The sequence below is a fragment of the Trachypithecus francoisi genome, unplaced genomic scaffold (assembly GCF_009764315.1).
Source record: "Trachypithecus francoisi isolate TF-2019V2 unplaced genomic scaffold, Tfra_2.0 Lachesis_group8, whole genome shotgun sequence".
NCBI lineage: Eukaryota > Metazoa > Chordata > Mammalia > Primates > Cercopithecidae > Trachypithecus > Trachypithecus francoisi.
This window is the reverse complement of record NW_022681473.1, coordinates 47,886,833-48,463,548: the sequence shown is the minus strand read 5'-3', so window position 1 is coordinate 48,463,548 and position 576,716 is coordinate 47,886,833. Positions and strand designations below refer to the sequence as shown.

Genomic DNA, 576,716 nt, shown 5'->3' with positions numbered 1-576,716 from the left:
GTCTGAGGCTGGCCATTCACAAAGATGATTACTATATCATTCATTATACATTTTAGCCAGCCTAGAAAAATTTGGTAAATCAGTATAGGTCATTTCCAATACCTAATAAAAGACAAAGAAGGAACACAAAAATAATGCTGTAAAACTTCCCACCAATAAATATGAAACAATAATTTACTACTAGTCTTTAAATATTTGTTAGTTTACCTCAGCAATTTTGTTTTATTATTTGTTAGCTTGTGTTTAAAACTAAATTTGACTAAAATCTCTAATTTTAAAATGTGTTACTTAAAAATCTTCTTCGAAATCCCATACTATTTTTTAAATTTCTAAATACTGGATTTCTTTTGTGTGCGTATTGTTTTTAACATTACAATCATATTGGAGACTTTTTGCTTGTTTTTCACAATTTTATTCATGCTTAAATATTTACTGAGTGCCTAGTATGTGCAAAACAAATAATTAAAAGTATGTTAACTAAGGATTTATCTTTTTGCTTTTATGATTTAATATATATTAATTAAAGATCTATTGCATATATATCGAAAATTAATTCTTATTAAATATGCCAGTGGAAGCATTCTATTCAATATTTGATAATTCTCCATATGATGATATTTCATTCTATTTGGCACATACTGTTGAAATTACCTGTTATTTTTATTAACCAACAAATTGTATACATTTCTAAAAATAAGTTTTCTGACTTATCAAATGATATATCTATAAAAAACCTTTATTTAAAAATAGGATGTATAGTTATAAGCCAATTCCAAATAACATATTTTACTTTTAAATCAATTCTAAAAGAAAACTCAAACTGTATTTCAAGTCAAAGTGTTTAATATAATTGCTATGCAAAATTATTCTATAACTTGTAAGTTTTATGTCTTTAGCATGTATCATAATGATACATACAAGATAGAGATGTTATCTTCTCAAATTCAAACAAACAAATGAAAGCTAAAAAATAAGCCAATGTTCCCAAGTATCTGGATGTTTGCTATTATTTAAATAACTCATTGGGTTTTACTGAACTTTTATTTTCATCAGAATGTTTTCTATGAATTTGAATATATTATCTTTAAAACGGGGGAGGGGAGGAATTAAACAATAGTGAAAATCTGCAACAATGATTATCCTCATGTTCATTCATGTCTGTTTAAGACAATAACAAATGAAAAGCTTCACTTATTCACACTTAAAGTTCTAGAATAGTAGGCTTCTAGGGGAAAATACTAAACTCAACAGCTCAATACAAGAACCTCTTTTAATTGCACACAATATGTTATCAACCTATTTTCAAAGTTGATGAAGTTTAGTACTAAATTGAATATTAAGCAAATAAGTGTTAACTATGTTCACTAGAATTAGCATATTTTAGATATTTTTAAGAGCATCAGCATCATGATATGGTTGTCATAGAAACTGCAACAATATGTCATTTCAATTAATTTTATATGCAGTGATAAGGCCTAGTTCTACATCACTTCAACACAAGTTTGAAAAGCAAAAACTGAAAAGCAGATAAAAATAGTAAATAGTAAGTTTCCAATTTCTACCCATTTAGAAATAGAGTACGAGCCTTTTAAAAACAAAAATTCACAATGCATTCCAATGACATGAAAAAGATAGCAATTTAATAAAGATTACAAAATATTTTAAAAGAGCACATTCTGAAAAAAAAAAGTTTTTACTAACAACCAACTACTTCTCTTAATATTCCATACTCTTGTTTTTTAGGTATATTTATAGGTAAGAAAAATTATTGGTTATTACATTACTTAATTATTAAATTATGGATGCTCTTTCCGTTCTCAAGAGATAGGTGCATTTGCTTTTACATTATACATTCAGAATAACTAGAGCAGAATTTTAATATTTTTAAAGTAATTATTGCAAGAGATCCTTTTCATTTAGAAGGAAATCACACTGTACTATTGCAAAAGCCTTCTTAGTATATCACTGTGAGAGATACTCTGTTGACATTAATGGCTTGATTATTGGAACAGAAAAAGCCTATGAAAATAAAGCATATATTTCCTAGAGAATAATTATGACTGAAGATTTGGAGCTCTAAATTAATTCGTTATTTAGCTACCAAGTACCTATTCTTTATATTTTCTTTTATTGCACATTTCAATATGGAATATGCCCAAGAAAACTCTGAAAATGATTTGAAAAGACACATTAGATTTAAGTCTATATTTATCATGCATCTTTTTAACACATAGCCCATGTTGCCAATAATTTCAACTAATTACTACAAAGCAATATCCTCAAAATAGCTATTGAAATATTATCTTAAAAGTAATTTTTAGAAAGTAAATGAATACTATGTGTGTATTTTTTTAATGAAGTCTAAAGAAACAATCTACAGAAGAAAAGATAAACATATGCAACTTATTCTCCTTGATAGGATTAGGAGGCTTCTAAAGAAGCACTTAAATTCCAGTTTTCCTGACAATTAACAATGGAAAACAGATGTTTACAAAGCTGTTTCGTATGCAGTCTTAAAAGACGATAAAAGATGGTTTGTGGATAGTAAGAAGGACGAGCCAGATAACTGCTTGCTGGGTGTATATTTAAAAAGCATTTTCATTGGCTCAGTTATTGTTAATAGTGAAAGAAAACACTTTGTGCTGCACATACTGTATGACTGAGACTATAGAAAACTGCCTTCATAAAGTCCTCAAAAACTCTTGAGACGTAATTTACAAAGATAATAATAACACAGAATTATTTCACTTCTCTGAATGCTACACATTTGCATACCAGGACTGTGTACAATATACTCATAATGCACATTCATAATAACAAGGACTTCTTAACTCTATAACTACAGCATAAGATCTGTGCAGCAGACAATCCATCTTACCAAGTTTTACTTATTGGTGTGAAAGTGTTAGTCTTAGTAAGCCAGGTGTTAGCTGTCTACAAAATTGAAGACCACATTAACTACTACATCACCACAGTGAGAAAATATAATGATAAAACTGAAAATCATGTGACTTTGCCAGACAATAACACTACTAACTATCTAAGTTTATATCTAAGATAATGTCAAATGAATATTTCAACAGTTGGATGTGATAATCATGAGCCCGTATTACCAAAACAAAAAAGGAAGCAGCAGCAGCTAAAAATCACCGATGTTTGTTTTTGATATTATTATTTATTGAACCAGGCACCACACTTTGTGCTTTTTTGTTTGTTTGTTTAAGTTTTAAAATATTCATTTGGGTATTTTTCTTTACTCAAAATGATGAATCTTCTTCAGGAGACATTTAATCTCCTGCCCATGCCTAGTAACTGCATATTTGGTATCCACTAGAGAAACCAAATAAATTCTAATTTTGGTTATCATCCATGATGTCTTTTATTTTTATTCAGCAGGGAATAAGTATAGTCTAATAAATGACAGAAATATGGTGTTTCTATTGCCTAGATTAGTTATTTTCTAAATTTACTTCTGATACTTTTATATTAGTCTAAAAGGAAAAGGTAATTTTTAAACAAAGAGAAAACAATTAAACAAGTGGTACAATATGTAACAGTACCTGGATTAGCACAAACTGAGCAAAAATATCTAATTAGGAAAAATTTCTGAATATACTAACACATTTACATTTTCAAAATTAAAACTTCATTTAACATGAAAAAATGCAGCATAAAATAATTACTTGTCCTTACAATTTTTATTCGATATTCACCACCCATAGGCATTTATTTATGTGGATATTATTATAGAAATTGAATGTATTTCACTGTTAAGTTTCAACTATCTCCCAAATTATAATAAAGAGTAAAACAACATATTCATGTATTTGACTTTATTCAATTAAGAGTTTTTTTTAATGTAAGCTGATTATTTACACGAGCATTACAATTTATATTAAGACCATTATTACTTAAATATAAGGAACAAAGAAACTACTTTGAACCAGCAACATTTGGTCCTTGATATTATATTAGTTAAAAGATTGTTAAAAATCACCAGTAGACTTCTATTATCCTACCTTTACAGTTCAGGTTTAATATACAAGGAGAAATTCGTAAAACTACTTTGGTTTTCAAAATCAGTTCTAGCACAAAATCTCTTATGTCTAAATTTTATGAGTAGGATTCCAATGTTTGTTGCTATTCTCTTTTAAAAATAGCTTTTGTTAGAATAACATTTTATCCATTAATGTTTAAGAAATTATTTTGCAAAGCCAATAAGAGATTTAATGTTTCACTGGTTTTTTCATGAGTATACGTTATCTGGGCATGATGAAAGAAAAAATTACAAAGACTTCCTGGATGGCAGGCAGTGAAACACACTATAATCATCCGCACTGGAAAACTCTACACTACGTTGCCCTGGATGGAATCAAACTCCAGGGATCACTCCTGCCTCAAGCTTCCTGAGTAGCTGGGACTACAGACCCAAGCCACCATGCCTGGCTTGGAAAACTCTTTAAGCACAAGGTGCATTCAAGGTTTTCATCAAAATCAAGTAGTTACATTTAATATCAATAAAACTATATATTTCTATATGAGATAGGTGATCATATATAACTGTTTTACCTTGTAGTCTTTTGACCCAGAATTTCAGCAATTTTGTGATTTTTCCAAATATAGCAATAGGAAAATGAAGTACCAACCCACCTTTCCTGGAATAGGGCCATATCAATTGGACCTAGGAGAACAGGTACAGGGCCTGCTCTTTTTTAATTCATTAACCTTTTTTGCTATAATTTTATTTGAGCCACTACAGCTACCAACTATCACAATTTTGTGGACTTGTTCTTATTTTATTTCCTACTGTTTCACAAATTTCTTCTGTACAGTTATTAAAAATACTATTTCCCTTTTATCATTTGACAAATCTAAGCACCCAAAATGTGAACTTTCTCATTCTGCTTTCATTTTGTGTGCCTATATTTGGAAGAGTATGGAGATTTTTTTTCTACCAAGATGAACAGTATTTGTAAACTTACATAAGAGGTGTCCTGTAATTAGCAAACTTCTTTTTGGTCCGTTTGTTACAATATTTCACAAGCAAAGTAATACATACAACAGTTAACACTTACAGTTACACAAGTAGGGCTCATGTACTCCTTGTGGTGTCTGTATTTATTTTCTGATGTCCTTAAGGTAAACTAAAAATCCTAAAATGAAAGAACTAAGAACAATTTATCTGAGCTACTTCCAAATGTATAGGTGTGGATGCTAAGATATAAGAAGAGTAAGCAAAAGAACCATGGTATCTGTATTCCATGAGTGTACAGTTTACAACCATTGCAAGTCATTCCAACAATTGCATGGAATACATTGACTGGCATGGTCATTCAAATGTCACAAGAAAAATATACAACCTACAAGTAGTGGGAGTGATTAATATCTCATTTCTCCTGAGAGTATAGGGTTGTACATAAAGATGAGCTAGAGTATTAGATCGTCTTAATAGTATAGTTTTGTATTCATTGACTATGTATATGTAGATACTATGCTCAACAAGAGACTAGTGTAGAGTTTAATAAATCAACTATTAAAATTATTTATACAAATCATTCAACTGCAGAATTTTTTTCAGGTTTCATCCTATAACATATCTATTAATAAGCCTTCATTCTAAGTCATTCCTATCTCCTAACTACTGCTTCTACATTTACAATTGAGAAAATAAAAGCATTCCTCATAGCAGACATCCTAAGAGCATATATGCAAAGATTCTCATGAAATTCTATCAGAAAGAGAGGCAGAAATCTTGATATTTCTTATAGACCTAATGTCAAGTTATCTGATTTGACTCATTTTTTGATCAGGCCTGATTTCTTTTAGGTCCTAAGAATATATTTATTTTCACTTATTTGTAAAAATCAGTAAAAGAGCATTGCTAGGTCATCTTGTAAATGCTTTTTATTTTTAATTGATTTTACTTTTCTTAAAGTAATGCTTGCAAAAAGTAAAAAATTCAATTTTATTGAAAAGCTTATGTGACAATGGACCTCCACCACACCATTCCCCACCCTCATTCATATGACCCAAAGGCAATCACTGTCAAGTCTTTCAAGTGTTACTTTTGGTATTTAGCTCCACATTTCTAATAATGTGCTCATAAGTATATTTCAAGCTTTTGTATATATACTGATTTATTTATTTCAATAGGTTTTTGGGGAACAGGTAGTGTTTGGTTACATGAATAAGTTCTTTAGTGATGATTTCTGAGATTTGGGTACACCCATCACCTGACCAGCGTACACTGAGTCTTTTAACCCTCATCCCCTCCCACCCTTTCCCCTGAGTTCCCAGAGTCCACTGTATTATTTTTATGTCTTTGCCTTATCATAGCTTAGTTCCCACTTATGAGTGAGAATATATGATGTTTGGTTTTCCATTCCTGAGTTAATTCACTTACAATAATGGTCTCCAATTCCATCCAGCTTGCTGTGAATGCCATCATTTCATTCCTTTTAATGACTGAGTAGTATTCCATCATATATAAACCACAATTTCTGTATCCACTCATTGACTGATGGGTGTTTGGACTGGTACCATATTTTTGCAATTGTGAATTGTGCTGCTATAAACATGCATGTGCAAGTATCTTTTTCGTATAATGACTTCTTTTCCTCTGGGTAGATCCCAGTAGAGGGATTACTGGATCAAATTGTAGTTCTACTTTTAGTTCTCTAGGGAATCTCCACACTGTTTTTCATAGTGGTTGTACTAGTTTACATTCCCACCAGCAGTGTAAAAGTGTTCCCTTTTCACCATATCCATGCTAACATCTATTTTTTGTTTGGTTTGGTTTTGTTTTCTGATTTTGGCCATTCCTAAAAAAGTAAGGTAGTATTGCACTGTGGTTTTGATTTACATTTCCCTGGTCATTAGTGAGGTTGAGCATTTTTTTTTTTTTTTTTTTTTTTTGAAATGGAGTCTCATTCTGTCACCCAGCCTGGAGTACAGTGGCGTGATCTCTGCTCACTGTAAACTTCACCTCCCAAGTTCAAGCAATTCTTCCCCCTCAGCCTCCCAAGTAGCTGGGATTACAGGGGCACACCACCATGCCTGGATAATTTTTGCATTTTTAGTAGAGATGGGGTTTCACCATGTTGGCCAGGCTAGTCTCGAACCCCTGACCTCAGGTGATCCACCCACCTCAGCCTCCCAAAGTGCAAGGATTACAGGTGTGTGCCCCGCTGCTGAGCATTTTTTAATATTTTGTTGGCCATTTGTATGTCTCCTTTGGAGAATTGTCTATTCATGTCCTTAGGGCACTTTTTTATGGGATTTTTTTTTCTTGCTAATTTGTTTGAATTCCTTGTAGATTCTGGATATTAGTCATTTGTCAGATGTATAGATTGTGAAGATTTTCTCCCACTCAGTGGGTTATCTGTTTACCCCACTGATTGTTTTTTGCTGTGCAGAAGCTTTTGAGTTTCATTAAGTCCCATCTATTTATCTTTGTTTTTGTTGCATTTGTTTTTGGTTTCTTGGTCATGAACTTTTTACATAAGCCAATGTCTAGAAGGGTTTTTCTGATGTCATCTTGTAGAATTTTTATGGTTTCAGGTCTCAAATTTAAGTCTTTGATCCATCTTGAGTTGATGTTTGTATAAGGTGAGAGATGAGGATACAAATTCATTCTTCTACATGTGGCTTGCCAGTTATCCCAGCACCAATCGTTGACCTGCCACCTCTATCTATATGAAGTCTCCATGTCTATATTGATCTGTTTCTTGCCTTTGTGTTCTGATTTATTAATCTACTTTATAAAACTATACAACTATATAAACCCATCTACCAAGATATCGAAGATTTCCATCATCCCAAAAAGATATCTTCTGCCCCTTCTCAGTCAATACCTACCCCTTCAGAGGCAATCATTATTGTGATTGCTATCACAGTAGATTAGTTTTGCCTATTCTTGTTCATTACAAATTCTTGTTCTTCATATAAATTCAGTATGTACTCTTGAATATAGCTTTGTTTACTCAACAAAATGTTTTGAATTTCATCCATGCTATCATGCATTTCAGTGAAAGATTAATTTTTATTTTTTATTTTATTTAATTTTATTTTTTTGAGATGGAGTCTCGCTCTGTCACCAGGCTGGAGTGCAGTGGTGTGATCTCGACTCACTGCAACCTCTGCCTTCCGGCTTCAAGCAATTCTCCTGCCTCAGCCTCCTGAGTAGCTGGGACTACAGGTGCATGCCACCACGCCCAGCTAATTTTTGTATTTTTAGTACAGACGGAGTTTCACCATGTTGGCCATGATGATCTCGATCTCTTGACCTCGGGATCCACCTCCCAAAGTGCTGGGATTACAGGCAAGAGCCACCGTGCCCAGCCCATTTTTAATTTTGAGTAGTATCCCATTCTGTGTATATATGACCATTTATTTATCAGGCTGCATTGATGAACATTTGAATTGTTTCCAATTTGGGCTAATATGAATAAAGCTGCCAAAATATTCTTGTACAAATGTTTTTGCAAACATGTTTTCTCAGGTAAAAATCTTAGAGTGAAATTTCTAGATTTTAATGAGATTTATGTTTCACTTTATAAGTTGCCAAACCAATTTCCAAAGTGGTCATATCATTTTATATTCCCACCAGCAATGTATGAAAATTTCAATTGCCTCGCATTTTACCTATATTTGATATTGTCCAGTTTGTTTGGTCAGTTTTTTAAAAATATTAGCCATTCTAGAGGATGTGTTTTAGTTTTAATTCTCCAGATACTAATGACATTGAGCACTTTTTCATATATTTATTGACCATTTGTGTATAATACTTTCTGAGATGCCCATTCAAGGTCTTTGATCTTTTTTTGGTGGGGGGAGGGTTGATTGTCTAATTTTATTGAATTGTAGAATTGTTTATAATTCTGAATACAAGACCTTTGCCAGACATGTTTTCGCAAATATTTTCTCCATGTCTGTGACTCCCCTATTCGTTCTGTAAACAATGTATTTTGATGAGTAGATGTTTTTAGTTTTGATAAAGTCCACATTATTAATTTTTTTCTTTTATCACTAGTTTTCTAGGTTCTGTCTAAAAATCAAATTCCATTATCTTGTATGGATGTTGCAAGATTGCAAAAATAGCCTCTTATGTTTTCATCTAGAGATTTTATAGTTTTAGCTTTTACATTAAAGTCCCTAGTCATCTTAAATTAATTTTTGTGTACAGTGTGATGTACGGGTGTGAAATAATACAAATCCATATATTGGTCTCTGCCCCCAGTTCCTGATACAGGGCTCCTAAAACCCCCTTGTAATTTCTTAAGAGATAGGAGTGCTAGGAGCATCTTTTTGTTCTAATACTTCATCTTTAACCTTGGTTCCTGACAACAGAGTTCCTAAACTGCTTGACGTTTCCTGTGTGATAGGAGCATCTTTTGTTCTAACAAGGTGACTCTTGATGGGCTCCTGGATTGAGACTACTCACCGGAAAGACCAAGCCATGATTAGAAGCTTTGAAATTTTAGTCCTATATCCCTTCCTCTGGGAAAGGAATGGGGGATAGGAATTGAATTAATAGTTCATCATGCCTATGTAGTGAAGCCTTCCCAAAAATCCCTAAAAGATTGGGTTTGGAGAACTTCCAGATTGGTAAACACATGGAGGTGCTGAGAGGGTGGCACTCTGAAGAGGGTATAAGAGCTCCACACCCTTTCCTTATGCATCTTTTCCATCTGTCTATTTCTAAATTATATCCTTTCATAATAAACCAGTAATCTAGTAAGTAAACTATTTTCCTGAGTTCTGTGAGCCATTCTAGAAAATTATTGAACCAAAGGATGGGGTTGTGGGAACTTCTGATTTACAGCAGGTTGGTCGGAGAAGCACAAATGCAACCTGGATTTACAACTGGTGTCTGAGGTGGTGGCAGTTCTGTGGGATTGAATTCTTAACCTGTGAAAGTTAATATAATCTCTAGGTAGATCATCTCATAACTGAATTAAATGCTAGGACACCCATTCAATGTCTGCTGAAAAGTGCAGAATTGCTTGGTGTGGGAAAAATAAAACCCACACATCTGGTGTCAGAAATGAGGTATTCAGAGTAGACATAGAGTAGCGATGGAAACAGGAGTTTTACTTGCAACAGGCGAAGTTCATTTTTTTCCCCATACAGATAGTCAGTTGTTCTGAGAGCATTTTTTAGACTATCATTTTCTTTGGAATTGCTTTGGCACTTTGGTAGAAAATCAATTGACAACATAAATGTGGATCTATTTCAGAACCCTCTATTCTGTTCCAGTTGCCTGTCTACACATAAATACTACACTGTCTTGATTACCATAACATTACACTAAGTCTTGAAGTCAGAAAGTTTAAGTCCTCCAAATTTATTCTTTTTGTTGTTATTTTCAGACACTTTCAATTACATATAAATTTTAGAATCAGCTTGTCAACTTTTACCCCTCAAAAAAGCCTGTTGGGATTTTTATTGGGATTTTATTTAATCTACAGATAAGTTTTGAGAAAATTGATATTTAACACCACCAAGTTTTTCAGTCTGTGAAAATAGCATGTCTCTCCAGTTAGATCATCTTTAAACTTCCTCAGTAATGTTCTGTATATTCAATGCAGAAGTCTTAATCATATTTCATTAAATATATCCCTATGTATTTTGTGTCTGGATATATAACAGTATTTTTTAAATTTATTTTTTCCAACTTTTATTTTATATTCAGGAGATATATGTGCAGGTGTGTTACCTGGGTATACTGCGTGATGCTGAGGTTTGGGGTACAAATTGTCCCATCACCCAGGCAATGAACATAATACCCAATAGTTTTTCAACCCATTCCCATCTCCCTCCTATCTCACATTAGTAGTCCCAGTTTCCATTACTGCAATCTTTATGTACATGTGTACTCAATATTTAGCTCCCACTTATTAGTGAGAACGCGTGGTACTAGATTTTCTATTCCTATGTTAATTCGCTCAGGATAATGACCTCCAGCTGCATCCATGTTGCTGTGAAGGACATGATTTCATTCATTTTTATGGCTACATAGTATTTTATGTTGTATACATACCACATTTTCTTTATCCAGTCCACCATTGATGGGCACCTAGATTGATTCCATGTCTTTATTATTGTGAACAGTGCTACAATGAAGATGCAAGTGCATGTGTCTTTTTGGTAGAATAATTTGTTTTCTTTTAGATGTACACCAAGTAATGGGATAGCTGAGTTGAATTGTAGTTCTAAGTTATTTAAGAAATCTCCAAACTGCTCTTCACAATATCTGAACTAATTTACATCTCCACCAACAATGTATAAGCCTCGCCAGCATTTGTTGTTTTCTAACTTTTTAATAATAGCCATTCCGACTTGTATGAGATGATATCTCATTGTGGTTTTCATTTGCATTTCTCTGATGAGCAGTGATGTGGAGCATTTTTTTTTTTTTTTTTTTTTTTTTGAGACGGAGTCTCGCTCTGTCGCCCAGGCTGGAGTGCAGTGGCCGGATCTCAGCTCACTGCAAGCTCCGCCTCCCGGGTTTACGCCATTCTCTCGCCTCAGCCTCCTGAGTAGCTGGGACTACAGGCGCCCGCCATCTCGCCCGGCTAATTTGTTGTATTTTTTTAGTAGAGACGGGGTTTCACCGTGTTAGCCAGGATGGTCTCGATCTCCTGACCTCGTGATCCGCCCGTCTCGGCCTCCCAAAGTGCTGGGATTACAGGCTTGAGCCACCGCGCCCGGCCGATGTGGAGCATTTTTTCATGGTTTTTGGCCACTTGTATGCCTTCTTTTGTGAAGTGTCTGTTCATGTCTTTTCCCCATTTTTAACGGGGTTATTTGTGTTTTGCTTGTTCAACTGTTTAAGCTCCTTATGGATTCTGGATATTAGACATTTGTTGGATGCATAATTTGCAAATATTTTCTCCCATTCTGTGGGTTGTCTATTTACTCTGTTGACAGTTTCTTTTGCATGCAGAAGCTCTTCAGTTTAATTACGTCCCAGTAGCTCACTTTTGTTTTTGTTGCAATTGCTTTTGAGGACAGTCATAAATTCTTTAGCAAGGCTGATGTACAGAATGGTGTTTCCTAGGTTTTCTTCTAGGATTCTCATACTTTAGGGTCCTATATTTAAATCTTTAATCCATCTTGAGTTAATTTTTATATATGGTGAAAGGTACAGGTTCAGTTTCATTCTTCTACATATGACTAGCCAGCTATCCCAGAATCACTTATTGAATAGGGAGTCCTTTCCCCATTGCTTATTTTTGTCAATTTTGTCAAAGATCAGATGGTTGTAGGTATGTGGCTTTATTTCTAAGTTCTCTATTTTGTTCCATTGGTCTATGAATCTGTTTTTATGGCAGGACCATGCTGTTTTGGTTACTGTAGACTTATAGTATGGTTGAAATTCAGGTAATGTTATGCCTCCAGCTTTGCTCTTTTTTTGTAAGATTGCTTTGGCTGCTTGGGCTCTTTTCTGGTGCCATATCAATTTTAGAATAGTCTTTTCTACTTCCGTGAAAAATGACACTGGGCCGGGCATGGTTGCTAACGTCTGTAATCCCAGCACTTTAGGAGGCCAAGGTGGACAGATCACTTGAGGTCAGGAGTTCGAGACCAGCCTGGCCAATATGGTGAAACCTGGTCTCTACTAAAAATACAAAAAAAAAAAGCTGGGTGTGGTGGTATGCACTAGGTGTAGCAGCTACTTGGGTAGCTGAGGCAGAAGAATCTCTTGAACCCAGGAGGTGGAGGTTGCAGTGAGCCAAGATCACACCACTGCACTCCAGCCTGGGTGACAGAGCAAGACTCCATCACAAAAAAAAAAAGAAAGAAAGAAAGAAAAGAAAAGAAAAATTACATTGGTATTTTGATAGGAATTGCAATTACTCTGAATATGTAAGTTGCTTTGAGCAGTATGGCCATTTTAACGATACTGATTCTTCCAATCCATGAGCATGAAATGTTTTTCCATTTGTTTGTGTCATCTATGATTTCTTTTAGCAGTGTTTTGTACTTCTCCTTGTAGAGCTCCTTCACCTCCTTGGTTAGATATATTCCTAGATATTTCCTGGATATGACTACTGTAAGTGGGATTGCATTCTTCATTTGGCTCTCAGCTTGAACATTATTGGTGTATAGAAATCATACTGGTTTTTGTATGTTGATTTTGTATCCTGAAACTTTACTGAAGTCATTTATCAGTTCCAAGAGCCTTATGCCAGAGTCTTCAGGGTTTCCTAGGTATAGAATCATATAATCTGTGAAAAGAGTTTGACTTCTTCTTTTCCTTTTTGGTTGACTTTCATTTCTGTCTCTTGCCTGACTGCTCTGGCTAACACTTCCAGTACTATGTTGAATAGAAGTGGTGACAGTGGGCATCCTTGTCGTACTCCAGTTCTCAAGGGGAATGGTTTTAGTTTTTGCCCATCCAGCATGGCATTGGCTATGGTGTGTAATAGATGGGTCTTATTATTTTGAGGTATGTTCCTTTGATGTCTAGTTCCTTGATAATTGTTATCATGAAGTGATGCTGGATTTTATCAAAAGCTTTTTCCACATCTGTTGAGATGATAATATGGTTTTTGTTTTTAACTCTGTTTATGTGGTGAATCACATTTATTAATTTGTGTATGTCGAACAAGCCTTGCATTTGAGGAATGAAACCTGTTTATTGTGGTGAATTAATTTTTTGATGTACTGTTGAGTTTGGTTTGCTATTATTTTCTTGAAGACTTTTGTGTCTATATTCACCAGGAATATTGGCTCATTGTTTTATTTTTTCACGGTGACTGCCAGGTTTTGGTATCAGGGTGATGCTCACTTCGTAGATTGAGGTAGGAAGGAGTCCTTCCTCCTCGATTTTTGGGGATACTTTTAGTAGAACTGATACCAGTTCTTCTTTGTATATCAGGTAGAATTTAGCTGTGAATCCATCCAGCTGGGGCTTTTTGTTTTTCGTTGGTAGGCTTTTTATCACTGATTCTAATTCAGAAGTCAATCTTGGTCTGTTCAGGGTTTCAATTGTTTCCTTATTCAACCATGGGAGGTTGTGTGTTTCTGGTAATTTATCAATTTCCTCAGATTTTATAGTTTGTGTGCATAGAGGTGTTCATAGTATTTTCCATGGATATTTTGTATTTCAGTGGGATCAGTTGTAATGTCACCTTTTATCATTTCTGATGGTGTTTATGTGAATCTTTTTTTTCTTTATTAATCTAGCTAATGATCTATCTATTTTATTTATCTTTTCAAATAACCAGCTTTTAGCTTGTTGATTCTTTGTATGGATTTTGGGGTCTCAATTTCATTCAGTTTCACTCAGATTTTAATTATTTCTTTTCTTCTGCTAGCTTTGGGATTAGTTTGTTTTTGTTTTTCTAGTTCCTGTAGATATAATGTTAGATCATTAATTTGAGATCTTGCTAACATTTTGAGGTAGGCAATTACACTATAAACTTTCCTCTTAACATTGCTTTTACTGCATCCAGAGATTTTTGTATGTCTTGTGTCTGTTTTCATTTTTTTCAAATAATTTATTTCTGCCTTAATTTCATTGTTTACCCAAAAGTCATTCATGGGTAAGTTGTTTCATTTCCTTATAAGCGTGTGTTTTTGAGGGATCTTTCTGGTATTCATTTCTATTTTTATTCCACTGTGGTCTGAGAGTATAGTTGGTATAATTTTGATTTTTTTGAATTTATTGAGACTTGCTTTATGGTCAAGCATGTGGTTGATCTTGGAGTATGTTCTACATGCAGATGAGAAGACTGTATATTCTGTGGTTGATGAGTGAAGTATTCTGTAGATGTCTATTAGGTCCAGTTGATCAAGTGACAAGTTTAAGGCTAAAATTTGTTCGTTTTCTGCCTCAATGCCCTGTCTAATGTTGACAGTATGGGTGTTGAAGTTCCCCACTATTACTGTGTAACTGTCTAAGTCTTTTCATAGGTCTAGAAGTACTTGTTTTATGAATCTGAGTGCTCCACTGTTGGATGTGTATATATGTAGGATAGTTAAGTCTTCTTGTTGAATTTAACCCTTTATCATTATATAATGCCTTTCTTTGTCCTGTATTACTATGGTTGGCTTAAAGTCTGTTTTATCTGATATAAGAACAGTGATCCCTATTCTTTTCTGTTTTCCACGTGCATGACAGATCTTTCTCAACCCTCTACTTTGAGCCTGTGGATGCTGTTATGTGTGAGATGGGTGTCTTCAAGACAGCAGACAGATGAGTCTTGTTTTCTAATCCAAACTTTCCACCTTGTGCCTCTTAAGTGGGGTGTTTAAAGTATTGACATTCAAGGCTAATATTGATATGTGAGGTTTGATCCTATCATAAGGTTGTTAGTTGGTTGTTTTGTAGTTTCTATTGCGTGGTTGCTTTATAAGGTCTTTAGGCTATGTACCTAAGTGTGTTTTGGTGGTAGATGGCATCATTCTTTTGTATCCATGTTTAAAACTCCCTTAAGGATCTCCTGTAAGGTTGGTCTAATGGCAACAAATTCACTTAGTGCTAGCTTGTCTGGAAAATACCTTTTTATTTCTCTTTCGCTTATACAGCCTACTTTGGCAGGATATGAAGTTCTTTTTTTTATTTTTTTATTATTATTTTATTATTTATTATTATTTTATTATTATTATTCTTTATTATTATTATCTTTATTATTATTATTACTATTATTATTATATATTTATATATTTAGGGTACATGTGCATAACATGCAGATTTGTTACATATGTATACTTGTGCCATGTTGGTATGCTGCACCCACCAAACTCATCAGCACCCATCAACTTGTCATTTACATCAGGTATAACTCCCAGTGCAATCCCTCCTCCCTCCCCCCTCCCCATAATAGGCCCTGGTGTGTGATGTTCCCCTTCCCGAGTCCAGGTGATCTCATTGTTCAGTTCCCACCTATGAGTGACAACATGCGGTGTTTGGTTTTCTGTTCGTGCAATAGTTTGCTGAGAATGATGGTTTCTAGCTGCATCCATGTCCCTACAAAGGACACAAACTCATCCTTTTTTATGGCTGCATAGTATTCCATGGTGTATATGTGCCACATTTTCTTAATCCAGTCTGTCACTGATGGACATTTGGGTTGATTCCAAGTCTTTGCTATCGTGAATAGTGCCACAATGAACATACGGGTGCACATGTCTTTATAGCAGCATGATTTATAAACCTTTGGGTATATACCCAGTAATGGGATGGCTGGGTCATACGGTACTTCTAGTTCTAGATCCTTGAGGAATCGCCATACTGTTTTCCATAATGGTTGAACTAGTTTACAATCCCACCAACAGTGTAAAAGTGTTCCTATTTCTCCACATCCTCTCCAGTACCTGTTGTTTCCTGACTTTTTAATGATTGCCATTCTAACTGGTGTGAGATGGTATCTCATTATGGTTTTGATTTGCATTTCTCTGATGGCCAGTGACAGGATATGAAGTTCTTGGTTGGAATTTCTTTCCTTTAAGAATGCTGAAAATAGGCCCCCAAATTCTCCCGGCTTGTAAGGTTTCTACTGAAAAGTTCACTGTTAGCCTGTTGGGATTCCCTTTGTACATGACCTTTCTCTAGCAACCTTTAAGATTTTTTTCTTTAGCATTGACCTTGGACAATCTGGTGACAATATGCCTTGGTAAAGTTCATTTTGTATAGTATTAGGCAGATGTTCTCTGGATTTCCTGTATCTGGATGTCTACCTCCTTAGCGATATTGAGAAAATTTTCTTAAATAATTCCCTTAAACATATTTTTCAGGTTGTTTACTTTTTCTCCCTATCTCTCAGAAATGCCAATAATTCATAGGTTTGGTTGTTTTACATAATCCCATATTTCTTGAAGACTTTGTACATTTTTTTAAAATTATTTTTATTTATTTTTGTCTAACTGGGTTAGTTACAAAGACTAGTCTTCAAGCTCTGAAATTATTTCTTCTTCTTAGTCCAGTTTATTGATAAAGATTTCAACAGTATTTCAAAATTCCTTAAGTGAGTGTTTCAATTGCAGAAGCTCTGATTTATTTTTTAAAGACATTTAGCTCTTCCTTCATTTCTAGGATTGCTTGAGCAGTTTCTTTGCATTGACTTTCAACCTTGTCTTGGATCTCAAAAAGCTTCCTTGCAATCCATGCTTTGAATTCTTTATGTGTCATTTCTGAGTTTCCATTTCGGTTAGGGTCCATTGCTAGAATGCTAGTGTGATCCTTTAGTGATGTCACAACATTCAGATTTTTCATGGTGCCAAAATTCTTCTGTTGGTTCCTTCTCATCTGGAGACACTGACACTTCTAATTTTTGCAATTGTTTTCACGTGGGTAGGATTTTTTCTTTTTCTCTTTTTCCCTGTATTACTGGGTTCTTTCTCTCTCTCTCTCTCTCTCTCTTTCTTTCTTCCTTCCTTTCCCCCAAGGTCTCCTGGCTTTGCTTCTAAAGCCCTATGCACTTCTTTGGGCAGGTTTTGTATTGGACGGTGCAGTTTGACCTACAAGTCAGTAGATGGCACTTATCAATAATAGTCAGCTGCAGCCCAAACAGCTGGGTACATATTTGCTCCTTTTTTACTGGCCAAAGCTCTCTGTTGCCTCAGGCATTGGACTGATTGCTGTGCAGTGGTCTGAGCTTCCTGCTCAGCCCTGGGGCAGGGTGAAGGGGCCACTATGGGCAGGATCAGACTGGGCAGATCTCTGCCTAAAGGTACCTGGATGGCAGGCACAAGCAACAGCACTGAGGAAGAATCCAATAGGCAAGCACCAAGCACTCAGATGTCTGCCTAAGCATGGAGGAAATCAACCTCCTCAGCCCTCCTCGGCGCGGGAATGGGGTGGAGCCTAAATTCCTAATCCCAAAGAGTGGTCCAGATGTCCGGAGATCTGCCTAGGCGTGGAGTGGAGAGGGACCTGCTGCACCAAGATTTCTGCACAGGAGGAGTGGAGTGACTCAGGCTTCTGAACCAGGCAAGCAGATCCTCTGAATGCCTGAGGATCTGCCTGGGCATACAGCAGAGAGGGCTTCCCTGCACCAGGATCTCTGCACAGGAAGGGTAGGGTTGCTCAGGTTGTGGATCCAAGTGAGCTAGTGCTCCAAATTCCTGGAGATCTGCCTGGGCATGAAGTGGAGAAGGCCTCCCTGTATCAGGATCTCTGCACAGGAAGGGTAGGGTGGGTAGGGTCAGGTTGCTGAACCAGGAGAACAGGTGCTTCAAATGCCTGGATATCCATCTGGACATGGAGTTGAGAGGGCCCTGCCACACCATGATCTAAATAGTATTTTAATGCTGGTAATTTATTGTTTCCTAATATTTATTCAGAATTTTCCCATCACACTGCATAAGTGACACTGAGCATAGTTTTTACTTCCTGGAACTGTCTTACTCATTTTGTTGTCAATGCTATACTACCTGCAAAATTAAATTAAATTTCTGGACGTATGTTCCTCTCTTTATATATTCTCTGAAACTCAAGCCATTGCTTCAAAGGGTGCAAGCCCCAAGCCTTGGAAGCTTCCACATGGTGTTGGTCCTGCAGGTGTGCAGAAAACAAGAATTGAGGTTTGGGAACCTCTGCTTGGATTTCAGAAGATGTATAGAAATGGCTAGATGTCCAGGCAGAGGTGTGCTCCTGGGGTGGAGCCCTCATGGAAAGCCTCTGCTAGGGCAGTGCGGAAGGGAAATATGGGGTCAGAGCCCCCACACAGAGTCCCCACTGAGGCACTGCCTACGGGCACTGTGAGAAGAAGGCGACCATCCTCCAGACTTCAGAAGGGTAGAACCACTGACATCTTGCACCGTACTCCTGGAAAAGCCACAGACATTCAACACCAGTCAAGAAAGCAGCTGGGACGAGGGCTGTGCCCTGCAAAGCTACAGGGTCAGAGCTGCCCAAGGTCATGGGAGTCCACCTCTTACATCAGTAATACCTGGATGTGAGGCATGGAGTCAAAAGAGATCATTTTGGAGCTTTAAGATTTGACTGCCCCACTAGATTTCAGACTTGCATGGTGCCTGTAGCCTCTTCGTTTTGGTTAATTTCTCCCATTAGGAATGGCTGTATTTATCCAATGCCTGTACCCTCATTGCATCTAGTAAGTAACTAACTTGCTTTTGATTTTACAGGCTCATAGGTGGAAGGGACTTCCCTTGTCCCAAGTGAGACTTTGGACTTGGACTTTTGAGTTAATGCTGGAATGAGTTAAGACTTTGGGGGACTGTTGGGAAGGCATGATTGTAGTTTGAAATGTGAGGACGTGAGATATGGGAGGACCCAGGGCAAAATCATATGGTTTGGCTGTGTCCCCCCACCCCAAATTTCATCTTAAACTGTAGTTCCCATAATCCCCATCTGTTGTGGGAGGGACCTGGTGGGAGGTAATTGAATCATGGGGGCATTTGCCTCCATGCTGTTCTCATGATAGTGAGTTCTCACATGATCTGATGGTTTTATAAGGGAGTTTTCCCACCGTTCACTCTGCACGTCTCCTTGCTGCTGCCATATGAAGAAGGACATGTTTGCTTCCCCTTCCGCCATGAGTGTAAGTTTCATGAGGCCTACCCAGCTCTGCACATAATTAGTGCATTAGTCTGTTCTCATGCTAATTATGTCCCCTATTCCTCTTCTAGTGTTTCATGGTGTCTTCATTATTTTTGTTGTTGATTAGTCTTTCTAGAAATTGGTCTTTTTTTAAAAAAATAGATCTTGGCCGGGCGCAGTGGCTCAAGCCTGTAATCCCAGCACTTTGGGAGGCCGAGATGGGCAGATCACGAGGTCAGGAGTTCGAGACCATCCTGGCTAACACGGTGAAACCCTGTCTCTACTAAAAAATACAAAAAACTAGCCAGGCGAGGTGGCTGGCACCTGTAGTCCCAGCTACTTGGGAGGCTGAGGCAGGAGAATGGCGTAAACCCGGGAGGCGGAGCTTGCAGTGAGCTGAGATCCGGCCACTGCACTCCAGCCCGGGCGACAGAGCAAGACTCCGTCTCAAAAAAAAAAAAAAATAGATCTCTTGATCTCTATTGTTTCTTGATCTCTATTGTTTCTTCCTTAGTTTCTTGATCTCTATTGTTTCTTCCTTAGTTTCCCATTCATTTACATTCTTCATTTATTTCAAGTTCGTTTTTTAGATTTACTATTGTTCTTATTCCAGCTTCTTCAGCCAAATACCTATTTTCAATACTTTTTTTTTTCTTCTGAGATGGAGTCTTGCTCTGTCACCCAGGCTGGAGTATGGTGGCATGATCTTGGCTCACTGCACCTCCACCTGCTGGGTTCCAATGATTCTCCTGCCTCAGCCTCCCGAGTAGCTGGGACTACAGGGGTGCACCACCATGCCCAGCTAATTTTTGTATTTTTAGTAGAGACAGGGTTTCACCATGTTGGCCAGGCTGGTCTTGAACTCCTGACCTTGTGATCTGCCCACCTCAGCCTCCCAAAGTGCTGGGATTACAGGCATGAGACACCACACCCAGCCTATTTTCAATAGTTTCAAAATAAATGTATTGAACCATAAATTTCCCCAAATAAGTGCTTCAGTTAGATCCCAAAAGCATTGGATGTTGATTAGGGTAAATGATTGAACTACTATAACAAAGAGAATCCAATAAACAATGTATCAAATAAGACACTTTACTGCCTTCTCATTTAAGAATGAGAGTGAGTATTCCAAGGTCACAGATATGTCTGGATCCTAAGCTAATGTATCCTTTGCCATCCTTAAAACATATTTCTCAAGGTTGCTTTGGTCACCATCATTCCAGCAAGTAGGGAAAGTTAAATGTGGAGGAATATGTGTGCAAGGTTTTATAGGCAAGGCCTGGAAGGAAAAATGTTTTTTCCATTCACAGTTTTTTGACGTAGGGTCTCATTCTATCACCCAGGCTGGAGTGCAATGGCACAATCATGGCTCACTGCAGCCTCAACCTCCCAGGCTCAAGCAATCCTCCCACCTTGGCCTCCCAAGTAGCTGGAACCCCAGGCATGTGCCACCACACCTGGATAATTTTTGTATTTTTTGTAGAGACAGAGTTTCACCTTGTTGCCCAAGCTGGTCTCAAACTCCAGAGCTCAAGATATTTGCCTGCCTCAGCCTCTCAAAGTGCTGAGATTACATGGTGGGATCACCCACCATGCCTGGCCCATTTCCAGTCACATTCTTTTGATATAGATCAAGTTCTATAACCACACCTAGCAACAAAGTAGGCTGAAAATTTAGTCTTTGGTGAGACAACCCCATTATGGCCCTATTACAATAAATAGGAAAATTTTTGCAGCAGACTCTACCACAAGCATCTTCACTGATGTTCATACCTGTAATTCCTATTAAAATTTCTTTTTTATTTCATGAATTATTGACAAGTGCATTCATTTCATTCCAAGGTTATTGGGGGGTAGAGATTTAAACTATTTATTATTGACTCATAAGTTAATGACACTGTGTTAATTCTACTGTGTATATTATCTGAAATTTGTGTAATATTATATAATCAATTGTCTTGAAAACTCCATGGATACTTGAAAAGACTATATATTCTCCGTTTCTTGGGTGTAGGAATCCACAGTGTCTATAGATCAGACTTGTTAATTGTATTATTCAAATCTTTGATATGCTTTCTAAATTTTATTCACTTGGTCTGTCAGCCCACAATATGCCTGTTCACTTTCCATTGGCAAAATTTTGTCACACTGTCTAGGATAAAATCAATGGGACAGAGGAGTATACCATAGCTGAATGGATTTCCTAGAGACCCTTTTAATCCAATTAGAGGGTTTAACAAAAGATGTGATTGATATACTACTTTTAATTATGTCTTTTCCCTAAGAATGTATCTTAATTTGCGGCTCATTCTGCCTTCATATATTGGGAATATTTCTCAATACATTTCATTGGTTGGAGATGAGAAATATTCATTCATCATCCTTACAATCACAGACTTCATGGATTCTGTTTTTCTTTGCATCCTTGCTTTCAATCAAATATTTTTTTCTGTATTTTATCAAATGCCACTAATGACAACCAATTCAAGCTGGCAACATACTGTCTCCAAATCTCTTTGCACAAATCGCAAGTTCACTTGGTATATTTTCTGCTTTACCCAATGTTTCACCACTACAAAACATGTCCATGTTTACAGGTTCCTAGAATAGTTTTTCACCACCTGCATCTTGGTCACCACATATTTCAGGTTTTTATTAAATGAACATCCAATTTCTAGATTTCAATTTATATATTCATGTTATGGGTTGAATTGTTGTCCCCCCACTGAAAAAAAATGTGTTGAAGGCTAAACGTGAAGACCTCAGAATATGACCTCATTTGGAAATAGGGTGATTGCAGATATAATGAGTTAAGATGATGTCATACCAGAGCAAGGTGGCTCCCTAACCCAATATGACTAATGTTCTCATAACAAAATGGCCACATGAGAACACAGACACACACAGAGAATGCCATATGGCAACAAAGGCAGAGATTGGGAATTATGCAGCTGCAAACCAAGGAACACCAAAGATTGCTGACAAACCAGCAGAAGCTAAGAAGAGGCAAGGACGGATTCCACCAGGTTTCAGGCGAAGACTGGCCCTCTAACACCTTGGTTTCAGATCTCTGGTCTCTAGAACTGTGAGAATAAAATTCTGATGTTTTAAACCATCCAGTTTGTGGTACTTTGTTACAGCAGCCCTAGAAAACAAATACAATTAGTGAACAAGCGTTGCAGTAAAGCTGAATTTATTTAAAAAAAAAAAAAAAACTCAATGGCTTAAAAAATAAATGTTATCTTATTCTCACAGATCTGTGTGTTGGCTGTGACTCTGCTGGGCTCTACTGGACTTGGGTTGGGCTCAGCTTCAGACTTGAGGTCATGTTCAGACGTTTTCCAAGTACCTTTTCATTCTGGGTTCCAGCCTGAATTAGCAGCCTCACCTGGGACAAGGTGTTTTTATGACAGAGAACAAAGCACAAGAGCTCAAGACAAATCACACAAACATATTTAAAGCCTCTGCTTAGATGTAGCATCGGATACATCCCCATATACTCTACAGGCAAAACAAAGACACACAGACTTGTGGCAAAGCTCTAAGAAGAGGAGCATTGTCCTTTAGGCAAGTGTGGGAAGGTGAGAAAGGTATAAATAACAACTAATATAATATATTGTGTTTATTCTATTTATATTTACCGTGATTACTTATATGTGTTGCTATTTATATCATCTAATTTTGTGTCTTATGTTTATCACCATTTTGTGAGTTTTTTTTATTTTCTTTTTTTTATTATTTTTTATTTCCATAGGTTTTGGGGGAACATGTGGTATTTGGTTACACGAGTAAGTTCTTTAATGGTGATTTGTGAGATTTTGGTCTACCCATCATCTGAGGAGTATGCACTGAACCCATTTTGGAGTCTCTTATCCCTCACTCCCTCCCACCCTTTCCCCTGAGTCCCACAGCCCATTGTATAATTCTTATGCCTTTTCATCCTCATAGCTTAGCTCCCACTTATGAATGAGAACATACGATGTTTGGTTTTCCATTCCTCAGTTACTTCACTTAGAATAATAGTCTCCAGTTCCATCCAGGTTGCTGTGAATGGGCATTTGGCTGGTTCCAGATTTTTGCAATTGCCAATGATGCCGCTATAAACACACATGTGCAAGTATCTTTGTATAATGACTTCCTTTTCTCTGGGTAGATACCCAGTAGTGGGATTGCTGGATCAAATGGTAGTTCTACCTTTACTTCTTTAAGGAACCTCCACACTGTTTTCCATAGTAGTTGTACTAGTTTACATTCCCAGCAGCAGTGTATAAGTCTTCCCTTCTCACTGCATCCACACCAACATTTTTTTTTTTATTTTTGATGATAGCCATTTTTGCAGAAGTAAGGTAGTATTGCATTATGGTTTTGATTTCCATTTCTGGATATTAGTCCTTTGTCAGATGTATAGATTGTGGGGCTTTTCACCCACTCTGTGAATTGTCTGTTTACTCTGCTGACTGTTCCTTTTGCAATGCAGAAGCTCTTTAGTTTTATACTCCTTTCCTATCTATCTGAGACTGATATGATTTCTATGCCCCTCCCCCTTTCCCTCTCTTCTAATTTGAATGCTATAGACAGTATGTCAATTTATTTAATGGTTACTCTTAATGTTATTTAATATACTTGACTATAAATATTACAAAAATATCTAAAGGAATTCAGTATATACAGCCCCCTCCTTAAATAACATGACCCTTGTCATGCTTTACCCAATAAAAGGCAACTTCTGGAGAAGTGGGGAAGATGGCATACAGGAGACAGGGCTAACATGCAGCTCCCACATGGACAAACAAAACAGTGTGTGGAGACTCACACCCTGATCTTTTGCTCCAAGAACCACAGAAGAAATGTACTAGAAAAACCAAAAGAATTCACAGACTCTTTGAAAGGAGCAACATGCTGCTGTAAGTTGCATGAAACAGGTGGAAAACTGTGAGTTCCCAAAGTGTAAGGCAGGGGATCTACCTCTGAACCCACATCCCCACTGGGGATTCTTAAAATTCAAATCACAGGAGAAGGACTTAATCTTACCTAGAGATAAAACGGATTTAGGGAGTCATGAAAAATATAAAAATAGAAGTAGCAGCAGGAAGTGCATTGCATGCACTCCTAGTCCCCAGTTTGAGCCCAGGGAAGCCATCCCTGACTATATCTTACAGGGACCCTTGGGGAAGGCAGCCAGTGGAATTGTAGGGGAAGGGCTCACAGAGTGAAGGAAGTTTCCAACTGAAATTGCTAGTGGATTCAACTGGGCACAGATTTTCTTGAGCAGAGTCTGAGGAATGAGTGGGAGTGGCTGTGGATACGAGTGAGTGCAGGAGTGCAGGAGCTGCTGCAGACAGAGTAGGCAGACTAGAAAGGGTGAGGTCTGAAAGCCAGGTTGTTTTTTAGCAGGGTAGCTCATGGCCTGGGGTAAGGTTTCAGCATGGCACCATGGAGTGAGACTAGACTTTCCAACTATGTGGGAGCTGGCTGAGGCCACTTGCTACCACTATCCCCCACTTGCCTGGACACAGCAAAGGCAGCCATAATCCCCTCTAGAACATAACCCCATTGACCTGAGAATCACCCCTCAACCCCCACAGTGGCCATGGCAGGCCCCACCCAAGGAGAGTCTAAGCCCAGACCCACCTAATCCTGCCCGCACCTGATGGTATTTCCCTACCCACCCTGGTAGCCAAACACAAAACAGAAACTCCTGGGAGTCCATCACCTGAGAAACCAAAATACTTACCCTGGACACATTAGGGCAAGCTTAGAGCCCCCACCACTACAGCAGCTAGCGTTCTCTTGAAACTGCCACCTCCTGGCTGGAGGCCAACCAGCTCAGGCCATTACAGCAACTCATTACAGAATAAACCTGATCCCAGGAAGAAGATAATACCTAATTCCACAGCCTATAACATCCTGAAATAGTCTACCCAAATGAGAAGGAACTAGAAAAGTACTTCTGGTAATATGACAAAATAGGATTCTATAACACCCCCAAAAGATTCCCAACAATAAATCCAAACCAAGAAGAAATCTCTGAATTGCCAAATAAAGAATTCAGAAGGTTGATTATTAAGCTACTCAAGGAGATATCAAAGAAAGGTGAAAACCAACTTTAAAAATTATATTAAAAAATACAGAATATGGATGAAAAATTATCCAGAGAAATAGATATCAAAAAGAAAAAATAATAACAACTTCTGGAAATGAAAGACACACTTAGAGAAATACAAAATGCCTGGAAAGTTTCAACAATAGACTAGAACAAGTAGAAGAAAGAACTTCAGAGCTCAAAGACAAGGCTTTTGAATTAACCCAATCAGACAGAGACAAGGGAAAAAAAAGAACAACACCTCCAAAATATTTTGGATTATCTTAAACGACCAAACCTAAGAATAGTTGGTATTCCTGGAGAAGAAAATAAATCTAGAAGTTTGGAAAACTTATTTGAGGGAATAATTGAGGAAAACTTCCCTGGCCCTGCTAGCAACCTAGACATCCAAATACAAAAAGCTCAAAGAACACCTGGGAAATTCATTGCAGAAAGATCATCACCTAGGCATATATTCATCAGGCTATCTAAAGTCAAGATGGACAAAAGGATCTTAAGAGCTGTGAGACAAAAGCATCAGATGGACTATAGAGGAAAACCTATCAGATTAACAGAAGACTTCTCAGCAGAAACCTTACAAAGCCAGAAGGAATTGAGGTCCCATATTTAGCCTCCTGAGACAAAATAATTGTCAGTCAAGAATTTTGTATCCAGCAAAACTAAGCTTCATGAATGAAAGTGAGATAAAGTCTTTTTCAGACAAACAAATGCTGAGAGAATTTGCCACTACTAAGCCAGCACTATAAGAAATCCCAAAAGGAGTTCTAAATCTTGAAGAAAAAGAACCTCAAAATACACCAAAATAGAACCTCCTTAAAGCATAAATTTCACAGGATCCAAAAAGCAATAACACAACAGAAAAAAAAAAAAAAAGGTTTTAAGGCAACAATTAACATGATGAATAGAACAGTACATATCATCTCAATACTAACATTGAATGTAAATGGCCTAAATGTTCCACTTAAAAGATACGGAATAGCAGAATGGATAAAAACCCACCAATCAAGTACCTGCTGTCTTCAAGAGAATCACCCAACACATAAGGAGTCACATAACCTAAAGGTAAAGGGGTAAAAAACGATATTCCACACAAATGTTTTGAAAACCAAAAGTGAGCAAGAGTGGCTACTTTTATATCAAACCAAATAGGCTTTCAAGCAACAACAGTATAAAAAGACAAAGAGGGACATTATATAATGATTTAAAAAAATAGTCCAACAGGAAAATATCACAAACCTAAATACATATGCACTTAACACTGGAGCTCCCAAATTTATAAAACAATTACTACTAAACCTAAGAAATGAGACAGACAGCAATACAATAATAGTGGGGGACTTCGATACTCCACTGACAGCAGTAGACTGGTCATCAACACAGAAAATCAACAAATAATGGACTTAAACTATATACTAGAACAAAAGGACTTCATAGATATTTATAGAACATTCAAGCCAACAACTGAGAATACACATTCTTTTCTTCAGCACATAAACATTCTCCAAGACAGACCAAATGACAGGTCACAAAACAAGTCTCAATAAATTTAAGAAAATCAAAATTATATCAACTATCCTCTTAGATCACAGTGGAATAAAACTGGAAATTAACTCCAAAAGGAACCCTCAAAACCATCCAAACACATGGAAATTAAATAATCTGCTCTTGAATAATCTTTGGGCCAACAATGAAATCAAAATATAAATTTAAAAATTCTTTGAGCTGAATGGTAATAGTGACATAACATAAAAAAGCCTCTGAGATACAGCAAAAGCAGTGTTAACAGAACAATTCATAGTATTAAATGCCTACATCAAAAAGTCTGAAAGAGCACAAGCAGACAATCTAAGGCCACGGCTCAAAGAACTAGAGAAACAAGAACAAACAAAATCCCAACCCAGAAGAAAAGAAATAACCAAGATCAGAGCAAAACTAAATGAAATTGAAACAAAAAAATACAAAAGATAAATGAAACAAAAAGCTGATTCTTTGAAAAGATAAATAAAATTGATAGAACATTAGTAAGACTAACCAAGAAGAGAGAAGATCCAAATTAGCTCAATTAGAAATGAAACAGAGGCTTTGCAGACGCTGCCGCCGAGGAAATTCTTGTACTACTAGCCATGGTCAACCCTACCGTGTTCTTCGACATTGCCGTCAACGGCGAGCCCTTGGGCCACGTCTCCTTCGAGCTGTTTGCAGACAAGTTTCCAAAGACAGCAGAAAATTTTCGTGCTCTGAGCACTGGAGAGAAAGATTTGGTTATAAGGGTTCCTGCTTTCACAGAATTATTCCAGGGTTTATGTGTCAGGGTGGTGACTTCACACGCCATAATGGCACTGGTGGCAAGTCCATCTATGGGAGAAATTTGAAGATGAGAACTTCATCCTAAAGCATACAGGTCCTGGCATCTTGTCCATGGCAAATGCTGGACCCAGCACAAATGGTTCCCGGTTTTTCATCTGCACTGCCAAGACTGAGTGGTTGGATGGCAAGCATGTGGTCTTTGGCAAAGTGAAAGAAGGCATGAATATTGTGGAGGCCATGGAGCACTCTGGGTCCAGGAATGGCAAGACCAGCAAGAAGATCACCATTGCTGACTGTGGACAACTCGAATAAGTTTGACTTGTGTTTTATCTTAACCACCAGACCATTCCTTCTGTAGCTCAGTGGAATAAAACTGGAAATTAACCAGTTTTTTGGTTAATTTCTCAGTGGAGACCCCATTTGCTCGCAGTATCCTAGAATCTTTGTGCTCTCGCTGCAGTTCCCTTTGGGTTCCATGTTTTCCTTGTTCTCTCCCATGCCTAGCTGGATTGCGGGGTTAAGTTTATGATTATGAAATAAAAACTAAATAACAAAAAAAAAAAGAAATGAAACAGAGATATTAAAACCAATATCAAAGAAATGCAAAAGATCATTCAAGGCTACTATGAACACCTTATGCATACAAACCAGAAAATTTAGAAGAGATGGTTAAATTCCTGGAAATATACAACCCTCCTAGATTACATCATGAGGAAATAGAAACTTAACAGACCAATAACAGCGAGATTAAAAACGTAATTGTTAAAATTGCCTACAAAAAAAAGTCCAGGCCCAAATGAATTCACAGATAAATTCTACCAGACATTCAAAGAAAAATCAGTACCAACCTTACTGAAACTATTCCCAAAAAAATAGAGCAAGATGGCTCTTCCCTAAAGATCATTCTATGAAGCCAGTATCACCCTAATTCCAAAACCAGGAAAAAACAAAACAAAAAAAGAAAGCTACAGACTGATATCCCTGATGAACATAGATGCAAAAATCCTCAACAAAATATTAGCTAATTGAATCCAACAGCATATCAAAAAGATAATACACCATGATCAACTGGGTTTGATAATAGGAATGTAGAGATGGTTTGACAGATGCAAGTCAACAAATGTAATATATCACATAAGCAGAACTAAAAACAAAAATCATATGATCATCTCAATAGATCTAGAAAAAGCATTTGACAAAATCCAGCATGCCTTTATGATTAAAACCCTCAGCAAAATTGGCAGAAGGGACTTACCTCAAAGTAATAAAAGCTATCTATTCCAAACCCACAGTCAACATTCTACTGAACAGGGAAACATTGAAAGCATTCCCCCTGAGAAGTGGAACAAGACAAGGATGCCCACTCTCACCACTTCTATTCAACACAGTACTGGAAGTCCTAACCAGAGCAATCAGATAAGAGAAAGAAATAAAGGGCATCCAAATTGGTAAAGAGGAAGTTACACTGTCACTGTTCAGAGATTATATGATCATATACCTAGAATATCCCAAAGACTCATTGAGAAAGCTCATAGATCTTATAAATGGCTTCAGTAAAGCTTCAGAATACAAAATGAATATACACAAATCATTAGCATTGCTATATACCAACAATTACCAAGGTGAAAAACAAATCAAGAATTCAATCCCTTTTACAACAGCTGCAAAAAAAAAAAGAAAAAAATGCCTACAAATATACCTAACCAAGGAGGTGAAAGATCTCTACAAGGAAAACTACAAAACACTGCTGAAAGAAATTATCAATGACACAGACAATGGAAACACATTCCCTGCTCATGGATGGATAGAATCAATACTGTGAAACTGACCATACAGCCAAAAGCAATTTACAGATTCAATGCAATTAGCATCAAAGTACCATCATTATTCTTCACAGAACTAGGAAAAAACATTCTTAAAATTCATATGGAACCAAAAAAGACGCTGCATAGCCAAAACAATACTAAGCAAAAAGAACAAATATGAAAGTATCACTTTAACTGACTTCAAACTATACTACAAGGCTACAGTTACTAAAATAGCATGGTACTGGTATAAAAATAGGTACATAGACCAGTGAAACAAAATAGAGAACCCAGAAATAAAGTCAAGTACTTAACGGACAACTGATCTCTGGCAAAGCAAACAAAAACATGAAGTGAGCAAAGGACACCTTATTTAACAAATAGTGCTGGGATAATTGGTAAGCCACATGTAGAGGAATGAAACTGGATCCTTGTCACTCACCTTATACAAAAATCAACCCAAGATGGATCAAAGACTTAAATCTAAGACCTGAAACCATAAAAATTCTAAAAGATAACATTGGTAAAACTCTTCTAGACATTGACTTATGCAAAGAGTTCATGATCAAGAATCCAAAAACAAATGCAACAAAAACAAAAATAAATAGATGGGACCTAATTAAACTAAAAAGCTTCACTGCAGCAAAAGAAATAACCAGCAGAGTCAATAGACAACCCACAGAATAGGAGAAAATATTCACAAACTATGCATCCAACAAAGGACTGATATCCAGAATCTACAAATGCCTCAAACAAATAAGCAAGAAAGAAACAAATAACCACATCAAAAACTGGACTAAGGATGTGAATAGACAATTCTCAAAAGAAGATATACAAATGGCCAAAAACATATTTTAAAATGCTCAATATCACTAATTATCAGGGAAATACAAATTAAAACCTCAATGAGCTACCACCTTACTCCCGCAAGAATGACCATAATTTTAAAAACTCAAAAAATAATAGATGTTGGCATGGCTGCAGTGAAAAGGGAACACTTATACACTGCTGGTGGAAGTGTAAACTAGTACAACCACTATGGAAAACAGTATGGAGATTTCTTAAAGAACTAAAAGTAGATCTACCATTTGATCCAGCAATTCCACTATTGGGTATCTACCCAGAGGAAAAAAAGTCATATGAAAAAGGCACTTGTGAACACATGTTTATAGCAGCATAATTTGCAATTGTAAAAATATGAAACCAGTCCAAACACCCATCAGTCAACAAGTAGATAAAGAAAATGCAAATGTGATACATATACACCATGGAATAATGACTTAGCCAAAAAAGGAATGAAATAATTGCTTTCACAGCAAACTGGATTGACTTGGAGACCATTATTCTAAATGAAGTAACTCAGGAATGGAAAACCAAACATCGTACGTTCTCACTCATAAGTGGGAAATAAGCTATGAGAACACAAAGGCATAAGAGTTATACAGTGGACTTTGGGGACTAGGGGAAGTGGGTAGGAGGGTGAGGGATGATAAAGCACTACACATTGTGTACAGTGTTTATTGCTCGGGTGATGGGTGCACCAAAATCTCAGAAATTACCACTAAGTAACTTATCCATGTAACAAAAAACCATGTACCTCAAAAACTATTGAAATAAAAAATAAAATGAAATGCAACTTCTTCAACTTGTTACTGCTGTCTAAAGTTTTACATTTAATTTTAGCCAAAAGGCCAATAAGAATGCATAGTTTTAGAGCTTTATATTTTAACATAATATAATATTTATGTAATATGACATAAAATATTTATATAAAAATACACAAAATATGAATTTAACACAAAATAATCTGATTTTAAGTCAAAATTTATTAAATTTACCACTATATTTTATCAATGTTTGTTCTAACCATTTTCTCTTGTATTTCACACCTTCACTCTGAGTCCATCTTTCTTCTTGCTAGAGTATATTACTTTTAAAATAGTTTTAGAGTCTATAGAAAATAAGTGATTTTGAGGTTGTATGTCTCAAAAGTGCTACATATTGTCATCTCTCTTTTTTTATTTAGAGACAGGCTCTGTGTCACCCAGGCTGAAGTGCAATGAGGTGATCTTGGCTCACTGTATCACTGTAGCCTTAACCTTTCAGGCTCAAGCAATCTACCTGAGCCTCCCAAGTAGCTGGGACTACAGGCACATACCGCCATGCTTGGCTAATTGTGTGTGTGTGTGTGTGTGTGTGTGTGTGTGTGTGGTGTGTGTGTGTGTGTGTGTGTGTGGTGACAAGGTCTCACTTGTTGCCCAGGCTGGTTTCAAACTCCTGGGCTCAAGCAATACTTCTCCCTTTACCTCCCAAAGTGCTGAAAGCCACCATGACTAGCTTTGTTTTTAAAAGAGACAGAGTATTGCTATGTTGCCCAGGCTGGGTTCAAACTCCTGGCCTCAAGCACTCTTCCCATCTCAACCTCCCAAATCACTAGGATTATAGACATGAGTCACTGCACTCAGCCCTGTTATCACTCTTGAACAATGGCATAAAACTAGACTAAAATTCTAGGCTGATATATATCCACAATAATTAAAAATTAATTTAAGAAATTCTAGGCTAATATTTGTATCCTTCAGCATTTAAAAGTTACTGTTTATTGTCTTCTAGCATCCTAAGAAGCCTTCTGCTAGTCCAAAATTAATCACATTATGTTCCTCTCATCACTTCACTACTCATATTCTTCAGTTTTACTATGATGAACCTGTTGAGGGACAGTTACTATGAGACAAATATTTGATCATGAGACCCTGCTGAAGGGGCCTTATTCATATCTGTACAAATCACTGTTCCCCTTTTCTAACAATAAGCCATCTCCCTACACAAGAATGATGACCACAAAGAGGTGCTCCTTATGTAAAGGCAAAAGGTTGTAACCTCTGGGGATGGGCAGGAAGAGCAGAGGTGGTGGGAGAAGGAAAGGAATTTTATATAGAATATAGGAATTGAGTGAAGGGAGAATTCACCCAAAACCTCATGGGGACTTGTCTATTTCTTCCAGGCACATTGACGCTGGGAATCTAGGATGCAGATGGTAGGGATTAGATATAACTTCCTGAGCTGGCAGTGAAAGGACTGATGTTTGGTTCCCTATAACTTGGAGAGGGGCTGGTAAAGGTAAGACACAAGAGAACTAAGTGTCCATACTTGATCCCAGCTAAATCAATCTTCCCAGCATTCCACCCAGAAAGGATTTTGACAACTTTATTAAATGAAACTGGGAAGTTAAGATTAGGCTCAGTGGAGCCAGATCAGAATCCAGACAACATGGCTTAAGGAAAAAGAGGAAACAGGAAAGTTGACATAAAGGGCAAAAGAATGAAATGGAGCCTGAAGACGTTTGCAGGCAGGATTAACATAAATTGAGCCTGAGTTCTGTAATTCAAAGTCCTAAAACTATTTTATATTTATCCTGCTCAGTACTCAAAGTATACTTTTGATATGGAATAAATCTTTTCTCAATTCTGGAAAATTTTTAGTTATCTTTGTTTAGAATATTGCTTTTTCTAAATTTTCTTCATTCTCTTGTTCTGGAACTCGTACTAGAAATATGTTAGTATTGCTGATCTTTTTCACATGATCCTTCACTGGCTCTGTCATGCTTTTTATCTCTAGGTTCCAGATGAAATCAATAGTACTAGCTAGCTAATTCACTCATCTGTTCCTCGATTATTTCTAGTAAAGAACTTTTTTCTGGCCAAGTATGGTGGCATACACCTACTTGAGAGACTGAGGCAGGAGGATCACTTGAGCCCAGGAGTTCAAGGCCACAGTGGGCTATGATCACAGCATTGCACTCCAACCTGGGTGACAGAGTGAGATCCTGTCTCATTTAAAAAAGAAGAAGAAGGAGGAGGAGGAGGAGAAGGAGAAGAAGGAGAAGAAAGAGAAGGAGGAGGAGGAGGAGGGGGAAGAGGGGGAGAGGAAGGAGGGGAGGGGAAGGAGAAGAAGAAAGAAGAAAAGAAGAAGAAAGGAAGAAGAAGAAAGAAGAAGAAGAAGAAGAAAAAGAAGAAGAAGAGAGAAGAAGAAGAAGGAGAAGGAGAAGAAGAAGAAGAAGAAGAAGAAGAAAGAAGAAGAAGAAGAGAAGAAGAAGAAGAAGAAGAAGAAGAGAAAAGAAGAAGAAGAAGAAGAAGAAGAAGAAAAAAGAAAAGAAAAGAGAAGAAGAAGAAGAGGAGGAGGAGGAGGAGGAGGAGGAGGAGGAGGAGGGAGGAAGAAGAAGAAGAAGAAGAGGAGGAGGAGGAGGAGGAGGAGAAGGAGAAGGAGAAGGAGAAGAAGAAGAAGAAGAAGAGAGAGGAGGAGGGAAGAAGAAGAAGGAGAAGGAGGAGAAGGAGAAAAGAAGAAGAGAAGAAGAAGAAAGAAGAAGAAGAAGAAAGAAGAAGAAGAAGAAGAAGAAGAGAAGAAGAAGAAGAAAAAAGAAAGAAAGAAAGAAGAAAAAAGAAGAAGAAAGAAAGAAAGAAAGAAAGAAAGAAAAGAAAGAAAGAAAGAAAAAGAAAGAAAAGAAAGGAAGGAAGGAAGGAAGGAAGGAAGGAAGGAAGGAAGGAAGGAAGGAAAGAAAGAAGAAAGAATTTATCCCATTACTTTTTTGTATTTTTCCAGAATGCTGAAACGCCAAATGGGCATCCAGGAAAATATATATTACTCATCTGTGACATAAAGAAAGAAGTCTTGCTTTTTTTTTTTTTTTGAGAGGGAGTCTTGCTGTGTCACCAGGCTGGAATGCAGTGGTGCCATCTCAGTTCACTGCAACCTCTGACTCCCTGGTTCAAGCAGTTTACCTGCCTCAGCCTCCAGAGTAGCTAAAATTACAGGCACATGCCACCACGCCCAGTTAATTTTTGTATTTTTAGTAGAGACGGGGTTTCACCATATTGGCCAGGATGGTCTCAATCTCCTGACCTCATGATCTACCCGCCTCGGCCTCCCAAAGTGCTGGGATTACAAGTATGAGCCACCGCGCCCCGCCACATTTTAAAATTAGTACATGACAACACCAGGATAGTCTTTATGGTCCATGAATACACAGTGGACCACACTCACAGAAACAGTATTTTAGCTTAACTCCTTGGGTTAAGCTAACTCCTTGGTTAAGCTAAAACTCATCTTAAACAATTTTTCAGATTTTAGACTTTTAATTTAGAATTTCACATATTATAATGTTCATGGCATACATATAATCTCAAATTTTTCCATTAATTTATACTTTTTATACTTAAAGTTTAGAAGAGTCTATTTAAATAAAATTTTACTTTAAAAGCCAATGACCATAAATTGCTTTTGTTAGTATATATTTTTTACTATATATCTGTTTTCTGTCACTTGTTAAATAAAAAATTTACTATGTATTGTTACAAAAGTATGAAAGAAAAATAATATATTACATTGCTTTTAATTTAGTAATTTTTTAAAAAAACAAAAGTTTTAGGTTTGCAGAAAATTGGTCAGACAAGAAAGTTCTCACATATCCCACTATCCTGGTTCACAGTTTGCCCTATTATTAACATATTGCATAAATGTGTATGTTTGTTACAACTGATGAACCAATACTGACATATTATTATAAACCAAAGTCCATAGTTTACATTAGAGTTTACTGTATGTTCTACATTTCTACATGTTTTCACACTGCTTAATGTCATGTATCCACCATTACAGTATCATACAGAATCACTTCACTGCCCTAAAAATCGTCTGAGCTTTGCCTATTCATTCCTCCATCCCTCCTAACCCCTAGCAACCACTGATCATTTTACTGTCTCCATACTTTTGCTTTTTCCAAAATGCCATATGTTGGAATCATAAAGTCTTTTCAGAATGGCTTCTTTCACTCAATAATATGCATTTAAGTTTCCTCCACATATTTTTATGGCTTGATAGCTCATTTATTTTTAACACAATATTCCATTATCTGGATGAGCCACAGTTTACCATTTACCTGCTGAAGGATATCTTGATTTCTTCCAAGTTTTGGCAATTATGAATAAAGCTGCTATTCATGTGCATATGTTTATATGAACATAAATCTTCAACCCATTTGGGTACATAACCAGGGATGCAATTGCTAGATCATATGGTAAGAGTATGTTTAGTTTTGTAAGAAACTGCCAAACTGTTTTCCAAACTGGCTGTACCATTTTGCATTCCAATGAACAATCAATGAGAGTTCCTGTTGTGACACATCTTCACCAGCATCTGGCATTGTCAAGGTTTTGTGTTGCTGTTTGTTGAAGTGGTTTGTTTTTTATTTTTTTGTTTTTTAGCCATCCTAATAAGTGTATAGTGATACCTCACTGTGGTTTTAACGTGAATTCCCTAGTGACATACGATGTTGCGCATCTATTCATGTCTCTTTGCCATTTATTCTTTAGTGAGATGTCTATTCAGATCTTTTGATATTTTTTAATTGGGCTGTTTGCTTTCTTACTGTTGTATTTTAAGAGTTCTTTATATGAAGGTTCTTCAACACGCTATTTTTACTCAGTATAATGTTTCTAAGAGTCATCCACGTTGTAGCACATAATTGGAGTTTATTCATTTTCTTTGGTATACTATATTCCATTATTTCCCTGATAGATTGTTTCCAGTTTTTGTTAATATAAATACACATGAACGTTTCATAAAAATCGCTTTGTGTATCAAAAAGTATTAAAGATAATGCCAAACATTTTTCCAATGTGGCTGTACAATGTACTTTCTCACCAGCAATATAGAAGATTTACAATTTGTTCTCATACTCTGCAATGCTTTATATGGTCAGAGTTGTTCACTTTTGGCAATCTAGTGGGTATAAAAGATCTAACTGTGGTTCTACCTGGTATTTCCATGATTACTAGCGAGACAGAGCATCTCTTCTTATGGTTATATGCCACACATATTTTCTCTTTTGTGAAACACCAGTTCATATCTTTTGCCTATTTTTCAATTGTGTGGTCATCTATCTTATAGATTTATATATCATTGCATATGTTCTATACTAATCCTTTGTTGGTGATATGTATTAAAATATGTTCTGGCCGGGCACGGTGGCTTAGGCCTGTAATCCCAGCACTTTGGGAGGCCGAGGAGGATGGATCACGAGGTCAGAAGATCGAGACCATCCTGGCTAACATGGTGAAACCCTGTCGCTACTGAAAACACAAAAAAATAGCCAGGTGTGGTGATGGGCGCCTGTAGTCCCAGTTACTCGGGAGGCTGAGGCAGGAGAATGGCATGAACCCAGGAGGCAGAGCTTGCAGTGAGCCGAGATCACACCACTGCACTCCAGCCTGGGCGACACAGCGAGACTCCGTCTCAAAAAAAAAAAAAAAAAAAAAAGTTCTCCTGAGTTTAGCTCGACTTTCATTTTCTTTATGTCATTTTTTAAGAAGTCTTCAAAATGTAATACATATGAAAGCCCTAAAATTAATCCTATTTCTAATTGGAAAAATGTTTAAATTGAAAACTCATTAAGATTATATAAGTAGTTATCCTTTTAGCTAACATGTGTGTTTTCACTTTCTTTTTAAAAAAAGTTCTTTATATGCTTCAGATACACATCTTTATCAAATATATATTTTACAAATATTTTCTCCCACTTTCTGGCTTGTTTTTTTTCTTCTCTTAACAATGTCATCTGCAGAGAAGTTTTTAATCTTAATAAAGTTCAACGTAACAATTTTTCCTCTCATGGATTGTGTTTTTTAGTGCTGTATCTAAAAAATTACAGCCAGAGCCAAAGTCATCTAGATTTTCTTTGACGATATCATCTAAAAGTTTTACAGTTTTGCATTTTACATTTAAGTCTATGATCCACTATCAGTTAATTTTTGTGGAAAGTATAAGGTCAGTATCTAAATTCATTTTTTTGCAGGTAGATATCAAGTTACCAAGTTCCAGCAGCATTTTTTGAAAAGACTCTCTCTATTGAATTGCCTTTGCACCTTTTGCCAAAGATTACTTGATTTTATTTGTGTAGTTCTATTTCTCAGCTCTCTATCCTGCTTCATCGATTTATTTGTCTCTTCTTTTGCCAATATCATACTGTGTTGGTTATGGTAGCTTATGAAGCCAGGTAGTGTCAGTCTCCAACTCTCTTATTCTCCTTCAATAATGTGTTAGCTGTTCTGGATTTTTGCCCTTCCATGTAAACTTTAGAATCAGTTTGTTAATAGCCACAAAATAACGATGGGCTTTTGACTGAGATTGCATTGACTCCATAGATCAAGTTGGGAAGAAGTGACATCTTAGTGCTGGCCACATAGAATAAGTTAGGAAGTGTTCCTTTTGCTTCTATTTTCTGGAAGAGATTGTTGAGAATTAGTATGATTTTTTTTTCTTTGAATGGTTGGTGGAATTTACCAGTGATACCATCTGGGTCTGGTACTTTGTATTTGGAAAATTATTATTGACTCAACTTCTTTTATAGAGGGGGCCTATTCAGATTATCTATTGCTCCCTGTGTGAGTTTTAGTAGATTAGATCTTCCAAGGAATTGGTCTATTTCATATGTTATCATATTTGTTGGCACTGACTGTTTATAATTACCTTTATTTTCCTTTTAATGTTCATGGAATCAGTAGTGATGGTACCAGTTAATTTTGTTGTTGTTGTTGTTGTGACAGAGTCTCTCTCTGTCGCCCAGGCTGCAGTGCAGTGGCACGATCTCCACTCACTGCAAGCTCCACCTCCTGGGTTCACGCCATTCTCCTGCCTCAGCCTCCTGAGTAGCTGGGACTATAGGCGCCTGCCACAGCGCCTGGCTAATTTTTTGTATTTTTATTAGAGACAGGGTTTCACCGTGGTCTCAATCTCCTGACCTCATGATCCACCCGCCTCGGCCTCCCAAATTGCTGGGATTACAGGTGTGAGCCACCGTGCCCAGCCCATTGTTTTATATTAGTAATGTGTGTCTTCTTTTTTCTTTGGTTAGACTATCTGGAGGCTTATCAATTTTATTAATCTTTTCAAAGAGCCACCTTTGGTTTAATTGATTTTCTCTACCATTTTCCTATTTTCAGTGTCACTGATTTCTGCTCTTTTGTTATTTCTTTTCTTCTATATGCTTTAGATTTATATTGTTCTTCTTTCTCAGTTTCCTAAGGTGGAAATTTAGATCATTTATTTAGATCTTTATTTTTTAATATATGCATTTAATGCTATAAATTGTTTTCACTGCATCTCACAAATTTTGATAAGTTGCAGTTTTATATTAATTTACCTCAAAATATTTTTAATTTCTCTTGAGACTGATTATTTGACCCATGTGTTATTTATAAGTGTGTTGTTTCATCTCCAAATATTTTGGAATTTTTCCACTATCTTTCTGTTATTTATTTCTCATTTAATTTTACTGTGGTCTGACAGCATGTTTTGTAAGGTTTCTATTCTTCTAAATTTGTTGGTTTTGATGGCCCAGAATGTGATCTATCTAGGGGAATGCTCTATGTGAGCTTGAGAAGAATGTGTGCTCTGCTAGTATTGAATGAAGTATTCTCTAAATGTCTGCTTTGATCTCAATGTTGTGTTTCCCCAAAATTCGTATGTTGAAATACTAACCCAAAGGTGATGGTACTAGAGGTGGGGCCCTTTAGGAGATGCAGGTTATAAAGGCAGAGCTCTTCTGCATGGGATTAGTATCCTTATAAAAGAGATCCCTGGATGGGATTAGTACCCTTATAAAAGAGATCCCAGACAGCTGCCTTGCCCTTCCACCATGATGACACATAGAGAAGGTGCCATGTATGATGAATGGGCCCTCAACAGACACCAAATATGCTAGTGCCTTGATCCTGGACTTCTCTGCCCCCTAGAATTGCAAGAAATAAATGTTTGTTGTCTAAAAGTCACCCAGTTTTTGGTATTTTTGTTACAGCAGCTCAAAAAACTAAGACAATGTCAATTAGATCTAGTTAGTTGAGAATGCTATTCAGTTCAACTATATTCTTGCTAATTTTCTAACTGCTGAACCTGTCTTTTACTGATAAATGTGTGTTAAAGATTCCAACAATAATAGTGGATTTGTTTGTTTCTCCTTGTAGTTCTATCAGTTTTTACTTTGATCAAAGCAGACATTTAGAGAATACTTCATTCAATACTAGCAGAGCACACATTCTTCTCAAGCTCACATAGAGCATTCCCCTAGATAGATCACATTCTGGGCCATCAAAACCAACAAATTTAGAAGAATAGAAACCTTACAAAACATGCTGTCAGACCACAGTAAAATTAAATGAGAATTTGATACTTTGTTATTAGGCACACAAATATTAAGGATAGTTACGTCTTCTAACAGACTGATCCAGTTGTCATGTCATGTTCTTCTTTATTCCTGATAGTTTTTCTTATTCTGAAGTCTGCTTTGTCTGAAGATAAAGTGTGCTACCACAGCTTTCTTTTGATTTGTGTTAGTATGGCATATCTTTATCTCCTTACTTTTAATTTTTCTGTGTCTAACTATTTAAATTGGGCTTTGGATAAACAAAATATAATTGGGTCATTTTTCTAATCACTCTGTCAGTCTCTTGATGTATTTACAACAATCACATTTAAAGTGATTATTGATGTATTTGGATTAAGATCTACCATATTTGTAACCATTTTCTATGTGCTACACCTGTTTTTTCTTTTAAAAAAAGATCTTAACATCTTTTCTGCCTTCTCCGGTCTTTTTTTTCTTTTCTTTTTTGAGACAAGTTCTTTCTCTGTCACCCAGGCTGAAGTACAGTGGTGGGGGTATAGCTCACCACAGCCTCGAACTCCTAGACTCAAGCAATCCTCCCATCTCAGTCTCCAATGTAGTTAGGACTACAGGCACAAGTCACTAAGTGTAGCTAATTTTTTTAACTTTGTGTAGAGATGGAGGTCTTACTATGTTGCTCAGACTGGTCTTGAACTCCTAGCTGCAAATGATCCTCCCACCTTGGCCTCCCAAAGCACTGGCAGACTGTAGGAATTCTAGGCTCTAGTCCTAATTGAGCATTTTATATGAATATACTCTCTCCTCTTTTTCCATGCTGCTTCAAACTCAGATATCCTTATAGAAGACTATTCCCAATTTCTCTCTTCTGTCCCCTGCAACAGTGCTATCATTCATTTCACTTATCCATAAGCTATATTCACCAAACACATTGTTGCTATTATGTTAAATGAATAGTTCTATCTATTAAATCATCTAAGAATAAGAAAAATAAAAGATTTTATTTTTTTACCTCCATTCATTCTTTCTGTAACACGCTTTCTTTCTCTATGTAGATCTGAGTTTCTGACCTATACTCTTTTCTTGCTCTCCAAAGAACTTCGGAAATTTCTTGCAAGGTGGATAGACTAGCAACAAATTCCCTCAGTTTTTGCTTATCTGGAAAAGTCATTACCTTGCCTTCATTTTGAAGGATAATTTTGCTGGATATCAAATTCTAAGTTGGTAGGGCTTTTTCCTTCAACATGTAAACTATTTCTCTCCACTGTCTTCTTGTTTGTGGAAATAATTCAATGTAATTCTTAACCATATTCCTCTGTAGATAATGTGGATTTTTTCCTCTGGTTTCTTTCAAAACGTTCTATTTATCTTTGGTATTCTGCAGTTTGAATATCTCTCATAGAAACAGATACAAATATCCTTAACAAAACATTGGCAAATCAAACCCAAAAATAAAATATCTTTAAAAAGGATAATAAATAATGACAAAATAAGAATTTAAGATTGGTTTAACATTCAAAAATCAATGATATTCACCATATTAGCAGAACAAAGGAGAAAAATATATAACTTTAATAAATGCAAAAAAAAAGCAGTGGACAAAATTCAAAAGAAATTCATAATTTTAAAAAACCATTTTTTCTTTTCAGACAGAGGCACACTCTGTCACCCAGGTCGTTGTGCAGTGGCATAATCATGGTTCACTGCAGCCTCAACCTCCTGGGTTCAAGTGATCCTCTCACCTCAGCCTCCTGGGTAGATCGGACTAAAGGCACGTGCCATTATGCCTGGCTTTTTTGGGGGACGCGGGGGAGACAGAATGTTTCCTAGGCTGCTTGTGAATTCCTGTCCTCAAGCAATTCTCCCACCTTGGCCTCCCAAAGTGTTGGGATTACACATGTAAGCCACCATACCCATCCTAAAGAAAAGTATTAACAAAACAAAAATATCCATTCCCAAGGGTCTCAGTGAAAAAAAAAAAAAAGAAAGGAAAAGGACAAACCAAAAATAGAAGGAAATCTCCTCAATTTTATAAAAGGTATCCATGGCAGGAGGAGTTATTAACATTCATAATAGCAAAATATTGAAAAAAGATCAGGAAAAAGGCAGTGAATGCTCAGGCTCACCAGTTCTATTCAATGTAGCACTGAAGGTTTTAGCCAATACAGTATGGCAACAATAGAAAATCAAAGGAAAAAAATACTTTTTTTAAAGTAAAACTATTTCTTTTTGAATATGTAAGGCTATTTTTTTTTCTTATTTTTGAGATAGGGTGTCACTTTGTCACCCAGCCTGGAGTGCAATGGTACAAACACAACTCACTGCAACATCAAACTCCTGGGCTCAAGGTGTCCTCCTGCTTCAGCCCCCCAAGTGGCTGGGACTACGGGTGCCTGACACCATGCTCAGCTAATTTTTGTATTTTTTGCAGATGCGGGGTATCACCATGTTTCCCAGGCTGGTCTCAAACACCTGAGCTAAAGCAATCCACCCACCTTGGCCTTGCTGGGATTATAGGCATGAACCACCATGCCCAGCCTATTTTTTAAAAGTCTAAGAAATCTACCAATCATGAGAATTAAAAAGTGAATTTAGCAAGATCACAAGATACAAGGTTAATATTTGAAAACTAAAGGATTTGTATATATTAGCAGCAAACAATTAGAAAATGAAGTTAATGCCAACTATTCTTGTTGAATTTCTTCCAGGTATGTTTTCATAATTTCTAATCCTTTTTGTTATACCCTATTTGATCATTTTGGACATCATAAACATACTTACTTTAAACCTTTAACAAATTCTTATGAAATCATTTTAATAAGCAGCACATTTATATTTCAAGTATTGATTTTTGTTGACTTAAGCTCAATATAGATTCAGGAGATGGAGCAACATGGGTGAATAGAAGACTCCACTGGCCAGGTGTGATGACTCATGCCTTTTAGGAGGCCAGGGCAGGAGGAGCACTTGAGCCTAAGAGTTCAAGACAAGCCTGGGCAACATAGCAACACCCCATCTCTAAAAATAAAACAAAACAAAAACAAACAAACAAACAAAAGAAGCCTCCACTCTTCATCCTCCCCACAGGAACACCAAATTGAACAACTATCTACATGCAAAAAAGCACATTCATAAGAACCAAAAATCAGGTAAGCAATCACAGTACCTAATTTTAACTTCATGTCACTGAAAAAGTCACTGAAGAGAGTGGAAAAGACAGTCTTGAATTGTCGATGCCACCCCTACCCCATCCCCCGGCATAGGCCACATGGAGTGGAGAAAGAATCTGTACACTTCGGGGAGAGACATCACAGTGACTATGGGACTTAGCATTGGAACTCAGAGCTGCCCTGTCACAGCAGAAAGCAACACCAGGCAGATCTCAGCTGGTGCCTGTGGAGGGAGCATTTAGACCAGAACTAGCCAGAAGGGAATTACCCATCCCAGCAATCAGAATCTGAGTTTTGGCAAGCCTTACCACCACAGGCTAATGTCCTATAGGGTCCTAAATAAACTTGAAAGGCAGTCTAGGCCACAAGGACTATTATTCCTGGGCACGTGCTGGTGCTGTACTGGACTCAGAGCCAGTGGACTTGGGAGGTACATGACCTAGTGAACTACCAGCAGGGAAGCCAAGGGAGTGCTTGTACCACCCCTGTCTCAACCACAGGCAGTGCAGCCCACAGCTCCAGGAAAGACTCCTTCCTTCTGCTTGAGGAAAAGAGAGCAAAGGGTAAAGAGTACTTTGTCTTGCAACTTGGATACTAGCTCAGTCACAGTAGGATAGGGCACCAGACAGAGTCCTGAGGCCCCTATTCCAGGTCCTGGCTCTTGGATGACATTTCTAGACACACCCTGGGCCAGAAGGCATGAACCACCATGCCTTGAACCTGATATCAGGCATGAACCTGATACCTTGAAGGTAAGGACCCAGTCTTGGCAGGATTCATCATCTGCTGACTAAAGAGCCCTTGGGCCTGAATAATCAGCAGGGGTAACCAGACAGTATTTATCATGGGCCTTGGGTAAAACTGGGACACTTGCTGGCTTCAAGTGTGACAGAGCAAATTCTCAGCCACAGTGAATATGGGGAGAGACTTCTTCTGCTTGAGAAAAAGAGAAAGAAGGGTAAAGCGGACTTTGTCTCGCAGCTCGATGTCAGTGGGGTAGAGCACCAAGCAGGCTCTTAAGGTCCCCAGTTCCCAGCCTTTGTTCTTCAGTGGTATTTCTGGACCTGCTCAGGGCCAGAAGGGAGCCCACTGACCTAAAGAGAGAGTCCCAGGCCTGGTAGCATTCACCACAAGCTGACTGAAGAGACCTTGGGCCTTGAATGAACATTTGTGGTAGCAAGGCAGTATGTGCCATGGGGCAGAGGTGCCACAGGGAAAAACGCCTCTGCTTGTGGAAAGGAGAGAAAACAGTGGGAAGGACTTTATCTTGTGGTTTGGGCGCCAGCTCAGCCATAGTAGTATACAGCACCAGGTAGATTCCTAAGGTTTCTGACTTCAGGCCGTGGATCCTGGACAGCATTTCTAGACCTGCCCAGGACTGGGGGGATCTTGTTACCATGAAGGGAAAGACACAAGCCTGGCTGGGTTCACCTCCTGCTTAAGACAGAGGCCTAGGGCATTCAGTAAACATAGGCAATAGGCAGGCAGTGGTTGTTGCAGGCCTTGGATGAGACCCAGGGCTGTGCTAGATTTAGGTTTGACCCATTGCCGTTGCAGTGGTGATGGCCATAGGGGTGCTTGTGTGACCCCTGCCCCAAATCCAGGCAGCTCATCACAGAGAAACTGTTTGGGAGAAAGCAAAGAAAAAGAACAAGTGTCTCTGCCTGGTAATCCAGGGAATTCTTCTGGGTCTTATCTAAGACCACCAAGCTGGCACATCTATGAGTCTACAAGAGCCACAGTATTACTTGGCTGAGCATTACTGCCATCTAATGCAGATACAGTGGCAGTGACCAAAAACTGAGATCACAGCACCCAAGTCCCTTCAAATACCTACAAATCCTCCCCACAACGGACAGATACAAACAAGCCCAGACTGCAAAGACTACAATGAATACCTAACTCTTCAGTGCTCAGATACCAACAAGCATCCACAAGCACCAACATTATCCAGGAAAACATGATCAAAAACAAGACTTCACCAAACAAACTAAATAAGGCACCAATAGCAAATCCTGAAAAGAGAAAGATATGTGACCCTTCAGAAAGAAAATTCAAGATAGCTGTTTGAGGAAACTCAATAAAATTCAACATATCACAGAGAAGAAATTCAGAATCCTATCAGGTAAATTTAACAAACAGATTGAAATAATTTAAAAGAATCAAACGGAAATTCTGGAGTTGAAAAATGCAACTGACATGCTGAAGAATGCATCGGAGTCTCTTAACAGCAGAAGTGATCAAGGAGAAGAAGGAATTAGTGAGCTTGAAGACAAGCTATTTGAAAATAGAGAGCCGGCTGGGTGTGATGACTAATGCCTATAATTCCAGCTCTTTGGAAGGCCAACGCAGGCAGATCACTTGAGATCAGGAGTTTGAAACCAGCCTGGCCAATATATCAAAACCCTATCTCTACTAAAAATACAAAAATCAGCCAGGCATGGTGGCAGGTGCCTATAGTCCCAACTACTCAGGAGGCTGGGGGAGGAGAATCACTTGAACCTGGGAACACAGGTTGCAGTGAACCGAGATCATGCCACTGCACTCCAACCTGGATGACAGAGTGGGACACCATCTCAAAAAAAAGAAAATATAGAGTCAAAGGAGACAAAAGATAAAAAAATAAGAATGCCTATAAGATCTAGAAAATAGTCTTAAAAGGGCAAATCTAAGAAATATTGGCCTTAAAGAGAAAGTAGAGGGAGAAATAGAGATAGAAAGTTTATTCAAAATATAGTAACACCTGGGCATGGTAACTCATGCCTATAATCCTAGCACATTGGGGGGAAGCCAAGTCCAGAAGTTCAAGACCAGCTTGGATAATATAGAAAAATCCCATCTCTACCAAAAAAAATAAAAATAAAAAATTAGCCAGGCATAGTGGTGCACACCTGTCCCAGCTGAGTAGTCCCAGTTACTCATGAGGCTGAGGTAGAAGGATGGTTTGATCCCAAAAGATGAAGGTTCCAGTGAACCGAGATCACACCACTGCTTTCCAGCCTGGGCAACAGCCAGACCCTATCTCAATAAGAAAACAAAACAAAGCAGGATAATAACAGGGAAATTCTCAAACCTAGAAAAATATATCAATATTGAGATACAAAAAGGTTATAGAACACCAAGCAGATATAACCCAAAGAAGGCAAATAAGCAAACTACCTCAGATCAAAATGAAGGTTAAAAATAGAGTCCTAAAATCAACAAGAGAAAAGAAACAAGTAATATACAAAGGAGCTCCAATATGTCTAGCAGCAGACTTTTCAGTGGAAATCTTATAACCCAGGAGAGAGTGGCATGAATTATTTTAAGTGCTGAAAAAAAAAAAAAAAACACTTTTATCCTAGAATAGTATATCCAGTCAAAATATCCTTCAAACATGGAGAAATAAAGACTTTCCCAGACAACCAAAAGGTGAGGTATTTCATCAATATGAGACCTATCCTCCAAAAATGCTAAGGGGACTTCTTCAATCTGAAAGAAAAGGATGTTAATGAGCAAGAAGAAATCATCTTAAGATACAAAACTCACTGGTAATAGTAAGTACATAGAAAAATGCAGATATAACACTGTAAATGTGATGCATTAACTACACAAATCTTCAGTAGAAAGACTAAAAGATGAACCCACCAAAAGTAATAACTACAACAAATTTTCAAAAAATAAATAGTATAATAAAATATAAATAGAAACAACAAAAAGTTAAAAAGCAGGGGGATGAAGTTAAAGTGTCATATTTTTATTCATTTTCTCTTTGCTTGTTTGCTTGCTTGCTTGTTTATGCAATCAGTGTCAAGTTATCAGTTTAAAATAATAAGTTATAAGATAGTATTTGCAAGCCTTGTGGTAATATCAAAAAACATACAACAGACCAATGTGGTGGCTCACGTCTGTAATCCCAGCACTTTGGAAGGTCAAGGCAGTGAATCACTTGAGGTCAGGAGTTCAAGACCAGCCAGACCAACACGGGGAAACCCCGTCTCCACTAAAAAAATTAAAAATTAGCCAGCATAGAAGTGCATGCCTGTAGTCCCAACTACTCTAGAGGCTGAGGCAGGAGAACGCTTGAACACGGGAGGCAGAGGCTGCAGTGAGCAAAGATCATGCCACTGCACTCCAGCCTAGGTGACACAGGGAGACTCCATCAAAAAAAAAAAAAAAAAAAGATGCACAAAAAATAAAAAGCAAGAAATTAAAATTATCATCTGAGAAAATCACCTTCACTAAAAGGACAGCAGGAAGAAAGGACAGAAGGAAGAGAAGACCATAAACCAACCAGAAAACAAATAATAAAATATCAGGAATAAGTCCTTACTTATCAATAATAATACTGAATGTACATAAACTAAACTTTCCAATCAAAGACACAGAACAGATGAATGGATTAAACAAACAAGACCCAACAATCTGTTGTCTATAGTAAACACCCTTCACCTATAAAAACACACATAGACTAAAAATTAAAAAATGGAAAAAGTCATTCCATGCCAATAGAAACCAAAAAGTGCAGGAGTAGCTACACTTAGACAAAACAGATTTCAAGACAAAAAGTATAAAAAGAAACAAAGAATGCCTGCAATCCCAGCACTTTGGGAGACCAAGGCAGACAGATCACAAGATTAGGAGATCGAGACCATCCTGGCTAACACAGTGAAACCCCGTCTACACTAAAACAATACAAAAAAATTGGGCGTGGTGGTGGGTGCCTGTAGTCCCAGCTACTGGGCAGGCTGGAGCAGGAGAATGGTGTGAACCTGGGAGGTGGAGCTTGCAGTGAGCTGAGATTGCAGCACTGCACTCCAGCCTGTGTGACGGAGTAAGACTCTGAGAAAGAAAGAAAGACAGAAAGAAAGAGAGAGAGAGAGAGAGAAGAGAGAGAGAGAGAGAGAGAGAGAGAAGAAAGAAAGAAAGAAAGAAAGAAAGAAAGAAAGAAAGAAAGAAAGAAAGAAAGAAAGAAAGTTGGTCGTTATATGATAAAGGGGTCAACAAGCAAGGATATAACAATTATATATGCACCAAACACTGGAGCACTCAGCTATACAAAGCAAATATTACTAGCACTAAGAAGAGAAATAGATCCCAATACAATATTAGCTGGAGCCTTTAACACCGCACTTTCAGCACTGAACAAATTATTCAGACACAAAATAAACAAAGAAACACTGGACTTAATCTGCACTATCAAACCAATGGACCAAATAGATATTTACAGAACATTTCATCTAATGGTTGCAGAATAATCATTCTCCTCAGCACATGGATCATTCTCAAGGATAGACCATATGTTAGGCCACAAAACAAGTCTTTAAAAATTGAAAAACAATTGAAGTTATATCAAGTATTTTCTCTGACCATAATGGAATAAAAGGAAATCAATAACAAGAGGAATCTTGGAAACAATAAAAGTACATGGAAATTATCCAATATGCTCCTGAATGACAGGGGGTCAATGAAGAAATTAAAAAGAAAATTAAAACTTTTCAAAGCAAGGCAGGACAACAGCCCATCCTAGAGCAACATGGAGCCAAGAGAACCTCCCCAACCCAGGGAAGTGGTACTGAAAAATCCAAGACAACTAGGGACTGGAGCAGAACCCCAGCATACTGCAGCAGCCCTACAGAAAAGTGGCCAGAGTGTTACATGGGTGCCTATTCCCATATCTGCTCACTGGGCAGGTCCTCCAGGCCCTGGGCCTTCAGCCATCCCCTGCTGGGGCTATTGAGCCAGTGGCATCTCTGCAATTCCCTGGACAGAACTCCCAGTGGGAGAGGTGCATTGCCATCTTTGCTTTCTTACAGCCCTTGCCCTTGCTGTCTCCAGGCTTGGGAGAATCTGTGGAAATCAGGGAATCATCCCAACCTCCAGCACAGAGCAACCACCTCACAGAAAAGTGGCCACTGTTCTCCAAGCAGATCCCAGTCCTCACTTCTCCTTACTTGGCAGAGCCACACAATCTGGAACTCTGACACAACCACCCTGCCCCGACCTGATCACCACAATCAGAGACAACGCAGCACTTCTCTGAGGAGAAAATCCCAGAATCAACCTACAACTGCTCTGCCACTACAGTTGCAGTCATACAACCTAACAACCCTCAAACTAGGAAGGAAAAAAGGGCTGAGTCATTATGTTGGCACCCCCAGCATACCATAGCTACCATAGGGCGAGGAGTCCAGCACCCTTCCCTGGGAATCTCTACCCTTGCCCTTCACCAGGCAAGGCCCCCAACTCATGGACACAAAATAGCTGCCACACCCATGGCTAAGCATACCTAGTTGTAGTGCCTGGAGTTTCCCTGGGGAGAGGATCCCAGAAGCATAAAACAGCCCCTCTGCCACTGACACAGTAACAGTTCTATCCCTGATGCCCTTCGTCTGGGGAAGAAACAAACAGATTGAGGGCTACACCCAAGCTTACAGCGCACCATACACACCATATGCAGAAGAGACCAATCTCTCCTCCCTGCGAGCCTTCAACCCCCTCCTCCCCAATAAGCAGACCCCCAAGCTCACACCAGCAGTGCAGCCACCCCACCCCACTGGCTGAACACCCCCAGTAACAGTGACTTCATGTTTCTTGGAGGTGGAGCCCCCAAGGGCAACTGAAATCCTCTCTGCCACTGCCTCTGCAGTGAAACTGCCCTTGCTACGCTTGGGCTTAATGAAGGAGCGAAGACCCTAAGTACTTTATTCACACCTCCAACAAACTGCAGTTAGTCCAAGGAGAGGAGGCCAGTCTATCTACCACAGGTCACATCCACACCCCCTGCTTGTCACCAGACAGGGAACCCCCAACTTGTGCCCACAGCACAGACTTCATACTGCACTGTTTGCAGAGCAATTGCTGACCTCCATTTCTCTGGGCTGAAGCCCTCAGAAGACAAGCAAAAGACCCTTGGCCACAACCACTACTGTGGTCCCTTCCTCTGCTGCCTCCAAGTTGGGGAAGAAACATAAACCCTGAGATCATGCCAGAGCTGTAGTGGGCAGCCCAGACGTGCAAAGCCATGAACCACAGCCATCACTCAATGGGAAAAGAAGCCCCCATCACTCCATGAGAGGGATCATGGTTGCAACTGTGAGGAAATATAGGAAAGTCACACAACTGAGCAAGAGCCTACCAACTGACCAATACATCTAAGTGTCACCTACTAAATCACACACCAAAGCTTCAACACCAAAAGGACCTGACTAACATACCCCACTATGAAACAAAAGACAAAAAGTAAGCTACAAATAAAGACCCTGCACAAAGCCTCAGCCCTGTGAAAATATCCAGAAAAGAAGTCTATTGACTATACCCAATCTGCACTGCAGTTAAAGAAATAGCCACATGCAGAGATGAGAAAGAACCAAGACAATAATTCTGGTAACTCAAGAGTTACACATAAGAGTGTCATATGACCTCCAAATGACCACATCAGTTCTCCAACAAGAGTTCTTAACCAGGCTGAGCTGGCTGAAATGGCAGAAATAGAATTCAGAATATGGATAGGAATGAAGATCATTGAGATTCAGGAGACTTGCAAAACCCAATCCAAGAAAACTAAGAATCTCAATAAGGTGATACAGGAGCTGAAGGATGAAATAGCCAGTATAAGAAAGAATCTAAAAGATCGGACAGTGCTGAAAAACACAATACAATTATTCCACAATACAATCATAAGTATTAACAGCAGAATAGACCAAACTGAGGAAAGAATCTCAGAAATGGAAGACTGGCTCTCTGAAATAGGACAGGCAGAAAAAAATAAAGAAAAGAAAATGAAAAAAAATGAACAACAGCCCCAAGAAATATGGAATCACGTAAAGAGACCAAATCTACTAATCATTGGCATCCCTGGAAGGGAGGAGGAGAAAATAAACAACTTGGAAAACATATTTCAGGATATCATCCATGAAAACTCCCCCAACCTGGCTAAAGAGGCCAACAGTCAGAAACAGGAAATACAGAGAACTCCTGAAAGATTCTACATAAGAATATCATCCTCGAGACACATAGTCATCAGATTTTCCAAGGTCAAAATGAAAGAAAGAATATTAAGGCAGCTAAAGAGAAAGGGCAGGTCACCTACAAAGGGAACACCCTCAAGATAACACCAGATGTTTCAGCTGAAACCCTATGAGCCAGAAGAGATTGGGGGCCTACAGTCAACATTCTTAAAGAAAAAATCTTCGACCAAGAATTTTATATCCAGCCAAACTAAGCTTCCTAATGAAGGAAAAATAAGATCCTTTTCAGATAAGCAAATGTTGAGGGAGTTTGTTACCATCAGATCGGCCTTACAAGAGATCTTGAAAAGAGCACTAAACATAGAAAGGAAAGAATGTTACCACCTAATACAAAAACACACTTAAATACACAGAGCAGTGACACTATAAAGCAACCACACAAACAAGCTGGCATGATAACCAGCTAATAATACAATGACAGGATGAAACCCACACATATCAATACTAACCTAAAATGCAAATTGGCTAAATGCCCCATTTACAAGGCCCAGAGTGGAAAGCTGGATAATCACGAGGTCAGGAGATCGAGACCATCCTGGCTAACACAGTGAAACCCTGTCTCTACTAAAAATACAAAAACTAGCCGGGCGAGGTGGTGGGCGCCTGTAGTCCCAGCTACTCGGGAGGCTGAGGCAGGAGAATGGCGTAAACCCGGGAGGCGGAGCTTGCAGTGAGCTGAGATCCGGCCACTGCACTCCAGTCCGGGCGACAGAGCGAGACTCCGCCTCAAAAAAAAAAAAAAAAAAACTGTATTAGTCCATTTTCATGTTGCTGATAAAGACATACCTGAGACTGGGCAATTTACAAAACAAACAGGTTTAATTGGACTCACAGTTCCACGTGGCAGGGGAGGCCTCACAATCATGATGGAAGGCAAGGAGGAGCAAGTAATATCTTACATGGATGGCAGCAGGCAAAAAGAGACACTGTGCAAGGGAACTCCAGTTTTTAAAACCGTCATATCTCATGAGACTATAATTCACTATCAGCACAGGAAATACTCACCCCCATAATTCAACCACCTCCTACCAGGTTCCTCCCATGACACATGGGAATCATGAGAGTTATAATTCAAGATGAGATTTGGGTGGGATAACAGCCAAACAATATCAAAGACCCAGTGGTTGCTGCTGCTGCCTTCAAGAGACCCATCTCAAATGTAATGACACTCACAGGCTCAAAGCTCAAAATAAAGGGATGGAGGAAAACCTATAAAGCAAATGGAAATCAGAAAAAAGCGGTGGTTGCAATCCTAATTTCAAACAGAATAGATTTTAAGCCAACAAAGATCAAAAAAGACAAAGAAGGTAATTACATAATGATAAAGGATTCAATTCAACAAGAAGATCTAACTATCCTAAATATATACACAGCAGGCGGAGGTTGCAGTTAGCTGAGATCATGCCACTGCACTCCAGCCTGAGCGACAGAGCAAGCCTATGCCTCAAAAAAAAAAAAAAAAAAAAAGGAATACAGTGAAAGTGAAAGCAGTACTAAGATGGAAGTTTATAGCTATAAGCACCTACATTTTAAAAAGAGAAAAACTTCAAATAACCTAACAATGTGTCTTAAAGAATTAGAAAAGCAAGAGAAAACCAAACCCAAAATTAGTAGAATAACAAAGATCAAAGCAGAAATAAATGAAATTGAAATGAAAAAAAAATACAAAAGAACAATGAAACAAAAAGTTGTCTTTTTGAAAATATAAACAAACTTGACAAATCTTTAGCCAGACTAAGAAAAAAAGAGAAAAGATCCAAATAAATGAAATCAGAGATGAAAAAAGAGACACTACCCCAGCACTTTGGGAGGCCGAGACGGGCAGATCACGAGGTCAGGAGATCGAGACCATCCTGGCTAACACAGTGAAACCCCGTCTCTACTGAAAATACAAAAAACTAGCCGGACAAGGTGGCGGGTGCCTGTAGTCCCAGCTACTAGGGAGGCTGAGGCAGGAGAATGGCGTAAACCCGGGAGGCAGAGCTTGCAGTGAGCAGAGATCCGGCTACTGCACTCCAGCCGGGGCTACAGAGCAAGACTCCGTCTCAAAAAAAAAAAAAGAAAGAAAAGAATAAAGAGACACTACTACTGATACCACAGAAAATCAAAGGATAATTAGAGGCTACTATGAGCAATTATATGTGTGCCAATCAATTGAAATACCAAAAGAAAGAAAGAAATTCCTAGACACATAAAACCTATCAAGATTGAGCCATGAAGAAATCTCAAACAGACTAATAACAAGTAATGGGCTCAAAGCCATAATAAAGTATCCAAGTAAAGGAAAGCCCAGAACCTGATGGCTTTACTGCCGAATTTTACCAAACATTTAAAGAACTAATATCAATGCTACTCAAACTATTAAAAAAAAAAAAAAAAAAAAAAAAGGAGAGGATGGAGGGAATACTCCCAAACTCATTATATGAGGCCAGTATCATCCTGTTACCAAAAGCAGACAAAGATGTATCAAAAAAAGAAAACCACAGTCCAAGATCCCTGATGAACACTGATGCAAGAATCCTCAACAAAATACTGGCAAACCAAATTCAACAACACATTAAAAATATCATTCATCATGATCAAGTGGGATTTACCTCGAGGATGCAAGGATCTCTCAACATACTCAAATCAACCAATGTAACACATCATATCAACAGAATGAAGGACAAAAACCATATGATTATTTCAAGTAATGCTGAAAAAGCATTTGATAAAATTCAACATCCCTTCAGGCTGAAACCTCTCAAAAAACTGGGTACAGCAGGAACATACCTCAACATAATAAAATTCATATTTGCAAGACCCACAGCTAATATCATACTGAATGGGGAAAAACTGAAAGCCTTTTATCTTTAATCTGAAACATGACAAGGATGCCCACTTTCACCATGATAATTCAACATAGTACTGAAGTCCTAGCTAGAGCAATCAGACAAGAGAAGGAAATAAAGGGCAGCCAAGGCCAGGCATGGTGGCTCACACATGTAATCCCAGCACTTTGGGAAGCCAAGGAAGGCAGATCACCTGAGGTCAGGAGTTCAAGACCAGCCTGGCCAACATAGTTTAACCCCATGTCTACTAAAAACACAAAAATTAGCCAGGCGTGGTAGTATACCCCTGTAGTTCTGGCTACTCAGGAGGCTGAGGCAGGAGAATTGCTTGAACATGGGAAGCAGAGGAAGGTTGCAGTGAGTTGAGATCATGTCACTGCACTCCAGCCTGGGTGACAGGGTGAGACTCTGTCTCAATAAATAAATAAATAAATAAATAGCATCCAAATTGGAAACGACTAAGTCAAATTATCCTTGTCTGCTGATGATATGATCCTATATTTAAAAAACCTGAAGTCTCCACAAAAAAACTACTAGAATTGATCAACAAATTCAGTAAAGTGGCAAGATACAAAATCAACATACAAAAATCAGTAGCATTTCTATATGCCAATAGTGAACAATCTGAAAAAGAAACAAAAAATATAATCCCATTTACAATAACCACAAATAAAGTTCAATACCTAGGAATTATTGTAGCTGTCTACAACACTGAACTCCTTGGTTCAAATGATCCTCCTGCTTCAGCCTCTCATGTAGCTGGGACTACAGGCACATGCCACAACATCCAGCTATTTTTTTAATTATATTTAGGGATGAGATCTCATTATGTTGCCCAGACTGATCTCAAACTCCCAGCCTCAAGTGATCCTCCCACCTCAGCCTCCTGAGTAGCTAAAAATACAGTCATAGGCCACCACATCCAGCCATAGATATCTCATTATTGGTTTATGCTATTATCTTTTAAAACTTTAGAAAAAAAAGAAGACTTACAAACGAAAAATAGGTAGTACTTTGATAAGTGATTTTTTTATGTCTTTGTCTGGGTTCAACTTATTGTCTAATGTCCCTTCATTTCAGTTTGAAGAAGTCCCTTTGTCATTTTTTGTAGGTAAGGTCTACTAGAGATAAACTCAGTTTTTGTCTGTCTGAGAATGTCTTAAATTCTCCTTCATTTTGGAGAGATAGTTTGGCCAGATACAAAATTCTTTGTGGATTATTTCATTACTTTGAAGACATCATCCCATTGCTCTCTGACTTCCATGATTTCTGATGAAAAATTAGCTGTTAACTTATTGAGGCTCTCTATACATAAGTCACTTCACTCTTGCTATTTTTAAGATTATTTTGGCTTTTAATAGTTTAATTATAACTTATCTCGATGTGGCTCTCTGTTAACTTATCTTACATGGAGTTTGTTGAGCTTCTTTGATGTATAGCTTTATGCCTTTTGTCAAATTTTGAAAGTTTTAAACCATTATTTCCTTAAGCATTCTTTCTGTCCCTTTCTCTCCTCTCTTCTGGGACTCCAACTATGCAAAACAGTCCCACAGTTTCTGAGGCTCTGCTCATTTTTATTCATTCTTTTTTTTTTTTTTTCCTGATCTTTAGCATAATCTCAATTGACCTATTTTCAGTTTCATGGGTGCTTTCTTTTGTCTGCTCAAATCTGATTTGAACACTTCTTGTGAATTTCTCATTTTAGTTATTATGCTTTTCAACACCATAATTTCTATTTGGTTCCTTTTTATAACTTCTTTGTTGATATTCACCATTTGGTGAGATATCAGTCTCATAATTTCCTTATTTGCAAATTGTTTCCTTTAGCTATTTGAGAATATTGAAAATACTTGATATAAAATCTTTGTCTAGTGAGTCCAATGTCTGAGCTTCCTCAGGAACCGTTTCTATAAATTTCTTTTTCTCTTGTCCATGAGCCATATGTTCTCCTTTCTTTATACTTGTTGAATATCAGATACTTTGACAACTATAATGTGAAATCTCTGGAAATCATAATCTTCCACCTTCTCTGGGGTTTTTTGCTGCTTCTTGTTGTAGTTGTTTTATTTAGTGACTTTTCTAAACAAATTTGTAAAGTCTGTATTCTTTGTCACATGTAGCTACTGAATTCTGTCCCATGAACGTAGTGGTCATCTAATAGTTCAACAGAGATTTCCTTAAATGCCTAGAATCAACCCAAATCAAACAACAACAACAAAAAAAAAAAAAACCTCCCAGTTTTTGTAAAAGGGCTTCCCATATGCTGAGCATGCCTTCAACACACAGTTTACAACTTCCTTAGTCCTCAATTCCTGCTTACACAGAGCCTAAAAGTCACTCCAAGAAGAAAACTTGGGGTCTTTCGCAGTTTTTTTTTTTTTTTAGTATGTACTCAGTCCTGGGCATGCAGTTGGCCTTCTAGATTACCAGGAATATGTAGGTACTTTTCAAAGCTTGTATCTCTTTCCCCAGCCTTTCCTCCTGAGCTTTTTGGTTACTCTACTGCTTAGATATCTTGGGGAAATATCTCAAAGAGATATTTTTAAGAGATATTTTGGGGAAAAATATCTCTTTCCCCAGCCTTTCCTCCTGAGCTTTTTGGTTACTCTACTGCTTGCCCCAACTATTATGCCTTTCCCCATGTGGCAGCAATAAAAACATTTGCTTTTAAATGTTTGCAAACTATACCTCCAGGGTAGCCATCTCATCTGTGAGAAAGCTCTGAGTTAAACAAACTAATGGCAAGAATTTTATGTAATACTTCATGGAAGCACCAGACAGGTCAAAGCCACAGTTCTTGGAGAATAAGGTCCATGCTGCTTCCACTTGTACTACGTACCTGTAGTTGGAATGTGAGCTGTCTTTAAAACCACCACCAAGATGGGAAATGAGGAAAACCCGAGTAAGTTAAAGTGTTACAAAGTTATTTTACAGAGATTCAGGGTTTTATTTAATTATTATTAAATATTTCCCTGGTTGCTGTAAGCTTTTGAATTGTTTCAAGTTTTAAAAATCTTGATCTTCAAATTTTTTGCCAGTTTTTCTGGAGGGATGGACTTTGGGACTTCTCTACTCCACCATTTTTGTTTATATTACTCAGCATTAACTGACTATATAATGTTAAAACGATTTTACATTCCTCAGAGGAAAGTCCACTTAGTCATGATGAATTATCCTTTCTACATATTTGGATTTAATTTGTTACACTTTTCTAAATTTTAAATTTGTTTTTGTAAGGAGTATTGATCTGTGAGTTTGAGTTTCTTTCTCATAATGTTGTATAGTTTTGGTGTCAGAGTAATTCTAGCCTCATCTATTCCCATCATAAATTTTCTGGAAGAGTTTGTGTCTGATTAGTATTATTTCTCCTTTAAATGTTTGGTAGAATTTGCCAGTGAAGCTATCTGGCACTGGAATTTTCTTTGAGAAGATTTTGACTTACAAAACCCATTGCATTAATGAATATATAGATACTATGGTTATTCATTTATTCTTAAGTAAGTTCTGGTAGTTTGTCTTTTAAGAAATTGATTCCAATTTCATCTAAGCTATTGAATCCATAGGCATAAAGTTCTTCTATTATCCTTTCAGTATCTGTAGAATATTCATGTGTTTCTTTTATCTTTTTTCCTTATCACTCTGACTAGATGTTTATGAACATTATCAATCTCAAAGAACCAATTTTTATTTCACTGATTTTTTCTTACTGTTTTTGTGTTCTCTATTTCATTAATGTTCATTTTCATCTTTATTGTTTCTTTCCATATGGTTAGTTTGGACTTAGTTTGCTTGTCTTTCTCTATTTCTTAATGTGCAGCTGAGATGATGGATTTGAGACTTTTCTTGTTCTCTAATACAGGCTTTCAGTTATATAAACTTCCCTATAGGGACTAATTGAATAGCATTCCTTAAGTTTTAATATGTTATGTTTTCATTTTCTTTCCATTTAAATTGACCTTCTAATCTCTTTTTAAAATCTTTTTATTTAGAAGTATGTTATTTAGCTTTCAAATTGTGTTAGGCTATTCTTGCACTGCCATAAAGAAATATCTGAAACTGGTACTGCTTCAAGATGGCTGAATAGGAACAGCTCCAGTCTGCAGCTCCCAGCGAGATCAACACAGAAGACGGGTGATTTCTGCATTTCCAACTGAGGTATCTGGTTCATCTCATTGAGACTGGTTGGACAGTGGGTACAGCCCACGGATGGCAAGCTGAAGCAGGGCAGGGAGTTGCCTCACCCAGGAAGTGCAAGAGGTCAGGGAATTTCCCTTTCCTAGCCAAGGGAAGCCGTGACAAACTGTACCTGGAGGAACAATACACTTTGGCCCAAATATTGAGCTTTTCCCACAGTCTTAGCAACCAGCAAACCACGAGATCCCCTCCCATGCCTGGCTTGGTGGGACCCACGCCCACAGAGCCTTGCTCACTCCTAGCACAGCAGTCTGAGACTGATCTGCAATGCTGCAGATTGGTGGGGGGTAGGGGTGTCTGCCATTGCTGAGGCTTCAGTAGGCAGTTTTATGCTCACTAAGCAGCCAAGAAGCTCAAACTGGACAGAAACCACCAGAGCTCAGCAAGGCCTACTGCCTCTCTAGATTCCACCTCTGTGGGAAGGGCATAGCTGAACAAAAGGCAGACAGCCTCTTCAGACTTAAACGCCCCTGTATGAGCGCTCTGAAGAGAGCAGTGGTTCTGCCAGCATTGCATTCGAGCACTGAGAATGGACAGAGTGCCTCTGCAAGTGGGTCGCTGACCCCTGTGTAGCCTGACTGGGAGACATCTCCTAGTAGGGGCCAACAGACACCTTATACAGGCGGGTGTCCCTCTGGGACGAAGCTTCCAGAGAAAGTATCAGGCAGCAACATTTGCTGTTCCGCAGCCTCTGCTGGTGATACCCAGACAAACAGGGTCTGGAGTAGACTTCCAGCAAATTCCAACAGACCTTCAGCTGATGGGCCTGACTGTTAGAAGGAAAACTAACAAACAGAAAGAAATAGCACCAACATCAACAAAATGACATCCACACCAAAACCCCATCTGTAGGTCACCAACATCAAAGACCAAAGGTAGATAAACCTACAAAGATAGGGAGAAACCAGAGCAGAAAAGCTGAAAATTCCAAAAACTAGACTGCCTCTTCTCCTCCAAAGGACTGCAGCTCTTCACCAGCAAGGGAACAAAACTGGATGGAAAAATGAGTTTGACGAGTTGACAGAAGTAGGCTTCAGAAGGTTGGTAATAACAAACTTCTCTGAGCTAAAGGAGCATGTTCTAACCCATCACAAGGAAGCTAAAAACCTTGAAAAAAGGTTAGACAAATGGCTCACTCAAACAGTATAGAGAAGATCTTAAATGACCTGACAGAGCTAAAAAACCAAAGCACAAGAACTTCATGATGCATGCACAAGTTTCGATTGTTTTTCAAAATTCAAATTTAAATTTCAATTTGATCAAGTGGAAGAAAGGATATCAGTGATTGGAGATCAACTTAATGAAATAAAATGAGAAGACAAAATTAGAGGAAAAAAAGAATGAAAACAAATGAACAAACCCTCCAAGAAATATGGGACTATGTGAAAAGACCAAATCTACGTTTGATTGGTGTAACTGAAAGTGATGGGGAGAATGGAATCAAGTTAGAAAACACTTTTCAGGCCAGGCGCGGTGGCTCAAGCCTGTAATCCCAGCACTTTGGGAGGCCGAGACGGGCGGATCACGAGGTCAGGAGATCGAGACCATCCTGGCTAACATGGTGAAACCCCGTCTCTACTAAAAATACAAAAAACTAGCCGGGCAACGTGGCGGGCGCCTGTAGTCCCAGCTACTCGGGAGGCTGAGGCAGGAGAATGGCGTGAACCCGGGAGGCGGAGCTTGCAGTGAGCTGAGATCCGGCCACTGCACTCCAGCCTGGGCGGCAGAGCGAGACTCCGTCTCAAAAAAAAAAAAAAAAGAAAACACTTTTCAGGATATCATCCAGGAGAACATCCCCAACCTAGCAAGGCAGGCCAACATTCAAATTCAGGAAATACAGAGAACACCACAAAGATACTCCTCAAGAAGAGCAACTCTAAGACACATAATTTTTTCAGACTCACCATGGTTGAAATGAAGGAAAAAATATTAAGGGCAGCCAGAGAGAAAGGTCGGGATACCCACAAAGGAAAGCCCAGCAAACTAACAGCAGATCTCTCTGCAGAAATCCTACAAGCAAAAAGAGAGTGGGGGCCAATATTCAACATTCTAAAAGAAAAGAATGTTCCACCCAGAAATTCATATCCAGCCAAACTAAGCTTCATAAGTGAAGGAGAAATAAAATCTTCTACAGACAAGCAAATGCAGAGAGATTTTGTAACCACCAGGACAGCCTTACAAGAGCTCCTGAAGGAAGCACTAAACATGGAAAGGAACAACTAGTCCCAGTCACTATGAAAAGATGTCAAATTGTAAAGATCATAGACATATGAAGAAACTGCATCAACTAATGGGCAAAATAACCAGCTAACATCATAATGACAGGATCAAATTCACATATAGCAATATTAACCTTAAATGTAAATGAGCTAAATGCCCCAGTTAAAAGACACAGACTGGCAAATTGGATAAAGAGTCAAGATCCACCAGTGTGCTGTATTCAGGAGACCCATCTCATGTGCAGAGACATACATAGGCTCAAAATAAAGGGATGGAAGAAGATCTACCGAGCAAATGGAAAGCAAAAAAAGGCAGGGGTTGCAATCCTAGTCTCTGATAAAACAGACTTTAAACCAACAAATATCAAAAGAGACAAAGAAGGCCATTACATAATGGTAAAGGGATCAATTCAACAGGAAGAGGTAACTATCCTAAATATATATGCACCCAATACAGGAGCATGCAGATTCATAAAGCAAGTCCATAGAGACCTACAAAGAGATTTAGACTCCCACACAATAATAGTGGGAGACTTTAACACCCCACTGTCAATATTAGACAGATTAACAAGACAGAAGGAAAACAAGGACATTCAGGACTTGAACTCAGCTCTGGACCAAGCAGACCTAAAAGACATCTACAGAACCCTCCACCTCAAATCAACAGAATATACATTCTTCTTAGCACCACATCACACTTATTCTAAAACTGACCACATAATTGGAAGTAAAACGCTCCTCAGCAAATATAAAAGAACAGTAATCACAACAAAACTGCCTCTCAGACCACAGTGCAAAAAAATTAGATCTCAGGACTAAGAAACTCACTCAAAACAGCACAATTACATGGAAACTGAACACCATGCTTCTGAATGACTACTGGGTAAATAACAAAATGAACACGGAAGTAAAGATGTTCTTTGAAACCAATGAGAACAAAAACACAACATACCAGAATCTCTGGGACACATTCAAAGCAGTCTGTAGAGGGAAATTTATAGCACTAAATGCCCACAAGAGAAAGCAGGAAAGATCTAAAATCGATACCCCAACATCACAATTAAAAGAACCAGAGAAGTAAGAGCAAACACATTTGAAAGTTAGCAGAAGGCAAGAAATAACGAAGACCAGAGCAGAACTGAAGGAGATAGAGACACAAAAAAAAACTCTTCAAAAAATCAATGAATCCAGGAGCTGATTTTTTTTAAAAAAGACCAACAAAATACATAGACCACTACCAAGACTAATAAAGAAGAAAAGAGAGAAGAATCAAATAGACACAATTAAAAATGATAAAGGAGGGCGGAGCAAGATGGCTGAATAGGAACAGCTCCAGTCTCCAGCTCCCACGAGCGACACAGAAGACAGGTGATTTCTGCATTTTCAACTGAGGTACTGGGTTTATCTCACCAGGGAGTGCCAGACAATCGGTGCTGGTCAGCTGTTGCAGCCCGACCAGCAAGAGCTGAAGTAGGGCGAGGCATCGCCTCACCTGGGAAGCACAAGGGGGAAGGGAACCCCTTTTCCTAGCCAGGGGAACTGAGACACACAACACCTGGAAAATCGGGTAACTCCCACCCCAATACTGCGCTTTAAGCAAACACGCACACCAGGAGATTATATCCCACACCTGACCGGGAGGGTCCCACACCCATGGAGCCTTCCTCATTGCTAGCACAGCAGTCTGCGATCTAACTGCAAGGCAGCAGCGAGGCTGGGGGAGGGGCGCCTGCCATTGCTGAGGCTTAAGTAGGTAAACAAAGCCCTGGGAAGATCGAACTGGGTGGAGCTCACAGTAGCTCAAGGAGGTCTGCCAGTCTCTGTAGACTCCACCTCTAAGGACAGGGCACAGCTAAACAACAACAATAACAACCAAAAAAAAAAAAAAAGCAACAGAAACCTCTGCAGACGCAAACGACTCTGTCTGACAGCTTTGAAGAGAGCAGTGGATCTCCCAATATGGAGGTTGAGATCTGAGAATAGACAGACTGCCTGCTCAAGTGGGTCCCTGATCCCTGAGTAGCCTAACTGGGAGACATCCTCCACTAGGGGCAGACTGACACCCCACACCTCACACGGTGGAGTACACCCCTGAGAGAAAGCTTCCAAAGCAAGAATCAGACAGGTACACTCGCTGTTCAGCAGTATTCTATCTTCTGCAGCCTCTGCTGCTGACACCCAGGCAAACAGGGTCTGGAGTGGACCTCAAGCAATCTCCAACAGACCTACAGCTGAGGGGCCTGACTGTTAGAAGGAAAACTAACAAACAGGAAGGACACCCACACCAAAACCCCATCAGTATGTCACCATCATCAACGACCAGAGGCAGATAAAACCACAAAGATGGGGAAAAAGCAGGGCAGAAAAGCTGGAAATTCAAGGAATAAGAGCACATCTCCCCCTCCAAAGGAACGCAGCTCATCGCCAGCAATGGATCAAAGCTGGACGGAGAATGACTTTGCTGAGATGAGAGAAGAAGGCTTCAGACCATCAAACTTCTCAGAGCTAAAGGAGGAATTACACACCCAGCGCAAAGAAACTAAAAATCTTGTAAAAAGAGTGGAAGAATTGATAACCAGAATAATTAATGCAGAGAAGGCCATAAACGAACTGAAAAAGATGAAAACCATGAACGAGAAATACGTGACAAATGCACAAACTTCAGTAACCGACTCGATCAACTGGAAGAAAGAGTATCAGCGACTGAGGATCAAATGAAGGAAATGAAGCGAGAAGAGAAGTCTAAAGAAAAAAGAAGAAAAAGAAATGAACAAAGCCTGCAAGAAGTATGGGATTATGTAAAAAGACCAAATCTACGTCTGATTGGGGTGCCTGAAAGTGAGGGAGAAAATGGAACCAAGTTGGAAAACACTCTTCAGGATATCATCCAGGAGAACTTCCCCAACCTAGTAGGGCAGGCCAACATTCAAATTCAGGAAATACAGAGAACGCCACAAAGATACTCCTCGAGAAGAGCAACTCCAAGACACATAATTGCCAGATTCACCAAAGTTGAAATGAAGGAAAAAATCTTAAGGGCAGCCAGAGAGAAAGGTCGGGTTACCCACAAAGGGAAGCCCATCAGACTAACAGCAGATCTTTCGGCAGAAACTCTACAAGCCAGAAGAGAGTGGGGGCCAATATTCAACATTCTTAAAGAAAAGAATTTTAAACGCAGAATTTCATATCCAGCCAAACTAAGTTTCATAAGTGAAGGAGAAATAAAATCCTTTACAGATAAGCAAATGCTTAGAGATTTTGTCACCACCAGGCCTGCCTTACAAGAGACCCTGAAGGAAGCCCAAAACATGGAAAGAAACAACCAGTACCAGCCATTGCAAAAACATGCCAAAATGTAAAGACCATCGAGACTAGGAAGAAACTGCATCAACTAACGAGCAAAATAGCCAGTTAATATCATAATGGCAGGATCAAGTTCACACATAACATAAATTAAATGGACTAAATGCTCCAATTAAAAGACACAGACTGGCAAACTGGATAAAGAGTCAAGACCCATCAGTCTGCTGTATTCAGGAACCCATCTCACATGCAGAGACATACATAGGCTCAAAATAAAGGGATGGAGGAAGATCTACCAAGCAAATGGAGAACAAAAAAAGGCAGGGGTTGCAATCCTAGTCTCTGATAAAACAGACTTTAAACCATCAAAGATCAAAAGAGACAAAGAAGGCCATTACATAATGGTAAAGGGATCAATTCAACAGGAAGAGCTAACTATCCTAAATATATATGCACCCAATACAGGAGCACCCAGATTCATAAAGCAAGTCCTTAGAGACTTACAAAGAGACTTAGACTCCCATATAATAACAATGGGAGACTTCAACACCCCACTGTCAACATTAGACAGATCAACGAGACGGAAAGTTAACAAGGATATCCAGGAATTGAACCCATCTCTGCAGCAAGTAGACCTAATAGACATCTACAGAACTCTCCACCCCAAATCAACAGAATATACATTCTTCTCAGCACCACATCGAACTTATTCCAAAATTGACCACATAATTGGAAGTAAAGCACTCCTCAGCAAATGTACAAGAACAGAAATTATAACAAACTGTCTCTCAGACCACAGTGCAATCAAACTAGAACTCAGGACTAAGAAACTCAATCAAAACCACTCAACTACGTGGACACTGAATAACCTGCTCCTGAATGACTACTGGGTACATAACGAAATGAAGGCAGAAATAAAGATGTTCTTTGAAACCAATGAGAACAAAGATACAACATACCAGAATCTCTGGGACACATTTAAAGCAGTGTGTAGAGGGAAATTTGTAGCACTAAATGCCCACAAAAGAAAGGTGGAAAGATCTAAAATTGACACTCTAACATCACAATTAAAAGAACTAGAGAAGCAAGAGCAAACACATTCAAAAGCTAGCAGAAGGCAAGAAATAACTAAGATCAGAGCAGAACTGAAGGAGATAGAGACACAAAAAACCCCCCAAAAAATCAATGAATCCAGGAGTTGGTTTTTTGAAAGATCAACAAAATTGACAGACCGCTAGCAAGACTAATAAAGAAGAAAAGAGAGAGGAATCAAATAGACGCAATAAAAAATGATAAAGGGGATAGCACCACCGACCCCACAGAAATACAAACAACCATCAGAGAATACTATAAATGCCTCTACACAAATCAACTAGAAAATCTAGAAGAAATGGATAATTTCCTGGACACTTACACTCTCCCAAGACTAAACCAGGAAGAAGTTGAATCCCTGAATAGACCAATAGCAGGCTCTGAAATTGAGGCAACAATTAATAGCCTACCCACCAAAAAAAGTCCAGGACCAGATGGATTCACAGCTGAATTCTACCAGAAGTACAAGGAGGAGCTGGTACCATTCCTTCTAAAACTATTCCAATCAATAGAAAAAGAGGGAATCCTCCCTAACTCATTTTATGAGGCCAACATCATCCTGATACCAAAGCCTGGCAGAGACACAACAAAAAAAGAGAATTTTAGACCAATATCCCTGATGAACATCGATGCAAAAATTCTCAATTAAATACTGGCAAACCGGATTCAGCAGCACATCAAAAAGCTTATCCACCATGATCAAGTGGGCTTCATCCCTGGGATGCAAGGCTGGTTCAACATTCGCAAAAAATAAACGTAATCCAGCATATAAACAGAACCAAAGACAAGAACCACATGATTATCTTAATAGATGCAGAAAAGGCCTTTGACAAAATTCAACAGCCCTTTATGCTAAAAACGCTCAATAAATTCGGTATTGATGGAACGTATCTCAAAATAATAAGAGCTATTTATGACAAACCCACAGCCAATATCATACTGAATGGGCAAAAACTGGAAAAATTCCCTTTGAAAACTGGCATAAGACAGGGATGCCCTCTCTCACCACTCCTATTCAACATAGTGTTGGAAGTTCTGGCTAGGGCAATCAGGCAAGAGAAAGAAATCAAGGGTATCCAGTTAGGAAAAGAAGAAGTCAAATTGTCCCTGTTTGCAGATGACATGATTGTATATTTAGAAAACCCCATCATCTCAGCCCAAAATCTCCTTAAGCTGATAAGAAACTTCAGCAAAGTCTCAGGATACAAAATTAATGTGCAAAAATCACAAGCATTCTTATACACCAGTAACAGACAAGCAGAGAGCCAAATCAGGAATGAACTTCCATTCACAATTGCTTCAAAGAGAATAAAATATCTAGGAATCCAGCTTAAAAGGGATGTAAAGGACCTCTTCAAGGAGAACTACAAACCACTGCTCAGTGAAATAAAAGAGGACACAAACAAATGGAAGAACATACCATGCTCATGGATAGGAAGAATCAATATCGTGAAAATGGCCATACTGCCCAAGGTAATTTATAGATTCAATGCCATCCCCATCAAGCTACCAATGAGTTTCTTCACAGAATTGGAAAAAACTGCTTTAAAGTTCATATGGAACCAAAAAAGAGCCCGCATTGCCAAGACAATCCTAAGTCAAAAGGACAAAGCTGGAGGCATCATGATACCTGACTTCAAACTATACTACAAGGCTACAGTAACCAAAACAGCATGGTACTGGTACCAAAACAGAGAAATAGACCAATGGAACAGAACAGAGTCCTCAGAAATAATACCACACATCTACAGCCATCTGATCTTTGACAAACCTGAAAAAAACAAGAAATGGGGAAAGGATTCCCTATTTAATAAATGGTGCTGGGAAAATTGGCTAGCCATAAGTAGAAAGCTGAAACTGGATCCTTTCCTTACCCCTTATACGAAAATTAATTCAAGATGGATTAGAGACTTAAATGTTAGACCTAATACCATAAAAACCCTAGAAGAAAATCTAGGTAATACCATTCAGGACATAGGCATGGGCAAGGACTTCATGTCTAAAACACCAAAAGCAATGGCAGCAAAAGCAAAAATTGCCAAATGGGATCTAATTAAACTAAAGAGCTTTTGCACAGCAAAAGAAACTACCATCAGAGTGAACAGGCAACCTACAGAATGGGAGAAAATTTTTGCAACCTACTCATCTGACAAAGGGCTAATATCCAGAATCTACAAAGAACTCACACAAATATACGAGAAAAAAACAAACAACCCCATCAAAAAGCGGGGAAAGGATATGAACAGACATTTCTCAAAAGAAGACATCCATACAGCCAACAGACACATGAAAAAATGCTCATCATCACTCGCCATCAGAGAAATGCAAATCAAAACCACAATGAGATACCATCTCACACCAGTTAGAATGGCAATCATTAAGAAGTCAGGAAACAGGCCGGGCGCGGTGGCTCAAGCCTGTAATCCCAGCACTTTGGGAGGCCGAGACGGGCAGATCCCGAGGTCAGGAGATCGAGACCATCCTGGCTAACACGGTGAAACCCCGTCTCTACTAAAAATACAAAAAAAAAAAAACTAGCCGGGCGAGGTGGCGGGCGCCTGTAGTCCCAGCTACTCCGGAGGCTGAGACAGGAGAATGGCGTAAACCCGGGAGGCGGAGCTTGCAGTGAGCTGAGATCCGGCCACTGCACTCCAGCCTGGGTGGCAGAGCAAGACTCCGTCTCAAAAAAAAAAAAAAAAGAAGTCAGGAAACAACAGGTGTTGGAGAGGATGTGGAGAAATAGGAACACTTTTGGGTGGGATTGTAAACTAGTTCAACCATTATGGAAAACAGTATGGCGATTCCTCAAGGATCTAGAACTAGAAGTACCATATGACCCAGCCATCCCACTACTGGGTATATACCCAAAGGATTATAAATTACTCTACTACAAAGACACATGCACACGTATGTTTATTGTGGCACTATTCACAATAGCAAAGACTTGGAATCAACCCAAATGTCCATCAATGACAGACTGGATTAAGAAAATGTGGCACATATACACCATGGAATACTATGCAGCCATAAAAAAGGATGAGTTTGCGTCCTTTGTAGGGACATGGATGCAGCTAGAAACCATCATTCTTAGCAACTATCACAAGAAGAGAAAACCAAACACCGCATGTTCTCACTCATAGGTGGGAACTGAACAATGAGCTCACTTGGACTCGGGAAGGGGAACATCACACACTGGGGCCTATCATGGGAGGGGGGAGGAGGGAGGGATTGCATTGGGGAGTTATACATGATATAAACGTTATGCACATGTACCCTAGAACTTAAAGTATAATAAAAAAAAAAAGAAGAAGAAAAGAGAGAAGAATCAAATAGTCGCAATAAAAAATGATAAATGGGATATCACCACCGACCCCACAGAAATACAAACTACCATCAGGGAATACTATAAACCTCTATGCAAATCAACTAGAAAATCTAGAAGAAATGGATAATTTCCTGGACACTTACACTCTCCCAAGACTAAACCAGGAAGAAGCTGAATCCCTGAATAGACCAATAGCAGGCTCTGAAATTAAGGCAACAATTAATAGCCTACCAAGCAAAAGAAGTCCAGGACCAGATGGATTCACAGCCAAATTCTACCAGACGTACAAGGAGGAGCTGGTACCATTCCTTCTAAAACTATTCCAATCAATAGAAAAAGAGGGAATCCTCACTAACTCATTTTATGAGGCCAACATTATCCTGATACCAAAGCCTGGCAGAGACACAACAAAAAAAGAGAATTTTAGACCAATATCCCTGATGAACATCGATGCAAAAATCCTCAATAAAATACTGGCAAACCGGATTCAGCAGCACATCAAAAAGCTTATCCACCATGATCAAGTGGGCTTCATCCCTGGGATGCAAGGCTGGTTCAACATTCGCAAATCAATAAACGTAATCCAGCATATAAACAGAACCAAAGACAAAAACCACATGATTATCTCAATAGATGCAGAAAAGGCCTTTGACAAAATTCAGCCCTTCATGCTAAAAACGCTCAATAAATTCGGTATTGATGGAACGTATCTCAAAATAATAAGAGCTATTTATGACAAACCCACAGCCAATATCATACTGAATGGGCAAAAACTGGAAAAATTCCCTTTGAAAACTGGCATAAGACAGGGATGCCCTCTCTCACCACTCCTATTCAACATAGTGTTGGAAGTTCTGGCTAGGGCAATCAGGCAAGAGAAAGAAATCAAGGGTATCCAGTTAGGAAAAGAAGAAGTCAATTGTCCCTGTTTGCAGATGACATGATTGTATATTTAGAAAACCCCATTGTCTCAGCCCAAAATCTCCTTAAGCTGATAAGAACTTCAGCAAAGTCTCAGGATACAAAATTAATGTGCAAAAATCACAAGCATTCTTATACACCAGTAACAGACAAGCAGAGAGCCAAATCAGGAATGAACTTCTATTCACAATTGCTTCAAAGAGAATAAAATACCTAGGAATACAACTTACAAGGGATGTAAAGGACCTCTTCAAGGAGAACTACAAACCACTGCTCAGTGAAATAAAAGAGGACACAAACAAATGGAAGAACATACCATGCTCATGGATAGGAAGAATCAATATCGTGAAAATGGCCATACTGCCCAAGGTAATTTATAGATTCAATGCCATCCCCATCAAGCTACCAATGAGTTTCTTCACAGAATTGGAAAAAACTGCTTTAAAGTTCATATGGAACCAAAAAGCCCGCATTGCCAAGACAATCCTAAGTCAAAAGAACAAAGCTGGAGGCATCACGATACCTGACTTCAAACTATACTACAAGGCTACAGTAACCAAAACAGCATGGTACTGGTACCAAAACAGAGATATAGACCAATGGAACAGAACAGAGTCCTCAGAAATAATACCACACATCTACAGCCATCTGATCTTTGATAAACCTGAGAAAAACAAGAAATGGGGAAAGGATTCCCTATTTAATAAATGGTGCTGGGAAAATTGGCTGGCCATAAGTAGAAAGCTGAAACTGGATCCTTTCCTTACTCCTTATACGAAAATTAATTCAAGATGCATTAGAGACTTAAATGTTAGACCTAATACCATAAAACCCCTAGAAGAAAACCTAGGTAATACCATTCAGGACACAGGCATGGGCAAGGACTTCATGTCTAAAACACCAAAAGCAACGGCAGCAAAAGCCAAAATTGACAAATGGGATCTAATTAAACTAAAGAGCTTCTGCACAGCAAAAGAAACTACCATCAGAGTGAACAGGCAACCTACAGAATGGGAGAAAATTTTTGCAATCTACTCATCTGACAAAGGGCTAATATCCAGAACCTACAAAGAACTCAAACAAATTTACAAGAAAAAAACAAACAACCCCATCAAAAAGTGGGCAAAGGATATGAACAGACATTTCTCAAAAGAAGACATTCATACAGCCAACAGACACATGAAACAATGCTCATCATCACTGGCCATCAGAGAAATGCAAATCAAAACCACAATGAGATACCATCTCACACCAGTTAGAATGGCAATCATTAAAAAGTCAGGAAACAACAGGTGCTGGAGAGGATGTGGAGAAATAGGAACACTTTTACACTGTTGGTGGGATTGTAAACTAGTTCAACCATTATGGAAAACAGTATGGCGATTCCTCAAGGATCTAGAACTAGAAGTACCATACGACCCAGCCATCCCATTACTGGGTATATACCCAAAGGATTATAAATCATGCTGCTATAAAGACACATGCACACGTATGTTTACTGCGGCACTATTCACAATAGCAAAGACTTGGAATCAACCCAAATGTCCATCTGTGACAGACTGGATTAAGAAAATGTGGCACATATACACCATGGAATACTATGCAGCCATAAAAAAGGATGAGTTTGTGTCCTTTGTAGGGACATGGATGCAGCTGGAAACCATCATTCTCAGCAAACTATCACAAGAAGAGAAAACCAAACACCGCATGTTCTCACTCATAGGTGGGAACTGAACAATGAGATCACCTGGACTCAGGAAGGGGAACATTACACACTGGGGCCTATCACGGGGAGGGGGGAGGAGGGAGGGATTGCATTGGGAGTTATACCTGATGTAAATGACGAGTTGATGGGTGCTGATGACTTGATGGGTGCAGCACACCAACATGGCACAAGTATACATATGTAACAAACCTGCACGTTATGCACATGTACCCTAGAACTTAAAGTATAATAAAAAAATTTAAGAAATAAAAAATGATAAAGGGGATATCACCACTGATTCCACAGAAATACAAACTACCACCAGAGAATGCTATAAACACCTCTATGCAAATAAACTAGAAAATCTAGAAGAAATGCATAAATTCCTGGACACATACACCCTCCCAAGACTAAACCAGGAAGAAGTTGAATCTCTGAATAGACCCATAACAGGTTCTGAAATTGAGGCAATAATTAATAGCCTACCAACCAAAACAAGTACAGGATCAGTCAGATTCACAGCCAAATTCTACCTGAGGTACAAAGAGGAGCTGGTACCATTCCTTCAGAAACTATTCCAATCAATAGAAAAAGAGGGAATCCTCCCTAACTCATTTAATGAGGTCAGCATCATGCTGATAACAAAGCCTGGCAGAGACACAACAAAAAAGAGAATTTTAGGCCAATATCCCTGATAAATATTGGTGTGAATATCCTCAATAAAATACTGGCAGGAGAATGGCATGAACCCGAGAGGCAGAACTTGCAGTGAGCCATGATTCCACCACTACACTCCAGCCTGGGCAACAGAGCAAGACTCCATCTCAAAAAATATGTAAATAAAAATAAATACTGGCAAACCGAATCCAGCAGCACATGAGAAAGCTTATTCACCACGATCAAGTCGACTTCATACCTGGGATGCAAGGCTGATTCAACATATGCAAATCAATAAACATAATCCATCACATAAACAGACCAATGACAAAAACCACATGATTATCTCAATAGATGCAGAAGAAGACTTCAACAAAATTCAACAGCCCTTCACGCTAAAAATGATGGAACGTATCTCAAAATAATAAGAGCTATTTATGACAAACCCACAGCCAATACCATACTGGAAGCAAAAACTGGAAGCATTCCCTTCGAAACCCAGCATAAAACAAGGATGCCCTCTCTCACCACTCCTATTCAGCAAAGTGTTGGAAGTTCTGGCCAGGGCATTCAGGCAAGAGAAAGAAAGAAAGCATATTCAATTAGGAAAAGAGGAAGTCAAATTGTCCCTGTTTGCAGATGACATGATTGTATATTTAGAAAACCCCATCGTCTCAGCCCCAAATCTCCTTAAGCTGATAAGCAATTTCAGAAAAGTCTCAGGATACAAAATCAATGTGCAAAAATCACGAGCATTCCTATACACCAATAACAGACAAACAGCCAAACCATGAGTGAATTCCCATTCACAATTATTACAAAGAGAATAAAATACCTAGGAATCCAGCTTACAAGGGATGTGAAGGACCTCTTCAAAGAGAACTACAAACCACTGCTCAACAAAATGAAAGAGGACGTAAACAAATGGAAGAACATTCCATGCTCATGGATAGGAAAAATCAATATCGTGAATATGACCATACTGCCCAAGATAATTTATAGATTCAATGCTATCTCCAACAAGCTACCACTGACTTTCTTCACAGAATTGGAAAATACTATTTTAACATTCATATGGAACCAAAACAGAGCCCACATACTCAAGACAATCCTAAGCAAAAAGGACAATGCTGGAGGCATCACGCTACTTGACTCCAAACTATACTACAGGGCTATAGTAACCAAAATAGCATGCTGGTGGTACCAAAACAGATATATAGACCAACAGAACAGAACAGAGGCCTCAGAAATAACACCACACATCTACAACCATCTGATCTTTGGCAAACCTGACAAAAACAAGCAATGGGAAAAGGATGCCCTATTTAAGAAATGGTGCTGGGAAAACTGGCTAACCATATGTAGAAAGCTGAAACTGGATGCCTTCCTTACACCTTATACAAAAATTAACTCAAGATGGATTAAAGTCTTAAATGTAAGACCTAAAACCATAAAAACCCTAGAAGAAAATCTAGGCAATACCATTCAGGACATAGGCATGGGCAAAGACTTCATGACCAAAACACCAAAAGCAATGGTAACAAAAGCCAAAATTGACAAATGGGATCGAATTAAACTAAAGAGCTTCTGCACAGCAAAAGAAACTGTCATTGGAGTGCACAAGCAAGCTACAGAATGGGAGAAAAAGTTTGCAATCTACCCATATGACAAAGGGCTAATATCCAGAATCTACAAAGAACTTAAACAAATTTACAAGAAAAAAACAAACAACCCCATCAAAAAGTGGGCAAAAGATATGAACAGACACTTCTCAAAAGAAGACATTTATGCAGCCAACAGACATATGAAAAAAATGCTCATCATTACTGGTCATCAGAGAAATGCAAATCAAAACCACAATGAGATATCAACTCACAGCGGTTAGAATGGTGATCATTAAAAAGTCAGGAAACAACAAATGCTGGAGAGGATGTGGAGAAATAGTAAAGCTTTTACACTGTTGGTGGGAGTGTAAATTAGTTCAACCATTGTGGAAGACAGTATGGTGATTCCTCAAGGATCTAGAACTAGAAATACCATTTGACCCAGTGACCCCATTACTGGGTATATACCCAAAGGATTATAAATCATGCTACTATAAAGACACATGCACACGTATGTTTATTGTGGCACTATTCACAATAGCAAAGTATTGGAACCAGCCCAAATGTCCATCAATGATAGATGGATTAAGACATTGTGGCACATATACACCATGGAATACTATGCAGCCATAAAAAAGGATGAGTTCATGTCCTTTGCAGGGACATGGATGAAGCTGTAAACCATCATTCTCAGCAAACTATCACAAGGACAGAAAACCAAGCACTGCATGTTCTCACTCATAGGTGGGAGCTGAACAATAAGAACACATGGACACATGGCAGGGAACATCATATATCAGGGCCTGTCAAGGGATGGGGGCCTAGGGGAGGGATAGCATTAGGAGAAATACCTAATGTAAATGATGAGTTGATAGGTGCAGCAAACCAACATGGCACATGTATACCTATGTAGCAAACCTGCACGTTCTGCACATGTGCCCTAGAACTTAAAGTATAATTTAAAAATAAATAAATAAAATAAAAAGAAAGGCCTTTCTCTTCGGGAAAAAAAAAGAAAAGAAATATCTGAAACTGTGTAATTTCTAATGAAAAGCGGTTTACTTGTCTCACAGTTCTGCAGGCTGCACAGAAATCATGGTGCCAGCATCTGCTCATCTTCTGGGGAGGCCTCAAGAGCTTTTACTTATGGCAGGTGAAGCGGTACTAGACATCTCACATGGTGAGAATGGGAGCAAGAGTTGGGTAAGGTGCCACACACTTTTAAACAACCAGATCTAATGAGTACTCAATCACTACCATGAGGACAGCACCAAGCCATGAGGGATCTGCCCCCATGACCCAAACACATCCCACCAAGCCCCACCTTCAACTTTGGGAATTACAATTCAACATGGGATTTGGTGGTGACATATATTCAAACTATATCATTGCATTCCTAGCCTCTCAAAGCTCATGTTCTTCTCACACTGCAAAAAAAATTTTTTTTAATTAAAAAAAGATACAATCATGTATTTTTTTCCCATCAGTCCCCCCAAAGTGTTAACTCTCCAGCATTAATTCAAAAGTTCCAAGTCCCAGGTCCAAATCCAAAGTCTCATCTAAGACAAAGCAAGTACTTTCTAACGATGAGCCTGTAAACCAAAATACAAGCTATTTACTACTAAGATACAATGGGAGTATTGGCACAGAGTAAACACTTCTGTTCCAAAAGGAAGAAACTGGCCAAAAGAAATGGGTTACAGGCCCCATTAAAGTTTGAAAAAACCAGCAGAGCATTCATTAAACCTTAAAGCTCCAAAATAATTTCCTCTGACTCCATGTCCCACATCCCTGGCACACTAGTGCAAGAGGTGGGCTCCCAAGGTCTTGGACAGCTCCACCCCTGTGGCTTTGCAGCATGCAGCCCCCACAGCTGCTCTCATGGACTAGAGCTAAGTGCCTATGGCTTTTCTGGGAAAAAGGTGCAAGCTGTCAGTGAATCTGTCATTCTTGGGTCTGTAGAATAGTGGCCTCCTTCTCACAACTCCGCTAGGCAATGCCCCAGTAGGGACTCTGTGTTGGGATTCCAACCCCACATTTCTCCTCTGTACTGTTGTACCCTGCAGTAGGTTTCTGCCTGGGCACCTAGGCTTTCTCATACATTCTCTGAAATCTTGGTAGAGGCTGCCAAGTCTTCGCTCTTGCACTCTGTGTGCTGGCAGGCTTAACACCATGTGAAAACCACCAAGACCTACAGCTTGCATTCTCCAAGGTGGCAGGTCAAGCTGCACCTGGGCCCCTTTGGGCCCCAGCTAGAGCTGCAGCAGCCAAGATGTGGAAGGTTGTGTCCCAAGGCTGCACAGGGCAGTGGGGTCATGTGCCTGGCCCATAAAAGCATTCTTGCTTTCCAGACCTCTGGGTCTGTGATGGAAGGGGTTGCCACAAAGGTCTCTGAAATGCCTTCAAGGCTTTTTCCCAGTTGTCTTGGCTATTAGCACATAGTTCCCTTTTAGTTATGCAAATATCTCTAGCAAATGGTTGAATCCCTCTTCCCAAAAAATCTTTTTCTTTCTTTGTGACATGGCTAGGCTGCAAATATTCCAAATCTTTACACTTGGTTTCCCTTTTAAATATAAATTCTACCTTTAAGTCATTTCTTTGCTCCTGTATCTGAAAGTAGGCCACATCTTGAACATACTGCTGCTTAGAAATTTCTTCTGCCAGATACCCCTATGTCATTACTCTCAAGCTCAAACTTCCACAGATCTCTAGGGCATGGACACAATACACAATACAGCAAAGTTCTTTGATAAAGTATATCAAGAGTGAACTTTGCTCCAGTTTCTAACAAGTTCCTCATTTCAATCTGAGACCTCAGCAGCCTGGCCTTCACTGTCCATATCATTATCAGCATTTTGGTCACAACAATTTACTGGTCTCTAAGAAGTTATAAACTTTCCCTCATTTTCCTGTCTTCTGTCCCTCAAAACTCTTCCAATCTCTGCTCATTACCAAATTCCAGAATTGCTTCCACGTTTTCAGGTAGCTTTATAGCAAAGTCTCACTCCTCAGTATCAATTTTCTGTGTTAGGCTATTATTGCATTGCTATAAAGAAATATCTGAGAATTGGTGGCAGGCACCTGTAATCTCAACTACTTGGGAGGCTGAGGCAGGAGAATCGCATGAACCCAGAAGGCAGAGGTTGCAGTGAGTCAAGATTGCACCAGTGCACTCCAGCCTGGGTGACAGAGTGAAACTCTGTCCCCCCAAAAAATTAGCCAGGTGTGGTGGCACATGCCTGTAATCCCAGCTACTTGGGAGGCAGAGGCACAAGAATCACTTGAACCTGGGAGGCAGAGGTTGCAGTGAGCCAAGATCGTGCTACTGCACTACAGCCTGGGCAACAGAACAAGACTCTGTGTCAAAAAAACAAAAAAAGAAATACTTGAGACTGAACAATTTATTAAGAAAAGAGGTTTACTTGGCTCACATATCTGCAGGCTGTACGGGAAAAATAGTGCTAGCATCTCCTTAGCTTCTAGGGAGGCCTCAGGGAGCTTTTACTCATGGCAGATGGTGAAGCAAGAGCCGGCATCTCACATGGTGAGAACAGGAGCAAGAGAGAGAGTGGGTGGAAGGAAGTGCCACACACTTTAAACAATCAGATCTATGAGAACTCATTCACTACCGTGAGAATGGCATCAAACCATCAAGGATCTGGCCCCACGACCAAACACCTCCCTAACTAATTTTTGCATCTTTAGTAGAGACAGGGTTTCACCATGTTGGCCAGGCTGTTCTCAAACTCCTGACCTCAGGTGATCCACCCGCCTCGGGCTCCCAAAGTGCTGGGACTGCAGGTGTGTGCCACCATGCCCAGCCTGAATCTTTAGCTTTTATGTGCATAAAAATGTCTTTATCTTACCTTGATTTTCGAAGAATATTTTTGCTGGCAATAGATTTATAGGTTGACAGTTGTATTCCCACCCTGCTTTATTTATTTATACTTTTTTTAGAGTCCAGTTCTTGCTTTACTACCCAAGATGGTCTCAAACTCCTGTCCTCAAGTGATCCTCCCACCTCAGCCTCCTAAAGTGCTGGTATAACAGGCATGAGCTACCATACCCAGCCCCTACAGTGCTTTAAAGTTATTGTGCCACTATCTTTTCACTTGCATTACTTCCAATGTGAAATTATTATTTTTATCTTTGTTTCTCTATAAATAATGTCTTTTTTCCTCATTATTTAAGTTTTCCCCTTTATCACTGGCTTTAATACTTTTTTTGATACAGGGTCTCACTCTGTCATCCAGGCTGGAGTGCAAGTGGCATGATCTTGGCTCACTGCAGCCTCGAACTCCCAAACTCAAACAATGCTCCCACCTCAGCCCCCCGAGTAGCTGGGAACACAGGTGCACACCACCACGCCTGGCTAATTTTGTTTATTTTTTGTAGAGATGAGGTCTCACTATGTTGCCTAGGCTGGTCTCGAACTCCTGGGCTCAAGCAATCCACCCACCACAGTCTCCCAAAGTGTTGGGATTACAGCCACTCTGATAAGCCATTCTGCCTGGGTTGGCTTTAATAATTTTTAATTATAATGAGTTTCTTATGCTTGGAGCTTATGATTTTTAACAAATCTGAAAAACTATCGGCCATTATTTACTCAAATATTTTTCTTTCCCTACTCCTCCCTTTCAGAGATTCCTATTACACATATGCTAGGCTAATTGAATTAGTCCCACAGCTCACTGATTCTCTGTTCATTTTTTTCTGGTCATTCTTTGCTGCGTGTTTCATTTCGTTGAGTTTCTACTGTTACATTATCAAGATATTTAATCTCTTCTTCTGTAATATCTTATACTGTTCATCCCATCCAGTGGACTTTTTGAAATCTCATTGTAGTTTTCACCTCTAATGGTTTGATTTGTATCTTTTTTTATATCTTCCATTTCTTTTTTTTCTTTTTTCTTTTTTTTTTTTTTTTTTGAGACGGAGTCTCGCTCTGTCGCCCAAGCTGGAGTGCAGTGGCCGAATCTCAGCTCACTGCAAGCTCCGCCTCCCGGGTTCACGCCATTCTCCTGCCTCAGCCTCCCGAGTAGCTGGGACTACAGGCGCCCGCCACCGCGCCCAGCTAGTTTTTTGTACTTTTTAGTAGAGACGGGGTTTCACCGTGTTAGCCAGGATGGGTCTCGATCTCCTGACCTTGTGATCCGCCCGCCTCGGCCTCCCAAAGTGCTGGGATTACAGGCTTGAGCCACCGCGCCCGGCCCCATTTCTTTGTATAGTCTTTCCTCTAGCTTTTTGAACATATAGAATACTATCATAATAACTATTAATACTTTTTAATGTTATTTTTGGGTAAGTTTCAATTGATTGATTGTTTTCTTCCTATTAGGTTGTATTTTCCTGCTGTTTTGGATTGCCATTAAATTGTTATTAAAAGCCAGACATTGTAAATTTTACCTTGATGGGTGTTGGATGTTTTTGTATTCCTATGAATATGCTTGAACTGTGTTCTAAGAAAAAGTTAAGTTACTTGAAAACAGCTTGATCCTTTTGGGTCTTGCTTTTAAGCTCTATTACACAGAACTAGAACAGTATCTAGTCTAGCAATATATAGTCTAATTTTGCCTCCTTACTGAGGCCAACCCCTTCTGAGTTTTCTACCATATGCCCTTATTAATTATGAGATTTTTCTACTCTAGCTGGTAAAGATTGAAACTAAACCAGTTTAGTCATTGATTATTATTTCTTCTAATCCTTTATGGCTATTCTTTCCCCGGATGAAAATAGTTTCCTCACACACCTGTGAGGATCACTACACAACTGAAGACTCATGGGGTACCCTCTGCAGATCTCTGGAGTTGTCTAGAAAGAATTTTAAAGTACTTTAAATTAGCTCTTTCCTGACACTCCGACCTGAAGCTCTAGCCACACTGACCTCCCTGGACTCCAAATGTAATGTCTTCAACTCTGGGTCCCTCTTCCTTGTGCCATAGCCTGAAAACTCTCTCAAGGTTGTAAGCTGGAGCAACTGTAGGGCTCATCTTATTTATTTCCAGAATTTCAAGAATCACTATTATTGCCTGATGTCCAATGGCTTGAAAACCACTGTTTTGTATATTTGATTTTTTCCTCCATATATTTAGGCAAGAAGGTAGACCCTATGTCTACTAGTCCATCTTGGCTGAAAGCAAAAGAACCAGACACTAATGTCTTGATTTTAGTAGTCCTAGCAGCATGCTTGGCATTCACTGAATAAATAAATAAATGTCCACCTAAATTTAAATATTTAAAAAGTTTACTATGTAAATAGCCTTAACTGAGTTCAATAGGTTTTGGTATAGAATGCTTTTCTTTTAATTACTTTCTAGATAATTTATATTTATTTGTTTTGTTTTCCAATTAAGAAGATTGCTTACTTTCTAAATCGTTAAAATTTTAGAGAGGTCATCATTTGTTTATTTCTACATTTAATGAGTTTTATCAGAGACTGTGCATCTCTGAAATTTAAGATTTTGTCACCAATGTTATAATCAATTTTTGTAAATGTCCCATGGTTGTTGGGTTTTTTTCTGGGTTTTTTTGTTTTTTGTGTGTGTGTGTTTGTTTTTTTTTTTTTTGAAAGAGTCTCCCTCTGTCACCCAGGCTAAAGTGCAGCAGTGCAATCTCAGCTCACTGCAACCTCTGCCTCTTGGGTTCAAGCAATTCTCATGCCTCAGCCTCCCGAGTAGCTGGGATTACAAACATGCGCCACCACTCCCAGCCAACTTTTATATTTTTAGTATAGGTAGGGTTTTGCCATGTTGGCCAGGTTGTTCTCAAACTCCTGGCCTCAAGTGATCTGCCCACCTTGGCCTGAGTCAAGGCATAAGCCACTGCACCCAGCCTTGTCCCATGATTTTTTCCATCCGTGAAGTGTTTTTATCTTCTCTGAGTGTGCTAAGAGATACATCATTCCTCTCTCTGTGGCTTATAACATAAACTAAAGGATCTGAATCACCAGGGATCTTAGCCCATAAAGCTTAAAATTCTGTTCTCTCTCCAGGCTATTATCTATTTCATCAGTTTTTGTTTTGTTTTTTTTTTTTTTTTGAGACGGAGTCTCGCTCTGTCACCCAGGCTAGAGTGCAGTGGCCGGATCTCAGCTCACTGCAAGCTCCACCTCCCGGGTTCACGCCATTCTCCTGCCTCAGCCTCCCGAGTAGCTGGGACTACAGGCACCCACCACCTCGCCCGGCTAGTTTTTTGTATTTTTTAGTAGAGACGGGGTTTCACCGTGTTAGCCAGGATGGTCTCGATCTCCTGACCTTGTGATCCGCCCGTCTCGGCCTCCCAAAGTGCTGGGATTACAAGCTTGAGCCACCGCGCCCGGCCTATTTCATCAGTTTTATAGAGCCAATTTTAGAATTCAAAGCCAAGATGTTGACTCTTTATTCTTGCTTAGTTCTTTTCTGTTTCCCCTTTGCTGAAACAAAAAATCTGTCTCCGAATCCAGTTTTAATAGTATAAGGGATACAAGCAAGGTAAAACAGAATTGTCAAAAAGGGAAACTTTCTATAACATTTCAAAATAGTACTCCACTACCTGTTTTGAAAATTATACTTTTTTAAAAATCTTGTTACATGACCTAATTCCTTGGCTTTTCATGCGATGCAGGGAAACATTCTGTCTTTGGAGTGTCAAAGAATTGGCATTGCTGACCATTTCCAAGTTGGGTTACCTGGGACAAGTTACTTAAACTCTATCACATCATTTGTAAAGTGGGAATAATAATTTGTGGGCTGCAAGTATTAAATTGGTTGTCATATGTCAAATACCTGCCACCATAAATGACATATAATAACACCTTGATTATTGTTAGGCTTTAGTAAGGAATTACTTTTACAAAGTCAAAAAATCTATAAGTGATTCAAATAGAGGCAAAGGCTTTATTCAGCTAATGTGCATTAGGAAGCATCTGAAGATTAGGTAACTCCCCAGTGGAAGCAGGATCAGAATGTCTACAGGATAGAGGAAACTATGAGTTCTTGCAGTTTTGACTTAGGCAGCAGTTTTTTTGTTCTTCGTTTCTTTTTTACTTTAACTGAAACTCAGAATTGAGGATCATTCCTGTTATCATGCCCTTCCTTGGTGTTAGTTGGCACAATCCTGATAACTATCAGAACAGTATTGTCTGAGAATTGTTTCTGCAAGTTACCTAATGTATTAGATAATCAAAGTTCATAAGGCACCAGAGGAAGCTAGCCAAAATAAAGAAAAAGTGGCAAACGTAGAAGGCAAGGGAGAAACTGGGGACACTGTCATGTTTGCTTTAAACCATTTACAAAGACAATCAAATTAAGGAATATTAGAATGATGTGTTCATTAATGAGAATTCACTTATAGTGGAAAGAGGCAACCAAATCAAAGCACCAAAGAGAGAGATTTTTTTCTTCTGAGACTTTTACCTAACTTCATGATTACAAAAGTAATACATTTAAAGAATAAAACAGAAGTGTAAAGCAGGAAAAAAACTGGCTGGGCGTAGTGACTCAGGCCTGTAATCCCAGCACTTTGGGAGGCCGAGGCAGGTGGATCACTGGGGCTTGGGAGTTCAAGACCAGCCTGGGAAACATGGTAAAACCCCATCTCTACAAAAAATACAAAAATTAGCCAGATGCAGTGGCACGTGCCTGTAGTCCCAGCTATTCGGTAGGCTGAGGCAGGAGAATCACTTGAGCCCAGGAGATAGAGGTTGCAGTGAACCAAGATCGCACCACTGCATTCCAGTCTAGGCAATAAGAGTAAAACCCTGACTCAAAAAAAAAGGAAGGGAAAACCAAAGCAAAACACCATCACTCAAGATAATAATCATTAACATTTTAGATTACATCTCTCTGGTTTTTCTATGTATTTGTAAACCAGATGCATCTACTCCCTCATTAGCTGGCTCTGAAGTCCTAGAAAATACCTCTCCACTTACCTCCCTGTTCAGATTGTCTGTCTCTCTTTAAAAGAAAAAGAAAAAAGCTTTAGTAGTAATCAGTTAGACTTCACTGAAGTTTTGATTTGTGTGTGTGTATGTGTGTATGTGTGCGCTCACGCACTTTCTGAGACAGTCTTGCTCTATCGCACAGGCTGAAGTGCAGTCGCGTGATCTCAACTCACTGCAACCTCTGTCTCCCAGTTCAAGGGATTCTTCTGCCTCAGCCCCCAGTAGCTGGGACTATAGGAATGCACCACCATGCCCAACTAATTTTTGTACTTTTAGTAGAAACAGGTTTTCGCCATGTAGGGCAGGCTGGTGATCCACCCGCCTCGGCCTTCCAAAGTGCTGGGATTACAGGTGTGAACCACTGCACCTGGCCCATTGAATTTTTTAGTGAGCTTTCTCCACAGCTAACAAATTTAGAATCCCCCTTAGACATTTTTATTCTCCCAAACCGCTCCTCAATGCAGCCTGCCCCAACCTCCTAAGAAGCTCTTCCTTTCTGCCTTTGCTTTCATTTGTCTCTCCCTGTAGAGGTCTTCTCTAGGTCCCATATCCAAACTTACATACACACTAAACAAAAAACTCTCTATTTAGAAGACAGTTTACCAACTTTTGAACTTGAATATCCAGCCTGGAGTCTGAAAAATCACTCCAAGCAGTTTATTAAGGATTTTCTCCAAATAAATAAGGGTTCTCCTCAAAAGGTGTTTTGGTGAATAATATATTTTTCATACCATTACATATAGACATATACATACACACACATTGCTTTTTCTTCTATAAAATCAATATTGTTCTATTTATAAAGTTTTGTGTCCTATCTTCATAGGATATAGTGAGCATTTTTCATTTTATTAGAGATTGTTTATTAACACTATTTTATATTTGCATAAAATTCCATCATATCATAAGCCACAATATTATGCATTACACTGGATCATATGAAATTGATGTTTTAAAAGTTAATAACAGTCAAATACTGGCACTTTCATATGATTCGTTCTCATGATTATTCTCTTACTGTTGGGCATTTAGAGCATTTTCCACTTTTCATTTTCCATTTCCATTAATGATGTGATGGGTATATTTGTACACAAATCTTTTGTTATTTCTGGTTGCTATTTTAAGCCCTATTCCTAGAAGTGAGGTTGAACTAGGTCAAATTGTAAATAATAAGAATAAGAATAAACTGCTTTCCCTAAATGTTGTGTCAATTCCCAGTCCCATTAGTAGTTCTGGAAGTATCTCCATCTTACCATACTCTGAACAGCATTATTGTCACCAAAAAAATTGAGACTCAACAAATAGTATTTCCAGTATTATTTATCTTTGATAGTGATTTGATTTACCTTTTATTTTATTGTAATTATTTGACTAATTTTCATGTTTATTCACTATATATTTGTGTGTGTGATTCTTCTAGTGATGTTTTCTATCCAGTTTTTCCATTAATATTATTTTTAAAATGAGGATCCTAATTCTCTATCATATCAGTTGTAAATATTTTATCCCAATTTGAAATTTATCTTTTAATTTTAGGAATTTTTAATGTGTAGAAGCTTTAACTTTTCATGTAATCTATGTTTTTATATTTAAATAGTTCCTTAAGACCAGAGTAAACTATATGTTCTTTGTTACAATTTTCAACGTAATAAAAGTTAATTTTATTCTAAAATTATACTCCTAGATGTAAATGTCATGGTTCCCAATATTAAATCATATGAACAAATATAAGTGTATTTGTAAACCTCCTCATCATTAAGGAGTCAAAAACTTTCAAAGTCCATATTCTGATAGTACAGCAGAAGTATTATCTACATATAATGAGGAAAACACTAATAATTCACTCACAGATACCTGTCATTTTTCCTCCAACTCAAGTATGATTCAGTTCATGGCATCAATTTCAATATTTATTTTAAGATACTTTTGAGGTCCTAAAAAATAAATTCATGTAACATTCTATGCTAGAGAAGTAATTAATTCTCCTAGCTAAGCATTACTCTTCATTTCTTCCCAAACCAAGTATCTAACTTGTTTTCAACATGAATATATTTATGACTTCTACCTAACACAGCAGATGAGTCCTGCCTATGAACACCATTAATCTATCCCTAACAGTCTCTTTCTAATCAGTATTGTCAAACTTAAGAAACAAGGTTTTAATATTTAAGGCCATGATTTTTGTACTGTAGGAGAAATAAAACGCATGCCAATCCTTTAAAAGTAAGGTACTTCCAGAGCCAAGCATGGTAGCTCACATCTGTAGTCCCAACAATTTGTGAGGCCATGACAGAAGGATGACTTGAGGCCAGGAATTCAGGACAAGCCTGGGCAACACAGAGAGACTGTGTCACTACAAAATCAAATTAGCCGGGTGTGGTAGTGCATACCTGTAGTCCCAGCTATTCAGGAGGCTAAGACAGGAGGATCGCTTGAGCCTAGGAGTTTGAGGCTACAATGAGCTATGACAGTGCCTCTGCACTCTAGCCTGTGTAACAGAGTAAGACCCTGTCTCTATAAAAATAAATAAATAAAGGGTAATTCCTAACCTCAGAAAAGTACAGAGGTACTATTTACAAGAAAATTTTAAATCTTTACATAATAGTATTTATGTAATATTTCTGCATTTAAAATGTCAGAAGTCTTATTACTCATGCTGTCTTATGTAACTGGCAAGTAGTAGGGAAAATGGATGGACAAACATACCAAATACAGCATCTACCAAAGTTCATCTACCACTCTAAAATAACACAGTTAGTCCTCTACATCCACAGGTTCTGCATCCATGCACTCAACCAACAAAAGATCAAAAATATTTGGGAAAAAAAAAGAATGGTTGTATCTGTACTGAACAAGTACAGACTTTTTTCCTTCTCATTATTCCCTAAACAAACAGTGTAACAACTATATACATAGCATTTACATTGTATTACGCATATAAGTAATTTAGAGACAATGTTAAATTCATGGGAGGATGTGCATAGGTTATATGCAAATACTACACCATTTTATAAAAGGGGCTTGAGCATACGTGGATTTTGGTATCCACAGGAAGTATTGGAATCAATCTCCCACGGATACCAAGGGATGACTGTAGTTCCCCAGAAAGAAGTCAGTTCTCTATATGTAATTCACCAAAGGAAAAAGATCTCTGAGGATTGCATCAGGAATAAAAAGAAGATTTTCATCAATAGATATTATTTCCATAGCTCCCATACACTGCTGTACTTAGATAGATGGCACAAAGGTGAATTCTGCATTTTATACTTAGCAAATCTAGAAATGAAAAATAAAATTTTATCCAACACAAAATAAGCAAATTTTTCATTAAATCTTAAGACCTAGTAATCTCAGAAGCCTAATGGAGAAGTTAATCAAAACTAAAATGTAAGCATAATGTAACAGAATAAAATACAGAAAAATGAGTGGAGTAAATGAAAATCAAAAACAGTATTTTCAAACCCAAAATAAAACACTATGCATTTTAATTTCATTTTAATCTACCTATGGGATAAGTAACAGATTCACAGAAACACAGGAAATACCAGACTACCATTACTGCCTGATGGCAAGAGACTGATTTAGCCCCTTCAAGGAGTTTGTGTTTCTACTGTTCTAAGAACACATGTGCTATTTTAATTCTATTCAGGAAACACTGCGGTCTTTGTTGTGATATTTAGAAATAAACAGAATCTGGCCAGGCATGGTGGCTCAGGCCTCTACTCCATTCTTTGGGAGACCTAGGCAGGCAGATCGATTGGGGTCAGCAATTTGAGACCAGCCTGGCCAACATGGTGAGACCCCATCTCTACCAATAAAAAAAAAAAAAGCAAAAATTAGCCAGCTACTTGAGAGGCTGAGGCAGGAGAATTGCTTGAACCTGGGAAGCAGAGGTTTCAGTGAGCCAAGAACATGCCACTGCACTCTAGCCTGGGTGACAGAGTGAGACTTCATCCCAACAAATAAACAAACAAACAAACAAACAGAATCCAAAAACTACAAAGTCATTTAGTTTTATTTTACTTAATAGTTTCCTATTTGTTGTTTTAATGTTTAAGAAATGAACATTTTGAAAGGCGTTATTGATTATAAACAGAAATTTATCTCAGTCTACCTATTTAAAATCTAAATGTAACTCTAACCACAAACAGTTCAACAAATGGTAATGACAGGATTTTCCTTTTCACCCTTAAGTTCCGGTCTCAGTTCTTCTGCTAATTAAGTCATTAGATATATAACCTTGAATGTGTCATCTAGCCTCTCTGAGCTTGAATTTCCTGATATGTAAAATAAAGACACTGGATTATATAATTTCCAATTATCTTCTAGTTATAAATTTCAAAATCTTATAACTATATTCATTTATCAAACACTCACTGAACATCAATTTTAGGCACACCTTCAGAGATATTTCAAGTTCAGTTCCAGATCATTGCAATAAAGCGGATGTCACAAAAAGAAGTGAGTCACATGAATTTTTTTTGCTTTTTGTTTCTGAATGCATATAAAAGTTTTGTTTGTATTATATGGTAGTCTATTAAGTGTGATAGCATTATGTCTTAAAAACAATATATGTACCTTAATTTAAAATACTTTATTGCTGAAAAATGCAAATAATTATCTGAACCTTCAGTGAGACATAATCTTTTTGCTAGCAGAGGTTCTTGCCTTGATGTTGACGGCTGCTGACTGATCAGGGTGATACTTGCTGAAGGCTGAGGTGGCTGTGGAAATTTCTCAAAATAAGACAACAGTGAAGTTTGCCACATTGATTGACTCTCCTTTCATGAAAGATTTCTTTGTAGCAAGTGATGCTATTTGATAGCATTTTGCCCCCAGAAGAACTTCTTTCAAAGTTGGAGTCAACACTTTCAAACCCTGCTGCTGCTTTACTAAGTTTATGAAATATCCTAAATCCTTCATTGTCATTTCAACAGTGTTCATAGCATCTTCACCAGCTGTAGATTCTATCTCAAGAAACCACTTTCTTTGCTCATCCATAAAATGCAATTCCTCACTGGTTCAAGGTGTATTGTGAGATCGTAACAATTCAGTCACATTTTCAGGCTCCACTTCTGATTCTACTTCTAATTCTATTTCTCTTGCTGCTTCCACATCTGCAGTTACTTCCTCCATTGAAGTCTTGAGCCCCTCAAAGTCATCCATGAGGGTTGGAATCAACTTCTTTCAAGCTCCTGTTAATGTTGATATTTTGATCTCCTCCCATGAATCAAAATGTTCTTAATGACATCTAAAATGGTGAGTCCTTCCTAAAAGGTTTTTTTTTGGGCCAGGTGCAGTGGCTCATGCCTGTAATCCCAGCACTTGGGGAGGCCGAGGTGGGTGGATCACCTGAGATCGGGAGTTTCAGACCAGCCTGGCCAGCATGGCGAAACCCCGTCTCTACTAAAAATACAAAAATTAATTAGGCGTGGTGGCATGTGCCTGTAGTCCCAGCTACTCAGGAGGCTGAGGCAGGAGAACCGCTTGAACCCAGGAAGCAGATGTTGCAGTGAACCAAGATCGCTTCACTGCACTCCAGCCTGGGCGACAGAGTGAGCCTCCATCAAAAAAAAAAAAAAAAGATTTTCTATTTTCTTTGCTCACGTCCATTAAAGGATCACTATGTATGGCAGCTATAGCTTTATGAAATGTATTTCTAAAATACTGACTTGAAAGTTGAAATTACTCCTTGGTCCATGGGCTACACAATGTATGTTAGCAGGCATGAAAACATTAATCTCCATGAACATCTCCATCAGAGCTCTTGGATAACCAGGTGCATTGTCAATGAGTACTATCTTGAAAGGAATTTTTTTCTGAGCCGTAGTTCTCAACAGTGGGCTTAAATAAATATTCAGTAAACTACACTATAAACTAATGTGCTGTCATCCAGGCTTTGTCATTCCGTTTATAGAGCACAGGCAGCGTAGATTTATCATAATTTTTAAGGGCCCTAAGATTTCCAAAAAGGTAAATGAGCATTGGCTTCAACTTAAAGACACCAGCCACATTAGCCACTAACAGAATCAGACTGTCCTTCAAAGTGTTGAAGCCAGGCATTAACTTCTCCTCCCTAGCTATCAAAGTCCTCAATGGCATCTTCTTCCAATATAAGGCTATTTCATCTACAGTGAAAATCTGTAGTTAGTGTAGTCACCTTAATCAATGATCTTAGCTAGATCTTCTGGGTAACTTGCTGCAGTTTTTTCATCAGCACTTGCACTTTTATGTTGTAGAGACAGCTAATTTCCTTAAACCTCATGAACCAACCTCTCCTAGCTTCAGACTTTTCTTCTGCAGTTTCTTCACCTCTCTCTGCCTTCCTAGAACTGGGAGAGTTGGAATCTTGCTCTGGATTAGGCTTTGACTTAAGAGAATGTTGTGGCTGGTCTGATCTTCCACCTGGACCACTAAAACTTTCTCTTTATCAGCAATAAGGCTGTTTTGGTTTCCTATCATTCTTGTGTTCAGATTGGCATAGCACTTTGAATTTCCTTCAAGAACTTTCCCTTTGCATTCACAACTTGGCTAACTGGTGTAAGAGGCCTAGCTTTCAGCCTATCTCAGCTTTCAACGTGCCTTCTTCCCTAAATTTAATCATTTATAGCTTTTGATTGAAAGTGAGAGACAAGTCTTCCTTTCACTTGAATATTGAGAGGCGACTGTAGGTTTATTAATTGGCCTAATTTCAATATTGCTGTGTTTCAGGGAATAGAGAGGCCTGAGGAGAGGGAGAGAGACAGGCAAATGGCTGGCCGGTAGAGCAGTTAGAACACACAACTCTTATCAATTAGGTTCACCGTCATTTACAGGAGAGGTTTGTGGCACTCCAAAACAATTACAATAGTAACATCAAAAATCCCCTGACCACAGATCACTGTAACAGATATAATAATAATGAAAAAGGTTGAAATATTGCAAGAATTATCTAAATGTGACACAGAGATATGAAGTGAGAATATATTGTTGGGAAAATGGCACTGACAGACTTGCTGGATACTGGGTTGCCATAAACCTTCAATTTGCAAAAGATGCAATATCTGCAAAGCACAAGAAAATAAGGTATGCCTATATGTTCTATGCACTGGGTTAAATGTTGACAATCGAAAACTAATTCTGCCATTTACTGAAGATTTATATAACAGGCATTATCGTAAATGTTTGGCATATATTTTCTCATTTATTTTTTGTCTCCACAATAGTCTTAGGAATTGGATATTACTATAGCCCACTTTATAGCCAAAAAAAACTCAGCTAGAGGTTTAAATAATAGCTAGTTAGCAGGGAACAAAGATTCAAACCCAAGAATCCCTGACTCCCAACCCTATGTTTAACCAGAACATCATGCTGCCACCAAGAAACTTATGGTCATATTTCTCGACATCACTTGTGTCAGAATTACTTGGGGTGCTTATTTAGAATGCAAATTTTCAGGCTTGCTCTACTCAAGTTCTACTGAAATTGTTATCTCTGGAGTGGAGGCTGTGTTTTTAAACAAGTGATTCTGCTCTGATGATTCCTATTTATATTCATTTTGAAGTCTAATATACAGTTTATAATTTGTCTATATGCATTAAATATTTAATGAATGCCCATTATGTACAAGTTACACTATACTAGTGTGTTAGACACGTTGTTGTATGATACATTTTGTGTCTGACTGCAAGCAAGAGACTTGACGATAAGATACACACAAATACTTATATCACAGAACATTCTTGGAAATTGTTAGATCCTGCTTTAACAGCTATAATTGCTGTCCTATAATTGCTCTTGTATTATTTATTCATGCACATATTATCTTTGTCACACAGAATGCAAATCCTTTGGAGGCTGCTATTTATCTTTTATTTTCATTTGTCCTTTCAGCAAATATTTATTAAGTACCCACTGAGTATAAAACATGTGGACACTAGAATTATAATAGTGAGCAAAAACAGGCTCAGTTCCTTCATGGAGCTTTTGATCTAGTGTGTGGGAAGCCATTTGTTAAATAATCAGACACATGCAAATAATGTAAGTAATCAGAAATATAGCACGTATAAATTGCTACTATGATACATGATACAAAGAAACAGTACTCTTGGCTAAAATAACTTACTTTTTAAAAGATTTGGTCTGGTCAGAGAAATCAGGAAAAGCTCCCCTAAGGAAGCAAATTTTGAATTAAAATCTGAAACATATACAAACACTAATAGGTAAAATGGGAGGAAAGGGAAGAAGTATCCAAGAAAAGCGTACAGCACATGGAAAGGCATTTGTGACAGATGGAAACAAGAACAAAGTATTGATAACAGCCAGTACACCTGGACTGGAGAGAAGGAAAAGGAGCTGAAATGTTCATCAGGACTGGTTATTCTCCATTTGCTTTGCCCCATCCCCAGACTCATTCTCCACTTAGAGCCCTGGGAGGCTGACCCCATGGACTGCATCATCTGGTCTCCTGGTCCAGCTTCTGTTTGGATTTGGACAATGGGAAGCACATGCAGGAGACCAGTAAAAGACAGTCAGAGTATTTCTTCTCCACTCCCACTCTACTTTAGGGTCTCAGTTCCAGTACTGTTAGAATACCTGAACAACTATGACTCCTGCCCACCAGGCCCTCTTCTAGGGGTCTAGACTCCAATAACACTATTTCAGTCCTCTTATCCCTTCAGGCCTGAGGATGATAACGGCTTCCTGCTATTGCTGGTCTCTGGGTGCCCCAGCATTTCTTGGTTTTCTTAATCGTGCTCCTTTTGGTTTTCTTAACCCTGCTCTCTTTGAAGGTAGTTCCTCTTCATTAAAATCCTTTCCTCTGAGTTGAATTGTTTCCTGCTAGGACCATAAGGTATGTGGTATCAATCCCTAGGTCCTAGTTTAAAAAAAATACCTACAATGCAACATTCAAAAGTATCTGACAATCAAATAACTGACTTTTTCCCATGATAGAACAGTCCATGGAATTTTCTTTTGCCTCTTAGTTACACTTACTACTTTATTGTCAATAGTTGGTCTTCTTAACTATTAAAAGATTCTTGGAGGACTATAATCATTACCATTCATACGAACAGATTTCTTGCCATCCAAAGGAATTAGGGTGAACAATGCCTTTGTAGTGTAGACATAAAAAGCATGGACTCAGAGAAACCTGGATTTAGTTATTTGCTCTGCCACTTAGTATTAGTATTCCCATAGATATGTTTTCTCAACACTCTGAATCTGTTTCCTAGGTAAAATGGGAACTTTTATTCTTATCTTACAGGATTTTTGTGAATATTAAATAAAAATTATGCTGAGGGACTGGTAGAGAAAAAGTACTTAATAAGCAGTAACTATTGTTACTATTACACCTATTTAATCATGGATAAAAAAGAAGTGACAAGTTTTTAGAATTGACATATGTTCATGGTTTAAATAGAAAACCAACATGTAAGAATATGAAATATAAAATAAAAATTTCTCATTTCTTTCCTTCACCTCCTAATTCCACCCCTCAGAGTGCTGCTATTAAAAGGATATGCAACTCACGCCTGTAATCCCAGCACTTTCGAAGGCTGAGGCAGGTGGATCACGAGGTCAGGAGATCGAGACCATCCTGGCTAACATAGTGAAACCCCATCTCCACTAAAAATACAAAAAATTAGCCAGGCGTGGTGGTGGGTGCCTGTAGTCCCAGCTACTTGAGAGACTGAGGCAGGAGAATGGCATGAACCCTTCTGGGTAGAGCTTGCAGTGAGCCAAGATTGTGCCACTGCACTCCAATCTGGGCGACAGAGAAAGACTCCGTCTCAAAAAAAAAAAAATGATATGCAACTTTATAGATATTTTCCATAGTATACTCTGCATTTAGAGAATGAAGATGAAATAACACATGTGGGAAGAAGAAGAATTGGCACTCCTCCTGTTCTTTATGATTGAGATATTCAGAGAAGCATGTGTGTCACAATACCATAGATTTCTGATACCACCCTAATATCAATGCAGTTCACAAAGAAGTACAATTTTGGAAATAGAGTTAACAAATTTTTATTTCTGTATCTCTGGATGGAAATCACTTGGACTAATTTAGCACAGAATAGTAAACACTTCTGATTCTTAATACCAACAATTTAGGCAGCTGAAAGGAGAGGATATAAAGTTGAATAGCTTAAAAGTATTGGGACAATGGGAAAACACTGTCAAAAATGATTGTGATCATTTTACTCAGGACCCAAAGATTAGATTCAGGTATCTTATATCAACCTATATAGAAATAAGTAATTTCCAATCACTTACTACAGAACATATTTTTTTAATCCTCTACTGGTCTTTTTTACAACAGGTAGTTTCTCTGAATTCCTTAAACCTTTCTATGAAATACAGCTTGCATCCAGGTACCAGCAAGTAATGAGAATGCTACTTAGGGAAAACTTGGTGACTATGTAAATTGTTAAATTTACTCTACATGTTTTCTGAGTCAGACCACTGGAAAACACTCCTACAAACATCAGAACCCTCCATTTCCAGACCTTCTTGCAGTCCAAGGACACTGGCTAGCTCTGAAATTCAGTCACTTTTTCCCATTAGTATCCTCTCATTCCCTTTAGCCATGGAGAATTTGGAAAATTCCCCATTCCAAGCCCACTGGCCAGCCTTCTTTTCCTGAGTCCCAAATCTTCTGAAGGTGTTTGATGTCCCAGGCACCTTCAGAAAGCCTGTGTTGTACTGTAATATTTTATGAACAAGGGAAGAAAAATCCTGAATATTGTATTTTATATCCCAACTGAAATGGTCCATGTCAAAGAAGAAACTACCTAAAATATATATACATATATATAATTATTCATATATATATAATCCTTCATATGTATATATACAAATTCTTCCCCACACATATCTTTAAGGAATACATTTGCCTTGAACATTTAGCAAATAAATAAATGAATAAAACAATTATTGTCAAATGACAAATGGTAGGAAATTTGAATTTATTACAGCATTTAAAATATATCTTATATGTTTGTACTTTAATAAGTTATATAGTATATGCATAGCATGGTTTACTACATGATCAAATCACACTGATCAGTGTGATACACGAAATAAAAAATACATAATTTATAAATATGAACTAACGTCTATGAAGGTATCTCCAGTTATTCCATATACACCGATGCTAAATGATCAAATTACACTTGTAAACTGGTTCATGTAAGATTATCAGAATACCTGGCAATGAAAACATTTTATTATTTTTATGAATGTATGATGTCTTGCCATTGCCAGAAACATTCTTTTAAATTTTCATTTAATTAAAAAATGGCTCTTGAATATTTGTTATGAAAAAGACATTCGAGATAGAGACCTCTGTACCAAGTTCTAGTCCAAAAATTTTTTTTAAATACAAAGACTTCTTTAAATTACAAAGACAGTTTTTGCTTTTCAGTTTGTCAAAGTATTTCATAATAATATAAATTAGAAATAGAAAGTAAAGGGGGATGACACTGTCCTGAATGCTGTAAAACAACAATATACCTGGCTTTTACTCCCCTCTTTCATCAAAAATAAGCCAAGTATAAACATTTATTTGTGCTTTTGTGTTTGTTATTTCATCTTTTTTTACAATGTGCTTAAACCTGATAGCTTATGTTTTAAAATTTTACCGATGGAGCATCACTTGTGAGTCACAACACAGAAGAATTTGTATTTCTCTCAGTAGTACCACTGTGTAATATACCTTGCAAATAGTATTCATACGCCTAAACTTTTCTATTTTTCTCTCACTCCCAGATACTCAACAAATACTTGCAGAATGAATTAATAAAGCTCAGTGAAATGTCCTATCTTACCAATAACACAACTTCCATCTAACCTTTCACTTTTGAACAGCTCCTTTGTCAAATCAACAAATCTAATCTGCTGCTAAAGGCACTGTCAATCAAACTCAGAATTAGTTACATAAAGAACAATGCAATAACTTCCTTTTAGAGATGAATGATAGACAAAAGTTTGTAAAATTTAAGAAACACATATGCTTCCTTTTTATTAAATATTATGATTTTCATTTATTCTGGATTGCCAGAAAGCCTAAATCCAGATATTGTAATCAATTCAGCTAAAATGATCTCCACTTCATTCCTTGAAAATAATTCACTTTGTTTCAAGAATTACAATGAGTTTCCCTTCTGGAAATACATGGAACCTACTGTGTGTAAAGTATTGTAACAAATAAGACAAATTCCCTATTCTCCCACTTATATTTCTACTGTTAATTACAATGCAAAAAATGCAAAAGACCAAATGGATAACAGAGTTGACAACAAGCTAGGCAAACAATAGCAGCCTTTTATTAAAACAAAATTTTTTTAAGTATGTAACCACTTATTGAACATCTTTGTATCAGGGACTTTGGTAAACATTTTATATACACCACCACAATAATCCTACAAAATAGGTATTGTTATGCTCACATTGATGTCAGAAAGCAGGCTCTTAGCATAGGACTTAGCACATGCCAGATATTCAACAAATACATGTGGAATGAATAAAGCTTAGTGAAGTTCCCTAATTACACAGGTAACAAGAAGGGGTAGAGCATTATATTTACCTATAGAATGTCCAAATTTAGTTTTATAAATTAATTAATCTAAACTGAATTCTACTCAATTTATAGGTGGGCTTTATAAAACATAGTTCAGTAATCAGCCTTCTGGATACCTTCTGAATAAAGTAGGTTACCTTCTGGATAAACTAGGGTACCAAATTATAGGGAATTTTTTTGAAAGGGAAAGAAAATTTAAATAATTTTCCAGCGAGAATATTCAAATACACTCCTGACAACTTTTTAAAACATTATTTAACAGGAAAAACTATCTATTTGTCATGAAGCAAACTAAAAGAAACTAGGTATCAGGCCAGGCGTGGTGGCTCACGCCTGTAATCCCAACACTTTGGGAGGCCGCGGCATACAGATCACCTGAGGTCAGGAGTTCGAGACCAGCTTGGCCAACATGGTGAAATCCCGTCTCTACTAAAGATACAAAAATTAGCCAGGCATGGTAGTGGGCACCTATAATCCCAACTACTTGGGAGGCTGAGGCAGGAGAATCACTTGAACCTGGTAGGTGGAGGTTGCAATGAGCCAAAATCATGCCATTGTACTCCCACGTGGGCGACAGAGCAAGACTCTGTCTCAAAAAAGAAAAAGAAAAAAAAGGAACTAGAAATCATCTAGTCTTCCATCCCTTCCGCTTATATTCATAAAGAATTAGGCATTTAGACCGGGTGTGGTAGTTCACACCTGTAATCCCAATACTTTGTAAGGTCAAGGTAGGAGGATCACTTAATGCCAGGAATTCAAGACCAGCCTGGGCAGTATAGCAAGACCTCATCTCTACAAAACAAATGTAAAATTTAGCTAGGCATAGTGGCATGCACCTGTAGTCTTAGCTACGTGGGAGGCTGAGGCAGGAGGATGGCTTGAACCCAGGAGTTCAAGGTTACAGTGAGCTAAGATAGTGCCACTGCACTCCAATCTGGGCAACGGAGTAAAACCCCACCTCTAGGAAAAAATAAATAAATATGTTGATGGGCATACAATGTATAAAGATGTAATCTGTGACAATCACAACATTCAGAGGCAAGAATGGAGCTATACAGAAGCAAAGTTTTGTATTCTGTTGAAATTAAGTTGGTAGTAATTCAAACTAAATCGTTACATACTAAGATGTTAATTGTAATCTCCAGGAAAATAATTAAGAAAATAAGCAAAATATATTTTAGTAAAAGAAATGAGAAAGGAATAAAAACAGTACAATAGAACATATCTAACACAAAAGAAGGTAGTAATGGAGAAATGTGAACAAAGAAATGACACATAGAAAACAAATAGCAAAATGGCAGAAGTAAGTCCCTCCTAATCAGTAATTACACCAGCTATAAGTGGATTCAACTCTCCAATTGAAAGGGGGAAATTTACAGAATGGAGAATTTGTAATTTGATTGTGCAAATCTGATCTTGACCAATGTTTAAATCAGTAAGACTAGCAAGGCTCATTATTGTGTCCATTTATGCTATAAGATATTATGAGAGGAGAATGGGTGAAGCAGCTCACACCTGTAATCCCAGTACTTTGGGAGGCCGAGGCTGGAGGATCACTTGAGGCCCCCAGTTTGAGACCAGCCTGGACAACAAAGGATACCCCATTTCTACCAGAAAAAAAAAGTTTTTTTAGTTAGCTGGGTATAGTAACACATTCCCGTGGTCCCAGTTACTCAGGAGGCTGAGGTTAGAGGATCACTTAATGCTGGGAGGTCAAGGCTGTAGTGAGCTATGATTGAATCACTGCACATTCCAGCCTGGGTGAAAGAGTGAGAACCTATCACTAAAAATAAATATATATATATATATACACACACACACACACACATACATACATATATATATATACACACACACACACACAGTGTGTGTGTGTGAGGTGTGAGGTATTTTCTAGTAATGGTCATGTTTAGAAAAGGGCAGTGGAAAACAAACATGCAGAACAAGAGGCAGAGAGGGGTTGGGTGGAGGAAGCTAAGATATAGGGGGTAGGAGGCAGTTCACTCCAGAGTTCCAGAGTTGGGTCTGGAGGGGGAGAGGAGTTTGAGTTTGGATTTTTGGATTTGAGATATTGTACATTTTCATTAAAGTGATAAATTAGCCATTTTAATATACTTTATTATTTTAATAGCATACCATTAGAAAACAATTTTTTTCTGCTATATCTGGCTGGCCCTAATAAATTATTCTAGGCAAAAATTCTCCCATCTGCACATTGACTCTTTGTCATGTTCACTGTCATTTCTTTCTCTATGTTACTGGTTTATTTTCACCTTTGGATTTTGTTCTTACTTTTAGAATGAAAAAAAGCACACTGGTGAGTACATGTGCCTTTCCATAATACTATTATCACTTTACGCGAGATCATTCAATAATGAGTGGATCTTAAAGGCAGTGGTCTATTTCCTAGTTACAAGCCAGTTATTTACTCTTTCCCAGTAGTACTCCAAAATAAATGCCAAATAAAATCCTTAATATGGAATTTCAGTTCGAATGCTCACAAATTAAGCAAAGAAGCAGTGTTTTATTTAAAATAAATTACTCACTTTTTCCATTTTCTCTTTCAGCCTTAAGAAATGAGATATAGTTAGTTTTAAATGTAAAACTTAGTACACTATGCAAATCATGTCTGTGTGTCAAAGAAAAATAACAAACTTAATGAGGAATGTTTAAAAAAAAAAAAAAAAGCAGAACCCATTAGTTTAAAGATACATAGGAACAGCCAAAGATGACAAACAAACATAAAATTCAAAACATGGTAGGGAAAGGGAATAGGCACTGAAACACATAAATCAGTGTTTTGAATTCTTTTTCTCTGTGGGTATAATTGTACCTTAGTTTCTTATAATGATTTATTGAGGTAAATATTCTGTATGGTTTAACAGCTACAGCTTCAAAGTGTCAGGCACAAGCTCTCCTTTATTCATGAGGCAGCTGAGTACTGGGATGTGAATTCACTTCTGTATTCTGGGACTTGGCAAAGTTTGTTTTTAAGGTCCTTATAAAGAATTCATGTTGATGCAGTCTATTCAAATGTGAAAAACACTGTGCTGTAATGAGTAAAATAGAAAACCTTTACAGTAATTCTGGAGAAAAAAGTAAATAAATTGAAGTAAGCCACACAGAATTACTTTCAGCAAAGTAAAGAATGCCCCTGAGTTCATCTTAATCCACTTTTTCAGATTTAGGGATGCCTACAAACCCCCTTCATCAGATGGGTGACTAAACTGGGAACTGAATCTAATATCAAAACAAAAAGAAAATAATCTGAGAGAAATATAATTAAGTCTCTGTCTACAATATTCAGATAAGAAAGTCTTTTGGGTTGATTTTCAATTTGTACATGTTACTGCTCTGAGACCAAAGTATGTCCAACAGCAAACAGTAATAACAGTCACATAGTAGCTTATTAAAACTACCATATAACAACTTTATAGTTTGGAAAGGGGAAACAAGTAATTTACCAAATACATTTCCTTTTAAAGTACCATGCCAATAGAAGTTATACATGGATATATAAGGCATAGAGACCTAATGAAACCTTGAAATTCATTGAACTTATGTTTGTTTATGTCAAGTCTTTCAGCAGAAAATTCAGATTTTTGCCAAGAAATACATGTGCCTTAGATATATAAGCTCAATATGAAATAAAGATTTGACCTGCCTAGACAGTGGTCCTCTGATGCATCCATATTCCTATGCATCTGCCAAAGTGGCTTTACGATTCCCCACAAGGTAGTTTGATAGTTTGAGGGTATAGGTGCCAAGTAAAAGTAAATTTTTAAAAATTAAAACACATAGTTTAAAAATATACCTACATTTTTTGTAAAAACAAAAATGTAGAGAGAAAAGATTCTCTCATTTCCAGATAATGTATCTTATGCTTTCAAATTTTGTTCAATTGAGGAAGTATTTTGCATTATTAGAGAGAGAGAGATCTCACTAATAAATGGCTTTTACCTTCTTGCTAATTCCCTTTATAATTAAGAATTACCTAAAAACTCTGCCTGCTGAAAGCTACTCATTAAATTATAAACGTTTTCTTTATCCTCATAGAGCCTAACATAGCCATGCGTGGGGTAGATGATCGATAAATAAAGACTTACACCAGATAGCAACTTATTAGTTTAAAATGGCTCTAGACAAATTTTATTACTTTTCAGGTAACATATTTTTCTCCCCAGAATAATAACTTTTTCACACAAAAAAATTCACTAAATAAATATACTATAAGATGTGATGTTTTGACATTACTTTCTGGCAAAACACTTACTAATTTAGTCGACACAACTTCTAGTCAGAGAATATCATCTGGAAAAATATGCATTGTGTACCATGTTTAAATGACCCAAAATGTTTTGCATTGCCAATATAGAATGCAGAGGTGGTATCCTGTACAACTCTAAAAGTACCTGATTCAGTTGGATATTTATCCCCGCCCAAATCTCATGCCGAAATGTAAATCCCAGCGTTGACAGAGAGGCCTGGTGGGAGGTGATTGGGTCACGGGGGCGGATCTCTCATGAATGTCTTATTGCTGTCCTTGTGATAGTGAGTTCTCATGAGAATTGGTTTTTTAAAAGTGTGTGGCACCTGGCCAGGCATGTTGGCTCACACCTGTAATCCCAGCACTTTGGGAGGCTGAGGAAGGTAAATCACTTGAGGTCAGGAGTTCTTGATTGAGGTCTTGACTTGAGGTCAAGACCAGCCTGGCCAACATAGCAAAACCCAGTCTCCACTAAAAAGACAAAAATTAGCTGGGCATGGCCACAAGCACTGGTAGTCCCAACTACTTGGGAGGCTGAGGCATGAGAATCACTTGAACCCAAGAGGTGGAGGTTGCAGTAAGTTGAGACCATGTGACTGCACTCCAGCCTGGGCAACAGAGCAAGACTCCGTCTCAAAAAAAAGAAGTGTGTGGCACCTGCCCCCTTCTCTTGCTCCCTTCTCACCGTGTGAGAAGCCTGTTCCCCCTCTGCCTTCCACCATGAGAAAAAGCTCCCTGAGGCCTCCCCAGAAGCCAAGCAGATGCCACTGCCATGCTTTCTGTACAACCTGCAGAACTGTGAGCCAATTAAACCTCTTTTCTTTATAAATTTCCCAGTGTCAGGTATTTCTTTAAAGCAATGCAAAAATGGCCTAACACAGTAACTTTCTGTGCTATAACTTCAAGTTAATTTAGCCAAGATAATCATGAGCTCCTAAAAGTCTAAAAAACAATTGATGCAGAAAATGGTGCAGAAAGAAGAATGCACCTTCCAAAGAATGAACATCTCACACTCCTCCTCTACCAGCCATCCATTATCAATTCTTTAATTCGTTCAGCAAATATGGTAAAACTTTATTACTTTATAATTTATGTATAATCTATGCTTATTTACTTTCAAATGCTATTTATTACTTATTTAAGCTTGCTTTCATTATTCACCAAATGCCATATTTTTCTGTGAAAAGAGAGGGTATCTTGGGTTGGTATAAAATGCATTATAATTTTTCCTATTAGAATTAATGAAAATATTTTCTTTTTATAGCTTTTCACTAAAGAGCAGAATTTTCCAAAACAAATTAACATCTTGAAGGGAGGGATAGGTGTACCCTATTCAAAGTTTCTAAAAGTATCATAAAACTAGAGAAGAAAAGAATTAATATCAACTCTGCATCCCATATTTTTCAGGTAGTATTCAAGTAAATATGTGTTGGTTCATCAACCCTTAGAATAACCCCATGTGAGAAGTACCTTTTGAGAAGGTGAGAAAACTAAGACTCAATGATGTGAAATGAAGTGTTCAAGGTCATACAACTAATAAGTGGACGAGCCAGAACTCAAATCAGACATTGCCAAGTCCAATGGCCATTTCTCTATGCTTATCTTCATTTCTCATCAGCATTCAACAAAATCATCAACTTCCTCCTTCTTGAAATCCTGACCTCTCTTGCCCTCCAAATACTGCATCTCCTGGTTTTTTCATCCTTATTAAGAGTTACTACCTCTTAGCCTCCAGTGTTGAATCTACCTCTTTTACCTGACTTTTAAGTTATAGGGTTCCTCGGACTCAGGTAAGAGCCCTCTGAAATATATCTCTTTTCCTGGATGATCTTATCCATTCCCATGGATTTGAATACCATCCCTATATTGATAACTGTCAGATATATCTATACTTAGCCATGACTTCTGTGAGTTTCAGGTTTGATTATCTATCTACTGTGTTTCTTGGTATTTCCACATATATATCTCAAAAACATTATAAATTTACTGTGTCCAAAGAAAACAATTAACAAATAAATCATGATGCCTACCCACCTGAATCTGTCGGTCTCCTCCCATTTGGGTCAACAGAAAATTTGTCCATAAGTTGTTCAAGCCAGAAACCTAAGAGCCATCTTTTTATTTTCCTTTTCATTATCCCCAATTCTAATCCATCAGCAAGTCCTGTTGTTTCTCATTCTAAGATATATCTTGAATTGCTCCATATCTCTTCAGTTCCAGCTCTACCACCTTAACCCAGGTCTCACCTGAACTATGCAACAGCTGAACTATGCATTATTATTTCTCACCTGTACTATGCAACAGCTTCTCATTATTTCGCACCTGAACTATGTAACAGTTTCACTTCTACTCTTGACCTCCTTCAATCCATTCTCCATACTGTAATAAGAGTAAATGTCTTAAGATATCAAATCAGTCACTCTCCTGCTAAAAGCCTTACAGCAGGCCAGGCACAGTGGTTCATATCTGTAATCCCAGCACTTTGAGAGGCCAAGGCGGGTGGATCACTTGAGTCCAAGAGTTCAAGAGTAGCCTAGGCAACATGATGAAATCCCATCTCTACAAGAAAAAAAAAAATGTTAGCCAGGCATGGTGGGCCTGTAGTCCCAGCTACTGGGGGGTTGAGACAGGAGGATCACTTGAGCCTAGGAGATGAAAGCTCCAGTTAGCCATGATCGCGCTACTGTACTTCAGCCTACATGAGAGAACAAGACACTGTTTCAAAAAAAAAAAAACCCTACAATGGCTTACTCTTAAGATAAAATCTTAAAATGGCACTTAAGATTAAATCCAAACTTCATTTCATGATCTAAAAGCTCTGCCTATCTTTCCAACCCCACCTTATGCCAGTCTCCCCTCTTTTCACTATACTCTAGTAAATACTGATTGTCTTTTTTTTTTAGCTCAAAATGTTATCTGTTTCTTTTTTTCCATAAGTTATTGGGGTACAGGTAGTATTTAGTTATATGAGTAAGTTCTTTAGTGGTGATTTGTGAGATTTTGGTGCACCCATCACCTAAGCAGTATACACTGCACCATATGTGTAGTCTTTTATCCCTCATCCCCCTCTCATGCTTCCCCCCAAATCCCCAAAGCCGATTGTATCATTCTTATCCCTTTGCATCTTCATATTAATTATGAAGATAAATTATAATAATCTTCATAATTTAGCTCCCACATATCAGTGAGAACATATGATGTTTGGTTTTCCATTCCTGAGTTACTTCACTGAGAGTAATAGTCTCCAGTCTCATCCAGGTCACTACAAATGCTGTTAATCCATTCCTTTTTATGGCTGAGTAGTATTACACACATACACACACACACACACACACACACACACACCAGTTTCTTTATCCACTCATTGAGTGATGGGCATTTGGGTTGGTTCCATGATTTTGCAATTGTGAACTGTGCCGCTGTAAACATGCGAGTGCAAGTATGTTTTTCATATAATGGCTTCTTTCCCTCTGGGTAGATACCCAGTAGTGGGATTGCTGGATCGAATAAGTGGTAGTTCTCCTTTTAGTTCTTTAAGGAATCTCCACACCATTTTCTATAGTGGCTGTACTAGTTTTACCTTCCCACCAGCAGTGTAGAAGTGTTCCCTGTTCACCACATCCAAGCCAACATCTATTTTTTTTTTTTTTTTAATTATGGCCATTCTTGCAGGAGTAAGGTGGTATCACATTGTGGTTTTGACTTGCATTTCCTTGATCATTAGTGATGTTGAGCATTTTTTCATATGTTTGTTGGTCATTTGTATATCTTTTTGAGAATTGTCTATTCATGTCCTTAGTTACTAGAACACACTAAGCTCTTTTCAGCCTCAAGGCCATTTCACATGCTGTTCCCTTTACCTAAACCACTTCCCCATTAATTACCTAGCTAGCTCCATCTTACTCTGAATAGCACTACCTTTTGAGGCAGACCCACACCATGCTGTCAGAGTCCCTTGTTTTTTCCTTATGGCACTTACTGTATTTTATAATCATTTTATGTAGTTGTCTTTTTGTTGTCTACCAAACTAGAATATAAACTCCATAAAGGCAGAGACTAATTAGTTCAATTATTTATACTGTTAATTGTTATATTTCCCATGCCTGGCACAATAAATAATAGCTCTCAATAAACACTTGTGAATGAATGAAAGCCAGGTGTGACTGATTCCAAACAAACATTCTCTCCACTATATCATGCTGCCACCTTAAAGGATCTTAGAAATCATCTAGCCAACTCTCTTGTTTTACAAATAAAATACTGAAATCCAGAAAGATAAGTGATTAGCCCAAGGTGACACAGAATTAACTGACAGAGCCACAGTGACCCCAGACGTTCTGATTTCTGAATTAGATTTTTTCTTAGACAGCACATGGCCTTATGCTAATAGGTGCATCCAAACCATACCTAAGAAATTTTCTGCAAGTATGAGGTGGCCAAAAATATCAGAAAAAAATTTTAACAAGCGTTTACAAACTAATATAAAACTAGAAAAAAATACAATTATAACGGTAGTATAGAATGCATTAGATTACCAAAATCTTTTCCTAAATTGTTTTTAAAAGAAAAATTTGAGAATATAGACAAAATAGTCCTCTATTTTACATTATATAAATCATTTACTTCACATATAAACAACATTTTATTTCATATGGATAATACATTCAGAATATGCCTGCTTAGAGAAATCATACATTTGCTGTTGTAAAAACAATAAATAAATAATAAAAAATTTAAAAAAGGAGAAATCATACTTTGTTCCTAAAAATTTAAGTTTTCTTAATAGCTAGTAACTCTAAAATTCATACAAGTATAAAATTTGCACAATGTTGAAACTAAACAAGAAACCAAGCAAAGTATCTAGAGTTAATAGATAAAAGATAAAAGAAGGAACAGCCAAACACAGGAATCCTACACTGCCTACTTCCAGAATTCAGTCACTGGTCTGCAAAACACTAAACCATGTACCAATTTACTCAATCCATGAAGCAATGCAGTCTACATTGTCACAACTACACTTCCCCAGCTCCTTCCACTCCTGCAGAACTCAAATCAGGTAGCTACTAAATCATCTCAAGTTGCTCCTGTCATGTGATGACTAATGGAGAAAACTGTGATCCAACTTTTCTTTGCCAAAAACGTTTTACTTCCCCACTAAGCACATGGTGTTCATACTCACGATTCTGCCCATGTGTGAATATCTTTTTTAATTTCCATAATAAAAAACCAGAAAAAATAACCTCCATCATGAACCACTTAATTGTTAAAAACATCTATGTCTCCATTTAACTCCTTCCTCATCTTCCAAAGAATTCTACATAATTTTTCAAAAGTATTAGAAATAATAAAATACAAATATTTTACTTTTAGCATTGCAACACTATTTATTACTGCAAATGATAATTAGTTGAGCGATCTTATATTTCAAATAGGTTTATGTAGACTATCCTAGTGAACAAGAAATTATGTACAACATTGTTGTATGGAAAAAAAAAATCTGCTTCCATGGAACTTTTGTTTGATTTCCAACTTCCCTAAAATTACTAAACTTTCAAAGTTCTTTTCATACAATGTCATGTTGTTTTTCCCTCAGAAAAATTTCCCTCATAAGAAAGAGGTTATTATAAATACCTTTGTTATTTACCTACCAGTTGTTCCAAATGTTGTGTCTTTTAATTTTCATTAGGTCTTTTATGTCTACCAGATGTGTCTCTTGCTACTGCTCATTAGAATAAGCAAATTACCTCAGTATATACTGGACTTCTGTAGATTTCAAGGCTCTGATTTAAAAGTTGCCATTTGGAATCTGGCAAAACAGTCCTGTTGGAAAATTTTCAAAAAATAAATTTCAGTACTTTGGAGCCCTTTCCTACTCTAGAAACTAAAAAATCCTGTGTCAAACATAGATTAATGACCCACTATTAGAGCATATTACAGTGGAATGTTACTAAAAGCATGAGTAAATCATGTTTACCTTGTACAGTATGGGACTTGCTCCCATTCTGTTATGGAAAGCCTAAACCTGCATTGTCCAACGGGGTAGCCAATAGCCACACGGGGCTCTTGGGTGCTAGAAATGTGACTAGCCTTAATTGAGAAGGGCTGTAGTATAAAGTACACACCAGATTTTTTAAGAATATAATCTAAAATATCTCTCATTAGTAATTTTTATAATTATATATTGAAATAATACTATTTTTGATATATTGGGTTCTAATACATTAGAAACATGAATTCCACCTGTTGCTTTTCACCTTTTTTAGTATGACTACTAGAAATTTTTAAATTACATATGTGATTCGCATTTGTGACTCAGATTATATTTCTGTAGAATAGCACTGTCTTGCTATAATAAATAAGATTTTTACAGTTAAGTTAGTTTTTGGTGTTTTATTTTCCCCAAAGAAATAGTTTATGATTAATGTGTTGTGGATAGCCCATAGGAAGCAAGGTCCTTAATGAAAACTTAAACTTTCAATGAGAATTAGAAAGAAAAAAAGAGGAGTGGGGAATAAAAGAGGAACAGAAACATTGTAGGAATAGATAATAAACATTAACTTCCTCTCTACTCAAAGCAAAAAGTACTATATATTCAAAAACATTGTAACAGCTAAATATGTTTATTATTATTAAAACACTGCTTAGCAAGGAAGTAAAAAACAGATAAAAACAATAGTTTAATGGTTTTGAAGTTTTACTTTTTTCCAACTACTCTCAGTTGAGGGAACAAAAATTAGCAAAAAAGAAAAAAAAAATCAACTGCTTTTCCCTGTATCAAATGATAGGTAGTAAGAAATTCCGAAGTTCTAGTCTCCAAAGAATAGTACTATAATTTTTTTTAAATAAGCATCAGAGGCCAGGCATGGTGACTCATGCCTGCAATCCCAGCACTTTGGAAGGCCAAGGTGGAAGAATCAAGCATAGGCCAGGAGTTCAGGGACAGCCTAGCCAACATGGTGAAACCTCGTCTCTACTAAAAATACAAAAAATTATCCAGGCATGGTGGTGCATGCCTGTAATCCCAGCTACTTGGGAGGCTGAGGCCCAAGAATTGCTTCAGCCTGGGAAGTGGAGGTTGCAACAAACCGACATTGTGCCACTGCAGTCTAGCCTGGGTGACAGAGCAAGACTCTGTCTAAAAAAAAAAAAAAAAAATGCATTAGTAGTCAGGTGTGGTGGTATGCACCTATAGTCCCAGCTACTAGGGAGGCTGAGGCCAAAGGATCACTTGAGCTTAGGAGTTGGAGGCCAGCCTGGGCAACATAGAGAGAACCCATCTCTAAAACAAAACAAAAAAAGGCATTAGTAAAGCTGGTCAGTATCCATATATCATTTTCTTCTGAGAAAGTTCACTTGCTTCATATTAGTGATCATTTCATTTCAATGGTTATAAAGGAACAGTTCAAATTTTATGGTCTGAGCATATGGGAGTATAAATTGGTACAAGCAGTTTGGAAAACCTTTGGCATTATTATCTACTCCCAAGCATATTCCCAACAGTAACACATGCACATTTATATAAAAAATATATAAAAATGTTCATAGCAGCATCATTCATAATAAGTCAAAAACTGGAAACAACTCACATACCCATCGACAAATGAATTCATACAATGGCATACTATATAGAATAAAATGAACCAACCACTACTATAAAACAATAATGATTCTCAAAAATATAACATTGTGTAAAGGAAGCTAGATATAAAAAATATACTGTATGATTCTATTTAAATAAAGATCAAAAACAGAAAAAAAAATTAATTTATGATCTTAAAAGTCAAGATAGTTACCTTTGAGGGGGTCATAGTAATTGGGAGGGAAGGAAGGAGTCAGTAGCACCGAAAATGTTTTATTTCTTTTTTTTTTTTTTATGTTTTATTTCTTGACCCAGGTAGTGGTTATATAGATATGTTCATTTTGTGATGAATGAGCTATATACGCTTATGATTTGTATACTTTTCTGTATGTCTATTATGTTTTCATCAAAAATATAATTCAAAAAATAAAATCTATGGTTATACTAAAATTTCATTTTATATTATGAATATTTGAAATTAGGAATATTTTTGCTAAATTGTTTTTTAAATGTGGTTTTGTCCTTAAGATTACTTTCATATTTATTAAATTCATAGAATCACAGAGCATTACAGATGGAAGAAACTTAGAATAAACTAGTTTGACTCTGTGAGAAGTTAGGTGACTTGGCCAAGATGATATCAATATCAGTAATGAGACTAAAATGTAGAACTTTCATATTATATTACAGAACTTTTTAAGTTTTTAATTTCAGAGAATTGGACTCCATTAGAAAGAACTAGGATTTCTTCTGAAATCTTGATTTATAATGCTAAAAGAAAAAAATCTACAAGTCACCAAATGTTATTCATTTTTCTATTTCTTTGATAATAAAACAACGAATAAATCATAAAACAAGGAAGGAAAATCATTCTTGGCTGTTTGGAGAGGAACTTTATAAGAACTGGTAACCTATGTCCTTTGTATATCTTTTTGAAACTTATTCTTCATGAAGACAGATATAGAACATTTGTGTTCAATTACTGTATTAAAAACAGAATAGTCTCAATACACACTACCCTCTTTCTCTTACTTTTTGCAGCTTGTTTGTAAACAAGTTTAGCAGTAGCACAATCAAGAAGTATTGATTCCTTCTAGAAATGCACCTACATTTGAGCTATTCACAATTCACAAAAATTCAAGGATATAACCACTTATTCTCCTCATTTCCTTCAGACTTTAAAATATGGTAACTCTTCCTCTTTGTTTTTTTTTTTTTGTTTGTTTGTTTGTTTTTTTTTAAGCTTTTCTTCTGGCTCAGAAACGTAAAATAAGCTATGGCAACATCCTTTATATCTGTTCTTTTCCTATTCTTCTTTTTTTTTTCTTTTCCAACCATTTTGTTTTAGGGGAGGGAAAAGAAGGAGAGTTCTAAGAAAAGCTTTTTGTAACAGGTTCAAAAGTATAAAAGCCATTTCAAGCTCCAGACATTTGTAGCCTTTATTTCTTTAGTCCTTGAAAGGGCTTTTTAAATGTTAACAGCTAAGATAGGACTGCTTTCCTATACTGATGTTCCAGGCTTCATTTCCTTTGTAGTCTTGAGTTCTTCCCCATCCTCAATCCCCCAGTAACCTCCATGCAGGCTTCCTTTTCAAAACAAAACAAACAACAATTTAAAAAAATATATATTTCATTCCTCATGATACACATACAAGCAGACTTCTAAGATCCCATACACAATGGACACCTCTAATGATTTAGAGAATTAAAATATTTTGCTTGAATTTTTTCCATATTTGGTGATTTAATGTGCCCATTTATGCTTTCATTTCTAAAATAATAACATGTCACCTGCAAAGTTATTACAGCTAAAGTAGCTAACAAGAAGCTTTGTTGACCCCCTCTTCAGGAATGCTGAAATTTAATTTTTAAAAAAAATCAGCCAAAACATGTTCATTTATGTATTTAAAATTTTTAAATCAGTATGTACATATGATCCTGGGTCAGAAATAAATTGCATATATGCCAAGAAACAAGTCTGAAACACTGTATTCCAAGGTCTTAATAGTGATTACTATTCCTGAGTGGTGAGATTATAAATGTTTTTATTTTTAAATTTTATTCTTGCTTCTGAATATATTTTAATTTATCTTCAGTGTACATGCATTGTTTGTGACAATGGAAAATATTACTCTTCATTTTAAAAAGAAATGCTGTTTTCTTATTTTTCAGCACATCATATAGGTACTTTTAAAACATCCACATATATAGGCTGGGTGTGGTGGCTCATGCCTGTAATCTCAGCACTCTGGGAAGTTAAGGTGGGTAGATTGCTTGAGCAGAGGAGTTAAAGACCAACCTGGGCAACATGGCGAAACCTTTCTTCTATTTTTAAAATTAAAAAAGAGAGAGAGAGAGACAGAGAGAGAGAAATCCAAAGGTATACATTTATAATTAACTACTTATATTACACAGGCACATAATCTTAAAATATAATTTCTAAAATTGTAAAACTATAAGTCATATAAATATAAAAACAGCATGAGTCAAAATGTTAAGTGTCAAGGAGTTTACTTAACTGAGTAATTAATGAGGAAATCAGTAAGTTAAAACCAATTCATTATAGAATTTGACTTACAGAAATTTATATTCTCTACTGGATAAAGTCCATTTGCATTGCCAAGAATAAGAATTATTTACATTGTTATGGGCCAAAATCATTTGCATCCTTTTCAGATGTATAAAATTTCTCTTTTATCCCTACAGAGTTGTAAAATAGCCTAGTCAATCAAAGATGATCAAAAGTACACACTCATTTAGAATCAAATAATCCCTGGAGAGTCCCTACACATTCAGCATTCCCCTGAAAAAAACCCAGTTATCAGTTTTGCCTGCTTCCAAGTTTTTGACAAATTTTCTTGATATAATTTACTAATTAGTAAACATGCTTTCTTACGTATCACCTAGAAATGTTTAGTAAAGTTTTCTGTACCTTGATATAATCAAGGCATATCAGAGAATATTTGATAGTATAAACTAGGTTAGTATAAACTTTAGAAACTTCACACCAGGCCAGGTACAGTGGCTCACACCTGTAATGCCAACATTTTGGGAGGCCAAGGCTGGAGGATCACTTGAGTCCAGGAGTTCAAGGCTAGCCTGGGCAACATAGTGAGACCTCACCTCTACAAAAAATAAACAAAATTAGCCATGCAAGGTGGTATGTGCTTGTAGTCCAGCTACTAAGGAGGCTGAGGTGGGAGGATTGCTTGATCCCAGGAGGTAGAGGCTGCACCACAGCACCCCAGCCTGGGCAACAGAACAAAACTGTCTCAAAAAACAAAACAAACAAACAAAAACACTTTATACTAGTTTAAATCATGGAACATTAGTAAATTATAAAAACATAATGAAATACTGATACATGAAATAGGAAATACTGCATAAAATATGAGTAATTTTTATGTATGCAATATAAAAACATAATCACAAACAAAATATCCATGAGGAAACAAGCTGTCAAACAAAATACGATCAACTTTGAGTTTTCCTATCAGCAACTTTTCGAAGTTGAGAAAATTTTAAGGGATAAAACCTTAAAACTGGGCCGGGCGCGGTGGCTCAAGCCTGTAATCCCAGCACTTTGGGAGGCCGAGACGGGCGGATCACGAGGTCAGGAGATCAAGACCATTCTGGCTAACACGGTGAAACCCCGTCTCTATTAAAAAAACACAAAAAACGAGCCCGGCGTGGTGGCGGGCGCCTGTAGTCCCAGCTACTCGGGAGGCTGAGGCAGCAGAATGGCGTAAACCCGGGAGGCGCAGCTTGCAGTGAGCTGAGATCCGGCCACTGCACTCCAGCCTGGACGACAGAGCAAGACTCCGTCTCAAAAAAAAAAAAAAAAACTTAAAACTAAGAAAAGTCCAGTAACATCTTCCTGGTGAACCACAAAGGGACTATACTGAGGAGACCCCCAACTCAAAGTAAATAGACTGTAGCACCAATTGGCCAACTTTAGGTAAGTGGTGGGATACATTCTACCCAGGTGAGGGACGGGGTTGGGCCTGGGGCCAAACTTAGGACAATCTCTCCTAAGATAGAGAAGGTTAAAGGCCCCTTTAATAAAAGGCAAGGACACTTGATTAAACTTAGGTTCAAGGCCCAACTTAGGAAGCTTAGAGTCCTTCCTAAGATTAGGGTGGTAGAGGTCCCACTTAGAAAAGTCTATATTGGCTAAATATGGATTTGGCACTATGGGACGCTAACCACTATTCTCTTTGGATTAATCTGCCTTGCACTCTTTGCTGATGGCTATGGGTGACAGGATTAGGTATATACAAGATCATGGGACATGAGGAACTTTTTTTCTTCCCCAAGGGGGAAACTTGAGAGCTGATGGGTCTGCTGGAAAAGATCCCTTCACAACTGACAAGCAGCCGCCTGAATTTTGATTCAGTGTCACTGCAATGAGTGGGTCTTTCTCTAGCCTCCCTGAGCTCTCTACCTTCCCTGTTCCATGCAGGCAATGCTTCTCTCTCTCTCTCTTTCCTACCAGCCGTGTGAAGAATTGCCTGCTTCCCCTTCGCCTTTCACCATGATTGTAAGTTTCCTGAGGTCTCCCCAGCCATGCCTCTTGTATAGCCTGCAGAACTGTGAGTCAATTAAACCCATTTTCTTCATTAATTACGCACTTTTAAGTAATTCTTTATAGCACTGTGATAATGGAATAATATATAAAATTGCACAAATGGAACAGAATAGAGCCCAGAAACAAGTCTGCACATCTACAACCATCTGATCTTTGACAAAGCTGACAAAAATAAGCAATGGGGAAAAGACTCCCTATTCAATAAATGGTGCTGGGATAACTGGTTAGTCATATGCAGAAGATGGAAGCTGGACCCCTTCCTTACACAAAAATCAACTTAAGATGGATAAAAGACTTAAATGTAAAACCAACAACTATAAAAACCCTGAAAGACAACCTAGGCAGTACCATCCTGGACATAAGAACAGGTAAAGATTTCATGACAAAGCCACCAAAAGCAATCACGACAAAAGTAAAAATTAATAAACTTAAGAAATTCCACACTGCAAAAAAAACACTATATCAATAGAATAAATGGACAGCCTACAGAATGGGAGAACATATTTGCAAACTATGCATCTGACAAAGGTCTAATATCTAGCATCTACAAGAAACTTAAACAATTTAAACAAATTTACAAGATAGAAACAAACAACCCCACTAAAAAGGGCAATGGGCAGGGTGCAGTGGCTCATACCTGTAATCCCAGCACTTGGGAGGCCAAGGAAGGAGGATCGTTTGATGTCAGGAGTTCAAGAGCAGCCTGGCCAACATGGTGAGACCCTGTCTCTACAAAAATACAAAAATTAGCTGGGTGTGGTAGCACGTGCCTTTAATCCCAGCTACTTGGGAGGCTGAGACAGAAGAATCACTTGAACCCAGGAGGCAGAGGCTGCAGTGAGCCAAGATCATACCACTGCACTCCAGCCTGTATGACAAAGTGAAACTTTGTCTCAAAAAAAAAAAAAAGGCAAAGGACATGAAATGACACTTCTCAAAATAAAACATACATGCAGCCAATGAGCATATGGAAAAAAGCTCAATGTCACTATCATTAGAGAAATGCACATCAAAACCACAATGAGATACCATCTCACACCAGTCAAAATGGCTGTTACTAAAAAGTAAAAAACAATAGATGCTGGCACGGTTGCAGAGAAAAGGGAACACCTATATACTATTGGTGGGAGTGTAACTTAGTTCAACCATTGTGGAAAGCAGTATGGCAATTCCTCAAAGAGCTAAAAGGAGAACTACCATTCAATCCAGGAATCCCATTACTGGGTATATACCCAAAGGAATATAAATCACTCTACCATAAGACACATGCACACAAATGTTCATTGCAGCACTCTTCACAGTAGCAAAGACATGGAATCAACCTAATTGTCCATCAATTATAGATTGGATAAAGAAAATATAGACACCATGGAATAGTATGCAGTCATAAAAAAGGATGAGATCATGTCTTTTGCTGGAATATGGATAGAGCTGGAGGCCATTATCCTTAGCAAACTAATGCGGGAACAGAAAACCAAATACCACATGTTCTCACCTATAAGAAGCATCTAAATGATAAGAACCTATGAACACAAAGAAGGAAACAACAGACACTGGGGGCTTCTTGAGGGGGGGAAGGTGGGAGGAGCAAATGGAACCGAGAAGATAACTATTGGATACTGGGTTTAATACCTAGGTGATGAGATAATATATGCAACAAACTTCTGTGGCATGTGTTTACCTATGTAACAAAACTTCACATGTACCCCCAAACCTAAAATGAAAGTTAAAAAGAAAAAGAAAAAAAAACTGAGAAAAGTCCATCTCCAGCAAGGCGCAATAGCTCACACCTGTAATCCTAGCACTTTGGGAAGCTGAGGCGGGCAGATCACTTGAGGCCAGGAGTTGGAGACCAGCCTGGCCAACATGGTGAAGCCCCATCTCCACTAAAAATACAAAAATTAGCCCGGCATGGTGGTGGGGGCCTGTGATCCCAGCTACTTGAACCTGGGAGGCAGAAGTTGTGGTGAGTCAAGACTGAGCCACTGCATTCCAGCCTGGGTGACAGAGAGAGACTCCAACTCAAAAAATAAAAAAGAAAGAAAAGTCCATCCACTCAATTTTTCCCCTTTCCCCTCTCAACTAAGAAATGATTGCCGTTATTTGAATTTTACAATGGAACAACTAAATCCAAATCACAGAAGCATAGTCTGATGAAGAAACTTGAGGCCCAAATAATTTCTGTGACTCTCTGAAGTCTCAAAAACCACTGATTCAACAATACTAGTTTGTATACAAATTATAATTCACATTTGTACTATATTACATAAAACTGGGCCTTAAACATAAAAGTAATTTTTAAATTACTGAATACAATAACTAATTAGTTAATTGATACACACAAGCACATTGAGGGAATACTTGGATTTTTAGACTATTGTCTTGAAAGAGAATAAATCTCCTTTCTTGGAGGTAAGCATCCCAAATTTGAAGAAAATTGATTATTTGCAATTTTTCACTCAATAAACATGTATACCATGTGTGAATTAACTCTGTGTAGCAGCATAACATAGTGATTAAGAGCATAAACACTTAGAGCCAGACTAGGCCATCAGCTCTACTACTTCAGCTCTGCCTCAGTTTCCTGATCTGTAAAACGGATAATAATAGTACGTAACAAATGTAAAGCATATGTAAGGAACAAACTGGGCACAAAGTAAGCATTACCAACATGTTTGTCAAGTTTGTGGTTCCAAAAAATGTGGTCTTCATTCAGAATGACTGTAGGCTTTAAAAAAAAAAAAAAAAACAAAGAGGGACAATAAAATGTGGTCCTCAGACCAGCAGCATCAACATCTGAGAATTTGTTAGAAATGTAAATTTTGGGACTCATCAGAGACCTACTAAATCAGAAACTCTGGGGTAGGGCTCAGCAATCTAAGCTTAAACAAAACATCTATCAGTTGATTCCAATGCCCATTAACGTTTGGGAACCATTGCTGCAAATTAATAGGATTTTATCTCTTCCTCTCTAGACTTTAGTGCACGTGTGTTTATATATATTCATTAGTATACTTGGTGTTTTGCACATCTCATCTTTTGTCATAAAACTACTGAAATATAGTTTCAACACAGAAGGTAACTTCACACCCATTAGGATGGTTATAATAAAAAAGATGATGACAAATGTTGGCAATGACGTGGAGAAATTGAACTCTTTATACACTGTTGATGGGAATGTAAAATAGTACAGCCACTTTGGAAAACAGTCTGACAGTTCCTTAAAAGGTTAAATATAAAGTAACCATATGATCCAGCAATTCCACTCCTAGACATATATTCACAAGAATTGGAAACAAAGTCATACAAAAATCTCTTCTACACAAATGTTCATTGCAGCATTATTCATAATAGCAAAAAGGTGGAAACAACCCAAATGCCTATCAACTGATGAATGGACAAACCAAATACAGTATATCCATAAAATGGAATCTGATTCAGCCATAAAAAGGAATGAAGTACTGATACATTCAACAATATGGGTGAACCTTAAAAACATGCCAAGTGGCTGGGCACAGTGACTCATGCCTATAATCCCAACACTTTGGAAGGCCAAAGCGGGTGGATCCCTTGAACCCAGGAGTTAGAGATCAGTGTGGACAACATGGTGAAACCTTTTCTCTACAAAAAAAATACAAAAATTAGCTGGGTGTGGTGGTGCACACCTATAGTCCCCGCTACTGAGGAGGCTGAGACAGAGGTTGCAGTGAGCAGAGATCGTGCCACTGCACTCCAGCCTGAATGACAGAGTGAGACCCTGTCTTAAAAAAGGAAAAAAAAAATGCTAAGTGAAACAAACCAGTCACAAAAGACCACATATTGTATGATTCCATTTATATGAAATGGCTAGAAGAGGCAAATATAGAGAGAAAGGAAGTAGATTAGTGGTTGCCTGGGGTTGGGGGAGATGAGAGGAAAACAAGGAGGAGGGATGGCTAATAGGTGCAGAGTTTCTTTTTTTCTCTCTCTATTTTTCCTCATTTGGATGAAGAAAGAAAAATTCAGTTAGCTAAGGATTGAAGTCAACTAAATTTCAATTAATTGAAATGTTAGGAAAATTAAGTGTTTTTTATTTATACATGTTATAATATTACTAATAGATGAATTTTTTAAAAAATTAGAATTTTTAGCACATCCTTAGAATAACTTCTTGTTCTGTATTAATTTTAGATTTTTGAAACATGAATATTAAATATAAAGTTAATTGTTTTAAATTTTTTAGTTAATGACCACCAAAAACAATACCTCCCTTCCTATTTGAACTGTCTTAAAATTCAGAGTTAAATTTAAACTTCAGCTGGGAAAAGGTCTATTTCAGGTTCTTCTAATATCTACCTCAGGTATAAAATTTCTTTTGAGGGTGATAAAAATGTTGTAAAATCAATAGTGATGGCTGGGCATGGTGGCTCATGCCTATAATCCCAGTACTTTGGGAGGCCAAGGCGGGAGGATTACTTGAGGTCAGGAGTTCAAGACCAGCCTGGCCAACATGGTGAAACCCCGTCTGTACTAAAAATACAAAAATGAGCTGGGCGTGGTAGTACACACCTGTAATCCCAGCTACCCAGCTACGAGGAGGCTGGGGCACAAGAATCGCTTGAACCCGGGAGGCAGAGGTTGCAGTGAGCTAAGATCATGCCACTGCACTCCAGCCTGGGTGACAGAGTGAGACTCTGTCTCAAAAATAAATAAATAAATACAATCAATAGTGATGGTTGCACAGCTCTGTGACTACATTAAAAAGCATGTAATTGTATACTTTAAATAGGTGAATTATATAGTATGTAAATTATACCAAAAATAAAAGTTATTATTTAAAAAGCTTAAAGGCATATGCTAAGATATTATTATTGATGGAAAATACATGTGATATAACAATTCATGCAATAACAATAATCTATATTTAAAACTCTAAATTGTATTATCCTGGAAGTCAGGGAGGGAAGAACAGGGCAAAAGTAAAGGTTCCAATTATTCACAAATATAGTGACTGATGAGACACTCAGATATTGCTTTACTCTTGATTAGAGCAAAAATTAAAATATAACCATTGAAAACAAAGTATTAAGACCAAAATGAAATATTCTCAAAATCACTAGAATAAAGAGACCAGAAGGAATTATGCTTAGATGTTAACTGTGGCAACCTCAGAACTATGGCATTACTAAGTGATTTTATTTCCTTTTCATATTTTTATTTTCCATGTCTTTTCCAATGAATTATTGTATTTTTGTGTGAGTCTGCTTATCCTTGTGACCCTGACTTTTCTAAAATCCAATTTTACTTACTTGTGTATTCACTTACGGTTAAATTTTTAGTTAATATATTCAGATAATTCAAAGTTCAAAAGACAGAAAAAGCATAGTGAAAAATCTCCTTGCTACCAGTACACCTAGCCCCCACCTACCACTACTCCAACCATGGAGTCTAAAACTGTGATCAGTTTCTTGGATATTTTTGGGGAAATATGTCATGAATATACATTGATTATTTTAACACAGACACAATTTAATATATCTACTTCACTTTATTTGCTATACTCACCTTGCTTTTGTTTGTTTGTTTGTTTGTTTTTTGAGACGGAGTCTCGCTCTGTCGCCCAGGCTGGAGTGCAGTGGCCGGATCTCAGCTCACTGCAAGCTCTGCCTCCCGGGTTCACGCCATTCTCCTGCCTCAGCCTCCTGAGCAGCTGGGACCACAGGTGCCCGCCACCTCGCCCGGCTGGTTTTTTGTATTTTTTAGTAGAGACGGGGTTTCACCATGTTAGCCAGGATGGTCTCTATCTCCTGACCTCGTGATCCACCCGTCTCGGCCTCCCAGAGTGCTGGGATTACAGGCTTGAGCCACAGTGCCTGGCCGCTGTTTTTTTTTTTTTTTTTCTGGAGACTGCCCCATATCAGTACCTACAGAGCTTCATCTTTCTTTTCAATGGCTACATAGTATTCCACTGTGTGGATGTAACATAACATAACATAATTTATTTAGCCAGTCTCAGGCTGACATAATACTTTTTTTTTTTTTGAGAGGGAATCTCGGAATCTCGCTGTGCTGACCAGGCTAGAACGCAAGGGTGTGATCTTAGCTCACAGAAGCCTTGACCTCCCAGGATCAGGCAATTTTTGTGCCTCAGCCTCCTGAGCAGCTGGGACTATAGGCGCACGCCACAACACCCAGCAATTTTTATTTTTATTTTTATTTTTTGTATTTTTAGTAGAGATGAGGTTTTACCATCTTTCCCAGGCTAGTCTCGTATTCCTTACCTCAAGGAATCTGCCAACCTCGGTCTCCCAAAGTGCTGGGATTACAGACATGAGACACCGTGCCCAGCGCCATATTACTTTTATAACTGACAAGAACAACACAGGAATGTTAGGGGAAATTTTATCCAGTTTTCTTTTTTAATTTTTTTCAACTTCATATGCTCTAGATCAGTATTTATTATTTGAATTTTCTTTTTTAAAAAGGATTATTACCCACTAATTTAAACTCATAGCTTCTTTTTGACAATACCAATTGGAATATTGCTGCTTTATGTACATATAGACTTTATGGCCAGAACAGAAGATATACATCTGGGTGGAGACCACCTCAGCACCGCAAAGCCACTATAGCCAGACTGCCTCTCTAGATTCCTCCACCCTGGGCAGGGCATTTGTGAAAGAAAGGCAGCAGCCCCAGTCAGGGGCTTATAGATAAAATTCCTATCTCCCTGGGACAGAAAACCTGGGGAAAGGAGCGTCTGTGGGCGCAGCTGCAGCAGACTTAAATGTTCCTGCCTGCTGGCTCTGAGGAGAGCAGCAGATCTCCCAGCATAGGACTCGAGCCCTGCTAAGGGACAGATTGCCTCCTCAAGTGGGTCCCTGACCCCAGTGCCTCTTGACCAGGAGACAGCTCCTAGCAGGGATCAACAGACACCCCACACAGGAGAGCTCTGACTGGCATCTGGCAGGTGCCCCTCTAGGATGAAGCTTCCAGAGGAAGGATCAGGCAGAAGTCTTTGCTGTTCTGCAGCCTCTGCTGGTGATAGCCAGGCAAACAGGGTCTGGAGTGGACTGCCAACAAATACCAGCAAACCTGTAGCAGAGGGGCCTGACTGTTAGAATGAAAACTAACAAACAGAAAGGAATAGTATCAACATCAACAGAAATGACTTCCACACAGAAACCCCATCCGAAGGTCACCAACATCAAAGACAAAAGGTAGACAAATCCACAAAGATGAGGAAAAACCAGTGCAGAAATGCTGAAAATTCCAAAAACCAGAACATCTCTTTTCTTCCAAAGGATCACAACTTCTGGCCAGCATGGGAACAATCCTGGATGGAGAATGAGTTTCATGAACTGACAGAAGTAGGCTTCAGAAGGTTGGTAATAACAAACTCCTCCGAGCCAAAGGAGAATGTTCTAACCCAATGCAAGGAAGCTAAGAACCTTGAAAAAAGGTTAGAGGAATTGCTAACTAGTATAAACAGTTTAGAGAAGAACATAAATGAATGGATGGAGCTGAAAAACACAGCATGGAAACTTTGTGAAGCATACACAAGTATTAATGGCCAAATTGACCAAGCAGAAGAAAGGATATCAGACATTGAAGATCAACTTAATGAAATAAAGCATGAAGACAAGATTAGAGAAATAAGAACAAAAAGAAATGAACAAAGCCTCCAAGAAATATGGGACTATGTGAAAAGACCAAACCTACATTTGATTGGTGTACCTGAAAGTGATGGGGAGAATGGAACCAAGTTGGAAAACATTTCAGGGTGTTATCCAGGAGAACTTCCCCAACCTAGCAAGGCAGGCCAACATCCAAATTCAGGAAATACAGAGAACACCACAAAGATACTCCTCAAGAAGAGTAACTCCAAGACACATAATTTTCAGATTCACCAAGGTTGAAATGAAGGAAAAAATGTTAAGGGCAGCCAGAGAGAAAGTTCGGGTTACCCACAAAGGGAAGCCCATCAGACTAACAGCAGATCTCTCTGCAGAAATCCTACGAGCCAGAAGAGAGTGGGGGCCAATATTCAACAATCTTAAGGAAAAGAATTTTCAACCCAGAATTTATATCCAGCCAAACTAAGCTTCATAAGTAAAGGAGAAATAAAATCCTTTACAAACAAGCAAATGCTGAGAGATTTCGTAACCCCCAGGCCTGCCTTACAAGAGCTCCTAAAGGAAGCACTAAATATGGAAAGGAACAACCAGTACCAGTCACTGCAAAAACATACCAAATTGTAAAGACCATCGACACTATGAAGAAACTGCATCAACTAACGGGCAAAATAACCAGCTAACATCATAATGACAGGATCAAATTCACACATAATATTAACCTTAAATGTAAATGAGCTAAATGCCCCAATTAAAAGACACAGGCTGGCAAATTGGATAGTCAAGACCCACCAGTGTGCTATATTCAGGAGACCTATCTCACGTGCAAAGACACACATAGACTCAAAATAAAGGGATAGAGGAATATTTACCAAGCAAATAAAAGGCAAAAAAAAAAAAAAAAAAAATCAGAGGTTGCAATCCTAGTCTCTGATAAAACAGACTTTAAACCAACAAAGATCAAAAAAGACAAAGAAGGGCATTACATAATAGTAAAGGAATCAAGTCAACAAGAAGAGCTAACTATCCTAAATATATATGCATCCAATACAGGAGCAACCAGATTCATAAAGCAAGTTCTTAGAGACCTACAAAGAGACTTAGACTCCCACACAATAATAGTGGGAGACTTTAACACCCCACTGCCAATATTAGACAGATCAACCAGACAGAAAATTAACAAGGATATTCAGGATTTGAACTCAGCTCTGGATCAAGTGGACCCAATAGACATCTACAGAACTCTCCATCCCAAATCAAGAGAACATACATTCTTCTCAGTACCACATTGCACTTATCCTAAAATTGGCCACACAATTGGAAGTAAAACACTCCTCAGCAAATGCAAAAGAACGGAAATAAAAAGCAAGTCTCTCAGACCCAGTGCAATCAAATTAGAACTCAGGATTAAGAAACTCACTCAAAACCACACAACTACATGGAAACTAAACAACCTGCTCCTGAACAACTACTGGCTAAACAATGAAATTAAGGGAAAAATAAATAAGTTATTTCAAACCAATGCGAACAAAGACACAACACACCAGAATCTCTGGGACATAGCTAAAGCAGTGTTTAGAGGGAAATTTATAGCACTAAATGCCCATAGGAAAAAGCATGAAAGATCTAAAATCAACACCCTAATATCACAATTAAAAGAACTAGAGAAGCAAGAGCAAACAAATTCAAAAGCTAGTAGAAGGCAAGAAATAACTAAGATCAGAGCAGAACTGAAGGAGATACACAAAAAACCCTTCAGAAAATCAATGAATCCAGGAGCTGATTTTTTAAAAAGATCAACAAAATAGATAGACCACTAGCCAGAGTAACAAAGAAGAAAAGAGAGAAGAATCAAATAGACACAATAAAAAATGATAAAGGGGATATCACCACTGATCCCACAGGAATACAAACTACCACCAAAGAATACTATAAACACCTCTATGTAAATGAACTAGAAAATCTAGAAGAAGTGGATAAATTCCTGGATAGATACACCCTCCTGAGACTAAACCAGGAAGAAGCCGAATCCCTGAGTAGACCAATAACAAGTTCTAAAATTGAGGCAGTAATTAATAGCCTACCAACCAAAAGAAGCCCAGAACCAGACGGATTCACAGCTGAATTCTACTAGAGATACAAAGGGGAACTGGTACCATTCCTTCTGAAACTCTTCCAAATAGAAAAAGAGGGACTCCTCCCTAACTCACTTTATGAGTTCAGCATTATCCTGATATCAAAACCTGGCAGAGACACAACAAAAAAAGAAATTTTGAGGTCAATATCCCTGATGAACATCAACGTGAAAATCCTCAATAAAATACTGGCAAACCAAATCCAGCAGCACATGAAAAAGCTTATCCACCACGATCAAGTCAACCTCATCCCTGGGATGAAAGACTGGTTCAACACATACAAATCAATAAATGTAATCCATTATATAAACAGAACCAATGACAAAAACCACATGATTATCTCAATAGATGCAGAAAAGGCCTTCAATAAAATTCAACACCCCTTCATACTAAAAACTCTCAATAAATTAGGTATTGATGGAATGTATGTCAAAATAATAAGAGATATTTATGACAAACCCACAGCCAGTATCATACTGAATGGGCAAAAACTGGAAGCATCTTCTTTGAAAACTGGCACAAGACAAGGATACCCTCTCTCACCACTCCTATTCAATATAGTATTGGAAGTTCTGGCCAGGGCAGTCAGTCAAGAGAAAGAAATAAAGGGTATTCAAATAGGAAAAGAGGAAGTCAAATTGTCTCTGTTTGCAGACGACATGATTGTATATTTAGAAAACCCCATCATCATCTCAGTCCAAAATCTCCTTAAGCTGATAAGTAACTTCAGCAGTCTCAGAATACAAACTCAATGTACAAAAGTGACAAGCATTCCTATACACCAATAATAGACAGAGAGCCAATTCATGAGTGAACTCCCAACCACAATCGCTACAAAAAGAATAAAATACCTAGGAATACAACTTACAAGTGATGTGAAGGACCTCTTCAAGGAGAACTACAAACCACTGCTCAAGGAAATAAGAGAGGACACAAATAAGTGGAAAAACATTCCATGCTCATGAATAGGAAGAATCAATATAGTGAAAATGGCCATACTGCCCAAGTTAATTTATAGATTCAATGCTATCCCCATCAATCTACCATTGACTTTCTTCACAAATAAGAAAAACTACTTTGTTTCATATGGAAACAAAAAAGAGCCCATATAATTTTAAGAGCCCAGACAATCTTAAGCAAAAAGAACAGAGCTGGAGGCATCAAGATACCTGGCTTCAAACTATGCTACAAGGCTACAGTAACCAAAGCAGCATGGTACGGGTACCAAAAAAGATATATACACCAATGGAACAGAACAGAGGCTTCTGAAATAATACCACACATCTACAACTATCTGATCTTTGACAAACCTGACACAAACAAGCAGTTGGGGAAAGGATTCCCTATTTACTGAACGGTTTTGGGAAAACTGGCTAGCCATATGCAGAAAACTGAGACTGGACCCCTTCCTTACACCTTATACAAAAATTAACTCAAGGTAGATTAAAGACTTAAACATAAGACCTAAAACCATAAAAACCCTAGATGAAAACCTAGGCAATACCATTCAGCACATAAGCATGGGCAAAGACTTCATGACTAAAATGCCAAAAACAATGGCAACAAAAGCCAAAATTGACAAATGGGATCTAATTAAACTAAAGAGCTTCTGCACAGCAAAAGAAACTACCATCGGAGTGAACAGGAAACCTACAGAATGGGAGAAAAATTTTTGCAATCTATCCATCTGACAAAGGGCTAATATCCAGAATCTGCATAGAACGTAAACAAATTTACAAGAAAAAAACAACCCCATCAAAAAGTGGGTGAAGGATATGAACAGACACTTCTCAAAAGAAGACATTTATGCAGCCAACAAATACATGAGAAAAAGCTCATCATCACTAGTCATTAGAGAAGTGCAAATCAAAACCACAATCATTTCATACCAGTTAGAAGGGCAATCATTAAAAAGTCAAGAAACAACAGATGCTGGAGAGAATGTGGAGAAATAGGAAAGCTGAATTAGTTCAACCATTGTGGATGACAGTGTAGTGATTCCTCAAGGATCTAGAACAAGAAATACCATTTGACCCAGCAATCCCTTTACTGGGTATATACCCAAAGGATTATAAATTATTCTACTTTAAAGACACATGCACATGTATGTTTATTGAAGCACTGTTCACAATAGCAAAGACTTGGAACCAACCCAAATGCCCATCAATGACAGACTGGATAAAGAAAATGTGGCACATATAAACCATGGAATACTATGCAGTATGAGTTCACGTCCTTTGCAGGGACATGGATGAAGGTGGAAACCATGAGTCTCAGCAAACTATCACAAGAACAGAAAACCAAACACCACATTTTCCTACTCATAAGCAGCAGCTGAACAATGAGAACACATGGACACAGGGAGGGAAACATCACACACCGGAGCCTGTTGGGGGTGGGGGGCTAGGGGAGGGAGAGCATTATAAGAAATACCTAATGTAGATGATAGCACGTGTATACCTATGTAACAAACCTGCACGTTCTGCACTTCTGTTCTGTATCCCAGAACTTAAAGTATAATAACAAAAAAAGAAGATATACATCAACAACAATTTTATTGAAGCAATTTTAAGCAATACATTTTTCATTTCCCTTTTCATTCCTCTTTCATTTAAGTTCCTAGGTATGTGTGAAATAATCACGTTAATATTTATAGTGCCACATTTTAAATCACAGTAGCACTCTGACAAATCTGCCTGCCCAATGGACAGAATGGGAGTTAACCAATCATCAACCATCATCAACCACAAATATGTATTTATTTATACCTTGTTTTCAGGATTCTGTTAGACCCTAGAGTTGCATTTATATTATACCTTTAAAATCAGCTTCTAAATGGGTTTCATCTCATAGTCCACCACAGCTTTTTTTTTCACATTTTTTGCCTTTGCTTCAATGACACTAACCTATCCTTCTTCTAGTTCTATGTCTACCTTCTGACCTCACGCTCTTCTTCCTCATTCCATCCTTAATCTTCTCCTCCTTCTTCTGTTCCAAGTATCTCTCTTCTAGGCACTCACTAGGCAAGCTCAATTACTCTCCTTGTTGACTCATCACCTCTAGATGGGTGATTTCTAAGTTTATTGCTCTCTCCTAACTTTGAAGCCCATATTTTTAACAGTTCCACTTCGTGTCCTGCCAATACTTGAACATCTCTAAAATCAAACTCATCCTACCACATAAACCTGCCCCTCTCTAATCTCACCCATTCATATATTAAAACAACAAATATCTATTGAGTGATAGTTTACATATGTCATGGTGCTAAGCTCAGATCCTATCCAAAAGCAGCTTAGAGTCTAGAACAGTCAGTAAGCCTAGTATCTTTGTTCAATACCTTTATTATAGCACATATTTTTGTTGTGGCAGGCTAAACAAGATAAGTAAAAGATAATAGTAGAAAATAAGACAAATAAGACTGGAATGGATTATTGAGATCAGAATATCGAACTTATTCTTCCTCAAGAAGTGAATTCTTGTTTTAATTATAGGCTTAATTCTATCAACTTAATTCTGTATAAAATGGGGAGCTCCAAGAAGTTTTTGAGCAGGAGAATCTCTACATTCCATTTTCAGAGGTCGAATCTGGCTAGAATGCATAAAATGAATTTAAATGGAGAAGTATTAGAAAATAGGTCATACAGATCTATGAAAGAGATTATCTTAATCTGAACACATATAGTGAGAGACTCAAACTCAAGGCTTTTCACAGCCTGGCTTTGACTAGCCTATAGAATTTTGTCTCAGAATACAATACTTTTAGGCTTGTCAGGTTTCAGCACACTGGACACTAACCATCACTGAATACATGCCCCATCCTGCCCGAACTGTTTTTCAAGGCCTAGCTCAAAAACTTTTGGGAAATAATTTTCTGATTTCCCTCAGCCAAAATGAGCTGTTCCCACAGCATTTTATTTGTAACTTACTGATGCCACTTAATCATTCTCCTGTCAAGCTGTAAACTCCTTGCAGTAAAGGATTATGCATTATTTACTCTGGTTTTCCTCAGACTTGGCACACTTCCTGACATATATGAAACATCTTATTTAATGTTGGGTTATATTGGCACAGTGGAAAGTGCACTGGCTTTTGGAATTAGACTTAAGGACTGAATCACTCACTAGCTACATTACTTTAAGCAAGTATTTAACTTTTCTTAAGCTTAATTACCTATAAAATTACCTACTTCTTGCAAATTATTGTGAAACTTTGAAGTCAATTCTAAAAATCACCTATAAAAAGCCCGTAGCAAAGTATATGGTACATGGTGGGTATTTAATAAATGGTAACTGTAATTATGGCCCTAGGAATTTTTTTTTTTTTTTAGTCTCGAGTGAAACAGCAGATTTTTTTGTACACAACATAATCTTCAAACCCTTTATGTCCTCTTCAGGTTTAACTATGCTCAATTATGACTATCCCTGGTTGAGAGAATGTACTCGACAAATATCTGTGACTGCCTACTACATGCTAAATGTTGGGAAAATTTTTAAAAAATGGAAAGTTCTCAGTGACAGGGCCTCCTCTCCTTGTCTGTACTACCCAAGAAAGAACACTGCTGAGTTTCTGGGTCTCATATAAGATACCATTCTGGTACTATATAATTTCATCCTTCCTATATTAATTCAGAAACATTTATTAGCTATCCTGTAGCAGGCATTGTGCCAGAAACAAAATGGAGATGAAACAGTCCCAATCCTGAAGAAGGTATTTCATTGTTTCACTCGTGATAGTGTATCTTTGTTTTTACAACACAAGAAAGAGGAGCATTACTGAGTTTCTGTGGCATATATGCATTCTGTTACACTGTATAATTTCATCCTTACCTATAGCCTTCTGTATATGAGTAAAATCTGATAAAATGTTCCAGTTTTTAGTATTTTCTATGTTACTTTTTGGTTTGTGATCTTCTTTCATAGTAACTTGAAGATTTACCATCCAGATGCCAACAATTCTGGTGAAGAAATAAAAGACATGTTGCTAGCTCATTAAAGTTTTCTGGACTTTCACCAAGCAGTAAAATTAAAATTATATAGTAACTACTATTCTTATTGATAGTCCTTTCTTATTTCAGAATTCTTTTTTTTTTTTTTTTTTTTGAGATGGAGTCTCGCTCTGTCGCCGGGGCTGGAGTGCAGTGACTGGATCTCAGCTCACTGCAAGCTCCGCCTCCCGGGTTCACGCCATTCTTCTGCCTCAGCCTCCCAAGTAGCTGGGACTACAGGCGCCCACCACCTCGCCCGGCTAGTTTTTTTTTTTTTTGTATTTTTTAGTAGAGACGGGGTTTCACCGTGTTAGCCAGGATGGTCTCAATCTCCTGACCTCGTGATCCGCCCGTCTCGGCCTCCCAAAGTGCTGGGATTGCAGGCTTGAGCCACCGCGCCCGGCCATTTCAGAATTCTTTTAGCAGTCTAAAGTACCTATTCAGCCATCTTACTTGTTTTGGTAATATAGCTAAGAGTTCTAAATAACCATTTGTCAAATCCATTAGAGGTGAACTGTAGTCGAAATTGCAAAACTCTGTAACTTAAATGTAATTTCATTGTAATTAATAGAACCTAAGTAGAATCATGGAATTAGTAATGAAAATATTTTAATTCTAGCAAAAAGCAATCAACCACTTCCTAAAACAATGCTTTTTTTTTTTTCCTCTTGGGTTTACTCTCCTCCTCCTTTATTTATAATTTATTCTTACCACAGAACTAATAGATTAAGATGTTCTTTGTTTGGTTATACTTATAAAATATGACCCTGACATCTTTTTTCTATTATATTACTTATACTTCTAATATATTGCTTATTATTATGCTATTTTTCTGCTCCCAAAATAAGGGAGAATTTTAATCTATGACTGCATAAATTTAAAAACTACCTTCCACTGGTCACAGTTCTATGAATGGTTCAGTGATGATCTGAAATCTGGGTAAGTAATATTGGTACATAGGCAGTCAAACTAGAGCAATTACTGAGTTCAAAAGCTAATGGCTAAGCATTGTTTCACAGACTGCTCTCAGTTCCGAAACACTAGATATGTATTATCCCTATCACTTAACTATTTATTTATTTAGATCGAGTCTTGCTCTGTCACCTAGGCTGGAGTGCAGTGGCGCCATCTCAGCTCGCTGAAACCTCCACCTCGCGGGTTCAAGCGATTCTCCTGCCTCAGCACCCCAGTAGCTGGGATTACAGGCATGCGCCACCACGCCAGGCTAATTTTTCTATTTTTAGTAGAGACGTGGTTTCACCATGTTAGTCAGGCTGGTCTCGAACTCCTGATCTCGTGATCCACCCGCCTCAGCCTCCCAAAATGCTGGGATTACAGGCCTGAGCCACCGCCCCCCGGCCTAGTTTTGGCTTAAAAAAAAAAAAAAAAATCACGTTTGTATTCAAGGTGAGAAAGCTTCAGAATTACTAAGGACAAGGATTCTGACAGAAAGTTAAGTTCAGACCTGGTTACAGATTCAGACACCTTGATAAAGTAGGAGATAGTCTCCAGTATCTTAACAATAAATACTTTTAAAGGCAAGGCTTTTTGAGTAGAGGAGTGATCACTTGAATCTGGAGAGGGCGAGAAATGGGGAGGGATTGCTAACGGGCACTGGGGTTCCTTTTGGAGTGGTGAAACGTCTTGGAATCAGAGGTGACAGCTGCACACGATTGTGAATGTACTAAGTGCCACTGGACTGTACACTTTAAGATGGTTTTTATGTGTGAATTTCATCTCAATAATTACTTTTTAAAAAGGGGCGGGCTTATGTAGCAGGGACGGACTTTGCTTGGTGAAGGCCCCTACCGTACGGTGCCCAGACATCCGCAGCGAGGTCAGTAAGGAGCACTCCCACCTCACACAAAGCCATATGAAAACTTAACAGATTTCCCTCAGCTGAATCCCCGTTTTCAATAACCGCCAATTAGCCAACATTTAACAACATACTGAACTCATTTCTGTATGGGAAAATAGCGAAATATTCATCAAAACCTTTAGAAAGCAGCATCACCGGCCACTTAGAAATCCCCCGCGCGCAATGGAGAACACCAGGTAGAAATGGTAGAAGCCATTTTTTGTTAAGGTTTTTGTCCTGGGTGGAGGGTATTCGTGAGGATTCAGTCAGCCTGAAACATTACATTTAAACACAGGTGCCTAGTTACGATGATACATTTGCCAGTAGGGCAGCATCGCACGGTGAAAGGCAAAAAGCCCTCTAAGCCACCTCCTGTGGCGACGAAGCTCTCAGTCAACGCTCACCGCCATACTCATCCGCGGGAACGCTCCCTCCACCAGCCAAAGGCGGGGCCTCTGAGAGCACTCCCGCCACACAGCGCGAATTGAGCCTCCGGGCTTCCTGGGAATTGTAGTTTTAGTCACCGACACATTTTTGTTATTCGGGCCAGTATGCGGTGAATCAGAAAACTACAATTCCCAAAGTGCCCCGGGGCGGCGAGGGGCCGCAACGGTGACGACTGTCGCAGAGAAGGCCCGGAGGGGCTCTGCGTTCTGGAGTGGCGCTGCTTGGGCCGGTGGTGGATTGCAGGCTGCTGGTGTTGCGGCTGGGGAGAGCGGCTAGAGGGTTCGGCATTTTTCGTCGGGATCCCTGCAAGGATGAGTGCTGCCAGAGAGTCTCACCCGCATGGGGTGAAGCGTTCGGCCTCCCCAGATGACGATGTAAATAACAATGGCGGAGTGGCAGAGGGTTGAGGCCTACTAAAGGCTGGAGTAGGCCAGGAAGGGTGGTTGGAGGAGGTCGCGCCTGAGGTGGCCCGCCCCGGGAGAGCCCAGGGGAGAAACCAGAAGAATGAGTGGGAAATGTCTCCCTTAATCTTTATGAGGGTCAGAAGGTTTGAAGAGGCCCACACGCTGGGAGCCGAAGACCTGCGTAGGAAAGGGGATTGAGGAAGGAAATTCTGGGAGGGTCGAGGAGTAAAGAGCTTAGTCCAGGGATTTCTTACTGCGTTTTGGGGGGCCGATAAGGGTGCTTTCTCGGGCCTTTGTACTCACGATAGAGACGGCAAGCCTCTCCCTGTTTTGGATTCTAAATGTTCCTGTGACAATGTCGAAATGTTCGTGCACATTTGGACAGATTTTCCTGCCTGGATGATTTTTGCAATGTGCCGTTGATAGTTAACTTTAGCTGCACTAGTAAGGGTAAACCGAGAACAGTATTGAGCCGAAAATTGTGCCACGGGTGTAATTTGGTACTGGCTTTGGTGGTGAGGTCTAAGACGTTGAGACCTAGAAGCCCATTTTGATGTCGGATATTAATACCTCGTTCTTCTTACCTCGTCTCCCCATCAAATGCCGTTCGCTTCTCCAGCCCCCACCTCATAGGTTTTAATAGCAAACGGTTTATCCCTTAAAGTAACCTATTAAATATTTACTGCAGTGCCGGGTGTTGGGAATTCGGAGAGAAATATGATGCTTATTTTAGGCCTTTTTGTATATTTGCCCTAGCTCGTAGCGCAGTGTCATGGAAACAGTAGGTAACCAGTAAACGTAAAACTAGGTCCTTCATACAATGGATAAATGTCTTGGCAACGTTGATGGGGAAATTGTTGGAGAGGGAGCGGAGAGGTCATCTTTAAGGATGATGAAGGTATCAGTTTTTTTCGGTTTTGCTTAAAGTACTGTAAATTTCTGAATACATAGAGCTTTAAATTTTTCTATTTCAGTGCTTTTCATAAAATTTTAAAAGCCTACTGAATACTACTTTGTAGCAAATGAGATGGTGTTAAGACCTGCCCCTCTGAGTGGGAGGTGGGGCGAGGACCGGAATAGTAAGGGTCTTTAAAGGAATCGACTTCAGCTCTGCAGAAAGATTAGCTATCAATAAAGATTTGGAGATGAATGGGCATCTAGAGAAGTTTATTCTTGCTCTCTGTTGTTTCTGCTACTGGCTTTTAGATCTTGTTAATATGGTAATTTAGGTTTTGTCAGGAATTGATTCACGTTTTTGAGTAACCTGGCTCACTTAAAAAGCTGTTAACATTGTTTTCCTCCTGATCTTTAAATGTGACTTGATTGCTAGGATGTCAGACACCTGTTTGGAAGTATCTTTTAGCTTGACAGAAATCTCCAAGTGATACGAAATTTCACAAAGTTAAAGGGATTAAGTCATTAAGTTTACAGCTTCGGAAGAGATCAGTTTAAACTAGACGACCTTTAAGACCTTTCCCAATCATGTAAGCGTATCTTTAAGTACCTGGGTTTTGTTTTTGTTTTGAGACAGGTGAGACAGGGTCTCTCTGTGTCGCCCAGGGTGGAGTGCAGCGGCACAATCAGTGCTCCCTGCAGCCTCCACCTCCCTGGCTCAAGTGATCCTCCTGCTTCAACCCCCTCTCCCCACATGACCACCACAGTAACTGGGACTACAGGTGTGCGCCACTACATCCACCTAATTTTTTGTATTTTTAGTAGAGACCGGGTTTTGCCACGTTGCCCAGGCTGGTCTCCAACTACTAGACTCGAGCAATCTGCCCACCTCGGCCTCCCAAAGTGGTGGGATTACAGGTGTGAGCCACCTCGCCCAGCCAGTACTTAAAAAAAAAATTTTTTTTAACCATAAGTAATACATTCATTAAAATACCTCCAAGCTGTTGTAAGAAAAAAAAACTAGCAGGCTGGGTGCAGTGGCTCACACCTGTAATCCTAGCACTTTGGGAGGCCGAGGCGGGCAGATCACGAGGTCAGGAGATCAAGACCATCTGGCTAACAGTGAAATCCCGTCTCTATTTAAAAAATTAGCCGGGCGTGGTAGCGGGCACCTGTAGCCCCAGCTACTAGGGAGGCTGAGGCCGGAGAATGATGTGAACCTGCGAGGCGGAGCTTGCAGTGAGCCGAGATCGGGCCACTGCACTCCATCCTGGGCGATAGAGCAAGATTCCGTCTCAAAAAAAAAAAAAAATCTAGCTGTAACATATAGTTGGGAAACAGTTTCTAATGAGCATTCATGGTATGTAAGAGATCATTGAAGTTTTCTTTTTTTTTTTTTTTTTTTTGAGACGGAGTCTCGCTCTGTTGCCCAGGCTGGAGTGCAGTGGCCAGCTCTCAGCTCACTGCAAGCTCCGCCTCCTGGGTTCAGGCCATTCTCCTGCCTCAGCCTCCCGAGTAGCTGGGACTACAGGCGCCCGCCACCTCGCCCGGCTAGTTTTTTGTATTTTTTTTTTAGTAGAGATGGGGTTTCACTGTGTTAGCCAGGATGGTCTCGATTTCCTGACCTCGTGATCCACCTGTCTCGGCCTCCCAAAGTGCTGGGATTACAGGCTTGAGCCACCACGCCCGGCCTGAAGTTTTCTTATGCATTGACCTCACATCTAATTGGAGTAACAAAACTTTTTTTAATATTAAAAGTAGATAATAAATCACAGAATACAACTCTAGAAAAATGCTGACAATGTAGGAGTAAATTCTAAGAGTCACCAGGGTATGTATTGAGGAAGTAAATTGATTGCAGTTCTGTAGGAAAGCGTATTAAGGATGAAGACAACTTAAAAGTAGTTTCAATGGCTTGGAGTGGAGAAATGAAAGCTATCTTACAGGAAGTGGGAAGAGTGGGGAGTAACTGCTAAGGAACCTCTCTTAAAATGTATAGTGCACCCACGTGCTTTTCAGAAAGCAACATTTGGACAAGGTACTGTTGCACTTTAACGCAGGGGTCTCCAACCCCTGGGCCACAGAACCAGGCTGCAAAGCAGGATGTGAGCTGTGGGCCAGCCAGCAAAGCTTCATCTGTATTTACAGCCACTCCCCATGGCTTGCTAATTACCACCTGAGCTCTGCCTCCTCTTAGCATTTGATTCTCATAGGAGCATGAACCCTGGTGTGAACTGCACATGTGAGTGATCTAGGTTGCACACTCCTTATGAGAATCTAATGCCAGATGATCTGTCACTGTCTCCTGTTACCCCCAGATGGGACTGTCTAGTTTTAGGAAAACAAGCTCAAAGCTTCCACTGAGTCTACATTATGGTGAGTTGTATAATTATTTCATTATAGATTACAATGTAGTAATAATAGAAATAAAGTGCCCAATAAATGTAATGCATTTGAATCATCCTGAAATTATCACATCCTCTCAGTGGAAAAATTGTCTTCCATGAAACCAGTTCCTGATGCCAGTCCGGTCCCGGAGTGCTGCTTTGAAAAGAAGAACTGGCAGGACTTAATGTTATTTCCTTAAAACATTGGGATTAGAAGTTGTAGATGACAGGGTTATTTATATAAACACTGAAGATGTTTTACTCTTTTAATAGCAGAATCAAGAAAGTTGGTTTTTACACAATTTTTTTAACTTAATGCTGTACATTTGTATAACTGAGTTCATAGACCACTTTCGTCTGTCTCATTTGATCATGGACAGTATGATGTGGAAAAAAAACAGGATGGTCAGAGGATCAAAGCAAGTCACTTAGCCTCTCTGTGCCTCGGTGTCTTAAGACAGTCTTTTAAAAAGGCATCTCTTTATAGATGAGTTAAAATTAAGTTAAATGTCAGATCCTGGCTTATAGAGCCAGTGATTTAGTGAGAGTCAGAACTGAAGCTTCACCATTACTTTAACTATATTGAGCCAGAAATAGTTAAGAACTAAATGGCCTATAAAAATATATGAGGGGGTCACGTGGAAAGAAGTAGAGATTTGGAACTTAGGGAACCAAAATTAGGAGAGCATATAAGCCCTTCCACTAATGAGAATTTAGAAGCGCAGATGGGTCCAGGTTGGTACAAATGCTTTAACTCTCATATGCTCAGGGGAAATAGTGTTTTTTTAAATATTCTTTTAGTCTTTTACAATTTTTAGAAATAAGAATAAAGGGAGATAGTGCAAAACAACTTTATTAGGAATTTTAATGTGAATTTAACAATAGCAAACCGAAATTTATATTCTGTGTTTTCCTGATTTTGATGTACATATAGTCATCCTTCAGTATGCTAAATGTAGGGGATTGGTTCCAGGACCCACCCACCTCCTTGGCAAATCTTGCATACTCAAGTCCCGCAGCCACCCCTGTGGAACCTGAGAATAGGAAAAATCAGCCTTCCATGTACTTGGGATGGATCTGCATTTGGTTGAAAAAAATCCACTTGGCCGGGCGCGGTGGCTCAAGCCTGTAATCCCAGCACTTTGGGAGGCCGAGACGGCGGATCACGAGGTCAGGAGATCGAGACCATCCTGGCTAACCCGGTGAAACCCCGTCTCTACTAAAAAATACAAAAAACCTAGCCGGGCGAGGTGGCGGGCTCCTGTAGTCCCAGCTACTTGGGAGGCTGAGGCAGGAGAATGGCGTGAACCCGAAAGGCGGAGCTTGCAGTGAGCTGAGATCCGGCCACTGCACTTCAGTTTGGGCGACAGAGCGAGACTCCGTCTCAAAAAAAAAAAAAAGAAAAAAATCCACTTATAAGGGACCCTTGAAGTTCAAACCCGTCTCGCATTTGCATCATCAAAAAACAATACTTGAAGAATTTTTGAAACCTTCTATTGCTTACAATTTTGTGTTGAAAAAGGATTTGTCATCCTTGCTCCATAATTGCAAAACATTTTTATTTTTAGATTATAAACTTAATTAGAATGATAAATTCAGTGAATATTTTTATTTCATTTTCCTTCCAGTCACCTTGTATACACATCTGCCTTCACCCTTTGTCCATTTGCAACCAAGTCAAGTAAATTTTGATGCATGAACATTGTAAAAGATGAAATAAAACAGTCACACCTGCTTTTAGAAAATAGAATAATCCTGGTTCGTACTGTAAAATATTGTCCTTCCTGCTGATGGCTCTCCCAGTGAGAGTACATTTCTTGTTTTTCTTTTTTTTCTTTTTCTTGTCGATTCTTGGGTAGGAGAAAAGCCTTCTAGTATTTCCTCATCCAGAAACTCATAGTCTGAGATTTTTGCAGTTAATTTTATCATCATTAGTCTAGAATATGACTGCCTGTCATTTTGCATTCACCTTCTTCATCTAATAATAGTTAATGCCTTCTGTCAGTTTTTTCTCCTTGCCATTATGAATGGAAAATGAAAAATTGTGAATTCCCATCTGTGTTCAATGAAAGCTAAAAGTAGACAACAGGTATGATGTCTTGAAAGATGATGAAATACTTTGGACAATACAATGAGAAAGCTATCTTAAAAATTATTTTAGTTATTTTTAGCACAGTTGGGAATAATGAATTATAAATAATGAACTGTTAAAAAACAACAGTTTTCACATTTGTTTCAAAATGTAGGGAAAAATATGCTCACTAGGATTCCATCGTATTTCTTAGATTTATAAGAGTTCAGTGGACTCATTTGATAATTGTAATAGAATGAGTTTTAGTCTGTTCTTTTAAAAAATAAGTTTCTCTTTGTTCTTTGGAAGACTTTTAAGAAAGAATAAAAGTAATGACATCTCAATCCTAACAAATAACTAGAACTGCTCTAAAAGGAAACTGAAAAGTTAAAATTTTCTCTCTTAAGTTAAAAGTTAGCTCACTGATAAAGCCAGAATTTTTAACTTCAACTAACAACTGTGGCTGCCGTCTAAGTTCAGAGTACTAGGTGCTTTAGGACCCTGCAAGGCAGTGGGTCTCAAAGTGTGGTCCCCAGATAAATAGCATCAGCAATCACTTAAGAATTTGTTGAAATTCAAATCCTAGAGCTCCACCCCAGACCTGCTGAATCTCTGGGGCTGTAGCCCTGCAGTCTGTTTTAACAAGCCCTCTAGGTGACTCTGATACAGGCAAACTTTTGAGACTCAGCTCTGGCTGCAGAAGAACTAAAGGATTCTGCTGTGAGGTAATAGAAAAGGAGTAAATTTGAATGTGATGAATATGCTTAACTTCCTAAACAAGAAAAACGAACCCTGTTTATAGTTACAACAACTGACAGGGAAAAAAAAACTTAGGAGTTACAGGTAGACTTTAGATTTTGTAACACTTATTTTTATGCAAAAAAAAATAAATAACCAATTTCTTTTCCAGCTGGGATCTAGCAATTGGGAGGCAGCAGACTTGGGTAATGAAGAGAGAAAACAAAAGTTCTTGAGACTTATGGGTGCAGGAAAGGTAAGCATCAGATGGTGTGCATTTTTACCTTTTCTGTGAAAATATTGCCATTTTTGTGTATGCTAAGTAAGAAGGACTGAATATACTTGGATTCCATTTTCCTGTTCTGTGTAATTTATTTTGGCTTTGGGAAATACGTCTGGTCTAACCAAGCACATAAAATTTATATTATTTTTGAGCCATTCTAGGATTCTCTGTCCATAAAGTTTGAAGACTGCACAGAGAAAAATTTGGCTTAAGGAGGCTGTATAGGAGAAAAGACATGTCAAAGTTTATGATTTGCCATGTGTTGGCCCAGTGGTTTGATAGAAGATATTTCTTCTGGGTAGGTTATCTTGTGGGAACCTCTGGCCAAAGTGAAAAGCCTGTCATATTTTATAGCTCCCACCAGCCTTTGAAGTAGTAACCTAATTTTAAGACTACACTTTCAGAGATTATTTCTATAGTTTGTTACTAAATAGAGAAGTCTCTCTGAATGTGTAAAACACCAAGGACGTGGGGGGGGGGGATCTTAATTTTAAAAGTGTTCAAGATACTTTGAAATGCCTGTCAGTTTGGTTAACGTTAATAGAAGGTACAGTTGACCCTTGAGCAATGTGGGGGTTAGGGGTGCTGGTTCTGCAGGCAGTCAAAAGTTTGCATATAACTTTCACCTTCCCAAAAACTTAACTACTAATAGCCTACTGTTGACTGGAAGTGTTACTGATAACATAATTACCAGTTAACACATATTTTGGGTGTTATTATATCCTGTATTCTTACAATAAAGAAAAGGAAATGTTATCAAGAAAATTATAAGGAAGAGAAAATAATTGACTCTTCATTAATTGGAAGTGGATCATCATAAAGGTCTTCATCCTCATAGTCTTCATGTTGAGTGGGCTGAAAAGGAGAGATTGTCTTACTGTCTGGGAGTGGCACAGGCAGAAGTAAATTCAAGTGTAAGTGGATCCACACAGGTTAATCCTGTGTTCAGGAGTCAACTGTATAAAACAAGTGCCAGGAAAATATCTCTTGTAGAAACCTTTCTTTGTCCTAGCAGTTTATACAGGGATCTCTAGATACTTATCTTTTTAAGCAAGTAAATTTATTTTCCTAACATTGTCCCAATAGTCTTCCTAAAAACTAAATTGAAAAAGAAATAGGAAAGCTTTTTTCTCTTTTTTTAAGCACCTTAAAATGAAATTCTGCTGTTTGTTTTGTTATACACATGGGAATACTTTCATTCATTTTCCCAACAATTATAGACTACTTACTACTGTGCTGGATCCTGGGTGGTCATATAGATCAATAATACATGTTTGGAGCTATTATGTAATGGAGGAAACCAGATAATAACAATACGGAATTGTAATTGCTGTGAGAAAGCCATGCACATAGTGCTGTGGAATCATAGAGGGCAGCTAACTCTGGTTTAGCAGTGCAAGAAAGCTTCCCCAAAATAGAATTGATCTGAATCTCAAAGGATGAGAAGGAGTTAGCCAGACTACAACAGTGGGTTTGGAGAGAGGAAGAGGTCATGTAAAACACTGAGACCTATTTAAATAAAGCATTTGTATAATATCTCATTACTCCAGATTTCCCAATTTGTAATTTGTCATAGAAAATAGTCTGCAATTTCTCTCGTTTCATGCAAATATACTAAGTCCTCAATTAACATCCCTTATGGTTCTTGGAAACTAACTTTTAACAAACTGACAATAAAGTTGTTGCACTGTAACACTGATAAGGAGGAAAATTGTTTTCATTATAGGTTGTTTCAACTAAAGTCAGTTAAAATTGAAGTTTCTAAGAACCTATCATTGAAAATTAAGTGAGGACTTAAAAGATTTGTTAAGCATATGTAAGGTAAGTGTTACTTTAGGGGCCATATTCAACTTAGTAGAATGAAAATTATTCAAGTACTTAGGAAGAACATCCTAATATAAAATATATGGAAGTTGACTAACTAATAAATAGATTATTGAGTATAGATTAAATTCTTTTTTTTCTTTTTTTTTTTTTTTTGAGACAATCTCACTGCAACCTCTGCCTCCCGAGTTCAAGCAATTCTCTGCCTCAGCCTCCCGAGTAGCTGGGATTACAGGTGCCTGCCACCATGCCCGGCTAATTTTTGTATTTTTAGTAGAGACAAGGTTTCACCATTTGAACTCCTGACCTTGTGATACACCTTCCTCGGCCTCCCAAAGTGCTGGGATTACAGGCATGAGCCACTGCGCCTGGCCCATAGATTAAATTCTTTGTGACGCCAAGATTGTAGCTTTGATATTCATGTGGGCTGTTTAGATTTATTCCATTTTGTGGCCACAAAGTATATTTGTAATCCTAGCCAGCTATCATGAATATTGGTCACAGGAAGAACCAGCTAAGAGCATATGAATAGATCAGTGCAATACTGTCATCATCCTGGAATAACTTAATGCTGTTATATTAAAATCTTGTTAATGGCTGTCAGTTTTGCAACCTAAACAAGTAACACACTGAATTATTGATTTGCTTATGTGTTAATGGCACATAAAGCAATGAGCATTAACGCTTGAAGTTTTCCAGTAATATCATTTTTGTGTATGGAGCCTGTACCTGCCATTTTTTCACAATAGGAAGGTTTGTTACTATATCTTCACAGATGATTGGTTAAGATTGCTTTCCAAAGTTACATTTATTCTCACCTTCACACGGTGTTTTAATGAGCGCTTATGAAACTAAATATGAACCATAAAGAGTGGATAGAACTGATTAAATTGAGAGTAATTATGCAGTTTAATCAGTTGGTAATATTGAATCAGATGTATTTTTATGTTTAGAGTACAGGATTGTTTTAAATTGTTATTTTTGACAAGTTGAGATTAGTAGTTTATTGTCAAATAGTAAAGAGATAGCTAATGATTGTGATATATTGTAATAAAATCTATCACTTTATATGATACATGATAAGTTTTAATTATTTCATTTTTGTCTAGCTAAATCTCCTTTGCTTTCTCTCCATGAGATATACTTGAGGCAGCAGAAAGAGCAGGTGGGAAGTTAAAGCAAGTCATTTAACTGGCCTTTAGGAAAGAAAATGTTTAGATTGACTCAATTTTCTAGTTATCTATTCATCTTATTTAAAATTCCAACCTGCTCTACTCCTTACTCAGGTCTGTTTTGTTTTAATCACACTTAGTACCTTCTAACATAGTATAAATAATTTGATTATGTTTGCCTGTCTCCCTTCCCCATTCCTACCCTTGCTAGAATGTAAGGTCCTTAAAGGCAGAGATTCTAATTTAATCTTTTGTCTTCACTGTGTCCCAGAAGCCTAGAATAGTTTTCAGCACATAGTAGATACCCAGTAAGGTTAAATTAGTGGTCTCAAATGCTAATACATTTTCAACCTTCTTATAGAAAGAACATACTGGTCGTCTTGTTATAGGAGATCACAAATCAACATCTCACTTCCGAACAGGTAAGAAAGTAAAATGTAATTAAAACAGAAGTGCAATATTCAGAATATGAAGTGTGTGTTCATGTTTCAGGATATTCTACTTTGGCATGTAATTGTGTAAATTATTAAAATATTAGAATTGGGGTGCAGTGGCTTATGCCTGTAATCCCAGTTATTTGGGAGGTTAAAGTGGGAGGATCACTTAAGCCCAGGAGTTTGAGGGTGCAATGAAGCCATGATCGCACCACTGCATTCCAGCCTGGGCTACAGAGCAAGACCTCATCTCTTAAATTCCAAAAAAAAAAAAAGAGAGAGAGAAAAAAATGCCTGGCACCGTGGCTTATGCCTGTAATCCTAGCATGTTGGGAGGCTGAGGTGGGCCGATCACTTGAGGCAAATCACCAGCCTAGTCAACGTGGCAAAACCCTGTCTCTACTAAAAAACACAAAAATTAGCCAGGTGTGGTGGCTCACACCTGTAATCCCAGCTGCTTGGGAGGCTGAGGCACGATAATTGCCTGAACCTGAGAGGCGGCGGTTGCAGTGAGCTAAGATCACACTATTGCAGTCCAGCCTGAGTGACAGAGTGCAACTCTGTCTCAAAAAAAAAAAAAAAAAAAAAAAAATTAGAAGTACATAATAGGTAAACATGTTACATATATAAAGTATCAGTTTTCATGTACTTTGATTTTTAAAAGATGAGAGTATATGTCATTATGATATTCTAACCAAGAAACTAACCTTTTTCTGTCCCCATTTTTACTGATTCAGAACATATATTTTAATTGTAGTGAGGTTTTATGCCTCATCTTGTTAACTCTGGTATGTACAGAATTTTTGTTCTTGGTATATTAGCATATAATGTCATAGTTGGCATATTCTGGTTTTGTGTATTCACTAAGTTTTGTTTTAAAATCTTTGAAGAATATAAACTAGTTGCAGAGCCTGAAGAAATAAGCTTTAAAAATAATTTTAGGGAAGAACATTTTTAAATAAAAACTGAAAATGAATTTGGGTATTTGGTGTGCTGAAAAGTGAAATTTTTGCCTATTTAAAACTGACCCTAATCTTGGACATGATTAATAAAAGACACAGTGACCTAGATTATGTGCAACAAAACTTTAAGTTATTTAAATTATGCTAACATAGCATACGTTTTAAGTTATTTAAATTATGCTAACATAGCATACGTAGCACATTTTAGAAATTCATTGATCTGGCCGGGCGCGGTGGCTCAAGCCTGTAATCCCAGCACTTTGGGAGGCCGAGACGGGCGGATCACGAGGTCAGGAGATCGAGACCATCCTGACTAACCCGGTGAAACCCCATCTCTACTAAAAAATACAAAAAACTAGCCGGGCAAGGTGGCGGGCGCCTGTAATCCCAGCTACTCAGGAGGCTGAGGCAGGAGAATGGCGTAAACCCGGGACACGGAGCTTGCAGTGAGCTGAGATCCGGCCACTGCACTCCAGCCTGAGCGACAGAGCAAGACTCCGTCTCAAAAAAAAAAAAAGAAATTCATTGATCTTTTATTTTTCTAGTGTTAATTACTTCAAATTGATTTGTATTGCTGCATAAGGCAAAAAACAGTTCCTGTACTTTGCAGAATGGAAAAATATTTCAACTGCCACATTTACTCTTTTAAATCTGAGAGCTTTAAAGCAGAGCTCCCAACCCCCGTAGGAACTGGACCACATAGCAGGAGGTGAGCAGCAGGCAAGCCAGAGAAGCTTTATCTGTATTTACAGCTGCTCCCAGTGGCTTGTATGGCCACCTGAGATCCGCCTCCTATCAGATCACTGGCAGCATTGAATTATCATAGGATCTTGAACCTATTGCGAACTGTGCAAGCCAGGGATCTAGGTTGTGCCTCCTTATGAGAATCTAATGCCTCATGATCTAAAGTGGAACTGAGGTGGTGATGTGGAGTGACTTCAAAAACAGATTAACATTAGCAGAGAGGCTTGACTGCACAGAGACCTTAATAAATCAACTGCTTGCAAACTCATATCAAAACCCTATCAGTGAGTGGCAAGTGACAAGCTGCATCTAGTGGTAGGTTGTAAGTCAGAATCTGACATTTATTTGGTCTGCATGTGGCCTGCCCATTGTTTTATTTACCACTTCCCTCCGTGCCTCTTTCCTGCACTATGCATTTGTCTCAGTCACAATTTTGGTAAGCCCACAAGCTAACCCTAGCCAAAATGAGTAAAAAAACAAACGTCCTTGGAGAGCTTCTTTGAAAAGGAAGAAAGACCCAATGATGAAACACCAGAAGACTCTAATACTGCCAACAAAGAGAAAGCTGCATTTAAAACAAAATACCAAGAGTCCTACTTAAATTACAGGTTCATTGCAACAGCTGATTCACATTCTCCAAACCTGCTTTGTCTAATATATGATGACCAGCTATCCAGAAAAGCCATGAAACCTTTAAAAGTGCTTCACTACATGGAGACTGAGCACCATGCATTAAAAGACAAGCCTTTGGCGTTAATCGTGAACGCAAAGAACAGAAGTAATTATTGAAGGCCACCACTTCATCAAATGTGTCTGCAGTGAGAGCATCATTCTTAGTGGCTAATCACATGGCTAAAGCTAAGAAGCCCTTTACTACTGGTGAAGAGTTGATCCTGCCTGCTGCTAAGGATGTCTGTTGTGAACTCTTAGGAGAGGCTGCAGTTCAAAAGGTGGCACGTGTTCCTCTTCTGGCTAGCACCATAACTAGATGAATTCATGAAATAGAGGATATTGAGGCACAATTGTTAGAGAGGATTATTGAGTCACTGTGGTACGCAATCCAGGTTAATGAGTCTAGCAGTGTTGACAACAAAGCAACAATGCTTGTTTTCGTGTGATACATTTTTCAGGAGGATGTGCATGAGGATATGTTATGTGCACTTTTGCTTTCAACCAACACCACAGCTGCAGAACTATTCAAGTCTTATAAATAATTACATATAAGGAAAACTGAATTTGGAATTTTGTATCGATATATGCAGGGATGGAGCAGCTGCCATGACTGGATGGCTTTCTAGTTTCACTACTCAGGTCAAAGAGCTTGCTTCTGAATGTGAGTCTGTGTACTGTGTCATCCATAGAGATGCTGACTAGTTGAAAAATGTCACCTGAACTTAACATTTTGCAGGATGTGATTACAATTTTCAACCACATTAAAGTACATGCCTTTAATTCACATCTGTTCATGTAGCTCTGTGAGAAGATGGACACAGAGCACACATATCTCTTATACACACAATAGAGATGGCTTCCTAAAGGTAGATCACTGGCCAGAGTTTTTCAGTTATAATAGCCGCTCCAGAGATTTTTTTTTTTTAGAAAAAGTCACCACTGGCAGCACATTTTGTTGACACAGAATGGGTCGTAAAACCTGCTTACTTGGCCAGGCGTGGTGGGTCACACCTGTAATTACAGCACTTTTGGGAGGCCAAAGCAGGCAGATCACTTGAGGCCAGGAGTTTGAGACCAGCCTGGCCAACAGGGAGAAACCCCATCTTTACTAAAAAATAAAAAAATTAGCTAGGCGTGGTAGCACATTCCTATAATCCCAGCTACTCGGGAGGCTGAGGCACAAGAATCACTTGAGCCTGAAAGCCAGAGGTTGCAATGAGCCGAGATCGAGATCATGCTGCTGCACTCCAGCCTGGGCAAGAGAGTGAGACTCTGTCTCAAAAAAAAAAAAACAACCTTGCTTACTTGCGTGACATACTCAGGGGAGAACAAAACTGTATTCAAGTTGGCAGATAAAGTGGCTGCATTCGAAGCCAAACTGGTATTATGGAGGCCACAAGTGAACATTGGGATTTTTTGACATGTTTCAAACATTAGCAGAGATTTTAAAAGACACTGAGCCAGGACCTTTTTTCTCCCACCTGGCACATGATCACCTATCTCAGCCTTCAAAGAGTTTTGAGTATTGTTTTCCAACCACGAAAGAGCCTCAAACTGGGAAGGAATGGATTCACAACCCATTTGTGAATAAGCCAGGTGAATCGACTTTGTTCATGCTAGAAGAGGATCAGCTGCTTAAGATCACAAATGACGGTGCCCTTAAAAGTATGTTTGAGACAACTTCACATCTCCATACATTCTGGATTAAAGACAAAGTGGAATACTCTGAGATTGCCACGAAAGCACTGGAAAGCCTGCTTCTATTTCCAACCTCCTGTCTTCGTGAAACAGGGTTTTCTGTAGTGACAGCAGCCAAACAAGATTACAGAGTAGACTGGACATAAGCAACACCCTTAGGGTGTCACTGTCTCCCATCACCCCCAGATGGGACCGTCTAGTTGTAGGGAAAACAAGCTCAGGGCTCCCACTGCCTCTGCATTACGGTGAGTTGTACAATTATTTCATTATATATTATGATGTGATAATAAAGTATACAATAAATGTAATATACTTGAATCATCTTGAAACCACCACCACCCCGACTCCCCATCCATGGAAAAATTGTTTTCAACAAAACTGGTCCCTGGTGCCAAACAGGTTGGCAACTGCTGCTTTAAAGTTTAAGTTGTTCTGATAAACTTGATATGCAAAGGAAGGCATAAAGGAGAGTCAGTACATGACCATTTTATTTAGCCATTTGCTGAACAGAAGTGCCTAGCTTTTTTCAGTGTTTTTGTTCAAAGATAGATAATTCTGTTTGTTAGAGAGTTTTTATTAGGTGACTAGGAAAAAACTTTCAGGAGAACATCTACTTATTATAAGTAAGCTAAAACATTTAACACCCAAAGTGTTTAGTAATAAATATTTATGCTATCTCAACATCAGTCATTTTATTGTCTATTAGGTAACCACCTATGGCATAAATTCTCAAAATTCATAGTAAAATTAGTCACAATTAGATAAATCAGCCCTGAGTATAATGGCATCTGTATTGTGGGTTTTTGTGTAAATTATTAATTTGACTGAAACATAACTAAAGTATCCTGGACATGCAGGAGAAGAAGACAAGAAAATTAATGAAGAACTGGAATCTCAATATCAGCAAAGTATGGATAGTAAATTATCAGGAAGATACCGGCGACATTGTGGACTTGGCTTCAGTGAGGTAGTAATTAACTTATTTTCATTGGGAAGATTAGTTTTCAATTTGGTACCACTTACTGCTGTTAGATTACCCTAGCAATCAAGAATCCCATGTAGAAAGCTCTCTGTATGTAATTATCTTAAAAATAATTGTATATGCCCTACTAGTCTCTGTAGGTAATCAGAAGAGATGTTCCTAAGGATTTTGTGTGGGTTTTTTTTGTTGTTTGTTTGTTTTTAGATGGAGTCTCATTCTGTCACCAGGCTGGAGTGCAGTGGTGTGATGTCTTCCACCTCCCGGGTTCAAGTGATTCTCCTGCCTCAGCCTCCTGAGTAGCTGGGATTACAGGCACCTGCCATCATGCCCAGCCAATTTTTGTATTTTTGTAGAGATGGGGTTTCACCATGTAACCAGGTTGGCCTCAAACTCCTGACCTCAGGTGAGCCCACCCTTGGCCTCCCAAAGTGCTGGCATTACAGGCGTGAGCCACCACACCTGGCCTTTTGTTTTGTTTTGTTTTGTTTTGTTTTGAGACAGAGTCTCACTCTGTTGCCCCTAGGCTGGAGTGCAGTGGCGCAATCTCACCTCACTGCAACCTCCACCTCCTGGGTTCAGGCAATTCTCCTGCCTCAGCTTCCCGAGTAGCTGAATTACAGGCACATGATGCCACACCCAGCTAATTTTTTGTATTTTAGTAGAGATAGGGTTTCACCATGTTGCCCAGGCTGGCCTTGAACTCCTGAGCTCAGGCAGTCTACCCGCCTCAGTCTCCCAAAGTGCTAGGATTACAGGCTTGAGCCACCGTGCCCAGCCTCACCTGGCCTGTTTCTAAGGATTTAAAAGTGTGTTTTCTAAAAATGAAAATGCTGTTTAATCATCAGAGCACCTTTCCCCCTTTTTTAAGACAGGTTCTCACTCACCCAGGCTGGAGTAGAGTGGCACAGTCTCACTGCCACTTTAGCCTCCCGAGGACCTGGGATATAGGCCTGCACCACCACGCCTAGCTAATTTTTGTATTTTTTGTAAAGATGGACTTTTGCTATGTTGCCCAGGCTGGTCTCAAACTCCTGGGTTCAAGTGATCTTTCCGCCTCCCAAAGTGCTGGAACTACAGGTGTGAACCACCACGCCTGGCCAGGGCACATTTTTAATAGGCATGAACAACATGCTCACAAGTTAAGTAAAATATTTCATGTAAGTTTAAAATAATGGTTTAAGAGAGCTTTTTTTTTCAGTTGTTTCCTAAGTGATCTCTTTTTATATTACGAATTTATGTGTGACTACTATTTACTCCAAAGTAATACAATGTGCAAAACAATTATAACTGATTTCCACATAAAGGTCAGTGGTTAACATGCCTTATCAATTTAAAAGATTGTTTCTTTTGGGAAAATATAATACCGTGGTTTTCAGACTAGGAGAGGGGAGATAGGTATGTGGTCTTCAGTGCACCTCCCCTCTTGTTTTCTTTTGTCTTTTAAGAAACGGAGTCTTGCTCTGTCACACAGGCTGGAATGCGGTGGCATGATCATAGCTCACTACAGCCTTGAACTCCTAGGCTCAAGCAATCCTTACACCTCAGCCTCTGGAGTAGCTAGAACTACAGGCACACACCACCATGCCTGGCTAATTTTTCTTTTTTGTTTTTTTAAGTTTCTTTCTTTTTTTTTTTTTTTTTTTAAGAGACAGGGTCTCAATATGTTGCCCAGGCTGGTCTCAAATTTGTGGCTTCAAGCAATCCCCCTGCCTCTCAGCCTCTTGAGTAGCTGGAATCTCAGTCACAGATATGAGCCACTGGGCCTAGCCAGACAGAGCTCTTTCTTAAAATTCCACTCAAGTCTTAAAGCTGTTGTTCTAATGGCTACAAAGTAGAGTGTTTCTAAGACTGACAGAACTTACGGTCTTTCTCAAATTTTGTATGGGCTAATGTTTATTTTTAAAAGAGCCTGTTGATTGATGTTTTAGGTAGAAGATCATGATGGAGAAGGTGATGTAGCTGGAGATGATGATGACGACGATGATGATTCACCTGATCCTGAAAGTCCAGATGATTCTGAAAGCGATTCAGAGTCAGAGAAAGAAGAATCTGCTGAAGAACTCCAAGCTCCTGAGCATCCTGATGAAGTGGAGGATCCCAAAAACAAAAAAGATGCAAAAAGCAATTATAAAATGATGTTTGTTAAATCCAGTGGTTCATAACTCCCAAACACTTAGTCTTTGTATTAAAAGTAAGCCTTATTGTTATAATGCACAGTGGAGGACTGCTTATAGAGCACAGACCTTTGTATTATAATTTTTAAAAAGGCCCTTTTAAATAATTACAAGGAGTGTTTGCTTTCAAATGCCATGGGTTACACTTTTATGGGCATGACTATAACCATTTTTGTAAAGAGTAAGAGTTGTATAAAATAAGAAATAAATACAGTACTCAATTTACTTTCATATTAGCATCATCAGCCCTCTAATTCACCGTATGGGGGAAACGCTTTTTGTTTGTGATAGCTATTTTATCATTTCCTTCATATTTTTCTCTTATAAAAATGTATTTGATACTGTGATATGTTCATGAAAAGTATTCTTTAATTATTCTTTGTTATAGTAGAGCTGTTCATCATGGAAATTTCTGCTGCCAGTCACAATCTAAATTAATTTTGGCAAAAGATTGGGTACTTAGTTTCCTGTTACTGAGTTAGCTCTACTCTTTTGGACCAAAGCAACATGAGAGCAAGTACTTTTCACACTTGTTAAGATGGGAGTTATAACTGTCATACATTTGGAATATTATGATCCCAAGTAGTCTTTTTATAATTTGGATTATATCGTATGTTAGATTTTTGATAAGATTTGGCCAATTTTTACAGAAAAAATGATTTCTCTGATCATTTAGTTCTATCTATTTAGAAATATGTAAAACTGGATTTTTTTTTTTTTTAAGTAACATGTGACCAAAGTTAATTTTGTCCCAAAGGTCTAAATAAAGAGCAGTTTCCCATATTTGGCTGTGATACCTTTATCCTCATGATCTACAAATGAGGAGCAGACTTACTGATAAGCTGAAACAAGAAATTCTCTTCATTTTATCCCAGTGCTATTTTATTGATTAATTACTAAAATATTACTTTCTAATTTTGTTGCTATTTCTGTTGGTGTAAGATTAGAATCATCTTACTGCTATTAGGTGGTTGATTTGTACAGCTGATTAACACAAATTGCATTATGAGCTAGTAAATGGATCTTTGGATAATTGGGTCCAAATTCTTAATGTTTATAAGTAACAAGTTCAAAGGCTTTAGTCCCACCTGTTTGTGAGCCGAACTGTTGTACATCTAGATACTTAAAGGATATATTTGGAGTGAGTGTTGGAATTTTTTTTTCTTTTTTTTTTGAGACAGTGTCTCACTCTGTCACCCAGGTTGGAGTGCAGTGGCGTGATCTCAGCTAACTGCAACCTCCGCCTCCTGGGTTCAAGCGATTCTCCTGCCTCAGCCTCCCGAGTAGCTAGGACTACAGGCATGTGCCACTATGCCTGGCTAATTTTTTGTATTTTTAGTAGAGATGGGGCTTCATGGTGTTAGTCAGGATGGTCTCAATCTTGTGACCTTGTGATCCACCCGCCTCGGCCTCCCAAAGTGCTGGGATTACAGGTGTGAGCCACTGCGCCCAGCCTTGGAGTGTTGGAATTTTTAAAAATTATTCTTATGTCACTTTGAAATTTAGAATGTGTTGCCAGGTGCGGTGGCTCATGCCTATAATCCCAGCACTTTGGGAGGCCGAGGCAGGTGGATAACCTGAGGTCAGAAGACCAGCCTGACCAACATGGAGAAACCCCATCTCTACTAAAAATACAAAATTAGCTGGGCGTGGTGTTGCAAGCCTGTAATCCCAGCTACTCCGGAGGCTGAGGCAGGAGAATCACTTGAACCCTGGAAGCAGAGGTTGCAGTGAACCAAGATCGCACCATTGCACTCCAGCCTGGGCAACAAGAACAAAACTCCATCTCAAAAAAATAAAATAAAATAATTTAGAATGCGTTAGAGAAATTTAGCAAGTAGCAAGTAAAACAGGTGATTTCTGGTTGGTAGACTATATCTTACAATATATTTCATGTTTCAGACCCCAAAGTTGTTGCCTTTTTTTTTTTTTTTAATTTCTCACATTTTTCAAAAATAGATGCTATCCTCTATAGGAAAATATTGAATCACTTGATGGTAGACAATACATATGACATTTAACAAATACTTAGTTTGAAAAAGTTTGGCTTTATTCAACAATTTTAGTTTGCCCTCCGATTTTCAAATGTCTGTGGGATTGCTTATAACTAAGAAAGTGAAGATTGATTTTTACTTAAGAATGTGATAGAGATGAGTTTTATGGTTTTTAAAAGTATTTTCATCAGTTCATTATTTAAATGTTGGGTTGTTGATATGGTCTTGTTTCTGATAAGTAAATAGGAGCACCTTGTTTTAAAATAACTACACTACAAGACTTTCTGCATCTCCTTATAGAGAAATCCAGATTTCAATTAATTCATGTATTGGGTGTTAAAAAAAATTCAGGGTTAGAGTAAATTTAGGTAGGTTGGTCCATGTGGCCTGGTTTCCTAGCACCTATTAAACATAATGCTATCTTTTAAGCATGAACATGTATGTGGGTTTTTAAAATCAAACTGGAACAAAATTAGAAGACAACTGATGTCATGCTGTCTTGGTATCCATACTAAAAAAGTATCAGGAAAATAGATTATTTTTGTGCCATGAAACAGTATTCAGTGGAAAGTTTAATGGCAACTGTTCCATATCATTCATAATTTAATACCTGAAATGCACTTTTAAATGTTTGCCTTATATCCAAGTGTTTACTTGTACCCATAACAGTCTATTGAAAAGAATGTTTTCGGATACAGATTGCAATGTTGTTTGTATTCATAGGCAAAAGTCCTCTTCTCTAGTATAATTTTTTAAATCTGAGAGAATTGAAGGTACAGAAAAAAAGTCTGGAGTGCCTGAACCATAGTTTGAGAGCACAAAGGTCACATTCTTTGAGTAAATTTGGGGGAAAGAAATTTCAGCTACCTGGCTTTAGCGTCAGTGACTACTTACAGGGCTTTGGTTCCATTACTTGTTTCCGTCACAACCACATCCTATATACTTGCAATATCCAAAACATCTTCTAAAATCACTCAATAAAAAAATTCCCTTCTAACCAACTCCTCCTTTATACCTGCTCTATGTTAGGGCGCAGTCTGTTTCCACCTCCTTTGTAAGTCCTATCTCAGCTTCCTGATCTATCAATTCAGTATCGTGATTGTTAACCCAAACGACTTCCTGGAAAATTCCCAGCCCTGGATGTATCCAAGCCCTCCTACCCTCACCAGTTATTTCTGGAGAAAGATCACCAAATGTATAAATCCATATTAGTAAAAATTGGTTTTAACTGACCTCAGCACTGCCCATTACCCTTATTTTCTCTAGTCAGCTCTCCGTTCTTACTATGTAGAACTTCTACTCTGAAACTTGTTACCCTCTTTTTTTCCTTCACTCTTAACATGTCCTTGCCTTCTCTCTTACATAAAAATAGAAACCTTCAGGCACAAATTCCCTGAACTTCACTTACTAAATCCACAGCCATGGACAAGTGTTCTGTGCTCTAGGTTGTGACATCCCAACTCCACCACAGGGCTAAACTCGGTGACCTTGGGCATAGGTTGATCTCTCTGGGTCTCCTTTCTGGGTAAGTAAAATGAGGATAGTAACAGTAACCCCCTTGCATAGTTATTATGAGACTTAGGTAAAATGAGCAAAAGGCTTAGTACATAGATAAGTGATCAATAAGTGCTGGCTCCTGGTTCCCACCACCTCTGCTGCCGCCCCGAGACAGGGTCCTGCTCTGTCACCCAAGCTGGAGTTCAGTGGCACGATCATGGTTCCCTGCAGCTTTAACTTCAGCGGGCTCAAGACCCTCCCACCTAAGCCTCCTGAGTAGCTGGGACCGCAGGTGTGTGCCATCACACCTGGCTAATTTAATTTGTAGAGACTGGCTATGTTGCCCAGGTTGGTCTTGAACTCCTGGTCTCGAGCAGTCCTCCTGCCTCGGCCTCCCAAAGTGTTGGGATTACAGGTGTGAACCACCACACCCAGCCTACTGTTGAATCTTTTAAACCTTGTGAATGCAGTGCTTATTATCTTCCCTTGAGTCTTCAATCTCTCCCTTAATCTGTGATCCTTTTCTTTCAGCATTTGTTCAAGTATTTCATATCTTTTTTAAAAAAAGAAGTTGCTCCTAGGTACCACCTATGTTGGGTGTAATTCTCTCATCTATATCTAATTTTAGAAACTTTTCTATTACTGCCTCTATTTCTTACTTCCATCCCCTCCCTCCTCAATCCACTCCAATGTGGCTTCTACCCACCCTTGACACAAGAGCACTGAAAACTCATCAAATCAATTATTGACATTGTCCTAAAACATAAGTACTTGTAAATTCTTCCCTTGACCTGCTAGCAGTACTTAGCATTGTTAACCAGTAGGATATACACGCTTCTGAGTACATGAAGGGGTTCCGTAGAGAATTTCCCAATCCTGTACATCAATATATATTTGTTCCTAAATTGGTCTGCCTTAAAACAACTACCTCTTATTTCACAGCCTTTCTCCCACTAGAGGAAAGGCAATACCGCTCAGCCATGCCACACCTACTGTGTCTAATTGTCCCAGAGAGTAAAATATTTCATGGGTCCAAACAAAGGGACAACTTGAAACATTCGTGTTTACGTTGAGGCCTGAATGACTCCCTTTGCAAGTCAGATGGTTTCTGTCATCTGTCAGATGCCCTCAATGAAACTATCAGACAAGTGAATTGTCAGCTAATTTATTAAAAATAAATTTTGATGAAAGATCACTGATTTTTGGCCTAAGAATTCGGGAGATTGGCATTTCTAAAACCTATTACTGACTTTTTTATCATGTGAGCAAAGATTCTCAGTGCTTTCATTTATACAAATAGAAAATGGACGTTTTCTACTTTAGGAACTCCAATTATGTGCATGTGTCATTTCCTATCTCTACGTTATTTTTCTTTAGAATTCCTGTTCCTTATTCCCCTTATGATTCAAACACTGTATACCCCATCATTCCCATTTTCATTTTTGTGATTATTTTTTAATTTCCTGAGTTCTGCCAGCTCACATTTCATTATATCTTCCTTTTTTCTTTTCTTTTTGAGACACAGTTTCACTCTTGTCGCTCAGGCTGGAGGGCAGTGGCACCATCTCAGCTCACTGTAACCTCTGCCTCCCAGGTGCAAGTGATTCTCCTGCTTCAGCCTCCCAAGTGGCTGGGATTACAGGCGCATGCCACCACACCCGGCTAGTTTTTGTATTACTAGTAGAGATGGGGTTTCTCCATGTTGGCCAGGCTGGTCTCAAACTCCTGGCCTCAAGTGATCTGCCTGCTTCGGCCTCCTCTGATATTGCTTAAGCTGCAATATTAGATCATAGTATAGTAATAGAATCTATTACTTCCTACTGCTGTAGAATGCCACCTTTGTCATAAATCAAATATATCTGTGTGCAAATCTATTTGTGGGCTGTTTTTTTCTACTTTATTGTCTATTTGTCTAGTGTGCCAATATCATGATATTTTAATTACTGGAGCTTCATAGGCCTTTCCTGTCTGGAGTATTATCCTTATGCTCATGGTTCTGAGCCAGAAATAATTTTGTGATCCACCCACTTTCCCTGCCTTGGCCAGGGAACATTAGCAATGTTGGGAGATATTTCTGTTTGTGACAGCTGGGAGGCACTACTAGTATCTAGTTGGGTAGACACCAGGGATGCTGCTAACCATCCTTTGATGCACAGGACAGCCCCACACAACAAGAATTATCTGGCCCAAATGTCAATAATGTTGAGAATGAGAAACCCGCCCTTAAACTCAGGTAAGATGGGCTTCTGCCTCAGGGACCCATGCTTTAGAGGGCCCTGCATATCAAGAACACATGCATATTGATCCAAGAGCATGTGGGTCCCTTGGTCACTCAGGACCTGGCACTTAGGACAGGCATAGTGCAGCCTATAACTTTAAACATTTAACCTTGCGACTAGGAAAAATCTCCACATCTTTTGTCCTATGTTCTTGAAACAAAAGGTGACTGTCCAAATTCCAAGAAGGTTTATGGGTTTTGCCACTGCTGATAGAAACAGACATTGCTTCAGAGTACAGGAGAATTTGAGTGGGAGAAGCACTTCGGCAAGAGAAAAGACTAATTGATTTGTCAAATCTTTCTCACAATGGTGTAATGGATTCTTGCATAATGGAGAGTAAAAAGGTCTAACATTCAAATAATTGAGGGACTCCTGAAAGAGAGAAAAGAGAGTATAAAGAAAATCAATTTGAAGAAAAATGTTAAGAGACAGAGTCTTACTATGTTGCTCAGGCTAGATTCAACCTCCTGGGCTCAAGTAATCCTCCTGCGTCAGCAAAATACCTGGAACTACAGGCATGTGCCACCATGCCTGGCTGAAAATCAAATTTTAAAAGAATATGGATGATAATATTTCAAAACTGACAAAAAATGTCCCACCCACAGGTTTGAGAATCCCTACAAAACCTAAACAGCATAAAGACAAGGAAAACCACACCTAGGTGAGGGAAGGTGGTTCATGCCTATTATACCAGCGCTTTGGGAGGCTGACAGGAGAGGACTGCTTGTAGCCAGAAGTTCAAGACCAACCTGGGCAACATAGCAAGACTCTGTCTCTACAAAAAATTTTTTTAAATTAGCCAAGTGTAGTGGTGCATGCCCGTAGTCCCGCTACCCAGGAGACTGAGGCAGGAGGATCTCTTGAGCCCAGGAGTTCAAGGATGCAGTGAGCTATGACCGTGCCACTGCACTCTAGCTTGGTGACAGAACGAGACTCTGTCTCAAAAACAACAAGAAAACAACACAACAAAGAAAAATCACACCTGGGCATATTATAGGAAAAATGCCATGAACCAAAGACAAGAAGAAAAATAAATGCAGAGAAAAAAGATGCATTACAATTAAGGGAACAAAAACAGGACAACTGACTTTTTTTTTTTTTTTTTTGAGACAGAGCCTTGCTCTGTCACCCAGGCTGCAGCACAGTGGCGTGATCATGGTTTACTGCAACCCTGATCTTCAAGGCTCAAGCAATCCTCCCACCTCAGCCCCGAGTACTTGGGACCATAGGCAAATGTCACCATGCCCGGTTAATGTTTTAGATTTTTTTGTAGAGACTGGGTCTCACTTTATTACCCAGGCTGGTCTCGCACCCCTGGGCTCAAGTGATCCACCTGCCTCAGCTTCCCAAAGTGCTGGGATTACAGGTGTCAGCCACCATGCCCAGCCAGGACAACTGACTTCTGAACAGAAGCAAAGGAAGCCAGAAACTTCCTGGGTGACAGAGCCAGACCCCCATCTCTAAATAAATAAAATAAAAATAAAATGTAGTGATACCTTCAAAGCACTGAAAAAAAAAATTAAAATAACCACCAACTCAGAGTCCCATACCTAGTGAAAATATTCTTCAAGAATAAAGCAAAGAAATTTGTGTTGGCCAACCTATTCAGGACTTACGATCATTGAGAGAAGGAAAGCACATGAGGAGAGTCCTACATTCAACCCAGATTTCTTCCTTAGGCCACTTCCAAACCACTGCAAAGGAAACAAGTCCAAACTGAAGTGGCAACAATCTCACTGGGCAGAAGAAACAGAGATCAGCATTAAGGGCTGTCGAGGTGACTGGGATTTGAAGGAAAGAGTACTGGAGATGAAGGAACTCTAGAGCCCCCGAAATCTGTACAAAGATACCCACTTGGGTGCTTGGCTGACTGCTAGGCATATGAACAGGGTGCAACTATGGGAGTCTATCAAAGAACAGCTGCTTGGAGTCAAATCGCTGCTGAGCAGCTTCTTGGGCTCTCTGCTGCAGCTTTTGGGCTAGACAATCCACCTGAGGAGAAAAGTGGCGTCGGCCGGGCGCGGTGGCTCAAGCCTGTAATCCCAGCACTTTGGGAGGCCGAGACGGGCGGATCACGAGGTCAGGAGATCGAGACCATCCTGGCTAATACGGTGAAACCCCGTCTCTACTAAAAAATACAAAAAACTAGCCGGGCGACGAGGCGGGCGCCTGTAGTCCCAGCTACTCGGGAGGCTGAGACAGGAGAATGGCGTGAACCCGGGAGGCGGAGCTTGCAGTGAGCTGAGAGCTGGCCACTGCACTCCAGCCTGGGCGGCAGAGCCAGACTCCGTCTCAAAAAAAAAAAAAAGAAAGAAAAGTGGCGTCAAATGCTGAGCTCACACCCCCTACCTTTCTTCCTTTCCTCTGGATCTTGGCTCCACAAATTTTTACTGTGTTGACAGCAGTGCTTCAAATGCTCTCCAATGCTTCAAATATGGTCTTTAAATCTTAGCCTACTTTTCTCCTTGTTCTCAGTGGAAAAGTTGGTTCAAAGCATTCTTGTCCACCATTGATAAAAGCAGAATGCTTTTTTTCTATAATATATTTTGGAGGCTGGGTATGGTGGCTTGCAACTGTAATCCCTGCTACTTGAGAGGCTGTGGTGGGTGGATCCCTTGGGCCCCAGAGTTCGAGGTTGTAGGGAACTATGATCATGCTGCTGCACTGTAGCCTGGGTGACAGAGAGAGACCCCCACCTCTAAATAAATAAAATAAAAATAAAACATTTTGGAGAGAAAATTTTAAAAGCCTAAATAAATGAATGGATTAGGATTCCATGCTCATGGATTAGGAGACTCAATATTGTAGAGATGCAGTTCGCCCCAAAGTCATCTAAATGCAATGCAGCTCAGTTTTTTGAAATCCAATTGGAAGTAATGGGGAAGACTTAGCAAGTTGGCTCTGAAATTTATGAGGAAATGCAAAGACCAAAATTAACCAAGACACTTGTGAAGAATAAGAACAAGACAGATAGAAGCCTTGCTTTCCTGGGTATCAAAACTTACTATGAAGCTCCAGTAATTAAAATATCATGATATTGGCACACTAGACAAATAGACAATAAAGTAGAAAAAAACAGCCCACAAATAGATTTGCACACATATATATTTGATTCATGACAAAGGTGGCATTCTACAGCAGTAGGAAGTAATAGATTCTTCAGTAAGCTAGATATCTATTTGGAAAAAATGAAACCTGACACCCACTTCATACCTTACCTAAAAATCAATTCCAGGTAAACTGTAAATCTGTGAAAGACAAAACAATAATGACTTAAATATAGGACTTTTTTTTTTTTTTTTTTTTTTTTGAGATGGAGTCTAGCTTTGTCGCCCAGGCTGGAGAGCAGTGGTGCAATCTTGGCTCACTGCAACCTCCGTCTCCCAGATTCAAGTGATTCTCCTGCCTCAGCCTCCCCAGTAGCTGGGATTACAGATGCCTACCATCACCTCTGGGTAATTTTTGTATTTTTAGTAGAGACAAGGTTTCACCATGTTGGTCAGGCTGGTCTTGAACTCCTGGCCTCAGGTGATTTGCCTGCCTCATCCTCCCAAAGTGCTGCTGGGATTACAGGCGTGAGCCACCACACCCAGACAGTAGAGGACTTTTTAAACAGAACACAAAACCCCACAAACTATAAAGAGAAAATTTATCAACTCTACTACCTTAAAATTAGTAACGTCTATTCATCAAGATACCATGAAGAGAGTGGAAAAGCAAGCCACAGAGGGGAGAAGATATTTACATCCAATCCCTAAGAGGTTGTGGGGCAGATACTTCCCACACTCCACCTCACATCCTCTCAGCCACGTTTTCCTCTGCTATGGCTATCACTGCTAGTGGATGGCATCTTCACCCTCTGCCCCAGGGCTTCTCAGTGGCCCCAGTGTGGGGGTCATGTGGGAATCACTCACATGTGTATGTATGATCTGGAAAAGCGAGGGGCTTAATGCCCCATGGGGACCTCTTGGCCAATAGGGGCCCTGAGCTAGAGGATATGAAAGAAAGGCTCCCTTCTTTCATATCTCGAGTGGATAATTTTGAGGTGCATTTTACATGGCCCCTCAGAAGGACGGTCTCAGTGAAACTGAATCCAAGTTTCCCATAACCGTGACCAGCTCTGGAGAAGCCACCCTTCGACTGGTTTCCTCTCCTTTCCTTTCCACTGCGATTCCCTAGGACATTCCCAAATAAATGATCTGCCTGCAAGCCCTGGCCTCAGGCTCTGTTTTCTGGTGGTAACCCCACCTACCCTAGAAATCTAGAATCCCTACAAATCACTAAGAAAAAGATATACAACTCAATAGAACAATGGCAAGACATGACAGGCTTTACAAAAAAGGAAATCCAAGTGGTCAAGGAACATTTAAAAAGCTGCTCGACTCTGTTAATGGTTAGGAAGATGCTAGTTAAGCTTACTTCATACTCATCAAAATGGCTAAAATTTTAAAATAATGAAAAGTTTTGGTGGGTATATTACCTACCACTGTGTAACAAATTACCTCAAAACTTGATGGCCGAAAACAACAACCATTTATCATCTCACCATTTCCATGTGTCAGGAATCGGGGCTTAGTTGAGTGTCTCTGGCTCAGGGTCTCCCACAAAGCTGTGATGGAGGTGTGAGCTAGGACTACAGTCACCCAAGACTTGACTGGGGGATAACTCACTTGCAAGCTCAATCAGGTGATTGCGGCAGGTCTCAGGTCCTCACTGGCTGTGGTCAGGTGTCTGTTCCTTGCTGGGTAGACCTCCTTCCGCTAGCTCACTACAGGGCTTCCCTCACAGTAAGCAGGTGAGGATGCAAGGGAGGGTGCCCAAGATAGAGGCCTTTTTGTAACCTCATCTTGAAAGTGACATCCATTACCTTCTGTCACATGCTATGCAGTAGAAGTAAGTTACTAGCTCCAGCCCACACCTAAGAAGAGGGGATTAGAATACCAAGAGGTGAGGATCTTTGGGGGCCATTTCAGAAGCTGGCTGCCACAATGAGGATGAACAACAAATCATATAGTGATGGTGGGAGCATAAATTAGTACCACTATGTTGGAAAACAGTTTGGCATTTTCTACCTAACGTGAAGATATGCTTACCCTCTGACCTAGCACCTCTACACTTAGCATGTGCACCAACAGACATGCATAGAAATGTTAATAGCAGCATTATTTGTAATAGCAATATTACAATAATGCTATTGTAATAGCAATAACATTATTTGTAAAAGCCCAAATGTCCTTCAACAGTAAAACAGATCAATAATTGTTGGATATCCATGCAGTGGAATACTATAGTGTACAGCAGCAAAAATGAGTGAAACATAGTTAAATGTGACACAAATGAATATAAATGATGTTTAATGAAAAAAAGTTGGACATAAAGGAATTTCTATTTGAGAAAATTATTCTATTTGTAGAAATTTCAGAAAACAGATCAAACTAAGCTATTGTATTTTGTGATGTCTGCTTAGACAGTAACATCGTAAATAGCAAGTAAGTAGTTACCACAAAAGTCCATCGAGTGCTTATCCCTTGCAGGAGTGGGAGGGTCTCCTGAGCAGGGAAGGGCAGGACCAGCGCTCTGGCACACTTCTATTTCTTGACTGAAGAGTGGTTACGCGGGTGTTTGCCTTCTGATCACTCACTGAGCTGAACATTTTTTTGTGTGTACCTTCTATATGTATGTTACATTTTGCCATAAAGAAAGGTCTTGACCGGGCACAGTGGCTCATGCCTGTAATGCCAGCACTTTGAGAGGCCGAGGCGGGCAGATCACCTGGGGTCAGGAGCTCAAGACCACCCTGGCCAAGATAGTGAAACCCCATCTCTACTAAAAATACAAAAATTAGCCAGGCACGGTGGCATGTGCCTGTAATCCCAGCTACTCGGGAGGCTGAAGCAGGAAAATCGCTTGAACCCGGGAGGCAGAGATTGTTGTGAGCCGAGATCACACCACTGCCCACTCCAGCCTGGGTGACACAGGGAGACTCCATCTCCAAGTTAAAAAAAAAAAAAAAGAATGAATGATCTCAGAAAACTACACACAAACTTACATCCTATCATCTAGTCATGCACAAAAGAAAAAGCACTCGGCAACTGTCAGCAACTGTCAGCCTGCTTTCGGGGGGTCCTTCAGGTGAGAAATCCAGGCACATTCATATCTGCCTCACCCCTTTGCCACGCCAGGCCCTGAAAGGAAAAGAAGGCAGCGGAGTCCGTAAGCCTTGCCATTTCCAACATGGTTTGCTGTGGAGAGGGCAGAGACCTCTCCTTCTGGAAGAGGACCCAGTCTTCTCCCTCAGTCATGGTGGGAGGCAGGGAGTGTGAAGAGGGTGTTGGCTGAGCGGACCTGGGGTCAGGAGTCAGGGATAGGAAGCCCTTTGGAGTAGTCACTGGAGCTCAGCTCTTAAAGACAACCTGCCTGCTCCATGTGGCTTCAGTGAGAAGACACAAAAACCCTCTCTAAGTGGCCCCCCCCAAGCCCCACCCCCAGAACTTCAATGAAAAGGTCAAGGGAATTTTCCTCTCCTTTAAATGGAATGAATCTTTCTTGGGCCCAAAAAGAATTATTCATCAGGTGTTCATGGCACTCCGCGTGCCTTTACAGGGCCCGGCCGTGCTCTGAGGCACAACAGACAACTTTTTTCCTGAAAGCTCAGTTTATAGGCCAACTTCAAAGCTCGGGTTCTCAGAGCAGGGCACAAGGCTCCAGTTTGAGGACTCACATCAAAGGGAGGCACACAGGTTGATCTGCTGTCGGGTGGACAGCCGCAGGGCTGGAGGGGCGGCCTCCAAGGACGTGGCTGTCCTCTGCAGCTGGAGAGCTCACGGGGGCAGCCTGGCATGGCCCGGCCTTGCAAACTCCAACTTCAAAAGCCCCAGACCATCACTCTACCCACAGCAGGTGACTGTCTGAAATGGAAGGCAGAGAGTGGAGGGCAGAAGACAGAGGTCGGGGGATAGTAGATGACCCCAAACCTGTTTATGCTGCCCAGTCAGGAAAGGCTACAGGGTTTAAATGTGGAAGAACCACATCGAGCCTGGCTGTCCCTAAGGGCAAAACCAACCGAGTGAATGCTTCTTGAGTGCTCCCAAGCCAGGGATTGTGTGAGAATTCCATTAGTCCTCACAATGGACCATGGAAGGTAGGTCTTATTATGTTCACGTTTCAGAAGAGAAAACTGAAGCTTACGAAGTCCAGTGGTTTACCTACCTCAGTAGAGCTGTTGTGAGAATGAAATTAGTTAGTTCACAGAAAATGCGAAGAACAGTTCTCAGCCCCATGGGAAGCATCAGAAAAAATATACATATTGGTTATCATTTACCTGCATTTAAATTAGAGTCACAGAATTAATAAGGGTAGATTGGAATTCCTCAGTCCTTGCTGTTATCTACTACTCAAGGGACTTAAAAATAAGAAAGCGAGAGATGCTCTCTGGGGGCTACAGTATAAAACACATAACAGAGCTGAGCAGAGATAGGCAAGTCATCCCAAAAAGAGAGAGTGCTCCCTGGCCAACAGGCCTTGACTTCATTCATTTATTCATTCGTTGAACAAATTATTTCTTAGCACTCTCTTTGTGGCTGACATTGTTCTAGGCAGAAGGGATAATACAGTGAACAAGACAGTGTCCTTGGTTTCATGAAGCTTGTGTTCTTGTGAGGGAAGCAGTCAATAAACAAGCAAACAAATAAAGAATTAAAGAACAAGAGCGCGATGCATATTAAATGACTGTAACTTAAATGCCGGTAAATAACTAATATGCATATTTTTTCTTCTGATGCTTCCCACAGGGGCAAGAACTGTTCTTAACATTTTCCATGGACTAACTCATTTAGTTCTCACAACAGCTCTACTGAGGTAGGTAAAAATATCCTTATTTTCCAGATGAGGACATGGAGGCGCGGAGAGGGGAAGTAACTTGCCCAAGTCACAGGGCTGGCAACCCGGATTTGATTCCAGGCAGCCTGGCTCAGTGCATGTCACTTCTGCACTGGGCTGTCTCCCTCCCATGGTGTCAACCTGTGGATGAGGGGCTGGTCAGTCATAGCCACATAGAGAAGAGCCACCTGAAGGGCAGTGCCATCTTCCTCTGTTCCAAAGAGGAAGCCCCAGTCCAGGAACATGAGCATCAGGTCTGCGGGACATAGTCTCCTGTCGTGAAGATAGTACCTCACGTTGGTATAGCTCAGTAACACCAGGACTCTCCAAGACTGCCCTGGTCCTGAAACTTCCATGTCTAAAGAAGACACGCATCCCAACCCCAGGTGGGGCTGGGGGTGGTAGTAGTAGCGTCAGTGAATACCAGTAGCCAATCTGCCTGGCAGTTCAGTTCTCACCCAATTTTCTCCATCTGTCTCCCAAGCCTGGTCAGTGTGACTGTAGCCCAGAGAGACAGCCCCACTCTTAGAGCTGACAAATCTGGTTTCTAAGTCCTAAAGCCCAAAGACCTGTGGCCGGGGCAAGTGTGCTAAGTAGCATTTCTCCAAGGTGCCCCCAAGGCCATGCTCGCTGTCAGATCGCAGCCACAGAGGGGGTTTCCATTCATCACACAGTAGGCACTGACACAGGCACTTTCCCGAACCTAAGTTTCTCTTCAGGCTGTGTCATCATCAATTTCTCCAGAGATTATTCTTTTTCCAAGGACCCAGAATCCAGCTCTATAGGATCATCATCCCTTTCTCCATCAAAATCTTCCCATAAGTCCCCAGGAAGCTCTTCTCTTTCTCTTTTTTTCCTCTAAGATAATAGCAGCCAATGTAGTGGTTAAAAGCTCCCTGGAGTCAGTGGGATACAAGCTCAAGTTTCAACTCAGCTAATGCCTAGTCATGGGACCATTGTGCCTCAGTTTTCTCAACTATAATATGGGAATCATAATACCTAGAGTATGGGAAGTCTAGACTCTGCTATGGTAGAAAAGAAACCCTTAACTCCCAGGGCACAAATATATCAAAGTTTATTTCTCACCCATGCAAAGTTAGGTGTGGATCTTGGGGCCTCTCCCAGGCAGTTCCCTTCCAAAGTGGAGAGTTAGGGCAAGTCAGTTTGCATCTTGCAGTTCCACTCTCCGAAACATGTGGCTTCTAGGTGGCCACTGCAGGGCAAGAGAAAGCTAGAAACAGTGCACTGGTTCTTAAATGCTTCAGCCCAGATGTGACACATCTCACTTCAACTTGTGGTCCACTGTCCAGAGCTGGACATATGGCCTTGCTTGAGTCTAAAGTGGCAGCATGATGGGGAGGAACACATGGTTATCTGTCTGTAGTTACTGTATCTGCCACAGAGAGTAACACAAGGTGCCTGATAGATAAGCAGCACTAAATGTAACCAGAATTATTATTATCCAAAATAATCACCTGAAAAATTATTCCGACCCGAGGTTAGTGGAGATTCAGGTATGGACTAGATTCATCAGTGGTGGGCGAGTTCCTGGGAGGTGGAAGAGGTGCTGGAGTGTAACCACGATTGTCACTCCCATACCCTCCCCGCTCCCCCCAACCCAGTGCCCAGCTCAGCGTGTCCATTATACGCTCACATGTGTTCAATCTATCAGAACCGTCCCTGGGTTTCTGCCTTGTTGCCCCAGGGCCAGCTCTCCTAGAATAGTGAGAAGTGGGGAAGTGGGAGGCAGAGGTAGACACCCGGTCACTCCAACCTCACCTTCCCGAGCAGTCAGCATCTGTGATAAGCTGGGCACTGAGCAAAAGAAAGCCCTGGAGAAGCCCACAGGCTGGCTACCAAAACAAGGTGTATGGGAGCAGATATTGTCTTACAGAAGTTCTCTTGTTGGTAAGGATCATGAAAATCATCACATCTTGTGAGGGTTGTGCTCTAAGCAATTGCCAGTTTACAAGGAGACCATCACCTTTTGGTGAGCAAGTTTTCCTCTAAATATAGTTAATGCTTGGGACCTTAAATTATAAGCATGAGTGGCCATTACTGGGACCTGCTGATGCCCGGGGCACACTTTGGCCAAGTAGTAAGCGAGACCAGCATATCCCCAGTGACAAAGCCAGCGTGTTCCAGGCGTCATGGCCAGTAGGCATCAAGTAGCTGCAGGTGGAAGAACGTAAACTTGAGAGGACAGTTGTGAGTTCACATGAGGAAAGTCTGGGGGCTCCTGGGAATAACCAGGTGAGACAACAGCAGAAGACTCCTATGGTGAGCAGCAGGAGGCAGAGGCCATGAAATCTGAGTTACTACTGTCACTGGGACCTTATTTTGCCTAACAGCCAGTGTGGCCCTAAGAAACACAGGTAACAGCAGAAAGTCCTGAAAGTAACAACCAAGAAAATGGATTTCAGAGCATACATGGAACACCTCTGGGGGCTCCCAGGACAAGGTAAGAGGACTCTGGGGGCAGGGGTTGATGTTCTCACAGTTGTGGGCAGAGAGGGACCCAGAAACTACTGCTTTTCACTGTGATTCTGACCCTACTGTGCTCCTCCAGGCCACTGTCTTCTAGGCTGGAGATTTGGCAAAGATCCTGAAAGGACTTCGCTGGGATGTCCAAGCCCTGGGTTCTCTCGGTGCAGGACCTGACTTTCCAGCTCCTCCCAGGGATGATTCTGCCTCTGAACCCGAATTCTGGGTCTAGGAAGGAGGTGCTTTCCATGCCCAAGAGGCCTCAAGGGGCAATAGAAACTCAGACCAGCATGAGCCAGGAGCTCAGTCAAAAGGAGCCGCGCACCCTCAGTGCCCCCAAAGAGAGCCTCCTTCTGTGTGGGGAAAGTGAGACCTGGTGGACAGTTCCAGGGTCCTGGGACAGGATGGCGAAAGGGACTGCTGCCATGGCGCACACAACTAGCAACACATCCAAATCCAAAGACATCAGATCAGTTAAGGATTGAGATGCAGCCCAGGGCTCAGTGGGAAAGCATGTGCAACTGATCAGTGAGGTCCACCCGGGGGCTGGAGGATATAGGTGACTGCAGACAGTTACTGCAGCTTCCTGTCTGTCTGTGAGCTCAGTCAAGGGACTCAGCCTCCTGCCTTCCTTCCCAGCTCTAGGGCCGAGCATGAGAGAAAGTAAACAGCAATGAGGCCCTTATGCATGAGGACAAAACCCTCTTCCTTTGGAGGAGCCCTCAGCAAGTGCTTCCTGGCTCTCTCAGTTCAAGTCTTCAAGTTAAGCTGTGAAGCCTCTTCCCTGTGGCTAAGCGGTTGCCCTTGTGCTCAGAGAGGTCCCTTTTAGGGTCTGCATGAGCTGCTCCAAAGCATGGGGCTGAGCCTTTCTCCCCAAAACCCAGACCTTCCTGGACTGGTAGACACCCTCCCCTGCAGGTCCGCTCCCTTCCTCACCCTGCTCCAGCCTCATCTGCATTTAACATCCCTTGTTGGGCTGTGGCAGAGAATACTCAACAGACTCATATTAAAAATGCCCTTTAAAATTCAAAAGCTTTGAACTAAAGAAATACCTTGAGAAGTTTTCATGGAAAGTTCAGCTCCACTGGTTCAATTCACTACACTTAGATGCACCTTTTCAAATAATAGGGAAAAAATGTAACAGGGTCAGACCCAATCAATACGCTTGTTCAAACAGAATTGCAGGGACTGTGATGTGCGCACATTTTGTACTCTGCCTTTGTACCCCGCCAGTGGCTCTGAAGAAAGGTTTCTTTGCTAGGAGAGCAATGAAAGTGGTAGCCTTTTGAGTGGAGGTGGCAAAGCCATGGCGTGTTTACCGGGCCGGGAGGGGCTCTGCCATTTTTCATGTCTTCCCCAGCCAGGTCTCTTTGTTCTTTTCATAACGGTGCACAACCCACATGGGCAAAGTCCCTTGCACACCCCAGCATCTGATGCTGTGTCGGAAGCAGAGGGCTCCCAGCATTTGTCTGCCACGCCTCAGAAATGTGATTTGGGGATTAGACAAATAATTTGCTTCTTCTTTCCTACCCTTGGTAAGAACACGAAAGGACTTGCCAGGGAGTCCTCCGCTGTCCTTGTGGGAAATTCCCAAAGCCAAAATGGGCTCCTGTCTGGCTGAGCCTGAGCCAGGGTCTGCTCCACCCCACCCCCACCCCTTCAGGCCCCTGGAATGAAACTGTGGGCAGACAGATGGTTCCCTGGCCATGGCCTGCAACCTAAAATAACCAGGAAAATTCTAGAGAACCCAGCTGCCCTGAAGGCAGCCCAGGGGTTAGAGGGAGAGGAAGGGGCTAGCTGCAGCTTACACTCCCACAGACACCAAGGCAGGCAGAAAAGTAAATGATGGAGAAAACAAAACACTTGTTCTCATCGTCTACACTAGTCTGGGCACATCTACTTCATATGGACTCACAAACCCTACATACGATTATAATAATCTGAATGACGTTCTGGACGTGTTGAGAATCTTGGCAGTTCAGGAGGTTCAAGAAGGCATTAGGAAAAGATGTTATTCCTAACCCGTTTCATACTAGATCCTAAAATGTTTTTGTTGGTTCTTGCTATAACCAGACATCTGGGGCTCAACCTGGACCTGGGTTAAAGTCAGAATTGAGGAGTGGACACCAGCAAACGGATACAGAAGTGTGCTCACATCCCCTTCGTCAACTGCAATCTCGTTAAGGTCCTGGGGTCTCCTGGAAGGAAGGGAAGTTGGAATCACAGGGCCACATGGCATTCCCCAGAGTCCTCCCCACCCTGTAGTGTCACCGGCCAGCCAGCACTGTCACAGATGGCCCCATCTTACCTCAGGTAACGAGAGTGCTCTCAAAGCCAGGCCACGTCGCCTGCTTACGCAGGATGAAGCTGGAGTGTGCCTTTTCTGAGCATGGTACTTTCTGTCGACTCCGAGTTGAGGGACTGTCACATACTCCCTCACTCTGTAGATTGAAATCTGGGCCTCAATTCCTATAGAACAGGGTACCCCTACTCCTTGACGGCACACTCTAAAACGAGCAGCAAGGGAGGGGGTTCCGCATTCCCTCTTACACAGGATTGTATGTGTGAAACAGAAAGTGAGACCAACAGTAAAAAATAAAATAAAAAAGCCACTGGCATGTTTTCACTGAGAAAATGTCTACAGATGGCCACCCTGTGGAGTGGGTATTATCTCCCGTGTGGTTTCTTTTTTGGTTTGGGGGGCTTTGCACTCAGTTATGAAATCATTCTCACCACCAGCACCGCCCCACTTCATCTGTTATGGTGACATTTCCAAGTAATGTTTAAAACCAAAGAGTACATTTTATTTTACAATTCAAAGAGTTCAGTAGCCAAAAAAGCAGCAGTACCCCCTGTTCGGAATGCCCTGGAATCTACTTTCCCCAATTTAAATAGTTGGAAAGTCACCATGAACCTCGGATGCTCTTCTTGGCAGTAGAGAAAAACTGCCATAACAACAAGCTCAGAAATATACACACCCCTCAATGGAACTGGCTTCTTGCCTTCTGTTTTGAGCATACATCACAAGTCAAAATGAATTAAATACAAATCCAGTTTGCAATGGTCCGTCACTAAGCTGCCTCCCAGGAGCGAGCCAGCAGCATGTGGGTTGGAAGGGGGCCCGCAGCGTTCCCTGCGCTGTCTTGAATTGGACTGCAGTCTGTCTGACAAAATCAGCCCCACGAGGGAGTCCACAGCCCAGCGGCTCCTTGACTGGGATGGGGTAGGGGGTTGCCTTGAACAGCTGTGGAAGCCTAGCCAGGGGCCCAAAAGCATAGGCCTCCTCACTCCAGGCCTCTACAGTCAATCAAATGTCAAGGAACCATCACCAGAAGAAACTTTTCATAGGTAAACAGAAGCAGGAACGAGAGCTGACAGTGGGGATTTTCCAAAGAAATGGAAACAAATGTACACAGGCCACTCACCAGAGACTATAGCCAGCGAGAAACAGGAAACGTATCAGGTTAATATTTTAATCTGTACATCACATTTTTTTTGCAAACCATTACATTTTTAAATTAACTTTTTCTTGCAAAATATTCATTTCATTTTCTCCAAGAAAATCTTACAAAGGCAAAAATAAAATTTTATTTTGGCAAATGTCATGAAGTTGATACTGGCAGCATATGGAGTTAGTTAAAAATAGACGACAACTGCTAAATATATTCAAAATTCTATTTTTTTTCTGAGCATAGTCAAAGAGAAGTTTTCATTTAAAGTGTGGCTCCACCCAATGGAGGTTTTTGTTGTTGTTATATTTCCATTTAAACGTCATTTTTTATATGCAGAATAATATAAGAACACAACTTAAATAAAGGGCCACAAACACTGCACCTGGCTTGGTAGTCCCCCTCCTCATGTGGGGCTGGAAGTCAAATCAAAGTCCTGCCATTATGGCCCTGCTGGCGGCAGGCCATGAGGGATAGTGGGGGCACACTGCTGCCCTCCTGCCACCAGACCTGAGTCCCAGGGAAGCCAACCCGGGATTCTCCAAGGGCAGGCAGCAAAGGTTCCCATCATGGCCTGGTTGGAGGGAAGGGATTTCTAGGTAGATGTCACCCAGTATGGAGTTTATTGCTATAATACAATGAAAGTTGCTTCCTCTCACGTTTTCTGTACTTCAATGTGTACTGTTAAAAATGAAAGCAGGCCAGGCGTGGTGGCTCACACCTGTAATCCCAACACTTTGGGAGGCCAAGGCGGGTGGATAACCTGAGGTCGGGAGTTCAAGACCAGCCTGACCAACACGGAGAAACCTCGTCTCTACTAAAAATACAAAATTAGCTGGGCGTGGTGGCATACGCCTGTAATCCCAGCTACTCAGGAGGCTGAGGCAGGAGAATCACTTGAACCCGGGAGGCAGAGGTTGCGGTGAACCAAGATCGCGCCACTGCACTCCAGCCTGGGCAACAAGAGTGAAACTCCGTCTCAAAAAAAAAAAAAGAGAGAAAGCAAACTGCTTTTTTCTTTCTGACAAGAGCCCTTTGTTGAGGGAAGCCTGTGGGCCCCAGTACTCTTGAACACACTGTTGCCCCTAAGCCAAACCCAAGGGGCAAGGCACAGACTTGGGCTCCACGTGCGATCCTGGTGGAGTTTCACATAGAGCGGGTCATCAGGTCAGGGACAGCTGATCTCTGCAGCCAAGGGCCCCTCTTCTCCCAGACAGCACACCAACCAGCCTCTTGCTGGAGTCTACTGGGAACACCTCTTCAAATCTCACTTTCAGCTGAGGTCATTGGAAGCTGGACTAGCCTCTGCTTGCCCCGCCCTTCCCACCCCCCAACACCTGTCACCCAAAGTACCCGAATCTGTATGTGCAGCTGCAAAGTCCTGCATCCTCACCCTTCCTGCCACTCAGCCCTTGAGGTGAACATTAGAAAATAGATTCCGATCCTAAAATACAGTGTATTTTACAGTGTGTATCAAAAGTGCCTTTACCATTTATTGTAGAGAGGAGTCTGAGCTAAACTAGTGGGTGCATATTAGGACCTGGCCTGTGGTGAACACCTGTAGTCAGTAAGCTCCTCCTTCCTCCAGCCAGATTCCCTGCTCAGCTGGAAGGGGTTTCCTTGGGGGCAGAAAGGTCATCTCCTCGGAGGAAGCTGGTTCCACTGGGCCCCTGGCTCCAGGCTTCTCCTTCGTGTGCTGAGTCACGGGTCAGTCACTGCCAGGGCTGGCAAAAAGCACAGGCGACAGTGAGAGGTTGGCAGAAGCCCTGCTCACATCCAGGGTGCAGGCACATCTGCACACACATGACAGAATGGCAGATAGGCGGACAGGCAGAGCAGCAGAGCAGGGGGCTCCAGCAATGCGGCCGCCGCTGTGGGACCCTCAGCTTCTAGGACACATGGGGCTCTCACCCCACCCTCCCTGCACCCCTACTCCACTGCTAGACACATGCTGGCCCCTAAATTAGGTCCCCATCCTGATCGGGCAAAGACTCTAATAAGGGTGCAGTCTGGCCCTGCCCTTCATTGAATGGGGTAGTGCTCTTGACCTCTGTGGGCCTTGTTTTTCTAACCTAAAAAACATGGTGGTCATACCCACTTCTTAACAAGGATGCTGTGAGGGTAAGAAGAAATGCAGTACTCCAAAAAGGGTATAAAAGGCCGATCCCACAGCCATGGGGGCACCAAAACCCAGTAGGAACAGAGTCTCTCCTCCTGCCTCTCTGTGCCTGAGTGCTGCTACTGTGCTCCGATCTGTAGGAGAAAGCCACACCCCCAACCGTGGCCTTCACAATGGACCTGGCTAGAGCACTTCCCTATGGCTCCTCAGTCATCTCCTCCACACCTCCTAGAACCTGGCCCAAGGAGGCTGGCCTCATCCCTCCATGCTGGCAGGGACTTGCTGACTCTGCTGTGAGGCAGGGGGAGCACCCAGGATGGACACCTGACAAAAAATCATGCTTTGTTCCCTGCAGCACAAATACTCTCTCCCTCTTTTCACTTCTTTCTCCAAACACTTAGAGCTGCTCGGGGCGGCCCAGATGAATCCATGAGTGGTGATGGGGAACAAAGGCTCTGAACTCACATCAAAGGGGTTCAAACCCCAGCACTTACAAGCTGCGATTCCTTGCGCAAATCCCTCAAGGTCTCTGAGCTTTTGTTTTCTCATCTGTAAAATGGGGGGAAATACCTTCATAGGGTTGTTGTGTGGATCAAAAGAGATGCTTAGCACAATGCCTGGCACACAGCAGGCACTCAACAATGTTAACCACAGTATATGTAAAGGAAGGAGAGGGGAAAGCCCTGCAAAATGATAGTGGGGTGGGATGTCAGGGAAAGGACTGCCCAGACCACAAGTCTGACCTTCCCCTGTCCAGGTAAACCAATGAGCTCCGAAGCAACAGGCTCAGGCCAAGAACTCACTTGAGACTGGACCAAATGATGCCGGCCTCCTGTTGCAGGGCTCCCTCCTCATCCCGCACTGCCTCTCATCACTAGATGCCCACATGGGGAGGGCTTGGTAGGGGTGGTGCCAGAGCTTTCTGCCTGACTGACGGCCAATTTCACGTTGCCCTGGGCTTCCCTTTCTCTCCCTCTTAAAGTGCCCAGTGACCAAAAGGGCAGTCCCAGCCTCTGCACTGACACCAATTCTTTGTGACCTGGAATGAGCCCCGGCCCCTCACTGGGCCTCAGTTTCCTCATCTGTAGAACTGGACTTTTCCCAGTCTTACAGTTCTTCCATTTCTTTGGCCAAAGCCCTGAAAGGCCAAGATCTAACTCTTCCTTTCCAGTCCCCCAAGGCTGGCAGTGTGGGCTGCACTGGTTCTTGGGCATCAGGCTGCCCTACTGAGGAGAGCAAGGGTTGGGGGCACAGTTCTGGTTCTAGAGATTTCAGGGAGGCAGCAGGGGGGATCGCTCAGTCCCTATTGTATTAGAGCCACTGAGGACTGAGTTCCTAAAAAGCATCACTTTCCCACCTGCCTACCAGTCAGGACAGTCCCCACAGCGGCCGCTTTGCCAGTGGAAGGAGGCGTCAGCAGGTGGCACTGCAATCATCTCAGCACAGCAGGGAGGTGAGGAGCTCAGCGCTAGGGAGGCGCAGGGAGCAGGCAGGGGCACACCAGGCAGGGGCTCTTACTTGGAAGGTGTTAGACAAAGGTGTAGTGGAGTCCGTTGGCTAAAGGGGGGTAAGGTGGCACCGTCCTGGGAGACAGGGGGCCTTTAGGCAGGAGGAGGGCCAGCTGCTGCGCTAGATGGGGCAACAGGAATTAAGCAATGTGTTAGACTCCTCGTCAGCTCCTGCAGCACCAGATGCCCCATTTGGCAGGCTGCGGTGGCATGGGCCCTGCTGCCCACCACGAAGGGCCTGGGCTTGAGGGTGAGGGACAGATCCATGGGGCCTGGTGGGGAACCAGATGGGTCAACCTGCAGTTCCTGGATATGCTTCTGAGATGGAGAGAGGGATCAAGAGTGAGGAAAGGCCGCAGCAAAAATCATCTCTGACTAGGAAGGGAGAAAGGCTCTGGGAACTGGTCACAGCATGTTAGGGCTGGGGGCGCTCATCTGCTGGCACTAAGGAGGCCGAGGATGGCAGACCCCCCAGGGTTAGAGCAAGCAAGGCGAGAGGAGGGCATGGTATGGTGGGGGAGCCGCCCCTGCCCGAATCCTCCCCAGAAGGAGCTCAAAAGCTGCTAAGATGAGCCCCAGGGTCATTAGGAGGAGCGGTTTGGATGAGTCATCTCCTGCATCCCTCGTCCCAGAACACCACACTGGCCAACTCTCAGCCCACTCAGCATGTGCTTGAAGGGACTGAGGACAGCAGAGATTTCAAGGACTGTGCAGGATCAGGCTGTGGGGGACAGAGAACAGGTTTTGACTATGACTATGGCCCCTCCCCTTGCTGTCAGTCACTCTCATGGCCTTCTGGGGCCACAGCAAAACTCTCTGATCCCCAGATCAGACTCCCCAGGCCCAGGCATCTGAGGCTCTGCCGGCCACATCCTTGGCTACCTCTAGACCCTTTGGCCAGGCTTGGAGAATTGGTAGGGGCCATGACACCACTTCAGGCTCTATGGCTGCCCCCTCCCCAGAAGGAGCACACCTGGCCAGGAGCACCACCCAGACACACAGTGGCCTCTGCATTGGGGGAGAAATGCTACTGGGTGAACTGTGAAGGCACAAGGCACACACAGGCAGGTGAGTTGTGAGTGGAAGGAGGAGCCTGCAGTCTCCTTCCTGACTGAGAGAAAGAGCAGCCCTTTTATACACAGAGACACACATATACACAGACACACAGACACACGCTGAGACACACACACACACACACACACACACGTTCTCATCCCATGGTGTTATTTTTTTCGCCCCATACTTTCTGGCACAATACACTATGACAAGGTGAACACTGGCTTTAGTTTAGAGACCAAGGCAGCGGGCCAGGGAGGTCTGGAGGGGCCCCCTTCTGCCTTGCTCCAGCAAGAAATTCAAGCATCAACCACTTTCCTGCCCCCTTCTTCATGAGGTCAGAAACCTTAGCCCCTTGGATCAGAACCTTGAAAACCCTGCTCTTAGCTCATAGTCTCCAAGGAAGTGGGGTAGCAGCACTGCTCCTCCTGGGACCGCCTTCCCCTGATACTTCTGAGCTTCTGGGCCCCCTTGGTCTCCCCCACTGTGTGGCCTGCCCCACCTTCCCTTCCAAGTCCTGCTGTGCTCATGGGACAGGATGCCCAGTGGTCAGGGGAACACACTACTGACCCTCAACTGCCATCCTTGACACCTGATTTTCCACTGGCTCTGGAACAGGCCATGCTGGGCCCAAGTCCACAGGTGCAGTGGGCAGGATCCAGGCCTTGGGGGCTGGGCCATGGCCTTACCTGCCACCTGCTTGCTACGCTGGGAGGCCTCGGAGGCCAGGGCATAGGAGATGTTGATGATGCGCTCCTGCTCCTGCAGCTGCAAGTCCAGGTCAGCCACACTGTTCCGGTCCTGGCCTGAGGTCGGCTGCAGGTTGCACATGCTGCAGGAGGGTCGTAAGCAGACCATGGGCCCTCCTGCCCTGGGCAGCAGCCTCAGGAGTGGAGGGTCTCCCTGGCCTAGAGGTTCTCAACATTTTGAGGGGGTTCAGACAAAAACTGTGGTACTTTCTCCCTAGACAAAGGTAGATGCTTTTCCCCAAACACCCAAACGATCACCGCTTTATTCCTCTTTTGGGAAGGCCACAGACCTTAAGTTCACAGATCTAGCTGGAGGCTCTTATTAAATTCAGACATGAAATGGCTAAGCCAGCTCTGAAATGGAGGCATACAAACAAGATTAAGTTTCTGAAGCTATTGAGGCTGAGGGGACAGTAAAGTCACTTCAGAGGGCCCCAGGCCAGCATCCAGGGGAGTGGGCAATGCCTCTGGTGCCCTAGAGACAAGGCTGGCACCCCTTGGCTCTGATCTGCTGGTCCGCATGAGGGTGCACAGGCCCAAATGCTGGGAGGACCATCACTGGAGCTGATCTCCAACTAGGTCCGCTTCACGCCATGCTTGGCTCCACTCTCCACACTTGCTAGGGTCACTTGGGACACAGAATTGGAGGTGAAAGCCCAGGACAAGAAGCCTCTACAAATGTTGCAGGCCTTTCCAGATGACCCAGGCAGGCTTCCTTGCTGATCTGCTGCCAGTGTACCAGCCTGCCCCCTCCAATGAGTAGGGCTTACCTGAGACAAAGACTTGGCAAAACATGCACCCCAGCCAGCCTGACCCAGGGCTCACATGGTAGAGACACCACCTGGGGTCAGGGTGGTGACCTGCCAACACTTGGGTAAGTGAGGACTGACCTTGACCGGGCGAGGATGTTGCGGATCTTCTCGGCTTTGCGGTAACGCGCTTGCAGCTCCTCAAGGCTAGGTGGCTCTTCGGGATCTAGCTCCACGTAGCGCTCAGGAATTGACACCTTCTCTGGTTTGGACAACTGGGGAGAGGCCAGGAGGTGGCAGAGGGAGACACTCAGATGTCTGGGTTTAGGACTTGCTTTTCCCACCCCCGTCCCCTCCCACCATGGGAAGCAAGCAGAGTCCACAGAGGCTAAGTAACTTGCTAAGATCACAAAATTAGTAAGTTGTGGAACCCAGGTTTGAACCTGAGACCGACTCCAAAGCTCGTGTTCTTTCCACTCCACCACACAACCTCCTACTGGCTGGCAGAAGGCAAGGGCAAGATAGCTAGACTACAAGCTCTCGGGAAAATGATCATCCTTAATGCCACCGTCAAGGCCCTAAGTGACCTGACCCCGATGACCTCTGCAGCCACTGATCAACCAGCCCCTCCAGTTCCCCGCCCACAGTGGGGCCTCTGTTCCACCTGGGAAGCTCTTCCTTTTGTTCCATTGACTCTCATCTTTTCAACCTCACTTTGAGAAGCCTTCTCTGATCCCCTCCACCCCCTCACTTTCCGTTCGCCATTGTCTCCCTCTGTCTAATGCAGGGACTTAGTACTTAGTAGCCCTCCAACTAAATCTCCCTGAATGGATGGATAACGGATAAATGGATGATTGACGGGTGGGTGAATGAAAGGATGTGATGGTGCTTTCTGTCCCTAAAAAGGCTCTTCTGATCTAGACAGGAGGCAGCTATGCTGAATCTACTGCTGGCCAGAGGAAGACAGCCCCAAATTCCACCTCACCAGCATCTCCCGTAGACCTAGTGGCAAACTCGGCTTGGTGAAACTTTGCTTGGACTAAGAACACTAAAGGAAGCTTTTGCATGCTCCAGGAACTTTTTCCTCCCTGAATTACAAAAGCACACTAAAATGGGGTGGGTTGACGCTCCTAAAAACGGGCTTAACCCAATCCCAGGGCAAACCTGGTCATGGATTTAAACCCACAGGCAGCCCTTTCACTCTGCTGGAGATGGCAAGAATAAGCTCTTCTCTGTTACTCCAATGAGGACAGATTTACAGGAAGGAAGTAGATTACATTGTAGCAGGAGGAATTTAGGTTAGAGATAAGGAAGAACATTTTCCCTGGACTGGCAGGCAATCAGGACACTACAGAACACACTTCCCCTGCCAAGGCAGCATGTCGGGGCTTCCTTTGTGAATCTAAGAACACAACAGACCTTTGGCTGTTTCAGATGGCAAATGAACAAGGTCTTGGGCAGGGGACCAGCCTTGTTAACTCCTAGAGCCCCAGCAGACCCCAAAACTCAGCAACTCTATAGACACCTATCTTATCCACACGCTGTTTCTTTGTTCCCAAAGACCACAGGAACCCGTAACATATTGAGTCAGGTAGATAACATTGGCAAATCAGTTTGTGAATGGGCCTGGCCCTGCCTCTTAAGACAGCAGGAAGGCTCCAGAAGACACAGGTCCTCCTCAGTACTCACTCTCCTATCACACAGACCTGGGGAAAAGTTTTATTGAGGTCTCGCCTCAATCTATCCTTCATGTGGTGATAACATTTCCTCTTCTGCCATTTCCGGGCAGGCCAAGTCCTTGTACAAATGCTTTTGGTACATTTATGGATCAGTGTGTGATTCATTCCACACAGTCTTCACGCAGCAAAGATGTACCATGCACCCACTGTGTGCCAGGCCCTGTGCCAGGGGCTAGGGATACAAAGGTGAACCAAGCAGCCATAGACACTGCCCTGCAGAGCTTAGGAATAGCATCGACATAGGCCCCAGGAGACCATCTGCGTCTTGAAGATGTTGACTGTGTCATACCCTGAGGTCCCTTTCTCTCCACTTGGGTAGAGACATTTCTTGATGGGTAGATCCAGCAGTTACTTGCTCTCCTGGGCCTGCCCTGTCATGATGCGCATAAGCCACCAGAGGGCACCAGAAGAATTCAGACCAAAACACTGCACTGTCCCCTAGCTTCTATCATGGCTGGAAATTTTCACCTGTGATTTTCAAACCTGCCCCCCATTTTCCCCTAGTCAGACTGCCCAAGTTGGCCTCACCAGCCAGTTGCAAAGCCAATCCCTGGTGTTGCAGGGAACATTTCCTAACAATAGCAACTGCTGCTCACGTGCCTACTATGTGGCTTTGATTGCTTTGGTCGCTAAACCTCCAGAGAACATGTGGAGTCACTTAATCCTCTTCACAACCCACTTCACTGTTGAGGAAACTGAGGCACAGAGAAGCTAAAATTACAATTTGCCCTAAATTAGAGAGAGTTTTGAACCTTCATTGAAACGTCTGGCCTCCTTTCTTTGCCTCAAGCTGCTATCCATCCATTATCCTAGGCCACACTAAAGCTGAGCCATGTCCCTGTTCAGGGTGATACCCCACAGTGGGAAGGTGGATCAGGCTGGGAGCTTGAAGACCATGTCTCCTGGAGGACATGAAGGAAGCGCCTGCCCTCACCTCTCTGCTGATGTCCAAGTCATAGTCTTGAGGCTCCAGGTCCAACTCAGTGACAGGCATGGCCTGCACTTTCAACCAGCCATTCTCCTCCTTGTCCTTTTTTTCCCCTTGCACGACCCGTTCCAGCAACTGCAGGTCAAAGTCCTGCTCACGCTTCCACTGGCAACAGAACAAGAGGGTTAAACGTAGTCGCTTTCTGACTGCTGAAAGAGCCCAGCTGGTCACCTTTTTCCATGGGGTCCTTTGGAAGATGAACCTGTGATCCCATTAGGGAAAAGCTATATGTGCGATAGAGAACGAAGCCGCTGTCCACTTCATATGGGCTGTTCCAGACTGCTAATGGAACTGATCTGGGTTCCCAGAAGTTTTAAACATACACCCTTGGGGCATAGGTCTAAGACTCATGACTTCAGGCTCACAGTGGTCCCCAGGGAAACAGAAGGCTCCCAGAGAGGGTGACCTCCAAACAACTTGGGACAGAGTTCTAGAAAAGGGATTTGCCCCTTCCACTCTCTACAGCTGGTTCAGGAGACATATGTCCCAGGCTCAGAGTTAATGGAAAAACATGCCCTTCAAGGCCCTGCTAAGCAAGAGGAATAACCAAGGGTCTTTCTATTGGAAATTTTCAGCCAGGTAACATTTGTAGGTGGGGGATATTGCACTCACAGCAGGGCTGGGGAGGTACAAGCAAGAGCAGCTTGGAGCCAATGAGGCAGACAAACTGCTGTGTAAGATCCATCTATTTGAGATAGATGTTTTCTTTAAATTAGAAAAAAAAAACTAAATCATATAAAATTGAAATGCTAAATCAAATGGAATGTTTCTAAGTCTGTTTCATAGTATCAACTTTGTACAAGCTTCCCAAAAGGGAAAATCTAACCCATAAGATCCAACCATGACTGTCCAGCTCCGTGGTGGCTTCCTGTTGACCCAGGACCTGCATCCTCACAGGCCTTTGACCACTGAGCAGGTTGTTGAGAATAGAGTAGGCTCAAAGTCTCACTTCCCCTGAGCAGAACCAAAGCAGATGCTTATCTATCCCAGGTCACCTCCTCTCTCCCATCCATCCACCTCAAAGCCCCAAATGATCCTGATTGTCTTTGATGCCTCCTCAAGTCCCTCCAAAACCCCAAACCCAGAGCCATATTTGCACATTTCACCCATTCATGCACAAGCTCTCAATAATAAACTCAAATCAGTGTAATCGTTCTTAGGTGATGGTTTCCAATTATTGTTGGAAAGGATTAGGCAATTGAAGTTCCAAGGATGAAAAAATCAATTTAATGATTCACAAAGAAAACACTCATTTCCTTACACGCTCACAAATGCTCCAAATAGAGATAAGTCCTCATTTAAACCCAGCCTGATTGTTTCCACAAACAGGAAAAGTTCACTAGACTCTACAAGGTATCCTGGGGAAGAACCACGCCAATCCATTATTATTAAGCAACATGTTTATTGGCGTTGATGCAGAGACTTACACAAGTCTTTTTTTTTTAAGAGAAAAATTACAAGGTATTCAAGTTACGAGTTTTAAATAATCTCTACATTTGAGACATCAAATTATAAAAGGTCAGTGTTACCCCATATGACATTTGTTTTAAAAGTTTAAAAGTTACCAGGTTTGCAGCTTTTAAAGATATGAATGCCCTGGGTCGTAAACCCCTTTGGTGTCTGAGCTAACAGCTGCAGAGAGGCCCTCTGAATACACAGTATATTTTGCTATCCCTTCAGGTTATTAAATACCAGAAACACAAAAGGTTTTCCAAAAGAAATTGTGTGATTGGACTAGAGGAATTAAAACCGAACAGCCTCAGTCTTGGGAGAATGTATTCAAACGTGCAATCTCTGAAGTCCCTGTCTACTGTCCAGGTGTAAGGCATGGATTTTTATAAATTAATAATGCCCAGACCTCTGCCAATGACTGTGGCCTCGGGCAGCAGGTTGGCTCAGGCTTGTGGGGTGGCTTTTGGGACAAGTGAATTATGAGTCAGTAGGCCTGCATGAAAAGGGCAGCAGAAAGGTGAGTCACATCTGGGAACACTCAACGGGCTATGGAGACAAGAACCGCTATTACAAGCCCGGTAACAAGTAGCACAGGCCAGTTAGAGCACGTTCAATGCAAATCAGAAGCTTCTGTAAACACAATCAGGCGGGATTAGAGAGGCAACGAGCGGTAACACTAAAAGCAAAGGAGCTTGTGCAATGAATTAGGGAAAGAACAATCAGGCTAGAGGTTTAGGGAAACATGGGATTTCAAACAACAGGGAAAAGTCAAATGGAATGCTTCCAGAGGGACCTAAGGTGACTGTGGACAGGGTACAGCGCCAGGAAGCACCACCAGGGAGCAGCACAGTCCTCCCCAGCTCTCCCTGACACCCTGAGGCCTCTGCACTGCAAGCCCAGGGAGACCACTGGCCCTGGGGGCAGGGGTGTGACCCAGTGCTCCAGCGCCTTCACACAGCATCTGCTGGCAGGTGTGGGAGGCTGATCGGTTTGCTTGTGCTTCTAATCAAATCATGTCACCATCTTCCTCTTCTCCTCTCTGAACCCTGTATTCCCAGATCCTGAATTCGGCTGAGATTCTGAACGCCTGCAAAGACCCCTCTCCATCGCGACTGGGAGGACTGACTGGGTGTTTCCTCAGGCTCCTGGGCCTGTTTGATCCTCACTCCAGCTCTGGTTCTGGTCATCCTCTAACCAGGCATTTGTCCAGCCTGTGTCATGGACAAACAGCCCCGTGGGGTGTTCTCTCAACCATTTAGGTCAATGGACGGCTCGCTCACTGGGAGGTGTGATATGCTTATGTTTGGGGGACTCTGAGGGGCACTCGGCTCCCTGTTCCTGCCCCGCTGCCTGGCCCCTCCTAACATACTGAGCCAAGATCTCCAGGGAGTGGCCGGCTGAGGTAGCGAGATGAGGGCAGGCCTGTCCTCTCCCCTTGGCCCAGTGTCCTCTTGCGCTCTCGGACCAGGGCCTTCTGGTGCCGCTTCATGCGCTCCAGCTGCTCCTCCGCACTCATCTTGCCCCGCTGGTGATCCCCTGAGTACAGGCGCTCCAAGGCACTCTTGGGTCTCTGAGGAAGAGGAGGCAGGCAAGAGAGACACAGAACGGCTGGGCTGGGCATGCAGAGGACAGCCACCCCGCTGGCTGCATTCCCGTTGTCTCTCACACACATGCACACTCTACTTGGGCTCCTCTTGGACTTATAGAACTATTTCCTCTAAGCAACACGATGCCCCCAACCCTCAGGAGCTTTCTGAGCAGAACCCATTCTGCAGATGCAGACACTGAGGCTCAGGCCTGTCCAGTGAGGCCAGAACCCAGGGTGCAGGCTTCTTGAGCTCCCTCCTGCCACCCTGACAGGCCAGAGAGAAAGGCAGGATGCCCTCCTTGGTGGGCAGTGAGTGACAGGGAGCTCAGGAGGGGCTGAGGCTACCCCAGAGGCCATCCCCAGGGCTGACGGGATGGCCAGTTACTGTCCCCCTGGGAGACCCTCCCTCCCCATGTGAAGGAGCAGGGAGGTCCTCGACAGCTCAAGGCCACTCACAGGGAAGGTCGCCTTGCTGCTTTCGGCATTGAGACCCCTCCGGAGTGTGACGTAGGGAGCAATGGTGGATGACTGCTGGAGCCTTGACATGGACCCTGACAGCCCTTCATGAGGAAAGAGAAGTGCGAGCATGTTTGTGCTGGGGTGGGCAGGTCCCCGCTTCTCCCTCATCACACATTCTTGTAGGAGGACCAAGAGCACCCAGCCAATGACCCACCCTTATTTCTCTTCTTCCTCCCCAGGGCCTGGAAGAGCAAGGTCCCTAATAGAGGATGAGGGCCAGCCCAGGGGTGACCTTTGTCCCTGATGGAGGGCAGTGTCCCTCCAGATCTGTGGACCACTGCAGGCTTTCCTTACATGTAGATGACCAGGCTGCCTGGCAGGTGGAAAGACTGGAGGGGCAGGAATGCCTTTCACCCCCCAATCTATTCTTAGGCACCCTGCACAACCCAACTTGGGGTGAGGAGGAAAGTGGACACTCAACTGGAAAGAAGACATTTAAGGAAAGGGTTCATTGAGGGTTTACTCGAGAGACAGAAGCACTCTGGAAGGTCTGAGATGGACAAGCTGGTGGCAGCAACTCAGCCTGCAGGGTGCAGTGACTCTGGAGCCAGAGCACTGGGATGGTCTTCTGGTTCCACCAATGATCAGCTAATTGGCAAGTTATTTAATTTCTCTGGGCCTTAGTTTCTGTGTCTCTAAAATGGGGATGACAGTACTTTCCTCATAGGATTGTTGTGAATATCATGTCTACATAAAGTGCTTAAACAGTGCCAGGCTTTCTAGTAACTGCTATTATCATTGTTCCTGGGGACAGATGTAACAAAAGAGGAAGAGAATCATGATGTGGGCCAGAGGAAGGCAGGCCAGGTCCTCCCTCTTGGCGGTCCAGAGCCCCCTGAGAGCTGCTGCTCACTGCCAGGCCTAGAGCTGAGGGCAGAAGGGTACGAGGCACCATCTGAGGGCTGGAAGCAGTGTGGTGGGATTCCCAGAGAAACTCCAGGGATGACCCTGCCTTACCTCTGCCTGGCAGCGTCTGGTACCTGCTCTCAGTGCCCACAAGTCCCAGGGAGGGCTGGGCTATGTCCCCGCTGAGGGTCGCCAGCTCAGGCTCACTGACATACGACCGCAACTCCACCTGTGGGCAGAGACCCAGGTGATGTGACCTGCCAGTGTCATACCCCCTTCCCTCTCCCCACATGCAGAGTGGCAGTCCCAGGGTCCCCCGCTCACCCTGGAGTCCCCGTTCACACACTGCCCCAGCTCCCGGTCTCGCTTCCTCTCATCTGACTGCCGCTTGAGGCCCCGCACAGACGTGTGCCGGATGATGGTGGCCTCTCTCGGCAGAGGCGGCACGGCCGGGGGCTGGTCCTCTGGGCTGTAGAGTTCGGGGAGTGGGGGCCTGGGAGGGGCTTCATCTTCCTGCTGAGAAAGAGAACCAGAGCAGTGGTCAGTGAGACACAGCTGGAGGCAGGACTGCTGGGTACTGCCACAGTGGAGGTTTAAAGGGCAGGAACAGGCCACATCAGAGCCACAGAACATGGCTGCTTCAGCCAAGGAGCACTCACACTTTCCCGGGAGGAGCAGTGAAGAAGGGACATGCCTCTGCTCCTCTATCCCCTCAGATGTATACAGTTTCTATTCTGCAAAGTGTTACCTGTATAACTGTCCCAAAACCCAGGACTCAAGTCTCCCGGGTCCATGTCCTTGGTGCTGTGCCAAACTGCTCCCTCTGCTCCTCTGGAATGTACATTGCAGGCAGGCTGCTAACCCTGCCCTGACTTCCATACTTACGACAGCACCACCCACCTGGAGAATAACATCTACCCACTCAGCAGTGCTTAGCCTGAGCTGGCTCACTGGCCCCGCACAAGCTCTGGCTCCTTCAGCATGGTGGGGACCTGAACAAGGACAGAATCTACATCCTCCTGGCCTTTCTATCAGAAATGTGCATGGTTACAAAATACTTCCTCCTTCCTGACTCAGAACAGGCGGTTAGCATGAGTGACTCACTGCCTACCATGCAGCTGATTCTCTAGAATGTGGTGAATGCAACCATTTTCCTTGAAACTCCCTGTCCACAATGCTCTGTGAGGGCTGTGGTTCCTCTGCGTATCGACAGACCGGCCCCTGGTTGCCATGAATACCCACTCGCAGGACTCATGACCATCACGCCTTCTACCTCCTAAATTCCCTCTTTCTCAGTCTAATTTGGTTTTGTTTTTAAGAATTTTGCAGAGTTCAGGAAAGGGCACTCCAAGCTCTTGGAAAGTTCAGGAAAGAGCACTCCAAAGCAAAGGCTTATCAACAATCTTCTAAAGCAATACGCTTAACTGATGTGTGAAAGTTAAGCAATCTGCCTAAGATACCCACTGGTTCTCCAAGGATCCACAGTTTCCAATCCTGACAAGACATATGAATCACCAATTTCTAAAAAGCTCCCCAGAAAGATAAACATAAAACATCGATTGCCTTTGATTGAATGGAATGTCTGGAGGCAGAGGATGGGAAGGAGACATGTTATTATGTACTTTTTTATATCTTTTGCTTTTGTATCCTTTGAGAATATCATCTAATTTATTTTTTAAAAGACATTAAACTCAAGAAAGTAAGTCAAATAAAAATAAAAGAACTATAGCCACATGCAACAATGTATATAAATCTCACAAACATAATATTGAAGAAAAGATGCAAGATACAAAAGAGTATAGAATTATACACCAGCATAATCACAGTGTTTAGGAAAGTCAGCACAGGTACTAAAACTGAAAAAAAAAGAAAAGGGGATTATTATCCAAAAAGTCAAGATCGTAGTTACTTCTGGCAGACAGGAAGCAGCTTGAACTGGGAAAGAACCCAGAGGCTTCTGGTTGCTGGCAGTGTTCTATTTCTTAGTCTAGCTGTTGGTATAAAACAGGTGATCTCTTTATTGTTATTCATTGAATTATATAATCCTGTTTCATGTCATTTTCAGGATGGGTATTATTGTTTCACAAATATAAATGGGTTTTGTTTTGAGACAGGGTCTTGCTGTATTGCCCAAGGCTGGAGTGCAGCTGTGTGATCACAGGTCACTGCAGCCTCAAACTCCTGGACTCAAATGATCCTCCTGCCTTAGCCTTCCCAGTAGCTGGGACTACAGTCACGTACCACCACGCCCATCTTAGAAGTGTTAAAAACAAGCAAGTAATAAAACAAATGGTAAAACTGGCAAACACACATATATTCCTAGGAGAGAGGACCTCTCCTGGTGATCCTGATGCTCACCCAAGCTGAGAAAGCCCTGCCTGAGCGCCACAGATGACCAAGCTGAGGAGGAGCCTCTCTACAAAAGGGAAAGCGAGGAAGCTCATAGAAGGGACGGACTTGCCTGAGGACACACAGAGAGAATCAGTCCTGGAATCTGGATGTCCCAGCTCCTATGCCAGCGCCATTTCCCCTACTCCCTGTCCCAGCTGGCAGCATCCCGCCCTATGTCGGCAGCCATCTGCCCCAGACATTCCTGCTATTTGTTTTGGTATTTTCCCTGTCCTGTTTCAGGGCAAGAGCTCCAGTCCACCTCTTGGATCTAGGATTGGGAAGATCTCAAGATGTTGAAATCCACCGTGACTCTCTGGCTGGGTGGTGGGCCATACCCTGGGTGCAGCTGTGGGCCAGCTGTGGGCCAGCTATGGCTGGAAGCAGGTAGATGGTGAGGACCAGGATAGCAGAACTCATGTGTTTTACCCAGCACTATGCACTGACCTCACCAGAGGTCCAGGGACACACGATGCCCAGTGAATTTCCTCCAAGCCTTTGTTGGCAAGAATCTGGAGGGCCCCATTCTGAGGTCCACTCTGCTATAGATTCCCTGCACTGGGACTAGCCTCCTTGTGTTCTCCAGCCAAGGCTGGCCTGGCCCTGGAGGCGTGAGCTCTCTTGAGACCTGACCACATCTCCTATTTCTTTAAAGTCTCCTGCATTCCCAGACTCTGCCAAGAGCTTGGCCTCTTTCTATGCCAGGCAAACCAAGGTGCTAGCCTAGTCACCCACAGAGGCCACAGACCGGATCTGGGACTGAAGGCCCAAATGGCAGATGGCACAGAATAAGAGAAGGGCCAGGAGATGTGATTGGATTCACTAGTTAGAATGGAGACATTGAGCAAATGTCAACAATTTAGGCTCTTAGTTTTCTTCTCTATGGAATGGGGATACTGCTCTTGCTGTGTACATTCTGTGAGGTTATTTTAAAGATCAAAGCATCCTCACAACCCAGCCCAGTGCTCAGCAGCAGGTGAAGGGAAGGACATTTTTCCACTGGACTGAGCTCACTGCCCACGGACACCCCGCACATTTGCAGAGGTTTGCATGGGGACAGCCTTGCCCACAGCCACACACCTCTCTGCAGATCACAAATCCCATCCTACTCAGCACAGTCACTTCTTCTTGGTGGGCCTCAGTTTTCCTAACTGCAAAATGGGAGAGTTGGGTTAGATCATCTTCCAGGGATCTTCCAGTTCTGAGAGTCTAAGGCACAGTAGCAGGGAAATACTACTCTTTAACTGCTTGTGACTAAGGACTCCTTTAGGACACTGGCTGGGTCCATTTCCCCAAGTTTTCCCAGGAGTTTCTCTCCCAGGAGAAAGTAATCTGAGGACAGAGAGGAAACAATGGCATTCAGCTCCTAGTCATCACTACTTACAACTTTGGGCTTCATCTTAGTTGGTGACTGAAGGGGGGATGTCACTTTCCTCAGCTGGGGTGGGTGAGGTCGGTACGGCACGTAGGTTTGCAGCTGGGGGAAGAGTCGAACCTCCAGAGGGGTCCGCACAGGGCTGGTGGGAGGACTGGGCTGTAGGGGCGGCTTGCTCTCAGAAGTTGAGAGTGAAGGCACAGGCGGGTGAGGAAGCAAAGGCACCGTTTTTCTCTCTAAGGGGCATAGAAGGAAACAAAGCACGGGATGGAACAAAGACCCCCTTCCTCGGAGGATGAGTGGGGTGATTTAGCACCTCGAAGACCCAACCTCCCCAAGGGCCATCCCACCCACTTGGCTCCCAAGCCTTCCACCCTCCCACCACCCCCGCCCTCACCCAGATCCCCCACACCCAGGAAGATGAACAGCTCACCTGGATTTTTGATGGACTCCACTAGAATTCTGAAGTTCTCTTTATTTGCACTCAGGCCTGCAGTGACATCTTCAATTCTCCATAGATCTTTCTGTATCTGCGATTTCTCCTGAGGAAGACAAAGTGGTGGGTTTTCCTTCTTAGCTCCTTACAAGTTTCTTCTTAGGACTTATCCTACCATTTCAGACAGAGCCCCCTGCCCTGGGGGGCAGCATCCCCTCTGGAAACCCCACTAGTGCTAGAGCCAAGCCTGCTTCATAGCTTTCTAGGGAAGCATAGACATGGAAAATGCCCAAGATCCAGGGAGAAATTTCAGAGTAGCTTTCAGCAGTCCAGCTTGCCTAATTTAAAAATAGACTGCCGTAAACACTGTGCCATTCCACTAAAATACTGTATGACACACTTAGAGTAGTCAATTTCATACAGACAGGAAGTATAACAGTGGTTGCTGGGGGCAGGGGAGAGGGAAGAATGGAGAACTATTTAATGTGTATAAAGTTTCAGTTATACAAGATAAAAAGTTCTGGAGATTGGGCGCACAAAAATGTGAATGTACTTTACACCACTGAACTGTATACTTAAAAATAATTAAGACGGGTCGGGCGCAATGGCTCTTGTCTGTTATCACCGCACTTTGGCAGGCCAAGGAGGTGAACACTTGAGGCCAGGAGTTTGAGACTAGCCTGGCCAACATGTGAAACACCATCTGTACTATAAATACAAAAATTAGCCAGGCATGGTGGCATGCGCCTGTAATCCCAGCTACTTGGGAGGCTGAGGCACGAGAATCGCTTGAACCGGGAGGCAGAGGTTGCAGTGAGCCGAGATCATACCACTGCACTCCAGCCTGGGCAAAAGAGTGAGACCCTGTCTCAACAAAATAATAATAATAATAATAATAAAGATGGTAAATTTATGTTCTGTGTATTTTACCACAATTTTTTTCTTTTTTTTTTAAGATGGAGTTTCACTCCTGTTGCCCAGGCTGGAGTGCAATGGTGCCATCTCGGCTCACTGCAACCTCCGCCTCCCAGGTTCAAGCAATTCTCCTGCCTCAGCCTCCCACGCAGCTGGGATTACAGGCACCCACCACCACACCCGGCTAATTTTTGTATTTTTAGTAGAGACGGGATTTCACCACATTGGCCAGCTGGTCTTGAACTCCTGACCTCAGGTGATCTGCCCACCTTGGCCTCTCAAAGTACTGGGATTACAGGCGTGAGACACTGCACCTGGCCTTTACCACAATTTTTTAAAAGGCACTGTCTTATGTAATCATGGCAGAAGGGAAGGAAGGACTAGAGTTTACACCATCTCTAGGATACAAAAAACATTTTTTTAGAAGTCAGAGCTGAACCCAAGATTTGAGTTTTAGTTAAAAATACAGTAGTGAATGGAATATTAGTTGGCAATAAAAAGAAATGAAGTACTGATGCATGCTACAAGGATGATCCTTGAAAACATGCGAGGGAAAGAAGCCAGTCACAAAAAGCTACACATTATATGATTCCATGTATAAGAAATGTCCAGACTAGTCAAATCAGTAGAAACAGAAAGTAGATTAGTGTTTGGCTACGGTAGAGGGGACATTGGGGAAATGGGAGTGACTGTTAATGGATACAGGATTTCTGTTGGGGGATGATGAAGTGTTACAAAATTGATTATGGTGATGGCTGTGTCATGCTATGAATATACTAAAAACCACTGAAATGTATACTTTAGAAGAGTGAATTTATTTATTTATTTATTTTTTGGAGATAGGGTCACTTTGTTGCCCAGGTTGAAGTGCAGTGGTGTGATCAAGGTCACTGTAACCTCAAACTCCTGGGCGCAAGTGATCTTCCCGCCTTGGCCTCCCAAGTAGCTAGGAGTACCAGAGCATGCCACCATGCCTGGCTGGTTTTTCTTTTTCTTTTTCAGTTTTTGTAGAGACAGCAGTCTTGTTATGTTGCCCAGGATGGTCTTGAACTCCTGGCTCCAAGTGATCCTCCTGCCTTGGCCTCCCTAAGTGCTGGGATTATAGGCATGAGCCACCATGACCAGCCAAAAGGGTTAATTTTATGACATGTGAAATATATGATAAAGCTGTTGATTTTTTTAACACAATAAGAGTACAATTTTTATATATCAATTTAAAAAAATAATAAACTCCAAAAAATACATATCTACATACAATGGGGAAGGACCTAGGCTACATGATCATGTGCATTCTGACAAGCAGCAACCAAAATCGAATGGGAAGAGGATCTAAAAGTGGTACGGAGGGGTCTGATGTGGTTAAGGGACTATGGCTATCTCTTGACGGGGTTGTTTAAACATCCAATGTAGTATTCTCTTAACTTTTAAGTTAACATGGGGGGAAGATAGCCTTGGTCCCACCCCATGGACTCACCCCATCTCCTCTCAAGGCACCTAGATACCCCTCAACTGGAAGAGTTCTGGCACTGCATGAGCCTCATGAACCTGCCCGATACTGCTCGTTGATTCATCCCTACAGGACCTGGCACTTAGCAGGTTCTCAGTGCATCCATGCTGCATGAATAAAGGACCAGTCATGTAAAATTCCCTGAGCAAATACTTTCCAACAGCCATGACAACAGATGTCCAAAGCCTTCTGTCCCAAGGGGGCTCACAGTTCTCACTCTCTCTCTCTCAACACTCCAACATAAAGCACATCCTCAGGTCTGGCAAGCAAATAATGGGCTTGATTCTCAGCTGCATGCCAAAGCATGAGCACCCTAAAACAAACAGGTATATCACTGACCCCAGGGCATGTGTAGGTAAGAGGATGACCTCTAGGGCTGAAGTCCCCAAGCTGAGTGTTGGGAACAGGTAAATCAAGGGATTAAACACAGTCCTCTTCCTCCTCCATAGCTCCCTGGCAAAGCTCCCCTGTCAGCCACTCTCTTGCCCCGCTGATGCCTTTCTGTCACCCCCACATGTGAGTAAAGAACAGAGAGCAGAGAATAAAAAAGGCTGGAAAGTCCCTATCCTTCTCCAAGGGTGATGGAATTTTGGGCCTTCATAATGAGCACAGGGAGGGGAATTTTGGGGGAAATGAGGGGGTGGAGTTTCATTCCTGTCTCCTCCCACCATACTGGGTAGAAAGGCTCCTATGTGCTGCTTTCAGTAAAGCCTTGAACTCACTGATTTAGCCTTGACTGAAACGGGTATTTTCCTGGAGCCAAACCTGATTACAGGGAGGAAAATTTCTAAGCCCTGTTACTGAGAATCTGCATATGGGGCTGCAAGCGCATCTGCAGTGCTGATGATTTATCTAGGGCTCTAACAGCCTGCCCGCCCTAGAATGACACCAAAGAAGTTAGCACAGTGCCTACTCAAAGTAGGGCTTTGTTAGCTTCCCAGGTCACTGTGCACTTACAGAAAGTGTGAGCAGTGCTGCAGGCAAGGTGGAAATCAAGCTGCAGGCTACAGGCTGGCCTATCTGAGAGTAACTCATGGGGCTGAGTTCTCCAGGGCATCTGTGACAAAGACCTGTCATAGTGTATCTATTTGCTTTTTGGAGGGAAGGGGAAAAAAAGGATTCTAGGCCTGCTATACGTTAAATCGCCATGACATAAGGCACAGTAGAGACACAAATGGCCAATAATCCTACAAATAGATATTTAACCTGCTAATAACTAAATAAATGCAAATTAAAATGAGATGCCATTTAGTAGACTAGTAAAACTAAGAAGATTGATTACAAGTGCTGACAAGGATGTGAGCAAATAGGTCCAGTACTTTCATTTGCTGTGGGTAGGAAGGTAAACAGGTGCAGCCCTTTAGAAGGTAGTTTGGCATATCCATCCACTTTTAAGATGTATACTCATTTCAACCCCAGCAAGTCCACTCCTAGAAGCCTATCTTACACAGATACTTGTAAACAAATGTGAAAAGGCAGTTACACGAATCCTCATCACAACACCATTTATAAAAGCAAAACACTGAAAATAATTAAATGCTATCAGAAAATGAATGGCTAAATAAAGTAGAAAACACCCAGACTATGAAATAGTATGTAACAGTCAAGAAGAACAAATTTAATTTCCTTAGACTGGCACTGCCCAATACACTTTTCTGAGATGATAGAAACCTATAATCTTTGCTGTCCAAGACAGTAGCCAATAGCTACATGTGGGTACGGAGCACTTAAATGAGTCTGGTGTAAATGAGGAATATATTTTGCATTTCAGTTACTTTTAATTAATTTATATTTTATTGGGCAGCATAAATTTGGGGTTAACTTTCCTGCAAAGATTTCCATGATACCACATTATGATAAAAAAAAAGTGAGTTGCCAAATAATGTGTAAGTGTGATCCTCTTCAAGTAAGCCTTTTACCTGCTCCCATCCCTGAATAAATCATATGATTCTATGCATGTGCATATTTTTGAAAATGCATAGAAAATGGTCTAGAAGGCAATGTCACCAATGGATAGTACTGATTTCACATAGGGAGGGTGATGGGAGGGGCAGAAAGGGGGAGGGGGAAGAGGAACTTTTATATCATTTTTTGCTTTTGCTTCTTACTGTTTTGGCCTTTTCAAAGACACGTATTCATTTGTCCTTTGTGTAATTACAGAAGCAAAGAATGAAAAGCTTAAAAAAATTACTACTAAAAATAAAGTAGAAAAAAATTACTGCTAAAAAAATTCAGATCACTGAAGTCCAAGAAAATAGATATACCTGGGCAGACAGTTTTATAAACTCATAACCAGAAATAATTGAAGGACTTTGTCAACAATATTCACCTAGTATTTTCAAGTCATTATGGTAAGTGCTGGGGCTACAAAAAAGAACAGTGAAGTGTTAGCCAGAGTGGATGAAGAGAAATTATGGGAGGCAAACAACCCCACCAGCAGCAGGAGATAGACAAATGCTAGGGAGAGTCTCGCAGGCCAGCCCTGAGCCACAGGAGAGGGTCTCCTCCACATGCTCCTAGGCAGGGCTCTCTAGGAACCATCTCTGCATGAAGAGAGGGACAGCAAGGCCCTGGGAAAAGCCTCAGGGCCCACACACCTAAACCCCCTCCAGAATTTCCTTCAACTTTCTGGGGTGAGGCTAATGCCAGGAGAGTCAATATACTCATTAAATCATTTAAACGAAGAGCCTTGGTTAGAACTAGCTCATCAATTAGCAAGCCCAGCACCAAAAGTGGCCCAGCATGGTGCCTCATACACAAGAAGCCTCAATTAATGCTTGCTGAATTCAAACACACTTATTATCTCAGGGCACTGAAAGGAGAAGATCTAGATCTTAAGTCAGGTGAGAAAAAAACAGGTTATTTTCCACTTAAAAAATTGTGAGGGTGGGGTGGAAACCTGGTTAAGCACCACAGTGGGGGAACACTGGGCAATTTGGAACCCAATTTGGAAGAAGAAAAACCACACAGGGTCTTTCACTGTCTCACTTCTGGGGGACAGAAGCAGCTATCAATAGGGTGGCCTGATTTTTTAAGGGTGAAGAGGCAGGGCTCTAAGGCCAGCTTTCCTGAGTGGTACGGGGTCACAGAGATGGGTATCACCCAGCCTGGCCTCCAGAAATGCAGATGACTGCCTCAAGACCAGAGAGCCTCAAAGGACAGAATTCACACTGTCTCCCTCTGGTAGAGGTGTGATAACATCTATCTCCAGGAATCAGAGGAGGGAAGGGATGGGCACTTCCTGCTGCTGTCTAAGCGATGAGCTAGCAGCCTAAGATAGGGTCAAGAACCACAGAAACACGGATCACTCTGTGATCACCAATGACCCCAAATGATCAGAGGTAAAGCCCTTTCTAAAACACCCAAGAGCTTGTCTTTGAGAGCAGCAAGGCAAGGGGAAGAGGGTGAGTCTTCTCCTCACAGCCTGGCTTGGGGAAGCAATCCTCAAGGGAGAGTTTGGGGTGGCTCCTTTACTGGGGTGGAGCATCTGGGGCCAAGGGGGAGAAGGACTCTGAGCAGTGCTCACAGCCCCCACAGGTGAAAGCTCTTGGAAAAACAAAAAAACAAGAGCTCAGAAGGGATGGACAGGTATCAGATCACCTGGAAAAAAAAGGCTCTTCTGTGTTGCTCCTGCAGGGTCTGCTTCAGCTGTTCCACATCATTCTCCAACTTCAGGTATTCGTTCCAAGCATTTTCCATCTCCTGTTGGCCAAGAAAATGCTTCCAGTTCTGAGTTATCCCCTGCCCCATCGGAAGGCCTCATGAACACCTGTACTCCTGACCATGCAGACCCAGCCAGGGGAAGAGGGAAGGAGACCGAGACCGGGCAGGCCTCAGGCAGGCCTGGTGGGAGAGAGGGAGGAGCAGGAAAGAGCGTGGCATCCTCTCATTTGTGCTCTGACCCTAGCCACCTGCACTGTTCCCTCTTCCACCCCCAGGATGCTTTGATTCTCAGTCCTGGCCTGTACCACAACAGACTGAAAAGTGAAAAAGCAGAGATTCTGACAACTTGGAATTAACTGCACACAGATCAGGGGAACAGTCTGCAGGCAGCTCTGAGAATCTGGCCCACTGGGTGTCACTGGCCTTCAAAAGTCGCTGTGGTAAGCAGCCTAAGGCACACATGCAGGCAGACATGTCACCCCCAGCAGACAAGGTCATCTACTGTCAGGCGGCAGTTCTGCTACTGGAGAAGCTCTGCTATTTCAGGACTCTTGCCTCTGGACACCAACTCAACTACATCTGGGAGGTGAGAAAAGCAGCCCCTCGCTCAGCTCATCCTGAGGGAGACAGGTCTGCCACCCTGTACGCACAGTGGACTCTCTGGAGAGCTCAGCTCGGATATGGACGAGGTCCTCCTGCAGTAACTTCTGCTGGTAGGCAATCTTCTCCAAGTGCTGGGGCTGGTCTTGGTACTGTTCCATCTGTCTGTGCAACACCTCCAGCACAGATTCTAGCTGGTCCTGTACCAGGAAGGGCCAAAAAGCAGCAGGATAGGAGGACAGTCTCCAGAGGCCTCCCCATACCACACCAGGAACCAAAGCTACTAGACCTAACCAAGGCTGAAGGGACCAGCACTGAGATATGGGCCCACAGTTGGGGTTCTGATGCCAGCTCTGATTCTGTCTAGGGGGTAGGCTGGGGAAAGTACCTAACAGCTCTGTGCCTCAATTTCATCATCTATAAACTAGGAATACAGCTGTCTAACTCCTTATGGGATAAACCAAGAGGATAAATCAAAGAATTAAAAAAAAAAAAAAACCTCTCTAGCCTCCTAGGGAAAAGAGTATATTATCAATCTTCAGCATCACAAATTTAAAATGCAAAAGGAAAAAATTACTTTAAGAATAGAAAAGGCCAGCGTTGGTGGCCCCTGGCCCATTCCTGCACTCCCATCCAGACTTGCTGCCTCCACAGCCCAGATCCTAGGAGACAAGGAGCTTTAGGAAGCAAAGGCCTCTGTCCTGTAATGACTGCAGCCACTTCCTCCAAAGGAACCCTGCTTCCCGGGGGTTCAGGGACCGGGGATCATCACATATAAGCCTTTTTTTTTTTATTTTCCTGAGACGAAGTCTTCCTCTGTCACCTAGGCTAGAATACAGTGGCGCAATCTCGGTTCACTGCAACCTCTGCCTCCCGGGTTCAAGCAATTCTGCCTTAGCCTCCTGAGTAGCTGGGATTACAGACGCCCACCACCACGCCCACCTAATTTTTGTATTTTTAGTAGAGACAGGGTTTCACCATGTTTGTCACACTGGTCTCAAACTCCTAACCTCGTGATCCACTTGCCTTGGCCTTCCAAAGTGCTGAGATTACAGACATAAGCCGCCGCACCCAGTGCATTTTTTTTTTTTAAATAAGCTAACATTTGTTGTTCAGTACTAACATGAGGGTCCATCCTATGTCTCAGACAGGACAAAAAGCCCCTCTGCCCATTCCAAGATTATTCAAAACTGACACGTACTTTGTTCTCTTTAAGGGCTCGTATCTTGTCTTCCAAGTCCTGGAGGATCCTGTCCTGTTCGCAGAAGATGCTCAGTTTGACCTAAAAGCAAGAACAGGTGGAGAGGGCTTGGAGTGATGAGAAAAAGACATGACCTTGGGATTGCGATCAGACAGCCTTTGGCTACAGAATCATCCAAACCCTGCCTGAAGCTGTTCACCCTGGGTCTGGGTCAGGAGGCAGATGAGGGGTCAGCGTGTCACTCTGTTCACTCACGTCAATGTCGCTCTCGGCGATCTTCACAGGCTTCAGACTTCGATCCTTGAGAAGGTCCCGGCCTGTCATCTGGGAGGCGAACAATTTAAAAGAGATTTAACCATGGTGTTTGAGATCAGAACTCGGGAAAGAAAATTCACCCTACAATGGATGGTGTGGAAGTCCTTGGCAGTGGCAAGTAGGTCATAGCATGAGAGGGGCAAAAACTTGGGCTATACTATGCCTATTTCATTTTAGGAAAAAAACAAAACCTTTTCATGATTCTAGTAATGCTGGTAAGTCCTTTGAGTTAAAGCAAATGTAGATGTTCAAGTTACAGGATCATCAATTTTAAAAGTATATATCTGCCTAAAATGAATGTCAAAAATTAGCATGAATCTTGGGAGATTTGCCACCGATCAGACAGAGGTGTGCTACTGAACCTGGGAACAAGCACGAGTTACGAAGCCCATTACTCCCTGCCCAGGGTAGTGAGATGGGCAGACCCAGAGGAACAAACAAATCCCTTGACCGTTGTCAAGCCTTAGCTTAAGGAAGTCTCTGAGCAGCCCACTTCCCCATGGGTAAGGCCAGCCTTCCTCACCCTTTACCATTTGGGAAGAAGACCTGGCCAAAGTAAAAAGGAACCTGGCTAGTTCCCAGCTGGGGTTTTTAATTGTTCCCTGCACAACTGAGGCTAGGCTGTATTTGTATAAGTTACAAGAAAGGAAACCATAAAGCAATACACAAAAGTCACCCAAACTTGTGGGCCAATGGGATTTTACATTTCCCATCCCTCACTTGACTCAAAGGTAGGCAATATGCTGCCTGTCTCTCACTGACTCCTGAGACTCTAAATCTAACTTATTCCATTTTTCCATTTCCCCCAATTTCTTTCTTGCCAAAAGTCATGCAGGGGTTGAGGGGAGTGACTTTCACATATATACTTTCCCATGGCCAAGACAAGGCCAGGGAGAACCAAGTCTATTGTGCCTGATGTAGGTGAAGCCAGATCTCTATTTTGCAGATCTGACCAGGGAAATGGAGGGTGGAGCTAACAGTGGCAGAGATAGGTGCTGTGTGTGCACTATGCAGAGAGGTCCCAGCGTGGACAGATAGCTGCTGGAGAGAGGGGTGTAGATTTCTCCCCATTCTATCTGTAAGGTCCAGGAAGTTTGTCAGTGTGAATTGGGGGTGGAAATAAATTGGCAAACATTCCACTCAGTGCTCAAGCCCTTCATGTGCCCAACTGTCCTATGCTACCTCTCCCTGCAAACTGTCATGAGCAAATCCAAAGGTCAAGGGAGAGGACCTCTCCCTGCCTTGGGGTGAGGACTGATTCTGGGCTACACGCCTGCCCCACCCATTCCCATGATCCCTTTAGTCACACAGAAGAGGGCGGAACCATTGTTTTATGTATCTTGGTAAAGTCAGCCCTGAACAGAAGACCTGGCACAAACTCAGCAAATGCTTATTGCATTGCATGTAGGTCAAAGGGAAACACATGTAGGTCACTGTTGATGAGTTCCTGAAAAAAATAGAACTCCAGCCAAATTCTGCTCTTTAGACTATCAGATTATGTGTGCATACTTGTATACACACAGTTGCAGAACACAAGACTGCAACGATCCACAAACAAACAGACTGTGCTGTCTCCTGCAATGGGAGGGCGGTGCGGGGAGGTGGGCATGAAATTAATCCTGGTGAATCACAAACAGCTGAACTTCTCAGGCAGCATGTGGGTTTTAAACTCAGGGGAACCCAGGAGAAAAAGCAGGTGAAAGCAGTGAAGTCTTCACTCTATGTCATCATCCTTTCATCAAAGCCAAGGACGGACAAGGAGGTTGTCTGTTCTCCAAAGGGACTGACCTTTGGGGCTCATTTCCTAGGTAGAAATCATTTTCAAATGGAGATACACTCTGAGGATTCTTCCCCCCAAGCAAAACTCTTCCTCTTATTTCACTGAAGCTTTCTACAGAGAATGTCTTTTTGATACTTAAATAACAAGGCAGAAAATCTAATTGAGCAATGCCTCATTTATCCAGCACCATCAGGAAAAGAATGAGATATTTTATATAAAAATGGCATTTTGAGGAGCTAAATCTTCTAAATTATACTTTTTGATGGAAAGCTTTCTAAAAGTATGCCCTTTGCTGCCTTCGTGGAATACTGAATATACATTCAACCTTTTCTTTCTCCCTCTCAGGATATTAGTACTACCTCTTTTTCCAAGAAGTAGATTTCTCTTGTCCCTTTTTAAAGTGCTGCTTATCTGGCCCGGCACGGTGGCTCAAGCCTGTAATCCCAGCACTGTGGGAGGCCAAGGCAGGAGAATCATGAGGTCCAGAGTTCAAGACAGTCTGGCCAACATGGTGAAACCCCATCTCTACTAAAAATACAAAAATTAACCGGGTGCAGTGCCACGCGCCTGTAGTCCCAGCTACTTGGGAGGTTGAGGCAGGAGAATCTCTTGAACCCGGGAAGCAGAGGTTGTGGTGAGCTGAGGTTGCACCACTGCACTCCAACCTGGGTGACAGAGCGAGACTCCGTGTCAAAAAAAAAAAAAAGTGTTGCTTACTAGGTGTTGTGTTGTGGGTTAGGAATTCAAAGGACTATAAGCTCAACTGAGACCAGGTACTTACATATCTTCTCTCCCTTTAACTGGGGGTGGTGCTCTTCTCTCCCTTTAACTGGGGGAGGTACTTACATATCTTCTCTCCCTTTAACTGGGGGTGACTGTGGAGATGGATGCCTTTCCTCTGTATCCTCAAAGCCCAGTCAGGGCCTAGCATATTGAGGAAATTCAGGCAATGTTTGCTCAGTGAGTTCATGAACGTGTCAAAGTAATGTGAGCTGGCTCTGTCTCCTATGGACGGAAGGTCACAGGCTTTAGAGCATGGGCTTAATGAGAGCTGTTTCTACAGCTCAGAGGACCGTTTAGCTTCTGAATGTAGCTCTGCTCCAGAGAGCCGAGGCTACTAAGAAATATCCACGTGTACCGTATTACATCTAATTTTCCTTTTAAAAGTGTGTTTGTTGCAGCCATGTCCAAATACACTTAAAACATCAACTCTGGGTCCCCCAGCATCTCTGTCATCAGAAAAAGGAAAAGTCTGTGGGTGCTCATCCATTTGAAAGAGTCTCTCCATCAGAGGGGAATCAAAGGCCACCCAGGCATCTTCCCTCCCCTCCACCACATCCCAACCCACTTTCTCAGGGCTCAGGATGGTTGGACACAACACCTGCTTCCTGATCTGCATCCTCCCCTGGAACGCTGTAAGAGCTGGTCACATTGCAGTCCCTACTTCTGCATCAATCAAAGAGGGTATGAGCAGGAGGTAGCATTTTATTCTAGTCCAGCTCCAGGCTGTTATCCAAATGCCAACTCCCTGCCCCCAAAAAGTGCCACCTTAATCTCAGGGCCACTGTGGAATCTGAGGATACCCTGGCTCTTGGAAGATGACCAATAACTGCTGTTCCCTCCCAAGAAACTCATGCTTAACTCTGTCTGGGTGAGCCCTCACCGTGGAGGCAGATACATGATGATGGAAACACAACACAAGCTGGTGGCAAGCCAGGCAAGCTCCCCCACCCTTGGCAGCACAAAACATGGAGTCACAGAAAACCACAGATGAGAGGCTCAGCCTGGTGCATCAGTCAAAATGCTGAAGAGAGCTTCATTTGAAAGAAAATAAAGCAAAATGACTTGCGGGAAGCCTGGGGCGGTCAGGAGAGCAACTGGTTAAGCAAGTGATGAAGTTGGCACTGAGCCAGAAGCAATGGAATGACCCCGCTTGGAGACACGGATCAGATCATCTTACGCTTCTCCTGGGCCGACAGCCCCGTGCTGACTTCTTCAGCACTTTGTAAAGCACGTTGATCAAAGGTTCATTATTTTTAATCTGTTCCAAACAAAAAGGCAAATACAACAAAACGTAACAGGTGAGACATCAAATGACACTTGAAGCAGCCAGAATTTGGGGAACTGGCAAAGGGACAACTTTAAGGATGCTGTGTGCTGTGCAGTTCAAACAACCAGGTCTGAATCTTGGTGATGCTACTTCCATGGGACCGTGGATGCTACTCGCATGGGCCACGGGACCTTCCCAGACTGCAGCTCTCTCCTTTTTATAAAATGTTATATGCTGTCTGAAGGGACCTTTGCACAGGCTGGTTTATGTGGGAGTGCCGATTTCAGTGTTCATTTCCTTCCTGGTTCTGCTGGAGAAGGCAAGGAGGAACATCATAGAAGGGAACTTGCTTCTTCTTTTGTCCTCCCTCATCAAATTCCGTAAGATACTAGTTTAGAGTCGTGCCATGCATTCATCTCATCCCCACCCAACCTTAAGTTCCACCAGAACTGTGATGCATCTACATGATTATGTCTTACCCATGGTCCCAAATGCTTACAGCTCCTTTTTGGGAATACTGTCCTCATTATATAGAACAGCAGGAATCACTGGGGGGCTTTAAAAAATACCGATGCCTGAGTTCCACCCCAAGAGATTCCAATATAATTGGTCTGGGATGGGGCCTGGGCATTGGGATTCTTAAACACTCTTCTGGGTGATTCTAATGTGCAGCCAGGATTGAGAATCACTGCCCTAAAACAGGGGTTCTCAAACGTAAGCGTGCATCAGAATCAGCTGGAGGGCAAATACACAGATTTTCTGGGCCCCATCCCTGGAGGTTCTCATGGTGCAGATCTGGGGTTGGACCCAAGATTTTGCATTTCTAATGAATTCCCAGATATTGTTGACACTTTTGGTCTGAGGATCCCATTTTGAGAGCCACTATTTCAAAACAGTGTTTCTCGACACTGGATGTGCATTAGAAACACCTAAAGAGTTTTTTTGTTTTAATTAAAGAATAATACCTGAATATTACCAATTAAATCACAGTCTCTCAGGGGTAGGACCCAGACATTTATATTCATTTTAAAAACTCCCCAACAGTTCTCATTCACTGCCAGGGTTAGTAATTTCTTCTCCAGAACAATAGACCTCAAACCCTAGTGTGCACAAGAATCACCCCAGAGCTTGACAAAAATGCAGAATTCTGGGCAGCAGAGTGTCCAATTCGAGAGAACCCTCCAGGTCTGTGTTTTTATCAAGCTCCCAGGTGATTCTGAAGTATGTGACATCCCTAATCACAACTGTAAAAACTGTCCCAGAAGCTGATTTTGGAAACAGACCCTGAACAGAAAAGTTCTGATCTCAGGTTCAAACAGTCATGAAGAGTCCAGAGTCCAATAGCCCTGGAGCCACCGATGGTACATCCCTCACCAAAGACAAAAGCCTTTTTGGGGCTGACTGCAACCTTTTCTATCTACAAAGGCTTCACATGAGTGGCAGCAGGTACCCTCATCTTCCTGGCTGTGCTTCACAGAAGCATAAAGACAACTTAAATTGTCAACAACAGTGAACCCCACACCCCACTCCTCTGACTCAGCTAAGGTATAGGGTTCTGAAGGGCAAAACTTCAATGCCAGGAATACAATTCAACGAACACGACTTTAGGGTAGGCAAAGCGTGTGATGCATGGAAGAAAGAAGGCAGGTATGAAGTCAGTTGCTGGGTTCAAGTCCCAGCAGTGTAACTGCAGAAGTTACTTAACTTCTCTGACACCTGGGTTCCTAGTTATAGAAAAGGGATAATAATTCATATTGCTCTGATCGTGTGCAGCTCTTAGGTAGTAAAACACAGCAAGGATGCAACTTGCTTCTCTCTATCCCACCAAATATATTTCTTGGCGTAACAATCCAAGCTCAGCTCCATAAAAACATAAGGCCTTTGGGTACACAGTGGTAGAGCAGCATTTTAAGAGAGGATGTTGGGCAAGGTGATGAAGAGCTTTAGGGTGAGAGCTGCACCCAAATACTGATACCCACTAACTGCTGTGTAGGCTTGGGAAACTCATTAGCCTTTCAGAGTTATAGCTCATTAAAAGATGATACCACCACTTCCCTTACAGGGCCAATTTGGAGGTAAAATAACTTAATAGAAGTAAAATGCAGTGACTGACACACATTTCAACCCCCTATTGTTATTAAGCTTCTGTTGGAGTCGACACGCAGGGATGCCAAGTTCTGCCGTGCCATTCTGTGGCTCGGTTTCTCCCTCTTTAATCCCACATAGCTCAAATTCTATGATCCTGAAATAAAACAAACCTGAGGCCAAGCATCACTCCAGGACCAACTGTGAGTTTCCACCGTCACATACAAACAGGAACCAGAAGGCAGCTATTTCCTACTGCTCCTGCTCAGGCACATTTAGTTCTCTCTGACCCCGTGCACTAAACACTCTGGTATATCTGTGTTTTATATTCACCTGTGGTGCTGGCATGCTAGGCCTCTCCCATAGGCCCAGGTGCATTATGGATGCTCTACAGGTATGTCTGAGTGGACCGCTGGGCCCTGGGTCAGGGGTGACAAGAAATGGGCAGGCAGCTGCTGACTGGCTGTCAGGGAGGCTGAGGAACGGGGATGTGGTGCTGGGCAGGGAAGGTGGAGGCTGGGGGCTGGTGGATCTCTCTCCATAGGCATGGTGGTAACAACCCTGCCTATCCCCACAGGCTGCAGGAGGACGGGCTGGGCTGCCACATTTGGTCCACACAGCTATGCTTGAGCACTGTGAATCCTGAGGAATTACTACCATACTTAGAGCAGTCACTAAAGCTCTGTGTGACCTGACTGTCATATGAGTTAGAAAACCTCCTGGCCTTGAGAGAAAGCTCTTTGTTCTCCTCACATGCTAAAGCCAGGTCTTTTTGCTCACAGCACCCACCTTCCTTCCTAAAGCCTAGGATACAGTCAAAAGCCTGCATGACCTAGCACCACCTCCCTCTGCTGCCCTGGCCACAACCACTGTGCCCTGGCTCTCCTTGGCTCTCTGTTCCTTCCCTTTAAATCTCAACCAACCCCAGCCCCCCCGGCTCTTCAAGGCTTCAAACACATGCCACCTCCTCCCAGAAGCCTCTCCAGTGTTGTAACCTACAGAGGTTCTCACCATCTCAGCTCTGAGAACCAGGCCAAACAGATCTTTGCCTAGTCATTGTAGAGGAGTCTGTTATTTGGGGATAATTTCTTTCACCAACCCAAGACTATCTGGAAGTATCTCAAGACCAGACAGACTCAATGTTTCTTCTGCATCTGCCCATGTCATCTGCGTACACAGCAAGTGTTCAACAGACACAGAATTGCACTGGCTGATTTCTGATCAAAGGCCCTGATCTCCTTTCATTATGGGGAAACCCCCTTTCCATCTTCTTCCTTCAGACCTGACGTTCATACGCCTGCTTCTATGAGGCTGGATGAAGATCCCCGGATTAAAAATATCCCAGGCCAGGTACACTGGAGACTGTAGGGAGGCATGCCGCCCCTCGTGACAGTCACCTGAGTGTCCCATGGCCCCTCACCCACCTTTTCAGACCCACAGCTAACTAAAGGTCACATTCTTCCAGTCTATTTCATGGCTTAGGCGTAAGAAGTGCTTTTCACAGTGGGAGCTTTCAGAGAACTGTGGGAAGGGAACAATAGGGCTCTCTTCCAGGCAGAATGCCTCTTGCATTCTCTACAGGAGTTTTCTCGGCTCTCTCTGTGCTGAGAAAGCTAATTTAGAGCCTGAAGCCTTATCACCTACAGGGAGGGGCCCAGCCTTCATCTCCTAAACTGAGATGGGAGACTACCGGTGAGCCTCAAAGCCATGCGATTCCATGTGGAGCCTGCTCCCCTAGCAACAGAACCAAAGAACCCACCATACCACTTGTGGCTGAAAACCCACATTAGTGAACCAAACATACACCCCTGCCCCCACTGGAGACTCTGAAGAAGCAACTGGTTGCTTTTGGAGGGACCTTTTGGTTCTAACCAAAAGAAGGAAGAGATCAAGGTCTCGCGCCTTCATTCTGTAAGCCAGGGACCTCACACCAAAATTCACAAGAAACTGAAAAGAGGCAGAGTATGAGTCTGTAAGAAATAAAATTCTTCTGATTCAAGATGGGAGACATCTTGATTTAGAACTCAGATTGGATAAGACCTGTCTGGCCTTTGGCTTTGGGCTTGGTTCCAGTGAGGTGGCACTCTTGGAAAGGTGAGTATGCAAGGAAGGCAGGAACCCTGATGTCACTCACCTTTAGATCCAGGTACTCCAGGTCTTTCTTCAGCTGGAGGTAGGTGTCATCAGCCTTCAAATGAAGCAGAGAGGGAAAAACACAGTTACGAACACCAAGAGTTTCCATAACTGGAGGTTTCCCATGTGAATTATTTGCATTGTGCAGTTTTGGGAATAAGGAACCACAGCAGACCAACACATCAAGGGCCACAGAGGAAGCACAAATGTCTTGGTGCAGCTGAGAGCCCTCTTTCAGCAAGGCAGACCTTGCAGGTCACTGTGGGGAAAGTCAGCTTGTCCCCCACTAGCTCGGGGAAGTTTGGCAGGGAGGATCCTACCCCAGGGCTAGGGCAGCTGAGGCAGTATTGTGCTCCCAAGATAGACCTGGGAGGTCCACCTGGAGAAGCACACGCCACACCTGAGCTACAGCACATCAGTCATCATTGCTCCAAATCCATCCATCAAACTTTTGGTCTGGATCACTTCACATGCATGAAGATGAAGCTCATTGGTGTGGGTGGATGCCAAGAAGAGGCAGGGAGATGGCCTGGGTGACCCAGGAGGTCCCAATATGACCTTGGTTTCCAGAATAACCACCAGCAACTGCCGGAAATTTCCTGCAAGTTTGGTTATTTTTGCTCAGCATGGAGCCAGTGTAGCCATGTCAGGAGCTACTTGAGACAGGTGCAAGGTCAGACCCATCTGTTTGTGGCATCTCTGACAATCTATCACGTTCTTCAGTATAATTATCAGAAACAGTGAAAATAAGAAAAAGACTCTTTGATTTCCTAAAACTCATGCTTTTCCGTGTAGCAGATCACAGAAGCTAACCGTGAGGCAGAGCAGCTGTGAAAGCTCAAGAAAAATAATACAGGCACCATCTTCTCAGCAGACTAAGAGGGTCCCAGCCAAGCAAGCCAGAGCTGAGGCAGGTGGCCTTTGCTTATAGCTCTGAGGTAAGACAGTCACACAGAAAAAACACATGAAGAGTTGAGGCAGTGCTCTTATTCATGGGAATGCTTGGGGGACAACCGTCAGGAGCGCTATTGGCTTGCAAGGTCTTGTGTCCCTAAACTACTCCCTTACCCATCCATTCTTCCCAAATAGCTCAGTCCCTACACACTTGCCACAGGAGTGAGACAGAGCAGAAGGTTATTCAAGATCACTTAGATTCACAACTGATGATAGTTTTTGCACTGACATTCATTTTTCTGAATACATTTCCTAAATCTCTCATAACTCACTAAAACAGAAGAAGGAAGGAAGGTAATAGTCCTGTCACCCTCCTCATCTGTCCCCTGCCTACCTCTGTACAGCCTGGAGGACCAGCCTCATTGGCTGAACCTATTCCTGCCTGAGGACAACCCCAGGGAGGAATGCTTTTCTTTAATCTTTCTGCTCAAGATACCCGAGAGGGCAGCCCCCTAGCCAGTTCTTGAGAAGCTTGCTTGCAAAGCCCAATGTTTTTGCAACAGTTTAGAACATTGTGTCATGCAGGTCTTGGATTTTGGCTGCAGCCTGCATGCTTCTAGCTGAGGGATCCTGAGCAAGTCACTTCCCCTTCTGGTTCCACTTGCCTTGTGTGTGGTCCTGACTCCCCTCCTACCTAACTTCTTCCAGCTTACTGTGAGGCTTAGCAGGATATGAGATGAGAAGATGCTCTGTGAGGCAGCAGGACACCGTCCAGATAAGAGAGGGCACCCTGCATCTCCCTCCAGGCTGATGCATACGTGCCTTTCCACATCCCAAGGAGTGGCCATGGGGGCAACAAGGCTGTCAGCCAGCACAGCCCTTTGAACGTGACCACACACCAGCCTGGCAGTCACTACTTACAGCCAGAGAAGCGACAGTTTAGGACCCCTACACCACATGCAGCCCCCCTCCCCAGTGCCAGAAGGGTAGGCTCGGCCTCCATCACCACAGAGTGTCTGGCAGTAGCATCCAGAAGCAAACAGGCAGCGAACAAGGGAGAGGCAGACAGCAGAGACAGACCAGAGCATGGGCACGAGCGAACACGAGCCAGCATGTCACTCCCTGCCCCCGGCCCTGAGAGGAGCCCACCAGTGCTGACCTGGCAGGTGGGAAAGGTCAGCTGGTGCTGCAGTAACTGGCCGATGGCGAAATTTCGCACACTGGCTAACTTGGCCTGGTGCCGCCTTAACCGGGTGAGAAGCAACGAGAGCTCCTCCAGCTGCAGGTGTGTAGACACAGCACAAGGAAGTTAGCACCACAGGAGCATGCGGCTAGAATTATGCTCTTTACCCTGGTGTCAGTGCCAGGACAGCACTGATGTGACACCATTAAGCAATTACTGCTTTAATTCTGTCATTAGGACAAATAAAAGCACTGGCAGTAAAAGGGCTTCAGGAAGTTGTTTTTTCAGGAAAGCAACAACCAACAGTGCAACCTCACCCAGACCCAAGCTTTTTTTTTTTCTTCTGCTTTGAGACAGTCTTGCTCTGTCACCCAGGCTGGAGTGCAGCAGCGTGAGCATGATCTTGGCTCACTGCAAACTCCACCTCCTGAGTTGTCATATCTCAGCCTTCCGAATACCTGGGATCACAGGAGTGTACCAACACACCCAGCTAATTTTTGTATTTTTAGTAGAGACGGGGTTTCGCCATGTTTGCTAGGCTGGTCTTGAACTCCTGGCCTCAAGTGATCCACCCACCTCGGTCTCCCAAAGTGCTAGGATTACAGGTATGAACCACCATGCCTGGTCTCAGACTCAAGCTTTGAAGATAGAGTTAACTAATTAACTAATCAAAGATCAGGGAAGAAAGGAGAGGCACTACCTGCGGAAAAAGGTGAGTAGCTGGAAAACATTTATGGCAAAATTCAACTTGAAAGAGGAAATAAGCCTAACATTCCCCTACATTCCCCCACAAGCTCTTCCCCTTCATTGGGGACCCAGTGACAGCCAGGTGACCCTAAGCAAGTTATTCAACTTCTCTGAGTCTCAGTTTCCTCATCTCTAAAATGGGAGTTGATAGCTGCCCTCTGGACTGCATTGTACTGACTCAGAGGAAGGAAAACGTTGATGAGATAAGGCATTGCAGGCTGTGTCTTGTCATTCACCTTACCGATTTTCCATGTAAACTGGGAGCACTGACGGTGTGGGTCATGTAACCCATGGAGGGCATGGAGCGTCGGTCCACGTGAGACGAGTTCTGCAAGTGGGAAGACAAGAAAGTCACACTGGAGCCCAAACCTCTGCCACTCACTCCCAGGGCAGCCTGCCCCATGCCACGTCCCCTCTGAGCCCCAGACTCCTCATCTATGAAATGAGCACACGTATCTTACTCTTAGGGTTAGAATCCTAAACGGTGAAAGCCCTTGGAAAGTGAAAACTTAAGCTGGGTTGTTATAAATAGTTTAACTGACTGGACACACGTCTTTTTCTGCCTTTCAGGCTGCAAGGAAGCTGACTTGTAGTTGTGTGACCCCCTGCAAGTTACTTTGTCTCTCCGTGCCTCAGAGTTCTCATCTTTGAAATGGGCATAAACATAGCACCTACCTCACAGGGTTGTGGTGAGAATTTAAAGCGAAGCCTTTGGGAACTGTGCCTGGCATCTATTATTAAAATGTACTGCCTAAGTATTAGCTATCATTATTATCCCAAATTACTCAAATTTGTGTTCAAACCAGGCAAGACTCCTGGCACCCTCACGCTGACCCAGCAGCCTGGCAGAGCTTCCCGAGCCTCACCTTGACAGCGTGGCCCCGTGCCTTCCTTGGAGAATCCCCCAGTGAGATGTCCACACTCCTCCTCTGGTCCGGTGGCTTCACTGTGACTCGCTCTGCTGGCGTGTGTGGCCGCCGGGGTGGGAAGACCCTTGGGGGTCCCGGGGGAGGGATGTCCGAGGGAGATGGAGGCACAGAGATGGAGCGGGGCACCTCTAGCATGCTCCTGCTCCGGCCCTGGTCGGTGAACTCTGGGGAGCCGAGGCAGATAGGTGCCGTGGGGCTGCCGTGCCGGAACTGCTGGCGCTGCTGCCACTCGTAGAGCTGCCACACGGTGCCATCCCGGTGCGCCCGGCGCTCTTCACTCGACATCTTCAGGTGGCTGGCTCGGTCCTGTGCGTACTTGTAGTCACTTGGCAGGTTTCGGGGAGGTGGCGAGGAGCCCCCCGAGGGGTGTCGGGTGCTCCTGGGAAGAGTCTGGTAGTTTTCTGGGAAGGACAGGGATTGGCCAGGACCCTGGCGAGGAAGCGTCTGCTCCAAGGGAAGACTGAGGAGAAAGGGTAAGAACACATCAGGCAACCAAGTGAGGGTTCTGCCAGGCTTTGGGGAATAAATCTAAGTAAACCCACAAAGCTGGGCATGTGGGAGAGTCCTGTGAGAACCCCAAAAGAATGATCAAGGCTGACATCCAGGACTTCAGTCACTTCCCCTTTTTGCAGACAACTCCAAAACCATTTTTCTCTGTCAACTTCTTCTGCCAGGACAACTTGGCTACCCCATGACCATCAATTGGAGTGCAATGTGATTAAACCTGGCTTTTCCTTCTCTTTCCACTGCCAGCAGTCAGCTCTTTCCATGGCTGTGCATATTTATAGAAAAGGCCTCACAATTCTCCAGGTTACCAAGATTTTCTCTCTGCCTGGTATCCTTAGCACTAAGTTCTGGAGGTTCATAAAGGAAGTGGCTGGCATCAGTTCTCTTTTTTTTGGACTCTTCTAGACCAGGCACTGATTATCTCCCTCCAGACAACTTTGAGATGCTCCTAACTGGTTTCCACTTTGTCCACAGTCAAGTGCTCTGATCAAATCAGTTCCCTATTCCAAAAATTTCCATGGCTCCTTGTCACTTGTGAAATAAAGTCTAAACTCCTCAGCCTGGTACTCACAGCTCGCTAGCAGCTGACCTCAACCCACCTTGCAGGCCTGCTGTTCTCTCACTGCTCTTCCTACCAGGGTCATGCCAAATGCCTAGGGCCCAAAACTGAAGGAAGTACTCCATCTCAGGGTCACCCCTGCACGTGCTGGTGCCTGACAGTCAGCCCCACCCTAGTCCTGGCCCAGCCTCCTCCACACCTGAGCAACATCTTGCAGTGGAAAAAGGAAAGGTAGGAGTCTAACCTGGGTTTGAAGCCGAGCTTTACACTTGCTGGCTTTGTGACCCTAGGCAGCTTACCTGACTGCTCTGAACTTCCATTTCCTTACTTGTAACATGAGGACAGCATTACCTGCCTCATAAGGCTCTTCTGAGGAATCAATGAGACAGGCTAGGAAATGTGATCTCCATGTCTGATACACTGAAGGTCCTTCACTAATGTGTGTACCCTTCCTGTCCCTCCTTACTCTTATAACACTGTTCTTCCCTCCCCCTACCTGGATGGTCTCCCCTTGCTCTATTTACCCAAGTCTTACTCATTCTCCAGGATGCTGGCCCATGCCTTCCCCACGTGGACCTTCTGCAGTGCCACAGCCCTCAGTGATCCAGCTTTGTTTGACCTAGTTATCACACTGCCTGTAACTTTTCCAAGGTCCTATATTGATGTGATCTTTTCATACTTGCAAGACATGTTTTCCCAGGCCAAGGTGAAAATTCTTGAAAGACAGGAACTGTGTTTCAGACCACGGTATTGTCCACAGTCTAAGAAAGTCCTATGCGTAATTAGTCCTTCAATAAACACTCCAGCACACAAAGCTGGATATGATTTCAAAAACTACCACCAACTAGCTATCTTATTTTCTTTGAGACAGATTCTTGCTCCTTTGCCCAGGCTGGAGTACAGTGGTGCAATCTCTGCTCACTGCAACCTCCACGTCCCGGGTTCAAGGGATTCTCCTGCCTCAGCCTCCTGAATAGCTGGGACTACAGGTGTGCACCACCATGCCTGGCTAATATTTGTATTCTTAGTAGAAGCGGGGTTTCACCATGTTGGCCAGGCTGGTCTTGAACTCCTGACCTCAAGAGATCTGCCTGCCTCAGCCTACCAAAGTGCTGGGATTACAGTCATGAGCTACCGTGCCCAGCCTCCACTTTATTTTCTGAGAAGGAAAAAAATTAAGCAAGGGACAAAGTATGGAATTTTACTAAGCCTGAGAGGCAGCATGCTGTTGTAAAAAGAAAACAAGTTTTACAGTCAGACAGGCTTGAGGTCAATTCTGACTCCTCTTCACCTATCAATTTTATCTAACATTTATTTGGTGCTGACATTGTGCCAGACATTGTTCCAAGCCAACACTACTCAAAGTGTGGCCTGTGTGCCACCAGCATCAGCACCACCTGGGGACTTGTTAAAAATGCAGGTTAATGAAATAAGCCAGGCATGGAAAGACAAATACCGTGTATGACCTCACTTATATGTGGGATCTAAAAAGGTCAAACTCATAGAAGAACAGAGTAGAGAGGTGGTCACCAGAGGTTTGGGAGGGATGAGAGAGATGGAAGAAGAGCTGTTGGTCCAAGGGTGCAACGTGTCAGTTAGGAGGAATAAGTTCTGGTGACCTACTGCACAGGCATAGTGACAATGGTTAATAATAATATATATTTCAAAATGACTAAAAATAGATTTTAAATGTTCTTATCACCAAAAAGAATAAGCAGGTAAGGTGATGAATATGTCAATTGGTTTGATGTAATCATTTCATAATGTATACATATATTAAAACATCACATCTATCCCATACATATAATTATTATTTGTCAATTAAAAATAAGATATACTTTTTAAATGCTTGTTATCAGCCCCACCTCAGACCTACCTAATCAGGGGATGGCGCCCGGGCATCAGTGTCTTGACAAGCCCTCCAGGAGATTCTAGTGCTCTGTAAAGTTTGAGAAACTGTTCTAATTGTTTTAAAACTCAACTCATTTAATCACTTTAGCTATATGACCTCAGGCAAGTATCATCCAAGCCCTGTAAGTCTCACTTTCCTTATTACAAAATGGGGATAGTAAGAACCACTGTGAAAATTGCTGTGAGGATTTGAAATACTTGTCATTCAAATAAAGCTATCTTTGCCATTGCAGGAGATAACTTTAAGATCTCTTCAACCTACTTGTCACGCCTGCCAAGTGAGTCAGCCTGTCACTAGGTGGCAGGGTTTGCTATTGATTTCCCAAAGTTAGACATGAATGTGCCTCTGAGACGGGGCAGTCCTGAATCCTTAAAACAGAGGTGGTAGTGGTGGCGGAAACCAGGCTGGAGGCTTCCTCTGGGGAGTTCAGGACTTGACTAACCATTGTTCATTCTGCCAGAAGCAAAATGCAAACTATGCGAAGCATTTCAGAGCTGTGCTCCCACCCATATGCCCTTCCCGGCTGGCTGTGCAGCTCACTCCCTTGCCTGCCTACAGTGCCTGGAAGGTCAGAGTCCACCCTCACCTTCCCACTGCCCCACTAGCAGCACCCCAAATCCCTGAGCTCATCCTCTAAGCTGTATTCTCCATTTACACATAGTCTGCCATTTCGGAGTGACCCCAAGGTACCAGTACAATGGTGAACCCCGGCTCCAGGGGCCAAAACAAGGTAACTGACTATGGAGGAGGAACACAGGAGGAGGTGGTACTGTGGTTGAGGTATAGACCCCATGGGAGCAAGTGGGAGCTTCCAGAGTAGCTTTGCCCCTAACAGCAGATCCATTTGCTGGCCCCCCAACCTCCGGTCTTACCCAAAAACTGGGCTCAAGGTCTCCTCACACCATGCTCTGTGGCCATAGGGCCTCCCTGTCACTGAGCAGGCACTAAACAAGATACTCTGATACAGCCACTACAGAAATGGTCATGTGGAAATGCAGTATCATTTTTTACGACCAATTATTATACTTTACTCAGCAGATGTTCCTCACCCTAACTTCCAATCACACAGGACTCCCACTTTCTACTCTGTTCTTTACTGTAGTGTTTGAATCTCCTGATCCTAACTCTATTCCCCACCCCAACCTTTCTGTTTTACAAGTATGCATTACTTTAAACACTAGGAGGTCAGGGTGGGAAAATGAAAGTCTAAAATTTCAAAACAAGCTCTTAAAATACAGTAAGATTCTAGGAGTATGTCAGTCTGTCTCCCACAAACCATATTCTAAAAAAGTTTAATGATGTGAAATATGTATCTCCCATTAGAAATAATTCCCCGTTGGTTTAAAGCCAAAAATACAGGATCATATTGCAGTTTAAATAACCCTCCTCCCAATGTCTTAATGTGCTCAGTCTAATGAGATTAGCAGTCTTGATGATATGCAAAGCAGAGATATCTATCTGGTGTATTTTCAAATGGAAAATGGAGGAGGCTCCTTTATTCAGCAGCCAGATCTATTTATGACTTACTGTAAGAGACTACAAATATATCTTTAAAAAAAAAAACCTGGGACTATAAGAGGCAGGCCTTTTAAAATACAAGAGAATGATCAGAGATGGAGACACTTTGCTCACTTAAAGATTGACAGCATTTTCTGTTCTATCTTCTGCCTTCAGTTCTTCACTTTTATTCACTTTCTAGCCCATTGAGATCTGCTTCCCCTACTAGAATGAAATTCCTCTCACTGTGTGCTCAGTGACCTCCAAAGCCAATGAGCTGTTCTCCTCTACAGACGTGATGTCTTTCTGCCCCTTAGATAAGAATGGCTCAAATCCCCATCTTGTATCCCAGGGAAAGTCCTATGCCCTCCCCACCCACCTCTTACTTCCCTGTAAACTTCTCATTCTTTAGGTCTCTGATGCACACCCCACTCCCAACTCTCAAATTCAGGCCATTGTGTGTAGTAGAATAACATGGTTTACAGGCTACTGGAGCAGTTATGTAGAGACATTTCATAACTGACAACTTGTCACTGCATATCAGTCACCTAGCTTTTGACAGTTTTTTCTGTGCCCCTGCCACGAAGGGTTTCTCACTGGCCATGCCATCTTACTGATTTCAACCCCTCCTTTCACTCTGCCTCCTGAGCTAACTTTGACACTGTAGCTCTATTAAGGATGGCAATTCAGGTTTGCCCATCTAAGCCCCTCAAGCAGCTCAGTGGAAAAAGGGTTTCTGGTACTGAGCAAAAGACTCGCGAGGTTCTGGACTTTCCTTCAGGGGTGCTCAGCCTCCTTGAAAGGTACCACATCTCAAGTATCTGCTTTTGGTAGGAAAAAAAAAAAAGGAAGGAAGGCACCACATCCAGGTGGAAGTCCTTACCTGCAGCACCGTGCACTACTGCCTGGACTCCTTCCAACTGAAACTCTCCCCCACAGAACCTCCAGTTTTCCTCCCCCATCTTCTCCTCATCTCCTTTAGGTGACTTAGTTTTTGCCTGACCCTTAGGCTGGGGGTCCTCAGTGTTCTGTTGTTGGCCCTCTGCGACTGTGCTCTCTCAGTTGAGGATTCTTAGTCCTGGCTGGCCCATTAGATCACTGCGGGAGGAGGGACAGGGGAAAATGTGCTTCCTAAAAACCTTATGTCCAGGTTGCAACCCAGACCAATGGAGTCAGATTTCTGTGCAAGGGACTAAGGGCTCACCAAATGTTGAAACTCTCTAGGTGATTCCAATGTGCAGCCTAGCAACAGTTTCTTGACTGTGGACATGCATTAGAATCACCTAGGGAGTTGTATGTATGTTTTATTTATTTATTTATTTATTTATTGGAGACAGGTTTTTCCTCTATCACCCAGGCTGGAGTGCAGTGGTACAGTCATAACTCATTGCAGCCTTGAACTCGTGGGCTCAAGTGATCATCCCACCTTAGCCCCCCAAGAAGCTAGGACCACAGGTGCATGCCACCACATCCAGGTAACTTAAAAAATAATTTTTTTTTTTTGGTAGAGATGGTGTCTTGCTATGTTGCCCAGGTTGGTTTCAAACTTCTGGACTCAAGCAATCCTACCACCTCGACCTCCCAAAGTGCTGGGATTATAGGCATCAACCAGCACACCTGGCCAACCTAAGGAGCTTTGAAAACATACTGATGGCTTGACCTCACCCCAGACCAACTATATCAAAATCTCTGGGGTTGGGCCTCAAATGATCAAATCATGCAGACAGGATTAAGAAACATGGCTCTAAGCATTCCACATTGGTTAAACTCAACTACTGCCAGGGCATTAGTTACCATCTCTAAGGCAATGACTCTAGAATCCCACTATAGCCTGTACCCACAATCCCTATAGCTTCCTGGTCATTTCTACCTGGACACTCCAAAAGGACCACATTCCTCATCAAGCTCATGTCTCTTACCTATGCTTATACCTGCTGCACAGCACCATATCTACCTATTAACCAAGCCAAATCTGAATGCTAACTCCACTCCACCCATGTCCAGAACTCCAACTCCCTACTTACATGTCCAAAATGGAAATCCTGATTTCCCCCAACTTGTTCCTTCCTTACCCTTCCCCATCTCAGTAACCACCCAGTTGCTCAAGTCAAAATTCTCTAGATCTGTTTATTGTAGCATTACTCACAATAGCCAAGATTTGGAAGCAACCTAAGTGTCCATCAACAGATGAATGGATAAGCAAAATGTGGTACTTATACTCAATGGAGTACTGTTCAGCCATAAAAAAGAATGAAATCCTGTCATTTGCAAAAACATAGATGGAACTCGGAGACATTATGTTAAGTGAAATAAGCCAGGCACAGAAAGACAAACTTTGCATGTTCTCACTCATTTGTGGGAGCTAAAAATTAAAACAATTGAACTCATGGAGATAGAGAGTAGAATGATGGTTACCAGAGGCTGGGAAGGGTAGTGGGCAGGGGGGAGTAGGGATGCTTAATGGGTACAAAAATATAGTTAGATAGAATCAGTAAGAGCTAGTATTTGATAGCATAACAGGATGATTATAGTCAACAACAATTTATTGTACATTTAAAAATAATTAAAAAGGGGTCAGGTGCAGTGGATCATGCCTATAATCTCAGTACTTTGGGAGGCCAAGATGGGAGGATTGCTTGAAGCCAGAAGTTCGAATCCAGCCTGGTCAACGTAGCAGGATTACATCTTTATTTTAATTTAAAAAATAAAAAATAACTAAAAGGGTACAATTGAAATGTTTATAACACAAATAAATGATAAATGCCCGAGGTGATGGACACCCCAGTTACCCTGTTTTGATTATTACATATTGCATGCCTATATCAAAAGATTTCATATACTCATAAATACAAGCACCTACTATGTATACACAAAAATTAAACAAAGTTTTTAAAATTCTAGACATCATCCTTGTTTCCCTCAACCTGCATTCGAATTCACTTATAACCTTTGCTGTTTCAACCTCCAAAATGTATCTCAAATTGGTTTATTCGTCCTATTTCCATTGTCACCCTCATGGACTACTGCAATAGCCTCCTTCCTAGGCTCTTACCTTCTTTGTGAAATATTCATCAGATCACATCACTTACCTGCTTAAAACCTTCCAGTGGTTCCCTATTGCTTTTTCAAATAAATTTCAAATGGCTTACTTTGGAGAATGAGGACCTACATTACATTACCCCTGCCAACTTTCCAACCTCACTCATCAGTTAAGGTCATCTTACAACCACCTACCAGGGGGCTACTTAGGCCAGCACCAAGAAGAGCAGCTTCCCTTCCCTGTGTCCTCAGACAGTAGCTTTCTGTTTTATTAATAAGATACAAAATGTGAACAAACAGGATTGACACCTGGTCATTCCCAGTTGGGAATGGGAAGGTGTCTTAGCTATAGCACAATAGGCCTTCTCTTCTAGTCTGCTCCACAACAATGTCTATCAGTTACTTAGGAAGGCTCCATTGTGATTTTTCCACCATCCACTCTCACAACTGCCCAGCTGGACCAGATTAAAGAGGCTACAGCAACCTACATATGCACAACACACCCACATACTTGAAAACAGGACTAGGCTATTCCCCTAGGAGCACTGACCACCTCCAGAGTCCACAGGTAGAAAGTCTGGGCCTGGCCAACAGGGAGAATGAAGTGTGACCTTTCAGAGCATGTTATCAGGCCTGTGGCAGACTTGGTCTGGATGCTGGCACATCCACTGCAATCCCTGGGGAGCTCTCTGAATGCACATTGGCTTTGCTATCTCCTCTCTTGTCAGTGATTTGTTTAGAAGCCTGAAAATAGTGAACAGAATCTGTCACGTCTTTCATAATGAAGACAAAGCACAGTGGCTTCTGGGGACAACAGGGAAGCTAGTGACCCTGAATTCTTCACATTCAGAAATGTGTCCTAATTAATCTGAAATTATAATAAAATACAGACAGTGCTTGGCAAATAGCAAGATATGCATGTCTTCAAAATAATTAAAATCTTCTTGAAGGAATGGATCTGATAAAGCCCAATGTCAACAGTGCCTACGCACTTCTGTATGTGCCTGGAATTAAAAATGAATCTCTATTTACTCTAGTTTCTATACACATTTCTTGGATGTAGAGAAGTAGCAGCAAAAGAGGAGAAGATCGGTTATCATTTACATGCTGAATGTCTCAAGGCATTCTCTGAGGAGTAGAAAAGACTCTGGTGTTATTATGTGGGGGCCTTGGAGGCTCATAGACCCAGGACTGAACTCTGGCCTTACCACCTGTGTGCTGTGGGCAGGTTCCCTGACTTCTCCAAGCCTCAGTTTCTGTCAAGAAATATCACCCTTTCTTGCAGGGTTGTTACAGGGATTTACATAGGTAATGGCGGTAAAGAGTTTAAGGCTGTCCTTACGCAGCAAGTGCTCGCTAAATGACAGCTATTGCCACTACATTATCGCACTCGTTATAAGCAGTGATCCTGAGTCTATTACTCACCTCCTGCTGTCCCCCTTCTGGGCCCTTGCCCAGTGCTCCACCTGGGCCAGATTGCTCTTCCTTTGGCTGTGTTTTTCAGGGTTGGTCCTGGGAGGAAAGGCCCGCTGGTACCCGCCAGTCCCATTCTGTTCTCCTGGGCCATATGAGGCAGGCAGCATTCCATTCTTCTCTGCCCGTTGGGGCTGTGCCTGCTGGCCTCTTGGGCCACTGGGTAAATCCATAAACAAGGCATCCTCCTCGGCCGGCGAGTACGGAGACCTGGCCTTGCTCCGGTCCCGCTTGCCCTCCAGCGGGTCCCTCTGGGAACGGTACTGCTCTCCCTCCTGCTCCTGCCTCTCGAAGTTGACAATGTCATCATGGCCATGATGAGAACAATCTCTCGTATGTCCAGGTCCCACCCGGCCACATTCGTGACAGGACTCTGTGTGGTTGGCCTGGGGGACAGCCTGCCGCTCCACCTTCTCCATGTCCCTGCAATGACAGCAGCACATTCAGTTTGCTCCACAGCCAAGACTCCACAATGAAATGCACTGTACACTCAATCACCTGCAGGCCTTTGCACAGGCTATTCCCTCTGCCCAGAACACCTTTCATGCTCATGTCCTCACTCTGCCTGCCTAACTTCTGCTCCTTTGGGGATCTGGCTTAAACAACACCTCCTCCAGAAAGCTGCCCTAACATACACTTCCAATTTAGAATAGGATCTTATGCTGACCCCACTGTCACACTAATCGCACTGGACCATAACTGTGTTTATTCATCTAGCTCCCAAATAAACTATGAGTTCCTTTTGGCCAGAGGCCCATCTGGCTGATCATCATATGCCCAGAACTTCTACACAATGACTGGTATAAAATAGGCACTCCATAACTACTACTGCAAGAGAGAATGAATAAATTATACATGTGACATTCACATGAAGACCACTCCTGTGCTTCCGTTCTACTCTGTGCTACTGATCTTGCCTTTTCCTTTTGCGATTTGTCCGTTTGTCTGTCTGGGGCTTAAATGGAAGGCTCCTGAGCTCAGGATCCCTCCCACTGGTGTCTAGCACAGCCCAAAGTACAAATGATAGCATAATTAACACTCTTCAAAGATGGTGAATAGAGAATGGGCACAGCAACCTCTTTATGTGAACAGCAACCTGTTTCTATCTTATCAGGGAACAGTTCAAACAGAAATAACTCTCATGTCTATCTACAACAATTCTGTGAAGTATTATTAGTCAGATTTTAACAATAAGGAAACTGAGGCACAGAGAAGATCGATTGTTTGCCCAAGATCAAACAGCTGAAACAGAGTGGAGCCTGGGCTTAAACCAGGTAGACTCCAGAGCCCATGTGTAGTAGGCTTTGCTCTACTGCCTCTCCACATGTGTCTGTGCAAACCTGGAAGCTATAAAAGAGAATGGGGTGGGGTGACAGGTCAGGGTTGAACTGAGGCTACAGGAGGAGCTTTGGAACATGGTGGAGGGCTCCTCTTTCATGGTCCATCTCCCCCGGTAAGCTGCCCTTCTCTCTGCCTCCTTGGGGCAGGGTCCTAGTTGTCTGCATCCTGACCACCTGGCACCAGGGATACAATAGTGGCTCCACAAGCTTTGCAGAATTTAGATTAGGGAGGCAAGAGAACTTGTTCCAGCTCAGCTCAGATGGACTAGAAAAATTATCAAAGACCTTTACTTAGATGGGGCAGCTGGTTTAGCCATACTCCTTGGTTAAAAAAAAAAAAAAAAGGTCCTGGCCTTAAGATCCACCACTCAAAATGGGGCCAAGCCAGAGGCATTTTCTTCTCCACATGAGAGTACATAATAGAAATGCTACTGCATTTACATCTCGGTGGCCACACCCCAGGTGTCTTTGCAACAACTTCAGAACCTCAGCTACCAATAATCAACACAGATTCAGGACAGAATCAACTCACCCTGAGAGCTAGTTAGAATGTCAATATAATGTGAAAATACAACCCTCCACATGGGGTCTGCTTCTCACTATGTGTGGGTCTGTTGCCTTTAACTTAGGCAGGGTGATATGGTTTGGCTGTGTCCCCACCCAAATCTCATCTTGAACTGTAGTTCCCATAATCCCCATGTGTCGTGGGAAGGATCTGGTGGGAGGAAACTGAATCATGAGGAGGTTACCCTCACGCTGTTTTCCTGATAGTGAGCACGTTCTCATGAGATCTGATGGTTTTAGAAGCAACTTTTCTCTTTTTGCTTAGCACTTCTTCCTGCCATCATGCAAAGAAGGACATGTTTGCCTTCCCTTCCACCATGATTGTAAGTTTCTTGAGGCCTCCCCAGCCATGTGGAACTGTGAGTCAATAAACCTCTTTCCTTTATAAATTATCCATTCTCGGGCAGTTCTTCATAGCAGTGTGAGAATGGACTAATATACAGGGAGAACTGAGAAAAGCAATCACTCTTCTTGCTGTTCATGTACCAATGTCTTTTCCATGGAAACTCCAAGCTTTGTGGGAAAAAATAATGCGTCTTTGGAACTCCTCTTATCCAACGGAGGACTTCTTTCCTCTCCAACCTCCACACTGTATCCACTGCCCTTCTGATAACAGCATTTCAATTTTCATTTGGGGATCACTTTCTCCTACCCTCAGTCCAGGTGGTTCAGGTGCTGCTGACTCCCTGTCCAGCTGAGGGTCCACATTCTCAGTGACTGGTTCAGGAGTTGACTACTCCAGGCCAATCAGAGTCAGCCCTGGGACTTCGGTTGGAGCTGCTGCAATTGTGTGGGAAGGCACCGCTTAAGAATGAAGTTAACACAAAGGAAAGCAGGTGGAGAAACATAGAATCCTAAAAATTTGGCTTAAGCTCCTACATCTAACCATATGTAAAACAGATATCTCTTTGGATTTTTCAGTTGTTAATAAATAAATTCCACAGCATCTTGCTCTCTCACCCAGGCTGCAGTGCAGTGGCATGATCATGGCTCACTGTAGCCTTGATCTGCTGGGCTCAAGCGATCCTCCCACCTCAGCCTCCTGAGTAGCTGGGACTACATGCCACCATGCTCTGCTAATTAAAAAAAAAAAAGAAAAAAATTTGTAGAGACTGGGTCTTGCTCTGTTGCCCAGGCTGGTCTCAAACTCCTGGGTTCAAGTGATCCACCTGCCTCAGCCCCTCAAAGTTTTAGGATTACAAGCATGAGCCACCCTACTGGGCCTAAATTCCCTTTTTCAGTTGTTAGCTTGAGTTTGGTTGCTGTTACTTATACTGGAAGGGGTCCTGCCTATTAAATCATTTTACAATGACATATTGAGATACTGATGAGTGAGGGCCCACCCATTGTTAACATTCAGTGGCTCTATAAATTCCAATAGGAGGAAAATATGGGAAATATTCAGGAGCCCATACTTAAAGAAAAAGTAATTCAGCTGGGTGTGGTGGCATGCCAAGGGAGGTGAATCACCTGAGGTCAGGGGTTCGAGACCAGCCTGACCAACATGATGAAATCCCGACTCTACTAAAAATAGAAAAATTAGCTGGGCATGGTGGTGTGCACCTGTAGTCCCAGCTACTCAGGAGGTTGAGGCAGGAGAATTGCTTGAACCTGGGAGGCAGAGGTTGCCGTGAGCTGAGATTATACCACTGCACTCCAGCGTGGGTGAGAGAGCAAGACTCCACCTCAAAAAAGAAAAAGTAATTCTTACTGTAAGCTTATAAAGGGACAACTCTGTTCCACAATGTACATGGGACAGTTTTTTTTCTCTTTTTTCTTTTTTTCACACGATGAGTTTTAGCTTTGTCTTTCCTTTCTCCCTTTAATCCTCCATAACTAGATTAGTGTAACCTGAACCAACAGTCCTCAAGTTGCCTAAGTTGGCCATTATCTTCTTTTTTTTTCTTTTTTTGATACAGGGTCTCACTATGTCACCAAGGCTGGAATGCACTAGTGCGAACAGATATCACCACAGCCTCAGCCTCTGAGGATCAAGTGATCCTTCCACCTCTGACTCCTGTGTAACTGGTACCACAGGCTCCTGCCACCACGTCTGGCTAATTTTTAATTTTTTTTTTTTTTTTTTTGTAGAGACAAGGCCTTTCTTGTTGCCCAGGCTGGTCTCGAAATCCTGAGCTCAAGCAATCCTCCCAACTCAGCCTCCAGAAGTGCGGGGATTACAGGCATGAACCACTGTGCCAGGCCTATCTTCTTTATTATTTCTTACATCCAGGAAACCACCCACAGAGGATGTGCTGAGGCTACTTCAGAGATGATGAAGGCTCTGGCTGCCCTCTGGATCACACTCTGGCCAAGTTGCTGAAGCTTTAGAATCTGGCATGCTGCTTTGGTTATACTTGCTCTGATATTTCTAAGTGGTTAGTCCAATTGTGATACCCAGGTAATTGTATCTCCTTGTTATTCACACCCCAAAGATAAAAGAGCATCTTGTCATAAGAGCCAGATAGTGAAACAAATATGCCACCTATGGGTATGACATTAGAATTGAGAGGAAATGAAGGATTCTTCAACTCTGGAACCCTAAGACTGTGGGCACAATGTCTCAGCCCAACCAATTGTAACATGGATTTTTCTTCCTTCCCTAACCAATCACCATGTATTTGCCGAGCACCTATACAGCCCCCATTGGGACAGGCACCTGGGAGTATAAGAAAGTAGTAGAGAAAATAGCCTTTGCCTTCAAAGCCAGACAACCCTGAAGCCCAATTTAATTATGGTAACCACATTGAATACTGTTCCCATAAACACCTGACCCTCAAATCATGGAGTCTGTTAGTCTTCTCTAACCTTGGAGCTAATTTAACCATAAGTCTTAGTCCTTACTATGACTGTACATGAGTATATACACTCCCATATATGCCAGTGCTTCCTGGAAATAAATTTGACAGAGGATGATAAATAATTTTCTTTAGTTTAATACCAGCATTTATTGCAAAACAAAGCTTTAGAGGGCGGCTAAGCGAATGGTAGTCAGTTTGCCACTGGGCAGTTTTCTAGCCCTGAAGACTTTGGGGTTATGAACAGTTCCTTATTCCCATGGCTCCCGGGACTTACATAAGATGCGCCTTTGTGCACAAAATGTTCATGCTCTGGATGCAGGTAAGAAGGTGAAAGTAATATTCCCTACTCCCCCACCTTACCAGACCTAAACATTTAACTTACTAAGTTATGGAATTTAAGGTCAAAAAAGTTTTTTGGTATTCTCCCTGTCTCTTTGCATTCCCAATAATTTAACACATGACTTCTCAAGTCAGGACACTTGTCACAAAACAGATCTGCAATGCTCGATTTAGCACAATGATGGGAAAGAATGAAGCACCCCTGGGCTGTCAATGACTGTATTACTCAGGCAGCTTGGCCATGCAGAGCATAGATGTTTAGCTAAGACAACACAAGCCTTTCCAGATAGGCTGCTGTTCCCATGCAGGTCATGCTATGATCATGAACATCTGAAACCAGTCACTGTTCAAGAACACAGGAAATTCCTGATACTCAGTGACCATTTTGGTCCTATGTGTCACTTTTTGAAAATAACAGCGGGCACAGATTTTAGAACCAGTTGGACCTAGATTCAAGAACTGGTTCCACCACACATAAACTGTGTGACCTTGGGCAAGTGACATCTCTAGTCTCAAGTTCCCCATCTGTAACATGGGATAACAGTGTCTCCTTGGGCTGTTGTGAGGATTAATGGAGACAATGCACAGAAACAGCATAGCACAGTGTCTGGCACACAGTATGCCCTCAAATACAAATGTCTTTACTACCCAATAGGTATTCCTTCCTCCTTTGCCCCAGTTTTTTCAAAGTGGCAATGTACACTGCAAAACACTTACAGTTCCCAACCTCCCTTGTAGCTGAGGATGATCATATAACATAGCTTTTGGCCAATAAGATATAAGCATAAATTGTTAGGTGGGGTCCTCCAGGAAAGTCTTTATAAGAAGACAAGCTTAGCTAACCCCTCTCTTCTTCCTGCCTGGGATTTAGACTTTGCTGAACTGCAACATGATAAAAATAAGGATGCCAGTCATATGCTAAAAGCTGGGTAGAAGGAGATAAAGAGCCCATGTCCCTGATTGCATGACAGTGCTACTGTACCAATCTACTGACTACCCCTGGATTTCTGCTATGGGAGAAAACTAAAACCCAATTTGATTATGCCACCCTAAATTGGGTTGTTCATTTCTAGCAACCAGACATGACCCCTAACTGTTACAAAGGGCTACTCTTGTAACAGTTGGGCCCCAGCATTTCTAGCATATCACAGAATACTATTTGTCTGTTTAGAGCAAATTCTTATTTTCCCTTCCAAGTGGGAAGAGCACATACCTCAGACTGGTGATACTTCTCACTTATTTCTTTTCTTCACAAGAACTTGAATGTTAACAGATCTTACCAAGCAACTGTGCACTGATTATTTTATTCTGCCTCCAAGTCATTTATCTCATCAGGCAATGAGGAATAATATTTCCCTCTATCTTAACGCTAAATGCGCACACACCCCACACACATTCAATCTCATTCAAATACTGAGATGGGAAGAGGAATGACAGCTTGTAGGGGCTTGATAGAACCTTAGTCCTGATGATCAACATAGCCTTTCTGTTGTAATCCCACTCAAAGGATCCCTCCCAACTCACCTTACCTAAATGACCAAACTAGCAGCCCAAGAACAAGAACCCAGGCCCCTGAGAGTCTTGGAGAGTTGGATCTGAGCCAGGCCAGATGATGAAGTCCTGCCATGGGAAAGCAGCTCAGCCTGTGTTAACAGATCCTGGGTCCTGAGCACTGAGCTGCAGTCTCAGGAATAGGGTGGGCTCAAAAGCCAGAACCCACTCTGGGCATAATCAATAGACTTGTACAAAAGACTGAAGAGAAAGGAGCCCAAAGTATGCGGAGCACCCTAAGGCAGGCTCACTCTTTTGAATGAGTTCCTAGCATTTGAGAAATGGAGAAGGGAGTTAGTTTCTTCTTTTCCCCAGAGTTAAATAGGGCAGCCCCCTTGGGATGGAGGGAGAATAGCCTGCTACTTTTCATGCTGTGCTCTGCCTAAATTAACAAGAGGGCTTGACAGCTTTGATGACACCCTCCACAATCCTTCAGGCCTCCCTCCCACAGAGAAGAGCAAGGCTGCAGAATAAATGAAACAAGCAGAATGCTACGCTGAGGTTGCCTCCTGCCTCAGTAGAGCAGCTATTGGCAAAGTCCCTTTTAAAGTTGTAGGGATTGACAAACCAGATTAAGAAAAGGAAAAAGCTACTCCAGGCCTGCCAGCCCTCCTCACTTTGTTCATTCCTGCCTGGAGAATCCTTCTCTGTTTCTTTTACCTGGGTAAGCCATGCCACCAGTCACAGCTCAACCTGAGCCACCCTGAAGCTCTAGCATACACCATGCTCACTCACTTTCCATCTCCCCAGGGAAACCAGCAGTCATGGTCTGGGAGATACATTCTTTTAATGGCCAGGGCTTGGTTATTGTTACCATATGCTAGGTTCTACTGTGTGCTAGGAATCTGTCACGGACAACCTGTAATCCCTGTAACAATTCTGCAAGGTCAGGACTGAGCCCAGGGAGGCTGAGGGCACACACAACTACTGGATTACCTATAATAAATGGACTCTAACAAAGGACAGGAATCTGGCAGCGGCAGCCATCACTGACTGAGCACTTACTGAATGCAAAACTCTGAGCTAAGCACTTTACTACCTCTTCTTATCATCACACAAACCCACAGTGCTAGAGACATTTTTCTTTCATGAAAAGTAATAAAAGTGGCCGGGCACGGTGACTCACATCTAATCCCAGCACTTTCGGAAGTCAAGGTAGGTGGATCACTTGAGCTCAGGAGTTCAAGACCAGCCTGGCCAATATGGCGAAACCCCATTTCTATTAAAAATACAAAACATATTAGCCAGGCGTGGTGGCAGGCGTCTGTAGTCCCAGCCACTCAGGAAACTGAGGCAGGAGAATTGTTTGAATCTGGGAAGTGGAGGTTGCAGTGAGCTGAGATCGTGCCATTGCACTCCAGTCTGCGTGACAAAGCCAAACTCCCTCTCATAAAAAAAAAAAAAAAAAAGAATGAAAGTGATGCTCAGAGAGATTAGCCAACTTGCCTTGGATCATGCAACTAGTGACATAAGCAGGACTCAAACCTCATCTGATACGACTCCAAAGCCCTGTGCAAGGCTGAAAACATGTCTATAAATTACTTCTGGTGAGGATCCAAGAGGCTAGTCCAGTCTCCGGGGCTGTCCAGCTACACTTTGCCGATGGTGATTAGAGTTTGGAAGGCCAAAGACTTAGCTCTCAAAGACAGTGTAAATAACCTAAAATGTGTGGGCCACTTCTGAGCAGGCCGATCCCCCATGCACGAGTCCCAGGAGAGGATTCCGATCACTCCCAGCCATCCCAGATCCTCACTGGAACATCTTACAGGTAGAGGTTTCTCAACTGTTTTGTTCATCTGTTCATCCATTCATCTGCCTACCCACCTGGCCAGCCAAACATCCATGTACCTGTTGCAGATCATAATCTCGAAAGATACAATCCTGAACACCATCATCACGAAAGGTCAAAATCCCTAAAGTTGAAAATCACAATCCCAAAAGATTAAAATCCAGAATGTTGAAATCCTAAAAGCCAGATGTGGTAATGGAGGAGCCAAATATCATTCCTTCTTCCTGTATTCCCGCACAATGGAAGAGATCAGTAAAACTGTTCCCTCGCAAAATGATGAAAATCCAGAATGCTGAAATCCTAAAGGCCAGATGTAGTAATGGAAAAGCCAAGTATTCTTTCTTCCTGTATTCCTTACAGCACAATGGAAGAGATCAGTAAAACTGTTCCCTTGCAAAATTGCTATGGTAAGTGTACAGGGCTACTTAATGGTGAAAGACAAAAGTTTAAAAGCTAATTATCACTAGCGCTGCAAAAGGGGAAGAGCGCTTAATTGCAACAGCTGAGCAAGAACCAGAGTTTCAAATGGACAGCAAATACTACAACATCTCTATACTACAACCATTCTCTAAATGCAAGTACAGCGAGTATTTTGAAAAACATAAAAGTGAAAATGCAAGCAAAAATAACAAAAATCTCCCCTACCAAATTATTCAACCATGTATAACGTCTGTCCCTTCACACATAGGGCCAATTTGCTACGTTGTGTGTTTCACCTTCACATTGTTCCCAATACTAGAGGTACAAATTGTACAAAGACTTTTAGAGCGCTCTAATTTGGTTTACACATCTTTTGCAAATTTGACTCCTTGAAAGTGCATTATCACAAGGTTGACTTTGTGTGTAAGCATTTTATGTTTGTAAAACTGCTGAAATTTCCTCAAAAAATGAAGAAGTGTCCCTTTTTTATACCTCCATTTGTGAAAGATAAAACTTCTTGAGATTTCAGCTCTTTGGATGACTGCATATGAAAATTTGTAGCCCAAACCCCCATGTATCTACGCATTAACTGAACACTTATTATATGCCAGACACTGACAGATGAGACCTATGCAGTTATCATTTTCAAGGAGCCTTAAGTCTGGTAGGGGTGACAATGAGAAAGCATGTCAGCATAACTTTAGCATGAAAGACCTATGATTAAGGAATGACAGTGTACTACAAACAGGGATATCTGACACGCTGAATAGTCAGGGAAGGAGGAAATATCATTCATCTGGGCTAACCTGAGGATATGCTGGGGTTGCCCTGGTGCAGGTGAGAGGGCTGGTAAAGTGGGTAAGCAAAGCCCAGAGGGATCCCGGTTGTCTCATGAGAAGGACCTCTATCCTCCCACACCTCATCAGTCTATTCTCCCCTTGCTCACTTTGGTTCAGCCATGCTCTATGCTCATTTATACATGCCATCACCTCTGCCCAGAACACTCTTCCTCAAAGTTTTGTGTATCTGACTTTCTTGTATCAATCAGGCCCCATCTAGAATCCTTTCCTGACCACCCAAACAAAAGTGGCTACTCCCTTGCCCTAGTCCTACCCTAATTCATCACTCGGTCTTACTGTCTTCATGTATAGATCTTGATACAAATTGTCTTAATGATTTCTTGTTTTCCTGTTTATGGTTTGTCTTCCTGCCCCACCCCTCCAGAATGTAAGCAGCATGGCATCTTGCCTCTCTCTCCTTGAACACTACTGTATTCTTAGCATCTTTAACAGTGTTTGACCCACAGTATGCCATATATATATATATATATATGTGTGTGTGTGTGTGTATATATATATATCCCAGCACTTTGGGAGGCCAAGGTGGGTGGATCATCTGAGCTCAGGAGTTATATATATATATATAAACTTTTTTTTTTTTTTTGAGATGGAGTCTTGCTGTATCACCCAGGCTGGAGTGCAGTGGTGTGGTTTCAGCTCACTACAACCTCCTCCTCCCGGATTCAAGTGATTCTCCTGCCTCAGCCTCCTGAGTAGGTGGGATTACAGGCATGCGCCACCAAGCTAATTTTTGTATTTTAGTAGAGACAGAGTTTTACCATGTTGGCCAGGCTGGTCTCAAACCCCTGACTTCAGGTGATCCGCCTGCCTAGGCCTCCCAAAGTGCTGGGATTACAGGCATGAGACACCACACCTGGCCACCCTTAATAAATATTTATAGAATAAAAGACTAAATGGATGAATGCATGAACATATGCACCAACTCAAGTTGCTGAAAGAAGTTCAGCATGCCACAGAGAATTGGAAATGGCAGGAGATGAACCAAAGGTGTCTGTAGGGACCAGGTCCATGTATGGTTTCCAAAGACTAAGGAAATTGGACTTCATTCTAATGGTGACTCTACTGTAAGTTTCTTTAGTCCCAAGACAGGACTGCAGCTACTCCAGAGAACACAGAGGTTAGGAAATTGAGAAAAAAGATGAGTTCTGTTTCTGATATGCCCTCCTGCCTGAGTGGGTCACTTGTCAGTTTTGTGAGCTGCAAATAATCTCCTTACTTAGTGCTTTAGCTTATTAGAGAGGAAAAAACATCCTTAGACAAGATAGAAAAGGGAGTACTATGGGGGAAGTTGGTAAGACAGATTTCAAAAAGGTTGTAGAGAATTAAAAACCAGAGTCCACAGCATGGCCAGTGGAAGAATATGGACGTGGGGTAGAAGATGACTGGCAGGGGTAGAGAGTAGGCCCTGCCAGTAGTGTAGGGTGTCCCTCACAGCACATGATGTGGGATCTCAAATATACTGGAATTCATGTCTATCATGGAGTTCTGAAGCCTGTGTAACAAACAAGAGAACAAAAAGTCAGAGGTGCAGGTTAGATGCGGTGGCTCACTCCTGTAATCCTAACACTTTGGGAGGCTGAGGTAGGTGGATCACTTGAGCCCAGGAGTTGCAGGCCAGCCTGGGCATCATGGTGAAACCCCATCTCTACAAAAAATACAAAAAAATGAGCCAGGCACAGTGGCACATGCCTGTAGTCCTAGCTATTTGGGAGGCTGAGGTGGGAGGTTCACTTGAACCTGGGAGGCGGAGGTTGCAGTGAGCCAAGATCATGCCACTGCACTCCAGCCTGGTGACAGAGTGAGACTTTGTCTCAAATAAAAAAGTCAGAGTTGCAGTGAGGGCTCTTAGCTCTGCTCCTGGGCCAGAAGAATAGGAAGAGGCTGGGGGAAGTGGGAGCTGAAGACAGATAGGACTTAGGATGGGGCTGTAGGGACCCTGAACTATTGGACAACTCACACTGCTAGGAGATGAGTACATCCTGGCAGGGGAGAGAGTGTAGTTTGTTCATAGGAGACTCATCATTGAGATCTAGGAATTAATGATGAAACTGGAAGGGGGTAAAGAGAAAACGGCTGAAAATACTGTCAAAGCAAATCCTATGGAAGTTAATATAGCTGATAGGGAGCACCTATTATGTCTCAGGCACTGTACTAAGCAAGCACTTGATACATTTAATTTAATCCTTGTAGCAAGCCTATGAATTAAGAAAAATCAAGGTTTCAAAAGCATGCATAATTTGCACAAGATGACATTGGCAGAAAGTAATAGAGCAGGGATCTGAACCCAGGTCTATCCGATTTCAGAGACTAAGTGCTGGGAAGAGATTCTTAAGGCAAAAGAAACAGGTATAGTAGGAAGTGAGGAATAAATCAGCCAGCCTGGACATTGATTATTGATGCCCTCTTTACCATGTCCCAGTAAGCCATTTCTGCCCATGGTCCTCTGCCCACGGAGTCCTAACACTTCCTTGGGAACCCACACCACCTCGCTCTCAGTCCTCACGACCTGGATACGGTTCCACCCCTGGTTCTCAGAAGTGAAGCATGTGTTTCAGGCCTCCGCTATCAGCATGATGTTGTCCCTGGCCACGGGAGATGGTTGGGGACATAAATGCAAAGTAAACCTGCCTAATCAGTATGAATCTCAGAGCTTCTGGACCAGACACTGGCTCTTTCCTACTGGATTTTAACTTTGATGACATGAGTTTGGGACCACTGCAGCTATCTTGCCACCAGGCCCTAGATGTGCCAGGGACCTCCTCATGGAGCTCAAGACTGAATTCAACACACAGGTGGGAAGGGCCCAGACTCTGAGAATATGACTTCTAGTGATATTGTCTGAGCCTTGAACCCCATTGTTTCTAAAGCCAGATCTATCTTGAGCTTTTCAGTGACATGAACCGATAAATTCCCTCCTTTTGAAGGTAAATTTCTCTGTATTTTCTGTCATCTGCAATCAACAGTCCTAATACATACCACCACTAATAAAGGAAGCATCTGCCTGTATGAATAAAGAGAGAAGCCTCTGGGTGAGAATCAGAGAGGGAGCAAATGAAATGCTACTGTTGGGGCCACCCACTTACAGAGATGGAGCTTTTCCAAGGCCAAACACCAAACTGGAAGACAGGCAAGATTTAGTGTGCCTGATGAATAATTTTAACCAACCAAATGTCTGAATATCTTATTCTGGAAAAATAGAACATTTAGTAAGTCTGTATTTGCTTGGCTGACAATTTCAGCTCTCAGAAACTTATGGAGAAATGCTATTATGTCTTTATTGGAAAAACTTGTGTTTTTTATTTTGTTTTAGTTTCTTGGGCTCTTTTTTGTTTTTGTTTTTGTTTTTTCTGTTTTTCATTTTGTTTTGTTTGAGATAAAGTCTCACTCTGTTGCCCAGGCTGGAATGCAATGGCATGATCTCGGCTCACTGAAACCTCTGCCTCCTGAGTTCAAGCGATTCTCCTGCCTCAGCCTCCTGAGTAGCTGGATTACAGGAATCTGCCACCATGCCCGGCTAATTTTTGTATTTAGTAGAGATGGAGTTTCACCATGTTGGCCAGGCTGGTCTTGAACTCCTGACCTCAAGTGGTCTGCCTGTCTTGGCCTCCAAAAGTGCTAGGATTACAGGCATAAGCCACTGCACTGGCCTGTGTGGTTTTTTTTGTTTTGTTTTGTTTTTTTGAGACAGAGTCTCGCTCTGTCGCCCAGGCTGGAGTGCAGTGGTGCCATCTCGGCTCACTGCAAGCTCTGCCTCCCGGGTTCATGCCATTCTCCTACCTCAGCCTCTCGAGTAGCTGGGACTACAGGTGCCCGCTATCACACCTGGCTAATTTTTTGTATTTTCAGTAGAGACGGGGTTTCACTGCATTAGCCAGGATGGTCTTGATCTCCTGACCTCGTGATCTGCCTGCCTCGACCTCCCAAAGTGCTGGGATTACAGGCGTGAGCCACCACACCCGGCCTTGTGTTTTTTATTTTTTATTTTTATTTTATTTTATTTTTGAGATGAAATCTCGCTCTGCTGCCCAGGCTGGAGTGCAGTGGCCGGATCTCAGCTCACTGCAAGCTCCGCCTCCCGGGTTCCCACCATTCTCCTGCCTCAGCCTCCCGAGTAGCTGGGACTACAGGTGCCCGCCACCTCGCCCCGCTAGTTTTTTGTATTGTTAGTAGAGACGGGGTTTCACCGTGTTAGCCAGGATGGTCTCGATCTCCTGACCTCGTGATCCACCCGTCTCGGCCTCCCAAAGTGCTGGGATTACAGGCTTGAGCCACCGCGCCCGGCCGTGTTTTTTATTTTTAAAGGGACAAAACCTTGGGCAAACATGATCATGAAGTTTTAAGAGTTTATTAAGAGCATAATAAAAATACATCTCAAAGTCAGAGAAAAACTAGGGATGATACAGTTGCCTGAGACTAGGGAAAGGGGAGAAGCCCTTCCAACACCAAAACCTGATGCTAAAAAATACCCAAATCTCAGCTATCTAGATTAATCCTCAAGGGTTCTAGCCAGACATCATTTATCAATCATGTACTTTTTTCCTATAAAGTTCAATCTCATTCTCAAATTCTCTCTTACCTAGCATCCTAGTCAGCCACAATGAATTGAACAAAGTTGGGACACAAGAAGAAACCCATTTTGCCATCTCTAGTGTAATAACACAGGGAACTCTTGGAGCTCAAATTATAAAAGGACATGTACAAGAAATGAAAGGTGGGGCACAAATCCATAGTGGAATGGGTCCACATGAACAATGGCAGAAAATGCAAAGTCTAGAAGGAGTTGTTTGTTTATTTAAAGTAAAACAAAATTTCTATTTATTAAAATAAAGGAGGGTTTAAAAAAAACAGATGTAGGTGTCTCTGGTTAGGGAAGAAGACCCAGCATAAACAGAGAAGGCAGAATTCTCCAGCTTCTAGGTTTAATTCCACATCTTCATTAAGAAGAATGATCTTCACCAGGAAAAAGAGAACAAACTTGGTTAAGAGAGCCTGAAAGTCCATGATGGGGAGGAAGAACAGGAAGCCCTACTCTCCTGTAGTTGAGCTCCAGGCCCAGCTATCGGTGGTGCCCCAGTGACATAAGGAAATTTGGGCTTGAGAAACCTATTGGGTGATCTCTAAGGAAGGGGGAAAAGGCCAGAATATTAGAAACTGGCAAACAGCATTCTGATTTTGAAAGAAGAGGAAAAACAAATTCCATAGCCTATCATCAACCTCTGCAAGAGGCTAAACAGCACTGCTAATCTTGGCAGATTTCAGAGCACACAGGAAAGGAGGCAGCAAGAAAAGGCAAACAACTCAGTTGAAAAATGGGCAGAGGATAGGTACAGGAAATGCACTTAATAGGAAATACACGTGGCCATTGAGCTGGGCATGGTGGCTGGTGACTGTCATCTCAGCTACTCAGGAGGCTGAGCTAGGAGGATTGCTTGAGGCAAGGAATTCAAGACCAGACAGGGAAACACAGTAAGCCTGTCTCTAAAAACTCTTGTAAAATTAGCCAGGCATTGGCCGAGCGCGGTGGCTCAAGCCTGTAATTCCCGCACTTTGGGAGGCTGAGACGGGTGGATCACGAGGTCAGGAGATCGAGACCATCCTGGCTAACATGGTGAAACCCCATCTCTACTAAAAAAAAAAAAAAATACAAAAAAATAGCCGGGTGAGGTGGCGGGCGCCTGTAGTCCCAGCTACTCGGGAGGCTGAGGCAGGAGAATGGTGTAAACCCGGAAGGCGGAGCTTGCAGTGAGCTGAGATCTGGCAATTGCACTCCAGTCCAGGCAACGGAGCGAGACTCGGTCTCAAAAAAAAAAATAAAAAATTAGCCAGGCATGATGTGGTGGCCCACACTGAGGTCCCAGCTACTAGCGAGGCTGATGTGAGTGGATTGCTTGAGCCCAGGAGTTCAAGGCTGCAGTGAGCTACGATCATACCACTGCACTCGAGCAGTGAGTGATAGAGTGAGACTCCGTGTCTTTAAAAAAAAAAAAAAAAAAAGTTGAAATACAAAAGATCTTCACCATCATAGAAATATACATTAAATTAAGATAATCAGATACTATTTATGTATCAGGCCAGTAAAATTAAAAGACATAATATCAACTATTGGCAAAGATATGGTGAAATGACACACTCACTAGTGGAATACACAGTTTTGTTTTGTTTTGTTTTGAGACAGAGTGTTGCTCTGTCGCCCAGGCTGGAGTGCGGTGGCCCGCAATCTCTGCTTACTGCAAGCTCCGCCTCCCGGGTTCATGCTATTGTCCTGCCTCAGCCTCCGAGTAGCTGGGACTACAGGTGCCCACCACCACACTCTGCTAATTTTTGGTATTTTCAGTAGAGACGGGGTTTCAGTGTGTTAGCCAGGATGGTCTCAATCTCCTGACCTCGTGATCCGCCCGCCTCGGCCTCCCAAAGTGCTGGAATTACAGGCATGAGCCGCCGCGCCCGGCCACACATTTTTCTTTAAAGGGCAATTTAGTGGTATTGGTTAAAATTAAAAACGTGTTATACTTTTGCCCAGCAATCTGAAAGACTCACACATGCAGAGGCTTGTAGAAGGTTAATACAGAAATTTTAAATACAGGTTTTAAAACTACACTACAGTACATCTACACTGAAATACCATATGAGTAAAAATTAAAGGTGATTCATATATACTGATATTTAGTGATCTTTAAGACGTCATTATTCACGCTTTCAGAAAGCACAAGAGAAACTTACATATAAGTGCATATATGTATATAAATGCATAGAAAATAGTTTAAAAGCCAATTAACCTGATTATAGAGATTACCTTGGGAAGGTGATTTGGGATATCTTTGTCTTTAGTTTTTGCATTTTTATACTTAGAATGTTTTCATTCATTATATAGTTAAATATACAATATACATTTAAAAATTTGTATATACTTAACTATATGTATACATATATATACACACACGCATATATATATACATAGTCAGACTTCTCTGTATCCAGGCTTTCATATCCGTGGATTCAACCAACCACAAATTAAAAATATTTACAAGGGAAAAAAAGGATGGCTGTGTCTGTAGTGAACACATGCAGACTTATTTTCTTGTCATTATTTCCTAAACAATACAGTATAACAACTATTTGCATAGCATTTACATTGTATTAGGTATTATATGCAATCTTGCAATCTAGAAATGATCTAAAGCATGTGCGGAGGTTATATGCAAATACACTATTTTGTATAAGGGACTCTGAGTATTCTGGTATCTGTGGGGCTTCCTAGCACCAGTCCTCCATGGATACCAAGGAATGACTATATACATATACTGTAAACATATATGTATATTAAAAGAATGAAGAATAAAGACCAGGAAACAGTGACTGTTGGGGACTAGCCTGTGCACTAGGAGTAAGATGTGTCAAATCTAGCCAGTTTCCTTCTCCTGGGGTGAGAAGGGAGATGCCAACCACACTGTGAGCTGAGCCCCGCAGGCTCAGGCAGAGCCTTTCAGATCATTATTATGGAAACAACCGAAAAATGCAGGCTGGATGACAATGCTAGAAAGTAGAGTCAAAATTGACTGTTACTGATTCAGGGTCCATGTGGAAGCTCCTAGGGCAGTCTTTGGTCCTGTCCTGTTCAACATCTTCATTCATTCATTCGTCTAATCTCTCACTCACTCACTCACTCAACAGACATTTCAGAGCTTACTATGTGTCAGATGTTGTGCATTGAGATATAAAGACAGGCTGGGCATGGTGACTCACGTATGTAATCCGAGCACTTTGGAAGACCGAGGTGGGTGGATCACTTGAAGTCAGGAGTTCAAGACCAGCCTGGCCAACGTGGTGAAACCCTATCTCCACTAAATACAAAAAATTGGCTGGGCATGGTGGCAGGCACTTCTAATCCCAGCTACTCTGGAGGCTAAGGCAGGAGAATCGCTTTAACCCAGGAGGCAGAGGTTGCAGTGAGCCAAGATTGTGTCATTGCGCTCCAGCTTGGGCGACAAAAGCGAGACTCTGTCTCAAAACAAAACAAAACAAAACCAAGATATAAAGATGATATCTGCTTTAAGCCTAGGATACTGAAAATTAGACAGAAGGAGGAAACAAAAACAGTGTGAAAAATGCTCAGACTGAAGTGCTATGGGAGCTTCAGAGGGAAGAGTCTGACCATACCCTGGCCTCCTGATGGAGGTCACTATTTATACCTCTATTTATATTTCATGAGGTCTGTATGCTGCATGAAAGAGACCATAAAGCTAGGAAATACCACGAATTCCGAAAACCACATATATATGAGGTGGAAAGATTCACAAGCTAAACATACCAGTGCAATCCATTTTCAGTCACTAAAAAGTTCCACCCTTAGGTTGCAAGCGAATACACTTCAGTTTTGAGGCCTCACTGAAAGAACACTGTCAAAGAGCAAAGTATCAGGATAGGAAGGAATGGGCCCAATGTGAGATGAAGGCCAGATAAAGGTATACCCAGACTTTTTCAGGGCCACTCTGATCTCTCTCTCTGAGCCCTTGACTTCATTCATATTCCTCTTGTTTTCTCTCAGGGAATCACCTACAGCCAACAGACTCAGGAATTTCAAGATCTCTGATTATATGCTTGGTTGAACTATTTCAGAGAGGGAGCAACTGGAAGATCACTCCCAGGTCAGGTCCCAGCAACATGGCAGTTAGTCTGTAGCAGATTTTCAGTTTGCAAGACGTTTCTTGACTGTCCTCTCCCAACCTGGTGCCCCAAAGTTGTCCCTTCATACATAAGAGAAGAAAAACCGAGAAGCACACACATGCCAGTATCCATGGCTGTGGATCCCAGGCAGTCATTTCACCCTTCCAGGCCTTAGTGTTTTTGTTTAACGAAGAAAGTTTATAAAGAGAGGGTAATGCTTAATACAAGTGAGCAAACGGAATCTCAGGCACCCAAGAGGACCTATCTGGGTCCTAATCCTAGTGTAGGAGGTGCTGTGGCAGGGACCCTCCGTCAGGACTAACCTCTTCAGTGATGATCGAGACAGCACCTGTGCAGCCTGGTTCATGGCCCTGACCCAAGCGTTCATGTCCTCCTGGGTGTCGGCACTGAAGTAGTAGGTCCTCATGCCTGACTGCTCGGCCTGAGAGCCCGCTGTGGAGCTGTTATAGATGAGCGCTCGCATCCCCGTGTGCACAGCCTGTAGCATGAAGACAGAAATGCAGGTCAGAGGGAGGTTATCACACACTTCCTTTATAGGAGCAGAAGCAAGGAGGCACTATGGCCCTTCCAGACTAAAAGTCCAAGCACCACCCAACTTGTTTCCACTCCTAGAAAACGTCATAGGCTACATTTCTCTTTCTTAGTGTAGCCAGGCCCAGTGACAGCTGTCTGCTCCCCACAGCAAAAGCCCTGCAGCTGTAACTGTTTCCTATTTATCTTACTCCTGCTTTGGGGGTTGGGAGTATGCACAAAGTCAAGGCTTATTGTGAGAAACAGGCTTTTCAGAAAACCCTCATTTCATAGAGGTAGACTCTTGGGAATCCCTGTTTTGTTTTTGCTGAAGTCTGTGATTCCTGCTTTGGCTATAATCAGACAAGAATTGACTCAAAACTGGCTGCAACAGCAGGTGGCTTGATGTGGATGTTCACTGTGCTTCACTGCTTAGGCATGAAGTGTGATGTGTGCTCCTGAAAGAAGCTGCTGTTCTGTCTCTTGAAAAGAGGCACTACAGGATGTGAGGGCAATCTGGCTGCGACATCTGTCACCCCATTGATCACCAGGATTGATTTGGCTAATCCGGCTGGCTGAGCGGGTATCCCCTTCCTCCCTCACTGCTCCATATGCGCCCCTCCTGAAGCTGCACACTCAGTTGAAGAGGAAGACCATCCACGATAGAGGAGGACTGGTCTTCGGTCAAGGGTATTCAAGTAGCTGCAGTCCCCTGCTAGAACCTCCAAACAAGCTCTCAAAAGAGAGGCACTACAGAGGTGGACAGAGATGACCAACAGTTAACTAAATATTCTTGCAAACCTACTCTGTCCTTCTGCCTCAAGGTGCTTTCGCATGTATCCTTGCAAAAAAAAACATTTTTTTTCAAAAAAAGGTACTCAGAATGACCACTGAAAAATGACTGGGAAGATTTGCAAATCAGAGACAACACCAGTTTTTCCCCTTGTGCTCTGATAAACCAGAGAGCCATCTTTTAAGTTTGCAAGGAACAATCTCACCAAATCTACATAAGATGATGTGAAAAGAGGAAAATTTCCTGAGTACCTACTGTGTGTGTCCTAGGTACTTCCACAATTTAATATCGTTGTAACTCTAACAGCCTTGAGAGGTAGAGACAGAATCTCTGTTTTACAGATGTAGCAAACGAACCTCTGAGATGTTAAGTAACTTTCCCAGATTTCCACACCTGGTAACAGATTCTTTACAGCACTTACCATTACCTGATGCTATTTATTTTACACACTTATTACCTGCTTATCATCTGTCTCCTTCCCCTATAAATATAAGCTACATTAGAGTAGGAACTCTGCTATTTTGTTCACTACTATATCCCCTGGAACAGTGCCTGACACATAGTAGATGCTCAATAAACATTTGCTGAAAGAACGAAGCGTTAGAACCCAGGTCTGACTCCAAGTCCAGGCTTCTCTGTATATTGCTCCCAGGTACTATCCAGAAGTGAGGGTGATTACACAGATAACTGGTTCGATACTCTGAATCCAGCATGAAAGGCAGACCCCATGCAAGGACCAGGCAGAGAAAACAAAATGAGAACCAATGAAAAACTGGACAATGACATGCTTCTGGAATCACTAATGGTCATAGATGAAAACCTCTCAAACGAACCTTCAGCATTTACTTCTTCTCCCTGCCCTCTTAAAATCCAGATCTAAAATGCATAGTAAATATGGGCCTGCTTCTGACATTTACATATCTGAGTCCATCCAGCTCAGTGCCAAGGGAGTCTAGGTAAACTTGGCCTACAGCCAAGGATCCCTATAGTGGCTGAAGCAAACCTGATATCCTTCCTTTGCATGTATAAGGTATCATTCACTATCACAGGAAGGATTCCTTCTATTTTAAGCAAGGTAGAAATGTGCCAATAAGAACAGAATAAGGCAGGGCGCAGTGGCTCACACCTGTAATCCTAGCACTTTGGGAAGCCAAGGCAGGTAGATTACCTGAAGTCAGGAGTTCAAGACCAGCCTGGGCAACATGTTGAAACCTCGTCTCTACTAAAAATGAAAAAAAAAATAGCTGGGCATGGTGGCGCATGCCTGTAATTTCACCTACTCGGGGGGCTGAGGCATGAAAATTGCTTGGACCCAGGAGGTGGAGGTTGCAGTAAGTTGAGATTGAACCATTGCACTCCAGCCTGGGTGACAGAGTGAGACTCTGTCTCAAAGGAAAAAAAAAAAAAGAACAGAATAAGAAGGAACCTGTGCATGTCTTACTGAAAATCAGCAGAAATTCTTGGAAAATATCCCTTGGATAATGATCCCACAAGATCTCTGACACACTCTCCCAGCCTTTTGTGCCCAGCTATAGAGGATTCTGGGACAGGTGCCTATCCCACTACACACAAGCACGGGGAACCCTCTAAGGTACAATAAAGACAGTAGATCCCTGCTGTACAAAAATTCACGGAGCCAGCCTTGTCCAGGAAATCAACATGGGACATGCCTCAAACATGCAGACATGGGTTTGCATGTCTATTTGCAAATAAGCCTTGAGAGTTACATCCACCATTATGAAGGAGTTACACATGATCGCAAATATAACCCTGGTCACTAATTAAATGAGCAGGTGCTGTGCCCAGCTGCTGTTGACTCTGAAGAACAGATTCCAACTGCATTCTGCCTGTGTGAGGGCATATTCGATGGATTAACTGTGAAGGCAAGAAGTATAGGGAGTTTCCTTTTCATCTGGCCAAGTGAGCCCAGTCCAACGTGTCCTGAGCCTAGGACCCAGATGATGTGAATCTTCTCACTCCTGCCCTAGTGTCAACTCAGAGGTGGTACCATTTTCTCTGCTCTTTGCTTTCCAGTTAACATAATCCTATGAAGCAACTTTGCATAACTGAATAGAAAACAAGCTATGCCTAAAGGAAATCAGGATGTGAGTGAAGAATTTACTTCAAAGACATGACACCCATAGGATATGGTTGCTCTCCTGGCTCTTGGACCTCAGTTCTAGACACAGCACTGGTGAAGGAGCCAGAATCCTCATGGTTCAAGCCCCCAACATCAGCCTTTAGAATAGAGAAACCTCAGTGGAAAATACAGGAGCACCCAGGGCCCATCAACTGGCTGGCTCATTCTGGAACTTGTTCAACAATAATGAATCATTTATTGAGTATTTACTATGTGAAAGGCACCCTACCAAAGTTGGAGGGACAGCATTAAACAAGGTCATGATAGTTTATAGCCACATAGAAGAGAAATACTATGGACAAGTAACTACAGCTGTAGTAGTGTCATCAAGGTCAGGGTGCTGTCAGGAAGATAACAGGGGAGCCCAGCTTGATCCCTGAGGAACTGACATTGCAGCTGCCTTCTACATAGCAGGTAGCCATTTAAGTAATAGCAGGGAGGAGCTAGGTAGCACCCCATGAAGGACACGTGCACACAGTGTGTTCATCTTCAACGATGAGGCCAGCATGACTGGCACAGAGGAATGGAGGGGAAAACCGCACGAAGGGAGGCTGCCGAAGTCGGCAGGGCCAGACCACCAGGGCCTTGCAGATCATGTAGGGTTTTGTCTTCATGAAAGAGCAATGAGAAACTATTAAAGGGTGTTTTGTTTTGTTTTGCTTTGTTTTGAAACAAGGTCTTGCTCTGTTGCCCAGGCTGGAGTGCAGTGACACTATCTTGGCTCACTGCAACCTTCACTTCCCTGGTTCAAGCAATCCTCCCACCCCAGGCTCCTGAGTATCCTGGACTACAGGAGCACACCACCATGCCCGACTAATTTTTGTATTTTTTGTAGAGATGGGGTTTTGCCATGTTGCCCAGGCTGGTCTCAAATTCCTGGGCTCAAGTGATCCACCCACCTTGACTTCCCAAAGTGCTGAGCCACTGCACCCAGCCTTATTAAAGGGTTTAAACTGGGGAATGATGTGATCCGATTTTGTTTGGAAAGACCACTCTGGCTGCAGTACAGAGAAGAGGTGCGAATCAGCAGAAACAGGTGAGGGGGGATGGGTCAGGAGGCTACTACAGGAGCACAGGTGAGAGATGGTGGTGGAGGCAGAGAAGGGGAGGAGCAGACAGGGTCTGGAGAGAACTTGCAGGTAATATCTGCAGGCCTTGGTAATGGACTGGATATGGGAGGAGAGGGAACACCAGGTATAAAGGATAAGAGTCTCGAGTTTACAACTTGCAGAGGCAGTGGTGACCACTTATTGAGATTAAGAAAAGGGGCCGGGTGCAGTGGCTCATGCCTGTAATCCTAGCACTTTTGGAGGCCGAGGCAGGTGGATCACCTGAGCTCAGGACCAGCCTGGCCAACATGGTGAAACCCAGTCTCTACCAAAAATACAAAAATTAGCCTGGCATGGTAGTGGGCACTTGTACCCCCAGCTACTCAAGAGGCTGAGGCAGGAGAATCTCTTGAACCTGGGAGGCAGAGGTTGCAGTGAGTGGAGATCACGCTACTACACTCCAGCCTGGGTGACGGAGCGAGACTCCGTCGAGGGGACGGGCGGGGAGGGGAGGGGAGGGGAGGGGAGGGGAGGAGAGCGGAGGAGAGAAGAGAAGAGAAGAGAAGAGAAGAGAAGAGAAGAGAAGAGAAGAGAAGAGAAGAGAAACTTCTCATGTCCAACCTTTAGGCTGACTACAAGCAGTACAGTGAACAGGGTAAGAACTTGGGCTCTTGGAATCAGCCTGAGGTCCAAGGTAGACTCTGCCTCTTGCCCACTGGGTAACCCTGGGTAAATTACTCAACTTCCTCATGCTTTTATTTCCTCATATTTAAAATAGGACTATGGGTAAAAGTAGCATTTACCTTATAAGGCCACGTGAAGATGAAATGAGACATACACTGCTTAGAGCACAGCCTGGCATTTGTAAGGCTCAAAAGATGTCAGCTGATGTTACTGAAGGAGCAGTCACTTGAGCAACCTAGGGAGGTTGGCTGAAACAGCATTCTGGAAACTTTAAGACTCTTTTTCCTCCCTCCCCATCACAAATTTATAGGGAACTAAATACAAAACACAAGTAAGCCTGACCCCACCATATCTTGGAAAGTATAAGCACTGTCATTGGCCACAATTCCAATTACACATGAACGCTCCCTGTGGTCTCTGTCTACAGAATGGGACTAGCAGAACTAGCTGATGAACCAGTTTTCCCGGTGAAAGGTCTGAGTGGGTGAGTCAACCATTTACAGTGCAGTGAGACAGAGCTGTGGAAGTAGAGAAGAAGGATATTTAACCTGTCCAGAGGGCTCAGAGAAGGCTTCCCAGACAAGGTGACCTTGAGCAGAGAACTGAAGGACAAGTAAGAGGTGGGAAAGGGCATTCCAGGCTGTGGCTGAAGTTTAAGTAAAGGCCTATAGGCAAGAAAGGTCCTGGGGCCTTAGGCAATTGTATATGGCTAGAGGAAAGACATAAGATAGGAGTGGCTAAAAATGTGGCTGGAGATATAAGCTGGGGCCTCATGAATCACAATTGGCTTAATCAGCTGGGCACAGTGGCTCACGCCTGTAATCTCAGCACTTTGGGAGGCCGAGGCGGGTGGATCACCTGATGTCAGGAGTTCAAGACCAGTCTGGCCAACATGGTGAAACTCCATCTCTACTAAAAATACAAAAAAAAAAAAAAAAAAATTAGCTGGGCACAGTGGCAGGTGCCTGTAATCCCAGCTACTCGGAAGGCTAAGGCAGGAGAATTGCCTGAACCTGGGAGGCGGAGGTTGCAGTGAGCCAAGATTATACCATTGTACTCCAGCCTGGGCGACAAGAGCAAAACTGTCTCAAAAAAAAAAAAAAAGATTGGCTTTATCCTGAAAGCAATGGGAACCACTGAAGGGCTTACGGTGGGAATACAACTGGAACAAGGGTGCAACTTAGGAAGAGCATAGAGGATGAACTGTAGGCTGCAGAGGAGTTCTAAGGCTGAATCAGCGACAGCTAATGCTTACAGAGCACTTACTATACACTAGGTCCTGCTCCATAGTGTGCTCCCCAGGGGAGGGACGGTGGTGGCCCAGACAGAATAGTGGCAGCAAAAGTGGAGAGGAGGAGATGAATTTGATAGATATACAAAGAACAAAACTGAGAGAGAAAAAAGGCAGCTCTTTCTTGGTGTCTTCTCATCCTATAATAATACACATGCTGATGCAAACTTGAGAATATAAGCCCTAAAAAAGCAAGGATTTTGTCCTATTCATTGCTGTATCCCTAGCATTTATTATACTACCCAATAGACAATCAGAGCTTGCAACAGAAGTTTATAAAATAGAACTACATAAGTGAAAAACCACGCCTCTTGGCATGTCTTCAGAATCTAGAGCAGGGACCTTAACATTTTTTATGGCATGGACACTTTCAACAGTTTGATAAATACTATGAACCTTTTCCAGACTGTTAAGCATGCAAAATAAGGGAAATCTATTATATTGAAATATAGTTCTTAAAATATTTTTTAAATGTGTGGTCTAGTGACGCAGGTGTTTGTTTACTAACATACTGCATAATAGATCTGGTGGCAGATGTAATAATTATTGTGATTTTAAAATGGTGATGAGCATAAATGATATTTCAAGATACCTGCAACAGCTGTAATGTGTTATGAAGATATCTATAGTTTCTATTGGTGACCAAGTCACAGGTACTGCTGATACACATTGTGACCTGCTTTCTTAATTGAAAGAAATGTTACCTTTCAGTTAAAGGTTAAAAAGTAGGCCAGGTACAGTGGATACTCTGAACTAACTCCAACAAGGTACCCTAGCACCAGTCTGAGAACTTCAGCTCTATATACAGAGAAGGACCAACATCAAAGGCAGGTATCAAGACCAGGCACAAAACACTGTGTATTCCTTGGTTTGCCCAAGAATATGGACCCTGAGCGGCAGCTCTATGTACAGAGAAGGACCAACATCAAAGGCAGGTATCAAGACCAGGCACAAAACACTGTGTATTCCTTGGTATGCCCAAGAATATGGACCCTGAGTGGCATGCCCCCAGGGCCTACCCTCTGGCCCCTAAAAGAAGGATGCTGCAACCCAAATGAAAAGATAACTCTTTCAGACTCACGAAATCATTGCCCTTTCTGGAGAACCATCTAAACACCACCAGATCTGTCTGTAGTAGCTTTTCTCTGCTCTCAGATCCTGAGGACCTCAAAGACCTCTCCCAAACGCATGATGCCTTCTGTCTCCCAGACAAAAGATTTAGGGAACACTCTCAGTAAAGTCTTTCTAAGATAAATGTTGAGAAAAGAAATCTAAGACAGATTAAAGATGTTTGCCTAGAATCTACTTTCACACCTCCAATGAAGTGTTCAGATAAAATATATATATATAGTTATGATATGTTACTTTAAGGATATGCCAAATGTTGTTCCCAAAACATCATATGCAACATCACTATCCCAATTGTTTGCCCAACTGGGCAGTGCTCAACTCTAGAAAAGAGAGTTTTCTAAGGAAGATTTTTCAGGCTGTAAAGGATGAATCTGAAAGCCACTGAACAAAATGTTTTCAGAGCCAGGAATAAGTTTCTAAAATGATACAATAAATGTCAATTCAAACCACCTTCTACCTCCTGCGATGTCTGTGCAGCAAGTGACCAAGATAAGACATGGAAGAAAAGCTAGGAAGAAGAGAAAATAATACAAAGTGGGAGCCCTATAAGAAAACTGAAAGAGAATAGAATTCAGGGCCAAGTCTGCCTCTGTCATCTTCCAGCTTTGTGACTTTGGGCAAGTTTCTTAAGCTCTCGTATCCTTCCCTCACCATGAGCATTAAATGAGGTCACACGTATAAAAGTACTTCCCAAATCATGTTTTAAAGATATAAGGCAACAGTATTCCACACATGAACGTGACACAGAGCAGTATCCCAGGATCACCAATCCTAGCAATTCTGGAGTGACACTCAGTAGCGTCACTCGAGGGACAGAGAAGAACAACTCAAACCTATTGATGAGTAAAGCCACAGCATCAGCTCAGTTCTGTGCCTCCTTAGGAAGGAAAGGTAGAAGGAAGATGAGACTGACTTTCCAACCACCAGCACCACCATGGCTCCAGATCAAGGTGTTGATGGAGACTCTGACTGTGCAAGCCCCTCACAGATGAAGGACCAGCCGCAGACCAACACTTTCCTTTAACCCTTTCAGAGAATGGCAGGCATCTTACCTTGAACTTTCCCATGATCCTTTATCTACAGCTGGAAAGCATGACTTCTATTCAATCTGTTTTACTACCCACTGTCTAGTATTCATCTTGTGCCCCCAACATGGAAATGGCCAAGCAACAAGTATAGTGGGAGCAGGAGCCCCTACTCCAGCTTGAAGTGTATGACACTGCCTCATATCTTAAGCAGCCAAGAGAGGGCTGTGCCCTGTGGTGACTGGCACCAAGGGCTGCTTGCTTCAGTGCTCTCTAGGATGTCCACTCTGCCTAGGACACCAACTGCCAGTAAAGTGGATCTTCAATCCACCCCACCCTTACCTTCCCTGGGGGACCCAAGATCTTAACACCTGCAGTGAAGGAAATCCATGGAGCCCACCAACAGAGAAGACCTCAGGACTCCCTACGTTTGAGCCTAAACACACCTTCCAAGAGCCTCCACACCTGACAGGTGCTACAGGGCGAAACTGCCGTTAATTATCATGGCCTCACTCAGCCCAAATGGTACAGACACAGAACAAGTAGGAAAGGGGTTTTACTGGTAAAGGGATCTGCCTGGAAATCTTCTATGATACAGAAGATAAACCAAATTTCATTCTAACTGCTTTTCAACCAGATAAACAAAGTGGACAAAGCTGACAGCCTCTTCAACATGCAGGCCTCTAACCTTCAATGTGAGTTTTCATAATATAATGGATATAAACCCATTATGAGGGGTCACCAGTTGCATGAAATGGCTGGATGGTAGGCTGGCTGAGTACAGTGATAAGATAGCCCAAGAAGGGCTTCGATAGGTAACCACAAGACTGGCAGCGACAGGAAGGAGTGGTCTGAATACTTGAACATGGCTTGGCGACTCCAAAGCTTAGAGTCAAATGACAGTACTGGTCATGTGATATTATTCTTCTTTAAATAACTTACAACTTTGTTAACCTGAATCTGACACTCTCTAGCTTCTTAGCTTCTTCCCCCTCCTGACAAAAGCAGCTGCTTTTATGAAAGCATTTTGAAAACACAGTTTCTTTAGACAGAATGGCTGCATTAGGGTGTAGGGGCAGTACCTTAAAGGAGTATTTGCGGCTTATGCGATCCTCAGGGGCCACAGGCGAGATCACGTAGCTGGGCAAGGGGATGCTCCCAAGGACCGCTTCTTCTCGGCTGTCTTTGAATGGAAAAACGCATCAGAACAACCTTCTGGGCAGCTTCCCTGGGCTCATCCGTCCCACTGCTTCCAGAACTTCAGCCAAGTTGTTTCCTCCCCTTGTAATGTCCATCCTCCCCTGACCCACACACAGGCAAAGCTCTCCGCATTCTTTTTTTTTTTTTTTCGAGATGGAGTCTCACTCTTGTTGCCCAAGCTGGAGTGCAAGGGCACGATCTCAGTTCACTGCAACCTCTGCCTCCTGGGTTCAAGCGATTCTCTTGCCTCAGCCTCCCAAGTAGCTGGGATTACAGGCGCCCCCCACCACGCCCGTCTAATTTTTATATTTTTAGTGGAGACAGCGTTTCACCATGTTGGCCAGGCTGGTCTCCAAGGCCTGACCTCAGGTGATCCATCTGCTTGGCCTCCCAAAGTGCTGGGATTACAGGCATGAGCCATAGTATCCGGCCAGCTCTATCCATTCTTAAAAGCGTATCTCCTCTCTCTCTTCTAAGAAGCCTCCTCAGATTCTCCCATGATGGAATTCACTTCTCAGTCCCCTGAACTGCTTTGAAAGCACCAATAGCAGTCTAGCCTTATCTTAAAAGTAAGCTCTTTCTCCACATTTTGAGACTTCCCTCTTAACAACACATAGTCCCTAACTTTATGTTCTGGGGCTCCATAGAAGCTCAGATGGCCAATTCAATTCACCAGTTGCCCATCCAACGTCCAATAAATCCAGATGACAGGTTACAAAATACAATCAATGATCCACACTTCTCATTTCTCCAGAGTACCTCAAAGACAGACCTATGTCCCAAATGGGACAGAAACGGAAATGACTCTGAATCTTGAGACCCTTAGTAGCAGGCAAACTGGATTCTATTTACTTTAACCCAACAGATTGAACTTCCTGTGTCAGGACTGGTAAAACTGAAGTCATCAACCATCCACATATGTAAAACTGAACACTTTGGCAGGGTAATAAGCTACTTGTTAGCTCACCTTTATAGTAAAATAAGCAGTAATCAGCAAGCACAAACCACCTCCTTTTCCACAGCCTCATCCCAGAACTGTCCTGCAAAGCAAAGAAAACTAGTCAGGGTCATATCTGGGCATACTGTTGTCCCTTTCCAAGAATGCACAACCTGATTCCAGAACCAAATATTTGTCCATATTCACTCTTTCTTTTAATAAATAAAAACTATTTTATTGAATAACCATTCTTTGTATAGAACATTAGAACTTAGATTAAATGATGGTTTATCCTAAGGAAGCAGGGTTTTTATTTTTGTCTCCTAGAAACAAATTAATGTATAATATTATAAGCCACTTTCTTCTAGAAAGTAAATTAAGAAAGGAATCGGTTCTTAACAAAAAGGTTTTTTGTCTGTTTATTATTTAGGTGGCTACACTATAAAATACCTTCATTTATGCTGACTGGAAAACTGAATTTACATTGAACTATTAAAAAGAGTTTAAGTTACCTAATGAATTAAGTGAGGCAAAGTTCTCATTAGACTATGCTCAGTTCTGTGCCATATAGGATGTATTCTGCTGTTGTGTTTTCCTTCCATTCAATATAAAAGGATTTGGATTCTCTTTGCTATCAAATTGTCTCATAAGAAAAATCTGTCTCTACTCATCTGAAATGTAAATGTTTGCATTTATCAATAATGTTTTAAATTATTGTGAATATTTTTTTAAAACACGGCAAAGGCAGAAAAACAGAATGTTTTAGGGTGAGTGTTCTCTCAAACCTAGGAAAACCTCAGAGCATCTTTTAGTTTTAGAGATGGCTGTTCACATCTGTAATCCCAGTGTTTTGAGAGGCTGAGGCAGGAAGATCGCCTGAGGCTAGGAATTCGAGACCAGCCTGGGCAACATAGTGATAACCCATCTGTACAAAAATTTTTTTTTAATTAAAAAAATAGAGATGGCTGTTAAATTGTCTTCCTTCTGCAGAAGTTTTTGACAAGCTTGAAAAAAATCTAACAATTTCTAAACTGAAATACAACATGAGGATTGTTCCTCCTCTACTTACTAAAATGCTAAAAGCAAATTTAACTTGATGATTTCAACTGTTTATCAGTTTTACCTTCTGCAAATCAGGAGATGATTTCTAAGGTCTTAGCACATGATATTTGCTTTGTCTGGAGACCTCTTATCTATGCTTCCATGCCTGGTTCAAATATCACTTCCTCCAGGAAGCCTTTCTGGACAACCCCCAGTATAGATACTCTCTGTTGTGTGTCCACAGCACACAGATCCCTTTGGTTACAGCACAGCCAAAGGGCCTGGGCTAGGTGTTGGGAATTATTTACAAATACTTCCGTCTCTCTCCATATGTCAAAGGAGCATCCTTTGTTTAATGGGGACAGGGATGCAAACAGAAGAAGTCAGAGGGTTAAATGACTCAAGTGAGAAAAAGACACGGGCAAATGTAAGAAAAGAGGCAGGACAGGACTGTGAGGGGCAAGTGGGAGCAAGAGAGGGTGGTACCAGGAGTGTCCAACAGAAGAGGCAGGGAGCTGTTGCAGCTGCCATAGAGCCAGAGTTGCAGAGGAAGATTTTAAGGGGACTTTTGGGATTTCTCCCGTGTGCTATGCAATGTAATGCCCTCCTCTGTCTTCCTACAAAGCTTCACCAAAACTTACATTGCAGCTCTGACATTTTTGGATGTTATGCTAGGTGAGAGACAGGGCTGGGTGACAATGTGACAAGTGAGAGATATGCTATCTGCTTCTCCTGGTAGCTGATGAGTTCCTCAAGGGCAGGAACCACGTTTCTCTTGATACTTGCTCTTAGCAGCTTAGGACATGGCAGGCACTTTGCAGAATAGATGAATGAATGACCGGCAAGGAGAGAAGAAGAGCAAAAGAGACAGGGTCTCTAGCTCTGGGAACTCGCAACCCAGCCATGAACAGAGGACCCCAGGCAGGTCAACTGGCAGTAGGGATTCCAATGAAGAATGACCTCAGCCCACAGAGCCGACAGGACTTCCTTACTGAATGCATGTGTGGGAAGGAGGAGCTGGTGATAGTGCTGAGGTTTCCAACCTGAGTTCCTGGGAGAATGGTGGTAACATTACTAAGATCTGGAGAAAGCAGTCCTTGGGAAATGGTAGGCCAGGGTGGTGAGGAGATAAAGAGCTGAGTTTGGCTGAATTGGAATTTGAGATGCTAGGTGGATATGTATGCTAGACAAGGGGGAGAGGAAAAGATGAAAATTTTCAGCCAAATAATAACAAAGAATCTTTGACATCAGGAAGGCCAGGGCAAGTAGAGGACTGGCAGGAAGGCTGGATTCAGGCTGACCACCCACACTGCGGCCTGGGCCCCAGGGCAGCCAATAGCACCAGGGGCCAAAGTGGTCAAGTGGGTTTTGGGAGAGAAGCTGTAACCATTGAGCAGACAGTTCACTCATAAGAACAAACAGCAAACAATACAATGCAGCAGGTAGAATCCAGCTGCCTCAGACAAACTCAGTAACAGAAAGCTTATGTGCCCGTCCCTAGCTTCCTGGGGCCTGGGAAAGGAGAGAACTCAGTCAGAGCCATTTCCTCCACAATTCTCACTCCTCGGCATCCTCACCTGCTTGTGCAGCCAGCCCCTCACCACCACGGGAACATTGGGGTTCCTCCGAATGGCCTGGTCTCTCTTCCCAAAGCTGTGGACTTTATTGCTGGACTTTATGATCTACGAAAAAGCAGACTGAATTTTAGCAGCAGGGAATTTAAGGTGACATAAAAAAGCACTTGTATGTTAGGAGGACCGTCGGCTCTCTCTGCCTCACTCTAAACGGCAGCACCCTTTGATCAAATGAACAGCCAGGAGACAGGGAATGGGCGTGCACATGGCCACAGCATTCTAATTAAAAGGCAAGCCCAAGACCTGGCAAATCTCCCAGCTGGGTCACAGAAAAAAAAAAAATTAAAAGGAATTTTTCAATCAACTTTCAGCAGCAGCTGTTGGCTATAATATGTTCTGTGGTTTTCTGAAGCAAAGCTAATTTTTGGTCACAGCTTTTTGCCAATTTCCAGATATTTACCCTTCCTATCTGGGTTCATCCCTCGGCACTCTCCTCCTCTCCTCAATGCTGGTTCTTTTCCCTGATCCTTAGTGTTTCTACACCTGGAGCACAAAACTTCTGGGTCCTTCCCAAGGCCACCCTTTCTCAGGGCCTCATGTCACCAAATCTCTCCAGGCTCTCTTTAACACACAGCTACATGTAAACAGAAATGTGGCCCTTCCAACCACACGAGGAAAGTGAAGAACATGCTCAAGGACCTAGACACCGGTGCTGGATCTGTCAGCAATCACCTGTTTTGTTGCCCAAGGGACATACCCCTCTTGGCCTCAATTTCCTAATCTGTCATTTGGGGAGAACACTTCTATGGGTCTCTCTCACAAAACTATAGTGAAGATCAAATGGACTTCTGGTTACAAAGGGGCTTGGCAAAATATAAAAGAGGGGAAGGAAGGAACAAGTGGCCAGGAGCTCACCTTGGGTCCAGGCTTGGCCTCCAGGGTGGAGGCGGTCCCAGCCGTGGATGTTTCACTGACCATGCTGGACGGTCTTTGGTTTCTCTCTTGCTTCGACATATGTGGATTCAGCCTGTGGAGAGACAGGGGATTCCAGTGAGTAAGAGCTGAGCTGCAGAGTAGGAAGTGCAGTAAGATCAGCTTCAGGTAGGAATTGTTGCTGGGCCTTAGAACAACCCAACCCTGATTGTTTGGAGGCTGCCCGACTCCAGACTGCAGCCAGAGGGCTGCGATGTCCAGCCTGCCCGTATGTTTCAGGGAATCAAGAGGATGACAGACAGGCACATCTCCACAGCCTGACACCCCAACAAAGGAGGACAGACTGTCATCCCTGCTGTTGTCTGGAAGTCCCCACACTCACTCTCTTAATCAGGTGTCTGTGACAACTGCCCCATCTGATGGGCATGCACAGATGTGCCACTCTTCTCAGCACGCAAGAGCAATCCATGCCCTCACACACACCTCCACACCTCCATTTCCCTGGCTCCCAAAAGAAGCTGTTTATAATTAGTAACAAGAAATCACTTGGCGCACACAACCACACCCCCAGATACACACAGAGAATCCCTTACATAAATGCCAGTGGGGCTTGTCTCCCAAAATAGACTACTCAACAAAGAGTCCTATTCTGGGAACACTCCATTTGCCCCAAAATAGAGCTATCAGAGATATTAACCCATTGTGCTATGCCTGGAAAGCAGGAAGAAATGAAATAAGCCTTGGGCCCCCAGTAAGAATCTCTGGGGCTTCCCCATTAGCATCCCAGACACATGGAACTTCTCACCAAGAAGCTGCCCTGGGATGGCCAACTTTCTGGGAGCATCTTAGTGTGACACTCAAGAGCCACTGAAGAGTCCTCCTCACCTGCCTCCGCAGATTCCCAGCATTTGCCAGTCTTTCAAGGCAGTGGTGACAAATCCCTCTTCACAAATCCAGTACCTATTCCTGGACAGCTGGATGCCTGATGCGAAGACCCTGCTAAGTCCAGGATCAGCAAGCCTTCCTCAAAGTGGAAGTCTCCACGTTCTGTCCACTGCTCCGATAGGCAACAGAATCCAGGTCATTGGAGACCAGGCAGACCACAGAAAACTGAGGCTCTTTGCCTGAAGAGTGGAAAAAATCTGCTTTGGAGGCCTGGGCAAGGACTCTGAGGAGATGGAGCTAGAGGATCCAGGCAGGACGCAACTGACAAAGCAGCATTCAGAAAGTCCTTCACACGAACACTTTTAGAGCAATGCAATGAGGGAACATCCTAGTTTCCACCATGGAAATACACTGTTTTCTTCGAAGACCCTGCTGCTCAAAAGATAAGTGATCCTTTCTGTGCCCTGAGACAGAGCCCAATATCCTACACCACAAGGGAAGTTCTCTGCAGAAGTAGCCGTGACTATTGCACTTCCCAAGGAATGCCAGCAGCAGGACCACTGTAGCAGGCACCAGCTTCCCAAAGGGCTGGGCCCTGTGGGATGCTTGGCAGCTGGAGACGCAAGTCCTACCAGGCAGAAAGAGCACTGGCTCCTTATCAATTCAGACACTCACTCCAGATTCCACGCCCCCGGCCTCCAACCCAGCCAGACTTTTGTTGCTGCTCCCCACTCAGAGGGAGAATGTCACCACATTTGCTATTGGCAGAGGCTGTATGCAGCAAGATAACTGCTGATCAGGGGTAGGAAGGGGGCCCAAAAGGCTGCCTTGTCCACCCCGTTTCTCCAGACAGAACTATGTCCAAAACATCCCGGAACCTGGTCTTGCCTGACTCTTCAGATTTCTGGAGGGTCAGACAAGGAAAAAGAGCTCTCAGGCTGCTTCAGTTATGGCAGCTGTATCTCTAAGCTAAAATTCAGGATACAAGATCCAACGATAAAAAAGATTTCTTTGAAAAAAAAAATTTTTTTTTTTGAGATGGAGTTTGCTCTGTTGCCTAGGCTGGAGCGCAGTGGCATGATCTCGGCTCACTGTAACTTCCACCTCCTGGGTTCAAGTGATTCTCCTCCCTCAGCCTCCCAAGTAGCTAGTATTACAGGCACTTGCCACCAAGCCCAGCTAATTTTTGTATTTTTAGTAGAGACAGGGTTTCACCATGTTGGCCAGGCTGGTCTCAAACTCCTAACCTCAGGTGATTCACCTGCCTTGGCCTCCCAAAGTGCCGGGATTACAGGTGTGAGCCACAGCACCTGGCGTGTTTGGGATTTTATCAAATGTAATTTGTTCCCACTTAAGACATTATAGGCTTATTACAGAATATTTGAGAACTATAAGAAAAAAACTGAGAGAAAAACATCACCCATAGTCCAGCTACTGAAAGGAAAACTATTTGTAACACTTGGTATAGTTACATCCATCCTTTTTATATGCCTGGGTTTTCTGCCGGGGAAGGGGGTGGGGAGAAAAGGGGTGGTTTTTTGTTTACATATAATCAAAATTATATATGTGACTTTACATCTTCATTTTTAAAACTTATTGTAATGTAAACACTTTCTCCATTAGTTTAAGCCAGTTTAATGTCATTTCAAATAACTGCATCATATTCCATCAACTAGATGTGCCATTCCACCTCTGTAGGACAAAGAAAAGACCATCTGGATTTGTGACTGGTCAGGAAATCCAGGACAAATAGCTACTTTTGCCATTTTTACACCTTACAATCTTTAACAATTTTTTTTTTTTTAAGATGGAGTTTCGCTCTTGTTGAGCAGGCTGGAGTGCAACGGTGCAATCTTGACTCACTGCAACCCCTGCCTACCAGGTTCAAGTGATTCTCCTGCCTCAGCCTACCAAGTAGCTGGGATCACAGGCACGCGCCACCACACCTGGCTAATTTTGTACTTTTAGTAGAGAGGGGGTTTCACCACATTGGTCAGGCTGGTCTCTAACTCCTGACCTCAAGTGATCCACCTGCCTCAGCCTCCCAAAGTGCTGGGATTAGAGGTGTGAGCCACCACAGCCAGCCTAAAAAAATTTTTTTAAACCATCTCACCAGTGCAGTATAAAGAACCGTATAATCTTGATATTTAACTTGACACGCCCCAAACCCGCATATTCTAACCCCACGTCTCCTCCCCACCCTAGCTTCTGGGATGCTAGCTGGCTGGGGAGCTACTCCCAGCCAGTAATACAGAAAGAAAGATGACTTCCCTGCAGCCTTGGGTAAGTGAGGAAACAGAGTACAACTTCCGCCTAGGGAGCCAGGTATAAACAGATTGGCTAGAGAATGACTGGTTATGGCCCCAACACTGGACATCAGTGAGGGGCAGTGATGGGTAAGGAGTGGGGAAATAGGAAAACACACATGAAGACAGCTCGACTCCTCATGGTCTATACCGCTCAGCCACACCCATAGAAAGCTTATTAGGAGACATGACTAAAGTTCAAACTACATATGCCCCAGGGAAGGGGCTGTGTTGTCTACAAACAGGGAGGATGTCTTTACCAAGGCCCCCCATGAGCAGGGACAGCTCCCAACTCAAGACATAGGCTCAATTCATATTTGGCATCCCTGACCTGGCTCTTTGAAAGGACAAGGCACACACAGCTACCCACATGTCCAAGTAACAAGGTCAGCCTTCAGAGGATGTTTCTTTGAAGCTCTCAGTGTAGAACATGATCTCTCAGGTTTTCTAAGGATGACTATGACTTTTGGAAATAACTAAAAGTTATCTGGAATTATAACTAGTTAAAAATATGGTGGTCATGCTTGGGGATACCATTTGGTATCCAAATGCAGGGATATGAAAAAAGTCTCAAAAACAATTTTCTCACTTGGCTGAAAACCTGGCTCTGATGGAAACTTCTAGTGGTGGTTTACCGCAATGGGTAATGAGCAATGGGACATCAACAGTGCATGTGTATAGCCTCCCGAAGAGACAACACTGAAAGGAACATCCCTCACTTGGATGTGGGCATTCTGATACATTTGCTTCAGCCAGTTACATCCCACAGGCATGTTTCCCATTAAGAGCCTGGTGGGCAGACAATGATTTGTCCTCAACTCCTCAGAATGAGTGTACTCCGCTGATGAGCCCCACCTAAGAACAGAGTCTCATCTAAAAACCGTCTCCTCTTCCCAGAGAAAAGCCTGTGCCCCTGAGCTGAGCAACCTTGAAAGGCATTCAGTTCCCAGCAGCGTGCCCTCAGGCACAGAGTCACGGAGAGCCCTGGGAGAGGAGACCTAAAAACCTGCACATGCAGACTGCTGCTGTCCTCAAATAAAACCTATTAACTTAAAAGCCTGTTTGCCAGGTTTCTGTGTTATCGTAAATCCCAAAGTACAATGGGATGATTTGAACCAAGACTTCCCTCTCCCTAGTTTGGGCTACATGAATGCTGATTATTTTGCTAGAGGGATGTGGGCTGAAGATGAAAACAGTGAGCTCGAGTTTGAATCCAACCTCCTCCCATCTGAAATGAACAAAAGAACTTAGGACTAGACAAAATGAGTCTGGAGAAACCCAGTTGGAAAGTGACTTGATTTTCCTCTGAACTTTGTCAAGGATGTGTGCAGTGAGCCTGAGCAGGAAGACACTTTCTCTGTCCCTATCTATAAAAGGAATGCTTCTGCTTCCTGCATACTCGGGACTAAACGCATATGACACTGACAGATGCAGTAAGAGAGGTTACAGATACAGAAGCTTTTTTTTTTCTGTTGGGTCTGAAATTAGGTGGGTTTTGTCAATAGGATTTGGTTAATGGGAGCCTCTCAATGAACAGTGTGAGCTGAAGCAGAATGAAGGAATCAGAGCAAGATGTCTATGATGCTGCAATAAGTGGTAACCAAGACAATGATCCCCACCTCTTCAGGACAGGTACACAGAGTCAAGCAAGCAGAGGGATTAGGCTGTACTTGTTGAGCACCTACTGCATGCATGCCAGGCACTTGGCCTGCATTATCTCACTTAACCCTGCCAAGTCAGTTTTAGTATCTCTATTTATAGAGGAGGAAACTAAGGCTCATAGAGACAAATAACTTATTCGAGATAGAAATTGGACTCCAAAACCTGGGCTTTGCCACAGAAAGACCCTATGGCAAGTCCCAAGGTCTGAGAGAAGTAGGCTTTTGCTCCTTTCGGCCCTAAGACCAAGTCCCAGGGTCAAGGAAATCTTGTGGTGGTAGAAACAGCAAGAGCCCAGAATAACTGGATCTCAGCCCAGTCCTGCAGCTTACTGACTCCTCCACAAGTCACATCAGTTCTCTGGACCTTGGTTTCCAGTTTTGCAAAATAAGTGGAAACCACCTCTCATCTCACAAAGTAGTTGTGTGGATTGAAATGACACTGAAAGCCATAAAGCACCCATGATATACAAAGCATTATTTGAAACTGTTACCAGCAAAGATCCCAGAATTTAAATCCCAGCTACACTTTATTTCCAAGGCATATGTCTCCAGAAAGCTCAAGGTGCCAAACCATTAACTTCTAAACAACAGTCATTTCCTATAAACATCCCAATAGCATTTTATAAATAAAAAAAAAATTGTTTAAAGCACAGTAATTCTGTGGCTGGAGGATTAGGTTCCCATTCTTTCCCCAGGAGAACAGTAATGTCAAGAATCATCAAGGGCTAAGAGCAGTGGCTCCATGCCTATAAACCTAGCACTTCGGGAGGCTGACGTGGGAGGATCACCTGAGGCCAGGAGTTCAAGACCAGTCTGGTCTTGAGAATGGTCTCTATTAAAATTAAAAAAAAAAAAAATCAGCTAGGCGCAGTGATTCACACCCATAATCTCAGGCCAAGGCAGGCGGATCGCTTGAGCTAAGGAGCTCAAGACCTGGGCAACATAATGAGGCCCCGTCTCTATGAAAAATAAAAAAATTAGCCGAGAATGGTGGTGCACGCCTGTAGTCCCAGCTACTTGGGAGGCTGAGGCACAAGAACTGCTTGAACCTGGGAGGCAGAGGTTGTAGTGAGCCAAGATCACACCACTTCACTCCAGCCTTGGCACAGAGAGAGACTCGGTCTCATTCATTAAATAAATAAGTCATCAAACACTATGATGGGAGGTTAGAAAGTTATAAGGAAACACAAATCTTTTACTGAGGACACCTTATTAAATGACACCTTTATCCCATTAATTCCAGGGAAAACTGGCCCCCAAAGTCATGCTCTGTCCTCAAGGAACCTACACACAGAAAGCTCAGCTAAAACTACTGATATAGAGGAAAAATAAATGAGAAGAGGGCACACTCACAAACACCAGCACATTTTTTTAGTAGCTTACACCCATCAGCTAAGGGTTTGGGGAAAGCAGTGCACAATGAAAACTAGGAAACAAAAGAAAGCTCTTATTCCAAACAGGCAGACACCTCCCTCCACACCCCCTCTTCTCAGAGAAAGAGACACACACAGACAGACCGCCAACGCTCACTGTAAACTCCCAACACCCTGGGGGAGGCTGTCTGACATGGGTTTTCATTCAGCAACTGTGGCTTCATTACTCAACTATGGCTTACTGTGTTCCTTCTCCTTCCCCCTTAAGTCCTTTCTTGAACACAGGCTGCAGTTCCTCACCCCACTCTACCCCAGGAGCTAGAAACCAGCCCAAACAGCAGCCCCTCACCTGACATGAAAATAACCCCATAAGCACTGTGTGCCGCCATCCCCACCTCCCCATGCCTATTCCCCAAATCGGAGTATTGCTCCGAACCTGGTACAAGTCCTTGTTCTGTTGTATGACCCTGGGCCACTCTCTTCTAACCAGTGCCTCCGGTGAGCCCTCTTCTAGCCTATCTGCTCCTCCTAGCTTAACAAGCAGCTACTTCTCTCATTAGACAATGATATTTTTCATTGGAGATCTGAGCACATCCAAGACTAGGGGGAGGTAAAAGAAGAGGACAAGAAAGGAAGTCACAGGAAGAAACAAAATTACTACTTACAGGAAGCAGCCTCCCTTCCTCACACAGCAAAGCCACCACTGCAGCATTTTTGCCTAACACAGACAGAGCCAAAGACATGGTTGCTGTGTGGCAATGACTGCATCCCCAATGCCAATGCCCTTCAAAACGGCAATACCAAAGGCCCAGCCAACACCCAGGTGTTTGAATGAACTAAAGGCCCCATCATGATCTCTTCCCCTACCTGTGACTGTCACAGACACTGTCTCCTAGTCCAGGGAAGAAAACTGAACAGTCAAGTTTCTGGATCTGCTTGCCAGGTGTTTCCATTTTTCCTCATTTTTCTGCTACCATGGCAACCAAATACAACAGGCAAAGCTAGCCCAAGACTGCCAGCATCTAGAGACAAGGTGCTGGCTATATCAGCTGCAGACAGCAAAGCATCAGCCTCACAGCCCAGGGCTCAGCAGATGAGCAACAGGACAGACTCCTGTGGGAGTTCAGGAGCAACAACCCTCTCCAGTGCTCTAAATCTCATTGCCTGCTTTACCAACTTGTAGCTGCAAGAGGAACAGGAGACAGCCATCTCCTAGCAGCAAGTGATACCCCACCCCCAAACCCATAATCAGCACATGCCATAGAAGAGTGCATGTGCAACCTGCAAAATGAACCACCTTTAGCAAAGAGGTCAAAGATCTGGAAGATAATTCTTACCTTTGGAAAGACAGTATCTTCTTTAAGTGCTATCCTCCAAACACCACTCACACCATTCCAGGAAATTCCAACTTGCGTTTCTTTTCCAAAAATCCAATGAGAAAACTGAAGGCTGCTCAAACCTCAATGGAAACAACAAGCTAACCCCCTGGGATGCTAGGAAAGGCAGGTCAAGCAAGGGCACCCTCCAGGTTTGGAACCTCCAGCTGCATATCTTGCAGCTGGCGTCTCAGCACACAAGCGGGCCCCTGAACTTCCTAAGTGCATACTCTCTTCTCCCAACCTTAGGCCCCACCTCAACATCAAATGTTTGGCAGAGCCTGGGGATCGGTGTAGACAGCCTGCTGTCAGTCAGCTGCTAGATGCTGCTAGCATCACTGCTCAGGAACGCTTCTCTCCTCTTCCCTGAGAGCTGCAGAGGTGTTTGTCAGTGGCTCCCAGGGCAGCCCAGCACTGAGGAGAAAACACTCCTGTACATGAGCACCAAACAACAAAACCACAGTCCTGGAAGTTCTGTGTCAAAGACTACCCCTTTAGGAGGGGCCCTGCTTGTGGCTCTTTTAGCCAGAAAGGGTCTGGCTTCAAGCTCACAATTCAAGAAAGTCACTGAGAATCAGGAAAGGGGCTTAGGAGAGGAGCAAAATGATCCAATCACTGGAAATTAGGCCCCAGGATAAAAGGTTTGAGAACATTTTCTGGAGAAAAGACTACCGAGGAGGCTTGGCATCTTTCAAACAAGTGCAAAGTTATTGCAGATGAAATTTCATTGCTACAAATACAATTACAACTAAAATCTTTCTGCAGCAGTAGCCTACTCAATCAGCACACTGAGTATGGACAAGGAAGAGGATTGTCCCCAGAAGACCTCTGAAATGAGAAGCAGTATAGCATAGTGTTTAGAAGCATGGCATCTAGGACCAGACTACCTGGATTCAAATCCTGACTCCACCACTTACTCTCTGTGTGACCTTTGGCAAGACTCTTAACTCTCTGTGCATTAGTATTCATGATAATAATGGTATCTTCCTCACAGGATTGCTGTGAAACTTAAAAATATGTAAAGCACTTAGAAAAGTACCTGGTAATAGTAAGGGTGCTATGTGTTAGCTATAAAACTAATAATAATACTAACAATACTATTAATATTATTCATTTTAAAAGCTCCCAACTCTTATTCTAGGAAGTAGAATACTTCATTTAATGTTAAAGAGGAAATTCTAGATCCTGAAACAAGGGATGCTATAAAGTGTCTGATACGGTTTGGCTGTGTCCCCACCTAAATCTCATCTTGCATTGTAGCTGCCATAACTCCCACATGTCATGGGAGGGACCCAGTGGAAAGTAATTGAATCATGGCAATCGGTTTTTCCCATGCTGCTCTTGTGATAGTGAGTAAATCTCACAAGATCTGATGGCTTTATAAAGGGGAGTTCCCCCGCACATGCTCTCTTGCCTCCAGCCATGTAAGATGTGATTTTGCTCCTCATTCGCCTTCCGCCATGATTGTGAGGCTTCCCCAGCCACGTGGAACTGTGCCAATTAAACCCAGTCTCAGATATGTCTTTATTAGCAACGTGAGAACAGACTAATACAGTCTTTCTCAGAAAATTATGGACTGGGTTGAAATTTGTCTGCCTATAGCTTTCACTCATTGATCTGACACCTGCCTTTGCCAGCCACATAATAAATGTACCCCACTTCCACTTGCTAGCCCTTCTTGAAGACTTTTACCACATCCTCGATCTTCTCTCCTGCAGATTAATCACAACAGGTCACAGGATAGGGGTTCTAGAACCCTCACCATAATGGTTCCGCTCCTCAGGGGAATATCAAATGCTCAACACCTCTCTTAAAATGCAGTATCTAGCCGGGCGCAGTGGCTCAAGCCTGTAATCCCAGCACTTTGGGAGGCCAAGACGGGCGGATCACGAGGTCAGGAGATCGAGACCATCCTGGCTAACACGGTGAAACCCCGTCTCTACTACAAAAATACAAAAAAATACTAGCCGGGCAACGTGGCGGGCGCCTGTAGTCCCAGCTACTCGGGAGGCTGAGGCAGGAGAATGGCGTAAACCCAGGAGGCGGAGCTTGCAGTGAGCTGAGATCCGGCCACTGCACTCCAGCCTGGGCGGCAGAGCGAGACTCCGTCTCAAAAAAAAAAAAAATGCAGTATCTAGAACATAGTGTTTGGAGGTTGGCATGCCCTTGGTACTCCATCAATTTGTACTGAATGGATGAATGAAGTGGTTCACAAAAACCATGATATAACATAACTATTCTCCCCTTTTCTCTATGCATTGTAATTTTATTAATACAGCCTGAGCTTGTATTAGCTCTCCCATGAGGCATTTTCACATACCTGCTAGCTTGACGGGTAAAGGAGTGTCCCCTGGGGGAACAAGGATACAGAACCCATTGACTGATGCCTACGCCCCTCAGGGGGTATAATAAAAAACTGGGTAGCATAACAGAAAAGGTCGAATGAGAAAATTAGCACTCTAGGCCAGGCGGGTGGCTCATGCCTATAATCCCAGCACTTCGGGAGGCTGAGGCAGATGGACTGCTTGAGGCTAGAAGTTCAAGACCAACCTGGGCAACACAGTGAAACCCCATCTCTACTAAAAATACAAAAATTAGCTGAGTGCGGTGGTCACCCAGACACCACAGAGTTTTTTGAAACTCTGTCTCAAAAAAAAACAAGAGGGCAGAGCAGAGTCCATCAGGTGACCTATGATGGACATGAAGCAAACATGAGAAATCAGCCTTTGCTGTTTTAAATCATGGAGATTTTGTTTGTTGTTACTACGGCAGACCCTAGCCTACCTAGCCTGATTCTATATGACTGACACAGGAACAACAACACTCAGAGCTCATGTCCTCTGGCCCACAGCTCACAGCTTTCACATTATTTCTTTTCCTTATTCCTCTAACCTGTAAAATGAGAAACCACTGTTTGGAGGGGCATACATGGGTTATTCCAAGCAGCTCAGGCAAGTCCTACCTGCCATCAGTGGGGAGCTGTATCTGTTCACACCAATAATGCCCTAGGAGAAGTCACCATGGAGATGGGTTTAAAATTTTTTTTTTCTTTTATTCCCACAGAAGAAGAAACTCAAGATTATGTGACTGAAATCCACCTAAGGTTGCCACTGCAGCCCAGAGAACGGATGGAGACTTGGTGGGTGAAGTGGGAAGATACCTGGGGGTGAAGAGAAGAACTGGGGAGTAATTTAGACGGGATGAAAAGAGCAAGTCGCCTAAATCAGTGGTTCTTAAACTTTTACCGCATCAGAATCACCTGGAAGGCCTATGAAAACACAGATTGCTGGTCCCTAACTCTAGAGTCTGATTCATTAGGTCTGGGGTGGGGCCAAGAATTTGCAGTTCTAACACCTTCTCAGGTGATGCTGATTCAGAGACCACACTTTGAGAACCGCTGCTCCAGAAGAATTAGCTACAAGAAACTGGGGGGTGGAGGCTCTGGCAAGAGGAGTCAATGTGGTTACAGCTCTCCAGTGCTTGGCCTTAGTGGATTCTCTTTGGAGAAGAAAAAGAAAGGAGCCAGTTTTCTTTTTTCCACCCAAGACATGAGTCTGAAACATAACACACTACACAACAAAATTAAGCTACTCTAAGGGAACAAAACAAGAATCTCATTCATTTGCATAATTTTAAAAAAACTGGTTCTGTGAGAAGAAATCATGCCACACTCACCCTCCAGAGCTTCCCCAGGAGGTAAATCTAAGTGTATTTCATTTAGGAGGAAGCAATTTAGGTAATTGGTTGCAGCCCCTTTTTCAACCTTATCTACACACTCCCCTTCACAAACCTCCACTGCAAGTCAGCTTTCTTGCACTTTGACCCCACCAAGGCTGGTCACACTCTCCTCAGCTGTGAACAACACCTACACACATGCACGTGTACACACTTATCTTCCCTTATCTAAATCTTCCCTCTTCCTCCAGTTTAGGGCCAGAGGCTTCAAGAAAATCTTTCCTCTCTTTCATTCTTATCACAGGCAATCAATCACCAAATCCTGTTCATTTTACTTCCCAAGTACCTCCAGAATCCATCCAGTGCTCCTCATTTTTCACTTTAACTCAACTGGTATAGATCGCCCATGCTCTACCCTCCTTCCCCTCTAGGTTTTTGCCCAGGTTGTTCACCTTGACTAGACAGATCTCAATTTAAACCACATCCCCTTCCAGATGAGGAGGCCATCTGTGGTCCCTAAGCTAGGTTAGAGTCCTCTTTATCAATTCCCATTGAACCCTGTGTTTCCTCTATCATGAACATTTAGCACATTTGTGATCTCTTATTACCACAGCAGACCCTAGCCTATTCTGACTGATTCTGCATGACCGACGCAGGAATTAGAACACTCAGAACTCATGTCACCTGGAACCATCATATTATAGCTTTCACATTATTTCTCTTCTCCATGCCTCTAATCTGTAAAATGAGAAACTATCCTTTGAGGGGCATGCACACATTATTCTGAGTATCTCAGGTGAGTCCCACCTGCCAACAGTGGGGAGATGTATCTGTTCACACCAATAAGAGCAGGCAAATTCTCTACTCAACCGTAAGCTCCTCACCACCAGGACCACATCTGTGTTGCTTGCTGCTGTACCTGTAGAGTCCAGCACAGCCCCAGACACAGTGTAGGTACTCACTAGGTATTTAATAAGTGCAGGAATCCTCCCTTCTTCTCAATGCCTATAGCATATTCTGCCTGTTGCAAGGAAAGTCTGGCCAATCAGTGCCACACACCACCTGAGACAAGCATGTACCCCCCATGACATCCAGGAGATGGGATCTAGAGGGGAAAAAGTCAGCCTTGAAAAGAAGGTGTATCTTCTCCTTGGAAGCTGGATGGAACTGAAATTAACTACAGAGATGTTTCGGTAGTAGGAAAGAGGCTACCTTCTGAAGAGAAGTGGTCAGTAGATAAAGTCTTCTGTTAAGAATGAGAGGAAAAGGAATTGTGTGTGACAAATGTTTTGTAATGGTAGGTCTGCATTTTCTAGCAGCTCTTATGGAAGTTGGTAAGTTCCCAAGCTAAAGGTTCTGATGGACTCTCTGTCCAGACTTCACAACAGGCACCCGTGTCTCGGGGATGCCTGAGGACTGAACTCAATGACTTCCCAAGAGCTTCTGACCTTCAGGATTCTATAAACAAATTTATTCTGAGCTGGAATTTGGGGAATCCACATCCTGGCTCTTTTTAAACAGCAGTTGGTTCTCAATCTAGGAGACAAGACAATCTTCACTTACTCTCTTTACTAGTATTAATGCTTCCAAAGTCAGACTCCCAACTCCAGCCCCTGACTGTCGTCTCCTATGGACCACCAGCATCAAAATAACTTAGGAAGTGGCCTCTGACTATGACAGGAGTTGGACCTGATGAGGAGAACACCATGCAAAGACAGCACAGGCCTTAAAGCCTGGCTAACCTGGGATGGCATCTTGGCTATCCTAGCTGTGTGTCTCTGGGCACTTCTTTGGGTCTCAGGTTCTTCATCTCTAAAATGGCAATGGTCTATCTCTCAGGACGATCCTATTAAATGAGATATGCGTGTAAAGCCTCCGGCACAGAGCATACGTGCAAGGATGTCAGTTTCACCATAATTATAGCTTTCTAGCTTTAAACGTACTGTGGGATAATGATTCTAAGCTGAAAATACTATAGAGATGAAATGATACGTTTGGAATTTGCTTCAAAATAATCTAGGGGATGAGAGTGAAGGGATAGATAAAATAAAATTAGCTATGTTTTAGAAATTGTTGAAGATGAGCAATGAGTATATTGAATTTATTACCATATCTCTTTTTGTATATTTTTTTCCATAATAAAAAGTTTAAAGGTGTAGGTATTAAGGGAGGGAAACGCTGTAAAAATATAAATACTGAGAGCTTATTTTAAGATCATATTTGGTCTACGTGACTAACAGAGGAAAAATGATTTGAAGAAGGAAAAAAACCTTTAAAGCTAACATCTATTTGTTACTTTCTGAAACATAAATGTTTTCTTCAAATAGAACTGTCTCAAATGAATGGAAGGGGGCAGAGCGATGCACATTTCTTGCCTTCCTTTTTTGGGAAAACACATCCTGCTTGGGCCGTACATGTATTTTTATGTAGACAAGCCCTGGGTGGTACAGCCCACCTGAGCATCCGAGAGCCCTGCTGAAACTGAGCTGAGGAGCAGGAAAGTTCCCATGTTAGGAAAAGAGAACAGAAAGAACTCAAAATGTTCAGGGATTATGGGGATTACCAGCTGTCCTCTCTTTGGATTTTGGACTCTTATTTGAGGCTTCCCTGGGAGCCTGATTCAGCTCAGTCTGAGGGGACACCCCCTACCCCCACCCACACACACACACACATTTTTTAAGAGATGGGGTCTAGGGCAGGATGAGGTGGCTCACGCCTGTAATCCCAGCACTTTGGGAGGCCAAGGCAGGAGGATTGATTCAGCACAGGAGTTTGAGACCAACTTGGGCAACATGGCGAAACCCCATCACTACAAAAAACACAAAAATAAGCTGAGTGTGGTGGTGCATGCCTATAGTCCCAGCGACTTGGGTGGCTGAGGCAGGAGGATTGCTTGAGCCCAGGGAGGTCAAGGCTGCAGCGAGCCAAGATTGTGCCACTGCACTCCAGCCTCGATGACAAAACAAGACCCTGCCTCAAAAAAAAAAAAAGATATTTGGTCTTGTTAACCTTGAACTCCTGGGCTCAAATCCATCCTCCCACCTCAGTCTCCCAAGTATCTGGTAATACAGGTGTGTGTCAGCTATATTTCCACCCAGATGAGTGGGTCCTCTCCAAACAGGGCTAATGTACCAGAAGATGTATCAGGAGAAAGGGTTCACTTGGGGAAACGGAACTTTAAAGAAGCTCTGACAGTACCCATCATAGCACATCCCTGTATCAACTCTCCTCTTCCAGAGCTTGCCACTGAGAGAAGTCTGGAGATTGAAAAATAAAATTCTTCTCATATTCCTGTTTGGATCAACCAACCCACTCACTCCAAGCCCCTCTGTCTCAGAGAAAACAGTCCAGCAAGTTTTGTCTTCAGCAAATGCCTTTAGTATATCCCATACTCTGCCCAGATAAGGAGAATACATAAAAATACTTACTCTTCTTGAAGAATGAATTCACTGTTTTCTGGAGAAAACTGCCCCGTCACAGGATGCCTGAATGCTGTGGTCTGCTGGTTATGGCTAAAGGGAAAGAGAGATGATGGATGAGAATTCGTGTGAACGAAAGGAGTACAGACATGACAGGTCAGTCAGCAATGTCTGGCGACCCTGGTCATCGAAGATTTCTCACAGGAGGAGAAATGTGGGCCTTTCCCCTGAGACACACTTAGTCTGTCAGAAACCCGCCACACTAAGAAAAGCCCAAGAATTTCCAGCTCAGGTGCCAGAGCCCACCTACGAGACAGGGAGACTTCTAAGGAAGTCTTGGCTCCAAGAGAATACTGCATCTTGGAGAGACATTCCATGAAGTACTTACTCCAGCAAACTGAGATGATGAACAAAAAGTCACTTTAAGACAGTACGAGCTAAAACAAGAATGAAGGAAAGCAGATGACACTTCCGACAGCTTCCAAATCCATGAACCTAGTGAAAGAATTCTAAGAATTAACCACCCACCCAGAAAAATCTATCTTCTGAAAATTCTTCTCCCTACAACAAAATGTCTTCACTTCAACGATGGGATATAAATGTATGGGCATGTCTCTGCAACACGACCCGCACAATTTCAGCACGGTGGAGTTTCTATCACCCTTTTGAAGTTAGGAAGGATCAGCTTCCACACCAGGCTGACAGACACAAACAAAGCGTGTAGGTGTTTTGTGCATCAACAAAGGCTGCTTGGTTCTTTGAAAGGGAGGAGGAGCTGGCTCTAGAGACTGTTGGTTTGCTCCACAAATAAACTAAACTAAACCTCCTCTTTTTAAAACAAAATATGATTTATTTAAATTTCTTTCAAGATCATAGTCATTGCAGATTTTTTTTTTTTTTTTTTTTTTTTTTTTTTTGTTGAGACGGGGTCTCGCTCTGTCGCCCAGGCTGGAGTGCAGTGGCCAGATCTCAGCTCACTGCAAGCTCCGCCTCCCGGGTTTACGCCATTCTCCTGCCTCAGCCTCCCGAGTAGCTGGGACTACAGGCGCCCGCCACCTCGCCCGGCTAGTTTTTTTTTTTTTTTTTTTTTAGTAGAGAAGGGGTTTCACCGTGTTAGCCAGGATGGTCTCGATCTCCTGACCTCGTGATCCACCCGTCTCGGCCTCCCAAAGTGCTGGGATTACAGGCTTGAGCCACCGCGCCCGGCCAGATTTTTTTTTTTTAAAGACAGAGTCTCACTCTGTTACCCAGGCTGGAGTGATGCAATCTCGGCTCACAGCAACTTCCCCCTCCTGGGTTCAAGCAATTCTCCTGCTTCAGCCTCCCAAGTAGCTGGAATTACAGGTGTGCACCACCACGCCAGGCTTATTTTTGTATTTTTAGTAGAGACGGGCTTTCCCTATGTTGGCCAGGCTGGTCTCAAAACCTTGACCTCAAGTGATCCACCCACCTCAGCCTCCCAAAGTGCTGGGATTATAGGTGTAAGCCACTGTGCCTGGCCTGTAGACATTTTTTAAAATGTAAAAAGTAAAAAGTCACCCATAACCTCTCTATGTGGAGATATACCTGGGTATTTTCACCTTCCAAGTTTTTAATTTTCTTCTACTTAAAAGAATCACTTCAGGCTACTGAGAGTGATTTTACTGTATATAAAAATCTATGTCCTGCTTTTTCACTTCCTATTAACATAGAAGAAGTCCTATGTCATTAAGACTTCTTTATTTGAAATAGCTGAATAACAGTCTTATCATATGAATGTAAACAAAAATTTTTTTGACAGGGTCCTGCTCTGTTGCCCAGGCAGAGTGCAGTGGGGTGATCATGGCTTACTGCAGGCTCAAACTCCTGGGCTCAAGCAATCCTCCCACCTCAGCCTCCCAAGTGACTGGGACTACCGGTACATGCCACCATGTCCAGCTAAGTTTTGGGTTTTTTTGCAGAGATGAGATCTCACTATGTTGCATAGGCATGTCTCAACCCTCAGCCCACCAGGCTTGCTTCCCAAAGCGTTAGGATTATGTCTGGCCAAATGTAATTTTTTTTACATACAACCACTCAAAAAGTTGCCTACTGGGCACCCATGTGCTGGGCACTCCTTTAGGTACTGGAGATAAAAGGTGAACAAAAAGTCCTTATCCCATGGTATTTACATTCTAGAAAGATTTAAACTCTTCTAATGCTAGATATTTTAGGTGCTTCCCCCCACTATTATAATCTATATCTCCTTCAATGTAATTTGAATTTTGCAATTCAAATTTTTCCTTGGGTTACAGTCTTAAAGGAAAAATTACTGAATCAAAGGGCATGGTCATTTTTTAAGGTTCCTAGTATAGACAGTTAAAATGCTTTCATAATCAATAGATCATCTCAGTTTGGTATTGTTAAAATATTAGCCCCATCTCCAAACTGAGGACTAAACCTCCCTAGAGATTACTGTCTAAATCAGTATAGCGCAAAGGTTATCAAAGAAAAACTCTCTAGGCCTACAAAGTTTCTTTTACACCACCCTAATGCCTGGTCAGAATCTCCGATGTCCAGGTGTCTGGGATAACCGGGGCACTGAGGGTTAGAGCAACCTGAAAACCCTAACAAGCCAAATGTGAAGCCAGCCATGAGGCCAGATTGTTCCTTAGTCCTGCAACTATGCACCGCTTCACCATACTGTCACCCTTCCCAACCATAGCCAGCCTCTGAATTCCCTCCTCCTGGTCCCAGGCAAGCCTGTGGAATTCTATGACCTCATTTGGCAAACAGCAGACTAGTCTTCCCAAAAAAGCAGACTTAAGGCTGAGCATCTAAGATAAGGCCAAGAAGCAGAAACAGGCCTTCTTAAGACCTGTTTTAAAAATCCTTGCACCACGTTCAACGGTTAGGCTTTATTTATACCCAGCTTTTTCTTTTTTCTTTTGAGATGGAGTGTCGCTCTGTCACCCAGGCTGGAGTGCAATGGCATGATCTTGGCTCACTACAACCTCTGCCTCCCAGGTTCAAGTGATTCTCCTGCCTTAGCCTCCCAAGTAGCTGGGATTATAGAAACCTGCCACCACATTTGGCTAATTTCTGTATTTTTAGTAGAGGCAGGGTTTCACCATGTTGGCCAGGCTGGTCTCGAACTCCTGACCTCAGGTGATCAGTCCACCTCAGTCTCCCAAAGTGCTGGGATTACAGGTGTGAGCCACCACTCCTGGCCCATCTTTTTCCAGAGACTTATCTCCACTTGCCAGAGAAGCTGAAAATGCAAACTCTAAATCTAAACCTGCCTCATTTCTACCTGGAGGGGGAAAAAAAAGCCCTGCTCATAACAGAAATAACCATAAAACATTAACACAGCTATCTGTGATTATCTCTAATGAGGTTTGCAGTTTACAAAGCATTTTCTTACTCATCTGGGCTATTACCACCATCAATCCCACCATCAATGAGGAAATAGGGCTCAGAGAGGTAAATGTGGTTGGGGGTTGCCTGGTACAAGATAACTGTTGATAAATTATAAGACTTGCGACAGGTGCAGTGGCTCACACCTGTAATCCTAGCACTGCCTGGGGCTGGGGCAGGTGAATTGCTTAAGCCTGGAAGTTTGAGATCAGCCTGGGCAACATGGTGAAACTTTGTCTCTACAAAAAATACAAAAATTAGCCAGGCATGGTGTCACACACCTGTAGCCCCAGCTATTTGGGAGGCTGAGTTAAGAGGATCATTCGAGCCAGGAGGTCGAGGCTGCAGTGAGCTGTGATTGTGCCACTGCACTCCAGCCTAGGTGACAGAGTGAGGCTCTGTCTCAAAAACAAACAAAAAAGTGATAAGACTGGGAAATGACTCCAGGTCTTCTATTTCTAAATTCTGTGTTCTCTGTATGATAACCTGCTTTCCCTTTCCCTTAGGAGTCTGAGGGGGGCAGCTTCCTGGCCATGATCAGAAAGCCCTAAAGACACAAGGCATCAGAAAAACAGCACCAGCTGCCACTACTCCCTCTCGTTCTTTATCTCCCTCTTTCCCCTTTTGTCCAGGGCCAAAGTTATGAGTGATAGCACTTGTGTGGCACTCAGTAGTCCCCAAACAGCCTTCGGTTCTACCATAAGATCAGCTGGTGGATCTCTGGCAGATGAGGGTAAAAAGCAAATCTTCTACAGGTGTGGGGCAGATCCATCCAGCAGCCAGTGACCATCACTTCATATACACTGCACAATTCTTTTTTTTTTTTTTTTTTTTTTGAGACACAGTCTCGCTCCATTGCCCAGGCTGGAGTTCTGCAGTGCGATCTCCACTCACTGCAAGCTCTGCCTCCCAGGTTCACACCATTCTCCTGCCTCAGCCTCCCGAGTAGCTGGGACTACAGGTGCCCGCCACCATGCCCGGCTAATTTTTTGTATTTTTAGTAGAGACGTGGTTTCACCATGTTAGCCAGGATGGTCTCCATCTCCTGACCTCGTGATCCGCCCCCCTCAGCCTCCCAAAGTGCTGAGATTACAGGTGTGAGCCACCACGTCTGGCCTACACTGCACAATCTTAATAGCAATTCCTGGGCTCCCCACCCCAAACTGCACCAGCTTAAATAAACTCAGGGTTCTAAGTAAATGAATCTTGAGCTCCAGAGTTTAGGCACTAAGATGAATTTTACATTCTAACATTAGAAGAAAGGTAATTTTTAAAAAGCCAACACAAAATAGCTGTCATTTGATCAGACCTAGAGACAGTTCTTCAAACTTCTTTCCCTAATATGGATGCTGCCCTCTTTGCCAAAAGAGTTTTCAGTCACGGTGTCAACACCACCACCACCATCTCCTGCAATTTACAAGGAGTTTTAATTAAGGAGCTTTAACTGTGCTTACATTCATCATCTTATTTGCCCCTCCAAACTACCCATTGAAGTAAGCAGGGTATTTTTATCCCCATGTTAAACATAAGGAAACTGAGGTTCCAGGTTATGGGATGTTACTAGAATACTATATATATATATATATTTTTTTTTTTTTTTTTCCAAAAAGACTCATACATTGAGAAAAGAGATGAACCAGTGTAATGGCTTCTGAATATTGAAGTCTTAAAATTTCTTTTTTTTTTTTTTTCATTTGCGACAGGGTCTCACTTTGTCATCCAGGCTGGAGTGCAGTGGAATGATCTCAGCTCACTGCAGCTTCGACCTCCTGGGTTCAAGCGACATTCCTGCCTCAGTCCCCCAAGTAGCTGGGACTTACCGGTGCACACCACCATGCCCAGCTAATTTTTTTTATTTTTAGCAGAGAGGGGGTTTCACCATGTTGCCCAGACTGGTCTCCATCTCTTGAGCTCAAGCAATTTATCCACTTTGGCCTCCCAAAGTGCTAGGATTACAGACATGAGCCACCAGGCCCGGCCGAAATTTCATCATTTTTTATCAAACACATTCAGCTTGCTAATGGCAGAGCTTCTGGTTCAGCACTCTGAGCAAAGGGATGTGAGTGAGGTCCCTGGGCGATTCCATTCAATATTCACAAATACATAAAAGGGCAGGTTAGGTATCACCACACCAGGCCCCAAATGAAGAAAGTAAGGCCCCCAAAGAACGGTGATTTACCTACAACCGCAGTGGGTGTGTTGTCTGCACACCACCATCCTTTTGATCTCTTTCCACTACTCCAGACTCACCCTCGCCAAACAAAGGCTGCCTATTAAACGCTGGCTCCTCAAACCCATTTGGAGATTGCAAAGTCCTCTGGCTTTACTCGCTGTCCCCGGCTTCCCCACCACAAAAGCCCTCAGTCAGCTCCATTTCCTGATTCTAACACCCATGAAGAGTCTCATGTCCTATCACTGTGTCTCAAGAAGTATTTAGCAGGCACAGACACATCCCCTGAAATACCTGTTCTTAGACCTGAATTGCTGCCTTGCTCTATGGTAGTTCAGAGATGGCCCGGCTGAGAGCCAAGTGGCTGGTTTCAGGGGAGAACAAAAACTCTCTGTTCCACACAAGGGCTTCTGTTTCTCTTCAGGCTACCGAGAAAGTAATTTGGCATATGAGGTAAACACAAGCTAACCTCCATTTACAAATCCCGCTCTTCCTCCCAGAAGCAGCCCCTTGAAGTTGAATGGCAGCCAGTCTCACTTAGGAAAGGACCAGGGAACATGGATAGAAGATGGCAGGGAAGGATGATTCCCATGAAAGCAGGCTATGGGTAACCATCCATGTAAATAAGCATGTCTTCACAAGCCCTGGGCCAGGAAGGACTTGGGTTAGGTCCTAAAGAAGTCTGACAGTAAATACAAAAGACTTGATAAGAGAATAAAGTGAGGACCATGGAGAACTGATTTAAGGTCAATGTAAGACAGAGTCAACCTAAAATGACAGAGAAGGCTAGTCAAAATGTAAATACATCCTACGGTTTCTTGCAGCATTTTTCCAAGATTAATTTTCTATTCATATGGATTTTGATTGTAATATAAGCAGTGACTCTTGTTGGTTAAACACCAAGGTTCCAATTAGCACAGCAATTTTTTTGGCATGGCAAGAAGTTCTGGCATTATGTGACTGATGCTTAACAGAACAGTGGGGGTCGGAGCACCCTGATAAAGCTGGTTTTCTGACAGTAGTGGTATTGGTATGCTGAGAGTGTGACAAGTCTGCTCCATCAGCACTAGCTCTTATCTGGACCACGTTATAAAGAGAAGAAACTGCTTAAAACGTAAGAAAAGTATCTGGCCTAAAAGCCTGAGGAGGGACTCTGTTAAAGATCTTCTCCTTGGTATGCTCAGCAGTATCTGCCCCTCTGGACCTTCTGGTTCCTCAATGTGGCTCCCAGAACACTGTAAAAGGTTACCCTGCAGGCCTGAAGCCACTTTTAGCACTGCCCCCAGGCTTGTAAAGCCACTTACTATCATTGTTCTAAATACCAGTGTCTGGAGAAAACCAAGGATTCTGGATAACCTAATAATGCTCCTAGTTAGGTCTCAAAACTGGAAATTGAAACTCTGAGAATACAAGAAATTGCCTCTTCTTCATCTTCAGCTCGGATATGGGCCCCACAATAAAGAGGTAGCAATCAAGATTTGAAACAGCATCTTTACATTTCCTCAATTGTTTTTTAAGCTCCTTGTGGCTAATTTTACTTAACACTTTCACAAAATTGCTCATTTAATGCAAAGCATCATCATTAATGTGGTGTTTCTAAGGGGACTGAAAATCTACTGAAATGGTCTTTCAAGCTTGCACTTTTTGAAAATATCAAGATTTACAACAGCTCACTGCATACGGGCATTCCTGTGACAGGCCCTTCTTCCAGAATCAGGCCTTGATCAGCCAATGTAAGGTCCCCATCCTCTCTTTAAGTAGAAGCTATCAACATAACACTAATCAGCCTCCTTCAACATCTGCCCTAAGCAACAAGTCAGCCCAGAGCCCTAGGGTCAGAAGATCTGGGTTCAAACCAGATAAGCCACCTCACCTCTCTGAGGATCAATTCTTCCATTTGCAAATAGGGGATAAAAATGTCCCTCCAAAAGGTTGTTATGAAGATACAATGAAGGAACATACATGAAAGAACCTTGTGAAATGTCTGGCATACAGAAGGTCCTCAATTAATGTTTGTTGAATCCAACTGTACCTTGACTATAGCAATGTCTAATAGGCATCTACATTTTAACAGGGCAAGAATAGAATAAGCCTCCCTTCCCACCAAACTCAATACTCCTCCAGCCTTCCCTATTTCCATGAACATCACTATGACCTTAGAGTCATCCTTTATTCCTTTCTTTACCTTAACCTCCATGTACAATATGTGAAGCACGCAGAACCAAGTCCTATTGCCTCTATCTACAAAATATACTTTGAATTAATCCACACTCCACTCCATCTGTACAGCTAGCACCCTACTCATCTCTTAACTAAATACTGCAACAGCCTCCTACCGGCTCTTTCTGCTTCTACCTTGGCCTCTGTAGCACCCATTCTCCTCACTGGACGCCTCATGGATCTTTTAAAATATAAGCTAGACCAAGTCACACTCCTCCATTAAACTCTACGATAGCTCTACTTTACACACAGAGTAAAAAATAAGCTCATTACCTTAGCTTACAAAACGCTAAGATGCCTTGACTCCTGCCTGGTTCCATCTTCATCTAGTGCCATTATTCCCCTTGTCCATGCTGGCCTAGCCACACTGGCCTTTTTGTTTCTTGAACACCAAGCTCTTTCCTACTTAACAGTCTTAGCACTAGCTGACCTTGCAGCCTGGGTGCTCTTTCCTCCGGATATTTGAGGCAGAGTCTCACTCTTTCACCCAGGCTGGAGTGCAGTGGTGCAATCTCAGCTCACTGCAACTTCCGCCTCCCAGGTTCAAGGTGATTCTCCCGCCTCCACCTCCAAACAGCTGGGATTACAGGTGTGCACCACCACGCCCGGCTAATTTTGCCTCTAAATGAACTAGCTAGCCCTACAGAAATCTGGACTCAAGTAACAGAGACAAGAACCTAACGGTCACCCTGAGAAGGCAGTTGGCTTCTATTCTTACTGCCAGTGCAAGGGTGAGACACCAACATGCCAAGAACACTTCATCCTTGGCTCTCCTGAACTGAGTTACAATATAATTTGGAGAAATTAGCCCTCCCCTACAACTTCCTCAACTCCCCTGTAAAGGAGGGTTAATACACTCCACTGAGAGAATCAAAGAATGGAATGCAAACACCTGATAGGAAATTACTGAGTGATTAAAAACACACAGGAGGATAATACAAACATCACCTGTATCTCCCTTGTATGAACTGGGAGAGTGTTTTGGCATGAAACCTACAATTTGGTGACTGATTATATCCTCGCTAGTATTGCTCTCTGCTTATTTTATGTGTGTTTGTTCTTCTCCCTGTCCCCTCCCTTCAAGTAAGATCCAAGGGCTGGGAGGAGTCATTCCTTACTCCTCACATATCTCCTACAGCAAAGAAACAAGAATATTCAGAGTAGGCACTTGAACTCCTTTACTTCAAAACAGCCTGAGCACAGACATATCACCTTCAGGGAGAGGCTGTGCAGAACCAATGTGATTTCTGATTTCAGCAGCAAAATGCATCACAGAGCCCTCAAAGAGAGGGGGAGGCAGAAGGCCACAGGTCCTGAAAAAGACTTCACCAGCCCTGGAGAGCATGGAGCAGGGCAACTCTAGGCCTTCCCCATTCCCGTACCATCCACATCTGGCACACACTCCATACCAACGTGGGCAGCGACATGGAAACCCCATGCAACTCTAGACCCCCCCACCTGAGGGGCAGTTAGTAACTGTGCTTGGTGTCCAAAGGTGCCAAAGGGAAACAGCCTGGCACAGGCAGAACTGGGCATGAGGGAGTCACAAAATTAACTGAGCAAACTTAAGGCCCTCACAACTTGCAAAGAGGGAAGTCCGTCTTTTCCAAGCTCTCGATTTAACAGTCTTCTGGCATGATTTGCAAACCTCTACATTTCATTAGGTTCTATTAAGTTCTCCAGATCCACTCAATGGCCAATTCATTCTGCAAAGTACTCTTCTGACTGAGTCACCCACACCGCAAGCCTGCCTGTCCCCTGAGTTCCCACATGCAGCCCTACGACTTGGGGTTGCTACTTGGTGAATACACAGTTTTAATTTTGATTTCACAGGATCCCAGTAACCATGATAACATTAAAGTCAAGCTCCTGATAGAAGGAGGAGATCAAACTCAGAGAGCCCGTTCCTAATTTTTTTTTTTTTAAGGAAGTTGGCAGAGGAGCAATGTGGCAGGAGCTAAGTACCAGCTTTGTCACTACCAGCTAGCTCTACAGCCCAAGCAACTACTCAACCTCCCTAGGCCTCGGTTTCCTCATCTGTAAAAGAGGGGGTGCAGGTAGGTTCTCCATCTAGAAAGGCCACACAGGCCTACCTGAATCCCAGGCAGATCAGAGTCACATAAACTGGAATTCAAATCCCAGCTCTGCCACGCACTGGTACTGCATGACCTTGAGCAAGTTAGTGGCTTTTCTGAGTTTATCTGTAAAGGAAAGATTAATTCCGACCCTGCATTGTTATAAAGAATACTGATAACGTCCCAGCCCACAGTAGACACTTCAACCTTCAGTGCCTGCTATATTTATCTTCTGCTAGCTCTAAAACTGCACTCCAATAGAGTTGTTTTGCCTTTTTCCACATTCCATACTCCAGCATGTTCAGCCTGCTCTAGGACAGAGGCTCAAGAACACACTTTCTTTTCTTCCCTTTGAGTTAAGGCACAGCACCCAGCCTCCTGTTAAAATTTCTATTTAAAGAACTCACCTGGCAGGCAAAGTGGTTTAAGATCAAGAGGCGCCTTCCATCAGCCACACTTCCATCCCCGACAGAGTTCAGAAACTGCGGCCCGAGAAAAACCGCACTCTATAGAAGTTTTCAAACATGTCCTGGGAAACATTTTTAATCTTAGAACACCCAGTTTTATGCTTCCATTTAGTACACTTAAATAAGTCAGTTTCCCCAACTGTAAAATGAGAAGGCTGGAGCAGGAGATGTTTCCAGGATCTTCCCTCCAGCTGTAGCATTTTAAGATGCTGAGGTTCATCTCAAACTACAGTCATCCACAGAGCTACAGACTGAAATGTAACAACACTACACACAACTGCAGACACAAAGAGACAGGCAGAACAGTTGTCCTCCCCAACCTCACTTGCCAACAAAATATTCTTTGTAATAACATTAGGGAGGTGTAGTTAATGATACTTAGGTCTTATTTATGCCCAATTACATTGGATGCTAGTTGTTTTTATTTAACTGTAGGTACTCCCAACCATCGAAAACTCCCTTTCTCTCAGTCATGACTTGACTTTCATGAATCAGAATATACCACAGCAAACTGAATCCCTATAAAACCAGTACAGGACTAACCTGCTTTCTTGTTCTTACTGGTAAAGGCAGGGGACACACTCACCCTCCCTTTGGGTTCCATGTTCAGCTAGTGTCTTCCCCAGCTGCACTGCCTTCTGAAATCTTAGGTTCAGGTCAGACAGGGAGGGAAACTCCCAGCCTACCTGCTCTCTCTCAATTTCGGTTCTTGAGCAGCTGCCTCCCAAGGTGTTACAAATCCAGCAGCCACTTGCTCCTGCTCATTCATTCTCCTTCCTCTCCACCCCTCAAGCAAAATCTGGCAACCAGGCAGGAACATAGTTCCAGCTCTGAGTCACTGCCCCACTGTGGCCAAAGGGAGCAGTGGCTAGAGGTAAACAACCAGGCAAGCACTTCATGTCTCTAGAATCCAATTCTTCTGTTCTCTGAGACCGTGGGGTTGGCTGCCCCTCTAGAACCAGGACATAAAGAAACACCCCTACCTACAGCTCTGGAGTCAGAACAAATTGCTCATTCAGGTTTGCCCTACCACACCGAGCTGAAATCAGCCCCAAATCAGAGCCTATCTTTGGTGAAGAAACAATGGCTCCTTATCAATATTTCATACCAGTCAGGGCAGGGAAGAGTTTGAGTGGTTACAAGTCAGCAAACCCACTCCCCCTGGTAACAATGATTCTTTCATCACTGCTTGGGATGCCTAAGGTTCTCTCAGCACCAATTTAACCATGTGGCACTCATTCCCAGAACAGGCCTGAAAAGGAGAAGGGAAGAGGGCTTAAAAAGAGAAACCAGGCACCGAAGTCACAGATCAACCCTGTGGCTCTTTTCATTGCAACCTATGTAGGTCTACAAGTCACAATGCAGATGACACTTGAACATGAGCTCCATGGGGCAGAAACTAGTGTTTTCACGGCTATGTTCCAGGGCTTAGCATAGTGCCTGGCACATAGTAGGTATTCCACAAGTATTTGTTGAATGAAAAAAAATACAAGGGATTTTGTCCTGAGTCTACTTAGGATGACTGTATTACTAAAACTCGTATCCATCTTTTGCCTTTTAGAAACCTCCATATCCTTCAAAACTCTTAATACCACCTGTAGTGAATGTTCTATAAATCTTTAAATGTGGAGATGATTTACTGCGAAACCAAAGAAGCTCAAGCTTCAGGGCCCCTCACTTTCACAAGCCTCCTCCAGGCCCCAGGAAGAGCCCTACCAATGCGTTTACATGCTTTCTGCAATTTTATATATTTTTAAAGAAGGCTCCCCAAATTATCATATTTAACACCAAGCCCTACAGAATATCAATCTGCCATAGCAGAATGAATGAATGACTCACAAGCAATCCTGAAATATTATCATAACAAGGGCATTTGCTTGGACAGAACTATTTTGGTCACAGAAGAGGTATACCCCAGCCTACAGACACAGCCTAATCAATCACAAGTCAATCACTATAAAGACTGGATTAGGTTTAAGAGCACAAATCCCACGCATTCAACACTTATTAAAGCCCAACTATTTGCTTAGCCCTCTGAGTGCTTTGGAGAAAAATTATGATTAGATCATAATCACTCCCACAGAATAGTAGTTTATAATCCAATAGAATAGACTGATATGGTCACACGTACATATAAATATATATATATACACACACAGAGCTCAAAGCAGGTGTTGTCATAGAAAAGCAAAGCAGACCTATTTGCTATGTATCAACCTAAAAGGCATAATACCCTAGAAGGTAAATCATATTATCTTCATTTTACAAATGAGGAAACTGAGGACCAAAGGAGTCAAGAGCCATTCTAAGATCATATAACAAGCAAGTGGCAAGGTCAAAATTCAAGTCCAGATCTGCCTAACTGCAAAGTGTGGGCTTGTTTCTAGTGGCTACATGTCAGTCAATGTCTAGTTGCTCTATAGAACCTCCAAAATGTCTTGGGAGACACACTGGCTTTAGAGGTAGAGAAACCACATCGGGCACCAGCAGAGGTTGGCAAGCTTCCAAGACTCACACTCTTGAGAGTGGAGGAACAGGAAATGCCAGGAGTTTATTCATCAGTTATATAGAAATAATCCTTGTTCACCAGGAAACACCCTAGCAGGAATTAGTGACAGCTATCTTGGGAACCAGCAGGGGCCACATGAGAGGCTGCCGCCCTGTGGCTTTGTCTCCAAATTCCCTCATCCTTGTTGCCGGTTTAAGCATGCTGGAGCACTGCTCTTGTTCCATTATCTCCTGCCCAAACACCTTTCATGGCTCCTCAGTGTTAAAGCCTCTTTATCTCTCTCACTGCTTCCCAATACTCTTGGCTTCTGTCAACTTTTTTTTTTTTTTTTTTTTTTTGAGACTGAGTCTCGCTTTGTTGCCCAGGCTGGAGTACAGTGGCACCATCTCGGCTCACTGCAAGCTCCGCCTCCCAGGTTTTTATGCCATTCTCCTGCCTCAGCCTCCGAGTAGCTAGGACTACAGGCACGCACCACCATGCCCGGCTAATTTTTTGTAGTTTTAGTAGAGACGGGGTTTCATCGTGTTAGCCAGGATGGTCTCGATCTCCCGACCTCGTGATCCGCCCGCCTCGGCCTCCCAAAGTGCTGGGATTACAGGCGTGAGCCACCGCGCCTGGCGGCTTCTGTCAACTTTAACTGCCCACCAGTCCCCAAGTCACCCTTTCCTTTCTACCTCTGGGCTTTGGCTCCATCTGTCTTTTTCCCTAAGGATTTCTGCCCAATCTTCAAGGCCCCTTCTCTTCCAAGTAGCCCTTCCTAATCATGCCAGACCACTCTAATTTCCTTCCTTCCTCAACATTCTTAGCACTGAAGGCTTACACTCTTCAGTATTAATATATAGCGAGACTCCTCAATTGTAACATATAGGAATTATACTTTCCAACAGTTCTTTTAATTTTACTTTTCAAAAATTATTTAAGTACTGTATGCTACCGAAGGGTATAAACTAAAAAGCAGTTCCTTTTCCTGACTCCAATTCAGTGTCAATCCCAGGGGCAACTACCTTGACCAGTTTCTTGTATATCCTTTTCGGGTTTTGCATTTATGACATTTTTATGAACCCAAAATTTTATATATATATATATCTTTTTAGAAAAAAAATCATTAATAGAATAAAATTGTACATATCATTCTATAACTTGTTTTTTACTTTACATATATATCGTGGACTCCTCCATATCCATATGTAAAGATGAACATAAACAGCCCCCTCCACACACAGGTTTCCCTAGGACTTCCACACTACACCAGTCCTTTGAGAGATGATCCACAGGCCCATCCCATATGCCAATCTATCCCAATATGCATCAGAGGCTTCAAATTCATGACCTGAAAACCAATTTGTCCCCCAAACTAGTTTTATTTGAGCTACTCAGATTGTAAAAAAAATCAAAGTTTAAAAATAGAAAAATTTCATATAGAAATTCAGCTTAGGCCGGGCACAGTGGCTCATGCCTATAATCCCAGCACTTTGGGAGGCCAGGGCAGGCAGATCACCTGAGGTCAGGAGTTTGAGACCAGCCTAGCCAACATGGTGAAACCCTGTCTCTACCGAAAATACAAAAAAGATAGCCAGGCATGGTGGTGGGCACCTGTAATTCCAGCTACTCAGGAGGCTAAGCCAGGAGAATCGTTTGAAACCAGGAGGCAGAGGTTGCAGTGAGCCGAGATTGTATCACTGCACTCCAGCCTGGACAACAGAGCAAGACTATGTTTCAAAAAAAAAAAGAAAAGAAAAAGAAATTGAACTTATGTTAGAAAACAAAAACTGTGGCAACTCTGGGCCCCAAGGAGAGGTAGAATGATCCTTTTATTTCCCTGCAGTCCTCAACACTCCCTGCTATTTCCCAATGTTGACGGTGAACACCTAGTGTTATTTATCATCACATCTAACATTTCTAATTTTCCTTTTTTTTGAGACGGAGTCTCGCTCTGTCACCCAGGCTGGAGTGCAGTGGCCGGATCTCAGCTCACTGCAAGCACCGCCTCCCGGGTTCACACCATTCTCCTGCCTCAGCCTCCCAAGTAGCTGGGACTACAGGCGTCCGCCAACGCGCCCGGCTAGTTTTTTGTATTTTTTATTAGAGACGAGGTTTCACCGTGTTAGCCAGGATGGTCTCGATCTCCTGACCTCGTGATCCGCCCGCCTCGGCCTCCCAAAGTGCTGGGATTACAGGCTTGAGCCACCGCGCCCGGCCATTTCTAATTTTCTTAAAGTTCTGTAAATATAAACAGAGTGTTATGAGTACTTCAGAAACAAATTCAAGAGCATAAACACCACAAGTTGCCTTTCTGTTATCTGCTAAGCCTCTGTAGATATCTGAGTTTGTAACTCCTACCTTGTACCAACACCACTGATTCCAGAGAAGACCTTCCTTTCATGAAGAAGATCTGTTTTAAAAAATAAAGATTTCTTGCTGGCCATGGTGGTTGACACCTGTAATCCCAACACTTTGGGAGGCCATAGCAGGTGGATCATCTGAGGTCCAGAGTTCAAGACCAGCCTGGCCAACATGGTGAAACCCTGAATACAAAAATTATCCGGGTGTGGTGGCACATGCCTGCAATCTCAGCTACTCAGGAGGCTGAGGAAGGAGAGCTGCTTGAAATCAGGTGGCAGAGGTCGCAGCAAGCCAAGATCATGGCACTGCACTTCAGCCTGGGCGACAAAGTAAGACTCCATCTCAAAAAAAAAAAAATTAATATATAAGACTAAGAACTAAAGGAAGATGCCAGCTGTGGTACCTCTAATCCCAGCACTTTGGGAGGCTGAGGTGGGCGGATCACTTGAGGTCAGGAGTTTGAGAACAGCCTGGCCAAAATGGTGAAACCTTATCTCTCCTTAAAAAAAAAAAAAAAAATTAGCTGGGAGTGGTGTCGAATGCCTGTAATCCCAGCTGCTCGGGAGACTGAGGCAGGAGAAAAAAAATAACTAAAGGAAGATGACAAAAATTGGCCCAGAATTTTTCCTGTCACAAATATATTAAAAAAAAAAAAAAAATTCCAACAGTGAATGGACTCACTCTTAGCCTTCTCTAACTGAGCTTTTGAAAAGGTAAACCCCAGTTGGGCACAGTGGCTCATGTCTGTAATCTCAGCACTTTGGGAGGCCGAGGCAGGTGGATCACTTGAGGTGGGGAGATCGAGACCAGCCTGGCCAGCATGGTAAAACCCCATCTCTACTAAAAATACAAAAAAATTAGCCAGGCGTGGTGGCGCATGCCTGTAGTCTCAGCCACCTAGGAGGCTGAGGTAAGAGAATGGCTTGAACCAGGGAGGCAGAGGTTGCAGTGAGCTGTGATTGCGCCATTGCACCACTCCAGCCTGGCGACAGAGCAAGACTCCATCTAAAAAAAAAAAAGAAAGAAAGAAAAGAAAAGGTAAACCCCAAACCAGTCAACAGACTGTTTCTTCCACAGAGTGAAAAATCAAGAAAGATACCACCACCAATTCTATCCCTAAAGAATCCAAAGGAAGAGTGGTACCAGTGGATGCAGCCCTGATGGCCACCCAAAGAGGCCACTGGCAGTAGGCAGAGACTCCTGGAAAAGAAAAGCATCTAACCAGGTGCCACCTGGGACACGATCACAGACCTCTCCCAACTTGAAAAATACACAGTCTACTGTGGTGTTTATAGAACGGGCCCTGGAGTCCAGCTCTCCACAGCTGTCCACATCATAGACAAGGAAACTGCTCCAGAAAGCAACTGCAAAAAGTTGCCACCATTTAAAAAAAATAATTGTTTCAGCTAGGTATTCAAAAGAAATTTTTTTTTTTTTTTTTTTTTTTTTTGAGACGGAGTCTCGCTCTGCCGCCCAGGCTGGAGTGCAGTGGCCAGATCTCAGCTCACTGCAAGCTCTGCCTCCCGGGTTCACGCCATTCTCCTGCCTCAGCCTCCCGAGTAGCTGGGACTACAGGCGCCCGCCACCTCGCCCGGCTAGTTTTTTGTATTTTTAGTAGAGACAGGGTTTCACCATGTTAGCCAGGATGGTCTCGATCTCCTGACCTCGTGATCCACCCGCCTAGGCCTTCCAAAGTGCTGGGATTACAGGCTTGAGCCACTGCGCCCGGCCCAAAAGAAATCTTAAAAGGCACACAATTGCCAGGCGCAGTGGCCCACGCCTGTAATCCCAGCACTTTGGGAGGCTGAGGCAAATGGATCACCTGAGGTCAGGCGTTTGAGACCAGCCTGGCCAACATGGTGAAACTCCGTCTCTACTAAAAATACAAAAATTAGCGGGGCATGGTAGCAGGCGCCTGTAATCCCATCTACTCAGGAGGCTGAGGCAGGAGGATTGCTTGAACCGAGGAGGTGGAGGTTGCAGTGAGTGGAGATCACACCACTGCACACTAGCCTGGGTGACAGAGCGAGACTCCGTCTCAAAAAAAAAAGCCCACAATTACTACTTGGTCAGACCTGAATGATACTGCTTGACTTGCCCCCAACAACAACATGTGACAACAGTATATTTCCTCATTCATTTAACAAATATTTGAGAACCAACTAGATGCCAATTCCCTAGTGTCTTATGCATGAAAGGCAAGTAATCAAGAAGAGGAATTAAGTGATGTTAAGGGTGTGTAACAGCTCAGTTTCTATATATCCTGCCAAAAGATTAACAAAATAACAGTTTTTCTGATTCAGATTAGCAAATGATAACCTGTCTTAGGAGCTATAAATTCTCAGTTTATCAGTTTATTAAGCCAAGTTGAGAAAATTGAAAAACAACACAAATCAGAAAAACAATTCAGGATATGAAAGAAGAGCAATATTATTTTTAAAAATCAGACAGAACTTCTGGAAATGAACATTTCATTGAAGGAATCACAAAATACAGTCAAAGAGCTTCAACAATAGGCTAGGCCAAGCAGAAGAAAGAATTTCAGATTGCTCAAGCCCAGGAGTTCAAGACCAGCCTGGGCAATATGGCAAAAACCCCATCTCTACTAAAAATACAAACTATTAGCTAGGTATGGTGAGCAAACACCTGTAGGCCCAGCTGCTTGGGAGGCTGCAGTGGAAGGATCACCTGAGTTTGAGAAGTTGAAGGTGCTGTGAGCTGTGATCATGTCACTGCACTCCAGTCTGAGTGACAGGAGTCAACACTCCCCCTCCAAAAAAATAAATAAAATGAAATGAACAAAGCCTCTGAGAAAATTGGGTTTCTGTGAAATATCCAAACCTACAAGTTATAGGTTGATTCTGAGAGAGAAGAAGAAAATATATGGAAAACCTGTTTGAAAGAGTAATTGAAGAAAACTTCCCTGGTCTTGTTAGATGCCTAGACACCCAGATACAAGAAGTTCAGAGAACTCCTGGAAGATGCATTACAAGAAGAATCTCAACAAGGCATATAGTCATCAGACTATCCGAAGTCAACATGAAGGAAAAAATTCTAAAAGCTTCAAGAGAGAAGTGTCTAATCCCTTATGAAGGAAATACCATCAGACTAAAAATGACTTCTCAGCAGAAACCTTACAAACCAGAAAAGTTTGGGGTTCTATTTCCAGTCTTCTTAAAGAAAAAAATGCCAGCCAAGAATTTTGTATCCTGCTAAACTAAGCTTCATAAATGAAGGAGAAATAAAATATTTCCTAGACAAGCAAACACTAAGGGAATTTTTCACCACTAGACTGCCCCTACAACAAATCTTCAAAGGAATTCTAAACATGGAAACAAAAGGGCAACATTCATCATCATGAAAACACATGAAAGTATAAAACTCACAGGTCTTATAAAGCAATTACACAATCTAGACTGCAAAGCAATGAGGTAACACTATTATAACAAGAACAAACCTCACATAGCAATACCAGCCTTAAACATAAATGGACTAAATACTCCTCCTAAAAGATACAGGCTGGTGGAATGGATTTAAAAACAAGATCCGGCCGGGCGCGGTGGCTCAAGCCTGTAATCCCAGCACTTTGGGAGGCCGAGACGGGCGGATCACGAGGTCAGGAGATCGAGACCATCCTGGCTAACACGGTGAAACCCCGTCTCTACTAAAAAATACAAAAAAACTAGCCGGGCGAGGTGGCGGGCGTCTGTGGTCCCAGCTACTAGGGAGGCTGAGGCAGGAGAATGGCATAAACCCGGGAGGCGGAGCTTGCAGTGAGCTGAGATCCGGCCACTGCACTCCAGCCTGGGCGACAGAGCGAGACTCTGTCTCAAAAAAAAAATTTTAAATAAAAAATAAAAAAAATAAAAACAAGATCCAACCACATGCTGCATACAAAAAACCCACCTCACTGATAAAGACATTTACAAAGTAAAGGACTGGAAAAAAATATTCTGTGCAAACAGAAACCAAAAGCAAGCAAGAGCAGCTATACTTAGATAAAACAGATTTTAAATCAGTAACAGTAAATAAAACAAATTGAGACCTATTTTATCACAGATGGTAACTCTTGCTTTCCAGAAATTAATTCCACAGTATTAAGAGTTGCAGGACTGAAAATGACTCAGAGCTTACCTCATCCAATCTCTTCGCTGCATAGATGAGGAAACTGAGACCTAGGAAGGTTAAGAAATTGCTTGAGGTAAGAGTTATTACTGAACCATAAATTAACACCAGGTTCCCAAAAACAAGGATTAAGAAAAAAACATACATTGTTTTAAAATTAATGTCCTGCCTTAAAATCCATTTTCCAGTGATTTCCACTAACATGAAAACATATATATATGTATTGCTTAAAAATATGTAAAAATATACATTTTTTTTCTTTTTAAAAATGTCTTTAGAGTCAGGGTCTTACTCTGTCACCCAGGCTGGAGTGGGTGGCATGATGATAGCTTACTGCAGTCTCAAACTCCTGGGCTCAAGTGATCATCCTGCCTCAGCCTCCTGAGTAGCTAGGACTATAGATACAGTGCCACCATGCCAGACTCCCCTCCCCTCCTCTCCCATTCCATTCCATTCCATTCCGAGATGGGATCTTGCTATGTTTCCCAGGCTGGTCTCAAACTACTGTACTCAGGCAATCCTCCTGTCTTGGCCTCCCAAAGCACTGGAATTACAGGCATGAGCCACCCAGCCTCAAAAAATATATTTTAGAGCTTGGAATCTGTGTGTGCAATCAACAGACCTCACATGGAAATCCAGTATTAGTGGTCTGGATTTGAGTGGCATATAAAATATACAAAGAGGAGAGAGCCATATGAAGACAGAGGCAGAGACTGGAGTGATGCCTCTATAGGCCAGGAATGCCAAGAATTGCTGGCAGCCATCAGAAGGAAAGAGAGAGGCATGGAATGGAACCAACTCTGTAAACACTTTGATTTTCGACTTCTTTTCTCCAGAACTGCAACAGAATACATTTCCGTTGTTTTATACTACTGTTGTGGTAATTTGTTGCAGCAGCCATAGGAAAGGAACACAGAATCTGTATTAGTTTAGTGGCTTTGATTTACTACAAATCCAATTAGTCAACAGCATGGAAAAGCTGTCACAAGGGCCACTAGGATCTTGGGACTCACTTAATAATAGTATAGAGTCCAAAACAAGGGAGTAAAATGTTATTCAATTTTAAACTGATCAGACTCCACCCAATTATGTGTCCACTTCTAGGAATCATACCTGCAGGCCAGAGGGGAAAGCTGGAGGAAGTCCAGAAGAGACAGGCCAGGGCTGTGAAGGGCTAAGTGGGTCAACACCACATCACTGAAGAAGCAACTGGAGTTTTAAGGTTTCAAAAAACTCAGAGAGGCCGAGATGGGCGGATCACGAGGTCAGGAGATCGAGACCATCCTGGCTAACACGGTGAAACCCCGTCTCTACTACAAAAATACAAAAAAATACTAGCCGGGCGAGGTGGCGGGCGCCTGTAGTCCCAGCTACTCAGAAGGCTGAGGCAGGAGAATGGCGTAAACCCAGGAGGCAGAGCTTGCAGTGAGCTGAGATCGCGCCACTGCACTCCAGCCTGGGCGACAGAGCGAGACTCCGTCTCAAAAAAATAATAATAATAAAATAAAATAAAAAACTCAGGGGACACAACTGCTGTCTTCATCACTAAAGGATTATCAAGACGGGAAGTAATCTAATTTGTTCCCTGAGGTTCAAGATGATTGAACCAGGATCAATGGGTGGAGTCACAGGGAGGCATATTTTTCAAGGAACTGAGTGTCAACAATGTCACAGAGACTCTGAACATCACACTGGCCAACTGCCTTCCATTGGTGGAAGTTTAGGCTTGAGCCTGGGCCAAATAAATCATCTGGCAAGGATGTTGGTAATGGAAGAATGCAAACCCCAAGCATGCAATCTGCCAAGATGACCTTATTATGCTCCTCACGAGCTCTGTGAATCTGTGAATCCATAAAATGCATCACTTGACAACTATGTGAATCAAGAGATATCTGAAACATGTGGGTAGGATATGGAGATCCTGAGCATGAAGAAATATGTATGGTGGGAAAAGAGAAACAAGGCCCAGTACAGAGCAATGGCTAAGAACTTATAGCCAGCTCCCAGAAGCCTGGCAGCAAGAGTAGGTGGTCACAGCCCTGCAGGGGAGGTTGTTTTATTTTTCATTTATTTATTTATTTGAGACAAGGTGTCACTCTGTCACCCAGGATGGAGTGCAGTGGTACAATCTCAGCTCACTGTAACCTCTACCCCACTGGCTCAAGTGCTCCTCCCACCTCAGCCTCCAAAGTAGCTGGGATCTCAGGTGCGTGCCACCATGCCCAGCATTTTTTTTTTTTTTTTTTTGTATTTTTAGTAGAGCCAGGATTTCACCATATTGTCCAGGCTAGTCACAAACTCCTGAGCTCAAGCAATCTACCTGCCTCAGCCTCTCAAAGTGCTGGGATTACAGGCATGAGCCACTGCGCCCGGCCAGGAATCTTACATCGAAATTGACAATATCTATGTTGAACTTTCTGTTTTGTTTATCTATTTAATAAACAACATGCATTTACTTCTGACAGTTCTGGAGGCTGAGATGTCCAAGTTCAAGATGCCAGCACATTCGGTATCTGGTAAGGGCCCATGCCTTGTAGATGGCACCTTCCTGCTGCATCCTCACATAGTGGAAGGTACAAACAAGTTCCCTGGGGCCCCTTTTACAGGGACACTAATCCCATTCATGAGGGCTCCACCCTTCAAGCTTTCTCTTGTAGCTCTAATTATCCAATATGGCCAGTATCCACTAACAAACCACTAGTGAGTAACTGCTTGCAATATTTGCATGTATTATCTCCAATGGTTATGTGAACACTACAAAATATTATCATCTTAACTCAGGGAACTCAGGCATAGGATAGGTTAAATCATTTGTCCAAGACCACACATTTCAAAAGAGTTTAGGATTCCCACTGGAATCCAAGTATAGAAGCCAAACTCTTCTCCTGCATCACAGTATTTCCTCTGTACCCTACTGTGGGCATTTAGTTTGTTCAAGGTAAACAATAATACCAGGCAAGTGGGAAGGAAACAGGTGGCTTTCCCTTTCTGGGCCTCATTTACCTCATCTATAAAATGGGAAAAGATGGTGGATGATGAACACAGGGAGTTCTTACAGCTCTGATACCCTGGTGCTGCCCTGCAATTAAATGTTACTAGATTCCTTTTCTCTCAGTGTCACCTCCACACTGTTCGGGCTGAGAAAGTAGCAACAGAGAAGGCTGTAATTCTCTAGTACCTGCCCCCCAACAAGGAAGACACAGCTGGTAACTTTTCCCATTGCCTTGAGGTCAGAGCAGTAATGGAAAGAGAAAACGAAGAACAGGCAAAAAGTCTGCTGTATGAGCTCATTTGCAGGTGTGCAGCATGGAATGACCCACATAAATCCTGACATTTAGTGCTTACTCTTACTCCGTAAACCAGGACTGTGCTGTAAAGTACAGTAAAGCACACAGATCTGAGGGCTAGCAGGGCCCAAAGCCCAAGGGATGTCCATGAGGAATTAAAGCACAGTGTCTTTGTTTGGAAAAGATTAAGTTATCCATGGAGTGTGAAAGAAAAAGTAGCCTGGCCACATTCCAGAGGCTCCAGTAAAGGAGCCTCTTGCAGATGCTTCCAGTGTTGATGCTATACTGAATCAGGTTAGGAAGCATCCTTCAGCCCACCCTGCTGGGGACCTGTGGCTAGGCAAAGCCTCCTCTTTCCAACTGCCCCTTCTACTGGTCCTCTAGCAATGGAATACCAGAGTCTAGGGACTCCAGAGGCCCAACAGCTCAGGAGGGGGAGGTTGCCAAAGTCCTGAGAGACTTCGTTCCTCCCCTGCCCATCATCACTCCATGACCCAGGAAAGGGGGACCATCCCAGCATCAAGGCTTGGGGGACAGACTGGACACCTAATCAGGGGGGCTCTCACTATCTCACTTCTAGGAAAGGGCAAAATGGGATGATTTCGGAAATTCCCCACCCAAACCAGTTTCCTCTTCAATTTCCTAATGATGCCCATTCAGGAAGGGAGTCCCAGTTAGAGGAACAGAGCAGGAAGAAGGCTCCTGACCCACAGGACCCCGGGTACCTGGAGTTTCCAGTGAGCACATCACTGTGCCCAAATGGAATATCCCAGTAGATGTTTCTGGTTTTATTCTAATATTTCTTTTTATTTTTGGTTTTGCAGGATGTAAGGCAAGATGGCAGGGTGGGCAGGGGAGAGACATCAAATAGTCAGGGGACAGAGTGTGGGTATGGAGCCAGAACTAGGTTCCAATCACAGCTCCACACTGGTAGTATAAGCTTTGTAAAATATCTCCTAAATAGTGCCTGAAATGAAGAAAGTGAATGGTAAGGGTACATGTTCTTGTTGGGGTCCCTTCTCCCCACAGAAAACCTACCAACTCCCCACAACCTTAACAGACAGCCCACCAGCCCAGTGCACCAGACTTCTCCTGCAGATATCCAAAACTGGGTGCAAGGGAGGGGAGTGGATAAAGAATCACACAATGTAAAAGAGAGAGATCCATAACGATAACTTCACTGAGCATATTATATACAAATCACATTATAACATATTACACTCCAGGCACTCTGCAGGCATTATCTCATACCATATTACCATCCTAGAAAGTAGTTATTATTATTTCCATTTTACAGATGAAAAAACTGAGGATCAGAAAAATTAAGGGATTTATATAAGATTACACAGCTAGTAGGCACAGAGCCAGAATTCAAATCCAGGCTTTTTGACTCCAGAGATGGAGTCAAAGGTTGAACTATTCCCCATGAAGACAACATGGCCAAACCAATTCCTTACATTTCCAAGGCAAGAAGAAAACTCCAGTACAGGGGAAGAGTTTAACATAAGAAGCTATTCTTATTAGGGGCCTCCATCCTCTGAAAATAAATCACTGACCCTCCTCATTCGTGTCTGGAAGTCCCAGCAATCAGGCATGGAACTGACTGGCTGGAAACCTGCAGGTTACAATCCAGAACTTGCTACTGACCTTTAACCCAGAATGACTCCTACGTCTGAAGAAGGTAACATAAAGAAATGGGAGCACAAAGCATCCTCGACTACACCATCCACCTCTCCGGAGCACTTCCTCCTTTGGCAACAGCTGCACGTCACTGACTCTGAATCACACATTTATACTGCGCCTTTCCAGATCCAGACTCAGTTCCCTAGCGTCAAACTGTGTCAGCAGGGATGCAGAGAGCAGAGAGAGAGAGCTCAGTGAATCACTTTTCTCTGCTAGTGATGGTATCTGATGCATGTTAAACACCTCCCTGCAATTCCTCAAGTGTCTATTAATCAGTGAACCAAGAACACAGAAGGCACCAAGGAAAAATCTGCCATTGCAGGGAAAAAAGCAAATTGTATCAGGCCTCCTTACCAATGCACAAAGACTTCTAAATCCAAGAGGAGGTGGTGATAGTAACAGCCTAGTCATCGAGACACTTGGTCCCACTGGCCACAAAGTGGACAATAAACAACCCCTCACCTGAAAGGGGCAAAATCTACTTCTCCTTAGCCTCATGTAGACCTGGCTGAGCCAAGAAGAGAATGTGCCAAAATTGATTAAGAAAGAAACTTGTAAAAATTTGCTCTTGACAAGCTTCAGTCTCTTCTCCCCTATAAAACAGTCCTAGAATACCACCATCAGTTCTCCCCAGCTCAGAAGACTAAACAAGATACACAATGGTCCCCAAGGTTCTGGTGCCCACTTGCCTTTTCAGGCTAAATATCTTCCCCAGAAAAGCTCCTGCCCTGCCATGGTTATGACTTCTAAAGCTGTCTCTCTGAGTTCCGTCCACGCTCTAGAGCCCCAGATCCCTATATCCAACTTCCTACTAGACACTTCTTCCAAGATGTCCTGTAGGCACCATTAAATCAACATATTACAAAGTGGAACCCTTTTCTATCTTCCTAAACTGTTTCTATTCTTTTATTCCCCATCTTGGTGAAGGTCACTGAGGAGCACTTGGAAGAATGGCTGTGACACTGTTATCACAACAACTTGGGGAGGGGGCATTTGATGGGCAAGGAGCCAGAGTGCTAACCACCACCATCCCACAGAATGAAAAGCTGTCCCTCCCTAAATGTCAAGAGTCATAGCACCTAGAAATGCTGGAAGGCATCCTACCTTTTCCCCTCACTCCCCATCAGTCATCAAGAAGAGTTAACTCTACTTCCTATATCCTCAACCTGGCCCATCCTCTCCATCCCTACAGCCACTCAGTGGAATGACTGCAACAGTCCCTAAGCCCATCATCCTATCTCTGCACCCACCCACCCGCCTATTCCCAATTCTCTTTCTATGATCCTCCAGACAGTTGCCTGTAAATAGCTCTAAATCTATAAACTGTGCCACTTCCAGCCTTAAAATCATCCAGTACTTCCCATTACCTTCTGGAAAAAAAAGCTAAACTTCCTAAACCTGTTCCCTGCCTCATGGCTCACCACTCCCACATGGATACCCAGGCTCCAGGGGTGTCTCAGTATCTTTGCACACACTGTTCCCTTTTCTTGAGGGCCATGTCCTTACCTCTCTGGCTTTTGTCCTTTAAGACAAATGCAAGGGTCACCTCTCCTTAGAAGCCTTCCCTGATATGAGGCTGAAGTAAGAGCTTGCTTGTGCACACATGGAGAGAACTTTTACTGCCTCACTGAGATTGTTGTGCTTACCCTGCTTCTCTGTTGGCTCTGATTCTCCATCACAGAGCCTAGTATACAGTATTGGCTTAATGAACAGCCGATGGATTCGAATGTACCGCTTATATATAAAGCACTGACAGTTGCCAAAACCTCATGCAATGCAATGACTTGGAGAGGTAGTATTGATACTATTACCATTTAACAGAAGAGGTTAAGTCTCTCTCGCCCAAGTTAAAAAATAGTTTGCTAGGGGTAGAGCCAAGACGTGAACCAAGTTCTCTCATGACAAATTCTTTTTTCTTTGTCATAATACCACCCTACATGAAAGGCTACAGAACAGGCATCCAGGTGGGGGCAAGAAACGTCATCATCCTGTCTCCTTCAGACTGAGCTCCAACAAACCCATCACATCACCCAGCTGCACAGCCCCATTCCTCCCCATTTTCCTTCCTACACCTCAATCATATAGTGCAGAAACCCCAAAGCCAGCAAAAGAGCCTGGTCTTACTGTCAGAAACTCTGCCAGCCTGTAGCATGATGGCTCCAGTGTGCTGGCTGGGAGCAGGGGACTGGTGGTAAGTGGCAGCTTTTAGAGATGCCATGCATTAAGTACACAAGGCTTTAAATGGGCCACCCGCAGAGAAGGTGTATTAGGCAGCGAGGGGGAGGAGGTCTGCAAGCTATCCCGCTGTGCCATGTGAAAGGCTGGTAGTTCCTAATTACTTTCTGAGACTTTTCATGAGCACCTCACATATGCCATTTTGCTTCAGGAACACAAAGCAATTAGAAATAGGGTTCCAGACTTTATGACTCTTAACTGTAGCTGCTGTGGAGAGCATTTGCTTGCACACACACATTTGGCTCAAATGTGAATGTAAAAGGCGATTAAGGAAATGTGCAGTTTGGTGCTGCAAGCTTCTCAGGGGGCAAGGAAAATGACAAACGCTCATTTCAGGGCTCTGGGTGGCAATCACTACCCACTTCCACAATGTCATTCAGATATCACCATGACAACCACCAAAAGGCTTCCTTCCTCTATGGCAAAGACAATAGAAATTTTAATTAAGGCCATTTCTTTTTTTTTTCTCACCGATGGAAGAAAAACATCCACAAAATGTTACCCGGAAATACATGACCAGGAACACTTTCTGAATTCAAAAATATTTTTGCTGCTTTCCATGGAGTCACATGATCCATCCCGGCATCCCCAAAGCCCACACTCTCCCACCCTTTCAACAACTCGAATTTTTATAGATCTCATAAATTCAGATCTGTCTGGATCTTTTATCAAACATTATGAAACTAGGGAAACATTCCAATTCAATTTTCTGACTATGATTGAGAACAGGATTTTAGTCATTTTTATTTCAGTCATAAAATTCAAAAGGTCTGGTACATTTTCATAAAGTACTTTCAATAAACTGAAACAGCCCAAGATTAGAGTTGAGTGTTCAGTGGCCTTTGGACAGAAAATCTGGACTTGAATACCTGCTTTGTACTCCTGTGTGACTTTGAGTTAGTTACTTAACCTCTCTGAGATTTAGTTTCCTTATCTGGAGGACAGAAGTAATAGTGCCTACTTTGGAGCATTTCAAGGAGAAGCAAGGGTGAATGTAACAAGTTAACACTCTGCCCAGTCCATAGTGAGCTATTAATAATAGCAGCAAGCGGCCGGGCGCGGTGGCTCAAGCCTGTAATCCCAGCACTTTGGGAGGCCGAGGCGGGCGGATCACAAGGTCAGGAGATCGAGACCATCCTGGCTAACACGGTGAAACCCCGTCTCTACTAAAAAATACAAAAAACTAGCCGGGCGAGGTGGCGGGCGCCTGTAGTCCCAGCTACTCGGGAGGCTGAGGCAGGAGAATGGCGTGAACCCGGGAGGCGGAGCTTGCAGTGAGCTGAGATCTGGCCAGTGCACTCCAGCTTGGGTGACAGAGCGAGACTCCGTCTCAAAAAAAAAATAAATAAATAATAATAATAATAGCAGCAAGCATTATTATTCTTCCTTATTTTGCCCTGAAAGAATTAAGAAGGCCTTGTCCACACTTCCTAGGAAGTGTTTCTGGCATGTGTTTGCTGCTCCTCTACCTTCTCACAGTCCTAAATCCTGGCCTCTATCATTTCTCACCTGGACTAGTCCAACACCCTCCTAACTGGCCTCCTTGCTTCTAGAGTTAGTCCCCCTACTTCATTGTCCTCAGATCACCCAACTGCTCCCCTAAAATCCAAACCTATGCTGATCACTCTGCTCTACATGAACCTCTGATAGGACTTTCATGGGGAAAACGATGGCTTTACTGAAAAACATTTTTAAAGGCCTAAATGAAAGGAGAGCTATAAAACACCAATTTTGTAAAGACGCTGATTCTTCCCTAAATTAATCTATACATTCGATGTGAAACCAATCAAGATCTCATACGGTATTTTGTGAATCTTTGCAAACGGATCTTAAAATCTAAATGGAAAAGCAAAAGGACAAGTATAGCTAAGAGCTCTTGGATGGTTTTCTAGAGTAAACAATATTTTGATTCAGTGGGTTTTACTCTGCAGAAATGTGTTCAATATAGACAAAACTTTTGCATATGGCCAGGCATGGTGCCTCACACCTGTAATAACAGCACTTTGGAGGCTGAGGCAGGCAGATCACCTGAGGTCGGGAGTTTGAGACCAGCCTGACCAACATGGAGAAACCCCATCCCTACTAAAAATACAAAATTAGCTGGGTGTGGTGGCACATGCCTGTAAACCCAGCTACTAGGGAGGCTGAGGCAGGAAAATCGCTTGAACCTGGGAGGCGGAGGTTGCAGTGAGCCGAGATCATGCCATTGCACTCCAGCCTGGGCAACAAGAGTGACTCCGTCTCAAAAAAAAAAATTTTGCATAAAGGAGAAAATATTTTAATAAAAATACGAACAGGTGACTTCTAATTACAAGTGGAGAAAACTGGGTAATTTTCTCTGCTAACTCAGTGTAGGAATGAGGCCTGGGAAAGGGAAAGCAAAGAAGAAAAGCAGACTGGGGAAGAGGTAATGATCTTTATTGAAGGCCCACTATGTCTCAGGCACTGTGCTATGTACTTACCATATGATTTTCATTTAATATTCATCACAAGCAAATACAGTAAATAGCATTATTTCCATTATAGGGCAGGAAAACTTTAAGAAGGATAAGTGATTTGCCCAAAGGCAAAGAGCCCTTATAAGTGGTAAGAGCATGAACTGAATTTTGCTCTTTGAGCTTTCTTTCTACCATACTTGTGAGCTGTTCTTGGCCTGCTCTTACTGGTCCCAGGTGTCAGCAGGGAGCCTAGGTGCTAGGGGTAGGCAGGGAAGTGTCAGTGAGCTCACCTGGATAAGGTGTTGGGGGCAGGCACTTAGTGGTGCTGCTCCTCACCTCTCCCCGCTTTAGCTGGGAAATTACTTGCAGACAAACACAAATCCACACAGTTAATGGGAAGGCCTTTCAGCCCCAGAGTGTGCCACTGTCCAGCCAGAGAAATCCAGGTCACACTCCAAGTTGCCAACCTAATGTGTAATGGGAAAATAACTCTACACATTTAAGGCTGTCACAGGCTGTAAATCCTCAGCTGTACTCTAATTGCAAGACAGCAAATTCTGCTCTCAAACACACAGTTGGAACTCAATAATTTCACTTCACTGATCCATAAATCTTGTTTAAAAAAAACATACATGGTTCAGTCTGTCCTTAGCTCAGGTGGAAAGGAGGAGACTAGAGTGAATTTTCATTCTGTTAATGCCTTGTAACTTTCATGAGGTGTTTTACTAGGTTACAAGTAGACTATGAAATTCTGGCATAAGCAATTATACTTGGACAATAAAATGGAACAAATGACCTAAGAGCATAGACACCTCACTATATTTCTTCCTTTTGCATTTATTCAACTTGACATAAGCACTCATCACTGCCTTCCAGATCTTTTCTCTTTAAATAAAATTGTACACAAAATTGTATAACATTGTGATCATTAACAACTGGGTGGTCCTTGAACAAACTCAAAGGGCAAGAAAGAAATGAGAGGATGAAAGGGAGGAGGCTTTGAGGAATGGCTTGATTCCAACATCAGTTCAGTTCATGGACAAACACTCAAGAGACCTCTCACTTTTTTCCCCAAAAAAATATTTTTTCTAGGACAGAAATCCTCTAACTAGTTCAAGTGGCATAATATGTGGAAGTCATGATGTTCTTTTTTTTTTTTTTTGAGACAGTCTCACTTTGTTACCCAGGCTGGAGCGCAGTGGTGTGATCTCGGCTCACTGTAACCTCCACCTCCCAGGTTCAAATGATTCTCCTACTCAGCCTCCTGAGTAGCTGGGATTATAGGCGCCTGCCACCACATCCAGCTAATTTTTTTTATTTTTAGTAGAAACAGGGTTTCACCCCATGTTGGCCAGGCTGGTCTCGAACTCCTGACCTCAGGTGATCCACCCGCCTCGGCCTCCCAAAGTGCTGGGATTACAGGCATGAGCCACTGCACCCAGCCATGATGTTCTTTTTGTGTGACCCAATGGGATATATATTTTATGAAACAATTTATTTTTGGTTCCCTACTTATAAAAAATAATATATACTCCTTAGAGAAAAATGGAAAAAAGCTGTCTAGGAAAGTAGATAGCTGAGGAAAAAATAAATCACCTCAAGGTTCACCAGCCAGACAATAGGCTGAGAGCTGAATATTCAATTTTGTGCTAGATTAAATCCATTTTTCCAGTTTACTATAGTGAAGACAAACTAATATAAGCCAGAAGTTTGAGAAAACTGCATGGGGGTTTATCCTTTCTCCTCTAGATTCCACCATTAGCAACTCATTTATTTAGGTAAGCATTATCCTTCCCAATATGTCTTTTCTCTTTTTTCGGGGGTGGGAAGGAACAGCTTTATTGAGATAGAATTCACATGTCAAACAATTCACTTAAAGTGTACAATGGAGCTGGGCATGGTGACTCACGTCTGTAATCCCAGCATTTTGGGAGGCCGAGGCAGGCAGATTGCTTGAGCTCATGAGTTCAAGACCAGCCTGGACAACATGGCAAAACCCCATCTCTACAAAAAATATAAAAATTAGCTGGGTATGGCGGTGCACGCCTACAGTCTCAGCTGCTCAAGAGGCTGAGGTGGGAGGACAGTTTGACCCAAGAGGTAGAGGTTGCAGCGAGCTGAAATCACACCAGTGCACTCCAGCCTGGGGCAGGAGAGCCAGGCCTTGTCTCAAAAAATAATAGTGTACAATGCAATGGCTTTTAGTATATTGAGAGTTGTACAATCATCACCCCATTCAAATTTAAAACATTTCATGGCCGGGTGCAGTGGCTCACACCTGTAATCCCAGCACTTTGGGAGGCCGAGGTGGGCGGATCACAAGGTCAGGAGATTGAGACCATCCTGGCTAACAGGGTGAAACCTCATCTCTACTAAAAAAAAATACAAAAAAATTAGCCGGGTGTGCTGGCGGGTGCCTGTAGTCCCAGCTACTTGGGAGGCTGAGGCAGGAGAACAGCATGAACCTGGGAGGCAGAGCTTTCTGTGAGCCGAGATTGCACCACTACACTCCAGCCTGGGCGACAGCATGAGACTCCGTCTCCAAAAAAAAAAAAAAGAAATTTCATTGCCCTAAATGGAAGTCCCATACTCTCTAGCCATCACCTGAGCTCCAGCCCTAGGCAGTCATAAATCCACTTTCTATCTCTATGGATTTCCCTATTCTGAACATTTCATATAAATAGGATTATACACTAGGTTATCTTTTGTGACTGGCATATTTCATTTAGCATAATGTTTTCAAGGTTCATTCTTACGTTCTTGTTGTAGCATGTACCGGTACTTTATTCCTTCCTATTGCCAGATAATAATCCATTACATAGATACACCACATTTTATTTATCCACCCATCAGTTGATGGACTTTGGGTTTTCACTTCGAGGATATTCTGAATAATATGGCTATGAATTGTGTACAAGTTTTTGTGTAGGTGGACATGTTTTCACTTCTCTTGGGTATATACCTAGGAATGGAATTCATGACTCATATGGTAACTTTATGTTTAACCTTTTGAGAACCTGCAGCTGGCTTCCAAGGTGGCTCCGCTCCACCATTTTACACTCCTACCAGCAGTGCATCAGTGTTCCCACTTCTCCACGCCCTCACCAGCACTTCTTAAATATCTGTCCTTTTTAATGTAAACATCCTAGTGTGTGTAAAGTAGTATTTCGTTATGGTTTTGATTTGAATTTCCTTGATGGCTAATGATGCTGAGCATCTTTTCATTTGCTTTTTGGTCATTCCTGTATCTTCTTTGGCCCAGCTTGTCTTTTAAACTACAAGTACCTCTGGACGGAGGCACTCCCTAAATTCAAATGTTACTTATTAGCTAAATTATCTTGGGCAGGTCATTTAACTTTTATTAGCTTCAGGCTCCTTCTCTGCAATGTGGAGATGATAATATTAATTACCCAATAGGAGATGCAAGGATTGAAATAACGCAGGTAAAGGACTTAGCAGACAGCTGGGCACACAATGAACAGTCAGCAAGTGACAGTTATTATTAACAACAACCCTATTCACACTTTACAATCCATAAATGCTTTGAAACAGTTCTTCCCATAAGGAGAGAGCCTAAGATCTGGGACAGAGAAGTTGGGAGCAAAGGACAAGGGGAGCTCAAAAGAGTTGAATAAAAAGGAAAATGAAAACAATTACTTATGGGCCATTTTCACAGTCTTGTTTTAGTTATCTTTGCCAAAAGTCAGCCTAGAGCCTACTCCTGCACCCTTCCAATCATGATGTAAACACCTAGTTCACTGTATTAAGTCCATTTCTGTTTAGAAAAGCGAGAATAGCTTCTTACTACTGCTATTGAACCCTGACTGAACAGGAAGGAAGGAAGGAAGGTCTTAGTCACAGCTCTGTAATTACAGCCATGCACACTGCCTGGCATATAACATTAGGTGATCAGTAGCTGAAGTGAATCAAATGGAATCAATGAGTACATTAATGAATGGAATGAATAAATGGGCAAACAAAGCATGTTTGTGATGTTTGCTCAGTTAGGTGAATGAGGACTCCCTCATCCAGAGGGTCCCGGGGAAGGCTGAGATCAGTGCCCAGGACTGGCAGCCAAGGTTCTCACTGACCATCCATAACCCATCACCATTGCACAGATGCTTACATTAGAATATCTTTCATTTTTTTGTTGCCAACACTCAGGGATTATAGACTGTAGAAAATGCTGTTTTCCTGTCTTTCTTAAAGTCATGAGTGAGAAGGTGAAAAGGCCTCCACTGTGCTTCTTGGCATATAAATAACCCACAGCAGAAAGAAAGGGGAGTCAATGGTTCCAAATTCAAAATAAAGACAGGCTGTTCTGACAAAGTCCAAATTACAGAGTGCTCCAGGCAGAAATAGAGACATCTTTCACAGAAATTCTATTTGCCCATTCAATTCCAAAAGAGAGAATCAAACTAAGAAAACTCTTCCACGCCTTCCACAAATTGATTTAGTTTCAGCAGCCACCTGGGGCAGCACACAGTCAGACAGCAAACAGGCCTTTCGGCTTTTGTCCTTCTTGCCATGTTCTCTTCCTTCAGAGACTGGAAAAGGATCGCTGCCACTTCATTCTTCAACGGGTACAAAGATAGAGCCCACTCTACATTCCTGCTCTACAATTTTGCAAATCGCTATCTTCCCCTCAGATCTTTCACAGCCAAAATTGTAGAACCCTCTCAAAAACCTTCAAGCTATCAGAGTATGATAGGTTTCGATTTTGCAATTCATTTTGGGCTCCCTTTTGACAGGTCTTTATTGGCTTAAAACATTTGTTATTCTTACATGTTATCATTTATTGAAAGCATTTACAGAACATTCCTTCACACATGTCCCCTCATTCTCTACGCACAAGCAACATCTGAGTGCCTGCTCTGTACCCATTCATTGGGAATATAGCTCCTCTAAGCTCCAGACAGATTTTTTTCAGGATCGGTAATTCCAAAGACTATTTCTGAAGTTGTCCATCACAGCATTATTTCTACAGTCAAAAACTGGAAATTACCAGCCGGGCGCAGTGGCTCATGCCTGTAATCCCAGCACTTTGAGAGGCCGAGGCGGGTGGATCGTGAGGTCAGCAGATCCAGACCATCCTAGCTAACAGGATGAAACTCCGTCTCTACTAAAAATACAAAAAATTAGCCGGGCGCGGTGGCAGGCCCCTGTAGTCTCAGTTACTTGGGAGGCTGTGGCAGGAGAATGGCATGAACGTGGGAGGTGGACCTTGCAGTGAGCCGAGATGGCGCCACTGCACTCCAGCCTGGGTGACAGAGTGAGACTCTGTCTCAAAAAAACAAACAAACAAACAAAAAACTGGAAATTACCTAATTGTCCAACCATAAAGTAATGGCTAAGCAAAATAAGGTGTTTATACTGATGAAACAGCCATTAAAGTTTATAAAGAATCTAAGCTTATTAGATCTTTGTGTTAAATGAAAACCAGGCAGCAACCACATTGTATATAAAATATAATCTGAATTATCTTTACAAAATGCAAGGAATGAATATTGGATAAAAATAGACCAAATGTTAATTCTAAGATTATGGATATCTCTTCAGCATATATCTCTTCAGAATTTGTGAAAAATTTACAAAATAAAAGCATACATAATAAAAATTAACTGTAATAGGCAACCACTGTTACTAATTTGGTATTTTGCTATCCATTATTTATATAAGAATAAAAATTCACAAATATACTTTGCATATATTCCTTGCAATTTTAAAACTTCAAAATGGGGAAGAATAAGTTTAGACATATAAAGACAATGCAATGTTAACTGAAAAAGTCAAAATCATATATATGAATAAAAGCATGTTATATAAAAAGACTTCTCACTACTTTGTACCCTGTCAAACCCATGCCATATCATGTACACCTATTTAAAATAAATAAAAGACGGGGCTGGACACAGTGACTCACACCTGTAATCTCAGGAGTTTGGAAGACAAAGGTGGGAGATTACTTGAGCTCAGGAGTGTGAGACCAGCCTAGGCAACATGGCAAAACCCCATCTGTACCAAAAATACAAAAATTACTTGGGTGTGGTGGTACACGCCCATGCTCCCAGTTACTTGAGAGGCTGAGGTGGGAGGATATCTGGAGCCTGGGAAATCAAGGCTGCAGTGAGCCATGATGATGCCACTGCACTCCAACCTGGGTGTCAGAGCAAGAAGATCCTGCCTTAAAGTTAAAAAATAAATAAATTAAGTAATTAAAATAAATGTTATTTCCCCATCTTCCATAAAATCCAGAAGATACAATAAAGTCAAGTGAATATGGCTGCTTTTCCCCTTTGTCTCTATTATCCCATTTTTGATATAATGCAGTTATATGACCTTCATAGGATAGAAGAATTTTTTTTTTTAATTCTATACTTTCCTCAAGGTCGCAATAACCCAAACTGTCTATTAGGCAATTTCTCTTTAAGCAAGCTGAGCCCACTGCCCCTTTCCAAGCTGACTTCTTTGCAGCAGAGGACCAGGGAAAAGCAAGATGAGGCCCTCTGAGGTGGAGCCACAGAACCTCAGCCACACACAGTGCCACGGTACTGCTAGAAGGTGAAAAGCCGTGTAAAAAGGCCTCGGAAAGGACTGGCAAGGGAGATCAGTTTGTTTTTCAATTGCCTCTGTATTTCATTCCCTTAAGCATTCCTCCCCAAAGCTCCCACTCCACCATCCCCCGGACTGGGGGTGATGGATTAGCCGCTGAGTAATCGTTAGTCTCACGACCCCATCTGAACTCAAAGCTACAAACACTTTCAATACAAAGTGTTTAATTTATTTAAGGCAGGAATCATCTCCACTTTACAGCTGAGTAAGATGAGGCTCTAGAAGGTTAAGTCCAATCAGCCAAAACCCAGGCCATAGTCTCTGAAGGCTGTGCTTTCCTCCATAGTAGCCCTCTAGGGCCCTAGAGTGAGGGACAGCTCTTCTCATTCAGGCTGTTGGCACTGCTGAGGGCAGGTGACAGCCTAACCAGCTGTCACCCAGTCAGGACAGCTCTGGAAGTTCCAACTGGCCATCTGACAAATAGCAGGATTTTTGTGGGCTGACCTGTGTTCCCTTCAAAATTAATATTCAAAATCCTAATCCTAGAACTTCAAAATGTAACTGTGTTTGGAGATTAGATCCTTAAAGAGGTGATCAAGTTAAAATGACGTCTTTAGAGTGGATCCTCATCCAATATGACTGGTGTTCTCATAAGAGGGGGAAATTGGACATGGAGATGACCATGTGAGGATACAGTGAGAAAGCCTTCAAGCCAAAGAGAGAAGTCTCAGAAGGCACCAAACCTGCCGACCCCTTGATCTCAGACTTCGAGCCCCCAGACTGAGAAAATAAATTCTTTTTTTTTCTTTTTTTTTTTTCAAGACAGAGTCGTGCTCTGTTGCCCAGGCTAGAGTGCGGTGGCGCAAACTCAGCTCACTGCAACCTCTGCTTCTGGGCTTCAAGCGATTCTCCTGCCTCAGCCTCCCAAGTAGTTGGGATTACAGGCATGTGCCACCATGCCCAGGTAATTTTTATATTTTTAGTAGATATGATGTTTCACCATGTTGGCCAGACTGGAGTAACTCCTGACCTCAGGTGATCCACCCGGCTCAACCTCCCAAAGTGCTGGGATTACAGGCATGAGCCACCGCGCCCAGCCAAGAAAATAAACTTCTATAATTAATGCTACCCAGCCTGTGTTATTTTGTAATGCCAGTCCTAGGAGACTAACATAGGGACATCAAATGCCTCAAATTTGGCTGCAGAGGAGGAGCAGGCAGGTGGGGTTTACAGTAATCACCTCCACAGAAATCAGTACAACAGAGGTGGAATGAGCCAATCTAGGCTTCATAAATTGGAAGGATTTGAATCTCCTGTTTCCTCATTTACAAAATGGAGAAAATTATAGTACCATCTTTGTAGAGTTTTGGGGTAGATTAAAAGACATGCATTGTGCTGAACACTTCACATGCACTGACATCCAGTAAGTACTCAACAGCAGCCAAGTATTAATAACACTAATAATTAATAGTAGTGATATAGGAGCACATTCCAGTGGGAGAAAATGTGTGACCAAGGGATGGTGTTTGACGTTACTGAGGAACAAAACAAGCTTCAGTTTCTCAGTCTTTCTATGTTCACACAGAAACTGGAGCCTCTTAATGTTCATTGCCTTTCCCCTCAAGTTATTCCAAGAATCAGTGATGACCACATCATGTACTATGTGTATTCTGGTGAAATTCTATCCATAAATTACTGAGCAGAAAGAGACAGTTTCACAAGGCCTGCACGGCAACATCTGAAGGGAAACAGAAGGCAGCAGTAGTATCCTGGATACAGAGTAGGGCCTGCTCCCCACCACACTCTCCAAGGCAGCAGCCTAGACAGGTACAAATACTGTGATGAGAGCCTCAGCTCCTGCAGAACTTGGCCAGACTCTCACTCTGCCCCTGACACCTCAGTCATGCTCCCTCTCTGGGCTCAGTTTCCTCCTCTACAAATTGAAGCACTGCACTAACTGAGCTTTGCTGTCCCAAAGAGCCCAAAGACCTTCATACTTAAATTCATCTGCATGCATCTTTTTGCAGACTGATGCTTGCTTCACTGCCCATATTCAGACCTCATGTATGAATTAATCATGCTCCTCTCTGGGTGCTGGCAATGAGGGAAAATAAAGTGTCGGGGTTTCACTTTTCATAACACATCTGACAGCCCTTCAGAAATGTCACCATAAAAGGAAACTGGCTGTTGCCTGAGGTAATAACCTAATGGCCAATCTTGCAGAGACAATGACCCTAAAGAGATATGGCAATGGCCACCAAGAAGAGGTTGATCAAATTTAAAGTGGGAGAGGGGAAGATTAACTTTATGGAAAGATGACAAGGATAATATACTTGGCCAAATACAAGTCTAGAATTGCTGTGCTGAGTTCTGCACTTTTAAATTTGAGAAAATCTCAAGTGCTGGTAATTAGACCTGAACTTTATCAGCACCAATTAATATATGAGTAATGTTTTATAAACACTTCCACATCCAAGGTGTCACTTAATTCTCATTCACAACAAACATTTCTTTCTATCATAATCAGATGAGGAAAGGAGTTCCAGAAAGTTAAGCGACTTGCCCAAGATCACACACCTAGAAAGCCCAGGGTGGCAGGCAAATCACAGATTGGAGTCCAAAGTCAGTGATCTTTCCAAGCTTATTTATGACTTCCCTCTGTAAGCCAAAACAAAGATGAGGAGAGAGCTTATATTTAGTGTGACTTCATTTATGTTTGTGATCCAGCATATTAGCGAAGCTGGGAAGAAGCCAGCTCTGCAAATTTTACAAGTCCCCAAACATAAAAATAAATGTCATGGGATACCACTAGGGAACATCCTTGGAACACGGCTTCCCCCACTAAAGCAACTGGGACAACTGGGTTGCAACTGGGACAATTTTGCCCCCCAGGGGACATTTTATAATGCCTGGAGACATTTTTGGTTGTCACAACTGGGAAGCACTACTGGCATCCAGGGGGTAAAATCCAGGGATGCTGCTAAACATCCTACAATATACAGGACAGCCCACCACAACAAAGAATAATCTGGTCCAAAATCAACAAGGGCACTCTCCATCTAAACAAACTAGAGGAGCAGAAAGATGGACTATACTTTGCAAAGAACAAAGCTTCATACAAATATGAGGCAGAGATAGCATTCTGGACTTGGCTTTGAGTCCTCTCAGGCTTGGTTCCAGCTGTAATCTACTGTGTGATTCTGGGCAAGTCACTTAACCACTCTGTCACATTTCCTGACTGTAAAGCAAGAGTGATGTGACATTTTTTAACTGAGTGATTCTGAAACATTCCTGTATCTGATGACCTGGGATCCTGGCTAAAATGCAGATTCCTAGGTTTTATTCCCAGGGATTCTGCATTTTTTTTTTTGAGACGGAGTCTCGCTCTGTCGCCCAGGCTGGAGTGCAGTGGCCGGATCTCAGCTCACTGCAAGCTCCGCCTCCTGGGTTTACGCCATTCTCTCGCCTCAGCCTCCCGAGTAGCTGGGACTACAGGCGCCCGCCATCTCGCCCGGCTAATTTTTTGTATTTTTTTTAGTAGAGACGGGGTTTCACCGTGTTAGCCAGGATGGTCTCGATCTCCTGACCTCGTGATCCGCCCGTCTCGGCCTCCCAAAGTGCTGGGATTACAGGCTTGAGCCACCGCGCCCGGCCCTGGATTCTGCATTTTTAACAAGCACCCAAGATGAATCTGTTACAGGTGATTAGCACATTGCAGTTTGAAATAGCACGAGGAAATCAAAATGTGTGTATCTTATTCTAAGCAGGATTTGCTAGTTTGGGGAATGGCATCATCAGCACCCCAGGTGTTAACTTGGAGGCCTCCTCACCTGTGGGAAAACTACAGGGGTTCTCTCAAGGAAGCTTCAACTTCTCTAAGGCTGACAGGGCCAGGGAGGCAGGCCGGCCATGAGACAGAAGCTAAGGGGCAGCTGCAACCACAAAAACAGCCCTTCAACCTGGGAGGCTACTCTTGGAACAAAGCTCCAACCACAAACACCCCAGAGGGCATGGGAGAAGGGGTAAGACTCAGGACATCAAGTCGTGTGCATTAGCCAAAAAGGAGTGCAATCTTTCTCAGTCACAAAAAGGAACCCAAAGCCAAATCCAAACACACACAGCCAAGGCGCTCATTCACTCATGGCATTAGTCTGGTCCTTTATTGACTCCTCTGGAAAGAGGTCTCTACAATATTCAAGAGCAAACTGGCAGAAGTGAGGTCTCAGGGATAACAGGGAGTCATGCAGGGTTGAACACTCACTGCAGGCACCCACTACTCTGACCTGTCTTCTAGGCCCAAACTGAAAAGCCTTCCTTGATTCACTCAGAGCTCTTTCCCCACGCTCTCCCACCTGCTCCAAAAGCTTGAGGAAAAAGTTAATCCAGTCCCTGTGCTGATGAATCAAATAGAGACACACTCATATCCTGCTTCTTCCTTTTTATCTTTAACCTAAACCAAAGCATCCTCATCCTGTCCACATCACCTGCTTAATTACCAAGCAGAGCGACACAGCCAGAGCACACCCTGGTAACACAAATGGGTGCAAGATACATCTCAGGAGGCTTCCCATCAAGCCAGTCCCTCACATGAAAGCCCTGATGCAATGCTCTCATTTGGCAGTGTACCCTTTCTGCTTCCAAAAAGGATGCGGAGTAACCTACTGCTGCAGATGTCACAGGCTCCTACTATGTATCTTCCCATAAAAGGAAACTGCTGATAGGGTATGGCAGACACACCTTACTCCTTATTCGGTGGAATGTTGCCAGAGCCCCAGTCCAGACCAAATAAATCAGAATCTCTGGCACTGGGTCCCAGACATATTTTTTAAAAGCTCCCCAAGGGATTCTAACATGCAGCCAGGGGTGGCACTCACTGGACTAAGGCCTTGCAGTGGAGACTCTGGCCTCCAACTTCAACCTGCTAGGCTAAAAGTACAGTGACATTCGGCACCAAAGAGAATTTGGTATAACAATAAAGGAAGACAGAAAAAGTTTCCCCTCTTCAAAAGGAGGAAAAACACTCTGACATGGATATTTTAAAGGGGAGCTGAAGAGCAGAGAACTAGCTTCTTTATTGAGCGCCCAAAACTACTGGGTTTTGCCTCTTAAATGCTGATTTCATTTCAATCAAGACCTACACTGTACGAGACACTGAAGAAGGGAATAGCAAAGCATAAAACAAGGCATCTCATCTTATGTGTGTAGAACTTCCAAGGAGGACAAGCTGGGAGCATCAAGCAGATAACATTAAGGCAGGACTTCCAGGTGCTGTGATGGAGGGGAGGGCAGGGAGCTGGAGGAGGTCAGCCAGCCCAGACTGGGTCACCGGGAGGCTCCAGGCTCCACCTCCTCTGGGCTTCTAGCCGTGCTCAGATACTCCCACAGGTGCTGCAAGGACTCAATTCCCAGTCTCTTTCCTGTGCGACTCGCTCCGCCCTGCTGGCCAATTGCCAGCCAGCTCTAAAATGCCTAAGTGAGGGGACACAAGAGGCCTCTTGCTGCCCATGAAGTTGCAGCTATATTCATTTCCCTTTCAAATTAACATCCTACTGCTCCATAATAAAGCTGTCAGCTCTCAACAATGGACCCACGCTAAGAAAGGTGGCCGAGGCTGTTCTGGTAGAGGGCACAGCTGCTTTATGCCAAGGGTGGGAGGCCCAGGGTGGGACTCTTTCCTCCCACAATGACAGCCGGATTTCCTATTACCAGAATGTTCTCAAATGCCCCTCCTTGCCTGGCCGTCTTCCTTCACTGTACATTTACCACTTGGCCAATGCAATTGGGGCTGAAACACAATTAATCCCCACTCCAGCCACATTTTTCCCCCCAGAGAATGAATCTGATAGACCCACAGCATCCAGAGGAGAGTGCCACTCTGAATGCTAATTGCCCCCACAAGTTCTGCAGAGGGCACAGGAGATGCTGGCCTCCAGAGCAGGGGCAGTCTAGGATTCAGAAACCCTACCTGGTGTTATCAGCAGCAACTCGATGCAAGGACCGCCCTCCCAGGTGCGACAGCAGTAGCCAGAGACCCTCAAGTTTCCTCCAGGGTAACATAAGGCTGGCAGCTGGCGTCGCAGTGGTCAGGGGAGAGAGGTGAACAAGGCTGCCTGCAGACAGTGCGTAGCTTTGCTCTGCTCCACTCCACTGAGGGGAAGCGACAGCGGGTGAGAATTTAAAATGCAGCAGATGAGATTTAGGTTAGATTCACAGATGAACTTCCTGACAGAGAGGGAAGCACTGGAAAGGCTGACCCAGTACTTAAATTTCACTGGCAAACCACAAGAGGCTGATTGTACTGTCCACCAGGAAGCAAGTGAGTGGCAAGGAGGCAGCCTTCTGTGCACAATGCTCAGAAACAGGGACCTCACCCAGGCTGGCCTGCAGCTGCCTCACCACACACTTTTTTGCTTTTTAATATAAGGTAAATAGAAGAGTCCACTAAAATACACTTTTAAATGTGCTTATTCTTTGATCTAGGAATCCCAGTTCCAGGAATTTAAGAAAATCGTTCTTTAAAAGGTCAAATGTTTTTATGTATTTTAGGAGAAAAGTAGAAGCGATCTAAATGCCTAACTATAGAACAGGGAATAATTAAGAATATTATGGCATGTGTGCACCACAGACTACTATGTAGCAAATAAAAATGTTCTTAAGGAATATGTAATGATCTGGGAAATACACATGATATCGTAAGTGAATAAAGCATATTAAAAAAAAAAAAAAGGTTTAAGTGCCTTTGAAAAAAGAAGAAAGGAAAATTTACCAAAACGTTAGCAGTAATCATCTCTGGATTTAGAAGTAGACATTTTTTTCTTTCTTGATACTTTCCCAATATTCTAAAATAAGCACATTATTTGAATAATCAGAAAACATTGACATTTAAAAGAGAAAAAAAAGATCAGTCTCATCTCTGACGTACCTCAGTGCCATAAATCTACTTCATCGGCACAGCCATTATTTCCAGAAAGCAAACCGGTGACACTCAATCTCGTACTTGGCAAGACAAACATTCTCGCTTCCATGGTGGCCCTGCGTACCTACTACAGCCACCAGAAAAACACTGATCAGCATCTCCTGCCAGGAAGCACAGGGTCTTCCCACTCAAGTATTCACGGGGCTCTCAGTCTATGGCCAGACCTTTCTTCACATCCAACTACAATGTGCCTAAGTGAGTCTGAAAGGCAAGGGAGAAAGGCAGAATCCTGCAAAGAACTGGGACTTACTGGATTAACCCTGGGAAATATTAAAGTGATCTAGGGTTCACCACTATTTATGAATGTCCACTGCATGCCAGGAAAGGGACAGGATGCTTTCACATGCTTTGCAACACGGGAATCACTAGCCCTGTTTTACACATGAGAAAATGAAGGTTACAGAACTCCAGCCAACTTCCCTCAAATCACACAGACGGTAAGTGGCAGGGCTAGTACTACATGCTTGTCACTTGACCCCAAGACAAGAAAGGTTTTTCTCTTCAGCTGCCTCCAGCATTCGTGACTTTGGAGAAAACACGATGCAGGTCACACCTCTCTCTCCTAGACTTATACCCCTACTCCCAGTACCCTGAGACAGGCCACTCTGCTGCTTCTTGCCCACTTTCTTTCACTTTCTATCTCCACCACTACCCAGGGATGCAAATACAATAGCCCCGTGTGGACACCTCAATGATCCACTGTGGCCGAATTCCCCAGCCCACCTCAATGACCCTTAAGGGGATGGGGTTTACTATCAAGGCCCTCTCCAGAGGTGTCTGAGACACGCTGCCTTCAGGTTCTCCCTGAACTCACAACATCTCTGAGGCAGGCTGGCCTCTTATCTCCTTTTACAGATGGGAAAACAGATTGGAAAGTATGTTGACCTGCTCTAAGTGTAATAAGAAGCAGACCTAGGACTAGAACTCAGGCCCTCTCATATCTGGCCAAGTGGTCTTTCTACCACAGAAAACCATGCTCAGAACATGGGCTCTGAGGCCTAAAGACCTGGATTCGAATCTCAGCCCCACTACTTACAAGCTGTGTGGTGTTGGGCCTGATTAACTTAAGTCTCATTTCCCTCAATCACAGAATAAGGAAAACAGTCCCTACCCCAGGCAGTTGTTTTGAGGATTAGATTGGACAATGTGTAAAAAAGCCATTGCAGTGCCTGGAACAGTGAACTCTATTATCACACAACCCTGAGGAGGAAACATAGGACTTTTCAGCCTATCTCCCCAATTAGGCAAGGCCCAAAAGGCTTTAGTCTGAAAACAGAGCCATGGAGACTGCACCAATTTAGATGGAACCAGCTTTCTCCCTTGCAAGGACTGCCAGTAAGCTCCACCTGGTTTTCAGATCTGACTGAGATGACATTGATGCTCATTTTTTCCCGCCATAAAGGCTCTTCCCTGCCCACCTTCCTCCAACTTATCCTCAGTGGCACCCCTGAGGCCAGGCTGAATTAGGTCCCTCAGAATCCTGGATTTATAGCCCTGCTGGGACACTAACACTATTATCAAAAGTGACTGTTGAGGCTGGGCACGGTGGCTCACACCTGTAATCCCAACACTTTGGGAGGCTTAGGCTAGCGGATCAATTGAGGTCAGGAGTTCGGAACCAACCTGGCCAACACAGTGCAACCCCGTCTCTACAAAAAATACAAAAATTAGCCAGGCTTGGTGGCAGGCACCTGTAATCCCAGCTACTCGGGAGGCTGAGTTAGGAGAATCACTTGAATCCGGGAGGTGGAGGTTGCAGTGAGCCAAGTTCATGCCACTGCCCTCCAGCCTGGATGACAGAGCAAGACCCTGTCTCAAAAAAATAAAAAATAAAAAATTGACTATTGACTTGCCTGTTTTCCCCACTAGTCTGAGAGCTGCTTGAAGGCAGAGATATGCTATACTCACTGTTTATCTTCAGTGTCTATCTACATCAGCTTCCTATTGCTGCTATAACAAATTATCATAAATTTAGGAACTTACAACAACACAAATTTATCATCCTAAGGTTTTGGAGGTCAGATGTCCAAAATCAGTTTTATTCGACTGAAATCAAAGTGTCAGCAGAGCCGTGCTCCTCAGGAGGCCCTAGGGCAGAATCCATTCCTTGCCTCTTCTAGCTTCTAGAGGCTGCCCACATTCCTTGGCTCAAGGGCACAATGCTCCAACCTCTACTACCCTCCTCATATTTCCTTCCCTTACTCTGATCTTATAAGGACCCTTCTGATTACATGGGCCCACCCTGATAATCCAGAATGATCTTCCCATCCCAAAGTCCTTCCCTTCATCATATCCGAAAGTCCCTTTTCCCATATAAGGTAACATATTCACAGGTTCTGGGTATTAGCACATGGACATCTTTTGGAGGGGCCCATCATTTGGCCCACTCCACTATCATAGCACCTACCACATCGCAGATGCAGGGACTGTTCACCTTGTGCAAGAGACCATGCTCCATGTAGTCCTAAAGCACTAAGAAGTTGAACCTTCTTGGTTGGTTTAGGAGGGACCAAAAGCTTGGATCCCATGTTCTAGCCAAAATGTCCCACAAAGGGCCCTGAAAGTCGTTCTTCTCTCTATAACCTACAGCTCCAGGTTTCTTCAGCTAACGTGGAAGCAGCCCACACCTCACCTCCACGCCTCCACTCTAGGTAAATGCCTACTAGTTGATTCTCTGAACTCTGAAAGTATGGATAGATGACTCAATCTCAAGAGTCATTCACAATCTACATCTTCCTGGGGCTCACAATTCACATGGCGTCATCACAACATGGACAGAAGCAGGATAAGGGTTCCATCACTGAACAGCATGAGTCAGATTTGATAAATACTGCACATTCTTTAAAATTCTATCAAAATCAAGCCTTAAATTATCAGGCTATAGCAGCAATCTAGCAACCCAACCACATTCATTTCCACTTGAGCCTGGTACCTTAACAAGAACATGTCAAATCCCAACAGGAGTCAGACCTAGGAGGAGAAAGGTCCCAGGCTCACTCACCTTGTGGAATGCAGCAGATGGCTATAAGGGGCAACTGAAGGAGTCCAAGCTGGGATCTGAACCTTCACTCTCCAACCTCTCTTCTGTAACCTTGAGCTTGTTACTCAACTTCTGAGCTTTCTCAATATATACATGTCAGTACAATGAGCCCGCTGATACTGACCAGCAGGTAAAATGTCCAGCAAGTAGTATGTTTTCACTAAAGGTTGGCTCCCTTCTACTTGCCCCTGAAATAATAAAGCTGGCCAGGCAGGTGGATCCATTAGGAGGAAGTGTAAACTGGTGTAAATGCACTGTTTCCCTAACGTTAACCACACATCGCTCACACCACCTCTGTAATTTCTGCCACATCTTGTCCAACCTGTACTTCCACTTTTTTCCTTTAAATAGACTACAAGGACTCTAGCTATATCCTAAGCATAACAGCTGCCAAATGATGACTTTGATGTTCTAGTTACATTTTTCTTCAAACACACATGAAAAACATTATATACTCACAAAAAAAAACTATTAAGAAATATTCACTCCTTGGCCAGGCGTGGTGGCTCATGCCTATAATCCCAGCACTTTGGGAGGCCAAGGTGGGCGGATCACCTGAGGTCAGGAGTTTGAGACCAGCCTGGCCAACATGATGAAACCCCATCTCTACTAAAAAAATACAAAAAAAAATAGCTGGGCTTGATGGCAGATGCCTATAATCCCAGCTACCTGGGAGGCCGAGGCAGGAGAATCACTTGAACCTGGGAGGCAGAGGTTGCAGTGAGCTGAGATCACGCCATTGCACTCCAGCCTGGGTGACAAGAGCGAAACTCTGTCAAAAAGAAAGAAAGAAAGATCGATTGATTCACCCCTGTATTACCCCATATATAATTTCACACTTTGGTAAACTCTGGTGAAAAGAAAGCTTGAGTTCTGGTCCTCGCTTAACTAAAAACTATTCGGTATGCCCAGGTCACTACTCTTCTCTAAGACTCAGTTTTCCCCAGTAAGAAAATAAAAATAACCAGATACAGTGGCTGGTGCCTGTAATCCCAGCTTCTCAGGAGACAGGCAGAAAGATCACTTGAGACCAGGAGTTCAAGACCAGCCTGGGCAACATAGCGAGATCTCATCTCTAAAAAAAGAAAAAAACTTAGCTGAGCATGGTAGCTCATACCTGTAGTGCTATCTTTTTGAGAGGCCGGTCAGGAGCCCAGGAGTTGGATGCTGCAGTGAGCTATGATCACACCACTGCACTCCAGTCTGGGCAACAGAGCAAGACCTCATCTCTTAAAATTAAAAATTTGGAAAAAAAAAAAAAAGAAAAGAAAAAGGATAGTCTAGGTAACCTTTTCATTCCCCTCCAGTTCCAATACTCTGAGATTTATTATCAAATGACCCCAAAAAAAACAAAAGATTCTAAGCAGGGAATTTTTTTAAAAAAGATAATAAATATTACTCAATATTATTAGAATCAGAGAGAGAGAGAAAGGATGAGAGAGCAAATGACAAAGAGATATGTACCATCCCTTCTTTCTTCACAAAGGACTTTGACTTTGAGCTTCCCTTTTCTGGGATTTGTGATACCAGCAGTTTTTCACAGGAGAGGACACTTGCTTTTGTAATGGGACAAGCTGGATTTGGATCCCAGCTTGGGTGGCTGCTAGTTTTATCACCTTAGGCAGACTATTTAACCTCTGAGTTTCTACAATTATAAAATGGGCAATGCCTCCTTCACAAGGTTGATTGGGGATTAAGTGTGAGTAACTTGCATAAAGCACATGGAAAGGGCTGGATACCAGAGATGTTTGCTATTACTATTATACCTGTACTATTGGTTGAGTACACATCTGCCTCTCCCACTTAATTGTAAATTCCGAAAGGAGGAATGTCTTGTTTATCTCTTTCCCCCACAGTGCCTAGCACAGTGCTTTACTTAAAATAAAGAGCTTCACCTGAATTTGTAGGGAATCAAAGCTTACAGAAAGAATGCCTGTTCCAAAGGAGGAAATTAGATATGCCCAAAGATGTATAAATAAAAAGCAAATAGCAAATCTCCCCTGACAAAAACAAATGTCCCCATTTCTAAACAAACAAAACAGAAAAGGTTTTTCAAAATCCATCAAAATATGGACAGTGGTTGTCTTCGGTGCTTGGTCCATAATTTCCTCCTTCTATCTTCTTTGTAGTGAGATATTCTAAATTTCCCACAAAGTGTACATAATAGGAAAAATTATTTAATTTATTATCAGGACAAATAAGACTGCTTGCCTCTGAGTCCGAAAAGTCAGGGACCTGGAGACCAGTCTCTGCCATTACATATCTGACTACTTGACTTCAGACGTGTCACTTCCAAGTTCCAGTAAAATGACAGGAACTATACCCATTCTGACAACACTAGCAGGCTGCTATAGGAGCAGAGTACACAGCTCCATGCTGTGAAAACCCTTTCTTTGCTAACCAGAGCTCTAGAATCTCGTAAGCACACCTAGAGCCTCACCAGTGGTGTCTCACTTTTTATTCCAAACCAGACGTGTATTGCTTTATTGATGTCACACCTGCATAAATGTTGTTCAAGTAATAAAAAGAGAAAATAACCCACAAAGTGACAGCCTTTTTGTAATCTTATAAACATGATACAAAAGTAGTAAGAATGAATTTGGGTCTGTGATCGTAACTCTGTTAATGAGCAATGCCCACGTCTGAAACACCACCAGCTGGCAGCCCTAATTTTCACAGGGCATTTTGGTTGGTTGTTGGTTGGTTGGTTGGTTCCTTTTACATTTTTTTCCAACACAATGAGAACTTCAGACCTCTGCTCAAGGCAGATCATCTGGAACAGAGCAAAACAGCTTACCAGATGCGTCAGAAAGAAAGATGGGACCTTGAAAACTCTGAGCCTAACAGTCAGCTCTAGACCAAACATTTCCCCTGCCTAAAGTCAAACCAAACTAGCAACCTCTTTCTTGAAAGGAACTACTAGGTAGGGTAAGTGCAAAGAGGGTTACAATCCCATGCAAGTGACACTTAAAAGTTACAGACAAGAAGGCACTGTGTCCATTGGCCCCATAGAGCCTATGGATGAGGGGGCAGAGAGGAGTGCCAAAACAGCAAACTTATTTTACAAATTTATGTTCTGATTTAGCCTGGGATGTTAGAATAGGTCAGTGGAAGAAAGGCAGCATGCAAACATATTTGTAGGAACTTTAGTTTATTCCTCCTTTGGGAGATAGGTCTTCAGATGCATGATTTCCAATAAGGAGTCAGTTATCCAACAATAACAATTACAATCCTCAACAGCTCAACTTCATCAATGAAATGTGGATAATAATTAAGTTGCATCACAATTTGCTGTGATAATTCAATGGGATAATACAGGAACATACTAAGATCACTGTCTGGTACCTAGTTAGCTATCAATAATACACAATGCCGCATTATAGTTGAGCATACGTTATCCTGTTTGAGCATAAGAACAACTGTGTGAGGCAGGTTTTATTATTCTCACAGGACCCTGGCTCAAAGAGATAAAAGGACTCGTCTAGAGTCACACAGCTAAAATGTGACAGGTATCCAGTTGCTCTTAGGACTAATATTCCCTAATCCTGGCTGGACCAGAGAAGGCTGGAGTTTGAGCAGGTGACCTTTCCAGTTCAGCTGTGCTGTATGACTGCGGTCAGAGATTCACGGTTCTCCAAGGCCTCTTTGAATATTTGGAGGCTGGAAACAGGTTTGATGTGGAAGTCAGATGAAACTCTTCTAGGACAGTTGTCACATCTGAACCCAAGAGCCCAGGTATGGCCTCTGGCAGCAGCAGAAAATACATTCGTGACATTCTTATTTTCTACATTTAAAAAACAAAACAAAAAAACCTCTCAGCTAATGATCCAAGGACTCTCTAGCTGCCTTAATTAATGAAAAATAATAGCTATCGATTGGTGAGTACTGTGTTAAATCCTTTACAATCATCCCATACAATTCTCACAATTGTCCTGGGGATGGGGGAGTGGCCTTGTCCCTATTTAACAAACAGGCAAAGAAACTGAGACTCAGAGAAGCTGAAGGACACAAAGCTAATAAGTAGCAGAGACTGAATTTGAGCCCAAGCCGCCAAAGAAATTGCCACACTGCTTCAATTAACTCCTCATTCTCTCCCCTCATTCCCGGGTACTCACAGGGCATAGACCTGGAACATTGGCTTCTTTTCCCTTCACCAGATACAGTACAAACCCTAGGTTGGAACTTCGTGCTTTTGCAAACCAAGACTGCAAGAGCTGCCGGGGTCTTTAGTCTGTTTCTCCTCCCGATCTTGCCTGAGTCAGAACAAACCATCAGACCACTCTTCTCTTAGCCTAGGGAGCTTCTCTTGCCACCCATCCCAGGAAAAGGCTCCCTGCCACAGCTGCTACTGAGGAACTCAGTAACCACCATTAACCAAGTGCCTCTTTTAAGAGGGAAGAGAGAAGACAAGCTAAAGAGCTGGTGCAGAGAGACAGGCTGCCCCTTTCCCCTGATAGCAGGGGGAGTCAGGCCCCAGGACGGAGGTGTCCACTGATGTTGGACTCACCATAGTCTGCTCCATCCAGGGCAGACATTAGGAGCAAGACACATGGGGAATTTCCAAGCTAGCTCTACTCAGTCCTCTGTCCTCACAATCTATAGTGGCCATGATATCCTCACCCCACCATCCCACAGCCTGATAACTGCCTCACTTTCCCCATAACCTATAACCTCTGATGCCCTCTCACTTAACTCAGTGCCCTAGGGACCCCACTACCCACCTACTCTTTCCAGAATCACCTTGGGTAGTAGCTGCCCCAGGCCGTCCTGGCTGGGCCATTATCAACAAATATGCAGCCATGGCCAGCAGACCAAAAGGTGAGACGTTACATGGCAGGCTTCAGTGGTTTTCATAACAGAAAAACCTTGTTCCTAATCAAGGCCATCTTCAAATCCTCAATTCACAGAGTACTAGCAGCTCAGGGCAGGGTCGGAGAAAGTGGCACTCTACAAGCTAGAGCCCAGTGTGTTAGGGGAGGGCTGCCATGGAGTGTACACACCACAAACCCAGGTGGCAGGGCAGATGGCACTGATTGCCCAATAGCCCAGGGTATCAGAGTCAACAGCCTCTTTAAAGCCAAGCCTTCCTTCACTCATTTTCTCCCTGGAAGGCTGGAGTGAGATAGGGACTGGAGCAGTCCAGCCCATGGAGACCAGAGCAGAGAGGCAGGCAAACTCAGCAAGCCAAGTCACTGAGAAAGGGGATAGAAAATTGGGAGGAAGGGAAGGGAGCACAGCAACCTGTCTCGGAGCACCTCTCTGATACACAGCCCACACCCAGGGCTAAAATCTGCCTCCCTGCTCCTTGCCTCCTGTAAGCCCACCCCACTCCCCACACTTTTTGCCTTTGCCCCTCCCTGCTCTTACATAAACCCAGCCCCCTCTTACACTCCCCAGAATGTCAGCTTCCAAGACATGCTCATCTTCCTCATCACACTCTACAGTCCAGTCCTTCGACCCTTCCATTAACAGGACTGAAAACTCTGTCCTAAGCCAGCACATAGCTTCCCAGGTTTCTAAGGCACAATGCTACCAGGAAGGCTGAGTTTCACAACTCTTCTAAGGCCCTGGCTGGGTTAAAAAAATCTCCTCAGGTCTGCCTCCAACCAACCCCCGTCCCTCCCACCTCCCCAGAGCCCAGCCTGGTCCACAGCCCTCCATTTAAGGCTGGGCCCTTGCACTCCCACTCATTAGGGCCCCACCCAGAAATACCCCAGCACACAAACAGGACACCTTGTACAACTATCAGTCTTAGACCCACCCTCCCTCTGACAAGGACAGGAGGGAAACTGAAACTGCCTGAGGGAGGAGCCTCACTCCACCTTCTCTATTTCCCACCTGGACCTCCCTACTCCCCTCCTGCTGAGGGCCCTGGGAGAGACAAGTCAGGTGATACCTGACAGACACCTCTTCCTCTGCCCACAGCCCCCAGGCCTGAAAATACACCCCAGGGCACTGGCGGAGCACGCAAGGAGGTTTTCAGGCACCATGGCTGGGACAGGGCAACATTTTTCTATTTTTCAAAATGTTTCAGACTCTACCTGCTGAGAGGACTCAGGTCTCCCACACCTGGTCTGGAAGCTTCTTCAGGAAGCTGCCTTGAAGAAGGGGATGGGAGTGAGATTCGTTTAGGAAGGCAAAGGAGGAGGGGTACAGGCGGGTTCTAAAGTACATTAAAACCTGAGGGATGCACCTTTCTGCCCTCCGGGAGGAGAGGGGGCGGTCCCACCGACAGGGAAAGGGGACCCCTTGGGGGGCAGTGCTCGTGCCTTGGGGGAATGCCCTTATCCTTCTCGGGAAATAGACTGCAATACCTCGGGCTTAAACCTTGCCTAGCCAAAGCCAAAAAGGAAAGGGGGAGGCCTGCAACCCACCAATCTCATTTTCAGATTTCCTCTCTCCAGCTTAGACACATTAATAATTAACTTGCCTACCTAGGAGCTTGCCGGCGTTGCCATAAAAGATGAGTAATGGCAGCGGAGTCCCAGCTCTATGCCCGCGGGCTTCAGGGCTCCGGGCTGGGACGGGCGCCTGGAACAAAGCCTCTGCATTCCTTCGGGAAGGTGTGTCTGAAACCAGAGCTGTCACAGGCGAGAAGCTGACCCCTTACCTCCTCCGTAGCCGACTCCTGGCAAGTGTGGGTGTAGAGGAAGGGCAGGCGCCCCGACACACTGGGCAGAACGCTTGACGGGGTCGCCTTTGCCCACTTCCCGTTCCCCACCCCCTCCACTGCTGGCCAGTTGCTGTCCCCGCAGCCCGCACGCCTGTGGGGCCGTGGGGTCCCCAACCACAGCTGATTTCGGGAAGCGGCGCTGTCTGCTGCTGAGACAATCCTGTTAACATGAACGCAGGCTGTACTTGGAGACCCGATTTTTAAAAACAACAGCAGCTCCCTCGGCGTCCTTCCCGAGGAGTAACCCAAAGCCGGGCGCCGGCTCAATAAATTCTCTTGCAGAAACTCCAGCGGCCAGCTACAGCTCCCTCGCTCATGGCTGGCCGGGGACTAGCCAGCTCCGGTCACGCCCGCGCCCAGACACAAAGCACCCCCAAAAGGAGCCCGTGCACCCTGCTCCCTGTCGGCTCGACAGCCCGCAGACCCCCCGAAAGTTACAGCGCGCACACACACCTGCAGGCCCCCCTTGGCGGCCCCTGCCAGACCTCCAGCGTGGCGGGGCACGCGCGCCAGGGCTGGCAGCTCCGCGGCTCCATGCGACTGCTCCGCGAGCCCGGGCGGGCCACCGGTCAGCGGCGCTGGACTACGGAGGGCGCTGGGGCCTCAGCTCGCCCGCGGCGCATGGCGCGCCCTCCTCGTCCTCGCCCGGGCCTTTCCGAGGAGCCCACACCCACTTGACATCAGCACCGACCAAAGCACGTGGCGCAGTGCCAGACGGCGGACCCCAGCGATCCCCAGCGCGCCCCAGGTGCTGCCGCTCGGCCAGGACGGTGCGTCCGAGCGCAGCACATTTCTTTCCTCGCAGAGGATGCTGCAAGTGGGAGGAGTAGGGAGACTGAGGAGGGGGAGGAAAACGCGCGGAGGGGCAGGACCTGCGGCCTCAGAACGGCGCTGTTCTGGCGTCTAGCCAGACACCAGCAGACCTGTCATCCGTTGCCGCAAGTGCCCATCGGCTGGGAAGACCAGGCTGCAGGAGACCTGGGTTGCTGTTGTCTCCCCTCCAAGAGTCCTGACCTTGAATTCTCTTCCCCAGAATGATACATGGACGCTTCTCTCTAACAACCCCTGGTAAATTGCGGGAACGGATTCTGACAAGCCAGGAATGAAGGCTTGGTTAGATGTGACTGCGACCCCATCACCCAGGAGGCCGCTATCAGGCACCCAGAGAAGCAGACCATACCCTCTGGCTTGTCTCTGCCCTGGCAACCTCAACTATGTCTCTTTTCTTTCTCTCTTTTCTCAATGCCCTTGGCAATAAGGTATCACTCTCCTGGTCCTGCAGGCAATCAGAACTACAGCACCTCTCAGCAGCCCAAACACTTCTAACTCATTCATAAGCACCCGTCCAAATATTCAAACGTGCAAACATTTAAGGGTTAGTATATGCCAGGAGCAACAGATAATCTTTCTACACTCACAGTGCTTCTACTCTAGTCAGGGAGAGCTATATTAAATACAGAACAAAGTAATTACCATTGTTGCAAGGGGATTACAGAGGTGCTATAAGAATGCACCAGGGAGCCTTAAGTCTTGGCAGTCAAGAAAGGCTCCCTGACGAAGTGACACTTGACAAAGCTGAGAGGTTACCCAGGGGGTGGGAAAGTTCAGGCAAAACCACTGGGTATTAAAGCATAAGCTTGCTTCCATTCACAGGTGCAGATGATTAGGCAGAAGTGGAAATGCCATGCTAGAAACATCTGGGCTTTTATCCAGGTGGGGCATAGGGTGGCTCCCAGGCCCTAGAAGACAGCCTAGCTATCTGTCCAAAGACACCCTTATGTCTGTTTTCTCATCTCTCCCTTACCCATGGCTGTCCTGCCTCTGCAAAAGAGCACTGTACAGGAATTCGGCAACCTTCACTTGAGGCACCAACTCAGTCATCAATTTGCTGTGTGGCCATAGAGAAACCCCTTCCACTCTCTGGTATCAGTGTCTCTACATAAAATGAGGGGTTGGGTCGGGCGTGGTGGTGCTAGCCTGTAGCGGTACCTAGTCAGGAGGTTGAGGCGGGGGCAGGAGCAGGGAGGGAATGGCTTGAGCCTAGGAATTTGAGACTGCAGTGATCTGTGATGCACTCCATCCTGGGTGACAAAGCGAGACCCTGTCTCAAAACAAAACAAAATAAAATGAGAGGTTGGATTAGGACACTGTTTCTCCATATATTTTTTTTAAACCATACTTCCTTTTGGATAAATATACAAATGCCATTCCCATTCTTCTATGGTGACAAGGCACCAAATTATTTTCCAAATCAAAAATTATAGTAGTGAATACGCTTTTTAAAACTATATATGCCCTGTAAGTATTAAGCAATATTGAGATGTCTGCTGAAGATAGCTTGGAGGCCAGAGTAAAGAAATGGCCTCCAAGCTCACCCTTCTGTTATCTTTCCCCACCCTCCCCCACAACCCAGCCACCAGCACTTATCATCTCTAGCCTCCTTTCATGTACTCTTTCCAGGATAAATTGGCCAGACAATGAACAGAAGCCCTGGGTCATCCAAAAAAACAAAAAAGCCATGCTGTGCAAGACTCCTTTGAATAATAATTTCCAGTAATGTTGGCAAGAAGACACTTTGAAGGAAGCATGCAATGATCTTGGGGACAATTTGGCAATATGAATTAAAAGGCTTTAAAATGCTCATACCGGCCGGGCGCGGTGGCTCAAGCCTGTAATCCCAGCACTTTGGGAGGCCGAGACGGGTGGATCACGAGGTCAGGAGATTGAGACCATCCTGGCCAACATGGTGAAACCCTGTCTCTACTAAAAATACAAAAAACTAGCCGGGCGACGTGACGGGCGCCTGTAGTCCCAGCTACTCGGGAGGCTGAGGCAGGAGAATGGCGTGAACCCGGGAGGCGGAGCTTGCAGTGAGCTGAGATCCGGCCACTGCACTCCAGCCTGGGAGACAGAGCGAAACTCCGTCTCAAAAAAAAATAATAATAAAATAAAATAAAAAATAAAAAAATAAAATGCTCATATCTTGTGAACCATCAATTCCACAACCAAGAATTTAGCCAGAATACTTCATTGTGGATGAGCACAAAGATTTATCCTCAAGGATGTTCATCTCATCATTTTCATAACAGCAAGTAATTGGAAATAATCTAATTGTACAACAGGAAATTGGTTAATAAACTGTGGTACATGCTTACGACAGAATACATACAACTTTTAAAATAATTATTAAATATATACTGTTGAATAAAACAAAATGTTACAAAACAAATCATCCCAATTGTGAGTGTGTGTGTGTGTGTGTGTGGTCTGTTGGGGTGGGAGGTGGTAAACACCTGTGTTCATTTTTCTTACTGGTTGACTCAGAATCTACTATCTGAGGTAAACTGTGATGCCACTATGGCATGTCATCCTAGCACTTCGGGAGGCTGAGGTGGGAGGATCTCGAGCCCAGGAGCTTGAGGCTGCAGTGAGCTATGATTGCACCACTGCACTCCAGCCTGGGTGACAGAGCAAGACTTTGTCTCAAAAACAAAAAAAACCAGAATGAAATAAACCTTACAGGCAAGCTGGAACAGAATTCAATTTTCCACTACCATCTACTCCCCATTAGGGGTTTGATAGTAATCTTAAAGGTAGATTGGTTTTGCCCCCAGATTTTTTTTTTTTCATTTTGATTTTGAGACACAGTATTCTTGCTCCATCATGTTAGTGCAGTGTTACAATCATGGCTCACTGCAGCCTCGACCTCCCGGAGCCCAAGTGGTCCTCCCACCTCAGCCTTCTGAGTAACTGACACTACAAGCGTGTGCCACCATGCCCAGCTAATTTTTTTTTTTTAATTTTTTTGGAGACAGAGTCTCACTATGTTGTCCAGGCTGGTTTCAAATCCTGGGCTCAAATGATCCTCCTGCCCTGCCCTCTCAAAGTGCTGGGATTACAGGCATGAGCCACCGCACCTGGCCCTTATGTAGATTTTGTTGCTCTTAAGTCTAATTTTAGTGTGCATAAAAATTACTGTCCATGGTAGTTTAGGGTATACATTTGACTTTATGAGTTTTTTTACCATACACTATAATTTTAGAACCTAATCATTGTTTGAAAGTTCAGTTAATAAATAAATAAATAAAAGATTACTAGAGGGATATTCACCAAAATGTTAACAATGTCAGGATTACAGCTGATTTTTACTTCCTCCCTTTGAATTTTCTGTTTTTGAAGTTGTCAGACAATAAACATATATTACTTTGGTAATCACAACATAAAATGCTGCTTAAAAAACTGCATTTAAAAAACTCTCCAAAAGATAAAAAGAAACTATCCCTTGACTTTTAAAGGGGTGACTGACCATGCCCTTCACATTCTTCCCCTCTGCAAGCTTTGATACGGCCCCAGTTGGTGCCCCAACACCCAAGGACAGAAAGTACATCGTCGCTAGGATACCATGCAGGAAAAATTGGCAAGAAAATTATTTTTACATTTACCTCCTGGGCTATGCTTATAATAACGCTCAGGAGCTTAAACTAAAGGTTCCAACATGAAGCAGCCATGAATATCAGCTAATGGGTCTGTCCCCTATTCCCAAAACTCTCTACCAAATATTCTGGGTTCTTAATAAGCTGAGAGCATATAAGCCATATACCTTTGGTCCTAAGGACCCAAAACTGTTCACCTTGCTTTTCTCACACCTGGTGTGCCACCAAGCACACAGGCAAGAATCAGCTGAATAACAGCAAGCCATAGATAAGACTGGGCTCAGTAATAACTGGTTGGGTGATCTCTGCCTCCCCCTCCCCTTGGTAAATAGCCTAATAAAGCCCCTACTTTCCTTTTAGGGGGTAGATGTAAAAACTCTTGAACAAAGGGAACTGCACCACCTCAGTGTAGGGGATTATTATTTAATGAAACTATGTACTGGGGCCAGGCGTAGTAGCTCGTGCCTATAATCCCAGCACTTTGGGAGGCCGAGGTGGGTGGATCACAATGAGGTCAAGAGATCAAGACCATCATGAAACTCCGTTTCTAATAAAAATATAAAAAATTAGCCGGGCATGGTGGCAGGCGCCTGTAGTCCCAGCTACTCAGGAGGCTGAGGCAGGATAATCACTTGAACCTGGGAGGCGGAGGTTGCAGTGAGCCGAGATTGCGCCACTGCACTCCAGCCTGGCAACAGAGTGAGACTCCGTCTCAAAAAACACACACACACACACACACACACACAAAGTATCTGCTGGGATTTTTTGGGGATCAGGGAGCTGGCCAGTTGTGGGTGCTTTGGCTCAAGGCTGTTAAACTACAAGTTGCTTCACATTTTTAGCTTTCCATGAATCTAGGGGGCTCACAGACCAGAGGAAGGAACAGAGGTAAGAAAGACAACTCTGTTGACTTTCTCTTGTGGCATTACCCAGGAACTCTTAATCCAAGGACTGAAGGCAGGTAGGATTAAAACTCCAAGCTGAGGGCCCAAGTTTCTCAAAACACTATAGGTAGATGGGCATGGTGGCGCCTGCCTACAGCCCCAGCTACTTGGGAGGCTGAGGCAGGAGGATCCCTTGAGCCCAGGAGCTAGAGATTAGAATGAGCTATGATTGTGCCACTTCACTCCAGCCTGGGCAACAGAGAAATACCTTGTTTCAAAAATAAATCAATAAAAAATAAAAATACAATAAGCAAAACCACCAGGACAGGATCTAAAGATAAGGGATGCTTGTATTATTTGACCACTTTAATTCAATAATCATTTAATCCCTTACCTGTCATTGCAAATACCAACATTCTCTGCTCAAAATAAAACGCATGATTTCCAAGCCAGACAGAGCTGCCATTAGGTTACATTTTAAATCCACCTAGAGTCTAATCAAGCTAATTTTACTGTTATTGTGTCTATTAAAACATGAGGCCTTTATTTAGAGAGGGAACAGAGGGGAGGAAAGCACAAACATTAAACTCTGGGAATTTGGATCATTCCAGAACTGCTTCTGGGAAGAAAGTAACAAAAACTAACCTGAATTTTAAAAATAATTTTAACGGGACCAAATGCATCACAAGGTTCACCCACTGGAGAGCTGGCCAGTGCCTTAGAACCAGGCAACAGCTCAGGGACAGAAATGAGGCTCCCTGCCTTGCCTAAGCTGGAAACATGGAGCACACCACCAAGGAAGACAACTTGGACCTAGCACCTGGCACCTAGGGGCCATTAAGGTGGGAAAAAAGCCTACTTGCCCATGGCCAGAGACCAAAAGCTATCCAAATACAAGTTTTAATAAAAGAAATAATTAATAGTTTTATTGATTTATTAAAATCAAAGAACAAAACAAAATCACAAAACACCTAATAAGCTAGAAAAACTATGACCAATGATTTTCATACTTATATTTTAACCTGAACAACCTCAGGTTAGAAATGTAGATTTCAGGGGCCTGCCACCAGAGAATTTAATGCCAAAAGTCTAGAGTGAGCCCAGGAATCTGCATTTTAGCAAGCCTCTCAGTGATTTGGCTGCTTGTGGTCTGGAACCCACACTGAGAAATTCTAAGCCAAGAGGCCAGAAAGACCTAATACACCTGTCTACCTTTACCTTCTAGCAAGAGTCACCTAAAGAGGCTTGAATTAATTCATAATTGAAGCTGAGGCCAGGTGTGGTGGCTCACGCCTGTAATCCCAACACTTTAGGAGGCTGAGGTGGCCCAATAACTTCAGGTCAGGAGTTCGAGATCAGCCTGGCCAACATGGTAAAATCCTGTCTCTACTAAAAAAATGCAAAACAAAACAAAACAAAACAAAAACTTAGCTGGGCGTGGTGGCGAGCCTGTAATCCCAGCTACATGGGAGGCTGAGAATGCCTTGAACCCAGGAGGCCTTCTACAAATCATGTCTAGTAAGCACAGTAGATGCAGTAGTGACAGAAGAGACAGAGGGATAGAAATACCGATAATAAATAAGCAAACAAAATATTTCAGATATTAATGTGTGCTATGAAGAAACCAAACTGTGGTATGTGCAGGTCAGGGTATGTATCGGGAAAGACCTCGCTAAAGTGTGGCATTTAAGCTAAGACCTAGGGGATGAGCTGTCCTGGCACAAGAATAGATGGGAATAAACTAAGTTTGTTCCTGGGAAGGAAGAAGGACAGTGAGGCTGGAACTCAGTGACCAGTGAGAATGGTAGGAAAAGATGAAGTAGGGGAGTCGGGTTAGCCTTATAATACCTAGTAAGAATTTGGGTTCTCTTCCAAAGGCAATAGGAAGCCATGGAAGGGTTTAAAAGAAAGGAGGCATGATGTGATTTGCTTTTCAAAAAGATTTCTATATCTTCTATGTAGAGGATGGCCTGGGGATTAAGGACAATAAATAAAAACCTAATACTCAGTGCTTAGCTATGTGCTCTGAATTGTCGTAAGAACTCTGTATGTATGATCTCCTTTAATCCTCATGAAAACTTTTTGAAATGAGTACTATTACAGTCGCAATTTTACAGATGACAAAACCCAGGCACAAAGAGGTCAGGTAACTTGCCCATCACAGTAAGTGGAGGATCCAGTATGCAAAGCCAGTCTGCCTACAGTTCCACACCAATGTCTCTGAAAAGAAGTGGGGAAAAGCAGGGAGGTGAGGTAAAGAGACTGCTGCAGCAGTACAAGCAGGAGAGGACTGTGGCTGGCCAAAATGGTAACAGTGAAATTCCTGGGAGGGATTCAGCTTTGCCAAGTGTGTTAGTGGTAGTGCCAACAGGACTCACTGATGGGATTTATGACAGGAGAGAAGGAAAGAGAAAAACAAGACTTCCAGGGTTTTGGTTTGAGCAACTGAGTGGATGCCAGCACTATTTCCTGAGATGAATAAGCCTGGGAGAAGGACAAGTCAAAGGGGAGGGGAGGTGTTAAAATTGATCCAGAACTCTGTTTTGGACATGTTATTTCGACACGTTGATTAAACGTCCAAGAGGGAAAGTCACAAAGCCAGTGAGCTATGGTGGTCTCCACTCAGGGAGGGGGCAGGAGATGTAATCAGTGGCATCTCGTGGTCTTGTGAATCCTTCCTGGGTGTGTGGGGAAGGTGGCTCTCCTAGCTAGAGACCTTTGGTGGCTTGTAACAAGCAAGAGCAGAGCCAAATTGCAGTCCAAGATTGTAACTTGTTTGAAGACTGACAGCACGCTGCCCAGGCAACCCTCTGTGATCCAGCAAAGTCTGCATCCCAGCGCCATCCTCTGAATCAGCTCCCTGGGAGCCTATCTGAGCAGCATTCTTTCAGGATGACCTCTGGCAAACCAGGCCTACAGAAAGCAAAAGGAAGCCCTCTGGTCCTGGAGGAGAGACTGGGGAAGGAGCCATGGAAGAAAGGTTATCTTGCCTCCTGCCGGCTTGGGAGAAGAGGACTTCACCGCCCCCTTCCACTTCAACACTCCCTTTTTTGGTCCGCCTATCACTGCAGCCCATCAGGGTAGGAGGTCCTGGAACTACTTACAAGGGCCTGAAAGCCATGATAATGAAAGGGTTTCCAAAATAAGCTTCCCAAATGCCCTGCTGGCACTCAGGTTATAGCATTTCCAGAAAAATGCCAACCTCGCTTGATAAAATACTTTTAGAATTGACACCTCCTTGGCTCAGATGAAGTGGGTGTGTGCTGGGGTCAGGTAGAGGTTGGGAGGGAAAAAAAGCGATTTTCAAAGTTCAGCTGAAATGTCAGGAACATGAAGCAGCCCATGTTTACACAGAGCTTTCCAAAACCCAGAGTAGCTTCCAAGTTTCTCTTTAAAAAATGGCTACATCAACTTGTCCAATGAACTGGCTTTTTACCTAAACAGAAATAGTACCAGGCTATTACCATTCTCCTTGTCTCCTTAGGCTTAATCTCCTAATATAATTTATATTCCTACTGATCCTGATTGTTCTATTTTGTTATCCATATTTCATCCTTTTCCCATAAGCTACCTCAAATCCACTGTGGAACCAGATAAACAATAAATGGATACTCCAGTGTACAGTCTTCATATTCCTGGATATTAAATGTTCAGACTCATGTAATTAATAAAGGTTGTTTACTGTGGATATTAATTGGAGGTTAAGGGGAGGAAATATCTTAATTAATACATAAAATACTTTGAAATTTTGATCTCTTACCATAAAAAAAAGAGTCTAGTTATAATTAGCACCTGTATTTTTCATACTTTCCTGTCCCTAATTGCCTAAACAATAATTTCTGGAGAAAGTAGGTGAAATCTTAATGTACTACATGTGTATGGGTGATTTTGTGGCTCTTACCATTCAAACTAGGAACAAGACGCCAGTTCAGTAACTGTGCTACTTCTTCCAAATAAGACTTGTCAAAGCCACTGTGGGGAAATCTGGAAAAAGAACCCAAATCTATCCACAAATAAATATCGAATGTGAGGCCGGGCATGGTGGCTCATGCCTATAATCTCAGCATTTTGGGAGGCCGAGGCAGGCAGATCACCTGAGGTCAGGAGTTCAAGACCAGCCTGGCCAATATGGTGAAACTCCATCTCCACAAAAATACAAAATTAGCTGGGCATGGTGGTATATGCCTATAATCCCAGCTACTCAGGAGGCTGAGGCAGAAGAATCTCTCTTGAACCTATTGCAGTGAGCCGAGATCATGCCATTGCACTCCAGCCTGGGTGACAGAGCGAGACTCCATCTCAAAAAAAAAGAAGATTGAATGTGTCAGTCCTTATCTAGTGTGGGGAGGGGTAAAGCCATGTCAGTGCCCACTGCTATTCTCTGCTGTCCTTTAAAGGTAGAAACATACTTTAAAATATGAAATAGCCAGCAGCCTGGAAGTACAACTTTGGAGACATAAAAATTATTAGGTTTTCCAAATCACTGATACAAGCCAAAATCCTTACTGAGACTAGGGGGCCAAAGATAGAACTGAAAGCCTGTGACATTTACAAACATCACCCTAAGTACCTTCTTCAGGGATACTCTCTCTACGTAATCCTGATTGTTGCAATTATTCAGATCCCCACGTGCAGGCAGCACATGTTTTTGAGGCTTATTCTCAAGGGACCAAAGGAAAAGTGGTATTTTCGTCTAGCATTTTTTTTTTATCATCAGAATTCACTAGAACCAGTATCTTGGCACTCCAAGAGCACACAGTGATGACAGATGCTTATAATGTTCACCCTGAAGACTTGCAACCTTGTGGAAGAACAGACGGATCAAATCATGCCTTGTTGCAGTTTGAAATGTGTTTTACTGCCTTCTAATATTTTGAAGACTGACAATCTACGCAGCGCACGGTAGGTGGCAACACTGAGCCAGGAAAACATCCAATTTGCCAACCTTGCTGAATAGAGAAACTTTAATATGATAATGAACCCCTTTTAAAAAATCAGGTCTCTTCCCCGGTAAGGGAGCTGTGGCTCACGCCTGTAATCCCAGCACTTTGGGAGGCCAAGGTGGGCAGATCACAGGGTCAGGAGTTCAAGACCGGCCCGACCAACATAGTGAAACCCCGTCTCTACTAAAAAATACAAAAAATAAGCCAGGCGTGTTGGCAGGCGCCTGTAATCCCAGCTACTCGGGAGGCTGAGGCAGGAGAATTGCCTGAACCCGGGAGATGGAGGTTGCAGTGAGCCGAGATTATGCCATTGCACTCCAGCCCGGGAAATAGTGTGAGACTCTGTCTCAAAAAAAAAAAAAAAAATCAAGTTTCTATTAGAATAATGACAACAGGGACAAAGCAATTAAAAACACATGCCTGACAAATTTGGAATCAAAAGCACCATCAAATGTACTTCCTGGCAGGTTGTCATTTCCCACCTCCACTCCCTCAATCATTGAGCAAATCCAATTATGTTCCTGGAGACACCCAAATCATGTCTCTTCTCTCTCTTTCTCTCCAGTGGCTTTTATGAAAATAATATTCAACTTTAATGCATCTGCACTTCAGGAGACAGTGTGACAAGAGCAATAAACACATTCACCATGTGCAGAGACCAGGGAAAATGAGTTCTGAGACTGTCTTTGCCAACCCCAGGTGTGGGCTTTCTTTTCCCTAAACTCAGGAGATACTGGAATGTAGCAGCTGTCAGAAAGCAGCAATGGCCTGTGCCAGAAATACCCTTGCTGGGCTGCTCTAATTGCCAAGAGATAAGAACCCATAACTCACACAGACACTTGTGGCTCCAGCTCAGAAACAGCAGGCAGAAAGGAAAGAGCATGCCTTCCAGCAATGTGACCTTGGGCAAGCTGTTCCCTCCCCCTGAGCCTCAGTCTCCCTCATCTTTGAGGACTATCTCCGAATTATTAATAACCATGGAGTAAAATGAGCTGGGAGAAGGCCACCAACCTCTCTGGACAAGAGACAGTTTGCATGCTTAAAAGGGCCTTGATTTCCCGTGAAGACACTACAAGAATCAGTCACATAAAATCCCTGGCTGCTTTGGCCTTATTCATTTGTTCAAATATTTATTGAGGGTTCACCATGTGCCGAGATTGTGCTGGGCACTGAGGACAATATGGCGCTAGTCTCATGAGGTTTATAGTCTAGTAGAGAACACAAGCTTTCAAAATAATCATCTAAGCACATGAGAATGTACATCTATGATAAGCACTACAAAGGAGAAGTATATGGCCATCTATATCATGGCCACCTAAAATGAGAAATTGGCCCAGTCGGAGGAGCCATATAATGAGGAGTGAATAAGACAAAGAAGAAAGTTGAAGAGGACCTTGTTTATAAGAAATTTAACTAAGAAACAAACTAGGAAGCACTTAGCTACCCCTTAACTAGGATGTTTTTCTTTTCTTTTCTTTTTTTTTTTTTTTGAGATGGAGTTTCACTTTTGTTGCCCAGGCTGGAGTGCAATGGCGCCATCTCGACTCACTGCAGCCTCCACCTCCCGGGTTCAAGCGATTCTCCTGCCTCAGCCTCCTGAGTAGCTGGGATTACAGGTATGCATCACCATACCCAGCTAATTTCGTATTTTTAGTAGAGACGGCGTTTCTCCATGTTGGTCAGGCTGGTCTTGAACTCCCGACCTCAGGTGATCCACCCACCTAGGCCTCCCAAAGTGTTGGGATTACAGGTGTGAGCCACAGCGCCCAGCTGATGTTTTTCTTTTCTAACAGTAAAATCCAGAACGCTTACCCTGTTTCCTTTTTGTTTTGACTGCCAGGAAGCTCCAAGTCAAATGTGAAGCTCAGCAGTAACACATACCCTTAATGTGAGTGCCTTCGTATTCTTCCCAGCACCCTGGGTTTGTGTTTTTCCTCTTACTTATATTTTCCCTAGTCCTGATTTCAAATTCCTATTTCTATTTTATCATTGTATCTAGTGTTCATGGACCTTCAGAGGAAGGAGGCAGGATGCAAACACAAACATTCTAATATTCTTCCTAAGGTTAAGGGGCTGAGCTGGAAAGAATGAACAGGGTGCCCTTTGTGTCCCCTGCTGCCATGTTACCCTAGAAGCAGGGAAAGACACGTGACTTTGTCTGCATTTATACAAACACTGCGTTCTGTTTGATTTGTGTGATCTAGCACAATGGTGCTTTTTCCCATAGCCCCTTTATCATGTATTTTTGCCCCAATGAGCAGCTTTCCTTGTGCTCATTTTTTTCTCTGAAACATTTACTGGTCTATTAATACATTTACAGTGAACTTACATTCTCAATATTCTAAGATAGGTGCCCCCTTCACTTTTTTTTTTCAATTTTGCTCTTTTAATAAAGATAATCCATTAAATGTGTAACTGAAGTTCTCCCTTTATACCTTTGAAAGACATGATATATACATAAAAATCCTTAATCAGACCATACATCATGATTTTTAGCTCAGAAAATGGTCACCTTCCTCCCACAGTGATTAACATTCACATGTGGGAAGGCTGAAAACAGAATAGAGATGAGAAAGAGATGTGGGAGAGGCCATTTTTCAATGTGCAGTTTATCTGCACCTCATTAAAAAATAGAATGCTTTAGGAATAAAACATCCATTTCTTGTAAAAAAAACAACACAACAGTGTTCCTCTTCCTGGGAAAATGAATTTTTTGTAAATAATAATCGGACACAATTCCAGAAACCACAAACTGTGGCTCTTAACCTTTTCTGGTCCTTGATTGAATAAAGCTTTGGACTGTCTTTCCCAGGAAAGAAATACATAAACACATTTTTTTACAATAATAAACACAATTTTGAATTTTAGAAGATTCAAAGATCTCCTAGAGGAACATTCATGAACTTCTTAGGCAGAATCTTCCTAAGTGGAGCAAATACCTAAGGATGCCCAAGATCTTTGACAATGTGGCAAGAACATTTGAAAAAATATACTACGAGCTGGACACAGTGACTCCCTCCTATAGTCCCAGCACTTTGGGAGGCTGAGGTGGGTAGATCATCTTGAGGTCAGGAGTTCAAGACTGGGCTGGCCGACATGGTGAAACCCTGTCTCCACTAAAAATACAAAAAAATTAGCCAGGTGTGGTAGTACATGCCTATAATCCCAGCTACTTGGGAGGCTGAGGCAGGAGAATTGCTTGAGTCTGGGAAGCAGAGGTTGCAGTGACCCGAGATCATACCACTGCACTCCAGCCTGGGTGACAGAGCAAGGCTCTGTTATCAAAAGAAAAAAATAAAAAGAAAAAATATACTATGAATAATAGCTATACAATAGAGATAAAAGCTATGAAGACTAATTAAAATAATAAGAAATTTTAAAAATTTACATAGTTTTTACTAAGTGAGTCAATTTAAAGAAAAATACTACACGGGTATTGCAAAAATGCAAATGTGAGACAGGAATGCTTAAAGTTAAAGAAATACTGCATAGGGGATTTACAGATTCTAGTTTTAAAACTATGCAGATGCTGTCACTCACAAAGTAAATCATTCAGGGCCACGGATTTTTTTTGTGTTTTCTCTCCTCATGTTCTCAAACCAATTAGCTTAGCAACATATCCCCCTCCACCCCAACAAGGCCTTCCTTCTATTAATGAGTCAGAGGATTTCTGGTTTGCTGCAAAGATTATGAAGAGTGAAGGGTGCCTTGGGATAGAAAAATGTGTGTGAAGAGGTTGGGGACTCACCCTGAGCTCTCTGGGCAGAACTGACCAGCTGCATTTCATTGACCCCTAGATCTGAGGAGACCCAGACATCACCACAGGAAGTGAGTCAGAAACCCAACAGTTCAGAGAATGGTACCACATTTGCCAAGCCAAAGCCAGGGCCACTGGTGCCTGGGGCAAGAAGGGTTAGCCGTATGGGTCTGTCTCCCTCTTCATAAACAATCAAAACTTTAACATTCCCAGCTCAGTGGAACTGAGCTGTCTTCCCTGCTGGGCTATAATTTCCAGGGGAAGAAGTACCACTTGTGTCTTCTCAGCCCTGTATCTACGGCCCCTAGCACAATGGCTGGAATATAGTAGGTACTTTGAAAAAATGGAAGAACTATTTTGGGCAAGGGAAGAGAAGTATCTCAGATCTTTTCTTCTGCTGCTTTTTTTTTTTTTTTTTTTTTTTTTTTTTTTTTTTGAGACAGAGTCTTACTCTGTCACCAAGGCTAGGGTACAATGGTGTGATCTTGGTTCATTGAAACCTCTGCCTCCTGGGTTCAAGCAATTCTCCTGCCTCAGCCTCGTGAGTAGCAGGGACTACAGGCAGGCACCACCACACCTGGCTAATTTTTTTGTATTTTTAGTAGAGACGGGGTTCCACTATATTGGCCAGGCTGGTCTTGAACTTCTGACCTCAAGTGATCTGCCCGCCTCAGCCTCCCAAAGTGCTGGGATTACAGGCGAGAGCCACCACACCCAGCCTCTTTTGTTTTTCTCTGGTGGCTAACAGATGCTTTGTACTAGTAGATGCTCAAGTAATGGTTCCTTTAAAAGTAAATAAACTGCCTGACATAAGGCGTATGTGTTTAAAAATAAATACAATTACCTTTTTTTGTTTGTTTTTTTAAAGGATAAATGAATCCAACGTAGTACCTTTGTTTTTTCACTTTCCATAGGCAAGTCCAGAGTGGCAAACAAAAGGGGAGGAGTGATGGAGCCCTGAATTAAAGCTGCCTGTAGCTTCCCCAGGGCTGTAGACAACAGGCCCAGTCCTCCCTAGCTGCGTGGCTCTGAAGTCATTTCTATCTACTCCACCCCCTAGGGAAAGAAGCTTAGGGCTGAGTATGACATCAAGAACCAGGTGCCCTCCACTCCCTGGATAAACGATTCAGTGAAGATGTGGCATGTCTTTCTCCAACTCAACCCTAGCACTTACCTCCAAGAAATAACTACACTCAGGAGAAGAAAAGTAGTAGAAGCTATGTCAAAGTGAGCTTCCCTTACTGGCTGGGTGAAGGAGGTGGCAAATCCCTGAGGTCACTCTTTGCTCTTCAAAAATGGGTATCCCTCCCTAGGGTGTCCTTACCCAGATGGGTCAAATGTTAATGACCAAAGGCTCCATAATCTCAGACCCACAAGCTCAAGGCCCATCCCTTTATAACATCCCGGCTGACTGGTGGTCCAACTTGGATGCCCCTAATGATGAGGGACTCATTATCTATCTTTGGGCTGCTCTGTTGAACACCTGGATCTCTATTGTTTTTCTCTGAAAAGGAATATGGTTTCCAAGGCACTCATGAACAACTTAGCTCATAGAAAGGGGCACCACAGGAGAATTTGGTTCAATTTCCCCTTCTGCCAGCCTGGTGAACTTTTAATTTAGAACCACTGACTCACAGAATTTCTAAAACTAGAAGCAATGGCAATAATAGCTAACATTTACAGAACACTTACTATGAGCCAAGTATATGCTAAGAGCTTTATAGGCATTATCCTATTTAATACAACATTTAATTCTCATACGCTCCTTTGAGCAAGATATTATTTATTCGCTTTTTTATACATGAGGAAATGAAGCCTCAGTGAGTTTATGTAGCTTGCCCAAGGTCATACCATGAAGAAGCGGGTGAGTTAGGAATAAAATCCAAAGTTTTGTACTTAAAACCTTAAAAAAACAGACTACTGTGTCAAAACCTAATACATAAAGTAAAGCAGCATTGTGTGTGAAGGCCCCTCAGCCAGTGTAAAAGCATGGATAATTATAAGCAACAAACACATCTTGAACTCCTCCACTGGAAGGGATTTCCACTGCCTTGTTCACTGCTGTACCCCAGTGTAGTTCCTGGTACATGGAAGCATAAATATTGCTACCTGAATGAATCCAGTGTTAACAGAGTGTTTACTCATGCGTAAGTTCTAAGGACCTTACATGTATTTGCTCAATTAACCCTCACCACAGGTTCTATGAAGCCCATTTTACAGATGAGAAAACCGAGGCACAGAGCACTCAAGTGGTGTTCCCAAGGTCACATAGCTAGTGATAGTGGAATTCAAATCAAACTTGGGGGGTCAGATTTTGTGCCTCATTGACTATACAGAACCAATCCATTCCCTTAGAACAGGTCTGAGGAGAAAGACTTGAAGCCTGCAGGAGACACACTGAAGGACATGTCAACAGCTAATGGGAGGGAAACTGATCCTCTGCTGGGCTTCCACTATCAACCACTTCTGCATCCCTGACATCCTGCCTCTGGTTTTTCCTATTCTCCTCATAATCCCACTGTGAAGTAAACATTGGGGCCTTTAGCATCACCATTTTCAAGTTCACTGCTCTGAACTCCCAGGAATGCCACCATTTATAGAGAAACTCAATGACTAGCACCTACTTCAACTCAGCTGTTGCTGACGAGCTGAGTCTGCTCATCTCAGCCTTGCTGTGTGAGTTCCCAGCTGTGTCTCACACACTAGTATCCCAAACACCATCAGGGAAGAGAGTGAAGAAACAGAGTGCCAGAGAGAAAGCCACAGATGATAAGGAAGATTGTGAATGGTGCTTTCATCGGTATTTCATAGCCGTTTAATCCCAAGCCCACAGTTTAAAAATGAATTGCAGCCGGGCGCGGTGGCTCAAGCCTGTAATCCCAGCACTTTGGGAGGCCGAGACGGGTGGATCGCGAGGTCAGGAGATCGAGACCATCCTGGCTAACACGGCGAAACCCTGTCTCTACTAAAAAATAGAAAAAACTAGCCGGGCGAGTTGGCAGGCGCCTGTAGTCCCAGCTACTCGGGAGGCTGAGGCAGGAGAATGGCGTAAACCCGGGAGGCGGAGCTTGCAGTGAGCTGAGATCCGGCCACTGCACTCCAGCCTGGGCGACTGCGAGACTCCGTCTCAAAAAAAAAAAAAAAAAAGAATTGCTGCGGCCGCTGTAAAGTGCTGTCTTCTGGGCTTTGCAGCTCTGCAATAAAAATTCAATTCAAACAAAGCAATTTCTCCACTTAGGCAATTTTCTTCTTGCCCCTCCCAGAGATGTTAGGAGACTGTCTTTTAAAATAGTAGATAAACTGCTAAATGTCCTTTAGATTCTATTTCATAAAATTCCTACTTCAATAAAACCACCAGTGACAATAAACAACAATGCTCACGCTCAAAGTTGAGTTAAATGATTCAGAATAACTATTCTAGATGTCCATTTCAAATATAAAATTTACCTTTTGAATTCGAAAACAGAGCAAACCCTGTAAACTTTTTAAGCTGATTCCCAAAGCTAACCCAACATGTAAAGAAGCAGTGTCTGATGAAATACAATGCAAGCCACATATGCATTTTTGAAACTTCTAGTGTTTTAAAAAGAGAAAATCAGTGATATCAATTTTAATATTTTACTTAACCCAAAATATTATTTTCAATATGTAATCAGTATAAAATTTATTATTGCAATACTTTACATTTTTTTTCTAGTATTAAATCTCTGAACTCTGGGTGTATTTCACATTCACAGCACATCTCAACCCAGACTAGCTGAATTTCAAGTGCTCCATAGCCACATGTGGTCAGTGGCTACCTTTTTGGACAACACAAATCTAAAGCTTTCAAGTCCCAATTTAAACACCTGCACAGTCTCTACCTCCCCCGATACAGGATAGCGCACAGACAGGACAGAATCAGAGGCTTTTTAGCAGTGGGACTTGCAGTTGAGCCAAAGCACAGCCTCTTACTCCTTATTTTACATCAAATCCTGTCAAATCAACCACAGGCTTAAAAGATAAATGCTGGGCCGGGCGCGGTGGCTCAAGCCTGTAATCCCAGCACTTTGGGAGGCCGAGACGGGCGGATCACGAGGTCAGGAGATCGAGACCATCCTGGCTAACACGGTGAAACCCCCGTCTCTACTAAAAAATACAAAAACTAGCCGGGCGAGGTGGTGGATGCCTGTAGTCCCAGCTACTGGAAAGCTGAGGCAGGAGAATGGCGTAAACCCGGGAGGCGGAGCTTGCAGTGAGCTGAGATCCAGCCACTGCACTCCAGCCTGGGAGACAGAGCGAGATTCCGTCTCAAAAAAAAAAAAAAGATAAATGATATACTGGAGTGACTCTGATTAAGTCATTGGGCAAGAAAATGGGACTGGGAAGGGGGGATTATTACAATAAATAAGAGTATTGATAATCTCTTACATTTACAAAGTCCACACAGAGATGGGTACTCACATTCACCATCTCATCAGATACTCACACCTGATAACCCTGAGACACGAAGAACTTGGTGACCAGGAGATCATCCAGGTAGACAGAGACAGTGCCAGGAGAAACTAAGCCCAGGGCTTGGCCTCAGAGTCCCAGGATCTGTCCTTGGGTTCCCAAAGTGAGCCATAAAAGCAAAACTCACTGGAGGCACTTACTTAAAATACAGACTTCCAGGTCCTGCCCAGATATAATAATGAAGAAGTTTAGAGGATGGGAAGAACGGTAGAACCCCAGGTCTGCATGTTTAAGACATTTCCCAGGTGATTTTGATGTTGTCTCTTCGGGAATGACTGTACCAAACCACCTTGAAAGAATTAAAGTGGGCCGGGTGCGGTGGCTCACACCTGTAATCCCGGCACTTTCAAAGGCCGAGGCTGGTGGATCACCTGAGGTCAGGAGTTTGAGACCAGCCTGGCCAACATGGTGATACCCCCGTCGCTAGCAAAAATACAAAAGTTAGCCAGGTGTGGTGGCAGGTGCCTGTAATCCCAGCTACTTAGTAGGCTGAGGCAGAAGAATCGTTTGAACCCAGGAGGCGGAGGTTGCAGTGAACTGAAACCATGCCATTGCACTCCAGCCTAGGCAACAAGAGCGAAACTCCATCCCCCCAAAAAATAAGCCGGGCATGGTGGCACACACCTGTAATCCCAGCTACTCAGGAGGCTGAGACAGGAGAATCACTTGAACCTAGGAGGTGGAGGTTGCAGTGAGCTGAGATCACACCACTGCACTCCAGCCTGAGTGAGACCCTGTCTCAAAAAAAAATTAAAAAGAAATTTAAAAATAAAGTTATTCTCCTTAAAAAAAAAAAAAAAATTCAATGCGCAAAAACCCATATTTGACAAAACAAGGCACTACTCTCATCCAGGAGACCTCATTCACTGAATTGGACTGCTGGTATCATTCTTTCTGCATATATGAGGCACGTTATAACAGACAGGTTTATCAGACTCGTTGAATTCATGCTGAGCAAACTGTTGATGTTTTTCTCTGTGATTTCAGTGACTTTGCTGCAAGAATCCTGGAGAAAATTTCGTCTGTGTCTGATAAGAACTTTAATAACCAATATTTATTAAGCATTTACTATGTTTCACAAATATACATTATCTAATTAATGATTGCTAACCCTTAACAACAATCCTATGAGGTTCATGTTATTGTTATGCCTTAACCAACTCACAGACAAGAACTTTAAGGCTCAGAGGAGTTCATTTGTTTTTCCCTTCACCCAGGCTTGAGTGCAGTGGCACCATCTCTACTCACTGCAACTTCTGCCTCCCGGGTTTAAGCAATTATCCTGCCTCAGCCTCCTGAGTAGCTGGGATTTACAAGCATGTGCCACCATGCCTGGCTAATTGTTGTATTTTTAGTGGAGTTGGGGTTTCACCATGTTGGCCAGGCTGGCCTCAAACTCCTGACCTTCAGTGAGCTGCCCACCTCAGTTTCCCAAAGTGCTGGGATAACAAGTATGAGCCACCATGCCCGGTCCCAAAAGAGTTAATATTTTTAATCAAGGTTAATTTGAAGTAGGTCTATACAATGCAAAAAGCTTCATTATCATTATTCTTCCTAATACTAACACTGGTTTCTTTCTGGCATCTAGTGTATTCTACTAACCAGTAATAGTGTGTTTACTGTGGATGACAACTCACAGAACTGGCCCACCCTTCACACAGGTGTCCCTCCTCTGTGATCTCACAACCCCCGTAATTGACTATTGTCTGCCTTCCCCAAAAGACTGAGAGTTCCTTAAGGACAGTACGTCTTTCTGTCATATGTATTTTTGTACCTAGGAACTTACAAAGTCCTGTAGTGCTTGGTAAGGGATGACAGATAGATGGACAGATGGACAGATGGATGCAAGCCCGAAGGGCAGAGAAGGAGGGCTAGATCACTGGATTTTATCAGCCAGGTAAATAGAAGCTCCATAAAATTTCTAAGCAGGGGCAGGATAAAAACTTCGATCCAGGAATATCTGGCGCTCTCTGGAGGTGAGGGGGAGTGAGGGGCATGAGGGGAAGGGAGTACTTAGGAGGTCCTTAGCAAATCTGAAGGGAAGGAGTCCCAATGCTGGGAGGCAGTAATGCCATATTAAATGGCAGTTTCAAAGGCATCAGAGATCTGGGCCCAAGAAAGGGCAGGACTGTGGGCCCGCTAGGGACTTAATTAAGAACAAAAGTCCTACAAAGTCTCATACTTTCACTCTCTGGCCTCAAAGGACACTGCTGCTCTGTCTTCCCGCTTAGGTAACTGGTGCTCTTTGCTTTGCTTTTAAGGTATAACACATTCCCAGCCTCAAAATCCCAGCCTGCTCATGAGGGAGCCACAGACACAAACAGGCACGATTCCCTCCACTGTGGTTTCCTCCTCACTTAGTGGGAAGCCACTCACTTTCCCAAACTCTCCTCATGGGGGCAGCAGGAGCCTGCTGTGGCGCCACCCATGATCTTTCCCCATCTGGATGCTTCTGCTTCTAGCTCCCGGGCTCTTCCTGCTAGAGACCCTAAAGGTGGGCAATGCTGGCCAGGGGAGATAGCATCCATGCCCATGTCCAGCCAGCCTGAGGTTGAGGCTTCTGGCCTTTCTCCCAGTGCCTTCTCCCAAACGATCTAGACACTGGATAACCTGCCCTAAAGAGGACTGGACAACCCACCCACCAGAACCCCCAACTCTGGGACCTCTCCCCAAATGTGTGAAACCCTCCTCCCTCCTTCCCTTTGACCAGGCAGGATTATACCAACCTTAAAGTGGAGGGGAGAGGGGGACTTTGAAATTGGACACAGAAAATTTTTAGGGTTTGGGAATCACAGGGATTTCAGTTTGTTTATGCTGACTTTTTTGATGTGTTCAAAGAGTTTCACTTTAAGTGTTTCCCAAAAGGTTTGCAAAATCAGTATGCACAGAGGATGCCACAAACCTGCCCACAAAGCCCTCCTTCAGTGCCTAATTAGAATGGCAAATCAGGATATCTGAAGGCTCTAGGTTTTGAAGCGAAATTTCTGTAGAAAACAGCATAAAAGTACTCATTACTGACAGGCCTCAACTTGCTGTGGGTCTTAATGAGCTTTCTGTTAGACTCTGTTAGACTTGGGCTCCAGCAACACCCCCTCCCCCACAGAGACAACCTGGGGAAACACTCCCTCAGCCACCATTCTGCTCAGTAAGGTATTTTCCTCTCCACTGATCAAAGTGGAAGAAGGAGACATTTTCAAGTTTAAAAACTCTCATTCCAATTTCGGAGTTTGCAGGCCCCTAATCCCCGGGTGAAAGGGTAAAGTGATTGGGTCATCTGGGCTGCTGGTTCCAAAATGCAGCTGTGCCAGCACCCCCTGGGAACCTATAAAGAATACAGAGGCGTGGGCCCCACAGGACCTGGCATTTTTAAGCGCCTTTCATGACCACTGACTAGGATACTGTTTTCTCAGCTACTGGGTTGTATAATCACACCTGAAAGCATCACCTCACACGTGTTAGGAGGTCATTATCAAAAAGATGAAAGATAAGTATTAGTGAGGATGTGGAGAAAAGGGAACCTTGTACACTGTTGGTGGGAATGTAAATTCGTACAGCCATTATGTAAAATGGTATAGAGGTTCCTCAAAAAATTAAAAATAGAGGCTGGGTGCAGTGGCTTACACCTGCAATCCTCGCACTTTGGGAGGACAAGGCGGGCAGATCACCTGAGGTCAGGAGTTCGAGACCAGCCTGGCCAACATGGAGAAACCCCGTCTCTACTGAAAATACGAAAATTAGATAGGCATGGTGAGAGGCACCTGTAATCCCAGCTACTCAGGAGGCTGAGGCAGGAGAATCACTTGAACCAGGGTGGTGGAGATTGCAGTAAGCTGAGATTGCACCACTGCACTCCAGCCTGAGCAAGAGAGAGAGAGACTGTGTCGAAAGAAAGAAAAAGAAAGAAAGAGAGAGAGAGAGAGAGAGAGAGAGAGACAGACAGACAGACAGACAGAAAGAAAGAAAGAAAGAGAAAGAAAAGAAAAGCAAACGTGGCTGGGTGTAGTGGCTAACGCCTATAATCCCACACTTTGGGAGGCTGAGGCAGGTGGATTGCCTGAGCTCAGGAGTTCAAGACCACCCTGGGCAATATGGTGAAACCCCGTTTCTACTAATATACAAAAAATTAGCCGGGCTTGGTGGCGTGTGCCTGTAGTCCCAGCTACTCGGGAGGCTGAGGCACTAGAATCACTTGAGCCTCAGAGGCGGAGGTTGCAGTGAGCCAAGATCATGCCACTTCACTCCAGCTTGGGCTACAGAGTGAGACTCCATCTCAAAAAAAAAAAAGAAAAGAAAATATGCATATATATACACAATGGAACACTACTCTGCCTTTAAAAAGAAGAAAGTCCTGTCATTTGAAACAACATGGTTAAACCTGGAGGGATTTATGTCATGAAGCAAGCCAAGCACAAAAAGACAAATATTGCATGATCTCAATTATATGTGAAGTGTAAAAAAGGTGAGCTCATAGAATCAAAGAGTAAAATGGTGGTTACCAGAGGCTGGGGTGGGTGGAGGGGTTGGGAGATGTTGGTTAAAGGATACATAATTTTAGTCAAGCAGAAGAAATAAGTTCAACAGATCTATTGCACCTCGTGGTGAGTACAGTGAATAACAATATATCGTATACTCAAAAATTGCTGATAGATTTTAAGTGTTTGCGCACAAAAAATAAGTATGTGAGATCCTATACATTAAATAATGTAGCCATTCCACAGTGTATCAAAACATCATGCTATATACAATAAATACAAACCATTTTTGTCAGTGAAGCACACACACACCCCTGACTGTATCAGAATATCCTCCATTGCCTCACCCTCCATTTCCCTCACATCAGGAAGGTAAGGTGGTAGTAATGAGGAGGAAGAAAGAAAAGATAGGTAAGATGGTATCTGCACAAATACACGTGTTCACACATACCTGCACACACATATACTCACACCCCACATGCACACGCATGTGCACACACACACACCGACACCCCTCAGCTTCTCCAGCAAGTGCACAGAGGCTGGAGAAAATGAAAAGCACAGAAGCTTGAAGCAAGAAGCTCTTTTCTCACATCCAACATGGATGGAAATACTTGAGCAGAACGTGATCATCAGCTCCAGGATTCCCACAGTCACCTCCGTGAAGCCCTTGCCCACTTTCCCGCTCCCAGGGCATCCTCAACACAGGTCTTGTGGGTTTCAGATCTATAGAGACACGTCTCCAGCCTCTTCAGCATCATCCCTAGAGCAGGACATCATCGCTCCTCAGCATGGCATTCAAGCCATTTAAGATGTGAATCTTTCTTCTGCTTCCCCTCATGCCTGTCCATCCAGACAACTCAGACCCCTTATCACTCATACACTGGATTTCTCACCTCTAAGCCTTGCTCGTGTTGACGCCACCCCGCAGAAAGCTGCCCAACCCCCACTCTGCTTACCCCTTCCCCATCTCTATTTAGCAAGCTCTGTCTGTTTCAATGTAAACCCCCCATCTGCCTCCTTTGTGCTCCTTCCGCCCCCCCGCCCCACCCTGTTTACCACTACACAGAAGCCTTGCCTTCCACCTAAGCCCCATCTCCCCTGCAGGTGGGAAGGGGTGGCACAGGGTCCTGCTCACCTCCCAGGCCTCATTTAGAAGACTCTAATACTCAGCAGTTGAAATGCATTTATAAGGTTGGTTTATTGTCCATTAAACCAGGAGTTCTCAGATTTTAAAGTGAATAACATGGGGAGGGAGAGGTGTGACTTAAAATTGTAAACTCTCAGAGATTCTGGTTCAATAAATCTGGGTATGGCCCTGAAATCTGCCTTTGTAACAAGCACTTTATTATACACACATGAATCTGATACAGATGACCTGTGGATCACACTTAGAGGAACACTGCTAAGCAATTAACTTATAACAAATGCCCCAAAATTGTTTGCTCATTCATTCATTCCAATGTCTGTCTTCCTACTATATGCCTACCTAGGTACTCGGAGGAATAAAGAAGAGAATCAAGAATTGGATCTTACCCTGAGAGTTTATCTAACACAGGAGTTAAGACATGGATATAAATCACCAAAGTAAACCAAGGTACGATACAGAAAGTAACAAATGCTGTCAGAGCACGAAGATCATGAGCGACAAAAATTCAGAGGAGGGAGAGAAACCAAACTGGAGACAGAGATGGAGGGGAGGGGAGAGACCAGAAGGGCAAGCCAAGACGAGGTTCTGAGAATGGGAAACTGATCAAGAAAGTCAAACTCTACAAAGGGCATGGGAATTTAGGCCTGTCAACAGCCTTTGGACTTGATGAGTAGGAGGTCAAGCAGATCTCAGAGAGTGGAAGATGAAAATCAGACAGCAAATAGTTAAAGGGGAAGTGAAGGCAGAGTAAAGTGTGTGGGGGCAGGGAGCACAGAGAAGGGAGGGATCGGGATCAGGGAGAGGAGTCGGTGGGAGGACACAGCACTGAGAACGATTTTCCAAGAGCTGAGAAGGATTTTATCCTTTGCTATATACCATGCCCTACAATCTGTGAGGCAAGAAAATAGAACCAATGGGCATGGACATGAATATCATTCCGGGGAAATCTCAAATTAAGGCATAGTAGCCTTCAAAGAAATGAAAGAAAAACACACATAGCAATGATGGAAAGAGATCCCAAATAGAAAGTTTCAGGGATCCCAGTACTTCCTGGTATAAAGCTGTCCCCTGATGTTCCAGGGAGCTGGAAACAAAGGGATAAGAAGGCTATGCATATCCACAAAGAGGGTATGTATGCCCCTACTTCCTCTCCTTTCGGAAGAGATAGCCTTCCGGTTTTTTGTTTTTTTTGTTTTTGTTTTTGTTTGTTTTTTTTTCATAAAAGAAAATCTCTGCTGGACACAGAATAGAGTCCTGACTCCTAAGCATGGTCCACAGGCCCTCCACAATCTAATGTTCAAGTGCTATCCAGCCTGATGTGCTTGCCACTGTGGCCCCACAAATATCTTAGCCTCACATGCCTACCCTTAGCCACATTCCTTCCACCTGTCCATTCCCTCAGCCTGAGCCATTCGTACCTCCAAGCCAATGCACACAGGGCTGCCCTGCATGGAACACCTTTTTCCAAACATTTTCCCCTCATTCAGATACCCTTGCCTAACTACCAGGCCTTTATGCTGTAGATCAAGTGTTTCCTCCCCACCTCACTTCCTCATTCATGTTTCCCCAGCTACACCTTTCTCTGCGCTGCATTTTCACAACACTCAAGGAATCCTTCTACCTTGGCATTCATCGCACTGTGAAGAAAGCATCCAGCACAGGCCTGCCTCACCTTCAAAACTGTTAGCTCCCTGAGGGTCACGAACCAGTCCCCAACATCCTTCTATTCTTTCAATCATAACGTTTACTGAGTGCTTGCTATGTGTCAGACAGAATTTATCTGTATTATCTCATTTAATCCTTCAAAATTTTATGAAGTTTATCATCCACATTGCAAAGACAAAAACAAAGCCTAGTAGCATTAAGTATCTCACCCAGGGTTACACAGCTGGAAAGTGGAATACCGGTACAGGAACCCAGGTAGTTTCACCTTGCCCTTCAGCCTCCTCCATGCAGCATGGGGAAGGTGTTCAGCTGACATTAGTTGAGTGATAGGGATGGCTGAGAATACTCTCCATCAGTCTAAGAGGGGAGACATCAAGATGATGATGATGATGATGATGATGAAGACAGTAACAATAACGGTGCATTTTACCAAGCACTTACCACGAACTGGGCTCTAGGTTAGGTGCTTTACCTGGATTGTCTCACTGAATCCTTGTCTTATGAGAGATAATTTTATTAGTTCCCATGCATAATGCAAATATGGAGGCCCAGAGATGATAAGTAAAAGAACTCAGATATGAACCCAGGCAATCTCGCTCTGAGACCCAGACTCTTACCCACTAGGTCATGCCATCATCTAGGTAAGCTGTGTAAATGAAAACGTAAATGTTTAGAGGCAACGCAAAACCATATGGGAAAGGAGATGGTTAGAGACATTTCTGGGTTAGTAACTTGTCAGTTTTATTCAGGGAATGCCTCTTGGAAGAGCTGGTCAAGAGCTGCATATTTTAAAGAAAGGAAGGATAAATCAGGGAGCTCCGCAGGGATAAGACTGGATGATAAAGTGCTGGTGAAGGTGTATCCATAAATATTCAACCATATCCAATTACTAGCATCTCTGTGCTTCCATTTATCTTTAGTTCCCATCCCTATGAGACAAAACAAGTATGATTTCAGAGGAAACTAAAGTCTAACTGAGGAATGGAACCTGTGAAGTATCACACAGCACCTGGACTGTGATCTGAACTAGCAGCCTTCCACACTGCTGAGTGCTAATGCACTATATCTGTGGGGCCCAGTCTGACCCCAAATGGATACGCACAGGTCCTCCAAGATCAGTTCCCCTCTTCCTCCTCAGCAAGGATTTTTAGTTAATTTTAGCTGGGCACATTATAACCCAGAAAAAAGACATTTCCATGAAACTCTGAGTAGCCATGTGAATAAGTCCTGATGAACGGATGTAGGTAGAAGGACTACCATGCAGGACTTCGGCTATCCCTAAAGGGGTAACTGTGTGGTTAAGGAAGTGAGAGGGTAAATGGGAGGTGATCCTATCCACTGTTGCCTGGAATAGACATGATGGCAAAACTCAAGCAGCCATATAAGGAGCTTAGCCAAACTCTAAGCTCCTTTCTGCTAAGGAGGGCAGAAGAGCAAAACATAGAGTGCTTAGGGCCCAGAAGACTTTGTGAGACCAGCCCAGTAGCTCTGGGATGACAACCTCCAGACTTCTATGTGAAAGAGAAATCAATTTCAGTCACTGTTATGTCAGGTTTTCTATCATTTGCAGCTAAACGTAATCCCAACTAGTACAAATAGGAATAGTCACTTTTAACTTAAAAAAAAAAAAATTTCCACTTTCAGACTTTCGTCATAATACAAGTGGAGTATCTTTTACCTGAAATGCTTGGGACCAGAAGTGTTTCAGATTTGAGGTTTTTGCATATTTTAGAATATCTGCAGAATACATATGGTTAAGCATCCCTAACCCCAAAATCTGAAATCTAAAATGTTTCAATGAACATTTCCTTTGAGCACCATGTCAGCGTCTAAAAAGTTCCAGGTTGTATTATCAACATTAGGAATGTTCAACCTGTAATTAAACTTTGAGTATTTCTTGACCTTAAAAACACAAGAGAACAAAGAGCCTCTATGTATCCAACAAAGCTTTTTCATGAATTAACTAAATTTAAAAGATTTTTAATTTGCTTTTTCACAATGGCATCTACATATATTTGAAAATAGTATTTTTTTGACAATTGACACTACAATAATTCTCAGGCTCCCCACCAAAGGATCAGCCCAAGATTTGGGGAACCCCTGCCCTAAATGACACAGGGAGGTCAAAGAAAAGTTTCCTGGAGGAAGAGAAGTTTGAGCTATGCCTTAAAGGCTAAGCATTAAGTTGCCAGATGCACAGGAAAGGACAATGAAAGGACACTCTAGACACAGGGAACAGCAAAGGTAAAGGCATGGTGAGGATACTATTAGTTCCTACTGGATTACAGTCTTGGAGACCAGTCTTAAACCTTGGTCCTTTTCACAGTAATCAGCAAAATGCCTTGTACTGATTAACCAAATGAACATAAGAATAAATGAGTATGAAGAAGCCAAAGAAAGTTAGAAGAAAGTTCTTTTGTGAATCCTACAGTGACAATAATCTGTAAGACTTAAAGTCCTAAGATCTTGGGCCAAAAGAAAATGAACACAATAAGAACAATTTTGCACACTATTCCAATTTAAAAGATTAAATAAGCTTAACCAAATGGTAAGGACCAGGGCTTTCCAGAATAGTAATAAAACCAAGATTCTGGATCACATGCTTGACAGGTAGATTTCATTTTATGCTCTACATTTTTTTTTTTTTTTTTTTTTTTTTTTGAGGCGGAGTCTCGCTCTGTCGCCCAGGCTGGAGTGCAGTGACGCGATCTCGGCTCACTGCAAGCTCCGCCTCCCAGGTTCATGCCATTCTCCTGCCTCAGCAGAGTCCCGAGTGAGTAGCTGGGACTACAGGCTCCCACCACCACCCCCAGCTAATTTTTTGTATTTTTATAGAGACGGGTTTCACCGTGTTAGCCAGGATGATCTCAATCTCCTGACCTCGTGATCCGCCCGCCTCAGCCTCCCAAAGTGCTGGGATTACAGGCGTGAGCCACCTACATATTTTTTTGCACTGAAATACACAGAACTTACACAAAGTTTATATCAGAGCCCTTTACTTATTAATTTTTAACATTTGGATAAATAATTCTATATTTAAGGGCATCACTTTCACTGCCTCCTAAAGGTAAGTATACTTGGTTGACTTGAAAGGGCAGTGTTTTTCCAGTTTGCATTTATTTTTTGTTCAAACAAATGAAAAGTCTATTCTTCGTTGTGCAGGAAAATGCAAAGCAGATTTAGAAGGTGCTTATGGGTTTCTTTCACCTCTCCCTCAAGAAACTGGTAAGACAGGAATGTGACAAATTGCACAAGGTTTATAAAATAATAATTTGGCTTTTATCATGATTAGAAAGTTGGCTGACTGAACAGAAACTTACATAAAGTTCAGAAACAGACCCCCAGACACACAGGAAGCTACAATTAGTTGGGGAGTCATATGGGAATTTCAGGGCTTCACTGGTTGAGAAGCAAACTTAACGCAAAGACAGAGGACACTCCACAAGGGAAGAAGGATTTGTAGGGTTTCTGGCCTTACGTATTTTGTTAAACAATAGCCAAAAAATAAGACAAAATAAAAATATCACTATAAATGTTTTCTTATCTAACACTATTGGAGCAAACAATAAAGAACCAATAATGGCCAGGTACAGTGGCTCACACCTGTAATCTCAGAACTTTGGGAGGCTGAGGCAGGAGGACTACTTGAGGCCAAGAGTTCAAGACCAGCTCTGGCAATACTGTGAGACTCCATCTCTACAAAAAAAAAAAAAAAAAATTTTTTTAATTAGCCATGTGTGGTAGTGTACACCTATAGTCCCAGTTACTCAGGAGGCTGAGGCAGGAGGATTGCTTGAGCCCAGGAGTTCAAGGTTATAGTGATCTATGATCACACCAACACACTGCAGCCTGGGCAAAGAGCAAGACTCTATCTAAAAAAAAAAAAAACACTAATAAGATAGGATGCTGGATGCTGTTAGTTATTTGAAAGGTTACAGAAATCATTCAAATAAATTTCTTTGGAAGATAAAATAAAACAACAAGAAAGTTAAATACTAATGACATACTTTACAGTTGTCTCATGCTTTATTTTCACATACACTGTTTCCTTTGAAACAGTTTTTGCAAATGTCAGAGTAATTTTTAATTCCCTTATCAGATAGATTTTTTTATTTACTCAAATAATTCCCAAACAACTGTTGAACACAAAGCACTATGCTAGGTGCCCTAGAGAATACAAAGAAGAAAATCTAAACCCCCAATGAACCCTGATGCCTAGGCTGCAGCAGGCTAACAGGAGAGACTTGCTGAATGAATGAATGGTTTTTCCTGGAGTAGTCCTCTGCTACCCATCAATATGGCAACTTCCTACTCATTCTTCAAGGCCCAGTTCAAATGTTACTTCCTATTCAGCATTCCCTTTTCTGTATCCCATTGAATAAATTGCCCCCTGATCTGTGTCCCTGAAGTGTTCTATACAAATACTCATGAAGATACTTGTTGCCTTATGGTTGTTTACTTACCTGCTTGTCCCACTGAAGTGGGCTTAAAGGACCACGACCCATTCAGTTTTTATTCCCCAGCATTTAGTATAGTGCCTAGGACCCAGCAGGGGTTCAGTTAGGTGTTCGGGTTAATCGAATAAGTCCATTGCTTTCAGAATAATAGAGGAGATGATGTATATACTTAAGCTCAGAATCGATGAAGCTTCAAGAAAATAACTGCTTAGATGAAGCTCTAAGTTTGTGTTGTCTTTTCCCCTCCAGGCCATGCCAAACATGAGCCAGCAGTCCACAATGGAAGGACAGTAAAGACTACCTCCAGAAAGCTCTAGAATGGGGACTTGGGGGGAAATGGGATTTTAAGTTCAGTTCTCAGTTATCTAAAATTAAGGCAGCCTTAGTAAAACCACCGAAGGGATCTAAAATGACTGGAGAATGGTTAGAGACCTGGTTATCTAGAAAGAGGGGGATTCTAGAGACCATACATAGCCACTTAAAAAGCAGGGGTGTGTCTGTAGTCCCAGCTACTCAGGAGAGGATTGTTTCAGCCCAGGAGTTTCAGGTGGGCCTGGGCAACACAGCAAGACCCAGTCTCCAGGAAAAAAAAAAAAGGTGGGGATGAGTATGGTAAGTGACTATACTCAGTATACTCAGTAGCCTAGTTTATGGAAATATGTTCTTTTTGTATTTTCCACAGACACCAGCTAAAACAGTCATATTCCCTTCTCATAACAGAGCAGCTCAGAGGAGTATGTACGTATGTGTGTATACACACAGGTACCTGTTTTGCTTTTTAGAAACAGGGCTGTGCTATGTTACCCAGTCTGGATTTGAACTCCTGGGCTCAAGTGATCCTTCCACCTTGGCCTCTGGAGTAGCTGAGACTACAGGCTTGTGCCACCATGCCCAGCCACATGTGTGTGTTGAATACTCATTCTGTACCAGGCAGTGTGCTAAGCCTGGAGGGAAAAGTCATCACCCATGGCCTAGCAAGTGTAATTCTGAAGAGGGAAGTAATCCCCCAGGACAAGTTGACACCCACTTAGAGTATGAACCACTTGGTTCCCAGAGGGAATAAGTACCTTTCCCAAAGTCACATAACACAGCAAAGATAGACCCTCAGTTTAGTGTTCCTCCCATCAGCTGATTCCATGGCTTTCTCTACTGATTAACAGAACCAGCTAATGGCCCTTCAATAATCCCACGCTCACAATGCCACAGTAAGATTTAAAGGTAGCTTGTATTTTAGTTATACCTAATCCAGGCCTGTGACAGGGATAAAGGAAAATCCTCACAGTCCTGGATTCCAAGGGAGGTCTGAAGTCTACTCCCGCCTGGGCCCTAATCCACAATCTGTCTACACAAGACATCTCAGCCAGCTTTATTCTGGTGCTTCCTGCACTTGGATGAGAGACAGGAACCAGCACATCACACTTACCTGAGTGAGGTCTCTGGCAGTTACAGTGTTCCACAAGCACTGGTCAGCCCTGTCAACTCAATCTAAAGTAGTTTAATCAGTCGCTGCCAAAGTTACACTGCCCTTGAAGAACAGAAAGATAAAGACAGCCCAGACAATCCCAAGGAAAGTGGTAGGTTGAAGTTTTGTGTAACGCAAGGCATTATCACCTCCCCCGTGGCTTTAGGCACAGCAATAGTCACCTGCTAAGGAATTGCTTTGATGGATGAGATAAGGCTCAGGTAAGCAATAGGGAGCCCAAAGGTTAGTGGCAAGAGCCTTTCATTGAAGGGAAGAAAACACTAACAAAAAAGGGGTTTACTTCACAACCACTTTCAAACTACATTCCATGGGGATAGTCAAGAATGCATGTTCTTATTAATCTGAGACAGAAAAAGAAGTCTAGGCACATAGATGTTTAACACATTATTACTTATGGCATTAAAAAACTGGAAACAATCTCAGTATCCAAAAACAAGGAATTGGTTAGAAAATTTTGGTACATCCATATGACAGAATCCAGCTCTGTGATGAGAAGACCTCATGCTGAAGACCCAAGTTTTGTTTAAATCGATCAATAAAAGCATATCCAGCAGCCATTAAAAGTTATCTCATGTATGATTCCATTTATATGAAATATCCAGAGCAGGTAAGTCTACAGAGACAGAAGGTAGATTGTTTGGATTCCAGAGGCTGAGAGAAATGGAAAAAACTGGCTTAGCAGATAAGGGTTTTTACTTTGGAGTGATGGGACTATTCTGGAACTAGACAGAGATGGTGGTTGTACAACACTGTGAATGTGGTGAATGCCACTGATTTGTTGACTTTAAAACAGTTAATTTTACATTACATGAATTTTACCTCAATAATTGTCTTTTCTTTTTTTTTTTTTTTTTTGAGATGGAGTCTCGTCCTGTCACCCAGGCTAGAGTGCAATGTCACAATCTCAGATCACTGTAACCTCCACCTCCCGGGTTCAAGCAATTCTCCTGCCTCAGCCTCCTGAGTAGCTGGGATTACAGGCATGCACCACCATGCCCGGCTAAGTTTTTTGTATCTTTAGTAGAGACGGGGTTTCAACATGTTGGACAGGTTGGTCTCGAACTCCTGACCTTGTGATCTGTCCATCTCGGCTTCCCAAAGTGCTGGGATTACAGGCGTGAGGCACTGTGCCTGACCTTACCTCAATAACTTTTTAAGATCATGTCTCAGCCAGGCACAGTGGCTTACGCCTGTAATCTCAGCACTTTGGGAGGCCAAGGTGGGAGGACTGCTTCAGCCCAGGAGTTCAAGACTAGCCTGGGCAACAGGACAAAACCTCGCCTCTACAAAAAATTTAAAACATTAACTGAGCGTGGTGGCACACACCTGTAGTCCCACGTACTCAGGAGGCTAAGGTGGGAGGATCAACTGAGCCTGGAATGCTGAAGCTGCAGTGAGCCATAGTCGCACCACTGCATTCCAGCCTGGACAACAGAGCAAGACTCTGTCTCAAAAAAATAAAAATTAAAATAAAAAAGATCATGTTTCAGAGGAAAACTTTGTATCATAATGCAATATTTATGGGATTTTTAAAGTCAAAACAGAAAAAAGAATATCTGCATATGCATGATTCCAAGTTGTGGTGAGGAATAATGTGCGTATATGCATGAGAAAGGAAAGACTGGCAGTGTAGACACACAAACAGCCACGAAGAGTGATTAACTCTGGGTGGAGGAATAATTAGTATAATTTTTACTTTCCATATCTGTGCTTTTCCTCTGTATTTCCCAAATTTTCCACAGTCTAATATGCATTCTTTCTGCAATAAGAAATAGAACTATTCTGCAAGTGCAAGATATACAGATGTATATATGGAGAATGTAAGACCTCAATAATATTTTAAATGTCCCCAAAATCTAGATGGAAATATGCTAAAATCGTAGCTATCATAATCCAAGGTGATAGGATTATAGGTGACTTATTCTCTACTTTGCTAATTGCTCAATTGCATAGCCGATGTAACCAGAGGAAAAAATACTGAAAAGAAGAAGAAACATGAACGCTCTAACCCAGAAGCAGAATGGGCAGTACCCACTGCAAAAACAGAAGTGTCAATGCTGGGGTGGGTGGGGGGAAAGAGGCCTAGAGCCCTACCTAAGCCAGGAAGCTCCTTTTGTTTACACTTGCTGGCTGGCCACCTGCCATTGCACCCTTTCAGACGTTAGCCCAGCTTCTCGGACACCACTGTCATTTTGCTTTTCTTTGTTGTTGTTTTTTTTTCAACTTTTATTTTAGGTTTGTGATTACATGTGAAGGTTTGTTACATACGTAAACACATGTCACATGGGTTTGTTGTTGTACAGATTATTTCATCACCCAAGTATTAGGCCCAGGACCCAATACTTATCTTTCTGCTCCCTTCCCTCCCCATGCCCTCCCCCTCAGGTAGACCCCAGTGTCTGTTGTTTCCTTCTTTGCTCTCAGGAGTTCTCATCATTGAGCTCCCATGTCTACTCACTTTCAATCTCTCTCCATCCAGTCAGTGGGAATGGATGGAACTGTTAATAAACATGACAACTGGAAAGATAATTCAAATCCTGTCTTGTTTGTGCCAGATTACCTCAGAAAACTGCAGAAAACATGTTTGCAAATGTTTAATAAAATTCACAGAGCCAAGAAATGTGCCTACATGCTTGGATTATCTTTTTCCAGGCTCAGCACCCAGTGAGGGTGATGTGTGAGAGGCCAGGCCAGTAGCGAATCAGGTTTGAAAAACTGGACTAAGGAGAGCCATAAGAAGTAACATCAGGTCTGAACACCCAGGACAGTAACAGACGAGAATAATGAACCTGAATTGGCTCCGTGAAACCACAGTGGTATTGAAACCACCTTCATTAGAAAGGCTGGAGCAACAAAAGGCCCACTCAGTTGAAATCTAATCTGTGTTAATTAACGCCCCCGAGAATGAACACACTTCTTTATCAGTGTGTGGTTCCTGACTAAAGCTCGCCCATAAAACCTGCTCAGAGAGGGCGTTGCGGCTTCCGTCAGCAGCCCTGGAGGACTGTACTTACTTCCCCCCAGGTGCCAGGAGGCAGGGACTGCCTCCCCAGGTCAAGCCAAACGGAAGGAGCCCGGGTAACGCTGCAGGATTTTCAGAGCTAAAACCTACTGCCCGCAAGGGATCTACTGACAGACCAGAAGATGTGCAGTGGCAGGTCCTGCCCCCCCAACCTCACTCCTGTGCCCTCCTTTCGCCGGCCCAGGCTGTGTGCGTGCACACACGCCTCCACATCCACAGGGCTCTCATGCCCTGCTCTGCTCCAGCTTCACTCTCCACTTTAGGCCACTTTCCTTTCAGGGGACTCCCTTTACTCCTGAATGCTGACCCTGTTCTCTTTTGTCCAGAATGCATGGCACCCCCACCAGCTCCCCTGCTTCCACAGCCAGGACACAGCCTCAAGTCCCACCGCCCTGGAGAAACGTGCTACAGTTCCCAAGTGTCTGGCACCCAGAGCAGGAGGCATGGGCCCCAGAAGCCTGAGCTGGGCCAGGAAGTGGGAATGAGATAAGCCATCTAGATTCCAAATTCTCCCTGTATTTACTCAAATGTTTCCTGAGTTCTGAGTTGGGGGGCAGGGGAAGAAGGGAACATACACACCCCACCCACTTCCACCCCCATTGGCAGAAACAAGCACTGCAGAAGGTCACAGATGAGGGAAGGGTTGCCCTAGAGGTTCTAGGAAGGCCCTTCCCTCATCTGTGACCTTCCCATGTGAAGTATCCAGCACATAGTCTCCTGCAACAGTAGGTGCTAACTATAAACAGGTGACTGCAGGGCAAAGAGGAGAAAGGGGAGCCACAGCCCAAGGTGATACTCAACCCCCAGGTCCCTGCTCAGCCACAGGAGAGGTGCTTAAATAATAAATAACAAACAACAACGACTGTGTAACAGCTACACCCCACGGCTGAGGCCTCCCAATGCCTTAGGGCGGGAACACTGCCATGAGGGACCCTACCTTCACCCCTAACAGACAGATGGGAACACTGAAGCACACAGGGCGCTGGCCTAGGCTGGAAAAGCAGCTCTCACTCCAGTTACCGCAACTCCTTGAACCCAATCTCTCCTGAAACTTCCAGCTTCCTTTCACCACCTCAGCCCCTGCCCGTCTTTCCTCCACAAGTGACCCAGCCAGCAAGTCCCCCTCCAACCCCCTCCAGGAAGGCCACCGCCCCTGTGCCCTAGGAGGGGGTCTCTGGCTAAAAAGCCTGATTCTCTGAAACATTCCCCCTCATTATCAGCTTTTTTCCAAATCCAAAACACAAAACCCTCAAGTTTTAGAAAACTCGGGTTATTCAGCGAAGTTTCCTCAGTGAGGTCCCCAAACCACCCTGTCCCCATCCCCAGTCCCCAGTCCCCAGTCCCAGCTGGTTTCTCTGCCACTCACTGGGATGACCAAGGCTCCAGAAGAAAGGACAGAATCTTGGTAACTCAGTCAGGCAGGGCTACGGAAAGCCCGCCCCAGCGGCTTGAGGTGGTCCTAACGCCAGTCTATGCTCAGCTCATCGGAGAGTAAGTCTCAAAGAGGGGAAAAGTACCTGCTTCTCACAGCTGCCCTGGCCTCTCAAAGGCTATGAGCCTTCCTCAGCTTCCAACCAGGCAGCCAAGAGCTCCGGAGAGTTTACAGTTACGGGCAACAGGCAACCGGAGAAGTGGCCCAGAAAAGAGGCCCTCCAGCCCTGCACCCACCCCTGGCCATGCCTGGAGGGGGATATCCTGAGCCATTATTCTCCCCTGGGAAGTATCATCCCCAGAAGGGGATGCAGTTGTTTCAGCCTTGGTCCTCAGACACACCCTGGCATCATCAAAGTGGGAGACAGGATTCTGGCAGGGCCCGGTGTGTAGAAGGTCACAGCAGCCCCATGGCATCTTCCTGGGAGAGGGTGAAAAGGCCATGGACTTTTGAGTCAGATGGTCCTGAGATGAAATTCAGGTTCTGCCATTAATTCATGATTTAACTTAGACAAGTCTTTCACCTCTCTGTGCTTCAGTTTTCTCACCTGGAAATTGGGATCAGTAGCACCTGCCTCATTGGCTGCTGTGAGATTACATGAGTAAAACACCTATGGAAGGGCCTGGCACATAGTAAGTACATGACAAATATGTCCTGTTGGGCCTGACCACAATGCACCAGGTATAAAGCAGGAGCCTAAATTGCAAAATCAAGCTGATCTTATCCCACTTCAGAGGGGAGGAAATGGGGGGAAGCAAGGCAACCATTAATCGATCCTTTTTCCTAAAACAGTGCCCTGTGCTTCAGATGAGAAGGCAGCCTGTGGCTTTGGCATAAATGACTGATGTACATGGTGGCCAAGTGCTAGAGACAGACTGCCTGGATTCCAATCCCATCTTTGCCTCTTGCCGGCTGTGCGGCCATGAGGGGGCTAATTCGCCTATGTTTTCTCACTCTGAATGGGCATTATCACAGTGCCCACCTGATGGAGCTGTTGTGAGATCACTTCTGTAAAAAGACTCTTGGGGACAGGTCAATGAGCAGTAAGTGCCCAATATCTTTCCACCGTGGTTATTATCTTCACTGTGCAACACCCACTCCCCAAAACAACCTTAAGTCCTCACTCCCTGAGAACTCGAGTTCTGCCTGTAGCCACAAGCACCTTATTTTTGGATACAGTCTCACACCACTGCCCAGGCTGGAGTGCAGCAGTGTGATCTCAGCTCACTGCAACCTCTATCTCCTGGGTTCAAACGAATCTCCTGCCTCAGCCTCCCGAGTAGCTGGGATTACAGGTGCATACCACCATGCCCAGCTAATTTTTATATTTTTAGTAAAGATGGGGTTTCATCATATTGGCCAGGCTGGTCTTGAACTCCTGACCTCAAGTGATCCACCTGCCTTAGCCTCCGAAAGTGCTGGGATTACAGGCATGAGCCACTGCGCCCGGCCCACAAGCACCTTGATGTGGGCCTTGGGCAGCCTCCCTTGAACTTGTGTTTCTAAGAATGTCTCATGCACCCACATCTCCCAAAAGCAACAACAACAACAAAAAGAAAATCACAATGCTCAAGATATGGGAACTGGCTACTAGTGCCTTGGGAACTAGATGGCATTGAGTGAAGCTCTGAGTTAAAGATACACGAGAAGCAAATGCATACTTGTTCCTCCCACTGCAAGACAATCAGAGTGATGAGGAGCAAGGCAGCCACTGCAACCCTCTGGATTCAGCCTCCTCATCTGTAGACTAGGCAGCCTTCCACTCCTTGGCCCAGGATGTATCACGGAATGACAAGGCCTTGGACACAGCGCAGTCCTCCTCGAGGAGGGCCATGCCACTTCTGTGCAGCTCCAGGACTGGGACAGGGGTGGTGACATTAGAAAAGCAGAGAAGCAAGCGCCTGACCGATAACCATATTTGGTGTATTTTCTTGACTTCAGCATCTTTTATTTTTAGAGGTATGTGTTCCAATTTGGTTGAGGTAGCTGCGGGTTCCTTGTACCTTACTTAATTTAGGACTTTTTTTTTTCTTTTTTGAGGGTGGAGTAGGAGTTAAATACAGCTTTACTCAGCCACCCCCTGGATTCTAAGCCCTAAATTTAACTCCAAAGAAATCTGTCTTGCCCTACTTCATGATTCCAAACCTTAGATAAAAACTATTACTTGTTTCTGCAAATCAGAGAGCCCTGACAACGGAGCACCAGGGAGGTGTGTCCTCCATCCTGGGGTGCTGGGTTGCAACACTGGAGCTGTTGTCAGCTGAGGGGAGGGGGGCAAGAGGAGGAACAAACGGCCCTACTTTGTGGCCTAAATCTTGATGAACATGTCCCCTGGGGAGCCAGGAGAGCTATTTGTACAGCCAGTCAGAATGGCCAGGGTGTGGCCACAAGTGTCCCATTCTAGCAGCCCTAATCTGGCAGCAGGTGTCCAAAAGGATAGGGACAGCCTGGCATCTGATCAGTAGGTGCACTGCATTTCGACAAAAGAATTAACTACCTGTCTCTCCAACCCTGCCCCCAGCCACCTCTCGTTGCTTTTATGCTTAAGGTTTTTTCTTACTTATTACATTCACAATGTTGTGCAACCATCGACACTATGTTCGTAAAACTTTGTCACCACCTCAAACAGAAGCACTATTAGTTATCAACAACCCCCCATTTCTCCCTTCCCTCAGGCCCTAGAAACCTCTAATCTACTTTCTGTTTCTATATATTTGACTATTCTAGGTATCTCATATAAGTGGAATAATAGAATTTGTCTTTTGGTAATTGGCTTATTTTACTCAGCATTATGTCTTTGAAGTTCCTCTGTGTTGTGGCATGTGTCAAAATTTCCTTCCTCTTCAGGGCTCAGTAATATTCAATTGTATGTATATATCACATTTTGTTGATCCATTCATCTGTTGATGGAAACTTGAGTTCTTTTCACCTGTTGGCTATCATGAATAATGCTGCAATGAACCTAAGTGTACAAATATCTGTTTGAGCTCCTGCTTTCAATTCCTTTGGGTACATACCTAAAAGTGAAATGGCTGGATCACAGGGTAATGCTGTTTAGATTTTTGAGGAACCACCAAAGCAGGGCAGCCGCACTATTTTACATTCCCACCAGCAATGCACAACACACAAGAGTTCCAATTTCTCCACATCCTCACCAATCCTTGAGCTGTACCCAAGCCCAGGAAACAGCCTTTCCCTCATACTCCAGGATGTCTGCACACTCTTGGGACTGCCTGAGGGGCTTTGGGGTAACAGCAAAGGACTGCAACCTGAGAAGCAACTAGGAGTGTTTCACTCTGGGATTCATTCAGCTTGGTAAAACTCCAGGCAAAAAGCATGAGGGCTGGCTGGGCAGAGCCTTTCCTGCTTCTGAAAATCAGAGTACCTGAAATTGGAGGACCCAGCCAGGCACGCGCTCTCTTACAGGGCTCTGGGCTAAAGTAATAGAGCATTCCTTGATACTGGGAGACATCAGGGTCTCCAAAGTGCACAGCACTCAATCCTGAGGTGCTCAAGATGACCCACTGCAGTTCTAGAAGAAAACAGTAGAACATCTATTCAGGTTTATTTTTATGCCATCCTTTTACAATTGTGTGTGTCTTATAGGTACATTAGCACAGCAGGTATGTATATAATTTATAAATGAGCATACATGTGTTGGGGCAAATGCTCATTGATTAATGGGATACACATGATTTAGAAAAAAAAAAAAAAAAAGTTTGGGCCAGACACGGTGGCTCATGCCTGTAATCCCAGCACTTTGGGTGGTCAAGGCAGGCAAATCACTTGAGGTCAGGAGTTTGAGACCAGCCTGGCCAACGTCGTGAGACCCCATGTCTGCAAAATATACAGCAACAACAATAAAAAAAATAAGCCAGGTGTGGTGGCGTGTGCCTATAGTCCCAGTTACCCAGGAGACAGAGACACGAGAATCACTTGAACCTGGGAGGCAGAGGTTGCAGTGAGTCAAGATCGCACCACTGCACTCTAGCCTGGGTAACAGAGCAAGACCCTGTCTCAAAAAAAAAAAAAAAAAAAAAAGAGAGAGAGAGAGAAGAAGGTTTGAAGACCCGTATCTTAGACCAATTCCTCCTTTGTTGCTGTTTTTTCCCTCCTAATTTTAACATAGTGTACCAATGGCAATGATAAAGATATCTGGGGGAAATAACTCACAAAACCCACCACCCTAATCCCCTTGGTACCTGACACTTCTCTATTGCCAACTCACCTTTGGGCTCTCCTACTCCTGGGGGAAGTGAGAGACAGGCATCTGTAGACAGATGCAAGGGGAGGGGAGAATGGGCAGTGTTTTTTCTTTTCCCTGAGACACCCACCCTACTCCAGCCCAAAGCCCAGAAAACGGAGGTCTATAGCTGAGAAGTAAAGAGCTCAGCTTTGGAATCAGAGGTACCTGTGGGTGAGCAGTGGCAACTCCATTAACTTGTTTTTTTTTTTTTTTTTTTGAGACGGAGTCTCGCTCTATCGCCCAGGCTGGAGTGCAGTGGCCGGATCTCAGCTCACTGCAAGCTCCGCCTCCCGGGTTTATGCCATTCTCCTGCCTCAGCCTCCCGAGTAGCTGGGACTACAGGCGCCCGCCACCTCGCCTGGCTAGTTTTTTGTATTTTTTAGTAGAGACGGGGTTTCACGGTGTTAGCCAGGATGGTCTCGATCTCCTGACCTCATGATCCACCCATCTCAGCCTCCCAAAGTGCTGGGATTACAGGCTTGAGCCACCGCGCCCGGCCAACCCCATTAACTTCTGAGGCAAATTAGTCTATTTCTTTTGGCCTCGATTTTCTCACCTATAAAATGGCAACATAATACTAAGCATCTATGTCAGTGAGTGGCTGTAAGGAGTAAATGAGAGAGTCCAGATAAATGCACTCAGTGCACTGCCTGCCCAGCACATTCCAACTCTTTTAATAAAACAGGTAGGAAGGGCCAGGTGCAGTGGCTCACACCTGTAATCCCAGCACTTTCGGAGGCCAAGGCATGCAGATCACCTGAGGTTGGGAGTTTGAGACCAGCCTGGCCAACACAGTAAAATCCCATCTCTACCAAAAATACAAAAATTACCCGGGAGTGGTGGTACATGCCTATAGTTCCAGTTACTTGGGAGGCTGAGGCAGGAGAATCACTTGAACCCAGGAGGTGGAGGTTGCAATGAGCCAAGATTGCACCCTTGCACTGGCACTCCAGCCCGGGCGACAGAGCAAGACTCCATCTAAAACAAACGAACAAACAAACACATGCACAAGACAGAGGAGAAGGAAAACCCTGGATAGAGGTGGAGAGAGTGAGGACAGATGCAGGACTGGAGGCATGGTTGTATATATGTGTGTGTGTGTGTGTGTGCGTGGGTGTGTGTGTGTCCAGCTGCTCACAGTTATAAGAAACACCCCACTTATCCCACAAACATCTACCAGGCAACCACTAGTGTGACACACCTTGAGGGATGAAGATATGAGTCAGGCAGAAAGTCCACCCTATGGAGCTCATTTCCAGGGGCCACACTGTGAACCAGAAGCCCACTAGGGCACCGGGAAGAGCAAGCAAGGCTCAAGGGCATCTGGAGTCACTAGCCAAGGTGCACAAGTAAAACTGGGAGCTAAAGCGGAGGGGGCTTAACTGAGATCCAAGGCTTCTAACAAGAGGTACCAATCTGCAGTAACACAAACCACTGAGAATCCAAGTGGAGTTTTGGCTTCCGTTTCCTTAAATTTTCCATTCAGACTTTTTTTTTCCAACCTTTTGTCCTTTCCAAAGTAAACTCTGCAGAACTTTGTCATCTCAGATATCAGAGCAGAAACTCCATTGCCTGCTTTATTCCTTCAATCAGCCCCACCCCTGCTCTGGCCATGAAGGTTGTATTGCTGTCCTCTGACTGGAGCCTGCCTGAATTCAGGCCCCCTTTTCTACTGCCGCCACCTTCTTTGGCTATCTCACAGCAAGAAGAGCTGCCCCAGCCTTGTGGCTTCATGAAGTGGCGAAATGGCTTCCTGGTTTATCTACAAATGGGATATACATTAAACTACTTTTCAGGAATAAGGAGCCAAGCATTAGGGCCTCCTGGAAAAGCCACTGAAGACACGGGGCCCTTCAAACTCTCTCAGTGATTCCAAACAAAATCACTGATTCCAACAGAAACGCAGAAAGCATTCTAAGACACACATGCTCTCGATGTCCTATTATTTAAAATTCCCTATCTTGTTTTTTAAACTGGCTGTTAAATTTCAGCTCAACAACTCATCAAGTACATTATTAACTGGCAAACACTTCTGTGGCTTTGCTAAAGTTTAGAAATGAACATTCCCATTAAAATATAATTTCTCCAGCAACCTCTAGAATAGTGCAGAAACCATTCCATTAGGGCAAACCCCAACTAATCCCACTCCCTACCAGTCAGCCAACACAGGATTTCCCCAAGTTGGCTTCTGTTCTCTTATAGCAAAATAAGCAAAAATCTAGATGATTCGAATTGACCTTGGGCTGGGTAGCTCTAGGCAGTGCTGGTCATGCTGTGTCTGCCACGCAGGGGAAGGTGAGGGGAGAAAACAGCTCTGCTTAATGCCATGAGGCCCTCCATTCTTGGGGCCCACCCCTCACAAGCCACAGTGTAGGCACAAGTCACCTCCTGCCAGAGAGTCCTGGGCCTCACAGCACCCTAAGTCCAGGAGAGAACAACCCCCACTCCATCACCCCTGCTTTGCCTCCCTCCATCAGCTCCCCTTCCTCAACACTCAGGTGCACTCCAAACCAGCTTTCTCTGACGGATAGGCCAGGAGCCCAGAACAAGCCCCACACAAGCACACCTGTTTTATGCTCTCCAGGCACCAGAGTGATTCAGGCACCCCCATTTGACACACACACTTGCCAGCTTGCTGCCTCACCCCACCCCCACCAGCCAACTTCAGACCTTTCTTTAGACTAATTGCCCAGAAAGAGGTACCTATCTAAAGATAAGGAAGTCATTTCTTGTCTGACTACCTCCCATCCTTCCTTGGCATGGAAGGAGGGGCTCAGGGCATATAGGAAAGAGAGAAGGAAGCCTGGAGAGAATGAGGGAAAGAAGAAGGGAGAAGGAGAATAGATAGAACCCCACTTAGCCCAAGCCAAAACCCCAACTGAGATCTGGAGCAGGCAGAGGGAATAGAGTGCTAATGGGCTCTACCCACAGGAAATCATCTAGATGTCAAAGGACAGTTGCCAAGATCCTGAGGGGTGTGGCAAATGCAGCTTGAAGTGAGGAGGCCTCACACACCTGCTGACACTCATCAGTAGAGATCTGCCTCCCTCTCCTCCCAAACAACCACAAGGGAAACTGCTGCAGACTCAGTTCTGGACACACAGACCCATGCACAGCACACACAAGGCTCCACAGTGGGTCACATGGAAAAGGCTGCTCTCCAGCTCAACTCATGGGCAAGCCAACGCCAAGATCAGGCCTCCTCCTGGCCATGTCCGTGGGCTTAGGTGCTTCCAGGGCAAGGCTCCCTGCACTGCCCTCTGTCCTCCAGGGGTCCTCTGGATGCTGTTGTCCAACTCTGTTTCTGCGAGGTCATCTGGGGTGGTTCACCCCATGCCACATCAGATTAATGCAACATACTGCCAGAATTGCATGCCTGCACACCCTCCTTGAAGAGCTGCTTTGTGTTCCTTGCTTATAATGGAAAAAAACAATTTTTGCAGCTGAACAACACAATTTGGAGTCTTCAATAGAGCAATGGAGACCAAAGCCATCCAGCACACCCATGACTCCCCCACCACCAAGAGCGCTTGCATGCAATGGCTGGCATGATAGGCCTGCAAACTCAACAAGGCTTATAGGGATTTCCCATACCCCGCTTGACACTCTATACACTGCAGACTCCTCAGGAACATGCTAGTGCCTGACAGCCTCCAGAAATGGATCTACCACTGCTTTCTCTAATATGCCCCCCATACCCACCTATGCCAAGAAGTTCTTAATGTCTAACCTAGGTCCTTCCTACTTAAGTCCATTTAGGGTCTCAGTAAAAGAGCAGAATGTGTGATGTCCTTCCTGGTGACCTTTAATATAACATGAACCCAGAAGGCTGAACTTATGCGCCATGCAAAGGAAACTGAAGGGGTTTTAAGGTGTGGGGGAGGAGGTCAGAGAAGATTCTGGTTCTTTTGATGCAACTGACTGCCTGGAGCTGTCTCACTTTCCCATCTCCCATCCCTACCATGCCCAAATGTCAGTTGCATCATACCATCTGACTGCAGAGTGCTTGAGCTATGAGAGAGAAGCAGGAAGTCAGATGACAGAATTAGAGCTAAAAGATCTTAACAAGCTGATTCTCTGGACCCAATACAGCCATATGGAATCTAACAGGGATAAGCTTAAAGACCTAAATTTGAGATCAACAGTTTAAGAGGAAAGAAAGAGGCTGAGCAGCAGCGCTTGATGTATATGATTACATATTAATAGGGAACCTATTTTGATTTTAGGTTGAATTAATTAAAGTATGATATTGAGGAAAAGACAGATGATGGTCCCATGCTATTCTGAGCTGGCCGGTCACCAATTCTACATGTTGCAATATGATGGACATGTGTTGCTGATATGCATCCCTTCACTGGCAGAAGTCACACCTCCCACATCGTCATGCTGCAACTGTCAGCCACCACGCTCTACCCCTAGGACGGGCCCATGTTCCAAGTAGGGATCATAATCTCCCCTAAGAAGAGATGTATAGCTCCTGGGAGAATGAGCATTTCTCTTCCTTGACAAAAGGGTTAGCAGACTTGAAAGATGGAGAAGGCAGGGCCCCCAAAATGCCCTTTGAGCACCACAGTCCAACAGCACCAAGGCCAGGTCAGGATTATACTGGGAGTTCCCAGGTACTGGTGCCAATAGCTTTCCTTTTCTCTTGAAGCTAGTTTAAGTTGGGTTTCTGTCATTTCCACATGAAGAGCTTACTAGTACATACACTATAAGAGGATTACAGCTAAAGGGGAATATGCCCAGAGTGACGTCAAAGACAACAAGTAAACTAAAAGCCATGTTTCATGAGGGAACAAGGATGATTTAACTTGGAAAGGAAAACACATAGGGCCACGTAGGAGCCTCTTCAAACACTTAAACGGTGAAAACTTGTTCTATGTGGGGACAGAGGACAGACCCAGGACATTGGTAGAGGTTACAGAAAGGGGGTTTTCTCAGAACTTTGAATAATACAACAAAACAGATGAATCTGAACCTACCTCCTACTCCACTTCCCCAGACTCACTGGAGTAAAGCAATTCCCTTTCTCACACAAAGTCATTTCTTATCTTGAGCAAATGGCAACTTCTACAAGCCTCAGTTTCCAATCTGTATAATGGGGATAATAATCCTCCCTACCAGCTTCATGGTGTTATTTTAAGGATCAAAAGAGAAAATGTAGGCTGAGCACAGTGGCTCACTCCTGTAATACCAGCACTTTGGAAGGCTGAGGCAGGGAGAATTGCTTCAGTCCAGGAGTTCAAGACCGGCCTGTGCAACAAAGTGAGACCTTATCTCTGTAAAAAAAATTAAAAAAAAAAAAAAAAAGCCAGATGTGGTGGTGTGTGCCTGTAGTCCCAGATACTAGGGAGATTGAGGCAGGAAGATCGCTTGAGCCCAGGAGGTCTATGCTGCAGTGAGCCGTACTTGCACCACTGCACTCCAGCCTGGGCAACAGAATGAGACCTTGTCTCAAAAGATAAAGATATATATATATGTATGTATGTATTTTGAATTTATCTTGAAAAAAACAACCGGAGATGGTTATAAAGACAAGGGTGTTTATGACAGCATTGTTCATAATAAAGAAAAAAACTGGAAACCTAATGTCCAACAATTGAGGATCAATTATAAAAATCAGATACTTGCTGGACGTGGTGACTCACACCTGTAATCCCAACACTTTGGGAGGTCAGGAGATCGAGACCATCCTGGCTAACATGGTGAAACACTGTCTCTACTAAAAATACAAAAAATTAGCCAGGCGTGGTGGCACGCATCTATAGCCCCAGCTACTCAGGAGGCTGAGGCAGCAAAATTGCTTGAACCTAGGCGGCAGAGGTTGCAGTGAGCCAACACCGTGCCACTGCACTCCAGCCTGGGCAATAAAGTGAGACTCTGTCTCAAAAAAAAAACAAAAAAAACTAGATACTGTGCAGCAACTGGAAATCACATTGTAGAAAAACAATTAAGTGTCTATAACAGATTAGTTAAGGAAGCAAGAATCAAAATTATATGTACAATATGATCCTAACTTTATAAAATTTATATTTGCAATGAGAAAAGACAGGAAGAAACAAATGTTAATAGTAATTAAACCAGGCCGGACGTGGTGGCTCAAGCCTGTAATCCCAGCACTTTGGGAGGCCGAGGCGGGCGGATCACGAAGTCAGGAGATCGAGACCATCCTGGCTAACATGGTGAAACCCCGTCTCTACTAAAAAAAATACAAAAAACTAGCCGGGCGAGGTGGCGGGCGCCTGTAGTCCCAGCTACTCAGGAGGCTGAGGCAGGAGAATGGCGTAAACCCGGGAGGCGGAGCTTGCAGTGAGCTGAGATCCGGCCACTGCACTCCAGCCTGGGCAACAGAGCGAGACTCCGTCTCAAAAAAAAAAAAAAAAAATAGTAATTAAACCTACAGGATTATGAATACTTTTTCCTTCTTGGGGCTTTTCTCTGCCTTCCTAATTATACAATAAATATGTCATCTTTTAAAATCAGAAAAAGTTATATATGCTTTAAAGTGCTTTATCAACTGTAAAGAGCTATGCAAACAAAGCAATGTGGGTGTCAAATAAGGTCTCCTGGACTTTTCTGATCTGAACATAGCAATGAGTCCTTGATTACAGAATATCTTACTGTGTTTTTAACAGACAGAAACAGATGAGTATCATAAAGAAAGCACTTCAGTCTTAATTCAAAAGACCCAGATCTAAAATTCTGCATGACCTTTACACAAGTCAATTTCTTCACCAATAAAAGGAGGAGAGTGACAATATAGCTTTGTATGTAAGTGGATTTAAACATTCATTGAGAACCTCCAAATTCCAGTCTGTTTCATAATTTTCTTTTATCTACTAATGTACGGGGAACAGTTTCCATGTCCTCAGTTAATATTTCACAGCACCATTTTTAATAAATGCATAATAATCCACTGTACAGAGGTATCATGACTAATTTAGCCAATGAGTGGCAAAAGTTTTTTGTTTGGTTTGGTTTCTGAAATACAAATATTTAATCTCTTCAGCATCCTTTCCAGGTTAGGTGAGTTCCAAGTGCTGAACTGTAGGATACGCTCAATAATGTAAGCTGTTATTACGACCACAACCACTATTACTATTACCACACAGGTGCCAGGGACATATCCAAGTTTAGTTGAGTATTTGGGGTTTTGTTAAATGTTTCTCTGGAACCCAAGAAAGGCCAGGGCAGGAGATACATATTTGAAGTATTATCTGGGTACAAATACAGAGAAAAACATTTTTATTCTATTTTTATTTTTTCTTTTATAGTTTTTTTAAATATCTTTTTTTATTTTTAGGTCAAGGGATATTTTCACAGATGTCATTAAGGACTCTTATCATTTTCCTTTTTTTTTCCTTTTTATTGAGACAGGGTCTCACTCTGTCCTCTAGGCTGGAGTACAGTGGCACCATCTCAGCTTACTGCAACCTCTGTCTCCTGGGTTCAAGCAATTCTCATGCCTCAGTCTCCCAAGCAGCTATGATTACAGGCATGTGTCACCACACCTGGCTAATTTTTGTATTTTTATTAGAGACGAGGTTTTTTCATGTTGGCCAGCTGGTCTTGAACTCCTGGCCTCAAATGATCCACCCCCTTCGGCCTCCCAAAGGGCCAGGATTACAGGCATGAGCCACCATGTCCAGCAAATTTATTTTAAGTTTTTGAGACAGGGTCTCACTCTGTCTCCCAGGCTGGAGTGCAGTGGCATGATCCTAACTCACTGCAGCTTCAACCTCCCAGGCTCAACCGATCCTCCACCTCAGCCTCCCAAGTAGCTGGGACTACAAGCACACACCACCATGCTCAGCTAATTTTTGTATTTTTTGTACAGATGGGGTTTTGTCATGTTGTCCAGGCTGGTCTTAAACTCCTGAGCTCCAACAATCCTCCTGCCTCAGCCTCCCAAAGTGCTGGGATTACAGGTATGAGCCACTGCGCCTGGTCAGAACATATTTTAAAATCTTGCCTCCTTGTTTGCCAAACACCTCCGAACATAAATAGCCGTTAACTCACCAATACAATTATACATGTGCTGTGACTCAGCAGCTGGATTTTCATAAATGCCTAAAAAACCAGACACCTCTGGCCAGTAACCATACACTTTGCCATAATAAAACAAAGTGTTTCCTAAAGAGGCATAAGCCCCAAGGCCTCCAGAAAAATCCATGGACCTAGGTGGTTTTTTAAAAAGAAAGTGGACTAATAGTCAAAAGAGAGAGGCTTGACTCTTGCTTGCTCCTTCCTTGAATCAAAGACCTTCTGTTTCCCTTTTTCTCCATTTCTGGCCCATCTGCCTTACAGGTTTATTGTGAAGACTGGGTAGGCCCACGTTGGAAAGCACCATATGACCCAAAAAGTGCCTGGATGTGTACTTTTATGTACTTTATGGTCTCCCTCTGATCCCACCAGGCACTTGCCAAGCCCCAGATCAGCCCTCTTACAGTGCCTTCCAGCCCCGTCTTCCCTTCAGATGGGTAAGAACATGGGCCACTAGAAAGCCATCACCGCACTGTTCAAATCATGCCCCACACAAGGTAAAGAGGTGATGTGGGAGCCAGAATCCCAACTAAAGGGCCACCAACACAAAGACATCAGACTTGGCAGGAACCACCGCACAGGGCTCCCAGATTGACTGCCTTCACACCACCATGCAACCGCCTCAAACTCTCCCCTGATGGCAGCAGAGGTGAGAAGTTTCTCTTGGATGAGTAAACTTTCTAGAAAAATGAGGTATCCTCCCCCTCTCTCCCTCCACCACTCTACACTTTAAACAAACCATGACCAGAAGAATCACCCTCAAACTTTCCCACCATGTCAACTCCTTGTTCAAAAGCTTACAATAGCTCCTCATGACTCAGAGAATCAGACAGAACTCCTCGATCCAGTGCCCAAGGCTTCCTGACCACCTGCCTCCTTCCCTTTCCAAACAGGCTCCCACTTCTCAAACTCATGGCCCTTTTAAAGGCCATGCACTGTGCTGAATCATGGTGTGAAAGAGTCTAACCACATGGTTCTCAACCCTGGCTGCCCATTAAAATCACTTGGGGGCTTAAAGGAAAATACTGCCAGGGACAAACCTCAAGATTCTCATTCAACTGCAGGTGAGGCCTGGGGATCAGTGAGGGACAGGGACTTAGACTGAGCAGCTGCTTCCCATGATGGGCCCTGTGCTTTGAGCCCACCCTGTCTGCCCTCAAAGTCCATGCCCTTCTCTGTCACCACTCTGCCCTCCAACCTGAGTCTCCCTCCGGAGTTTTCCTCCCCATCCACTGTGAGTATCAAACATGAAAGGCCCTGCTCAATCTGGATGACTTTCCGCTTCTGCCACATCACCCACTTCCTCCCTGTGGACCAGCCCAGTCCAGGTCACTCTTGGACACCCCCAGGACATTCCTGCTGTTGTCTTGAGCCTGCATGACCGCTCTCCCACCTTCCACCAAAGGGTTCTTCTTTATCATCACAAACTTTTTGCAGTGTCAATGTTATTCAACAAGCACAGTTTTATTTGTTTTAAACTTTCTACTCAAAGAAAATTTAGGACTCACTTAAAAATTTTAAAATAGTTCAAGCCAGATGTGGTGGCGCACGCCTGTCATCCCAGCCATGTGGGTAAGATTCTCAGGTGGGAGGATTACCTGAGCCCAGGGAGGTCGAGGCTGCAGCAAGCCATGATTGTGCCACTACACCCCAGCACAGGTGACAAAGGGAGACCCTGCCTCCAAAAAACAAACAAAAAAATTGTTCAGAGAATTCTTGTGTACCCATCAGCCAGCTTCCCTCAGTGATAACATGTTACATTACTATAGTGCAATTGTCAAAAACAGAAAAATTGACATGGTAATACTATTAACTAAACTACAGACCTCACAGAGATTTCACAGGTTTTTATATATACTGTGTATATATGTACAGTTCTATGACATTTTATGACATGCATACATTCATGTGTGCAACACCAAAATCAGGACACAGGACGGTTCCACCACTTCAAAGACTCTCTTCTAAGTCTTCCGCTGATCTGTTCTCCATTACTATAATTTTGTCATTTCAAGAATTTTTTATAAATGAAATAATATACTATATAACCTTTTGAGATTGGCTTTTTTAAAAATTCAACATAAGCATGCATTTATTTTGTGGTCAGTTACCATAGTAAAGATACTCCCTTTTGGAAAACAACTCCAAAAAATCTTATCCATTACTGGCTAAGTAAATCATAATTCAACTATATAATGAAATCGTATACAGTCACTAAAACTTATGAGATAAACATAAATTAAAGGCACATACATTTTTTCAAATACACAGTCGGCTCTCCATATCCATGGGTTCCATGTCAGAGAACCCATAGATATGGAAGCCCACCGTAAGAAACTTGAGCATCCACTGATTTTGCTATCTGTGGGGGCTCCTGGAACCAATCCCCAATGGATTCCAAGAGAGATAACTACATAGTTAAGTGAGAAAATACAAAATTATATATTATCCCATTTTTGTTAAAACACATATAAATATATAGATACACAGAGATAGACAACAAAATGTTAACAGGGATTATCTCTGGGTGATAGGATTACATGGGATTTTTATTTTCTTCTTGTTACTTGTCTGCATTGTCTAAATTTACAACAGTAAATATAAATAACTTTATAACTTTTTTAAATGCTTGAAGTAAAGCCCCAATTTTGCCACCTTTAACGCTTCCAGCCACAATCACGTTCTTCTCTCAGTTAGCAAAGTAGTGTGTGTAGGTCTCCATTCTAGGACTCACATTATTCAGAGGCTCAGCACAGCTGCTTGTGGGCCAGCTGGCCCCCACCTCAGGAAGGGGCTGCATTCATGAATGGTCTGCATCCCTCTGGCCCCTTTTGGCCCAGCCCTTGCCAGGCATAGGTACTCATCAATGGATCTGAGGCTGCAACCATACCAGGAGCTATTTGGCCAGAGCCCCAAGGCTCAAAAAGAAAGCCTCTGGAATTTCTCAGGGTATTTGGCATTCTAGAGTGAGTGACATCTTGGTCCCCACTACCTGGGCCTTCAGAAATAAGGCCTGGGAGTAAGCTATGAACTTTGGGAAATTGGCAAACATCAGAGGCCATGCAATGTCTCTTTGAAATTCTGATGTGGGGGCCTCACTAGCCCACAGAAGAAGGGAGAGTGCTCCTCTGTGGTTTGCCCTATTTAAAATGGTTTTCTTATTCAATTTCTAATAGTCTACCCTACTCCCCTTGTTTCCTCCAGCTCCCCACTTCCCTCACTCAAGGGGAGAAAACAGGCTAGAAAGGCTGGCTCAGCCACAGCACAGAGCCAGTGTGGTATGGGGCCAGAATGCTAATAAGCACAGAGACATAGCAATATGCCATACAACTTGAAGGGATTTCCCCAACTTCTGTGAGGCCCCATTTAACTTCCCTTTTATGAAGCGGGTTGGACTAGCTGCTATCTAAAATCCCCAGCCCTCTAGGCGAGATCTGTCCCAGACCTTCCTCTGTAAGACCACACCTCTGCAAAGAGAAGTAATGCTTTCCTTCTAGTGGCACAACCAAGGTATGGAACAAACTGTTTAATTAGTGTGGTTCAGATGTCTTCCTGTCATTTTTTTGGTCTCACAGGACATTTATTTTCAAAGCCAGACCCAAAGTGGGGGATCATGCCTGCTTAGCTCACTACCATAATCCTAGCTCATGTGCCGTGCTAGGCACTCAATAAATAATTGCTGAATGGATGCATACACATATGCTTGCGTGCCAGCCATTCAAGTTGGGCACCTGGCAGTGTGCAGTTACACTCCAGGACACAGCACACACAGCTGTTTCTTCCTACCACCACACTGTCCAAGTCAAGACCTGAGATCCCCCAGTGCACCTCAGCCAGGGCATCCCTATCCCTCTCACTACTAATCTTGCAGATGGGTAAACTTTCCAGAAAAATGAGGTAACCTCCCTCCACCACTCTACACTTTAGACAAACCATAGCCAGAAGAATCACCCTCAAACTGTTTCCCACCATGTCAACTCCTTGTTCAAAAGCTTACGACAGCTCCTAATTACTCAGAGAATCAGATAGAACTCCTCGATCCAGTGCCCAAGGCCTCCCAACCACCTACCTCCTTCCCTTTCCAAACAGGCTCCCACTTCTCACCTTCAAAAGCCCCCACTTCAGCCCAGACCTTCCACTGTCACACATTGCTCACACCTCTCCCTCCTCAATGAAATCTTCCCCACCCACGTCAGTCCTGCTAGCTGCACCTTTTCAGACTTCCTCTACCTCTCGTTTTCTATGCCCCTATGTATCCCTCCCCATCCCCTGCTGTATCTCTTTAGATAAGAATGAATGACTTCAACCAGATGGTTAAATAGACAAGGATGGTGTCACCCTCTTCTCCATATACCCTCAGTGTCCAGCACCATGCTGTTTACACAGCAGATATGAAATAAATACCTAGCTGGTTAATGCCCATCCTGCCCCAACTCAGCGCCTCCCACCCCTCTCCCATCACCCCAGTGCCAAACCTACACAGCAACTGTGTCTAACTCCCCAGACTGTGGCCCAGTAGCTGCTCTAAGATCCTTGGTAACTAGAGCAAGGCACATAGCATGGTCAAATCCTCGCTTTGTCAGTTCCTAGCTGGGCAACTTAAACAAGTTATTCAACCTCTCTGAGCCTTGGTATCCTTGTCTGTAAAATGAGGTAGAGTATTTCCCTCATCTTCGGTCTGCTGTGAGGAAGAAACAAGACAACATCAGGGGCCCAGCACCCAGCAGACTTGAGGCAAGGCTTTCCCTCCCCTTTTGCCATTCCAGCAAAAAACCACTGGCAGAGATCTTGTGCATGAAAACCGGTTGGACAGCAGACACACCTCATCTCCCCTCACCTCCAGCTGGCTCCCTAAGATAGAGGAAACAAAGCCTGAATTTACTCCAGCTCTCCTCAAGCAGGGAGGTCTCTGGAAGAGGTCTTTGTTAACACAACTTTAGTTTAAAAGCCTCTTTATGGGCCAGACACAGTTTCTATTTTGTAAGAGAGGGAGAATCAGCCTACAGCTTAATATCACTTAATGCTGATAACGAGGCCTTTTGTTCACGTACCTCAATTAAATTCTGCAGTAATTAGTGGCCACCTACTCCTATTGCTTGAAGGAAACAAAAGCAAGGCATGGTCCTTGTTCACAGATATCTGATGCCAAACAGTTATATGAGTAACAAGAGAGAGAAAGTCAATCACAGGGAAAGAGGCATAGCAGGCCTGAGCAAACCCAACCATGATGGGCTTTAGAATCACAGAGAATAATGGCAAAGTGGTAGCAGGCTAGATGCTGCACGTGTGGTTTTCCATTCTTTCATTTGATGTATGTGAGTATCTTACTGTATTCAGAAACATAGATCTGTAGCATCATTTAATAGTTGGATGGTACCGAAATTTCATTAACAAGTTCCTAATGGATGGCCAGTTAGGTTGTTCGCAATTTCTTAGTATTACAAACAAGTTGCAATGAACATCCCTGTACGTATACCTTTGCAACTTGTCTACCTACTACCCTGGAAGGATGGAGTCACCATAGTGATGGAACTGCTGGGTGTCTATACTTTTGATTACCTCAATAAGCAATGAAATTATCCAATGTGCATATACAGAGTTTACCCTTTCCCAAAGCATATACATATAAATACACACAAGTACCCATACAAATATGCCTCCCCTTGTCTCCCACGCCCACACCCTGCTGCAGTTCAGGCCTGTATCATCTCTCATTTTATGGTCACAGGGGTCCTCTTACAGGTCTCCCTCCCCGGCCACCAGAACAAGACTTGTAAAGTACCAACCTGATTTTTTGTTGTTGTTGTTTTGTTTTTGAGACAGAGTCTTGCTCTGCTGCCCAGGCTGGAGTGCAGTGGCACAATCTTGGCTCACTGCAACCTCCGCCTCCCAAGTTCAAGCAATTCTCCTGCCTCCCGAGTAGCTGGGACTACAGGTGCGCTACCACGCCTGGCTAATTTTTGTTTTTGTTTTTTTTTTTTTGAGACGGAGTCTCGCTTTGTCGCCCAGGCTGGAGTGAGTGCAGTGGCACCATCTCGGCTCACTGCAAGCTCCGCCTCCTGGGTTCACACCATTCTCCTGCCTCAGCCTCCGAGTAGCTGGGACTATAGGCATGGACCACCACGCCCGGCTAATTTTTTGTATTTTTAGTAGAGACAGGATTTCACCATGTAGGCCAGGCTGTTCTCGAACTCCTGACCTCGTGATCCGCCTGCCTTAGCCTCCCAGAGTGCTGGGCTTACAGGCGCGAGCCACCACGTCCTGCCTCCCTATCTGATTCTTTACTTGAGTGCCTCAAATCATTCCACCTCCACCCCCATCACCTTCAGAGCAAAGCTCCAACCCCACCTTCAGGGTAAGACAGTTATTCCCATTTTATAGACATGGGATCTGAGGTCCACCTTGCTCAAGGTCACACAGTCAGTGACAGAACCAGGATGATGCCCTAGCTCTCCTGACTATTAAACCCAATAATAGGGGAACTGAGGTGGCATAAACCATTTATCACCATAGCTCCCTGAAACTAAAACTTTCCATTCTTTTTTCCCCAACTCTTTCTAAAGACTTTTAGCATTTTCGTTGTTTTCAATGGAGATATACTTGTAAAATACTCAAACTTTGAGAATTTGGCCCTACAAAGTCACCAATATTAAAAACAAAAAAAAAGTCATATTTCCTCTTTCTTTTACAGAGATTGGTTTCTCTAGCTAATCTTGACTCACAGCAATTCTCTTTGGTCTACCAATATTTCTCCTCATTTGGCTATCTAGTGACTGATTAACTCACAGGCAAGTCCATCATAAGCAACTAGGTCTTTGTACACAGGCTGGGTCTCCACATCTTGTAAGGCTAATCTGTGTCTGCCCCCAGCTATCCCACAAGGAGTGGCCACACTGGGAGATACAGTCAATGGCTGAGAAGCAAGGGGTCCTGCCACAGGCAGACTAGAGGGAGGCAGAAATGGCTACGGCCCACAGCAATGACCAACAGCCACAGGAAGTGCAAGACAGAACAAAAGAACCCCTACTTAGACCTCTCTGATCCATGGAACCTCTTCAGTGCTTGTTTCCTTCAAAGAAACTCAGTTCAGCATTGAGTCTAGAAAGACAGACATTCCAAACAGAATATGGGAAGAATCGCAATAGCAAGAACAGCTAGCGTCTGTTGAACACTCGCAGCATGTCAGACACTGTACTCAAGGCTTTGTGTGGATTATCTCATCAATAAGCCTATGAGATGGACACTAGTCTGAGGTCATGTCTAGGGCCACACAGTTAGTGGTGGAGCCAGGATTCAAACCAGAGCTGGTCCCACAGAGAGAGCCTGGCAAGTGGGCTCTCCACAGGCTGGCCCATGGGGAATAATGGTAAGGAAATCCCCAGACACTCCCCGGTCCACTCTGTTTTCCTGGATCCACAGCCGCCTTCCACAGGGCAATCCTGGCAGAAGGCAGAATGCTCAGTAAGGCATGGAGGATGAAAGCAGATGAGACATCAGAGAAGAACATGCAGTTCTTTGAGGTAGTTATATTTTTCTTTGGTTTGGTTTGGGGGGGATAGGGGAATAAAAAACCAGCAAGATGGACAGGGACAGTGGCTCACACCTAAAATCCCTGCACTTTGGGAGGCCAAGGTGGATGGATCACCTGAGGTCAGGAGTTGAGACCAGCCTGGCCAACATGAAGAAACCCCATCTCTACTAAAAATACAAAAAATTAGCTGGGCGTGGTGGTGTGCACCTGTAATCCCAGCTACTCAGGAGGCTGAGGCAGGAGAATCACTTGAACCCGGGAGGTGGAGGTTGCCGTGAGCCGAGATGGCACCACTGCACTCCAGCCTGGGCAACAAGAGCAAAACTCCATCTCAAAAAAACAAAAAACAAAAAACAGCAAGATAGGACCCAATGATGAAGGGTCTCACATATCAGTGTCCACTTTGGAGCTAATCTAAAAGAACACCAAGTACCTTGTGCTGAGCACATAGTAGGCCTTCGATACCTTCAATAAACGTAAGTCCCTTCTCTTTATGCAGAGAGGTCAATGGGGACTCACTGAGGCTGTCTAGGACAGGGAGTGACAAAAGCAAATGTACATTTTAGAAAGAGTGTTGTTCTGTTCCTCCTGCAGGCTCAGATGAGGCCCTTACAAGGAATGGAATATTGATGATCAGGACATAAGATTAAAATGACAAAACATAGTGATGAAGGCCCTTATCAGGTATGTACTATATGCCAGGTATGATTATCCTGAGCACTTCATATATGTTAACTTCATTTAATTCTCACAATGATTCTATGAGTAGATACTAGTATTATCCCCAATTTGCAGATAAGAAAACTGAGGCACAGAGAGTTTCAGCTGGCAGTGCTACCACCAGGATTCCAACCCAGTTGGCCTGACTTCAGAGCCAGTGTTCCTGACCACCCTGGTCCACAGAAGAGAGGAGCTTTCTGGAACACCTGCTGCTCTTCGCCCCTCAGTGATGCTCCAGACCAGGCTACAGGATGTCTCCCAGCCCCTCCAGCCCGCTACCCCCTCCCTTTCTCTCACTATTGCCAGTCAGCCCAATGCAAACCATGCCCTGGCTAGAAACACCATTTTCCCCCAAGAGGCTGCTAATAGTAGATGGGGTTGGGGGGCAGGGGAGAAGGAGCTGCAAGAACTTGGCTCTGGAGTTGCAAAGAGAAAAATGAAGGAACGAGGAGGAGTGGGCCACCAGATCCCCACAGATTCCAGGGTGGAAAATGTCCAATTAAAATGCATTCTGCCGGAGCCCAGCAGCAGCATTTCAACAGAGCCACCATTGTCTCCATCTGAACTGCTGCTGTCCACAGCCCAGCAAGTGGCAACCAAACAAGCTGTCGTCATGGAGCCGGAATGTAGGGTCCTGGCCCTCCCCGAAGGCACCAGAAACACTGCTCTGTTTACCCACGTTGCCCTTATTTAAAAACAAAACAAAAAGCCCCACTCCACCCTCGGCCCGGCCCTTCGGCATGCAGGACACTGGGAAGGACAGACAGTGGTGAGAGGACACTCCATATGCCAGCTGTGTGAGGCACGTCTGCCAGAAGGTTCCCAATGATCTGGCCAGGCTGGGAGGAACAAGTCTCCCCCAGGAAGCTGGGAAAGTACTTTGGGGAATATATAAAAATCAGATACAAATAGATATCTGAATGGGGCATAAACAAACTGTTAATGCCTTGGAAGGGCCCCAAGCCCCTTTAGAAAAGCTTTATGTCCAAAGAATTTGGCCAAGGGCTTGAGTCTAGGTCACTGTTAATGCAGACTCCCTGCATAAATCAGAAATCCTGCAGGGCAGACAGGCCTGTGTGTCCAGCCAACTCTGGGACACAGGCAAGCTCGAGGCCAGCCAGCCGCCCCTGGCTACAGCATCTGGCCCCCACCCCAACCCAGGAAAGGGGTGCAAGGGCCTAAAGCCTAGCTCATCCAGTGCTGAGCCCAGAAACAGAATGTCCATGGTGACTGGCACATTCAAAGTGCTTACTGTCTGTGTCCCGCTCTAGAGATCTCAAAGACAGGTTTAATCGGGAACCCTAGACCAAAGCAGGAAGTGGTGCTCAGAAAGCCATTCATCAGCTCTAGGCCAGTGTGAAACCCATGGTACCGGAGCCCCAAACAAACCAGTTTTAAAACCCATCCTCCTGTGCAGCTGTCTGACCTCTGGCACCTGTGTCCATGACCTGACCCAGGCACAGGTGGCCCTCCATGCTTTGGCTCGGGTCTACCGCTCTTACCGCTCAGACTTTACCTCCCTCACTATGCCTTACACACACACACACACACACACAGAGAAAGAGAGAGAGAGAGAGAGAAGAGAGAGAGAGAGAGAGAGAGAGAGAGAGAAACTCCCAACTACTCCAGAGATACTGAACTACCTAGGATTCCTAGACTCCACACACTATTTCAAGACACTGCCTTACCTTCTGACTCAAAGGCCTTTCTTCCCTTCCTGACCTGGCTCACCCCTCACCCTTCAGGACCCCACTCAAGCATCATGTGCTCTATTAAGCTTTCCTGGGCCTCGTACCAGATGATCCGGCTGAGTAACAGAGCAAGAGCTGAACAGAGCCTCTTGGGACACCAGTAAACCTTTCCTTCATGGAGGTAGCATAGGGGATGGGTAGGGTGGAGAGGACTATAACTGACCCCCTCTTATTTCAGAACCAAAAGCAATGGGGGAAATCAGAGCAGAGAAGATTTCAGCTCAACCTGAGATGTAACTTCCTACCAATGAGAATGTGACAATTACAGGAGGGGCTCCCTTGTGAGGTAGTGAACTCTCCGTTATCCAAAGTCATGGAGCAGAAGCAGTTTGGTCAGCACTGCTGTCGAAGGAGTCTCTATATCAGGTGAATAGGCAAACCACATCAGACTATGTGAGAGGCTTGAGACTTTTCCATAAAGGCCTCAGATTCCAGGGATGGAGGGAGGCACTGAGGAGGGATGCCCACAGTGAAGTCTGGGAGGAGGAGGGCAGCTCTGGGGTACAGCTGCAGCACCTCCTGGGAACCCTGGCAACCAGATGGGAAAAGCAGAATTCCATGGGGCAGCTGATGTGGCGTTTCTCATTTACTGGCAACTTCTGGCCTCCAGGTTGAGCTGCCCAGTCTAGGTTTGTGGAGGCCAAGACTCTTCTCCTGTCTCCACTCCCGCACCACCACCATGCCTCACCATGACTACTGAACAGAAGACCCAGGCAGGAACAGCCAAAGAATCAGTCACCTTCTCCCTGCTCATTCCCAAGCCCAAGACTCATCATTGTCCACCTCAGGGAGAAGGCACCCTGGATGCTGTAGCTCCCAAAAGGGCAGAAGGTAGGTGGAATGAGATCCCAGGCCAAGACTAGCAGGCACCCAGGTCCATCTTTAATAACATTACCCCAGCCTGGGCAACATGGCAAGACCCTGTCTCTGCAAAAAAATTTTAACAATTAGCCAGGCATGGTGGCATACACTTGTGGCCCCAGCTACTCAGGAGGCTTAGGTGAGAGGGTCACTTGAGCCCGGGAGGTCGAGGCTGCAGTGAGCCATGATCGCACCACTGTACTCCAGCCTGGGCAACAGAGTGAGACCCTGTCTCAAAAAATAATAAACAATAAAAAGAATTTAAAAATAATATTATCATGAAGAACAAAACTACCATTTAAGGAGGGCTTATTTCATACCAGGTACTGTGTTAAACATGCTACCTACATTATCTTTAATCAGTCTATTCTATGTACAGCAACCATAATTTAACAAAGGAATGGCATGATCTGACTTTTCTTTAGAATAAGATATTTTAGAATACTATCCTAAATAATTAGTATATTTAGAATAAGTATTTAGAATAATTAGAATATTTAGAATAAATATTTAGAATTATCCTTATTCTAAAGCAAAAGTCAGATCATGCCACATCTCTGTTCAAAGCCTTCCATTGTTCAAAGATGTCCAGTGAATTCTCTCCCGACTTAGGGTGAAAGCCCAAGTCAAAGACCTGCACCTCTCCAATCTCAACTCTTACTCCCTGAGCTCCAGCCACTCTGGCCTCCCTGCTGTTTCCTCATCATGGCATGTCATGCCCTATATGGTTTGATCAGATCTCTACCCAAATGTCATCTCCACACAGAGGCCTCTTCTGACCATTCCACTCTCACATCCAGGCCTCCTGTCGCCTTTTCCTGCTGATTTTTCTCCACAGCACTTAACCATCCTCTGATACTATATATTTTAACCATTTCATTTGCTGTCTTTCCCTCCTGCTAATACGTAAGCTCCATGAGGGCAGAGACCTTTATTGATTTTGTTCACTATCCCATCCCAGCATTTAGAACAATGTCTGGCTCCAAGTAGGAACTCAATAAATATTCATTCAATAAAGGAATGAATGACCCTACAAGGTAGGTGTTCTTACCAGCTACTGACTACAGATGTGGAAACTGAAGCTCAGAAAAGTTGACTCATTTGTCCAAGGTCACACAGCCGGCAAGCAACAGAAGTGGAATTAAAATTGAGGTCTTACAGCCCCCTTAACTCTGTGATGGCATCTTCTTTCACCAAAAGGAAGGATCCAGACATCCTACACCACAAGTGTCTTGGGTGCCAGTCGGCTGGGCATCTCCTCACCCTTCTTCAAAGAAAGAAGCCTTGAGAAGCCCTTGAGGCAGATGCCTCTGCCTCATTCATCTAAGAATGCCCAGCACCTGGCCCAGGGTTGGCATGCAGGTGCCCACCACACATCTGTGAATAAACCCACTCCTAGGTACCTAGTGTGTCTTCACATTTTGATTTCTTTACACATTGCTTTGTGAATTGCTGTTCATTTTACTGAATGTGAGGACAGGCAGAAATTCCAAGTACACTTACTTGTCAACCTTTTGGCTAATGTCAAGTATAGAAATTCCAGGTACACAAAATTGAATTAGAACGGACCCTGCCTTGAAGAAATTTACAACAATCTGAGAGAGATGCAGACACAAAAAGGTGTAACATGAAGGAGCACAGTCATGTGAGCAGCAAATGCAGTACCAAGAGTGCAAGGGGCAAAAGAGCTCTTGGGGTGGGGTGGGGACAGTCACATACAACAGCTAGACAGTTAAAGACAGGCAAGGAAGGCGGAACAGCTTATCCATCCTTTGAGCATTAACAATTTGTTTTCTTGCTTGAAGAAACACTGTGCTTGTTACTTGATACCTGAGTACTGAGGACAGATATGTGAATGAATACTGGGGACAGAGATGTGAATGAATCAAACATGAAGATAATTAAAAGGCTAATGAGGGAGACACAGAGAGACATTAGCACAGAGACTGGGGTGATATTTAGCAATAGAGGATGCTAGCATGCAAGCTCCATGCCCACAGGCACCCTCCTTTTGTTCACTACTGTACTCCTCAGTACAACACTGTCAGGCTCAGAAAAGCTTCTCAGCACATAACAAATGAATGAAAGCACTGCTAATTAAATGAATGAAAGCACAAACGAGGGATGTCACAAACCCTTGATGGCGGGTGGCCAGTGATGGCTCCCCAGGTAACACCTGAGTCTTAAAGGACGCATAGGAATTACCTGGATGGAAGGGGGCATTCCTGCAAAAGCAAAGACACAGAAGCAAGAGAGTGCTACAGCTGATGATGTCATGGAGTGCATTCAGGCCAGAGGGTAATGGTGTGCTTTAACAGGACACAGACACAGGAAGAGAAGCCCAAGTCAGGACACCTCTGAAGGCCCTCATCAGGAAGCACATCAGGATGAGGTCTTTGGGCCCCTGTACGGAGAACAGGATGGAAGTAGGAAAACCAGTCAGAACCATCTGCACTACTACAGGTATGAGTTGCTGAGGGTGGGGTCTTTAGGAGGCACCAGAGAAAGGACTAATCACAAGAATCTGTTACAAATCACAGGTGCAAGACCCCATGGAGCAGGGAGGCATCCAACAAGCCCAAACACATTTTGAGTACCTAAGAAAAGTGCAGCCCCACCAGAGCCCTCCTGGGAATGCTGCAAGGCTGCTGGGGAGATGCCAGCGGAACCATGTCACACCTTGCACACAGTCAGCAAAGCAGGGACCCTACTGACTGGCTGGAGGCAAGGAGGAAGTCAGGGGAGAGAAACCAGAAAAATGCTCACTATTTATTTCACTTTCACTTTGAGCACACAAGTGGGGAGAAGACGCCCTGGCCCAGGAGTAGAGAAACTTGGCTGGAGTCTCAGCTGTCACCAACAACCTGCGTAACCTTGGGCAGGTGACTTCACCGCTGGGGCTCAGCTTCCCCATCTATAAACCAGAGCTTCCACCACAAGCCCCACCTCTACCAGCATCCTGGAAAGGCCCCAATCAGATAAGTATCAGCTCTGCATAGCTTTATATGGCACCTATGTGATCTTCCTTGTACCAGGAAGGGAGGCAGGAAAGGGGCAGGCCCAGCCCCTGCCCAGAGAAGGTTTTAATAAGGTGGTCCAAGCAGGTACTGCAGAACACCAGCAAGGGCATTTCCGGGCACATTCTTCAGCCAGTCTTACTGCCCAGCCCAATCCAGCCCAGGGAAGGGGGAGAGGAAGCAGTGAGCTGTTTTACAATCCATCAAATTAATTGCCCCAAATGGGAAATTTGCAGGCCTCCTACAGCCTCATGTGTATTCCATAATCTCCCATGGCCCTAATCTCCTGAGAAAGAATGTGTGGGCTGTAACCTTTTCAGCCCACTGTTCACAGGGGCAATGCTTTGGAAAAACCTCAGTCCCCACCAGTGATCCCTCCTAACCAAAAGACTCCCTGACCTCCCATCCCCCTCCCCCCACCGACCTGGTAGCCAGCCAAGGCCTGGCTCCGCCCCGCAGGAGCCAGCTAGGCCAACTTTGGCCTTGACTTTGACCTCGGAAAGGAGACCTGCCCAACCAGCTCCTTTGGTAAATACAACTTTTGCTCCCTCCTTTTCCTCCCGAAGATAGAACAGCCTGGCAGGAGGCTGAACCAGGAGAAGTGGCTTCAGAGTAGAGATGCACCCTTGAGGCGTGGTGAAAACAGCCCGAGGTGAGGTGCTGGGCATTGGTTCTAACCTCTGCTCACCTTATCCCTGCTAGGAAACCCGCTTCCCGTCTCTGGACCTCATCTTCATTTGAGAAATGAAGGGAATGTAAAACAGCCTCCCAGGAACTCCTTACCCCGCCCCTTTAAACAAGTTTGCTTCTTTGCTTCTGTTGTAACCTTTAGCTGCTCCTTTTCCTGCATAATGAAGCCTCTGTCTAGGCCCAACTCAAATGTCACTTTCCCCATGAAGGCTTCCTGGATCCCTCCCTTCTCAACACCTGTCCCAAACTCTCTTTCTGCCTCCTACACTCAACTAGCCTTGAGGGCAGGGGATTCTTTTACTCATTGCTACTGTCAGGAACCTCATTTGATAACATATTTCAGAGAGCTCTGGACAAACCTAGGGCCAAAATCCATTTCATTCTCTAAAATACCTGGCATGGAACAGATCCTGGTTCACCACTGGGTGAAGTTTTCTCAGACAGTGTGTGGAAGGCCAGGCTCCCTGAAGTTGACTGCGCCTGTTAATAACCAGTGTCTGGACCCTCTCTCCTTAACAAAATGCTTTCTCACTCACTACCTCACCTGCAGGGGAGGGACTGATGTGATCCCCTTTCACAGAGAAGGCAAATGTCTTGCCCAAGGTCAGGCAGCTGTAAGGGGCTAAGCCAGGATCCAAACACAGGTCTCTTAGTTCTGGTTCTAACTTTGTGTTCCTCCCACCGTACCTGAGGGAACATGCAACCCTGAGCCTGTTGAGATCTGGGCTTGGAGAGAGATGCAATCTAAACCTCTCCTTAGGACTGCCCTGGCAGCCACATCCAGAGCAACCAAGTGACAGTCAGGAACTCTGGGCAGAGGAATGGCAGAGGGCCTGCCTGCCTGCTTGCCTGCCTTCCTTCTTTCCTTCCTTCCTTCCCTCTTTCTTCCTTTCTTTCTTTGAGACAGAGTTTCACTCTTGTTGCCCAGGCTGGAGTGCAATGGTACGATCTCAGCTCACTGCAACCTCTGCCTCCCAGGTTCAAGCGATTCTCCTGCCTCAGCCTCTCAAGTAGCTGGAATTACAGGCACCCACCACCAGGCCCAGCTAATTTTTTGTATTTTTAGTAGAGACAAGGTTTCACTACGATGGCCAGGCTGGTCTCGAACTCCTGACCTCAGGTGATCCACCCACCTCAGCTTCCCAAAGTGCTGGGATTACGGGCGTGAGCCACCACACCTGGCCCATCCCATGCTTGATTACCTCTGATGATAGTGAACTCACTACATCCCAAATATTTCAGAAGCTATCATTGTAAACCTGGGGCCAAAACCTTTCTCCCTGTAGCTTTCACAGAGGATGAGACTCTTCTATGTGGCAGCCCTTCAGATATCTGCAGCCAGCCCTCATGTCCCTGTGGGTCTCCTCTTTTCCATGTAAAATACCCCCAGTTCATTCAGCTGTTGCTTGGGAGACAAGGTTTCCAGTGCCCATCACAGTAAACCCTTCAGAAGGACCTCAAATAGCCACATCTCCCTCAAAAGGGTGACCCATGAACGGGCCCCAGTGCTCCATCTGTTATCTCCCCAGGGCAGAGCAGCACCATCACCTCCTGTGCTCTGAGGAGGAAACTTCCATTAATGCAGCTTAAAAGCAAAACCAAAACCCCTTTGTCCCAAAGCTAATTTCTCAGAGGGCCCTGGCCATGTGGGAACAAGGACAAAACTCATTCTCGTCACCTTATTAGAATGGGAAGAGCAGGAACTCTGGAGTCAGACCTGGACTAGAATCCTGGTCCTGTCACTTATTTACTGAGAGACCATAGACAAATTACTCACTCTCTCCAAGTTTCAATTTCCTCAGCTATGAAATGGAGAAAATTTTTACCTCACTAGACAGATTTGAGGAATAAATGAGCTAAGGTATATAACTACCTACCAAGAACTTCCCCAAAGTCAAAGCTGGTAAGTGGCTGGGTTGGGATGACATTTTAAACTCAAGCCTGCCATCCTAAAGCTTTGTGGCCATAAGTTCCACACCACAACCCTACTGCTTTCATGTCACACAGTCTCCACCACGCTGCATGTCATCTTTGGTTTATCCATCTCCCCACCCTGGACTGTGAACTCCTTGAAGATGTCCTTGTTTCTGTGGCCCCAGGATCTGGCATGGTGCCATCTGGCACAGAGTAGGAGCTAATAAAGGCTGATGAACAAGTGATTATATGAACAAGTCAATTACACTGGCTACAAGAAGACATGTGCCTCTTTTGCCCTCCCAATGCCCACATAAGCTTTGTGGCTGTGTACTACACACAGCTCTAATCCCACTACGAGGGCTGAGTAGCAAGAAACATTTATTTCATAAGGGCTTGAAGTGCCGAAGGATGCCAGCATCATCCCCCAAACCAGGACATAGCAATGTTCTGTCTCCCCATCCACAAAACCTCCAAGACTAGAGAGGTTTACTCTCCACTGCTCTTGGAGACTAGAAGCTGACCTGTGTGTACTTAGATAAGCATTCACTGGGATGGTCCCTGGTGACACCAAGAAGGCACAGGTCCTGTGTGGAGGAGAGTTGATGCCAGGGTTTCTTCAGAGTTCCTCAGCTCTCTGGGGCTTCATTTAAAACACCCTCTCTTGCAGTGAGCTGAGATCATGCCACCGCACTCCAGCCTGGGCAACAGAGCAAGACTCTGTCTCCAAAAAAAAAAAAAAAATCTTCTCCCTGTTCCCAGGTAATCAATAATAGGAAAAAGGAAGACACACCTGTTCATACTCAATGGGCCATCTCAAAACCATCCGTGCTCCACCTTATAGAGCACTTGTACCTCACCATCCGTGCTACACTTGATGCTGCACTGTTTCAGTGATAGGAAGACCACCAGTCCTTCATGGCCTGCTTATAAGTCGTTCCTGAGAGCCTTTCTCTGTTACTCCTAAGGCTGTGGGATCCATGAAAGCCTTGTTCCCATCAATTCAGAGCCTCAATTTCCCCATCCCATCAAATGGGCATACCATTATCAACCTCAAGGTTGTAACACTTTAAATTTTGAAGTAGAGCTGAGGAGATTTTAAAAGTTCCCTGGAAATGTGCCTGATGCCAGGTAGTCCTGGGCATTACCAAATACTCGTACTACCTAAGCACTGTGGTTGTGTACTATGCACAGGAAGGATTCACTCAACGTCAGTTTCTCTCCTTCTGGTCTATCACATCCCAGAACATTGAGTGAATCCTATTCTTCTGGGCACAGCTTAGCTCCAACTCTACAGGGAGACCCTCAAGAGCGTGGATGACATCTCCTCTGGCCACTGCCAGTTTCCGTATGGCTCTGAGAACTCAAGGGGCATTTGAATATGCCCAATGTTTAGCTGGTAAGCCAACCCATTTCAATTCACTGTTGTCATTGTGGGCAGATGAGAAAATGTCTATTTTCAGACAATTCCCCAGAAGGGGTGACTGGAAGCTGGCACAGAGACAAACAAGGATGCCGGTGGTTCCCAAACTGAAGAGGAATCTTTGGGGAGCCTCAGCCGGAGTACCCAAGGCCCAGCCTCTGCCCCTGAGACTCCCAGGCTCCCCCGGATACAGGGAGGGACCTCTCAGCAGCTGATTGGCTTCTCAGGCAGAGTCCCAAAGAGGGAAAATCATAGACTCCAACCAACCATTTAATACATTCATTCAATCATTATTTTTTAGGACCTACTTATTACAACCACTATTCTAGGTACTAGAAGTACAGCCTTGAACAAGACAGGTTTGGTTCCTTGTCTTCATGGAGATGCATTCTAGCAGGGAGAGGAAAACAAATTGAAATATAACATGTCTGAGTCAGGCTGAGAGCTCTAAAGAAAAAGCAGCACCGAGAGAACAGAATGTGCTGGAGAAGAGGAATCAAGAAAGGTCACCCTGAGGAGACGACATCTCAGCAGAGACCTGGAGAAAGTGAAGGAGCAGCAGCCATGGGAAGATCTGGAGGAAAACAGTCCGGATAGAGGGGACAGCAGTGCAAAGGCCCTAGGCTGGCTGCCCTTCACACGTTTGAGAAACAGAAGCAGGGGTGGGAGGAAATGAGGCCAGGGAGGTAATGGGGTTGGGGAGGGGACAAGATGACGTGGGCCTCATGGACCACGAAGGATTCTGGAGTCCACTTTGTATGTGAGATACGAGCCCACAGATGGTTTGAGCTGAGGGAATGCCATGACCCAACTTCCACCATTAAACAATCCCTTCAGCTGCTATACTAGCAGACGGGGAGAGAAGCACCAAGACTAATTAGGAGGGAACTGCAGTCGTCCAGGCGGCTGATGACAGTAGTATGGACTAGGGTGGTAGTAGTGGAGGGTGTGAGAATTCTGATTCTGGATAAACTTCAAAGCAGGGCTGACAGGATTGTAAAAGCTTCCCGGGAATGTGCCTGACGCCAGGTAGTCCTGGGCCTTACCAGATGCCAGTCCTGGGTAGGCCAAAGGACAAACCGAATTTGGTCCACAGACTCCCAGCCCGGGTATGCAGGGCTGGGAGCTGTGCCTCTGCAAAGCTCTAGGCTGAAAGCTATGTGATTGTGTGGGAAGGGAGTGGGGGAAGCTCTCAGATCTGACTGGAAAGGGGCATCTCTCAGAGGGACTCACCACACTGTGCCCCACTACCATCGCCACTGAAGGGCTGGGTGGCTCATGGGCAAACTGCTCCCGGCTTTCAAGGGTGGAAGGAGGAACTCCTTCATAAGGAAGCCCAGTGAGGGCAACTTGGTGATATGGGTTCAAGCCCTGGCTCTACTACCTCCTGGCTGTGGTCTCTGGGTCTGGGTCTCAGTACTACATGGGTAAACAAGAATCATAATATGCCACCTGTAGGATTCTTATGAGGTTTTAAATGAATCAATATGGGCTGGATGCAGTGGCTCATGCCTATTATTCCCAGCACTTTGGGAGGCCAAGGCAGGCAGATCACTTGAGGTCAGGAGTTCGAGACCAGCCTGGCCAATGTGGTGAAACCTTGTATCTACTAAAAATACAAAAATCAGCCAGGTGTGGTGGCACATACCTGTAGTCCCAGCTACATGGGAGGCAGAGGCAGGAGAATTGCTTGAACCCAAGAGGCAGAGGTTGTGGTGAATTGAGATCTTGCCACTGCACTCCAGCCTGGGCAACAGAGCAAGATTCCATCTCAAAAAAAAAAGAAAAGAAAGGAATTAACCTGGCCAACAGAATCAGAATACACCAACCATTCCTAGTTACAGCATCCCTGGGCCTCTGTGTCCTCATCTACAAAATGGGAGGAATAACACCTTTTAGAGCTGCCATGAGGATTAAAGCAAATAATGTGTGAAAACTGTTGGTCACAGAAAAGTGCCTCACTGGTTGTGAAATTCCCTCCAGACCCTTAAGTGATATTTGACATGCTCTGATTGAATCCTCTTCCATACCAGCACCTCATGTTGCCAACTCTGCCACCTTTCCCCCTGCCTAGGCTTGGAGAGAACCAAGGCATCAGGGAGACCCTCAGCTCTCTCTCCTCCCTCCTGCCACATTCCTATCAGGCTCAGTACCAAGAAACCCTTTCTGTGAGAGCCCCTTCAGGTAAATTATCAGCCATAGAAATCAATTCCAAAGGCTTCAGAGAAATCAGGAGATACCAAAGGAAAATAAGGCAGTAGGCTGAAGAGAAAAGTGAATGCCTTCTTCACTTTTCCTCTTTCCTACTATCTCTGGATGGACTTAAGGAAGGGGCTGGGTCGGGGTGGGAAGAGTGGGGGGCAGGCAGGAAACAACTCCTGCAGGTTCAGCAAAAGTCCCTGGCAGTTTTAAACACGTCCTCTGGCTCTACTCAACCAGAAACAACCAGCACCCATGGGTCATTCACAGAGACCTCAGCTCTCTCAGTTCCTGTGGCTCTACTTGCTGGCAGCGCCGACCTCCCAGAGTCATTGTGAAGAGCCACGGAGCACACAGTAGGCACTAGATAAATGGTGGTTATGTGAGTATAGAAATGAGCTAGGGACACTGTTTCCTTTCTTGTCTCTGGGCAGCCTCCTGACACTAGATTGCAGACCATAAAAACTGCCCCAGCTGCAACGGTGTTAAATGGTTCCACTTGACATGCTTGCAAACGTCAACACTCTGTCATACTGACAACCTCAGTTAAAGTTTAAAAGCCCTGCACAAGGACCTTTGGCAAATCCTGTATATAAATGATGAGCCACAAAAATAAATCCCAAAGCCCTCAGAGAAATCAGGAGAGACCAAAGGAAACTAAGGCAGTAGGCTGAAGAGAAAAGTGAAAGCTGTCTCCATTTTCCCTCTTGCCTACTGTGTCTGGGCAGACTTAAGGAAGGGGGAGGAAACAAGGAGGTGTAAGGTGTTAGTATCAGATAATTATCTATGGCAGATAATTAAGTCCATGAGTAATTATGGTAAACTGCAGGGAACACAAGCTTAAGTATATAGTAGATTTTTCCTCAAAGTCCTCTTCAACTGGGGACGATGCACACATCAGTTTTATCAGCTTGAATTCATCATCTTTCCCTATGGCCCCTACACCTGCCCCTAGAAGCACCGAGCACACAGGCCTGAAAGCCAGTCTTTCTCTGTCAGCAGGGTCAAGGCCACCAGGTGACAGGACTTCTGTGCACTGCACAGAGCTGCGAGGAGGGACGAAGTGTAGCAAGCAGGGTGGCCCTCAGCAGATGCCCCTTAGGAGGCCTCGGTGTCTGAGTGGAAGTGAGGGTGACCTGGAGTTGCACTTCCAGGGGTCAGTTTTTAACTAGGTCCCCCAGGGACACTAACCACCCACTCTCTTCATCCCTTCTATTTTACAGCAGGAGTACTCCCAGGTGGCAGTGGGGGCCACCCGCCTTCTCCTTGTTTGGAGGCCAACCCTCACCTGCTGCAGGGGAGATCTCACAGGTGCCAACCTGTCCAGCCCCACCCCTGCATAGGTGGGGGCTGGAGTCTGAGGGACCACCAACCAGCACATTCCACCTTCCTCCCCTACAGCCTCAGAGGGCCTGGTCACAGCCCTGCTGGGGCCCCTCCCTGGATCCTCTGAGAGGTCCATTCTGCAGGATCCTCTCTCTGGGTGTCCTAGAAAATGACACGCTCTCCTGGCTCTGCCTGTGCTGTCCCTCTCCCAAAAACATCCCAACCCCTTCCGTCACCCAGCAAATCCCTGCTTGTTTCTCAAGATCCAGCTCAGGCTCCCTGACCCCAAGCCTCCCCTGGCCAGTCCTCCTCTGTGCCCCACCAGGCCCCATGCTTCCCTTCTCAAATCATTTGCACAGTATCCTCTGGTTGTTGACATGTCTGTGTCCCCACCAGAGCACAGGCTCCTGGACTCCTTGAGGACACCAGTGTTGCTTTGATTCATTAACTGAATGCCTACTATGTACAAGATGCATTCTACAGCAGTGAACACAACAGACAAAATGCCTGTCACGGAGCTAATATTCCAGTGACAATAAATATCCTACACACAGTAGTACTTTCTATATTCAAGATTGTTCTGAGTACTTCCTATTAATTCATTTAATCCCTGCCACAATTATTACTATCCCCACTTTTCAGATGAGGAAACTGAGGCTCCAGAGTACACAACCTGCTCAGGATCACACCACAAGCTAGTCAGTGGCAGGGCTGGGATTCAAGCCGAGGCAACCACATAGCAGACCATGCTCCCAAGCACTGGGCCACTCTGGCTTTCAAGGCTCTTTTCTCTACTCTGCTTCACTCATGTTGGTATCTACCGTGCCCAGGCCAGTGCTTGGCACACAGCCAGTGCTCAGTGAACATCTGCTAAATGAAGGGACCCCCTGACCGATGAGTGCTGGTCCCCCACCTACAACACCCACTCTCTCTTCCCCACCCAATCCCAGTTCACAAGACCCCCCCACACATACACCAAGTCTTCTGAGACTCATCCAGTCCCTGAACTGCTCCCTCCTGAGTTACTCTCCATGCAGCACCTGCACTACTTATCCTGACAGTGAGTCGCATGCAACCCAACCATCCTATCGCCTGAAGCAACATGGACATTTGCTTTGCCAGCTCCCTGATTTCCCCCAGAGTATAACAAATACGATGTTAGGTAAATGGACTTAAAATGCAAAACTGAATCTGACCTCCCCTCTCCAGTCCTCCATCATCACTGCAGCTTTTTCTTCCTCTGCCCAGAGGAAGCGAGGCAAGGCTCAAATCAAAAATAACCTTTGCTACAACTATACCCAGATTGCCTAAACCTATAAGCTATAACAGCCAAGGTGGTAATTAGGATGGAGGTGTGGTTAAAAACCACAAGTAAAGTTGGACATTTTTAAACCTGTAGTTAAATCTATCAGGATGCTCATTGCCCTCCCTTAGAAAATGCCCATAACTGAGAATCTGAGCTAACTGGGCAGTATACACAGGTACCCTCTGTGTATATCAGAGTCCCTGCAGAAGATAAGTCAAGAAATTACTTAAATACATTTGGACCACCATAGCCATTATAGAGAAAAGACAAAATACTTGTTGTTCGTGGAAATAAATTCTAAAATCTGTTGAACCATACTATGTTCTGGAGACTAAGTACTTCGCATGTATTATTCTCATTTAATCTCTGTAAAAGACATAAGGGTCAGATACCAGCATTTACCTCATTTTACAGAGGTTACATAGCCTGCCAGAGTTCCACAGCTGTGAAGTCTGGCTCCAAGCCTGTGTGCTCACCCATGACCCCATAGCTGCCCTATTTCAAGTCAGGAGTGAGAACAGCTGAACTGTGAGGGAAGCCAAAACTGGTCAAAGGCCCTCAACATGGAGACAGTAGACTCTCAGGGAGGTGAGAACCCACCTGAGAACCACACAGCAGGCAGGCAGGACTTTTCAGTGGGAAAGAGCTGTAACGCAGCCCCTGACAGCCTTGGGAATACAGGCCTGAGGTCACACCCAGTTCCAGAAATGTTTCAGGTACACAGGGATGGGAGAGTCGGGAAATGCTTATCAATCTGCAGGAAGGAAGTCAACAGCTTATGGTCCTCAGCCAGGATGGAGTCTCCTGTGCTGCAGAATGCTTCACATAACTTAAAAGTTGAATCCCAGAGTCCGGGTGCAGTGGCTCACACTTGTAATCCCAGCACTTTGGGAAGCCGAGGCAGGCGGATCATGAGGTCAGGAGATCGAGACCATCCTGGCTAACACGGTGAAACCCCACCTCTACTAAAAATACAAAAAATTAGCCAGGCTTGGTGGCTGGCACCTGTGGTCCCAGCTACTCAGAAGACTGAGGCAGGAGAACGGCATGAACCCAGGAGGTGGAGCTTGCAGTGAGCTGAAATCTTGCCATTGCACTCCAGCCTGGGTGACAGAGTGAGACTCCATCTCAAAAAAAAAAAAAAAAAAAAAAAAAGTTGAATCTCAGAGTGGCTCTCTACCCTGTGGATATCAGCTTCAAGTTCAGCCAGGTCCCAGCCTGGAGCTATCAAGCCCAAGCAAGCCCTTTTACTGCCTCACACAGCACAGACTGATTTGTGGACCCATCAGGACTGAGTGGAGTCCCCTGCCCCAAGGCTGTGCTTCTGGGCCAAGGTCGTTTCTGTACCCACCCCAGGTCACCACTGCTCCCATTACCACCCCCCTAAGAATACCCCTGACGTTCCTATAGGGACTTCAGAGAGAAAAGCCACTTATCTTCTCTTTGTTCCACCCCATAGTGTACCTCCTCCTTCTCTCATCAGGAATGTCCAAGGACAAGGAGCTGAGCAATGACCCCAGAGTCTGCAGGAAAGCACTAGAGTGAGGTTTTCATGCTGAGTCTCAAAATGCCAAACCCTACCACTGTGAAGAAGAGCCCATTTTCCCAATATTCTCTTAACTTTGTCTGAGTGGGGCTGGGCTAGGGGGTTCCATCTCTAGAGGGAGTCAAGTCCAAAACAAAGACCAACAATCTGTCTCCTCTCTCAGACCCCAGAAACAGGAGGGAGAATGGAGCTAACCAGACAGTGGACTTCCTTCATTCACCTGGCACTCGATGGGCAGGAGGCAAGATAGCAAGACCCCAAAGCCTGCCTCAGCTAGTCTCTGAGCCCCAGTACAGCCTGTACCCTCCCTCAGGGGCTCTCTGCAAAACCCGGGGGGCTTCTCTACAAGTGCACGTGCTGGGGGGAGCGGTGGCAATTCCTACCAACCCCAAAAGGGGGAGCTGACTCAACAGAAGGCCGCGTGCAGCTTGCTTCCAGTGAGTCCCAGACTAACAGCCCTGGCTATATCCTCTCTTCCCTCACCATGCCCATAGACTCTGACCTGTGTGAAGCTTGAGTGTCTCCTGAAACAAACTGGAGCAGTCTCCACAGCACAGCCTGTCACGCATATGGTGGAGACAGGCCAAGCTGGACAGAGAGGGACTATGAGAACCCCAGATAGGGAGCACTGGGTGACCCCGGCTCTGCCGCCTTACACCTGTGCATCCAGTTACTGGACTTAACCTCCCTGAGCCTCAGTTTCCCCATCTGTAAAATGAGGATAACCATACCTACCTTATAAGGTTGGCAGGAGGATTAAAGGAGGCTGTGTCTGAGAAGCCCTTAGAACAGTGTACATGTGAACAGTGTCAGCACCAGATAAACATTTGTAAAATACACAAATAAGTACAAGCAATTGGCTTCTCAGTGTAAGAGCCTCACAGCCCCACCCCTCAGCTCAGTAGCACCCCTGAACTGAGCAAAACCCAACACGAACCTTCAGGAAAAAAACAAACAAACAAACTCTCAAACCTTTCCACTGACTCAAGGAGGCAATCAGCACCAACTAAGACCTCCCTCCTCAAGGAGCAGCCTTGAAAGGCCTGGCAAGATTACCCCACAATTCTCACACCGTATGTCACTAGGCTCCTCAGACACATGCAGCTTTTGGAATAAAGAGTGCACTTTGGGTTCTAATTTAAACATCTATGTATTCACAGAACAGGAAGCCAATTACTTTCCTTTCCCCAAAAAAATTAATATCCCCTCGGAATTTTCAAAACCATCGGGTGCCAAACACACAAACACATCTATGCATTGTTAGGTGAGAAAGGTTGGAAAAAGTTGAACAAAAACCGACTGAGCTCTCTTCAGCCCCCACCCACACACCAAAGCTAAAAAAAAATTATTCGAAGCCTCCATAAGTGGATATAATGTCAAGCACCACCAATTGCATCTAGAAATGCATTAAGGGGTACAGTTATTATAGATATTTAGCTTCACAGCATTCAACCATATTTTTTAAATCGCAGTTCAAAATGTGTTGAAAAACAAATCTTCCCAAACCCTTTCTTTGGTGGGTAGGAAATCATTTCTCTTCCCTGGGACTCTGATCACTGACTTATCCCCTTCCTCCCAGCCGCACCATACAATTCCCCACTCACTCCCTACTCCAACCAGCCCTAATCCTCACATACCTGCAGTTTGAGGAGGGTAATGGCAAATGTCAAATCAACCAACCCACACCTATTTGGCTAAGCACTGTCTCTGTGCCTGACACTGTCCCCTGGGAGCTGGGGAGTTCTTCATGGCAACTGAGTCACAATCCTGGCCCTGTCCCATTCCCCCAGGACCAGCTCAGCGACAACTGCAATGCCAGACATCTCCATGACTTGCTCATCATTGCCACTGTCTGCCGGGACACATGTATTCTCCCACACAGAGGAAGCCTTCCCATTTCTCAGCTTAATTCCCTTTTGCTTGCCTTCTCTGGCTATCAATGTCAATCACTCAGAACAACCTGTCACCCCAGGCCCTCCTCCACCTGCAGGATCTCTAAGTGGTCATGGGGTTCCAAGATGTGGAGCTGCACACCTACCCCAAGGCAGAACATAGGCCCCATTCAGTGGTCACCCCCAAGCTCATTCCCACCACTTCCCACTGGGACTGACAGCATCATTTCAGCAGAGGTGAAGGCAGCACATTCCCACCTTCCACTGAGAAAACCAGAGGCTCCCCAGGCTCCACCCTGGGTAACGGGATGGACATTCAGACAGCTGTACCCCACTGATACTCGCTCAAGGCCTTTCACACAGTTTAACCCAATGACTTTGGACAGATGTTCTTCCATAAGGAAAGAGACTCACAATGCCTGAGGACCTACCATGTGCTGAATAGCATGGTAGGAGCTTCAGACAGGCTATCACATTTCATTCTTAAATAACACTAGGGAGAAAAATAGTTTCTTTATTCTAGAGATGGGAAAGCTGAAGCTCAGAGATGCTTCTACTTTCAGCGTCCGTAAGAATCACCTGTGAAGCTTGTAATAAATGCTGACTCCCAGCCCCACCCCACAGAAGCTCTAATTCATTTCTACCCTCACTGCCCCTTACCAATCCTCTAATATAGACACCAGGGTTACTGCCTCTCCACAAAAGACCCAGATGCAAACCCTAATACTAACATGTGGGAACCCTCTCCACTGGAGGGGACTATGGACAGGGAATGTAAATCAAATGTGTCAGTCAATGGCAAGTACAAGAAACCTGTTTTTGTTTTGTTTTGTTTTTTGAGACAGAGTCTCACTCTGTCACCCAGACTGAAGTGCAGTGGTGGAATCTCAGCTCACTGTAACCTCTGCCTCCCAGGTTCACATGACTCTCATGCCTCAGCCTCCCGAGTGGCTGGAATTACAGGCGTGCATCACCATACCCAACTAATTTTTTTTATTTTTGTATTTTTAGTGGAGACGGGATTTCACCATATTGGACAGGCTAGTCTTGAACTCTTGACCTAAAGTGATCCACCTGCCTCAGCCTCCCAAAGTGCTGGGATTACAGGCGTGAGCCATGACACCCCTCCAGAATCCTGTTCATCTTCTCTCTGGTTGGACACAGCCACACAGGGTTTCCGAGATGAGAAACAGTTTCTTTGATATTTAGCACCAACCATTTACTGCCAAGCTTCCTTTTAAAGACAAGTCTCAACAAGAAAGCACAGTTCTTTCTCCCTCTGGCTACCCTGACCTTAGGTGATCTCCCCAAAGAGAACCAACCACAGCTCTTCTGTCAACCAGGCCACATTTCACCTTAGGAAGGGGCTTCCTTTATAGGAGTAGCAGTGATAGTGATAATAGCTAATTCCTATATAGCGTGTACAATTTGCCAGATACTGTTCTAAGTTGATAGGTACAGTCATTGTCCCCATCTTACAGATGAAGAAACATCTAAAGACACAGACAGATTCAAGTGACCAGCCCAAGCTAAAAGCAGAGTGAGGATTTCAACCCAGGCACTCTGATCCCAGAATCCATGTTTTGTAAACACCATGTGGCACCACCCTATAGACAAAGGAATTCAGGGAGCCACTTAGGGCATAGCTCCCATACACCACGCACCTGAAGCCAAGCTACTAGTAAAGGATTTTATCCAAGGTCTGTCCCTACTCCTTAACTCAGCACTAACCTCTTTGAGACCCGAACAGGCACACAGGTATCATGGACCTCACTCCTAATCCCCAGCTCCTTCACATTTTCTGCGTTGGGCCTCTCCTGCCTCAAGCCACTCACTGCTCTGCTCCATGGCTGCCTGGCCTTCCTCGTTCACCCTCTGAAGCTCCCCAGCCCCAGGCACCCATATTGGAACTGTCCAGCATTCCTCTCCCATACTGGGCACTGCTGGAGGGCAGAAACAGTGAGCTTCACTTCTCTCCGCAGCACCCAATATCTGGCATAGAGTAGCTGCTTAATTGGAGTCTGGTGACTGAACAGATAATTCTTTGATCAAAAGCTATCCAGCCTCCAACTAAACTGCCCCAATAAGGTGCCCACCACCCCTCAAGATGGTCAACTCGTTCCATCTGTGGACAGGTACAGACAGCTCAATTTGCAAGTGGAGAGGATATGATTGTTGCAAAGGTGATTGGATTAACCTAAACCATTGCTCTGGCTCCCTTCTTCACGAGAAGAGAACGATCTCATCTCCCACCTCACCCAGTGGGAGAGAATACAGGAGGCTGTGCAGCCAGGAGCCTTGGTACAGGGCTGGAATGGAATCTCTGGCCCCCCATCCCCCAAGCATGCTGTCCCCCTTCCCTGCACCATAGAGTGTGATGCAGGAAGTCACAAGACGTAACCAGCAGCCCCAGGAAGAGACTGCACACGAACTCCAAGCTGTCAGACCTCAAGAGGGCGAGGCTCTGTCTTGGCAAAAAAGCCCCTGAGAAACCCTGAGAAAACTGGCTATGATGCTGGAAATGCTCTTCTGGCAGGACCTGAAAGAGACAGCCGGGCTCTAAGCAGGCTTAAGAAGCTCATCAGCCCCTAAGCTAAGGTCAGCTGACATCTGTTGGGGGAGAGGGTGCCTCTCCAGCTTGAGGAGGTCCACTCCCCCAGAGCACCAGGGACTGGCTCACAGTTCTGCCTGGGGACTATCCACCACCCATCACTCTTCTACCCTGTCTTTCTGAGGGAGGCCCAAGGGGGCTTCTGCCTCACAGTCATCAGGGAAGGTGCAGGCAGAGAAATACTTTTGAGGGATAGACCCTAGAGGGAGGAATCAGTAGACAGGGAGTTAGCCGGGCATGGCAGTGCACACCTGTAGTCCCAGCTACTCAGGAGGCTGAGGCGGGGGGATTGCTTGAGCCCAGGAGTTTGAGGTTACAGTAAGCTGAGATGGTACCACTGCACCCCAGCCTGGGCAACAGAACAAAACCTCAACTCTTCAAAAAAAAAAAAAAAAAAAAAAGGAATAGAAAGAGTGATGGTGAGAACCACAGGGCACCATGTACCATGGTAGAAACTGCACAGAATTTGGAGCCAAGAAGACTTGGGTTCAAGTCTCAAATGCCTCGGTGATGCTGGGGCCTTGGAAAGATCTATTAACCACCACTCCCTGCCCCCACCAGCCTCAAATGCCTGATCTGTAAAATGAGGACAATCAAAGTATCTGCCTCTACAACAAATGCATTTTTCAACTAGAAAGCACCACGAAGATTATTATTGTTGACACCTGTGACCTGAGACGTGCCAGACAATGCATTTGTCCTTTAGTGGTCAGAGCCGATAACCAGGTGGCTGCACAGATTAAGCAGCAGACATCTGTGCAGCCTTCTAACTGCCCAGGAAAGAGGTAAACCTGGGGCCACCCCTAACTCAGACTCACCCACTGTTAATATTTTGCCCCATTTGCTCTATCATCCACTCCTTCCCCCCAACAAAATTTTCCCCCACATCACACAACTTAACTACTTAAGAGCAAATAACTTCAGTGTGTATTTCCAAGAATAAGTGTATCCTTTAAGTACCAGAATAGTCGGGCTTTTTTTTTTTTTTTTTTTTTTTTTGCGACAGAGTTTCACTCTTGTTGCCTGGGCTGGAGTAGTGCAATGGGGCGGTCTCGTCTCACTGCAACCTTCGCCTCCTGGGTTCAAGCAATTATCCTGCCTCTGTCTCCTGAGTAGCTGAGATTACAGGCATGCACCACCACGCCCGGCTAATTTTGTATTTTTAGTAGAGATGAGGTTTCTCCATGTTGGTCAGGCTGGTCTGGAACTCCGGACCTCAGGTGATCCACTCACTTTGGCATCCCAAAGTGCTGGGATTACAGGCATAAGCCACTGCGCCCAGCCCAAGGTTGTGCAGTTTTTATTGGTCCAAACCAATTTCTGAGTTGAGTTCTACAGTTTGCATGCCCCTGACCCCAGCAATCCTAGTTCAAGGGCACCAGACTTCTGCAGCCACTGAATGCAGTTAGGACTCAGAAGTCATGTCTTCACTCCGCCTCACAGCTGTGTAGATGTACAGAAGAGGAACTCACATTTATTGGGCATTTACAATGTGCCAGTAAATGTGGCGCTACTACTTGCTAAACCCTTTCCATCAATTAACTCACGTAATCCTCACATTTAACCCCATTTTACTGGTGAGGAAGTAAGGCTTAAAGAGAGTAGATAACCTGCCAAGGTTAGGGAGCTGTACATGGTGGAGCTGAATTGGAGTTTAGGTAGTCTGACTCCAAAGTCCACACACTTGGCTACCGTCTCTTTACACATGCTGTCACCCACATCAAAAGCTCTTTTCATACATTTTTCTGCATGATGAAGTTGCCTAGTTGTGCTTTGGGCTTCAACAAAAACCAGCCCTGCTGCCCAGGCCGGTATCCCGAAGAGTGTGAGGAGGCTGAATGAGAGAGAGAAGTGATCCAGCACAACTCACAACTCAGTGCAAGCAAAAGACAATCCAAGGTTACCACAGCTGCTGATGTTTTCCTTAAGTCCCCCTGTACATCCTGTTTGGAGATGTAGGGCCCAGAGAGGCTGAAAAGCCAACAAGGAGTCTCCCCACACTCCTCTGTCACCTAAGACTTAACAGGGGGATCTGGCATTCCTCTGCTGGTACACATTCCTGTTTAGAACACAAAGCAATAAACATGATCCATCTGGCCAAAGTATTGATTTGAAAGAAAGATATGAGAAAGGATTCCATAATGAATTAAATAGAGGGTAAAGTCTCAATTTTAGTCTGTCAATGAATTTTTGGACAGAACCAACATTTAATGGCACTTCTTGCATCCAGTCACCTAGGTGAGTTGGCCTTCATTCTCTTCTGCCATTAGACCTACGGCTGAAAAGTCTGAGAAGCCTGGATATGAGGAACAATATGTCCAGGCCTCTCCCTTGAACTTTGAAGAAGCTCAGCTAACGCAGTATACACCTTTTTTTTTTCCTTTTCTTTTCTTTCTTTTTTTTTTTTTTCCAGACATTGTTTCACTCTTGCCGCCCAGGCTGGAGTACAATGGTGCAATCTCAGCTCACTATAACCTCTGCCTCCTGGGTTCAAGTGATTCTCCTACCTCAGCCTCCCGAGTAGCTGGGATTACAGCCACACACCACCACACCTGGCTAATTTTTGTATTTTTAGTAGAGATGCTGTTTCACTACATTGGCCAACCTGGTCTTGAACTCCTGACCTCAGGAGATCTGCCCACCTCGGCCTCCCGAAGTGCTGGGATTACAAGTGTGAGCCACTGTGCCCAGCCCAGTATACAACTTTAGAGAAGTCACTTTAACCCTCTGAGCCCAAATTCCCACACTAAAAAAATGCCATAATTACAGGACAAACCAGAGAATGTTCGTGAAATACTCTGTAAACAATAAAACATTAACTCAAAATATTTCTCATTTCAGAATTGAAAAGCAAATGTTTTGACAGCCATTTAAAAACAACAGGCAAATACAACCATATTCCTCTGTGTTTTTCCCTCTGCCAATATTTACTTAAGACACCTGCCAGTTTACTGAGATGCTGCTGTCTTACACTGAGCAAAGAGATTCAAACCTGTGCTGTGCTGTCCACTGAAGATAGAAAACAAGAGCAGGCTCTTCACTGAATCGCCAAATATTCCACATATTGAGGCTGAAAAGCCAACAAGCAGTCTTCCTGCAGTCCTCTGTCACCTCAGACTTAACAGGGGGTAAACTGGCATCTCCCTGCCTCTGCAAGGTTTCTGTTTAAAGTGCTGTCTTAATCTTTTTCCAAAATTCTCAATTTAGGAAGCACCAAATTTACTCCCATAGACATCAAAAGAGAATAGAGGCTGGGCGCGGTGGCTCACGCCTGTAATCCCAGCACTTCGAGAGGCCAAGGAGGGGGATTACTTGAGGTCAGGAGTTTGAGATCAGCCTGGCCAACATGGTGAAACCCCGTCTCTCCTAAAGATACAACAATTAGCCAGACATGGTGGAGATGTGGTACAAACTATGGCTCCTAATCCTTCCTTTTGCTTTCTAAACAACATTCACTGTTTTTCCTTTCCCACAGAACCTAACGTTTAAATCTGTGAACCCGCTTTTACCCTTGAAAACACAACCAGGAAGGGAAATATAAAGCATGGGATTTTGCCAAAACTTGCCAGGCTGGGAGAACCTTTCTTAACCTTCAACGAGGGGGTTCCGAATTTCTATTTTAATATATATGTAAGCTGCTAGTTTGCCAGAAATTCTTTGTGGGCCTATTACCCCCAGTTTTGAAGTTTCTGGGACTGCTGTTCCCAGCAACACCTCAATAAGAAAGACGACAAATAAGGCTGGGCATGGTGGCTCATGCCTGTAATCCCAGCACTTTGGGAAGCCAAGGTGGGTGGATAGCCTGAGGTCAGGAGTTCGAGACCAGCCGGACCAATATGTGAAACCCCGTCTCTACTAAATTACCCGGGCGTGGTGGTGGACGCCTGTAATCCCAGCTACGAGGGAGGCAGAGGTTGCAGTGAGCCGAGATCACACCATTGCACTCCAGCCTGGGCAACAAGAATGAAACTCCATCTGAAAAAAAAAACGGCTGGGCACAGGGGCTGACGTCTGTAATCCCAGCACTTTGGGAGGACAAGGCAAGGGGATTGCCTGAGGTTAGGAGTTTGAGACCAGCTTGGCCAACATGGTGAAACCCCATCTGCACTCAAAATACAAAAAATAGCCGGGCGTGGTGGCACACACCTGTAGTCCCAGCTACTCGGGAGGCTGAGGTAGAAGAATCACTTGAACCCGGGAGACAGGGGTTGCAGTGAGCCGAGATCCCGCCACTACACTCCACCCTGGGTGACAGAGCAAGACTCTGTCACAAAAAAAAAAAAAAAGGAAGATGACAAATAAGTGAATCAACAGGTTTGACATTCTACAAGATAAATTTCACTACCATGAAGTTCAACATTTATCTAGGGAGGAAAATACAGAAGACAGGACAGACTCCTTCATGGGATGGCCCAGAAGACTGTCAGTTGGGTGAGGGCATAATTAAGGGCAGCCTCCTGAGCCATCCAGTATTCACTGGCTTTCCTAAAGGCCTTCTGGGCCTGGTGTCTACAAGATCCCCACCTGAACATCTGTCACATTTGTTTCATCCTTCACTCTCCAACTCCCTTTAATTTCAGACTAAAAAATGGGTTGCTGAATACAAAACACACACCCTCGATACTTGGCATTATCTCCAGAGGCAACCTTCTGAAGGACTCATGCCTGGTCCCCAGTCCCTGCCTCAGAGGGCCAGGTTCTTAACTGCCCACTCCCAGCCTCCTGGAGCCCTTAGCCCTACCTGGGTGCCCTGCTCCTTCCTGCTGCCCGGGGGGCATGGATATAGGTGCTTGTGCTCTATGGTGTCTTGGAGTGGGGTATGGTGGTGGCAATTCCTAGCATATGAGGTAAATGCACTGATATTCACATTTAAAACATTATATTCTACAAAATAGAAGTAACTATAAAATTTATGCTAATAATTTAAACTTAATGTTTCTTTATGTAGAATGACATTAAATAGCCAAAAAAAAAATTTTTTTTGAGACAGAGTTTTACTCTCGTTGCCTAGGCTGGAGTGCAATGGTGCAATCTTGGCTCACTGCAACCTCCACCTCCTGGGTTCAAGTGTTCCTGCTGGCTCAGCCTTCCAAGTACGTGGGATTACAGATGCCCACCACCATGCCCGTAAATAGCAATTTTTAAAAAAAATGACGTCAAGGGAAAAACTACAGAATAACAAAATTTTATATTTTAGTATCCTTTTTTTTTTCTTTTGAGACGGAATTCTCATTCTGTCACCCAGGCTGGAGTGCAGTGGCATGAGCTCAGTTCACAGCAACCTCTGCTTCCCAGGCTCAAGCGATCCTCCCACCTCAGCCTCCCTAGTAGCTGGGACTACAGCCATGTGCCATCACACCCGGCTAAGTTTTGTATTTTTTGTAAAGATGTGGTTTTACCATGTTGCTCAAGCTAGTCTCAAGCTCCTGAGCTCAAGCAATCCTCCTACTTTGGCCACTCAAAGTGCTGCGATTACCGGTGTGAACCACCAAAGCCAGCCTAAAGATATTCAGTTGGTGCAAAAGTAATTGCAATTTTTACCATCAAAAGTAATGGCACTAACCACAATTACATTTGCACCAAGCTAATACTTTTTCCTTCTTTTTGAATAAGGAGCCTTGCATTTTCATTTTACATTTAGGCTCTGCAAATTATGTAGCCAGTCCTGCCACTAGGACGTGCTTCAGGTCTTAGGGGAGGGGAAAGTTAGCCTTATTGAAAGCCTCAAAAGTGACTTTCCCAGAGTCTAGCTGTCCTCACTTAGAGACAGGTACCCACAAAGAGACAGTACCTACACAGGTTGGCTCCACACAACCCCAAAGCTAAAACTGAGAAACTTGAAGCTAGAAAGGGTCTTGTGCAGCAATTAGCTGGTTCCTGCCAGTACCCTTGTGCCAAGTCACAGAGGATGCCAAGGGCCCAGCAGCCAGAGAAGGAAGATAGCCTAGTCCAGTAGCCAACAGGTATCACAGTCCCAGATGCAAAGCAATGAGGATATGAGATGAAGACGCAGAGGAGGCCATTGAGTCTCCACTGGCCAGCTTTGAGCATTGTTCTCAACAGCAACTGACTGTATCCAAGAAGCCTGGGTCTAGGCACTAGCCTTGACAGGCCTGTTCATGGCTGTTGAGCTTCTTTCACCTTGCTCATTCTCCTCCATCCCAATCTCCTTCCCAGTAAGGACTTTTCCAATACCTGTAATACCTAGAAAACTCATTAGGTCTCTTTAAAACACTGCTTGCTCAAGATATACCAAGTGCCTACTCAGCTCCCAGCCCTGGGCTGGGTGCCTAAGTCTCAGAAGTGGGGAATAAGATGCCTGCCTTCAAGGAACAGCCTTGGCACAGGCAAGGTGGCTGAGCCTCTCTTCTCTGCCATCTCCTCATTGCCTACGACCTACTGAACATCTGCTGTAGGGGGTACACAATTCATAAGGTTCCATGAAACCACTGAAGAGCAGCCCAGTGTAATACTCTAACTCCCATGGTCTCTTCCAGAAACTTCTCCCTCACAGGTCCCACGTTTTAAAAAGCTGTGCCTGCCAAATTGTATTTACTAATAATCAATGTCTTCAATTTCTTACTAATCAGAGACATGTACCACCACTAATCAGCATAGGAGACCAAGGGATACTGCCCTTCCAAAGTACCTCAGTCCCTAGAAAAAGCAAGATGGGGTCTGGCCCCATGAGCCTTGGGGAAGCCTAACTAAGAGCAATGGCATATGGGCATGCATCTCCTTCAAGATGCATGGCCTGGGGTGGGAGCCACCACTACTACTGTGGCTATCACACGAGGGACTGAAGATCTATATTCTAGTCCCAGCTCTAACACTTCAGCAAAATCACTGAACCTTCATGGACCTGAGTTTCTTCATCTGAAGAATGGGGATGATTCCTCCCCTCCTGCCTCCAGGGGCTGTTACAAAGATCAAGTAAGAAAAGACACAAGAAAAAAACCATCTGCTCTAGGAATGTCCAGGATTACTGCAAGATTCTATGTCTGTAAAACGGAACTAGTAATAGTTGCTACCTCATCAAACTATTGTGAGAATTAAATCAATGATAGTTACAGAACAGTTCCTACCATTTTTCAAAGACTTAAAAAGATTAGGCTGTTACATAATTATTACTACTACTATTGCTACTTATGTTAATGACACTATTATCACAATTACTATTATACCTTGCTACCCAGCTGAGGGATTCATAGTAGAGAAGTGCTAGAGAACAAAAAGTCATTTATTTAATTATTTATTTATTTATTTATTTATTTATTTATTTAGAGACAGGGTCTCACTCTGTCGTCCAGGCTGGAGTACAGTATCACAATCATAGCTCATGGTAACCTAAGACTCCTGGGCTCAAGCAATCCTCACACTTAAGCCTCTCAAGTTGCTAGGATTACAGGAGCATACCACCGTTAATTTTTTCATTTTTTGTACAGATGAGGTCTCTCTGTGTTGCCCAGGCTGATCCTAAACTCCTAGCCTCAAGTGATCCCCTCGCCTCTGCCTCCCAAAGTGCTGGAATTGCAGGCATGAGCCACTATACCCAGCCAAAAAAATCTTTTTAAAGGGGTTATCAACATCCCTTAGTCTAGAACTGGGAGAACCAGCAGTAGATTTCTTATATATTTTGTCCCTCATTAATGCAAAACTGAACAAAAAGTACAGAAATCAAAACTAAAATTCACCTGCCTAAGCTCAAGCTTTTCTGCTTCAAGAAAGGGACTTTGAGGCTAGGTGTGGTGACTCATGCCTGTAATCCCAGCACTTTGGGAGGCTGAGGCAGGCGGATCACTTGAGGTCAGGAGTTTGAGACTAGCCTGGCCAACATGGTGAAACCCCGTCTCTGCTAAAAATGCAAAAATTAGCCAGTCATGGTGGTGCACACCTGTAGTCCCAGCTACTTTGGGGGTGGCCGAGGCATGAGACTCACTGGAACCCAAGAGGCAGAGGTTGCAGTGAGCTGAGATCATGCCACTGCACTCCAGCCTGGGCGACAGAGCAATGCTGTCTTTAAAAAAAAAAAAAAGAAGAAAGAAAGAAAGAAAAGAAATGGACTCTGGAGAGTATTAAAACATTTGCTGGCCAGTCATGGTGGCCTGCATCTGTAGTTCCAGCTACTTGGGAGGCTGAAGTGAGAGGATCACTTAGCCCCAGGAGTTCAAGGCTGCAGTGAGCTATGACTGCACCACTGTACTCCAGACTAGGAGACAGAGGAAGATTCTGTTTCTTACAATTTTTTCAAAAATTAAAATTTTTTAATCTGCTAAATATGAGGAACAACTGAATATATCCTGTAAAAACTCACACAACTTTCCTGTGCAAGGATCCATTAGGAAAAATAAAATCAGCCGTATCAATGCTTTGTCCCTCTCACTCTATGAGCCAGTTAGAGGAGGCTCCTGCCCTCAACACAAAAATCAAACATTCAGAAACGCTCACAGCAAAGCTAAGAAATCAGACAACAGTAAAACATTTTTTTATGTGGGGGGTGGGGGATGAGGGAAAGAACAATTACTCCCAAAACCCTTAAGTCTCTCAAAAAATTGTCACAGAAGGAAGTCCAAAGTACAATCATCTGCCACAGGGCCCTGCCTTTGAGGGTAGGGAACACTGTCACACATTGCTTTCCCTAGGCCTGGAAGAGCCAAGGCCCTGGGGGCATGGGAGGTCACTGTAGGAAAATCATTAGGGACCTCACAGACAAGTTACCACAGAAGAGTCAGCAAAGGTGTGGAAGGCTGTGCTCCAGCCTCCACAGTCCCACACATGGCCTCACACACCCAGTCCAAGGCTGCACCTGGTACTTTGGGACATTTGCAGCCCTTCCTCCTGTCAAATGAATGATGGGCCCTGCCCCTGGGTGAGGCCAGTGAGATGCAAGCCATGGATCCCATCCCTCTCACCTTCTTAGAAAAACACTGCTCCAGCAACTGCCCAGTCTCTTTCCTGCAGCATCGACTTCTCCCTCTCCATGGGCTCATTCCCATCAAAACAAAACATGCTGTACAATCTTCCACTAAAAAAAAGAAAAGAAAACCCTCCCTCAAGCCCACATCCTCTCCAGTTACCAGCTAATGTCTCAACTCCACTTTGCAACAAAACTACCTGGAAGATTTGCCTAACTGACTCCCTGTCTTCACCACGTATTTTATCTTCCACCTACTCCAGTCAGCTTTTGTCCTTTAAGACTTCTGTGACCATGCATTCTCCTGGGGTTTCTCCCACCTTCTCAGTCCTTTTCAGTCTCCTTGCTGGCTTCACCTCTCTCCCCTCTAAACACTGCTTTGACCACCCAAAGGCTCAGAACATCGGTCTTCTGTCTGTACTCTCTTCCGAGGGGATTTCATCTAATTCCATGGTCTCGAATAACATCTATTATGCCCAGTGGGTCTCTTCCATCCTCTCTCGCCACCAAGCTTCAGATCACACTCTCTGACATACTCATATCTCAAATGTAAGATGGCAAAACAAGATCTCATGATTCTCCTCCACCCCAAACCGGCTCTTCCCATCTCAACAATATGAATGCTATCCACTCAGGTGCTCGAGCCCTGAGGAGTCATCTTTGCCTCTTCTCTTTCTCTCACAGACTTTATTCAGCCCATCATGAAGGCATGAAGAGCCTACTTCCTAAACATAGCCTGAATGTGACCATTACTGTGCTACCACCCTCAGGCAAGCCACTGCTAACTCCTGCATGGACAAGGGCAACAGCCTCAGCTGCTCTCCTGCCTCCCCCTGCAGTGGCCACCTACAATCCAATTTCCTCACAGTGATCGTTCTAAAAACACAAACCAAATCATGCCACTTCCCTGCTTAAAACCCTCCAATGACCTTTCACTGGACTTAGAATAAAGTAAGAAAATTCCTCACCCTGGCTCACAAAGCTTTGCGGCACTTACCTCTCTCCTACCTGTGACCTCTCCTCATGCCACTTTCTCCCTTGTGCACCACATTCCAGCTACTTGGCCTTCCCGCTCCTTAAACTCCAAGCTCTTTTCTGCCTTAAGCCCTTGCCCTGGCTGTTCGCTCTTCCCGAAATGCCTTGCCAACTCATCATCACATGATGTCTCCTACTTGTCATTCAAATTTTACTTTAAACGTTGCCTATTCAGAAACACCATCCCGATCTCCCAGTACAACCAAGCCACCCAGTCACTCCACATCACCTTATTTTAACTTTCTGCACAGTAGTAACCACAATCTGACATTATTATTCGTGTTTTTTACTTATCTTCTACTCCCTTCCCTCTACTATTAGGTTGCAAGTTCATGAGCACCTCGTCTGTTTTTTGTTCCCAATGCCTAGAACAACGTGTGAACGTGTGGCACACAGGAAAATTGTAATAATATCAACTGATGCAGTTATGAGCCAGAGAGGCCCACTGATAGCAAGATTCTGATGGCCCCAGCCAACTCCTCAACTTCACACACACATATACGAGGCAGGGCAACAGAACCGCAGCAAGGCCCTATCCTCAGGTCTGTAAATGGCACCCATTAGTATTTTAAACGATTGTGCAAGAACCCAAACAGAAAAGGAGGTTCCGGGGTTTTCTTGAAATAAGCCGCTTTACTCCTAACAGTAGTAGTTCTGACTCACATTCGCCGAAGTACACCCAGTACTAGTCAGACCACCATCCAGACCTTTGGCGAGTTGATTCATTCAGTGAACAAACATTTACCGAGTGCCTACTCTCTGTCGGGCACTGGGGCAAGAGGTCAAAAGCAGTTTCTGGCCTCCCGGAGCTCAGCAGGCAGAGGGAAACACGCTGCAACACAGGCTCCCGCCGGAGTGGGAAAGCAAAACCTGTACTGGCATAGGAGCCTGACCCGCGCCTTCACTTCCTGCGCCCCAATCAGACATGGACTGATCCTACAGACCCAGGGTAACCTGGCTGGTGCCCCAACGCTCCGGGGTTTTTGCGGAAAAGTTGCCCCTGGACTAACCCAGGCAGGAGCGAGAGCCCGGTTCAGCTCCGGCCGAAGAGACGCGGAGCGCTCGAGGAACGTCATTGGTTGACCAGTTCCCCTCCCTATCCCCTCCCTCCCCGCAGGCCCGCGCAGTGGATGGAGGCCGGGGGCGAGGTTCCGACTCTCCACGACCATCCCAGAGACTGTGGCCGAAGAAGGGGGTCCTCCTAAACGAGATTCCCCTAGTCTCTCCCTCTCCCCACTCCAACCCCGCAGGAGGCCCACACCAGGACAGAACTCCTCGTTCTACTCCCCCCACCCGAGCCCATCCCGGTCCCGGCACCCGCCTCTCCCGGCGGGGCGCCGCCCGAGACCCCAGAGGGCAGGCGTGCTCAGCCCTCACACCAGCACCCGAATCCAGCCGGATTGCAAGGTCCAGGGCGCAGAGTCTGCGGCCCCTTCCCCCCTCCGCCCAGGTCCCCACCGTAGATGCGGCCCCCACCGCCTCCCTCTCTGAGGCCGCCAAACAACTCGGGCACACAAAACCCTGAGTGCGGCCGCGGCGCAGCGCGCGCCAACGAGCCCGGGCCGGCGGGAGCAGAGGGAGGGCGGGGCGCCCGGCGGGAACCTGGAGGGACCCTCGCGGCACAGGTGCGAGCGCAGCTGCCCCACTCACTCACTCGATGAAGTAGCTGGCGCCCTCCTCCGTGAAGCCCTCCTCCCAGCCGCGGGGCAGGTCTGCGGAAACGCCAGAAAAGTCCAGTCAAACTTGGGCAGCCGCGGCGCGCGCCCCCCACCCGCCGGCCCGGCGCCCACCTGAGCGGATCATGTGGCCCGAGTTGACGGGCTCCCCGGTGCGCGGGTGCAGCCAGGTCGTGCGGCGGAGCTGGTCACTGCGGGCAGAAAGGTGCACCTGTTAGCGCCGCCACAGCCCATGGGGCGCCCGCCCTGCCCCCGCCCCGCGCCCCTACCCCCGCGCCCCCACCCGCGTCCCCGCGTCCTCGCGCCGCACTTGATGAAGAAGACGCGGCCGTCCCGGCACACCCCGTAGGACCAGTGCTCAGGTAAAGTGTCCCGCCCGACCGTCGCCGCCGCCATGTTCGCCGAGCGCGGAGCCGCGGCGGGGTGGGAGGGAGGGAGCGGGGGCGTGGGCGGGGGTGGAGGCGGTGGCGGGGGCTTGGCCTGCGCGTGGCCCGGCGGTGTCGCGGGGCGCTCCATGCAGGCGCGGGCTCCTCGGGGAGCGACTGCCCGGCCCGGTCCTGGCTACCGGAGTTCGCCGCCTCACGGGCTGGCCCAGCGCGGTGCCCGCGGCCTTTGTCCTCACGCCTTCCCCGCCCCCAGCCTGCTGGTCCCGGCGCTCCCCTTTGCCCCCGAGGCCGGGAGACCCGGGCTGCGCGGGGGACCGCTGGCGGGCGCGCCTGGCAGCTTCGGGGCGCACGGTTGGACCCGACCAACTCCGAAAACGGCGCGCCCCCGAACGCTCAGTAAACCCCCGCCGACCCGCACCACAGAACTTCCCGACCCGGGAACTCCGCTCGTATGTGAACCGAGTTATCACTCAGGTTCCTGCCATATTCTCAGCCTCCGTCTCTTCCCCTGTAAGGTTAATCGAGTCTCCACGGGATTGTTGTGTAGATTAAATGAAGTAACAATCGCATAAAGTGCTTAACTGGACCCTGGCACATAGTAGGTGATCTATCAATGGCAGGCCAAGCACGATTTCATTTTCCCAAGTTTTCAGCTAGGATGTGAAACAGGAGCAGGGTTACCCCCAGACACTCCTGAGGTTGCAGGGTTTGCAGGCTCTTGCCTTCAGGTCCTGTTAAGTAACAGAGAGAAGGGGTGTTGAGGGCTCCGCAGCGCGTCCATCTCTGGAAGAGCGGCGGCCAGGCGGGGCCTCTAGTGGGGCCTTGCAAAGCCCTTGCAGTGGCAGTACCCTCTCATATTCGGGTCTTTACTGCTATCTTATCTCCTCGGGGAGCCCTCCCCGAGCCCTCTGCAAAGAAAATCCTTTCCCTTCTTCCCTCGCTATCTCATTACTGGTTTGCATTTAATTGATGTTCTTATTTGTGTTTGTCTTGTTTGTTGTATATTAGTTCCAACATGTCAGCGGGATGAGAGAAGGGGCTTTGATCTACCTCATACACTGCCTTGTCTCCAATGCCTGGAACAGCGCCTGACTCATGTGTGCATTATGCATTCAATAACTGCAGGATGGGGTGGGGCGCAGTGGCTCACGCCTGTAATCCCATCACTCTGGGAGGTCGAGGCGGGTGAATCACTTGAGGTCAGGGGTTCTAGTCCAGCTTGGCCAACATGGTGAAACCCCGTCTCTACCAAAAAAATACAAAAGCTAGCCGGGCGTGGGGGCGGGCGCCTGTAATCCCAGCTACTCAGGAGACTGAGGCTGGAAAATCGCTTGAACCAGGGAGGCAGTGGTTGCAGTGAGCCGAGATCGCGCCGCTGCACTGCAGCCTGGGCAACAGCGAGACTCTGTCTCAAAAAAAAAAAAAAAAAAACCTGCAGGATAAGTGAATGAAACATACTCCACACTCAGACTCCCGGCCACACACACACACACACACACTGAGCAAAGATAGCTGTGGTCAGGCCCAGCCTTCCAGGGACATAGGCTCTGATTGATGGGAAGAGGCGCACCTGAAAGTGAGACTGTATGCAATGTGAGCCCTAGTTATTCAGAAAGGTGCCCAGACAGGTGGAATTAGGCTGGACCCTGAAGGACTGGTTAGGTTTGACTGGGAAAAGAGCACTCCAGAGGGGAGGGATGGGAGAGCATGTACATAATTTTGGGAGGGGTGTGAGATGTTGAGGAGACCATAAAGGGGCCCTTCCTTGGGAACAGACAGTGGTGTTGGGGAAGGAGGCATTTATGAGTTAGAAGAGGGAGCTGTTTGTGGAGGACGAGGGACACCTGTCTGAGGGAGCCTCCTGCCTCTGAGGAGGTTGTTGAGCAAATGAAAATAGGAAAGTGGTGTGTTTTGCTAGCTAAACATTGATTTTAAATAATAAATGGGCAAAGGATATGAACACACAGTTAATAGAAAAGTAATACAGATAGCTTTTAAGCAAATGAAAAGATACTGAGCCACCTCATAATAGGAAAACTAAAACTTAAGATTAGGGTGAAATACTATTTTTTTAGATGTCAGATTGGAAAAGATATACAGATTAGAAAAGATATTGGCTGGGCATGGTGGCTCACACCTGTAATCCCAGCACTTTGGGAGGCCAAGGTGGATGGATCGCTTGAGATCAGGAGTTCGAGACCAACCTGGCCAACATGGTGAAACCTTGTCTCTACTAAAAACACAAAAATTAACTGGGTGTGGTGGCGCATGCCTGTAATCCCAGCTACTCGGGAGGCTGAGGCAGGAGAATCACTTGAACCCAAGAGGTGGAGGTTTCAGTGAGCTGAGATCACTGCACTCCAGCCTGGGCCACAGAGTGAGAAGAAAGAAAGAAAAGATATTGTAGAGAAAGACATTCTTGTTCATTGTTGATGGGACTTTAAAATGTTTGAGCCTCTTTGAAGGCAATTTGGCACAGCTATTCCAACCTGAATGTCTTTGACCTAGCAATTTCATGTCAGAAATCTATCCTACATTAGTGCTCACATGGGGCACAAATTCCAGTGTTCTATTCACTGCAGCATTGTCAGTAATTACAAAGAACTGGAGATAACCTTAATGTCTATCAAAAAGGAACTGTTGATTAAACTGGCACATTCCTCAACAACAACAACAACAAAAGAATGCTATGCAGCTGTTAAAAAGCATGAGCTAGATCCTTACGTACTGATATAGAATGGCCTGTAAGATATTAAATGGGCCAGATGCAGTGGCTCATGCCTGTAATCCCAGTAATTTGGGAGGCTGAGACATGAAGATTGCTTGAGTCTAGGAATTCAAGACCAGCCTGGACAACATGGCAAAACCCCATCTCTACAAAAGATACATTAGCCAGGCATGGTGGCACATACCTATAGTTCCAGCTACTTGGGAGGCTGAGGTAGGAGGATCGCTTGAGCCCTGGAAGTTGAGGCTTAGTGAGCCATGATTGGGCCACTACACTGTATTCGGGGTGACAGAGCAAGACACCATCTCTAAATAAATAAATAAACAAAGTGAAAAGGCAGGCTGCAGTACTGTGCATGTGATATGCTACTGTTAATATACAGATATAGTCCCTACACTGTCAAGAATCAGGTAAAGTGATTGCCTCTGAGGAAGGAAACTCTAATAGGAATGGTAGGAGATTTACTTTACCTTGTTTCCACTTTCATACTGTTTGATCTTTTTATCATTTAAAGCATATACATATAGATACATAGAATAATACAGTTCATTAATAGGTCCAACAAGAGATACCCTGAAATTATCTCAGTAAGTGCCAAAATATGTAATCAATAAAACTCAATGCCTATCACTGATTTTCAAAATTTTATGTTGGAAACTAAAAAAATAATGACAAAAGAGTATGCAAAGAAACTACATTGCTAGTGGGATGTAAAATGATACAGCCACTCTGAAAAATAGTTTGGCAGTTTCTTTAAAAAGTAAACTTTTTTTTGAGCCAGTCTCATTCTGTCACCCAGGCTGGAGTGCAGTGGCACAATCTCAGCTCACTGCAACCTCTGTCTCCTGGGTTCAAGCAATTCTCCTGCCTCAGCCTCCCAAGTAGCTGGAATTACAGGTATTTGCCACCAAGCCCAGCTAATTTTTGTATTTTTAGCAGAGTCAGGGTTTCACTATGTTGGCCAGGCTGGTCTTGAATTTCTGACCTCAAATGATTCACCCACCTCAGCCTCCCAAAGTGCTGGGATTACAGGTGCAAGCCACTGTGCCTGGCCAAAAACTAAACACTTATCATATAACCCAGCATTCATACTCCTAGGCATTTATCCCAGAAAAAATGAAACATTTTTTAAAAACTTGTACATGATTATTCACAGCAGCTTTACTTATAATAGGCAAAAACTGGAAATAAGCAAATGTCCTATGATAGGTAAATTGTTAAACAACTGTGATATATCTATAACATGGAATACAACTCAGTAATGAAAAGGAATTGATACATACCACTTGGACGGATCTCAGGACATTATGTTGAAAAATAAAAAAAGCCAATCTGAAAAGGTCTATAATGTTCTCAAAATACATCTTTTTTAAATGTAGAAATGGAGAACTGATTATTAGTGGTTGCCAGGAGTTAGGGATGGTGGTGGGGAGTGGGAGGATGTAACTATAAGAGAATAGCATGAGGGAGATCTTTGTAGTGATGAAATAATTCTATGTTTTTGTGGGGTTTTGTGTTTTGTTTTGTTTTGTTTTTGAGACAGAGCCTCCTTCTGTCACCCAGACTAAAGTGCAGTGATACAATCTCAGTGCACTGCAACCTCCACCACCAGGTTTAAGCTATTCTCATGCCTCAGCTCCCCCAAATAGCTGGGATTACAGGCACACACCACCACGCCTGGCTAATTTTTTTGTATTTTTAGTAGAGCCAGGGTTTCACCATGTTGGCCAGGCTGGTCTTGAATTCCTGGCATCAAGTGATCTGCTCTCCTTGGCCTCCCAAAGTACTGGAATTATAGGCATGAGCCACTGCACCTGACCATAATTCTTTATCTTGACTGCAATCATAGTTACACACAAATTGACACATAAAACAACAGAAGTATTTAAACACATTGTATCAATGTCAGTTTCCTGGTTTTGATATTGTTCTGTAGTTAAATAAGATGTAACCATTGGGGGAAACTGAGTGAAGGGTAAACAGAGACCTCTATTCATCTTTGCAAATTCCTGTGTCTATAATTATCTCAAAATTAAAAATTATTTTAAAATGTGTTAGAAAATTACAAATAACCAAATGTTTATTTTGAGAGTATCTCTCTTAGACAAACAGAAACATTCTTTAACAATGAAACATTAAAGACCAAAGATCATATGGCTAGTTATAGAACATAGACCAGACTCCAACACCTGTCCAGGGCCCTTTCTGACCTAATTATCTCAGGACAAAGCACCATCAACTGTGATAATAGGAGCTTTTTGTACAGAGGCTCTTTCCCTTCATTGGCCCTGGTGAAGGACTTTATTTTACACTAGATGCTCCTGATGTACATGGCACTAAGCCATCAACTTGCAAAATAGTCCATCTTCAGAAATAAATCAAAATGTGATTCAGTCAACCAAACATGTGCCCAGGAATTTTCAGCTTCCAAGTAACCAATAGTTTGTTACTTTCCTTTACTCTCAAGGAGACAGCATGGCATGATGGAAGAGCATGGCCTCTGGGGTCAAACAGATCTGGGTTGGACTGAGGTTGCTGCCCTCTCAGTAAACTCTGTGACCTTGGACACACCACATCTCCTTATTTATTGAACATCTGTTGGTAGTAGATACTACAGCATTCTAGCACTTCAATGGTCCATACACCATGGTCCCCACCCTAGGATGTTCTCAGGATTGTGGAGAAGTGGATGCTTTAAATGCTGGAAGACAAGAGCTGCTCTGGAGCAAGCAGGGTTGGGGGTGGAGGAACACTGCAGGTACCTGAAGATAGAACACAATCAATGACTCCAGCCTGAAGATAGAACACTGAGCATAGTCCTTGATGCTAGCCCCTCTCCTTTCCCACATGCAATGGTGGTTGTAAAACTATCACTATATATTTTATTTAAAAAAAAATTTTTTTTGAGACAGTCTCACTGTGTTGCCAAGGTCAGAGTGCAGCAGCAAGATCATGGCTCATTGCAGCCTCGGCCTCCTAAGTTCGAGTGATCCTCCCACCTCAGCCTCCTGAGTAGCTGGGTCTACAGGTGGGTGCCACCATGTCCAGCTAATTTTTGTATTTGTTGAAGAGATGGGGTTTTGCTGTGTTGCCCAGGCTGCTCTCAAATTCTTGAGCTCAAGCGATCTGCCCACCTCAGCCTTCTAAAGTTTTGGGATTATAGATGTCAGCCACTATGTGGGACCTCTAAAATTAATTATTATTATTATTTTTTCAGACGGAGTTTCTCTCTTGTTGCCCAGGCTAGAGTGCAGTGGCACGATCTCGGCTCACTGCAACCTCTGCCCCCTGGATTCAAGCGATTCTCCTTCCTCAGCCTTCTGAGTAGCTGGGATTACAGGCATGTGCCACCATGCCAGGCTAATTTTGTATTTTTAGTAGAGACAGAGTTTCTCCATGTTGATCAGGCTGGTCTCGAATTCCCGACCTCAGGTGATCGACCTTCCTCGGCCTCCCAAATTGCTGGGATTACAGGCGTGAGCCACTGCGCCTGGCCAAAATTAATTTTTAAAAAGATAGATGAGAAAGAAAAATAAACTGATTTATAGTCCACTCAGTATGAATCATGAGGTCAACTTGTTCTCTGACCTGCTTCCTCATAGTTATTTGGTGTCTATTGTTCTGGAATCACATAGACCCTGGACGATAGACCCTGGAATCATGTAGACCCTGGACTGTAATGTTTATAGACAACTTAAACATTACAAAATGTTAAGTTTTTTCTTTGAAATATTCCTTCAGGTCCTACAAACTAATGAAACTACTGACTCAACTGGTCTGAAGGACCCCATGAAGAGCTGACTCACCAAAGAAGGCAGTTTCCACATCCTGAGCTTTTCATCCCCTGCCCCCCCGCACCCCGTGCCCAACCAGTCAATTGTCTTCAGTTTTCCAGCCCCTCACCCTCCACAATCCCCTTAAAAGCTCCAGCCCAAAACTCCACAGAATATATATTTGAGGGTCTCCTCCTGTCTCCTCACTTGTTGTCCTGCAATCATTAAACTTGTTCTCCACTACATCCCTGCTGTCTCAGTGTAATCATTCTGTTACTACACAACCGACATACAAAGCTGTTGGTCCTAAAGCGGTAGGGAGCAGGCAGCATCCACACAAGATGTTCACGGACCCCAGAGCAGTGAAAGGACCCCACAAGTTCAGCTGAGGTTTCCTCACCCCTCACCCTTGTTCCCAGCACCATGCTGTTCTCTGTGCCTCTGACATAATCACCCTCTTCCTTTATATTTTCATTTAAAAACTTTCTTTTAAGCATCTACTTTGTGTCAGTCCTGTAGTAGGAGACAATGTAAGCAAAGAGAGATAGCAGGAAAATAAACTATTAGAGTTCTCGAGAAACAGAACCAATGGAGAGATTTATTATAAGGAATTGGCTCACGTGATTCTGGAAGCCGGTAAGATCTGCAGTAGGCACGCTAGAGACCCAGCAGAGCCAATGGTGCAATTCCTACCCTCAGGCCGGGGAAAAACCCTCACATCCCAGCTTGCAGGCAGTCAGGCAGGAGGAATTCCCTTTTATTTGGGAGAGGGTCAGCCTTTCATTTTATTCAGACTTTCAACTGATTGATGCCCCCCCCCCCCACATGCACGCATTAGGGAGATCAATCTGCTTTACTTAGTCTATTGGTTTAAATGTTAAACTCGGCTGTGTGCATGCGGTGGCTCATGCCTGTAATACTAGCACTTTGGGAAGTGGAGGCAGGTAGACAGCTTGTTTTTTTTTTTTTTTTTTTTTTTTTTTTTTTGATAGCTTGTGCTCAGGAGTTCAAGGCCAGCCTGGGCAATGTGGCAAAACCCTGTCTCCACAAAAACAAAACAAACAAAAAAAATTAGCTGGGCATGATGGTGTGTACCTGTAGTCCCAGCTACTTGGGAGGCTGAGGTGGGAGGATTGCCTGAGCCTGGGAGGTCGAGACTGCAGTGAGCTGAGATCATGCCTCTGCACTCCAGCCTGGGCAACAGAGTGAGACCTTGTCTCAAAAAAATAATGATTAAAAAATTGAAAAAATGTTAAACTCATGTAAAACTCCCTGACAGAAATGCCCAGGGTAATGTTTGACAAAATGCCTGGGTATCCCATGGCCTACTCATGTTGATACATAAAATTAACCATCACAGTAAGACACAGTCCTTTCCTCTTGGGGGTCTCTGGTATAGCGACAGGTAGCACCTTGCTGCTCTCAAACTAGAGAGGGCTTTTCAGGAAGAACAGAAGCCACCTGCCCATGAGCCTTCTGCCTTTTAGCTTCAGATGAGGACTGCTTGTCCCCGAAACCCCAGGCTTTCAGTTCCCAACCCCCCAGCTTGTTCACAGCTCTGCCAGCTCATGGGCTGCATCCCCTTTCCTTTTTGATTCAGCCAAGAAGCCCACTCTCCCTGACACTTTTTCTCTTTTTAATTCTAACTTTAATTTTACAATCCATGGAACAGTTGCAAGTATAGTACAAAGAACTTTTTTGTAAACATTTGACACATAAGTTGTGCATATGATGCCTTATTACCACCTCCCTAACACTTTAAGATGTTTTTCCTACATATAAGGATATTCTCCTATGTGATCACAATACAAACACCAAAAGTCAAAATCAGAAACTAATGTTGCCATATTACTAAAATCTTATCTTCAAACCCTATTCAGTTTTCCCACTTATCCAAATAATGTCCTTTCCAGCATGAGGATTCAGTTCAGCATCATGGGATGCATTTAGTTGTATCTGCAGCCTTCATTCTGTAACAGTTCCTGATGTCTTTTGTTGGTTACTATAACACTGATACCTTTAGAGATCATAGGCCAGTTATATTGTTAAATGTCCCACATTTTGTGTTTGTCTGATGTTTCCTTATGATTAGATTTAGTGTATGCATCTTTGGCAAAAATATCACGTAAGGGATGCTGTATTCTTCTCATTGCACCCTATCAAGCAACACATGCCTTCAGGTTAGCCCATTACTGATGATATTCACTTTGATCCTTGATTATGATGGCTCCTGTCAAGCCTCTCTACTATGAAGTTACTCATTTCCCTTTTGTACTTTTTGAAATAAATATTTTGCAAAGAGATACTTTAAAACTATGTAAACACTCCACATCTCATCAAATATTCAGTATATTCATTTATTTGTGTCTGCATATGCACACAGTTTTCTCTTATTCAGTGACTTATAATCTGTTACTATGGGTATTTATTTTGATACACAAATTGTCCCAGATCTTGCCAGTGTGAGCCCTTGGAGCTGGTTGCTATGTTCATTTGATAATGTCACTATCATTCATTGAGTCCCTCCTTGCTTTCAGGTATAATAAGATGTTCCAGGCTCATCTTGCACTTTGCTGTAAATTCAGCCATTTCTCCAAGAAGCCTCAGTTTCTTTTATTGGAAAATGGTGTTCAAAAACCAAGATGTATGTGCTAAGTATGCTCATGCTATTAGGGTGTTGCTGTTTCCAGGCCTTCTCAGTGGGCAGAGCTCTACACACATTTATATATTTAATGATTTCTATATTTGCATATAGATATATAGATAAATATTGAAAACTGTAAGTTCACACCAAGACCTCCAATTCTAATACAATACCCTAGTAACTTCTTCTCCAACAGTGAGAGACCTAGCTCTCATGATTCTTAATGTATTTACTCATTTGATCAATCACCCTGTATGTAGCCGGTCTTCCACTGGGTGCCTTCCTCATGCAGATGCCTTCCTTACCTTACTCAAGGCTCTGACATCCCACATCAACCACACTGCAGATCTTCCTCCATCCCCCGCAACCTTGGACTCCCTCCTTACTCTGTCTTTGTTCCAACTCCTGGTCTATGTCATCACACCCACCCCACAAATGCCTTCCTTGCCTTACCACTTTGATTGGGCAATTTCCTTATCCCACTGCAGCGCCAACACCTTAAGCAGAGCCATCCCTGTCAAGGGCACCCTCCCCACCTGCATTGCCTCCTTGGTACCCTCCTTTTGGCATAGTAAGCTCTTCTTCCTCTCCCTGTACTCCAACACACACACACACACACACACACGCATGCACACACACACACACACACACACACACATCCAACACATGCCTTGCTCACCCCCTCCAATGGCTCTTGGACTAATTTCTTCAACAGGGGAAGAAAAAAGTTAAGAGCCCCAGGCACTTCTTTTTTTGTTTTGTTTTGCTTTTGAGGCAGGGTCTTTCTCTGTCCCCTAGGCTGGAGTACAGTGGTGCCATATCAGCTCGCTGCAGCCTCCATCTCCTGGGCTCAAAGGATCCTTCTGCCTCAGTCTCCCATGTAGCTGGGACTACAGGCATATGCCACCACATCTGGCTAATTTTTGTTTTTTAAATTTTTTTAGTAGAGGCAAGGCCTTGCTATACAGCCCAGGCTGGTCTTGAACTCCTGAGTTCAAGTAATTCTCCCATCTTGGCCTCCCAAAGTGCTGGATTACAGGCTTGAGCCACAGTGCCCAACCCACTGCCCCCAACACTTCTTAACAGGCCATCATCCTATTGTTATTTCCCCTCCAATTGTCATATCACTAGCCAGACTCAGTCAGCTTCCCAGACCACAGGGAAATACAAATCCACACACCTGACACATTATAGAGGGGTTTTAAACTGAGGCAGCCCTAAAGTACTGCTGCGCAGCTCAGAGTCCATGCAGCACGTGCCTTGTCACACTGCTTTGGCAACTCCAGATATCAAAGTCTTTGCCTCTTTTTCCAGAGCACTCAGACACATACCTAGGCCCATATCCCACAGCATCCACAACCCATCCTCAGAACACAATCCACAAGTCCTGGTCGTTGTTTTTCAATATATTGCAGAGCACATGAAAACACTTTACAGCATTTAAGGCAAAAAAAAAAAAAAAAAAAAAAAAGGCCCAAACACCTTTTCTTATAAACATGGTCCTGCTTTAGCAACAGGTCTCCATTATGAAGCAATTTGGATTTGGATATCCTATCAAGTAACTTAAAACTAAACTCTGCTATATAGTGTTTTACTTGGTATTTTTTGTGTGACCACAGTCTAGTGTGATCAGAGAAGCCACACAGACATAAATTCTCAGTCCTGATTCCATCGATTATTAGATACGTACTTGCCCTGAACATCTGTAAGATGGGAGTGATGGTGTTTACCAGAAAGAGTTAGTGTAAGGATTCGATGAGAGAACTTACATTTGAGCCATCTGGAGAGAATGTTAGTTTTCGCACTAACGATCGTTATGTAATACTGCTGAGGAGGAAGGACTGACATCCTCCTGCTTGAGAATCTAATATATGTTGGGTATTTCCTATCCATTCATGAGCCTGAGAGTACTTGAGAAGTTTTGATCTTGGACACTGCTGTTCAGCTTTAAGGATGATGAGGAGGAAATGGAAAGAGTTCCCAAGGGACCAGTGTCAGAGGCAGATAGAAAAGGGCTGCCTGAGCCGGGCATGGTGGCTGAGCGCCTGTAATCCCAGCACTTTGGGAGGCCAAGGTGGGTGGATCACCTGAGGTCGGGAGTTCGAGACCAGCTTGACCGACATGGAGAAACCCCACTTCTACTAAAAATACAAAATTAGTCGGGTGTGGTAGTGCATACCTGTTACCCCAGCTATTTGGGAGGCTGAGACAGGAGAATTGCTTGAACCCAGGAGGCAGAGGTTGCGGTACGCCAAGATCACGGCATTGCACTCCAGCCTGGACAACAAGAGTGAAACTCTGTCTCAAAAAAAGAAAAGAAAGAAAAGAAAAGGGCTGCCTGGGTCCCTGGGAAGACCCAGGTCCCCTCTGTGTCCTAGCTAACTCCTTAAGTGCACACAACCTCAGCAGACCACATAGGTGGCAGTGATAGCAAATGGTGAGGTGGGTGGGGGTGGGGGTCCTACAGCTCAGCTTCTGACCTGGGTAAAAAGGGAGAGATCAAAGATGCATAAACTTTTAAACTAGTACGGTTTTTAGAGATGGTCCTTGGGCTTCTTCTTCTTCTTCTTTTTTTTTTTTTTCCAGAGTCTTGCTCTGTCACCAAGACTGGAACGAAGTGATGTGATCTTGGCTCACTGCAACCTCCACCTCCTGGGTTCAAACAATTCTCCTGCCTCAGCCTCCTGATTAGCTGGGACTACAGGTGCCTGCCACCACACCTGGCTAAATTTTGTATTTTTAGTAGAGACAGTGTTTCACCATGTTGCCCAGGCTGGTCTCAAACTCCCAACCTCAGGGGATCCACCTGCCTTGGCCTCCCAAAGTGCTGACATTGCAGATGTGAGCCAGTGCCCCTGGCTCTCTGTTTCTTCTTCTATAAAGTGAGGGGCTGGAGTATTTGTCTGAGGACCCAAAGGGACCTTTGGGACCCAGGGAGAACTGGAATCCATGACTCTTGACCTCCAGCCCTAAGCACTTCCCCCAGATCAAAGGTTCCCCTTTGGCTTGCCTGTCAGTCCTCTTTTAGAAATTGGCTGCATTTATAGGTGGAGAAACTGAGAAAGGGCAGAGCTGGCATGCTCAAAAGTAGAAAGCTCAGCAGGAGATCTGTGCCCTCCCTCTTGTGAAAACAAAGTCCTGTGCTTGTTTTTCCACATCTACTGTAAGACACTCAGGAGGATCCCCAGCCACTATGGATTCACCCTGGTGCCCAGGCCACAATGTGGCAGTCATCATGAAGAGATCCTCCACACACTTGTCATGGAGTGGGAGCACACGGCATCTCGTGAACTCTTCTAATAGGTAACTTGTGGCAGGTGGCAAGAGGCTGAGTTTAGGGAAGACAGCTAAGAAAGGAAGGAAGGAAATTCACAGTTACATAGCCCTATCTGTCAAGCTCAATCATCTCACTTCTCACTACTACCTATAGGTAGGTTTTGTTTTACAGATGACGAAACTAAAGCTTAAAAAGTGAAGCAGGGCCGGGCGCGGTGGCTCAAGCCTGTAATCCCAGCACTTTGGGAGGCCGAGACGGGTGGATCACGAGGTCAGGAGATCGAGACCATCCTAGCCTACACGGTGAAACCCCGTCTCTACTAAAAAATACAAAAAACTAGCCGGGCGAGATGGCGGGCGCCTGTAGTCCCAGCTACTCGGGAGGCTGAGGCAGGAGAATGGCGGGAACCGGGGAGGCGGAGCTTGCAGTGAGCCGAGATCGCGCCACTGCACTCCAGCCTGGGTTACAGAGCGAGACTCCGTCTCAAAAAAAAAAAAAAAAAAAAAAAAAAAAGTGAAGCAAAGGCTGGGTATGGTAACTGATGTCTGTAATGCTAGCCAAAGTGGAAGGAGTTCTCAACCTAGGAGTTCTCAACCAGCCTAAGCAACCTAGTGGGACCCTGTCTCTACAAAAAATTTTTAAAATGTTAGCTAGGCATAATGGCACATCCATTAGTCCCAGCTACTTGAGGGGCTGAAGCAGGGGGATCACTTGAGCCCAGGAGGTCAAGGTTGCAATGAGCTATGATGGTGCCACTGTACTTCAGCCTGAGCAACAGGGTGAAACTGTCTCAAAATATATGTATATATATTCAATTTTAAAATATATATTATATATATGTATATAAAACTAAAATAAATAAACACATAAAGTGAAGTAAGGGCAGGTACAATGGCTTACGCCCGTAATCCCACCACTTTGAGAGGCTGAGGATGACAGATTACCTGAGGTCAGGAGTTCAAGACCAGCCTGGCCAACATGGCGAAACCCTGTCTCTACTAAAACTACAAAAAGTAGCTGGGCAGGGTGGTGCACGCCTGTAATCCCAGCTACAAGAGGCTGAGGCAGGAGAATTGCTTGAACCCAGGAGGTGGAGGTTACAGTGAGCCAAGATTGTGCCACTGCACTCCAGCCTGGGTGACAGAGCAAACTCCACCTCAAAAGAAACAAACAAAACAAAACAAAACAAAAACAGGAATTGGAGACCAGCCTGCGCAACAAAGCAAGATCCTTTCTCTACAGAAATGTTTTAAAAATAGCCAAGTGTAGAGACATGCCTCTGTAGCTTCTCAGGAGGATGAGATGGGAGGATTCGCTTGAGCGCAGGAGTTTGAGGCTGCAGGGAGCTATGATTACGCTGCTGCACTCCAGCCCAAGCAACGGAGTGAGACCCCATCTCTAAAAACAAACATGAAATAAAATAACAACAGCAATAATAATAATAATGTTCTTTCAAAAAGGAGAAAAGGGAAAGTGCTTCTTTACAGAAAAATGCCAACTAATGAATGAAGACAGAATGATAGCATTAGAAAATCACTGTCTAACAAGTACTCTACAATAAGGAGTTCTGGCAAGAATCATCACTGGATATTGAAACATCGGGTAAAAGTTGTTGGAGGACAGGATGTTCCACACTGCCTCTAGATACCATCCTGTGTAAATTACAAAGAGAAAAATGTACCTTTACAGTGAAGAAAGGTAGAGGATACCCCCTTAACCAAATAAGAATTAAATATCACCCCCGGTAATAGGACAAACTGGTATCATGTGCCTCCTGACGAGATGATGCACTGTGGACACACCACATATGTAGTATGTCTGCAAAACTGTCTGACCTATATCTGATGAAAAAATCAGACAAATTTTATTTATTTATTTATTTATTTTTTGATATGGAGTCTCACTTCTTTGCCCAGGCTGGAGTACAATGGCGTGATCTTGACTTACTGCAATGTCTGTTTCCTGGGTTCAAGCAGTTCTCCTGCCTCAGCCTCCTGAGTAGCTGGGATTACAGGTCTGGCTAATTTGTATACTTTTAGTAGAGATGGGTTTTACCATGTTGACCAGGCTGGTTTTGAATTCCTGACCTCACATGACCACACCCAGCCCAGACAAGTCTATTCTAAAGGACATTCTACAAAATATATATATATGGCTGGCTGGGCGTGGTGGCTCACACCTGTAATCCCAGCACTTTGGGAAGCTGAGGTGGGCTAATCATGAGGTCAGGAGTTCAAGACCAGCCTGGCCAATGTGGTGAAACCCTGTCTACTAAAAATACAAAAATTAGCCAGGCATGGTGGCACTCACCTGTAATCCCAGCTACTTGGGAGGCTGAAGTAGGAGAATCGCTTGAACCCGGGAGGCGGAGGTTGCTGTAAGCCAAGATTGCGCCACTGCACTCTAGCCTGGGCAACAGAGCAAGACTCCATCTAAAAAAAAAAAAAAAAAAAAAAAATTGGCCTGAGCTGGACAGGCAGAGCAAGATGGCAGAATAGAAGGCTCCACCGATTATCCAATCATCGTCTCCCCACCCACAAGGCTGCTAATTAAACAACTATATGTATAGAAAAAACACCTTCATAAGAATAAAAAATCAGGTGAGCCCTCATAGTACCTGGTTTTTTCTCTATATCACAGAACGAAGCATGGAAGAGATAGAAAAAATAGTCTTGAACCACCAATGCCACCCCTCCCCAACCCCTGGCAGCCACAGCCTGATATGGAGAGTATCTCTGGGCACTGAGGGAGGAAAAGCACAGCAAGTATGAGGCATTGAACAGCAGAAAGGAAAACTGGACCAAACTCAGTTGCTACCCATCCATGGAGGGAACATTTAAACCAGCCCTAGCCACAGGGGAATTATTGATCCCAGTGGTCAGAACTTGAGTTCCTGCAAACCTTGCCACTGAAGGCTACTGTGCTCTGGGTCTCTAAGTAAACTTGAAAGGCAGTCTAGGCCGTAAGGACTGAACTCTAGGTGAGTCTTAGGGCTGAACGGAACTGGGCTGAGATTCAGGGGCCACATGACCTACTGAGACACCATCTGGGGTAGCTAAGGGAGTGCTGGCATCACCCCTCTCCTAACCCCAGGCGGCACAGCTCATGGCTCCACAAAAGACCTCTTCCTTCTACTTGATGAAAGGAGAGGGAAGAGTAGAGAGGACTTTTTCTTGCATTTTGGATACCAGCTCAGCCACAGCATGCTAGGACACCAGTCAGTGTTGTGAGGCTCCTGTTACAGGTCCTAGCTCCCAGACATTTTTAGACATACCCTGAGCCAGAAGGGAACCAGTTGCCTTGAAGGGAAGGACTCAGTGCTGGCAGCAGTCATCACCTAAATGAAGACCCCTTGGGCTCTGAATAACCAGCAGGGATACCCAGGTACTACATGGAGGGCCTTGGGTGAGCCTCAGAGACTTGACTGGCTGGCTTCAGGTAAGATTCAGCACATTACCAGCTGTGGGGGATACAGGGCAAAACTCTTCTGCTTGATAAAAGCAGAGGGAAAAGTAAAGAGGACTTTGTTGTGCACCTTAGGTAACAGCTCAGCCACAGTGGGGTAGAGCACCAAGCAGGCTCTTGGGGTCCCTGATTCTGGGACTTGACTCTTGGATGGCATTTTTGGATCTGCCCTGGGCCAGAGGGGTGCCCACTGCCCTGAAGCTTGAGTCCCAAGCGAGGCAGCATTCCACCGCAAGCATTCACCATGGGCCTTAAGGGAACATGAGCTGTAGTCTGGTAGTTCTCCCCATGGCCTGCAGTGGTGGTGGCTACAGGGAAAGGCTCCTCTGCCTTTGGAAAGGGGAAGAAGAGTGGGAAGGACTGTGTCTTGTGGTTTGAGTGCCAGTTCAGCAGCAGTACAATAGAACACCAGGTAGACTTCTCAGGTTTTTGACTGTAGTCCCTGACTCCCAGACCGCACCTCTGGACCCACCTAGGGCCTGGGAGAACTCACTGCCCTGAAGGGAAGGACAGAAGCCTTGCTGGGTTTGCCTTGCTGACTGAAGAGCCCCAGGGCGTAGGCTGTAGCCAGGGAGTGGTTACAGCAGGCCTTGGACAAGACCCAGTGCTATGTCAGCTTCAGGTCTGACCCAGGACAGTCATATTAGTAGTGGCCAGAGGGGTGCTTATGTCACTCCATCCCCAGCTTTAGGTGGCTCAGAATACAGAGAGACTGTATGTTTGTGAGAAAGTAAAAGAAGAAAACAAAAGTCTCTGCTTGGTAACCCAGAGAATTCTCCCAGATCTTGTCCAAAACCATCAAGGCGGTACCTCTACAAGTTTGTAAGAACCACAGCATTATTTAAGGGCTAGGGGTGCCCCTTAAAGCAAATACATCTTGGATTACAACACCCAGGTCCTTTCATATATGTGGAAAGCCTTGTAAGAAAGATGAGAAACAAGCCCCGACAGTGAAGACTACGATAAATACCTAACTCCTCAATGCCCAGATACCCAAGAACATGTACTAGCATCAGCACCATCCAGAAAAACATTACCTCACCAAATGAACTAAATAAGTTACCAGGGACCAATCCTTAAGAAACAGAGATGTGACCTTTCAGACAGAATTCAAAATAGCTGTATTGAGGAAACTCAGAGAAATTCAAGATAACGAAGAGAAGGAATTCAGAATTTTATCAGATATATTCAACAAAGAGATTGAATTTAAAAGAATGAAGCAGAAATTCTGGAGCTGAAAAAAGCAATTCACATACTGAAGAATGCATCAAAGTGCTTTAATAGCAGAGTTGATCATGCAGAAGAAAGAATTACTGACCTTGAAGACTATTTAAAAATATAAAGTCAGAGTAGACAAAAGAAAAAAATAAAGGCCGGGCACGGTGGCTCAAGCCTGTAATCCCAGCACTTTGGGAGGCCGAGAAGGGCGGATCACGAGGTCAGGAGATCGAGACCATCCTGGCTAACACGGTGAAACCCCGTCTCTACTAAAAAATACAAAAACTAGCTGGGCGAGGTGGCGGGCGCCTGTAGTCCCAGCTATTCGGGAAGCTGAGGCAGGAGAATGGCGGGAACCCGGGAGGCGGAGCTTGCAGTGAGCTGAGATCCTGCCACTGCACTCCAGCCTGGGCGACAGAGCGAGACTCTGTCTCAAAAAAAAAAAAAAAAAGAAAAAAAAAAATAAAGCACACCTACAAGATCTAGAAAATAGCCTCAAAAGGGCAAATCTAAGAGTTATTGGCCTTAAAGCAGAAGTAGAGAAAGAGATAGATGTAAAAAGTTTATTCAAGGCCGGGCACAGTGGCTTGTGCCTGTAATCCCAGAACTTTGGGGGGCTAAGGCAGGCAAGGTCAGGAGATCGAGACCATCCTGGCTAACACGGGGAAGCCCCTGTCTCTACTAAAAATACAAAAAATTAGGCGGGCGTGGTGGCAGGTGCCTATAGTCCCAGCTACTTGGGAGGCTGAGGCAGAAGAATGGTGTGAACCTGGGAGGCAGAGCTTGCAGTGAGCCGAGATCGCGCCACTGCACTCCAGCCTTGGGGACAAAGTGAGACTCTGTCTCAAAAAAAAAAAAAAAAAAAAGTTTATTTAAAGAGATAATAACAGAACTTCCCAAACCTAGAGAATGATATCAATATCGGCCCAGCGTGGTGGCTCACACTTGTAATCCCAGCACTTGGGGAGGCCAAGGCAGGTGGATCACGAGGTCAGGAATTTGAGACCAGCCTGACCAACATGGTGAAACCCTGTCTCTACTAAAAATACAAAAATTAGCCATGTGTGGTAGAACATGCCTGTAATTCCAGCTACTCAGGAGACTGAGACAGGAGAATCTCGGAGGTTACAGTGAGCCAAGATTGCACCACTGCACTCCAGCCTGGGCGACAGAATGAGACTCCGCCTAAAAAAAAAACAAAAAGAAAGAAATATATCAATATCAAAGTAAAAGAAGGTTATAGAACACCAAGCATATTTAACCCAAAGAAGACTACCTCAAAACATTTCATAGTCAAATTCCCAAAGATTAAGGATAAAGAAAGGATCCTAAATGCAGTAAGAGAAAAGAAACAAATAACATACAAGAGAGCTCTTATCCATCTGGCAGGAGACTTTGCAGTGGAAACCTTACAGGCCAGGAGAGAGTGGCATGACACATTTAAAGTGCTAAAGGAAAAAAAACTTTTACCCTAGAATAGTACATCTGGTGAAATTATCCTTCAAACATAGAGGAGAAATAAAGACTTTCTCAAACAAAAGCTAAGGGATTTCATCAACACCAGACCTATTCTACAAGAAATGTTGAAGGGCCGGGTGCAGTGGCTCACGTCTGTAATCCCAACACTTTGGGAGGTCGAGGCGGGCGGATCACTAGGTCAGGAGATTGAGACCATCCTGGCTAACATGGTGAAACCCAGTCTCTACGAAAAATACAAAAAAATTAGCCGGGCGTGGTGGCGGGTGCCTATAGTCCCAGCTACTCGGGAGGTTGAGGCAGGAGAATGGCGTGAACCCGGGAGGCAGAGCTTACAATGAGCCAAGATCGCACCACTGCACTCCAGCCTGGGCAACAGAGCGAGACTCTGTCTCAAAAAAAAAAAAAAAAAAAAGTTAAAGGGAGTACTGCAATCAGAAAGAAAATTATGTTAATGAGCAACAAGTAATCACCTGAAGCTACAAAACTCACTGGTAATAGCACACAGAAAAACACAGAATATTATAAATGTAGCTGTGATGCATAAGCTTCTCTTTTCCTTAATAGACTAAATGATGAACCAAAAAAAAAAAAAACTATAACAACTTTTCAAGACACAGTACAATAAGATATATATAGAAATAACAAAAAGTTAAAAAGCAGGAAGACAAAGTTAAGGCATACAGTTTTTTATTAGTTTTCTTTTTGCATATTTGTTTAGGCAAACAGTATTGTGTTGTTATCAGGTTAAAATAATGGGTTACAAGATAGCATTTGCAAGCCTCATGGTAACCTCAAACCAAAAAATATACAATGGATACACAAAAAATACAAAGCAATAAACAAAATCATATCACCAGAGAAAATGACCTTCACTAAAGGAAGACAGGAAGGTAAGAAGGAAGAGAAAACCACAAAACAATCAGCAAACAAATAACAAAATGGCAGGAGTAAGTCCTTATCAATAATAACATTAAATGTAAATGGACTAAACTCTCCAATTAAAAGACAAAGAGTTGCTGCATGGGTGAGAAAAGAAGACCCATTGTTCTGTTACCTACAAGACAGAGGGTGGACACCTCCTGAGATATGGGGAGTAATATCACCCCCCCTCTACCCTCCTGGATATTACGAACCACATCGCAGGGGGGTGGACACCTCCACGATATGGAGAGTAATATCACCCCCTCTCCCCGCCTGAATATTATATCTTTTCTTTTTTCTTCCTTTTTGTGGAGAACGGGGTCTCGCTATATTACCCAGGCAGGTCTCAAACTCCTGGCTCAAGCTATCCTCCCGCCTCTGCCTCCCTGAGAGCTGGGATTACAGGCGTGAGCTACCGCGCCTGGCCTCCCCGCCTGAATATTATGAACCACATCGCAGGAGGGTGGACACACAGTGTATTAGCGATATTTCCAGTAATATTATCTTTCCCATTGAACATTATGAACAATATCACAGGAGGGGTGTACCTCTCCTGTGATATTGAAGGTAATATCATCCTCTCCCCCACTGCATATTGGGAACAATATCTTCAACTCTTCCCCTGGATATTAGGAACAATATCACAGTTTAGGTGTACAGTTTCTGTGATATTGGGAGTAATATTAGCCTCTTCCCCTTTGGATATTAGAAACTATATCACAAGGCCGGGCGCGGTGGCTCAAGCCTGTAATCCCAGCACTTTGGGAGGCCGAGACGGGTGGATCACGAGGTCAGGAGATCGAGACCATCCTGGCTAACACAGTGAAACCCCGTCTCTACTAAAAAATACAAAAATCTAGCCGGGCGAGGTGGTGGGCGCCTGTAGTCCCAGCTACTCAGGAGGCTGAGGCAGGAGAATGGCGTAAACCCGGGAGGCGGAGCTTGCAGTGAGCTGAGATCCAGCCACTGCACTCCTGCCCGGGCGATAGAGCGAGACTCCATCTCAAAAAAAAAAAAGAAACTATATCACAGATGGGTTATACTCCATCTGTGATATTGGGAATAATATCATCCTCTCCTGCAATGGATGTTAGAAACAGTATCACAGGAAGTGTGTACACCGTCTGCAGTTTTGAAAGTAATATCATTCCCTCCCCACCCCCGGCATATTAGGAACTAAATCACAGGAAGGATGTACATTCCCTGCGATATTGTGAGTAATATCATCTTCCTCTTCCTTGGATTTTATGAACAAGATCACAGGGTGGGAGTACACTTCCTGTGATACAGGGAGTAATATCTTCCTCTTCCCCCCTATATGTTAGGAACAATATCACAAGGAGGATGTACAGCCCCTGCGACATTTGCTGTAATATCATTCTCTCTCCCCTAGATATTAGGAGAAATACAACTGGGGGTGTGTACAACCCTGCGATATTGGGAGTCATATCATCCTCTTTTGCTCTGGATATTAGGAAGAGTATCACAGGGGGGTGTACACCCCCTGCGATATTGGGAGTAATATCATCCTCTTCCTGTTGGATGTTAAAAACAAAATTACAGGCCGGGCGCGGTGGCTCAAGCCTGTAATCCCAGCACTTTGGGAGGCCGAGACGGGCGGATCACGAGGTCAGGAGATCGAGACCATCCTGGCTAATACGGTGAAACCCTGTCTCTACTACAAAATACAAAAAACTAGCCGGGCGACGAGGCGGGCGCCTGTAGTCCCAGCGACTCGGGAGGCTGAGGCAGGAGAATGGCCTGAACCCGGGAGGCGGAGCTTGCAGTGAGCTGAGAGACGGCCACTGCACTCCAGCCCGGGCGGCAGAGCAAGACTCCGTCTCAAAAAAAAAAAAAAAAAAATTACAGGGGGTTGTACACCTGCTGAGATATTGGGAGTAATATCTTCCTCTCTCCCCCTGGATATTAAGAGCAATATCATGGGGGTGGTTTACATCCTATGCGATACTGGGAGTAATATCATCCTCTCTCCCTCTGGATATTAGGAACAATATAACAGGGAGGGTGTACACCCCTGCGATATTGGGAGTAGTATCTTCCTCTCCCTGGATATTAGGAATAATATCACAAGGGGTTTCACACCCCCTTTTATATTAAGTGTACTATCATCCTCTCACCCTCTGGATACTAGGAACAATATCACGGCAGGGAGGTGTACACCCTTGCGATATTGAAAGTAATATCCTCTCCCCCATGGTTTTTAGTAACAAAATCATAGGGGGTCATACACCTGGTGCGATATTGGTAGTAATATCTTTCTCTCTCTCCCTGGATATTGAGAACAACATTACAGGGGGGTTGTACACCACCTGCAATATTTGGAGTAATATGATTCTTTGTCCACCTGGATATTAGGAACAATATCACAGTGCCGGGATCATGGAAAACCCCAGCTATTTTGAAAGTAATGTCAGCCGGTCTCCCTTTGGATATTAAAAACTATATCACAGAAGGAATATACTTTTTCTGCAATATAGGGAGTAGTATCATCTCTTCTTCCCTGGATACTATGAACAATATTACAGGAGGGGTGTACAGCTTCTGCGATATTGGGAGTAATATTATTCTCTCCCGTCCTGAATATTAGGAAAATATTACAGGGTGGGGGGGACACCCCTGCAACATGGGGAGTAATATCATCCTTTCCAACCAGGAAATTATGAACAAGATCACAGAGAGGGTGTACACCCCCTGCGATATTGGGAGTAATGTCGTGTCCTCCCCAAACCTGGATGTTAGCAACAAGATCACAGAGGGGGTGTACACACCCTGCGATATTGGAAGTAATAGGATCCTCTCTTCCCCTTCATATTAGGAAAAATACCACAGCATGGGTGTACATTTCCTACACTGTTGGGAATAGTACCATTCTTTTCCTCTCTGGATATTAGGAACAATATCACAGGGGTGGTGTACATTTCCTTCGATATTGGGAGTAATATCATCCTCTATTTCCCTGGATATTAGACACAATATCACCCCCTGAGATATTGGGAGTAATATCGTACTCTCCTTCCCTGGATATTAGAAACAATATCACAGGTGGTGTACACCTTCTTTGATATTGGAAGCAATATCATCCTCTCCCCTGCTGGATATTAGAGAAAATATCGCACATGGTATACACCCACTGTGATATTAGGAAGAATATTACAGGGTGTACACCCACTCTGACTTTAGGAGAAATATCTCCCTAAAATAATACAAAAATATCACAGGGTATACAGTCATATCTCCCTAGTATATTACAAATAATATCATAGGCTGTGCACCCACAATGATTACAAATCCCATAGTGCTGGGATTACAGGCGTGAGCAACCACGCCTGGCCCATGCTGTATCTTTATCTGTTGTCTGCTGTTGTTTGTTTGTTTTTGAGCCCAGAAATAACTTCTCACCTATATGTTCAAATGATTTTTAACATGAATGCCAAGAAAGTTCATTGGTGGAAAAGCAGCCTTTTCAAGAAATGGTGTTGGAGAAACTTGATTTCCACATGCAGAAGAGTGAAGGTGGACCCTATGTCACACCAGATGCAAAAACTAGCACAAACTGGGTCAAAGACCTAACCCCAAGAGCTAAAACTATAATATGCCTAAAAGAAAACATTGGCCAAACTTTTATGACATCAGAATGGGCAATGCTTTCTGGGATATGACACCAAAAGCATAGGCAACAAAAGAAAATCAAATTCCTTGGATTACAGCTAAATGAGAAACACTTTTATGCATCAAAAAACACTGTGAACTGAGTGAAAAGATAACCCATGGATTAGGAAAAATATTTGTGAATCATATATCTGAAAAGAGGCTGATAGCCATAATATATAAAGAACAGCTAGAATTAAACAAGAAACCCAAGGCGTCCCATTAACAATGGTCAGAAGGCTTGAGTAGACATGTCCCTAAAGAAGATATACCAATGGCCAATAAGCATATAAAATGATGTTCAAAATCATATCACTAATCATAGGGAAGTGCAAATCAAACTAATAATGTGATACCACACATTAGGATGAATATGATAAACAAGCAATGATGAAACTAGAGGGAAGTAGGAATGCTCGAACATGATCAGAGGGAATGTAAAACTGTGCAGGAACACGGAAAATAGTATGGAGTGTACTTGAAAAATTAAAAACAGAATTATCAGATGATCCTGCAGTTGCATTTGTGGGTACCTACCAAAAAGAATTAGAAGCCAGGAGTGGAAGAGATATTTATACACCCATATTCATAGCAGCGTTATTCACAACAGTCAAAAACGTGGAAGCAACCCAATGGTCCGTGGACAGATGAATGAAAAAGCACACTGCAGCTCATTCATACAATGGAAGGCTATTGAGCCTTAAAAAGGCAGACACTTCTGGCCGGCGCGGTGGCTCACACCTGTAATCCCAGCATCTTGGGAGGCCAAGGTGGGCGGATCACCTGAGGTCAGGAGTTCAAGACCAGCCTGGCCATCATGGTGAAACCCTGTCTCTACTGAAAATGCAAAAAATTAGCCAAGTGTGGTGGTGCATGCCTGTAGTCCCAACTACTCCTGAGGCTGAGGCACAAGAATCACTTGGATCCAGGAGGTGGAGGTTGCAGTGAGCCCAGATTGTGCCACTGCACTCCAGCCAGGGTGACAGAGTGAGACTCCATCTAAAAAAAAGAAAAAAAAAGCAGGCACGTCTGACACAAGCTGCAACATGGATGAACCTTGAAGACATTCTTGTCAGTGAAATAAATAAATCACTAAAGGATAAACAAGACTGAGCTCAGTGGCTCACACCTGTAATCCCAGCACTTTGGGAGGCTGAGGCGGGTGGATCACTTGAGGTCAGGAGTTTGAGACCAGCCTGGCCAATATGGAGAAAACTTGTCTATACTAAAAATACAAAAATTAGCTGGGTGTGGTAGCCCAGGCCTGTAATCCCAGCTACTCAGGAGACTGAGACACTAGAATTGCTTGAACCCAGGATGTGGAGGTTGCAGTGAGCCGAGATTGCACCACTGCACTCCAGCCTGGGTGACAGAGAAAGACTCTGTCTAAAAAAAGAAAAAATTAAACACAGTTTGATTCCACTTATATCAAGTCTCTAGAGTAGTTAAACTCATAGAGTTGCAAAGTAGAATGGTGGCCCCCAGGGGTGGGCGAGAGAGAGGAGTGGAGAGTTTGGTTAATGGGTCCCATTTCCATTTTGAAAGATAAAAATGTTCTGGAGTTGAGAGAGGTGATAGTTGCTAAACAATGTGAAAGTACTTAATGTCATTAAACTGTAAACTTAAAAATAGTGGAAATTGTAAATGTTTATACTGGCCATTCTATATGAAATAATATTTATTTATAATTTTTAATATTTATATGTGGTATATTTTACCATAGTAAAAGATGAATCTTTAAAAAGATTGAATCTTTAAAAAGAGAAGAAAGAAGCGAATAATACCCACAGGATTTCTGCTGATTAGAGGAAGAGCCCCACAGCTTCTACGGACACTCACTTTTCTCTTCTTGCTGCATTATTATGAGGAAATCCTTAGAGATGGGCGAACTTCGGTGAATTTGGCTAATGAAGAGCTCTGTGACTTGAGCCCCCAAGACCATGGAATAGTAAATACTCAGTCTGTACCTCCAGCCCTGCAGTGTGAGGTTCCAGTCAGGTGGGCTCCACACCCGTCACCTGCATCAGGAGGCTCATGTCAGACCCTGTCTTCTTGCCAGGTGGAGTCTTCTTGAGGACGGAGTCTGAGCCTCCATCATGCACCACGCAGGGAAGACAGTGGACCAGTTCTCCTTGGTCATGGCCCAGCAGAGGGGAAGCGCAGTTCAGTGAGTGCTGAGGGACAGTGGGGAGCCTTGTTTTGTTTCCTCATCCTCAGGACAAACAGGGGAATGCGGTGGGCAGATGGGAGGAGACCAATGTGCAAACTGTCAGCTCAGCGGACTGTGGGGTTTCTGTTCTTGGTTGTGGTGGGGGTCTCAGAAATCTTATTCAAAATTTTGCTTTCCTCCCACACTGGTTGTGCTTTTCATAGACATCTCACCCATGAGAGCAGAAAATGAGTCCCTCTGAACTATTCCCTAAGCACAACAAAAAGATTATGAAGGTGATCATGAGGATCAAGAGGATGATGACAGACACCATGGCATCATGAACCCTTACTGAGGGCTTCCTAAATGCCAGGCTCTGAGCTCTGTGGTCTATGCAGCTTCTTTCGTTTCATCCGCATAGTCTTCTCCCAATTATTAGTGCACATTTCATTATTATTTTACAGACTAGAAAAGAATCAATGCATTTTCTTATAACTTGTACCAGATCATGAAGTTGAAAAGGGTGGGGTCCCATTTGAACCAGGCAGTCTAAGTCTCCAGACACAGGGCATTTGGCCAGTCCTCTTCCTGCATCCACCCTGCCCTCTCAAATCCTTGTCACTCAGGCAGATGGCCCTGCTCACTGTGCCCTTCCCTTTGGGGGTTCCTGGTAGACCACAGCTAGAACAGTGGGTGCCACATTCACTATGTCAAGTATAGAAAGGGCAGCCGACATTTGGGTTGGTTCCAAGTCTTTGCTAATGTAAATGATGAGCTGATGGGTGCAGCACACCAACATGGCACATGTATACATATGTAACAAACCTGCACGTTGTACACAAGTACCCTGGAACTTAAAGTATAATAATAAAAAATCAAAAAATAATTAAAAAAAAAAAAGGGCAGCCGAGATCACATCAAAGATTCCAGAAAGAACTGGCGCAGGATCATTGAGGATGCATCTCTCCCTTGCCTCTGTTCCTAGCTTTCCTTACAGCTCTCGACTTCCTCAAAGGAATCGGAAATTCAGAGTTTGGCTTCCATTCCTATTGAAGAAGCTGGAATTCGTTTCAAAATGCTTCTCAGATGTGCCTGTGGTTAAGACCTCTGAGCTCTGCTTAAAACTTTTTGAAGTTGGGTGCAGTAGCTCACGCCTATAATCCCAGCACTTTGTGAGGCTGAGGCAGGTGAATCACAAGGTTAGGAGTTCGATACCAGCCTGGCCAACATGGTGAAACCTCGTCTCTTCTAAAAATACAAAAAATTAGCTGGCCGTAGCAGCGGGCACCTGTAATCTCAAAGACTCGGGAGGCTGAGGTAGGAGAATAGCTTGAATCTGGGATGTGGAAGTTGCAGTGAGCCAAGATCACTCCACTGCACTCCAGCCTGGGCAACAGAGTGAGACTCCATTTCAAAAAAAAAAAAAAACTTTTTGAGAGTTGCAAGACCATGAAGTAGAGTACCTGGATCTTAGACACTGGCCATTAATTTTGAATACCACTCTTTCTACTTATCTGTATGGCAAGGCATGAGATGTCCATCCTCTGAGACTCAGTACTCTTATCTGAGTTGATTTCTAGCTGATCTAACGGAAGTGAGCGATGATGAAACCAATCGTGGGTGCTTGCTGCGTGATCTCTATGTGATGGATGGATAAAGTAAAGGCAAAGTGAATTTTAGATACATTCGTTAGTATTTTAAGCTTCATCTCCATACAATTCAACGGAAATATCCCCTGACCTGAAGTTCTGGTTTCCCTGCATTCCAGACAGGACATTTTATTTTGTCCTTATCTCAGCATTTTGTGAATATTGTGAGAGGAACAGGTGAGTCTCTTTTTTTTCTGATTCCCCAGAGCCTATATCTTGCTTGGCACGCAGGAGATAGCAAAAGTAAAAATCTATGTTAATTATTGAATAGACCCTTCACAAAAATTGGCTGTGATCAGTGTGACTTCGACATACTTCATTCCTTTTTTTTTTTTTTTTTCTTTTTTGAGACAGAGTTTTGCTCTTGTTGCCCAGGCTGGAGTCCAGTGGCGTGATCTCAGCTCACCGTAGCCTCTGCCTCTGGGTTCAAGCCATTCTCCTGCCTCAGCCTCCTGAGTAGCTGGGACTACAGGTACGCGCCACCACGCCCGGCAAATTTTTTGTATTTTTAGTAGAGGCAGGGTTTCACCATGTTGGCCAGGATGGTCTTGATCTCTGGACCTCGTGATCTACCCTCCTCGGCCTCCCAAAGTGCTGGGATTACAGGCGTGAGCCACTGCATCCAGCCAAACTTTCTTATGAAAACTATAAGTCTGGGTGGGGGGAGGGGGAAGGGATAGCATTAGGAGATATACCTAATGTAAATGACGAGTTACATGTGTAGCAAACCTGTATGTTGTGCACATGTACCCTAGAACTTAAAGTATAATTAAAAAATAAAAAAAGAAAAAGAAAACTCTAGTCCACCTAAGCTAAGGACAGGAGTTATGTCTTACATGAATTTTTAAACAAGACCCATCTATTTGAGTAAGTAATTACTCTCTTGAAGGAAGAAAGTCAGAAAACATAATGATGAAATCACTAGAACATAACCGGCATATGGAAATATTTTCTGATTATGAACTGTCAACTTTAATTTCATTTTCAGATGGCATGGTCTCGGCTGTTATGCAGTGTTTATAGACGTTCTAAATCAAGGGAATTTGTGGCATCCATTTGGGATATTACGAATATTATCACAGTGTGAACACCCCCTGTGACATTAGGAGTAACATCCCCCTACAATATTGGGAACAATATCATATGGTGTACACCCCCTGTGACATTAGAGGTAACATTTCTTTAGGATATTACGAATAATATTACCAGGTGTACAGCTGCTGTGATATTAGGAGTAACATTTCCGTAAAACATTACGAATGATATCACTGTTTGTACACCACGTGTGAAATTAGGGGTAACAGCCCCCAGAACTATTATGAATAACTTCACAGGATGTACACCCTCTGTGACATTAGAGGTAACACTTCTTTAGGATATAACAAATAATATTACCAGGTGTAATTACATAATTATATCGAATTATTCACAATATACTAGTGGTATACTACTACTAGTGTCACAGTGTATGTACACCTTGTGATATTATTCATAATATACTGGGGGGATGTTACTGCCAATGTCACGGGGTGTACACGCTGTGATATTATTTGTAATATTCTAGGGGTACACGTTTAAAATCATAGGAGGTGTACACCATATGGATGTATCCCTGAGAAACAGGGATATTAAAAGTGTCCTGCGCTGTGATATTAGGATTAACATTTCCATAAAATATTACAAATAATATCACTGTTTGTATACCATGTGTGACATTAGGAGTAACAGCTCCCAAAAGTATTATGAATAACTTCACAGAGCGCACACTTCCGTGACATTAGGAGTAACATCTTTCTAACATATTATGAATAATATCGCAAAATGTACACCCCCTGTGATATTCGAAGTAACCCCCACCTAGGATATGAGGAATAATATCACAGGGAGTACACCCCCTGTGACATTAGAAGTAACATCCCCCAAGGATATAACAAATAATGTCAGATTGTGTACATGCATTGTGACATCAGTAGTAACATCCCTTTAGGATATTATGAATATTATCAGAGTGTGAACACCTTCTGTGACCTTATGAGTAACATCCCGCTACAATATTGGGAATAATACCACATGGTGTACACCGCCTGTGACATTAGTGGTAACATTTCTTCAGGATATTACAAATAATATCACAGGGTGTACAGTCCCTGTGATATTAGGAGTAACATTTCCAAAAAACATTACAAATAATATCACTGTTTGTACACCACATGTAATATTAGGAGTAACATCCCCCAAAACTATTATGAGTAACTTCACATATTGTACACCTTGTGTGATATTAGGAGTAACATCTTCCTAGAATGTGAAGAATCATATCACAGGATGTACACCCCCATGACATGAGGAGTAACATCATTCTAGGATATTACGAAGAATATAACAAGGTGTACACACTTTGTATGGTAGGAGTAACATCCCCCTGGGATACTACGAATCATAGCACAGAAAGTACACCCCCTGTGATAACAGGAGTAACATCCCCTTAGGATATTACGAATAATATCACAAGGTATACACATCCTATGACTTTAGGAGAATCATCTCTTTGGTTTATTACAAATAATGTCACAGGTGTTAACCTGCTGTGAAAATAGGAGTAATATACTTCTAGTATATTATGAATAATATCACAGTGTATACACCCACTGTGATATTGAGTCATTTTTTCCAAAAATATTATGAATAATATCGGGGTATACACACATAGTGTACACCTACTGTGATATTAAAAGTTATACCTCCCTAGGATATTGTGAATAATATCACAGGGTGTATGCCCTCTGTGTATACCCACTGATTTTTCAAGTAATATCTCCCTAGGATATTACGAATAATATAAAAGGGTGTACCCCATCTGTGACATTAAATGTAACATCCCTTTAGGATATTCTGAATAATATCACAGGGTGTACATCCCCTGTGACATTGGGAGTAGCATCCCCATAGTATATTCCAAATAATATCACAGGGTGTACACCCCATGTGACATTAAGAGTTATGTCTTCCTAGGGTACTACGAATAACATCACAGGGTGTACACCTCCTATGATTTTAAAAGTACTCCCCTAGAATATTACAAATAATATCACAGCATGTACACCCTTGTGACATTGGCAGTAACATCCCCCAGTATATTACGAATAATATCACAAGGTGTACACATATTGTGACACTAGTAGTATACCGCTAGTGTATTGTGAATAATTTGATATAATTATGTAATATATGTAGACACCTGTTACATTAGGAGTAACATCCCCCTTGAATATTACCAATGATATCACAGGGTGTACACCCTTTGCAACTTTAGAAGTATCATCCCCCTAGAATATTACGAGTAATATCACCCCCATCTCCCACAGTGGATATTACGAACCATTTCACAGGGGGTGTGGATAACCCCCACAATATGGGGAGTAATATCACCCACCTCTCCCTGCCTAGATATTATGAACCACTTCCCCTATAAAGACAAACATATACTTAAAATAATGGGATGGAAAAATGTATTTCATGTCAATGGAAACCAAAAAAGAGCAGGAATAACTATACTTATATCATACAAAATAGATTTGAAGACAAAAACTGTAAGACAAAGAGGCCAGGCGCAGTGGCTCATGCCTGTCATCCTAGCACTTTGGGAGGCCGAGGCGGGTGGATCACCTGAGGTCAGGAGTTCGATACCAGCCTGGCCAACATGCTGAAACCCTGTCTCTACGAAAAATATCAAAATTAGCCAGGTGAAGTGGTGCGTGCCTATAATCCCAGCTACTTGGGAGGCTGAGGCAGGAGAATCACTGGAACTTGCAGGGCGGAGGTTGCAGTCAGCTGAGATCATGCCACTGTACTCCAGTATGAGTGAAACAGTCAAACTCCATCCTAAAAAACAAAACAAAACAAAAAGACAAAGAAGGTCTCTATATAATGATAAAGGGGTCAATTCAGCAAGAGGATACAACAATTTTAAATATATATGCACATAGTAATGGAACACCCAGATATGCAAAGCAGAGATTATTAGAGCTAAAGAGAGAGATAGGCTCCAATACAATAATAGTTGGAGATTTCAACACCCTTCTTTCAGATTTGGACAGATCTTCCAGACAGAAAATCAAGAAAGAAACATCAGACTTAATCTGCACTATACACCTAATGGATCTAACAGGTATTTACAAAACATTTTGCCCAGTGACTGCAGGATACACATTATTTTCCTCAGCACATGGATCATTCTCAAGGATAGGCCATATGTTAGATCACAAAACAAGTCTTAAAACATTGAAAAAAAAAATTGGCTGGGCATAGTGGCTCACACTTATAATCCCAGCACTTTGGGAAGCTGAGCTGCGTGGATTACTTGAGGTCAGGCATTCGAGACCAGCCTGGCCAACATGATGAAACCCCATCTCTACAAAAATACAAAAGATAGCCAGGCATGGTGGTGGGTGCCTGTAATCCCAGCTGCTTGGGAGGCTGAGGTAGGAGAATAGCTTGAACCCAGGAGGCAGAGGTTGCAGTGAGCCGAGATTGTGCCACTGCACTGCAGCCTGGGTGACAGAGCAACACTGTCTCAAAAACAAAACAATATAAAACAAAAACAAAAAACAAAAAAAAAATGAGATAGTATCAAGCATATTCTCTGACCACAATGGAATAAAAACAGAAATTAATAGCAAGAATAGTTTTGCAAGCCTGTAATCCCAGCACTTTGGGAGGCCAAGACAGGCGGATCACGAGGTCAGGAGATCGAGACCATCCTGGCTAACATGGTGAAACCCCGTCTCTACTAAAAATACAACTAGCCGGGCGAGGTGGCGGGCGCCTGTAGTCCCAGCTACTTGGGAGGCTGAGGCAGGAGAATGGCGTAAACCCGGGAGGCGGAGCTTACAGTGAGCTGAGATCCGGCCACTGCACTCCAGCCTGGGCGACAGAGAGAGACTCCACCTCAAAAAAAAAAAAAGAATAGTTTTGGACACTATACAAATACACAGAAATTAAACAATGTTTCAGACGTCTTGGAGCACTGGAAAAAAAAAAATTAAACAACATTCTCTTGAATGTACCAGCAGGTCAATGAAGAAATTAAGAAGGAAACTTAAAATTTTCTTGAAACAAATGATAATGGAAACACAAGATGTCAAAACCTATGAGACACAGCAAAAACAATACTAAGAGGAAAGTTTACAGCTATAAGTGCCTACATAAAAAAAAACCCCTACTAATTAATGCATCAAAGAACTAGAAAAGCAAGAAAAAATCAAATGTAAAATTAGTAGAAGAAAAGAAATAATGAAGATCAGAGCAGAAATAAATGAAATTGAAATAAAGAAAACAATACAAAAGATCAATGAAACAAAAAGTTGGTTGTTTGAAAAGTTAAACAAGCCAGGCGCAGTGGCTCACGCCTGTAATCCCAGCACTTTGGGAGGCCGAGGCAGGTGGATCATGAGGTCAGGAGATCAAGACCATCCTGGCTAACATGGTGAAACCCCGTCTCTACTAAAAATGCAAAAAATTAGCCGGGCGTGACGGCAGGAGCCTGTAGTTCCAGCTACTTGGGAGGCTGAGGCAGGAGAATGGCGTGAACCCTGGAGGCGGAGCTTGCAGTGAGTTAAGATCGTGCCACTGCACTCCAGCCTGGGCGACAGAGCGAGATTCCATCTCAAAAAAAAAAAAAAAAAAAAAAAAGTTAAACAAAATTGACAACACTTTAGCCAGACTAAGAAAAAAAGAGAGAAGGGGCAGGCATGATGGCTCATGCCTGTAATCCCAGCACTTTGCGGGGCTGAAGTGGGTGGATCACTTGAGGTCAGGAGTTCAAGACCAACCTGGCCAACATGGTAAAAACTCATCTCCTCTAAAAATGCAAACATTAGCCAGGCGTGGTAGCATACGCCTGTAGTCCCAACCACTCAGGTGGCTGAGGCACAAGAATTGCTTGAGCCTGGAAGGTGGAGGTTAGAGTGAGCCAAGATCATGCCACTGGATTCCAGCCTGGGCAACAGGGCAAGACTCTGTCTCAAAAAAATAAAAAATAAAAAAGAGAGACCCAGATAAATAAAATCAGAAATGCAAAGGGAGACATTATAACTGATACTGAAGAAATTCGAAGGATCATTAGTGGCTACTATGAGCAAGTAGATATGCCAATAAATTGGAAAATCTAGACTAAACGGACAAATTGCTAGACAGATACAACCCACCAAGATTGAACCAGGAAGAAATCCAAAACCTGACAGATCAATAACAGATAACAAGATCAAAGCTGTAGGGGCCAGGCGCAGTGGCTCACGCCTGTAATCCTAGCACTTTGGGAGGCCGAGGCAGGTGGATCACGAGGTCAGGAGATCGAGACCATCCTGGCTAACACGGTGAAACCCTGTCTCTACTAAAAATACAAAAAAATTAGCTGGACGTGGTGGCAGGCACCTGTAGTCCCAGCTACTCAGGAGACTGAGGCAGGAAAATGGCGTGAACCCGGGAGGAGGAGCTTCCAGTGAGCAGAGATTGCGCCACTGCTCTCCAGCCTGGGTGACTGTAGTGAGACTCCATCTCAAAAAAAAAAAAAAAAAAAAAAAAATCAAAGCTGTAATAAAGTCTCCCAACAAAGAAAAGCCCAGGACCTGATGCCTACACTGCTGAGTTTTACCAAACATTTAAAGAAAAACTAATACCAATCCTACTCAAAGTATTCCAAAAAATAGAAGAGGGGGGAATACTTCCAATCTCATTCTGTGAGGCTAGTATGACCCTGATACCAAAACAAGATGAAAATACAAGCAAATTCAGCAATACATTAGAAAGATCATTCATCATGACCAAGTGGGATTTGTCCCTGGGGTGCAAGGATGGTTCAACATATGCAAATCAATTAATGTGATACATCATATCGACAGAATGAAGAGTAAAAGCAGTATGATCACTTCAATTGATGTTGAAACAGCATTTGATAAAATTTAACATCCCTTCAAGATAAAAACCCTCAAAAAACTGGAATAGAAGGAATATACCTTAATATAATAAAAGCCCTATGTGACAGACCCACAGCTAATATCATACTTGAATGGGAAAAAACTGAAAGCCTTTCCTCTAAGAACACAACGAGGATGCCCACTTTCATCACTGTTACTCAACATAGTACTGGAAATCCTAGCTAGAGCAGTCAGACAAGAGAAAGAAATAGTGGGCATCCAAATTGAAATGGAAGAAGTCAATTTATTCTTGTTTATAGATGATATAATCTTATATTTCAAAAAAACCTAAAGATTCCACAAAAAACCTATTAAAAGTGATAAATTCAATAAATTTGCAAGATACAAAAGCAACATACAAAAATTAGTAGCATTTCTACATGCCAACAATGAACAATCTGAAAAAGAAATTAAAATGTAATGCCATTTATAGTAGCCACTAATAAAATTAAATACCTAGGAATTAGCCAAAGAAGTTAAAGATCTCTATAATGAAAACCATAAAACACTGATGAAAGAAACTAAAGAGGACACCAAAAAATGGAAAAATATTCCACGTTCATGGATTGGAAGAATCAGTATTATTAAAATGTCCATACTACCCAAAGCAATCTACAGATTCAATGCAATCCCTATCTGAACCCTCCCCTCAGTGAGTGATTGTGTGAGTCCAGGCAGTGCTTCTCAAACTTTAATGGGCATCAGAATTCCTTGCAGTTTGTTAAAATACAGATTCCTTTCCCTTGATTGTGGGGTTCCATATGAGGCCTGAGATTCTGTTTGTTTGTTTGTTTGTTTGTTTTTGAGACAGGGTCTCACTCTGTCGCTAAAGCTGGAGTGCAGTGACACGATCATAGCCCACTGCAGCCTGCATCTCCCAGCCTCAAACTATCCTCCTGCCTCAACCTCCCAAGTAGCTGGGACTACAGGTGTGCACCACCATGCCCAGCTAAGAGTTTCTGCATGTTTAATAAGTTACATTCCTACCAGGTGATTCTGTTGAAGGAAGTTCCAGACTACACTTTGAGAAATGCTGCTCTAAGAGAATATGTCAGGTGCCTGGAAGTTCTGAGAGATACGGAAGGGAGCAGGTGACCCGAGGTACATGTGTATAACCTTTCTTTTCTTTTCTTTTCTTTCTTTCTTTCTTTTTTTTTTTTTTATGAGATGTAGTCTTGCACTGTCACCTGGGCTAGAGTGCAATGGTGCAATCTTGGCTCACTGCAACCTCCGACTCCTGGGTTCAAGCAATTCTCCTGCCTCAGCCTCCCGAGTAGCTGGGATTACAGGGGCCCGCCACCAAGCCCGGCTAATTTTTTACATTTTTAGTAAAGATGGGGTTTCACTATGTTGGCCAGGCTGGTCTCAAACTCCTGACCTCGTGATCTGCTCACCTCGGCCTCCCAAAGTGCTGGGATTACAGGTGTGAGCCACTGTGCCCAGCCAACGTGTGTATAACATTTCTAGAAAAATATGCAAAAAACATTGTTAGCTTCTGAAAAGGAGGCTAGAAGTTCTGATGTAAGGGTAAGACCTGTTTTTATATTTTAAAAAACTTTAATATTTTTTTCACCTTAAGCATGTACTACTTTCTTAGTTTAGAAACATTTAGCACATTGCCCAACAAAGAGTAGGTGCTGAATAAGTAAAAGTTCTTTTCTTTTCTGTCCTCTACCCAAACATTTGCTGCCCTTTCTCTTCCTCATTTCCTCACCGCCAGCAGTATTCCCATTCATGCACTTGGTTAATAAATATCAATGGAATACATATCATGTGCTAGGCAGTGCTCTAACAATATAGCTGCATACACACAACAGACACAGTTCTTGCCTGCAGGGAGTTTACATTCTAGTGCTCTCTTGTCCCCACCTCGGCACATTTTGATTCATGATTTCCTGCCTCCTCAGCTCTGGACAGGCCATGCCCTTACACAAACCTAAAGTACCTTTTCCTACTCCCCTCCTTTAGAACAGGACCTAAATTCTCCTTGAAGCTTTCTCTGAACCCCACTGACATCCCTATGGGAGGCTTGATGGGAGCTCTGGACCAGGCTTCTGCTGCCCTCTGGTGGGCCTCCCTGGTGGCTCAAGGGCCGGTGTCCTGGCGACCTCTACTCTGGGGCCTACCTCTCCCCACCTGGCATCTATGCACTCTTGGGTGGGCCAGGCCCAGGGGATCTGTGTACTCAGAGTACACTGGCTTCCCTGGACCTGGCTCAGAGCTATGATCTGTGTGTCTCTAACTCTGAGCCAGACTGTCCCTAAAGGCCACTGTCTTTGTAAAGGCAATGCAGTATGGGACGGTAAGTAGTGCCACTGCCCGGGGGTGCTGGTAGTTGGGGAGGGAGGGAGGGAGGATAGGGAAGTGGGGGAGGAGACACCAGGTAAAATAGCTTTCAGAATTATCTTCCTTTTTTTTATTTTTTTGAGACAGAGTCTCTCTCTGTTGCCCAGGCTGAAGTGCAGTGGCGTGATCTCAGCTCACTGCAACCTTCACCACTTGGGTTCAAGCGATTCTCCTGCCTCAGCCTCCCAAGTAGCTGGGATTACAGGCATGAACCACCAGGCCTGACTAATTTTTGTATATTTGGTAGAGACAGGGTCTCACCATGTTGACCAGGCTGGTCTTGGAACTCCTGACCTCAAATGATCCACTTGCCTTGGCCTCCCGAAGTCCTGGGATTACAGGCATGAACCACTGCACCTGGCCTTATCCTTTCTTTTATTCGTTGTTTTTATCTTGTGCCAAAAGCAATTCATACTCTTACAGAAACATCAGAAAATAGAAACATGCAAATGAGTGATTCAAACAAATCCCATAATCCCGCCTAGAGACAATTTCTGTTCACACCTGGAGCAAGAACAAAAGGAAAGGGCAACTAGGCCAGGAGCCTGGACTCCAGACCTCATCATCCCTCCCACTGTGTGACCCTGAGCAAGTCCCTTCTTGGAGTCGAACTCATCCATACACAAAATGAGGACTGAATTAAGTACCTACTGGGTTTACTCTTCTGTGATTCTAAGTCAGGGGTCCCAATCCCAGATGCCTTTTAAAAATACAGATATCTGGTTCCCCACTCCCAACCCACTCCCTAGCAGACTTCTGCTTTCCCAGACAGAGTTCAGGAATCACTCTCTCTCTCTTTCTTCTTCTTCCTTCTTCCTCTTCTTCTTCCTTCTTCCTCTTCTTCTTCCTTCTTCTTCTTCTTCTTCCTCCTTCTTCTTCTTCCTTCTTCTTCCTCCTTCTTCTTCTTTCTTCTTTCTTCTTCTCTTTCTGGAGTAAAGGAATCAATTTTTTAAAAATATTTTTTAGTGACTGGGCGCAGTGGCTCATGCCTGTAATCCCAGTAGGTGGGTGGATCACCTGAGGTTAGGAATTCAAGACCAGCCTGGGCAACGTAGTGAAACCCCACCTCAACTAAAAATACAAAAATTAGCTGGGCATGGCGGCATGTGCCTGAAATCCCAGCTACTTGTGAGGTCGAGGCATAAGAATCGTTTGAACCCGGAAGGCAGAGGTTGAAGTGAGCCAAGATTGTGCCATTGCATTCCAGCCTGGGCCACAGAGCAAGACTCCATCTCAAAAAAAAAAAATGTTTTTACTTTTCAGAGACCAGAGTCTTGCTATGTGGTCCAGGCTAGAGTGAAGTAGTGTGATCAACACTCACTGCAGCCTTGATCTCCCAGGCTTAAGCAATCCTCCCATCTCAGCCTCCCAAGTAGCTGGGACTACAGGCATATGCCACCATGCATAATTTTTTTTTTTTTTCCTGAGACAGAGTCTTGCTCTGTCACCTAGGCTGGAGTGCAATGGTGCAATCTTGGCTTACTGCAACCTCCATCTCCTGGTTTCAAGCAATTCTCCTGCCTCAGCCTCCCGAGTAGCTGGGATTACAGGGCCTACCACCACACCTGGATAATTTTTTTGTATTTTTAGTGGAGACAGTTTCACCATGTTGGCTAGGCAGATCTTGAACTCCTTACCTCGTGATCCACCTGCCTTGGCCTCCCAAAGTGCTGGGATTACAGGCATGAGCCAACGCCCCTAATTTTTTAATTTTTTGTAGAGACAGAGTCTTACTATTTTGCCCAAGCTGGTCTCAAACTCCTGAACTCAAACGATCCTCCCACTTCAGCCTCCTAAAGTGCTGTGATTACAGGCATGAAGGAATCAGTATTTTAGGATGGGCATGGTGGCTCATACCTGTAATCCTAGCACTTTGGGAGGCCAAGGCTGGGCGGATCACTTGAGGCCAGGAGTTCAAGACTAGCTTGGCCAACATGGTGAAAACCCCTCTCTACTAAAAACACAAAAATTAGCCAGGCGTGGTGGCATTCACTTGTAGTCCCAGCTACTCAGGAGGCTGAGGCAGGAGAATTGCTTGAACCTGGGATGGGGAGGCTGCAGTCAGCCGAGATTGCACCACTGCACTCCAGCCCAGGCAATAGAGCGAGACTCTGTCTCAAAAAGAAAAAAAAGGCCGGGCGCGGTGGCTCAAGCCTGTAATCCCAGCACTTTGGGAGGCCGAGACGGGCGGATCACGAGGTCAGGAGATCGAGACCATCCTGGCTAACACGATGAAACCCCGTCTCTACTAAAATATACAAAAAATTAGCCGGCGAGATGGCGGGCGCCTGTAGTCCCAGCTACTCGGGAGGCTGAGGCGAGAGAATGGCGTAAACCCGGGAGGCGGAGCTTGCAGTGAGCTGAGATCCGCCACTGCACTCCAGCCTGGGCGACAGAGCGAGACTCCGTCTCAAAAAAAAAAAAAAAAAAAAAAGAAAAAAAAATCCATATTTTTAGGCCAGGAGGAGTGGCTCATGCCTGTAATCCCAACACTTTGGGAGGCCGAGGCGGCCGGATCACCTGAGGTCAGGAGTTCAGGACTAGCCTGGCCAACATGTTGAAAGCCCATCTCTACTAAAAATACAAAAATTAGCTGGATGTGGTGGTGCACACCTGTAGTCCCAGATACTCGGGAGGCTGAGGCACGAGAATCACTTGAACCTGGGAGGCAGAGGTTGCAGTGAGCTAACGCCACTGCACTCCAGCCTGGGCAACAGAGTGAGACTTGGTCTCAAAAATAAAAGAAATCAGTGTTTTTAAAAGTCTTCTGGGAGTATCCCAATGAATCCCTCCTGGTCAAGAAGCATTGGTAGATATCTTTCTAGACATTTGTATGTTTGTGCATAATTTTTTTATAAAAATGGAATTACTATATATATGTTAATATATTAATATTGAGGTATATTTCATACTTTAAGCAACCCACTAATCAATTAGGCAGTTCCAACTTTGTACTATTACAAATACTGAAAAACAGTAAAAGTAGGCTAAAAACAATTACAAAAATTACAAATAATTAGGGAAAACCCCTCAAAAGTTCAGGAAAAGGACAAAAATGCCTAAAAACTCTTAAAGTGTTGAAAATTGCTTTATGAAGCATGAAAATGACCAACATTATTTAAAAAACCCCAGCAACTGGGAAATACTCATTTTCAATCAAATCATTGTTTCAATCAAAATGTTGTATTTCACCAGAATGCTTTCAGAAAAATTGCTTTCAGTCCAATCATATGACTCTGTGGGAGGCAGCCAGTAAGAGCTTTCTTCCAGCTCCCACGAAGTCCTTGGAAAAGGTTTGGGATCCCCACTGCCAGCAGTTCTAACCGGGAAATAAACATCAGACCAACTGCTGTGCATGTACCCAGCAAGGATCTGCCGATTATCTTATGTGCCAGGCTCTGTGCTGGGCACTGGGAATATGAGGTAACCAAGACAGTTTCTGCCATCCTCCCTGGCAGGGGCTCACAGTCCAGTCTGGCAAGGCAGACAGACACATCCACAGGTAATTCCAATACAGGCTGAGATGAGATGAGATGAGAACTGGGAGGCACGGTAAATGGGGAGAGGCAAGTGAAAGCTTCTGCCCTGCCCCTCCAGCAGCCGTGGGACGGTAGAAACAGAGCCTCTTCCTCCTCAGCAAAATGTTCTCGTTACTTTTGCTATGAAACAAATTACCCCAAAAACCTAGTGGTTTCAAACAATCATTTGATTATGCTCAAGGATTCTGTAGGTCAAGAATTCAGGGCTAAGTGTAGTGGCTCATGCCTGTAATCCCAGCATTTTGGGAGGCCAAGGCAGGATAACTACTTGACCACAGGAGTTTGAGACCAGCCTGGGCAACACAGGGAGATCCCTGTCTCTATAAAAGAAAAAAAAAGAATTCAGATAGGATACTACAGAATGGCTTGTCTACTCCAGAATGTCTGTAGTCTCAGCTGGGAAGACTGAGTAGCTGGGGTGACTCAAAGGCTCTGGAGGTAGGTATCACGTGGAGGTATCTTCACTCACGAGCCTGGTGGTTAGCGAGGGCTGTCACATGGGACCTCCACCATAGCTGTTTTCCAAAGCACCCGCACACAGCTGAGGCTTCCTCACAGCATGGAGGCCTCGGGGTGGGCCTGCACAGCAGCTCGGGACCCCAGACACAAGTGTCCCAGGCAACAAGGACTTTTCTGCCCCGGTCTGAATTCCTCAAGTGTCACTTCAGCTGAATTCTACTGTTAAAGCCAGCCACAGCCTGCCATGTTGATAGGGAGAGGAATTAAGATACCACATCTTGATTGGAGCAGTAAGGTTCTAAGACGACAAGTGGGATAGAATTTGTTGTGGTCATTTTTTTTTTTTTTTTTTTTTTTCAGAGACAGGGCCCCTCTGTCCCAATCATAGCTCACTGTAGCCTCAAACTCTTGGGTTCAACCAATCCTCTCACCTCAGCCTTCCAAGTTCCGGGAAAAAAAAAAAAAATCCAGCTAACTTTTTTATTTTTTGTAGAGATGTGAGTCTCACTATGTTGCCCAGGTTGATCTCAAACTCCTGGCCTCAAGGTCTTCCTGCTTGGCCTCCCAAGGTGCTGGGATTACAGGCATGAGCCACTGAATCTGGTCGGTTGTGGTCATACAATCTACCACACCCGAGGTAGACCCAGGCACACCATTTACTGCCAGGAGGGCAGGTCTGAGAGGGGCCCAGCTGGGTGCAATGGAGGTAAGATGGGAAAGAAGCTGAACTCTTCTATCCTTAGGCAATTTCATGTGACCATGGCTTCACTTTCTGCTCCTCCATGATGACCTTTTTTTTTTCTTTTTTTTTTTTTTTAAGACTGAGTCTCACAGTGTAGCGCAGGCTGGGGTGCAGTGGCACAATCTCAGCTCACTGCAACTTCCATCTCCTGGGTTCAAGCAAGTCTTGTGCCAAGGAGCTGGGATTACAGGCTCGCACCATCACACCTGGCTAATTTTTGTTTTAGTAGAGACAGGGTTTCACCATGTTGGCCAAACTGGTCTTGAACTCCTGACTTCAAGTGATCCGCCCACCTTGGCCTCCCAAAGTGCTGGGATGACAGGAGGGAGCACCACCCAGCCTCCCTTATGACTTTTCCATCTCACCAGTGTGTCAAATTGTCTGCCTACTTTACCTTTTGTGCCTTAGTTTCTTCTGAATAATGGAGATGCTAATACTATCTACCTCATAGAGTGACCATGAGACAATATGGTAGTCCCCCAATGTCCACAGGGGATATGTCCCAAGGCCCCAGTGGTTGCCTGAAACTGTGGACAGTACAGAATCTTTTTTTTTTTTTTTTTTTTTTGAGACGGAGTCTCACTCTGTCGCCCAGGCTGGAGTGCGGTGGCCGGATCTCAGCTCACTGCAAGCTCCGCCTCCCAGGTTCACGCCATTCTCCTGCCTCCGCCTCCCAAGTAGCTGGGACTACAGTCGCCCGGCTAGTTTTTTTTTGTATTCTTTAGTAGAGACGGGGTTTCACCGTATTAGCCAGGATGGTCTCGATCTCCTGACCTTGTGATCCGCCCGTCTCGGCCTCCCAAAGTGCTGGGATTACAGGCTTGAGCCACCGCGCCCGGCCCAGAATCTTTTATATGCTATGTTTTTTTCTATACATACATACCTATAATAAGGTTTAATTTATAAATTAGGCACAGTAAGAAATTAGCAACAATAACTAATAAAATAGAACAATTATAACAATATACTGTAATAAAAGTTATTTTAAATTTATGAATTATTTCTAGAATTTTCCATTTTATATTTTCAGCCCACTGTTGACCATGGATAAAGGAAACCATGAAAAGGCGGAGAAACTACCATACTTACAAAATACTCACTGCAAGTCCAGGCACAGTGGCTCATGCCTGTAACCCCAACACTTTGGGAGGCCGAGGTGGGGAGATCACCTGAGGTCAGGAGTTCAAGACCAGCCTGACCAACATGGCAAAATCTCTACTAAAAATACAAAAATTAGCCAGGTATGGTGGCAGACACCTATAATCCCAGCTACTCGAAAGGCTGAGGCAGGAGAATCACTTGAACCTGGGAGGTGGAGGTTACAGTGAGCTGAGATCATGCCACTGCACTCCATCCTGGGAGATAGAGCAAGACTCTACCTCCAAAAAAGAAAAAAAAAAAAAAAAAAGAACGGTCAGGGAACAAAGATGAACTCTGAGCAGTGGTGCGCGTTGGAGCTGGCTTGTATGGGCTCGCAAGAGCCAACTTTCAAGCTTTCAGGAATGCTGCAAGCCAGTTAAACACAGACATTATTAAAAAATCATATAAACTCACAGATAAAGTATATTCAAAACTAGTAAATCCTCAGAACTCACCACCTTCTAATTATTTCACACCATTTAACTATTATTCGTGGTCTCCAAGTCATTTATGTCTGCTATATCTGCAGAGGAGAGATACGATGTAATGGTCTGCTCCTGAGCATCTCATACCAACCCCTGGTTGTAACATCCCATTAGTAACTTGAAATCGGCCATGGTGGGAGTTCCAGAAAGTCTAATGTACAAATAATGAGTTTCGCAAAGAGAACATAGAAAATAGTGGGGAAGAAATAATTAAAAGAATAATTCAAGAAAATTTCCCAGAACTGCAAGATAATTTTCAGACTAAAATAGTTCACTCAGTACCTTGCAAAACATGAAAAAAATAAAAGCCAAGGTATTTTTGCAAATTTCAGAACACCAAGCACTAATAAGATGATCCTAAAAGCATTGAGTCAAAAAAGAAAAAAGTTACCAAGTTACAAACAAAAGAGTGGGAATCAGAATAACATCTGACTTCTTGGGAATAGCATTTGGTTTTTGTTTTTAAAGCTATAAACAATAAGCGATGCTAAAAATGTTTAAAGAAAATGATTTCCAGCCAGGCACAGTTGCTCCTGCATGTAATCCCTGCACTTTGGGAGGCCAAGGCAGACAGATCACTGGAGGTCAGGAGGTCGAGGCCAGCCTGGCCAACATGGCGAAACCCCATCTCTACAAAAAGTATAAAAAATTAGGCCGGGCGCAGTGGCTCAAGCCTGTAATCCCAGCACTTTGGGAGGCCAAGACGGGTGGATCACGAGGTCAGGAGATCGAGACTATCCTGGCTAACCCGGTGAAACCCCGTCTCTACTAAAAAATACAAAAAACTAGCCGGGCAAGGTGGCGGGTGCCTGTAGTCCCAGCTACTCAGGAGGCTGAGGCAGGAAAATGGCGTAAACCTGGGAGACGGAGCTTGCAGTGAGCTGAGATCTGGCCACTGCACTCCAGCCTGGGTGGCAGAGCGAGACTCTGTCTCAAAAAAAAAAAAAAAAATTAGCCAGGAGTGATGGCGGGCACCTGTAATCCCCGCTACTGGGAGGCTGAGGCAGGAGAATCACTTGAACCTGGGAGGTGGAGGTTGCAGTGAGCCGAGATCATACCATTACACTCTAGCCTGGGCAACAAGAAACTCCGTCTCAAAAAAAAAAGGAGTCAAAATATCCGGTGTTTATTAGCGATTCAAGGGGGGATATAGAATAAGCAGATGCACATCTAAGTCTGGAGTTCAAGGAGGGTCTGCCCTGGAGGTATGAATTTGAGTGTAGTAGCTTTAAAGATGGCATGGAAAACCATAGATTAGATGAAGAAGTTACCAAGAGTTGAGATGAACAGAAAAAAATGAGGTCCAAGGACTGAGCCTTTTGTTAGGGACTGCTAGAGGCAGCATTTGCCACATCCTCCAAAAGGGCGCAAACCAAGAAAGAGGAAGACAGAAGATAAGGAAGCAGGAATCTAACACTGGAGACAGAATATTCTGACTGCTGGTGAACAGGGATCCCAGAACTACAGGTCTCAGGGTAAGCTGTCTAAACTGGCACTAGAGGATGAAGCGTCCTGGGAGGGTATCACCAAGGAAAAACAAAGAGTAACCCTGTTTAAATGTACTGAGATTAAACTATGGCTCAAAGTTTGGGGATGAGATAGAAACAGGAACACAGAACTCTAAGCAGATGGAAAAACAAGGTAATAACTAACATATTTTTTGTAGATATAGTTACAGAATTGTAACTATGGAATCACATCAACACTGTATATAAAAGTCATAGAAATATAAACATAGAATATTGATTGAGCCATAAATGATTACAGAATTATGAAGATGCCAGGAAAGGGGCATAAAAATGTTATTTAGAGCAATTATCCTAGATACACACCCCAAAAATTGAAAACAGGTAGTCAAACAAGTACATGTACACAAATAGTCAGAGCAGCACTATTTGAAACAGCCAAAAGGTGGAAACAATCCAAATATCCATCAACTAATAAATGCATAAACTGTGGTACACACACAGTAAAATACTGTTCAGCCACAAAAAGAAATGAAGTACTGACACATGCTATGTTAGTGAGCCTCAAAAACATCATGCTAAGTAAGACTGCCAGGCACAAAAAGTCAGATATTGTATGAATCCACTTGTATGAAATATCCAGAAAAGGCAAATCCATAAAAACGGAAAGTGGATTGGTGGCTGCTAGGGGTTGGGGGTGTAAAAAATGGGGATAACTGCTTAATGAGTATGGGCTTTTTGTTTTTTGAGACAGAGGTCTATGTTGCCCAGGCTGCTGTCAAACTCCTGGGCTCAAGCGTTCCTCCCATCTCGGCCTCCCAAAATGCTGGGACTAAGTCAAGAGGAGTGTGGGGTTTTGCTTCAAGGTGATGAAAATGTTTTGGAACTACATTAAGGTAGTGGTTGTACAATATTATGAATAAACAAATGCCACTAAATTGTTCACTTTAAAATGGGGAATTTTGTAATGTGAATTTCACCTCAATTTTTTTAAAAAAGAATGTTACTTAGAAATAAGAAGGTGGGCCGGGTGCGGTGGCTCACGCCTGTAATCCCAGCACTTTGTGAGGCTGAGGCGGGCAGATCACGAGGTCAGGAGTTCAAGACCATCCTAGCTAACACGGTAAAACCCCGTCTCTACTAAAAATACAAAAATCAGCTGGGCATGATGGTGGGTGCCTGTAGTCCCAACTACACGGGAGGCTAAGGCAGGAAAATGGCATTAACCCAGGAGGCGGAGCTTGCAGTAAGCTGAGATCACGCCACTGCACTCCAGCCTGGGCAACACAGGGATACTGTAAGATGGACACCTACCACTTGAAAAGATGGACTTTTCAAGGAAGAAAACAGTTGTTGGAGGAAACCTACAAATTCTAGGTGCTCACATGGATAGATGAGGACAAATAATGTGCATATGCTATTCCAACTGGGTCAATAGATGTTATAAAAAAAAAATACGGAAACTTTTTTTTTTTGAGACGGAGTCTCACTGTCACCCAGGCTGGAGTGCAGTGATGCCATCTCAGCTCACTGCAACTTCCACCTCCTGGGTTATAGGCGCCTGCCACTATGCCCAGCTTACTTCTGTATTTTTAGTAATGACAGGGTTTCACCATGTTGGCCAGGCTAGTCTTGAACTCCTGACCTCAGGTGATTCACCCACCTCGGCCTCCTAAAGTGCTGGGATTACAGGCGTGAGCCACCATGTGCAGCCCTTTTTCTGAATTCTGAAGGATCGTGGCTCTGTAAACAAACACCAGCCAGACATGCAGCTTAAACACATAAGTCTTTTAACTTTGAACCACTCCCTAGGGTTGTCTGAGATTTCAGTCATTCAAGCAGCAATACCCATGTACCCCATTAGGTTAAGAATTAAATTAAAACACAATACCAAAACAAGTAAATCTTTAACCCACCCAAATATTTTCAAAGGCCAGGAACCCAAGCCCATTTCAAATATTCTTCCTAAACCCCCAACGCTCCAGACAAACTGTGCCTGTTTACTGTCCCCTAGATTCCTTCTTCATCTTTAACCCTCACTGCAAGATCCAATGTCTCTCCATATCAGATTCCCCTCCCTCCAGTGACACTGTTATGTATTAGGTTAGTGCAAAAGTAATTGTGGTTTTTGCATCAAAGTAATGGCAAAAACCGCAATTACTTTTGCCCATATTACTATTTCTGATGCTACCAGTGGTTAACATCTGCCAGGGATCTGTCTTTAACATTAAATGTATCAAAAAAAACTTAGAAACATTTTTGCCATGACACCAAAACAAACACAAAGGCATTTTTTCCTAGTGTCTTCCAGTTCTCCATATTTAAGGCAACCACCTATGAGGTTATAAGCTGCTCAACTGGTTTAAGGGGCCAACGAAGGGATGTGATGGATGTACACTATATTACTGCTCCCTGGAATCCTAACATCAATCACCTAAAACACTTCCCCATCAAACAAGATCAACACATATGAACCACTGATATATATACATTTTTCTTCTAGGAAAATAAATATAAAACATGCTTTTAGTTAAACAATCATTTTATTGCTTGAGTACACAGACAAATTTATGCGACCAGGGCAGAGGCTGTAGATGATTCACTGAAAAAGAAAAAAGGGGAAAGAAAGAAAATCAGGATTAATACCGGTCCCTCCATATTCATTAACAGATAATCTCCCCACTAATGGTGCTATTCTCAAACAGTTAATAAATCCAAACTATATAAAGTGCACCAAACTACTGAATACCTGAACCAACTCATTGCGCTGAAGCACAATGAATGAAGATGCTCACTCAGACACCCAAGGAAGAACTGGCTAACAAAAGGAAAAACCTTTCTGGTGGAAACTGCAAATGTCTGGCGATCAATCATCACAGTGAGCAATTCATGCGAAAATTAATTCACACTCCTGGGAGTAGAGGTATGAAAGGAAAATTTACCTACTAAAAACAAGCAGCTACACCCATTCGATTACGTGCTGCCTGTGGCTGCTTTCCCACTACCAGGCCAGAGCTCAAAGAGCAGTTAACCAAATAGCCCCCAAGGCCGAACATATTCACTACTAGGACTTTTACTATTGGCTGACTCCTATGCTTGATAACAACAATAACAACAACAAAAGAGTTGACACTTACTATTTCCAATTGGGAGGGAGGACTCGCTTGGTCTTATAATATCGAGCCAAACGGTGAATCCGGCTCTCTATCAGAATCAGACGGAATTTAGCATCCTTATCCTAAAAATATAATTTGGTGCAATTCAAGAAAACCACCCAAAATGACCGAACATTATTAAACATTAATAAGACAATGTAGAGCTACTATGCACTTTCTCTAATGAAAATCTCTTTGGGTAGAATTTGAACTTCAAAGCAACACTACACTAGTTTGTGTACTAAGCCACCTTGGATAATTCAAACCAGATGCATGTACAAGCAGTCCTATTTAGCACCAGATTTTGTTTATTAGCTTACCTTTCTGTTCCTCTCAAGATGCTTTCGAACAGCAACTGCTTTCTTAATTAAATGGTAGAGATCTTCAGGAAGATCAGGAGCAAGTCCCTTAGACTTAAGAATTCTTAAGATTTTATTGCCTGTCACAAAACGTACTTGTGCAACACCATGTGAATCTCTCAGGATCACACCTGAAAAGGGAATCATGTTTTAACTTTCAACACGAAACACTAACTGGATGATGTCGAGGCTCAGAAATCAGGGTATAGTTTCCTATCTGTAAGCTGGAGGTATATCTTTTGTACATCACAGAAACCAACATGGGAATGCACATAAAGCTCACTCAGACATCCAAGGAAGGTTTACCCAAGACTAAGGAAAACCTTTCTGGTGGAAACTGAGAATGCTGGAAAACTATCATCACAGTGAGTTTGCTGGAATAAAGATGACCAAAGGAACTGAGATTCCACAGCTAACATTTACTGAGAACTCTGGTTATTCTTCTAAAAACTTTACACGTTATTTCTTTTAAACCTCTAATGAGTTCTGATTACTTACAATCTATGACACATTTTCTTTTGGTGTGTCATACCTCCAATTAGACTACAAGCTCCAGGAGTACGGATATTTTGCATCCCCCTTCCCCCTTTTAAGAGGTGGGATCATCAGGTGCTGTGGCTTACGCCTGTAATCCCAGCATTTTGGGAGGCCGAGGCGGTGGATCACCTGAAGTCAGGTGTCTGAGACCAGCCTGGCCAACATGGTGAAACCCCGTCTCTTGGTGGTGCTGCCTGTAGTCCCAGCTACTCTGGAGGCAGAGGCAGGAGAACTGCTTGCATGAACCCAGGAGGCAGAGGTTGCAGTGAGCTGAGATCGTGCCACTGCACTCCAGCCTGGGCGACAGAGTGAGAATCTGTCTCAAACAAAAACACACAAATTCGCCAGGCCTGGTGGCGGGTACCTGTAATCCCACCTATTCGGGAGGCTGAGGCAGGAGAATCGCTTGAATCCAGGAGGTGGAGGTTGCAATGAGCTGAGATCGCGCCACTGCACTCCAGGCTGGGAGACAAGAGCAAGACTCTGTCTCAAAAAAAAAAAAAAAAAAAGAGGTGGCGCCTCTCTGTCACCCAGGAGTGCAGTGGCTTCATCATAGCTCACTGCAGCCTAGGACTTCTGGGCTCAAGTGATCCTCCCATCTTTGCTCCTGTATCTGGGAATATAGGCACACTGCGGCTGGCTTTTTTGGGCGGGGGAGTAGGAGGCTAGTATATTCTCAGGCCCCAGAACCATGTTCAGCACACAGAAGGCAAACATTTGCTGAATGAAACCACTTGCACGAAGTCACACGCAACTGAGGTTCAAACCACACCTAACTGTGAAGAACTGTATCAGGCACTCTGCTTAGCCAATTCCAACTCCTCCACTTGAGAGCTGTGTGATTTGGGGCTGGTTAGTATCCAGCTGCACTGTGCCTCTGGATCCTCAACTGTAAACTGGGGGGAAAGCCACGAAGATTTATTTCAAAGTATTGTGGTCAGAATTAAACGAGATCAGTACATGTAAAGTGCTTACAATGATGCCTGTAGTACGGTGCCGAGACCATAGTTTTTGCGATTTTTAAAATAACTTTACCACCTACTAGATCCTACAAGTCACACGAGGACAGGCGAAAGAGGCTACACAAACACTCACCGATTTGTGAAGGAGTCAGGCCCTTCTTGGCCAGTTTGTAAATCTGCTCCTTCACGTCGTCAGATGTCAACTTCAACCACTGTTATAGAATAGAAAGCAGCCTTAGGATGAGAATCCAGGAATGGCGCCTAAGCACTGCGCCCTCTCCACCCGCAAAACCGCGCTCCTCATACACGCCAGGTTCCTCACCCCGGCGTCGCTTCACCCGAGACAAATGCCACCCCTCTCCCCGGATTCTCCCCGGTCCCAGCGCGCTACTTACAGTGGGGACGCTGCGTCGATAGGGCAAAGCCGACTGGGACAGACCCTTCCTGGGGAGAGAAGCAGTCTGTAAGTGAGGTGGCGGCTCGTACCTGAGCAGCCCAGAACATCATCCCCTCGGCCCGCTGCCCACACTCCCTCTCTTCCTCCCACACCCGCCCAGCAATCCGGTTCGATGCCCCGAGCTCACCCGGGAGCATGCATGCGACCCATGATGGCGGCGGTCAGACAGCGAAAGGAGAGCGAGGGCGGAAACGCCGCAGGAAGCCACCTAACACGCAGGAAGTGACCTCACACGTCCACGCTTCCTCGCACGCAGGAGGCGGAGCTACGCTGCGGAGTCACCGCCTTCTGTGTGACTACATCTCCCGAAATGCATTTCAGCGTCGCAAGCGATTCGTCAATCGGCCGGGCCTCATCCCGGCATGCATCGGTCTTTGATCAGGCTTGTAGCCAGAGCGGGAATTTGAGGCTGACGGCAGCTTGCGTTGAAATTCCCTACTTCGGACTCCGAGATCATAAAGATTCTAATGCTGCGCTGGGGGTGGGCATGGAGCAGGTAGGGCTAGAAGAATCAGCCATACACAGGTGTTTGCTCATTCACCAGTGCCTGGCTTTGCCCTGGAACTAGATACCTCAGAGTCGGCCCTGCGCCTAATAAAATAACAGATACAATAGCATGTGATGAGGACCACACGGGAAGCCATGGCTGCGGCTACCGCCCAGCCGGCGCTTCCATTTCTCATTTCTAAATCCTACTCTTACCTGTCACGGGAGAGGCACTGACGGTGAAGAAACGGTCTAAGGAGTTGAACCAGGTCCCTGCGGATGCCTGCCGCCCTCCGCACTCGAATTCCCCTGCGCAGGGCTTTGGGGCGCTGGACTTTCCGGGGAGAAGGGTTAGGCAGAGGCTTACGGAGCCGTGTTCCCAAGTGAGACAGTTGGTGGGCAGGGAAGAGCCTTGGGAGCAAGATTGCAAAGGCCAAGAGGATGAGGGATAAAATGAGGCATTTGAATTTCCTGGGAAAAAGGAACCGTCAAGGAAATAGCTTTTTTTTTTTTTTTTTTTGAGACGGAGTTTCGCTCTTGACTCCCAGGATGGAGTGCAATGGCGCGATCTCGGCTCGCCATAACCTCCGCCTCCCGGGTTCAAGCGATTCTCCTGTCTCAGCCTCCTGAGTAGCTGGGATTACAGGCATGCGCCACCACGCCCAGCTAATTTTTTATGTTTAGTAGAGATGGGTTTTTCCATGTTGGTCAGGCTGGCCTTGAACTCCCGACCTCAGGTGATCCGCCTGCCCCGCCTTCCAAAGTGCTGGGATTACAGGCGTGAGCCACCGCGCCTGGCCGGAAGAAGCTCTTTTAAGACAGACCTAGCCTGGGCAACATGGCAAAACCCCGTCTCGATAAATACAAAAAATTAGCTGGGCGTGCTGGCTGGTGCCTTTGGTTCGTTCCAGCTACGAAGGAGGCTGAGGCTGGAGAATCGCTGGAGCCGGGAAGGAGATTTCGGTGAGCCGAGATAGCACCACGGCGCGCCAACCTGGGCAACAGAGCAACACTGTCTAAAAAAAAAAAGGAAAGAAAAAGACTGACTCAGTGCCGATACACAACCATGCGTTGAAAGAATGGGCAAATGAAGCAGCTTTTAAAAATTTTTGAATGTTTAAATTTTTTTTATAAGCATAGCTCTAGGAAGGAGGGAGGTCAGTGAAATCAAACTGTCGACAAGTTTAAAGTAACTGGCGAGACATTGGGAAACTAGATACTGAAGCATCCACTCTTTTAACCCGTCACTATTTGAAATAAAGTTATCAGGGATAGCCGCGCGCGGTGGCTCACGCCTGTAATCCCAGCACTTTGGGAGGCGGAAGCGAGCGGATCCCGAGATCAAGAGATCTAGACTATCCTGGCTAACACGGTGAAACCCAGTCTCTACTAAAAATACAAAAAATTAGCCGGGCGTGGTGGCTGGCGCCTGTAGTTGCAGCTACTCGCGTGAACCCGGGAGGCGGAGCTTGCTGTGAGCTGAGATCTGGCCACTGCACTCCAGCCTGGGCGACAGAGCGCGACTCCGTCTGAAAAAGGAAAAAAAAAAAAAAGTAAACTTATCAGGGATAAAGAGAGAACCCTTTATAAAAACAAAGGGGTCAATTCTCCAAGGAAAAAACACCCCCCCCCAAAAGAAAAGCCATAATCTATCACTATTTGATTAATAACTTTTCCCAAACCATTAGGAATTTTAGTCAAATTGGGTACCTATTTGGGTAATATTTTTTTCCTAGCAAAGTTTATCAGTAGCCAATATTGCGTTTTTAGTTCAGATATGGAATAGGTATCTCAAATTTAATATGACTCCAGTTCCCAAACCTTGCCCCTTTGTTTCAGTTAAACACGATCCTGTTTGCTCAAACTTAATACAAACCTAGGTGTCTCCATTTTTCTGTGATTTCCCTCTGTCATCCCTGGAATTTGAGAACAGCTTGGCCAACCTAGTGAAACCCCGTCTCTACTAAAAATACAAAAATTAGTCAGGCGTGGTGGCCCATGCCTGTAATCCCAGCTACTTGGGAGGCTGAGGCAGATAATTGCTTGAACCCAGGAGGGTGGAGGTTGCGGTGAGCTGAGATGGCGCCACTGCACTCCAGCCTGGGCGTGACCCACCGCGCCGGGCCTTATGATTCTATTTTTATGAAATGTCTAGAGACGGAGGTTCGTCATTTTTGCCAGGGTGGTCTCAAATTCCTGACCTCAGGTGATCCACCCGCCTCGGCCTCCCAAAGTGCTGGGATTACAGGTGTGAGCCACCGCGCCCGAACTTTTTTTTTTTTTTTAAAGGAACAGGGTTCTCACTATTTTGCTCAGGCTGGCCTTGAACTCCTGGGCTGATGCAACCCTCCAGCCTCAACCTTCCAAAGTGCCGGGATTATAGGCGGGAGCCACTGCCCAGCTTCCTAAGCATGCTTTCAGGGTTCATTCATGTTGTAGCATGTATCAGTACTTTTTTCCTTTTTATGACCGAATAAAAGTCCATTGTATGGACTTTTATTTTGAGACGATCAAGCGATTCTTCTGCCTCAACCTCCAGAGTAGCTGGGATTACAGGCATGTGCCACCATGCCCAGCTAATTTTGTATTTTTAGTAGAGATGGGGTTTCTCCATGTTGGTCAGGCTGGTCTTGAACTCCTGACCTCAGGTGATCCGCCCACCTTGGCCTCCCAAAGTGCTGGCATTACAGGCATGAGCCACCACGCCTGGCCCTTTGCCCATTTTAATTTTTTCTTGCTCTGTCAGTCATCCAGGGTGGAGTGCAGTGGCATGATCTTGGCTCACTGCAACCTCTGCCTTCTGGATTCAAGCAATCCTCGTGCTTCAGCCTCCTCAATAGCTGGGATCACAGGAGCGTGCCACCACACCTGGCTAATTTTTGTGTGTGGTTTTTTTAGTAGAGTCAGGGTTTCGCCATGTTGGCCAGACTGGTCTTGAACTCCTGACCTCAGGTGATCCACCCGCCTCAGCCTCCCAAAGTGCTGGGATTACAGGGGTGAACCACCATGCCTGGCCCTTTGCCCATTTTTAAATTGAACTGTCTTTTTGTTGTTAAGTTGTAAGATTTCTTTGTATATATCTGATTCCTTTTATTAGATACACTATTGGGAAATATTTTTTCCCATTCTACGGGTTGTCTTTGATTTCCTTAATAGTTTCCTTTGATGGCCGGGCGCGGTGGCTCAAGCCTGTAATCCCAGCACTTTGGGAGGCCGAGACGGGCAGATCACAAGGTCAGGAGATCGAGACCATCCTGGCTAACCCGGTGAAACCCCGTCTCTACTAAAAAATACAAAAAACTAGCCAGGTGAGGTGGCGGGTGCCTGTAGTCCCAGGTACTCGGGAGGCTGAGGCAGGAGAATGGCGTAAACCCGGGAGGCGGAGCTTGCAGTGAGCTGAGGTCCGGCCACTGCACTCCAGCCTGGGCGACAGAGGGAGACTCCGTCTCAAAAAAAAAAAAAAAAAAGTTTCCTTTGATGCACAAAAGTTAATTTTGATGAAGTCCCAATTAATTTCTTTCTTTTGTGGCTCATGCTTTTAGTGTCACATCTAAGAATCATCAGATAAAGGTAATAAAGATGTATGTACACCCAGGTTTTTGTTTTCTTCTAAGAGTTTTATAGTTTTGGCTTTTTTTTCCCCCCAGAGACAAGGTCTCGCTCCGTCCCCCATGCTGGAGTACATTGATGCTATCTGGCTCACTGCAGCCTCGAACTCTTGGGCTCAAGGGATCCTCCCACCTTGACCTCCCAAAGTACTGGGATTGCAGGTGTGAGCCACTGTGCCCAACCAGTTTTAGCTCTTATGTTTAGGTCTTTGATCCATTTGAGTTAATTTTTATATATGGTGTAAGAGTCCTACTCATGCTTTTGCATGTGGTTATCCAGTTGTCCCAGCACCATTTATTGGAGAAATCTTTTCTTTTTTTAAATGGTTGAAGAAACCCACAACTTTTTTTCTTTGAGTGGTCTTGACAGTGTTGTGTGTCTTTCCTGGATCGTGATTCAAACAAATAAAAAGAACCAAATAGTGATTATTGAAATGAAAAAATACAAGAATTGGCTGGGCATGATGGCTCACACCTGTAATACCAACAATTTGGGAAGCCAAGGTGGGCAGATTGCTTGAGCCCAGGTATTTGAGAGTTTGAGACCAGCCTGGGCAACATGGTGAAACCCCATTTCTACAAAAAATACAAAAATTAGCCAGACATGGTGGCATGTGCCTGTAGTCCCAGCTGTTTCAGAGGCTGAAGTGAGAGGATCATTTGAACCCAGGGAGGCTGAGGCTGCAGTGACCCATGATTGTGCCACTGCACTCTAACCTGGGCAACAGATTGAGACCCCGTCTCAAAAAAAGAAAAAGAAAAATACAACAACCAAAATTTAAAACCTAACGGATAGGTTAAACAGTTGGAAGTAGTGAATTAAAAAATAAGTCAGGGCCGGTCATAGTGGCTCATGCCTGTAATCCCAGCACTTTGGGAGGCCGAGGTGGGTGGATCACAAGGTCAGGAGTTCGAGACCAGCCTGGCCAACATGGTGAAACCCTGCCTCTACTAAAAATACAAAAATTAGCCAGGCGTGGTGGTGCATGTCTGTAATCCCAGCTACTCGGGAGGCCGAGGCAGATAAATTGCTTGAACCCAGGAGGCGGAGGTTGCAGTGAGTGGAGATCGTGCCACTTCACTCCAGCCTGGGCATCAGAGCGAGAAAATAATAAAATTATTTATTTTTTTATAATAATTATAAATAAATAAATAAAATGTCTCAAAAATAAAAAATAAGTCAGAAAAAATTGAGAATGCAGGGACAAAAAAAAAAAAAAGAGAGACAAGAAGAGAAGACATGGAATAAGAGTGGAAATGTCTATTATACATCATGCATTTAATCAGCGTTCCAAAAGGTGGCAGACAAAACGTTTGAAACGATAATGGCTAGCAAGTATTCAGAAGTGAAGAAAGCTACTGATCCAGTTTTTTTTTTTTTTTTTTTTGAGACAGAGTCTCGCTTTGTTGCTCAGGCTGGAGTGCAATGGCACAGTCTCAGCTTACTGCAACCTCTGCCTCCCGGGTTCAAGCGATTCTCCTGCCTCAGCCCCCCAAGTAGCTGGGACTACAGGTGCGTGCCACCACACCCAGCTGATTTTCGTATTTTTAGTAGAGATGGGGTTCAGTATGTTGGCCAATCTGGTCTTGAACTCCTGACTTCGCGATCTGCCTGCCCTCAGCCTCCCAAAGTGCTGGGATTACAGGTGTGAATCAACGCGCGTGGCTTTTTGTTGTTGTTGTTGTTGGAGACGGAGTCTCATTCTGTCGCCCAGGCTGGAATGCAGTGGCATGATCTCGGCTCACTGCCACCTCTGCTTCCCAGGTTCAAATAATTCTCCATCCTCAGTTTTCTGAGTAGCTGGGATTACAGGCAGGTGCCTGTTATTTTTTAATTTTTTAGTAGAGATGGGGGTTTCACCATATTGGCCAGGTTGGTCTGGAACTCCTGGCCTCGTGATCCGCCCGCCTTGGCCTCCCAAAGTGCTGCGATTATAGGGGTGAGCCACTGTGCCCAGCCCTGATCCACAGTTTTAAGAATCTTAAATAGGATAAATTCAAAGATACCCATACCTAGGAACATCTTAGTTAATACAGATGGAACAAGGTTAGCCCGAAGGTAGTAACTGTTGAAGCTGTGTGATGGATTCACTCGTGGAGTTCATTAGGCTGTTATCTAATTTTGTAAATGATTAAAGATTTGCATAATGAAGTTTTTCAAAAGAGTAAGGATGAAATAAAGATCCTTTTTTTCTGACAGAAACTGTCACCCCCAAAGCTGGCTGTAATTGAGTTATTGCTCTTCATTGGTCTCTGGGCCCTTTCACTTGTCATCTTAGGGTCAGAGAACCACAGCTTCACACTTATCATTACAGGATGAAGGTACTGCTGCTGCAGGACTACTTAGTATCTTAAGTAAAGTACCAAAGGCCAGGGACTATACTCACAGAAGCATTTCCCTTCTGAGAAACAGTGATGGGACTGTATAAACGTGGTCGCAATCCAGACCTTCAAAGAGTAACACTCAGGCAGGGTGCGGTGGCTCCCACCTGTAAGCCCAGCACTTTGGGAGGCCGAGGTGGGCGGATCACTTGAGGTCAGGAATTCGAGATTAGCCTGGAAAATATGGCAAAACCCTATCTCTACTAAAAATACAAAAATTACCCGGGCTTCATTGTGCATGTCTGTAGTTCCAGCTACTCAGGAGGCTGAGGCAGGAGAATTGCTTTGACTCAAGAGATGGAGCGTGCAGTGAGCTGAGATGTTGCCACTGCACTCCAGGCATGGGAGCAAGAGTGAGACTCTGTCTCAAGAAAAAAAAAAAAAAAAGTAACAGAAGTCAGAATCTCTATTTGAACATTTTTAGGGGCAACTGACAGGTTAGTTCTGAAATTGAGGATTATTAAACCTAATAAACTCCTGGGTGAGATGGAAAGAACATCAAGATTGAGCTCATAGCAAAGTCTGGAACCAAAAATGTTAGTATATACTGTCAACAAGGAAAGAAATGATAGCAGAGTTCTTTTATTCCAGAAATATTTTAATACAATCGTAGTACAGTTATGAAGTCACATTCAATCCACTGAATATATTCAGGGTATTAATAAAAATATTATACATCTTTATTCACTACCTTAATATAAGTAAAGTATTTGGTTCTTACAGATGAGACTAATTACCATATTCATTCATATATGCACTGCTACTCAAACAACATGGAAATAAATTTATGGATTATAATAGTGGGGGTTCAGTCCTTTTTGATCTGAAGTCTAAGTTTCAAAAGTGAATGTTTTCTTTTTTAAATGCCACAATATTTGAATTCTAGAAATAGACAACTAATTTAAGGCAAGATATTGAAACTTTTATACAACTTTAATTTGAAAAAAGAAATCAAAGATCATACATGCCTTAACATTTAGATACCTATAGATTCATATAAAGACAGTAATAAAAATATCAGTGCAAGTTCTACATTGGGTTCCTCAGTAGAGAAAATAATAGGTTCTTTGAGTGAACCATTATCTTCAAATCCCAAAACACTGGCAAGAAGAAATAATTCTTCTGATGCAGGACAACATGTAGCATAATTATTTTTAGTCAATAAAGGTGAGTATAAAATTTTGTGATTATACGTAAAAATTAGTGTCTTGGCCAGTTTGTTAAACTTTTGTTTTTCAGATTTACTTTAATGTCAGCTTTTAAAAAATGCTTAAAAATCGAACTAATTTAAAATTGATTGATAGTAGTAGTGCACAGAGGCTCCCCTCTTTTTTTATTTTTTGGTATGGGCTGAAGATTAGCATTTCATAAAGAAATAAACTGTATGTAAAATGTATATGTGTTTGAATGAGTAAAGAAGGCACAAAATGAGTTAAATTAAGAGAAAACATTACCACTTATTCTGAACTCTTAACTGTACAGTATTATAATATATACTTTTAGATATGAATCCAGATTTCTTATAATAGAAGTGACAGGACATTTTTTAGCTCTATTGTTTGTGCTAAAAGACACTGTCACAATAGACTGCAAAAAGGCAGTACATGTTGAGTCTAATTAACGATGACCTCTACCAAGACAGTTTTTGTTTGTTTTTAAATTACAGTGGCTAAGTGATAACTGGTGGAATGGAATTAGGTCTCAAAAGCTTAAGTGAAAATTACTAGCACATTTGCATTTGCAAAGGTAGTTACACACTTTGAGGAAATGTTAATGATCTGTGAAAAAGCAAATGGTGGTGCTTTGATCTGCATATTAATTAACTTATTAAATAGACAACACATTTTAACATAAAAAAAGACATTCATATACCATACTCATGGGTTTAACTACATATGGACCATTAGTGTTAGGCACCAAAAATTTCAAGTTTTTCCCCCACCCTGTCCCACTGATATATTATCAACTTTTCTATTTCTTCCCTGTAGGTATCACCATTTACATTAAACATTTGTGCAGTTCATAAAAATTCTGTTCTGGGCAACTGAATTGGCGATTGTCCTTTTTCTCTTGGTATTCTTTATTGCATATTTTGTCAGTTTTCTCACAGCAACCTGACTGGTACAATTTCTATTACCATTTTTAAAGTATCTGAATTTCTACTCTAACCATGAGAGTTATTATTATATATATGTATATATCCAAATTAACAAAATTGTGTCTGAAATTAGTGACTAATAAAAATAAATCTTACTCTTTTTTCTTTTTTTTTAAGACGGAGTTTCGCTCTTGTCACCCAGGCTGAAGTGCAGTGGTGTGATCTCGGCTCAGTGGTGTGATCTCGGCTCACCGCAACCTCCGCCTCCTGAGTTCAAGCTATTCTCCTGCCTCAGCCCTCCGAGTACCTGGGATTACAGTTGCCCGCCACCACCCACGCCTGGCTAAGTTTTGTGTGGAGACGGGGTTTCGCCACGTTGGCCAGGCTGGTCTCAAACTCCTGACCTCAGGTGATCCGCCCACCTTGGCCTCCCAAAATGTTGGGATTACAGGCATGAGCCACCGTGCCCAGCTGAATCTTATTCTTACTGGTTACTGTAGAATAATTTCAATCCTGTCCCTTATGATTCTGAATCCTATTATATAAAGGAAAATAACTTTTCACGTGAATGTAAAATGTTTACACATGTAAGTTAAGACAGTTTACAAGACAAACTGGTCTACATAAACAAAGGTCTATATTAAAGTTAAATCTGGACCCTAGAATTCTTGTCATGGGCCTCTTGTGAAGAGTCTGCCCTACTCAGGAATGGGCACATGGGTTAACAATTTTCACTTATTTACTGAGGGAGTGGAGTATAGATGTGGGGAGGTGAAATTACCACTCCTGGGAATAAATGTAGGATTTTAATGGAATGATGGAATTTATTGTACAATCACATTGGTGAGTCTTATTCAGGTATTCGGCTACAAAAACATAAATGGCGTAACCATTTAAATAACTAATTCATACATCAGAAGTAAAGGATATTTTGTGGGAAAAACATTAGTACATGTATATAATTTCTTGTCTTTAGTAAGCGGAAAGTGAGTGAAACCTATGTACTAATTATTTATCAAACCAGGAAAAAAATCAGAAATGAAGTGCCAGGGAAGCATATAAAGTTAAGGCACCATTATTTACAACATCAGTGATTGGCACTTATTCTGAAAAAGGCTTTAAAGACATGAATAAAAAGCAGTATTATGTTTTTCCCTACTTCTATAAACTACTTAGTAGTTCTTAACATAGCTATCTATTATTTGTGCTTTGTTTTTCAGCTCCATGTATAGCAGCTGGATTTTATGGTAACATCCTGCATTTTTCCTTTACTTTGGTGTTTGTGAACATTACACAGTGGTAAAGGCTATAAAAGGTGCATAACAGGAAAACACATATGCTCTGTCTCCTTATAGAAAACAATGCAAAATAGGTGGCTGAAATGACATAGTACTGTCTCAAAGTCTTTTTCAGGGATTAGTATATATTAAGTTTAGGGTTTGTAGCATTCTGTATAATGACTTTAAAACAGCAATGGCTTCCAAAAATTCAAAAAGGTTAGTTATGTGACTGTTGGTCCAACAGATGTGTTGAAATGCAGCAAGTATATTTAACTTTATAAGTTCTGTCCAAGTATAAAAGTACTATACAAAATTAACAAGTGTGTGTGTGTCTGTGTGTGTGCATGTATGCATGCACGTTTATAACTGTTCTTGCTTCCAAAGCTCAGACATTCACTAGTTTACAAGTATGTTGCTGCAGTCAGCTGATACCATTTAACCGTCTCTTTGCTCAAGTTGAAATCTTTCAAAGGCAGGGTTACTCCACCTAAGAAAAAATTTTCCCGCAGAGATTCTGCACTGAGTACACTTAGTTGAAGTTCTCGCTGTCTTAGGGTTTCTTTGCTATATCCACTGTATACAAGCTACAACAAAGGAAAAAAGAAACAGTAAATCACAAATTAAAGTTTGTTAGGTTTCTTGGAACATTTCAAGTGAAAACATGTGACAGTATTAGCCAAAGAGTGACCATAATTTTGTAGAGATGGAATTTCATCATGTTGCCCAGGCTGGTCTCAAACTCCTGAGCTCAAGTGATGCACCCACCTCGGCCTCCCAAACTGCTAGAATTACAGGCAGGAGCCACTGCGCCTGGCCTTAAAATGTTTTAAAATTTAAAATCTCAAAACAATGGACACAGAGAGGGGAACAACACACACTGGGGCCTGCTGGAGGATGGGATGGGGGGAAGGAAAGCATTAGGAAAAATAGCTAATGCATGCTGGGCTTAGTACCTAGGTGATGGGTTGACAGGTGTGCAAACCACGATGGTACATTTAACTATGTAACAAACCTGCATATCCTGCTCACGTACCTCAAAACTTAAAAATGAAAAAAAAAACAAAACTCAATAAACCAAGGTAACTTCTAGAAATGATTTTAACTTACCATTTCATTGAATGTCGGATTCCTCGTTTTTCGTGAAATTTTGGTTTTACGTTTGGATGTTTTGTGGTTATCTGGAAGTAGGTATGTTTTGACATACGGATTTGGGTCAGCTCCATCTTCAGTAACCTAAAAAGAAAAGCAGTCCCTTAATAGTAATGCTTCCTACCAAGGTAAGGGTTTCCTCTATAACCATCATTCTTTGTAATCACTCACAAGATCTTTGATGTGCATCACCATGATGAAAAGAGTACCATTTCGGTAAGAGATGGATAATTTCACAGCTCCTCCTATTTGGCCTGCAGTAGGACTGAAGGAACCTGCATCTGAAAATACAAATATTTTCATCTTTATTTATCTGTTGTAGTGGTTCAAGCTGCAGTAAAAGGATTTTGCTGTATTTTCAAGACTGTCACATGTGGGGCAGACAGAAGGGAGGGGAAAAAGGAGTAAACAACCTGGTAGGTCATTGATTTATACTTCTTTAGTAATCACATCTATTAGGAAAGTTATATTTATTCAGATATAGACTGGCTTAGAAAGAATACTCTCCTCCCATTCTCAGACTACAGCTAGTAAGCCTGCTGTCATTCTACCACATTCATTGAGCAGTTACAGACTTGCAGATCATGAGTTACCAATAAAGAGAAAAAAAATGATCTCACCTGTAGACCTAGCTATTCCTTCAGCTTTCTCATCACGAAGTAAAGGGTGGAAGAAAGTACAAACAAGATCACACTAAGAATAAAGAGAAAACAATTCATTAGTTTAAATATTATGTAACACAAAAGGTATAAGATGTTATTACTTCTCATTTAGTAAGGTTACCTCTGCTACATCCGTTGAAGCATTCATCAAACTCTGTAAGTAACTGTTTAACTCAATTTTCCTTTTGGCTGCTACATCTTTTATGTGTGTTCTTCCTAGAACCATCTTATTAGGAAAGCTACAAAAGAAAAACAAAAACAAGTGGGATTTGAATAAGTACAATATTTCTTTAGAAATACACTTTTTTAATATATACTTAAAGACAAAGTAGTCTTAATCCATTATACAGTAATATTTTGTGGCCAGGCATGGTAGCTCATGGCCTTTGGGAGGCCAAGGCAGGTGGATCACTTAAGATCAGGAGTGTGAAACCAGGTTGGCCAACATGATGAAACCCTGTCTCTACTAAAAATACAAAAATTAGCGTGCTGATGCCTATAATCAGATGCCAATAATCCCAGCTACTCGGGAGGCTGAGGCAGAAGAATCACTTGAACCTGGGAAGTGGAAGTTGCAGTGAGCCGAGATTGCTTACACTCCAGCCTGGGTGACAGAGCAAATCTCCATCTCAAAATAAAATAAAATAAGTAATTTTTTGTGATTTCTCTTCAAAGTATTGGAGATGACATCATTTAGTTACCCATTATCCTTTGATGAGCATTGGTTGAAAAGGTATATGTTGATTTCCTATATTTATTATTAGCTTGGTGCAAAAGTAACTGTGGTTTTTGACATTAAAAGTAATGGCAAAAAACGCAATTGCTTTTGCACCTACCTAATACTTATTTTCTACTATTTCTTCTCAAGTTTAATCACTCAAATATTTTATCCAGATCTGATCCCTAAAAAAAAAAAAAATCACTACTCAATCAGCCATAACTATTATATATACCAGTAAAATCCACAAATAATAACGTAAGGCCTAAGTAAGGTGCTGAAAGGATAATCTTAATTCCACTTATTTTGGTAGCAGTGGAAAAATGAAACTGTACATGGAAACAAACTCTAATACCCACTTCACTTCCTCCTTACTTTTGAAATCTAGTCTGAAGAAAACATGAACAACTCGACACAGGAAATCTACTGGTCATTGAACTACATTAAAACTGAAGACTCAGGGTATCTGATACAAAACTAAGATTTTGATTGACAGTCTTGATGGTGTTTGCTTCAGTTATTTATCGTTTTTGAGACGGAGTCTCACTCTGTTGCCCAGGCTGGAGTGCAGTGGCGAGATCTCAGCTCACTGCAAGCTCCACCTCCTGGGTCACATCATTCTCCTGCCTCAGCCTCCTGAGTAGCTGGCATTACAGGCGCTTGCCACCACGCCCGGCTAATTTTTTGTATTTTTTAGGAGAGATGGTGTTTCATCGTGTTAGCCAGAATGGTCTTGATCTCCTGACCTCGTGATCTGCCCACCTCGGCCTCCCAAAATGCTGGGATTACAGGCTTGAGCCACTGCACATGGCCATGCTTCAGTTTTTTTATCAGAGGAGCTCAGTATGGCCCATGATAGATTATTTCTGCACTGATTTAGCATATGACTTTTTTTTTTTTTTTTTTGAGACAGGGTCTCACTGTGTCGCCCAGGCTGTAGTGCAGTGATGTGATCTTGGCTCACTGCAACCTCAACATCCTAGTATCTATCAATCCTTTCACTTCAGCCTCCCGAGTAGCTGGGACTTCAGATATGTGCCACCAGCCCAGCTAATTTTTGTATTTTTTATAGAGATAGGGTTTCGCCATGGTGCCGAGGCCAGTCTCGAACTCCTGGACTCAAGCTATCTCCCCACCTCTGCCTCCTAAAGTGCTGGGATTATAAGTGTGTGAGCCACTATGCGTGGCCACATATGACTTTTTTCAAAACCAAGATACCAAATTACTATCTTGTGTTGCTTACTATGGTAGAGACAGCAAAGTTAAAGCTCAACAAAAGTTAGAAGTCTAGAAAATCTCATATTTTAACATCCTGATCATTTATTCATTCAACAAAAACTTACAGTTCCTTGTTTATGTCTACTTTTGTATTAAGTCCTTGTGATATAAAGGAAAATAAGCCACACATGGCCAATAATATCTTACTAAGTGTTAACACAAAGCTTTCCACCTACATTTGATAACAAGTTGTTTCCTACAAAAAGGATTAATGTACAAGGATGGATACATACCCTGGTAACTTCCAAAGTGGAAAAATAATACTGAGTTTATTGTGAAGTTCCTGAAATTCGTCAAATGTTCGGAAGACAAATGATGGTTCAATCTGCCCTTCCCTCAAAATTCGGACTACATAAATCTGAAAAGAAATCACACCATAAACACATAAAATTTGTATTTAAAACCTCCTTTCTAGGCCGGGCACGGTGGCTCATGCCTGTAATCCCAGCACTTTGGGAGGCCAAGGTGGGTGGATCAGCTGAGGTCAGGAGTTTGAGACCAGCCTGGCCAACACAGTAAAAGCACGCATGTCTCTACTAAAAATACAAAAATTAGCTGGGCATGGTGGTGCGTGCCTGTAATCCCAGTTACTTGGGAGGCTGAGGCAGGCAAATCGCTTGAACCTAGGAGGCAGAGGTTGCAGTGAACCGAGATGGCACCACTGTACTCTAGCCTGAGCAACAGAGCGAGACTCTGTGTCAAAAAAAAAACAAAAAAAAACTTCTTTCCTATATTGATCTTAGCTAAAAGACCAAGAAGCAATAAAACCTCCTTTCCTGACAGAAAAGAAATTTATAGCTTAATTGTTATATGTAGTTCAAGTACTTTTATCTTGGTAATATATATGTCAACAATAGGAAAAACCAAATACAAGTCATTGTATTTATAGCACATCTAACTACATTTTAAGAGTGATCATAACTATCCTAAGATATATAAACTAGAACTTAAAAGTGTAAGCTGGGCACGGTTGCTCATGCCTATAATCCTAGCACTTTGAGGGGCCAAGGTGAGAGGATCACTTCAGCCCTGCAGTTAGAGACCAGCCTGTGCAACATAGTAAGGTTCTATTTCTATAAAAAATATAAAAATTAGCCAGCTGTGGTGGCACATGCCTGTAGCCCCAGCTACTTGGATAGCTAACGTGGGAGGATCAACTCAGTCCAGGTGTCAAGGCTACAGTGAGCCAAGCCAGCCAAATGAGCCAAGATTGCATCACTGCACTCCAGCAAGGGTAACGGATCGAGACCGTTTCTCAAAAAGTAAAAATAAAAATAGTCCAGGTGGCCAGGCGCAGTGGTTCATGCCTGTAATCCCAGCACTCTGGGAGACCGAGGCGGGTGCATCATGAGGTCAGGAGATCGAGACCATCCTGGCTAACACGGTGAAACCCCGTCTCTACTAAAAAAAAAAAAAAAAAAGTTAGTCAAGGCGTGGTGATGGGCGCCTGTAGTCCTAGCTACTTGGGAGGCTAAGGCAGGAGAATAGCGTGAACCTGGGAGGCAGAGCTTGCAGTCAGCCGAGATCGCACCTCTGCACTCAAGCCTGGGCGACAGAGTGAGACTCCGTTGCAAAAATAAATAAATAAATAATAAATAAATAAATTAAATAGTCCAGGCATGGTGGCTCACGCCTGTAATCTCAGAACTTTGGGAGGCTGAAATGAGTGGATCACTTAGGGCCAGGAATTCACCTGGCCATGTGCCTGGGCAACATGGTGAAACCCCATCTCTACTAAAAATACAAAAATTAGCTGGGCATGCTGGCGCATGCCTGTAGTCCCAGCTAGCTACTCAGGAGCTGAGGCATGAGAATTGCTTGAACCTGGGAGGCACGGGTTTCAGGAGCCGAGATCGTGCCATTGCACTCCAGCCTGGGCAACAGAGTGAGATTCTGTCTCAAAATAAAATAAAATATAAATAAATAAATAGTTAAAAAAAAAAAGGCAAAAGGTTTACGGGGGGGTGTGGGGGGGAGCGGTGGTGAAGGAAAACTTATTTTGCTGGCTATTTAAACTTTTTTTTTTTTGATAGAGCGTCTTGCTCTGTTACCCAGGCTGGAGTACAATGGCACAATATTGGCTCACTGCAACCTCCGCCTCGCGGGTTCAAGCGATTCTCCTGCCTCAGCCTCCCAAGTAGCTGGGACTACAGGCACATGCCACCACATCCAGCTAATTTTCATATTTTTAGTAGAGATGGGGTTTCACCATGTTGGCCAGGCTGCTCTCGAACTCCTGACCTAAGGTATCCACCTGCCTCAGGCTCCTAAAGTGCTAGGATTATAGGCGTGAGCCATTGCACCCGGACTTTTATAAAGTTACAATACTTTAAAGAATATAATACTGGTGCCAAGTAGGATCTATCTATAGAAGGCCAGAAACAAATTTGGAGATACATATACTACATAAACTTAAAGGTAGTAGTATATATTGGGGAAAGAATGGACTATGCAATAAAATGGTGTTAAGATAACTTAATAAACATACAAAAAGATACTAAAATTTATTAACAGAATAGATGAAAATTAAAACAGTAGTAAAACAGCTTTTAAAGATTATCAATTTGCCAAAAATTTAAAAACTGGCAGTTCTGGAAAGTATTATCTAACAAAAAAGTTAGCACAAGGGTGAAAAGTAACAACAAAAAAGATAACGCTTATAGTCTCGAAGGGGAAAAAGCACGCTGAAGTTCCTGTTTCTGTTCAAAGACAACGTGTGTGTGTGTTTTGTATCAGAGACTGGAATAGGAACTTTGACTTTTTACTTTATATAATTCTGTATTGATTGAATTTGTACAACAAGCACACTTTACCTTTGAAATGTAAAAAAAACTGAAGAATGAACAAAAAAACCAAATAAATAAAAATTTAAAAATTGAAGAATGAGAAAAAGCAGAATTGCACCATTCTTATAGCCTTGTCTCTAAAAGACAGACTATCAACTCATTCCTTATTGTTTGAAGTAAATATAGCAAGAATTAAATACAAAAAAGTTAGGGATGCTTCAAGTACATTTACTTATTTATGGACCATTCATGGAAGAAACAAGCATGAATAGAACAAATGCTTGGAACTTTAACAGAGTCAGCAAAGGAAGTAGAAAGGACAACAATAATACATGTATGATTGTTTATAAATATTGAAATCAAACTTACATAATGTTTATCTGGGTTGTATTTCTTATGATATGTGAAAACAGAGACTTCCTTGATTCGACCATCTTGTCTAAAGGAGTATGTTTTAGGTGAAAATGAAAGGATGGGCTCATCATTAGAAGGAAGACCAGAAAAACGAAGCTGAGCAAGGTTATGAATGAAGAAGTTAAACTTTGTGGCAATGCTTCCCAAACTTGATTCAATAAGCCTACAAAGTAATCAGAAAATTTGTTAACAGTAAATGAGAACACATAGTAAATTCTTTCAACATAATAAATGACAAAAACCACTTTCATTCCTTTAAAAATATTAAGCAGATTGTCACTTTGCCAAGGATTCCCTTTGTTCTATAGGCCAAAGATTTGTTAAAATACATCTCACCCCAACAAAATAATTTAGCCCAAGAAAGAATTCATGCTTGGTTTTCTTGAACCCTGTAGGATCCCCAAGACTAATTAAAGAGCTATTATTGATAGATGACGATTGGTATAATGCTAAAAAGATGACTTTATTAATTTATTCCCTTTTAATAAAGGAGAAAGATGACAAATAGGTGGGAAAGAAAGTAATCCAAGGGTCGGGCACGGTGGCTCACGCCTATAATCCCAGCACTTTGGGAGGCCAAGGGGAGCGGATCACTTGAGGCCAGGAGTTCGAGACCAGCCTGGTCAACATGGCAAAACCCTGTCTCTACTAAAAATAGAAAAATTAGCCAGGTGTGGTGGTATGCGCCTATAATCCCAGCTACTCGAGAGGCTGAGGCAGGAGAATTGCTTGAACCCAAGAGGCAAGAGGTTGCAGTGGGCTGAGATTGCGCCACTGTACTCCAGACTGGGTGACGGAATGAGATTGTCTCCAAAAAAAAAAAAAAACCCACAAAGTAATCCAAATTTTAAAAATCCTCTCCTATCGAACAGTAGAATTGTAGAATTCCATGTCAGACTCCTTCAGGTAATCATATTTTCATTCAGTTGGAAAAAGAAGTTTTGACAGGATGGAGAGTTTGGAAAGTAGGTCTGGAAAGAACATTTTAGGCAAGCAAAGGAAACAAGTCTCAGAAACAAGGTTAAGGAAGCTAGAAAGAAGGATATTCAAAAAGAGAAGTGAGAGAATCTCAAACACAGGCTTTTACCCCACTATGGACTGAATGTTTGTGTTCCCTCAAATTCATATGTTGAAGCCCCAACCAACACTGCAACTATATTTAGAGATAGGGCCTTTATGGAAGTAATTAAGGTTAAATGAGGTCATAAACAGTAGAGCCCTAATCCAATAGGAGTGTCCTTCTAAGAAAAGATGAGAGAGCTAGCTCTCCCTACCATGTGAGGACACATTGTGAAGGTGGCCATCTGCAATCTGGCAAGGGAGCCCTCAACAGTAATGTAATCAGCTGGCACCTTGATTTTGGACCTCCTAGACTCCAGAACTGTGAGAAAATAAATATCTGTTGTTTAAGCCACCAGTCTATAGTATTTTGTTATGGAAGTCTGAGCAGGCAGGCGAATACATGCCTGCTTTGTAGTTTTGCCCAGGGGAGCCAATGAATCTCTTTTAAAAAACAAAGCAAAAGAAAACCAATCAATACCTAAATTTTCAGGATTAGTTTGGAAGGCTATACAAAAGTCAACTTCCTTTAATTCATTTCAACCCAGACTCTTGAGACTAGGGAAGTCCAGTCAGTGTTTTATACCTCTTCTCCACTGAGAGGAAGAAGGCAAGAGAAAAAGGAGAGAAAAGAACATGAGCTCAGGTACCCCTCCCTGCTAAGGTATTGTGATGATGTAGCAGCAGTAGTCAGTAACCAGCTTGATCACCAGACCTTTAGAACATATTTGTCAAGAAGATCTGTTTTTGTTTTTTTTTGGTTTTTTTTGAGACAGAGTTTCGCTTTTGTTGCCCAGGCTAGAGTGCAATGGCGCAATCTCGGCTCACCACAACCTCCATCTCCCAGGTTCAAGCGATTCTCCTGCCTCAGTCTCCTGAGTAGCTGGGATTACAGGTATGCACCATATGCCCAGCTAATTTTGTATTTTTAGTACAGACTAGGTTTCTCCATGTTGGTCAGGATGGTCCTGAACTCCCGACCTCAGGTGATCAGCCTGCTTCGACCTCCCAAAGTGCTGGGATTATAGGCGTGAGCCACTGCGCCTGGCCGCAAGATCTGTTTTTAAAGCACTAACAAATTCAAGTACCAGTCATTGGTATATGTGTTTCAAGTACTATGCCATATAATAGTTTACTTGGAGTAGTGACCAGGGTTTGCTGGATTAAAAACACCAAAGGTCTCCATGGAAATTGTTAAGACAAAATCCTGAAAAATAGATTAGTACAGATAACATTTTAGAAAGAGACTTTAATTAGCTGGGCTTAGTGGTGCATGTGCCTGTAGTCCCAGGTATTCAGGAGGCTAAGGCAGGAGAATCGCTTGAACCCAGGAAGCAGAGGTTGCAGTGAACTGAGACTACGCCACTGCACTCTAGCCTGGATGAAACAGCAAGGCTCAGTCTCAAAATAAAAAATTAAAAAAGATGGTACATGGCACTGTAGAAAATGTTTTTATCACTGAAATTACATATTAAATAAACTTTGAGATATTTTGAGAAAAATAAGTATATTTTTAAAAATATTATTGCAAATCCTTTGCATTTATTAGCAAATAAACTTTTGACAGCCTACTATGTGCAATTACTGTGAATCAGAATTTGTTCCTATAAATCAGAATTTTGATAAATAGCATTTGTTTAAACTAAGGTAAAACAAATCAAAGCAAAATTTTATGTTCCTTCTGCAATATACTTAAATATGCTTTACCTAGTAAAGAAAATTGTAGCTTCCGCATCTGTAGTTTGGGGTTGAAGTGCATCTCTAACATATTTCAAATCCTGAATACTTGTAAGTTCTGGTAACCCTGAAGGAATCATCTGTAGAAGAAAACAAAAAGTTCTGTGAGTTAAATTTTTTTAAAAATTTGTTCCTCACTCCTTCCTGTGGGCTGCTCAAGTAATCAGAACTAAAGCAAACAAAAACCATCAGTCTTGAGGGATTCATTAGTGTATTGGGGACCTAGGTGATTATCTTACAAATAAGGAAATGGATGCCAAGGAAGTCAAGCAATTTGTTGGTGGTCACAAACCCAGTTTATAGGATTAAACCTGTGAGATCCAGATCTCCTTTTGTCTAGGCTCTTTCTTTGGGGAAGTGGGGAGGAAGGGAGCAGGGTCTCACTCTGTCGCTCAGACTAGAGTGCAGTGATGCGATCTTGGCTCACTGCATCCTCTGCCTCCCAGGTTTAAGCAATTCTCATGCCTCAGCCTCCTGAGTAGCTGGATCACAGGTATGCACCACCACGCCCGGCAAACTTTTTTTTTTTGTATTTTTGATAGAGATGGGGTTTCGCCATGTTGGCTAGGCTGGTCTCGAACTCCTGACCTCAAGCAATCTGCCTGCCTTAGCTTCCCAAAGTGCTGGGATTACAGGCATGAGCCACCACGCCTGGCCTAGGCTGCTGTTTTTACTTTTATAGATTTAGGGCGTACAAGTACAATTTTGGTACATATATGTATCACATAGTGGTAAAGTCTGGGCTTTTAATGCATCACTTGAATAGTATACACTGTACCCACTTCTTCTCATCTCCCATCCGCCATCCCCCTTCCTACCCTCCCAAGTCTCCAAGTGTCTATTATTCTACTCTTTATGTCCATGTATACATATCATTTAACTTCCACTTATAAGTGAGAACACGCAATATTTAACTTTCTGAGTTATTTCACTTAAGATAATTGTAGCCTTCTGTTTATTACCGTATCAATTTAGTCACAATAATCATAGTGGGTTTGTGTTTTTTACTTTTTACTTAACTATAATATATACCGAGGAAAGTACAGAAATCTTCATTGTACAGCTGAGTTAATGTTCACAATTCATACCCATATTAAAACACAAAGCATTCATTAGCATCTCAGATGCCTGTCTTGGGGTCCAGTTACTAATACTTTCCATCCCAAGGGGAGCCACTCTACTGACTTATTTTTTGTATTTTATACAAACAGAGTCAGACAGTAGGTCCTCTTGTGTCTGGCTTATTTCACATGGCAGTAAGTTTAAAATATTTGAGCAATAATGTATCTGACATTTGTGACTACAGCAAATTTTATTCCAAAATCACAAAATAATCTTTTTTAGGTATTGAAACATAGATGCATTAATATAAAACTAATTAAGTGCTTATAAAGAATAGTTACCAGTGAAAGGAGGTTAAGAAAAAGGTTTGTCTGCTTTCTTATCAAGTTGTAGGCCTGACAGCAGAGGTCCACAAACAACTGAAAACGAATGGTGGGCTTTTCACCCCCATTAATGACATATGCCATATCAGAGGTCAGCACAAAAGGAGCCCGATCCCTATTTAAAATGAAAGTACATATAAAATATTATTTACAGAAGATACTCCAATAGTGCTATTACATGATTATTAAACTAAGCTATCTGAGGTACAGCCCCTTCTAACTACGAAACTTAATACCACACACTTTTGAATTTCCATAATTCTTTAAAATAACATTTTCAAGAAAGCTATCACATAATAATCTCATTATTTAGAGAGAACTTATGTACGAAATTTCCTTATATATGAAAATAAGGTGATATTTATAAATCCACATACCCAAAGAGAGATCAAACAGTAGTTACAAACATAGAAAACTACTTACTGCTGTTATATACCCACGAAACCATTTCTTCCTAAGAGTTACTGCTAACTAGATAAAAAAATATATATGTACTTTAATTCATTTCAACAAAGTTTAGCTGGGCATGGTGGCTCAGGCCTGTAATTCCAGCACTTTGGGAGGCTGAGGTGGGTGGATCACAAGGTCAGGAGATCGAGACCATCCAGGCTAACACAGTGAAACCCCATCTCTACTAAAAATACAAAAAAATTAGCTGGGCATGGTGGCGGGCGCCTGTAGTCCCAGCTACTCCTGCAGGCAGGAGAATGGCATGAGCCCGGGAGGCGGAGCTTGCAGTGAGCCGAGATCGCGCCATTGCACTCCAGCCTGGGCAACAGAGCAAGACTCTTTCTCAAAAAAAACCAAAAAACAAAACAACAACAACAACGAAAAAGAAAAAACAACAACAACAAAGTTTATACACACTTACACACATTCTTGTCTACCAGGTAAGGTCACATCTTTGGGCCTTTTTCATCCCCAGTTACGTTCAGATGGAGCCACAAGGCAAAACGCAGAAAGCAAAAGGCAAAGCTTGAGACAAACATTAATTTGTGAAATGAGAAGTGCCTCATTTCTTTGGCAACAGCAATAATAACATTATACCTTTTGAAGCTGCCAAACATCTGTGCATGTCCCAAAAACTTTCCAAAGTCAATGTGAAACATGTGTCCCGTGCTTCGAAGCATTATATTGTCATTGTGTCGATCACAGATGCCTAAAACATAGGTGGCTACACAGCATCCAGCACAGGAATAGATAAAGTTCTCTGAAGCCTATAAAAAACATATACAATTATTTTAGAAAATGGATTATTTTTAAAGGAGGCAGAGTTTATAAGTATTAATTTATCACTCTTTAAAAACACTATTGCAATCCACTCTCTCAATAGCATACAAACTGGGATATAGTAATAAAAGCCAATCTTTTCATATTTCAAAAACAAAAACAGTCTTCTAAGGATGGTTACTGCCCCTTCGCTAGCTTTTCTCTTTTAAAAGTCTAGGATCCCTACCAGTCCCTACTTAGGTACATGCTGCCTTCGAACAGCTTTTAAGCGTCATGTTTGTGGAATCCTGCACCTCACTGACTCTGCTGCTTAGAATCGGGGAGGTGCAGGATTCCACAAACATGATGGATAGAAGATTTTTGCTTTTTTTCCTCTGCCTGCAGGGAAGACATGTATAAGGAAAATCAGCTTATATCTGAAAACATCCAAGAATACAAGTAATGTGTTTGTTTCCCATGTGGTAATTTCCTGTGTGTCATCTTAAGTACTCCCTCTCCTGGGGATTATTAAAATTACTAATATAATACCACATAGAAGGATACAGCAAGACACACACAATGAGGTTTCTCTTTAATACAAAGAATGTGTATTTAGCTTATTTATACAAAATAATGTATTTCTGAGTGGTACATTCATTTGGCCTGACTTGCCCATGTAGTTAATTTCCCAGAAATCATTACCAATGATGATAACAGCAAATGTTTATACAGCATTTAGCACAAACCAGGCACTTCTCTGTGTGTATGTGTGTATATGTATGTGTGTGTATATACATTAACATATTTAGAAGAATCTCACATCAATCAATGACTTCGGTACTATCATTATAACTATTGTACAGATGGAAAACTGAAACAGAGAGGTTGTTTGCCCAAGATTATTAAGTAGCAGAGTGAGGATTCAAATCCAGGCAATATGACTTCACTAAGTTATATTCCCTCTTACTAATTAAATCACATTAAAAAGCCAAATTCATAAAAGATGCTTAATGTATGCTACTTGGCAATTATTTCCTTACCAGGAATCACAAAAGGGCCAACATTACTAAAACAAGTACTGGCTTCTGCTGCACTGCTTTTTCCCCCAGACCACAAAGAAGTATGAAAAGGGAGTGATCTCACAGTTTAAAAGATCTAACAAAGGTCAAAATTCCCCTGCATTAGCTTTGTAGGTCAACAGATGGCACGTGTATGTCTATAAAGGTGATCCATTAATGAAACATAAAATAGGCAGCTCCATGACATTAAAACGGGAGTCTTCCTATATCATCACTCAGTTTTCTTGGGTCTTCCTTAGGCCAAGTTAGGATCATTAGAGGGCTTATGTCCTGGAAAATTGCCCTTTCCTCATATGTAATTCTAAATAATAGCAAAACAGAAAATTGATGTTTCCAGTAATAAGAGCTATCAATTACACAACTTTCATTATGCAGTGCTTCATATACATTAAGTCATTTAATTTTCACAAAAATCTCAATGCTTATGTTTACAGTCATAGTATAGGCTATAATACCATAATATATACAATACTTTATAGCAGAGGTCACTGAGGCACAAAGATGGTAAATAATTTGCATAGGTTGGGTGCGGTGGCTCACGCCTGTAATCCCAGCACTTTGGGAGACGAGGCGGGCGGATCACGAAGTCTGGAGATTGAGACCATCCTGGCTAACACAGTGAAACCTCGTCTCTACTAAAAATACAAAACATTGGCTGGGCGTGGTGGTGGGTGCTTGTAGTCCCAGCTACTCGGGAGGCTGAGGCAGGAGAATGGTGTGAACCTGGAAGGTGGAGCTTGCAGCGAGCCGAGATTGCGCCACTGCACTCCAGCCTGGGCGACAAAGCGAGACTCGATCTCAAAAAAATAAATAAATAAATAAATAATACTAATAATAATTTGCATAAGGCCCTGCTGCTGCTGAGTGACTTGGGATCTGAAGTCAAACCCAGAGAGTTTGGCCCCTAATTTATGTTCTTAAATACCACACGATGCAGCCCGTTTTACTCATTTCCCTAACTTCTTCCAAGATCTTTGGGAAATATAACATTCTGGGTTAGAAAAATGCCTCTGTTTTGCTGGCCTCTAAGTATGTGTTTAGGATTTTTTGGGGGTGTAATTTAGCATTGGTTTCACTCAGATTCCTGCCATTAAATGCATTCTGTTTTACATTCTTTCCTATACTTAGAAAAAGATGCTCTTTTCCTGACTTAATGATGATTTAGTCACCAGACCTGGAAAATGAAAGCACTTAAAACCTTTGTAATATATTTTTGACAAAGCTTTTTGGAATGAGGAGACATGCTAATTACCTTTTCATATTCTTCTTCAGAGGGATTGTATTTCCTTAGCCACTCTGCAAGTGGTTTATCTTTAAAGGATCCTGTCACACCATATTCCACTTGGATTTTCCTGAGGGTATCGGAAGCAGGAACCAGCTCCACCATGCCTTTAACGATAAAATATTAAGCTATGTAAAACTGTCTCCCCAAAGTAAGCCTTTAAACATTTTTTTAAATTATTACTTTTTAAATTTTACTTTAAGTTCTGGGATACACGTGCATAATGTGCAGGTTTGTTACATAGGTATACATGTGCCACGGTGGTTTGCTACACCTATCAACCCGTCACCTAGGTTTTAAGCTCCACATACATTAGGTATTTGTCCTCCCTCCCCTTGCCTCCCACCTGCCAACAGGCCCCGGTTGCGATGTTCCCCTCCCTGTGTCCACGTGTTCTCATTGTTCAACTCCCACATGAGTGGGAACATGAGGTGTTTGGTTTTCTGTTCCTGTGTTAGTTTGCTGAGAATGATGGCTTCCAGCTTCATTCACGACCCTGCAAAGGACATGAACTCATTCTCTTTTATGGCTGCATGCCTTTTAAAAAGTTAGTTTTCAATCTTTGACATAAGAAACCAGCTAGCAATTGTTACTTTCAAAAAAATTCAAGTCTGGCTGGGTGCAGTGATTCACACCTGCAATCCCAGCACTCTGGGAGGCCGAGGCGGGTGGATCGCTTGAGGTCAGGAGTTTGAGACCAGCCTGGCCAACATAGCAAAACTCCACCACTATTAAAAATACAAACATTAACCAGGCATGGTGACACAAACTTGCAGTCCCAGCTACTTGGGAGGCTAATGCATGAGAATTACTTGAACCCAGGAGGCAGAGGTTGCAGTGAGTCAAGATGACACCACTGCACTCCAGCCTGGGCGACAGCAAGACCCTGTTGTCCAAAAAAAAAAAAAAAAAAAAAAAATCAAGTCTGGCCACCAATCAAAATTATTCTTTATTTTCAAAAGTATCTAACATGTAAACATCAATTTTGACTATTTGAGACTCTCTAGTCTGTATATCCATGTACTAATCCCTTATTCTTTATTTTCAAAAGTATCTAACATGTAAACATCAATTTTGACTATTTCAGACTCTCTAGTCTATACATCCATGTACTAATCCCCAAAGGAAAACTAGCTGAGATCACAGGTACCCAACACCATGCCCAGTGAATTTTTGTATTTTTTTTTTTTTTTAGTTGAGATGGGGTTTCACCATGTTGGCCAGGCTGGTCTTGAACTCCCAACCTTCAGTGATCTGCCTGTCTTGGCTTCCTAAAGTGCTGGGATTACAGGCGTGAGCCACTGTGCCCAGCGAGGAAAACTATTTTAATTACAAACAAGAAGACACTGACCTAGCTGGTCAAGTTACATATAAGATACACACTGTCCCACTTCAGCACAAAAAATTTTCTTTAATCATATATTTGGGCAAGATAAGAATCTTCCAGAATACACTAGCACTTTCAAAGGAAGAACAGATGAAGACTGACCTTGTGATATGATTAAATCTCAAGTATATGTTTTGGCCTCCTAATTGAAATATAAATGCCTGGCTGAACAAATTGTTTTTTATTTTCTCTCTGACTCCTTTAAAACAAGTATCTGCCAGGTGCGGTGGCTTATGCCTGTAATCCCAGCACTTTGGGAGGCTGAGGCAGGCGGATCATGAGGTCAGGAGACCCAGACCATCCTGGCTAACACAGTGAAACCCCAACTCTACTAAAAGTACAAAAAATTAGCCGGGCATGGTGGCAGGCGCCTGTAGTCCCACCTACTCAGGAGGCTGAGGCAGGAGAATGGCGTGAACCCAGAAGGCAGAGCTTGCAGTGAGCTGAGATCACGCCACTGCACTCCAGCCTGGGCAACAGTACAAGGCTCCGTCTCAAAAAATAAAAATAAAAAAGCAAACAAGTATCAGACAAATAAATTATGTGATATTTACACAAAAGAAAACAGTAAGGGAGGAATTATGAGCTTTGATAGAAAGATCTCAAAAATAATGTTAAAGACAAAATCCAGATGGAGAACTGTACTTTTGCGTTTGAAAAGATGGTTGTGCATATTAGAATATACACAAAACATTTCCAGAAGGCTACACAAGTAGTTATATCGTGGAAAGAGGGTACCTAGAGTTGAGGATGAAGGTATGAGAGAAAATGAACACTTTTCAATTTATTCTGTTATACACTACCTGGATATTCTACTATATGCAAATATTATTTATACAATTAAAAAATTAATTGATATATTTTTAAAATGAAGGAGATGCATTTGTGTTAAAATAAAATACATGAAAACAGAACTCTGCTTTGGACAAAGGATTGTAGGAAACAGAAGTTGACCAAGGCTGCCAGGGTACCCGGATAGAAAGTATGGGGGGCCAGATTCTAATTCTAGTAGTCTAGTTACATATGGCAGAATGAATTCATCTGGTTCCTTTTTTTCTGGTTGTTTTCTGAGACAGAGTCTCACTCTGTTTTCCAGGCTGGAGTGCAGTGGCGCCACCTGGGCTCACTGCAACCTCTGCCTCCCAGGTTCAAGAGATTCTCGTGCCTTAGCCTCCCAGCAGCCAGGACTACAGACGTGCACCACCACGCCTGGCTAATTTTTTGTATTTTTAGTAGAGGTGGGGTTTCACCATGTTGGCTAGGCTGGTCTCAAACTTATGGCCTCAAGGGATCCACCTGCCTCGGCCTCCCAAAGTGCTGGGATTACAGGCGTGAGCCACTGTGCCCGGCCTCTGCTATGTGAATTCTAAAAGAGCTGTAACACTCAAAAATCAGGTTTTAAAACGAACTCAACAAATAGGAAAGTAGTGTATCAAATACAACAAAGTTAATAGCTGACATCCTACACATGGTTCTAAGATACAAAAATGTACAAGTACATAGCTGGGCACAGTGGTGCATGCCTACATTCCCTGCTACTTGGGAGGCTGAGGTGGTAGGACTGCTTGAGCCTAGTTCGAGGCCAGCCTGGACAACATAGTGAGACCCCTGTCTTCATGAAAAAATTTAAAAAATTAGCTGGGTGTGGTGGCATGTCACAGGTGCATGCCATCATATCCAGCTAATTTTGGGAGGCTGAGGCAAGTGGATTTCTTGAGCCCAGGAGTTTGAGGCTACAGTGAGCTATGATCACACCACTGCACTCCAGCCTGGGTGACAGACAGAGTAAGATCCCATCTCTGAAAAAAGAAAGAAAAGAAAAAGAAAATGTACAAGTTACAGGATGGCCAAGACATGGCTTAGCAGGAGCTGGTACGATGATGACTTACTAATTTTATTTATGGTTTCACATGTGTGACACTATGGTCACCCTTTTGTATTCTACAAAATCCAGGTGTCATTCTTAGAGACAACAGATTACCTGAATCATTTGCAAGGAGAAAAATAAGGTGATAAGGTAATGTAATCTTTCATAAATGGCTGAAGAATTGAGAATTCAGAATCTGAGGCCACAATACTGTTAAGGGTGAAGAAGGATTTAACTTAATTATATGATAGTCTCTGAACAGAACTGTAACCAATGGGTAAAAGACACCAGGACTCAGTCCCCATTAATCACCTGAATATGAAAAAGAAATCTATAGCTATCAGGGCTGCACAGGATAGAATGAACTGCCTTGAAATGCAATGAATTCCCCTTCATTATAGGCATTTAAGCATACGTTGAATGGCAAATATTGAAAGGATGATTATCTTTCAGGTGACTTCCTAGTGTCTATGCATAGAATTTGTGAAGTGTTTCTCATTTCCACCAACAACAGATGGTCTTTCCTTTAAAACCTGACAGTATTGCCTTTACAACTTTTAGAGCTTTCAGCTTATTAAAGCATACTCTGATTACTTGTATGTATTATTGCTTCCTTCTAAAATATAAGTACCACATATTCTTACCATTTTATAGATGGTAAACAACAAACATTTGTTGAATAAGAATAATGATGGCTGCCAATAATGATGGCATATCAGATATTAGGATGTTTTACATTCATTATTTCAAAATGGTTCAATAAACAATAAGATAGAAATCTGCTATTAGTAGAAAAGAACTTTGTATGATTTTATTTTACAAAAATAAAATCAAAGTTGATTTAACTTAGATAAGGCCTTATTTATTTATTTGGTTTTGAGACAAGGTCTCACTGTGTTACCCAGGTTGGAGTGCAGTAGCATGATTACGGTTCACTGAAGCCTTAACCTCCCAGGCTCAAGTAATCCTTTCACCCCATCCTCCAGAGTAGCTGAGACTATTTATTTCTTTTTGTAGAGACAGGATCTCCCTGTGTTGCCCAGGCTGGTCTCAAACTCCTAGACTCAAGTGATCCTCCTGCACTTGGCCTCCTAAAATGCTGGGATTACAGGTGAGAACCACTGCACCCAGAGATATGGCATTATTTTTAAGTTTAAAAGCTAAAGACCATAAAATCCTCACTGGGTCAATTAATGGACACCTCTGACTACTGCAAAGCATTTATTTAGGCTACACTAAGTTTAAAAAAATTTTTTTAAAAATTTATTTTGAGATAGAGTCTTACTCTGTCACCGAGGCTGGAGTACAGTGACACAATCTTGGCTCACTGCAGTCTCCACCTCCCATGTTCAAGCTATTCTCCCATCTCAGCCTCCCGAGCAGCTGGGATTACAGGGGCACACCACCACACCTGGCTAATTTTTGCATTTTTAGTAGAAATAGGATTTCATCATGTTGCCCAGGCTGGTCTCAAACTCCTGGCCTCATGTGATCCACCCACCTCAGCCTCCCAAAGTGCTGGGATTACAGGCACGAGCCACTATGCTCAGCCACTAAGTTATTTTTAAAAGAGACTTAATTATGAGCAACAATCAATAAAGTAACACTGGATTAAAATAAGAAACAACTGTGATACCAGGGTATCTGCATCAGAACCTTTAGGGCAGGTACACTTTAAGCTAAGTTCAAGGAAAAAAATAAGACATCAAGACACAGCTAATAAACTTACCTCGATCTCTGCCAGTTGAGAGACATTTGAAAATTACCATCCTCAGATCTAGTCCTTCTTTAAGCCAGATCTTATCCATAATCTTTATCATCTGTAAAGCTAACATATCTTGCCGAAGATCTTCACCAACCTTGATATCAAGGAAACAAAACAAACTTGTACATCTCCAAAAGACTTAACAGATTACATACTATGAAAGCTGTAATCCCAGCACTTTGGGAGGCCAAAGTGGGCAGACCACCTGAGGTCAGGAGTTCGAGATCAGCCTGGCCGATGTGATGGAAACTCCGCCTCTCCTAAAAACACAAAAATTAGGTGGGCATGGTTGCACACACCAATGAGATGAACAGAACTGCCTTTTTACCATTCTGCAGCATTCTAGGGAAAGATACTTAACCTCTTCATATCTTAGTTCCCTGAACGGTATACTTTAAAAGTTTCAGTTTTATGGTATGTGAATTACACTCAATTATTTATTTGTTTATTTATTTATTTTATTTATTTATTTATTGAGACTGAGTCTTGCTCTTTCACCCAGGCTGGAGTGCAGAGGGGTGATCTCGGCTCACTGCAACCTCCGCCTCCTAGGTTCAAGTGATTCTCCTGCCTCAGCCTCCTGAGTAGCTGGGATTATAGGCGCCTGCCACCATGCCTGGCTAATTTTTGTATTTTTAGTACAGATGGGATTTCACAATGTTGGCCAGGCTGGTCTCGAACTTCTGACCTCAGGTGATCTGCCCACCTCGGCCTCCTAAAGTGCTGGGATTATAGGCGTGAACCACTGCACCTGGCCTATATTCAGTTTTCTAAAAAGGCAACATGGAGAATCTGTGGGATAATGAAATGCTCTATATTTTGACTGTATCAATGCCAATATCCTGATTGTGATACTGCACTACAGTTATACCAGATGTTACTATGAGGAAGAGTACACAGGATTCCTCTGTACAGTTTGTTACAATTGCCTATGAATCTATAATTATCTCAAAATGAAAAGTTTACTTAAAAAAATTAACCCTCCCAAAATGAATTACTTTTTAACTAAAACCTGAACAAGTTTTCATTTTCTTTTTTAAACTGGATAAAATAATTTAAAAACACATGATAATGAATACATTCTGAGACTAGCCAAGAAAATTATGGAAAAGAATAAGGAGAATTTGCCTTAAAAAATATTAAAACTTGGTTGGGCGTGGTGGCTAACGCCTATAATCCCAGCACTTTGGGAGGCCGAGGCGGGCAGATCACCTGAGGTCATGAGTTCGAGACCAGCCTGGGCAACATGGTGAAACCTCGTCTGTACTGAAAATACAAAAAATTAGTTGGATGTGATGGCACATGTCTGTAATCTCAGCTACTTGGGAGGCTGAAGCAGGAGAATTGCATGAACTCGGGAGGTGAAGGTTGTGGTGAGCTGAGATTGCGCCATTGCACTCTAGCCTGGGCAACAAGAGCAAACTCCATCTCAAAAAAAAAAAAATTAAATTAAAAGAATAAAACTTAACACATACAATTCTTGTATTCAAAACAGATGTTACTGGTTTAGAAAAAGGCACCTACATCGATAAAACAAAATATAGAGTTCAAAACCAGATCTGAGTACAAAGGAATTTATTATATATATCAAAGGTGGTTCAGTAGAAGCAATCTTTATGAACGTCCACATGTCCAACTCACTGAATTAACTAAAATTCTTTGTCCTTTCTTCAAACTATACAAATCATGATCAAAACACGTAAAATTTTTGGCTGGGCACGATGGCTCACACCTGTAATTCCAGCACTCTGGGAGGCTGAGGTGGGTGGATCACCTGAGGTCAGGAGTTTGAGACCAGCCTGGCCAACATGGTGAAACCCCGTCTCTACTAAAATATACAAAAATTAGCCGGGCATGGTGGCAGGTGCCTGTAATCTCAGCTACTTGGGAGGCTGAGGCAGGAGAATCACTTGAACCCAGGATGTGGAGGTTGCAGTAAACCAAGATTGCGCCACTGCACTCCAGCCTGAGTGTCAGAGCAAGACTGTGTAAAAATAAATAAATAAAAGAATTTAAAAATATATTAAATAAAATCACCTTTGCAATTTTGGGAAAGTAATTTGATAAAAAAATTTCTAAACTGCCATTAAAAAATAGTAACATTATTTACTCACCTTAAACATGACATTAATTTCTTCTCCCATAGGGTCAGCATTCACCATTGTGACTTTTAGGGGGACAGCATTAGAACTGAAGAAGGAACACGACTGCAAATACAACATGTTAAGCATTAGAAAGATAAATAAAAATAGATATAGTTTTTTTTTTTTTTTGTCTTATGCATTTCCCCTTTCACTTCTTCCTTTGTGGCTTCTTTTTAGATTTATTTTTTATTTTTATTTCTGTTAGAGACAGCGTTTTGCTTTGTTACCCAGGCTGGAATGCAGTGATGCAACCATAGCTTCCCGCAACCTCTAACTCCTGGGCTCAAGCTATCCTCCTGCCTCAGTCTCCTGAGTAGATGGGACTACAGGCCCAGCTAAACACTTGTTCCTTTGAATTGCAGCAAATGAAGTAACACATGAGAATTGCTTTTTCATTTTATTTATTTTTTTGAGATAGAGTTTGCTTTTGCTGCCTGGACTGGAGTGCAGTGGTGCAATCTCAGCTCACTGCCTCCCAGGTTCAAGGTCGAACCTCTGCCTCCCGGCTTCAAGCAATTCTTCTGCCTCAGCCTCCCGAGTAGCTGGGATTACAGGTGTCCGCCACTACGCCCGGCTAATTTAGAATTGCTTTTCTAGACTCTCTGGAAGATAACAAATATGTAAAGATACTTTTTGAAACTTAAACATAGCATATCTGACTAAAACATCTTCTCGCTAGGCAGAGAAGCAAAAACTTGAGACACAAACTTTTAAAGTTTGAGCTTTGGAAATGTCTTAATCCATCAACAGAACACAACATCTTGTGATATCCTTTTCCTTCTTCTAAATCACTGTGATCTTAGACGAGACCTCCATTCTTCTGTTTATGGTACTATTTTAATTAATTAGCCATGGAAGTATTCATAAAAACTAAAAATTTTATTAGCAATGATCAAATCTTACTTTTAAAATGAAACTGACTAAAAAGCTAATTTAAGACAGTGAGACTGGCCGGGCATGGTGGCTCATGCCTGTAATCCCAGCACTTTGGAGGCCAAGGCCGGTGGATCACCTAAGGTCAGGAGTTCAAGACCAGCCTGGCCAACATGACAAAAATCCATCTCTACTAAACATACAAAAATTAGCCAGGCATGGTGGCAGGTACCTGTAATCCCAGCTACTCGGGAGGCTGGGGCAGCAGAATCGTTTGAACCTGGGAGGCGGATGTTGCAGTGAGCCGAGATCGCGCCATTGCATTCCAGCCTGGGTGACACAGCAAGACTCTGTCTCAAAAAAATAAAAAGGCCGGGCATGGTGGCTCACGCCTGTAATCTCAGCCCTTTGGGAGGCCAAGGCAGGCGAATCACAAGGTCAAGAAAGTGAACCCTCGTCTCTACTAAAAATACAAAAATTAGGTGGGCATGGTGGCATGTGCCTGTGGTCCCAGCTACTCAGGAGGCTGAGGCAGGAGAATTGCTTGAACCCGGGAGGTGGAGGTTGCAGTGAGCCGAGATCGCACTAGTGCACTCCAGCTTGGGCAACAGAGTGAGACATTGTCTCAACAACAACAACAAAAAAGACGGTGAGACCAATTTAAAAAAATGAAGCCCAAGGCAGTAAATAATTTTATACTTTTTTTTTTTTTTCAGGAATGGTGGTTAGGTAAAAAATATGCTAAGATAAATATGGATCCTAATCACAACCATCCATGCTTATAACCAACCTATGCAGGTTTTACCTTCGTTTGCCTTAAGCATACCTGCCCATTTGCCTTCTTCCTATTATTTTCAAATGTAATATGAACTTTTAAGTATTGTATGTGTCACCTTAATATTTAATTCTTTTGCCACTAGACTTGGCTTGAGAGGGAGACGGCATTTATTTTTCTGAAAAAAGGACTGTACTCGTTCCATACTTCTTTGGAGAACAACCTATAGAAAGAGATGTGATACTGTAAGTACATAATGCAAATAAAGATCTATTTTTCAGACAAGTTATGCTGTGGATACAAGTCATAAAATGCCCAGTTGTCAAATGGTCAAAAAAAGGTTGTTACTAAAGAGAGTTAATTTTTACTATAAAACTAGAATGGCCAAAGGCTATAAATATAGTGAGCAAAAGTACATTTGGCCAACCAATGTATACAAAAATGTTAAAGCTCACTAATAGTCAAAGAAATAGAAACCAAACAAAAATGAGCGCAATTTTTCACCTATCAAATGAAAATTTAAAACAACATCCTGTGTTAGAAAACAATTTCATAATTTATTGGTAGGGAGAGAGGTGTACACAGGTGTAGCTTCTTTTGTAGAGCAATGTAACAACTATTATAACTAAAAATATATGTTGCTCTTGACTCAGCTATTTCACCTGTAGGAATTTTCTGAAAGAAATACTAGCAAAGAAGTAAAAATGTACACACCAACCAAAGTTCATTGCAGTATTGTTTAGTAAAGAGAAAATAGGTAAACAATGTGTATAGAGGTAATAGTTTATAATTAAGATTGTATGTAATACTTCCCCAAATTAATCTATAGTTCTTATCAAAATTCCAACTGCCTTTTTGCAGCAATGGATACATGGTTCCTAAAATTAATATGAAATTGCAAGTGTCCCCTGAATAGCCAAAATAATAATGAAAAAGAACAAAGTAGGAGGACTCACATTGTCCAATTTCAAAACTTACTGTAAAACTATGGTAATTAAAAAAAGTATAGGCTGGGTGGATGGCTCACACCTGTAATCCTAGGACTTTGGGAGGCCAAAATAGGAGGACTGCTTGAGCCCAGGAGTTCAAGACCAGCCTGGACAACATGGCAAAACCCTGTCCCTACAAGAAAAAAAAAAAAAAAAGCCAGGCAAACACCTGTGATCCCAGCTACTTGGGAGGCTGAAGCAGGAAAATCACTTGAGCCCAGGAGGTTGAGGCTGTCATGAACAGTGATCACACCACTGCACTCCAGCCTGGGCAACAGAGACCTTGTCTCAAGGAAAAAGGAAAAAAAAAAAAAAAAACACAACCATATATAGCATATGGATAGACATATAGATGAATGAAATAGAATTGAGAGTCTAGAAATAAACCCATATATGTGGTCAACTTTTTTTTTTTTTAATTTTAATGGAACACTTCGTGAATTTGCATGTAATCCTTGTGTAGAGGCCATGCTAATCTTCTCTGTATCATTCCAATTTTAGTGTATGTGTTGCCAAAGCAAGCACAGGGTCAACTGATTTTTGACATGCCAAAACCATTCAAGAGGAAGGAGGGAGGCCGGGCGTGGTGGCTCAAGCCTGTAATCCCAGCACTTTGGGAGGCCGAGACGGGCGGATCACGAGGTCAGGAGATCGAGACCATCCTGGTTAACATGGTGAAACCCCGTCTCTACTAAAAAAATACAAAAAAACTAGCCGGGCGAGGTGGCAGGCGCCTGTAGTCCCAGCTACACGGGAGGCTGAGGCAGGAGAATGGCGTAAACCTGGGAGGTGGCGCTTGCAGTGAGCTGAGATCCGGCCACTGCACTCCAGCCCGGGCGACAGAAGCAAGACTCTGTCTCAAAAAAAAAAAAAAAAAAAGAGGAAGGAGGGGGTCTCTTTAACAAATGGTGCTAAGACAACTGGATAACCTCATTCAAAAGAATAAAGTTGGGCCTCTACTTCATACCACATTCCAAAATTAACTCAAAATGGATCAAAGACCTAACCGTAAGAGCTAAAACTAGAAAAGCTTAGAAAAAAACACAGGTAAACATCTTTATGGCATTAGATTTGATGATGGATTCTTAGATATGACACTAAAACCATGAGCCACAAAAGAAAAAAACAGATAAAATGGACTTCATCAAAGTTAAACATTTCTGTATTAATATATTAAAGGACACTATTAAGGAAGTAAAAAGACAACTGCAGAATGAAAAAAATATTTGCAAATAGCGTATGTGATAAAGGTCTAGTATCCGAAATATATAAATAACTCTTACAACTCAACAACAAAAAGACAGTCTAATTTAAAATGGACAAAGGACTCTGAATAGAAATTTCTCCAAAGAAGAAATACAAATGGCCAACAAACATGAGAATGTGCTCAATATCATTAGTCACTAGGGAACTTCAAATCAAAACCACAACGAAACATTGCTTCACACCCACTAGAATGGCTATAATCAAAAACCAGGAAAAAAAATAATGTTGGTGAGAATGTGGTGAAACAGGAACCCTTCTATATTGTTGGCGGGAATGTAAAATGATACAGCTGCTACAGACAATAATTCTAACGATTCTCCAAAAAATTAAGTAGAGAACTACCATATGACCTAGCTATGCCATTCTTAAGTGAAAACGGTTGTTTAAACAAAAATTTATACATGAATATTCATAGCAGTATTATTCTTTTTTTTTTTTTTGAGATGGAGTTTCGCTCTGTCGCCCAGGCTGGAGTGCAGTGGCACCATCTCGGCTCACTGCAAGCTCCGTCTCCCGGGTTCACGCCATTCTCCTGCCTCAGTCTCCTGAGTAGCTGGGACTATAGGTGACCGCCACCATGCCTGGCTAATTTTTTGTATTTTTAGTAGATATGGGGTTTCACCTTGTTAACCAGGATGGTCTCGATCTCCTGACCTCGTGATCTGCCTGCCTGGGCCTCCCAAAGTGCCTAGATTACAGGCGTGAGCCACCACGCCCGGCCAGCAGTATTATTATTAATAGTCAAAAAGTGGAAACAACCCAAATGTCCACCAACTGATGAATGTTTAAACAAAATGTGGTATATCCACACAATGGAATATTATTCAACCAAAAACGGCATGTAGTAAACATGCTGGAACATAGATGAACTCTGAAAACTTTATGCTAAGTGAAAGAAACTAGATAGAAAAGGCCATGAAGTGTCCAGAATATTCATATAGAAGTACAGACGTATCCATATTGACAGAAAACAGTTTAGCAGCTGGGACGGGAAAATGGGGACATGCTTTCTTTCTGGTGTGATGAAAATACTGTGGACTTTGATAATGGAGGTAAAGGAATTTAAGAAGACAATTTTCATCAGAAAGGAATAAATAAGCATGGAAATAAATAAGCATGGGAAAATAATTGATTTTAATAGGTTGTGAAATATGTTCCTATATATTTTAAACAATCTTTGAATTTATCTGCCCCAAATAGCATGGGTATAGTTAGAGTTCTACTGGGAGTCTACCAATTAAGAGTAGCAACTTAATCAGTCAGCACCATAAAGATCCTTCCTTTAACATCGACACAGTTGTATTACCTTTTATGGGTACATACCTGTCTGGCTGATCCACTTGCCTGCCTTACTTTTTCTGCTACTCCCCCTAAAAGCTGTACAAGTTTCGTCTGTTTTAGAAGTTCTTCTCTAAGTCGTTTTCCTCCTACTGACAGGAGAGCACCCAAAACATGTTCGTATCGGGTACTAAACTGTACATCATGCAGGGCATCTTTGAGAAGCCTAATACAGCAAAATATTTATGTTAGTCATTCTAAGAACTAGGTGAACCTCTTGGAAAAGTAAGTTCAATTTTTTTTTTTTTTTTTTTTGAGACCAGGTCTGGCTCTGTTGCCCAGGCTGGAGTCCAGTGGTGTGATCTTGCCTCACTGCAACCTCCACCTCCCAGGCTCAAGCAATCCTCCCACCTCAGCATCCCAACTAGCTGGGACTACAGGCACACACCACCATGTTTGGCTAATTTTTTTGTATGTATGGTAAGGATGAGGTTTCACCATGTTGCTCAGGCTGATCTCAGTCTCCTGAGATCAAGCGATCCACTAGCTTCAGCCTCCCAAAGTGCTGGGATTACAGGCATGAACCATCACGCTTGGCCTCAATTTTTGATAACCAGAAATTTATTTTAAGCTATATAAGCAAGTCAAAACCCATTCATTATTATAGAGCTATAAGATACCAAATTTTTGCAATGAGGGTTTTCAAATTTTTGCATTAGAGGGTAAATTTAGCTCCTTTAAATATAATAACTTCAATAAAATATCTGGTATCCACAATAAGTAGTGTGGCATGCCATTTAGACTTACAGAGTATGGCATTTCTATAAATTCTAGGAATGGAAATACGGTAATTAATAGAATTTAAATCTTACCAATATAAACTGTGTGCTATCTGGATATTTCCCAATGCCCTGGACAGAAGGAATTGCACTAATGGACTATTCAAGTAAATTTCATATTTCAAAGCCTACACGTAAAAGAAAATAAGAATTATTAGTGGTCCGTCCCCATGTTAAAGTGCTCCAATAAAACTATCAAAAGAGAAACTATATAAAGCAAGTATTACTCTTACTGATGAAAGATGATACTTATAAAAATTAGACAGATGAATTAACCTATGCCAAATGAATAAATCAAGCACAAAAGCATAGAATAACACTCATTAGCTATGTTGAATTCACCAGTAAAGAAAAATCAAAGAAAAGCTCAAGTCTGGTTTGTTCTAAAAAGTCTGAAAACTAAAAATACAGGTACCTGTATACAATATTCAAATGGGGTAGATGACAACAGTGGGAAAAAATTCACACTAAATCCAAATGCAATGCCCCTCAATGTTCCCACACTACAAAACTACTTTTAACCTAAACAGAAGGGGGATCCCTTAGCAAGTTCCAATCAAAAACTAGAGTGAAAGTATAAAGGGAGGTAATCTAGTAAAAAAAACTCACTTGTACAAACTGTGGAAGAAGATCTGTTAGCTCATCATCACTAATAGCCTCAATCCAGGTCACAGCTAGGGATCTTACTTCCTGATCAGCAAATCTAGAAGATTACCATAAAACCAAGATTGGACAGTGATTTCTTTCCAGTGAAGCTCTATTTCCTGAAAACACAATCTCAATCTAGTCCTGACAAAGAACACTAAGATATCTCTTTTATTCAAAAGCAATGTATGTCTTCTTTTTGTAAGAAGACAATCTTATTGTGCTATACAGATTCAATTTAGGGATTATTTAGGAGTCTTTTTTTTGTGGGGGGATGGAGTCTCGCTCTGTAGCCCAGGCTGGAGTGCAGTGGCGCGATCTCAGCTCACTGCAAGCTCCGCCTCCCGGGTTTATGCCATTCTCCTGCCTCAGCCTCCCCGAGTAGCTGGGACTACAGGCACCCACCACCACGCCTGGCTAATTTTTTCTATTTTTTAGTAGAGATGGGGTTTCACTGTGTTAGCCAGGATGGTCTCGATCTCCTGACCTTGTGATCCGCCTGCCTCGGCCTCCCAAAGTCCTGGGATTACAGGCGTGAGCCACCGAGCCTGGCCTATTTAGGTATCTTAAGTTTACAAAAATTAATTTTGGCCCACATCATAAAAATATAAGTTATTCAAAATGTATAACCTAACCTTTTCTTTAGGCTAGTTTTAAAGGACATGAAATGCTTTACTGACAACTTCAATGCAGAAGATATGTTTGTATAAATATACATTTACACATTTGCATTATATTGAATTGCTTTCATGTTAAAAGGAAAGGAAATACTTCTGGCAACATACCTTACTGGAAAAACTGACAATAAAACAAGAGCAAATAAATGTATTTGACTTACTTTGAATCAAGAAGTTCCAATGCAATTAGTGGGTACAATGGAGGCCACTGGTGAAGTAATGAGTAAGTTTTGGCAAGATTAACCCACTTCCAGTTTGGGGCACTTGCTAATATTTTAGGAAGACAATTTGGGTGTTTGAAGCAATAATAACGTTTCTCCCATAAAAAAGCTTTATCTTCTTTAGAAAGTCTGCATATATAATAGAATTAAATTACTTCTCAGTGATAGCATAATGATAAAATCTCAATGATTAAAAATATAAAGAAGAAATTTATTTATTTGGGACAGCTACTTCTTCGTAAAATCATTAATACTAATTTGGAATAGAAAAATGCAATGTATGGCAAATGCCAGTAATTAATGCTAATCTGGGAACTGAAAGAAATGACTATGTCTTGATAAAAGAGCCTTAGTTATGAAAATGAAGGATAATTCAGTATAATAAAAATTTATTGAGCTCTAATGAGATGCCAGGCACTAGAAATCAGGCTGAAAAAGCAGATCCCACCCTAAGAGACAGCAAGGATTTCATCCATTTTGTACAAATAAAATCAAATGCTATGAAAAAAAAAAACTACTATAAAATTTTGGAACATATTTATACAGTTCAACTGAGAAATATTCAAATGAAAAGGACTTGAAGATCCTAATTGTTTTAAGCTTAATCACAAATGTTTACGTGAATGAAATGTTTCACTATTTTACTATCCATCCATATGTGTGTGTGTATATATATATATTCATTTCATGTGGAGTAATGAAAAAATTCAAATACTGAAAAAGGTACATAGTGAAATTTCTTTCCTTCTAATTCCCCTCCCAAGAGGCAAACACCTAAGCTTGTATGATCTTCCAGAGATAGTTTATTCATACAAAGGCACACATGTGGATATATGTAGATCCTCTTTTTTCCTTTATTTTCATGGTAATAACACTATATACACGATTCTACTCCTGGTTTTCTTCAGCTAACCTATTTTAAACATTAGTACATATAGCTATAATCTCATTTTTATTTATTTATTTTTATTTTATTTATTTTTGAGACGGAGTCTCACTCTGTCACCCAAGTTGGAGTGCAGTGGCATGATCTCGGCTCACTGCAACCTCTGCCTCCCGGGTTCAAGTGATTCTCCTGCCTCAGCCTCCCAAGTAGCTGGTATTACAGGTGTGTGCCACCATCTCAGCCTCCCAAAGTGCCGGGATTATAGGTGTCAGCCACCACGTTCAGTCTATAATCTCATTTTTAATAGTTACATGGTTCTGTACCAGATAAATGTGTCTTAATTTAATCCCTATTGATGGACATTTCCAATCAATTTTTCTTTCCTTTTTTTTTTTTTGAGACAGGGTGTTCTCTGTTGCCCAGGCTGGAGTGCAGTGATGAGATCATGGATCACTGCAGCCTTGACCTCCTGCGCTCAAGCAATTCTCCCACCTCAGCCTCCTGAGTAGCTGGGACTACAGATGCACAACACTGTGCCTGGCTACTTTTAATTTTTTTGTAGAGACAGGGTCTCACTATATTGTCAGGGTTGGTCTCCAACTCCTAGGCTCAGGCAATCCTCCCATCTCAGCCTCCCAAAGTGTCAAGAGTACAGGCATGGGCCACCACGCCCAGTCTCCAAACAGTTTTTCAATAATCCAAATAAATACTGCAGTGAATATTCTTGTCTCCATAAGAAAATATAAAAGAGTTTTATACAACTGGAAATGGCATTGCTGGGTCACAGAATATACATATTATAACCTTGTAGATTTTGCCAAATTGCTCTCCAAAGGAGATGTAGCTTTTTGTACTTCTGCAAATGTATAATTCCCATTTTATATATCCTTATCAACACTTTTAACAAGGTATTTTAATGTTTGCCACTCTGATGTGTTAGATGGTATCTTGAATTAATTTATATTTCCTTGATTACTGAGAAATTGAACATCTTTTCAGATTGTTTAAAAGCATTGTATTTTTCTAAAAAAACTGCTTGTTCATACTTAGTCTCCTTGACTACTGAGTTGTTGGTTTTAATCTTATTAACAAGAAGTTCTTTACGGTTAAAAAAACTCTTGATATTTATTGTAAATATAGTTGCCAGTCTATTGTTTGCTTTTTGTTTAAGTAAAAAGGTTTGACTTGACAAATTTCTAAACTTTTATGCAGTTATGTAGTCTTTTTATATAATTTCAAAAATAAGTTAAATACTAGCTGGCCCTCAAGACAAAAATTTTGTAGATTATTGAAAAAAAGTAAATAGAAAACTTTCCACACCAAGAAAGCTGATAAATCATGAACAGAATCAGGATATTTAATGTAAGCCTTAACTTGACTTTTACATTATAGGAGATACTTAGCACAAAACAGAATAAACAGAACATACCCAAGTGATGAGTCTTTATGAAGAATATCAAGAAGTTTCCCTTTTATATCATTCTCTAGTGTTTCTAAGTTATGTTGCTGTATAATGCTTCTGTCAACTTGAGGAGTTGTATAAATTACATCAAATGCAGGAGAAGGAAAATCAACCTTTAAAATTTAACAGAAATTGATCAAATTACAGTCTACATATTTGCCACATTAACCTCTTTGTCTTTAAGACAATAGATTTTTTCTTAGCAATCAGGGTGTATTTACATTGAATATTAAATTAATGCTTCTTGTTGCAACTGATTACCATTGTTGGTAATTCTCAATAGCACATACATATTTCTTGGGATGGGTACACTGCATGTTTTACTGCTTCTCAGAAATATTGATATTAAAATAGAAGATAGATCCTGAGATTAAAACAAGATCAGTTAGGTTTCTTTAACAACCCAAGTCATGGTATGCGCGTACACATTTTATGAAGAAATTTCAATTTACACCTCTCTACATGTCAAGAAGTACCATTACCTGTAGCACTATTCTTTCCATGACATATCCTTTTTTGGTAACTGTTCCAGGAATAGAATTTGTATGTGATGAAGTCCAAAGGTATAGAAGTTTAGTTCCACATGTTAAAAACCTTCATAGATGTAAAAAGAATAATATGATTTTCATTTTAAAAATTAATTCAAAATTCACAACACATGTAATGAATTTGAAAAGTTAGTATTAGATCAACTAAATAAAAAGGATATCTTTAAGAACATATCAGAAGGATTCACTCTCCACATTGTACTGAAACTTTTTAGGTGTAGGGTAAATGTATTGAAGTGTAGGGTGAGAACAAAGAGGGGGATAATTAAAGGACATTATCTTGGGGAAAATGGTGTTGAGGACAGAACACAAAAAATGTAAGGACTCAGAAAACAACTTCTATAAATAGGAAGGTTAAGAATAGTCTTTGAAGATTTTCTACAAAGAAATATATCATCAAGGTGGTGGTCTGGATTACAGAACTGCTTGCTGACTTTAATCATTAGATCAAAAATACATGCCAAAGAAAACAAAACAAGTTTTTTTGTTTTGTTTTGAGACAGGGTCTTGCTGTCACCCAGGCTGGAGTGTAGTAGCACAACTATGGCTCAGTGCAGCCTTGACCTCCCTGGGCTCAGATGATTCTTCCACCGCAGCCTCCCAAGTAGCTAGGACTACAGGCACATGCCACCATGCTCAGCTAATGCTTGTGTTTTTTTTTTTTTTTTTGTAGAGAAGGGGTTTCACCATGTTGCCCAAGCTCATCTTGAATTCCTAAGGCTCATGTGATCTGCCTGCCCCAGCCTCCCAAAGTTCCGGGATTATAGGCATGAACCACCACACCTGGCCAGATATGAGAAGTTTCATCTGTTTCTAGACTAGGGGTCTGCCAACTTTTTCTATAAAGAGCCAGAGAGTAAATATTTTGGGCTTTGCGGACCAGTCTCTGCTGCAAGACTAAATTCTGCTGTTGTAGTTCAAATTTGCCATGAACAACACATAAATGTATATGCATGCTATGCTCTAACAAACTGTATTTGTATCTATAAAAAGAAGCAATGGGCTCAAGTATGCTGACCCCTGCCCTAGACTACTAATTTATGGCCTACTCAATCAAAACATTCTTTCAAAGATATTGACATATCTTTACACAGATGAAATTTCTGAAAAACAACATAAGATATACAAAAGCAGAAAACTATAAAGTTTGTCAAATATTTGTTCATTTTATTCAAACAGCAAATATCTTTACCAAAACTAGACTCCAGTTTTAAGATTTTCTCTTGACAAACAGGCTTTGAATCTTGGATACATTGTAATCCGTCTCATATATATGGGGACAGGGTCTCACTCTGCCACCCTGCTTGGAATGCAGTGGAGTGATCACAGCTCACTGCAGCCTTGAACTCCTGAGCTGCTGGAATTACGGGTGTGAGCCACCACCGGGCTATAGTCCGTTATGTCTAAGAACCACCCTTACTTCCAACTAGACTTAAGGCAAATCCTGATATTATTTCATCTATAAATACTGTTACATATCGCTAAAAAATAAAGTTTCCTGTAATAAGTACAATACCATTATCCCTCCTAAAAGAATTAACAATAATTACTTAAGACCATAAAATACCTAGTCACTATTCAAATGTCCCTGATTGTCCCATAAATGATGTTTTTAAAAAACAGTTGATTTGCTTAAAACAAGATCCAAGTAAGGCCTAACACTTGCATTTGGATGTATTTTTTTTTTTTTTTTTTGAGATGGAATCTTGCTCTGTCGCCCAGAGTGGAGTGCAGTGGCACAATACATTTGGACGTCTTTTTAAACATCTTTTAACTCAGGGTCAGCAAACTCCAACCTGCCTTTACAAAGCTTATTTATAGCCACGTGTAAACTGGCTTTGTAAGTAAACTTTTACCAGACACAGCCATGCTCATTAGTTTATGTACTGTCTATGACTGCTTTTGCATTTGTGACAGAGTCTATAAGGTCTGCAAAGCCTAAACTACTTTTATCTGGCACCCTTTGCAGAAAAAGTTCGTTAACTCTTGTTTGGTCTCCTTCTCTTTTTTTCTCCACCTTGCTATTTATTTGTTGATGATACCAGGCCTTTTGTTCTATAGAATTTTCCATATCCTGAATTTTGTTGGTTATACTCCTCCGGTGTCATTTAACATGTCCTCCTGTATTTTCCACACAGAAGAAGTTAGACCTAGAGGCCTGATTTGATTCAGATTTAATTCTTTGGCAAGAATACTTACTATTTCGCAGTTGGTATTGTATACCACTTCTTATTCTATCAAATTAAAAGGTACACATTGTTTGTGTTATCTCTCTGTGATGTTACTATTGATCAGTTTAGTTCAAGTGCTATCAGTTTAAGCCATCAATTATGAAGTTGCAGAAAAACTATTTAATGGTTTTAGGAAGGCATTTTCACAGACTGTAAGGTTTTAAAACAAAAAAGGTGGTACTGATGATCACTGCTTAGATCAATAGTTCTCAATTGGGAGTGATTTTCCTTCCAGCAGACATTTGGTAATTTGCAAATAATTTTGGTTGTAAACTGAGGGGGACAACTGGCATTTAGTGGGTAGAATCTAGGGATGCCGCTAAACATCCTGCAATGCACAAAACAGTCTTTCACAACAAAAAATTACTTGGCCTGAAATGTCAATATTGCCAAGATTGAGAAACCCTAGCCAAAATCTATTATTTCAGCATGGGTTGCAAAATTATAATATTCTAATTCTACCATTCCTTCTGCATCTATTATCTAAAGATTTTCTCTCTTTTTTTATTTTTTGAGATGGAGTCTTGCTCTGTCACCCAGGCTGGAGTGTAGTGGCGCAATCCTGGCTCACTGCAACCTCTGTCTCCCGGGTTCAAGCGATTCTCCCATCTCAGCCTCCCAAGTAGCTGGGACTACAGTCACGAGCCACCATACCCGGCTAACTTTTTTGTATTTTTAGTAGAGACAGGATTTCGCCATATTGGCCAGAGTTGTCTCAAACTCCCGCCTCGGCTTCCCAAAGTGTTGGGATTACAGGCCTGAGCCACCATAACGGGCTCAAGATTTTCTATTAAAAAAAGTTGTCATATCAATTACTGCTAGGCGCGGTGGCTCACGCCTGTAATCCCAGCACTTGGGAGGCCGAGGAAGGTGGATCACTCGAGGCCAGGAGTTTGTGACCAACCTGGCCAACATGGCAAAACCCTATCTCTACCCAAAATACAAAAATTAGCCAGGTGTGATAGCACACACCTGTAATCTCAGTTACTCTGGAGGCTGAGGCATGAGAATCACTTGACCCCAGGAGGCAGATGTTGCAGTGAGCCGAGATCATGCCACTGCACTCCAGTCTGAGTGAGTGAGACTCCATCTCAAAAACAAAAACAAAAACAAAAACAAAAACAAAAAAAACTTCACCACATAAATTATTTGGTAACCGTCAGAAATAACTGTAAAGGAAAGACAGGTTAACTGCTTAATTCTGTTTATGTGCCAGTTTTCAGAAAAATTAGTTAAGAACTAATTTGTGCTGGACATGGTAGCTCACGCCTATAATCTGGGATTGGATGGTGGGAAGATCGATCACTTGAGGCCAGGAGTTTGAGACCAGCCTGGGCAACGTAGTGAGACTCCATCTCAAAAAAAAAGAAAAGAAAAGGTTTTTAAAAAAGAACTCATTTGTTATTAAGGCTGCATGAAATGCCTTTGAGTCATTTGACTTCAATAATAGTGACCATTAATAAGATTTTACCTTCAATGGAAATTATTTCATAAAGAATTTCAAGACTGGGATTACTAATCATTATAACACAGTGGTTAACTCAACTATATTATACACTTTGTTTCTCTACATGACACTTTGTTTCTCAACATGTACTAATGTAGAGAAACATGTACTAATGTAGAGAAACAAAGTATAATAATAATAATCATCATCTCTCTTAATCATCTTCTCTCTTAATTTCTGAGTATTCCTTGAATGCGAAGTCCTAACATTACCTAGGTTGCCTGCACTACTTGGCAGTCTCAAGCTTAATACAATCTATTCACTATTTTAACAGCAGAGTGTTGGATGCAAACTATTTAAATGTCTAGCAGAAGTCAACTGCCCTTTGCTTGACAGTCTCCTGAATTATGAAAGAATATCATTTATCTAACAAAACCATTTATTACTAGACAATAAAAGTGGCAAAATGTAGATAGTTCTCTAATTATGCAAAGACTCCTGGTGCTTTCAAGAGCAGGAAGGTTTTCAGAATTTATTTATAAAAATTAATGATAATGCTGAAATTATATTTAACTTTCACATAACTGCTCTCTGACACTAATTTATCAGACAGTGGAGAACACAATTCTTCACAGTATTATCAACATATTCTATTTTAGAGTAGTAATGTACTATATTTAGCAAAAGGTTCCTAATACACACCATTAATAGTAATCCCTTCAACTGCCTTTCTTTAGCCTTTGGTAGTTCAAAATTATGTCAGGTATTAAAATCTGAACCCACCAAAATGTAGAGAACAAAAAATCTTACACTGCCTCCTCGAATATGGGGGAAGTGATTAAAAGAAAGAAAAATATTTATTACATAAATGTGTTTTTTTCTTCTTTTGGAGACGGAGTCTCGCTCTGTCACACAGGCTGGAGTCCAGAGGCGCAGTCTTGACTCACAGCAACCTCTGCCTCCCAGGCTCAAGCTATTCTCTTGCCTCAGCATCCCAAGTAGCTGGGATTACAGACGTGCGCCACCACACCAGGCTAATTTTTGTATTTTTAGTAGAGATGGGGTTTCCCCATGTTGGCCAGGCTGGTCCCAAACTCCTGACCTCAAGTGATCCACCCACCTCAGCCTCCCAAAATGCTGGGATTACAGGTGTGAGCCACTGTGCCCAGCCAATAAATGTTATTTTTAAGCACATGTGAAAATAATATTTCAAGAACAAATTTGTAAAGTCAGTGTTTTGAACATCCTATTATTGTCAACAGATGATTACTGGCAAATCAAATGGGGTATATGCCATTTAAGAAGAAAAAGTATTAGATTAGCAGAAATTTTCATTCTCAGTATTTGTTTTATCTTAAGTTAAATAGATCTATTATTAAACCATTTCCCAAACTGTCCCTTGGAACACAAGGTTTCAAAAGATATATTCTAGAACAACAAAAAAGTGTCATGGTATCAACTAAGTTTGAGTATGTTAATATAGGGTAATAGTTAAGAATGTAGACCCTGTGGCTAAATTGCCTGGTTCAAGTCCCAATTCTACCACGTGTTAGCTAAGTGCCCTGGGGAGAGTCACTTAATCTCTGTACTTTGATATCCCCCCCTGTAAAAAGGGATAAAAATACCACTTATTTCATAGAGCAGTTGTGAGAAATACAAGGATACCTGTGTAGCACTCAGATGAATATAAGTGTTTGTTATTATAGTAAATATATTGTCATAAGACCCAGTTAAATAGGCTTTTTTTTTTTTTTTTTTTTTTTTTTGGATTCTGTCCTTTAATAACTTTCAGAGGCTTCTAGTTCAGTAAAGACACTGATCAAAGCTTGGTAAAAATGGGCTCGTTTGCAGACTTTCAGTGATGTTCTTCAGTCAATTCAACAAGCTAAATGAGTGCTGGTCAGTGACAGCTCTCATCACTCACTGGTTCTGGGCCAGTTTTCCGTAGCCGCCTCTTCCAGCGTCATAGTCCTGCCGATACTCATCCCGAACCTGGCCCCCAGATCGCCCACGGCCGTACTGCCTGCCCTCCTTAAAGCCTGTGTCCCAGTCCGTGCGAATGATCCGGTCATCCAGACGTGTTCCATTTATGTACCGCATGGCATTTTCAGCATCTGCGCGTGAGTAATATTCCACAAAACAGAATCCACATGCTGTTTTCTTCATTTTATCCAGACCCATGATGATTTTCTTTATGTCACCACTTTTGCTGAAGAGTTCATAGATTTGTTCTTCGGTTGTGTAAAAAGAAAGATTTCCAACATATAACGTACAGCTTTTCTTCAGTAATTTTTCTTGTTCTTCATTGTCACCCCGGAAGTGCTGGTCCCGGTACTGGCTCAGCTCCACGTAGGAGTCGCTGCGCAGCGCCTTCAGGAGGCCCCCCGACATGGCGCAGAGAAGCGGACGAGCTAAATAGGCTTCTTGACTACAAAGTTTTAGGGATGCTTTTTTCTCCTTTTCTAAAAATTTTTCTTTTAGAACTTTAGAGATTTTTTTTTTTTTTTTTTTTGCGGCAGGAGTGGGGGGGCTCACTGAAACCTTTGCCTTTGGGTTCAAGTGATTCTTATGCCTCAGCCTACAGAGTAGCTGGGATTATAGGGGTGTGCCTCTAGGCCCAGCTAGCTAATTTTTATATTTTTGGCAGAGATGGGATTTCACCATGTCGGCCAGGCTGGTCTCAAACTCCTGACCTCAAGTGATCTGCCTACCTTGGACTCCCAAATTGCTGGGGTTACAAGCATGAGCCACGGAGCCCTGCCTAGAGATGCTTTAATATGCCAGTGTGCATCATCTATTCTCCAGAATGCACCCATGTGCTGAATGTAACATATCCCAAACTTACCCATTTTTTTTTTCCTTTGGAAAACTCTTGATCATCTCATGAAACATTATTCCTTACAACATAATTAAAATATTCAGCTAAAAGGCCAGATAGATTATACTATCCCAGTGGCTACTAACAGACACCAAGCTCAAAAGAAATTCCTTTACCCCTAAAGATAACGGAAAGAATCCCTAATAGGGTTTTGCATACTTGTGGGATGTATGGCAATTAAAGACTAGGGACATTTGGCAGTAAGGGATAGATTAGTAAAGAGAATTAAGGAAGGGAATAATGTACACCTATAGATTCTCTGAAACTGGAGAAGAGTAGGAAAGAAATGGGAAAAGGGAAAACCAAGTCTTGGGTTAATATCAACGGAATTTATAAGACTGTGGTATTATGTCAACAATATAGTACCTTATATAAATGACAGTCATTGGCTACTGCTTTTCTCCATGGAACAGTGAGTGGCAAACAAAGCTGTGTATACCTAGTCAGATATGTTCAGACTATAGCAGATTAACTTTTATTTCCTCTAATCTGTGTCTCTGAACTGACCTCCTTTTATCACATTAGAAAAACTGAAGAGGCTCATTCACTCATCTATGTTCCTCCCCTCACCTCCTTGTCATCTAGCCAATTCTGATGTGCAGATGTGTCCACAGTGACTCATCATTACAACTCAGTAATACTTACCGTTTAAAGTCAAAAAGAGGTAAAGAAACTTTGCCCAAAGCTTCTGGTCCCTTTCTCTGCTTATTAGAATCAGGGGAACTTCCACTGCTCTGATTTAAAATTCCAAAAAGAGTAAGGTGAAGAAGTGATTCTAATGGCAATTGTGATATCTGGATGGGAAAAATGATTCTATGGGGGGAAAAATGTATTAATAGAACAAATTAGATTGAATGTGAAATTTAACACTTTAATGAGACTGACAATTTTAGGTATTGTATTTAACCTTTCAAATAATCTTTATTTTGGTATTTTTATTTTATTTTATTGAGACAGCATTTTTGCTCTGTTGCCTAGGCTGGAGTGCAACGGCACGATCTTGGCTCATGGCAACCTCTGCCTCCTGGGTTCAAGTGATCTCCTGCCTCCGACTCTTGAGTAGCTGGGATTATAGGCACCCGCCACTACGCCTGGCTAATTTTTGTATTTTTAGTAGAGATCGGGTTTCACCATGTTGGCCAGGCTGGTCTCAAACTCCTGACCTCAGGTCATCCACTCGGCCTCCCAAAGTACTAGGATTACAGGTGTGAGCTACCACACCAGCCTCAAATAATCTTTAATACTGAGTAAACTTTAGCTAAATAGAAGTCTGGCTAACTTGTCCTATTAAAAATTTTAAATAAATTTTATTAACAGTATAAAATTTCAAAATATAACATATCTTTCTTTAAAGACGTGCAAATGCCTTTGAGATTTCCTGTTAATTTCCAGGCAAAATAATATTAGTCATTTTTATTTCCTTTTGGAAAAACCAGATGAATATTTATGAGAATTTCTGTTTTGGGATGTAAGAATGCACACAAACATATATAATAAGTATATACACAAACAGCTTTCCTTCCTCCTTCCTTTCCTCCCTCTCTTCCTTCCTATGAAAAAAAAAAGTATATACACCAACAGACATATGTTTACCAATGCATTATTTTTTTTAAGTCTGAAAGAACACTTGAAGTCAAGAGCAGGCACTCTGAGATAGCAAATGTTGAAAACAGAGTGACACTTTCTACCTATATGCATTTTTGTGTTACTTGATTGCTTTCACAGACATGTATTATTTTATAATATAAAAGAAAATATGACAATAGGAAAACATTTAATACATGTGGAACAAATAGTAAAAAGTTCTGCAACTGTCTATCTGCCTAAATAATGAGAGTTCCCTTAGTTTAAAAACACTATTTTAGGCTGGGCACGGTGGCTCACACCTGTAATCCCAGCACTTTGGGAGAGGCCAAGGTGGGCAGATCACCTGAGGTCAGGAGTTCAAGACTAGCCTGGCCAACATGGCAAAACCCCTTCTCTACTAAAAATACAAAAAAATGAGCCAGGGATGGTGGCACACACCTGTAATCTCAGCTACTCGGAAGGCTGAGGCAGGAGAATCACTTGAACCTGGGAAGCTGAGGTTACAGTGGGCTGAGATCGCGCCACTGAACTCCAGCCTGGGTGACAGAGTAAGACTCCATCTCAAAAATAAAAAAAAAAAGAAAAACACTATTTAAAAAATATAAATAGTACAAAACATCATCTTGTACATGGATTTAAGATAATATTTTTCGGCTGAACGCGGCGGCTCACGTCTGTAATCCCTGTACTTTGGGGGGCCGTGGTGGGCGGATCACCTGAGGTCAGGAGTTCAACACCAGCCTGGCCAACATGGTGAAACCCCACCTCTACTAAAAATACAAAAAATTAGCTGGGCGTGGTGGCGCATGCCTGTAATCCCAGCTACTCAGCAGGCTGAGACAGGAGAACTGCTTGAACCTGGGAGGCAGAGCTTGCAGTGAGCTGAGATTGCGCCACTGCACTCTAGCCTGGGCAACAAGCGCAAAACTTGTCTCAATAAATAAATAAATAAATAAATAAATAAATAAAAATAACTTTTTTGGTTAAGTGTTGATTAATCTAAGAGCCAGAATTGTTATATAGTGTTACAGAATAAATACTGAAGCAATGCTATAAAATACTGTCTCTCTAGAACTTTCATTCCTTTCTGTAACTTTCCTTCCTTTCTATAACTATAAATTTGTATCTTTAACTTGACAAAGTCTAAAAAGAATGATATGTTTTTGCAATTTAATAATATGAAGGCTTAAAAGGATATTTCATATTTTTTAATGAGAATTTCAGTCTGTTCTACAAAATCATATCTAGAAGAGATCTTAAGACATAAGTAAGAAGTTGAAGAATTTCAATGAAAATTACAATAAAAATTAAAGTTAGGATAACAGGACACACCGAAAGAATAAAAAGCCAGAAATTTCACTTACAGTTCATCCCATTTAATAAGATAGAAGAAATTCTTGTAAGTGCCAACCTTCTTTGATTGAATAGGTTTAAAAAGATCCTTTCCATTGTGAGACAGGGAACATATCAAGTAGTATTTTTCATAACTGAGAAAAGAAAGTTTAACTTGATTTCTATCTTGACAATACAAATTAGTTAACTAATACAACTACATTAGCAGTTCTTCCTCCAAAGAGACTAATATCTGAAATAATATGGTCACCTTTCATTTGAATTTTTAGAAATCCATCTGAAATTCAATCACTGCAAATTCTATGAAAATAGAAAAGAGGTTTGGTAAAGGGGATAAAAAGGGGAATGTATGTTCCTAGGTCCCAGTTTAAAGCATGGTCATAATAACACCAGCTGGATAATTTAATTTTGCGCCCAGTTAGTTATTAGCTTCAGATTTCAGTTGAACGACACTGAATAATGTTATTCATTTCTAGCTAGAAAGAGTACAAACATTACCTTCCCTTGGTGCATTTTCCTTTGCTAAGCTACTGAAATAGAGTCAGCTAAGCATGTGCCTGACTTACATTGAGCCAATCTTCCTAGCCTATTGGGAGTCTTCCATTTATGGGGACAGATGCTATTGTATTCTCTCATTAGATTGCAGTGACTCAGCCACTAATTGCCAAGTACACAGCTGGTTGGATACAGTCAGGTAATCTTGTAAAGCACGAGTCTTAGATTCAATAAAATTGTATTCTACTTAATCTAACTTACTGCTAGCCTTACATGTTAACCACTTTGTTCATATATACAATTTATTTATCATTCTAAATTTATTTCAAATCAAATTTTATTGGTTCACACAATACCCCTAAGCTAACTACTTGGTTATTTTTCTCAACTTTATTCCATTTACTCCTATTTACATCAGCATTTTATTCACTTACTTTCTATCTTTATCACTGTTTTCTGTATCGTCTTCTACTGGGTATTCGTTTACCTCATTAGTGTCCCTATGTATATTTGTGCGTGTCTATGTACAAATGTGTGTGTGTGTGCGCCTATGGAGAATGTGGAGATTATTATCCCTGTAATGAAATACCTTCAGATACCGTCAATATCCATTTAAATGCAAGTTCCAGAAGAGTACAGGTTTTTTGCTGCCTTGTACTACTGAATCCCCGGTATTAAGAATACTGCCCACAGATGGTGCTCAATAAATATTTATTGAATAAATTAAAACACCACATTTAAGTCACTAAATGACCATATTTTAATCTAAAGCCCAATTTAAGCAAAACTTATGTTTGATATTTCTTCAGTAGACTTTTTTACAACATTAAGCTACTATAAAACTATTTCACTAAAAACATTTCTGACTTTTCAGTTCATACATTGATTTTCAAATACACTAAAACTGGCGGCCGGGTGTGGTGGCTCACGCCTGTAATCCCAGAACTTTGGGAGGCTGAGGTGGGCAGATCACTTGAGGTCAGGAGTTTGAGACCAGCCTGGCCAACAAGGTGAAATCTCATCTCTACTAAAAATACAAAAATTAGCCAGGCATGATGGTACGCACCTGTAATCCTAGCTACTCAGGGGGCTGAGGCACAAGAACTGCTTGAACCCTGGAAACAGAGGTTGCAGTGAGCAACAATGCAAGACTCCATCTCCAAAAAAAAAAAAAAGAATGAACGACACCTGTCTTAAACTGCCTATATTTATTAATTGACAATTGCTCTGTTTTCCTGCTTTTGGCATGCAAGAGTTACATTTTCTTTACTGGAAGTGCTTCAAATACCTCTGTAATTTTTAAGAAAATCACAAAGGTATCTGTTGGTTAGTCATTTAAACACCAAGATAACAGTGGTTGCTGACATTTTACAAGATCAGAATAGTTGCTAGATAAAGCTGCACGTATTTTCTTTTATGTTTTATTTTTATTTTTTTGAGACAGGGTCTTGCTCTGTCACCGAGGCCGGAGCGCAGTGGCATGATCATAGCTCACTGCAGTCTTCATCTCCTGGCTCGAGCAATACTCCTGCCTCAATCTTCTGAGTAGCTGGGACTACAGGTGCACACCACCACTGGCTATTTATTTTTTTTAGATGGAGTTTACCTCTTGTTGCCAAGGCTGGAGTGCAATGGCGCAATCCCGACTCACCACAACCTCCACCTCCTGGGTTCAAGCGATTCTCCTGCCTCAGCCTCCCAAGTAGCTGGGATTACAGGCACATGCCACCACACTCAGCTAATTTTGTATTTTTAGTAGAGACAGGCTTTCTCCATGTTTGTCAGGCTGGTCTCAAACTCCTGACCTCAGGTGATCCACCTGCCTCAGCCTCCCAAAGTGCCGGGATTACAGGCATAAGCCACCGTGCCTGGCTGGCTAATTTTTAAAAAATTCTTTATAGTAGAGATGAGGTCTCACTACGTTGCCCAGGCTGGTCTCCAACTCCTCGGCTCAAGCAATCCTCCCACTGTGGCTTCACAAAGCACTGGGATTACAGGTGCAAGCCACCATGCCCGGCTGTTTAAACAGTTACTTACTTTGATACCCAATTATTTGAAATTCCATGAGCAGCAAAAATAGTAAACTGGAGCTGCTCTGTTGTAGTCCATGCTTCCTTGGCACTCTTGCTACTTTGGGCACAGTCTGTAGGACTCCTACCAGAATTTGCATGGAGTCTGAGAAGATCATAAATTGCTGCAGTTAATTGGTTTATGCTTACTTGAACAGGATTTTCAGGATTAAGTGAGCCTAGATTTAAAAAAAAAAGAAAAATTTAATAGATTCTCTGAAAAGCTGATGATTATTGCTAAAATTTAAAGATTTAAACACATACCCCTAGTTGAATTCTTGCTAGTGTCTTCTTCTCCAAACAAAGAAGTCACCTACACAGGCACACACACACAATAGTCAGAAAATTGCCTATGACATAATATAAAATGTCAAATACTATGTCAAAGACTCTTTTTCCAGGGGAAACCTCCCAAGTATCTACAGAATTAATAAAACAATAAATAAATAATGCAAAAAGAAAGGGAAAACCACAAACCAAGATTATTTTTAGTATTAAGAAAATCAGAATCACTAAAAACTACTGTAAAATATCACTGAAACACAACAAAAGCTGCTTGGTTAATATTAATTTGAAATCTAGAAGTGATAAGTACAGTATTATTTTCCATTAGTAGCTCTAAAACAACGTAAGAATATCCTTAAAGAAAAAAATCCAGATCTCTTGGTTGGTGACTCAAAAAAGTGCTTATATATATCTAAACTGACTCCCCTCCCATCTGCTGTCTGCTCCTTTATCCAGCAAATGGGTAAAATAAATAGAAGCCTCAGACAAAATTAGGTCCATGGTAGTTGATCACCTCCAAGTAATTTCGTGTGTGTGTGTGTGTGTGTGTATATGTGTGTGTGTGTATAAATATATATACACGTATATATGTGTATATATATGTATATATGTGTGTGTGTATATATGTATAAGTTTCTAAAAAGAAGCAAATTAAAAAGTAGAAAAAAAAGAAACCCGCATTGCTACATACCATACGGACAGGATCTCTCTGAGAATGCATGGACTATGTTATCTTCTAGATATCGAGGGGCACACCATCAACATAACTTTTCTATCCTTTATATTTATTGTGGCCCGTGAGATGCACCCCTTCTTTCATCCTTGCAATTAAAGATATAAATGTCCCTATGAAGCAAGTTAATTAAATCTCCTGGGAAACACTATGAGGGACAGCTTTTATTAAAACCAACAGTATAATCTAAAGCCAAGGCCCCTAAATTGGCTGCTTCTGAGGCATTATAGCTGAGGCCCTTGGTCTTTTCAACAGGGAGAGTATTAGCCAAAGTAGAACTTCCCCCACTAATAATTAGGACGCTTCCACCCCAAGGGAGAAGTGAGAGTTACTGTCCTCCAGGTCTTCTAAGCTCAATACCTATCCTTAAACCCCAAACCAACTCATCTATGCCAGAGGTCCTCCTCTATACACAAAGGGTTCACAGTTTGACATCCACCTGTTGAATGTCAACTCTCATAAAGCTCTTTCAAGGCAACCCAACTTCTTACCAAGGAATCCCCACCTAACCAAGTAAGTGATTCAATCCAAAAGTAAAAGCCAAAGTTAAAATGACAATATTTTGTCTAGGAGAAGGCAAAAATTTCCTGTTTAAGTACATATTTGCATGTAATAAAATCCTAGTTACCAAAAATACTCACATCAGCAGTTTTACTCCTTGGAAGATTAACTGCTCTCTTTAGCTTCTTTACTGATTCTGTAATGGCAAGAGTCTCGACACCATCTAAAGCACTACAGATTTTTCTTACAGCTTTAATTACTTGATCTACTGCTCGGTGCTGGTTCTTTAAAAACACAAAATAAAATAAAAATAGGTAGGTGAAATTTAAAGGACCAATTCCAGAGACGAAGTCATTAACTAGATATCTTAGATATCCCTAACAGATATCCTCTACTCTTTTGTAATGAAAAAGAAAAGAAATGAGATAGCTTTTCAATTGTATAGTTTATTTCAAAGTAGGAAAAGGCAAGGCCTGGTTAATTTTCACTTCATCTGACACAATTATTCATATGCAAATTGCTATTAATTTTCCATTGGAATCAGAAGTAGAAGCGTAAATTAGTAACAAATCACTAAAACTAGAGCTATTTTTTTCTTATTCTCATTTGGAAATAATTTCCACATTGAAAATAACCCTTCTCTTCCTCCTGCAAAAATTTGGTATCAAAACCAAGTTCTTTAGAGGTCAGTTACATATTAATAACACTGGGCAACATTTACCTGAGAAGTACATATCTTATTAAGAAACATTCTTATATAATGTATTAATTCATAAAACATTTATGCCAAACTTTTATGCCAAGTACTGTTACAATGGGCTGAAACTCAGTACTATACCACCTGTTTAAAATTTAAATTTTTCCACCCTTGACGCTTGGCTACTACAAACCTTCACCTTCAAGCTTAAATGAAACCACCTAATTTTCTCAAATACCCAATTACCCTGCAGTCCTCGGGGCCTGTTTTCTAGCTCCTCATTTTTGCTTATTTGACTTATACTTCCTGCTTCCTTTTACTTCACCTTCACGCAAAACCTTTTCCAGTTTTGAAGGTCATGCCATTCTCCTATATTACTTCATATTACTTTGCTTTTTTTTTTTTGAGATGGACTCTCATTCTGTTTTCCAGGCTAGAGTGCAGTGGTAGGATCTTAGGTCACTGCAACCTCTGCCTCCCAGGTTCAAGTGATTCTCCTGTCTCAGCCTCCCGAGTAGCTGGGATTACAGGTGTCTGTCACCATGCCTGGCTAATTTTTGTATTTTTAGTAGAGATGGGGTTTCGCCATGTTGGTCAGGCTGGTCTCAAACTCCTGACCTTGGGTGATCCGCCCGCCTCAGCCTCCCAAAGTGCTGGGATGACATGCGTGAGCCACTGCGCCCAGCCTACATTACTCTTTAAGTGCCAATTATCAATTTATTGTCTATTAGTTCCAAATCCACCCTTCCTCTGCTCTCCTTTCTGATACTAGAGCTAGACACCGACCTTAAAAAAGTGTAAGGGTGAGCCATGAAAATGTCTCAGGGAAAGCATTTAGAGGGGAACAACAGGCACAAGGGTCCCCAGTGCGGAACATAACTGGCAGATAATCAACCAGAGAAAAAAGACAGGGAAGTGATAAGAAGTCAGATCAGAGAGGTAGTGAGTCACACTGTGTAGAACCTTGAAGCTACAATTAGGGCTTTGAATTTTACTAAGTAAGATAGTAAACAGGATTCTCAGCGAAGGAGTGACATGATCTAACATTTTTTAAAGGATTTACAAACTTTATCTTTTCAAAGCCCCACCTTCTGCCTTTGATTTTCTCTTATTTTGCTTTCTGCTCTTTTCTTTTTTTTTTTTTTTTAAGACAGGTCTCATTCACCCAGACTGGACTGCAGCAGTGTGCAGCTCACTGCAACCTCTGCCTCCCGGTTTCAAGCAATTCTCCTACCTCAGCCCCCTGAGTAGCTGAGATTACAGGTATATGCCACCATACCCAGCTAATTTTCCTATTTTCATTTTTAAAATCTTTACCTTTCAATAATTTTAAATTTACAGACAGTTATAAAAATAATACAAAGTTCCCATATAACGCTGGAAAACTAGACTAAGTAAATCTTACATAAACCATGTTACATTTGTCAAAGCTAGACATTAACACTGGTATATTGCTATTAAGTAAATATTAAACTTTTTTCAGATTTTACCAACTTTTCCACTAATGAGCTTTTTATCTTCCAGAATATAATCCAGGATATCACATTCCATTTAGTGACTTATTCTCAAAAGATCATTTTGGTTGCCTGTTGAAGATATACCGTAGGGGTAGACACTGGGAGATTAGTAAGAAACTACTGCAGTTGACTAGAGTATAGCTTTGGTAGTGATGAAAGCGCTCACATTCTAAATGTATTTTCAAGGTAGAGCTGACCAGAATTAGACTGAATGTGAAATGTATAAGATCTTTTTCTTGAGACGTCAAGGATGACTCCAGGGTTTTGGCCTGAGCAAATGGAAGACAAAGTTGCCATTTATTAAAAAGGGAAATAATGAGGTCAGGCTATGCATGTGTACATAAGGGGGTATACGAGATATCTCTGCACCTTCCTCTCAGCTTGCTCTGAACCTAATATTGCTCTTAAAAAATAAACTCTTAAAAAGAGAAAGGGAAGGCCGATGGGTGAATAGATACAAAGGTACTATAAAAAATTCAGTTTTGTAGATCTTAAATTTGAGATGTCAATTAATTAGATATTCACATAAAGATGTCAAGTAATAGATAATTTGAGTCTGGAGTTGGGGAAAAGGTTAAGGTTAGACATACAAATTTCAGAGTCAATCAGTATAGGGATATACCAAGATCACCTAGGATGTCAATACAGAGAGAAGAGGTTCTAGAACTGAGCCCTGGGGATATGCAGGAAGATAAGGAAGAAGCCACAAGTAAGAGTGAGACAGAGCAGCTAATAGAAATAAGGAAAGCAAGAAGGTGGTATCCCACAGGCCAACTAAGTATTTCAAAAAGAAAGACATGATCAACTGTATCAAAAAATACAGATAGGTTGAGAAGAATAAAGATTTGGTGGGCACGGTGGCTCACACCTGTAATCCTAACACTTTGGGAGGCTGAAGCAAGAAGATCGTTTGAGCCCAGGAGTTCAAGACCAGCCCAGACAACATAAGGTAACTGTGTCTCTACAAAAAACATAAAAATTAGCTGGGCATGGAATGTAGTCTCAGCTACCCAAGAGACTGAGGTGGGAGGATTACCTGAGACCGGGGGTTGCAGCTGCAGTGATCTGTGATCACACCACTGCACTCCAGTTTGGGCGACAGAGTGACACGCTGTCATCCATCCACCCATCCATCAATCGATCAACAGATTAGGAACTGACTACTGAATTCAAGATCATGGAAGTCCTTGATGACCTTAATAAGTACAGTTTCAGGGAAGTACTAAACTGATTGGAGTGGGCATATAAGAGAATGGGAAGGAAGGAAATGGAAGCAGCAAAACCACTTAACTTTCAGAAGTTTTGCAGCAAGGAGAATAGAGAAATGGTGTGGCTTCTGTGGCGGGGGGTGAGGTGGGGATTTTTTTTTTTTTTTTAAGATGGGTAACTCTTTTTCCTCTTCATCTACAATGATTTTCCTGGTGACCTCATCCTGTCTTATGGCTGCAAAATACAATTTATATTCTGATGATTCCCAAGTTTATTATCTCTAGCCTGGACACTCCATACGAAACTCCAGATTCTAGTAAACTCCAGTTTACCAGAGATATTCAGTAAATATTTTTGAATAAATATATTTATATGTTGATAAGAACATACTAGTAGATAAAAATATGGAAGCCATCCTACACTTATACTATTTCCCCTTCACTCACATCTCATCACCTGTTAAAATCTTTCCAATTTTATCTCCTAAATATTGTTAATCAGTTCTCTCCTTTTTAACTTTTCCATGCTCTTCATCTTTCACCTGGACTACTATAAAAACCTTTTTAAATATTCGCTCTGAAACCAATCCCAACCTGAAATCTAACTTCCACAATACAGCCAGAGTGATTTCAGATCACAGGACTAAACAATTCACCCAAACCACTCTAGGCTAAAAACACCTTAAGTGGCTAGAGCAGGAGTAGGCCAACTTTTTCTGTACAGGGCCAAACAGTAACAGGTTAGGTTTTGCAGGATATACAATCCCTGTTCCACTACTCAACTCTACTGTTGGAGCATAAATGTAAATGACAAGAGACAATATGTTTAAAAAAAAAAAAAAAGGTATGGGGCCAGGCGCAGTGGCTCACGCCTGTAATTCCAGCACTATGGGAGGCCAAGGTGAGTGGACCACTTGAGGTCAGGAGTTTGAAACCAGCCTGACCAACATGGTGAAACCCTGTCTGTACCAAAAATACAAAAATTAGCCAGGCGTGGTGGTACACACCTGTAATCCCAGCTACTAGGGGGGCTGAGGTGGGAGAATCACTTGAACCCAGGAGGCAGAGATTACAGTGAGCCAAGATCATATCACTGAACTCCAGCCTGGGTGACAAAGTGAGACTGTCTCAAACAACGACAACAACAACCAGGTGTGTGGTTTTTTTTTTTTTTTTTTTTGAGACGGAGTCTTGCTCTGCCACCCAGGCTGGAGTGCAGTGGCCGGATCTCAGCTCACTGCAAGCTCCGCCTCCCGGGTTTACGCCATTCTCCTGCCTCAGCCTCCCGAGTAGCTGGGACTACAGGCGCCCGCCTCGTCGCCCGGCTAGTTTTTTGTATTTTTAAGTAGAGACAGGGTTTCACCGTATTAGCCAGGATGGTCTCGATCTCCTGACCTCGTGATCCGCCCGTCTCGGCCTCCCAAAGTGCTGGGATTACAGGCTTGAGCCACCGCGCCCGGCCGTGTGTGGTTTTGTTAAATTTTTTTTTTTTTAATTTACAAATTAGAAGGTAGACTGGTTATGGTCTCCTGACCTAGAAGATAAAATTCCTTAACACGGACTACAAGGATAATAATCATATAGCTATCTCCCATGTCCTCTGCCAATCTTCATTTTATACTTTGTACTCTATCACAGAATTGCTTATACTTCCATGTAAATATCACACCTATCTGCTTTTGTTTATATACCCTTCCCAATTTTTTTCTTGCTAACTCGTACTGTATAAGACAGTTCAGACAACATCCCTTCTAAGAGGCCTTCTTTGAACCCTCAACTTAGGTAAGGTGCCCTTCCTTAATCTCCTTAACTCCAAGGCATACCTCTATAATACATTTTACTACACTATATTGAAGTTTTGTTTAAACCCCTCACTACTACTTTTTAAGTTCCTGATAGGTGGGGACTAGATCATTCATTTTCAAAACTCTAGCATTCAGCATATAGTAAGCATCCAATAAATGCTTTTACAGTTGAACTGAAGGTTCTTCTTAGCAATAGAGCTGAAATGAGAATAAACATGTTAATTTAAGCATTACTGAAAACTTTTGACGTAACTTAGGTCCGAAAACAAGACATGAAACATCAATGTCAAGAATATAGTCTTGGCTGGGCACGGTGGCTCACGCCTGTAACCCCAGCACTTTAGATGGCTGAGGTGGGAGGATCACTTGAGGTCAGGAGTTTGAGACCAGCCTGGCCAACATGGTGAAACCCCATCACTACTAAAAACATAAAAATTAGCCAGGCATGGTGATGTATGTCTCTAATCCCAGCTACTCAGGAGGCTGAGGCAGGTGAATCACTTGAACCCAGGAGGCAGAGGTTGCAGAGAGCCGAGATCGCCCCACTGTACTCCAGCCTGAGCAACACATGGAGACTCAGCCTCAAAAAAAAAAAAAAAAAAAGAAAGTCTTTAAGCTTTAACGACTGCCCTATTAGATTTTGGACTTGCATGGGGCCCTAGCCCTTTTGTTTTGGAAAATCTCTCCCATTTGGAACGGCTGTGTTTACCCCACGCCTGTACCTTCATTGTATCCAGGAAGTAACTAACTTGCTTTTGGTTTTACAGGCTCATAGGTGGAAGGGATTTGCTTTGTCTCAGATGAGACTTTGGACTTAAACTTTTGGGTTAATGCTGGAAAGAGTTAAGACCTTGGGAGACTACTGGAAGGGCATGATTGTGTTTTGAAATGTGAGGACATGACATTTGGGAAGGGCCAGGGGCACAATGATGTGGTTTGGCTCTATGTCCCCCCAAAATCTCACCTTGAAATGTAATAATCTCCACGTGTCAAGGGCGGGACCAGGTGGAGATAACTGAATCATGGGGGTGGTTTCTCCCATGTTGTTCTCATGATAGTGAGTTTTCATGAGATCTGATGGTTTTATAATGGGCCCCATTCGCTCAACACTCATTCTTTCTCGCTGCCCTGTGAAGAGGTGCCTTCTTCCATGATTTAAGTTTCCTGAGGCCTCCCCAGTCATGCTGAACTGTAAGTCAATTAAACCTATTTTCTTTATAAATTAAAAAGAATATAGTCTTTAAAGTCCTAAAATATTTACTCTAATGCCAACACTACCATTTAAGAGAAAGAAGAAGCAAGAATCTTTAAGTCATTACGCCAAAATGTGAATTAAGACTTACTTCAATTTGAAGAGCCAGTTCTACTTGGTTGTGGTAAGAATCTAAGAGTTCTTCAACCGGGTGTCTGAAAGAAACAGCAGTTATTGTGGCTGAAGGATGCTACACACAAAATGATTGTTTTAATCACCAAAATAAGTGTATTTGCATCCAAAAACAAAGTCTGAAAACCTGCAATTAATGCTTTAGATGATATACCTTGTCATGGCTTCTTTGTAAGGTTTTTCTATTTGATACAGGTGTTTGTTTAAATCCACGGGTGTTTCATCATCTTCTGCCTAAACAAACACATTTACACAAAAAAAATCAAATCTACTCTTTGGTCTTTCTATTGTCAAATTAAATATAGTTAAGTGTATGATAAAATCTTGAAACCAAAGTGTTTTTCCGAGAACTGAAAATAAAATTCTATCAGAATTAAATATTATTTGTAACTGACTCAGAAAAAAAGTGAGTCAACATCCTGAAGAAAACTTGTTTGTTAAATGGAAAACATAAATGCTTTCAAGTCGACTTTCAGGTATATAAATAGCTTTTGGAACAAAAACTATTTCTGTTGTATATATAGAGAATAGAGAGCTAAAAATACTTTAAAGATGGCTGATAGCCAAACGAATATGGGGTAGAAAACAGATGGGGAAGAGGTCATTTAAATTTCTGCATTGTTTTTTCTAATGATAATCAATTCTCCTCCCACTCCCCATCATGAACCAGGTACTCGTCTCTTCTACCCCAGGTCTACATTATGCAAATGTAGTCAAAAACATCATTCCTGGCAGGGCATGGTGGCTCATGCCTGTAATCTCAGCACTTTGGGAGGCTGAGGTAGGCGAATCATTTGCGGCCAGGAGTTTGAGACCAGCCTGGCCAACACACCAAAACTCTGTCTCTACTAAAAATACAAAAAAAAAAATTTGCTGGGTGGGTTGGTGCATGCCCACAGTTCCAGCTATTCCAGAGGCTGAGGCACGAGAATTGCTTGAGCATGGGTGGCAGAGGTGCACTGAGCTGAGATCACGCCATTGCACTCCAGCCTGGATGACAGAGGGAAACTCTGTCTCCAAAAGAAAAAAAAAAGAAAAAAGGACATCATTCCTTAAGAAACTGAAAAGTTACCAATGACTGCCAAAATGTACTAAATTTTATGAAAGTCCAATTGAAATGAATTCTACCCCTAACATAAAAGCAAAACTCAAGAAAACCAAGAAAAAAAGAAAGCAGACATCACTGATATTTTTCCATCCAAAATTCTACCAAATGAAGAATAATTCTCTTTAGAGATTAAAAATTCAATCATAAGTTCACCAGGGGTTCATGCAGTAAAACAAAATGGGTACATTTCCTGCATTCTATTTTGCTTTAACCTCAAAAGAAAGCATTGAAAGCATTTTTTTTTTTTAAAGAACATCCACCTACTGAAGTAGTGAACTTTTAAAATAGGGAATTAGTTTTCATTTTGTGATGAATAATTTATTTTTCTCAGTTTGGTACAAAGGTCAATGTGGATTTTCTTTTCATCCTCAACCAATATTTAGTATTCAAAATTTTTCCTTCTTCCTCATTTTTCCCTGACTCACCCTGATGTTTTCACTCATGTATAAAGCTATTACCAACCAAATGTTTAATTTCTCCACTTTGATTTTCAAATATGCCTCTACCTCTAAGGACTATGTTACCTAAACCTCCATGATTGAAGATCCTCCCTCATTTGCTAAGAAGATTCCTGTTGAGGATGAGTTCATCACCCCATTCCAACTATGAAATCATATAAAATGTACAAGTTGAAAATTGGCAAATTAGCAGAATTATTCAGATTCAGACAAATGAAATTCAGTTATAAGGTACACACTTACTGTTCGGGCCAGATTTTGACACATTGCACTGAAGGTCAAGAGTTGTAGTCTAATTTCTGTGTCCCATTTTCGACAGTTTTGAATATGCTCATGACTTCCAAGGCAATGATTACTGTTAAGATATATTAATTATTCACTATTATTCTATTCAAATTAGAAATTATAAAGTTGAGGGTAAAATTTAAATTGCACCTGCATCAGAAATTGAAGAGAATGGTAAAACACAGACAGTTTTAAAATCAAATCTGAGCATTTAAACAGAGAAATTATTCTGTAGGAGAACAGTCAATGTAAAAAAGAAAGAAGAGGAAGACAAAGATGAAGAAGGAAATAAGAAAAATAGGGACAGGGCATTTCTAGAAGCCTAGGAGAATAAAATCTGTAAAACAACTGGACTAAATGCTAGATATAATAAATTACAAGGCTGGGCATAGTGGTTCACACCTGTAATCCCAGCACTTTAGGAGGCCGAGGCAGGTGGATCACCTGATCGAGAGTTCGAGACCAGACTGACCAAAGGGCTGTATTTTGTAAAAACACAAAATTAGCTGGGCATGGCGGCACATGCCTGTAATCCCAGCTACTTGGGAGGCTGAGGCAGGAGAATCGCTTGAACCCGGGAGGTGCAGGTTGCGGTGAGCCGAGATCGTGCCATTGCACTCCAGCCTGGGTAACAAGAGTGAAACTCCGTCTCAAAAAAAGATATAATAAATACCTGGGTAAGAAAAAGATTCACATGATGATTATTTCAGGCAACTAAAAGGAAATCACAGCTGACTACTGTGCATAAAGTAACAATGCATGTTGCAAAAGGAAAATAGAGTCTATAATGATGTGACTATCGACTCTTTACAGTAAGAAAGACCCATTATATCACTTATTAACCAGCTGCCTGAAATTCTTCCTGTAAAGACTACAAGCTCCTTAAGGGAATACAATGTCTCACTTATCTCTGAACCCCCACCACTGTCTTAGACATGACATCTTAGACATCACATATCTGAATAAAAGTTTACTAATTTGGTAAATCAATTCAATAGGACCCAATGTATTTCTGCATTATAAATTCAACTCGAAATTTTTCTAGATTAAACCATTAAAAATGAAATTGTCAAAGATGTTGCTCAGTAGTTAAATAAACTTACTTCTGCAGCACTTCCTCTTGACCACAAACTTTCAGAACATAGCTGCCAACATCTACTTGATTCAAGTCATCATGTACCCAGCAAAGGGCTTGCATTATAATGATTTCTACAGTAGAACTCACTGTAAAAGAGTTAGTCATCATTTGCACTTTGCTCATTCATACTTATTCAAGACTGTATTACTTATAATTTAAGACAGCAGTATACGATAGAAATATAATGCAGTCCACAAATGTAGACCACACATATAATTTCAAATTTTCTAGTTGCCATATTGAAACAAGTAAATCAAAAGACGTGAAACTAATTTTAATAATATGTTTTGTTTAACCTAACACAGTTGACCTTCTATATATGTTGGTTCTGCATCTATGGATTCACCAATCACGGAACAAAAATATTTGAAAAGAAAAAAAACTGCATCTGTACCGAATATGTACACACTTTTTCCTTGTCATTATTCCTTAAACAATACAATATAGCAAATATTTACATAGCATTTACATTGCATTAGGTAATATAACTAATCTAGAGGTGATTTAAAGTATATAGGAGTATTAACATTGTATGCCTGTATCAAAACATCATGTTACCCCTTCCCTTTGATGCTTTAAAAAAAGATCATATGTACCCCATAAATATATATATACCTACTATGTACCCATGCAAGTTAAAAATTTAAAAATTAAACCAAAAATAAATAAGGTATACAGAAGGATGTGTATCAGTTATATGATAATACTACGTCATATCAGGGATTTGAGCATCCTGGGATTTTGGTATCTGAAGGGGGTCCTGGAACCAATCCCCCACAGATGATATTTAGCAGTATCTAGCAAACAATGATTTAAAATGAATTACAAGAAAAAGATTCACCATTTTAAATGTTTGACATTTGCCTGGTATATTTTCCAATGAAAAATAAAAATACAGCAGGTAGGTTATACGTTTGAGATGGAGTCTAACTCTCACCCTCACTGCAGTGAGCCAAGATCATGCCACTGCACTCTAGCCTGGGTGGCAGAGTGAGACTCTCTCTCAAAAAACAACAACAAAAACAGCAACAACAAAAACCACAGAACTTTTCCTTTAACAACTAAAAGAATAATTGTTACAGTAGCTGATGGCTTTCTGTTTCAGATTTGTATTTTTTCAAAGGGCCTTCAAAAGTACAAAGCTAGAAAGAATGTATCTCAATATTAGACACATTCCTAGTCATAACCATTAAAGAATAAAAATTGCATAATTCTTAGGCCAAAGTACTGTAGAAATAAAGGATCTCATTCCTTGGGGAGTCCTGTTAAGATAATATATATTATGAAATGCAATAAACTCTGCAAGGAAACAAAATTAGTTTTTAAAACTATAAGAAAAAAATTCCTACAGACATCTCTAGAGAGGACACCCATACTAAGTTTGGAAGAAAGGATTAAAATAAAAGAGAATTATCTTCTCTTCTCCACAGAAGAACTTAGCAAGATATCTGGAATTTCAATTTCACTGACAGCTCTTTATAAGCAAGCATGCTTCCTGTCATAAAATGAAGGATAAAAATAAATAATTAGATTATAATTAGCTTTTCTATCGAATGCTTTTGGGCCTTGGCCAAGAGCCACTGATTAACAAAAAGTTACTCAGCACTTTTCAGATAATTATCTATTTATAAAGGTAACCTGATTCCCCACTAGTTCTAACCAGAAAACTATCCATATGAAGGACAAAAAGACACATGATAACAAAATTGATTTATTAAAAGAATGATAATATTGATATTTTAAACATCTCCCCCTTACAGAACAAAACAAGAGGCTTGAGGAACCATAAACCTACCATCGCATGTAAAAGTAACTGGTAGCTGAAATCCTTCAATTTCAATGGAGACCTTCACACTAGCATTTTCTCCGCATATGTTTCTTTGTGCTGTGACTGGACTTAACAAATAGCCTGGATTTGTGCGGTGATTGGTATATGGAAATTTGGTCTTCAATCTGTTCACAATAAAGAAGAAATTAAATTCTTTTTTAAAAAACTTCATTTGAGGGCTCTGAACAAGGTTTTACATGTTTATAGCCACTCAGGTCTGTGTCATTGTCCAACTCAAGCAGCTCATGAAACTGCAATGCATGAACTCCTGTTGAAACTCCAAATACCAGCATTTTCCTTTTAAATAAAAGAAACCCAAGGAAAAGGAAGAGATGAACTACTGCCAGGATATCTTTGGTAACATTATCAACACTACCCAAGCACATGCTTGGATAAATGGCATTTTAAATGAGGTCCTCTGCTTAAAAATCTTTTGCCACACAGTACAAGTACACAAAATGGTACCTTTTAAATGATTCTATAGGCAATGTAGTCCTAAAACTGTGATGGCCAAAAGGATAAAATGTTTGTTGCCTTGAAAATTTTTTTTCTTCTAAGGACCATTTTCCTACAAACGTTGTTTCTGGCTGCTAGATAATGAATAAAATACAGACAATGGTTTTTTACAGTGCTCCAAGGCCTTTCTTCCCTCAAAGTGATTTCTAAAACTTAGGGAATCAAAAGAACTGCCTGTGAAGGTATTCATAGGAGCAACACAGTTTAAAATTAAATACATGAATGTGGTGTATGGCTCATCTCCAGCCAGCACTGCTGTTATCATAAGACAAAGACAGATTTGATAACTTCTTTACACTTGTGAACTCTTTTAAACTGATTTTTTTCTAGAGGTTAGAAGACAGGGACCAGTCCTCCTACCTGCTTTTCATAGGGTTATGAATAGAATGAATGCTAGAAGTATTGTATACTTGCTTCTGTAGAGATTAAAATAATCAGGTCACGGAAGTAGAATAAAACAGCTTGAGTTGACAGAAAAAGGTTCTGGGGAAGTAGCACATGTAAACATTAGTGCATATCCTCTAGAGTCAAATTACCTTATATTGAATCCTGATTATACTACTTATCAGCTGTGTGAACTTATGCAAGTTATTAAATCTCCTTGTTGCTTCGGTTTTTTCTTCTATAAACTGGGGGTAATACTACTACTTACTTGATAGGGTTGTTGTGAGAAATATGTGAATTTAGTTTATAAAGCATTTAGAACAGTGCCTGGTACATGGTAAGTGCTTTAACCTTCTTGTCAAATAAATGAGTTAGTGAAGGAATAAATCTGGTTTTTGCACTGAACTCTTAAGCAACACAAAGGATCCAATATTAAAAATGTAATACACCCTTTCTTTATAAATTACTCAGTCTCAAGTATTCCTTTATAGTAATACAAACACTAAGACAGATGCTCACATTAAATCATGAAATTAATGTATGAAGTGTTAGAGAATTTTTTCTACATCTAAGCAAGCTTTCAATTTTCAGAAACCGTTAAGGATGACAAAAGTAAAAGCAGAAATTCTTGATCGCTAACAAAAGAATTTATTATACAAAAATTCCAGTGATAAAACTTAGCTTTGTTTGAGAGGAGGAAACCTGCATTTCCCTTTCTTAAAATAAGTCCTTTCTTTTACACAACAATGTGAATGTAACTATGCCACTGAAATATATACTTAAAACCAGTTAAAATGGTAAATTTTGTTACGCATATTTTATCACAATTTAAGAAATGTTTTTATAATGGGTCCTTTTTGTATTTACTTGGTACCATGGAAGATACCAGATCCAGAAAATACACTAATTTCCTTTTTCTGTAAAATTGATTTCTTCTAATTCATGGTTTGTTTGCTTTATAAAAATTGTCAAAAACCACAAAACACGTAAGATGTAAGATTCCTTACAATTGAGGTTCTTTTTGTGGGTTTTTTTTGGTAACTAAATGTTTAAACATTTAAACATACAAAATCAAATTAAATTATTAAATGAATAACTGCTGTCTGAGTAAATTATTCACTTTAAATATAGACCAGATAAGGTATTTTTATGGATACTCTAAGCCACACATCACAGTTTGATGTTCTTAAGTAACTACCTATAAAGAGTATTTAACTCTAATTTTTATTTTCTCTAAAATTTCTACTACCCTATCACCCAAATAAAAGGCTTTGTCTGTTTAGTGTGGCTCTACAGTTTAGGAAATTCAGTATCTCTATGCAGAAACAAAAAATCCTTTATGGTTTATTTTTCTACTTTTGTGTGCTCAGACTAAAATTCTGCACAGATAACCAAATCATACAAAATCAGAATATAAAGAGGAGAAGAGATAAAAATGAGGGTTTTGAAAGATTTCAAATGAATTAACATTATTCTATAGGAAAGTGTATCAGCACTACTTAGAATAAAATTAACCAAATGCAGAGTTGAAGTCCTTGAAAACATATAGCAAGTTTTTGTGGTCAAGATACTAGTATAGGATATAAATAGTATATATATGAATATTATATGACTATAAAGCTATTCAGAAAGACAGGTGTAGAGTGTGGTTTCTCATCTTATCCTAAAGGACCACAAATAAAGTAGCAATAACTTCTACTGGTATTTAACACTATTAGAAGAACTTTCTTGACCGGGTGCGGTAGCTCACGCCTGTAATGCCAGCACTTTGGGAGGCCGAGGTGGGCAGATCACCTGAGGTCAGGAGTTCAAGACCAGCCTGGCCAACATGGTAAAATCTCGTCTTTATTACAAATACAAAAAAAATTAGCTGAGCATGGTGACACATGCCTATAGTCCTAGCTACTCAGGAGGCTGAGGCCAGAGAAACGCTTAAACCCAGGAGGCAGTGAACCGAGATCGCACCACTGCACTCTACCCTGGGCAACAAGAGTGAAAACTCCATCTCAAAAAAAAAAAAAAGAAAAAAAAAAGAATATTTTCAGCACCTGTAACTAGTAGATATAGTAAGCTCTGTCAATTATGATGGGCGTAAAAGGAAAAAAATAAAGAAATAAGACAAAAACTCAATAATAATGAAAAGTAGTCCAGAATCAATGTATTACAGAACCTTAAACTGAAAGAGATCTTTGAAATCACTAGTCCAAGTCTTTAATTTCACAGATGAGAAACAACAACAAGAACCAATACCTAGAACTGCTAATAAATTCCAAGTCTTTTTTATATTTTATCTTAACTATAAACAAATATCATTCTGACAGCCTGACACTAATTTCACAGCTGAATTTAAGTGAATAATTTTTGAAGATCTCAAAAAGCAAAGAACTGGCTCTCTAATTAAAAGCCTAAATATTTGTTTTAAAAATCCACTGCAAAATGAGCATATTGGAAAAAATAGAGCCACTAATTTCAAAGTACATCTCCTCACCTCAATCTCCATGGTCACCACAGGGGAACAAGAGAAGTTCCTAGAACATGGCTTCAAAAACACCAGTACTTCTTACTGCTCTAATATTTGTTAAAATCACAGTCTACTAATGAAAATAAAATTACGAAAAGAACTCATTCTCTCTTTAGTCCATTTGCAGTTTTGTACCACATAAGTGTGTGTGTGTGTAAACAAAAACAATCATTTTCAATTAGTGGCAGAGTTTGTATAAATAGCTCTATGATTCAAATGGGAGAAAAAAGGTAGGCCTCAGCTACCTAACTTCTCAACTTGCAAAGCTTAAATGTAGTAGTTACTTAACATGGCCTAACAGAAAAATACAAGGCCTGTTTGGGGAGAGTAACCTTTGCCAAGAAAAAGTGACTCTACTGATAATATTTTTTTTCCTAAGGTATTCTGAAGAAAAGAAATGCTGGCTAAAAGGTAACATAAAGGAAGACAGAGTTTTAATAAAATATCACCAATCGTCCAGAAAATCTCATTAAATATTAAGTTCTTCAACATTAAAATAATGTACATACTCAAAAATGTTCTGGGAACCCCAAATCCTGCTATGCTTAAAGCAGACCACACTGAAGACAATGCTGGATTCAGAAAAAAATCTCTCAGTGGTGATCTACTTCCCTTTTTTAGATAACAGATCTCTCATCCTCTTGGCCACAAGGATTGTTGTTCCACTCTTTCCTCCTGTGGGATTTTCCTATCTGGCTAGCACTAAGGGGACTCCTTTTTCTTCTCTGCTACTGAGACCATTCAATTGCATGGAGGAAAGGCAGAGGAAGAAAAGTGAGGAAGGAGAAGGAAAGGAAATGGAGTGGACAAGGAGAATCGAAGGAAGGAGGGATGATTTATAGTAATGAATTCCTGAATCTTGCTGTTAATGAACTCTGCCCCATCCTTCCTCTATCTGCTATTTGGGTTGTGAACCAATACATGACCCTATTTAAGTTCAAGATTGGTTTTAGCACTTGTAACAGAAGTCATGACTAATATAGTGATATACTAGGAAGAAAACATGCTTAACCAGAAGCAAAAGAGAGTTGGTTCTATTATTGATATTACTGACTAGCCAAGTAAACTTTGTTAGGTTACTTCTCTGAGTCTCAGTTTCCTCACCTATAATGAACGTTAGACACATTTAAGATTGAGAGATCATTCTATAAATGTGTTTCTCTAAACTTCAGAAATATATTTGCTCTTCTAAACTTGCCTGTTATAATATCATTTCTTAAATGTGTAAAACAGTATTTTGAAGGCTAGAAAGTTTATAGCAAAATTAAGTCTAAGACAAAATTAGGTATTTTTTAAATGTACTGAAATTTACAGGTAAGTCACATTTTTTACTGGTTATTATAGTATCAGAAGTCTACTGTCTGACCTCAACTTTTTCTTCCAAATATTAAGAAATCTAACAGGTGAAGATACAAGTTCAACTGTAGTTTGTGGTAACGTGCCAATTAACTCTGACTTGAAATTTTAGCCACAAGAAGAAAATAATTAAAATTTTTAAAATTTTATCATTATTAGCACTAAATTGGTTTCCAAGTCAATTTTTCAAACGAACATTTATAAAGAAAAATTCCTTACTTTGTAATGGATCGACAAAAAGCTGCCATCTCCTCATTCTGTACTTCAACTTCTTGAAGAAGAGAACTTCCAGTTGGCAAATTACTGGTCCCATTTGGGTCTTTCTGTAATTAAAACAGTGTTTTTATCTTAAAAGTGGAAGATCCACAAAATGCTACATAGCAGCACAGCACAAACACATTTTTATGAAAATATGTACAAAGCTATGGAGGTAAAATAAATCATATCAATAACAAATTTTTAAATTATATATTTCTATCTTTGTAAAAGTAACATCAACTAAGCCTGATTTTAGTTCATTGGTTTTACTTGATCAGTAGTAGAAACAGGATGTACTAGAGTAAGAATGGAAAGATAAAGACCTTTCCATTCCAAATATTCCTAAAATAGACACTTTAGAAATTTTACAACTAAATGAAATTAAAGGACTCTCTGTTTTACGAAAATGAAGAGATCAAGCCCATTTGCGACTCTTCTAATCAATCAGAAATTCTATATATTCAACTAGGCCCCAAATTCCAAGAAAGAAGATGGTTTTTTATGTAAGAGAATGGGCATTTTCTAGGTTAATAAACTTATACAAACATCCTCACAATCCCTCAAAAGTTAAGTTTACGTCTGGTCAAAAACTGTTTACGGCTTTCAGGGAGATCAATTCACCACCCAAGCGTAGCCAAACAGCAGAGTCCACTGAGAGTGTTTTGACACTACATAAAAATACTTGATTTGGGGCAAATTTCAAATACAAATTCCCTTTAAAATTAGAATTAGAACATTCTCAATTCAAAATTCAGTGAGAACAAAGTGCATACATTTCAAGAGCTATAATACTTTTCAGTGACTATGGAACACAAATTCTTCTTCTTTTTTTTTTTTTTTTTTTGAGACAAGGACTCATTCTGTCGCCTAGGCTAGAGCGCAGTTGCTCAGCAACGGCTCACTGCAGCTTTGACCTCCTGAGGTCATGTGATCCACCTCAGCCTCCCAAATAGCTGGGACTACAGGTATAGGCCACCCCATCTGGCTAATTTTTGTATTTTTTGTAGAGTCAGGGTTTTACCATGTTGCCCAGGATGATCTCAATCTCCTGGGCTCAAGCAAGCAATCTGCCTGCCTCACCACACAAGATGATTCTGTGTAAGAAAATTAAACTGAAAATTTAGGTCAACAATTCCTTTATGAGTTTCCTTCCTTTAAAACATGTCAGAGCCCTCTCTGCTAGAATGTGATATACACACTTGGAGAAAAAATAAATACTTCGAGTTCTACAAAAGCACAACTAAAAAGTAACAAGTCTCCTGAAGAAAAGAGAGTTAAGGTAGACTACTGAATATCCATGTAGCCAGGTGTGGTATTGCACACTTGTAGTCCCAGGTACCCAGGAGGCTAAATTAAGAGGGTCAGTTGAGTCCAGAAGTTTGAAGCCAGCGCAAGCAATACATTGAAACTCCATCTCTCTAAAAATAATTTTTTTATATCAACATAACTCTGTAATCAAAGCCCTAACTAAAACAATAACAGGTCCTTATAAAAATAATTGCACAGTTAAATGTCTGCTCCCATTTGCACCTAGCATTACATCCTTCGAAGCCTAAAACTCTGGGGCTCTTGTTTCCTCATTTGAGATACGAATTCTTCAGGACATACGCTTCTAGTCAACACCAATTGCAATGAAGTTAAAAGCACAGTACCACTGTGGGAGGTCGAGGCGGGTGGATCACCTGAGGTCAGGAGTTCAAGACCAGCCTGGCCAACATGGTGAAACCTTGTCTCTACTAAAAATACAAAAATTAGCCAGGCGTGGTGGCAGGCACTTGTAATTCAAGCTACTCAGGAAGCTGAAATGGGAGAACTGATTGAACCTGGGAGGCAGAGGTTGCAGTGAGCCAAGATCGTGCCACTGCACTCCAGCCTGGGCGACAAAGTGAGACTCTGTCTCAAAAAAAAATTCAAAGAGAAATGTTTTTGCAGCTTCTTGGTCTGCAAACATTGTTACAGCTGACATATTAATACTGTGGAATGTGAAACTGTCCTTGAAGCCACTCATTTTCACTAATAAGAGGACACTTCTGCAGAATTCTCAGTGTTTTCCTTATATCTTCATATAGTGCTAAAGCTTTCTCTCTTAGGTTGTGAGAAGTTTGTTTCCGATTATTTCAAAAAGTTAATATGCTGGGAAAGATTACGTCTGAACTAATGCTATTTTCCCATTATACTGACATCAGTCTCATAGCTACCTATCACACATCAATCAATTTGTATTACAGAAGCAACCACTATGACAGACTATATTACTCTAAAGAATGGGATTTGATATTTCCTAGCAAATCCTCTGGTTTCACACTCCAAATCTGCCATAATCTAATCCAATCTTATTTTCCAGAACTTCCCTAAAGATTTCTATGTTCCAGTTAGCTTGAATCATATCCTGTTCCTATAAAACACAAATCAAGCTATCTTGCCTCTGGACCTTTCCCTTCACCTTCCTCTTAAACTTCCTTCACCACATTCGTCAAAAATCTATTAATTTTTAAAGGTCCAACTGAATGCAACTGCATCGGCAATGCCCTTCATGATTACTCAGTATGAAGGAATTCTTCCCCCCATACTTCTAAGTACTTAGTCTGAACCAAACATCATATTAATAAATCCTGTTTTATATTTGTCCTAATGTGAAAGCTCCTTGAGAACACAAATAGCATTTTGTTGAATTTTGTATTTTTGTATCCAGTTTAGACGCATTCAGTCATTAGTTCAATGTGAACTTTTGTTCCCCCCAAAACAAGTTAAAATTCACTTACATATAACCAATGAATCTATCATAGGAATCATAAAACATTTAAAAACTATAAGACAATATGTAGTTCCTTCAATAACCTTCTGAAAAGAGTAGCAATCATTTTCATTAGTATTTGATTCTAAAAAATCAGCCTTTTCTAGGCTGGGCACAATGGTTCACACCTATAATCCCAGCACTTTGGGAAGCCAAGGCAGGAGGATCACTTGAGCACAGGTCCTAGACCAGCCTGGGCATCATAGTGAGACCCTGTCTCTATAAAAGTTTTTTCAAAAAATAGGTGGGTGTGGTGGCATGTGCCTGTAGTCCCAGCTACTAGGGAGGCTGAAGTGGGAAAATCATTTGAATCCTGGAGTTTGAGGCTGCAGTAAGCCATGACTGCATTCTGTACTCCAGTCTGGGTGGCAGAATGAGACCCTGTCTCAAAAAAAAAAAAAAAAAAAACCAAACAAAAAAACCTAAAACTAAAAAATTAAAAAATCTATATTTTTAAATATTTAATTTATATTTTTAAATATATACATTTGGGCCAGGAGTGGTGGCTCATGCCTGTAAGCCCAGAATTTTGGGAGGCTGAGGCGGACAGATCACCTGAGGTCAGGAGTTCCAGACCAGCCTGACCCACATGGAGAAAGCCTGTCTCTACTAAAAATGAAAAATAAGCCAGGCCTGGTGGCGCATGCCTATAATCCCAGCTACTCAGGAGGCAGAGGCAGGAGAATCGCTTGAACCCAGGAGGCGGAGGTTACGGTGAGCTGAGATTGCGCCATTGCACTCCAGCCTGGGCAACAAAAGCGAGACTCCATCTCAAAAAAATATATATATATACACACACACACACACAATATATATATAAAATATATATTATATATAATATATACTTAATATATATAACATAAATATATCTAGGGGCATTCATTCATTTATAAACTTATTTATCAAAAAAAGCTATATTAGGTGGGAACTATTATTACTCCCATTTTATGAAAAAAATGAGGCACAGATAAGTTAATTAACTCACAAGGTCATACAGATAATATAGGCAGAGTGTGAATTTCAACCCAGGCAGTCTGGCTTCAATATCACATGCTTAATCACCATGCTAATCTGTCTCTCAAAAGAATATCCTTAAAAATCCCTAGAAACACAATGTGAAAAACAACATTGTGACCTTTGTGGGAGCAGTGCTGGGAAAACCTAAAGCTTTGCTGCACCTAAGAATCATCTTTCCCTGAAGAACTGTTCTTCATGTTTTACTTATTTTAAAAACAGATTCTGAATCTCCTTAGGTGGCATTTTAGGAATTAAAAAAAATAATAATAGCTGTATTTTTTGCTGTGTCTCTCATGAATTAGGTCCTTCCTTTTATTCAAGTTATGAGTTTGAATTAACAAAAACTAAATATAATAATTATCTAGTCACATATCAAGGTAATAATAGAATCCAGAAAGTTAACTCAAATGTTTTGTCTGTAAAGGGTAAAAAATAGCTAGGCTGCCAATATTTCACCTCAAACATTAACATTAACAGTTTTGGATTTTTCCCTCTGCTCTCTCTGGAATAAAAAATACATATATTTCACACATATTCCCTTAATCCATACTCCCACCCCACCTCCAAACTCCACACAAACAAACCAAAGCATCAAATCATCTCTTCTCCATTGATCTTGCACAGACTTTTCTTCTGTGGCACTCAAGACTTTCTATTTTGTACTGCATTTACACACATTCACACCTTGTCTCCCCTTTCTAGCCCAGGTTCTTTAATGGTGAAGTCTACAAATGATTAATGTGTGCAATCCTCACATTGCATAACCACACACACTTTTTAACAAATGAAAGAGATATATGATCATCAATAAGAAAACACTGCCAATGCATTAGCCAATACATGGAACAAAGAAAGAAGTTTGCAGGGGAAGATACAAAGTTCTCTAGTAAATACGTTGTGTTTGAAAACCCATGTAGATGTTTAGGTCATCGTCTAGAAATGTTCTACTCCAGAAATATTCTATTGCAGAGCTAGAGACAAAGATTTAGGGATCATCCAATTTCTGTAATTTTTTACAGGGAACTCTCTCTCTGTTAACTGCTGTCAGCATCCATCAGGATCACTGAGAGAGCAAATTCTCAGTCAGCAGTCTTTGGGTCAAGCTCCATTAAGAGGAAACAGTCTCTCTGGGAAGCTAAGGGAGACATAAGGGCCTGTATCTGTGAGGCACAGAACTGGGACATCTCTTTATTTTCATATATATGGAAAGGCTTATGCAATTATGAGCTGACAAGTCTCCAGATCTGCAGTTGGCAAGCTGGAGACAAAGGAGAGCAATGGTGTAGTTGCAAAACCCAGGAAGGGCCACTGCTTCCATTTTAGTCCAAAGGCAGGAAAAAAATTGATGTTCCAGCTTGAAGGCAGTCAGGCAGGAGGAGTTTCCCCTTTACTTTTGGGAGGGTCATTCTTCAACTAATCGGATGAGGCTCACTCACATTAAGCAGGAAATTTGCTTTATCCAGCTGACCAATTCAAACATTAATCTGACCCAAAAACACACTCACAGACATACCCAGAATAATGTCTGATCAGATATCTGGACACCCCCCACGGCCTAGTCAAGCTGAAACATAAAATTAACCATCACAGCATCTCCATCATAGACAGCCAAGGAGTCACATTACTATAAGGGTCTAGATCAGTAGCTTTCAATCTAAGTACATTGGAGCCTCAAGAATAAAGCACTGACCAAGGGAAAACAAGTAAAGCATTATTAAAGACAACCAAGAACAAAACTTTTGGAGGAATGCCTATGTTTAAAGGCTAGACAAAGAAAAAGGAGTCAAAAATCACAGGAAGAAAAATAGGAAGTAGATTTACCCAGGGTAACAGAAGTTTCAAGAAAAGGATGTAGTAAATTTTTTTTAAATAAGCAAAAGGGCAAAATGGTGAATATGGTCAAGGGATTGGCAATTCTATAACATAATGGGAATAAGAGGAGGAAAGCAAGAGACTGGAAAGGTAGTGAGTACAAATTCCTTTTTAAAGAGTAGTAACTTTAAGGACAGGTGTGGTAGCTCATATCTGTAATCCAAGCACTTTGGGAGGCAGGTGGATAGCTCTAGTCCAGGAGATGGAGACCAGCCTAGGCAACATAGTGAAACCCATCTCTACACAATATACAAAACTTAGCTAGGTAGGATGGCATGCCCCTGTAGTCCCAGCTACTCAGGAGGCTGAGGCAGGAGGATGGCTTGAGCTCAGGAGACAAGAGACAGAGGTTGCAGTGAGACCAGGTTGCGTCACTGCACTCTAGCCTGGATGACAGAGCAATACTCTGCCTTAACAAAACAAAACAAACAAACAAACAGTAATAACTTTGGGGAAGATAGGAACAAACAGAAACAAGAAAAAGAGTTAAGTTTTGGAAAAGGGAAGGAACATCTCTTCTTTTCAAACCAGAAAGATGAGGGAAATGTGAGGTGAGCAGTTCACACATGGATGGCCTTGACCTCGATTTAAAAGAAGAAAATGGTAGAGAGTTGGCAGAGGTGAGTTTGGAGGTTTAAGGAAAGTGGTGGACGTTTAAAACAACTCACAAAAATTTATCAATAAATACTCTGTAAAGTAGTTACAAGAATATGGGGAAGATTTATACCTATACAAGTTCAAGGTTCATGTCATTATTACCCAGAAATTATATGGAACACACCACCAAGTTTTCAATAAATACACTTTAAACATTAAATACATGTTACTTTTCAGAAGAAAGTTGGTTACATCCTTATTTGGACTTTTTTTCCCCCTAAGAAACTTATCTGTACTGTTCAAATAAACTTAGCCAGACCATGAAAATCACATCGTTTAACCTTCCCTCTTCTTTAAAATTAATCATAGATGCTTTGCCAACGGGGATATGTTTATAACGTTAATACAATTAACTTTTTTTTTTTTTTTGAGACAGAGTCTCGCTCTGTCGCCCAGCCTGGAGTGCAGTGGCCGGATCTCGGCTCACTGCAAGCTCCGCCTCCCGAGTTCAAGCCATTCTCCTGCCTCAGCCTCCCGAGTAGCTGGGACTACAGGCGCCCGCCACCTCGCCCGGCTAGTTTTTTGTATTTTTTTTAGTAGAGACGGGGTTTCACCGTGTTAGCCAGGATGGTCTCGATCTCCTGACCTCGTGATCCGCCCGTCTCGGCCTCCCAAAGTGCTGGGATTACAGGCTTGAGCCACCGCGCCCGGCCGTTTTTTGTATTTTTTAGTAGAGACGGGGTTTCACCAGGTTAGCCAGGATGGTCTTGATCTCCTGACCTTGTGATCCGCCCGTCTCGGCCTCCCAAAGTGCTGGGATTACAGGCTTGAGCCACCGCGCCCGGCCTTACAATTAACTTTTAGAGTTTACAACCACAGAACTTTGCAAAGCCACTTCTATGAAAATAATTCGATCCATTACTAAAATTCTTTGAAATCTGCTCAAGGTATTTAAATTCACAGCTATTAACTAAAAGCCTGATTTAAACTTAAATTGCCAGAAGACACAGTTTTAAGTATTATGTCTTTTACTGGTTTTGGTCACAAAAAAATTGGAACTAAAGTATTTAGAGTATTATTAATAAAACAAAGGACACTAGATGGAAACAGGAAGTAAGCTTGCTGAGTGAAAAGAAAAATACCCTCTGTGTTGAGTTTTCGCCACAAAGCATAAAATTCTTGCAGGAAATGAACACTTAAGCATGTGAAGTAATTATAAAGAATAGGCATTGCAAATTATTTTCCAATAAAATATATGAGGGAAAGGTTTGTAAATAGAGATGAATGGTGTGTAAAAATTAAAAGCTCCGTGTCAATGAATTGTGCCATGGATTTCCAAAGTCAGCCTATTACCAGTGTTCATTCAGTTTATCTCCCTATTTTGGTCTACATCAAACCAAACTTTATCTTCCTGTACACAAACAAAATGAAATCTTAGCACTAACAAGAAGGCTTAGAACTTTTTCATACAAAAATCCATTCTGGGCCAGGTGCAGTGGTTCACACCTGTCATCCCAGCACTTTGGGAGGCTGAGGTGGGTGGATCACCTGAGGTCACGAGTTCAAGACCAGCCTGACCAACAAAGGTGAAACCCCATCTCTACCAAAAATACAAAAATTTGCCGGGCGCGGTGGCAGGCACCTGTAATCCCAGCTACTTGGCAGGGAGGTTGAGAGAGGAGAACTGCTTGAACCCGAGACGTGGAGGTTGCACTGAGCCAAGATTGCATCACTGCACTCCAGCCTGGGTGACAGAGCGAGACTCCGACTTAAAAAAAAAAAAACAAACCCTATCTGTAGCATTTATAACAGGTGCATGCCAAGCCTCTAAGTCATCAAATAATTGTGTTTACAACTGTTAAATTTAGCCTAAACCTGCCTCCTAACACATTTTAAGTTCAGCCTAACAATTTCTCCATGCATAGTGAACTGTAACCTAGCTGGATGTGTAAACAAACTGTAACCTACTCTTGTGCCAATCACCAAGTTTCAGCCAATCAAGGGTGGCCAACGGCTCAAAACATGTTCAAATAAGGCAAACGTCAGGCCATAACCAATTCAGCTGTTTCTGTACCTCATTTCCATTTTGTGTACATCACTTTCCTCTTCTGACCATAAATCTTCCACCACATGGCTGCACTGGAGTCTCCCTGAACCCATTCTAGTTCAGGGGCTGCCTGATCTGTGATCTCTTCTTTGCTAAATTAAACGATGTTAAATATGTCTAAAGTTTTTCTCTTAACATAACCTGAGAGCAACCATCATGAAATATCTCTTTCTAAGTTCCTTTGTATATATTTAACCATGAAACCTGTCTCCCTGAATTTTTTTCCCCATTGGTTCTTGTTCTACTTTTTAGGACAATGGATTTTAAAATTAAGCTACTAAACTGAATTCTCGATTCACAGAAAAAAATATATAAACAAATAGGACTTGTTTGGCCAGGCACGGTGGCCCATGCCTATAACCCCAGCACTTTGGGGGACTGAGGTGGGTGGATCACTTGAGGTCAGGAGTTCGAGACCAGCCTAGTCAACATCGTGTGACCACCCCTCAACTCTACTAAAAATGCCAAAATTAGCTGGGTGTGGTGGCATGCACCTGTAGTCCCAGTTACTTGGGAAGCTGAGCCAGGAGAATCACTTGAACCTGGGAGGTGGAGGTTGCAGTGCGCCGAGATAGTGCCACTGCACTCCAGAGCCTGGGTGACAGAGCGAGACCCTGTTTCAAACAAACAAACAAAACAAACAAACAAATAGGACTTGTTTAATTTTAAGTTTTTCTATGCAATGTATTTTAACTTTCAGCCCTTACTACCAGTTATTTCTCTTTGTTTTTTAGAGACAGGGTCTCATTCCATAGCCTTGGCTGGAGTACACGGGCCTTATTATTATAGCTCACTGCAGCCTCAAACTCCTGGGCTTGAGATCCTCCTACCGCAGCCTCTTGCGGGACTACAGAACAGCTGTAGTCCCAGCGTGCGTCACCACACACAGCTATTTTTTTTTTTCCCATAAACACGGGTCTCCCTACATTCCTCAGGCTGGTCTCAAATTCTTGGCCTCAAGCAGTCCTCCCACCTGGCCTCCCAAAGAACTGGGTTTACAGACATGAGCCACCACACCTACCCTTCTACCAGTTGTTTCTATTAAAATCTAGCACAGATTGTCATCTAATGTAACACAAAGTAGTATACTTAATATATTTAACATACTAAAAAAATTAGTATATCAATATTTCATCCTGTTTTATAAGAGCACCATGACTTTCAGGTATTCTACTTACTGAACTGGTTTGAAAATGTATGTCCAAAATACAAAACCTTTAAAAAAAAAAAAAAAAAGTCCACTTCCTCTTCCACATAGCAACTTCCCAAATTTTAACTATTATTTCTGAAAGGGATCTAGTCTAGTCAACTTTATTTCATAGATAAGGAAACTCAGATTCAGTGATTTAACTCCAATTAATACTCTCTTCTTCAGACAAAATACCTCCAACAGTTCCTTAAATGGCATAAGTTCTAGATCCTGAAAACTATAGTCTTCTCTTTTCAAGACATACTCTAGGCTGGGCACAATAGCTTACACCATAGGGAGACCTCACCTTCACAAAAACTAAAAAAATTAGCTGGGTGTGGTGGCATGTACCTGTAGTCCCAGCTACTCAGGAGGCTGCATTAGAAGAATCACTTGAGCCTGGGAGGTATAGGTTACAGTGAGCCGTGATCACACTGCTGCATTCCACCCTGGGTGAAACAGTGTGAGACCCTGTCTTAAAAAAAAAAAAAAAAAAGACACACTTCAGTTTCCTTACTGGTGGCCCCCCTTAGGATATACTCAAACAAAATTATTAGATGGGGTTTGATTAGAGTATAATGGGATGATGAACGCTTCCTCAGCCATGCTGCAGTTAGACTCCCCTAAGACTGGCAAGTACCCTAAGCCACGTCAGTTCAGATAGCACGCTATCAGTAAAGCTGTTGACATGTTACGCTGTAGTAATCTAGCTCCAATCTCTGATCAAGTCATATTATTGCTTACCCAGTTTCTGTCTCATATTCTCATAATTCATTTGCTTACTACTTTAATCCTTCCCCTATACTTTTTAACTAAGATCTAGGAATGTGTTTCTGCTAAAACTAATCCTGGCTGGCAGCCTAGTTAATTCCTAGAGTTTGAGCAACTAGCAGCTCTCTGTAACAACCATGTGACCTGATTACCCAGATCTTGCTAGGCAAACGACTTCCTATCTTTAGGAAACTACCCATCCTCATTATTCCTCCAAGATACTTTCTGAAAGCACCCCAAATAAGGAAAATATCAAGATGGTACTGTGACAAATATTTTAATACATAGGAAAAAATAAATGTAGGGAGACTTACATGGGTGTCACACCCCTGCCCCACCAAAGGAAAGGGTGGAGAACACATGTGTTGAACCAGAAGTGACCAATCTAAACTAAAAAGGTCAAGCAGGGGCAGGAAGTTGAGTTTTGCAATGAAAGCATTAGCAACCTATGCTTTGGGTTTTCAGCTGAAAAGAAACTGTTCCCAGGGTACTCTATTTTTACACTTTGCTATTTGTCTTGTCATTTTCCCAAGCTTGTAGGCTCCTAAAGTATGAAGAAACTTTAAAGTCATCTAGTCAAGAGGTCCCAAATGCAGGTCCAAGGGAGTAACACATTTGCTGCATTAGAACCACTTAGGGAAAGTTTTGCAAAAACTGGTTATCTTCCCCCTGAAATTTCATACTGTCCTTTGGCACCCCTTCCTCCAAATCAGGACTGAGTAGGCCTAAACTCTGTAGGATACAGTGACATATAACTAAATTTGGGAAGCCATTTGAACCATATTTGAATATCTACTCCTTCCAAAATAGCATGTTGTATCACCGCAGTTTGAAAAAGGGAGGGCTGGCCGGGCGCAGTGGCTCATGCCTGTAACCCCAGCACGTTGGAAGGCTGAGGCAGATAGATCACCTAAGGTCAGGAGTTTGAGACCAGTCTGACCAACATGGAAAAACCCCATCTCTACTAAAAATAAAAAATTAGCCGGTCGTGGTGGTGCATGCTTATAATCCCAGCTACTTGGGGGGCTGAGGCAGGAGTATCGCTTGAACCCAGGGGCGGAGGTTGCGGTGAGCTGAGATCACGCCATTGCACTCCAGCCTGGGCAACAAGGAAAAACTCTGTCTCAAAAAAGTAAAAAAAAAAAAAAAACCTGGGGAGGGCTTTTAGAGTCAGATGGGTTTGAATGTCAGTCCAACTTGTTATCATGGAAATTTTCAAATGTATACAAAGTAGAATAATAGACACCCAGGTATCCATCATTGGCTTCAGCGATTATCAACATATAGCCAATCTTGTTTCATCTATAAGCCCTCTAAACCTCAACACCTCACTTGATTTTATTACATTTTAAATTCTACAGTATACATCTCTAAATATAAGATTCATTTAATTAATTGCAATATCATTATTACACCAAAATATTAACAATAATTCCTTTTAACTTATTTACATCTCAGTTTCCTCAACTGTAAAATAGGGATGGGTCATACTCTTGCCTCATAGGATTCTTGTGAGCTTTCTGTCTCAGTGATTAAAAAAAAAATGTAGAAGAGTCCTTTGGCTTTGGCAACATATTGGTAAAAAATAATAATAGAGTTCAGTTTGAATACGTACAACATAGATAAAAATCATGTAAGTTCTTGCTTTCCGAATCCCAGTCTTGGAGCTTTGGACAGTAAATAACCCACCTACCCAGAAACTTCAACTTGCTTAAGATGATGACTACAATGCATCTGGAATGGTAATGTCAGCTCAGCTGGGACAACCTATTTCTCTCAGTAGGTAAATGACTTTTCAACAATGGGAAGTTCAGAATTTAAGATATAATTAAATTAATCACGGTAATTTATAAACATCTGTGTTAACTTCAAGACAATCTATTATAGCTACAATGCATTCATTGTGGGGCTCTGCCTTCTACCAGTGCAAGGGTTGAGCCTAAGCTCAGCTCCCTACAAGATAAGGGGCTTCCTTTCCTTTGATAGCAAGACTAACTTTTCAGAGCCCCAATGTCTTTCTCCAGGTTCGAGGCAGTTGCTCTTCCCAAACAACTCTAAACAGCTGACATCTTAAATCCAGACTACATCTCAAATCCTGACTCCAGGCACTAAACACAGAATTCGTTTCTCTCATGAGAAACCTATAAAATAGAGACCCACAGCTAGGAAGTCATCTGCCTGTTAGAAATTGACCCGAATACGAATCCAGCAGTGACCTGGACCCTGCAGGATGGGAAGATCAGGGGGACCAGTGCCTTCCCCCCACCACCCCTATTTTTTGAGATAGGGTCTTGCTCTGTCGCTCAGGCTGGAGTACAGTGGTGCAATCATGGCTCACAACAGCCTCAACCTCCTGGTCTCACACGATCCTCCTACCTCAGCCTCCCAAGTAGCTGGGACCACAGGAGTATGCCATCACGCCTGGCTAATTTTTTTTATAATTGTGGTAGAGACAGGTTCTCATTATGTTGTCCAGGCTGGTCTCAAAGTCCTGGGCTCAAGTGATCCTCCCACCTTAGTCTTCCAAAGTGCTGGGATTACAAGCGTGAGTCATCATGCTGTCTAAACCTTCTTAACACCTATTTCTCTTCTTTCCAGACATCCAAATGGTTTTGTTTAAAGTCAACAATTCAGCCAAGCGTGGTGGTTCACGTCTATAATCCCAGCACATTGGGAGGCCGAGGTGGGCTGATCACCTGAAGTTAGGAGTTCGAGACCAGCCTGATCAACATGGAGAAACCCTGTCTCTACTAAAAACACAAAATCAGCCAGTGTAGAGACACATGCTGTAATCCCAGCTACTTAGGAAGCTGAGGCAGGAGAATCACTTGAACCTGGGAGGTGGAGGTTGCAGTGAGCCGAGATTGCACCACTGCACGCCAGACTGGGCAACAAAAGCAAAACGCCGTCTCAAAATAATAATAAATAAAGTCAACAATTCAACATAAACCGATCCAAATCATGCAAAATCCATCCCTCCTTCCCCATCTAAATGCTAGTTAACTCCCAATGACAAAAGAGTACACAGGTGCTGATCTAATTAGCTGAATGATATAATTCACACTAAAGTGAGAATGAGGCTTAAACATTCCCAGGTTACACAGATAGAAGAGCAAAACACAAATCCACAATGGTAATATTTCATTCTTCACTTTTATCGATAAAAGTGTTTAAAGGGAGAGTCCTTTAAGTTGCTCTTCTCTCTCTGGGGTTATTTTTTCATTCATTGATTCATGGTTAAAAACAACAAAACAAAATGCATGAGAATTTCCATAATGGAACTAAAAATAAAAATTCCTTATCTGCATTAAAAAAATAAAAGGAGTAAGGAAGAGAAAGAAGGGATCATATGTAATGAGGAGATATGAACAGACAAATTTAAAATATCTTAAATGCCTCTCAGTGACAGCCAGATCCTTCATTAGAGGCTTTTTATTTACAATCCTGGAAAAATATTAATAGCAAGCAATTTTTCAATTGGCCTAATCACATTTAATCCTTTGCCACACAAGCAAAGAATCAAAGCACACTTGAGAGCAAAGAAAAAATTCAAAATGAAAAATATTTTTTTTCTTAGCAAATTCTGTACACAAATACGAACTCTGTGTTATACTAAATTTCAGAAGTTAGTAAGAAAAGACTATACCTGAAATATATGGCCCTGGGCTTTTGCAAGCTGAGTTGTTCGAATATTTAAAGACTGGCTTCTTGTTACAGTTGCCACAGAAAGGGATTTTCCATTCACCTTTCTTTCAAGATGACAATTTGCTGGCGATCTCTCTTCAAGAAGAACAGCATCCCAAGGATCCTTTGCTAGCAAACTTGAAACATTTTTCTCTTCTTCATGGTCTAATACCTCCACATTATCCACCTTAGGCTTACTTAGAGGATCCAAATCTAACCAGTCAAATTTACTGATATCCTCAGACTTTGGAGATACCTGTAGATTGCTGACTTTTGAATCTGTTATCTCCAAATCAGTCCTTGCTTTCCCATTTTTTAAAAATTCTGATGTACTAGCTATTTTGTCAAATAGTTTTGCCATGTCAGGACTGACTACTGGACGATAGATAGGTAAGCTTCCTTGTGGATGAAAGGGTGTGGCAGGTGTCAAAGGATATGAAAAATATGGAGATTGTCCCGGAAGACTTAAGTATATAGGTTCTGTAGATGGAAAAGTGGGCATTCTTGGATTGAAGCCATTTTGGAATGCAGCCTGTTTACTGTAAGTAGAAGGATAAATACAAGGTAAAGTATAAGTGGAAGGCCCAGATAATCCAGGTGGCCACTGTCCTCTCTGAATAGTAGGTCTAAAATACAGCTGTGCTGAAAAGGAAGGGCTCAGAACAGGAGTAGCTGGTAATACAGGTGTTTTTCTAGTCTCAAAACTGTCATCCAGCAATAGTTTCTCAAGTTCAGCTTGGGTGAGCTTTTCTACATCAATATCTAATGCTCTTTTTTGGGAATCTGATTCGGGAAACACCATGAGATCATAATCCTGTTTATTATAAACCTGTGCTTTTTTTCTGGTGCTGCTTGACAACTCAAAGCTTTTCTGATTGTCAGTCACTTGCCTATCCTTTTGTAGTTTTGCTAAAGCCTCTGCTTCCATCTGTAATGCTTCTTCTTTGTCCACATCGTTTGCTCTTGTTGGTTCCGGATGTGAAGATGGACATTCTTTAAATCCGCTGTTGCTGGATATCTGAGCCATGTCCACCAAAAAGACCAAACCTTCCTTCCTCTATTTTTTTCTTGTAGCTTCCAAAATAACAAGAGCTATACATAAAAATAAACATAACAATTAGATTTCTAAACATATTTTGTTTGCAACCTACCCCATATGACATAGGACTTAAAGCCCCTTAGAAAAATACACTATAAATAAACAAAAACAGTTGGATGAAATCTGGATGAAGGAACACTTAACACCTTATACACTGTGGGGTTACAGAAGATGTTCAGATACACATTACTTTAACCCCATTTCCTGACCCAACTGGAAAGCTGGCACAGTAAATGAACTTTCATTTTAGCAGTCACAATGGCTGTCATTAACCAGTGGTACTTCTGGCAGAATTCTTAGCATGAAATGACTTAAGTGCTAGTCACATGTTTTCAAAAGTTCAGACAGGGTTTACCGATATGCAGAAATAGCAAGTCAAAATGGTTTTTGATCTTTTGCTATTTGTTAAATTGCTCAAAAGCCAATTAGCAATAAAAACATCCAATACCTAGCTAATAAAATAGGAAACTATTATTTTATCAAAATACTATGTGTAAAACTGATTAAGGTTTAATAATCTTCCAGAAATATTAAAAATGTATAATGTAACATGGATTTGAATAATAAGACAAAAGTGTTAAGGCTTATTAGAAGTTCTGAGGTAATATTTCACTCAAAGATTAAATTACAGCTGAATTGGTCATATAGTTTTAATTACATTTCTATTCTGATTAACTGCAGTTAAATCAATAGTTATAATACCAAAATTTCTCCTTTTCAAAATCCTTAAAATATTTTTATTAATGAAAAGATAAGAAGATTACTTTGTCATAGATTAGCTTATAAAAATTTATACTCCTCTATTTAAGACAAACACTTAATTCAGACCAAGATTACCCTGTGAAGCAGTATGACCAACTGAAAGGTTGCTTAGCTACTCTGTAACACAGAGCACATTTCCTCCTTCTAAACAATATGATAAAAGGGTTAAATATGGATTCTGGAGTCACATCACCTTAGTTTAAGAAGGTATATGACCGGCCGGGCACAGTGGCTCACACCTGTAATGCCAGCACTTTGGGAGGCCAAGGTGGGCGGATCATGAGGTCAGCTGATCGAGACCACCCTGGCTAACACAGTGAAACCCTGTCTCTAATAAAAATACAAAAAATTAGCCGGGCGTGGTGGCAGGTGCCTATAGTCCAAGCTATTCAGGAGGCTGAGGCAGGAGAATGGCATGAACCTGGGAGGTGGAGCTTGCAGTGAGCTGAGATCCCGCCACTGCATTCCAGCCTGGGCGACAGAGCGAGACTCAGTCTCAAAAAAAATATAAAGAAGGTATACGACCTTGAGCAAATGAAAACTTTTCTGTAAGTCTTACTTTCCTAATTTTTTAAATAAAAAAGTATCAATCTAAATTAGTATACAAACTAAATGAAATAATACACATAAAAGTGCTTATCATTGAGCTTGGGCATAAGCATTAAATAAATGGTACATACTATTAATCTAATCTGGTTTGTGATACATCTAGTTTAAATACCTAGAAAGCAAGAGAGCTCCTGTTTACATTCTATGGTCTTTCTTTCTAGCAAACACAATGCTTGTCTACCGTATATGCTCAATATATGCGTGAAAAAAAAATAAGCTCAAATTAATATAATACAAACGAAAATCGAAGTGTTGAGGTAATACTACACAAACAAAAAAAAATTAGTGAGGAGGTCATGAAGAAAGAGGAATTCAAAGTCCTTGGAATGTTCCTGGGGTATTATTTTGCAATCCTTCATACAATTATTTTCCCTTCTGTGGTAGACTACAAAGCATGGGCACAATGTATATTTAAAATATGCACACTTTACTGTATGTAAACTTTATATCAAAAGAAAAAGCTGTAAATATTGAACTCTTGTTAAATATGCACAAAGTACTTAGAGGAAAGTACTAACGTCTACAATTTGTTGTTCTTGTCGTTTAGAGATGGGGGGGTGTGTCTCACTATGTTACCCAGGCTGGTCTTGAACTCCTGGCTTCAAGCGAGCCTCCTGCCTCAGCTGGGATTACAGGCATGATCCACTGTGCCTTACTCTTACAATTTACTTTGAAATGCATTTTTTTAAAAGATGAATTAATGGATAGCAGAATAGATGGATAAATATGTGATTAGACAGGTTGGCGTGAACCTAGGGGGCGGAGCTTGCAGAGAGCAGAGATTGTGCCACTGCACTCCAGCCTGGGCGACACAGCGAGACTCTGTCTCAAAAAAAAAAAAAAAGAAAAGAAAAATGTTTATAGTAGAATCTAGGTGATACAAATATGAGTGTTCATTTTGAAATTCTTTTAACTTGGTTGCCAAGACTGAAAATTTTCAAAATAAAAGGCTAGGTAGTAGGGAACAAGAGGAGCACAAATTCCTCCCATTTTAACACATACTCCCACCCCTTGGGATGTGATTTTGTTGCTCCTCCCATAAAGAGGAGGGCTCTATTCCTCTACTCTCTTGAGCTGAGCAGGCCTTGTGACTTGGCTTTTACCAATGAAATGGAAGTGACACTGTGGGAATAGGAGTTCCAAATCTAGGTCCTAAAAGGCTTTACTACTTCAGTTCTTTGTCTCTTGAAATGCAGCCACTGTTATGTGAATGCTCACTGAGGATGACGGGCCAGCTAACAGCCAGCACAAACCACCAAACATGTGATCTTAGACCAAACATGGATCTTAGACCATCCATCCACGCTCCAGATGACCACAATTCCATGAGTGACCAAAGGTGAGACCAGCAGAAGAAACCACCAAGCTGAGCTAAAGTCAAATTGATAACCCACAGAATCATTTTGGAATGATCTGCTATATAGCAACAGATAACTGATAAACCTTTTCTTATTACTTTTAGAAAACAAAGTGCAAGCCACTGTACTATTTAGCAACAAACTTCTGTTTTAACTTCCACTACCACCTTCCTCAACTTATCCTCAGGGAACAAACGGTTTTCTTTTCCTTTCTAAGGAGACCTCCTCCATGTGTATCCTTAACCCCACTGAATTCCCCTCCACTTCTTCATCAATGATTACCTCCTTTGCATTGTTAACTTATTTACTTGCTTAGGGTCCTGTGCCACAAAAATGCTTAAGTCTTCTCCATATTGAAGGGGGGGAAATCTTAACATTCCCCTTTAGATTCCAGTAGCTTCCATTTTAATTTTCTTTTTTCACTGCCATACTTCTCCAAGGAGCGACCTAGAAAATCTTTTCTTTACACATCCTGCCTTGGAAAAACTCTACTTGTACTTCAGGGCCCAATTCAAATACTGTCTCCTCTCTTTAGCTTTCCCTAAGCAGCTCTTATCAGAATTCATCTTTTTAGATTAACCAAAACATTTTTATCACAGCTTTCTCTTCTTCACTTCTGTAGACCTTTTGCTGTTTTTGCCTATCAACATCTTTGCCTCTGGTTGTTGAAACTACAGCTTCCGTTTTGGAGACTGATCTCCCTTTATCCCACATAGTTAAAATATAACTGGCCATCTCTACCCTTGTCCCCTACCCCCATCCACTCCAGAGGATCCAAATCTGGCCCATCAGAGTTAACTCCTGGACTTCTGCTGAAACTATTTGGAAAGAAAGCTCTTCTTTGAGCTTACTAAACTTAGATATAAGCCTGGCCCTGCTGTGGTCGTCTTTGTCACCAGTTGAGGAGATACTGCCTAAGAATGAATCCAATCCAGAGGAAAGCAGAGCTAAGATAAAATGAAGAAAGACAGATTCTGGCTAATATGACATTAAGCATCTGGATCCAACCAAGCCCAAAGCCAACCTTTCATTTATGTAAGCCAGTAAGTCTCCTTTTTTGCTTAAGCCAGTTTAAAATAAGCTTCTGCCATAACAAAAAATGTCCTGATGAACACAGAATCTGTGAACCTATGTGTCTACACCCAACGGACTAAAATAAGCTTAAGCGCAAAGGCCTACTTGTTTATTTTTGGAGTTCCCCATAACATTTAAAAGTACCTTGCTTAATGAATGAAAACTTAATTTACTGAACATGTGGGGTTTGTTTCTTTGTTTGTTTAGACAGAGTCTCATTCTGTTGCTCAGACTGGAGTGCAGTGGCACAGTCTCGACTCACTGCAACCTCTGCCTCCTGGGTTCAAGCAATTCTCCTGCCTCAGCCTCCCGAGTAGCTGGGATTACAGGCGCCTGCCACCACACCTCGCTAATTTTTGTATTCTTAGTAGAGACTAAAAAGTTTAGTGGAGACTAATAGCATTTTGCCATGTTGGCCAGGCTGGTCTGGAACTCCTGACCGCAAGTGATCCGCCCGCCTCAGCCTCCCAAAGTGCTGGGATTACAGGCGTGAACCACCTCACCTGGCTGAACATGTGTTTTAACAAGAGGGAGTGAGGGCTATTGGACAGTCTTAAAGAAGGCATTTCCAATGGCACAAGAGTATGGATATATGGTAGGAAAAATAAAACAAGTGTAATCATCTATTGTGGAACACCAAAGTATACTGCCTATTTTTCACAAAATCAGACGTATTAAAACAAAATAGCAGCCACGTACAGTGGCTCACGCCTGTAATCCCAGCACTTTGGGAGGCCGAGGCAGGTGGATCACCTGAGGTCAGGAGTTCAAGACCAGCCTGGCCAACATGGTGAAACCCCGTCTCTACTAAAAATACAGAATTTAGCTGGGTGTGGTGGCATGCACCTGTAATGCCAGCAACTCAGGAGGCTGAGGCAGAAGAACCCTTGAATCCAGGAGGCAGAGGTGGCAGTGAGCCAAGGTCACCATTGCACTCCAGCCTGGGCAACAAGAGCGAAATTCTGTCTCAAAAAACACAACAAAACAAAACAACAGCATTTTACAAAGAGAAAGGCTACTTAGATATAATTCATCTTCCACAAGCATAATGTCAATTTGTTATTTAAGTATTCTCCTTGTTGCCACATTTGGTAATGAACAATGCAGCATTATTCTGAAAGAAGGATCTAGATTTTTTCAAATTAGTTTATAATAGTTTATTTACTGGAGAATACACTTGTTCTAAGTATTTCAAATGAATGTTAACTCTCATTTACTGATAAAAGTATACAATTAATCATTTGAAATATATTTTAATAGTGAGTATGGGTTTTTCTCACATCACCAATTTATTTGCTTGCTCTGTTTCTAGTACCAGCAACCAAAGTAGTACATGCTAAAGTAAATTCAACTCTAAGTAGTAAAAGTGAGCTGAATGCTACCAGCTAAGTTACCATATTTTAGTTTTCCAAGAGGTTATCATGCATGTATACTAAAATGGCAATAAAAGAACTTAACAGTTTGTCCAAAAGTAACCCTGTGCTTCAGCTATTTTTCTGGGGCTGCTGCATTGACATGCTCCATTAATTTTTTAAAATAAAACTTCATTTGATGACAAACATTTAGCAGGAAATAATTTCCTACATCCTAATTCAAAATGAAAACTTCAATGCTAATGTCCCCTTAATTCAAACTGAGAAAGACAATATAACTAGTATTTGAATGAGGCCTGCAAATCATCTGCCAAAATTTTCTCAACATAAAGTAATCCAGTGAAGATCACAAGGCTGTAGCTACTTTAAAATTCTTCAAAAGTGGGTAATTAAACTATTGAGTTAAACGTTTGGACACCATTTGCATATCCCAAAACAGAAGAATTAATTTAAAAGTTCTTGGCTTCTTCTGTGTTAGACAGTCATTTACAATTTAAATTTAAACCCCAGAAAACAGAAAAAAGCAAGTCGGTGCTGCTACCCATCTAAATGTTTTCCTGATCTTAAAATTTCAAGACAACTAAGAAAACTAAAAAAGAATTATTTGAGTTGAACAATATAGATATTTGTCCTCCCAAATGAATATAAAGCTTAAAGTAAAATAAATTATGGTACTTCCACGGAACTGGATTTTTTTTTTTTTTTTTTTTTGAGACAGAGTCTCGCTCTATCGCCCAGGCTGGAGTGCGGTGGCGCGATCTTGGTTCACTGCAACTTCCACCTCCCAGATTCAAAGGATTTTCCTGCCTCAGCCTCCTGAGTAGCTAGGATTACAGGTACCCACCACCATGCCGGCCAATATATATATATATATATATATATTTATATTTATATATTTATATGTATTTATGTTTACATTTATATTTACATTTATATATATTTATATATATATATACATATATTTTTTAGTAGAGATGGGATTTCACCATGTTAGCCAGGCTAGTCTCAAACCCCTGACCTCAGGTGATTCACCTGCCTCAGCCTCCCAAAGTGCTGAGATTACAGGAGTGAGCCACCGAGCCCAGCCAGAACTGAATATTATACCACCATTAAACAAAATCATGGGCTGGGCGAGGTGACTCTTAAACTTTGGGAGGCTGAGGTAGGAGGATTGCTTGAGCCCATGGGTACCAGACCAGCCTGGGCAACAGAGTCAGACCCCTCTCTACAAATAAATAAATAAATAAATAGATAAATTTTAAAAATTAAAAAAAAAAAAAGATTATGGGCTGAGTATGGCAGCTCAGGCCTATGATTCCAGCACTTTGAGGCTTTGACAGGCCAAAGCAGGAGCATCACTTGAGGTCAAGAGTCCGAGACCAGCCTGGGCAACATAGCAAGACCCCATCTCTACAAATAAAAGTTATTTGGATGTGTTGGAATATGCGTGTAGTCTCAGCTAGTCAGGAGACTGAGGTGGGAGGAACACTTGAGCCCAGGTGTTCAAGGTTACAGTGAGCTATGATTGTGTCACTGCACTCCAGTCCAGGGGACAGAATGAGACTCTGTCTCTAAAAAATAAAACAAAAACCAAACCAAAATAAAATAATTACGACTGCAGTAACCATGGAAAGTATTTGATAAAACTGTAGCAAACACCTGCATATCTCTATCTATGTAGAGAGATATATAGATACTATATGCCAAACATTGCTTTAAGCAATGCATTAACTAATTTCATCCTCACAAATTTTATAAAGTAGCTATTAGTATCCCTAGTATACAAATGAAGAAATTTAAGCATACAAGTTATGTAATCTGCTCAGTCTCACAGCAGCTAGCAAGTGATGAAATCAGGACTCAAATTCAGGCAGAACTAATTCTCCACAATGTACTTTAAAGTTATCTGGGTGTCTAAATTACTATAATTTATCCACTATAAATATCAACTTTCATCTTCAATCAGAGTTATTTTAATAAATTTAATAAATTTAATAATTTAATAAATTATTTTAATAAATTTAATAATTTAATAAATTATTTTAATAAATTTATAATTAAATTTAATAAATTTAATGATACCTCATTAATTATATCATGAGGTAATTAATACTGTTATTTAGTTAAAACACGTACCAGCCGGGCGTGGTGGCTCACGCCTATAATCCCAGCACTTTGGGAGGCCGAGACTGGTGGATCACAAGGTCAGGAGATCGAGACCATCCTGGCTAACACGGTGAAACCCATCTCTGTTAAAAATACAAAAAATTAGCCAGGTGTGGTGGCGGGGCGCCTGTAGTCCCAGCTACTCGGGAGGCTGAGGCAGGAGGATGGCATGAACATGGGAGGCGGAGCTTGCAGTGAGCCAAGATCGCACCACTGCACTCCAGCCTAGGTGACAGAGCAAGACTCTGTCTCAAAAATAAAAATAAAAATAAAAAAACATGTACCAATTTATCAGTGAATTTATCATCACCAGATGACTAGCAAATTTGTAATTTCACTGAGGGCAAGAACTTTTTTTCATCTTCTACTCTCAAACTTCTAATGCAGTTGAATGAATGCATCAATGACTAGAGAGCATAAGACACCATTCTTTTTATCAAAGAGAAGCTCAAATTCTGAAACAGGAAAAAAAAAGGCTAAAATGACTCATTTATTAATAATTCAAACTTTACTAAAAAATAACATGGTTGAGTTTAGAATAAACAGGTGGGGTGGGGGAGCAGATTATCTTAAAAACTAGAAGGAAGATGGTAATAGAAAACTAAAAGTAAAAGTTGTTCCATCTCTGTTAAAAGGAAAAACTCCAGTACATGACAAGATAATATTCTCCTATCTCTACTGATTCATGGAAGGAAAAAACGTCATCTGATGAAAGAAACCAAGTATTCTGGTGTTAGGAACTATAAAAATTTGTCACAAAGGCAAAAATAAAAGAATGTCCAGATATTTGATGTGATTAGGTTAGAGTAACACTGTCCAAAAGAAATAGAAAGAGGCTGGGAGCGATGGCTCATGCCTGTATTCCCAGCACTTTGGGAGGTCAAGGCAGATGGATCACCTGAGGACAGGAGTTTGAGACCAGCATGGCCAATATGGTGAAACCTTGTCTCTAATGAAAATACAAAAATTAGCTAGGCATAGTGGTGGGTGTCTGTAATCCCAGCTACTCCCAAGGCTGAGGCAGGAGAACTGCTTGAACCCTAGAGGTGCATGTTGCAGTGAGTCAAGATCACGCCACTGCACTCCAGCTTGGGCAACAGAGTGAGACTCCATCTCAAAAAAAAAAAAAAGAAAAGAAAAGAAAAAAATGAATGCCACATATAAAACTTTCTACAGCTACATTAATTTAAAAAAATATTTAATCTAATATATCGAAAATATTGTCATTTTAACAGGTAATATAAAATATGAATGAAATATTTCATGGTTTTAAAAAACATGAATCCTTGAAATCTGGTGTATATTATGCATTAGCACATCTCAATTTGGACTAGTTGCATTTCAAGTGCTCAGCAGCCAAAGGTATCTAGTGAACAGTGCAAGGTTAGAGTTTATGAAGAGAGAAACAGGAACAAAAAACATGGTGAACAAGTACGTTTGCTTTCTGGGTGGTAAGGCAAAATGTATCGTCTCAACAGTCATCTCTTTCCACATGCCAAAAAATATCTCAAATTCCTGTTATTCTGGGGGAGAACAAAATTTTCTTTTTATTTTTTTAAGTCCCACAGATAACTTACTGTCTTTATTTATTTATTTATTTATTTATTATTTACTTTTTTTGAGACAGAGTCTTGTTCTGTCGCCCAGGTTGGAGTGCAGTGGCACAATCTCAGTTCACTGCAACCTCTGCTTCCCAGCCTCCAGAGTAGCTGGGATTACAGGCGCTAGCCATCACACCTAGTTGATTTTTGTATTTTTAGTAGAGACAGGGTCTCACCATGTTGTCCAGGCTGGTCTCAAACTCCTGGCTCAAAGCAATCCTCTCACCTGGGCCTCCCAAAGCGCTGGGATTACTGGTATACACCATTGTACCTGGCCAACCTATAGCCTTTAAATGAGGTCTTATCCTTTGTAACTTTTTATATTTTTAAAGTATATACTTTCTAATTACCTTAATATTCTAGATTTAGAAAACTGTTAACAATTTAGAGAGAAACGTGTTCACAATCAACCACATAGGATAAGTTACAAAAAGATTAAATGTTTAAAAATAGAGATAAGGTCTCACTCTATCACTGAAGCTGGAGGGCAGTGACATCATCACAACTCACTGTAATCTCAAACTCCTAGAGGTTCAAGTGATCCTCCTGCCTCAGCCTCCTGAGCAGCTGAGATTATCAATATAACCAGGCCCGGCTAATGTTTTCATTTTTTGTAGAGACAGAGTCTGGCTACATTGCCCAGGCCGATCTCGAACTCCTAGTCCTAAGTGATCTTCTCACCTCAGCCTCCCAAATCACTGGGATTACAGTGTGAGCCTCTGTCCTGGCTCTAAATAAGTGTAAAGAAATTGAATTGTGAAAACAAAAGACAACATAGAATTCCTTTGTAACCTCAGCATAAAGGCCTCCTAATATGACTCAAAATCTAGAAGCCACATGTGAAAAGATTCAAGCACACAAACATCTTTTAAAATAACTTTTGTTTGGCAAAAAAGCACCAGTGAATGTATTCATTTCCTCAGTAAATATTTATTGGGTGTATACTATGCATCAGGCACTGCTGTAGGCAATGAAAAGCAAAATTAAAAATAACTGAACCAAGCCTGGGCAACATGGTGAATCCATATCTCTATGGAAAAAATATATATATATATAAATCAGCAGGGCGTGGTGGCACATGCTACTCTGGAGGCTGAGATGGGAAGACTGCTTGAGCCCAGGGGGTCGAGGTTGCGGTGAGCTATGATCGTGCCACTGTATTCCACCCTGGGCCACATAGCCAGAGTCTCTGTCAGAAATAAATACATAAAAACAATAGAACCATAAAAATGTCAATGAAAAGCAATAAACCAAGAAAAAATTTTTGCTATTCGTATCACAAAGAGCTAATCTTTCTAATACATTAAAAACAACTACTAGAAAAAAAAAAGGCTAGGTGCGGTGGCTCACACCTGTAATCCCAGCATTTTGGGAGACTGAGGCAGGTGGATCACCTGAGGTCAGGAGTTCAAGACCAGCCTGACCAACATGGAGAAACCCCATCTGTACTAAAAATATAGAAATTAGCCAGATGTGGCGGTGCACACCTATGATCCCAGCTACTCAGGAGGCTGAGGCAGGAGACTCACTTGAACCCAGGAGGCAGAGGTTGCAGTGAGCCGAGATCGTGCCACTGTACTCCAGCAGATACCCTCATTTCAGACTACAGTCACAGTACTGGGTTCCTATATTACTCATACTGTTGTGGATTTGCCTACAAATCACGGGTTCCCATGAACCCAACTCAGGTTTTATAATTTGCTAGAATGGTTCACAAAACTCAGATAGAGTTTACTTATTACTGACTTATTATAAAGGATACAACTCAGGAACAGCCAAAGGGAAGAGATGCATAGGGCAAGGTATTAGAGGTGGCGGGACAGAACTTCCATGCCCTTTCTGGACACCATCTCCCAGCACCTCTATGTGTTCACCACCCCAGAAGCTCTCCAAACCCTGTCATTTAAAGGTTTTAATGGAGGCTTCATTATATAGACATGGCTGATTAAGTCTCTGGCCATTGGTGATTGGTCTCTAGCACCTCTCCCCTCCCTAACCCTCTAATCATGTTTTGGTCTTTCAGGCAACCAACACCCCATCCAAAAGTTATCTAAGAGCCCCCAGTCACCAATCATCTCATTTTTTTTTTTTTTCTAATAACACCGTTCACTCAATGGAACTCTATATAGCAAGGCAAATGGATGCACTAGAGTTATACAATAAAACTTAGAAACATGTTGAGCAAATGAAGAAAGACAGAAAACACACACACACACACACACGTAAGGCACTGGGTGTGGTATGCCTGTAGTCCCAGCTACTTGGGAAGCTGTGGTAGGAAGATTCCTTGAGCCCAGGAGTTCAACACCAGCCTGGGCAACATGGTGAGATTCCATTTTTAAATATATATATGTGTGTGTGTATATATATATATATGTATATACACACACACACATACACATGATTTGATTCATACAAAGTTCAAAAACATGAAAAATTATTTTATTTAAGAATGCTTACATTATGGCAAAACTGTGAAGGAAATGATTATCACAGGTGGTGGCTCACACCTGTATCCCAGCACCTTGGGAGGCCAAGACAGGCAGATCACCTGAGCTCAGGAGTTCGAGACCAGCCTGACCAACATGGAGAAACCCCATCTCTACTAAAAATACAAAAAACTAGCCAGGTGTGGTGGCACATGCTTGTAATCCTGGTTACTTGGGAGGCTGAGAAGGAGAATCGCTTTAACCTGGGAAATAGAGGTTGCGGTTAGCCAAGACCATGCCATGGTACTCCAGGCTGGGCAACAAGAGTGAAACTGCCTCAAAAAAAAAAAAAAAAAAAAAAGAATAGTAGTTACTCATAGAGAAAGTTATAATCAGAAAAAAATATAGTGGGGACTTTGGGGTACTAGCAATGTTCTGCTTCCTAACCTAGTGACTGGTTACACAAGTGTTTATAATTATTTGCTAAGTAATCATATATGATTTATGCACTTTTCTGTGCATTACTTAACCATAAAGAATAATCTACTCTTGGCTGGGTGCAGTGACTCACAAAACACATTGGGAGGCTGAGACAAGAGGAGCCCAGGAATTTGAGACCAGCCTGGGCAACATGGCAAAACCCCATCTCTACAAAAAATTTTAAAATTAGCTGGGCATGGTGGTGCACGCCTGTAGTCCCAGCTACTCTGGAGGCTGAGAGGTAGGAGGATCACTCGAGCCCAGAAAGGTAAGGCTGCAGTGAGTCAAGATCATTCACTGTACTTCAGCCTGGACGACAGAACAAGACCCTGCCTCAAAAAAAAAAAAGTTCAACTTGGAAAGTTTATTTTTTTTAGTGATAATATTAAAAAATACAAATAAAAGCTACACTGTCTCCCTTTCATCTGCCAATCTAGAGGCTAAATTAAGGAGACTGCCCTTACTTATTAAGAGATATGGGGAAAGGATAAGACTATAACAGACTTTATAAAATAGAGTTTCTCAAATGTTCATCATCTGTGAATTAATGAGCACTGCACATAACATGATCAATTTATGTAAAACATTCATCGCATTTTTATTTATTTATTTATTTATTTATTTATTTTTGAGACAGTTTCTCACCCTGTCACCAGGCTGAAGTGAAGTGGCATGATCACAGTTCACTGCAGCCTTGATCTCCCAGGCTCAGGTAATCCTCCCACCTCAGTCTCCAGAGTAGCTGGAACTACAGGCACGCACCACTATGCCCAGCTAACTTTGTAATTTTTGTAGAGATGAGGTTTTGCCATGCGTGTTGCCTAGGCTGGTCTCAAACTCCTAAGTTCAAGCAATCCTCCTGCCTTGGCCTCCCAAAGTGCTGGGATTATAGACATGAGTCACCAAGCTTGGCCTCAATGCATTTTAAAACACAAGTAAAACATTAAAAAATGAATGCAGAAGTTCCCCCTTATCCACAGTTTCTCTTTCCAAGGTTTCAGTCACCCACAGTCAAAAGTGGTCCAAAAATATTAAATAGAAAATTCCAGATATCAACAATTCATAAGGTCTTAAATAACTTTTATGAAAGTATACTGTTATAATTATTCTATTATTACTTATTGTTATTCTCTTACTGTGCCTAACTTATAAATTAAACTTTATTGTTCAGGCACGGTGGCTCACACCTGTAATCCCAGAACTTTGGGAGGCCAAGGTGGGTGGATCACCTGAGGTCAGCAGTTCGAGACCAGCCTGGCCAACATGGTGAAACCCCGTCTCTACTAAAAATACAAAAATGAGCTAGGCGTGGTGTGGTGGCACACGTCTGTGATCCCAGCTTCTCAGGAGGCTGAGGCAGGAGAATCCCTTGAACCTGGGAGGCAGAGGTTGCAGTGATCGTGCCACTGCACTCCAGCCTGGGCAACAGAAAGAGACTCTGTCTCAAAAAAACAAAAACAAAAAAACCCCCACTTTATCATAAGTATGTACATACAGGAAAAAACACAGTATAGTCATGTACCACATGACACACCAGTCAACAGCAGACCATATATATGACAGTGGGCCTCCAGGATTATAATGGGCCAGGTGTGGTGGCTCACACCTATAGTCTCAGCACCCTCCCTTTGGAAGGTCGAGGAGTGGGGAATGCTTAAACCCAGGAGTTTGAGACCAGCCTGAGAAACATAGTGAGAGGCCGGGCGCGGTGGCTCAAGCCTGTAATCCCAGCACTTTGGGAGGCCGAGACGGGCGGATCAAGAGGTCAGGAGATCGAGACTATCCTGGCTAACACGGTGAAACCCCGTCTCCACTAAAAAATACAAAAAACTAGCCAGGCGAGGTGGCGGGCGCCTGTAGTCCCAGCTACTTGGGAGGCTGAGGCAGGAGAAGGGCGTAAACCCGGGAGGCAGAGCATGCAGTGAGCTGAGATCTGGCCACTGCACTCCAGCCTGGGTGACAGAGCAAGACTCCGTCTCAAAAAAAAAAAAGAAACATAGTGAGAATCCTCCTAAAAAGAAAAAAAAAATTAGCCAGGCATGGTGGCACATGCCTGCAGTTCTAGCCACTCAATTTCAGCTCTTTGGGAGGCTGAAGTAGGAGACTCACTTGAGACCAGGAGTTTGAAGTTACAGTGAGTTATGATCATGCCACTGTACCTCTTGCCTGAGCAGAGTAAGATCCTGTCTCTAAAAAAAAAAAAGATTATAATGTTATAACAGAGATGAAAAACTCCTAGTAATGTTTTCTATATTTTTCATTGTTACTTTATAGTACACTCCTTCTACTTAAAAAAAAGAAAAAAAAAAGTTAACTGTAAAACAGCCTCAAGTAGGTCCTTTTGGAGGTATTTCAGAAGATGGCATTGTTATCCTAGGAGATGACAGCTTCATGCATGTTATTGCCCCGAGGACTTCCAGTGAAACAAGATGTAGAGACGGAAAACAGCTATATTGATTATCCCAACCTTGTGTAGGCCTAGGCTACCACGTGTGTTTGTGTCTTAGTTTTTAACAAAAAAGTTTACAAAGTAAAAAATAATTAAAAATAGAAAATAGCCGCTTGTAGAATAAGGATATAAAGTATCTTTGTATAGCTGTACTATGTTCTTATATTACAAAAGGGTCAAAAGTTAAAAAAAAAAATTAAAAAGTGTATAAAGTAAAAAGGTTACAGTAAGCTAAGGTTAATTTATTACCTAAGAAAGAAAAACGGCTGGGGATGGTGGTTCATGCTTACAATCCCAGCAGTTTGGGTGGCCAAGAGGACAGGATCCTTAAAGCCCAGGAGTTTGAGACCAGCCTGGGCAATGTAGCAAGAACACCTTCCTCAACTACAAAAAGTTTAAAAAATAATTAGCCGAGTGTGGTGGCACACACCTACATTCCTAGCTACTCAGGAGGCTGAGGTGGGAGGATCATTTGAGCCTAGGAATTCTAGGCTGTAATAATTCCAGGCTGTGATCACACTATTGCACTAGCCTGGTCAACAGAGTGAGACTGTCTAAAAAAGATTTTTTTTTAATTAAAAAGAAAAATAAATCTTTGCAAATATAGGATAGTACATGTACAGTGTTTATAAAATCTACAGTAGTATAATGTCCTAGGCCTTTGCATTCACTCACTATTCACTCATTGACTCACCCAGAGCAATTGCCAGTCCTGCAAGCTTCACTCATAGTTAAGTGCCCTACACAGGTGCATTTTAAAATCTTTTATACCATATTTTTACTGTGCCTTTTCTATGTTTAGATATGCAAATACTTACCAATTGTTACAAATGCCTACAGTATTTAGTATAGTTAACATGCTATAGTATGTACAGCATTTAATATACGTACAGCAATATGCCATAAGGTTTGTAGCCTAAGAGCAAAAGGCTATACTACATACCCTAGATGTATAGATTACACCATCAAGATTTGTTTAAGTACTTGCTATGATATTCACACAATGACAAAATTGCCTACTGATGCATTTCTTAGAACATATCCCTGTCATTAAGCAACATATGACTATATATATACGGTTTGGTACTATCCGAAGTCTTAGGCATCCACTGGTGATCTTGGAACATATCCTACCAAGGATAAGGTGGGAAAACTACTGTAGTACGATATTACAATCAGTGAGAGAAACGATTATACACTCTCATCATTTTATGCATATCTAGTAAATTTACTTACTTCTATTATATTAGAAAATTCTAATTCAATTATAGCTTATCAGGAAGGCAACAATGTTTAGTGGTCACTATATCAGATACTTAACGGAAACTTACAGGCTCTATCTTCAAAATATTTCTGAACGTAAACATTCCTTCATTATGTTCTCAATACCATCCTAGACCAATTAATCATCACCTCTTGTTCTTTCCTGGATTATTGGAATAGCCTTCCCCAAACTGTTTCCCTGCTATATTTATAACCCCTCCATTCCCCACCTTCAGACTATCCTCAACACAGTAGCTGGAGTGATCTTGAAAAACCTAGAACCTGTCACTCCTCTGCACAGAATTTTCAACAGCTCCTAACTCATTCAGAGAAAAGGTACAATCTTTACAATGGCCCACCAGGCACACTAATATTTGGCCCCCCATTATCTCTCTCCTGTAACTCTGCACTGCTTCTGTCACACTGGCCCCCTTGTTCCTCAAACACCTTATGCTCCCAACTCACGGCCTTTGCTCTTCTGTTACCTCTGACTAGACTGTTCTTCCCCTGAATAGCTGAATGGTTTAATCCCCTTGCTTCCTTCAAGTCTTCATTGAGAAGGTGACACTTGTGTAAAGTCCTCCCTGATAACCGAGTTAAAACTGCAATTTTCTCCAACTCCACTGCCTATCACCTTACCTGAATTTTCTCCTTAGCATTTACTACCATCTAGTATACTATATATTTACTTATTTATTTTGTTTATTGTCTGCATTTCCCCCTCTAGGCTATAAATTTCATGAAGCTGGGATTTATGTCTGGTCTACTGCTATATTCCCAGCACTCTAGTCCTGGAATAACAAAGCTTTCATTCAAGTATTTGTTAAACAAATAGGTGAAATTAAATCTAATATGGAACAAAAATATCACATTCAAAATGAGTATTTTAACCTAAGAGATACAATAAAGAGATACAATAGATTTTTAACCCACTCTTGTTGCATTCATTTTTAAAGTATTTAGAAGCCATCTTAAATGTGCCAAATAATATGCCGTCAATTTCTTCCTCTAAGGGAAGAAAATCCATATGTATACCTCAGAATTGTTCTTCAGAGCCACAAGGCCCTTTTTAGTCAGACCAAAACACATTCCTATTTTGAAGTACTTGTGAGAAATATAGTACATGTCTGCTTGGAGATAGAAATACCGGCATTGGCCGGGCACGGTGGCTGACGCCTATAATCCCAGCACTTTGGGAGGCCAAGGTGAGTGGTCAGGACTTGAAGCCCAGGAGTTCAAGACCAGCCTGGACAACATACTGAAACCCCATCTCTATAAAAAATACAAAAATTAGCTGGGTGTGGTGGTGCGGGCCTGTAGTTCCAGCTACTCAGGAGGCTGAGGTGGGAAGATTGCTTGAGCCAGATCAAGGCTCCCTAGTGCTACTGCACTCCAGCATGGGTGATAAGAGCAGATCCTGTCTCAAAAAAAAAGAAAAAAAAAGAAATACTGGCTTTGGGCTCAACAGAGCAATTGGCTAGAGATAAATCTTTAGGCGTTATCTATGTGTACAGCTGAAGACCTGAAGTCATGGAAGTAGTTGAAGATTGCCCTGGGAGAATGTGTAGAGTGAAGATAAAAAAGAAACAAGAAAAAAATCATGAGCACCATTACCACATGAAGACCAGTATTAAATAAATACAAAGAACAGAGTATCCTAGGGAGGAAATGGTTAATATTGTCAGAAACTACAGAAAGATGACATAGGATAAGGACTGGAGAAAAACACTAGGTCTAAGAACTCAGTGATGTTTACAATAATAGCTTTATTGAGATATAACTCAATATAAAATTTACACTTTTAAAGTATACTATTTAGTTGTTTTTAAGTATATTCAGAGGTGTGTGATCATCACTACCACCATGTTTCAGAATACATTCATCACCCCATAAAGAAACTCTGCACCCATTAGCAGAGTTTCTAATTGGCAGGGTTTCACATTTCCCCTAATATTAGTGATTTTAAAAGAAGACAGTTTTGGAGAAGTATGAAAAACTAAAAGTAAGGAATTATAAGTAACAAGAATATATTATTCTTTCAGAGGGAACTAGGAGAGAGAGAGAGATAGGAGGAGGTGGTATCAGAATGGCTGTTTAAAATGGGGAAGGCCATAGACTGAAGGGAAGGCTTCAGGGAAAAAGACTGAGAGGCACAGAGACAGAAGATACATACTCGCTCACAAACTGGATATAGTTGAATAGGATACAATCAGAAACACAGATAGAAGGGTTTTACTTGGAAAGGAAGAGACGCCTTAGGGGACTATGGTGATAAAAGTAAGAAACTACTAAGTCAATAACTAAAAATGAGGGACAGCTGGGAGCCAATGGTAGGAAGCAGATTTACTTTTTGCTAAATTTCAGTAGTTTTAAATTTTTCATCATTTGCATGTTTTACTATCTCAAAATAAAGATGATAAATACAGGGATTTTGGGCCGGGTATGGTGGCTCACGCCTGTAATCCCAGCACTTTGGGAGGCCAAGGTGGATGGATCACTTGAGATCAGGAGTTCGAGACCAGCCTGGCTATCATGGTGAAACCCCATCTCCACTAAAAATACAAAAATTAGCCGGGCGTGGTGGTGCATGCCTGTAATCTCAGCTACTCAGGAGTCTGAGGCAGGAGAATCACTTGAGCCCAGGAGGTGGAGATTGCAGCGAGCCGAGATCATGCACCACTACACTCCAGCCTGGGTGACAGAGTGAGACCCTGTCTCAAAAAAAAAAGAAAAAGAAATGTCACAGAACAGACAGCACACAAACACCTAATGAATTAAATTTCAGAAAGTGATTGCCCTTTAATAGGAGAGAGAGGCCCAATACTACTCTCTTTCCTGGTGCAGCAGCAGCAGGAGAAAATGTACTATAGACAGGGATAAGAAGAAACAAACCAGACTTTTAAGAAATTTTTAATGCCAAATGTAGGCTAGCATGACAGATTAAAATTCCAAGGCGTGGTGGAGGTAAAGCTGATGTGCTGGAATAAGAATTACAAGGAGCCCTAGACATGGAACCCATCTGTACCCATCTACCAACTCTCCTACAGATCTTCACTAAATACACAAGTAGTACATTGAAAGCTGAAGACAGGTCAGAAGAACTGAAAGAGATCCCATTTGAAGTATATAGGCCTCCCTGAAGTACAAGGCAGTCATCTTCCAAAGGAGACTGGCAAATGAGCAGACAGATATCCATCTGAGGTAATCCATGCTTTCGGCTACCAAAGGCTGTGGAGGCAAGAACTGAGAAAAAGCCCTCCAAGGCATTCCAGGCCTTCACAGAAGGTAAAACAGCTGCCCTCCTGAGGCAAGGGTAAGAGCAGCAAGGTAGAGATCTCCTCAGACACAAAAAGGCAAGAGGCACAATTAAAGAACAAAGAGAACCTCCCAGCGACCTAAAAAGCTGGCAGCTCAGCTGGCAAAACAGATCTCTGAAATCATGTCAGTGCTTAGATCCCAAATACTGCTGAAGAGAAAGTCATAATTCTGCCCCAAAGTATTTAGACCCAGTGGCAAACTGAATCAAACTACAGCTGCAACAAAGCACAGACTCATCTTACTTATAAATTAGACTTAATTTAGTGGCCAGACAGAATAAATGGCATTTTGGAGGTAAATATTAAGTAAAAAATAAGTAAACTTCAGGTTCTCCTTTGTTTTATAGAAGTTGTCTGGTATACGGGCCAGGTACAGCGGCTCACACCTGTAATTCCAGCACTATGGGAGGCCTAGGTAGGTGGATTACCTGAGGTCAGGAGTTCAAGACCAGCATGGCCAAGATGGTGAAACCCCATCTCTACTAAAAATACAAAAATACAAAAATTAGCTGGGCATGGTAGCACAGGCCTGTACTCCCAGAAACTCAGGAGACTGAGGCTGGAGAATTGCTTGAACTTGGGAGGCAGAGATTGAGGTTGTTTTTAGTATATTCCGTTGTTTTTAGTATATTTTTAGTATATTCAGAGGTATGTAACCGTCACCTACTACCAAGTTTCAGAATACTTTTCATCACCCCATAAAGAAACCCTGCACTCATTAGCAGTCATATTTCCCCTCCCTAATATTAGTGATTTTAAAAGAAGACAGTTTTGGAGAAATATGAAAAACTAAAAAGTGAGCCGAAATTGAGTCACTGCACTCCAGCCTGGGTCACAGAGTGAGGTTCTGTCTCAAAAAAAAAAAAAAAAAAAAAGTTGTCTGGTATAAAATAAAAGATTATGCGATATACAAAGAAGCAAGAAAATGTGACCAATGGTAAATAAAAGTAAAGGAAATAGTCAAAATAAGCAAACTCAAAGATGCCCCAAATGTTGGAATTATTATTAAATAGTAACTTTAGGATGGGCGCGGTGGATCATGCCTGTAATCCAGCACTTTGGGAGGCCAAGGCAGGTGGATCGTTTGAGGTCAGGAGTTCAAGACCAGCCTAGCCAACATGGTGAAACCTCGTCTCTACTAAAAATACAAAAGTTAGCTGGGCATAGTGATGCGTGCCTGTAATCCCAGCTACTCAGGAGGCTGAGGCAGGAGAATCGCTTGAACCTGGGAGGCAGAGGTTGCGGTGACCCCAGATCATGCCACTGCCCTCCAGCTTGGGCAACAGAGCGAGACTCCATCTCAAAAAAAAATAGTAACTTTAAAATAATTATGATAGATTGGGTGCAGTGGCTCACACCTGTAATCCCAGAACTTTGGGAGGCCAAGGCAGGTGGATCATCTCAGGTAAGGAGTTTGAGACCAGTCTGGCCAACATGGTGAAACACCATCTCTATTAAAATACAAAAATTAGCCAGGCGTGGTAGTGCGCACCTGTAATCCCAGCTACTCAGGAGGCTGAGGCAGTAGAATCACTTGAACCCAGGAGGCAGAGGTTGCAGTGAGCCAAGATTGCGCCACTGCACTCCATCCAGCCTGTGTGACAGCGAGACTCCGTCTCAAAAAAAAAATTATGATAAAAATATTAAATGATCTAGTAGAAAAGACAGACAACATGTATGAAGTGATGAGACATTTCAGCAGAGTAATAGGAACTATAGAAAAGAAATACTGGAAAGGAAAAATATATTCTAAATCAATAATTAATTAGATGGACTTAGCAGAAGGACTGACAAACCTGAGGACAGATCAGTAGAAAATATCCAAACTGAAACAGAGAAAAAGAGGGGAAGGGGATACAACAGCATGTCTAAGTTCTGTGGGACAATTTCAAATGGTCCAATATAATGTGTAATTGGAGTCCAAGGAGAGGAGAGAGAATGAAATAGAATAAATATTTTAAAAGGAAATGGCCAGAACTTTCCACAAGTGAAGAAAGATATCAACCAAACAAAACCAAGAAGTTCAGTGAAGCCCAAGCAGGATAAAAATATAGTAGAGGATTCACCTAATGAGGTTATAACGTAGTTTAAATGACTACTTGAAAGAAATTATGTCGGTTCTTATTAATACATGGAGTTAAGATCAAATCCATTTATTATCTACAGAGTCTGTTCCTAAAGAAACCACGGAGGTAAGTTTTAATTTTACATCCTACCTATTAAAGAATTTAGCCTTGCCCAAAGACAGGTGCCCTCTGCTCCTGAGAGGTAATCTATGTCATACTAAACAGAGGTGTCTTTCTGGGCAGGGTTGGCCAACCAGAAAGGCCAATCGTGTGATTTAGGATGGGATTTTGGGTCACCCAGTATCAGTCTGAATCCAACCTGGAGACTGAGTTCAACTATGTGGGCAACCCATCAATCAAATATGCCTATTTAATGAAGTCCTACTTTGAAAATCTGGACACTGAAGCACAAGTGAGCTTCCCCGGATGGCAATGGTCCATGCATACTGTCACATATTGATACTGAGAGTAACACCTCCTGACTTAATGGGGAGCAAACACCAGATGCTTCAACATTTGAAACCCTCTTGAACTTGGTTCTATGGGCTCCTTGCCTTGATTTTAATCTGTATCCTTTCCTTGAAATAAACTGTAACCATGAACATAATAGCTCTTAGCAGTGAGTTCTCTTAGCATCTTTTTAGCAAGTTACCAAAACTTTGGGAACCTCCCCAGCTCCCAAAGACTCGCAGTTGGTGTCAGAAATGAAAGTGGTCTTCTGGAAGACTGTGTCCTCAAACTTTGCAGCTTAGCTAACTCGGAGAGGATCTTCATAAAAGTTTTAGGTTCGTTCAATGATGAAAGCTAGCTAAAAGTTCAGGCTTGGCCAAGCGTGGTAACTCATGCCTGTACTCCGAACACTTTGGGACGTCAAGGCAGGCAGATTGCTTGAGTCCAGGAGTTTGAGAGTAGCTTAGGCAACATAAGGAAACCCTGCTTCTACCAAAAAAAAAAAAAAAAAGAATAGAAAAATTAGCCAGCGTGGTGGTGCATGATTGTAGTCCCAGCTAGTCGGGAGGCTGAGGTGGGAGGAAAGCTTGAGCCCAGCAAGCAGAGGTTGCAGTGAGCGGAGTTCGCACCACTGCACTCCAACCAGAGTAAGAGTGAGACTCCTGTTTCAATAAATAAATTAATTAATAAATAATTCAGGTGTAATAGAAATGTATGGATCCTCCTATTATTTGTTTAACCATATGTTTAAAGATGGCACTCCTGCACTTTGGGAATACTGCTGATATAGTAAAGTTATATTCTCCAAGCTAAATCCAACATTGTGGGTCAATCTAAATCAGAACAGGAGACTTAATTTAACAAGCTGAATAAGCTACGTTACTATACTGTATATCTCCATCTCATATTTTATATAACTCTTTTAACATATGAAAAAAATAATTGCTTCTGGTCCAACAACTACAAATAATCCCCACAAAAGAACTGTTTTGTATTTTTGAGACAATCTTGCTCTGTCACCCAGGCTGGAGTGCAGTGGTGCGATCTCAGCTCACTACAACCTCCGTCTCCCAGGTTCAAGTGATTCTCATGCCTTAGCTTCCTGAGCAGCTGGAATTACAGGTGTGTGCTACCACAACCAGCTAAATGTTCTATTTTTGGTAGAGATGGGGTTTCACTATGTTCGCCAGGATAGTCTCAAACTCCTGATCTCAAGTGATCTGCCTGCCTCAGCCTCCCAGAGTGCTAGGATTACAGACGTGAGCAACCATGCCTGGCCACAAAACAACTGTTATTGAAACCTCATCACTAGTCAACCTTTTATAGCAAATACATTATTTGACTTTAAACATTCAGCCAATTATTATGTGGTAACTATGAAAACAACTATGGTTTTAATGTCCCCTCCAAAACTCATGTTGAAATTTAATTGCCATTGTGGTAATATTAAGAGGTGGGACCTTTAAGAGATGTTTAGGCCAGGAGGGAATAGTCCTCATAACCATGATTGTGGGAGTGCACTCACACAATGTCATAATTGTGGGATTAATGCCATAACTATAGGAATGGGTTCCTGACTAAAGGATGAGTTCAATCAGATTTCCTCTCTGTCGTATGTGTTCACCTGCACTATGACACAGCAAGAACGTCCTCACCAGATGCCAAGCAGATGTTAGTACAACCATGCCCTTGGACTTCCCAGCCTCCAGAACTGTAAGCCAAATAAATTTATTTTCTTTATAAAGTATCGATCTGTGGTATTCTGTTATAGCAGCAGAAAACGAACTAAGACATTCTTCCAATAAAAACTACTCCTGAAATAAGAGATTTTTCCGCTGTAGTTAGAAACTGAAATTCCCTGAAGAATATTTCCTTAGAAATCAGCTTTGTTATCCCAGTAAGTTTTATATTTGAAAAAGTATTAACAGAAATTCAACTTAAAAATCGCTGAACATAGCTTCCAGTTCTAGGTGCTTCAGGAGCCACCGCTTAAGGTGCAGACATGGCCAAGTCCAAGAACCACACCACACACAACCATTCCCGCAAATGGCACAGAAATGGTATTAAGAAACCCCAATCAAGCTGGGCGTGGTGGCTTACGCCCGTAATCCCAGCACTTTGGGAGGCTGAAGCAGATGGATCATGAGGTCAAGAGAACGAGAGCAGCACGGCCAACGTGGTGAAACCCCATCTCTACTAAAAATACAAAAATTAGCTGGCATGGTAGCACGCATCTGTAGTCCCAGCTACTCACGAGGCTGCAGCAGAAGAATTGCTTGAATCCAGGAGGCAGATGCTGCAGTGAGCTGAGATCACACCACTGCACTCCAGTCTGGCAACAGAGCGAGACTCTGTCTTAGAAAAGAAACCCAGATCACAAAGATACGAATCTCTTAAGGGGGTGGACCCCAAGTTCCTAAGGAACATGTGCTTTGCCAAGAAGCACAACAAGAAGGGCCTAAAGAAGATCCAGGCCGACAATGTCAAGGCCATCAGTCCACGTGCTGAGGCTATGAAGGCCTTCGTAAAGGAGGTTAAGCGCAAGATCCCAAAGGGTGTCAGCAGCAAGCTCCAACAACTTGCCTACATTGCCCACCCCAAGCCTAGGAAGCGTGCTTGTGCCCGCACTGCCAAGAGGCTCAGGCTGTGCTGGGCAAAGGCCAAGGCCAAGGATCAAACCAAGGCCCAGGATCAACTCCAGCTTCAGTTCCAGCTCAGGTTCACAAAGGTGCTCAGGCCCCTACAAAGGCTTCAGAGTAGGTATCTGTCTGCCAACGTGAGGACAGAAGGACTGGTGCAACCTGCCTGGGCTGCCATCTACATGGGGCTGGGGTCCTCACCTCCTGTGCTATTTGTAAAAAGTATTAACAGAAATTCAACTTAAAAATTGCTGAGTGGCCGGGCACAGTGGCTCAAGCCTGTAATCTCAGCACTTTGGGAGGCTGAGACGGGCGGATCATGAGGTCAGGAGATCGAGACCATCCTGGCTAACACGGTGAAACCCCGTCTCTACTAAAAATACAAAAACTAGCAGGGCGAGGTGGCGGGCACCTGTAGTCCCAGCTACTTGGGAGGCTGAGGCAGGAGAATGGCGTAAACCCGGCAGGCGGAGCTTGCAGTGAGCTGAGATCCGGCCACTGCACTCCAGCCCGGGCAACAGAGCGAGACTCCACCTCAAAAAAAAAAAAAAAAAATTGCTGAATATAGCTTCCGGTTCTAGATGCTTTGGGAGCCACAGCTTAAGAAAAAGAAGAAAAAAAATTTGCTAAATATAGGCATCACAAACTAACAAATGAGGACTTTGAATCAGAAGAAAAGAAAAACTGAGTTTCTGCCCCAACCCTATTATTATTAATTAGCTATTTCAACTTGAATAAAGCACTTCACCTCTCTGAGCTTCAATTTCTCAAGTATATAAAGTTGTTAGACATTGGATGATAAGATTCATTCTAGCCTGGTGCAATGACTCACGCCTGTAATCCCAGCACTTTGAGAGGCCGAGGCAGGTGGATCACCTGAGGTCAGGAGTTCAAGACCAGCCTCACCAACATGGTGAAACTCCACCTCTACTAAAAATACAAAATTAGCCGGGTGTAGTGGCAGGCACCTGTAGTCCCAGTTACTCGGGAGGCTGAGGCAGGAGAATGGCGTGAACCAGGGAGGCAGAGCTTGCAGTGAGCCGAGATAGCGCCACTGCACTCCAGCCTGGGCAACAGAGCGAGACTCCATCTCGAAAGAAAAAAAAATGTAATAATAAAGGAAACATAATATCACATTGGGGATTAAGAAAAGAAAGGAAAAAAATCAGAAACAAGTTAAATCACTAAGCTCAACTATCAAAAATCAGAACTCTCCAAAAAAATCTTAAAATCTCCATCTATCAATAAAAATTTTTAATTATTAAATTTAATATACCCCCAAGAAGGGGGATGCTATACTGAATTTTAGGTATAATAGGAAGCCCAAGGTGAATTTTAGGTAGACACAGTCATGTGATCTGATTTATTTACATTGCTCAAGATCCCTGTTGTTCTGTGAAAACCAGGCATAAGAAACAAAAATGGAAACTGGGAGACCGATTAACAGGTAGCTGAAAAAGTCTAGAATAATGACTTGGACTAGGATAACAGCAATGGAAATGTTAAGAAGTCATTTGATTCAAACAAGCAAACAAAATGATACATATAGACAGTAAATGAAATAGGAGAAAAAAACAGTAATGTGAGAGAGAATGATTTAGTTGGGGAGGACACTATTTTTTTTTTTTTTTTTGAGATGGAGTCTTGCTCTGTCGCCCAGGCTGGAGTGCAGCGGCTCGATCTTGGCTCACTACAAGCTCTGCCTCCCGGGTTCACGCCATTCTCCTGCCTCAGCCTCCCAAACAGCTGGGACTACAGGCGCCCGCCATCATGCCCGGCTAATTTTTTTGTATTTTTAGTAGAGATGGGGTTTCGCCGTGTTAGCCAGGATGGTCTCGATCTCCTGACCTCGTGATCCACCTGCCTCGGCCTCCCAAAGTGCTGGGATTACAGGTGTGAGCAACCACGCCTGGAGAGGATACTATTTTTAATAGGGTAGTCAGGGAAAAAAAAAATTGGAGCCACAACCTGGACATAAAAAAGAGTGAGACATGGGAAAAGTGAAGAGGAGAGTCTTCCCAAGCTTCGTCACACGTTTAAAAATAAGTGAGCCTGGCCAGGTGCGGGGCCTCACGCCTATAATCCCAGCACTTTGGGAGGCTGAGGTGGGAGGATCACAAGGTCAGGCGTTCGAGACCAGCCTGATCAACATGGTGAAACTCCGTCTCTACTAAAAATAAAAAATTATCCAGGCATGGTGGCGCTCACCTATAATCCCAGTTACTCAGGAGGCTAAGGCAGGAGAATAGCTTGAACTCAGGAGGCAGAGGCTGCAGTGAGCCAAGATCACGCCACTGCACTCCAGCCTGGGCGACAGAGCTAGATTCTGTCTCAAAAAAAAAAAAAAAAAAAAAAAAAAAAAGATAGGTGAGCCTAACCTGGCTCCTACTCCATTCTTCTTCTTCTTTTTTTGAGATAAGGTCTTGCTCTGTTGCCCAGGCTGGAGTGCAGTAGCATGATCTCAGCTCACTGCAACCTCCACCTTCCAGCTCAAGCAATCCTCCCACCTCAGTCTCCCAAGCAGCTGGGACTATAGGCGCATGCTACCATGTCTGGCTAATTTTTGTATTTTTTGTAAAGATGGGGTTTCACCATGTTGCCCACACTGGTCTTGAACTTCTGGGTGCAAGAGATCCACCCACCTCAGCTTCCCAAAGTGCTGGGACTATAGGCATGAGCCACTGCACCTGGCCCCCACTCCATTCTTTAGCCTCCATATTACTCTATTAAAACAATTATCCACTGCACAAGTACTACAAGCACATTAATAGAGGGCTTAATTCTATTTTGACAAAAGGTAGTGGTTGCACTGTAGCTTAATATCCACTAGTAGTCATTATCCCATCTTCAGTCCTTAGGAGCAACCTCCTACACATAAGTGATTCACAACCAGGGAATCCAACCAGGACACTTTTCTATGTCTGCATATGTGTATCACTGTATGTATGTGGGAGGGGGACAAGGAAAGGGGATACAGTCACAGCAAGGGATTCCTGTTGAAAGACATTTTGCTGACCAAGAAGTTTTCAATCTAACTCAGAATCCCAACAGTATTACTGCTTTGTGGAGATAATTACTGAACTTTGATCTACTTCATTGTTCATTCATTTGACATGAATCATTAAATAAACGTTGACATCACCCCAATTCCAACATGACATTTAACAGTAAAGTTTCTGTGTTAAATGTTATAGTATATACCTGCATTTAACATGGCTTAAGGTAGAAAGAAGATAAAACTGAGTTGCAACTGAGAAACCCTCAATAGTGAATAATAAATAACGAAAAACTGACATGAATACTTCTGGAATTTTCCCCCAAACTCCATCAATTTCTATGACTAAAAAAGCCTTACTTTCACATGATATCAACATGTGGATTAAATTCTTAGTTTTATATAACAGTGGTAGCAGAGAGGAGAAAGAACCATGTAGCAGCAAGCAAATATCAGACTTCCCTCTTATAAACTGTGTGATTTTTTTTTTTTTTTTGAGATGGAGTCTTGCTCTGCCGCTCATTGCAACCTCCACCTCCCAGCTTCAAGCTGATTCTCCTGCCTCAGCCTCCCGAGCAGCCAGAATTACAGGTGCCCAGCACCACACCCAGCTGATTTTTATATTTTTAGCAGACAGGGTTTCACCATGTTGGCCAGGCTGCTCTCGAACTCCTGACCTAAGGTGATCCACCCACCTCGGCCTCCCAAAGTGCCGGGATTACAGGCATGAGCCACATTGCCTGGTCAACTCTGTGATTTTTAAAGCAAGTTACTTGATCTCCCTTTGTCATTAATTTTCTCATCTGTAAAACACAGATAATAGAGTGTTTTCAGAGTTAAATAAAATTATATAATAAAATGCTTAGCATATAATAGGGATTTTAAAATACATGTTTCCATCCAATTATTTTTCTGTTTAAAAAATGTTAACATCACCCTGCCTTGACCATTGTTGAAACAAGCATCAATATGTTGCTACCATTAACTGTGCATGGTGGCATGCACCTGTTCTCTCACCTACTCTGGAGGTTGAAGCAGAAGGATCCTTTGAGCCTATCAGGTCAAGGCTGTACTTACTGCATTACGATTGTCTCTGTGAATAGCCATTGTGCCCCAGCCTGGACAACACAGCAAGACCTCATTTAAAAAAAAAAAAAAAGCAACCTTAGGCCAGGCGCCGTGGCTTAGGCCTGTAATCCCAGCACTTTGGGAGGCCGAGGTGGGTGGATCACTTGAGGTCAGCAATTCGAGACCAGCCTGGCCAACGTGGTGAAACACTTTCTCTACCGAAAATACAAAAATTAGCCAGGCGTGCTGGCAGGTGCCTGTAATGCCAACTACTCAGGAGGATGAGACAGGAGAATCATTTAAACCTGGGAGGCAGAAGTTGCAGTGAGCCGAGATCACACCACAGCACTCCAGCCTGGGCAACAGAGCGAGACACCGTCTCAAAAAGAAAAAAAAAAAGCCAACTTATTATCAATAAGTGTATGAAAAGATACTCAATATCACTAGTCAACCTACTAGAATGGCTGTAACTGGAAAAAAAAAAAAGGAAAACAACAAGTGGTGGCAAGGATGTAGAAAAAATGGAACCCTGATACTTTGCTGCTAGGGGAATGTAAAATGGTACAGGCACTTTGGAAAACATTTTAATGTTTCTTCAAAAAATTAAATATGGAATTACAACAACCCAGCAATTCCACTCCTAGATATATACCCAAAAGAACTGAAAATAGGAGTACACTAATACTCATAGCAGCATTGTTTATAATAGCCAAAAGGTGAAAAAATGCAGTATCCATCAATGAATGAATATACAAAATGTGGTACATTAAATATGATTCAGTCATAAAAATGATACATTCTACAACATATATGAACCTTGAAAACATTACGCTAAGTGAAATAAGTCAGACACAAAAGGCTAAATATTACACGATTCCACTTACACGAAAGATCTAGAAAAGGTAAATTCACAGAGACAAAAATAGAGGCTGGGCACAGGGGCTCATGCCTGTAATCCCAACACTTTGGGAGGCCAAGGCGGGTGGATTGAGATCATCCTGGCCAACATGGTGAAACCCTGTCTCTACTAAAAATACAAAAATTAGCTGGGCGTGGTGGCACATGCCTGTAGTCCCAGCTACTAGGGTAGCTGAGGCAGAATTGCTTGAACCCAGGAGTCAGAGGTTGCAGTGAGCTGAGATTGCGCCACTACATTCCAGCCTCCATCTCAAAAAAAAAAAAAAAAAAAAGTAAATTAGTGGTTACCAGGGACTGGGTCGAGAAGAGAATGAATAGTAAGTACCTGCTTAACAGCTACAGAGTTACTGTTTGGAATGGTGAAAAATACAAAAGCACAAAAATACAAAATTTAGCTAGGCATGGTGGCACGTGCCTGTAATCCCAGCTACTCGGGAGGATGAGGCACAAGAATCGCGTGAACCCAGGAGGAGGAAGCTGCAGTGAGCTAAGATCACACCACTGCACTCTAGCCTGGGTGACAGGGCAAGACTGCATCTCAAAAACAAACAAACAAAAAAATTAGTTAAGTCATCGTCTTGATCGAAATCTTCACATTGTTTCCCATTTTCAACAAACTTAATTCTAGAACCTTGCAGGTTTGACAATTAGCAAAAATTAGTAGTTTAAATTTAAAAATAGGGGAAACTAGGTGCAGGGTTTAAGGGATTTCTCTGTACTATAGTTACAAATGTTCTGTATATTGGTAACTTCATGATTTTTCCATAAACTTTCTAAAAAGTAGTTTATTAATAAAAAAGAGACATCTTCTTGAATCTCAAAAGTGTTATGCTAAATGAAAGAGGCCAGACTCAAAAGGCTATATACACTGTGTGATACCAATTTATATGGCATTTTGGGAAAGGCAAAACTACAGGGATAAAAAACAAAAGAGCTCTTGCCAAGGAGTGAGGGGTGGGCAGAAGGGATTTACTTCAAAAGGGCATAATTATGGAAATTTCTGGAGTGACGGAAATATTCTATGTCTTGTATCTTAATTGTGGTAGTGGCAGTTACACAACTGTCACTGTATTTTGTAATTCATCTGCTTTAGCAGAACTATACGGAACGTTACACCTAAAACAAATGATTTTACTATGTGTAAATTATACCTTAATAAGTATAACTCTTCAAAAAGAATCCTTAACAATTGTAGTATCATGTCATACATTTCACTATGCACAGAATTCTAGCCTGATGAATGTCATTATGAGATCTAGTCAGATGAAACTAGGCTATTCAAGCCGGGCACAGTGGCTCATGTCTGTAATACCATCACTTTGAGAGGCAGATGTGGGCAGATCACTTCAGGTCAGGAGTTCAAGACCAGCCTGGCCAACATGGTGAAATTCTGTCTCTACTAAAAACACAAAAATTAGCCAGAGGTGGTGGCAGATGCCTGTAATCCCAGCTACTCAGGAAGCTGAGATAGGAAAATCGCTTGAACCTGCGAGGCGGAGGTTGCAGTGAGCTGAGATCATGCCACTGCACTCCAGGCTAGGTTACAGAGCAATATTCCATCTAAAAAATAAAAATAAAAAATAAGCCTTGAAAACCCTTCCCTAGGCCAGGCGCAGTGGCTCACGCCTGTAATCCCAGCATTTCAGGAGGCCGAGGCGGGCCAATGATGAGGTCAAGAGATCGAGACCATCCTGGCCAACATGGTGAAACCCCATCTCTACTAAAAATACAAAAATTAGCTGGGCATGGTGATGTGTGCCTGTAATCCCAGCTACTTGGGAGGCTGAGGCAGAAGAATCACTTGAGCCCGGGACGCAGAGGTTGCAGTGAGCCGAGATCGCACCACTGCACTCCAGCCTGGCAACAGAAGGAGACTCCATCTCAAAAAGAAAGAAAACCCTTCCCTAAACGTACATTTTATGTTCCCTTAGCTAAATTTTCCCTTGTTCCCTGTGCATTGAAATAACACTATCGTCAACATCTCATCATCTTCTTCCTATAGTAAGGATTTACAATCTAAACTCTTTACTCAAAAATCTTGTCTAATTAACTCTTATCTATTTTCCATTTGACTATATTATCCCTTACATCTTTTCTTTCCTGTAACAATTTTTTAAAAATAACTGAAGTACTTTTTGCTACATGGATTATAGTTAGTTGGTCTCTCTTAGTTAATATATAAACTTCCTAAAGCCAGGAAGTAACCATTTCTTTATTACACACTGCAAAAATCTGGTTTGTACTGTGTATCTAAACACTCAAATGCCATATGAAGAGATGCAATGAAAAGAATACTGGGGCCAGGGGCGGTGGCCCACACCTGTAATCCCAGCACTTTGGGAGGCAGATCGCCTGAGGTCAGGAGTTCGAGACCAGCCTGGCCAACATGGTGAAACCCCATCTCTACTAAAAATACAAAAATTATTATCCGAGCATAGTGGCATGCATCTGTAATCCCAGCTACTCGGGAGGCTGAGGCAAGAGAATCACTTGAACCCAGGAGGCGGAGGTTGCAGTGAGCTGAGATTGTGCCATTGTTCTCCAGCCTGGGTGACAAGCGTGAAACTTCATCTCCAAAAAAAAAAGAAAAGAAAAGAATACTGGGCTGGACGTGGTGGCTTATGCCTGTAATTTCAGCACTTTAGGAGGCCAAGGTGGGCCCAGGGGTTCAAGACCAGCCTGGACAATGTGGCAAACCAGCTTCTCTACAAAAAACACAAAAATTAGCCAGGCATAGTGGCACGTGCTTGTAGTCCCAGCTACTTGGAAGGCTAAGGTGGGAGGATCACCTGAGTGGGGGAGGCGGAGGCTGCAGTGAGCTGAGATGGAACTACTGCACTCCAGCCTGAGTGACACAGAGAGACCCTGCCTCCAAAAAAAAAAAAACAAAAACAAAAAAAAACAGAACACTGGGCCTAGCATTGTAAGACCTGAATTCAAGCAATGCTTCTAATTTATTATGTTAAGTCACAACATCTTTGGGCCTCAGCAAAATGAGAATACTTGCTGTATTTACTTCACAGGTAATAAGGTCTTGGAGGGAAAACAGTGTTAGCTAACTAAGCTATAACCATCAGTCAATACAAGTGTAAAGATGTAGTATTGTCAGTCATAGTTATCTTGTCTAAAATTAGCCACTGGTGTTTTTTAACCAAACTCAATGCACAGCAAATTAAGTGAACCAACATTGCACATCAGTCATATAAATAATGTAACTGTTATACTGTAATACTAACAGAAAGCCTTATGTTTAACAGTAAGCATGTTAATTATACACTATCTTAATGCAGTCTCAAGGTTAAAAGATAAATACTTGCTGCTAAGCCAACAATAACTGCCTTCAAATCTATTAAAAGAGGATTTATAAATCCCATTTGTTTTTGTACCCAAACAGCTCAGTTTAAAATTTTAAGAAATCCAAGAAGTAGTTTAAAATTGTATAAATCTCCTTTTAACTTTCTAAAATGTCCATATGCACTCTCTCATTGTGTTTTAAATCCATCATGTAAGAAAAACAAACTGCAGGCCGAGTGCAGTGGCTCATGCCTGTAATCCCAGCACTTTGGGAGGCCAAGATGGGAGGATCACTTAAGGCCAGGAGTTCAAGACCAGCCTAGTCAACATAGTGAGACATGATCTCTATTTAAAGAAAAAAAGAAGAAAGAAAGAAAGAACACACTGCAGGAAAAAAAAGATACAAAGTATACATAAATGAACAAAGTAAAGATAACAAAAATATGACTCCACTACAGAGGCAGAGAAAACAAAGACATTTCTTCTCCTCCCAACCATAATCCTATGAATAACCTGAAAGATACTTACAGCAATATTTGCAAGTATGGCCATAATTCTCATCAAAAGAACATCATATACAAGTACCATCAAAATGATTACAAATTATAAATTACCAGTGATAATTTTCTCATTGGAGTTCCTTTTCCTTTTTCAAGCAGGGAACCAAGACAGAATAGCCTCTTTTTTGTTGTTGTTGTTGTTTGAGACAGTGTCTCACTCAGTCACCCAGGCTAGAGTGCAGTGGTGATCATAGCTCACTGTAGTCTCAAACTCCTAGGCTCAACAGATCCTCCTGCTGGCCCGGTGTGGTGGCTCACACCTGTAATTCCAGCACTTTGGGAGGCTGAGGCAGGCAGACCACGAGGTCAGGAGATAGAGACCATCCTGGCTAACATGGTGAAACCCCATCTCTACTAAAAAAAATACAAAAAATTAGCTGGGTGTGATGGCGGGCGCCTGTAATCCCAGCTACTCGGGAGGCTGAGGCAGGAGAATGGCGTGAACCCAGGAGGCGGAGCTTGCAGTGAGCCAAGATCATGCCACTGCACTCCAGCCTTGGCGACAGAGTAAGACTCCGTCTCAAAGAAAAAAAAAAAGATCCTCCGGCCTCGATCCTCCAAAGCACTGGACTATGGGCATGCACTAACGCACCCAGCCTCTAGATCTATACGGTCCGATATGGTAGTTACTAGTTACATGGTGCTATTAAATGCCTGAAATGTGGCTGTTCCAAATTGAGATGTACCAAGTATAAAACATACACCAAATTTAAAAGACTTAGGAGAAAAAAAAATGTAAAATCTCCTACCTATGTGACTCCCATTTTTGGCTCACATATTTCTAATGTACAGCACTGCTTTATATATGTAGTTGAATCCTGAATAAGGAAAATGGATACCAGAAGTATTAAGCAGTTTGCTCAATATCTCACTGCTTGATAGAAGCAGAGCAGGGCCTAGAACCTGATCACTTTTATCCATCCTGCCCTTATGAATAGAAGGAATTAATCATTTAAGACTCAACTTGAGCATCCTCTTCCTCCTCAAACCCACTCATTCCTTTTCCATATCCTAGCCCAGGTGACCATATCCTATTTAGCCTGCCCTTATAATTATACTGTTATAAAATGTATGTTTGTCTTCCAAATGGATGAGGACTTCTTGAGAGCAAGCACTGTCTCATTCATTTTTCTGGGAACCTTTGAAGTGCCAGGCACTCCTTCAGGCCCTCCAGCACTCTCAGAGCTTTCAGAGGATTATTTTTTAGCCCTACGCAGGTACAACTACTAAAATGAAATCACCTACAATGTGAGGCACCACCCAAAAGCATTCACCTTTATCATTTGCCTGTCTTAAATTATTTTTGGAATATGCAAAATTAATACAATGCATAAGCAGGCGCAGTGGCTCACACCTGTAATCCTAGCACTTTGGGAGGGTGAGGCGGGTGGATCACTTGAGGTCAGGAGTTCAAGACTAGCTTGGCCAACATGGTGAAACCCCGCCTCTACCAAAATACAAAACTTAGTTGGGCATGGTGGTGTGCACCTGTAATCCCAACTACTTGGGAGGCTGAGGCAGGAGGATTGCTTGAACCCAGGAGGCAGAAGTTTCAGTGAGCTGAGATCATGCCACTGCACTCCAGCCTGGGTGATGGAGTGAGGCTGTCTCAAAAAAGAAAAAAGGGCCGGGCGTGGTGGCTCACACCTGTAATCCCAGCACTCTGGGAGGCAGAGGCGGGCAGATCACGAGGTCAAGAGATCAAGACCATCCTGGCCAACCAACACGGTGAAACCCCGTCTCTACCAAAAATACAAAAATTAGTTGGGCGTAGTGGCACACGCCTGTAGTCCCAGCTACTCGGGAGGCTGAGGCAGGAGAGTTGCTTGAACCCAGCAGGTGGAGGCTGCAGTGAGCTGAGATCACGCCACTGCACTCCAGCCTGGTCAACAGAGCAAGACTCTGTCTCAAAAAAGAAAAGAAAAGAAAAGAAAAGGAATAATTCATGTTATCAAAGAAAGACAAGTTACAAAAAATGCTTTGCACTACTGCTGCTCTGATGCTTTATAAGAACTCTTGAGTTCCTAGGAAATTCAATACTCTCTTTAGGTATAAGTTCACTTATTGAATGTGCTTACTTAAATGCAAAACTGTGTGGTAGATTAAAGAAAGAGTCCTGGACATGGGAATTAATGCAAGCAATCCTCAATTAATTGAAAATTTTAGAACTATTAATTGCAGAAGAAACAAACTTAGTATACAGCTACTCGTTACAAAAAGTTAGTTTCTAAAATTCCTCAATGCAAACATGCCAACTTTTGTATTTTATAAAACAGATAAAACTGCCAGGCGCACTGGCTCAAGTCTTTAATCCCAGCTCTTTGGGATGCCAAGATGGGCAGATCACTTGAGGTCAGGAGTTCAGGACCAGCCTAGTCAACATAGTGAAAACCAGTCTCTATTGAAAAAACACAAAAATAAGCCATGTATAGTGGTGCATGCCTGTAATTCCAGCTACTCAGGAGGCTGAGGCAGGAGAATCGCTTGAACCCTGCAGGTGGAGGTTGCAGTGAGCTGAGATGGTGCCACTGCACTCCAGCCTAGGCAACAGAGCAAGACTCCATCTCGAAAAACAAAACAAACCAAAACAGAAAAAATTGTAAAATCTGTGGATGAAAACATTAAAACATGTCATTTGTAAAGAAAACTGCAGGAAACATGCATATAAAACACAAATACCAAGAGACTTTGATAAGAAAAAACCTGCTGTAGAATATATTAATTTAGCCAAAATGTATGGAATTTATGGAAGAAACTCCATATGTGCTTTGTACCTACGTAAAATCACTTTTGAACTAAATTTGAGTTAACAAATAAAATTTCTCTATTCTCATTCAGTTACATTGTTTTTCAGTATGCATCCACTGTCTTGATATTAAACAAATATCTTGCATAAAAATAAATATAAAATTTGTATACCTCAACTAGGGTCCTTTCGTCTAATTTGCTACTGTGAATAAGAGCACCATCCTGTCCAGATAAGGTTAGATCAAATTAAAAAAAAAAAAAAAGCACCATTCTGCTGGGCATGGTAGACCAGTCTGGCCAACACAGTGAGACGCCATGTAAATTAAAAAAAAAAAAAAAAAAAAAAAGAGCACCAACCCCAACTATGGCAGAGCTGCTAAAAGAGTCTCTTGTGGAGACTTGAACCACAAGCCAAGGAGGCAAAGGTACAAAGTCTCTCCTGGAATTAGTTCCTGGACTTCTGTGTAGCCTTACCCCTTTCTACTACATCTTCACCACTCCCCTGCAACCAGCTTTCTTCTTGCATCTCTTCTACGCTGTGGCCTTTGATGCTACAATATATTTAAAAATTTTCCCGCCGGGCGCGGTGGCTCAAGCCTGTAATCCCAGCACTTTGGGAGGCCGAGACAGGTGGATCACGAGGTCAGGAGATCGAGACCATCCTGACTAACACGGTGAAACCCCGTCTCTACTAAAAATACAAAAATTAGCCGGGCGCTGTGGCGGGCGCCTGTAGTCCCAGCTACTCGGGAGGCTGAGGCAGGAGAATGGCTGAACCGGGAGGCGGAGCTTGCAGTGAGCTGAGATCAGGCCACTGCACTCCAGCCTGGGCGACAGAGCAAGACTCCGTCTCAAAAAAAAAAAAAAAAAAAAAAATTCCCAACAGAGTTTTTCTGCCTGAAACTCACTAGGAAAGATTTCAGGACATTTCTTTAATAACTAATCTTGTTCAAAGAGGAAGGCCTCCTTCGTTTCACTTAATTCAAACCCCCACTGTTCAAAATAAGATATAATTATAACCTCAATTTATATCAGGCCAGTATAGGAAAAGAACCACAACAGGCTCTCTCTTCCACGTTCATCTCCAGACTTTTTTCCTTAGTTTCTCCTTCCTCATTTCCCTCCTCAATCCCTCCTCCCCCCCCCAAAATAATTCCACAGCTAGAGAATCTCGTTTTTAAAGGCAAAAATTCAGTGAGGAAAATAAGTGTGTGCCTTTTTCTTCAATTATTTATTATTCCTCTGTCCCTCAGGAAGAGTTAAGCTAGTATTTTTTAATCTGACCGCTCTCTCAGAAGGATGATGCGCTAAATACACACTGAAATAAGTCTTCCCAAAGCAAGCAGATTCGCGGCCACAGGCAACGCGGTGGGAGTGGGGGGCCCGGGGAAAAGAAAAAGTATCCTTGGCCCCCAGAGCCAGAGATGGGACAGGAGGTGAAAGAAGGGGCCGTCACTGAGAAGTGCAACACACACACTCGCCAGAACAATCTGCCAAGAGAATAGGACCGGCCACTGCGGCTCCAGCCCGGTCCCGCGGGACAAGGCGGGGGAGGGGGGGCCGGCGGGGCAGGGGGCCTGCCCTCCTTCTGTGGGACAAAACTAACTCCCAGGCGCACCTCCGCTCCCGACAAGAGGGGCCTGGTGGGGACGCGGGCTCCTAGCACCTCCCGCGCAGCACTTGCCGACGGCCTGCCGGGAAGTAAGGCCCGGAGGGAGGGGAGTCGGGCTGGGCAGCGCCAAGAGCACGGGATGGAGGGTCAGACGCGGGCACCCAAGGCACTGGGGGCCGCGACAAGAGACCCTTCCAGCCCGGGAACCCCGGGGCCCCTCTGCACCCTCGCAGAGCAGAATCCCGAATATCGTCCCCAGCCGTACCGACCGCTCCTCACCTCAGGCTGCCTGAGCCTCCGCCTCTACTACAACCTGAGCCGCCGAAGCCGCCACAGTCCGAGCCATTTTTCCCCTCAGCTGGCTCAGCCGCCGCCGAAAGCTTCGGCCGACTACCCAGCCGGCCAAGCCAGCACGTCACTTCCGACCAGGGAAGCACCGCCTTCCCGCCCCGGGCTTGTTGTGAATTGGCTGGCGCGGACGGCCTACCTGAGCTAGCGGGCGGGGCTTGGACGCTGCCCGTGTGGCGTGAGCAAGGGAGCTGGGGCGCTGGGGAGCACGAGCCCAGGGGAGCAGGGTCCAGCTCCCTCCCGGGGAATGCTGAGCAGGCTCCAGACCCTCTCCGTGCACACCCCAGACCTGGGGAGGGGAGCTCCCAGGACACCCCAGCTGGCCGCCCCTCGGGCCCTGCGTCCGAAGCCCCGCAAACCGGGCCCGGGCACTGAAGTACCCTATTGTTCTTACCCCCTCTCCCGGGACTCCGCACCCTCCTCCGTCTAGGCTGAGGTTCCCAGATTTGTGTCTCGGCCCCCGGCGGCGCCGAGATTACTTTGTGATTGGAAGACTGAAAGGAACAGGCGAGACTTAAACTCCTCCACTCCAACCAGCATTTACCGAGGCCTCACGGTGGGTCAGGTGCTGTACGGTGGGTAATTAGTAGCCTATCACGTGGTTTCTGTAAAATGCCTGATAGCACGTAAAACGCTTTCAGGTCAGCGTCTCGTTTCATCCTCACAACAGCCAGGTAAGGAAGATATCCCCATGATAATAACTCACAGCCAGACGGCTCTTTCTACATTACAATTTTCACATGCAATCTCCATAATAATACCTTCTTATTGAGAATTTAATGAGATTATGCTTGTCGTTTGGTCCTCACGTGTGAGATTTAAAAATTACGTAACCATGGGAAGAGATAGGAAAATTATCCCCATTTACAGATGGTGCTTCTGGGGCACAAAGATGTTAAGCGGAGAGGAAAGATTCCATAGCGTTTTACAACAGATTGTCCTTAAGCAATAGGAGAAGGGGGTCCACATCATCCAGACGTTCACTATCTAATGTAGCAGACTGATTTAGCCTGCATTTCTCAGCCTAAACTAAAAATTATCAGCCTATATGTATATACGCATAATTAGAAGGCTCTAAGAGAAGTTGAACCTTCAGCAAATAACGGGAAAGAAAAAATGGTCTGATTTGGCTGGGACGGGGGTCGGAGAAAGGGGACTAGGGCAATGGGGAGTGTGGAGTGGATGAATCCCTCATAGCGCTGTAATAAACATGCCTACACCTCCCCAGGGATGGGAAAATTGGATGGAGTTTCTATTCTACAGGGAATTCTAGAAGAAAATGTGTGATTATTTCTTATGGCTGTAGCTACCGGCTCTTGTGCACCCCCACTTCTTCCTCCTTTCTTTCCCCCCAAACCTGCCCCTCCTCCATGCACACACACTTCCAGGCAGGCTACACGTTCTAGAAGAATGTCCCTTAGAAATCAACTTAGTTCCGCAGCATTGTTCTGCTTTATCTTCTGATCAAAGGAGGAATTCTAAAATTGGCAGCAGCTCTTTCACAAGATTAAAAAGGGTGGGGAAAGTGATTTATCTCAGGGTAGCTTCCTAGCTTCTGCTGCAGAACTGAGTGTGCCTTCAGGAAAGAAGGAAGAGGCCTTGGGAGAACAGAGTCTTCAGGGAAGAGTAACTATTTGTCTTTCTCTTCTTTTCTTTCTTTCTTTTTCTTTCTTTTCTTTTCTTTCTTTCTTTCTTTCTTTCTTTTCTTTCTTTCTTTTCCTCTTCTCTCTTTCTCTTTCTTCCTCTCTCTCTCTCTTTCTTTCTCTTTCCTCCTTTCTTTTTTTTGATCCGGCGAGACAGACTGGATTTTTTTTTTCTAATATATATATATATTTTTAATGAAAAGTATTTCCCCTGAGTCCCAGCAGCAG

At 42.5% G+C, this 576,716-nt stretch overlaps 5 protein-coding genes, 1 long non-coding RNA gene, 2 other non-coding genes and 2 pseudogenes across 28 annotated transcripts; 3 read left to right on the top strand and 7 right to left on the bottom strand.

Annotated features, from left to right (window-relative positions):
• Positions 1-27,699: 27,699 nt before the first annotated feature.
• LOC117081185 lies at positions 27,700-28,283 on the top strand (annotated as a pseudogene). The gene has a single exon (XR_004436122.1). The product of XR_004436122.1 is annotated as a peptidyl-prolyl cis-trans isomerase A-like (transcript).
• Positions 28,284-104,337: 76,054 nt separating this feature from the next.
• Positions 104,338-127,733, bottom strand: LOC117081184. The gene is made up of 3 exons (XR_004436121.1): positions 127,578-127,733; positions 125,425-125,552; positions 104,338-104,504 (listed from the first exon to the last, which is right to left on the bottom strand). It is a non-coding gene; the product is annotated as an uncharacterized LOC117081184 (long non-coding RNA).
• Positions 127,734-127,825: 92 nt separating this feature from the next.
• CUNH11orf58 (chromosome unknown C11orf58 homolog) lies at positions 127,826-148,317 on the top strand. Of its 2 annotated transcripts, none has more exons than XM_033206891.1 (5): positions 127,826-128,261; positions 134,554-134,637; positions 138,022-138,082; positions 143,028-143,137; positions 145,081-148,317. In XM_033206891.1, the coding sequence occupies exons 1-5, from the start codon at positions 128,199-128,201 to the stop codon at positions 145,312-145,314; spliced, it is 552 nt and encodes a 183-aa protein (XP_033062782.1). In that variant the 5' UTR covers positions 127,826-128,198; the 3' UTR covers positions 145,315-148,317. The 2 variants fall into 2 exon arrangements, with proteins under 2 accessions (XP_033062782.1, XP_033062783.1); XM_033206892.1 differs by lacking the exon at positions 127,826-128,261 and adding an exon at positions 131,543-131,561 and having other exon boundaries at positions 145,081-146,109.
• A 16,600-nt stretch (positions 148,318-164,917) lies between these two features.
• On the bottom strand, positions 164,918-400,259 carry PLEKHA7 (pleckstrin homology domain containing A7). 16 transcript variants are annotated; one of them, XM_033204212.1, is made up of 29 exons: positions 400,132-400,258; positions 399,936-400,012; positions 399,800-399,857; positions 258,770-258,853; positions 244,048-244,159; positions 243,136-243,240; positions 240,548-240,620; positions 239,463-239,563; positions 230,060-230,235; positions 211,361-211,831; positions 202,359-202,881; positions 201,734-201,820; positions 198,670-198,723; positions 194,361-194,441; positions 190,561-190,629; positions 190,306-190,386; positions 189,155-189,304; positions 188,442-188,543; positions 182,417-182,525; positions 181,993-182,219; positions 178,545-178,736; positions 178,332-178,449; positions 177,312-177,415; positions 176,637-176,837; positions 173,762-173,920; positions 171,230-171,363; positions 170,280-170,422; positions 168,545-168,655; positions 166,509-166,631 (listed from the first exon to the last, which is right to left on the bottom strand). In XM_033204212.1, the coding sequence occupies exons 1-28, from the start codon at positions 400,215-400,217 to the stop codon at positions 168,555-168,557; spliced, it is 3,978 nt and encodes a 1,325-aa protein (XP_033060103.1). In that variant the 5' UTR covers positions 400,218-400,258; the 3' UTR covers positions 166,509-166,631; positions 168,545-168,554. The 16 variants fall into 16 exon arrangements, with proteins under 16 accessions (XP_033060106.1, XP_033060110.1, XP_033060109.1 ...); XM_033204213.1 differs by having other exon boundaries at positions 178,545-178,733; XM_033204214.1 differs by lacking the exon at positions 168,545-168,655 and adding an exon at positions 167,521-167,575 and having other exon boundaries at positions 166,550-166,631.
• Positions 400,260-446,854: 46,595 nt separating this feature from the next.
• Positions 446,855-450,090, bottom strand: RPS13 (ribosomal protein S13). The gene is made up of 6 exons (XM_033207890.1): positions 449,928-450,090; positions 449,739-449,787; positions 449,477-449,555; positions 447,806-447,975; positions 447,468-447,568; positions 446,855-446,932 (listed from the first exon to the last, which is right to left on the bottom strand). Exons 1-6 carry the CDS (start codon positions 449,948-449,950, stop codon positions 446,899-446,901), a joined length of 456 nt encoding a protein of 151 aa, XP_033063781.1. The 5' UTR covers positions 449,951-450,090; the 3' UTR covers positions 446,855-446,898.
• On the bottom strand, positions 448,124-448,213 carry LOC117081933. The gene has a single exon (XR_004436384.1). It is a non-coding gene; the product is annotated as a small nucleolar RNA SNORD14 (small nucleolar RNA).
• Positions 450,091-456,856: 6,766 nt separating the features above from the next.
• On the bottom strand, positions 456,857-574,921 carry PIK3C2A (phosphatidylinositol-4-phosphate 3-kinase catalytic subunit type 2 alpha). Of its 4 annotated transcripts, none has more exons than XM_033207885.1 (33): positions 574,777-574,921; positions 536,130-537,259; positions 522,098-522,201; positions 517,069-517,226; positions 515,239-515,359; positions 514,094-514,205; positions 512,439-512,518; positions 512,244-512,307; positions 505,814-505,957; positions 504,419-504,467; positions 504,123-504,333; positions 501,602-501,724; positions 499,296-499,463; positions 492,029-492,140; positions 491,514-491,659; positions 489,139-489,327; positions 488,265-488,358; positions 487,689-487,783; positions 486,862-487,042; positions 483,402-483,506; positions 481,606-481,698; positions 479,456-479,585; positions 474,443-474,579; positions 471,950-472,119; positions 470,861-471,017; positions 469,428-469,537; positions 466,617-466,824; positions 463,695-463,819; positions 461,587-461,704; positions 461,424-461,496; positions 460,975-461,084; positions 460,762-460,887; positions 456,857-460,238 (listed from the first exon to the last, which is right to left on the bottom strand). In XM_033207885.1, exons 2-33 carry the CDS (start codon positions 537,192-537,194, stop codon positions 460,056-460,058), a joined length of 5,061 nt encoding a protein of 1,686 aa, XP_033063776.1. In that variant the 5' UTR covers positions 537,195-537,259; positions 574,777-574,921; the 3' UTR covers positions 456,857-460,055. The 4 variants fall into 4 exon arrangements, with proteins under 4 accessions (XP_033063776.1, XP_033063778.1, XP_033063779.1 ...); XM_033207887.1 differs by lacking the exon at positions 574,777-574,921 and adding an exon at positions 544,579-544,636; XM_033207888.1 differs by lacking the exon at positions 499,296-499,463.
• Positions 484,691-484,797, bottom strand: LOC117081809. The gene has a single exon (XR_004436293.1). It is a non-coding gene; the product is annotated as a U6 spliceosomal RNA (small nuclear RNA).
• LOC117081671 (nuclear cap-binding protein subunit 2-like) lies at positions 497,508-498,231 on the bottom strand. Its single transcript, XM_033207891.1, has 2 exons — positions 498,046-498,231; positions 497,508-497,886 (listed from the first exon to the last, which is right to left on the bottom strand). Exons 1-2 carry the CDS (start codon positions 498,161-498,163, stop codon positions 497,693-497,695), a joined length of 312 nt encoding a protein of 103 aa, XP_033063782.1. The 5' UTR covers positions 498,164-498,231; the 3' UTR covers positions 497,508-497,692.
• LOC117081672 lies at positions 560,666-561,551 on the top strand (annotated as a pseudogene).
• Positions 574,922-576,716: the final 1,795 nt, after the last annotated feature.

What these genes read in the sequence shown, in the direction of transcription:
- CUNH11orf58 (XM_033206891.1), top strand. Translation starts at nt 128,199, where the DNA reads ATGAGTGCTGCCAGAGAGTCTCACCCGCATGGGGTGAAGCGTTCGGCC. An exon ending in CGGCCTCCCCAGATGACGAT is followed by an intron (nt 128,262 to 134,553) that starts GTAAATAACAAT and finishes TTTCTTTTCCAG; the next exon opens with CTGGGATCTAGCAATTGGGA. An exon ending in GTGGACTTGGCTTCAGTGAG is followed by an intron (nt 143,138 to 145,080) that starts GTAGTAATTAAC and finishes TTGATGTTTTAG; the next exon opens with GTAGAAGATCATGATGGAGA.
- PLEKHA7 (XM_033204212.1), bottom strand. Translation starts at nt 400,217, where the DNA reads ATGGCGGCGGCGACGGTCGGGCGGGACACTTTACCTGAGCACTGGTCC. An exon ending in CAGAAGGGGGACAGCAGGAG is followed by an intron (nt 202,882 to 211,360) that starts GTGAGTAATAGA and finishes CTTTCTCCTCAG; the next exon opens with TCTTCCCTTGGAGCAGACGC. An exon ending in GAAGAGCCTTTTTTTTCCAG is followed by an intron (nt 182,526 to 188,441) that starts GTGATCTGATAC and finishes TGTCTTCCTCAG; the next exon opens with GAGAAATCGCAGATACAGAA.
- RPS13 (XM_033207890.1), bottom strand. Translation starts at nt 449,950, where the DNA reads ATGGGTCGCATGCATGCTCCCGG. An exon ending in ATCTTGAGAGGAACAGAAAG is followed by an intron (nt 447,569 to 447,805) that starts GTAAGCTAATAA and finishes TTATATTTTTAG; the next exon opens with GATAAGGATGCTAAATTCCG. An exon ending in CTCCCTCCCAATTGGAAATA is followed by an intron (nt 446,933 to 447,467) that starts GTAAGTGTCAAC and finishes TTTCTTTTTCAG; the next exon opens with TGAATCATCTACAGCCTCTG.
- LOC117081671 (XM_033207891.1), bottom strand. Translation starts at nt 498,163, where the DNA reads ATGTCGGGGGGCCTCCTGAAGGCGCTGCGCAGCGACTCCTACGTGGAG. An exon ending in AAAATTACTGAAGAAAAGCT is followed by an intron (nt 497,887 to 498,045) that starts GTACGTTATATG and finishes ACTCACGCGCAG; the next exon opens with ATGCTGAAAATGCCATGCGG.
- PIK3C2A (XM_033207885.1), bottom strand. Translation starts at nt 537,194, where the DNA reads ATGGCTCAGATATCCAGCAACAGCGGATTTAAAGAATGTCCATCTTCA. An exon ending in TTTTGTCGATCCATTACAAA is followed by an intron (nt 517,227 to 522,097) that starts GTAAGGAATTTT and finishes TATTGTGAACAG; the next exon opens with ATTGAAGACCAAATTTCCAT. An exon ending in ATAGCACACAGTTTATATTG is followed by an intron (nt 487,043 to 487,688) that starts GTAAGATTTAAA and finishes TTGCTGTATTAG; the next exon opens with GCTTCTCAAAGATGCCCTGC.